The sequence below is a fragment of the Anser anser genome (assembly GCF_964211835.1).
Source record: "Anser anser genome assembly, chromosome: 2".
NCBI classification, from domain to species: domain Eukaryota; kingdom Metazoa; phylum Chordata; class Aves; order Anseriformes; family Anatidae; genus Anser; species Anser anser.
The window spans coordinates 35,403,062-35,857,087 of NC_139721.1; the positions used below are offsets into that span (position 1 = coordinate 35,403,062).

Consider the following 454,026-nt stretch of genomic DNA (forward strand, 5'->3'; position numbering starts at 1 on the left):
GGGAGAGATTTTCTAATCTACACCTCCACCAGCGTGACCTTAGCTGCGTTAAGAGTGTTAGCTCTGCGCGGACAGCCGAGCATCAGGCAGTGCTCGCTGTTATCTGTCAGCCGTACAATAGCAGCATTGATAAGGCAGCAGCAACTGGCTTTGACAAGTGTGCTGGGCTAGCATTCCTCTGAAAACCGGGAAGGAGAAAGAAAAAGAGAGAGACGAAAAAAAAAAAAAAAAGCAGGATGTGCCTTTTACTTTACCTGAACAAAGTGTGGGGCTTTATTTTTCCCTCTGAGCTGCTGGAAAGGATTCCTCCCTCTTCTCCCCCAGAGCTAGGTAGTTCTTCTTTTGCTCGCAGCGCACACTTGGGGAAGACCACACAGCTCCAGCAAGGCTGCCTCTCTCCCCTAATCCCCACTCGAGTGTGATGACACACACTAACCCCAACCATCTGTTGAAACACGTCCTCAAGCACTCAGCACAGTGGTGTGTCAAGACGGGCTGCCCAATCCAATCGCTGGGGCTGGGTGGCTCTTAAGGAGCTGGAGGCAGAGACAAGGGCAGAAACTATAGGGCTGAGAACTCTTTAGCAAAGTAACCTGAGATTTTGAGAACGGGCTGCTATTGAAAAAAAGAGCAGAAGGGGGAGGTACTAGCGGGAAGGTAGAGGGAGTGGATTAGTCCGGTGGCCACTTCTCACAACTCCTTGTATTCCCAAGGGACCACTGGGACCCCCTCGCAGTGGGATGCACAGAAGTACAAGAGCAACACTATTTTTTTTTTTTTTTTTTTTTATGGCGGGTCTATTGAGGGCAATCTCCTCCAAGGGACGCTTTTCTAAAAGAGATAAAAGACGCAGCCTGGGATCCTGATAAACTGCTAAGGCGGTTTGCACGGCGCTGTGACATCGGCAGCCCGGGATCCCCGCTCCTCGCCGTGCCGCGACTCCCCCGGGAGGCTGGAGGCAGCCCGGGGGGCGAGGAGCGAGAAGAAGGGGGGCGGGCTGTGGTCCGGAGGACAGACATTCATACTGCAGCGGGGATATCTGCAGATCCTTACCGCAAACCCTTGCTTCCCCGCACCCCGCGTAAATGAACGCGCTTCCAGGCGCGACCGCGCTGTTTCCGCGCCCGTCCCCCCCCCGCGCCCCCAGCACCCTGTTGCTTCCTCCAGCTGCTCCCCCTCGGGGTGCAGGCAGGAGTTGGAGGCCCTTCCCCGAGGGACTCCGCACCCCCGGTCCCCCCCAAGCCAGGGCTGGGGCCTGGGGGCAGCGCCTCGGCAGGTCTGGGTTGTCTCTGGGCTGTGCCTCAGTTTCCCTCAGCTCCAAAGCCAGCATTATCACACCTTCCTCCCTCTCGGGGACACTGCCAGGAAAAATACACTAATTTACAGAAGATGTCCAGGAAGGATAGATAAGCGACACAGAAAAGCTGCTAAGTGCCAAAGAAACAGTTCTTTCCTTTCCCCTCCCTGTAACCGGATAGCGCGGAAGAGAGACTTAAAATCTCAAGGGTTTTTACCTCATTACCAAGTGCCTGACTTGACACTTGCATTAAATCTACATTTCACATTATGACAGATGTTGTATTTTCTTTGAACTGAAAGGGAGGAACGTTTTGGCATTAGAAGTTACTCTAAAAGTGTTAACATCCAACTTGAAGGTTTGCAATCGTGAAAAGACACACTCTACCCAGCTATATGAAAGCCATATGAGAGCCTTGAAATGTTGATTTGGCTTACTTGTTCTTTAATACCTTACACAAGCCTGTTTCTGAATTGCTGGTGGATGCTTAATAAAAAGTGAGATTAAAGAGCCGTGCTTTGTGCCCAGCTAGTAGTTACCAGAGCAGAGCTGGGGAAGAAAGACGGAAAAGAAGAAACTATAGTCATGATTGCATTTGCTCAAATTCTTCCCAAAAGTGATTATGTGGTGTCTGTTTCAGCCTATTAAACTGAAACTGCTTTCACAGATGTTGGGTATTCACTCAAACACTCCTCCCTAATCTGCTAATTCCAGATAAATAAGCAGCTAAACAATATTTTCAACAGTAATATGTGGCGAAGAAGGGATGCAACTACTGTCCCTGGGGTATCATAAGACTCTTAACATTGCCAATTATTTCTTCAGGGCAAGTGTTTGGTTTGATTTTGTTTTATTCCAGCAGATTGTGGTCTGTAAATAAGCTGGATAACCTTACACGTTTGGAAATCCCTGGAGGCAATATTAACTAGTTTGCATCCCCTTTAACTGCACTTACCACTATTGTATCTGTAACTCTGCATTAAAAATGTATATCAGAGATGCAGAATATCAAAAAGCCAAAAGAATTGTGCCGCATCATCCCGTGTACTGGATCATTGCCTAACGTGCTGCTCAGCTCAGGACCGTTCTATTTGGTGAGAGGGGAAGCAAACTAAACAGAGTTAAGATCTAGGTACTTCTAACCAACATGAAAGATAGTTATGTGAAGTACAATTATGTTGTGTTGTGTGTATACCTACACAATCTTGTGTATTATATCTGTGTATAAATATACATAAACAAGATACTGAACATTCATACGATGTACAAGCCCAGCTCTGTTTTTTTTTTTAATGCCTGTGTAAATCAGGCATGCCTCTGCTGATGTCTGTCAAGTCACAATAGTGTAAAATTGACATGGTTAAAAGGAGCCCTAATTGCGTGTTTTGTACACAGAAACACATGCATGCACACACTTATCTTCAAAGACTCTTCAACAACTTGAAATACAAACTTTCATCTCCAAAACCAAAGTTAGCAATAGCCCTCAAACATTGTGCATGATCATGTTTTCACATAAAAGCTACCGCTGATGCTGCAGGATAATTTAACCACTACTCATATGACTGTAGCCAGATTTAGTTTGCTGTGACAGTTTATAACAGACTTTTCCACTGCTTCTCCTCTATCCAGACTGCCATCTGCAAGCAGTTTAGATTTTAAAAGCTGAAAGGAAAGCTGCACTGGAGAACTGTACCTGAAATACTGTTAAAATAGTGCATTGCAGAAACACATTTTCAACTCAACTCTCGGACCTGTGATCTCCAACTAGGGTCAGACTGACCCAACACAGGTAAGACTTGTAATGAAGTGAATAATGCATTACTGCAAGTAACTGAGGACCACCCTAATATGCCATATTAATTTGAGTTAATTGCAATATCAAGAAATCATCAGTCCTGTTTTGTTCCCACAGTTAACATGTACCTTACTTACTAGTTTTAATTAGTTTCCATGGTAGCCAGCAGCTGTCTTTAAACCAGAGCACTGAGCTTCTCTCAGCTTGTCTGGACTAACCTCACCACCTTTACTCCAGCACAGATGGCCTTGGCAGTCTAGGTTTGTGTGTCTGCGCAGACATATGCAGACATTCACACATGTGCACTTCTGCTCAAGAACCTCATGTAACTCTGGCATTTCCAGCTCTTCAAAGTAATTAAAGGGGAATCTTTTTTTTTTTTTTTTTGATATGGTTCTTGCAGCAACCTCAATCTACCTCTGCTACCAATATGAATAAAATCTGCTTTTTTATTTCCTTGAATCATCTTAAGTCCACCCTGGATTCAATTAATTTTGAAATGTTTATATGGGAACTGGAAAGGCTCTAGAACATGTCTATAAATGCACAGAAAATCCCACGGTAAAATTGTAGCCTGAAATGTGCATATGCAGGGGCTCACATTGAACTTGGATAACATATTGGTCAGATATAATAAATATCCTCAGTGACAAAGAAAAAGTAAATTGGGAGTTACCAAAAAATGTTTCTCAAAAGATCCTGGCAAATGGCAGATTCAAAGAAACACAAAAAGACACCTTTTTTTTTTTTCTTTTTCCACATAGAACATAGTTAATACTTGGAACTTCTTTCTGCAGGATGCAGAGGAGAAGAGTGTTCAAGTGTTCCAGTATTCAAGTGTTTACACAAATTCATGAAAAAAAATCTACTCACAGCAAAATATGGACATAGAACTTCTGGTACTGGGAATCCCTGAATTGCTTGGAGAGGATTCTGGACATGTAATTTTGTGCTTGCCTTGTTCTTATACTCTACCCCAAGCATCTACTACTTTCCAGTGCTGGAAGGTGTCAAGCCTATTACAGGCATGATTTAGAGTAGTACAGATGTTCATGCTTTCTTATAAGAATTTAGCCATTGGTATCTTTAGACCTCATCGTTGGGCAGTATAAGAGAAGTGAATTCCTTTGAAGAACTTCAGCCAATATTTTTAAAGGTTGGCTCACAAATCCATACTCAGGAACAGAAGTAACTATGGTCTGATCAAAAGTATTGAGTATACAGCAGCTGCTACTGGAGTCAGCAGTTACCTTTACTTTTCTCTATATGTAGGCATTCCAAAACCATGCATGGGTTCATGCAAAACTTGAGTGCTAAATCCAGAAGAATATTCTATATAAAAGCCTGTTTGTCTGTTTCTTAACCTGGAATCACCTAAATTCCATAGACACATGGCCTTTTAAAAGCATTGCCAGGGCACCTCTCTGCATTTCCCCTATGCTGAAAGCCTGTACCCAAGGCCAAGCAAGATTCAGGAATCCAGTACTCCTTCACTTAAGTCTTCCAGATTGCTTTATTGGGCTCTCAGTCTTCACCTACCAAAATAGAAGTATAGCTGCTAGTTCAGGTGTCTGAGAGCAATTTATATATTTTTGGGGCTAAAATAATTTGTGATGTGGGTATATACATGTACTCACTCCATATGAATCCATACATATGCTAGCTACAAAGACTGCTTTAGAAATACCTTGAGGGTGTAGTTCTAGACTCACAATTAACCTGCCCATGCATAGCTGTTGTGGGAATGAAGTGTCTAGCCTGCTTCAGTTTTTAAAGGAAACTTTCCTGCAACAGAATCAGATGGTGTATGGAAGTTATACCCAACCACAATTTATCTCAGGTCTACAATGCTAAAAATAGTCTCCCTGAGGCGTAACTTGAAGAGAGATAGAGTGCAGGTGAGACAGACAAAAGTTCATAATTGACTAAATTTATCACAGGGCTTTACAATTTGTCAGATTGTTGTCAACACTATCACGTGCCCCCAGAAGAAGATTAATGGTTGCAATGATCATCAGTCCCAAATTTGTGTTACTTCACTTACATATCTTCCCCAAATACTTGTTCTCTTCAGTTATTGTTTCTTATAAGGTAGCTCCCTTATTAGTACTTGCATAGTAATTTAGTACCAAGCAAAGACATTGCAATAACAAAAAGAAGATATATTTCTTACCATAGCAGGACAGATGGTTAAACTTGTCTTAAACTTCTTTGTTTTTTAATATCCCAAAATATAAAAAAAAAAAAAAAAAGGAAGGAAAAAAAATTAAAATCCCACATATTTGTCATGTCATGCTTAGAGAAAAGAAAACAAAACCAGCAAATTTTTTCCAAGCTAGAGCCTAATATGACAATTTAATGCACTGAGAAACTGTGGTTCTTCTCTTCTCAGTTGCCAACTGGCCAAGAGTTCCAACTCCAGCACAGTAAACAAGTGATCAGTGAGTCTGGGAAGAGCTCAACGCACCAGACACTTGGAAAACAGAGGCAAATAAAGGCAGGAAAATCAACAGACTTAAGTCAGTCAGCACAAGGTAGGTGATCCCATGCTCAGTAGCAGTGAAAGTACTAAGGGGAGAGTATATATGGAATCTACAAGGCTTTAAAGTGTGAGAACTCAGTGAGCAATGTGCTCTCAGAACTTATGCTGACTTCACGTTTTTGGACAGAGTTCAATTTCATTACTGAAAAAAAAAAAAGAAAAAAAAAAAGAGGTAAACCATCCAATACTTAACAAAAGCTGAAAAAATGCCAACAATTTAGAAGCCAGAATGTCTCATAGCTTTTTGTGATAATTATTAGTAAACTGATGACCAATGGTCATTGTTAAGTCCCTCCCTCTTATGTAATTCTTATCTTTGTCCTTAATCCCTTAAAACTTCCTACCTGATAAAACTGCAGTGACAAAGAATGAAGGACTTAAATGACACCATAGTCAGTAAAATTTTCTTTATGAAGGTTCAATCTTAATGTTTCCCCCTTTGAGTACGCCTTTAATATTGCACATAATCAAGGTACCACTTGCCTAAAAAAACAACTGTATTCACAATGTTGTTCTGGACAGAGCGTGGGAATATGCATAGTTTAACATACAGATTCATTTTTTTTTCCTAGTGAGTCAAGGAAACAACAGCCCCTGTAGCCCTTTTATTTTTGTAACAACAAAGCATCAAGCAAATCCCATAAAACTTTGGGAAAATATTTCATTTAACCTCTTTATGTTCTCATCTCAAACATAACGATGATAATATTTGAAAACAGAAAGACCAGACTCATTGCAGGGCAATTTATAGCTCTGTATAGATTTTTCTACATAGTAGAAAGCACAGACTATTCAATCCTACTTCTTCTGTCCTCACTGAGGTGAAAAGGTAAACAGGTTTAGGTTGATTCTTATATATAACTAATGTCAGCGTTACACCTGCTAAGACAATTAACCTCAAGGAAATTGGCATCTGATTTAAGCACCTACAAGTGGACAGGCAGACTAATACAGCTGTGGTAGCTGGTAGACTCATTGCAAGGCTCTCTTGTCTATATCTCCTGTAGTTATAACACCTAAAGTAAGCACATACAAAAGTCACAATACATTTCTGAGTGACCAACAGAGTGTTAAAGTGGTATTTATTATGTGGGAGAATGCATTTACTAGAGATAATTTTCCTGGTGTTGTCATGGGTGCTATTGGTAACACATGGGAAGGGTTTGAATGCCAAAAAACAGCCCTAGAAAAGGATGTGTGTATATAGATAGATAGATAGATAATATCAACATGAAATATATAATATCAACATGAAATATATAATATCAAATGAAATATTTATGCAGATATATGCAGATATATAATATATGCGTTCATAAAGTTATTTATATAATTCTATATCTAATTTCTTGTTTCTGGGACTAAACTAAGGATATGATAGATTGAAAATATGAACATCATAAAGCAGAATGTTTAGAAATATTACCTTTAGATAACAATACAAATGTAGCCAGTTACTTTATTTTGGGAGAGAGAAAAAAAGAGGAAAAAATGTTAATATGTTTATTTCATCAACTTAACCCAGTTGTCATTCCCTTTCTGGGTGCTAAAAGTCCAGAAAATCTGCACACTATTTCCAAAACCTCTAGTTTACCTCCTGAAAAACATCTACAGCTCATGTCTTGTGTCAGTTAAGAAAACTTAATTGTAGAGAAAACTGAAAAAGTGAAGACAGAGTGAAAACTGAAATGTAATATTAAGAAAGGCCAAGAGGGATCTGTTAACGTGGAGTGTAGAGTTGCTGGAAGACATCCTGATTACATTGCAGGTCAGAAAAATCTCTCTAGATTTATAAAAAGTCCCAACAACAGGTGTGGGCATTGATGTTGATGGGGGATTTCAGTAATAAAGAGAAGAGAGATGTCATTTCTTTCTGAGCAGAGCTAATTTTAGGCAGATATGAGTGATACCAACCAAAGGGTCTACTGAGCAACAGTTTGTTCAGTGACATTCACTGTCTATAATTGTGTTGGCACAAGGTTGAGGAAAGGGTAGGCAAAATTCAGTGTTGTAGAAGTAGCGGGAAGATTTGGGGTGGTGCGGGGGGAAGGATGGAAAAAAGCCATGGTGCTTTAGAGAACAAGAGGGTATTAGTCAAGTTTCAGGAGAGCAAAAGAGAGCAACAGAGAAGCTTGCCAGCTCTTGGTGGAGAAGGGTATACAAAGGAATTGGAGGATCTTTAAAGGTGGGAAAAGGTTTTGGAGGGGTTAGTGAAAGATTTTAGGAGAATAGTTGCAGGAAGGGTGTCCTAGAAGAGTCTGATGATAAAAGTTTGAGTCCGAAAAAAGGCATTGGGCTAGCAGAGTCTGCTGGCTACAGCATTTCTGAGAGGCTGTGGGTGAGAAAGCAGAGCCCAGACTCTTCTGACAGTCTGTCCTTTTCTGTGCTTTGTCCTCATCTCTTATGGCACAGGAGGATCTTGCTCCCCATCCTAATGGCATCCCTCTTTCTCACTCTGTATCCATAGCTCTCCCCCACTGCCCTTTAACACAGCAGTCATTCTCCATGTCTCTACTTCAGCAGTCCCTTGGCACTTCCCAGACTGGTTAACACTAAAGGGAAAGGGACAGAGGAGAGAGGAAAAGAGCAGGACTGAAAAGGGCAAAATGAGGCCTGTCTGGAAAAGAGTCTGCTTCTCCTGATGCCACCATAGGTCTGAGTAGTCCTTCAACCCTTTCTTCTCTTCAGCTCTCTGCTCTCTCTCAATGCAAAGCCTACTACAGTAGCAAGGGGAAACTCCCAACAGATAGACCCATTCGCTGTCCTTAGGCTGACACTTACCAAAACCCCTTCTTATGGTGAATATAATTATTATTTACTCTTAGTGGTAACTTAGGGCACTGAATCTTTTCCAAGCTGTGTCAGTGAAGTAGAATTTTAAAAGGACTGGGGCAGGAAGCTGTAATATTTGCCTGAATGTTTCATTTTGTTTTTATTTAAATTCCACCTTTGGTTGAAGGGAGGGAAAAATATTTTTCCTCTGCCTTTATTGTGGTAATGATCAGTGGGAAGGTGGAACCTGGTCAGTTAGACTAGTATAAAAGGCAGAGCCAATCTTACTTCTGTACAGTCTTAGGGAATTTGGAATATTTTTTATAGTTGGCTCATTCTCCTTCCAAGGCTGTACATAGTTCTAAAAAGAGGACAGAAATGCCATTTTGCAACCAGTTTTGAAATTTGTTTTCATTCCATACTTTATTAAATTCAAGGCTTTTCTAACACTTTCTTCAGACTGAATATTATCAAAGAGTCACTATTACACTGAAGAAGCAGAATTCACAAAATATTTGCAGTAAGGGTTGTGGTCTGACATCTAGTTCAATACCTGGCTCTACAGAGGAGATGCACCTCAATGGCAGATGCAGCCTCAGAGTGCAGGTTTACATTCAGCATAAGCCACATTGCCATTGGAAATGACAGTCCATCCTTTTCTGCTTTTCCCTTGCTCTGTTCCCTTGGGTTCTTGTTTCTGCTGACTCCATTACATAAACATTAGCTGATTTAATTTCTTAGTTTCCTTTTGTGTGTGTGTGTGTTTTGTCTTGTTTTGTTTGTTTAAATGGTTAAATTTTAGTCAGGTCTCATCAGCTATGGGAATAGCTGGAAAGCTTGGGGAATGCTAGTGCTGATGCAAGAAAAGGCACGGTAATGTGCAAGCAAGGGAGAGGGAAGGACAAAAACACTTCCTTTCAGAGGCAGTCTCATCTTAAATGGACTTAAGTTGATCTTAAAATCACATTTCGGAACTTGCACACACTCCAGGAAAGTCAGTGTAGAAGCTTTACTACTATCGTCTGCTGAAGGATGGCACTAGGGACAAAAATTACTCCAGTAATGAGCAGTTCTCCTGCTAAAGGAGATGAGACGTGTCACTAAGATGAATTACCTCAAGAGACAATCAAGAAGGCAAGCACTGTTACTGGGCCCTAGCCCAGCTGTAAACCAGTCTTATCAACAATAAGGAAGTTTTCAGTAGAGTAGAGTTTGTTTTCCTCATAGTGATAGACTTATACTGAGGGTAGTGTCCCTGCCATGTTTCTTTGAGAGACATGACCTTTCTTGTCAGGAAGAGAGCCTTACACAGGAACACCATAAGTAGCCTTGGCTTGTGCTAGAGATGCATTCTGCCAAAGAGTGCCCTTTGAAGTCGTCTTTGCATCTCTAGAAGGCCAACATGATATTTTCCAGATAAAAGAATAAAAAGGTTTTGAGACCTGCTCTAAGTATTTTTAAACCTGGCTGCACTTACTACTTGCTGTCATGACTTTCCTTTGTGGGCCATAAAAATGGCTCACTTGAACTTTTTGAGAAGATAAAGAAATTATGATATACATATGTGACTGTCTATACACAGACACAGAGAGCTCTATCTTCTACTGCATTTAAGATTTTACTTTTTTGTTGAGAAAAAGAAGAAAGTATGTTTGACCTGTAGTCTTTCCAGAAGCAAGTGTATACCTTAATTAAGTAAACTTTCTGCTATTCCAGCCTAGCCTTACCGTTGGACCAAGCAGACCGACCATTCCACTGAAATGAACCAAACTTATCTTTCTACAAAATATCATTTCATGCAAACAAATCTATAGCTAGGTTTTAAGACAGTAGTATGAGACTCATACTTAGTAATATAATTGATTAATAGCTGTGTCACAGCACTAATAATAAAGATATACTAACAAACTTCTCATTAAAGCTAACTACCAATCTTGATCCCTGCCTGTCCATGTTCTCAAGTAAAAACCCCAAAAGTGAAAGTGACAGATTTTAAATGTTTTAAAAATAATTTAAGCTAAAGATATGTTCTCTGGTAATCTTTCTGTAAGGAAATTCAGAGAAATTTCATCACTGAATGACAGTAATTGTTGACGTATTATTGCTCATTTTAATAATGAATAATTCCACTTGTGGTTAGTTACTTATTTTAATCAAAATTGGTTATTTTTAATGGAGACAGCATAGTTTCCTACAGATTTTTTTGCCACTGGAGTGTTATTCCTGAAATTAGCACAACCGAAGGCAGTTTGTGTTAACTCTTTCTTATGCTAAACAGCCCTTGTTAGTTTAACAGAACAAAAGCTTTGATTGTAAGTGCAAATATGTGTGAGAATCTAGAGTCAAAGCACATTGGTGGCTTTTTTCTGAATGACTTGCTTTGGTGCAAGTTTCCAAATAAAGATTTAATTGCACCCACTTGCATCAATTACAATATCAAAGCACAGAAGTTATAAAAACAGAAGGTGCATACACAATGGCTATTTCACAGTCTGTTTTGAAAACAGATTAAACACAGTTATAATGATCATTTCTTCAAAAGAATTTAGAGATTATCAGAAACAGAGCAGACTGGATTTTAATTGAAAACTCAATCTGAAATCTTTCTGTCCCTCCACATTAGCTTGGTTTCCTTCATGGCATTCAACAGAATACATAATGAGTGGTTTTACCGGGGCGGGGGGGGGGGGTGGATTTCAGACCAGGAGATACATTCAATTGCAATACCTAGTTCTTAATTTTGCAGTGCCTCTGGTACCTTTGGGTGATCTCATTTCCTGAACTCGTGCTTTGACGTAATAACACTTAGCACCTGTACCTATAATTTAGCAATTCATTCTAACAACCCAGACACTCTTCACAGGCCATTCAGGTTTGAAAATAACTATCTGTAAAATTCCAAAGAGAAATCCGACTCCGATAGACATGGAAGCCCTTTGTGACTCTAAAGTTTCAATTTCTCTCTCAAGAGGATTGAATAAAAAAAAATAATAAAATAAAACAAGAACAGAACAGAACACCCTTTTATATTTTGTAAATTAACAGTCACAAAGACCTTTGTTTAAACCACAGAAATTCCCTGGAAAGTTTGCTGATGCATATTGTACAATATATTACATATAAAAAAGAAATGATGTCAGTGATACTTTTTGAGAAACGGGCCTAAATTTAAATGTTTACTAGGCAAATTAAAATTGTTTAATATTGCTCAATAGATATTAGATCAAGATATAAACATATATGCTCCATAATATACTGGTTTATATAAAGTCAGGAATATAGCAAAAAATGAGGAGAAAGTTGATATAATGATAGAGAAAATGCCTTTATGAACTCAAAGTTCATTTCATCTTTTTTACACAAAGACTATGTTTTCTGAAGTCCTTTATTTCCATAAAAAGAATGACTTTACAGACCTCCCAGAAAAGACCCCTCCATATAAAGGTTTTGTTGAAAACCATTTTATTGGAGTTTAATTCTAAGCATTTTGCCAAAGCAGCAGTCACTGCTGAGAGTGCTTGCCATTCTCGTTTATGCCTCAGGTCTTGTCCACAGTATGAGCACTGGACCACTTTAACTTTTCCTAAACACATGCAGTCTCTCAATTGTCCCTAACATTAGGATGGAGCCCACCACTGCTTTGCTGATCAGTGGAATGGTTCCTATTTTCCTGCATATAATATGAAGTCCAAGCAAACAACACTAGCACAGTGATCACCCAGTGCTGGAAGAGGGAAGGAGGATACATTAAATCTCAGAGCCCTTTAAACTACTTCGAAACTCTCTGCTTGCTTGGGACACAACTCCTGGGGTACCCTAGTTCTAACAATGTGGAAAGCACCCCCCCAGCATCTGCACAAAACTTGCACTAAGTTTTGCTCTGCAAAGAATCTCTCCCAGAGTTTTGGAAGAGTAGAAACCCTTTTGGAGAAATTGATGTCTCAAATCTACTTGGCTCTTTACTCTCCTAAATCTTAAATATGATTTCTAGCAGTGGTTTAAATCACTGCAAATTTCTCTGAGGGGATTAAGCATTTTAATCGTGCTGACATGAAAAATATCCGGTGATATATTCATTGCATAATCAAGAATAAAAGCTAAAATCTTCTAAAAATATTAGTTAATTTAGAGTATCAAGGACACCAGCTAAGGACGTTGAGGGATTAGCAATTGCAGCCAAAGATAGCAAGGTGGCCAATTCAAACACATTACAAAAGCTTTCTAAAAAGTAGAAAACCGCTGTGGTTTTACATCAGATCGTATTTCTGTGCTGTTCTGTCAGGGTCTTTTTTTATTGCAAGCAGTCTTGGAAACAAATTTAGAAATCACCTACATCTCATGCAAGTTCAAGTACTGCCCTGACAGGAATGGTGATGGACATCTGCACCACGGTCCCTGCAGAGCTGCTTTTTGCATCCTCTGCCGGGCAAAACAGGCAGCTGTGACACATGGCAGGCTGCACACTGCCCGCGCGGGAGGTGAGCAGCCTCTCAAAGCAAATTGTGCTGCAGGAAAGGCAAGCAGAGAGATCTCTTGTGTGTAGAGGGTTGGAACCGTGACATAGCTTGTTCATGATAGACTTATCCCTGATGGCTAGCAGCAGTTCTCTTAGGTTTCAGGTAAAATAAAATAAAATCCCCCTATATAATTCTAATTGACCTACTGTCACAAATGGAAAGTTGTGTGAGGTGCCCTAGATGACAAGGGTCACAGTGATACCTAGGAAATTCTCCTAAGTTTGGTTCACGGCATGGAAGCTAAATAGGTCTTACATATGCAGTGCAGGCCAGGCAAATGCCTAATGCCTAACATTAACACTGAGATCACAAGTTTTAATTGTTTCCCTTTATTTTCGTACTCTCCCCAAAGCATCTCATGTTTTTTTCCTTGCTGTAGATACATATACTTGAGCCTTGAAATAATAAACAGACAACAGGAGAAGGATACTTTGGTTTAGAAAGGAGATGATTGAGTTACTCAGAAATCTTTGAACAAAAGAGCAGAATTTCACATGAAGTCGCCTATTTGTTTTAATTACCTGGTATTCTGGGGCCAAGATGTTTCAAAGTCAGATGACTATAATGAGCCTTTAAAATCTACATTTGGATGGATAAATAAACAGCATATTTTTCAAGAATGCCTAGCACTGCTGTTGCCTCCACTGTCTATGAGATGAGCAAAGGGCTTCCAAGAGATTTGTAGCCTCTCAGACAAGTGAGTGAGTGGCTGTGATGAACCAGAAATGCAACGTAAGTGAAAAGTGGGGACAAGAACAAGCTTTGGGAAAGACCCTGGCATACAAGAGTCCCACAATTTATGCCTGCACATTTCCAGCAAGTGCAGAGAAAACAATGTTTTTTCCCCCCTAAGCAGTGCTTGATTTCTTAATAAAGCATAGCACTAACGAAGTCTGAAGGAAAAGTATCCAAATTAATAAAGGCTATCGGCAGAAGAGGAAGAACGTTTTTGGAGCTGTGGCAGAACAGAAACGGACATAGAGACATTTTGCAAACCAAACAGTGAAGCTAACCTCAGGGCCAGAAGAGTGAGGTGCTATGCTTTAAAACACACAAGGCTTCCTCATTTTACACATTTAGGGACAATCTCAGCAGGACCACATGGGTATACGGCCAGGAGGTTTACTCTGAATTCACGCTAGCACCAAGCAGCAGAATTAGAATCAGAGCCTCTGGGGAATGGCTCCCTTTTGGTCAAAGTATTTTACAGATAGGATGCCAGGAACTGAAATCCAGTGGAAACAGCAGTTCCCAAACTAGGACTCGGCATCTGGGAAAAAACGGGGGGGAGGGGGAGGGGACAGGGACACAAGAGGTTCTGGCAGGGCTGCAAGCAGAGATAAGGGGCTCTAATTCTAAATGTTGCATACTAGATGGGTTTGGGAGGAGAAGGGGAGAGAAAAGGCATGAAAGGTAGAGTTCACTTTGGAGAGGGACACAGGAAAAAAAATTTGGGCAAAGCTGCAGCAGAGGCCTTTTTTTTTTTTTTCCAAATCTCCTCTTTTCCATTGTTGCTTCTTGAACAAAAGCAGCCCATGCAAAGACAAAGAGTTAAAACTAAACAGCCTGCCACATATTTCCTCATCTTAGTATCAAATATCTCCTGCAATATTTGCAATTGTCATACCATAAATAGAAATGTTTGAAGACAAAACTCATTTCCTGGTTTCTCAGAAAATGACATCGCCTTCCTACATGCCACATCTTTCTGCGCTTAGTGCTGGTGGCCTGCATTTCCCCACCATTGTCGCAGTTGTTCTCTTTTCCAGCAGCCACGGCCTCACATTTTGTAACCTTTGCCCTTTCATTCGGCCAGAGCCAAAATGCTACCTTTAGAAAACTAATGTACCAGAGAAAATGGAAGTATGAGGCTGGGCAACCCAATCTTCTATTATCTTACTCTGTTTCTTACCAAGGTTTATTTTCTAGAATTCACCTGTAAATTTTAAATTCAGGTAATATTTCCTAAAGGAACCAGAGCATCTGAAGACTCAAGATCTCCTTACCAGCACAGTTCCTTTAAAACTAAACCTCTGCCAACCTGGAAAATTTGAGGCAGAACAAATACTGAAAAAGAATAGTACTTTACCTGCAGGCTACTTTGAAGTTTTCTTTTCACTATTAGAATTTTCATCGAATTACCTTCCCATCCCCAAAATCAGCTTTCTGCTGACACAAGAGAGCTTCACCTTCTTTTTGATCCTACAAGTGAAGCCATGTGGAAATGATTGAGAGTGACGTCATGAGTTCAGCATTATGATTTAAATCTGGGATCAAGCAGGAGGAGGGGAAAAAATTACACGCATCCATGATTACTCTGTTTGGGTCATTCAAATGCAGGCTTAAAAAAATGAGGTCTTGTCTCAGTGAATATGAAAAGTACCATGTGATCTTTTAATAGGAACTATTACTTGCCCTCATATACATAGCCAAAATATCAGCTTCTTGCTCAGTCTTTCATTGTTCATGCAACTTTTTGATTGCTGTTGTCAATAACAGAGGTAAATGTGTTTCAGTGATGCTCTATGTAAATAAGTTTTTGACCTTTCAAAAGGAGAAGCATGTGTTTCAATAAGCTGCAAGCCCCTTCCAGCCTCTCAAGTTGAGCACCTGGAGCATGAAACACTCAAAACCACTGAGTTTAAAACACTTACCCACGATTATTATTAATTGTCATAAAATTCTGGTAAGTGTCCAGAAGGTAACCTTTATAGAAAGGACATTTACATACAGAAAAATATGTACGAGTAAATCAAGAGTCAGAGAAACTGACTTGCAGGAAGAAACTTATTAAGGAACTTAAGGAATGCTTATTTCATTAAAAAGAAGACTAAGAGGGGACTGGCCAAATTTTCATCAGGAGGAAAGAGCTCCTCAGGTCCCTAGCATAATCAGGAGCAGTGCTGGAGGCTGAAGCTAGAGACAAATTGGCAAGGCGGAACATATGGGTTTTCTGAGCTAAAGTAATTCACTACTGGAACTCACTACCAAGAAAATACTGATTCACTATTTCCTAATGTCAGAAAGAATATGAGTGGGCCCTTTTGGAAGACATGCTTTAGCCAGTGTCAGATTCTGCTTTACTCTGTGCAATTTGCTACATTCAGTTCAGGGGAAATAGGAAAGAATGTGATACACGGAATTATTAGTTCACTTCAAATTGTATAAACCTAGAAAGGCCTCGGGATTTTTCCCTTCCCTTCCCTTCCTCTCCTTGGGTTATGAAGAAGAGTTTTCCTATAACAGATTTATGACAAGGTGAGAAGTGGAGGTTGAGGACAGAACAGAACCTGCATTAGGGTATGAGAAGTCATCCAGAAGTGTTACAGCAGGTGCAAAAGTGAGCTGGGATCTACACAGATTAGTTCAGTTCTTTGAGATTTCAAGCAAGATATTATGTACCTAAGTTTTCTTAAGTAGAAAATGGCAAAGAGCCATTGTTTACCATGGTGTTGAATATCTGTTCTCATATTCACAGAATAACAGAATCATTCAGGTTGGAAAGGACCTCTAAGATCATCTAGTCCAACCTTTAATTTAGTACTGACAAGTCCACCACTAGACCATGATACTAAGTTCTACATCTACATGTTTCTTGATGACCTTCAGGGATGGTGATTCAACTACTTCCCTGGGCAGCCTATTCCAATGCTGCACAACCCTTTCAGTAAAGAAACTTCTCCTAATATCCAACCTAAACGTCCCCTGGCACAACTTGAGGCCATTTCCCCTCATCTGATATTGTAAGCATGGCTTTCACATTACAGTGTTAAATATAATTTGCTGAGTGAAACACACTTGAAACCCAGAGTTACTATTTAAGCAAAGACCTGTTGGGGAATGTATATAGGAGTTACTGAAGGAGAGATGCCCTGAAGGAGACATGAATCAACCTCCTCCAACCAGTAATTTCCAGGGCAAAGGCAGAGAACTGGCAGCACACGCAGCAGCCTTGGGCAGCAGCCTGCAGGGAGAAGCTATGCAGTCCCACATAGGTGGGAAGCTCTCTTTCATCATGGTCTTGGGCTAATGTGTTGAATCACTTTCACTATGTGCCTGAACTAACATGCTGAATTAAGAACTCCTTCAGCATTCATTATCCCAACATCCTTAGATTCAAATAGCAAAAGTGAGAAGAGGCTATTTGCAGCAGACATTTGCAGCTATGGACAGTCATGGGGTAGCATCAGAGCAGGCTGCAGCTAAATCCTTCCTGCTGAAGGCGTTATAACTTCTAGCTTTGTCTTGTTTCCCTGCAAGTCATTCATGATGGCGAAGCACAGCTGGGAAGCACACAATGCACACCTCCCCCTTCCAGGTACCTCAGTACCCTTAGTCAGAAGGATGACAACCTGCCAGTCTTCACGGCCAAAGGCTGGCTGGAGAATGAGGTTTTATTGGAAATGAGGAATTATTGCTCTTTGCTGAGCAAATGAAAACACTTGCTGCAGTTGTAGTAACTTTTCAGTGAGCATTTCCATATGGTTTCTGCCCAACATGGAGTATTTACAGTGTGTAGTTGCTTCTACACAAGATAAAGTTTTCTGGAAGTCTAAGTCCAGAGCTATGCTTGTACTGTTTCTAAAAGACTACAGTGGCAATCAAGCTTCATTCCTTGTCCCCAGTTTTCTCTCAGATCTTCCCTGGCTTTCTCACACTTCCAAGACATTATGGCTTTGATGGACCCACCCTGTCCCCAAGCCACAGCCCCTGAATATAACTGTTGTAGCAATTTAATTTGAGCTTTATGCTTTCTAAGACAACAATTCCATACATATTTAAAGTGATCTAGTGAAAAGAATCTCTCTGAACTGAGACACTGAATTCAGTGAGGATTTTTCCTGTGTATGCACAACAGAACTGAGCTATTAACTGCTGATAAATGACCTGTTATTTGAAATATGTTTCATTCTTTGATATACATATATATTAAGAAGGAGGTTAAAAGTAAAAAGAACACTTAGGTTTAATGATCAAGTATTCAAAGGGCTGAGAAGTGCTCAAATTAAGAAGTTATCTAATAAAGCATAGGTTGCATACATTTGGAGTCTATAATCCAAGATGTACAAGAGAATCCTGAACTCAGGTTTCACAGATTATCGTTTTGGTTGGAGCCATTGACTTGAGATTTTATGTGGTATCAATTGTTTTGGTAATATCTACTTTAGGTGTTTTTTTTTTCTTTCCATTTTCCTTGTAAGAAGAGGAATTGAAAAACTGACAACATGTTGACATTCCCCAACAGAAACCCATAGCAGATTTGTGTTTCTAGCTTCCTGAGAGAAATGGAATGGGATATCATGGCCTATGTACACCAGCTACTAAGAGATGGAGAAGACATGTATACTCTGATGGTTGTTTGTTTCCTAGTCAGGGGGGAATGCTTACAGCTCTTCCATTTTTAAAAGCACTCTTCTACTTCTAAGTCATCCCCATATCCTTTGTCTCCTATAAACCTCATTCATCTACATACCTGTTTTGCATGTTTATTCCTGCTTCTTTCAAAATCTGCAACTATCTATATTAATTAGCTTGTTTCTTCCTTCTTCTCCTGTTCTATGGCAAACAATAAGTTAAATTCTTGCACAATCTGTTTCAAGTCTTATAAATATCAAATGATATCAGGGGAGACCTGTGCCTCTCTTGCACCCCTGGGAAGGTGTATGATTGACCCAGCTGACATACCAGAACTGCACAAGGATGGAGCATGTTCAGCACACTGGAATTTTCTGCAACTCTGTAATTTTAAAATATATATGCTTAAGCCAGTTGTAGATAGATTTTCAAAAGGATGTCATGGAATACATTCTTATGCTTTGTTGCCAAGTTTTTAGCCTCTTACTGGGAATATTGTATTTTGTATAAACATCCAAGCAAAAGCAAGAATGACTTTATAGCCCCAATGGTTATCACATTTTTCTAGTCTATTGTTCATAGACCTGTTTCAAACAGGATACATAGCCATTTTTAATCTTGTGTTCTGGATTGCAGGTAAGTGATGTAACCAGCAGGTTTTTCTCACATTTCCATGAAAAAAATTCCAAGAGATCCCTGGTTTGTTCTAATGTCAACCCAGAAAATTTTTGATGCAGAGAAGATCATTTCTTGGCCACATGTAGATTTGAAAAGTGTGCCTTCTATAATTACAGTTGGTACAGGCTAATATTAATAGAAACAGTTTGAAATAATTCTTATCATTTTAATAGAAGAAACAAACAATCATTATTCCTTAAATGTCTGAAGATCTGAATTAAAATCTTTGTTTCATAAACACTACTATATCTGGGGCTTTAATCAGCTGCTGTTAAGCATGATTCCTTTTGATTTTCTTTTTCCCTGGTTTTACTTATGTTCTACTGCTGCACACATTAAACTTCAAGTTTGTTACAGAAGATCAGTACTCTATGGTGTAAAACAACAAAATACTGTACTACAGCCATCTGTGTTTGTTCCATGAAGAGGAGGAGGTTTTTAAGCAAGACTTTTTCAATTCAAACAAAATTCTCAGCTGAAAACACTATTAATCTCCCAATTCTCTGCAGATGATATAGAGAATAACAGAGAATGACCAGCCTCTCTTCTTTTTTTGGACACATATGGACATCTGGGATACTTTGCTAATTGTCCCATTTTTCCCTCTGTATGCAGCCACTTGTGTAAAAAGGAAGTCAGGAGCAATAATCACCTGAGAACTCACTGTGCTATGCATGGTGTCACTGCCAATGTGCAGTCTGGGGACAGGCCAGCTGCGCCCTTACCACCTCTGGGTTTGTCACTTAACATCAAACATGGAGAGAAGCAGACGTTTGTAATGGGAACCTACTAGTCCTACTTAACTTATTTGAAGTGAAACTCTCTAAATGTTGGGGGAGGAGATGAAGGTGACAGGAGAGAGGGAAAATGAATTTTGTAACTCCTATATCAGTTTTCCCATTTGTTTCATATAAAAGATATTAAAGTAGAGGTCAGTTGTTTTTCAAATTTTTGTACCACACGTTCTTTGGGGAAAACCCTGTGAAACCTAGAGGCTTTGGGGAATAATATAGCATAAACTGAAGAGTAGTTGGTGTGTTTATGCCATGTCTTATAAGTGACCACTAATTCCTCAAATTATTGTGTAGTTAACTCTCTCTTTGCATGTGTGTAAAGGGCTGCTGGGTCAAATATTTTACTGAGTTCAATTTGTGATAAGTGTGCTAGTCAAATGTTGTGGTGATGTGCATTAAATGAGTTGCAAAGCAATGACTGAGTTATATCGTCTTCCCACTGGACTGCTAATAAAAAACTTTATACCTTACAAACCGTCATAACTCTGTATATGCCACATGAAATAAGGCATTAAAATGTTTTAGAGAGCTTTAAAATTTTTATTGGTACTTTTTTGGTATTGCTCCACCTATAAAGCTGGACTTACTTAATTAGTAAAGACCCATGCTCAGGGAAAAAAAAAATAGCCTGGGAAATATTGGACCCCTTAAATTTTAAGTACTCCAACTGCAGTAGTTTCTGCTGTCATACAGTTAAACAAAGTATGCTTAGACCAGCTGGTCATTTGTCCTAGGCAGAACGTTTGTAAAGATTAGTCAGCATATTAATTTGAGCATTTTGATTTAGCTACAAAGTGAGATTAAGTGCTTGGTTTGGAAGAATTATTTTATTCTTCCTGGGATCTTGCTGCTCATTAAAAGATCACTGCACACAGAAGAGTCATGAGCTATTTTATACATCACAACAGCATTCATTCATAGCTTCAGATGTATGGGTCAGCAATGATCATGTCAGGAAACATTTCCCATGAAAGGAAGCAGTAGGACATTCCATCAAATTTAAAACCCACATAGAAGCATGAGTCCTGTGTCCCATAAAAACTGAGGAGTCATATTTTTTGCAAATGCTATCTTTTCCTCAAGAAGATAGTGTGCACTCAAGGCCTGCACACTTTCAGCTGAGGTCCGGAGTCATAGACGATGATTTATCTGAAATAATGATGATTTATCTATGATAGATTTATCTGAAGTTTGACCTTTTCTTGCAGTTTAATTTTTCTACCTTGGCAAGTATGCAAATTGCAATAGATAGATTTCTTAAGTTGTACCACAGTCTTAGTTGTGCATGCCCTAATGCACAAGATTCGTGACTCTGGAGACCTCCATAAAATGTCTTCCACTTTACAGGCAGAGTGGAAGGAGAAGAGGGCGAACAACTGTGCCAGCCCCTGCTGAGGGGGCACCTAGCAGGGGTGAGGCTGTCTGTTGAATAATGGGGAAAGCCTAACTAAGACCTCCTCCCACTGAAACACCCTAGCCTCACTGGTGTGTTGTAGAAACTTCCTTTGGTTCTAACCCCAAAGAGCTGAGTGTCAGCTGTGCTTTTTCAGGTATTGATGATACAATTTAGATTACAGTCCCATAATGGCATTTTACTACTGCGAGTTTAAATAAATATATCTTGTTCCTCTCTTCATGGAATCAGATTGCTACCATGGTCCCACTAACAACTACTCACTTTCCTTCTGTATATAGCTTACTTCCTTCTGCTAACATAGACAGGCAAACTCAGGTGAATCAGAAAAGGCACAGTGTACTCCTGTTTGCCTCTGCAGGGAGCAGCAGGAGGCTCCTGGCTGCCTCTGCACCTGCTTCTCACCCATGTTTAGGGCTGAGATGTTCCAGAGTCTCCAAAGTGTCGCCTAGGTTTCCCAATAGTGTGCTAGTCAGGAGGCATCCCCACAAATGCTGAGGATGATTTCTTGCCTAGGGTCCACTGCAGTGCAAGTTACCCATAGAAAAAGTTACTAGGACAGTGGTAGCAGGAGCCATCTAAGGCTACATCTGCACTGCAGCTGGAGGTGTGACTGCAGAATACCAAATAAACTCAAAGTCATCGGTGTGAGGGGGATGGTGCTTGCTGCAGCAATGAGACACCAGTACTTTGCCTATTTATTTGCTGCCAGCAGTACTTCACTGTTACCAGGACGTGAGATTAACTCCAGTTCTAATATGTATTATGTACCTTTGATTACAAAATGGACAGCAATTAAATGGCAGGACCTGGAAGTGATTTAGCCTTAGCCTACTGCTCTTTGAATGTTTCTGTAGGTAAGGGGAACCAAGAAGTTTTCCATGAAGAGTATGATGGCAGCTAGCCATATTTTTCACCCACCAGATGTATGTAGACAAAGGGTACTCAGCCTATTTGAACCCCAAACTGTCCAGTCGAACCCATAAGATCCCATAGTATTTTGCTTCTGTATGTAAGTATTAATAATAATACCTAAAAATCATGGCCTGTGAAGCAACATCACACAATCACTTTGTGTGTAACTGATGGTATAAGAACATAAGCAAGGAATTTTTAATAAAGACTGAAATACCACTATGTATTTTTAAGATTTGGCGACTAGGCCAAAAGGATGTCATCATAATCCTTCTATCCAGGACATCACACTCTGGTTGCTGTTTATCCAATGCACATTCACGGGATATAAATATGATCTAAAACATCTGCATCACACTTGTGGATTGAAAGCTGGACATTTACACTTCACCGTATGCATATATATCATACAGTTCAGAAGTTTTCCCCTGCAGTCTCTTCCAGACACCGTCTTTAAGTCAGAAGGTGAAAAGGAGAAAATAGTAGTTTCAATCATTGTTAGGAATGGTTGTCCTAGTCCATAGCATAGCAAGAATAAGGATATCATAAAATTCTTTAAAAACAGAAATGTCTCTCACTCAAGTAAACACCCATATCCTGTCTGCAAGATGAAATAAAGTTTCAATTTTTTTTGTCACAGATCTAAGCTACTCAGCTTTTTTGTCAAACAGATGTCATTATTAAAGCATAAGTGATCCCAACACAGTGGCAGGTTTTCTAAAAGGCTATTTTTGCAGGCCATTTAAGCTGGGCAGAGCACCATGTGGTTGTTCCTCTGCCTCCAGCACACATTCGGGATGTGGTTTCATGTGCTGAGCTGACACCACCTCCTGCTTGATTTCCTTTATCCCATTCCTTCCATCGTCTGTCCTTCTCTCTCTTTTCCTTGTTTCTTGCCTTCCTCCCACTCTTGCCTTATGTCAGGGTGCATTAGCTGAGATCTTTTACTCACCCAGACCAGGAGAAACTAGCCCGTGGTTGTGCTGCCTTTACTGTTGGCTTTGGGAGCTGAACTAGCTCATGGAAGATGCTGCCACAATGAAGTGCTGGGAGAATGTGATGGAGGAGGACTTGCAGTAGTGGAGCAGGACTTTTCCACCTGGTAGTGGTGAGATGTTGTCGCCTAGCTCCATGCATTCAGGTCTGCCTCCATCAGATGCAGCAACCACAAGTCCCCCAGTATATTTTATGTACCTTATGCTTCAATTCATTTGCCAAGACAAAATTTCAGTTTCAATAAGAAGCTGCTAAATAAAGCTACCTTCTGAGTGCCCAATGTGGTGGTTTTACTCAGGTGGGCGGCCGAGCTCCACCACAACTGCTCTCTCACTCCCCCTCCTCAAAGAGGAATGGGGAGAAAATACGATGAAAAGGGTTCAAGGGTTGAGATAAGGACAGGGAGATCGCGCAGTAATTATTGTGACGGGCAAAAGAGACTCAGCATAGGGAGATAGTAAGATTTATTGCTTATTACTAACAAGCTAGAGAAGTGAGAAACAAAGAAAAAAAACCAAAAGCACCTTCCCCCCCATCCACCCTCTTCTACCTCCTCCCCCTGAGCGGCACGGGGGAATGGGGGTTATGGTCAGTCTATAGTGCTTCTTCTCTGCCGCTCCTTCTTGGTCACTCTCGTCCCTTGTGCTGTGGGGTCCCTCCCACGGGATGCAGTCCTTGCTGAACTGGTCTGGCGTGGGCTGCCCACAGGCAGCAGCTCTTCAAGAACTGCTCCAGATATGGGTCCGTACCACGGGGTCCATCCCTCAGGAGCAAACTGCTCCAACCTGGGTCCCCCACAGGCAGCAGCTCCTGCCAGGTCACCTGTTCCTGCGTGGGCTCCTCTCCACGGGCTACAGCTCCGGCCCGGTATCTGCTCCGGCAGGGGTCTTCCACAGGCCGCAGCCTCCGTCGGTGCAGGTCCACCTGCTCCACCGTGGTCTCCTCCACGGGCTGCAGCGTGGAACCTGCTCCACCGTGGTACTCCATGGGCTGCAGGGGGACAGCCTGCTTCACCATGGTCCTCACCACAGGCCGCAGGGGACTTCTGCTCCGGCACCTGGAGCAACTCTCCCCCTCCTTCTTCACTGACCTTGGCGCCTGCAAGGCTGTTCCTCGCTCCTCTCACTCTCCCAGCTGCTGTGTGTGGCGCAGTGTTTTTTTTTTTTTTTTCCCTGTCTTAAATATGCTCTCACAGAGGCGCAAAACAACATTGCTTATTGGCTCAGCTCTGGTCAGCAGTGGGGCCCTTACCTAACATGGGGCAGCTTCTAGATCCTTCTCACAGAAGCCACCCATATGGCCCCCTGCTACCAAAGCCTTGCCACGTAAACCCACTACACCCAAGAAGCAGAAACATTTCCTTTTCACAATGTTCCCTCTATAGCAATTTGATATTTCACAGTGACTCCAGTGAGCAATAATAGTACCTAGACAAAACATCACCGATTTTCAAGTGCACACCTGAGAGCAACTGTGTCAACTTTCCCTTTCCTCAACACGCCAAGTCTTTCTAGCTGTATTTCTGTTAGATGCCAGTATGATAAGTGATGAGCTCACCATTACCTCCCTTTTTTAACTCTGGAAATTCAAAATGACCACTGTCATTGTTGAACATCATTTAGGAAGCTATTGCATGGTAAACTTAAGTGAGTAACCAAGTCTGTGGTAAAGCAGGGAATCTAAAGCAGTCTCTTCTAAATTCCTAAATAAATATTCAACCGTACAAGTGCAGGAGGCAAAAGTATGGATACCAGATTACAAGGCATATATTCATAAATTCCAAACCTAAACCTAGAACAGCTTTGCTATTACCTGTAGTTAGCCCTACTCTTGTAAAATGCAAAACAAGAATGATTATTCTTTTTATTTTCCTTGCACGGTTCTTTCACTTTGTGAAGGTGATTAACATGTAAAAAAAAAAAAAAAAGTTTATTCCACTTAAAATGTGGAAAATTTACTAAATACTTACTATGAAAAAAATCCCAAATGGAGAAAATTTAATTTAGAAATCTTTTGTCAGAGGATTTTTTAGAGGAATATAAAAGGACTCCCACTTAGCAACTCTCAGTTGTAAAAACACAATGAGTAAAAGTTTGATAACCAACTGCAAAGTTACATCATTGGTTTTCAGGTAGCCTGGCAATCCATAAATAAGGACGCACAAATGCTTAGGCACCCCAGGATCTCCAGGTATCCTATGATTCTGTCCTAAAGACCCATTTCATGCAAGATTGCCTTTCTTGCCTTAGACAAACTTACTGTCTTTCTGCTGCCCCGAGGTCTGGTTTTCAAGGCCATGGGATATTTGGAGATCCTGTTGACATCTTGGGTTCTTCAGCACTGCCCATTAGTGCTTCATACTCCCATGGTGGAGCTGTCAGGACGGCTCTGACCCACTGTTGAGTTACTCAGAGGAACCACAGGCTAAATGGGCAGCACTGACAGATGTGCACTGCCGTGGATCTCACTAGCAAATTTAAGAACTATTTTTGGCTTTTCATTTTCAATATCCACAAATCAGCAAGAAGCGAACTAGAAAGTGAATAGCCTTCTCCATTAAGAGGTTATACTCCTTAAAATGTTTTCTTTTTTGGAAATACAAGTACATACAATTGGGTATCTTAGCTCATGGTACCCATACGTTAGCTCAAAGTTGAAAGCATCAATAAAACCATTGTCCATTAAAAGAACCTAAGTGTGTTCTTGCTTTCTTTTGGCATCTGTCCTACAATTAAGCACTTTACCTCAAAAAGATCTTCTTTCACTCATGTGGACTGCCACATTGGCTGGGAGAGAAAGCAGTACTGAAGACTATGGCCAGCTTAAACATATTTGTATATTTGCATATTTAGACAGAGAAAGGAATGGAAAGCATTCCCCCTGCCCCCCTTTTCAGTGGCTGTCATTTCGAGTATGGCTAGAGGTGGGATGAGGTTAAAAGTTCAGGAAATAGAGAGAACACAGAGCAACACCATACACACTCACTGTAATAGGGACAAGTGGCTTAAACCCCTTCCCCAGCCCTTCTCTGCTCCCAAGTATTGCCTTATACAGTACTTACTGCAAGCAGTCCCCTATACCGTCAGGGTGTTATTACAGTTCATTTCTCAGCCAGGAGCTGGGTAGGACAGTCCTGAGCCCAGGCAGGCGACTGCGCTTTCAGCATGATTTGCTGGACGGATGAGACCTGGCATTTCCAATTAGGGCACTCGCACAATGCAGCGGCCGGGCTATGGCATTGCCATGCAACCCAGCTCCCCGGAGCAGCTGGCTCCGGCAGCCCTGCTCACCCGGCATGGTGGCTTCAAGGTAAGGATTTTGCTCCCTGCCCTGCACTGGGGTGTAATGCCCACGGGCAAATTTATGCTTATTTTGTGTATGTGCTCTCCTCCTCACAGAGAAGTGAAGAGCAGGATTTCTGTGCAGCACCATATTGAAATAATGGGGATGGGCTGCTGGTTTCTCCCAGGACGATGACGTGCAATCAGAAAGCAGATTCAGCACCCCAAAACGGCAGGGGTAAGTAATACCCAACAGCCAACAGCAAGCAGAGTGCCCTGGGGAGGCAGGAAGATGTCTGCCTGGAGAGGCAACAATATTCAATTGTTCTTGTAGTGGTCAAGGGATCCACTTCTATTTAGTTTGGGGTAGGCTCATCCTTTATTCTGATAAGGCCAGAGTAGATTTAATAATGTTCATCAAAAATGACAAATGATTCACACAGTAAATTTTGTTTGTGGCTGAATGACATCAAAACACAGGATTAGACAGATTATCCTGTCCCAGATTCATCAGCCTTGAGCTTTCTGAGGTTAGAAATAAAACAATTAGCATACATTGGCAGTGTCGGAAGCTGCAGCACAGGCTCCGTGTACTCCTGAGTTTCACCATTCTGGCATCCATCAGCACAAACAGCGAACCCAGAGACCCTTGTCTTTTATTTCTGCTTAGTGTATATGGGAGGGAATCATTTCTCATTCCACATGTTGGGGATTTCTATTATTATCTTAATTCACCAACTGAATGTAATCCTTATCACAAAACATTTCACGGTAATATATAACTATTGCCAGTCAAAGCCTTCTTGCAGCTATCAAGGAAACTGTTCTGACCTCATGAATATCACCAGCTTTAAGGACTCTCATATTCTAAAAAATCTGTTAAAAATACTTTGATCACTTGCATCTCATAGCTCCCCACCTGTGACTGACCACAATTTGGTGGGCATTTTATCTGCTCCACTGCTCCCAGAACTCTTTGCCATGATATGGAATCTGCCAACATTTTTTCTTTTCAGTCAATAATATCGAGGTTTTTGTTCACTGATAAGAGGAGATTTTCAGTATCGAAATAACAACAGAAAGCTTCTAACAGGTGCTGTGATAATTGTTCCTTCTAGCAAAGATCTAATTCATATGATAATCTGTCATCATCCAGCATTTCACCCTAACTGATTTTTAATGCTATATTGATCTCAGCTTCCATAATTGGCCTCTTCAAATAGTTCACTTTCTTCTCTTCAGAGAATAGGGAATTGCAGGTTTTGTTTCTTTTACTCTCTTTTACTAACTTGTACACATTGCCATGAAATTTATTTCTGTAGAACTTTTTTTTTTTTTTTAAGGAAGAGTCTACATTTCTGAGGCTTAGATAAAATGTAGTCAACTTGCATTTGCTCCTGAAACCTTTACGTAAGCCAAGAATTATTAACTGAGAAAAAGAGTAATATCTAATAAAATGCAATGATTGTAATTTGCCTACCTTTAAAAAGTAATGATTTAATTACTTCACACAAAGGATGTCACTCCTCATAATATCTCAGCTGAAAAAAAAAATACCAGAAAAAGATTAAAAAGAAAAAGAAAAAAAAATAAAGAAAAAATAATTGCAGACTTTTGTGCTTATCTGTCTCATCTGTTGAATTCTAACCTATATAAATCAGCAGCTAGAGGTGCAGTAGCTAAGCTAACGAAGATGTATGGTGTTCTGTGACCCTCATCATCCTCGTACATCTGAGAACAGAACTCAGAACTATAAGGTTACTGTGACTGTGGGAAGTGGCAAACAGTCAGCTTTTTTCTCTCACCAGACTTAGCAAAATCATAAGAATAACTAAAAAGAGAAGTAAAACCATGTAACTAGTTCTTTGCATACGGATCGGGGAGAGGGGAGAATTTTAGGTCATCTAACAGCTAATGTAAACTGCAGGATTGATTCTTTCCAGAGCTAAGCCTGTGATTATATTAATCATGAACACTAAAGCTAATGCTATACATTACACTTCCAGGGTTTCAACAGTGGGTTAGAGCTATAAAGACGGGAAACAGTCCCCAATATTGAGCACACCATTAATAGAAATAAAGAACAGGAAAATAATTACTGAAACAGCTAGTCAGCTGAATACTGAGGAATAGTGAGCAAGCAATTATCAGTTTGTAATCGATGTGACCATTACCCTCTTCTATAGTCTCTTTCTGAACACATCTTTTGCACCTGGCACTTCAGCGAAACAGCAGCTGAAAGAGGACTCTGTAACTTGTCCATAATAGTCTGCTCCCCTGCCTTCAGGAGCAAGTGGCCATTTCAATGGCTGCAGATGTTAATGTAAGAATGGACACCGCTAGGTACCATTCTTTAGTCGCAGTGCCAGAGTCCTTTTAGTCAACAGCTTGAGCTCTTTAATTCATGATACAGTCTTTATGTTAGGAGGTCTCAAGGAAACACTGATAGCTTCTGCTTCAGATGTTCTCAGATGGCTGTGTGAATGATGTGGTGGTTGGGAAGGTCACATAGATGTCCTGTATTTGCTTACAGTAAAGGCCTTCATAGTGTTTTTCTGATGCCGTCTGTTTAAATTGATATGCATGTCAGCTGTGTAGCTTGCTGAATTCTGAATACACGGAAAAAAAAACAACCCTATGTTATAACTGGTTCTCATTAAACTGCTAAATAGAATACTAAAAGGTAGCTCAAAATCAGGTGCATTTAATAAAGCTGTATTTGAATTGGCACACATACGGTTCCCATGTGTTTTTCAGTTTGCTGGTGTTGCAAGTTTATCATCTATATTACCTATGCTTAAATGTTACTTCACTCCAATAAAAACAGGCATCATTTACAATTACTATCAAACATTGCTCAGTAGGTCCACGGCCAGGTTCGTTAGCTAGCCGTTTCAGGCAGCATAACAAACCCACTGCATTTGGTGGATCTTGGAAAGTGATTTATGCCTTTAGATTAGATATGGGTTTGGAGGACTAAAAAAAACAGGGGCATGAACAGGGGATTTTCTGTAGGAGATACACTTTTAGCTTGCATAGAATACAGAGTACTCATTTGCCACAGTTTACTTTATTTGCTAAATCTGCAGAAGTCTGTGAAAAAAAAATCCCAGTTCCATGTTGAAGAAAACAGTATGATGTAAACTGCTGTGAGAAAGGGTGCTTTCCTGTTTCTTCACTGAAAATCCTTTGGGAGAAGACAGCAAGGAGACCTCTCTGGCAAGCCTTTTCGGTCTCCTGAGGGCTTCCTGCTGCAAGAACCTGCCCTCCCAGCAGAGGAGGGGAGGCTGTCATCCTTCCAGATCCAGCCGTTTCTGGCTCTTCAGATCCACTGTTATGAGTCAGGCAAGGGCAAGTCTCGACTCCAACACTGATCCCAAAACAGATCAGTATCCCAGCAAGACTGCACAGTATGCATTCACACCCAGACTGCCAAAACTAACCTTGGCCATAGGAATTTGGTGTCCTCGTAACTCTGGAGACATTGCATTCCTTAGATATGATAGATCTGTTGAAATATATATAGGAGTTTTACAGAAGGTTTGCCTCAAACTGTCTTTCACGGTCAGAGTCATAGCAGTGAGTGCTAGCACACCCCTCTAATTTGGGACTACACAATACCTCCATAGTACTTTGTTTGGTTGCTTACTTGGAAACACAACAGTAGGAAATGATTTTATGCAATTTAATATGAGAAAAAGAATGAAGGAGCCAGAACTGCGTGATCATCCAGCATTCTGGACCACCATCAGGTAGTGTATGGAATACAGTTTGGCCATCTCTGCTTTACAGCAGCACAAAAGTGCAACAGGTTTTAACCTTTCACTTTTCAGGTTATGAAGCTGAAATAACGTAGTAGAAGAAAGAATCTGCAATTTAATCAATAATCATGCCCATGGTAAGATAAATTTATACATGCAAAGTCTTCAACAGTTTTTTTTTTGTTGTAATGGCTGAGATCCAGAATCTTTTTATATTCTTTTTTTCTTTCCTTAGACTGACATAAGACCAGAGGTCACTGTCACTTTTCTTTTTTCTCCTTTTTTTTTTCTGTGCGAGAAGAAAGTGGACACATAGAAAAAAGAAAAAAAAGAAAAAAAAAGAACCCTCTAAATAGGAAAAATAAATCAGAAATACCAAAAAACAGGATAAACTCAGATTTTCTGAGTGATGCAGACATCTGGAAATAAAAGCCATCTGAAACAGTAATTTAAAAAACATCGCAAGTTCTTTTGAAGTGTGATTTCTCAATGAGGAAAGCAACTTCTCTGGCTCGAGGAAGGTGCAGTGGCACCATGAAGTTCATGTAACCTTCCCAAATACTTCAGAAACCCATATAAACTCATCCAAACCAAAAAGGAAAACATAAGGCAAGATATTTGACTCACAAAGTAGCCACTGAAATGTCAGCTGGTTACAGAGTGTTCCACCTGCCAAGGCTGAAATCTAGGACAAAGATCCCAGGAGGGTCAAAATCCTGTAATCCTGACTCAGACCAAAGTCCTATTAACTCTAAAACTTCCATAGAAAATGAGTGAAAATACCTATACTATACAAAGAGACTAGAATTATATATTTTTAAATTTTTATTATTACTATTTTTAATGAAAGCAACATGCTTGTGGAAGATGCCAGGCTGTTAGTCCCAGAAAATAGAAGGCAGCTATAGCTGCAGCAACAGTAGGACTTGCTTGTTCATCAACCTGCCTTGACTTAGGGCCAGGACAAAGTTCAGTCTCCCTTCCTGCTTAAATCCTTGGCTCAGGAACTTTTGTAGCCAGCAAGGGTGTTAATTAGAGTCAACTGTCGTGTTGACACGTGTACTGGGAACAGGGAGGAGACCAGCTTCTTCATTTTTATGACAGCATTGCACAAAAATAAGTTTTGGTTGGTTTGGTTGAATTACTTGATTAGAATTTGAGCTGATAATTTACAGGGATAGGTGCTGTATCCACTGCCAGTACTCTAAACCATCCAGCTTTGTCCAGGATCAAATTTATATAATGGCCCAGGTTCAGCAGTGACATAAATAAGGGTATAAATTTCACACCAAGTGTAAATGAGTAATAAAGTAGTTACAAAGTGGTATGCCTGTGCACTGATTTGGCATTCCATGTGTGTGCTGAAGCAATTTGGTATGCTATGGGGACAATATTCAGCCCTGGCATAAATCAATGAGACTCACATCTATTGAATACCAGAACTGAAATAGGACTCACAAACATTTCAAACCGTGTAGGAATTAGAGATTGGAAGGACATGTGAAGGGAGAAACAGCGCAGAAGGGGAAAAGAGCAGTAAAGAAAGGAGAGAGGAGGGTAGAAGGTGAACAGGACCCTGTCTGTTCTTTTTACTACTCCTTTTCTTCAGTGAGCAACTTGCCTTTTTTTTTTTTTTTTTTTTTTTTTTGGCATCCAAACTGTGCAATAAATTGGGGAACAACTTGGAAACACTTAAAAGCCCTTTAATGATCAGTCACACCTGATGGGTAACAATCACTGGGGTCAGTTCTGAACCAGGTCCAGAGACCTCTATGGAATTTCCATCTACTCACTGAAAACAGCTTCAGGGGAGTTTGGCTGCCATATATGCGTGAACCCATAGTGTTCTAGTGGAAGTGAACTGGGCCTAATATATACACTTTTCTAGAGCTAGTTTCCTGCAGCAAGCAGATCCCAAGTGATAAAATACAGTAATGCAAACATTCAAATCACATGGAATGAAAGATTCTGCAAACTTGGGTCAAAATAATGAACTGCTAAGATGTAAGACTGGTAGCTGAAAGCAGGCATGGCTTTACCAGGTGGCTAAGGCAGGTCGGTTGCAACTCATTTTATCAGGCACTCTTGCATCACAAAAAAACAAAGGAGAGCTGCATGGCTTTGCCATTCCTCTATACAAACTAAGGCATTTCCTGCAGTGTTTATTATTGCACTGTGCAAGACTAGAAGAGACTAGCAAACAATGGTATATGGTATCACCTAACAGGTTCCAGATTACCCAAATAGCTTGTAAGTAGGCATGAGGGAGCAATGCAGAAGTTCTGCAAATTGTCACCATACATTTCAGACATTTATAAGCTTTCAGGTGTTGATCACAGTGGTTTATTTATATACTACGTGTGCAGTGCTAAGGCCCTCGACACTAACAGGGAACAGAAGGCAGCTTTTTTGTTTTGTTAGATTTTTCTCAGACTGAGCACTTGCTACCAGTTTTAAACAGCAGTTTTTGATATTTTAGTAAAAACATACTGATGTCACTTTTTAACAAATTTCTACATTGCTAAGGTCTACAGACATTTTCATCATGAACAGTTGTCTCATCATGCTATATAAACATACTTGGATTATCAAAATACTCTCTGATACATTTTATAAGGCTTGCCAGAGCAGGAAACAATAAAATTCAGGATAAAGTATGGGTATGTGAGATCTTCACTGTCAGCAAGCTGTACAATTTCACTACTTTTTTTTTTTTTGTATATCACCTTCACTTTGTTACTAAAACCAGTAGAATCTACTTAACTGTATTCAAATTGCATTTAAATTAAGTGGCACAGTTTCTGAAAATGTTTCTTCACAACATACTGAAAGGATGCTTATAATTGATGTGATAAGTGTAAATTTATTATAATTATTCACCTATTTGATCAACATCCACCCACATACTATCAGTCTTTGCTGGAAGTTTCATCTACATATACTTTGAGAAACACATTTAAAGCAACAAAATGGTGTCATGTTTTGCTCCAGTGCTAAATCTCTTCTCTTCTGCACTGCTGTAGCAAATGGTAGAATAAATAAAAATTGCTCTTGGATTATTAAAATCGCCAGCCATAAGCTTCCAAAGGCCATCAGAAATGTAAAATAATAATAAATGTACATTACAGCCCATCAGCATCAACCACCAAAACACTGTTTGCTGAGAGTTATGAATACTTCCATGGCAACAGGTAAAGATTAATTACAGAGACAAAAATGACAATACTTTCCCAGTGGTATATAGATCCTTATTAATTTCTTTCTGATCCTTCCCTGAGAACAGGGAGGGTGGAAACTTCAGGGGAAGTGCGCCTGTCCAGTGGGGTATACTTAGCAGAATAAGGCCGAAGAGGTTGCCTTTAATTAAGCTCAGGACATTTCCAAGCCAGCTTCAAATATCATCCAGTGTATTTAGCTCCTGCTAGACTCATCTGAGGGCAAAGGCTGGGTTAAGAGGTAGGTTATCTAACAATCTTCTTGAATTAGACAGATCTGGGTTAAAACATGCACTGCAGTGAGCACAAGCTTTTAGTTCATTAGAGCCTTAGAAAGGGCTTATGCATCAGCACACAGAGAAGTGCATGCATTGTCAGAGCTGGGTTAGGAAACGTTGCAGAGTTACCTTACTTCCCAGAAGGCTCCATGCATTCTTGACCTTTCTGCCACCCAGCAGTCTAAGCATTCACATAGATTCACAGAGCCAGAGGTAATCAGGGAAAGATCTCACGTGATGCCTCACTGGCTCAGTTGCAGGCTTCTGCACAGCACAAGTTCTTCTGTGCAAGAGCAGACATGAGCCCCCTGCCAATCTCACAGGTGGTATTAATATTTAGCCATAACAGACAGGACTAGGGATAAGAAGAAATTGATTTGATTATCATTATGTTAATTGTGGTACCCATGCACTTCATTCAAGATTGAAGCTTAGCAGCTGTATAAATTAGGTGTTAGCAGAGAAAATAATTTGGTGACTAACCTTGAATCTATTGTCCTTAAGCAGACTCTATTTACCAGAGACACATTCTCATTTGTTGGAAAATGTTATAAAAATGTAAGAATTAAACATTTTAAATCCTATTTGCAGCTTCTTAATAAAAATACTGCCAATCATCCAGGAAAGTTCAGGCATCCTCTTTACATCAGGCTGGGTTTACACAAGGCTAACGGTTCATTTTCCTTCACCAAACAAATTTACACACTATAGCTGTCTGGTTTCAACTTCCTGGACCATCGGCTTAGTCACCTGCTCACAGATCATGAAATTCCTTCATGTACACACTCTCCCTAAAATCAGATATTTTTCCCCTCTGCTCCCCACTCCCCACTTTACTGCAGTGGGGATTTTTTTTTTTTTTCCCAGAAGCAAATTGCTTAGGTTTATACCAAACTTGTTCATACATGGTAGAAAGCAGTGAAGATGTGTAGGTAGCAGTTCAGCTTCTGAGAACATAAAGTTATGATGCCAGTGGTTGGGACCTACCAGATAAGACAACTGTCAGTCATCTGTTTGGACAACTGTTGTGCATGAAATAACTGTGAAAACACTGAAGAGCCTTTTCTTGCCACCATCTCACACAGTGTCTTTGTACACAGTGTGAGATGGTACAGTACAGATGAGATGCACTATCCAGTTTTACATTTCTGCAGTGGAGCAAGGTTTATCAAAGTCTCACAGGAATCCCTGACTCAGTTTCCCAGGATCAATCAGTAACATGTTCCAGAGAAAATCTTCTTATCTTCTCCTGGCTAGCTAGTTTCAAGCTGAGGAACAGATGGTATGATCCTTTAGGAAAATGGAAATAGATGGGCTGAGGCAAATTAGATCATTTGGAGCTATTTATCTGATGAGAATTGAAACTCTGAGATGGCATCACCTTTTCCTGAGGTGGCAGTAGTAGCAGCAGATGTGAAAATGAGGAGGTGAGTCAACAAGACCAAAAGGCACCTCTTGCTGGCAGGTACATCTTCTCTATAGCAAGCTTGTATGACACTGGCCAGTTCACCTTGGCCTGTTCATGGGGTGTAGCTATCAAAGGAGAAATCTAGGGTGGTGCTGACAGAAGAGGGAGAAGTTTTCTTTTAGAGTACCTTTCTAAGAATTATCTGCTAATGGGGTTTTGCTAATCTTTTTTGGATTCATGCTTGTAGCGACAGAAGCCTAGAAATCACCACTTTCTCCTGTGACAAGGCAAAATGCAGTTCACAAATTTGTTAACAGAGGTTGGGCGATGGGTTTCGTGATTTGCTTATTTCAATTGCTACTGTCTAACAAATCAGTCTCCCTGAAAAGCTCCAGCAAATAAGGTCACATCACCCTTGTTGAGGGGTTCACCTCTGAAGAGCCTGTTCAAGAGGTCTGTCTCCTTGTTCAATGGCCTCTGCAGAGCTGGTCCTTAGCACCCACTCTAGATGTTTGCTCTAGAGAGAGGCACCTCAGGCAGTTCCTAGTCCTTTCTCTTGGCAAGACAAAGCATATGTGCAGGTATGGGCTCAGATCTGGGAGATGGTGCAGTTGTATAACAGCTGTACTCCTTCAGAGCTAAATACCCTTGCAGAGCGCTGCATGAACAGAGACATGTTCCTGTCAGTCCATAAACCAACAGGTACATCTGTTTGGAGCTTCTGGTTTGGCAGAATCACCTTGCTTTTGCATTCACATGCACATATTCGTGCTGATGAAAAGGGTGGTATAGGGGCCATACTGGATGGATCTTTTCCCCTTTGCTCTAGGAGCTTTCCCTTTCTGCCTGCCCAACATGGTAAAAGGGGAAGGGGCAGAGCCAGGTTTCTCCTAAACATTCTCCTTCCTCTCCCCACTTGTATGGAGAACTAAAACAACTAGAACAAAAAAAAAAAAATTGAAGAAGAGGAAGAAAAGCAGTTGTCTGCTCCCCGCAGCAGGAATCACAGTGTGAACAGCCACTGAGTGACAGAGTAAGAGTAGGAGGTTGGGCTTAGCTGCCTTTATTCCTCTGTGCATGTGGCTAACAACAAAGGCCATATGCCCTGATCCTATACATCTTTAGTCTTTTAAGCAGTCTTCAGCATGCAAGTAGCTTTATTAAGCATTATTAATTATTACAGCATATGGCTGTAAAGATAAAAAAGAGAAGTATCTTATCACCCCTTTAATTAAAATAGCTATAAAGCTAATTCCTTAGACAATGTTTGTAGACAGGAAGAAAGATAAATTAATATAGTCTTTTTCGGTGGGTGAGTTATTTGCAAGGCACTACTGATTTCTACACAAGCATTCATTCTTCATAGGGACTGACAAAAAAAAAAAAGTTTAGAATAATACCTGTCAAACTATGAGCTTATCTGTGAATTGTTCATTTTGACCATTCACTGTCAATGACACATGATTTATCCCATGATATATTTTCTGCTACCCCAATGGGTGAGATGTTTTATACAATAAAAACAGCTGATGAGGACTAGGACAGGTTTGTGAATGCCACCAAATGAACTGCAATTCAACAAAAGGCATGAGACAGATTCTGCTCCTATTACTCTGGTATTTCTAAGGGACTATTCAATGTAAGATTGATCAAGTTGTCAGTTACAAATGACATCAAACAAAAACCTGTGTGGCTTATTGATGAGTTTATTTGCAATACTGTGTTTTCCATTCTTTGCATTTGCTGAAAAGCCAAGTGTATTGAAATTGCCTGACATAATGAAGGTGATTCTTTATTTGCCATATTCTGGCACTGAGTAATTTTATATACATTTACAAGTAAAGCTGTAAGGTGTAGTTTGTTTCCCATTTTTCCTTCTTGGAAAAACAGAAGTCTGCATACTTCTTAGAACTCGGTCACACTACTGAGCAACAGAAATGTCTAGTGCGATTATTTCCATTTACAAAAAAAAGAAAAAAGAAAAAAGATAGTGGCTCAAGAAAAAAACTCCTGAAGTAGAAGAGTAATTTTATTCCATATACACATTTTGGCACAGACATACCAGATGTCTAGCAAAAAAACAGTTGCTTGAAAATTGTTTAAAATATTAATCTTATTGATAAAAATAAAGGAAACTTGTTATCCTTGCACTTTAAAAAAACAGCTCACTTTGATAGAAGAAGACAGAGACCTGAACATTTCCATAGAAGCAAATGATAAAAAAAACAAGCCTTATTTTGAAATGTGCCTCAAATTTTGGCAGAAAATACAGCTGGGCCCCCTTCAGTCTAGTCTGTTAACTAACCTCATCAGGTTGAAATCCAGCCCTTTCCTATAAGCACCAGGCTTTTGTAGTGTTTTCTCGACCCACAGTCAGCCGCCCAGCTCACTAAGTGCTTGCATATGCATAAACAGAACAAGGCATCCTTCCCCTGCCTGCCCCCTGAAAGCCTCCAACACCAAAGTAAAGGGGAACCTTTTAAGCAGGGTTTTAATTAGCACCCATTGTTCCTGGGCTAACAGGACAGGCAGAAAGACCCTGTGATTTCAAAACTGTGATCACAGTGGGAATCTAACTTTGCAATTGAATCAATCTGCAAACTCCACAGGGCTTGTAGACTGAAAATAAATAAATAAATAAATAGGGAGTAGACGAGGGAATTAATTACAGTGGCGTACTCACACTGCTATGTTTAGGGGTCTGTGAGCATCTCTCTCATATATTTTTAAGAGGAAAATAGAATGATAAAAATCCACTAGAGAATGAGATCTGGTCATACAGTCTAAACATAAAAGTGAAATTCAGCATTAAGTCTACCACTTGATCTTTAACTTGTAGCATCTGCACTACAGATGGTTACTTCTGAAGATGTCTGAAATGGCTAACTGGGAAAAGGAGATTTCAGGAGGAAGATATTCTTTGACTTTAGTAGGCTTGGCATATATTAAGCAGGACTTTAGCTTTTAACAGATATTCCTCCACTTTCAGTTGAGATGTGCCTTTGTGATGATGCATGACATGATACATCTGTTTCAAGAAAACCAGGATGAATACCCTAGGTAAGAACTTGTACTGGATGATATCTTTTCAAATTTGAACAAGTAAAACCTGACTGACTTTTCTGTGGTTCTGTACTAGCCCAGGCATGGCTCACCACAGTCATTCTTGTGGCAGCTAGGCAATTCACCTCATCATATCAGCTACAGAAGTTTCTGAGGAGAGCTTCTCCCTGCCTTTTCATGTAGAAAATAGATGTATGTATTTGAGTAGTTCTTTAAAAAAAAAGACGGAAAACAAGTAATAGAAGTGAAAGCAAACTGTACTCAAGCTCATTTAAGAGTGTCATCTATTTTATAGCTATACAGGGAAAGCAAAATTTCTATTTAAATAGAAAGATTGTAGGAAATAATGACATGAAATAACATCTCACCTTGTTATAGTTATGGTTTTGAAAAGTTAATTCTGTGCATTTGTTTTATTATTATTATTATTATTATTGCTATGTTTTAAGAGACGTAAGTCCTCTATTTCTTATGAGAGTGCATACCATGAACTGCACCATATCAGGACAAAGAGATCCAAGTCATAGAAAAGAGCAGACTTCAAGCAGAAACTTTTATGTTAAACTTTAGAGTGCATAAAATAATTTTAAATTCTAAAATAAAAGATAGTGGGGAATAAAAAAGTGTTCTTCAAAAGTCTATTTCATGTTATGTAAGCAGTCACTGAGGAATTATCTCTATTTTCACTGCCAAAAAATACAATAACGTTTTCTTATGAGCACTGGTTTTCTTACTGACAGCAGCTGAGATTCCCTGAGATCAAGATGGAGGAGCAGTGAAAAGGCCCACTCCAAGGAACAGATATTTATGGGCCCTTTTCAGCTGCCTAAAATCTGAACTGAATCAAAACATAGATGTAGCCAGGAGCAATTTTTGAGCTACATGCAAAGCAAACCTCTGGCTGATTTGAAGAATGCTTTTTTAATTGCATGTTAAATATATCTTAAAAGTCCATGAGAGTTGGCAAGGCAAGCTTTCAGAAGCTGAGAAGTATCAAAAGTAAAATTGTGTAAGTAAAAGCAAATATCAAAAGCAAAATCAGCTTCCATGAAAATATGCATACTATTTTATTCAATTCTTCTCTCATTCAATGCACAGGACAGGCAGAGTTCAAATAATGAGCGGCTATGCAATATTTGTGCCTGCAGGCCTTATTTACTATACACAATTCATATCCTGCTTTGAAGACAGGGTTATTAAATTCCCCATGAACTTTTTCATGGCTCTGCTCACTATATTGTATTTAACGGCTTTGTGAGCAAAATGAATTTATTTTTACAGGATGACTTTGAGGACAGGGACACATTGTAAGAGGTAAGTGTTACCATCATATCACAAGGAGAGAATTGAGGGTCAAAAGGCCAAAAGTATTTTGGGCATATGACTTAAACAACCAGGGCCTGATATTTTTCAAAGTATTTCACATTCAGTGACTTTGTCTACTTCAGCTCCAAAAGCGAGTACATTTTTTTTCACTGCAAATCTGCCCACATCCCTCCAGAAAGGCATTCCAAAAATGAGTGACCATCTGAAAAAATTTGGCTTCATAGTATAGCCACAAATCACAGAGCAACACAAAATTTAACCACAAGGTTCCTCTTCCCTTTCTTGCCATCCTTGCCAGATTTCCCCTTAGCAAACAAAGGAGCCCCACAAACAACAGCGCCTTTGATTATTTCCCAGTAAAGGTCTAGCTTTTCTATGCAGTGAGGATGATGCCCTGTGGGATAACAGCACAGTCAGCATCATCTAGATGCATTCAGGCTTAAACATCTACCCTACAGCAGGGAACTAAACTGTCAATGAATAGAGTTAAGTGCCTCCAAAGAGCAATTCTGGACACCTCAATGCAGAGGATAACATGGGACTGTGTGACTCCCACAGGACACTCCTAGAAGCCCATTGAATCAGAGGAAGATGGAGATGCCACCTGCAAGGTGGTAGCTCATGCTGCATGAAGGAAAGAAGTTGTACAGGCAAACTATATTCTGGCATTTTTTATCTTTCTTTGCTTAGCTTAGAATTATTATGTTCTTCCAAACTGCTATTTAAAAATGAAAACACCTTGAGAATTTACTTACACAACTCTTTTGATTAAAAATAGAAGGTTTCCATTCTGTTCTAATATCAAAACCTGTGCTGGACATCCCCAGTGTCCAGCTTAGTACCATTGCAGTTACTTCTGGAAAACTGTCTGCTGCTATGGGATCTGCACCAGCTGGAGCATGGACAGCTGTGCTCTAGGGTGTAAGAGCTGTCTTTTGCCTGCAAAGTGATATGTAGAAGCACTGTAATCTCTCTAGAGAAAGGTGTGCTGAGGCACGTACAGACCTCTACCTATTCCCCACCATCTCACCCACCCTGAATCCTAGTCAGACCCAGTTACCTTAGGTCCAAATCCGTTTCCCACCCCAATTCCTCTTGTGGCATTCTTTTCCAACCAATCTCTCTCCCAATTTATTCCCTATAGACATCTCCTTCTAGTTTTTCTGTTGCTGCTCAGATGTACAAACCCTGTTACTTTTGCATTCAAACACAACACCTTCTTTTTCCATGTTGACAGGACCTGGCAGGAAATCCTTAAGAACATAGCTAAACCAGATTTGATAGCCTGAACAGCCCAAAACATTCTATTGCAATAACAGGATACATCCAACTCAAATGTAAAAATATTCTTTGGAAACTGAGCTGCCAAAAGCTTACAAAGTTTTAACTGACAGTGTTCAAACTACAATTTAAAAAGGCTTAAAAATTGGCCAGATTTGCGTAACAGAATAGGAGAGTACTTTTCTAACACAAGGCTAGCATGAGTCATTCTTACCTTGTGTCAGAAATGTGTGTTCTTTTGAATTATTCAGAATGGGATCATTGCACAGGGGCAACTGAGTGATGTTTACCTCACAATGCCCTTCATGACAAGCATAATTATTGTGGAAAGGTAGAAAAATTTCAGCTGAAGAACATCCCATCTCTAAAGTGTGATAGCTCTAGAAAAAGGGATATCTATAATAAAGATAATAAAAATGATTCCAGCTTTCCAGTCATGGAAGAAAGACCTGGTAGGCTCTCTGGAAAAAATGGAGCATTACCAGCCTTCACCTTCCTTAAAATTTCCTTTCGTTGACATTCATTATGTTGAAATTCTTCCACAATTAAATGTTCTAAAAAAAAGTAATAATAACAATAGTAAAAGGCATTTTTGTTTACCTTTTGGTTACCTTTGGTTTGTACAGGACATAAGAGACTTGAACAGCAGTTCCATTTAACCTGATTAAAAAATATTTTTCATAAAAACAAACAAACAACAACAAAAAACACACCTGTATCACTGGAAAGTGGAAATTGTTTGAATAATCCTAATAACTACCCTTGTAGAATATGCTGTGCATTGACTTTGACTTTTCATGCCTGAAACACAAATGTCCCTCTTTTCTTTCTGCCTTGTTTTTAATTAAATAGAATTTTCCTACCACATTGTCCAAGGCAGGGGAAATCACTTAATACTCCTGCTTCTCCTTTGGGAGAAAGAATGGTAAGGATTTTTTCATCTTTAGCTCTCTTTTACTGCAGATGGCAACACATGGTTTTACAAGTCAAGGTCACATTTAGCTAGTTGTCATGGTGAAAGAAAACACATGGGAAATTGGGCATATAGCATTTAGTTTGGCTTTCTGGGAGAAGTAACACACAAGAAACCCTGTCATGAAGAGGCTGTGCTGAGCCAACCTTTGGTGCCTTTAACAGTCATCTTTTTGGCACTCACGTCTAAACAGAAAAACGAACCTTTTCCTCTCCTCAGCTGTAAATCAATACCACCAATATGTCCCTAAAGAAAATCATTAACAAATTGTATAAATGCCTGACCAGTAAATAGTAGGATTTCCATTTCAATTGTCCACAGAAAAATAGGAACTGTTTTTATAAAGTACTCAAGCAAGTCTGAAATTGTGCATTTTAACCGTTTTAAAGACAAATATATCAGCAGAACTAACTCACTCAGTGCTAAGTGTTTTCTGGGAAAAATAATTACATATATATCTATGAGCTCTTAATGACTATTTTCTCCAGAGTAGGAATTGAAAGAAACTGACAAACATATGGAAAATGCAATTTCAAAACAAATCTAAACCTTCTTTATAAATATATTGAAAGAGTATTATGAAAAGCTTTCTTCGCAAAGTAGCTGAACTACCGTAGATGAGCTTCCCCTAGATAAACTCTTCTGGTAACTGCCTGTTCTATGTACAAATTTAAAAGCTGGCCTAGAGAGTGCAGGAGTAGCAGTATGAGGAAAGGGCAGCACTAGGAATCAGATGAGGAAACACAAATATATGGTTGCTGTTTGATCTTTCTCTACAGGCTAAAAACCATTTGAAGACATCTTAAATTGGAAAGCAAAACAGTCTGAATTTTCATTAGTGAAGTGGAGAGAAAGAACAAGTTGCTGAAAAAAGAAGTGTGATGCAGTTCACAATAAAATCCTTTCCATTTGGGATATTTTGGGTGGAAATGATGTAATCTGTCACTTCTGATTGCCAGTGGAAGCTCCCAATACCTTCCCTAAATGTAGTTTAGAATCAATTATACAAGGCACTTGGACGCATTCTGCCCTGGACAAGAGTACCACTACCTTTTCCCTCTGTTCTAGCTCATCCCTGTGGCAACTATTGCATATGTTTCCATAGAAGTCTGTGTTCAACATTTCAGAACTTTCCATCAAAAACCTAGTTGTATCTATTGAAAAATCCAGCAGCAATGTACCAGGTCTATTTTTTTTTTTTTCAACGTGAAAGTGGTCTTAGGAAAGAAAGATGAGTATTTATTTGCTATTAGGCCATGGGAGAAAACCATAAACAGAAAAACAAAAACAAAACCAAAAAAACCCACACCCATAAAGCTAACATGAATAGCTACTTCAGGTTATGGCTACTGGCAGATTTTCAGTTATGCAAATAATACTGGAGGATTCCCCCTCACTTTCCAAGCTCAGCTTCTGCCTTTGCAGACTGCTATGCCCTGTGCTTTGCTTGCTGGTCAGATAAACTCTGTCTCAGAACTGACTTGTTCCGGTGATTTTGACCCAGCTGAGTGCCCAGCTAGAAGTCTCTCCAGGACCTTATGTTCACAAGCGTAAAGAGAAAACACAATCCAAGCATTTTCCAGATTATTTGGCCTAGTGCTTTCCTCCCAGGCCCTCCCATTTTGCCCCTTTCCCCACAAAGGAGCACATTCCAGCTCTATGAGGAGGATTGCTCCTTCCAAATCCCTTTTGCACTTTGAATTGTCCCCCACTGTTTAAGAAACACTGATTTAAGGATAATCTTATATCTATGTAGATGCATGGTAGGGATAAAGGCACCCAGATTACTGTGAGTGTTCCTTAAAAAAATAAGTCCTAGTATTACATTATGGAGCAAAGCAGAGAATGAAGAAAGTGGAACAGAAAAGCAAATACCAAGCTGCATTTTATGATGAGACTGATTCAGAAAATGCTACTTTCTAAAGCAGGCTCACAATTACGTATCCAGCTCAGTATTTTTATGTAGAAGTGATGAATTCCATGTTTGTCCCTGGGAGCAAGGAGTGTCATGACTGACCCATGGCTGTGCAGGGGATGTAACAAAGCTGATGTTCACATGAATTCACCGAGCATGCAGAGGGATACTGCAAAGAATCAGTGTGTTTAAATGATAACATCTAGTGACCTCAGAGCTCCCTAAGAAGAAGAAGAAAAAGAAGAAAAAGAAAAAAAAAAAAGAAAAAAAAAGAGAGAACAAGGATTTCTAACAGTAGTGACAAAGTCCTTATTAATGTGTGCAGACAGTCTCGTGTGCAGTAACAAGTTTGGTGCACTGTTTTCTGACAGCAAATGTGAGAGCCATTTTCTAACGTAAAAAGGCTATGTAGTCAAGAGGAGGGAGAAGGTATCCAAGCAAAGTGCTATAAGAATTCATACTGGACTTGCAGTATTTTCTGTTATGAGCTACTCATAAGTCAGAAAAGAAGAAAGTTTGTCACATTGTCCTGTGATCACTCAGACAAAAACTATCAGATGTATAAATCTGGAGAGCAGACCAATAACTGTTGCTGGAAACAACTAAATATGTCTTCTGTTTTTGGGATACCGAACATACAAAGAACAAGGATTGGGATGTCTCAGAATCCTTTATTTTGTGCCCAAGACATGTAACATTGCTTGGCTACCTCATTAATTCAACGTTAGAGAAAGTATAGAAAAATGTCCTGTACACAAATACAAATAGGGATATTCATTTCTACTACACTGTAGAAATCTCAGCTCTTTCCATATTTTTCATTATGCTGAAATAATGACAGAGCAGAGACAGAAGAATCGTTACAACTGTGTCCACATGGTATTCCGGCACACTCATAGATTTTCCAAGGACGATATATTTCAGGTATTTAAGTGTGACAACACAACATATCCTTGATATTAATTGCACCTCAGAAGTGACTATTTCTTCCAACAGCTGCAAAAGGAGATAGTTAAACCTTGTTAGCTAAATCCCAGCTCTACTTTGGATGCTAATAAAGGACACGGTATAGCTGTCAGACAGTAATTCTTCCTTCTTGGAATCAATACAGCATAAATTGCCCAGCACTGGGGCTCCAGGCTGAGGGGAAAGTGTTTATAGGTGAAATGTGAGATCAGTGTACAGATAACTTTTCATCCTTCATTCCAGCAATACTATTTCTATATTGTAATTTGAACTATAGGTCAGGGAAGGTATCTCAACATACCATCAAGAGAAAAAAGTAAGAGAATCTGTGTTGAAAATGTAGCTGAGACAGAGTTTGTGGAAGAGACAAAAACATTAGGATAATGTGAACAATGAATCAGAACATGAGGTTGTGAGCACATCTCATGGAGGGACAAGAAGTATTTGGGAAAAGGCTGCAGAAGCAGCAGATGTGTTGGGATTAAGTATACATATGTAAAGAAAGCAAAGTACATAACTTTCTTGTTCCTGAAGCAGACATCTCAAACACTTATTAGTAAAGAAACTTCACTGGGTGGGTATGCATCTGATCACATTAGCATGAAGCTTTAATCTAATTAATGTTTCAACTAATACTTTGGAAATATAAGGTATTGCAGATAAAATGCGCATGTAACATGCACGTTGGCAAATATTAATGCAGACAGAACATGTGTACAAAGTGATCTCTGTTGCTGGATAAGCCAAAATTTTCAGACTAAACTGAAGCAAGTTTCGGTTATTGCAGACCTAGAAACCTAGAGTATACATAAGAATAGCATTTTGAAATTATTTAGTATACTATATTGAAAAGTAATCATTCTGAAATGGTTTAGGGTCAAAGTGGGCAAAGCAATAGAGCATGTTTCCACTAGGATGCTGTAGCAAAAGGGATAATATAATCCATGGATTTATAAATGTAGGGAACATGTGTGATGGCTTCATTCTCTATAGCAAAGATGAATTTATTGGAAAGGTAGATATATATGAAGAATTGGTGCTCTTAAAAAACAGAGTCATGGAACTGCTCAAGAGCCATAGAATATACCCTATTATGAAAGACTTAAATACTCCAACAGATTTTGTCCATTAAAAATAAAATTGAGAGTCACTTGACTACAGTGCATAAGTGCATTTATAGAAGAAAATGTAGAGTCATTTAACAGCCAAGGAAAGTATGATAAATGTTGAAAGCTGAAACTACACAAATTTATATGAGAAATTAGGCACTATGGATTTTCATACTGAATGGGTGATCAGCCTCGAAAACACAAGAAGTTTGAGAAACTTTTGTTGCTGAAAACCTCATGCCAGAATTGTTGTGGTGGTGGCTTTTTTTTTTCTTTTTTTTTTCTTTTTTTAATGTGCTGCTTTACCAACATGTTTTGTGAAGCTCTATTCACTTCAGAAGTAATACTGTGAAGTTTAATGGCTTTGATCTATTGGTCTGATGAGACAACAAAATGATCTGTCCGTAATTTAAAGTCTATAAATCTATCAATACATTCTTGTTAACAGAAGAACTTGGCACGCTGATGTTCATCTACTGCAGTTTAATATCTTCCTCTTTTTCTACTAATAATCAATGAATTTGTTCCCTCATATACTTCACTTAATTAAAAAAATACTATTTTTATCTGCTCTAGCTGAACTGCTGAAAAAGCACATCCATTCATGCATCAACCATTCAATGAATTTGAATATAAACCTTTATGTTTAAATTAGCATCCCATAGTCTGCTCCCTGATTCCTTGTCTTCCCAAAAAGTGACATGAATTGTGATACTGGTAGTGTGCATTAGTTTTTCAATGACATTGCATCCTTTGAAGCAAAAATAGTTGACAAAAGCATCATCAGAGTTGTGGGTACCCTGGCAGAAAATGCTGATGATTCTCATGAGAAATTTTCTTAGGAACCTGAATAGCAACAGGAAGAATTTGGAAGTTGGGGGAGGCAAGGCTGAGCACTTGGCAAGGTCCTCTTTTTGTACTTAAATTCTGCTCTTCGTGATACCCCCCTGAGAGACAATGCAGGCGTCAGACTTCGCTGTCTATTATTGGAAAACTGTGTTGCCTAATCTGTATAGGCAGAAGACAGAGCAGAGTCACGGAGTTTCTATGGAGATGGGAATTGGTGAGGAAGTGCATTTTCTCCCAATTCATCCAGTCTTCCTGATCTTATAAGGGGCCATTATAACCATTTATCTCCCTCTAAAGAAATGATGACATCTTTGGGAGAAATTGTAAAAGCAAGGTTAAGTTTGGCCACAGATGAGGGTATCTGATATCTTTTCACCAAGTCCAGCATTTCAAAGTATAACTCAAAACAGTTTTTGATTCTTAGACCTGACAGTACATGCCTAATATAGATAAGCTGGTAGGCTGATTTTGAAAAGAAATATAAATCCAGTAAGAGGTAATGGAGAGTAACATGGATTTTCTAAGTAATGGTATATCTCATTAATACTCATTAATGCTCTTGTTAATACTAACCATGCTATCAAACAACTGCATGCTACTCGAACTCTTCACTGCTGAACACCACTGGCTGACAGGCATGCACACAAAGGTGCCCAGACTCTCTGAGCTACTGGCTTGGGCATGTAAGCAAGCAAATTGGAGGTGCTTTACATGATCATTTGTGCACCTGAGAGATGCCTGGAACATTTTAGATAATTTTTTCTGATTTCGGAGTGCATATGGATACTCAAAGTCTGTTCACCTCCCTGTCTATTCTACCTCTTCCAGCGAAATTGTTTTAGGAGGAGAAAATTATATCTGGAAAAGGAAATTGTGGGAAGAGAGTGTTACAAAGCTGGATTTTTCACTTTAAAGCTGCTTGTTTGGCTGCTGTTACTTTGCATTGGTTTGAGACTGCTCCTTTATCTACACATGTATCTTTTAAGAGGACAAAGGACTGGGGAGAGGAGTTAAAACAAACCGTGATGGAGTCATCAAAAAGAAATATATATCTGGCTTCAATTTAGCTTGGTTCAGGGACATAATACATGTGGTGGGTGACACCCTCTTACAAGGGTGTTTGTAAAGAAATACTTTTGCCTATTTGTATTCTTATGTAAAAGAAAAGTTTTTCTTTTCGAATCTGTAAAGACCAGATGTTTTTGCTGGCCTTTTGCCGTCCTCCCTCAAGGGTAGCACAGTGCAGTGGTCCAGGAGGCCAAGGCATCACCTGTCCTCCCTCCGACGGCACTGTCACTGCCCCGGCACCCGCAGGCCACTTTATGAGTGCTGCCAGCTCTGCGAGCACGTTTTGATATGCATTTGAAGCTAAGCTTGATTTATTTCATAAAAGAGGCTTTCTCCAAGACAACGCTAAAGTCCCAGGAGGCAGGAGGAGATGAGGGGAGGAAGCCAGCAGAATTATACATTCTGGTCCACAGCTCTGAAAACTCTCACTGGAGCTTAGTGAAGGTAAAGGGCCATAGCATAAAACAAGTTCCTCAAAAACAAAAAGGAAGGGGGGTAGGCATTTCCCTAAAGCCATGTAAATCTTGAGGAAAGCAATATATATGTGTGTGTATATATATATATCACAGTGACAGATAACCCGATCACAGTAGTTTATTCTGCATTTATTCTTAATTTGCAGATCTCCTTTGGTTTTAACCTTTTGCAGTTTTTGTTTAATCTCTGATAGAAGAACGGTTGTAAAAGTAGTATTTAGACTTGCATAATAAACCACATATATTGCAAGGGATATAATTTCATAATTTACTTCAGTGTACAGAAAAAATAAAATCATGGAGCATTCAGCTCACATTAGTTGCAACAAATATGTTGTTACTGTTATCAGTAAAACAGATGCTTTTTTAAATGTAGACAAACATTTATGTACTGAGGCATTTTCAAAACCAGAAAAGAAAGAAAGAATATGACTAGAGATCTTTTTAATAGTTTGCAAGTTCAGAAGACATCTGCACTGCAGTATTCTATATGTTTAGAAACATACATAGCAAATCACCTTTTATTTACTTATTAAAAGATTTTTCTTTTTGGATCTACTTAGCTCAGATTTTTAGAATGACTCAAAAATACTTTGAGGTTTTTCTAAATTAGATCTCTACCATTCTTTTCGTTCTAGTAAATTGGAGATATTGAAACTGTGGTAACTATACACTATACAGCGATTTGTTTGACACATCCTTTCTTCCTTCCTCCCCTTTCCCCTCAATCCCATCCCTCAGTTTGCTTGCGAGGACAATTCAGGAGCCACGTTTTCCTTGTATGATGTGTATCACCTCAGCATTTTGTGGTTATACAAGTTTTACAAGCTAAAAAATGTCAAGTGAAAATGCTGAGCCACCACTGGAAGTTTTTTTCTTGTGAAATGTGGTCAGCAGGCCTAAACTAATTAAAAGTTATGCAAACATCAGCAGGTCAACAAGAGAGAAAAAAAAAAAAAAGTATGCAGGAAAATGTGGCCTCTAGTAGATATAGACTGCAATACTTGAAACTTTTCTAACACAGATATCCAGAATTATATCACAATACTTTAAACAGCACAAGTGGTTTCATTTAGAGAAGACAAGGTGTTACTGTGGTCTTCAAATGCTGCTTTTGCAACCCGCACACCTCGTGTTTGTTACAATGCCCCCAGGAATAAGCCCTGGGAAGACCACAGTCTGCTTGCAGAGTGTGTCTCTCCCCACTTCTGGAAAGCTGCAGCTGTGGGCGCAACCAGACCCCCTATCGGGCAGAAGGTGGTGGAAGAAGGTAAAGGCAGAGAAGCCCAGAATAGGGCAGAAGACCACTATTGCAGACTACAAAGCTGTACGACAGTACCTAGTAATCCAGATATCAGATGATACCAATCCATGCAGAATAACCTTACTTATTATAACAGCTTTCAATATGCATATTCATACACACATCACTGCCTTCTAGTTTTCACATGAAATACTGAAGAAAAGACTAATGCTGGATCTTGACACAGCAGCCAAAACACATGTCACTAATCCAAACTTTTATAATCAGATTGAAGGAGCTGGAGAGTACAATAATAATTGTTACCGCCAATAATTTCTTCATTGTGTGACACTAGATAAGCCAAAGCAATAACAATTCTTCTAATCTGCATGCAGGAAGTATCAGTGGAAAAAAATTAAGCAAGTCCAAACTCCAGTCTGACTAAAGATGTATGACGTGAAAACATACAGTAAATACACCAAACTCTGCTATGCATGACTGAGTGCAGTAAATTTAACATGTCTTAACTACACATGTAAATATGTAAAGAGCTAAATGTCACCAAGTTCTGTGTTTCTGCTAAGGTGTCAGTTTTAGAAGACTGAGTAGCTCATCCTTTTGTGATGAGCAAGTATTTCAAGCAGCTGCTGATCTTTATTTCTTCCCCATCTCCACCGTACTAGAAAAGCACTTGTAAGAATCAGCAAAGACCAGCAAGAAAAGCAGATCCAAGGAGGGACTACAGCTCTGGATGTGGCTCAGAGAGGTACCTCTTCTACCTGTAAGTAGGAGTGCCTTTTGGGTCCTCTTCCAGCAACACATTAGGAGAAATCCAGAGAGAAGCCAAAAAGCTGTAGCCAAACATGGTGAGAAGCACAGGCAGCCCAAGCAGAGACTATGCACTGTTCAGCAACTTTCCATAGTTATCGCCAAGCTTTCCAGTTCCCTTCTATTTGATTTTTCTTCCCTCTCTTCTTTTTCAGCCAGGTCTTTTAACAACTTCCCTTTCCACCTCCCTTTTCTTATTTCTCCAGGCTTTTCTGTGTCCTGTCTCTCCTTTCCATTTTGTGTTGTTTACATTCTTTCATTCCTCCTTCACTGCCCTACCAAAAATTACTAATGAGTTTTTCTGTCATCTTACTCTCCATTTCAGTTTTGCATTAAACCTTTTCTCTGAGAGCTCTCTTGTCTCCATAGTTAGCAAGCTCTTCAGGACAAAACCACCGGATCTTCTGAGACCATGTTGCCATGAAAACACCAGATCTGTAAGCAGCAAAGATTTGGCCCAGAAGAGGTCACAGAACCATGCTTTGGGAGCACATGATCTGGGATTTATGCTGACTCTGTGCCAGTGCTGAGACAACAGACTGCTGTTGATTTGGTGCAAAGTTGGATGGCTAGGGGAAGATGATACTGAAGCTGGCATAAAGCCAACCAATATAAAGCTAAATTACCAACATTTAAAAATATAGTTGAATTTGCAGAATTATTTCATACCGTGTCAGCATTTTGTCTCATGTGGCTTTGGTGCTTTTGATCCAGTAGTGGGAGCCCTGAAGCAGGATTTATTGTGCTTCTGGACCACAGCCCAAAGTTGCAGAACACCTAGCAAAATGAAGCTTACCTTAGCTTGCTCCTTAAGCGGTTTTGGAAGAAGCCCTATTTTATTATTAACAGTAATAGTAGTAATAATGCTAATTATTATTGTATGCGTTAAGCCAACAGTCATTCAGGTGGTGCCTGAGTTATTGAAAATAACAAGTGGAAAACTAATCAACCTGAACCATTTTCTGTGATTCCTGGAGGGGAAGGCTTCTACCTCCAGCATGGTGCTAGGGAAGGTGAAGTATCTGTGCCTGCTATCTACAAAGCACTCTTGAGGAGAGCAGGGCCACTCGTGGAAATTGCCCAGGCCACATAATTGTCCCAACACGCCTGAGATTACCGTAACACAAAATAGTTCCTGGAAATGATCAGGAAAAGGAAGGTAGAAGATTGCTTCCTGTTTGAAGTGCTTCACTACCCACTCAAACTCTTGATCAAAATTTCACCAACATTTCTCTGCAATGAACGCTGAAAACCTATAAAATACTCTAAGCATTGTACAACAGAAATAAACTTGAACTGGGATCCCTAAAAGATCAGCTGGACCAACAACACTCTGCTCAGAAATGTGGTTTCTGAGTAGGTGACAGAGAATCCTGCCATTTCAGCCTTTTGGGATTTGACTTTCATGGTCTCAATACACAGCTGGCCATGTCGGTTACTTTCTGTATGCTTGTGTCCTCCAGACTCCTGTACATCTGCCCGGGGTCTCCAGCAGAGCCATACCCACACATGCCCTGCAAGGTCTGCAATGTACCAGTGACATGCTGAGGCTGTTGTCCTCAGTCTACAGCTGGGCCAAGATAAGCAATGGTGTTAGCAAAAAGACCTTGACAGAGGACCAAGTCCCCTTTTGCCATTCAGACAATATTTCTACATGGGAGATAAAAAAAAAAAAAAGAGAGAGAAGAAAGATTGGACAGAGGATAGCCCTAATTCTACAAGTCTAATCTGCCTCTGTGTCAAAGATATCTCATATAGTGTTGAAGGCAAAGGGGCTTAACTGTGCTCAGACATAAAAATCAGGCCTTTTCAATGACTCAGAAGTGAGTTGCTTAACCACAGACCCCAGAATCCATGACAGCTCAAGCACAGTCAGTTTTTATACATCTGAGTTCTTAGACGACAGAGACTTGGCTGGACTGTGCTGCGGGTAAAATTAATTGTAGCCCCTCGTCATCTTAACTTTGCGAAGGGATAACCTCCTTGGACAAGGGCGAAGCAGAGGACTTGAGAGAATGAGCTGTGGCATAGCTCAGAGCCACAACAAATTCTTAACCAACCACAGAGCCTTTTCCAGCATATACCTGCATCTGGACCGTGGAGTGGAGTACAATGGGATTTAATAAGTGCCATTAAAACTGGCAGACAGCCCTGCTCCTAGAGAGGAGCTGTGTATTTAAGAACTATGCAAAATATTATGCAGCATGCATGTGACCAAATTCTTTATAGAGGAAAATCCCTAGGACTGTGTTAAATTAAATAGGATTATGGCTTTCACTAATCTGTAGCCAGTGTGACCATACAAGGGTATTAGTTTGATAATATTTAAGGATTTAGCTCTACAGCGGCAGCAATCAGCTGTCTAATCTCAGTAACTGTGTTGCTGGTGAAAATGTTAGCTGTTAAAGAGACTGTTATTTACAGTTCTCAAATTAAACATGTGACATTGACCAGCTGGCAAATTAAGCACAAGAAAGTTATCTGTAGGTCAAGGCATTTTTTTTTCTTTTGGAATATATAGAAATAAGCAAATTGTAGGATGCGACTTAGATGAGCAGCACTGCTGAACCCTGCTCCTCTGAAGTCATCAGTAATGCTCTCATCAGCGTCGTTGGGAGCGGAGGCAAATAGGTGTCATGATATAAAAATCCTCACCCTTGTGCGTAAAGCCTTTTCACTGAATAGCACAAATAAATAGTTAATTGATAACTAAGCAATATAAAATGGCACCTAAGCTGGATTGTGAATCTGGCATTTATTTATTGAGGGTTGCTCAGGTAGTGCTATTAAGATGCTACAGATGCCTCCAGCTGCTGAAATCAGACACAACTGAGATAGCTTCATGGCATACACTGTCAAACATTGACATTTTAATGGTGCTCTCTGAAAAAGCAAACACAACTCTCTTAGAGACTGTTTCTGCAAAGACACACACATACATGTATATAAATAAATATATGCTCAACTGGAAAACATTAGGAGCCTTCTTAAACTTAATGCAGTAATGCAGTATGAAAAACATTCAAAGCAGAAAAAGGATCTAAGCCACAGCTCAGTTTAAAAGCCATAGAAATTTTCCCACTGATTTCAGTGAAACAAGTATTTTCATTATCTATATTAAAAATATTATTTTAGAAAATGGATGACAATCAAGACTATATAAAAACCTTAGTATTATATCCTCAACTCTTTTGTATGCATAGAATTTTTACAAAAATAAAATAAAGCTGATAATCACCTTGCTTGAAGAGGACTTTTACTCCAAGAATAATTTATATGAAAATGACACCTTTTCCAGTACAACTCTGCTCTTAAGGTATTCAAATTTATACCTTTTTATGGGGAAGGAAGATACATTTTTAACACTTCAGTTACATATTCCACAGGTAACACAGCTAAAAGACAGCAACAGGTTTAGCATCTTTTCATATCATCAATGTTAAAAAACTAATTGAAGGACACATTTTTACAGACATATGTACAAATATATAAGTCCTATTGTGGATAACTGTTTTGTGCAAGCGTGGCAGAACAAAAATAAAGTATGATGATAGTCTGGGCTGACCAACCACTCCTAAGAATACTCAGCAAGAGATGTAGTGGGTTGATTCTTAGCCCCCAGACACGGAGGCTGCTGGGACAAGATGTACTCTGTGTTTAGATTGAAGGAGAGGGCAGCCAGGGACATAAGCACAGAAGCAGCCTCATGCACCTTTCACGTTCTTCACATTGGGCCTGTTCTTTGCACAGTCCTGTCAAGGTTATTCTGTCATGCTAAAATCCACATATATGAGGAGCTGGCTATGTAATATGAACAGGAAATACATGGTGCTCAAAGTAGCCTTACTTAGTTGGGCACCACAAGCGACTTCTTCCAGATGAAGATTCCCTGCGATGGAAGAGTTTTTTTTATCACCATACTGGCACATGCAGTTAGAAGGTCTTTCATATGCAAATATGGCCCATCCAGTTACTCTCCACAAGCTTCGTAAGTTTTCATCAGACTTTCTATGATTAAAAGCCAGTTTCTTCATTCTGTTATTTTACCCATTTTTATTAGTATCTTATTTCCTCAGCTGAGTTCATTGGTTTGTTATCTGATTGGGTGACACAGATTAAATATCTAGGAAATTTCTTAGGATACCTCAGCTGACTCTTTCTTGCCTAGTCAACTAGCCAGCATTTTAAACAAAAGGGGTTAAAGAAATACAAACATGAGCTGGAGTCTTACCAAATTTCCTTAGACAGCTTCTCCCAGAATTATCAGGATACTGTTTATGCTTCCTTAAACTTTTGGTATGCTTTCCAGATGGATGTTTTGGGATCCCAGCTTTGTAAGCAAAACCATCCAACTGAAACAAATATGTGCCTGGACAGGTTCTTCATCGTACCCTGGAGCCACCTGAACTTATGGCGATTCCCAAGGATTCATACAGTGATGCCAACGGTAGGGCTCTTTTCCAGAAGACATACAAGGTGTGTCTGCTTTTGTCTTAGCATTTATATTAAAACCAAGAGAAAATTCTGGCCTTCACGGTAGAGTTTTAAGCTAGAATTACTTTATTATCACATCTACAATAACAATATCAAATAGCTTAGCTAAATTACATTTCATTTAAAAGAGAAACCAGCAAACTATTTGAAAACCATTAAAGTTCATGTCACTAGAATTTAGGCCTGATCCTGACTAGCACAACAGAAGCATATGTTTCCCTAAGTAAGTTACTACACCATTGCAATGGCATTACAGTAATAGTGATATTAGTGGGGGCTGTTTCCAGAGCTAGGTGCTATAGGTGTGGCAGAGGACCATGGGCAGCAAGGTTTCTCAAAGTGAGGAGGGATTCCTAGTTACCACAAAATCTTCATGTAGTGCTTGAATCACTGCAACGGTGCAAAGGGTGAAGTGGGTCTTAGGGAACACAAATAACAGTGAGATACAACATATTTTCTCAAGTGTCAATATTTATTAAATTCACTGGAAAAAAATTAAATTCATTCAGAGGAGAGAATGTTGGATAACTCTAACTGCTGTTGAGGATTGATTTATGCTCTCTAGCAACTGTCTGGGGAAAGAAAGACTCCATTTTATTAAGACTAGTAGAAAATGCTCTGCTTCCATTCCTGAGAATCTGAACAGACACAGAACAACCTATTTACATTACAAAAAAATACTATCCTTCTGTCGACTCGTTTGCAGCTTTGTCACTTACCTCAATGGAGAAGTTATGACTGTATGTCTCTTTGTAATTATTTTTATACATTGAGCATGTTGCCAAGGAACACCTGTGTGTTTTGGCTTTTTTTTAATCTTCAAGAGGTTTTTTTTTTAGAATACCAAGAGAACAAAAAAAGAAAAAGAGTTTTAGATGTATCTGTCATCTCTCACTCAATGAGTCAAAGCAAATCCTAAAGACATGGTGCAAGCTCATAATTCATTTTGAACACAGAAAAAATGGCATACGGTGACACACACAAATGTATACTGTTAAATTGTAAGAACAGTCCCTGCAGTGCTTTCAGCCTGGGCCAGCTTGAATTCTCCCGACAGTTACTGGGCAGAGACTGGGAACTGGCACAGTCCACAGACAGGCAGTTTGCAGGTGGTCACTGTTCTGAAAATAATGCAGCCAGCTAGATGTGGTATGCTTTATGCCAGCCTCCTCAGTGCCAGAGAGCATTCTCTGGCACTTATACATTTACTAGGATAACAATAAGCCGTGTGTTCTCTTTTCTCTTTGTCAAGAGAATAGGATGCAGAAAGTTAAAAACAAAAGTAACTATGCTTGCCGATATATCAAATTATACTGAGTTTTAAGACCCAAGGAAAAAAAAAAAAAAAGCCTGGTAATCCTGGTAATCATATTGTTATAGATGGAGTTTAAAGGCTAAATTCATCCTTGATCTAAATTCACTGACCTTTATTTGTATGTCAGATCAATAATAATAAAATATTGGCAAGTAATATAAAATAAGTTTCTCACAACCTTTGAACAATGCTTTGTCATCCAAAAAGCTAGGTTAAAGTTGAAGAGGTTTGAGAAGAATGAGTCCTCTGAAGATAGATAGGTATGTCAGGCTCCAGTTCCTACTATGCAATATAGTTGTTTACTTCATTTGTAAAAATGCTACCATAAACTTTCCCAGTTAAAATTAATTCTCAAGACATTGAAAAAATCAATTACCAAGCATAAGAGCTTTATTTCTAATGATGTTACATACTGAAAATTCAATCTGGACCATGAAATTATGGTGAGGGCTTTGTCTAGATTTATGTGTGTACCATTTAAAGATTTTGCAAGTGATAGTCTGCCCAATGCCATTGAAAACAATCGTACAAAACAGAATCTGCTTCTGTAAGCAACTCTTGGGTGTAAAAAAGAAAATGAAGCACTTTGCTATCATTATATTCATTCCTCACTGCTGTATGTATCATTCATGTTAGCAGCAGCAACTTCACAAAACAGTAAAAACCTCTCTGTCAAGAAGCCATTTATAAATTGTCATTTTTCAGACTTCGACATTTTTCTCTATACGAATCTTACTCTAGTTATGAATTCCCAGCTATCTGGAGATCTTTTTACACTCAAGTGAAATGTCATGTGTTACTTAAAGAATTCATTAGATATTCAAAAGACCAAAAGTGACTAACAGCATATCTAGAGGCACAATATTTATCAAGCAAAATTACACAAAGAAACCACAGACTAAAACATGTTATTGAAACCTCATTCTTTTGCAGTGTAACTTTGGCTTTTCAGAGGTGCACACAGAAAGCAATTCTTCATACAAATTCCATCAGCACATAGACTGAAAGGATTTCAAAGGTTATGTCAATTGCAACTCATTTTTACTTACAAGTCACTTTTGTTTACACCATGAAGCATGGTTTCACTGAGCTATCTCCACTGGTCGGACCTTTCTATACCACAGCGCGCTGGCTTTTCCCCCAGTGAAACCAGACAGAGCATCTCCTGTTCCAATGTGAACATGATTCAAGCAGTTGTCTGGACTTAAGGACACACTATCAATTCGACACAGCAGAAAAATGGGAAAAATTATCAGAGATCACAGCAAACACCAGTATTTGTGAAACAATAAATTATTTTTAGATAATATTTATAAGCAATACACTGTACATCTAAATACTTCAGCAGTGACGTAGCATTCATAGAATGGAGATAAAAAATACTAACTCATCTCTGTGCCACAAAGTACATCTTTTACCTACGGATCTTACTGAGGTGAGCCCCTTGGCTCTTCACTCTCAAAAGACTACAGATTTAGAAGGATATGGGATAGTAATGAGTGATTAAACATAGAATTAAAAAGCTTTAGACAAACAACTCGGGCACTTTGTAACTGGGAAGACGAGGGAGAGGTTGGGGGGGAAAGGTTGGGGAGGGGGGCAGGAACTGTTTAAACTAAAAACAAAATCACTCAAGTTAATTACCAGAAACACAAAGTAGTCTTACTATGTCACTACACTTCAAAACTGTAATAGAGTAAAAGTTGTACTAAAGTAGAAAAAAGGCAACTTGAATCCACTGTAGAGGAGACTTAGTTGAGACTAAGAGGAAGAATAATGTACCACCATTACACTATTAAATTGTATTAGAATAGTTAATTGCCCACATTTACAGTGATTTCATAACCTCCCATTATGGCAGCTGCAGGGAAGAGAGAGAGCTGGGGGACATGTGAATTCTTGGCACTGAAATCACAGAATCTATGTTAAAGGCTTATTATGACTATTTAATCCCTCTCCCTGCTGTTTCTGGATTGTCCCCCATTGTACACTTCTAGTGTTTTGTGTAACCTAGTTTTAAATATCCTGAGTGATGGGAATTTCTTCAGTTCCCTTAGGAGATTACTTCAAGGCTAATGGATTTCACTGGCAGACACTTTTTGATATTATGCCTATATTTGCCTTTCTTTTATTCTTTTTGATTAAGAAAGTTTCTTGCTGTCTCTCTCTTGCCCCCCCCCCCCCCCCCGCCTTTTTTCTTTTTGTATTAAAGATATGAGATACACCATGAATATCAGAAATTCCACCCCTTGCTCTGCTGTTACATCATTCTAGGCAGTTTTCAAGTGAGGAATGTAAAGTATTTCTATCCAGATAAAGCCAGTAGTAAGCCTCCAGGAGTATTAGCCATGAATATAGTCATGCTTTCTTCTCTGGCTGCTGTTGTGCCACTAGAAGTGGTTTCCATACGCAGCCCTCAGCCAGCTACTTGTCACCACCTTCTTCCTAGAGGTTATGCTTACCCTCCCACTCCTGATATTCTGGCTGAGCTGTTGCTAGGATTGCTGCTTAAAATGAGCCAGCTTAACTAAAGACTGTTATTTCTTACCCAATTTCTTACCCATGTCTTTCTGACTGACATGGGCTAGACAACCCTTCCAGGCCCATCTCATCGAGCACATGGGGAAGAAGGTAACCTCCAGCAAGTTGCTAGTAACCTCTCAGGCTGTCTTTGCTGCAGAAGAGGAATGGTGACTGCAGACATTCATGTTTGCCTCCTTGGTGCTGATCGGCTGTGGAAACTAGGAATGACTGGTGAGGCAAGAAACCTAGAGACTGCAAGGAGATAAGCTGAACTTTTTCTGGACTGAAGGTGCCTGACTAAAATTTTGCACATATGTCACTATGTTTGTGTTTCAAAAAATATATGCTTAGTTTGATAAGATTACTTAGAATAAAAACCTTTTCTTTTGAAAAAAATCCCCCCCCCTTTTATTTATTTATTTATTTATTTTTTGCTCAGTACATCCACTTGCTGGTCACAACTCCAAAAAGGAGGACTCACACATGGTTAGATTGTGTGGCACCAAGAACTATGGTTGTACACTTGGTTCTTCCAGCCTAGATCATCTGAGGATGGGAAAAACAGACTCCATAGAGCAGTTAAACCATGTTTGGTTATTTACTTCTTTTATAAATTCCCTTCAGTACAATCAGCAAATACACAGGGCACCTTAGCAATGAGAATAGCTATGAATTAGGAAGCAGTACATTTTCAATCAATGTAACATACTATCATATATATTTCTGTCTGTAAAGTATAACCGTTATCAGAATGTTAAGGATTTAGAACTCTTTAATGCTTTATAAATGGCTGAGGATGGGGTGATAAATGTGTTTTGCCTAGGCCTGTTCTAAATTATAATGTTTTGCCAACATAGCTATGTCAGCTCATGGTGTGAAAAATTATGACCCCAGCAGATATTGCTATGTTTGCAGAACTCCTGGTGGGGACACAGTTTTGCCAGAAGGGGAGAGCTTATATTGGCCTAACTTACATCACTTAGGGAAGTAGTGTGACCATGCCAGAAAAACTCCTTCTGTCAGTCTCAACAGTGTGTACTCAGGGTGCTCTGCCAGCTACAGCAATGGTGGATCTGGGAGGCAGACAAGACCACAATCACTGCTGCTTCTTACGTTCACATTTGATTAGCATATTAATCAACATACCACATTTGAGAAATACACCTCATGAAAGGCTGCTGCGTTCATTGATATCCACAGTCTGCATGCCTGCTAATATATCAGAACGGCTACTTTGATGCCTGTCTTGAAACAAGAAACCATGCGCTACTCAAATGTGTATTCTTGGAAACCAGACAGCTAAATTATGACCTCTCTAGGTATGTTGGCACCTTTTCTGCAGTCATATAATTTTATGGTTTTTTTTTTTTTCTTTTCGTTTGTTTGTTTCTCTGCTTGGCATCTACTAGCTTCAAGACCTTTATTTTGGGAGTATAGCTCACCCGATCTCTTCCGACTCTGTCAAAGATATTTTGGGTTTTATTTTGATCTAAGTTTAGCTAACATCTTTCTATCAAAAATAAAACAAAACAAACTAATTTCAGTAAATTCTCTGTCCTTAATTTGTCCTTCATGTCCTTTTCTCCAAAATAGCACATCATCAACTGCTTTCACATGACTGAATTCTTCTCATGCCTGAAATATGTATAGATACTGATTTCAGCAGTTGTTTTCAGTATCAGCTGGTTCCTTCCTCTGGCTAGAGCCATGTCTGGCAGTTTTTTCCGGTGCTGTGTGACCTCTGTGTTTGTGTCTAATATCCATTTACCACAGAGCCGTAATGTCATGTACACTTGCTAACCTTTATGAAATGTATGTTATCTATATGAAGAAAAACAAAGATAAAATATTCTTAGATACATTTTTTTTTTAATGAGTAAATACAATTTTTATTTGAATTGTCCTGAAAGGTGCAAACTAAAATTCAGTAAAGTCAGTGAGATATCTCCTATGCAATACAAGCAATAGGAGTATTGCCTGAGGAATCAATAGAAAGGAAAACCTTCAAAGTACTGCCATAGGATCACTGCCATGTGTTCACTCTAAGCTCATTTGTATTAGACCTGCCCTCCATATCTGTGACAGAATGGCTAGCAATAATTCAACCTGAAGTGAAATACATTTCCAGCTAGGAAATGGCATTGGTGCCTGGCCTTTAGGGGAATTGGAGAAACATTCATTATTGTTACTAATATTGCTGAATCTGAAAGTCCAACATGAATCTGGACACCACCTTAACATCAGGAAAGCCAATAGCTACAATGGGAGGTAGAACCAGCACCTGGCGAATTCCTGACAGTTCATTCCTTCTTAGATAGTATACCAGACGTTTTGAGCCAGCAGCTTTTCTATTCCCCATGCTTATCTCTTTGTAGCTGCAGTGTCATCTGTGTGACACCACTTGTTGTGTTTGTTGAAAAAAGATATAAAGAAGGACATCAACAGCCCCCAAGCAACACTGAATCCCATGTGTCTCAGCAACATGTATACCAACAGGCTTGGAAATAGAACAAATGGAGCAGAATTTATTTGCTGTGAGGAAAATGTGAAGATGAATGGTCTTCCCTGTCTCTAGCATGCAAGCAAGAAAAGCTGTAATACATCAGATACATGTGGCTATTAGCACATATAATGATGTCCCACTAGCAGTGGTTGTTGCCATAATAAGCAGAAGATACTTTTGTATTTGAGGTCAGCTATCCAGAAAAGTCAGGTAAGATTTTTTTTGGTCTGTCAATCATTCAGGAGGAATCTACTGAATAGCACCCTTAAACCAGTATGTTTATAGACATTTAAATAGTAGCTAATTTCAAAACAAATTGTAAAAATATTATGCTCAAAGTAAACAAAACTAATTCTAGGTTAGAATTAATGCAAAAAAAAAAACACAACACACAAAACAAACAAACAAACAAAACCACCACCACCAACAACAAAAAAATACCCTGAAAGCAAACTGGGATAAAACTTCTAGTTCCAGTGTGGGTGAAAATCAGTGAAAAAGGACTCATTTCTCTGAGCTGTGGAGAGATCACTCTTCTGCTATTCTTTTACAATTATTTCATTTCCTGAGTGTACAGCTTTCTTAAAAAGTTTTCTAATAATTAATAAACAAGCTTAGACTCTGAGGTTCTTACTCCTAGTCTCTGCTTTACACAGATATGGCTGTATTAAATTGCCTTTGTCACAGCACTGTTCCCCGCCTTGCCCCTTCTTGGCATGACACAATCTTAGTTCATGGGCAAACTTAGGCCATTTTAAACTTTGGGATGAGCTGCCTCTCTATAAGCCCATTGTAATTATTATGAGACAAAATGCAAAAAAGTCATGAAAGGAGTTTAAGGAAGAAAAAATTCTTTTAGCCTACATAAAGTCTTCTAATAGAGAAAATGAGGCAAATACTAAAATACTTTTACACACAGAAGAGGTGACAGTGGAGGCCAGCCATCATCTTACTGAACTATTCTCACTGGGCAGAACTGTCACATTGCAGAGGAAAAAGATATTTGGAAAGAATAGCTGGGATGAGTCAATTTGTTAAACTCTCTGCTAATACTGCCAATTGTGGTGGTGCTTGTAATGTGGGCACCTGTTCAAAAATAAGAGCAAAACAGAGACAACTCCCTTTACTCAAAGTTTTCCATTTTGTGAACCACATCTTAAAGGAGACCACATCCCTCTCATACAGACTGCGGGCCACTTCCCATCCCACAAGCAACCAGCTAATGTTGCTGTAACAGCTACACCAACAGAGTTTATGAACTCAGCTGAGAAGTATCAAAAACAACATAAACAGGAATGGGATTTTTCAGCTTCTTTTAATTCTCTTTACCATCTAGAAATAAGACAGCTACCCATCTCTCCAGCTGACTAGTGTCCTTTGTCTGATTGCTGTCAGTCCAAGAGATAATTAGTGCACCAGCAGTGACCACTGGCCACAGAAGAAAAGGACACTGAGTCGCAAAAACCATGGATTGACGTTGCCTGAGCAAGGACATCAAACTGCACTTGCCTTAAGGCACAGTTTCTCTGTATAACCACCAGAGAGAGCGAACCACCTCCAGAAACAGGTCTGGAGCAAAGGAGTCACACATCTACTGCCTTCCATTCGTGAGGAAGCCAGGCACCTTGCCTTTACTCACCTCCTGTGTTTGGCACAAGCCAGCTACCTAAAATCTGGCCAGGTTTACCTATCAGCCAGCCCTGCAACCCGTGTCAGATGCAAAATACAATGAACCATAAAAGGCACCTTACAAAAGCTGAAGATGCTCTGGGGAATTGTCCCAAGGTGAACTTGCTTTTGGGAGCGCAGCTCCATGGATTCCTGCTCTGACACGCAAACAACATGTGATTTACTGTATCTGCTGCCGTTCTAAGTTTAAATTGTTTACTGCACTCCTGATGTTTTATCCGCTCCGAAACAAAAATATTTTCCAACAGACAGTGTTGAGATGTGGCTAACTTCGTAAAATATCTGTTGGTGACTTACTGGGAAAAGAACAAATAAACAAATGAAAAAAAAAAAAAGCAGAAGCATTTAATTTCCTCAACAATGAAAATGAATTCTTCCAATTCCTTAAAGCTCCCTCAGTGTTCCCTTTCCCTTCCCAGCCCCTCACTTGTCCGTACAATAAATGTTATTTTAAGCTGATTTTCATTTGGGCCGTTAATAGCTACATGCTAACATCACTGCTTTCTTTTTGTTGTTGTTGTTGTTTTGTTTGTTTTCGCTTTGTTTGTTTGTTCATGTGCTTGGCAAGGGAATTTCCTTAAGCAAGCTAAAAAGCCCTTCTCACACACGGCTCCCTGCTCCACACGGGACTCCCAGCCCCTCCACTTGCCGCCCGTGCTGCCTCCCCTGTCCAGGGGTTGAGGCAAGGTGCGCATAGGTGAATTGGGGCAGCAGCAGCCCCCCGCCCACCAAACATGCAGCCCTTCCTGATGCAACAGCCCTGGGCTGGAGGGAGCCCTCGGGCATCGCCGGCACTGCCTCACAGCCCCTGTGGATTCCAGCCTCGCCTGCGGGGTCCAACGCTGTGCTGTAGCATCCCGGTGTGCTCATTGGTTCCTAAGGCACCGTGGTTGAGCTGGCAGAAAATGTGTAGAAATAAGATAGCTTTCGTGAAGTCACATAACTTTGGATGAGTTTGACTTGTCCGAGTGAAATTCTGAATGATAGCTTTCATAAAGTTATTTTATCCTGATCGCCTTCATATCACCTTCAGGAAATCCTTTGGTAAAGAACAAGGCCTACCAGCCCCTAATGCACTTCTTCAAAAACACTGCTACGGTTGATACTATTGGGTTTAGCTTTATAGACAATACAAAGACATTCTCCAGCTTCAGAAGAGGGAAATCTAATCTTCACCAAGTAAACTGCAAGTACATCACTTCTGGGAGGTATTACCACTGAGGAGGATAGATGTTTTACTAATGTCTAGCGTACTAGTGTATAGCTGCACTATAGAAGCCAGAAACATTTAGCAAATATGTTTTTACAGTTGATTTGCTATTATAAATAGCTTATATAGCTTTTCCAATTGCAAATCTCCACCACTCTTGACATGTTGTTTCAGCCATTGGAAGACAATATTCATTAAAAGAACCACAGCTGCACTGCAGACAGTCTCAACTCATTATTTATAATTAATATCCTTCTATATGCAGACATATAAAAAAAACTTTTTTCTTTGTCCTAGTGTTTATGGCAGTGATGTGCCAGACTGCCAGTAAAATTGAAACCTGAGGAGTTTGTTTTTAGAGTCTCCAGTGGAGATCAAAGTTACAATAGTCACTCTCTCACTGAAAACTTTTGCTTGTATCAGGCTTACTGGTTGAGTTGTAGCTGTATGTACCAAGCAGTATCTTCTTCAGGAAGGCTGGATTTATAACAGAAAAATAAACTAATGCTGTCAAAAAATAAGACAGAAAATGTTCCTCATACTGGGGACCAACATTCTTCAGCAAACACTGGCCATAAAAGAAAGAAATATTCTCTTTTCCCAGCCCTTACAGACATGGTTTTCCTTTCCTGACACTTTGGGAGAGAAGCTGAGCTACAGCGATTTTCTGATTTCTAGGACTTTGGAGGGATCATTGTCCCTTTCTAAGCCAAATCTTTCTGAAAAACACATTCATATATACAACTCACACATAATCATTAGCACAATATTTATACATGATATTGCCTTGGCTATCAGTGTCACCTTTACACAACTAGGAGCTTGATTTTCCAGCTACCTCATTCTAGTTTCTCTGTACTTCAGTTGAGTCCTTAATTCTGGGGATACCACACAAAAAAAGGGTAGAGATGTTTTGAATATGCTCAATATATACTATCAACCCCATTGTGGAAGTGGGATCACACCAATTCTTTGCAGAAAGTTTAGAATGAATGGAGTCACCCATTTAAAAAGATCTAAGCCACGTTTAGACATTCCAATCTTTCCTGCTTTATCAAAATAGTTTTAAACCTTGCTCGCTTTCTAAATCTAAAGAACATACATCTTTTGAAAGCCTTTCAGATATATTTATGTGACTTTTTTCCAAAAACACATAATTAAATGTTGATTACAACATAAGAAAGCTTCAGCCACATGTGCAAAGTAAGCAGCTTTGGTCTTGTAACTTGGTCTGTGTAACTGTTCCTTTCTGAAGATGTGTATACTTTCATCTATAATTTTTTATGTGAAAGTTTCTGGCTAGAAGTTAATCAGATAATTGCAACAGTTTTATATGAGTTTTGACCTGCTCCAAAACACTCCAAAGGACATCCCACACTGTTTGGTGAAAATAACTCATACGAGTTTTCTTTTTCCACCTTAATATTGACAGGCTGATGATAAATAACGAACGCTAAGTCTCCAATTCCGATTTGGCTCAGATATGCGATGTCTCTTGTCTGTCACGCCTGCTTTCCAACCTGCACCTGCTGTAGTGCAGTCCTGTGAGCTTCACCAAATACTTCCCAGTATCATACCAGGTTGTCCCGTGACTCTGAAATACATCTCTGGCATTGACAGAACGGCACGTTGCTTTTAAAACCCTCTCGCTTGTCCAGGGAGGCCAACCCTGGAAAAAACGTGCCTGAAAAAAATGTTAAGAGCTGCAGAGTTTTCCATTTTCATTTCAATCAACTCTCAATCCCTGCACTCAATCTCTATTTAAGGGAGTGTAAAACACCCTGAAGTCAGTGTCCCTGACAGTTGACTCTTCTTGGATTTCAATTAAGTCATCAGAGACTGGAGAGATGTGCACAAGAAAGAGCTGAGGAATGACTGAATGAAAGTGACCCGACAGTACGTTTCCAAGCCTAGTGGGAAAGATGCTAAACATCTCAACACAGCTTGTTCTCTCCCACTAGGGAAGGACACGTAGCCTTTCTTTCCATAAATCTTATAAAGCCTTTCTTTATACTATATTTCTCAGTACCAGCCCCGCCATCTTCTCACACTCATGCTGCCAAATACTATACAACTGCAAGATTTATGTGGTGCTAAAAGAGCCTACAAGCAAGGTTATCAAACAAAAAGCTCTGCTCAGTTATTTTTCAGCATGCTTTTTTTTTTTTTTTTTTTTTTTTTAGGGGAGCTAGTCAAAAAGGTTACTATTTATTACCAAATCTAAAGAATTTACTTATATATTGGGGGCAGTTTGCTGAATATGACTGAACATGTGTTTTGGGCAAAGGTTTGAGACAGAATTTTATGATCCTTAGTTCACTCATTCCATTCCTAAGAGACACGGGCAATCTGTGAAAGCTTCCCCAGCCTGCTGGTTGAGAGGCAGTTTTAGTTATATCTAGCTTCTTAGCTTTAGTTATGGAGTGTTTTTCTGGAAAAAAAGACTGGTGGAAATGCTATTTTTTCCAAGTGGGTTTGGGGTATTTAACGATAACATAATGAAAGACGAAATTCTTTCTAAGAGTGAAACAAAGTTTGAAATATGCTCAGTACACGGTGAGTTAACATTTATTATGATGGGAAAATGATCTGCTACATCACTGTTATGCTCTCCTGGGTTAATTTTGCATATTTGTAATCACAAATATGACACAGCAGAATTTATAAATAAGATTAACTGATTTTATAGCTTCACCTTGTCAGTTCTCTACAGAAATATCATCTAGTAGAAATCAACTACAGATGGCCTAATTTCCAGACTTTGTAACAGGAGACTTTTCATTATTAGGCCTGCAACATTGTTATTGAAATGACAATGTGTGTGCATGTGTATGTGTGTATAGTTGCACTATGCATGTGTGTATGTATAGGTATGTGTGCACATGTGCAGAAAGTAAGAGTAACTATCAATTTGACTATTGCTTGCTGCCTCAAAACATTTTCTATTGATTTGTTTTATTAGCTTTCTCAATCAAATAGAAGTTTCTCCTTCAGGGATTTACCAGTTTGCTTGACTGGCTTTTATTAGGGCCAGAGCATATTTATGCTCTGGGATCTGAACCTGTTTCACCAGTCAATAACTGTCCCATGCTGTGTCCTACGTCATTGCTGAAGTTGCAATAATATCCACTTTAGACTTCTTCCTCTAAATCCTTGCTTGGCCTGAGACACTGCTATAAACAAAAGGCCATATTGCCAAACTACCATAAGCATTTTTAGTTCACCTTTTGTTTTTCTTTCCTTTTTTTTTTTTTTTTTTAAGTCTGAATGATTTTTACGGCATTCACATAGCCACAATTTATGATTAAATTCCACCAGAACCAAACAGTATTTCCACCATCACACTTCATATCTAGTCCATTAACAACTACCTAGCTTTTGCCTCAAAACATTCAGGGATATCTTTTTTGTCCAACTCACAATCAAATCAAATTTCAGAATTTTGCACTGAGGAAATAAACTGGCCAGCTCTGCTCTTAATTATGTAGGTATTTGTTTTTTTAAGCTCACATTTTCAAAATTTAAGAATAACTGATGGCTAAATACATGTACAAGAGACTGATAACCAGATTTTACAGCAAGGACAAATCCATGCAGAGTATGTATTCTTTTGTCCTATGACATTCCTTCTCATACCTAATGCACACTTTTGATTTATCTCTTGAAGGTATGTGCATCCAAAATGAAAGGACAATGTACTTTCTGTTTCATCGTCTTTGAGTACCTTGTTACATTACAATGACCATGCTATTTTCCATCTACAGTTTTGCAAAGAAGTTCCCAGCTGACCTAAAAGCTATATGTTTTATCTTTGTTGGTCTTCAAGAGCTTAGCCAGGTAAAGTAGTGCAGCTTGAGTTACTTCATCCACAAAACTCCTTTTGAAGTCCTGCCAGCTGCCTCCTTTTGTTTTGAATGATTTGGCAGACATTAGGGAAAAGAAAAAAAAAATATTGCCTAGGCAGTGAAACATGTCCACCTCTTCTTTGCTGCAAGAATGCTGTCCCTGTCACTCACGTTGAAGAGAATTTGTAGCACTGTACTTCTTACAAATTTGCTTTGCTGAGATTTTCTGGGTGGTATTCAGCATTGCTGACTGGATCCATCATGCACTAGGTCAAAGGAAAATCTGCTTAGCATTTTAGAACAAACTTGGATTTGGTCCTGAAGGAACTGAGAAGGAACATTGCTCATTGAGGCAGTGTGGATTATACATGTATTACATTGTAACCTTAATTTTATCCTGAAAACTCTACTGTGGTTTAGGACTTACATTTTGGATTGTATACTGAGATTATGTAAAACTTCTGTGGCTCAATTTCTTCTGTTGCATTCTAGCCAGCTACCATCTCCAGGATATCTGGCAACAGCCATAGATAATGGCCTTGAATCATCTTTCAATTGCTAATCTGTTCCCACTGACCAATGGAGTATCTAGAAAGTGCCCCAAACTGAGCTGACTACATGACAAAAAAAGTCATGAGAAGTTTGCAGACAAGGAGCATTTGGAGACTCTTTCCATTTCCATACGCAAGCAGTGTGGGGAAACACCCCACATTGTGGTTGGTGTGCTGGTGAGATTCACAAAGGAGTGAGATCAGACTTGGGAAAAGGGCTTCTTGGCATCTTACTCCTTTGCAAAGATTTGTAACAGTCTATTATTTTTGTCAGAGTAGTATATGTGTGGTCATCAGATAAGCTCTGTTCCTTAATGTCTCCAAAGACATTAACCAAAAATCACTGTGCTGTGGCTGGATGGAGATGCAAGGAACTGTACCTAAGCCAACAATGGGTGTGGGAGGCCTGCTCTGTGGCCCTGTGCACATGTTGGAGGCCCATGGTCTAAAAAATCGATGAATTTAGTTACCAGTCAGCTGAGGGAGGCCAGTACACATCTCAGAGGAGTACTTTGCTAGGAGGTGGGTTTCAGGGTGCTAAAATTTCCTGCTCTTCGAAATGCACACAGACATCCTTCTTGTCCATCAAGTTCATATGTACTTTTTTACCTTTTTCCCCGAACTTAATATTAACAGACTTCCTGTAAAATATATAAAAATTTGATACAGATCTGAACAGACATAAGAACAGAAATTTTCAGACCGTCTAGTTCAGACTAAGGCTAGATTCAGACAGATCTAGTGAAAACCAGACCTATGTCCTTTCTCCAAGAATGGAGAACTGCTCCAGCAGTTATTTACTGACTACCTTCTCTGCTGTGCTGGTAGAGGTAGGACAGGAGAAGCAGCAATGACTGTACAGACCTTCCAGGTAATCTTCAGGGTACACAGCAATAAAACACCTATGTTGCCTATCGAACACTAATGGCAGATAAAATTCATCCCGAGATCAGATTTATCCTGATAATATCTGCCCAAAGGTAGGCTGTGCACAGGAATGGAGATTTTAACCCAGGGTAGAGTTTGTCAGATACAGAAGATACAAAGTAAGAAATAAATGTGTGAACAAAAAACAAAATCTGGACACAGATTTTTGAGTAAATATTTGAGAAAGCTGGGAATCTTTATGTCTGATTTTACAAGCAAGAACCCAGGAACAAAATTTAATTCTAGTTTAAATATACTGTTCCTTAGTTTTGTAGTAATAAAGTGCCTGATAAGAGATGACAGAGGTGCCAAAAAAAATCCACATGAAAATTGAAAAAGCCTGGGATGTCTTTATTTAGCAAGGAGAGAAATAGGAGAGGCTCAGTTAGAGATTCAAAGTAATGAACAGATAAATGGAGTCAGATAGAACCAAATGAGTTCCCATTCACATTGAAGAGGTCATTCTTTGAAAGCAAATAAAAGAAAACTCAAAAACAATAAAAATAAATACAAGTCAAATTGTCAGACAGTGGAGCTTTCACTACAGGGTACCAGTGTGGTCAATAGCTTGGGAAAATTCAAAAGAGAAGTATGGATGAAAGACTTCCTGATTTAAACACAAAATAACAACAATAACAGCAACAACAACAACAAAAACCTACGAAACAAAAACAAAACAACTTCAACAACAACAAAACAAAACAAATAAAAGACCAAGCCTACCCACTAGTAAATAAAACTTCTGTTTGAAAACAGATGCCTAACTTTAGCCTTATGTCTACAGAAAGAAAATTTTCCTAAAGCTATGTTATTTGGTAGCTATCTATCTACCACAATGTCCTTTATTACAGACAGCATTTGATATCAGCTACAGTCAGAAGCAGTCTTGCTGGGTGGATATGTATAACCTTTCTTATGTTATGCATCCCAAGAAAATGGATTAAGTTTTGAAATTCAGAAGATATATTTTTTTTCTTCTTTTTTCTTTCTGGAAACTAGTCACCCCTTACTTGCCCTTTGCTGGGAAAAGGATGGAGAGTTAAACAATACAGGAACAGTTTTCCTGATAGCTGTTCTGGCCAGCTGTCATTTCACCCCAATAAGTCTGCTATCTTTTAAATGTACTTGCCTTCTTTACAGTCTTTGTATTGCTCACAGGTAACTTCTTTGCTCCTAGCTCACTGCTTCTGGATTCTGGCTCCTTCCTAACCACAGCTCAGAAGAACCATTTCTGGCATGCCTCAGTCTAAAGTACTAGCATTGTACTAAATATTGTTTGATTTGTATTTTATCCCATATATTAAAAGCAAAAAGTTTCCTGCTCTTTTACTCACTCACTCAGTGAGCTGCAGCAAGCAACTTTTCTTGCAAGCTCATAATGTCTACTGATTGACAAATTAAACAAATTAAATGTCTCATTAATAAGTTGGGGGCACTGTTTTTAACTTTTTTTTTTTTCCTAAAATCTAAAGAAGACATTAAAACATTATTGGGATACCTATGAAGCACCATCATGAAGAGAATGTACTATTCCTAAGTTTTCCTATTCAGGTGATAAATAACAGATGGAGGGAGAGAAAAAGGAGTAGTAGTTCCTTACTATTTATGGGGATTTTTTTGTGTGCATAAAGCTCTCTGAACTGCATAAAGTCACACAAGCACAGATGAATAAAATTACCCTATGAAATTACCCATAAGAAACTGTTCACAACTTCAAATGAAATGCAAACTTTGATTTCTTATTTATTGTTTGCACTCCGGCACTAATCACATAATAATAATGACCTTTCTTTAACTTCACAAACACTGAGAATTGCTTTCATTGTCTGAAAAATAGTGCCAGCACCATAGGAAATTTTTGGTAAAGCTAGTATTTGAAAGATGAAAAATCATTTTCAAATGGAACAGAAAATATAGAAATAATTATGTTTTGTACTAATATTTATCCAGCTGATCACTAGAGGCAACACTGGGTGGAACCAAAGAAAGCAAGGTTCAGAGAGTGTTCCAGTCATGTAACAAAATCTTCGATATTTATGAAGCTATATAATTTCCTGTTTCTCATACGTAGTCACTTAATAAATCTTTGTCTTTAACAGCATAGTATCAGTTAGTATAGCTCCATTCTGTTTGATATCAGTGGGATTGCAATAAAAGAGTATCAGCAATCTACCCTCTTCAAGAGATTTTCTGACTGACCTACAAAAAGTACAGAAAGTTGAACAGTTTACCATTCAGAGAGTAAGTTATTCTCATGGAGATTATTCCTTTCTCTTTTCATGCAATGCAGTGGTAAACAGGCATAATTTGCAAAACGTAAATAGCAAAAGGTTTATAAAAGCACACTTTTAGATTCTCTGAAATATCTTCTGCATTATTCCATGAAAGAAAGACGTATCTGCTTAACTCTGGAATTGCTAGCTGGCCACAGAACGATGTTTGGATGGTTATGAAAACAATTTTTTTCCCTCAGGAGGAAAAGTTAATTAGCATATCTACTGTTTGCACAGAACTGAATAAACATATCTTTTTTTTTTTTTTTTTTTTAAACTGGCTCCATCTATTAAGATTGGAAAGAAAAGGAAAGGAAAACCTAAACCATTATCTGGAGGTACAAATCCAAGTTTAAAGTACAAAACATTGTTAAATGTTCTAAAGCAATAAAAAATGATAAACAAAACAAACAAAAACCACCAGACAGAAAAGCACTTAAAAAAAAAAAAAAATGTTGCAATTATCAAGACCCAACTCTCCAAAACAACTTGTGAAATGCCTCCGGTAAAAGGTAGATATAAAAATCACTCCATCACTCCAAGTGACTGTCATCTAGCAGGACTGTATCTTCAAATATCATTGTATCTACTTCTAAAAATGTGAAAAAGGCCAAGTATCGCAAATCACTTAAGGTAGTACTCTTGGAAGTTAAGGAACTGGAATCCAGTTGTTGTTTTGGACAGTATATACTACCTGTTTTGGAGAACACATGGAGAAGCAGAAAGGAGAAAAATCCAGTTAACAATTAAACTATGTACTTTAACAGCAAATCCTATTAACAATAAAACTATATACTTTATCAGATCTCAATATCTGACACATCACCGGGGAATTCTGCAGAAACAACAGATTCACCAGTAACACTTCTCTCCTCTTTCTGATATAAAATACTGAGAATCATTTATCCCTTTAGGAAATATAGCTGTTGTCTCCAAGTTTCCTGTGAGATGTGAAGGTTGAACAAAAAACAGATATGATTAGCTCACCAAAAGGCAGTTAAACAAACAAACAAAAAGAGGACTGGGAAGTCCTATGCTTTAGGCTGCAGATGAATGTCTCCTTGGCAGGTTCAAGGGCGTTAGAATTCAACACTACAGGGATTCAAGAGTTTTATGGGTTTCTTAGGTTGTATCTCTACAGAAATTGAAGATGATAAAAATGACTAGCTGATTACAATGTGCTGGTGTACTATCAGTCATACGTAAGTTGGATTGTGAAAGTAATACAAGGAATTAAAAATAATAATTAACAGCTGCCTTGTAAATCCATAGAAAGTACCAGTTTTCATAGAACTTAATCTGCTTGATAAATATTGAGCACATTGCTAAAAATGAAATACCGGGAAGATGAAAAATAATGGACTGCAACAAGGAAGGGAAAGTTAAAGACACCATCCCCATCCTGTGTTTTTTTTTTTTTGTTTGTTTGTTTTGGTCATTTGTGGTCCAGTAGTATCTGGAAATCTCAGCTGGGTTCAACACATCACTCATGTTCCCTGTATTTCTGCTATGCTTATCACATTTAATATGTTTCTGTCTTTTTAAGTGGGGCATTAGACTTGATACAATGCTAAGCTCTCTAGGAAATGTTTAAGTGTTCAAGGTTAGTGATGGATGACTTTGGAGAAGACACAAATAGCTCACTTCTCCAGAGTAACTGGTGAACACTAATTTAATCTGCACTGAATGTCTGAACCATCCCCATTGTAAATAGCTCTATTGGAGGGTAAAACATAGAAAATGACTGGAACTGCAGTGTAAGCCTTTCATATATAAGAAATTACTCATCACTTCAAATAGCTACTCACATTTTTTTTTTCTGTAAGTGTCAACAATTTTTATTTTTGTGCCAAGACATTTTTCTTAAGTTTTAGCAGAGGAAATAGGTTCATTTGAAATTGCCCCTGTGCATAAAGACTCTAACAATTTGCAAAGTACCTAGATGGTTTAGAGCCAAAATTTAAATGGTCAGAGATATGTTTCCCTAGGAATAACTCTAAAATTCTTGCTTGAACTGCAATTATTTTTATTGCCTACAAATTTCTGTTGCTGTTACTTTTTCTTGTGAAAGCCAACATATATCACATGAAAAGTGACAAATTAAGAGGCTTAGAGATTTAAATTTTTCATTATCTTAGAATGGGGACAATGCAGTACAAGCCTTCACATGTGGCCTCATCAATGTGTTTTAAACCTGATCCAAAGGTCAGGTTTAATCCAAACTGCCTCCACAAGCTTTTAGAATTGGGTATCTCTCTGGTAAGCAAGTTTGCCTTAGAAAACACATGGACATTTTAGGACTTTGGCAGAAGGCTATATACACAGTCCTTTAGTAACAATAACCAAAACAATAAACAAAATAATAACCAATAAAATAGCAATATAAAAATAGTAAGAATGATCTTTTCCAGTTAATCTGTGTTTCTGTTAACTGTTAATGACTCTAAAGTCAATGACTCAGAAAGTTCTAAATCACGGTATTGGACTCTACACTCCGGAATTTCCTCATCCTAGCAATATATCAAAGTCAGTCTTGCTATCTTGAGACACAATGTGATTGTACTGACTGTTTTCTTGAAGAATATAGGGCACCCTCTGGAAACTGGTTCTTACCCCAGAGTAAGAGAAAACTTCTGAGACAAATTAGTGTATCAGGATCATGCCATTGGATAAATCATATTTCTTTGGAAACTTGGGAATCCTTTAGTAGTAAGATTTTGTTATCATGAAGTAACCTTACATGTAACAAATTAATTGTTAATTATATCCTCTTCTACAGTAAATAGTATGCAGTACTTTTAGCTGTAAGTATTCTACCATAGTTTTAAATGACAATTAGCTAACAGACAAAATGTGTTAGATCTTTTATTGATATCTGTGGCACCTCAAACGTTATTGGACCCATGTAACACATTCACAAATCATAGTCTGATCCTGAAGCAGTGAACTCAATGGATGAACACCCTTTTGTTTAAGTGAGGCTTAGAAAAAAAAGACATTTTAACATTGTACCATTCAAAAAGCTGGAAATATAATTATACTAATCTTAGGAGGTACAAAAATGTGGGTTTAGTAGATTGTGATGCATTGCGCTTTGGGGACATTGCGGGCAGGGAAGACGGGACTGAAGGTAGTACACATGTGCCTACAAGTTAAAACCAAGAATATTGTGAGAAGATGATAGTGATATGTGAGACGTAGGAAGTTGAACAATTATTGAACTAAATACAGTGGAGAAGAATTACACCTGAAAGATCCTGATACCCTCAGACACCTTTCTCCCTTATCTGGCTTCAGTGTTGCTCCTGGAGGCTTTCAGAATTACGTTGCATTTCTGGATTTGCCTTCAGGACATTCTGAGTCAACAGTCCTGCAAACACATTTAATTAAGACAAAAAAGAGTTTCTTAACCCTATCTCCTATTTGAAATTAACTTCTGTATGACACAGTTTCATTATGTAAAGGTATTTTTTGAGTATCCTGCCCAATTATCCGGACACTTCTCATGTGACTGTTTTGTTGACTGTAAATAAATGTATATATGCTATGCAAACATGCCTTTTTCCTAGCAGACATGATGGTGGTGCCAATCTGCACAGCCTCTGCATATTTGTGAGCCCAAGCATAGTATTAACTCTATAGAACATGACTTCTGAACTGTCTTCAGAAAGCATAAATGAGAGCAATGAATGTGATTCATTAGTGGGTCTTAAGGTAAAAAATTTTTAAAAGGTAAACAACACCTTTGTTTTGTCTAACTCAAGTGACCCCTAGATAAAGATTGCTGCAACTGAGCATATTGTCCTGGGAACAACAGACACATATCACATATCTTTAAGTTTTGCTACCTTCAATGCGATGTGTTTTCAAAAGTAAGTAAAAAAAATCTTCTCTTGGATAAACTAAATTCTCATGTCAAGATAATTTAAGAAAATACACTATTTGCTTATTTTTCTTACTAGGTCTTTCTGTTCTGCTTATATAACAAAAACAGTTCCAATAAAATGCCTTGTCTTTCCATGCCTGAAAACTAGCCAGTGTGAAGGGCAGTGTACGTAATCTAGTAGGAATGAAAGAAGACAAAGACACTCATAATCCCAGAAAGCCTATTTCATCTCTCTATTCTTCATGGTAAGGATCGATCAGATGCAGCTGGAATAGCCCCTTGAAGCTTGTGCCAAGTTGTTGAACAAGGCAGTCTGTTTGTTGGTTAGCAATCTCCCTTCTGGAAATAAAAAGTAAATAAATAGATAAAATCCTGTTACCTCTTAACCTCTGGAGTGGAGTCCATTAAAAGCAACAATAATCATACACTTCTTTAGCACTTCCCCTGGCAATACAAACATAGGTGTCATCTCATGTGAAGACTTACCCATTATGCTTAGACTCAACATTTTCATTTAAGACTTTTTGCCAGAATAGGACAGTCAGCAAGTACTAAAATAAAGGTAAATATAAGCAAAACTAAGAAAAACAGTGAAGCTGAAATATATATCATTTAGACATGAAGTCTCCTTGACGGAAGCAATAAGTACTATACATAAAGGACAGAAGGACAGTGTACCGTGTTTTCCTACTACAAATGACAGTTTATGGTGGCTTTTTTTTTGTAATAACTCTCCCATGCCTGCATGAAATTTGGTCAGACATAGTTCCTTCACAGCTAAACCATCACAAAATGAATTACAAAACGGACAGAATGAAATGTGGTTCCTGTAATGCCTGAAAGTAACAGAGTAATTATGGTATGACCTCATTAGCAGCTTATGCATTACAACTTGTTTTAGTAAAAGAGAGAATGTTGGAAAAGCCACTCGATTTCACCCATAATCTTTCAGCAAATATGCAGAATGGATTCCTAACTTATTCCTTGCTGGACAACCATTAAGGATAAGCAGAAGAGGCTATAACTAAAATCCTTATGCCAAAAACGGATCTTCCAATACAGTGTTAGTCTGTGTAGATAATCACAGAAGAAATCTTCACTTACAAAAGGTACAGTAAATCTTTTTTTTTTTTTTGTATTTGTTTTAAACTGCCCACAAACAATGACAAGCAGATAGTATTATTTGCAACACGTTATCTGACAGAAAATGTTGAGATCAAGTTTTGGGACTCTGCTACAAGCTATCCTCATTCCAGATTTAAAGATAATATAAACTTATATCTCCCCTCATAAGCACTTGAGAATAATACTTCAGCAATAAGGATCTATTACGATTTATCTAAGTCCTGAATGCGATCACTATTTTCATGGTTTTGCCCTGCTGACTCTATCTACATTCAGCTAGTTGGATGAACCATTAGCTAAACCATTTACCAGGAAGAGAGATTCATCATCTAGTACTAAATCATATGCAACAGTCTATTAGATGAGAAGGCAATAGCTACACACTGGAAAACACTACAGCAGCAATTGAAAGTGAGCATGGTCTCAATCCTAATGAAGTAAGACTGACAGTAGGGTAAGACAAATAGCTTGGCACTACATTCCATCATATTTCTCTGAAATGATGAAAATGTTACAAGGAGCTAACAAAGTTCTAGGCCCAGGTCTTACTGACATATTGTGCCCACTTCCTCCAGATATTCAGCAGTTTTCCACTTTAATCATTTGAACAGTTCCACTAAGACCAGCTGCTTTAATATCTGGTAAAGAAAAAATAGATGCAACACACTGTCCAAGTAAGAGGACAATGACATTGACTCTCTGAGGAGCTTTGGGGATAGTATCAGTGTTCATATCATTGCTCTTATCTAAAGGAGTAGGGTTTTTTTTGTTTTCCATGAACTGGAGAAGATAACAGTGTGAGGAGTTTAACAAACATTTTATGATGGGGTGTTGTACCCTTTCTTCTGTATGTAGACTGCAACAGCAATCCATTGTAAGACAGGCAGTGATCACCAAAAGGACCAGAAACTTCTGTGGGGGCACAATTTGGTGGCTGTCTTGTTAAGCTGCCTCTTCACTCATTAATCATTTCAATGTCTTTTAAAAGTTTGCTTATAGTTTCTAATTTTATGTCTTAAAAAGCTAGTTTTGATCTTTACAGCTGCACAGGCCAAAGAGAATTGGAAGGAAGAGTGATGTAGGACTGTGGTGTTTATACTAGTGTGAAGCATTAATTTCTCTGGGTTCACATTTCTGCTGGGGCAGTGTTATCAATAAGTAATTGCTGAGGACTGCTTACTTTGTGATTAACGTTGTTTAAAAAAAAAAAAAAAGAAAAAAAAAAGTAAAGGATAACTGAAGCTTGGAAAGAAAGTTCTTTTATCTACCACAGTATGAAAATGTCATGGTTTCACCCCCATGGACAGCTAAACTCCACTACAACCACTCTCTCACTCCCCCTCCTCAAAGGAAGAGGGAGAGAAAATACGATGGGCAAAACAGACTCAACGTAGGGAGATTAATATAATTTATTACCTATTACTAACAGACTAGAGTAGCGAGAAACTAAAAGCAAATTAAAAACATCTTCCCCCCACCCACCCTCTTCTACCTCTTCCCCCCGAGCGGTCCAGGGGAGCAGGGAATGGGGGCTGCGGTCAGTCCCTGACGCTTCATCTCCGCCGCTCCTTCACGGTCCCTCTCTGCCCCTGCTCCCCGTGGGGTCCCTCCCACGGGATGCCGTCCTTCCCGAACTGAGCCTGCGGGGGCTGCCCACAGGCAGCAGCTCCTCAAGAACTGCTCCCACACGGCTCCGTACCACGGGGTCCATCCCCCAGGAGCAAACTGCTCCAGCACGGGTCCCCCACGGGTGGCAGCTCCCACCACATCCACCTGCTCCACCAGGGACTCCTCCACGGGCTGCAGCGTGGAGATCTGCTCCGTGTGGGACCCATGGGCTGCAGGGGGACAGCCTGCTCCACCAGGGGCCTCTCCACAGGCCGCAGGGGAACTGCTGCTGCGTGCCTGGAGCACCTCCTGCCCTCCTGCTGCACTCACCTGGGGGGCTGCAGGGCTGGTTCTTACCCCTCTCTCCCAGCTGATGTAGTACAACAGTTTTTTTTTTCCTTTTTTTTTTTTTTTTTTTTTTTTTTCCCCTTTCTTAAATCTGCTGTCCCAGAGGTGCAAACAGCATCGCTCCGTGGCTCGGCTCTGGCCAGCGTCATGTCCCTTTTAGAGCCAGCTGGAGCTGGCTCTGATCAAACTTGGGGCAACTTCTGGACATTTTTTACAGAGGCCACACCTGCAGTGTCATTCGCCTCCCCCCACCCCCAACCTTGCCACATAAAATCAATACAGATAATAATTAAATAATAAAATATATCTATCTGTCTGTCTATCTATCTATCTATCTTTTTTTTTTCCTCCAGTGAGTGTTCCGGGTCTGTTGTTGAATATGATTGGACACATATATGTTGGCTCAGTCAATTTCCAGAAAATATGGTCCTCTGTATACCATACTGACCTGAAATTATACAACCTGTTGAATTACCTGTTACTTTTTCTTTGGAATCTTGCTTATGGTCTAAATCCTTAAATCCAGAACAACTATAGACATGTCTTAAAAATAAATAAATAAATAAATAAATAAATCTATTTGATTAGTGAGTTAGGATACATTTTAAAAGATGTTATTTTTATAAGTAAACTAAGAAAATAAAAGCTACGGAGTAATAAAATACAATCAAACTCACCAGAATGTCAAAAACCTTCCACCATGATCAGAGGGAGCAACTGTGCCCATTCAGCTCTTCTCGGAGAAGAAATCTGAGTAAATAAATGGCCTTTGTAACATGATCAAAAGTCAACAACATTGAAGCTGTCTCTCAAACCCACCAATGTTTGTGCCTGGGAGGGCATCGTTAGGGCAATTACTTGATTAAACAGCCAGTCCATTTTGTTTATTTGTTACACTCCTCAAAGGAGCCCAGTTCACTCTCATGGGAGCACTTGTGTATCCAGTAAATAGACGCAGATTGATTACATGCCTTAAAATCACAAGACGGAATACGCTATCCCTTTGTCTTCTGCTAACCCACAAACAGGAGCAGAGCTGGAGAAAGGCATGATACGTCTTGTGTACCTGGTTGTAGGCCTTGCACAGCTCTGAAGCAACATTGCTCTAATGAGGATGTAGCTTTCTTTCCTTGCACAGCTGTGGACACATTTGAACAATATGAACATTATAAGACAGGTACAGAGTTTGTTCATGACAGCCAAACATTGCTATTGCTCACTGCTTTGGGAGGTCACAAGAAGAAGTGTTTCTTGTATCTCAGTATAACTACCACTCTTTCTGGTATTTACACACACGCTTTTTCTCTTCTGGCTTCATGTTAATTTGTCTTACAAGACGATTTGCTCTTGTTTCAGATTATTTTATCCATCTATTTATCCCTTATCATTTACACCAAATCTCTGGCAGTCAGCACGCAACTAGAGTACTCTTCTCTAGGGTGGGGGTTGGAGGTTTTTTTCAGGATCGTGTTACCAGACTGTTTGGCTATGTCAATATCAACCTTAAAGAGGAGTCTCTGAGAAGCCAGAGAAGTATGGCATATTTCCAGTTCTGCTTGCCTCCAGTCTACACAGACAACTCCTAGGCAGCAGGTATAATAATTGCAGAAATGCTTGCAGGCAGCCTACAGATAACTGTGTGCAGGTGTGCCTGAGAGCATCCAAACTGGCTAACACCATGTCAACAATATACTGAACCACTAACTATGCTTAAGAGATGGTTTCTCATTTTGCTATGGAAGCAACACCTGGAGCCATGTTTCCATGTTTACTATCTGGGCATCTCTCAGAACACAAACTAAAAATACCAGCTGTGGTTTAGGGATTTTTTTCTGTCATGTTTCCCTTATGTCTCCTCTTCTTGTCTTCCCACTCTCTTAACATCTAGAATATCAGCCAGAAAAAATGTCTCTGCCCAACTACTTTTCAGTCCTGAACAAATTCACAATATGAGTGTATTACTGGGCTATAACATGGCTTGAGACTTTGATAGGAGTATCACTTCTTATATATAACTGAAATGAGGGTTGCTCTCTGATCTTGGTATTATTTCATCTATAGCAATACTAATACTACTGTTATATATACCCATATATGAATAACATATCTCTAACCTGAAGTTCTAGAACAATGAAGTCTTTACTGCTTCATTTTTCCTGGATCTTTCATTTAAATGATCTGTATCAAAATTGTTCACAGACAGTGGTAATAAAATACCAGTATTTATCCAAAATAATGTATTCCAAAGTCTAAACTGTATGTCAATACTATACACTCATGAACCACTGAAATATTTGGAAGAAGACTTCTGAAACAATTTTATATGTGGCTGTGATATATTTGTATTTCATTGTTCGTTCTCCAAGTTACATTTTCAGAGATATAGAATGAATACATAATTCCTGTCTTCAACATAGAAGCAAGAGGCTCTACTTGGAGGGAGAAAAGAGTAGATCTAGGTGATTCACAGTTTTAATTAGATGCCTGTTATGATGTTGGAATGATGCCATATGACATGCATGTTAAGGGGTGTCACACAGTGTCACAGAGTTCTTGGATCACGCTAAGAAAATCTGGTGCTTCTGCCTTATTTTTCATATGTATAGTAAGAGGTATGTGAATAGTAGAGCAGATATGATCCACCTGTGTTTTGATTATGGAAGTTCTTTCTAAACAGGGCTCATGCTGAAGGCTGCACAGTGTTTAGACTTCCTACTCAACCTGACTGCAAGATAAGAAAGAAGGAAGGAAGCAGAAATGATACAGGAGCACGTCTTCATCTAGATAAATTCTCCTGACACCAGTGTGCTGCCTGCATTCAGGAGGCTGGAATTTTATTTTTGGTTAAACATAATGAAACTTAGAATGATGAAGAGTGAAGAGAGTTAACTGCACATGGTCTGCTTATATTTTGTTGCTTTCCTGTGAACAGCACCCTGCTTAAATTAACTTATATTTTTTAATTAACACTTTTTCTTTCCTATTTTGTTAGGAAATTGCTCAGCTTTTACTAGCTGAAAGGTGACTAATGTCTTTCTGTCCCAATATTTCTTCACCATTGCAGTTCCCTGGATCCAATAACAAAAAATGGTCAGTTGTTTTGCTCTGAATTTTGTAAATTCATTACTTTTTCAACGTAACTATCCAAATGTCTTAATAGCATGAAATCCTTTATAGATTTCAGTAAATACTTTATGCTGAAAGTGAGTCTTCTACCTTTATTTGCATAGAATGATGTTGTAACCATAAGTAAACCAATAGCAGTAGGCTGCAGTATGCTAATGCTTGGCATGAAAAAAGGTGCAAAAAGCAGGATGAATGTGATTGTATTTATTCAGTTACCATTTTCTTCCTATGTTCACCTTTATTGTTTTAGAACCTTTTCCTTCCCTAGCTCTTTCAGCCTTTTCAGTTTATGAAGTATGTTTATCTCCTGGCAAAAATGTGGAGAGGAAATCAAAATGAATGCCAAGTTTAAAACAATATTTTTGGGGAAAAATTCTGTGAGCTAGCAGACCAGTAGCTGTGAAAGACAGCCCTGAATAGTTGTAAAACCACACCACACCACTGCATATCCAGTTCTTTGGATGCTTTGATCAAAAGGAAAAAATCCTCATAGAATATTTTCTTTTTGAAAAATAAATGGATGATCATTAACTGAAGAACAACAATTAATTAAATCAGTAAATTAAAAAATGTAGGGTCCTACTAAACAGGTATACTCCTATTTAAGTTGTTGGCAGACTGTCAATTGTAATGATGCTTTTCATCTAAAGGCTAAGAGTCTTTGCAGGAGACAAGGGGTTTTCAGCTCTGATGTCAGACAGTGAAAAGAACTCCTGCAGAAACTAAAAGCCACCATTTTTTGACCTTTCTTTGCTTAACATAAGCACATTGTTGCATGTAGTTATGATGAAGTAAAATCTACTAGCTTAAACAATTTTACTTCATGTATAATTTCCTCTTAGGGGAAATGATGAGGAAAAAAACCAAACAAACAACAACACCATGTGGCAGATGCTACTCTTGTCTCCCAGAGTATTACTGACAGGTACTCAGAAAGCATGCTAATGAAAGCACTGCTGTAACCCATATATGAAGGCCTCAACAAGAGATACCTGTCTAATAATAAAAGCTACTAGACAGAAAAGGAGTTGATTGCCAATGCCAGAGTTCCAGAGTTCACATTAAAACTGAAATGATCATGTGTCACATGTCACTGTTGTCTGGCTTTTAAAAGAAGGCAAAAAAAAAAAAAGCACACTGTGGGTAAAATCTGCTAACCCATCCTTTCCTTCCTTTCTGATAGAATCATCAGACTGTAAGTCTTTGACTATTGCTGTTCAATATTTTAGCATATCTAATCAAACAGATCTCTTGGATGATGAGATGTTATTTAGTCCGAGGACTTGCCTAGCTTTTGTGAATTCTTATTTGCCAGGCAGGAGCTTTCAGCCATGCCAGAACACCCTGAAGATATTTTGGAGCTGGTTCTTAGATTGTACAACTCTTCCGGAGTTCACATATCATATCATGCCCTAGTTCTCCTAGAGTGATGTAAAAGGTACTTAAAATGCAAGAGTGCAAGGCAGCATACAAGGAGTTAACTCATGCACCCAATTTCTACGGTATTCACTGCTCTGCTTTCCAGGTCATGTTTGCACTGCAGCATTACAAACATTCCTGACTGCCTTGTCTTCTTCCTATTCTGAACACTGTCATTAATGACCATCCTCCCATCCCTTGACATCTTCATGGAAATATTTCAATCTTTTCTCCTGAAAAATAAAGTCTTTAAACAGAAAATAAATAAACAAACAAACAAACAAATAAATAAATAAATAACCTCCTTGTGCTAGTGGTGTTTGACATTTGCAAACATGGCAGTAAGTAACAAATATTTTTCAATCTCCATGTTTTCCTTATTACTGCAGAGCTCATTTCTTTCCATTTTTACTTCACTTTAAACTGAAGAGTGTTCTTAGTGGTAGCCTTATGTTGTTTTAGGGAATGTTGAAGAACCAAAAATGTACACGTACTTTTATGATATATACACATAAAATAAACAGTCCTTCTAGTTGAGAGAAATCATGCAAAGATATTTCAGTTCCAAAACTCTGAGAAGAATTCTCAAGCTGTGAGAAAACTACGCATTTTTCTTTGCAGATTAACCTATCAGATATTCTAAGTGTTACACTCTTCAGCACTGAAAGCTAAAAAGAGTAAAGATAGTTTCACATATAAGTTGGGTGTGTTGTTTTACCTGTATCTCTTATAATGTTTCTATCTTACCCTTGGGAGCTCTCCAATAGAAAAATCCTTTTTTATTCGTATACACTACATGGGTATATGACTCTGTAGAATTATGAGATTGTGAGACCCTTTCCAATGTGAAAATCATCTGAATTGTACTCTGTTCTTATAAGCATGGTAGAAGGCATTCTGCATGTGAAATTATTTTCTTTTGTAGACTTGTATGCACAATATAGACATGCTCTCAGTGTTTATTATCAATAAGTTTAAACATGAATGTTGTATTTCTAAATAGAAGGATACACTATCTCAGATAACCCAGTTAAAAGATGTGGACTTTTTTTTTTTTTCTTTTTTAATCTTGCTACTTTCAAAGTCTGACTAGTGACTACTTTTTAAATCTGTTCTTTGAAAAATCCTTGTAGGAATAAGTCAAGTGCAGCAAAAATGTCTGAAATTAAGGTTTTGGCAACTGTTACTCCTCAACTTTCAACAGTGTATGGAAAACTTCACAAATATGAAATGCATTTTATCCAAATATTTTTTAGTAAAATTTTATAAGTGTTCTGGATTTTCTTTACCGTCTTCATGATTTCTAAGGAGTATCTGCATAAAATGAAACAAATCTGTTTATTCTCTTGCTTGAGCTATTTCCTGGTGCTGCATTGGCTCTGTTTCATTATGAGCTGTTGATACTGCAAAATCTGGATTGCAGTGTGCAAAATAATTCAGTTAAATAAGGTAAATGATTCAAATATCCCAATACTCAGCAAACTGGAAGAAAGTAAGAAACCTGTTTAAAATAACTTACTGAAGTTTCAGAAAGTTGTCACTTGTTAAAGTTCCCTGAGCTTCCTTTATATTTTTTCAAGATCTATTATTGAAAAGAATTAGTAATATCTTCACTCTAAGCAATATTTTAATATATTTTGGAAGTTTGTTAGCTTTGATCTAGTTATAAAAGACATATTTTCTAAAAAGAGTGATTATTGTTCTTAGTTATCTTTGGCTAGGAATACATTCTTAAAGTGAATGGGAAGGTATGCTTTTTACATCAGGAGGTGCACTGCACTGAGGAAGGTGGCCCTAAAAAAGCATGGTTTTCCCCTTGGAGATTCTTCTTGGTAGCATCATAATATCCCACATGTTAGAATACATTTTAATGTAGGTAAAATGAAAATAAATCCATGTAACCATCTTTGTTTGGACATTTGGATTAAATGCTGCTACAATATGGGCAGAATTGCCATCTAGATGATTTGCTTTCAGAAAATAAAAATAAATATATATATATGTGTGTGTGTGTGCTCTGTTTACACCTTTCATAAAAGTTGCAGACTGTCAGCATGCTTATGACATAAGCATCAGGAAGAAAAATTGATATGTTCATCTAAACAAAATGAAACAAAACTGTCATTAATTTGAAAGAAAAGAGGTAAATAAATTTTGTTTTAGAGATGATACCAGTCACAGTGAACAACAAAAGCAGTGATGATCCCTGTTGCCATAGTACGTTAACTGATCAATGTTATCTGATCATTAGTATGAAGAGCATGAAGATGACTTCACAGTGTCAGTTGCCTGGAGGAATTAAAGACTGAGAAGTGAAGCCAAGGCCATTGTACATTACAGATGGCATTTCATGACAAGGAAGAAGACAATGTACCAGCTAGTTAAAAATATAATCGCTGTTATAACTATTTAGCTATAGTACATGCATTTAATAGTTGATTTCTAGGAACTGAAACATATGCATGATTTTTCTTTTTAGCTTTCCAGAGTGATTATGGATATATGTGAAAGTAAAATAGTGCAGTACTTTAGATTACCTTGCATTACAGTATCACAGTGACACTGTGTAAATCTATTCTTTTTGGCCTAGTGAGAAGTAATGTTAGAGTTCAAGCTTGGCAAAATTAACTGATAGCTGACTTCATTCTCTTTGATTTTATTATAAGGCAAAGTTTGCCAAGATAAAATATACTCAAAACTGCACTGCATGTAGCTTGAAGAGATAAATTTAATCAATTCTGGTTTCTTATTGAACACAATACTTGGAGAATAACTTTTATCTGGTGGGAATACATGTACACAACTGCTGAGACAGAGCAGGGATGCAGCTATCTCAGTTAGTAGTAGTACTGTAATCCTATGCAATGCTACAGCAATGTCATCTAACAAAACCCATTTAGAGCATCAGCGATATATGGGCTGCACAGACATTTACTTAACATAAACACTGTACTCTTCAGCTTTTGCAGAAAATAACTGTGCACAGATTTGATAGTGAGTAAATAAAAGTGGAGCTAAGGGAGAAGTTCGTAAAAGATGCTGTTCCTTTAGAATTGCAACATATGTCTACTAGGACTGTTCTTGTAGTGGCTGTGTTAATGCTTCTTAGTTATAAAGTTGTTATTTGACCTCAAGGTCAAATGAATAAAATATTTCTACTACCTAGGATAAAATATGACCACTTAAAAAAAAAAAAAATCAGCTCAACAGATTTTTCATATGTATGTTTTCATAGGTTATTTGTACCATAATGCAAAGCTTTAAGTCTGACTTGTGAGTCCACTGGTAATGCGAAATTTCCATTAGCCTTTGAAACTTGCCATTTCTGGGATAAATCATTTGCTTTTGTTGACTGTCTTCATGATTTATGCTGCAACTTAATTATAATTATTGTGATATCTAGAATGACAGAACACAATGTAGGTCTACAAATACTTACATTGAAAGTGGTCATGAGGTTTCAGATAGTCTGGACTAGCTCCCAAACTAGGAAAATACTCTGAGGAAAATTCAGTCTAGTGTAAGAATTAATTTTGTTCTTTGTTTACTGCTCTTTCACTTATCACCAAATCATACGTAGCTTTGGAACTTGAGTGAACAAGGTATTCTTTAGGATCCTTTTTAGTATCTTGCTAATAGTGATGTTGTATTGCTAACTTTCCAACTAGAAGTTCATGGAATTCCATTAGAAATGCTGTCACGTTGTGTAAGTGTTCTCTTTTGCTACAAAGCACTGTTTGACATAGTTAGAATCAGAAGTAGACAGAACTGTAGTAAAGAGTAACCCAAGTGGATTGTCACAAGTAGCAACAGAGGAGGCATCAAGGACTAATCAGTTCTAACCTGAACAACGATGAGGATATTCAGGGAACATACTACTGGAAGGATGTAATTTGGCAGACTTAAGTAGGCCTATAAAGAATGTGATATATTGCCATTGTGTAAAATGTGTGTTCTTCTTTCTCCTACTCACTTTTATATACAGTTATCTAACCAGATTAAAGAGATTATTTTTTCTACTTTAGAGTAGAGGGAAAAAGTAATACAAAGAATAAGCAGTAATCACACAGGTAGTAATCAGTCTCATGGTTATCTCCGTGTGACTAGGGAGCCACCAACTGAGTCTTACAGCCTTGAAGGTTGATGGACCAACACAGTTTTCCTTCCTGCGTCAGGAATAAAACAAGGAATAAATTTCAAATAGATCACTTTGTGCTATCTATCGCTTGTGCTGCTTGATGCAGTTGGTGGAACTAAGGACGACACAGCAAAGCAAGAAGCTTTTTGTGGCAAGCATAAAGCCATGAGCACCACACATCAGAGCCAGAAACCTTATTCTACACTGCAGCCAAGGTACAGAAATGATCACAGGTATCCTTAGCTGGTGATTGGAAGGGAAATCTTTTGATACCTTGCTTGGAAATGACATTGGAATGTGACTAAGTCTTTCCCACTTTCTTTACAAGAAAAAGGGTTGGAGTGACAGTTCTCTGCACTGCAGTGCAAATGAAAAAACGTAAAACATTCAAAACGTAAACAGGATTGTTGTATAAAAAAAATAAAAATAAAAATAAAAAACACAACAGAACACCACACTGCTCCCACCTAACTTCCCTACCTTCCAGCAACTGTAATACTGAAAACTCAGATTTCTTCCTGTCTCTAAGTGGTCAGAGGAATCTGACAGGAGCTATAAATTGCCTGAAGCCCAGTTGTGTGCTCAAGGAAGCTAATTTGGCTTCTGTGTGGAGTAAATGCAGAGATTAGAGCTGCTGTGGCCTTAGGGCGTGACGAAGAACAGGATAATAAGGTGGGCTGGAGCACCATCAGATGAAGGGAGATGAATCTTGATAGGCTGTAACAGCCCATAAGATGGAAAGTGGAAATTATGTGAATGTAATTAAATGTAAAAGAATGCCAAAGAAGTTAAAAGTATCTCAGCTTGACCTGTCTTCTGGGGTTACTCTACCCCTGGTAAAAGCTATGATATCATCAGAGCTGCTTGGCTTCATGCTTTGTTCCTTGTGATTCCTTTACAAGGAAACTCTGATTGTGGCCATTATGTGCTGCTGTGCCACATGTTGGTTGTCAGGCTGATGGGGTCTCTCTCAGTTCTACCCTAACTGTGAAAGCCTGCTGTGTAAGGGAAAATTGAAAATTGTGAGGGAAAACTTCCATATGCCTTGAGGCCTAGTTCTCTTGCCAGAGTGATTTAAGAAGGTTTAATAGTAAGGGAGGAATTTAGGCTTTCATATACATTCTTAATCCTTCTTTTTGGGGGTTGAGATTGCATCAATATAAGACACTGTAGGTGAATTTAACAATGTGCTGCTTATACCAGCTGACATACTCTTTCTGAATTTGGCCCCACATGTGATGCCTGTTTTATACTTAATCTCCATGTTATTTACTTGATTCTGGAAAATGATTTGCCACAGGAAGAGCTCCATTTTGTGGTGCCAGATTACATGGCAACATGCTTGGTTAATTAAATTAAACAACCTAAATAAATATTGGAAAAGTTCCATTTTGCTCCTAACAAAATGATGTTAAAATCTAAATAAACTTGTAAATATAGATAATATTATAGGATTCCCACTTTGGATGTTTTCCGTGGTCTTCTTACGAAACAACAGTTTTTTGTTGTTGCTGATCAATACATGCGAGTATGTGAGAAAAAAGAACTGGAGAAAAGGTATGAGTAAGATTCATGAAATAACTATAGCTCTAGGTTGTAATGATATCCTTGTCTACATGACTTGAAAGGAAACTTCCATTTACAGCTTTGGCTTGGTCACTGTGTAATTAAGTTGCTTTATATGATGGGCTTGATACCTGAATTATTCTTTCATCTTTTAAATTTAAGGTATCTGTCAGCAAAAATTTCTCCCTGTGTCTACCCCAGAAATATTTATCTTCATGAATTCTTCTAAACACCCAAACACTTCATGAGCTCTTCTAAATATCATAACATAAAATTATATTACAAGCATTGTTTACTAAGTAGATTTGTAACTGCTAATACTATTAAGTAAAGTGAAATGAAAAACTCTCTGAAAATGATCTGTAAATATTAGTTAAAAAGAATATTATTTTGCTCAGAAGACAAATATATTCATTTCCATTTCTCTATAATTGTATGATTTATTTTTGCACACAATGCAAATATTATGTGCTTCTCAGTAATGTAGCTATTTACTTACCCCTTTCTTCCAGTATGAACCCATGCACTCTTTGAAGATTTTTCAATGGATCTTTGTGCTTTTTGTTGTTGTTTGTTTGTTTGTTTAGTGAGAACAACAGAAGAACAATTTAGTCTGAGAAGTGTCATGCCATAATGCATTTCTGTGAATGAAGAACAATTGTATAACTTAGAGGAAAGACATTGGATGTAATAATTAAATGACTGTAGTCTGGAAGTATGATTTTTAATGTAAAACAGTTTTTAAAATAGCTGTCAGTTTTAAGTACTTTATCTCCAAATGAATTCAGAGATCTTGTGTGCGGTCTGAATTATACTGATGAGATTTTTTTTTAACCTTATAATTAAAGCCAATAATATGTTTTGTTTAATAAAACAAAACGCTGAAGGTAAACATCCAATAACTGCATTGCATATTCACAATCGACATGTCAAGGACAAAATGAATGAAAACTGCAATGTATGAAGTTTGCTGAAGTATGAAGAGCTTTTAATAAATCTGTTAAATAACCAGTGTTTGAAATTAAGTTCTCTAAATCCTTCTCCACTTAGACATATCATAGTCGGTTAATCTTTTGCATTATGTTGTAAGACATTTATTTCTTTCCTGATTCTTCTGGGAAATCTGACATGATGAAGACAAGCTATGTGCAGTCTGATTTTGCTGAAATTAAGTTACAAAAAGCCCACATCTAAGTAGATACAGATATTTTAATATCTAAGATCTACTAAATAATGGTATTCCTCAATCAATTATGCACACTAGAAATACTTTTCCTTCTCTGCCATCTGGTAAAACAGAGAGCTGAGTGACATTTCCCTGTCTGTACTGGAATAAGATAAGGGAATAAATAATCATAAACTGAGATTTATCTCCCATTGTTGATAAGTCATTTGCAGATATACCTGCCAAAGCAGTCTCTGCTCTCCAGTAACATCTATAGCCCACTGAATATTGGATCAGTATTCTTGTCACACTCCTTGACAAAAGCAATCTCTAACTGTGATGCTGACATCCAAATAGCAGACCATGTCATATTCATGCATCCCAGTCATATTCATGTGTACTGGAGAAAGGAGCCCTTTGTACATTTCATCATTTATCTCTATAGAAGATTTTGTGTCTAATGTCTCTCTCACATATCTGTAATGTGACTCAAGCAATGGCAAACCATGCCTTCTTTCGTCGTGTCAAGAATGCTGAAATACATATATTTTGTACCATTTGGGTTATCCAAATGCTCTGAGTGGGAATAAGAAAGGCCTACTAGCCATGCTTGGCTCATTCAGTGTTATTTACCTCCACTGAATCCTCTGCACTGATCACTTCTGAATTGAATTCCTAAATAGAAAATAGAGAAGAGTTTCCTGGCAATATCGCATATAACAGTAAAGAATGGCTGGAATAGCTCTGTTCCTTAGGTCTGGACTGGTTTTGATTCATAGGTCAGAATTTCATAGCATGTCTTACAGTTTAGATGCTTAGATGCATGTTTTGGTGGCTCAGAGAATCTGAATTTTGGGGCATTTCAGAGCCGTGTGTTCTTGCCCTGTGTGCATTAGGTGAAATTCAGGTCCCATTTAAGTGACTAAAAGCATGTGCAGAAGTAAATAAACTCATAAGAAATTCTAGTTATACTAAACAGAATAAAAATATACTTAAGTTAAATACTTTCTACCTGGACTTCTGGAAGTCTGATACTATGTCCTGAATCAGTAGAATTCTGTGCGGATACTCTTGGTTCCTTAGAATATACAGCAGTAGTTTAAAAGAAAATTTGTCAGCTCATAATGTTTTTAGATCTTAGTATTTTCCTGTTTCTGTAATGCATATTTATCTCTGTACAGTAACATATCACAACTCACTCATATATGGTAAATCCTTTAAGAAAAAAAAAATGGTACAAAACAAAAACATAAAAATGGTTTTAACAATCACTTTTCATGTTTGACCTTCTAAAATACATACTTAATCAGATTTAATATATATAATTTGTTCTTAGTGATCCCAAATTGCATTTTACAATCCAATAATAGAAGCCAGCCAAACTTGTCTACATAAATCCTAATGATCTTTTGTCCATTTTCATACTACATACTAAGGAAAAAAGATAAGGCATATTTATCTTTCCACTAGAGTGTGCAGGCAAACCAAGTCAGCTTTTAACTTGTTGAAAGAACAAGTTTTTCATAAATACAGAAAATAACAGAATCAGTAAAGAGCGGGTTGCTGGAGCTGGTGAGAGGTTGTCAAAAAATTCAAGTCCCCATGTTTTTATACTGAATAACTTAGAGTTTTTTGTATCAGAGCTTTCTATTTATTTATTTATTTATTTTATTTTTTCCTAAGGAATGTAGTGTAGACCACAGGAAATTAAAAAAAATAAAATGTTTATTAAGCTGTCTCCAACAGCAACTAGATGCTTCCAATGAAGATAAAAATTTATGGGGGGAGGAGAAGAAAGGTAATACTTTTCTATCCTCAGGCAAAGTACAATAACAATGAGAGGAGTCCCTCTTAAGCTATTCCTGATGCAGTGAAGCGATGCAGTACTACCTAGCTAAATTTCACATGCAACCAAGCACATTGGTGAAGAGACACTCATTCAAGCGCAAATTTCAGGGACACACTATGCATCTGGACACAACCTGTGCCCAGTTTCCTCTGTGATAGGCTAGGCTATTTCTGGGTTCAAGTAGGATTTCCACTTCCTTCTATTACATGATTGTCTCCTGTCCATTTGAAGGCCAAGCAGGACACTGTGAAATACTTCAGACAGCTTTTCTATCTAGAAAGAATGTGTTAGAGCTACAATGAATGGCAAAGCCACACAGACAGACTGGGAATCAACAATTTGCATGCAATTGCTGAACTGAACATTACAGCTTGTAGACCTACAGATTTCCAGTCTGGGTATATGGAAAGAGAAGACAGAGAAGTTGACAGAGAGTAGCCACTTTTAGAAGGTGCTACTTTAAGCATGCCGTTGCTTGATAAGAAGTTGCTGGGGAGAGACAAAGGATGAGAAACTTTGCCCGGCCTGAAATGCTCGTTTAGGAAAGACGGAGATTAGGTCAAGCAAGGCTTTGCCTCAGGGCTTGTATATTTTTCCAAGAGCCCTCTGACTCATTTCTTCTTTTTTAAGAGCAAAGTGACTATGGTTAAGAAGATATTTGGCTAAGGTTATATTTGTTACTTTCTTGCCAAATTATGCTTGAAGATGTGAAGCCAGAAGCCAGAGTTTCTAAAGCTGGATGGAAATCAGATGAAAATGTCTGAGGCACTACAGGACCTGAGAAACCTAAGGCCCAGGTCTGAGCCCTCTAGAGTCCCATGTCTCATGGAAAAGACTAAACAATACTGGTCTGTATACATCTTGCACACCTTACTCCATTGGAGTATTAGATGAAGCAATTGGGTATACTTAGAGAACACTGATATCTCTACTCAAAAAAAGTAGTAGGATTGCTACTAAAAGAATGTGGTAGGCTACTACACTTCCTTTTTTACTGAAAGAAAGAGGTATTCTTTGTCTTGGCTGAAGAAATACTTAGCCTTAGTACAACCGCTTCTCCAAACATTACAAGAAAGGAAGTGTTGTAGCTCTGTGCTACACCCTGTTTCAGTTATTTTCCATCTTCCTACAATGCAGTAGGAGGCCCGGGAAGCACAAACACACGACAACTTTGTCTTTCGAAACATGGCTTTTGCAGCTACATCTGTACATATGATTTGAGGGGAATCATTCCACTTTCTGGAGGTCTAGTTGAAAGGCATCATGTAGTTTGTGTTTCCTTCTATAGCAGATCTGAACTGCAGTACCCTGTGCTTTGACAAAAGCAGACTTGATAGTTCTGAGCTTTGAAAAGGCTCAGACCCTTTTAGCCCCACTTGGAATGAGCAGAGCAGCATTATTCAAAAGCAGCATACAGCCTGCCAGGGACCTTGCCACCTCTGTCTCTTCACCACAAGAAGTGGTATTTACTTGGGTCCAAGTCAAGGATTCAAACTCAGGTCCTGAAACCTGCTATGTGTACTGATTCATCACAACATCTGAATTGGTAACCATTCCACACCAGTAATCCCACAATATGTTCTTCCAGCCATTGGCCTACCCGACTTTGTCATTTGTAATTGCTGAATTCCTCACATAAATATTAATAAGCTGGCTTGTTGCAAGACATCAAAGTGATATGTGATTCGCTAAATCATTTTCCTATGAAGTATTCTATAAATGATGCATTAATTCTGTCAGGATGCAGGCCTTCAGCATGGCTCATTAAGTCTGACAGTTCCTTACTTTTTTGATCTTTTGCATAGGGAAGGGAAATAAAAGCCATTTTTATCTCCTCGAGAGCATCCCCTACCACCTGCCCTGGAAAAGAACAAACAATATTTTCCATTTGAAGGGGACTTTTTTCCCTATCACCTGAAAAGTTCTCACGTTGGAGAGTTTAAATAAAGTATGTTCATAAATTTACAGGCTTTGGCATTGCTTTTTCTCTAAAATAAATTGCGCTCTTGGCTATATCAACACTCTGTGGGCCTGATCAACACTTAAAATAATCCCAAACAGGTAGCTGTGATTTCTTCCGAAAGAGAACCTTGTGGTTAATGTATCACTCTCCAGCCTGATATATCTTTCAGAGCAGATGAGGACCCAAATCATCCGATTAGAACTGCATTTTGCACTCTTGTCAGGAAGAGCAAACACTGGTAAGAGGATATGAATGAGTACGCTTATTTACTTTTGCACAATAGATCAGACGTAAATGTTGTTGTACAGCAACTATTGAAAGGTCATTTGCATTGTACTTTAAATTACTTTCACTTTAAATTTGGTCAGATGCATTTTCCACATAGAACATGCTATGTCTGTAGCTACAGTGCTGATATTTTTCAGCACTGCACTCTAATAAGAGCTTAGCAGTGCTCCAAGTGGTAGCAGCCAAAAGCTGCACTTTTAGTTACATCTGGTCAGGCTGAGGCCAGTCAAGTGAAGCGCTCCTGAGCTGATGATGGAGCAGGTGCAGGTGTCAGGAGGGCATCAACATCTCAGAACACTTCCCCAGTGAGCTGGTTGGATTTCTTATGATTGTCTCCACATTGTCTCATCAACCCAACTTTTCAGTGACAGACCATACAACAAGGCTGGAAAATGACTGCAAGTTTTATAAGCATCTCTCTGTTATATGGGTGTAATGCTGCATGGCAGGTTGAGAATCACTCTGAGGGTTCCTCTTTCAATTGCACAGACGTCAGTGTTGGTATGCTTGGCTCTGGTTAAAGAGGGCTAGGTAGACTGCATGCTACAATGCCATAACTAGCACCTCAAGGATGATGTAGGGAGATAGGTCAAATGTCACATTATAGACTGCAAAAAAATTGTAAAAGGAAGCTTGTGACACAATGTGAGCTTCAAAAAAGCCACAGAAAAGGAAAATTCTTGAAAGTAGCTTGCAAATGACCAGGTAATGAACATAAACAACTATGCTTACAGTAATCTAAATAGAGTCAATATTGGATCTGAATTCTCAAAATATTATATACACTAATCATAGTATACTATTTTTGTAGTATCATCATTGTAAATAATATATTAAGGAGGTGTAAAAAGAGCAATATTATTGATAAACACATCCGTCTAAACTACATCAGTTTCATACTAAACAGTATGTTTTTAGTACTAGTGATACTGTTCTAAAATTTCCATGAGATTCTTGTACTAATTTTGGCCATTTTATTTGAAATTTTATTATGTATTTAATTATTTCGCATTACTTCTAACATAAAATATATCAATTTCCATAGATAAAGAAGAAAGTTGTAGATGGATCTAAATGAAGAGCTGACTGTAAAACTCAACTAAGAACTGCATCCAAATGTTCTTAGAAGTGACAAACTTGCTGAAGAACTTTAAAAATTGGGAATATACAATTTTAGTTATAATGCAAATTATTCTTCCGCTGGACAATTTACAGCAGAATAGTGTTGACTCTGACTCAAAATTCATTACAGAATATGTGATTAGCTACAAGTGCTGAGTTTCAGACACAGGCAGCTGTGGATTATGGACAATGAATAATTAAGACATAATTACCTAATTAAGATGTCAGCAAAAAGTATGCTTAGCTAATTCAATGAGTTATTTAAAAATGTGATCCTGAGCAGGTGTTTTTTAACAAATATTAGAAGGGCATATTTTTAATATTGATCCATCCTAACTCCTACTTTTTGTGCTACATGCCAGCAATGGTGCATAGTGAAGTTTTGAGCTGGCTGTTTATTTTATTACCACTAGTTATTGGTTCCATCACCTAACAAGTATAGAAAATTATGATCAGTGTATTTGTCTGAAAAAAAAAAAAATCGTGTGTGCAGTTTCTTTGTTCCTGTTTTCTGTCTTTTTTTTTTTTTTTAAAGAAGATTTTTAGATCTCACACCAGCTCTATTTTAGGATGTTTTCAACAGATGTTGTCTATCCTACACTGTGATGAAAAGAGGAGAACATTTTCTAGTCATTATGTGATAAATAACTACACCTAAGAAGCAACACCTATGCTACATATATGCAACTGTGGTACCCAAATATACCTCCAGCACAGTTATCCCTGGTGTTTGATACATTCACACTGGAATGTACTCTCATACTTCATCCACTATTCACACCCCAAGTATTTTCCACCACAGACAACTACAGCTGTTCTTTCATAGGTGAAATGAGATATTGTGTAGCTGTCACTGAAATGTTTTCTTTTTGCAGTATACCAGCACAGGCAATAACCCTGAACTATAATTTTCCCGTTGCATAATAGATAAAAACATTTATTAATACAAATCATCAGGTAGACTCTGCCATCACTGAATTTTTATAAAATGTATACAACACTGTATTAACTATGGAAAAGCTGTATGTCATTTATAGAATACTACCTTGGGAGAAACTTATAGCTGCATGCTGAAACACACTAACATTTTGCAAAATAACAACTAACTGGGATTAGAACAATATCTCAATGTAGTTGAATGCTTCTTTTTTTTTTTTTTCTTTTCTTTTTCATTTTGCCAGGGTGAAGAAAAAACACTTTTGCTTGTCGTGAAAAGGACAGACCATGATCAGTCTGTCACATATAATTTGACAATTTGCAATGCTTGAACAACAGGAGGCCAAGGCACATATTTCAAACATTGCTATTGATAGAAGAATTTTACAGTAGCTCCCAATTTCTGTGCTGGATAAATGTCCTGATTAAAGACAGTGGTATAAGAGATAGCCATGAAAGCTTGGCACACTGGAACTGAAAGAGTTGCCTAATTAGTTTTGGTCTTCAAGTTGATAATTTTTTAAACATGCATGGGAAATCAACTTCTATGCTCCAAGGATCAAGCAAACAAACAGGTGTACTTCTTGGCAACTGCAAATGATATGACAAAAAAAAAGGAGAACCTGTCTACACAAATTGCCAGCTATGTTTTAAGTAAAGAGATGGCAATCTGTGTCTGATATTTGAACACTGAAATAAGGATGTTAAGCTTGCATCTTCTTTTGAAATTTCTCAAAAGAACTTTAAAAAGTGTTCTGCCTCCAGTTCTTGGAGATAATGGCCATCTTCAAAGTAAAAAATGTCAAATACTATTGAAACTACATTTATTGGACCTATTGGAAGACATGTCATAAATAAATATCTTTCCACTGAGTCACCATTTTATACTGCTTCATATACAGAGAAGATGAAAAGAAAAAGAAGATAAAGATCGGAACTATTCATGCTTATGTAATGAAAACCCCTCCCCCCAACAGACACCCAAAACCCCAACCTGAGTGCATCATAAATCACTCATATACCTCAGAAACTGGGGGGGGGGGGGGGGGGGGGAGGGGGGCGGGTGGGGGTAGTAAAATTATTGCTATTACAGAGGACAAAGTAAAGTGAGCTTTCTCCTAATTAATTTAAATTGCAGTTTTGTTCTCAAAACCATGGCATGGGATTTCACACTGATTATCTCCCCATAGTTTCCACATAGAGTATGCTCAGCATACCAGTAAACAGTTCATTTTTCTCTCATCCTACAAAGCCTTGGAAGCACAGCTTGCCCTCTGAAATGCAAGCCAAGTCTTCTGTTTCTTGTGAATAATCACCAGTTAGAGGCTGAACCTGTTCTGTCACACATATACACCAGCATTGCATGTGAGTGGCTGACTGAAACAGTTCTATTTGCAGTGAAAAAGGAGGATGAATCAAATCTCCTTCATTCTCTTCCAAGTAGATGCAGTGCCGCTCCCTCCTAACTCAGTTTTGTAGGGCTTAAGGGACAGAAAAAGCAAGAATTAGAATTGATTCTTCAGGGAAGGAAGCAGCTGTGACAGTACACTGGTGAACAGATTTGTAAAGGTTTCAGCTTTTATGTAGAATGGCATCATACTGGAGATAGGAAGAAACCTTGGCTCCAGACCCTGTTGAACTGCAGTGTGATATTCTCTAGACTGATTTCTCAATTTATCAAAATGATTTTGAAAAGAGACTGTGTTGCTGGTGTTGTGCTGCATCTTCAGGCAGCTTCAGCTGTTTGTCTGTGACACAGTTAGAAAGGAAATAATCCCTGGTTTTCTTGATGCATAGTTTGGATTCTGAAGCAGGATTTCATTGTTTCTTGTGGTCTCTTCTAGTTCTCTGTTTCTAAAAGTTACAATCTTGTCCATTGGTGAACACAGTGGGCCTCCCAGTTTGATGTCATTTACATAACTAATAAGCACACTTTTTACTCTATCATCCAGGCCAAAAATAAAGATATTAAATGGTATTGGACTCAAGGCTGAGGAATTGCTCTTACTCCACAACATAGGTTGGCACTGAACCATTGATAACTATGCTGTGATTAAGATTTCACTTAAGCACCAATTTCATTAAGATAAATGATTTGCCATTTCACTTCCTGCTTCTATGACTTGTAACCTACCTATAGAGAGGGAAATTTGTCCACCTTGACATATGTCAGTCATACTAAAGTCATGTTATGTTATTGTAGTCACAGTGTGGTGAGGTTACTAGTTCACCTCTTTGCTCAACTATGGCAGGTTTGCTGTAAAGATACTGCAACCTTTGTAGAAGACCTAGGGTAACATCAGCACACAAACTTGTTGTGAATCAGACAGGAGTATGTTTCCTCTCCAAGCTGCAAAACTGAATTACCTTTTCTAGCTTTTACCAGAGTTAATACAAGAACAGAAAAAGTATCAGGTAAAAACGAAACTACACCTCACCCTGCTGATGCTGGCAGTATTGAAGACTGGACAAGTGTAAGATCAGGTCAAGCTTTAATGATACTTCTCCAGGATACTTGGCTCATCTCCAGCAGCAGACAGCTCAGAGATTTTCTGAGCCAGGCCTGGCAGAGTCCTCAGGTAAAAAGTTACACAGCTTGGCTGCATGCTACTGGTTAACTGCTAGCTTCCTATGTTTGTGTAGAACCTGATACATTCTAGCTTCATTTATTTATTTATTTTTCCTTTTTACTGGAAGAAGCAGTGAACAATTGATCTATACTCACCGTCTCTATACTTGAGATATCCTTCCTCAGTCATGTCTCACCATAATGAATTTTCCTATCCTAATTAATTGTACCTTGCATGGATGCTTTTCCAAATTCCTGAGCATCCTTCCCCAGACATTTACTTGTTACTACATTGTCTTCCTGACAACAGGGACAGTGAGAGAGGATAACACACAAGTATTCAAAATGTATGCATATCAGGAATTTCTAGAATGGAATAACAAAAGCTCTCTGTTAGTTGTCTATTCTGTATTGTCACAAGGTTTCAGGGGAGAACTGTCTGACTGAAGCCTCTTGTCTTTTCTTAAAGTGTAGAATTGAACAGCTTTTGGGGTGTTATTATAAGCCAGATTTATGATTCTTGGGCCTGTTGCTAGAGTACAGTTATTATTTGTGTAATTAGAATTTTATTAGAAAGGAGGGTTGCAGCCCACAAACTTTGGAAGAAACATCCGAGAAAGAAGTAAGTCTAGAAAGCAAAAAGATGAGTAAAAGGCATTACTTTTTTTAAGTTAAAGAGCTTATCATTTAACCAGTTTCTGAGGAAATACAGTAGTGAGGGACAAATACTGGTTTCCAGCTTCCAGGCAATGCATGCAGACATAATGCATACATAATCACATATTAATCTCCTTAATATATTTACCAAGTTCTATCCTGAAACCACAGAGGTGTTTTTAACAACCTTTAATAACAGAAGACTGAGCTAGAAATTTTCTGATGATTAAGAAATATATATGTATACAGCTCTACCCTTTACATGGGCAGATAGTGATAGGACTAGGGAGACCCTACAGAGGGACCTGGACAGGATGGGTTAATGGGCAGAGGCCAATGGGATGCAATGGGATGATGTTCAACATGGCTAAGTGCTGGGCCCTGCACTTTGGTCACAACAACCCCATGCAACGCTATAGGCTTGTGGGAGAGTGGCTGGAAAGCTGTGCAGAAGAAAAGGATCTGGAGGTGCTGATTGATGCTCATCTGAACATGAGCCGGCAGTGGCCCAGGTGGCCAAGAAGGCCAATGGAATCCTGGCTTATATCAGGAATTGTGTAGTCAGCAGGACCAGGGAGGTGATCGTTCCCCTGTACCATTCCCCTCACCATTCCCCTCTGGTGAGGTGGCACCCCGAGTACTGTGTTCAGCTTTGGGCCACTCACCACAAGAAGGACATAGAGGCCCTGGAATGTGTCCAGAGAAGGGCTATGAAGCTGGTGAAGGGCCTGGAACATAAGTCCTATGAGGAGCGGCTGAAGGAACTGGGGTTGTTTAGTCTGGGGAAGAGGAGGCTCTGGGGAGACCTTACAGCTCTCTACAGCTACCTGAAAGGAAGGTGTGGGGAGCTGGGGGTCAGCCTCTTCTCACAGGTAACTAGTGATAGGACTAGAAGGAATGGCTTCAAGTTGCACCAGGAGAGGTTTAGTTTAGAAATTAGGAGACGTTTCTTCTCGGAAAGAGCAGTCAGGCATTGGAACTGGTTGCCCAGGGGGGTGGTGGAGTCACCGTCCTTGGGGGTGTTCAAGGAAAGGTTGGACCTGGCTCTTAGGGACATGGTTGAGTGGGTGACATTTGTAGTAGGGTGATGGTTGGACCAGATGATCTTGACGGTCTTTTCCAGCCTTAATGATTCTATGATTCTATGACAAGGGGGAATGGTTTTAAGCTAAAAGAGAGGAGATTTAGATTAGGAGGAAATTCTTTACTCTGAGGCAGTGGAACAGAGAAGCTGTGGATGCCCTGTCCCTGGAAGTGTTCAAGGCCAGGTTGGATGGGGCTTTGAGCAACCTGGTGTGGTGGGAGGTGTGCCTGCCCATGGCAGGGGGGTTGGAACTAGATGGCCTTTCAAGTCCCTTCTAACTCAAACCATTCTGTCATTCTATGATTTTATGATTCTGTGATTCTATGATTCTATGAACTGTCTACATCTTACATGAATTACTGTCCATTTTACACTCAATTAGTTTGATACCAACCACATCCTTCAGTTTACATGGATTTTCTCTCTATTGTTGGAGAAAAATATACTTTCTCATTTCCCTGCACTAAAAAACAAAATAACAGAACAAAACAAAACAAAAACACAAGCAAAGCTTTTTTGCCTCCTCTTATATGTTTGATTCTTCATTACTTTGATCTAGCTTCTATTTGCTCCCATTCCAGCTTGAATTAATCTAAAGATAGATAAGCAGAATAGTGCACAGTTATTCCAGACTGGAAGACTCTTCAGAGATTCCTCTTGCTCAAAAAGCTCTCTGACAATGGCCTTGCTATGTTAGATCTACTTCACAAGTATTTCACAAGATGCAGTGTAAGATTACAGCTGTTCTTTTATTGCCTAGCTTCATGATACTGCGTGATACAGGCATTTTGTCATTTTATGATCACTAATTCTCTAAGATCACTCACCTTCCTGTTTGGAAGTTTCATCTTATAGCAAAAATTCCTCTTAGTTCATCAGCACATAGTATTTCACTCTTGTACTGTTATATTTACTACATAGACATTTTTTGTATGTTCAGGATTATTCAATCCTTCATAATGCTTTCCTGTCCTTCTCTGTAGTAACATTTTCTACCTTTGTTAGCAAAAATCATCATATACTTATACTATATATATATTTTTTTTTGGGGGGGGTCAAAAGCACTAGTGGAAACAGCCTATGAAGCCTTGAATAAAGACCTTTTGAATAAAAAGCATCAGTAAAGTCTGATAATGCTTAGATAAATTTCACTTACTAATCATAATTAATTAATTTCTTCACATGAAATCACATAAAATTCTTTAATGGAGTCCTGAGAAATTGCATTGATTTTGATTGTCTTGTCTTAGAAAATTATTCATCTAAAAAGCCATTGTACTGGTTCAATAAAATGCAAAATGGGTAAATCCATGGGTAAAATGGGTAAATCCATGCCACATTTCAGTTTCCACGTACTTCCATGTTTTTAAACATTCTTAAAGTATTTTTCAGCCTTGTACACTACTACAAGAAACTAACATACTGTGTAGTTGCCCAGATAATTTTTTATTTTCTGTTTCATAAATGTATATCCTGTGTTGACTGTTTTCCTACCTTCCCTGATTTAACAGATTTATTAAAATTTCTGCTGTTGGACCTACATGTTCATGTGTGAGTGCACGCAGTATTGCAAGGAGATTATTTGATTCCCCCAACCTGAGTACGTTAAGTTGTTTGACTTTTGGTTTCCACTTCAGCAATTGTAATTTCCTTTTCCACATTCCCATAGCTGTCTTGTCTCTGTTCTACTTTCAGTATCACCACTTTTAATAAATATTTATCAAAATCTTCTAGGAACACAACTAGTGACCCATGCTTGGCCCACTGAAATCATCAAGTCCAGACTTTCGTAATCACAGGCAATAGCATAATCTAGGAAAGATTGAAAGATATCTGTGCCAAACTCTGCTTTAAACAACACTGTCCACAGAACTCTTACAAATATCTGATAACTTAAGACATATAATATAAAAGATAAAAAATAAAATAAAATATAAAGCTGTAGTATACCATGGGAAAACTGTAGGAGAAAACAAAACCATTTATAAGGTCAAAGGACTCTGCAGTGTGAAAAAATCACTTTCTTTGTGCCATTGAACTCCAGGAGATTTTTGATATTATCAGGGAATGGTCTTGCCCTACTTAAAATGCCCAAAATATGGTGAGTTTTTGACTCTATTAAAAAGGTCATTAGCAACTGCTGTTTCCATTTGTTTTCCCTCTTATGCAAGATGATAAATCTTTTTGGTACCTGCTGCAGACCAAGAAAAACTCTGAAGTCTTGGTTTAATAAATACTATGCAGTAAACATAATCAATAGAAAGAAATCGCCTGCATTTTTCTTTTTGGAAGGCTTTAAATCTCAGTCCTAGTCACTATGGCCCTTAGTCACAAAAGCCCTCATGTTCTTATCTTGTTTTTTCTTTACGTCTGTGCTGAAGACTCTGGCCTAATTGTGAGATGCCTAAACACAATCCATAATTGCATTCTACCAGCAGAATACCATTACAAAATGTTTACACTGAACAATTTTATCTCAGAAAAACCCTTTTTCTGAGAAAAGATTTGGGATCTTGACTATGTGACAGGTGATGTCTTCTGCAGAGAAAGTATAAACCTGCATTATATTCATGTCCCTTTAAATTCTTAATAACATAAACTGAGTGTAGCTGGAGGAAGAAAGCTAGTCCTAAGATACTGCTAAAAGAATATCTGTCTAATATCAGATTTGTTCAATAATGCTTGTGATATATCATATGGCCAACTTTGGCCTCTTTTTTCTTTTTTTTTTTCTTTTTTTTCTTTTTTTTTTTTAAGAAAAAAAGAATAAGTTTGAAGCACTTCTTAACTGAGGGATAATGTAAGAGAATTCTAATTTAAATATGCCTTTTTTTTTTTTTTTGGTCTCGTATCCATATGATTTTCTATGCTCCAATGACTATAAATTCAATATCTTCAAAACATTTTACTGGTCCGGTTAGTGATCTTTGATTATATTTACCAGAAACTATTACTACCTCAGAATTAATTCTTACACAATCTGAATACATTGTTAAAATCTGAGGGCATTGTAAATGGAAAACTTGTCAGAAAATTGTCTCCCTGTGAAACAGGAGAAAAAAACACAACACATCAACAACAAAAAAAAAAAACCACAAGATTTTTAAAATGTCATTATCCATATATTATACCAGGAGTTTGTCTTACAGCAACTTTGGTATTTGCTCTCACTCCTTTTTCTTGGTGTTTAGAGCATCACCTTCATCACTGAATTAAGTTGATCTAATTGGAATTTTATCTCACTTACTTTCTCACTCCTGTCGGGAACGCTTGGTGCTGGCACGTATGGCAATGCATGGGAGGAAAGGCTTATTTTAAGAAATTCTTTGACTTTTCAGCCTCACTGTTACAACAGCCATAAAATTCTAATTTACTCTTCTGGGGGCTGTGATCATTCCACAGCCCAAGGTGGACAAAAAGAAAAATAGCTTGGTCATTTCACAGGGAGAAAGTATGTACTCCCAAAACAAAACCAGTCAGATAGCTAGCTCAAAATTAACAGACTGTAGACTGACTCCTTACCTCTCTTCCCCAACTCCACTCTTCCTGCTGCCTCCTTGCCTCCTCTTTCTGCTCTCCTGTCATCGTCCTTCCTTCCAAGTCCCGTTCCCCCCCCAACCCCATGCTACCCTTCTGTGGTGGCTTTTCAATAGTCCAGTGACAGTGTTTTGTGAATACAGATAAACAAGAGGGTCAATCTACCCTTCATTTCTTCTGGAGGATTATTTTGCCAACAGATCAAGAACTAAGGGTGGGAAGTAATATTTGAAATCAACCTGTAAGAAAACAAGAGGAGAAGAGAAATAAAATCTCATTCTCACAATCCCTCCCTTCTAAAAAGTTAACACTCTCCCTCAACCTACATACTTAGTCTCCTGAAAACAAGAAAAGGAAAAGGAAAAGGAAAAGGAAAAGGAAAAGGAAAAGGAAAAGGAAAAGGAAAAGGAAAAGGAAAAGGAAAAGGAAAAGGAAAAGGAAAAGGAAAAGGAAAAGGAAAAGGAAAAGGAAAAGGAAAAGGAAAAGGAAAAGGAAAAGGAAAAGGAAAAGGAAAAGGAAAAGGAAAAGGAAAAGGAAAAGGAAAAGGAAAAGGAAAAGGAAAAGGAAAAGGAAAAGAAAAAGAAAAAGGAAAAGAAAAAGAAAAGAAAAAGAAAAGAAAAAGAAAAAGAAAAAGAAAAAGAAAAAGAAAAAGAAAAAGAAAAAGAAAAAGAAAAAGAAAAAGAAAAAGAAAAAGAAAAAGAAAAAGAAAAAGAAAAAGAAAAAGAAAAAGAAAAAGAAAAAGAAAAAGAAAAAGAAAAAGAAAAAGAAAAAGAAAAAGAAAAAGAAAAAGAAAAAGAAAAAGAAAAAGAAAAAGAAAAGAAAAAGAAAAGAAAAAGAAAAAGAAAAAGAAAAAGAAAAAGAAAAAGAAAAAGAAAAGAAAAATGAAAAACAAGAAAAAAGAAATGATCTGGCAATCAAAATTACAAATTCAAATGCAAACAGGCTGTTAAGTCATAAAGTTGACAAGCCACGATTTACAGGGATTTTAGGTGGATAGTTAATTTTTATAAAGATATTTAAAGGATATAAAAGTACAAACAAAACAACAGCTTTTGCTATGGACAACAGTTGTTGCTAGGGAATAAATAAATCCACTCTTTAAAAAGATTTGTTTCTGACACGGTGTTTTTTAGCCAAGCTTGGACACTCACAGATAAGTTTGTTCCCTACATTTTTCATGTAATCTACATTCTTGTCTTTTAATACTGCATTGGTCTTTGCAGACTTAGGAAATTTAAAACTCTCATGTGTTACAACACCTGGATACAAAACCTAACCAAGACAGAAATTCAACCTTTATCAATTAAAAAAAAAAAAAATCCAATTTCATCTTTGCAAACAATCCCTGTGTAAGACATCTCTTAATTTTATTTTCACTTAACAAAATTGTATTAAAAAAAAAAAAGTAAAAAGTAATTGACGTACCTTCTTGACGTTCAATGACTGCTCATCTTTGTATGATGAAAATACACCTTTAAAAACATTTAAAACATATGCACAGTAAATTGGTGGGCTAAAATCTCTCAAAGACATAATTTGGCATTGTATCATCCTGTTGCCTATTAAGCAATTATGGAAAAGAACACTGACTACACCACAGATGTTTCCTAATTAAGTGGATCAAGGAAGACACAAATGCTAATGACTCTTTATTTTTGTTTTATATGTTATTTATAATCTGTTGTGCTATATATATATTAAGTCAGTAAAGTACAAATCTATATTCAACTCCTCTAAGAAACAGTTTCTTCAAAAATAGTTGCTTGAAACTTTATGTTTCAGAACTATAATTTAATGTAGACCAGTTGTGAGCCTTTTAGAGTCAGCCCATGGTCTTCAGTTCTATGTTCCTTCTCGAATGTTTTAATTTCTTCTAGAATTATCCTTTCTTGCTGTTTTGATTTCAGCATCCTATATTCTTCTTTGTAGTGGTGTTTCAACACGAGTAGTTGTTCACTTTTATCAAACAGGTGAATATTACAAGCTTTTGCTTGCTTTTAGCATTGTTTACATTAATCTCCAGACAATATTTGCTAAACATTTGTATAAAATCTCTTAATATATCTTCAGACCTTTTCCTGACTGAGATAACAAAGTTATAGGTGGACTTTAGTTTGAACCAGAGTAAACTTTGAAACTGATGTCCCATTTGTCCCCACTTACCATCACTGAGTCATCCTGGAGTGCACAAATTGAATTTCTTTGGCTGGAACTAAGCTGGAAGACCAGGAGTACATTTAAATTGCTTCAGCCTCAAATGGACATTCAATCCACATGACCTGACTAGCACTGGCCCAAAATGAAATCTCCAAAACTTGGAGTTGTGCCTTTAGGTCCTTAGGCTCCTTTCATTCCATTAACCTATTCTTTTGGACCTCCCTGCCTGCCAGCATAAACCCATGCTATGTCACTCAAACCACAAACACTAGGGATGGAGTTGTCTTTCACTGCAGTACCACTTTCTGGTTTTGAGTAATCTGAGTAACTAAACATTCACGGTAAGTGTTACAAAGAGAAAGTGCTGTTCTTTGGGTGATAATATTATAGCAAAATTCTGAATTGGCTGTAGGTGAACCATTTAACCAGTGAAAAAAGTACAGAAACCCCAGCTGAAATTTTGAAAGCTTCATTTATGAGGCATATGTACGGGTATCAGAAGCAAAACTGAAATCAGATAAGCATGAGATATAAAGAGAAGCTTCTGGCAGAGCAGTATGATGACACAAGCAGAATTAAAGGACTCTTACTGAATAAATGGACTATTCTAAAAATGACCAGGGATGTCCTTGAGGACAGAGGAGGATGAACATGTCACAGAAGAGTAACGTATTTAACTCTGAGGTTCTGCTTTCTTCAGATACAGTCAGTAGAAAGACTCCTTATTAGTTTAATTAGGTTTGAACTAAACCCTGTTAGTCATTTTAACAAGCAAATGGCAGCAAAGCATTTTGTAGTAGAGGTTGATCTGTACTTAGGATTTGTCATCCCAGCCCTGCTGAATTCTGTTGAGTTTATGCTGTTGGTTCCAATGTATCCATAAACTTCAGCCATGCTGACATCTAAACAAGGAAATCAAGCACTGTCAGGGTGCTGATAGTCTAAATGATTAAATTCTTATGGCAGTCACTGTTATTCTTTTTGCCTTGATCAGCTGTTACTAACCCAAATATTTCCCATGTAGAGTTTGGGCATAAGGCCAGCTCTGGAAGTGTTGTCAGCTGGCAGTTGTACACTGCTCTGGGTACCAGAATATCATTATGTAGCATGATCATGACCAGAATGTGTCAACGGCCCAGCCTGAGAAAATGGAACCTGGCAATATTTAATTTCCTAATATAGATTAGCTGTTGAGTTGAAGAATGTACTTTGTGCTTCATCTGGCTCATTTTAATGAAGTAGTCTGAGAGGGATAGGATATAAGAATCAACTCTTCCTTTTTTTACTTATTATCACTCAAATTGGGATATCTGTAATATCTATGTTAATATAGACTAGTGTAGCATACAAAAGGTCAATATGATTTCACTGAAAATTTATATTAAAAACAAGAAAACTAGGCTTTATTTATTTATTTATTTTACAATTAAGTTCCTATGTTTAGAGACTTTGAAATCTGAGAGGAGCTCTATTCAGAACAATGGCACTTGATTCCAGAGTGATGAACTCAAAACAATTAATTCATCAATGAAAGCAATGTGCTGTCAAAGTGCCATTCACTAAGGGGTATTCTGTCTAGGGAGAAGGATACTAGTTACATGACACTGTACATACAGTTTCATATTTAAAAGAACTTCAGATATATTTACAATCAGGAGCACAGTGAATGCTGCTTCTTTGTAATAGTTTTTCTGGCTTTCATCATTTTGGATATTGTGTTTTCAGACTTGTGCTGATGAGTACTATAAGAAACTTTTGATATTTATGAGCAGTAGTGAATTCTTGATGCCTGTAAAATAGCAATTAAAAAGTCCAAAATGATATACATCCTCATCAGTGCACACACCTGAATTAGTAGATAACAATGGAGGTAAATTGTCTGGACTGCCATGGCACAAATTCCATTTCTTTCAAATTATATTAAATTAAATGACATTTTTAAGGATGCAAATGGTTAATGAACAAATCTCTTTGAATTAAAAATTTAACAAAAGCTTTGTGAACACATAAAAGTGATTTGTTGATAGGTAACTTCCTTCTCCAACACCTTTACAGTCCAACTGTGTCTAAACAAAGAAACGTGTCAGTAGAATGGCCTCTATCATATGCTAATGACCGAAAGCAGCAGGAATTACAGAATAACGTGGATTTTAGAGAAGAGGCTGGAGTTAAGAGATCTGGAGATCACAGAGAAACTACATTCATACTTGAAGGTGTAACATTAGTGCAAAAATCGAAGATCATGCATGCAGGAATTTCAGAAGGGAGTTCATGGAGACCCAAAAGTCCTAGGTTCTCTCATATTATTTTGCCTGGGGAAAAAAAAAAATACAGGTTGATGCTGAAAGAATCATCTGTAGGCAATCCTCCAAGTCTTTGGTGCTCAGTGATGGGTTGGCCAAGGAATTCCTGGGAAATCACAGCTAAGTGGGGAAGTGTAGTTTGGATTGTTCATCCTTGAGTCATGGATCCTGTGTGCCCAAGTGATTTGCATGTCTAGCATGTCAGATCCATGAATTATGTAAAGATTTAAAGGTAAAATGCTACATTTATTAAAGCTGCAGATGGATGTTAGAATAACATTATAAAAGGAAAACACATTTTTAAGGTTACACTTAACAGTATGAATCCTCACTAGCAGATATACTTTCTCAGTAGTCTCTGAGGCTGGTTAACAAGACTCTATAATCATTTCCAGGACATGCTTTCAAGAATTCTAAAACTTCATCTTTCTTGCTTCTATTTTGACAAATACTAGAATTCTTCACTATGAGGGTGGTAACTGGAACAGTTTATCTAGAGAAGTTTATGCCCCATCCCTGGAAGTGTTGAAGATCACGTTGGACGGGGCTTTGAGCAACCTGGTCTGGTGGGAGGTGTGCCTGCCCATGGCAGGGGAGTTGGAACTAGGGGATCTTTAAGGCCCCTTCCAAACCAAACCATTCTGTGATTCTATGAACTGTCTTCAGTGTCTTGATTTTTATAGTACAGCCTAGTTACCATGTTCTCACCTCCTGCCTTGCTTACAAGTTTCTTCAGTATAGTGGCATGTTTTTATAAGTGCAGTACCATGAGAAGCATCAATTGTACAAGCTCCTTTTAATTTATATTTAGCTTGCTATGTGCTTTGCAGAGAAGCTATATGTGGCATAGCATAAGATTGATCTGAGAAAGGATGCGACCTTTCCTTTCCCCCAGCCACTCCACATATTCTGTTAGATTTACAGAAATCATGCAGAGCCTCATCACAGGGACTAACAAGGGATGTCCACTAGAAATCTACTTGTAGACAGCTTCCAGAGATGGGAAGGAATAAGACCTTAATGTGTTATTTAATTAGAGAAAAACTGTAAGCCACCTTTCTGGTGCATCAAAATGCAATCCTAGGATTCAGTAGAAGATATATTCCTGGTAACACTAATGTCACACTAATTGACAGCTATTCATTGATGGATATTTGCAGCAGTGTTAATGGGTAAAGCAGAAGTGATGCCACTATACAAGACAGAAGGCAGTAATTAGGATCATAAAGAAAATTAATTTAACTTCAATAGGACTGAGAAGAATTTCTAAAAAGAGATGGGGAACACAGAACACAGAATTTATTTCTTGCTCAAAGGCAGTGGTGGCCTGGCTTATTTAACTGAGTTTAATATTCCTCAAACTCTGATAATGAAATATTTCAAAAGGGGTCACAGAACATTAGAAGTAGTCAGCAGCTGCAGCTCAGTCCACAGCAGTAATTACTGGCTGAAAATATTTTTGCTATGTTAAGAACTGATCATTTAATTGTTGGCAGCACCAAATATACATTGCACACAGGGAAATATGGTTATGAAACAGTCTTGCAATAGTGAAGATAGAACAAAAGAAAAATAACCCCAGGTGTCCATCATCAAGACATTTGTAAATACTTTGCCTGCATCATGTGAGAGTCATGTGACAAGGAGACTGCTCCAATGACCCAGGAAGTCTCACACTCTAATATATCAATAACAGGCCATTTGTCTTCTCCTTCAGTGCGTAGAATAGCTCTGGCATAGCTACTTTTTTATTTGTAATTTTAGCTGTTTATTTTGGATTTTTCTTGGTTATGATCCAGCTTTCACTCGTTATCATATAAAAGGTCCTTTCAACATGTTTGCCCTTTGATCTATGCCCCATCTTCTGACTAGGATGAACTCCCAATATAAAATCTGTCTTTAACGTTTACCACTGCCATAAGTCCTGCAAACAATTCTTGACAACTAGTATCTTGTGCCTCTCCTTTCTTATTTTATAATGGTCTTACCACAGATGTTACCTTAGTCTGTTGTTTCTCTGGAGCTCTGGCCCCCTTAATCTATGTTTAGGTATCAGTAGGGCAAAGTACATTGTAAATCTTAACAACTCGGGTTGTTGCCATAGTACTCAGAAATAACAGCTTCAGCAAAAAACATTGCACATTTGCAAAGCTAAGCATTTAAGTGTTAAGAAATGCCAGAATCGGTATATCTCTACATCCTTAATTAGACTTTTCTTATAAAACATTTGTCACATGTATGATCACATACTTTTTTTTTTTTTTTTTTTTTTAGTTTTACACACTCATCTACATTTTTCAGTGAAAATTATGCAGTTCTGCTGTGACTGCCACAGAGTTGTGCTGCTAAAGAATATTCTTACCTTAGGTTCTCTGCCTTGTTGCTGATTTGAAAGCAAGTTTGGAATTAGAAGATTGGTAAGTAGTAGAAAGCTGGATACGGAGGTGTACCTTTGCTAAAAGATAGGACGAAGTGAGAAATAGGGAATCCAACACTCTCTTGATTTATCAAGCAATTCAAGCAGGAGAAAATCCTGTGTTTCCCTGCAAAATTTACTAGAGCTCCTTGTTTCAAATAGTGTAGTTTAGCTGGCAGAAGCAGCTGAATGAGCCTCCACTCACGCTCATTACATGTGCAGAGAAAAAATGTAGCAGCCTGGTCTAAGTGCTAGAGTTTGGGATCAAGCATGAGTGCTAGCACATGCTGCCTCTGTGTTGTGACATAATAATACTCTCAGACTTTGGCCATACATATCAAATTGGGTGGTGTTTCTAAACTCTTGAGTTGCAGGGGTGGGGTGGAACAGAGTTCCTTGGGTTCCCCAGGAAATGGGTGGTGCAGACCAAGCTGGAGCATGTTCTGGCAAGGACCCCAGCGTGCACCATTGTGAAACTAGCAGGTAATTGCAGCTGTAGTCTCAGTCACCCATCCAAGATACACTGATAGTCAGTAGCAGGACAAAGAAATATATGAAGATATTTTAAGCCCTAGCTTGAGATTCTTACTGCTAACCCATCCTAGAAAAGATTGCATGTGTCTATCACCTTTTCACAATAAAGGAATGCTTTAAATGAATATTTTTATTCATGGAAACTACACTGCGTATGCTGTCTACATAATCAGAAACTATGGGATAGTTTATGCATCCTCCATAGTACTTATCCTTGTCAAGAAAACATTGGTATAATCTGGGTCATCTCAAACTAGCTTTGGGGGTCTGTGTTTATGAGCACTAGGATTATTACATCTTACATGCAGATTATTGTATAGTATTCTAAAGCTGGAATTACTCCCTTTCAGTCATGAAAATCATTCAACTGCATGATCATAGCATTGGCAAAACTGCAAGATAGATGCCTGTCACTTCTCTTCAGAATTTCAATGGCAAAAAATAAGTGTAACTGGTGAGGGGAAAAAAAAAATTCCACCTCCTTGATACTTGGGAGAAATCTAGTGTGATCAATACCATCAACAAAATTATGCTGGTTTTAAGCCACTGGAAGCAGAGGACAATCAGGCACAGAGGCTATATCGCAGGTGGAGCAAATGCAACAAGACAACACCATATATATATCCTTTTTTTCAATATTCTTCACTTTGCTGAAATTGAAACAGAAGCCATTATATATATATGTGCATATATATATATGAGATTAATATAAATAGACCCTTACTTTACTGTATTCCTATGTTTGATGACCATTACATATTTTTTAATGAAGAATGATTTCATTCTGCTCTGTTGTGGGAACGTGCAATGCCTTCATCTTCTGCTTAGAATATTCTTTCTGATGCTCAAGGATCAAGCATTTAATGAGCCTTTCAATATTATCTATTCACTGTAAGTGGTAGAGTAAAAGCTTCATGGAAAAGAGTCTATTTGATCTAATATATATATTTTTATATGCTATTATGAATTCCATATTATGCCTTTTGATGTCGATTCCCATATGTGGTCCTTATGGAGCACTTTTTAATTATTTCATTATGGTGCTAAATCATTCCCAATCAACAAATAGGATTATGATTTTAAAAATATGATTTGGGCATTTCAGAATGCATGGAAGAAAAACACAAAAACCAAAGAGTTATGTTTATTTTGATGCACAATGAATTTGAAAGATTTTCAAAAATGACATTACTAACATTAAATAAAAGAGGGAAAAATCTAGATTCTGAACCACTTGGAAAGTTCATGCAAATCAGCTATGATCAAATGCATTGCTAGTGCAGAACTGAAAGTATCTAGCTTTGTACTATAATCTTAAAGTAATCCAAACTGGTAGAAGTAATCCATTCAAACATGATTTGAAAATTACAGTTATAGTACTCTAGCTATTTTTTTTCTTCCCTTTCATTGAAAAAAACATAAAATTATTATTTTAACATATATATGTTTATTTACACACACATTCAAAGATTATATCTTCTAGGGATCGGTTCTGCTCCTAGTGCAGGTCACTTTATACTTGTGGTTTGAAAGATATAATTAAGCACTTGTCTATAAAATGTTCATTTTCTTTACCTAAGAAGTAGTCTGATTCCTTGACCAATTATATTTTAATCTTTCAGCCTATTCCAGTTATTTGGTGAGAACAATAACTTTATATCTCTGAATGATAACAGGTAACACAAGATTTCCCTCCTTCCTTCCTTCCTTCCTTCCTTCCTTCCTTCCTTCCTTCCTTCCTTCCTTCCTTCCTTCCTTCCTTCCTTCCTTCCTTCCTTCCTTCCTTCCTTCCTTCCTTCCTTTCCTTCCAAGTATAATGTTGCATATAGGTCTAGCACTTGGAATATAGATATAAACATGAGAAATGTTACAGATTTGACAGTCTCCTTAAGTTTCCTGTACTTGGATAAATAACTGAATAAATGCTTCATGCTTCCATGCCAGCCAGGTCTTGAAAGCATCCAATCTGTTTCAAACCCTAGGCTTTGTACAGATCCCTTCTGGCTCATTGTCTTAGGCTTTGAAACTCTGAATTTAAATTGCCTTAATTCCTGAAACTAGCACTCTGGCTAGCTGACTCTTCCTTGATGCCCGTGAGATCAGAATTTCATCTCTAGGAATAATTTGCATTTCTGTCTAGATCTTTGAGGCTGTGAGTTATGCTTCAAAGGGGACATTTTTCTTTTCAAGAAGAATTTTTAGGATTTTATTTGGAATGGATTTTAGAACCATAGCCATTTTTAGTGGCTAGGTACAGAAGAGTCACAGATCTCTACAAGCTATGATCAACTTTTCTCTTGTGAGTAATTAGGCCCAACCTACCTGTCAGTGTGAACAAATGTCTCTGATTCATTATTTTGCATCTTCTTTCTGATCACATGGCATGTTTTTGCAATAAGAAAGTGCAGCTAACCGAGCGTATAATAAGCATTTGGCAATTGTGTTTGTGACCCACTGATCAACTTCACATCTTAAAGGGTCACACTAAGACAAACTCTGAAGACAAACTTTACTTAGATTTGTTATTCACTTTGGAAACTAGGCTTCTGATCAGCCTAAAAAAGTCCCTGCATTGCACTACCTAGTTCCTGTGGTAGTGCAGTTAGATTGGCCTGAGATACCTCTGCCCTGAAATGCTGCTTTTATAAGTGAGAGAACTTTCTGGCATTAGAATAAGGTAACTTTCCTGGTATTCACTGCCCTAGAAAATCACACTAAGAAACCAAAGCTGTTTTTTGACCACATGTAGTTCACTCCACCTATCTGCATTTCACATTGTTAATAGTGGTTCTTAAACTATCTGGGGAAAGCTCCTTTTTAATCCAATTCTATATGGATATAGTCCTCCCTGGACTAATAGATCTGTCAGTAAGTGCTGAAATTCTCTCTATTGACATCTTAATTAGAATGCAGCATCTTAGGAGGAGCTAGAAATGACTTGACAAGCTTGTTTTCTGGGTTGCTTTGATCAGGCTTCTAAGACTTCAGACTTGAGGCTACAAATTGCTAAATTTGACATGCATACATGTGTGTTGTCTCTTACCTTGGCACTATTTTATCTGGGTATGTCCAGTATTATTACGCATTTATGGAGACAGGAAACTTTTGTATGTCATCAGAAGAAAAGTTTTTCTTGGGGGAAGAAAACTTGTTTTCACTTTAAAGTAAAAGGAATGTTTTCATCTGTGCTGGAACCTGTGACAGTAGTGATAGCAAATAAGATTGTCTTCAGGATCTAGATTGTGAAGTGTGTGACTTAAGTTCCCCAGTGTCCAAGCTAATGTCTTTTCTTTGTCAGAAACGTAAGCTCTTCAATTCACCTAATTCTACATAATTGAGCAAAATCATATTGAAATAATTCTAAAAAGTTTTTCTCATGTATATCACTTAACTGTTGCACTTCCCCCCCACCCAAAAAAAAAAAAAAAAAGGGACATTTTAATTACACAACATATAACTCAATAACAAACAAGACTATGCAGAAAGTGGTTGCAAAGCTGTTGAAATTATATTCAGCACATGATTCCAGCCTGGAAAAAAAAAAAGTTAATGCTGATAGTTTCTTTCAAATCTAATAAGTGGAACAATCGGAGTTCTGAATGATGGATGGATTGTTCTATTAATCATAAAAGACTTCCCAGAAATTACTTGTTTAGTTTAAAGTTGTTAGTTTTAGCTAGCTATAAAAAGACAAAGTAGTTGATTTATAATTTCTTTTGTAGTACAATAGCTTTAGAATGGGGACAACTTGCTCTGGATTTTTTTTTTCAAACTCTAATTATCCTTGACAGTAAATACATGTTAATTTTTTTGGTACATACCAATAACTAAAATTTTCATTTATTGATGGTTTCACTTAAGAAATACCATACAGTTTTATGGCAAAATTAAGGTAAACATTTGTCAATTTTTAAGTGTGAAAACAAGCAATCAGAGATGCAAGAGGTGCTTCTTATTCAAACAATATATCTGAGTTTAACAGGTTAATATGTTGATTTTGCATTTGCTTTATGTGTGAAAGAAGAATATATTAAAAAATGTTTCAATGGTTTTCCAATGATATTTTAAATTACTCTAGAGCCCTTAAGCTGATTAGACTCCTATTTTTGGAGTAAATTTATTTGAGAACTTTACAAAACCTACAAAAGTCAAAAAGTTTTTAAATTATTATTCCACTTTATAAAGAACATGACAGTTTTTCCTCTTAATTAGTAGGGTTTTAAAATCAAAATAATTAATAAATGTCACAAATTATACTGTGTAATTTGATTTTAGTTTTCAAAAGCTACTTAAGCTTCAAAATCAAATCAGATAATTTTTCTAGTTCCCCTAAGAATGATACCTGTGCTCTTCACAGAGAGTTGTGAATTTTCTTTCTTGCTTTGCTGCTTTTTCTATCCTGCTCTCACAAAAGTGAGTATCAGAAATGCATTCAATGACTCTGTGTTAATCTGTGTAGAGGACTGAATAACCAAGTCTCTTCTTTAGTCAACAAGAGTTTTTACCTGAAAGCAAACATAACATCCATGAAAACTTGGTGTGGATTTGAGATATTCACTGGACGTTGGCATGTTTGTGTATATGAACACAGCTGAATAGAAGTTGTGCTTGCCAAACATAAGGGAGGTTTCCAGCATTTTGCTGAACGCCTTTGAGCATTTATGTCTCTATGTAGCCACAACATGCTTTTCTTATCGCTTACCCACAAGCTGTGTGAACCCCTACGCAGTTTCTTTTGGTACTTAACCCACTGGTGACTGACTGTTTGAAGTGAAACACAGAAACTGTGCAAATTCTGGGGGTTTTGCTACACAACATCTAGGATTCTTAAAATATGTGGCAGTATACCAGAAAAAAAAAATAAAATTCTAATCTTTGAGAGGTAAGAGAGGTAGACAAGGGCAAAGAAGATGTGACAACAATTCTGGACTAGAAAAAAGTGGAAGAACAGTATATGGACAAAAAGCACAGAGAATGAAGTATGACTCGATACTAATTCCTTCTGATCTGAATTACAACTACAACATAACACTGTGTATTAAAATTGACAGACCCTGAAATTTACCTGAAAAGGACAATCGTTTGCTATATTCAGTCATTTTATAAGAGACTGAGGCAGGCAGTGTGCTAGTATAAAAGGAACATTCACAAGCAAGGAAGCAAACTAACCAACATAAAGCTGACAGCTGTGGTTGCATATACCAGAAGAAACAAGACAAAGCAGAAGAGGTAATGGGGATGATGGGACAGGTTTCAATCTCTTTGAAAAAAATAAAATGAGGCTTATATCACGGTTAAAGAAGAGCCATAAGAGCCTGTAAGATTAATAGTTTACAGTTTCCATGGTAAACTATCAAACAGGCCCGCTTAAGCCCAGCTTTAAGAATATTGTCTTCCCAACAATTTTCATATAACACAAAGTTAAGTTTTACATTTCGTTTCTGAGACAGAATTAGAAGACTTCATTAGTTTTTGTGCCACATTAATCTTTCACCAAGCATTCTGAAGATAGCACAGAGATATGAAAAACTGCCGTTGTAGAGATTACCCCATTTAGTGCAGTCAGCCTCTACAGAAACAGTTCATTGACCTACTACTGTAATATAAATCAGAGGTTATAAATTCTAATACTTCAGTTTGCAGACAAGAAGAAGCAATATCATTTTATCTCTTACACTTTCATATACAATCTGAAAGAACAATTACCTTGTTCTGTCAACCATGAGCAAAAGAGTCTGGTGCCCCCCCAATGCACACTTGCTGGGCTATAAAACACACACACTGCAACATCCTGCCTATTGTTATTACAATTCAGTAACAGACAATATTGGGTAAAGAAAAAAAGTTCTAACAGGTTCCTTGAAGTTTAACTAAATCAATCCTAATATGCCATTAGATTCATAACAGTATCTTCAATAGACCTAGGCTGCCATGTGTTCCACCTCCACTCCATGTGTGGAGTTCATTATAGGGTTGGAGTTTACATCTGTTGCCTCATAAGTGATCAATTATTGATTCATCCATGGTGAAATGCACTTTAGCTCTCTTGTCTCCTCAGTCAATATGAAGAGACACAGACACTTCCAGAGGGCAATTTATTCCATCTTAAGAAAGTTCTCTAAAATAAGCAGGATTTTAATGTCTACATGAAGAGATTAAATGTTAAATACACCCTTAATGTTTACAAAAGCTTGTAGAGTAATCCCTGATATTTATCTTATTTTACACAAACTGAAAAAAGAAAGAAAGAAAGAAAAGAAAGAAAGAAAGAAAGAAAGAAAGAAAGAAAGAAAGAAAGAAAGAAAGAAAGAAAGAAAGAAAGAAAGAAAGAAAAAGGAAGGAAGGAAGGAAGAAAGAAAGATAAAGAAAGAAAGAAAAGAAAGAAAGAAAGGAAAGAAAACGTGAACAAGAAAGTAGACATTAAATATCATGAGTAATTCCTATATAATTGTTATGGAATGCTTATAGCTTCACTACTAAAATTATTGTGAACAAACGCCACAGTAAGGTTCCTTTCCATAAATGCACTTTTAAATTAATCTGAAATAATTGTTTAAAATATAGAATGTCTGTTTTCCTCAAGATATTTAATTTACTACCATAGTGTTTTTAATATTGGTAACTTGTGCTCAATTTCAGTTCACAATTTGACCCCATGTCTTCTTAGGTATTTTTGCACAAAGGTCAACCACAGTATATCTACTTACCTATTCTACTCTGAATTCAGTTAGCCAGTTGACAGCACAAGCTTCCAGACAGGGTGCCAGTATGCAAATCTACCTCCAGTTCTGTAATAACAAAAACATTTATCTCAGCCTTTATCACCATTAACATCCTTTCCTTGTTGTTTTTGCTTCTGTTTTTTTGTATTATATCAAATAAAAGGATTTTGTGGTGTGGTAGGTGACTAACCCAAAGCTCTTATTTAAAACATTCACTGCTGTACTGTGAATACCTGTGGTTTTGATTCAGAACTCCCTGAAAACACTTTTTCCCTGCAACAGTCCTAGATGGTAGGTACTCAAAGCCCTGTAACTCAGTCTTCAGAATGAATGAATAAATAAATAAATAAATAACAATTTGTAGTAATCTGAGCTGCTTCTTCTCATTTGCTCTCATAAGGAGACCATTGTAAAAAAGCAAATTTACCACAAACCACTCAAACACAAGGCACATGTGTATTTGGAAAGCTGGGAACACCTTGAGGGCAGTGGTGCAAGCTTCAGAAATTTGGGAATAACAACAGAACACTATTATGAGTTACGCATACTAATAAATGTTACACACTGAGAAGCAATAATTTTCCTCTCCCCAACTTTCATGTTCCCCTCTCACCCATTCTTCTCATCACCTCAACCAACTATTCATTCAGGTACATAACAGCTGAAAAGGATGAAGGAACTGAAGGAGAAAGAGAGAAAACATGAGGGGCATGAGAAAACATGAGGGTGGATATAGGAATTATGGAGAGAAAAGGGCTGGGGAAGAGCTGAGCAGTACACGCCTGCACCATGGATTGTGTAGAACTGCATAGATGCCATCCCACTCCAGATCTCCGCTCACTGCAACCTGGGGCAATTCTGTGCCTGCAAGGTAAGGAGAGGGCCATGGGATCAATGGATTCCAAACACCAATATTTATTGCCAATTACTGATTTGTAGAGATTGTAAAGACATTACAATAACAGTAAAAATGTAACTTCATTTGGAGTATACCTGGTAGGAATCTTATCCATTGGGTACTTGAAATCTCCAGCAACTTAAATTCAGGGTTTTCAGAAGGAAATGTGTTTAAAAAAAACCAAAAACAAACAACAAAAAAAAACAAACAAAAAACACAACAACACATAGATAAATCTATAAGAGGTACCATTGTAGCTTTGTGCCACTCTGTCCACTTTTTTCCATCGCAGCTTTTTGGACAGAAAGAAATCAAATAGAAGAACTCCTCTCAGCCTCATTGCCCTATCACATGTATCATTCTGTCACCATAAACTATTGTGTAACCCAGGCCATTTCAAATTTGATGGTTTCACTAAGTTCTGAGCTTGTTTATTGTACTGAGTGTAAGAGATACATAATCATTGTTTCTGAAACTTTTTTTTGAAAAACTGTGAATTTCTGCACATGCTCATGGCCCCAGCAGCTGTGTGTGAAACATTTCATGAAAATCACTGTGGCTAATTTATTTGGTCATCTTCTCTCTGGAATTTCCAAACCCTGCAAGAAGTTGTATCTTATTAGAAGCATTTGCTTACATAGGAAGGTTTTGGTAGCGGGAAGGGGGCTGCAAGGGTGGCCTCTGTGAATTGTCCAGTAGCTGCCCCATGTTAGGTAAGAGCCAGTTCCAGACAGCTCCAAAAGGGTCTTACCATTGGCCAGAGCTGAGCCAGTGAGGGACCCTGGTTGCACCTCTCTGAACGCAGAGTTAAGAAAGGGTAAAAAGCACTGCACAGCAGCTGAGAGAAGTGAGAAAATGAGAGAAACAGCCTTGCAGACACCAAGGTGAGTGCAGCAGGAGGGCAGAAGGTGCTCCAGGCACGCAGCAGCAGTTCCCCTGCGTACTATGGAGAGGCCCCTGGTGGAGCAGGCTGTCCGCCTGCAGCCCATGGGTCCCACGGTGGAGCAGATCTTCACACTGCAGCCCGTGGAGGAGCCCCTGGTGGAGCAGGTGGATGTGGCCTGGAGGATGCTGCAGCCCATGGAGAGCCCCCGCAGGAGCAGGCCCCAGGCCGGAGCTGCAGCCCTTGGAGAGGAGCCCAAGCAGGAGCAGGGGGTCTGGGAGGAGCTGCCGCCCGTGGGGGACCCGTGCTGGAGCAGTTTGGACCATGTTAGCAGATGTGGGAGCAGTTCTTGAAGAACTGCAGGCTATGAGAAGACCCATGTTGCATCAGTTCATCCCATTGGGGGTACTCCATGCTGGAGCAGGGGAACAGTATCAAGAGGAAGGAGTGGCAAATATGAAGCATTATGGACTGACTGCAACCTCCATTCCCCATTTCCCTGCACTGCTCAGGGTGAAGGGGTAGAAGAATTGGGAGTTAAGTTGAACCTGGAAAGAAGGGAGGTGGAAGAGGATGTGTTATTGGTTGTTTTTTCATAGAATCACAGAATATCCAGAGTTGGAAGGGACCCACAAGGAGCACTGAGTGCAACTCTTGGCTCCACATAGGACTACCTAAAAATTAAACCATAAGTCTGAGCATGTAGTCTAAACAGTTCTTGGACTCCAGCAGTCTTGGTGCTATGACCATTTCCTCCTCTACAGACAAGATTGCTATAGAACCAGTGCCAGAGATGTATGTAGAAGGTATATAAAACCGGTGAATTTTCATGACTTTCTCAATTCCACCAGTTAGACAGCTGATGAAGTACTGTTATTGCTGCACTGAAAATTTAGTTGAAACATGAAGAACTTCACGTTCTGGTGTGGAAAAGAAAGGAAATTCAGTAAAAGTGAAGGGTTACCTAAAAACAGGATATCTCACTGTTGCAAAAGAGGACTTGCTAGACATATTTAAATCCTTTCCTACACAGTATTTTATTTTCTAGCATTTTTCCTTTCTATACTTCACTCCTTTTCACGCATTTTCCTGCCATATCTTTTAATGCACTTTTTTTTTTTCCTGTCTATTTTTGTAAGTAGACATCATGACTGAGCAAGTGATCTCCTGAAAATGTTTCAGATCCATTCAAGTTCAGAGCAAATCAAAGATCTCAACTAGAATAGTTTAAATTGCTTAGTCCTGCCTCAGCTTTGAATTCAGCTGAGGGATAAGCAAACAAAGTTTTAAAACCCATTCTGCTCGCTTGAAGCAACAATGCCAGGCTAAAAATAAGAACATATTTATTAAAAATTCTATAAACTATTTTTTTTTCACCTGGACATTCTGTGTTAAGGTTTTGATAAGTATAATCATAAAATTTTAATATTTATATCAGAGTATGACCCTTTTTCCATATTTTTCTTTATAGTGGCATACTACTGTGCTCTATGATCCAGTGTTCTACACATATGCAAACAGCAGTCTGTGTTCATTATCTTAGGTTTGGAAGCTTTTTCAAAAGAAAAAAAAGTTGAATATGCAAAATTTCACATTTTCCTGTATCACATTATTTCCCATAAGTACATTCCATCTCTTGTTAAAGACCACACATGAAAAATGTCATAGTCAATACTTTTGTTTCTCAAAACTGAGATACAGAAGGTTTGGGGTTTTAAAAATCAAATGTGAAAGCAGATTATAGCTATAACTGTGGAATTGCTACCGCAGCATCATAAAACATTATAAAGACTGTGAAACTTTCAGCACTTGAAAAGAAAGCCTTATTTAAAAAATATTTCCATATGTTAATCAGATGTTCATGCTACTTTACACATTTTGATGTTAAATCCACCCAGAGACAGATATTATTATACTCAACCACCGTTAAGTGGCATCAACTTTCTGGAAAAAACTGAAAGGATACAAATGTGCCTTCATTGTGTATGTGCTAAATGAAGCTTAGCTTTGTTAAACAGCATTGGAACAGTTACAGTGCTAAGTGAGAGACACAAAGGAAGATTCATATGAGCAAAAGTAAATGGAACAGAGCTAAACTTAGTTCATCAACCTTCTGATTTTTTCCAAATCTTGCAGGGTGCCATCTAGTAGATGCTCAGGAAAATAGCTAAGAGAGATTAACTAATTGATTAAGAGAATGTCAGTGAGGGAGAAGGACAAGAAGAATATAAAATAAAATAAATAAAATAATAAAATAAAATAAAATAAAATAAAATAAAATAAAATAAAATAATAAAATAAATAAAATAAATAAAATAAAATAAAATAAAATAAATAAAATAAAATAAAATAAAATAAAATAAAATAAAATAAAATAAAATAAAATAAAATAAAATAAAATAATTTCTCATGTGTTGTTACAATTTAAACTTTGTATTCTTTCATATGTATCTTTCTGGAAGTCTATGTCTATGCATTTTAGAATTTTCACAGCATGGTGAAAATCACAAACCACACAGCCAAACAGCAACATCTATAAAATGACTGCAAATTCCATGTATCATGGATTACTTAAGATCATTTGGTCAGGCACTTTTTCTTGGATATAATGCAATTCATTCTAGTGAATGACCCTACTTCTGAACCTCTTTTTTTTTTTTTCTTTTATGAAGATTTTTATGCTAGAATTCTGTGTTGAAGCTGCCCACCAGTTTAAGCTTATCCTTTTCGTAGCTCATACCTGGTTGGTACTTTAATTCAAAATTCAATTTTCCATGGGCATGTAGTCAAGGCCTACAGATAGACAATTTGTAACTGTAAAATATCACTTCAAGCAGAATAAGTTATTCACAGATGTGTGCGGAAGGAAAATGAAAAGGCATCAAACTCAAACCAAACAAGAGAATGAAATACTTGCATCTTTACCTCATCATCCTTTCGTGACCACTTTTGAGCAATACATGGGTTAGGATCTTTTCAGTGTCCATTTTCTGGGCTCAGTTTCTCCACAACATGAAGTCTCTCTCTCTTGTTGGTTTCTTCTCCAGTTTTATTTTGCTCTAAAGTTGGTGGAGTCCCTTTGATTTATACTTATAACTGCTTTTCTTCTTCTTTCTGACTCCAAAGACCTTTTACGTGTGCCTAACTTGGTCAATATGTCTTTATGTTTCACTTGCCTCGAAGAAGAAAGTAATTGGGACAACCCCATCCCTCCTGAAGACAACTTACAGAAATATCAGCTTCTTGAGGTACTCCTTTGCTTGACGTGGGCCCAATGTACAGATATCTACTAATATCTGTTAATCATGAATACACAGTCATGGAAGGCACTCTTCGCTCATTGTTGTAACACAAGGAGTTTAGGAAAAAATGTACAGCAGTTACTGTAGTAATCACCAAGGATTCACTAAGGTCTCAACTACAATTCATAAGTTGTACATTCATGGATTACCTAGGCTGAATCACCATGGGCCATAAATACGAACTTTCCACTGTAGTCATTGTATATTCTTTTGTTCATTGTCTGAATGAGGAAAATTATAACATTGTTCCGTGGTCTTTCTGATTCAATATTACATACTTAAAAATTGATTCCAGGAAGTAGTTTCTCCAGGTTTTCCTCATAGGCGTCAGACATGAATCATGCCATAGAGACAAACTTGATGAAGGAGAGGGAGATAATACTGTATCAGGGTACCACTTCATTTGGAAGTGAATATCATGGAGAAATTGAAAACCGAACATCTTTAAGGTAATGGAATTAGTTTGGTTAAGAATAAAACAAATTAGTATCGAAAAGATCATGCAAGATCTTTCCAGTTACTGCTAGGAATTGCCTGATTTTAGGAAAGTGATGTATGCTATCTTGGACCTATTGGGAGGTGCTGTAGGCAAGTTCATGGGACAGTTTTAGTTTAATTGGCTTGCTGGGAATTTCACCTCTCTAAAGTCTGGCTGGAATGGCTCTTTGTAGCTATGGGGTGATATCAGTGTGAAATTAGCTGTGAAATGAAAAAGACCAATAAACGAGCCTTAACAGGCAGCTTGCCTAGTCTAAAGTAAGAGGTAGTGATTAAAAAAGTTGCTATGAACAACAAGAATACCACATCCCAAACTATTTGCACTTTGAACCAGAGCATTACAGAACATGACTTATGTTGTAAACATGACTTATGTTGTAGCTTCATGTTGTCTCTAGGAAACCTTTCATAATGTTAATGGATAGAGCTGTCACCTTTCAAGACAAAATGATTTCCTGAGTTTAGCAGGATGGCTATGGCTATTCAATTCAGTTAGTGTTCAGATTTTTAAAACAATTTAAGCATCTTGTTCCAAAAACAGTTTTACTGGACAGTAACATAACCAGAAAGTGAGAAACTGCTTCTGGAGTTGATGTCTAAATATGCACTGTAATACTGTTGAAAACAGAAAGAAATATAGGTGCCAAAACCTAATATGTCAGGGATGAGCCAGGATGATCTGTGTTATGTATAGGTAAGTGTTTTTTGCTTATGAAGCGTGAGCTAGAAATTCTAGATCTGAGTGCAGGTATATTTATCATAAGCAATAAAACCAACACTTTGAATGAATCCTGTCCATTATAAATTCCATTTATAAAATGGACAAAGAGAAAGATTTACCCCATAACCATCCCCATCCCCAACATACATCACCAATTATATATGTGCTGAATGGAGCAATAAAACTCATTGCCATTAAAGATCCAGTGGAATATATACATCACCTTGTCCCACAAATCAATATAAGCCACGTATTTTTCTCATTGATGAAACCCCAAAGGTCCTCATTTAAAGCCAGCTAATTGAGCTCTCATTTATAAGTTAGCACTTAATGTTGAAGGTAATTTAATATTATTCACTCGAAGTGGATCAGAGAAATAAAATGAAGAAGCAGAGGGAAAAGGGTTAGGGGAATTGCCATTCACTGGACTGAGCCTTGGTGGTGAAAGGAATAGGGTGATAAGTGCAGTAGCTGAAGTGACAGCTAAATGATATTGATGTATAATGTAAATTGAAATCCCTCCCTCTAACACATTTTAATATTGTGTTCAGTTTTACAAATAAAACAGGATTGTGAAGTTAGAGACTTCCTTTCAGATCAGATATACCTATAAGCAAAGTAACACCAAACTGAGCAAGTCAACAGCTACCATTCTGGTTGCTGAAACTTTTGTTAGGTAAGTCACACACAAAAAAAGGAATCAAGCATAAGTTGATAGTCGCAATAAATGTTCTGAGTTCTGAGGAAAGGTAAGAGTACAATTTTTTTTTTTTTAATATGTATTTGTGGTCTGATAATCAGCTATATCACTACTGTTTTATCTGTAATAATTCAGAACATTTTCTGAAACAGAATAAGCATTTAAATAGATCTGTGTCAGTAGTGGATTGTAACATAGTGGCTGAATTCAAGGGGATCATCCTGCTGAATACAATTCCATGCAATGAGTCCCACCATGGACTTAAAAGGCATCTCTGATGTAACCTTTTCTAAGACTTCTTTGTATCTGCAGTCTTCTCTTATAGAATTTATATTTTCTCTTCCTTTTTTTTTTTTTTTTTAAATTTTGTTTTTAAATTTCTTTTGGCTTTGGTTTCTTATCTTTTGGGATTCTGTCCCTCCTTCAGCAAATAAAATCTAAGGACACTCAGTATTCTTCCCTAAAGCCAGCAACAGATGAAGGCAGCTGCAGATAAAATGACTTGCTGAAACATCAGCTGTAGCCAGCAGTTCCAGCTTGTTGGAACAACACCATCTATATGCTTGAGAGACTTTTTGGAGCTATATAGCACTATAGATGACTGCTAGGGGAGTCATAACATAAGACATGCAGATGTTCCTGCTCACTCCACCCAGTCTAAGTTTACTTAATACACAGCATTTTCTTAGCTTCTTAAGGAAACAAGAAATTATAACAAGCACTAAAATTTCATGCACCACTGGTTCATGGCATATACTTCTCCATTAGACCAAAGAATCTTGATGCCAGAAGAGCAAAAGAACCACTCAGGACCTACTTCAATGCATCATCAAAGAGAAGGAATAAACCTGTGACTTCCTGTCCTGTAGAAAAGGTTTTATATTATTATTATCCACAAGAACAATGATCACAAGTAAGAAAATGTTCAATGATATTGTACCAGACCTGAAAGGCCTATGGAAAATTCCACTGAATTACAAAAACTTCACCCCCCCCCCCCTTTTTTTTTTTTGTTGTTAATCTACTAATGAAGTTGAACTGGAACATACTGGGGTAAAATCTGTAAGGTGAATGCATAGTGATGCTATATTTTAAGTATTAAAATAGGAATGCTGGAGCCCTCTCTCCCTCTCTCCTGCTGTCACACTCTGAATGCTTATATTCTCTGAGCTGCAGCCTGGGAAGAACAGATATGAGCCAAACAAGAAAAATATGGAAAAAATTATCTCCTGTGTGCTTTATATACAGGACGTACTGTTTGAATGCACAATACAGGAAATCCCATATTATAAGGGAGGTCTGGGAAGCCTGCATCTGTGTGGTTTGCCTTTTTGCAGTTCCCTAAATTAGATGATGAACAAAACTCTAGACCAGCAGTTCCTAGCTTCAGCAAAAGTGGGTGGAATGTAAAGCTGTTCAGCACTGCCAGACTCCTAGACCTGATGTTACACATTGGTCTTCAGGAGGGGTGAAAATAGTATATTGTAGCATATTGTTGTATGTTGTAGCATTGTAGTATATTGTAGCATCAAAGTAGCATGATGTCCCAGACCATTCTCTTTAACATTGTTAAATCTCTTGGGTAGAGTCACACCAGCAGAATCTAAGGAGTACACAAGCAAAACACAAAGGATCTGAGACATCCATGATAGTCCTAATTTCAGCACAAGACTGAACCCCACACCTCTGGGCATTAACATACATCCACTTCCCCTGTTAACATTTCCTGCTTCAGATGACAATTAGTACTGGGGGCTAGATGCAAAAAAGTTGCAAACATCTGAAATACAAGGAATATAGTACCAACTATAACTGCATCTTGAACTTATTTAATCAAGTGTTACCTCATCTACCCTAAATTCAATGGTTACCATGCTGTGACCTTAAAGTATCTGAGAAGCCCAGAGTGACTGACACCACTACAGCAACCTGAGGGGACTCAGTGGCTGGAACTCCTTCTTTCCAGTGCCTCAGCCACGGTCCCCTGAAAACTGTACAGGAGACACTCTCAGGACCTCTATAGCTGTGGCTGCCTTTCTAAAAGGGCCCATGGGGATTTCCTCTCCTCCTCCCTTTTTCACACAAAAGATGAGCAGCAATTAGGAAGACAAAGTGCAATACACTCCTGTCATGCAGGCAAGCGAAACCACATCTCCCAGGAAACGCTTTAATCGCAAGACTATAAACAATCAGGTTATAAACAATGCAGGGGGGTGGAGTGGGAGGGCGAACTTCTCCACTTTGAAGATAAGCCATTGTTCAGGCATCGGTTCTGCATTCATCATGCTAGAGAGAGAGAGGGTGGCAGGGAGAAGGACTGGGTGTCAGTGGTCAGCAGCAGCTGCTGTCAGTTAAGGAGCTTACCTGGGGACAGCCCAGATCTCATGGTTCATAGAGGGAACTGTGGATGCCAGGTTAGAGCCAGAGTAGTTTTACATGACAAAAAGAGACAGATAGTCCACATATCTTATAGAAGAACTCTGCTTGATCCTTTCAGAAAGAGGTTATAAATACTTATGCTTAGGACAAGAGGTCAGCAGAGGTTATTAAGTGCCTACAAGTACTGCTTTACAGCATGGAGGCACATAAAAGGGCAAGGTCCTAGACAAACGTGGCTAGCCTTAGACAACTACATTACACACTAGTAGCACACAGGATTCTTCTTTGTACCAGGGCTACCTCCTACATTAAATCTACTCTGATGTTTACTGTGTTCATAAGGTCAAGTGTCCATAAGCAGGCGTATTATAAAATGCTGAATACCTTACAACTAACAACTTAGCTGTGTAACCCACTGTCCTCCAAATCACAACATTACTGAAATTCACCTAGATACTTTTTAGCTGTCGTGTAAGTATAACATTATCTGGTATGAAGAATGTGGGAACATTGTCAACCAAGACTTCTGGTCTGAAAGTATTAAATTGTCTGCATTCTTCTGCGTAAAGTAAGCCTGCTTGTGTGCCTGCTCCCGCAAAAAAAAAAAAAAAAAAAAAAAAAAAAAAGGGTCATGCCATTGACTTCAAAGTGAGGAGATTCATGCTTAGATGTTTAGTATAAGAACTGAATCAATTGCTTGACTTCCCAAAGACCAGAGAGGACAAGAGTATTTGACAGACATACTTGGTTAAAAAAGACTAGCCTTAATCAAAATATTTAGATTGACAGGGCCAATGTCTGCCCACAAAATCACTTATTCAACTTCATTACATTCAGAGAAACACAACATGGGAAAATGAAACTAGCAACAAAGTTTACCCCATTACTTATTATTCTAGATAAATAAATAAATTAATTAAAAAAAAAGGCAAAGCTAAAAAAAAAAAAAAAAAAGACTAAAGAAGTCTGAACTGGCCATTCAGTTGTACACAATAGCCAAATGAAATAAAATACAGCAATAGCAAGCTTCCAGGGGGGGTTATTGTAATTAGAACAAATGATATTTTAGATTGTTGATACACATATTGTCTTTACACAACACAGGCAGTAAATGAATAGTTCAGAAGTGTATAATGTTGGGAAAATTGATCCGAGCACAAGAGTGTGGATGTAAATGTGTAGAGTGCAGTTGACAGTCTTTCTAGCACCAGTGCCAGCACACGTGGCTGAGTGGTGTTCCCTCATGACCTATGGAATCCAGATGTGCAATAGACGTCTTGTGATAACTTTGTATCTCTGCTTTTCAAATTGTGAGAAGTTTATTTTGAAAAACTAGCAAATGGTATGGGAAACAGACTGATTTCTCTTTCAGGAACAGCTAATACAGGTGTCTCTGTCGTGTCTTGTCCCTTTCCCCCAAAAAATACATCTTATCCATTTCTAGCATAGGAATGTTTTCATGTTTTCTGGTTTCAATCAGTTTTTCCATTTTATTATTTTCTTGTTATTTTTCCCCCACTACTATCATCTACAATGGTTTCTTCCCTCTCTGACCTTTCCAATCTGACCCTAACCACGTCCATTCCAGCCCAGGTGGAATAAAAATATCTCTTAGGCAAAGTCGCTTTTTTCACACAGACATCAAAGTTCATCACATTTATTTTCAAGCACTATGAAAATGTCTCTCAGGTACTGACTTAGCCTTCAGTTCAGTCAACAGCTTGACACACCTGAATGTAACTTACTGCTCTGTTCAGGTTTTGGTAACAGCGTACCAAAACCTAAAAGATTTGAGTTTCTTTTCTTGAGTTCAGTATAAAGTTGACCTCAGTCACAAATAGGAACCAGATGACCTTCCCTTTCACCATTCTCTTATTGGGTTACTCTTTTTCAGTATGGTCTCCGTAAAACTCTGGAAAGACTATCCATAAAATCCATCTAATATGTAATGCCTAGCCCATAGATGCAGGATACTGGAGTACTGGGTGGCTTTGCAGGCTCTGATCTGACAAAACTCACATTATTTTGCAAGACTAATTCAGCTCGAATAAACTTTCCTTGGTAGGTGGATTTTTTTTTTTCTTGTGGTTTGGAATGAAAGACATTCAGTCCCATCTGGCTATGGTCATTCTTTTCATCTTCTCATCTGGATATTTATTACGGTCCAGGACAACGTGGTAGTTACTTTTTACATTTTAGTACTATAAATGCACAAGCGCCTGAGGTTCTTGCTCTTGCAACTTTTTTTTCCTTCCATGAACATATGTACCTGTATACTCAGTAATGACACTGTGTTTCCACAGCCAGAATGCAAACACATTACAAAAAGTATAACTGAAAACACTGAGAAAAGCTGTAATTTATGTAAATGAAATTTAAAAAGTAATTTTCCTTTTCCCTACTGATTAGTGTTTTTCTCTTGAAGCCTGTTAACTTTGGGACTTATATTCTGCTGTCAACATTTTGGGCTCTAAAAACAGATGAATAGTTTTAGAGCTTCAGTCAAAGAAAAGAAAAAAAAAAGAAAGAAAAAGAAAGAAAAAGCCCAAATGTCAACCCTATGCTTATTAAAACAATAAGGGCAATGATAATGCAGAAATAAAGTGTTTACAGATTGTTTTCTGTATTGTATTACTAGTGTTAAACATAAGCCTTTGTCCTGGTTCCAGTTAGGACAGAGTTAAGTAGCTCATAGTAGCTGGTAGGGTGCTATGTTTTGGATTAGGATGAGAAGAGCGCTGATAACATGCTGATGTTTTAATTGTTGCAGAGCAGTGTTTACACCAGGCCAAGGACTTTTCGGCTTCTTGCTCTGTCCTGCCAGCGAGCAGGCTGGGGGTGCAGCAGGAGCTGGGAGGGGACAGACCCAGGACAGCTGACCCAAACTGGCCAAAGGGGTATTCCATACCATCTGACGTCATGCTAAACAATATATAGGGGTGGCTGGCCGGGGTGGGGGGGCCGGCTGCTCGGGGATAGGCTGGGCATCGGTCAGCGGGTGGTGAGCAATTGCATTGTGCATCACTTGTTTTCTTACACATTATTATTGTTAATACTATTACCATTATCACTATTATTATTATTGTTATTATTATTTTCCTGTCTTAATAAACCGTCTTTATCTCAACTCACAGGCTTCACTTTCCCGTTTCTCTCCCCCCATCCCAGAGAGGGAGGGGGGAGGGTGAGCGAACGGCTGTGTGGTGTTTAGCTGCCAGCCGGGTTAAACCACAACAGCCTTTAATGCAGAAATGCCACATTAATGGGGCATCAGGAACCACTGAGGGATCAAAATGATGCACACAATACTAACATAGTCAAATCTTCCTTTTGAAAAGCAGTCAGTTTTCCCCAAGAGTTTAAATCACTAAACCCTTCCCTTAACTAGCCATCATATGTTCAATAATGAGTATATGCAATGAGCCACTCATTGAGTCACTGCACTGGAGAGAAAGTGAATAGAATCCAGTCTGTGTGGTGGGTTAGGTAGATGTCATGAAAGCCTCACCCAAAACTTATGGTTTTATATGCCATTAATGATTTCTTCTATGAGCAACAAATTAGCAAATACATAAAAGGATAAGCAATTCTTCAGTTCATACTAACATATATGTGACTTGATCTAACATGTAATTACTAAACTACTCTGGAAAATTTATTAATGGAAAATGATAAGAAGCAGCCAAAAAGTATGAGACATATGACAGTAGAAGCTTTGAACAAACACATTCTATCAATCCAAATGACCTTGGAAGGAATGATATAACAATATCATAGTTAAACATCAGAGTAAAGGAGTCTAACAAGAGAGCCATCCCACAGAAATGAAAGCCATGTCCAATTACAATAAAAAGAAATTGCCCTAAACTCTGGCAAGTTAGGTCAAAAAGTGTAACAGTGCAAAAAATATTTTTTTTAAAAAGCATGGATACTAGAAACAAAACTTTCTATCTTCATTCTTTGATCTACATCATTTACAGCGAGTTTTCATCTTCCAGTAGATTTTAAGGTGTCTTAAAAACAGATAACAGCATAACACAAAACTTAAATATATAATTTGCTTAGTTGTTCACTCTGTAATGAACCTTTCTGATGATGCAGAAATAATCAGAGTAGTTCAAAGCTATACTGACTGAAAGTACTTTAGGAGGAGAATATGGACAATAAATGACAGATAAGAAACAGGGCCAATACATGCAAAGAAATACACACAGGTAAATCCAGATTTAATCAAAACTACCAATTGATAGGGTCTAAATTTGCTGTAAGTATTTGACAGGTCTTCATTTACTCACAGCTTTTGGATTATTTTATATATCCTCTGCATTTATTCAGCTGTATCTTGGAAAACCTCCAAGGATGGAAACTGCACAGCCTCACTGGCAGCCTCTTCTACTGTTCTCATGGTGTAAAAGCTTTTCATTATGTCCCATATGACATTTTTTTGTTTGTTTGTTTCAGTCCATCATCTTTTGCCCTCCCACTGTGAAGAGCCTGACTCTGTCTTCTCAATGACCTCCTCTTAGGTATTGGATGGTTATTACTTAGATCTACCCAAAACCTTCTCTTCAGCGTTGAGGCAGTAAAATGGTGAAATTCATGGAGAAGATAGATAATGAGTGATCAGTGATAAATCATAGCACAAAATGCATCAAAAAAATAAGCAAAAAAAAGACTACTTTTTTCAGAAAAATACATAGTTGTAGATGAAGTTTAATTATAGATGACTTCAGACTTTGCAGAATTCATTGCTGTATGATTTTTTCTCTTAGGAATAGGCTTTTGAACCCACAATTTGTGAAGAAAGTCTATAAGAGCTTTAAACATGGGAACATCTATACAACATTTTGGTCAGGAAATATCTTTCATCAAAGTCTATCAGAATCTGGCAGGGTTTGCAAGAGGAAGTATCACCCTGCACTTTCCCAGTCCTCATATACTTTCCTGAAGCATCTGCTATTTTTCATTATTAAAAACAGTCTAACTCTGGACAAAAGGTCTCATGATATTATGCCATCATACCTAGCAGACAAAGCTGACAGTCTTAAGAAAAATTGGCGTAGGCTCATGTGCTGGGTACTTGCTCTGCTCCACAATGAGTCCCTGTCAATGCCTGTGGGTTACTCGTTCTTCCTTCTACTTACAGCAATTTCTGGCTACTGCTGGATTTTCCCTCAAATATACACCCTTGACCAGTTTAATGGAAAAAATTGTAAACAACAACAGCTTGTCTGTATAAATAGAAAAATAAATGTTTAAGAAACATATCACTGCATCAGATCACCCACAGTGAAAATGAAGGGGTAAGTAGGAAATCAACCCATTTTATGAGCTTTTGTTGTTGTTGTTACGGATGCAGGGAAATACTCAAGTGCTCAGAGAGAGAGTGCTTCTCTGAAGAAGACTGTATTTCCATATATAGTTGTATTTATTCGTTTGTCCTTAATCCACCCACAGTAGCTTTCCAAAACAGAGATCTGTTTCCGTTCATGTTTTAGCATTGACTGCAGACAGCAGTGAAGTTACACTTCATGATAGACAAACTTCAAAAGAATTGGAGATTCAAAGCTTGTATGGGCTTATCTGAATTTCTCATGTCTGCAAATCTCTTGGTATCAGCCTACAGCTTGGTAGTTCAAGCACTTCCTGGTTAAATTCCAGAAGGAAACAGAGACAGGTTGACTTCAGAGGGCCCAGACCAAGATATGCATTCAAGCTCCTGATAGGCTTAAAAGGGAGCTGGAGTAAGAGCACATGTTAGCAAAACCCCAAACCAGACAAGCAGAGATTTTTAATTCTTCATGAGGATCCCTCAGCAGAAAAACACTGAAACTGTTGTTTTCCACACATCAAAAGATAAAGATTTTGTTTTATGTGATTTTAATTCACCCTAAAATACAAGTTTCCACAGATAGTATTTGTAGTAAGTTTTGTTTGTTTTCTTGTTTTGTTTCATTTGGTTTTGTTTTTAAACACAAAAAGCAAAAGGAATCTCACAAAATTGAATGCGTTGTGTCTCTCCAGTCTTTGAGTGAGTATTTCTTCTGGTCTTTCCATATGTCATGAGCTGGATTTTGCCAAAGATACCTCTGTCTGCTTATATCATGCACATATATTCTGTGGTTGATCTCCTATCCACAATATGCACATACCTGCAATCTCCTAAACAATATATTAGTACAGTAATGACCTGTTGAAATGCCACTACTTTAGCTTCCTCTCAAGAGCAGTAGGAAATTTACAGAAAAATAAAACCAGTGATGATGATTATTTTGTTAAACGTAATCATTTCCATACTGAGAGCTCAGCAATGAATTGTGCCTATCATACTAAATTATTTTACTTGAAACTCTTTCTTTGCTGAATAGCAAAGTTACTAGTTCATGGAAGTTTCTGGCTTTTCTGTTTTATAATTTTAGCTTTCATTAATAGTTTTGTATTGCAACTGAGAAGCTCATTTATACATTAAACAGTACTAATCGAAAATTAATTGCAAGATGTCATCGAATTGCAAGATGTTACCATAGCCTTTAAATGGATCCAATATTGTAAATTACATATAGCGTTTAGATGGAGCTGGTCTCAGACTTCATGATCCTTCCTTTTACGTCAGTTTTTTACAGTGGTGGAGCCATTTCTAGGGGCTTGGCTAGTCTTGGCAAGTTCACCAAGAGAATGTGTATGTCAGTGTCTATAACTCTCACATTGCAGCAGTTTTGTATCTAATTCATGTCACTTTGCCTATGTTAGAGATTATTAGTGATTAAAATAATTTTGCTGTGATGTAGATGAAACATGCTTTTCTACTTATTAATAATTCTTCCTATTTTTTTTCTGTAGATACAATTCTGTTATCACTAATCATTTTTTTCTCATGAAATCTATATTAACTTTCATGCAACAAGTACAACTGGAATTTCTCTCTAGTATCACATATCTACACATTAACTGAGCATCTGGTGGCAAAAGATGAATTAAGCATACCATAAGTATGCTTCTGTGGAGGCAATGTAAAGAGGTAATTTGTCTGAAACAGGGAATTAGCATTTGTTTACATGGAGAAAAACATTTTTAGAATACCTAGCTACAAACAATATAATAAGGCAACTTTAGCAAGACATTCTTGAAAGAAAATGTATGTGTACAGTGGCAATAAAAATGATGTTAGCTCTTCTGTTATTAATACTAATAAAATTAATGATAAATAGAAAAAATATAACTTTGAAGAAGCACATCATTGGTGTCATAGACATCTAGTACCTAAATGAGGCCTATGAGAAAGCTGGAGGGGGACTTTTTACAAGTGCATATAATGATAGGGCAAGGGGTAACGGTTTTAAACTGAACGAGGGTAGATTTAGGTTAGATATAAGGAAGAAATTCTTCACTGATGAGGCACTGGAACAGGTTGTCCAGAGAAGCTGTGGATGCCCCATTCCTGGAAGCATTCAAGGCCAGGTTGGCTGGGGCTCTGAGCAACCTGGTCTAATGGGAGGTGTCCCTGTCAATGTCAGGGGGTTGGAACTAGATGATCTGTAAGGTCCCTTCCAACTCAAACCATTCTATGATTCTATGGTTATATGATTGTGTAACTCTATGATTCTACGATTGAGCCAGACTATTTTAACAATCCAAGCATGCTCAGGTTGGTCAGTATGCTCTTCATACTTCCAGAAATATGGCTTTTAGTTTCACATTTTTGTAGCCATCTTACGCTATGACTGCTTACCAGCAAATAAAACAACAGAAAGTACAGCATATTCAGTACACATTTCCTCTTGAACTCATGGACCCCAGCAGAGAATGCATTAACCTAGCTTGTTTTCCAAAGACTGTATATAATATGCAGTTCATCTGAACCTCAGTAAAACATGATTTTGAGAGTTTGCCAGCTTCATAACGTTCCTGGGAATAGTTTATCACTGGTGTTCTCCATTTCCTTTCTTGATCCTCTCCCTGAGAGTCAGCCAAGCAAATGTTGGGTAAATATATCTGATAGTTTTAAAAATGTCTCAGCAACTAATCAGAAATAACTAGACCAGCCCTTGAAGAAATAAAACCCAGTGTCTGGCTCTTAATTTGTGGTTCTTATACATATAATTTTATGTTTAATAAACAGGCCGAAGGAATGTTTTTATAGTTCATTTAGAGTACTTCTGTTGTTTTTTTATAAATATGCATGTAATTAAGATGCAGTATATTAGTAGCCTTTTTTTTTTTTTTAATCTCCTGTGTTAAATACTAATATCCTTATTACATATAGGAGAAACACCCTATAATTTGTATTTTTCCAAATTTTGGACAGTCTTAGAATGCCTTTTATTTTGAAGAATAATGGCAATAGTAAGAAAAAGGCTAAACAAACAAAAAAGAACCAGTTCATATTTAGTGCCTTAATAAATCCCAGATTTTGACTATGCAGAAGATGAATCAGAAAAAATTCTTTCTTTCCATTATAAATTGCATTAAAATCCAAATCCAAGTTGTATTTTGTTTCTGTTTGTTTGTTGGTTTGGTTTGGTTTGGTTGGTGGGTTGGTTGGCTTTTGTTCTCTTTTTAGTTTGACTATCATTGTTACTAATGTGAGTAGCATTCCATAAGTCTCAAGAGCTTGGAAACACAAATGGACTCTTGTGAGCTGCACTGGCCATCTTGGAAAGTAAAGTGTGTTATTTCCCCCATAAACAGTTACAACAGCATAGTAAGCATCTACATGCTGCCACAGTCAGCGTTCTACTCTCAAGACCACAAAGAACAGAGGAAGAAATAAAAGATGTTTTCTGAAGACATAATCTGTCTAGTAAGCTGTTACAGAGGACTGAACTTTCTGACTCCTTCCGAAGTGAATGTCTTGTGCTAAAGTCTACTTTAGTTAAATCCCTGACATAATATTAAAACATATCTACTTCAGATGTCAGTTCTGCGTTGGGGATTATACAGTTCAGTTACTAACATCTTTCTTCCTTGGATAAAACAACATGCTCTCCAGTCTTCTCTCAGGGATGCTCCCTTTCTGGCACTTGACTTCTCGAGATAAGAAGGGTAAAAAACAGTCTTCCTTGTGTTCCTATTTGAAACAAAACGAGCAAACAAAACAACAACAACAACAAAAAACAACACCTGAATGAGCTCCATCTTTTTTTCCCCTATTTATATGTGAATAACATAAAAGTGTACAGATTCATTGTCTCTTTATTCTTCTCTCTAGAATTCAACTCACAGAACTGTATTACCAGTTAAGTTATCTTCTTCCTAGGATTAGTGAAAGCCTGTGTTTTGGTACCAACATTTTCAACACCTTAGAGTAAAGGAATCCTATAAAAACTGCAAATTTGCATTTCTATGGCTTCTAGCTGGATGAGGAACATTCTGCCTGTCAGTCACTCCCTACCAATGTGAGAGGTGATCAGGTGTGCAGTCACTGATCCTTTAGGGTGTTGAGGATAGTGCTCGTGGCTGATATAGATGGTGGTAAAAACATGCAATGTTCTTGGCCTTTCCTTGTTCTTCTCCACTGCTAAAGGCTCCTGATCCACCCCAACTTCCCCTCCCCCACCCCCCAAGTTACATAATTTTTTCCTTCTTGCACTGAAATTTGTCCACTAAAACATACAATGAACTCAATGTGCTTTTCAAATTTATATAAATAAATAAATAAATCTCAACACACACACACACACACACACACACACACTAAAAATACACCAAACAAACCCAAACCTCACTGCATGCCTCTGTGGATTTTCTTGTGGTTACATTACACTCAAAGCCCTAGTAGAATTGTGGGCACTGTGATAAGATGGAAATTTACTGAAAATGATGACTGAATGTTGGGTGCATCTCACCCTCTTGGCAACTTCTGTAATGTGATTTCTAAACATTTCATTACTCAGAGTCACTTGAAGACCTGTCCTGGGGATCTAGCATAGGCCAGAGCAGAAGACCTTGTAAAATCCGTAATATTTATGTTGAATGTCTAGTTTTCCTTTTAGTATATGTTTTCAGTATACACGTTAATTAGATTAAGTTTCTTTTGTTTGGGCTTGACTAGAACAAGTGACATAAAAAAATGAAGTTGCAGAAGTTTAATTTGATCAGACAGTAAAATAAAAGGAAAATAGAACTAATTCCAGGCATAACAAGGTATCAAATTACATATTGCTTTGACCATCCAGTCAAACCATGAAGCATGAAAAAGATTCCACAGAGTTCCATTGCCCAGACTAATTTTATCCTCAGCTGTATTCAGAGGTTATTCAACTTTTCTATACAGCATGTCCCTGCTTGCGGGGCCTATACCACCAGCCCTAAAGGTGGGATTATCATCCTTAAGAAAGTTTAATGCATATGTGAAAAACAATGTCTCTTACAAATGCTGTTGAACTTCATGGGAAGTTTCATAATATTTGACTGTTTGCCTGAAGTTCTTGCTCTGAGAGTCTTGGGATTGTAAAAGAATCTTGCCCTTTTTTTTTTTTTAAATGAAGTTTTCAGTCTCTAATGGTTCCACAGAAAATCTTCAAAATGTGGCCTGCTCTTTCTAAAGATAAAAACTCATAAATAAAACAACCCCCTACCAAAAGAAAAAAGAAATATTTTAAAAAATACAGCACTTATTTCTTAAAAAAGATTAAATCAAAATCAAAACAGTCATTCTGAGCACTTGACTGTGGCAATCCTGAAAATATCTAAAGTCAATATTTTTATCTAAACTTAATCTTTTATTACACCATTCCATTGGCTTTATGATATATATTATACTGGTCTCATGCAGTGTCAGTAATTTTGTATCAGTTAATATATGTGTTTTTTACATATGCACTACCATGACATCATTTTGAATACCAATACACCAAGTTAAGGTTGCCATACTTCTGACATTCTTGCTTAGTTTTTCTAGTCACCATACATTTCACTTCATAAAAACATTTTAATGACCAAATTAAGATCTGTCTTAAAAGAAAACTAAAATCATTCTAGGATCAACAGAGCAGTGGAGTGGGACTCAGTTGCGCTGCCCCAATTTGTTCTGATGGGATTATTCTACAGTGAAAGCAATATTACTGATGCTAACAAGGAGCACAGAAACCTTTGTCTTTCAAACTGTTGTAGTAGCACTAACAACAGGAATTAAAAGTTAAATGAATACAATTTGGGATACATTATCTGCAACTGAAAATACTATTTCTTCATTTCTAAATACATTCCACCACATAATGTCTCTTGGAATGGATAATTTGAAATGTTAAGCCTTATTTTTTTTTCTGTAATAAAGGTCACTGTAGTGGAGATATGATCTTCATTATGATCATTGTTGCAGGGATTCCTAGGACACCTCAAAAATGATTCATATGGAAAAAAAAAAAGTAAACAAATGTTATGATAAATATTGCAGATTACCTCAGACCAAAACAACTTAAATCCTCTAAAGACAAAGTCAGAATACACTGATATTTAAAGTAAATAACATTAACTTTAAAATACACATTTAGGCTTGTCAAAATAGCCACAAAAATCTGGAGGCTAATACTATTGCTTAGTGTAGACAAGATATTCAGTACCTTAAAAAATTATCCTCTTTGCAAACAAAGTAAATGTCACAAATAGTCTCCTCTAATTTACTGGATTTTATCTCTTACTCTCAATGGGTGGTTAAAGCTGATCTCCTTTCATGACTTTTGAGAATCTTTATTTGTTTTAATGCAATAGAATCATTCCAGATGATGTTCAGAGATTATCCCCCTCTTCTCTTGTCAACTCTTCATCAAAACTGTCTTGATCCTTCATTATAATTTCAGCTACCACATTTGCTGCCACTTTACGAGTTACTTTCTGCTCTGTGCTTAATCCCATGTTATCAGTTGTCTTGCAGACATACCATGGTCACATCAGACAGCTGCTTGTTTTACTCCTGTTCTGTCTACCACTTCCCATATCCATACCAAATACTGATGTTATTACCCATCTTGTTTTCAAAACTATGCCCCTCATTATCATTTTTTTGTTTTCTCACGTCTGTCCTTCACACTCTCAACCTTTTCCAGGGCTCCCAATGCCACATTGTGCCAAAATGTTTACTACTATGCCCAACTCACCTATCTCCTAATGCATCTTTTTAGATGGTTGTCAAAGGTTACTAATCTGCCTTCCACCTTCATCCCTATCTCCCTTGAGCCTCTGCTGCTTTGAGGCCTGTTTCTCTGTCTTTCTTTCATTCCCCTTTACTCATCAAACATTCCTAAATGGAAAGGGGTTTTTACAAACACTTTACATCTCCCAGAGTCGACTCACATTTCCTTAATCACTGTGCTACATAAAACTTGCTGCTCTCACTGTAGCTTCAAACCTACTCCAGGTTTACTTTTCTCATAAATTTCATTTTCTTACCTTACAGTTGCTGTTAGTCAATATATTTCAGCCAGTATATTCTAACAATTTATTCTCTGAGCTGATTAGAAATATCTTCATTCCAAATTGTGTTGACAAAAAAAAAAAAAAGCAAGAATTTGGTTTTATCTGTATATGTCTAATAATGCTGTGACAACACAAAATGCATATGTTAAATAATTATCTCATTTTTTAAGTGAAAATACTGCCTTACTACATCTGAAATACAAAATGTCATATTAATACAGAGAATGTTGAACAGATGTGAACAATTTCTCAATGTAGCTTTTAACTTCTCACAAAGGAATTGACTGTTGCTAATATTTGGCAATATTATCCTTCCTCACAGTGTTCTGTCACAATGCAACATAAACCACAATTTGGCACTATGTTCCAGTGGTTTGCAGTTCTACATTTATCATGAACGTTGTGTTTTGTTGTTGCTTCAGGTTTGCCTTTCTTATTCCATACTGCTCCATGTCTGTGAGGAGCAATCATAAATGAATAGGTTTGTCTCTGCTGTCCATCGAGAACTTATTTTTAATGACATACCATCATGCTCCAACTTGGCTTTGTCTGAGAATGTTTGAGACTTCCATATGCATGTTAAAATGACACATGCAGTATCATTTCAGTTGGAAACCAACAGCAAAACACAAGAAAGGTTATCTGTTGTTCAGATATTAGAGAAATAGTAATTTGTTGATGGAGAATATCTATAATAGAACTACTCAAATTTGAGTGACTTAATCCTATTTCATAGACATAGACAAACTATAGTGTCCAACAATGCACCACCTGTAGTGAAGTCATTGTTTTTTTAAATCACCACCATTCTTCAAAAGTATTTTGGGGTCATAATTAAGCAAGGGATAGAAAAGAATCAGCCATGACAGATATTTTATTGCAGGAACAATCTGTCTTCAGAAAAGAAAAATAGCATTGCAAAAGGGACACAAAGAAGATGGTGCTTAAGTTGCAAGAAACTGCTTGGGTGCAATGAATCACTGTCATGCTACAGAATTCAAGTATATTGTTAATACTCCTTCAATTTGGTTAAGCCTGTGTAACCAAGCCAGTTAATTTATTGGATCCTTTTCTCACTGAAGTATCAGTCACTTCAAATAGCTCTCATCTTTCTTTGTAAATAAAATATAAATAACAAATCTTTGAGACACTTATAAGCTAGAGAAGTGGGAAGGTCACTCACTTCATCTGACTTTGAAGAATTTGAACTGGCAGCTGAAAGAGAATCCCAGAATCCATAAAAACTACATGGCCTACCATTTTTTGTAAGGTTCCTTCTGCTCCTTAAAACTAATGGAGTCAATAAAAGAATATCTGGATGATTGACATTTAGCAATGCTTCCTTCAGAATCAGACCAATCAACCTGTCAGAAGCATTCCACACTGACATCTGTCCACTTACACAGCCATCACATAGCTTTTAGCCTTCCTTTACTATTGAAGGAGAAATGCTAAAAGATACTTTTTCAGCTTCAATAGCTTGGATCTCTCACAGTCAGGCTCCAGACAGGATACAGTCCCTCTGGAACATACAGACAACTTTCTTCTTGGCTTTGATCAAAAATCAGTTTGTAGTCTGATACTGTAAGATATCTTCGCAGTCTTTTTTTCCAGCAAGTTTGCCATGCTGTTGTCACACGTTAAATCTTATCAGCAAAATGGATTTTCACTCATCTGGATTAGCTCACTTAGTAGCAGTCAAAGCCTGTATCCCATCAACTTACCCAGCATTTCGCTGACTCCCTAGGATTACATACTCAAACATGCCTCCTTTCCATAGCACATTTTGACTTTCACAGTGTTCTTCGATAGCCTGCTCTGCTTACTGCTTCCCCCATACCATCAAGTGCTGGGTTCTGTTAGCATGTTTTTAATAACAGAACAGTATTCCATATACTGGAACAGAAATACCACAACAGTGTAATACAAGTCAAAATCAAATGGTTTGTCAAGAGGTAGTTTTGAGTTAAAAGGAGAATCTTACTGGCTTTTTCCTCTCAGCCTACTTGGGTGGCATCATCCACAGCCATTGAGGCAGCCTGCTTTCCATTCAGGTAAAGCAATTCCCCTGCCTGCTTAAAAATTAAGAGATTCTTTGCAGTCTGGGCACCCAAGTGCATGACAGGATTACAACATACCCAACCACCCACAGTGTCACAGATTGGTTTTGTTTTTAAAAAGGCAAAACCACTAGGATCAATTTTAAGGTGGAGACTGCTCTTGAAGCTTTATGCTTAAGTGGAAATGCATAAAGGGTACTTCATACACAGATACATATTACACCAAAAAAAAAAAAAAAAAAGGCAACAAAATAACACCAGATGTGGAGGTTTTGGTCCTGGATAGTACAAATACTTCCAAAACAAATAACCAATAATTAGTGCTCTACACTTAGTATCTGAACATGCTCTCCAGCATGGATATGAATGTAGTTAGAATCTCATAGTCAGAAAAAAATTAACCAGGGTGGGGAGCGGGGCCTTAAGCTGGCAAGGTTTCTTTTCGTGGTTATTTTACAAACTGACCTCTTAGAGCTCCTCATCTTCATTTAAACACTGGTGACAAATTGTGATGAAGTTGCTCTCACGTTTCAATTTACAGATTTCTCTCTGCTGCTTAAAATGTTTAAAGATTTGTCCTTATTGAGACCTGGGCCTCCACCTCCTCTTGGGAGGAGAGCAGAAATTCACTTGGAAACCTAGTTAGCCTTGCTCCAAAACTTAAGTTTTTTGCTGCTCCCAGGAACATGAGGTTGCCCGGTGGTCTTGGTGAAGCTATTTCTCAACTATCTGTATTTTTAAATGAAAATGTAGTTGAGCATGGACTGCTGCATGTCCTGTGGTGTCATGCAGTCAAGCAGAAGGAAGATGCTAGAGTAAGCCAAACTCTTCCTTGTCCTCCTTTTGTCCTCCCTGCTTCTGTTTACACTACCTCTTCTCAAAGGATGGTGGAGCTTGCTGAAGATAGGAAAGCAGAAAAAAACTACCTTCAGTCTGGTAAAGAAACAGAAGAGATGTTCTGGTCCTGGAATAACACACCTACTGAGGTCCTGTTATTCAAATCCAACTTAAGGAACAGGTTCTATGAAGGTGCCATTTCAAGCTGCTTTCAGAATTACTGGAACAATTCACTTATTGAAATAATTAAATTGCAACCAAATATATCACCTTTCTGAAAAGTTCTGTAAAGTTAGTTATTTCTTTGCCCAAGTTATTTACTTTGACAGCTTTAAAATCAAGTTAAAAATAAAGAGACCAGTAATATTTGAATCGTGACTTTGTATAATGGAAATATATACATATATATGTATATATATAAATAAGTTTTATTGTTTTATGTTAGTCCAAAGCATTAACACAAGTTCTTGGAACATCAAAGTCAAATTTTAAGAAGCAATTAATGTTGAAGCTCATTACTTAGAGAACAATTAATAGTTTCCTCGCATCAAATGAAATATTTAAATAAATGATTATGAGAAATCTTCTTTTGGCTAAACTGAAATGTTACCATCTGGCTTTCATTCTGCCTGTACTGTTTGTCAGTAAAATAAATAAAATAAAATTAAAATAAAATAAAATAAAATAAATAAAATAAAACGATAAGCTGATGGTGTTTCTGCTTATCCACTCTCATTCAGGAATGCACTAACTCAGAAAACAACGTCTTCTCATAAATGTTCAAATATCTATCGTAAGCCTGGCACTTAAGAAAGAATTTACTGTAATAGAACTGAAAGAAAGTATTTTTGTCATTTCAAAAAGAAAACAGTTCTCATCACTGGCTCTATAAAAGAAACAGAAATGTTTTATCATTGAATTGTACCACATCTTGGAATTTGCATACACAGAGAAAGAAGGGATTTTAGACAAGAGGGTGTCTCTGAGAAGTTGTCAGAGATCCCATGATTTGTACAAAGATAAAATAATTTTGTCATTCTTGGGATCATATGCACAGGACATGCACTCCCTCAATAAAGCACAGTGGTAAATACATGCATAATTACAACAGTCATTATCTGTATTTAACCCATCTTTTTACATGTTGTCTTAATACAGAGGACAAGGCACAAAGTTATATTTTACTTCAACCTTTTCCTTGTTTCATAGAACTCTCTTTCAAATCTGAAGAAGCTGAACTTGGGCAGCAGTCTTGCTGTATTAACAATGATTATCAAGTGAGATCAGCAGCTCATTTCAGCAGCGAGACAACTGCAATGCAGTGAAGTAGACATCACCATGGCTAATTACATCTAAAGAATGATAATTGTGTTTTGGAACATTGTCTGAAATGTACTGGGGGAGGAGTATTGCCCAGAAAATCAGTCTTGAGTAAGGGAATCGGACATGTAAATCCTCAAAGGCTACTACTAGACCTGTAGCTTCTCTGAGGAAACTGCACTTTGTTTTCTCTGGATAGTAATTTTCTGTAAGATTTTCTCAGAGAGTAAGATTTTCTCAGAGAGTAAGCTCTTCCCTTCACCTCCAGACTCCACGGACGATGCTGTTGATTCATCCCAGAATATTGATCTGTGTGGCTGCAGGGCTCTCTGACTGCTACCACTTCCTGTTTCTTGGCAGTCTCTCACAGCTACCAGCACCAAAAATGTTGTATGCTATGGCCAAAGTATGTTCTTAAACAATACATACGTGTTCTCACTCTCAGCTGCAAACAAAACTTTGTTGTGGCCTCTTTTCATCTCCCAGGCACAGCAGACATGCTGACTCTATTTACCTGACACAGTCAGGTCTTGGAGAAGAAGTGGGACTACAGCACTGTGCAGCATCAAAGGACACAGTGCATATCCCACCAGCTCTTGTGCCCTGGCACCTCTCCAGCTCACATGATGTGAGCCACCTCAGATGACACAAGGAAATATTTCAATCACCAAGACGTAGGTAGGCAGCATCACTATAGCACATAAATCAGTACAGGGAACCTCATGCATTCGGTACCTCCTTCAGTGAAAAAAAAAGAAAAAAAGAAAAAAAAAGAAAAAGAAATTGAGATGTGTTATAGGCTGTCAGGTCAGCCACTGCACCAGAAAACAATATAGATGTAAAATATGGTCTGTTTTACTGACTGCAGATCCATGGAGATATCGACTTCCTTGGGAACAGACAATCTTGACTTTGGAAGTGCTATCAAACTTGCTGTCAAAGCTGTAATAATTTCTGGGTTCCACAGAAGACACCGAAGAAAAAACTTCTGGAGAGAAGCTGGTACAGCTTGAGGTAAAGTGTGAGGAATCTACAATTAGGATCTATAACTAAAATAAATCCTCTGAGGATCAGGAAAACAGGAAACCTTACCACACACACACACATACAGGTCCAAATTCAGGCATTAAATCTATCTGGTAACTTCAAAAAAAAAAAAAAAAAAAAGGCTTGTTCATGGATTAAGGTAAATTCAGTTTCATATAGAGGTGCATGTCATCTGTGACATAATCTGTGACATAGGCACAAAGGGGAGTTGTAATAAAGTCAAGTGTATCAGACTTCTCACCTTTGGACTCACTATTCTGTGTTGTGACTTCTCTGTCTTCATTGTTTTACAGTACATAGAATGGCCATACACGTTTGTGTGTGTGTATTTGTAGACTAAATGTGCTTCATTAAATTTATAGGCATAGTTTGCTTTTCAGTTTTTGTTCTTTATGCAGTCTGGTCATTAGAGGTAATAATAGTAAACCACTGCCTCGAAAATGATGTTATAGGGCATTATTACAAAACCTGTAACAGTTCTGCTATTTATAGTCTCTAATTTACTGCTTTTTCTAAGCAGCCATCAACTAACTGTACTCTCTCTTGCTCTTTTCCTGAGACACTTGGACTTCTATTTTTATTGTTACATGCTTTTATTCTTCAGTTCATACTACATTGACTATTTAGGTGATTTGTTTCCTGTCTATGCACACCACCAGCCCAGACACTGAGAGCTTGATTAATAGGAAATAATTCATGAGTCAGTTTTAGGACTGAGAATCTCAAAAGTGGGAGTTTCATAACACATATAATTATTGCTTCCACAGACAGAAGCAGCTCTACCTGTGATCTCAGACCCAGAATTAAATGTCCATACTCTTTGCCTAACTTGTCACAAAAATTTTTACTTCCAGATTCTTCTTACACTGTCATTTGACAAGATTGCTGAATCTGGGAAATCCTTACATAACTCTAGAAGAGACCATTTCCCAAAAGAAAATGAGCAAATACAACTGGAAGGCACAAAACTAAGCCACAAAGTCTCCTGTCATCTTCAAATAGACACACACAGGGATGAAGCAATTCTGAGGCTACAAAAAACAAAACAAAAAAAGTAGATCACAGCTATCATATCATTCTCCAAGTGACTCTTTGAAATTTTGTAAACGATTATATTTTTTTTAAAATGATACAAACAGTTTTCACTTCCAGTGAAGAGGAACCCTTAGTAATTTTCCATGCCAATATTGGTTGATTAAAAACAGACACAAATTATTCCTCCTATAGTCTGCAACAAAAGAAAAACAAACTTAGTAATAAAATATGAGGAAACCCTCCTATTTCACCTTAAATGTCAGCCAAAATTTGCTTTGTTCCCCTGTCATGATTTTAAAGGTCAATTATGGAAAAAATGTTTTGGGGAAATTGTAAGCACTGAGGTTTTTCTAACAAGAATATGATACCTGGAACTTGTGGCATTCATGTTTACAAATTTCTGCTGCATTGCTCATTGACTAGTTAACTTCCAGAGTCAGCAGTGGGAACCTCATTTAAGTGTAACCTAAAACCCATTTGCGGACTTCAAAATGTCAACGCAAAGGTTAATTCTTTACAGAAGCTACTTTTAGAAGTGGAAATAAAAGTATTATAGCCTATAATCCGAAATGAAGCCTTTCTCTTATTTATTATTTCTATGCACCATTTTCTCACTAATTAATCTCTCAGATCACTTAGGAATGTCAATAAATAGTTTTTTTGTTCAAATTCTATTCAACAGGATTCTCAATATAATTTCTCCCTTTTTGCACAGAATGAATCAAACTGTGGCATTGTTCTCGCTTATTGGTGCAGGAATAAACTCAGCAAGCAGCTGTACCATAAAAGGCAAATTAGTAGAGTTAGCAAATGACATACTTCAGAGGCAGTTTTTCAAAAACACTTCAGAAGAACATAAACAGTTGTGAGATGGATTGTCAGACTAGAAATGGTAGCTTGGATGGAGTGTCACTGAATACCTAAAAAGAGTGAGGCTTGTAAGAAAAAGATTGCCTCTTCCCTTCTTCATAGTTTCTTGTGTCTGATTCTTTCCCTATATATCCCCTTGTGAGTCTGAAAGGATATCTAACTAAAGTTAGTTGGTGTTTGCTTGGTTAAGATAGTCATAATCCAAGAACGGTTAAGCAAAATATAAGGTTGTTCAACATAGCATTTATATTAGTAATTTTCCAAAACACCATTGACTGCCAAACAATAAATGTGAAACAAAGTTATGACACTGCGAATGAAATTAAGGGTGACTTTTATTGAGAAACACAGACAGGAGTCCGAGGAACAGAACGATTCAGATGATTGATTGCCATACAGAGGAATTCGCTTCAACATTAGAAAGATTGATCAGAAACAAGGACAGAGGGCAACAAGGTGTTAGACAGGGGAAATAATTATGGTAAAACTGGAGCATTCTAGAATACACATCCCTGTATGTCCTATATATTCTTGTATTTCCTATATATCCTTCATATATCCTAAGAACAAAATAGAAGCACTGAATAAATTTATTTATTTCAGGAAACATCCACATTGATGTCACTGATGGTAGAAACAAATAAAGATATATGCAACTATATATGAAAAAGCCCAAATCTGGCATAACCTTTCACTAGCTGGAATAATTTTAAATATCCATTTTCAAATACTTACAAACTATATTATAATGATAGTCCTTATAATATTAGAATTTCCTAAAGAAAAATTGTGGAAGAAACTTACCACTGAAAGAGGTTAAATTGCATGAATGGGGCCTTGGCAGATTAAAATAGGTCTACATGCAAATGTACTCCATTTCTGCAATAGTTATGAAGTAACTTGCCTAAGATTTTTTTTTCCTTTTTTTTTTTTTTTTTTTCCTAAATGTTATGAACTAGAGGCTGGGTAATGTCTTGAGAGATAAGATTTCATATCCCTTCCAAAAACCTTAACATTAAAAAACAAAAACAACAAAAAACCCTGTATCGTAACTATAGATAACATAGTTAAATATACAAACTACAGTTCTCTATAATTTTTTTGAACCTGCTAATGTAATGGTCTTTTTTGTTTTCATAATGTACACAGAGCTCTTTTAACCATTAATTATTTTATATGACTTTATTGTGCCATTTTTCAATTATATAGCCCCAACCAGAGTACAAAGTTAGTATACACAAAAGTGTACATTGCCTTAGAATATAAAAATCTTTCATCTTTTTGCTTGAAAAACTAAACAAAACAAAACTGATCCATGATAGAGACTTAGTTAAGTGTTAAAAGTACTACTTCTCATTATAATTAACAAAGAACATTCAAACCCCACCCCCAAGGACATTCTCATCTAGCACTAAACCAAAAATCTGGAGACTAGAATATCACTATCAGGAACCTTTTCTCAGCAGCTAAACTGATCTGCCATTGCTATGTCATTCACCTCTTTTAGACACAAAATTAAAATGAGTTGATTTTGGATGGATATATAATTTATATATATATATATGTGTGTAATTTATATATATATATATGGATATATAATTTATTACTGATAGAAACATACTTGGAAGATATATTTTCCATGTATTTATTATCTTGTCATTCATTATGTACTTTTTGATAAGTCTTTGTTTCTGATTATGAAAGAAAAAATGTATTTTTTTCTTATTATCCAACATAAAATAACATGATCTCATGCCAAAGAAAAACAATCTAAATGGTTGGAGTTATCATAATCTTTCTGCTGTGTTCCATGAATGAAATAGAGGGGGGAAAAAAAAAAAAAAAAGTTGTACATGAAGAATTTATATCCACATATAGCTCTATTCAGTATTTTGTGACTAATTCAGGCAACTGGAAACTCACAGAAAACCCGAAGTATCTCAGAGGGGAAGCTCTTATAGGAAAAAGAAACCTAGTTTCTTTACAGAGAAATACCTCTGTGTAAGAACTAAGAACTATAGGTTATATCATTGACTTCTTCAAGTCAATACAATCTAAAATATTTTATGTAGTGAGCCTGAATTCTCCCTTCATTTTTCTTGAAACTAGTAATTCACACAAAGCTTAATCATCTTCCTTTTTCAGTCATAAGCAGTAGAACAATGAAATATGACTTGACTTCATATATATGTATACATATATGTAAGTATTTCAAACAAAAATTGATTGATTACAGATAGATTACCACCATGGATGAATTCAGGTTTATGTTGGGAGCCAACATAATCAAAATGTCGTTGTATTTTCATCTTATAAAATAAACCCAACATTACCAACAAGCTTAACAAAGTGGGCAATTGCTGAGCCACTTGGAGTACTTAATGATGTATAGGAGCTCCAATATATTCTGGTCAACTCATGTTTCTGGGTGTTCTATATTCTGTAGTAAGCCTGGTATATGTTTCAGCATTATGGTTCTTCTCATCTGATGAAGAACATAAGATTTCAAGCGTAAAATCTAAGACTGCTTGAAGGAGCATTCTGGTTGTTTTACAAGTTCAGCCATCCTTGGAAAGAGTCTAACTGTGAGGACCATGGACAGATCTTACTCTTTTCACATAGAGCTGTGAGCTCTGCATTAAAAAGCTGTTTACAGTTAAGATGAGATGTGAAGTCCTTCTGTATTACAAGGACATACCTGGGAACAAGAATGAGATAACGATGTTACCTAACAGAGTTCAGCATGTATGCAACATTTAAAAAAATGTATCAGAGGTCTTACCACTCTGTGTTTCCCTTGACTCAGTCAATAGGAAAGGATGAAATGGTCCAAAAATACACTACCTTTGCTCAGACCTTATCTGCACAAGAAGAAAGTTGGCCGTGACAAATGTTGCCAGTGATTCTGCTTGCTGTATATCTCCCCAAATCTTCAATGGTGAAGTGCTAGAAAAACTCATGTAATACTAGAACAAGACAGAGTAGTGTGTCCTAGCTGGCATCCACTTCAGAAAAAAGAATAATTTCTGTTCGTTTGTTTGTTTGTTTTTTCCAGGAAGGAAAATTCAAAGACTTCTTGAGGAAATTAAACAAGTTTTCCAAAAACTGCAGCTACTAATTTCTCTCAGAATTCCCTCTAACTCTCCAAATGATATCTAAATTACCTCAGAATAACCTCAGAAAAATCTCTCAGAAGACATTACTGCAGAGGGTTGCAGCATGAACTATAGAGGAAATATTTAAAAGGCAGACATCAAAATATGGAAAAATATAAAAGAGATAAACCAGCAGCAACTTATACTGCAAAAAGTGCATTAATTCTTGTTGCTTTCACTAAAGCAGCTCCTGAGCCTCAGTAAAAGCAGACCTTTGTTCTAAAAGAAACATAATTATAACATAAACAAATGACTGCAGTCCCCTATTCAGCTGTCTTCATATGCTGCAAAATTTTGTTGTTTCTTCTTTAAGCATATTGAAATACACCTTTGGTATGTCTACATGCCTAATGCACCACATTCCCTTATGGTTCCAGATATCTCAAACTATGCTACTATTACATATAATAAATATGCATTTATTATGGAGCACTCATTTTACATGCAAATCCTGCACTAGAAGGGCTGTAAAGAGAACTGGCAGAACTATCCTACTATAGTCTCCTTTTCTACAAAATTACATCATCCAACCGGACTGCTCTGGCTCCCACATAATTACAATTTTCACAACTCAAGCCAAGAGAGCAAGGTGATGGCATTTTTAATGCTTGTATTTTGCTGGTTTATGACTTAAGGTAGGTTGCCAGGTGCTATTTCGTAGGCTCATCTGTCAGTCTAGTGCTGTATTTGCAGTACAGTGAGACTAAATGAAAATGTTGTGAGCACTTCTTTATGCTGGAATTATGAATGTTTTCTTTTCTGGAAAAGGCTGCTGCCTAGTGTAACAGGAAGTGATCTAATATTTCATGTAATAGCTTTATTATTTCTAAAAGGTCTGAATTTAACTTAGGTAGTCAGCATCTCATGACATTCACTCCTTCATTTGTAGTATTTGACGGTGTGGTAAAAAAAGAAGAGGAAGGGAATAATAACTCACTTCAATCACATTTCATTATGTTAAAGGACAAGTTGGCAATGGAACAGCAAAGCTCTTTGAATGATGGAGTAAGGACTAAGATATTTGGCATCAAGATCTTCTATTTTGAAGATCTGGGATCAAATGCCATTTTATTGCCACATAATCCGTGATTATATGATGACAGACAGCAAGATGGAGAGCTAAACCACAAGCACCACACAGTGGAGATGTTAGAATCATATTCTTAACACTTGAACTTTCAAAAAAATATGCAAAACAGAAACAAAAATCTAATCTTTGTCACTTAGAATAGTCTTACTTTCCAGTTGCATGCAAGAGCTAAGTGCTAGCCTCAGCACTTAGGCGGTTGTTCAGGTAAGATGAAGGTTGCAAATTTTAGAAAAACAATCTGGAAAAAGTAACTCCAATAAGAAAAAAAAATGCTATTAAACACTTCTCTTTTGTCTTGAAAGTTGTCCTATTTGAAGTGTTTGAATTCAGGCTCCCACAAAAGCAGTGATGATTTATTTGATTGTTTGCTTGTTTTCTTTTTTTCATTTATTTCCCTCCACATTCAACTGGAATGTGTCTCTTCACAGCTGAGCTTCCCTGCAGTCCATGGAGGCAGCTTCATTTGTAGGGTCTCATCTATGTTCCCTAACTTCCAGGTACTCAGCCAGGTGTCATTTTCTGTTTTCCCTTTGAGTAGTCTCACCACTAAGCTATTAGACAAACTGTGTGTAGAAGTTGAAGGCTGTTTTTTCTTTCTCCTCTCCCAGTTGTGTTTTAAAGACTTAGCAAGCAGCCACCCTACCAGGTGGCCCAAGAGACATTGACTGGATAGAATCATATGACATGCAAGACTTAATGACATGGAAATTTAACCATATCCTTATGTTCCCAGAAGAACTTCATGCAGGTTAGCTCTAAGCAGCTCCACAATAAGGCATCACATTCTCTGTTGTGCTGTGAATTGTTTTTTGAAAGTAATTCATTTTGCTTTGTGAAGATGCATGCTGTCTAGGTACATAACACAAACTCTGAATCACCACTTTGGGACCTGCTGAACTTTTTTTGGTGTTGCTATTTTTATGTTTGGGGCACTAGCGCAATTTGTCCAGATTTTGCCCCAAAATGTAGTTGGTTGTGGTACAAATGAGATTATGGGGACCTGGTAAAATTGTGGGATAAATAACCAGGTTTTGGATAAATATCTCTGCATAAGAAGAAAATACACTACTAATTATAATGTTCACCTCCCTAAAGATAGAATAATACTTCTTTTTAGAACAATTAAAGTATAGACCGTAAATCTCCTAAATTTCAGATTAGATGCATGCAATTCATTAAAATATATATGGACATCTCATAAAAATTCCTAACACAGTTCCGGTTGAAAATAGCAGTGATATTTATATAAAAAATTCCTTCAGAAGCTGGCTAAGTGAAACACTGACAGAAATAAAGGGTTTTTAAGAAAAACAGTAATAGACAAAAGGGTCTTAATAGACAGAGAGGAAACACTGAAATAGAACAGAAACCTCATAAAATGTGACTGTGGCATTCCACAGAAAAGAAAGTGAAATTACCAGCCAACATATGTGTTTGAAAATCAACTACTTTCAAATTAAAGGAAGAAAGAAATCTATCTCCCAGAATTGCATCTTTTAATCCTCTCTGTTTTTGAATGAAGAAGAGAGATACTACATTTTTGAAAAGGTGCTCAGAACTTGCACCAAAAGTAGTTTAGGTAGAAAGTAAGAAGCAAGTTGAGACAACTGTTTAGACAGAATGCAAAGATTCATTGTCTCCTTTCTAAGACCCTTAGTTCTGCAAATCATAGCCCCCTGTTTCCTTCCAGTTTTTGTGAGTGTGAGAAAAATAATTGCATTTATCACTAGGTAGCAGTTGTGTCTACCTAAAATACAGCTAAATGATATTTTTTTCAAGAACTCTGATGTAAACAAAATTGATACAAATGTGGACTCAGATTTCCACCTTCTGAGTATCTCACTTAAACTCTTCTGCATAGGAGAACCCCTATCTTTTAACTTGCTGTATAATGCACACTTTAGGGAAATGTCTAGACTTATACACAGGCTCAAAGCTTTCAAATCACAGCTCCTTGGATATTATAGAGAAATAGGACAGAACAAGATATCCCTTTTGGCTTTTGTTGTCAACCAACTGCACTTTCAACTTTCACACATAAAGCTTTGCATTATGAGCAGTTCACAGAATGTCTGGATGTTTTAAAGAATTTCACAAATTTTCTCCAAATTAGATATCAGCAAAAATAATCATGCACAGTTCAGTCAGCTTCATAAATCAGCCTGAAATGGAGGTGTGGTCATCACATCTGAGGATCTGATTAACTCCTACAACAAAAAAATTGCAAAATTTGGTCCTTAATGTGTTGTCCCTGCAACACCCCTCCCCACCTGTGCCCCCCCTTCTTTATTTTGAACTTATTATTTTGTTCAATATGTACATTTCCCTCCATCCTGAAGGAAAAGAAAAAAAAAAAAAAAGCTATCAGCATGGGAAAGAGTATTGTTAGTATACAGTACAGAGTTCTAAATCCTTCCAGTGATATTGCAGTACCTAGTCATAACTGAACTAAAACTGCAGTATTTTTTGTACGCATATATGGACAGAGTGGAGAAGTTTTTCTTGCTATAATGACTGGGGTTTGGCAAACCAAATTAGATAATATTTAAAAGTGAAAAAGTGAAACATACAAAAAATACTTAAGTGACCAGTCAGTCAAGGTTTTCTGAGGTCTCCCTGGATCCTTCCCTTCTCCAGGCTGAACATGACCAGCTCTCTCAGGCTTTCTTCATAGGAGCGATGCTCCAGCCCTCAGAGAATTTTTGCAGCCCTCCTCTGGACCCACTCTAATAGGTTCACGTCTTTCTTGTGCTGGGGTTCCCATGCAGTACTCCAAGTGGGGCCTCATGAAGGCACGTTAAAGGGGGACAATCACCTCCCGTGACCTGCGGGCCACTCCTCTGTTGATGCAGCCAAGGATACAGTTGGCCTTCTGGGCTGCAAGGTCACACTGCTAGCTCATGTTGAGCCCTTCACCCACCAGAACCCCCAAGTCCTTCTCCACAGTACTGTTCTCAGTGAGTTCTTCTCCCAGTCTGTACTCATGTCTGACACGATGGGTGATGCCCTGACCCAGGTGCGGCACCTTGCACATGGACTTGTTGAACCTCATTAGGTTCATGTGGGCCACTTCTCAAGCTTATCCAGGTCCCATTAAAGGGCATCCCTTCCTTCTGCTGCATCAACTGCATCACTCATCTTAGTGTAGTGAGGGTGCACTTGATCCCACCATCATTGTCATTGATAAAGATATTAAACAATATCAGTCCCAAGACAGACCTCTGGGGGACAACACTCACTACCAGCCTCCACCCGAGCGTACCTGAACACCATTGACTTCAACTGTCCGGATGCTGCCATCCAGCCAATTCCTTATCCACCAAATAGTCTACCCTTCAAATCCGTATCTCTACAATTGGAGATAAGGATGTCATGTGGGACCATGTCAAAGGCCTTACAGAAGTCCAGGTAGGTGACATCAATTGGTCTTCCCTTGTCAACTGATGCAGTCACTCCATCATAGAAGGCCACCAGATTGGTCAGGCTTGATTTGTCCTTGGTGAAGCCATGCCGGCTGTCTCAGATCACCTTCTTGTCTTGCAAGTACCTTAACATTGCTTCCAGAAGTATCTTCCCAAGTACAGAGGTGAAGCTCACCAGTCTGTAGATCCCTGGGTCTTCTTTCCTACTCTTTTTAAAAACAGAAGTGATGTTTCCCTTTTTCCATTCAAGAGGGACTTCCCCTAACTTCTATGAGTTTTCAAATATGATGGAGGGAGGCTTGGTGACTACATCAGCCAATTCCCTCAGGACCCTGGGATGCATGTTACTGGACCCCATAGACTTGTACCTGTTCAGTTTCATCAAGTGGTCTCAAAATTGCTCTTTACTTACAGTGGGAGGGACTTTGCTCCCCCAGCCCCTGCCTAGAGATTCAGGGACTCAAGAGAGATGGGAAGCCTGACTGGCTGTGAAGACTGAGGCAAAGAAGTTGCTGAGTACCTCAGCCTTCTCCATGTCTGTTGTTACCAGTTCACCCTTCTCATCCATCAGAGGGGGTACGCTCTCCTTGGCCTTTCTTTTCTGACCAATATGTCTATAGAATCCCTTCTTGTTACTTTTTGCATACCTTGCTAAGCTCGGTTCCATCTGTGTCTTGGCTCTCCTGATCCCTACCCTGCACTTCCAGACAGCATCCTTATACTCTTCCCAGGCCACACATTCCTGCTTCCACTACATTTCCTTTTTACACCTCAGTTTGACCAGCATTGACTCAGTCCTTGTTCAGTCATGCCAGCTTCCTGCCTTCTCTGCTTGATTTCTTACACACGGATCATAGATGGAGAGTTCTTGTGCTCTAATAAAAGTGTCCTTAAATATTTGCCAGCTCTGATCAGTTCCTCTGTTCCTCAGGACAGTGTCCCAGGGCATCTCATTCACTAATTCTTTAAACAGCTGGAAGTTCACTCTTCTAAAATTCAGGATCCTGACTTTGCTCTTTGCCAGTCGCATATTCCTCGAGATCACAAACTCAGCCAGGACACAGCTGATGCAGCCCAGACTGCCTCCAATCTTAACCTCCTGAATGACTTCATCTGCATTTGTAAGTACCAGGTCCAGTAATGTTTTTCTTCTGGATGGTTTGTCTATTACCCAGATGAGGAAGTTATCGTTGATGTACTCCAGGAGTCTCCTAGATTGCATAGAGCCTGCTGTGTAGCTTTTGCAGCAGACATCTGGGTGGTTGAAGTCCCCCATCAGGATGAGAGCTTGAGAGCATGATGCTTCTTGCAGCTGAAACAAGAAGGCATCAGCAACAGGCTCCCCTTGATCAGGCAGCCTGTAGTAGACCACAACCACAAGGTGTCCTTTATTGGTCTGGTCCTTAGCTTTTACCCACAAGATGTCAGCCTGTTCGTGTCTGTTTCTCAGAGGCAGCTCTTCACAATCTATCCATTTCTTAACACAGAGGACAACATCCCTCTTTCCCTCCCTATATTTTCTGAAAATCTTGCAGCCCTCGATTGCAGTGTTCTAGTTTTGTCCAGTTGGTGTCTTCCAGTCTTCTATATGCTAGTACTCTATGACATTCTTTTGGCTTATGTCAGCTTGGTGTAATTATTTAAAGGACAAACTATATGCTTATGAGTTTGACAGGTGGGAATAATTTAATCAAACATGAATGTGTTTTGTATCACCTTACAAATGCTCACTGAGTTTAAACAACTATCAAGTAGTTCTCTACTGCATTTTTGTTGCATCAAAATAAGGTTACTAATGTGCAGCAACTGTTTTCAGGGAATTCACCTCCCCTTCCTGTGCACAAATTGCCCATGAGCAGCTTACAATTTTGAGGATTTTTTCTTCATTATTTAAAATTATTCATTCCAAAATTTCAGCAAACAAGCAGTGGTCTGTAGTTTGTGAATGAGCTGTTTGTTGCCAGTATGCAGCATGGACTTCATCCAAAGCCTATTGATGTTGATGGAAAATCTCCCACTGACTTAAAATAGGCTTTGGATTGAACCTGTTTGAGTGGTAGTATTCGTTTTGATTGGAATTACAAGTCACATGGCATTTTTATCCAATATTCAGTTTCTGCCAACTTGCTGGACAATAAGAGCATTTGTGTGAATTTTGACACAAAGAAAACACAGAACAGCCATTAATATAATCAGAATGAGTTTGTTAAAAAAACTCACTATTCATGGAAAAGAAAATGGTAGTATCTACCCAAGCATACTTCTTTTGGATTCACATGAAGGACAGTTTCATGCAGTTAGGGGATTAATATTTACAGAAAGGGATACCCACAGTATTTTTGTGTTGAATACTTATGCGTGCTCCCTTCCTGACAGCTTAAAAAATATTTATGGACTAACATTTTGAATTAATATGGATAGAACATATTTTGATAAGGATCAAGAAAAATGAAAGATTTTTACCTCTGTTTTGATAAATAAGCAGAAGTTTTACAAACTCTGGAGGTAAAGAGATGTAGGCTGCAGTTTCTTAAATATGCAAATACCATATGATTCATTTCTCTTTTAGCTCCTCACATAAACAACCTGCTGCTTATGTACACAGCTAAGTAAATCACGCAAAATAGATAATGTCCTTTTCTCTGCTTCCTCATGACTGAACACACAGCTTAAGTCCATTGTATGGACTATAGCATCAGGTACTTTTATTTTATTTATTTATTTATTTATTAAAAAAAGCTCACATCAACTAAAATAGTGAATGTTTTCTTTATACTGAGAAGTAATCTTTAACCATCTTACTATAAAACATAACGCATATTTTTTAATAGATTTTAACTTCCTTGAAGATGGCTTTAGAAAATTTCAGTTCCAATGTTTGGGAACTGGGCTTCCTTCTTATGAAGAATTCATAAAAACCAGAAACCTGATGTTGGTGGTAGGCAACAGTTATATTCCTGTCTCCTAAAGTATCACACTGAAATCCATCAATATAATCTCTGGTGTGGTAAAAGGCTTCAGGCAGGTGAGGGTTTGACATGCAGATTCTAAAGTGCATCAACTTTTGCTTCTGTTCGTGCTTCACCAGTTTGCATACTGGAGGGCAGAACAGCTGTGTTTCTATCTCCCATGAAATCCTGATTTGGTGTTCCTCCTCCTGCCTACCTACTTTAAAAATATGCAGTTCCACCTGAGTCTATGTCAGTATAATTAAGAGCTGCCTGCAAGCATTTATCGCTATCTCTTCTTTCACATACTCGCAGCAAGCCAGTTCTGGGAACACTGGAACAGGTTGGCCAGAGAGGTTGTGGAGTCTCCTTCTCTGGAGATATTCAAAACCCGCTTGGATGCTATTCTGCTCACTGTGCTCTAGGTGATCCTGCTCAGCAGGGGGGTTGGACTAGATGATCTTCAGAGGTCCCTTCCAACCTTGGACATTCTGTGATTCTGTGAACTGATCTGTCTAAAGACTTAAACATAGATTTTAGGTTTTGCCTGGATCAATGTCTATAACCATTTCACATAAACAGTTCAGGCAGGAATGAAGGGATACCATGCATCTTCCAGTGGGACACAAAGTGGGAGGTAGAGGAGGGTGAGACTACATGATCGCTAGATCAAACCAATACATTCAGCTAAGGAAGTGCAGGTAAGAATAGAGAGCTGGGTTTCCTTTGTATGATTATGAAGATGAGATTGATTTCTATTAAACAAATAAACAAGCAAACAAACAAACACAAAACACAAAACCAATCAGAAAAGAAGACAGTGCTCCAGAGGAAGTGTGTCTTCCTCAGCTCAAAGGGGTTCAGATCTAAAGGTCTCACTCAAGAGAATTCATCTGTCTGGAGGCTACCATGGCGTGCAAGTGTGGAAGGAGAGACATTTTCTATTTCTGTGCTGAAAAAAATTAAAAGGAGCATAGCTTTCTTACCCCTTGAAACCCACCTGTTGGGGAGAACGTTTCATTTCTGCTTGTGCCAGTAAGATAACCCATACCAGGGAGCATTCCCAGGCACTGGTGCTGGAGTGTCGACACTTGCACTGTCCAAGTATGCTCTTGGATGGTTTTGACATCAGCCAAATTACCTTCCTCCAAAGAGATCCTGGGCATGGCAGGGGAGTTAATGTGTGCCAGAAACAATTCCCACAAGGCAGTTTGGATGTGGCTACACTGTTTTGGAGGGTAAGAGCATTTAATAGTATGAATATGGGTCATTCTATACCATTTGGCCTCTGTACCAGTGAACAGTTCCAGACACATCTAATTTCCTAGAATAGATACTGCCTGTGGTTCTTATTTCTGTTCCATGAAATGTTTGTGCATCTTATTCAATGGCCGTTTATTGCAAAATAAGCATTTAAAAAAACTCCCTGAAGTTGAGATCAGAACTAAAACCTTCTTGCTATTAGTCAAATGACAAAAATATTTCCAGGCCCTGTGAATCTGTATAGAGGCAGATATAGAAAGCAACACCCAGACAAGGAGATAAAATATTTTCTAGGGAAATATGGGTTTGAGCTTGAGTAAATAATCCATAACAGTTTTCCAGTAATCAGTCTTGCAAACTGTAACAGGGTTAAAATCTGCTTGCTCAGATATTGACCTCCCTTCAAATAGAAAGACTTGGAAAGGATCTTTGAAGTTTAGCAGATGCCCTCCTTGAGCTTGTCCCTGTGTGCTTCGAGCTCCCAAGTGGAAACCAGAGGTGTCAGGGCCAGAGTGGAGGCCAAAAACCAGGTGAAGCCACGTTAGAAGGAAATAGCTCAACATAATTTTGGAACAATTCTTTGGCTTCAACTGCTTTTATCCCCACACTGGAACCATCTCCTGAGAAGAGATTCTCAGAGAAGGATTCCAGATCTTAGTGTTGGTGCAATATGCCTAAAATTTAGATGTGTGCCATACAGCTGCACTGCACCAATATTCCTCTGCAGAGCTGACCTTCACTTTCTGCAGTGACTTCATTTTATTTAGCTACTCTGTAAGCTCCATGAATCTCCCAGCATGATCGGACAAATACACAATATATTATGTCCTTCCTAAATTAATAAAACAATATACATTTATCAGAGTTTTAGAGTACATTTTCATGCTTTACTGATATTTGTTAAAACCAAAGTACTTTCAGGTATTTATTTACACAGCATCTCACCTACCAGATGTTCTCTGTTGAGTCACTAGGGACACATTCATCTTCATGTGCTTCTAAACTCTTATGATTCATGCTGCATTTCAATCCAGCCCAAATTTTTTCTGAAACATAAACATTCCCTTAGGTGCCCCAGTTCGTGTAATTTCAATATAACCATATAAATGCAATAAGCTGTATGCTGTAGAAGTATAGATTAAATAGCCCATTTAAAAAATGAACAGCCAAAATATTGAAATTCTATTTTAAAAGATTTTCCCCCAAAGTAAACATTTTCCAGGTTTGATAATTGGTCAATTTTTCATTAACATTTTTCAAGCTAAAAACAATACACGTGTCTTTAAAAAAAAAAAAAAAAAAAAAGAAACAGAGAAAGAAAGCGGAAAGGAAAAAGAATGAGAAAGTGGAAAAAAAAAGAGGGAGGGAGGGAGGGAGGGAGGGAAGGAAGGAAGGAAGGAAGGAAGGAAGGAAGGAAGGAAGGAAGGAAGGAAGGAAGGAAGGAAGGAAGGAAGGAAGGAAGGAAGGAAGGAAGGAAAGAAGAAAGAAAGAAAGAAAGAAAGAAAGAAAGAAAGAAAGAAAGAAAGAAAGAAAGAAAGAAAGAAAGAAAGAAAGAAAGAAAGAAAGAAAGAGAAGAAGGAAGGAAGGAAGGAAGGAAGGAAGGAAGGAAGGAAGGAAGGAAGGAAGGAAGGAAGGAAGGAAGGAAGGAAGGAAGGAAGGAAGGAAGGAAGGAAGGAATGGAGGGTACTACCACAATCACAAGTCCCCAAGAACAAAATTTTTTAGACTTCTTTTAACACTATTACTGCATAGTTTATCTGTGAACTAGCTGCACTCTGTTTTCTTTACATACACATAACAGATGTCATACATTCAAAAAGAAACTAAAATCTTTATGCCTCTAGCCATATAAGAACAATCTTCATATACTTCATTTCACCTAGACTGGATCTGTACATGCACACAAAACTATTGTAAGCCTGGTTTTATATCACAAGTGACACAGAAAGATGACAGATTTTACAGTGGACAAATGCCCAGCATTGGAGAAGAATCACTGTCTTAAATAACTTACAATTTCTTACAAGGAGACATTTAGGTCATTTTATTGCTTGCTCTTTGCATCTAGGATTTTTTGAGCTATTTTCTGGCTAGTTTTCTGACCAGTGTGAAAACACAGGCAAGCAGTTATATACTTCACCTCTCTCTCTTTGTTTTCATCCTAGCTCGTTTACCAGAATGGCCTTTGTAAGAAGATTATGCACATAGAGGGGCTACCACTTCCTGTTCAAGGTAGGAGGCAGGTGTACACTTCAGGAGGTCCTGGCACAATTAAAAAGTACTAAATCTACAGCACCCCCCAGTTTTCCAGATGAACGCCATTCCTGTGGCTCCTGAACACCCAAATATTTCATAATAACTTGGTGAAGTGCCGTTATTTATCCGTAATCCTCTGATTACACAAGGCTATCAAAAAGATATGGCACATGCATATGCCTTTCTGTGAACAGGCAGCACATGAAAATCCATGCCAACCAAATCCTAGAAAGGGAGGAAAGCAAGGTCTCCCCCTAGAGAAAACAGTAAATCATAACAGTTGACAGTGAAGGGAGCAAAACTTTAGGGGCTGTACTGCTCATGGCTCTAGAGCATCTGTATACAGCAATTCTTAAGTCCTTGAAAGATAACCTACAAATAAACATTTTCTTTTGGAATTCAAAAAGTGGAATTTATCTGACTGAAAATAAGCAAAGGCAGGACTCAACCAACTCAAGACAAGGCAGTCCAAGGCTGAATAAAGCATTGGAGGAGTGATCGGTATGTGGAATAACATCTAACAGCACTTTTCCAATATTTCTACTGAGTCTTGTATGAGGGAAAACTCCATACAGCGTTTCAACTACATTTTTGATATTGACAAATAAATGAAGTGATAAATCTTACTACACCAGTTCACATTCTGTTTAGACCCATAATTAAGCACTTTCTAAATTAATGCTAAGGTAAAACATCTTAATTTTGTACAAGCCCTGATAAGTGAATTGGCACTAGAGCACTTCATTCAGGTGTCTGAAGTCAAGTTGCTCATTCTCTTAAAATTTCATTAAGGTCGTGTAGAGACTATGAATAATACCAAATTAAATGCCCTAAGTCTTAAAATCCATTTAATTTAAAATGCTTCTGAGAAGGGCATAACAATTTAATTGTTATAGTGTCTGAGCAGGAGGTCAGGTAGAATGAGAGAGAACCCTTGTCACAGCAATCAGTAAAACTGTTGACAGAAGAAAGGTGCTTGTGTGCACATATGACAAGATGACCTGACCAGTCATGTAAGCAGTTCTGGTGTGGATTTGTTTGTCAGTCACACTTATCTTTATTAAGCTGGTATTGCTTATGGTGTGCAGAAATAAACTAATTGGTGTGAGCTATTAATTTAATATCACGGCAGTCTCTAGTTCTTCAGAACCACTGCCACCTATCATCAAGAAATGCAATTTTGAAAACACCTTGCAGGTAAACAGACTTTTAACAGCAAACCATTACTCTATTTATTTCATGTCATCACACTAATTTGGTGTTTAACATCTCACCCTCTTCAAGAATTACACTGGGAGGACTTGTCAGTTAGACAGTACCCTACTGGAAAGCTTTGGACCACTGAAAACTGAAGAATATGTCGGAATTCGTTTGGGCATCTTAGTTTGTAGAAATGAGATGAAGATGGAGGAATTCAAGAATAAGATATGGCAAGGTCACATTGAAAGTTTAGTGCCTCAATCCAGACCATTTCACAAAGGGTGCCTTAGCACAAATTGTAATGCTGTTTGAGGGGTTTTAAGGGTTTACTACGTTAAAAAATAAATGGACCCCCTCTTCCCAGTACTAGAGTTTGCAACAACTCTCTGAAATTATAGTTTCTTCAAGTAAGATAAGAAAGAATTGCTTTAAATTGTGACATCTGTGGATAAGCATGAATTTTTTTTTTTTTTAAGGCGACTTGTTTACATGTATTTTACTTTAAGTGTGCTTTTGGATTGTGAAACATAGCAAAACTTAGAGGTATTTATTTTACTAACTTTTAATGGTGCTAGTGGTCATCATAAACGTACATTTTTTAATATAGCACTAACTGCTGAACAGAAAGTTTACAAGCGAAAGACAGAAATATTGGCATTTTTACATCTATCTGTTAGTGTCTGAGTATCTCAGACATCAGTAACATCTGGTAAATGCAGCCTCAGGGGTTAATGCAATAAACAGGCAAGAAAAATGGACCATGTCATTCTTTGAAACTCTTACATCACACTTGACTCATAGCCAAGTTTTTTTTAGTGCTTGCCATTATTATCTTATTGACACATCAAATCACTTCCATTTATAGTTGCACAACTGTATATTCACATTCAGGATTTTAATGCACAGTGGAATTCTTCTGACTGACAATCTGTAAAGTGAATAAGAATGGATAAATATATACTGCTACCAAACAAAATGGGAAAAGAACTGATGCCTACATTTTCTTTGGAAGACACAGAAACTTGAAAAATATCATTTTGACTTTTATTCTCAAATATCGTTTCTTCTTTATTTAGCAGAAATGTGGTACAATGTACACATTCAGTAGAAAATCAGTCATTTCTGATTTTCTGGTAATTTTCCACTTTGAAATACGCTATTTTGCAGCTGAGATGTTATTCATTAAATATATTCGTTTCTTTATTTGTTAAATAATAAAAAAGCAAAAGGATGAATATAGCCATAAGCTACTCAGCTTATGTGAGGAGAGAACTGCAGTGATACAGTTTGGTTTTATGGCACTAGTTATAAGAAAGGGAAAATCTCAAATGATAACAACTTCTCCTCCCAGCTATATGGAAATGCAAACTGGTACCAGTACTACTAAAAATTTAAATACTGGAGCATTATTTCCAACATTTTAATGAGATATAATCTTAAAGATGATCAACAAATAACTTGGTGTTTTTTGTTTGTTTGTTTGTTTGTTTCAGAACCCTAATAAAAAAGAGATTTTCGGTAGTTAATATCGTCACTATGTCACTCTAGTTGAGGCTAGAAAAAAATCCACATCATGGTCTTTCCAGGCAGTATGTTTCAATGGTTTTTTTTTTTTATTATTATTTAATTATTATTAATTTTATTCTCATAGTATTTTTTTTCCCCTGTACATCCAGCTGGAAATTTCCCTGTTTTAATTTATGATCGTCTGTCATTTTCCTGCATTGCATCACTGTTAATAGCCTGGGTTTATGTTATTGATGACATCCTTGTAAGTCTCAAAGCTGTCTCTTCAGCAAGCTAAACGGGTTCTTCATCCTCTTCTAACACTGCACATGAACCAGCCTCTTGGAGACCTTCTGGACCTTGCTGGACATACTATAGTTTTTGGTATCTTTCCTGTAACCAGGGGACCCAAAACTGGACCCAGTATGCAACATGCAGTCTTACAAGAGCTGAGTAAATCAGAATAATCACCTCAGATCAGACTATCATCCCAGTTAATACAGCCCAGTGTGCCTTCACCACTCCCAGGACAAACTGCTGTCTCATGTTCAACTTGCTGGTCCATGCCCACGGGGATGTCAAGTCCTTTACAGCAGAGTAGCTACACAGTCAGTCCCTAGTCCCAGTGTGGTGCAGGTACAAGGCTTTGCATTTGTCCTTCTTGATACACTCACTTCTGCTTGTATTTTGCAAATAGGTCAGTGAAGTGGAGTGTTTCAGTTTTTCAGCTTGACTTAAAATGCCCCTAGGGAACTCTGATTTCAGAAAACAGATACTGAACACCCCTTGTCTATCTGAAACATGCATGTAAATGAAGAGTTCCAATGACTTGACCTTGACAACAGGCAGAAAAACGTCAAAAGCCTACTCAAATATCTCCAATGGAAGGGTTGCTCAATCATTGCTACACTTGACATTAGATTTTCATCTCTTTCCTTTTTCCTCAGGGTCCCCGTCCCACGAGTTTCATCATCCAGTCGACAGTATGCTTTATCTGGGGGACTGCATCATATACTTTTATTCTCGAAAGGTGTTATTACAGATACATGCTCTTTCCTTCACTTTTCCTTCTGTATTGCAAAGGTTTCCATCAGTCTGTCTTATAGCCATTCTCCCATTTTTGAGTGATGACAGTGGCACTCCACTGAAGCAGAGTCTGGTGAGATGCTTGTCCTGGCCCATATGATGTGAGAGGATCCCCGAAGTCAACATCAACTTCTAATTTATATTGAAACCTTTTTTCATCCAGTAAACCATGCAAGTGGGGTATCCCTCTGACTTTCTTATCCCATAACCAATTCTAGTTCCATTCCGATGAAGCACTTTCCAGACACTACTCTGCTCACATTCCAAATCCTGCTTCCTTAAAAGCATATCTAATCACTGTTCATCACCACAAATTCCATGAATAGCCCAATTTCTACTCAGACCAGCTAGTACGGGCTAATTATATAACAATCATTAATGGGCTCAGCTCCAATTTCATTGTCCTAGTATTAAGAACATATTTTACAAGCACATATACATTACCCCAGCAGGTTCAATTTTGATCTTTGTTAGAGGAAAAACAGACTGCTGGAAAGAGAGGCTTGCACAAGCCAACTAACATACCATTCTGGCTACTTTGCTTGTTTTGACAGATCTCCTTGTGGACATTTACCAATAAGTAGAGGTTACTACAGCATAAGTAAATCTATGCCATAGACTGAAATTTCAGATGATGTGACAAAATCATGTCCCTTTGATCGAACCTTTGGTCACAGACACATTAAATACAAATAGCTGTGCTGACATGCTATTTAAAGGACTGCAGTACTGCCGTGAAACTTTTTTGAAGTTTAGACTATTTGAATTTTAGTTGTTCTGCTTGCTGCAATGATCAGACATATATAACTATATATATGTATGTATAACTACAAATATAACAATAAATGTGAGCTTGGATTAAAGCTTTTCACTTTTCTGGAAATTAACTTTTAAAATTGCCAGTAAGAAGTGTGTAAAACATTATAACTGTGTAACAAAATGTCAAACTACTTGAAACTCAAGAATTTTGCTAAGGTAGAATGGAAGGACAAACTTCAGATCCGTATCAAAACAGCTCAGAGATTTCTGTGCCTGTGACACCAACATACCCCTTTAAAGGGATGGTGTCATAAACACAAAAGCAAGGACCTTTGGTCCTCTATTTAAAAGTGCTCTCAAACTATAACTCATGGTACTTATGATAAAAGTTTCTCCTCTGTGCCACTATCCATTTGCCTCATTATCCACACGCCAAATTAGCCTAGGTACTGCACCACAAAGGATGTGCACATGTATGTGCAGAGGTAGACATGTTCTGCTGAAAATTAGAAGGAGAGCAAATAATTTGGCTGGAATTGGAAGGGAACGTGTCACATATACCTGGGGAAGCTAGCCACTTGTAATGATCTAAAGCCAAACTTTCTCAGCATTCAAACACTGAAAAATAGTTTAATGTTTATTCTCCTTCTTACCTTCTATTGCACTTCAACCACAGGTCCCAGTCAGGATCCAATATCATTTTGCAATGTGCTACTACTATTACCACAGCAGGGATAGTGCCTGCTACTGCTACTATACAACATAATATCAATGAACATGTAACATATAAATTTAACAGAAGTGGCAAAAGTGGGGATGATGGGGAAGAGTAATAGTAATTATTGTGCTAACAATAATTATCGTTTTAACAAACAAATTAATCTGCCAGACTTCTTCATTTTGAAGCACCTGAAGATAAAGTCAGCAGTGCCCAAGTGCCATATTACCTATCCATGAACACTTGAGTTCCTTCTGGAAGGTATCAGATCACAGGCAAGAGGAGTGATCTATACAGAGAAAAAATAAATAAAATAAAATAAAATAAATAAAATAAAATAAAATAAAATAAAATAAAATAAAATAAAATAAAATAAAATAAATAAATAATGGAAAAGGTACGGTGATATATGTGCAAAAAAAATAGTGAGGAAATAAAGACTGAAGGCTCTATTAAAATAGAAGTATGTGTTTCATTCAGCTCATTAGGAAGTTGTGGAAAAAGACTATTACAATTTTGAATCTATCTGTCTGAACGTGGGGACAGCTGAAGACTAAGATTTATAAGGCTGAAATAGTTAGGGAATTTGTATAAAATGAAAATTACTTATGTGTGTACAGATAAAAGAGGGAGCTGCTATGAATGTGAAAAGAAACAATAAGGATAAGCAAGGATAGATAACAGTGTAGACAACAAAAGAAAAGTTGAATTTGGAGCACTCTGGGATTCTGCTTAGAAATGTGCATGAAGAAGGGGTGGCTCCAGTTAACCAGTCTAACAAAGCAAGATGGAAAAAGTGCCAATACCTACAGTATCAACAGAGAGATGGGCCCCTGCTGTTCTTAAGGTCAAATGAAGATCCAAGCTACAAGGTTGTAAATAAAAGTATCTTGGCTGTTTAAAAGTAATATAAAACAAGTGACTTGAGCCAGCTCAAGTTTTAGGCTTCAGGTTTTTCTTCGCTTGCATTTAGTACCCTCTGTCAGCTTTGCTGAGGAAGATCAACCATAATTACTACTTCCGAGTAGAAGAGTGCCTCCACTCACTAAGTCTCCAACAGTAAAGGTATAGAATGAATTCAATATTTAAATTTTATATCTTTACTTATAATTGTTTTATTGCTGAAATATAGCCACCATTTCAGTTAGCTTGCAGTTCACTCATCACTTAATTCTTAGCTTCTTTTCCTTCCAGAGAATGAAACACTGCAAAAATATATATTCTGCTTTATGCTGGTGATAGGATACCTTATTTTGTGTCTGTCTACACACGGCACTGTAAAGGATGGGTATAAAGAAAAACTCTGGATGTAAATTAACACTGACTGAAAATATCACCAAAGGATATGTTTTGTTCAGGTCAGTTACTCATTTGTATTAGTAAATTTGGACACAATTTGTGATAGATTGTTAGACAGAGACAAGCTGCCTTTGGGTTCTTCTGCTTTATATTCCTGAGCAGAGTTGTGGTACTTCTCCAGATGAGCACTCTCACTGTCGGAGGAAGCCTGTGCTCTGCAGGTAGTAATTCTCCATTTGTCACCAGTTCAAACAGTGCTTTAAACGTGTCATAAGCAGTTATCTAGTCATCTCTCTAAATGTATTGAAACAGGTCTGTGCTCTAGCTTATTGGTAATGTTTATTACTATTGCAGGGGTAGAAGAGGTTGTTTGTATTCCCATCATCTGGCCCTTGTGAGTTCAATAAGGAAATGCAGCCTTCTGTTCATGTTCAGGTGAAAGGAGTAATCAATACCAATCAGCAGAGGGACCAGCAGCAAGATTACCCATACTTGTTTGTTGGCAGGAACTGCGCCAGATGCAACCCTCGTATGGATTGGAGCTGGGAAGCATTTTGGAAGGTGATGAGGGCTGGAAGGGATATTTTTTCAGGTCTACAGGTAATTCCACTGCTTTTGTATTGCACCTAACAGAGTGATATTGGCATTTGATTTGTGCATTGTACAGAATATTGTGAATAAATAACAACAACAACAAAAAATACAACAATGATGTTGACTTATTAAATTGAATTTCAGCAATGGGAACATTCCCCCATGGTCTGTTAAACTTTCAGATAAGTCAGTGCCCAATCTAGGGTCAGGTTTAAAAGTCCAGGAACATCTAAGACAAATATTAAGTTAGTAAGGAATCATGAATTAATATCACCATAAAGCATTCTTACGTAGCCTCTTTTCCATCTAAAGGTATCAGAGTGCTTAACAGGGCTTCAGAGAAGGATAGTGGATATTACTCCATTTTGCAGGAAGGTACTGAGGAAAAGTCTAAAAATAACTACAGACAGACGACACAGCAAGATGGGGACACGGTATGCAGAACATCAGAAGCTCAGATCTCAAATTTTCTGTTCAGTGTCTTAATTGAACTGGTATAATCAGTTGTTTATTAGCTGCAAAATAAATCCTCTGGACTTTTAAGCATCCTTACTTCCCCACAGACAGTCTGCATATTCAGTCAGTGTAAATTTCCTGTGCTATTTGGAGGTGTTTCACATCCCACCTGGCTGAGAATCTTTCCACTTACTGAAGCTAGAGCTGGAAAAAAAAAAAAAGACATATTTCTGCACATGACCAGTCCAAATGAAGTTGTTCATAGCAGAAGAAATGCTGTTTATACTGCTACCACTCTATCATTCTAGCAGATACATCAGTCATTTCAGATAGATTTCCTGCTCCATTTTCAAAGCACAAGCAGAAAATGCAGCCAGCTATTTCCACATTTTTTGCCCATGATCAGGGTAACAGCTCTAAACAGGATTTGGCCATGCCAAAATGGATAGAGTAATTACATGAAGTAATTCCTCAACAGGCTTTTTAACTTGAGGTAATTTTAAAGTGCTGTCAAAAAGGCTCGTAGAAACATTGGGTTAAATTTTAGAAAAAGAAAACATGCTTCTCTCTCTCTGCCCCCAGTAATTTGGCTGTACTTTTTAAAAGGTGACAGTTGTTGGTTTTTAATTAATATCTCCTCACTGCCCATTATATAAATTTTCTGTGAACTGCTTTTTCATTTGTGGTACTATGCTGCAGAAGTTCATTGGTTGCTTTGCTTATCTCCTGCTCTTCTTCATCTTACTTCTTTATTCTTTGGTAAATGTTAATTTGTAACTTTTTGAGGGTCATTTCTAACCAAACTGTACTAGTGAGTGCCACTCAGTCCTCAATTGGTGTTCCCACTGCCATGAAACATGATTCAAACAGCCGCAAAGGGACTTTTCGCTTACCGATGCCATCTCCCATAGAGATTTCAAAATTTGTGTTACATATGAATAATGATTTAAACAGCATCAGTAAACCACATTCAGTCTGCACACAGACATATATCAAAGTACAAGTGATATACTTGGACAGTTTAAAAAACTTTCTTCAGTATTCTATAACAGTAAAACAGATGGCTGTATACCACCTGTGGCACAATATTATATAAAAAATTAAATGTCCTTCACCTCTTACAACCTTTCAAAATATTTGTATTTTGCTTTTCTAGTGTATCTTAAATTCAAAAGGTGTAGTTTCATTTGTATTACTTCAATTTTGGCCTTCAGATTAGAACATGATTAAAATAAAAAAAAAAAATCAAATGTATGGCATGGCAGTTTCTTTAAACATTTGGTTATGTTCAAGAGTAATTTCATCTGATCATATCTGATTCACCACCAACAAACACACACACCAAAAGACCTAAATCCCACACTGACATGACCTTTGCCTTGGTAATATAATAGGTCACTCTGTTTTCACCCACCAACATAATATAAGCAACCTGAAAAAAGTTTAAAATGGTTATGGGGTTGCATATTTAATTCAGTGACATTTAACTTGATAAAGTGCTGCACTGTGGCTGAGTAAACAGTAAAGATACATGTTTTCCTCAATATACTATGGACCCACATATGAATAATGAAGGCGTTTATCCTGTCCAGATTGTGAATAATGAGGGCACTTATCCCATCCATGGAGTGCTGCTCCACCACTGCACTCCCATCTGGAAATCCCACGCCTTGAATCTGTACAAACATCATGGACCTGCACTTGGCAACAAGCCAGCTTCTAATCGTGCAGGCATTTTGCATTGTTATCCCACAGCATCACAGCATGTCAGCCTGTTCAGGGATACGATGCACCAGTGCTTGAATAGCTGTGGGATGGCTCAGAGCGAAGCAAGCCAAGAGAGTCCTGGGGAGAGACGGGGGAAAGGTGTTTAAAATACACAAACATATTTCTGACTTTTTACCCCCAGTAAAGAGAGTTTAGTTCCCTCGTGAGTTTTTGGCTCCAGAAACATTACATACAAAAAGCAATGGCTTGATATCACTTTCCGTTATGCCCACACTGAATAAAACAGTTAAGTCTACCTGGATGTTTTGCTTGCTAGTTATTACATACAGCCAGTTCAGCAAAAGTTTCATGACTCTAGCAGACCAGGGAGCTGAGCTATGTATGTGATAAATGCTCACACATTTTGCTCTGCCCTACATGGGTCACATTGGCTATTGCACAGGCATTTTAAAACTTTCTAAAGACTTCCAGTAAATCAACTGGTGATTTCTAGTGCCCAAAGAAGTTTACATTTATTGGTTTTGATACAGAATAAAGGCCCCTGCTTATCATTTTTAACTTCTCTTTTTTGATCCATTAACACCATAGTTGCACTATGAGATCAAGACTAGCCATCAAAGCAAAGTACAAACCTACAAACTGCCAAGTTCCCAGGATTTTTATGTTTTTGGTTCTCTACAAGGTCAATTTTAAGTTGATGATTAAGTTGATATAGGAGTTCTGCAGTTTGTGTTTCTGGGGTCACTTTTAAAAGATATATCAAAATTACTATTGCTATTATTATTATCATTATTATTACTGTTAAGAATTCCTAGAACACTTCATTTTTAAGAGTTCTGATAGTCTAGAGAGAAAGTTTTGGGTCTGACTCTTGATTGTACTTGCCTTGGATCTCCATTATCAAGAGTTATTGTGGATCTACACAAGAAAAGGCTAACATAAGGACTTTCCAATGCCACAGCAAAACATTTCACATAATAAAATAACTGTGCAAACAGTTTCAAATACAGAAGGAGGTCAGAAAGTATTTGGCTTTTTACCAGTTCAATTTGTGGATGCAAAACTGATGATATTTCAACTCTTTGCAGTTAAAATTGTTGCTATTGTTAACAGTTTTGTGTGCCCAATATTAATCCGTTTCACTAGGCAGTAAAGCAACCTCATCAGATTCAGAATAAGATGAAATCCAAGGAAAATTCTAACACTACCACCCCAATCCACTGTTCAATTAGCCCTTTCCCTGGCCTTTGTGATAGACTGAAAATGAGCAATGAGATTAAGGAGTGAAATAGAGTAGATGCAGACATTCATTTGCCTCTCTGTTGAACCACTATGATTTCATTGAAGAGAAAAAATCACTTTTCAAATCTTAAAAAGTTGACCTGTATAAAACAATAGTACATTATTTTCACATGTATAATTGAAGATCAAAATCTAGAGAAGCACGTTAGAAATTAATCAAGTACTTTTAGAAGCCTATGTGTAGCCGTTTGGAGCAGAATTTGTCTCCAAAGTGGAAAACCTAAATAAGCAGGATAGAATTCCAAAATTAGTATTTAAGCTGTAGGAGCATCTTACATATTTGGCACCTCTGTTCTCACTACTGAGAACATGAGTCCACATGGCTACGTTGAAGAAGGCAAATCAGTTTTAAACTGCTTAAGTTAGAGTCTAAACATTGATTCCGTCCTTAGAGTGAAAATCTTCACTGAAAATGTTTACAGATTTCAACCCTGCTAAAATTTTTTCCGTTTATTGTTTTAAGAGAGCTAATCTTTTGTTATGGGATTTAAGTACAGCAGCCTTTTGACCTTGCTTGGTTCACTGAAGAGGTGGCAGGAAAGCCACCTCTTTATTTTCCCTTCAATTTGCTGTAAGCAGGTTTGTAGGGATACATTTTCAAAGGCTAGTATTTTGGATTCACCTGCCAACACTCACATGGGCTTACTAAGACTGTAGTTTTATACAAATGGAGTTGCACAATTCCTCATCTGTGTGTCCTAATAACAAAATGCTTTTCCTTCCCTTATCTGGCAAAAACTCTCTCTTCATCCCGTTTATTTGAATGCTGACTCCACAAAGGGATCTAAGCCCAGAAGCTGCTGACCATGTCTTGGAAACCTTCAATAAGATCCAGTGCCTGAATATGTGGCAGGAATTCCAGTAGTGCTTACTCAGGCAAATAAGGCATTTTGTATCTCATTCAAGTATAGCTAAGTGTATAGCTATCCAAATATATGCACATAAATATTTGCTATAAATGTGCATGTGAATTTAATATTTATAACTTTTGGGTGCTAGAATGAAAACCCCACTTAAAAAAAAAGAAAAAAAAGTTACTCTAAGGGATACATTTTCCATCTTTCATGTACCATATTCACTTCAGGAAGTTCAGTTATTATCTCCAGAGAGTGTTTTTGTTGGTTTTCACTGCTATACATTGTGACTGGAAAAGTCACACCTATTAGGATTTAAATAAAATAGTATTATTTGGATTTAGTTACTCAAGCAACAAGTCAGTGACTTCTAAGTGGGTGTTAAAGTATGACAGAGTACACCTTCATGTTATATACCTTTTTCCAAGCCAAGAACACATCCGAAGTCCTGTATCTGGGAAGAAACAATAGCATGTAGCAACAAAGGCTTGGCACTGATGGGACAGAAAGCTTTGCAGAGGAGGAACTAGGGGTGTTGGTGAACATGACACAGCAGTATATGTCTGCAGGGATGAGAGACAGTCACATGCTGTGCTGCATTAGCAAGAGTATAACGAGCAGGACAAGATGAGTGATTGTTCTCTTATGTTCAGCACTTGTGAAACTACGTTTGGAGTACTATGTCCAGCTTGGGCTCCCTAGTGTGAGAAAGACGTTGACAAACTGGAACAAGTCTGTTGGAAGGCCACCAAGGTAATGAGGGAACTGGAGCTCCAACAAAAAGGAACTAATAAAATGGAGGTTGTTCAACCCTAAGAGAATGAAGTTAAAGGTGGGAATATTGTAGTTGCCTTTGACTACCTGTCTTATGGCTACAGAGAAGACAGAGTGAGAGATACTCCATGGCCTTACAAGATTCAACAGACATAAGCTGCAAGAGGACTTCCAATTGTAGATAAGAAAAAAGCAACAAGTTGCCTAAGAAAAGTTGTCAAATCCCCATTGTTGTTGTTTATCCCGGCCGGCAGCTAAGCACCACACAGCCCTTCGCTCACCCTCCCTCCTCCCTCTCTGGGATGGGGGAGACAAACAGGAAAGTGAAGCCTGTGAGTTGAGATAAAGACAGTTTATTAAGACAGGAAAATAATAATAATAATGATAATAGTACTACTACTAATAATGTGTATGAAACAAGTGATGCACAGTGCAATTGCTCACCACCCGCTGACCGATGCCCAGCCTATACCCGAGCGGCCGGCCACCCCATCCCAGCTAGCCACCCCTATATATTTTTTAGCATGATGTCAGATGGTATGGAATACCCCTTTGGCCAGTTTGGGTCAGCTGTCCTGGGTCTGTCCCGTCCCAGCTCCTGCTGCACCCCTAGCCTGCCCGCTGGCAGGACAGAGTGAGAAGCTGGAAAGTCCTTGGCTTAGTGTAAGCACTGCTCTGCAACAATTGAAACATCAGCATGTTATCAAGAGTCTTCTCATCCTAATCCAAAACATAGCACCCTACCAGCTACAAGGAGGAAAATTAACTCTATCCTAGCTGAAACCAGGACATCCATCCTTGAAGATATCCAAAACTTTGCTGGATAAGCCCTGAGCAACCTTGTGTAACTGTGAAGCTGTGACCTCCAGAATTCCCAAAATGATTCTGCCCCCTCCTCCCTATAAACACATAACTAATAACAACAACAAACACAAGAGCTTTATTACTTTATTTCATCAGCTCTGTTCTCTCATCTTCATGAGGAAAATGTGTGAATTCAGGTAAATTATGGCACTGCAAAAACATTCTTCATCACAACCCTTCCATGACGTACAGAGAGCCAGCAGTTCCACAACACAAAATAGAAGATAAAGCGGAAGTTAGGTGACATGGCTACATTGCCACTAGATGAAGCTGAATGGAATCATTCAATGAAAGGGGTTTACTCTGAAAATTATAGTCATCAAAACATTTTCTGATATTTGCCAGCCAGGCAAAATTTTGATGAAAAAAATAGGTTGAGTTCTATTAGAAACTGTTTAAAATTTTGCTAGCTCAGCTACTGGACTCCCAAGGTTTCCTTATGCCACTGGACTCATAGTGGATGTGCAGACCAAGGAACACTGCTCCAAGCCCTGCTGCTGACCAAAGCCCAATATCCTCCTAGGCCACCTAGCAATCAAGTATGCTGTGAGAAACAGGGCTAAATCAGCAGTCCAAACTCAGCATTGTTTCAGCTTATCAGAGTAAAATGTTCCCATTGGAAATAGGAAAAAAAATAAATAAATCCCTGTGAATTTTGCCTAAGTAGTGATTCCTGCAGAATTCTACCTTGAAAGAAATTCCAACTTTCTCTCAGATGTCTTTCACCTCAGACACATGTTTACATGGATTTATTCCAGTATTGCAGGGTACTGTGTAGCTCCAGGCTTTGAGCATCTCAACAGCCAGCTGTGGGTGAGAAGACTGTGAAATATATTTCACATTAATGTATGCGAAATTATTGGTATCTCTCAGCCCTTTTATTTATGAAATTTTATTTGATGGGTTTGTCTGATGGTTTTGTGGGAGACCTTTTAAGTGACACAATAAGCATCATGATTAGTTTACACTGTTCAGCAGTTACCAGGAAGGACAAAGGAAAGAAAAAAAAAGTTAATAACTTTAACATATTCAGGATTCAAGGTTGCAAATATATTGGGCTCAAAGGCAAGCATCTTTATGTAGGATCTAGGATTAAATTCAGCATTCCTTCAGTCTGTTTAACCTTACTTTTAAATAACATTTCTTTCATTAAATAACTCTCTTACTCTGTTATTGGAAGATTACTTTTCAGACTGAGGACCTCCACAAGTAAATGGAAAATAGCTCCATTTCCTTCATGAAACCATTCCTCTGTCTTATGTCTTTTCCTTCGTGAAATAATTCCCCAAGGAAGGGCTGTTTGTGATAAAGATAATTAATGCAGAAATCTTATGTGAAAAGCCCTGGGAACAGTTATTTAATCTTTTAACTTTTACCTTCAGTTGCATCAAGAAAGACAAACACCTTTTTTTCTTTCATGGAAACCAAAGTCCATAAATTGTTATAGTAAAGTTCATACTGCTGAGATGGACAACCTCACATAGTGTCATCTAGTTCATTACTCAGAGATTTTAGCTGATTGTGACCGTAACACCTCAAAAAAGCTCATCTGTGGTCTTTTTCTTTCCATAAGCATCATTCAATTTAAAGTGGATGACCAACAAATGGTGAGAATTTCTGTTTCACTATACTAGCGTAATGCTTTTACTCCTCATTGTATGCCTTGGGGAATTCTTGATTAGCTTGATCTTGTAGCTTCTTACACTGAAAGCAATAACTGTTGTAGTCATTTATTATTATTGATTATAACAGCTTCATTCTTCTCATGACAGGCAAAATAAAAGTTGTACATACTTATGACTTTGTCTGTGTTACTTTAGTTTCATGGTTTGAAGGACAATGGGTCTTTGGAATCTTGGTCTTTAAGTCAAAGAACAGTTTGTGGGTTTGTTAGAATAATTAAGAATTATAAAATTATTCCTCTGCAGTCTATCACTCATGGCTACAAAAATCTTCTGGAAACAGACTGGAAGAATTTAGTATCAGGTATTCAAGAATTTTATTTCCTTTTTTTGATGCCACATTAAAATCCAAATCTTTAACAATCTCTCCCTTTCTCTCTCTTTTTTCTCTTTTTTTTCTCTCTTTTTTTTTTTTCTTTTTCTCTAGACATTCATTAATTCTTCTTTGTTTAAGAAAGTCTGCAATCTCCATAGGATAAACTTAGGCTTTTAAGACTTTTAAGACTGGACTGGTGAATATGAACTTCTGAAACATAAGTTCCACCAGTTTAATTCAAGTTAACCCTTCCAACTTCTATTCCTCTGTCTTACCACAGAGATTCAACTTGAGGCTGTACTAGTTTTTTACTTCCCCTTTGGGAGAAAAATAATAATAATAAAATAATAATAATAAAATATTTCTTATATTAGGTAATAGGAGAAATATTAGAAGGAATGGTCCAAAATGGACACTCAGAATAAGATTTAAAATATTATTTAAAGTTCTGATAAATTGGATTGTAGAGAGAAATTCTGGTACATAACAGTTATGTTAAAAACAACACAAAACACAAAAGTAGACACACACGCCCATGGATCATTTTCCACTGTATATTTGCATACAAGCGGCACATGTCATGAAGTAGAAAGGCTGAGGCTCATCCACAGTTTTAAACCTATGCTACTGTAGTGTTCCTGATCGCAGGCTTATCAGCACTACAGAAGACATTTAAGAAATGGGATTTACGTGTGCCTGGCTCTTGAGCCTGTTACTTCCATCAGTTATAAGTGCTGCAGTGTTCATGCCTCTTCAAGAACTAATGGTTAAGAAAGGAAAAGTAGCAGAACTGAAGGAAGAAAATTTAACTGTGTCTTTCCTAAGGATACCAGTGTGAATAATTGCAGCTCTTACTCTTATTTTGTCATACAAAAGCCCAAAATATCAATACACTCTTTTTCATGTCTTTGCTGTTGTAGAAGGGAAAGGACTTAACACAAATTTTCTCAAAGCCTCACAGAAGCAATTTGAGATATTATCTGCAGACTCCCTCCATTGCTACTTTTTTGATAAATGCTGTGTTATGCTAAAGGTCGGTTACATATTAGATTTACTTGATGTTGACTGGATGAATTGTTTCACTCTGTTTCCTAAACATTAATTAATTCACTACTGGAAGCTAGAGCAAATAGTCAGCTATTACCTACCAGAAAGCAGTTTACATGAAACAACTTGCTTTGAATTCCTCTTTGATATTATCCTTCCAGAAATAATGACTTTGGTGGAACATCCTGAGGAAAAAAAAAAAAAAAAGACAGTAACTTACAACTAATAATTTTTCAAACACACTTTAAATCCTCAGTTTCCACTTGACTCATGTTTGTAATACGCCTCTTCAGATGTTTGGTTTGCACAAACATTTTAGTAGACCAGTTTACTGGGAAGAATGCTTCATTGAGATGGTTTTCAAGAAGGTTTTAAAATTATTGGGGGAACCAGCTGAAATAGGAAACATTATCTATTTCATTACAGCCTCAATTAAAAACATTTATTATCTACTCTTTTCAAGCAGAAGCAAATATTCTAACCTGTAATGTTAGTATGATCAGTTTGGATGCTCAACTTTCAACTGAGTTCTGTCATAAGCAAGCAGCGAAGCAGATGTCTCTATTTACAGGGATTTTGAGCCTCAGACAAAAAAAAAAAAAAAGTCAAGAACATTTTGTTCTGTTCAGAAGTAAAATGCAAACAGGAAGGGAAGAAATTAATGGAACAAATTCTGAGTTTCAAGTGACCCTTTTCCTAGTGATAAATATGCCACAGTTTAAAATGCTATCATCAAAGAATGTCAAGCTTTCTGAAGACAATTATTCAATTATTTTCTCTGCATAGACACAGTTTTAGTATCTGATACAAGGTCAGGACTGTTCAAGTAGAAACCTGTGCCAAACTAATGTGCTGATTTTGCATATTAAGCAGCATTAAAAACAGCTGATGTTTTAGTGCAGAAGTTAGCCCTCAATGTGTAAAATCTACACTAAATTGATACTTAATTATTTTAAATGAGCAGATGTCTGATATTCATTGACTTGATTAACTTCTATTGTACCTGGGCACCATATAATGCCAGTAAAGTTATTGAAATTGAATTAACTTTGACTTTTCATGGTACATTATCCCTTTGATGACTCTAGATCATGGTTTGATTTAATGCTCCTGGTGATCAGAGACACTAAAAGTTAAAGCACGCCATATGTGATCAGAGTTAAGGAAGACTTTAGGAGGGAGTTTTGTTAACAAAATAAAAGCTTTGTAATTGTAATCCATCTCAAAAAAAAAAGGGGGGGGGGGGGGGGGATTCTGAAGAAAGACACCTATCCCATTGCACTTTGGCAAGGTACCAAAGTGCTAACATTTGCTGTATGGATTTTTAATTTTTCAGCAAAAATCTCAATTTTATTTCCATTTGCTTCCATATTTCCACTGGAGTTGTTTTCAAGAAAAAAAAGGTAGGTTGTTGAGGCAAAATACAAGAGAAACTTCTGCCACAAAATTTTGCAACTCACCTATGAAAATCTCCTGAAGCTACTGGGAAAAGATACAGTAGAGAAGGCTCCAAGTTCTTAGTCTTTTAACTTCAGCCACATCACGGTTGGTTTGTTGTTGTTGCTGTTTGTTTTGCTTTGCTTTTTGTTTTGTTTTGTTTTTAAACTAGTTTTATTAAGACAATACTTTTACTCCCCTTCATCCACCACCAAAATTTACTCATGGCATTGTGATCTAAGAGAGAGAATCAAATGCCAGAAATTCTTCCTCTATGTGGCCTTCCCTCTGGCAACAATTTCCTTTAAAAAAAAAAAAAAAAAAGGGGGGGGGGCAACAAAAATAAATTGCAATAACTTATAATGTGATTTAGCATGTGGTAGAGCCTTTTCTACCTTCAGAAATGTATGATTTCTAGCGGTTAAAAAATATCAGTACTCTGACATACAGGATAAAGCCTTTTTCCAACTCTTTGCTGTCGTATTTGAGAGAAGAAAATACATGACACATGGCTAACAGGAGATAATTCACACTGAACACATTTGAAAAACAGAAAATTCATTTAAATGCCTAATTACAGAAAACATTTTTAGGTATCCCTGACTGAAACAGCATGTATTTAAGATTTGTTTTCTTTGTTTTAAGATTTGTTTGTATTTAAGATTTGTTTTTAAGATTTGTTTTTTTGTAAGATTTGTTTTCAAATAGATAAATGGTGAATGAGAGGATATATTAAACTTGCACTGTAGGACATCTGAATTTGTAAAAAATTCTATAGTGTTAGATGGAGCACATGAATTCAGTTTTAGTGATCCAGTAGGAAGATGATGTCTGTTGATTATATATGTTTTTGACTCTATAAAATTTTAAAGAGTTACTTTAAAGAGTTTAGAGATTTTTAACTTTTCCTTTGTTGCATAACAAGGACACTCACATTGGCTACTTCTATATTTAGGAAGATTTAAATTAAATATTTAACTAAATACTAGTTACTGAGCAGCAAGAAACATATAAAAATCCCTGCAGATTTTAATATACATCAAATGTGGCACATGGTATGCAATTAAATAAAATAGTTGCTTAGCATTTACAGTTTTAAGAGCACTTAAAACTTTATTACTCTAGTGTTTTTGTTTGTTTGTTTGTTTTCTCTCCTTGAGAGGAGGGGTAATTCAATGAAATCCAGCGCTCACCTAATAAGCTACTTTGCTAGAAAGCTTCTTGTGCTGTTTGAAATCAGGCAATGTCTATGATTTTGAACTTATCTATCAGCTAGTGAAATTATGTGAGGAACAAAGAAACGAGACCTGTATACTTCAGTTAAAATAGACTAGATGAAGGTGAAATTCTAACCTTACTAACCATTGTTATGCTAGTTTATGCTGCCAATTGCCAGAAGAGTCCTTGGCATGACTTTGGCCCCAGACTATGAATCCTCTCCCACACAGCTCATATGCAGTGCTCAGGACGTTGCATGGACCTAATCTTAATAGGCAGCTTGAATGCAACAGTGCAGAGGAATCCCAAGTAATTCTTGATTTATGGGTACAGTCAAAGCCATTGAAGTCAGTGATTAAACTCCCACCAAGTTCAGGGTAGCCAGGATTTTATCGAGAACTTTTTGTTTCTAAGGAGCAAATCTACACGATATAGCTCATTAGTCCTCATAAATTGACACTTTGTGGTTGGTCAGTGTAAACTGTGGTGTTCAATGTATATACTTCCTTACAGGCCACAGAAAGGCATTATAAATGGTTGTTTTATTTACTCTCTTAGAACTCCTCCTAGAACATTTTTGGGAAAAAAAGAATCATAATTGTTTTAAGTCCACAAGACCATGATTACTAGCTGTTTTTTTTTTTGTTTTGTTTTGTTTTTAAAGGAAGTACTGTGCCTTAAAATAGATTTATTTTTTTTTAATGGCATGTCAGTAACATTTTTTTGAAGTGTTTTCTGCTTTCTTAAATGTGCTATTGAAACTTATTAAGCTGTCAAAAGTATAAATAATATGTTAACAAGTAACATGATCTTGCTGTAAATCAGTATTTCAAAGTAACTGATCTCAGAGCCACGCAATTGTCTGTATACATTTTGCTCTGATATTTTGCCCTCTCTGTCTGCACAGTGCACTGCATCTTACTGCTCCAAGATGCATTTAAATGCTTTACACATGATGTAATCTGACCTAGGAAGCTGGACACAGAAACATAGGAAGAATGGAGTAAGTACTTCCAAGGTAGCACTTTTGGTTTTCCTGTAATTTCAACCAAGAGTCAACATTCTCTACATGAAGCAGTATGATTTACAAAAGAGTCATTCAATCAAAAACCAATGTGTTCTTAATAGTTTTGACTGAAGACTTTCAGTAAACCCTGATGTTAAGTTAAATGGTGTCAAGAACGATGAACCTATATCAAGATTAGACCTTTCGCAGTCAAATATCCTGAGGTACTCTACTTGTTTGCTGGAAGGATTGTATTCTTTGACTATAGACAGAACCACAATTGAATTTTTGTCTACATCAGGAAAATACTTCTCAGGTTTGGTTTCATCAGGAGTGAAATTGCTTGTCAGATATATTAAGATCGAATACTGGGTCATACTTATGTATGTTATTTCTATTGATCAAATGATCTATCTTCCATTTGCTCATGCATTCCCAATGTGAAAGAACAACAAACATCTGGAACAGTTTTCAAACTATTTGATGTAACCATTTTCAAAAGAAAACTGGCTGAATAAAATAATTATTCAATCAATTGAAATTGGAGTTTATTAGTAACAGCTGACTGCTGTATTTCTGGCTTAGCTGGAAGCACTTCTGTGATCCTTGCTACCTAATGGTTTTCAATAGATGCTGTAAACACAAAACATATTATTTGTAAACAGTGTGCCCTTTGCTATTTTGAATATGTAAATAGCTTTAGTACTAGCAGGTTTTTAAAGGTTAGACTGCTCTCTAATTTATATTTCCCTGTATCCTTCCAGGAAGTTATAAAGACAGAAAGTGCAGATAGTGGTTATGGCAGCACCAAAGTCTGATGAGTGTGTCATGTCATGGCTTTCCATGGCTTGGCTGGGACATGTATGATGGTCACTAAAAAGTCCTTCTAGCCACAGCCACTCAGTTTCCTTTCTCTGGAAATTCAGGAGTGGGATGGTACACAGTAAGCTCTCACCAAAGACTCAGAAGCCTGGAAGGCCCTTTTGTCCAGATATTTAGAGTAGACACCACTGTTTCCTGAACTTTCAGTGCTGCTTTTAAAGACGCACAAAAGATTAAATTGTTCAGATGCAACAGGGAGAGGAAAAGAATCAAAAAGAAGTATATGTTAGGCAGGAAACAGTGTAGTTTTGAAGGATTTTTCATCATTTACTACTGTCCAAAGCACTTTATGCAATTTATTTAAAAAACAGAAAAATAATAATCCTAAATTACTTCATGTGAAAAGTCTTGAAGGTATTGCTTGAGATTTTCTTACATAGACCTCCCAGAGGTCCATGGAAATTACAGACAGTACCAGTTCCTTCCTTTAGCCAACATATTCATCACATATTCGGCCAAGCACATCAGGGTAATTTGGGGTCTTGGCTACATAAAGGAAAATGAAGTTGGATGCTTCATATAAATGAGTCAGTTTTTCCCCAGTTGACTATGTGTCTGTCTCAGAAAACCCTGATCATGGTCAGTTAACTCTGCAAAGTATCTTGTGTGCTTGAATGCCTATTTACCTTTCAAACACTAGGCCAATATCATGAAACCAGATGGAAATTCTTTGAAAATTGAGTTCAGGATGGAGCTACTCCAAAGCCAGTACCCAGTGAACTAGAAGTTCAGGAAAAAAGAGAACCAATTGAATAACATTTTTCCAAATCTGGTGTGTCTAACAAAATTAATTCAATATTCCATCTGATCTTCGTATACATGTTCTTTGTACTTCCTAGGTTTTATTAATTAAAAGCAAACAACAAATTTGTCAACCTACTAGTAAAGGAAAAAGATATTACATTACCTACTACTTCTTCTCATGAAGTAGGTTCTTCACACTTACTCTATTATCAAAATGCAACAGCATAGATTGTTCTACTTGTAAAAGATATGTAACAATACAAGAAAATCATAGTATCTCTTTTCCTTATATTTTACTCTTCATTGTTTTATATTTTCTGACCCACCTATATTTCTCAAAACTTCTTTATGAGGGAATATTTAAAATTATTATAATTTACTAAATAAACGTTTTAATATTATATACATAGGCACATATATTCATTCTTTCTTTTGATCCTCCTCACAGCATTTTTACGGTATTAAGAGCTGTACAAAAGTATGAGTTGTGGCATTAGGTAAGCCTCTCTTCTGGTTCTCGTTTGGGCTGTTGTGTTCATTTCTGTGTTTCTAATATAAACCAAAGATAGCAGAAATATGAGATAGGTGTTTTTGATGTCTGTATATAAAATCTCATCCTATATGAAATCACTAGATGAATAGCTATTCTAGTAGATGCATTAACAGGCAAAAGAAACATACTTATTGCTAACAGGCAAGTCTGCCTCTGTACAGATAGCACATAAGTAAGGGCTTGTTTTTGTGCACTGAAGAAAACAAAACAAGGAGCAAAGCCTAAAATAAACTTATGGCAGTACTGTGATCCTTCTACCAGAAGAAGTTTTAAATGCAAACTTTGGGTATGTGCAATAGTCATTATGGGAGATATATGGAGGTGGAGATCATCTTCCTATATATCGGTATATGTCTCACATTATTCCCATATTATTATGTAGGAAATGTAAGAGGCACAATGGTCTTTCTTAGTACAGTTGTGCTAAGAAAACTCAAGGAACAGAAAAAACACATCACTAAATAATGAATCAGTGCTGCCACTCTGTAGGACAATTCATTCAGAGCTGAAGTCTTAATATAGGTACTCTGAACTGACTTTTACAGGAGCTAATACAAGTCTTTAGCCTATCTAGTCTGCAGCTGGTCTTTCTGAATACTTTTCTCCTTAATCGTTAAAATAATACATTTCCCAGATCATCTTGCAACCTTATCACCATCATTGCTCCTAGCCACTGAAGTGCATTTGTGGCCATCTCCAATGGACTTCCCTTTGCTTCTGAAGTAGATGTATAACATATACTGATGACGTGTGTCTGAAGCCTGCAACTTTCTTGTGAATATTGGCAACAGCACTAGTGTTCAAACATTATAAATCTGTGTGCTAGACTTTATAGAACAGAACACTCAAAAATGATCACAGTAATGTGGGCCAATTTTGGCTATGGTTTTGATTAAAAATTTGATAGAAACCTCAGAAAAATGACAACATGCTTCCATAGATAAGCTCTGCAACGTTTATATTCCACTCCACTGCACTGAGCTAGTACAGAATGTATTTGCTTTTCCTGGCCACAGTTTAAGTGCTCAATAAAGTTACATTCTAGTATTAAGTGCTGACTCTTTTTACCTAGATTAATGGGTTTTTGCTTGTCCATAGAGATGAAGTCTTTTGATGAGGATGGAATAAACTGTACTGAGTAACATCACAGGTATTTTTGCCCTTTTTTGGTATAAGGAACACCAAAAAAAGAATGCACTTTGCAGATTGGTCGCCTAAGATTATTTCATTGTGTGCAATCTCTTATGAGTCTTCAGGAAAAATCAGAGCATTTTCCTAATGAAAATCATTAAATGTGCCTTTCATAAATGCCTGTGAAGTAGACTTGACACTGTAACTTGACCCACTAATGAAAATGAAAGGCTAGCTTGGAGTGTTCTGTAATGACAAAGAGCTGAACAAATTCAATTTTTCTTACCCTATCATTTTGCAAAGTCTGTGATTTCTAAATGATTAAATAATTTTATGTATTCATTTTGTACTCTTTAACTGATCACATGCTATTAACAAACTATGAATCAAACATGCAAGACCTAGCTATTTATCTACATAGCCACTGTAACAGAATTCTGAACAGCACATAGCATATTAAATAGCTTGAGAGCAGTCTACTTAAATGCCCATTTTTGATTCACTACTATTACATGAATATCTTGTTGCCACATGAACATATTAGAAATGATAGGACAGTGGCATTGTATTCTAGGCTTCACCACTGCATACTCTTTCCATATTTATTTATCATTTACACATCTGAAATAGTGATAGCATTAATACCCCCATTTACATTTAAGCCAGACATCGGTCATTATGATTTTGTTTCTTTCTTTAACAAGAGGAATTGCACATAAATATAAAACAGACACTGCTGCAAGAATACTGGCAAAGCAGCAAATATGATTCCATATTTGGAGAAATGCTTGATAGGGAAAAATACATGTTGGCAATATTGTTTGATCTACATTTTAAGTGTGGGCTTGAGGATACACACTCAGTGTAAACATTACTTTCGTGCAGGAATGTTCTCAGAAATAAATCTGAAGATCGTGTCCTATTCCTTCTCTCAATATTCTGACTGAATACTGGACATTTCTGGAAGACAATGCACAAGCACAACAAATACCTCCCAAAAAAAACCTAAAAGAGCTAAATAATTCAGGTACATATACCTACAAAATGAAAGTATTTGTAAGAAAATATCTGCCACCGTTGCATAGGATACACCATGTGGAAACCGTCAGTTCTTACCTACTAGCCAGAAGACTGAGTGTGCTGATGCTAAAGATGAGTATGAGGACATCCTATTCCCAGAGAAACCAGCATACACTACATCATATGTCATTGAGATAGCAGCTTGTTTACAGCAGGAAGAGCATCTGTAACCAGCTATAGATACTGCACAGTATGACAGGTGCTTGGTAAGCACAGTGCACACCTCACAGTCCAAACTGTGGACCTCTTCTCCCTTCACCTGGCCCTTCTCATTACTACATCTATACCAGCCTTACCTGCAGCCAGAAAAAAAGCCTCACCTCTTCCAGTATTCATGTTGCAGCATGTTCCTATGTCCCAAGGAGTCTGGACTGACAGCACATCTCACAGAATTGAATAACAAAATTCACAATTACTTTAACAAAACTGGAACTTTAATCTTCTGAGCAGATCCTCAGCTAGACCTTAGTCTCAACTAATGAAGACAATGAAGACCTGAAAGCAACTTTATCTGGGGGGAAAGACACAGAGCAAGAAGCAACATTTCTCTACACACTTTTGTCAATATAGTTTCTTGTTTTAACCTTTCTTCTTCATGTTTGGTTTTACCATTGCAGAATGAACAGGAAAGGTGTTCACAGCTCAGCCTGCAGACTTTTGCCAGACTGTTTCACTGGATAACTTCTTCAAGATCAGATTCTCCCACTACATGATCTTATACTGCTGGGGGGCCAGTGAATTCAATCCTCAGCAGTCATTCCTTTTGCCAGGTTGCCTTCCCACCAGGGCTTTGACACCACTGGGGGCAGGCCCACTGAAGTATACTCTGTCCCTACAAAAGGGGTCATGTTCCTTCCACAATCAAAGTTAGTGCTGTTCATCAGCTCTAGCTCCTGTCAGCACAACCTCTCTCCCAGAAGCTACAAGCAGGATGTCCATAGTCCATGTTCACATCGAAGCTTCCACATGGAGTACATCCCACCATGGTATTTGTATGGTCCCTGCTTTATCGTTCCACAGGTAAAGACATCCTCTCCAGAGGGAAGATATTCACATGGATCCTGTTCCATAAAATATGCATTCAGAGGGCCCTTCAGTTTGATATCCTGGGTTGGCTGAAAGTTATCCTCCAAACAGCATGGGGTGATCTTAGAGACAGCCTTTGCAGAGCTCAGGCACAATGATGTGAGTCTCAGCAATGGTAAATATTTTGGCTCAAGTTCCCCATGGCCTCATATGTCATATTTCCATCTGAATGACATAAGACTTGTGTTCATGTTTCTAATCTCCTAATCAAATTCATTCTGTTTGTCTGGATCATATCACAATATTTTGGTCTACAACAAACACACTCTTCAGTAACACTGAGCTTACTTCAGACACTTTTGTGGGGCCCCAGATAGGCTGAAGAATTGCTCTACAGTTACAGCAAATGGGGTTGTACCTGTGTTTGCTCCTGTGAAAAGGTTTAACAAAGTGGATTGAAAATATTATTGGAGAATGTGGGCTTTAATGATTTTTACCTGGTAGGGAGTTATTCATCTGAATGTTGTTTTATCATTTCAAATGTTACTTGTGGGAAGGGAATGTCACAGCTCGCCAAGAGCTACATTATGTCAGCTGCCATGCTCTATAAACAGATTACACACACCTTATATAAACAAACTGTGGTTAGCTAATTATCCTGAACAAAAATACACACAGAGAAGAAAATTCATTTCAAAATGATTAATTATATAAATTTTAGTTTCACTTCAGCAACATATTTCCTATATCCCCATGCGTAAGGTGCAGCTTAATAAAACTCCCTATAAGATTACCACCATTTAGTTGGTTTCACAAGTTCAGATTGTTGTACAGAATCACCATGTTGTGAATTCAGTACTAACCACATTGTAAACTATGACCTAACTTGGCAGAGAGGATGTATATATTGTAAATAGATATTATGACAGGTGTATCAGCTAGTGCCAACAATCAACTTTTAAAAATATATAGTATCAAATGGTTCTGGCCATAAATAACCTGGAAAAAATGTAAATGGCTTATTAAAATATTCAGCAAAAATGTTTTATTCAGATGTTCTTTTCTTATTACCCATATCATCGAGTACCAAATTAGAAATAAAGTGCTGTCAGACAAATGCATTTTAGTCCTTTTTTCCCAGAAGTTATATGTAATATATGACTATAAATTGTTGTTAAAGAGAAGTTTTAAGAGCACTGTAATTACTTTTCTCAAGACAGTTCAATCAAAAACAGCATATCTCTGCCTTGTGTATGTCTTCTTATTATGAAGATCTTAAAATTTCAAGATCTGTTTTAACAGCACAAAGGTTGACACAAATATCTCAAAAAAAGAAAAAAAAAGTAGAATTTTATCTAAAAGCAGGTTTAAAACATGACAACATGACAACAAACATGACAAAACAGGACAACAAAATAGTTCCAGGTTCAGCAGGACCAAGATGCTCAATGGAAGAGACTGAAGAGATTAACCAGCAAGTTAATGATTTTAAATACATACTTCCTAATTCTAATGCACAGCGTTAAATACAGCAAACAACTTAACTGATGTTGATATAGCCTGTGAATGGTCCCCATATGTGGTTCCCAACTATGTGTATACTGGGTAGTATATTTATTCCAGTGGTAAATAAAATCTTAATTCAGCAACCCAGTGGTTTACCAATAGGGCATGTGTGGATATCCAGCTTTTAAGAAAAACATTCTTAGTGGCATTCATAGCCACATTACAAAACCCCGCAGACAGAAAGTCCCTCATGAATTTCCATTGGAATTCCAGCCTAATATGGAACTCATGGGATATAATAAGGATTTAATTTTGTGACGTCTAAGGCAAAGCACTGGCTATGAACTGATAGAAGTTTTGCAAAAAAAGCACACAATTGATATCTTCAGCATATTGTCTAATATACTAGCATTACTTACTAATCAGGTACTCCACCAATTTAGAAGACTGTCATGTCTTAAAACTAATTGTATCAAGAAAAATGCCAACATAATATGCTAAGGTCTTATTTTATTCCTGTTATAACTACTTGCCAATGCTCCATGCGTACATTTGTTTTAACTCTCATGAAAGCATTATGCAGGAGAACTAAAGCACTAAATATAATTTCAAAGTCCTGGAGATATTAGTTTTAAGAGTGGTTTTTTTTTTTTTCACATTGTTATAAAACAAAGTAGTTGCAAATACGTAAGAAAACATAGGAGAATGAAAACAGAATATGTCCTTTGACTTCCAATGTCATGCTTAATGCACAAAACCTCTTGAAAAAGAAGAGAAACTCACAACTGAGAAAAATCAATGTTACAACTACCTGCATGTGGTACTTCCATAATCACATTCAAGAGACTGAAATAGAAGACAGTAATGTACTATTTTTCCTTCAAGGCCAATTGACTGGGCAGAGAAGACCGTTGCCCATCACTAACTTCACTACAGGTACCTTTTGCTCTAGAAGATCTCTGTTTGCTGCAGAAGTTGAAAAAAACACTTTTAACTTTCAAAGGGGCATGGTGCAGTAAAGTTTGGGGAAAGATGGTTCTCATGGTAAGTTACATTTTTGCCTCCTGAACAGCTAGATTCAACCTGCCCCAAAGGTTCTAGGTGTTACTCAGCAAGGCATGTTATTCACTTTCATCATAGCTGTTTACTTGATGGGAGCTGCTTATCCCTGTGTTCAAATTATGAGCCCAGAAATGGGTATCCAGAATGAATGGGTTACCTGCAATTAAAAATAATAATAATCCATCTTAGTATTTTAGTATTAATATTAATATTTTCTAGAAAACCCTGATAGATTTAGCCCTTTACTTCACAGTAATGGGAAAAACAAATTAAGGGGAAAAAAAAAAAAAGAGAGAGAAAGAGAGAAAGAGACAGAGAGAAAGGGTAAAAAAAAAATAAACAAAACAAAGCAAACAAACAAACAAACAAAAACAAACAAACAAAAAACCAAAAAAACACTCACCTTAGAGTGATATGTTCTACAGAAAACTCCAGAAAAGGACTAGTGTGTTTTTTAGAAAAGAAAAAGAAAAACGAAGAAGAAAAACAACAACAACAAAACCAGAAAGATGAGAAATGATTAAATATTTGCTTATTAAATTAATACTCTCTGCACTGAATGAGAAAGGGATCTTGCAGGAAAGAAGTACATGAGCACAGAAGTTAGACAATCTAAAAACAAATCACTGGAGGATTAAATTAATTTTGGAAAACAAACAAATGCACTTAGTTCTGGTATTTTTTAACTTACAACTTCATGAATTTGCACCCAAAGACAATGTTTTGTATGTGATTTACTTGCTGGGAGGTGGGGTTGGAGGTATGGTGATAACAGGAAAACAAAACAAAACAACAACAACAAAAAATCTTCCTGTGAATTCTTTAAAATTGTATTGTCAGGGTGAAAATTCCTCCATCCACAGCAGGAACTTCTGTCTGAGCTGCAACAGGTAACAGTAGTGTATTGTCAGTTTTTAAACATACCAAAAGGTACAAAGCCTGAAGTTTCATCAATAGGTAGCTAAGATTTCTGCTGCCAGCAGAGGAGTAGGGAGAGTACTTCCCAGGAACTGGGCAAGTTCCCTCTCTGTGACAGGCCTACTGATACTGCTGTTCCCAAACCTGCCCTCACTACTTTTTCCAAGTTCTCCATGTGAATTTATCTTCTCTTCCTACTTTAACTAACTAGATATTTGTTCTTCACTTCATCCCAAACTTTCAATGGCTGCTTAAGCAGTTTCCAAACAGAGAAGACATCCACAGGGTGCAAACACATTAAAATAGAAGCTTCAGATCTTATAATCTATTCCACAGTTATTTACAAATTATAGTGAGTTTTTGAGTCCTACCACAGACAAGTTGGAGATCCCAGTTTCTCCTTTCCCTTCCCCTCAGTTGTGTACCAGGCAGCAGTCACATGCCATCCATACTCCAGTTACCCTGTATCATCTGCTCCCCAGTCTGCTGTAACCTGAGGGCAAGGCTAACATGATGTACATAGGTCTGAAAAGTACCTGAAGTAATCTGCTGTCTTGATGAAGAGGATGAAAGAAGTGAAATATGAGAAGTGAGGACAAAAACAACATGTATCTGTTAGAAGCTTTGGACACAGATGAAAAGGGTGAATATGCAGTTGAAATTATCTAGAGAATAGGTTTAGGGCTTCAGCAGAACAGTAGAAGTAGGTGTTTGATGCATGGTTCAAGATGTGTGACAGAAGGGTGGAGGGCATAAGGAGGAGGCTGATAGAGCAGTGGACTGGTTGCATAGCAAGTTACCTGTAAACTTGACTTGAAGTCTTGCCCATACTTTAAGGAATAAATGCCGTCATGTTAATACAGAGACAGAGAATATTGTGCCGTGCTTCTCTGTGAAGAGAGAAAGGCAGAGAGGTGAAGCTCTGCTATGGCAGGATTTCAGCTCGGGCATGCCTAACTCCCAAAGATACTCCTTCTCACCCCACTGTGCATCTGCTTTTCATTCAGCATATTTTATTTACTGGGGGGTTTCCAACTAAACCATTTCATAAGGCTCTGATTATGCATTATCAAGCCAAGACAATCTGCCAGCTGCACCGTGTAACATGTCACTTTTCTCTGCACAAGAGGAAAGGAAAGGCTTGAAATGGTATTCTGTGAAAGATAGATACTCCCTTGTTTTGTGTCAGCATACTGTATGTTGGTCTTGTCCTGCAACAATTTCTCACCTAACTACTATATATACAAACAGTAATAATACTTGTCTATTTAAGTTTATTCATTCATGGTTTGTAAGAACAGCGCAGACCAATTTGACTAATGAAGATGACCTCCTGCATAAGAGGCTGTACTAAATCCTTCATCTAACCATGTGTTCACATTTCCAGCTACTTTTCCCTACTAAAGTATCAACCCTTTCTCCTGCTGTTAAACTTCTACGGTAGACATAGTGTGACTTTTAATGTTATCCGGGACCTGTTAAAGGGTTAAACTACAAGCTTCTCCATAAAAACGGGGAAATCTCTAAGTAACTGACAAAAATCTTCTTAGGAATTGTTATGTTCAGCAGCAACAGCTGAAAGCATTTAGTTTATGAGCCAGTATTCATCTTCAAAGACTTCATTCTGCCCAGAAAAGAAAGAACAAGAGATCAATTAAGATCTCATCCAATGTGCTAGTGACAGTGGGAAACATACCTCACACAAGTAATATGATCTTGGAAGACATCCTAAGCAAACCAAGGTCTGATTTTCACTTTCTTACCTTTCATAGACTATAAGATGCTGCTTCAGGCTGAAATGACCAATTTAGGGAAATGTGAAAAAAAAAAAAAAAGAGAAGTTTTGAGGGTTTGGATGTGAAAAAGGAAATTATATGCAAGGGACTGTGTTCATCATTATTTAGCACATATTGTCCAGGTGATAGATGGCCAGTCTTTTTACTTAGTGTGATGTCATTCCCATGTAAATCCTGTAGCGCATGGAGTAGGAAAACTGCATGTGGTATATTTCCCTATATAATCCTCAAAGCAACTCCATCAAACTGTCATTTTTACATTAAACATGGAATTAATTATAAGATTATGAGATTTCATAGCAAGGGCTATAAAACTACTGTTTATTCATCTGAAAATGCTTAATTAGGTTTATGTATAACAGGTTTTCACATTTTGTTTAGAATATTCCATTATGTTCCATGAAGAAATACAGCTCCCTTAGACATGGGCTTAAGCATAAGTCTGGGAGCCGTACTTGAATACTCCTGAAGAAGAAAGTTTCTCTGATCTCAGGCCAGCTTGGCTCACTACAAAGGTACAGATGAAGACTCTTACAGTGGTGAGAATTTCCTCTGACTTCCAAAAAGAGAGCTGATATAAACTGCTCTATAATTTTGATGGTAGTCAGGAGCTGTTTTTCTGCATAGAGAGTAATAGGAACAGCCTTTCATTCCACTGGTTTTCTACGTCAAACTCAGAATATTTGCAAAGATGGGTTGTATTTTTTGGGGGGTCCATTTTATGGTCACTGTAAATTCTGCGTCCCAAGGTCTTGAGACTAAAAGCTCTGATGTAAGAAAATGTATAACATGTAACAGCAGTCCTTATAAATCTTAGCTGCACACAAAAGAGCAAAGAAAATAGAGACAGTGAACAGACTTTAAGACCAGAGAAATAAAAGAAAGTTTATTTAGAGGAAACTTGCTAGCAGACTGGTTTGACTTGAATGACATTTGCAATCAGTAAAGAGGTCATGTTATGTGAGGTGAATACAGAGAAATATTTCTCCAGGGGGAGAGAATGTTTTGTAGGACTTTCTCGTGACTCTAAAAGTGGCACTTACTGTGAAGCAAGGCACGCATCATCCAACTACAATTCCAAAGGTACTTACAAAGAGTGACAGTAAACAGCCCAGTAGAGCAGAATTCACTAATGTACATATTGGGTAAATTCTGCTCGTTTGCAGATTTTTTAAATTATTTTTAGTAAATAATTTACTGTGAACTGTTGTCCTCTCTGGTTCACTGTGCAAATATACAAATATAAATATGCTGGACAAGATGCTTTTTCAGTCCCAGTGCATTCAGCATGTTTTAGTAGCTCAAAATATAGATGCAGCTACCATAATAATCTAGTTTTGAATCCATTATTTGATTTTTCTTGTATGGCAACAATTCAGGCACAACATAGTTAATAAGCTGCATACAAGTCTTCATACCATTTTCAGTTATGTTCTACAGATTTTAGGAGATACATGAAAATTGAAAAGATTGAAATATTTTGGAGAATACTGTTCACAGTTCTCACACTTACTACAAGCCAGAGCCTTTGCAGTAAGTCAGTTCTGACAAACTGCAAAGCAGATTTTCACAGTATCCTCTTACAAGGAATAAAGTTATGAGCTCATCTCTGAGAGAAGAAAAGAAAGAAAGAAAGAAAGAAAGAAAGAAAGAAAGAAAGAAAGAAAGAAAGAAAGAAAGAAAGAAAGAAAGAAAAAGAAAGAAAGAAAAAAGAAAGAAAGAAAGAAAGAAAGAAAAAGAAAGAAAGAAAGAAAGAAAGAAAGAAAGAAAGAAAGAAAAAGAAAAAGAAAGGAAAGAAAAAGAAAGAGAGAGAAAGAAGAAAGAGAAAAAGAAAGAAAGAAAGAAAGAAAGAAAGAAAGAAAGAAAGAAAGAAAGAAAGAAAGAAAGAAAGAAAGAAAGAGAAAGAAAGAAAGAAAAAGAAAGAAAGAAAAGGAAAGAAAGAAGGAAAGAAGGAAGGAAGGAAGGAAGGAAGGAAGGAAGGAAGGAAGGAAGGAAGGAAGGAAGGAAGGAAGGAAGGGAAGGAAGGAAGGAAGGAAGGAAGGAAGGAAGGAAGGAAGGAAGGAAGGAAGGAAAGAAAGAAAAAGATATAATTGTACAAAGGGCTGGTTTGAACTATATTAGTTAACAGAAAGTTAATTCCAGAGCCTCTGGTTTTGCAGACACGCTTAGAGCTCAGTTTGGTCTTATAAATTAGGAAAGTGGTTAACAGTTTCCAGCTGATCCTAAAAAACAAGATCACTTTCAAAAGAAAATTTTACTACGGAACTTTTGAAAGAAGTGACACCCACAGCCCCCACTTCAGCGATTCTTTTGTAAGAGACCAACATTGCATCTTATTTCTGCATGTAAGTACACACAAAATTGTATTTCTGCTTTATTATGAAAATGTTTACACAGTCATGAAAGTCTGGGGGAATTACAGATGTGAAAGTCCCACTCAGTGCAGGTGCATTACAGTCAGGCCTTTTCCTTATAATGGCATGATTCATCTCATTTAAGACACAGAAATGAAGACAAAAACCACAGGCACCAATGTGCTACATTTCAGTATCCTGTGTATAATCCCTACAGGAAGAATGCCTGCACAGTTTACAAAACCTTCTTCTTTTTTATCCATTCTAAACTTCCTGAGTGTAATTTTATTAAATATGAGCAACTCCCAAAAACATCTTTTCCTGACCTTATACAACTCCATTTTCTTCCAAAAACAGCACATTGATAAGAAACCCTACTTGCACATTCAGCTTCAAAAACCACCAGGCATTTCAGCATGCTAGATGGGTTGATGCTGTTGGCAGGATACATTTCATTCTTACTGTAAATTGTGGAGAAAGGCAACAGCACCTTGAAATGGACCAGCTGCTAATATTTGTGGCAGCTATTTTTATGGTATTTCACTAGAACATGGTGGGGACAGACTCAAATTACTGACTTGAACAATTTGGTATGCAGATAATAGGAAACGGTGGTTGGATAATGTAATACGGTAGTGCCAAGAATAAGCATTATAATATGTCAGCAGCTTTTTATTGAATTAAAACATGAATTTCTAGGTACCAAGTACAGTGCAGTTTCAGTGCCACTACTTTACACTCCCTCTGAGCACTTCATCTCAAAAGCTCTGAAATAAAGTCAATGTAACTGAGATACAGAATATTCTTACCTCTGGGGCGAAACTGAGCAGCTGTTTAACATCACACACAAGAGCACAGTTTAGGACAGCGGTTGCTAATGTGGGAAAACATACCCAGATGTTGACTCCTTGTCATTTTAAAATCACATCTTGCTTAGATATTCATACTCAGAAGACTGAACTTTTTCATGCCTTTGAAAGTTCTCTTTTCCCCTCAAATTCAAATATGAGAGGAAACCATTATTTTTTCCACATATAAAAGCAAGATGTATATATGGCTTTACTGACATTTCTTAAAGCCCCTGGTCTCAAGGCTTTGCTTTCTTGGACGTCAGTACTGTGGTGACTCATATATGCATGCTTGCATCTCAAAAGGCATTGGGAAGGAGAAGGAGAAAGGACTTATTGCCTTTACTTCCAGGCAAGGCTCTTGGAGAATCAGAAGAGGTCCTCACAAGGATCACACAGACATCCTTAAGGACCAGCAGCTAATATTGACAACCACGTTAAAGGATGTTTCAAGACCTGAAACTAATTTTCCAGACTAAATCACTTTCAGACACTCAGAGTTTTACCTGAATTAAGCCCTTTAAAATTTTATTTTTCTGTTCTTTTATCCACAAAGCTATTTTAAGTCATGTACCCTCATTTATGAATGGAAGGTAGCCCAACATGCCTGCCCAGGAGTAATGCATTCCAATAGGTGTCACAAGCATCTCAGGATTCAGAGCAACAAAATGCTCCTGGGTGTTCTGCCTACCTTGGAAGCCCACAAACTGCTTTTTAAATACAAATGTAAAACATATAGAGAGTATATGTTACTGATAAAGGAGTAACTGATAAAGGAGTAACACAGCCACCATGCACACAGCTAGCAACAAGGTCATGAGCACACAGAGCTCTGTTTTTTAAAACTGCCAGTGCAAACTGGCAGCAGCTGGCTTGGTCCTTATCAACGACCAGTTTGTTCAGACTGTTCAGAAATGATCTTCAGTTCATGCTAGAGCACTTTTCTAGGATTTAAGATTTTTTCCAGGGCACTGATTCAGAGCATGGTGCAAGCCTATACAGCTAGGCAGTCACTGGCTTGTTGAATGTGAGCAAATCTGTCCATGGGCACACAGTCTGGTGCCTAACTGAACAGGTAAATATGCTGTGATATGCCCTCAGTTTTCAGCTAGAACCACACAGCACAAATGCAGAGTAAATGTGACTACAGAATAAGCTTAAAAGAAATAACTTTCCTCCATCACAAAGTCATGCACGTACCGAGTGTCACTTAACTTTACTGGGGGTGGGGGTGGGCAGTGGGGCGGACAAACACGACACGACACACACTTATTTCAATGTATAATTTAGGTAGGTATCCACTCCCCCTTCCCCCCCCCCCCCCCAACCTTGCCAGAGCCTAAGCACTAAATGTTCAGCTTTACATTTACCAGTTCCAGCTAATCTTTTGTCCATGGGTTGCATTAGCAAGGCAACAATATTTTATTCCAACAACGCGTCAATTGATATTGACGCACCACCACAGTCCCAGAACAGATGTTACAAGGAGATCACCCTTCAGGCATCACTTTGGGAGTTTCCAGTCAGAGCACATAACAGAAGACTGATCCCATTAGCCTGAGAAAAAGATGATTATTAATGCGACTATATGACAAAGTTCTTGGCTCAGTCCTGTGTAGAGTTCAAGGACTGAAACAAACCTGGAAGAAGTTCACCACAAGGACTGCCAGGAGGACAGCTGCTTAGGGAAAAAGAAAAAAGCAGTGACCTATCCTTCATAGTGGAAATGGGTGGAGTTCAGTCAATAGACAAAGCACAGATGCAAAATGAACAGAAAACCCTGCTGCTAAGTAACTGTGAAGTTTTCATTCAAAGGTGATTCTGAAGCTCTGAACAAGGCAAAATGTCTTAGAAAAAAATGGCTGCAGGAACTAAAGGGATGTGAAGCCCTTAATGACATAATCCTTTTTTGTTCTACTCAGGCATACAAAAGTGTGTTCAGTAAGGCAAGAAGTGATAAAATATTTCTGAAGAATATTTTTTTTAAGTCACTTCAACAATTTAAAATTCAGCTTAGAAACATTTAAAAAGCAGTAGGAAAAGGAAGGACTTAACTAAGCAAAAGTAAAAGTAATCAACAATAACAGAGCAAGTCCATCAGGTAGCCTGGGAGAGATCATGATAATCCAAACAGTTTTATCTCTGTTTCTCCTTTCCAGACTAGCAGGAAGGTTGAAAGGAGGGTAGCAGGGATAGAAGGAGGGTACCAAATCTTTTTGCTTCATCACCTCTCCAGAAAAGAGCAAAGAAAATGGTTAGAGATTAGAAATTACAAAGAGAAAAATAGTTTGCTGGCAGAGGGGAAAGATCATAGCATCCTTCAATTACACGAAAAGCTCTTGTCAGGAAGAAAAAAATCATCTGTTCTACTTGTTCATGGTGGAAAGAACAAGCAGTGACAGCATCAAAGGTTAAACATTAAGAAAGAGCGTTGGAATAGATTTTCTAGGAAGGTCACAGAATTTCCATCACTGGAAAAGGTTAGACAAACAAGTTTTGGGAAAAAAAATATAGGTATAACTGATCTTAGTTTATGGACTTCGTGACCTGTTGGGGTCTTTTGCAAAGCTAGTCTCTATTATTTGACAACTTAAACGGTGATGACAAACTTTACAGATTTTCCTTTGAGTTCTTCAGATGTCATTAAGATTATCCAAACTCTTTATTCTATAATTGCTCATTATAAGATAATCAGGGCAAAATTTGCAGGAGAGATGACAACCTTTATTTTTTCCAACTACATCAATCTAAAAAGATAGTATTTGGGGCACATGTGAGTATAGTAGACAAAAAAGCAACACATTCCCATTGTTCAAAGGGACTGAATTGCTAGTTGAAGAACAGGTGTACTCTACACTGTATTTTAATATGATTAGATAATTTTAATAATGATATTACATTATTCATACAAAAACAGCAAAAGTTAACTTATTGAAGCATCATACTTAACACCAGAAATAAATTGTTGTTTAGTAAGCATCTTCTATGCTCCAATTAAAAATGTACATTTATCTTCACTGTTGTTCCTGTTCATTTCATACTGAGATGGAAGAGGTAACACTCCATAGGATAAAGTTTGCTTATGTGCATTGAATTACTAGCTTTTTCCTCTCATTAAAAGCGAGATAATGTAATGGTGAAATGAGGATAATGAAGAGCCCATGTATCATCCTTAGCATGTGATCAAGTAGGACACAAAGAGATAAGTACTAGTCAAGTCTGATCATATTGCTTCTGTAGCACAACCTCTCAAATGTGCACTTCTTTGTGACAAATTTCCTCTCCCTGTACATCCCTCTAGAAGAGAACAACAAAGTTGCAAGACCAATTCTTGCTTCCCATCCCAGCTCCCGCCTAATGACATCAGTGAAAAGGAGAAAGCAAAGACTGGGAAGGTTTATTCACAAAGCTATGTTTAGCCTTCTCTGGGAATAGATTACGACAAGAAAGTGCTATGCAGAAGAATTAGTTGTAGGCCATTTTTACAGGTGATTATATATGACTTCACTGCTTACAAGAAGCATAACAATTTCAGTCATACAGTGCTGTTGCACACAAAACAAAGCTAGGTGCCATCAATATAAGCTGATGCCTGTAACTTTCTTTACAAATCTCACATTTCCTTCACATTGTTCCCCAGTAAATAATCAGACCTACTCTTCAGTCCAGTTCTGTACTTTCTATTAACCTCTGCGATGACAAATGTGAAAAAAATCAGAAGACTGCTAAAAACTGAATTCTACAAACTTCACACACATATCAGGGCTCAATTTCCATTATTCCTCTGCAGATTTTCTTCCTTCCAGGAAAACACACGTTCTGTTCTGTTCTGTTCTATCCCCCAATTTTGTACTCTTGTTCTTTATGGGCCTTGGTATGCACATACCAGATTACTTTTGAAACATGAAATCAGGCAGTGTCTACACCACTAGGTACTAATTACATGACATCATTGCAGGCCAGTCTATTAGATCAAAATTTAACTAGCCTTTTTCCTCCATTGCAAACCCCATGAAAGAGCTGATATTGCCATTGAATTCCCTTTTATATGCAAATCAACAAGTCTGTCTAAGACACAAACAAATATAATTTGAGTTGTTAGCTATAGCCTAGAGACTCTGCTTGCAACATTTGGACAAACAGAAGCAGAGGCTTCTCCCTGGTGATCTTCTCTTTTACACAGATCAAAGACTTTCTAGCCTTTTATGGGAGCCAGTTTAGGAATTAAAAGATGGCTTGGCCTTATTCAAGCATAAGACTTCCATAATACTTGGAATGGAATTAGAAAGGCTTAACAAAGCTTGTGGGTTAGAATTTACACTTCTCCTTTAAGCTTAGAATCAAATCATATTTTCAGTGCTAAATAAGCTAAAAAACAAAAACAAAAAACAAACAAACAAAAAAAAACCTCCCTCTCTCCCTCTGTCTTAGCTAATAAAAAGTTGCAAACATCTTAGCTGTACTAAGTCTGTAGTATGTTTATATATTTGAAGGAATTAGATCCTTACTTCCAGATGGATTGAGTTCAGCACTTATTAAAATTAAACCAAGCTAGTTTATAGAACAGAAATGACGTCCTTAATTATTATCCAAGTATTTTTATCTATTGCTAGTAAATATGTGAGGTCAGCTGTACCTTTGTATGAAAATAACCATGGGAAAAAGTTCAAAGTGAATACACATGTGAAAAAACTTCCAGCTAAGCAGGCAGTCATTTTTGGAAGGAAAACTGAAAGACTTTGAAGACTCAGAAGGTCTTCCTGAGTAATATGCCTGTGTATTAACACACTACAGCACAAATGGCTCTTGACAAATGTCTTGAAGACAGAAGTGGGCTTTGCTACCCTTACAATCCTCATGCAGCATACCACAGCATTAACCCATCATCTGAGCACTTGTGCTGCAACAGACAGAAGCTGGGAGAACAGAACAAGCCCTACAACACCAGCATAAAGATATTCCAGGAAGAGAATAAAACAACTTGTCTCCCACTCTGAACTCCAATTGAGTATAGAAGGATGCTAACGCAAGGTGATTGACCTGTGCATTCCACCAAAACTGAAATGGGCTTTCCAGTTTCTGAAAGCAGGATAGTCTTCTGAGCCTCTGCCTCTAGCACCCCATTTATATTTTTGAGGTACAGTTTAAAGTAATGTCCACTTACTAGGTATGATTGACTGAAGAAAAAAAATAAATACTAAACACATTTGTTAAAGCAAATGAGTAGTTATACAGATAAGGTGCATTGCATGGCAGTCTATAACTACTGGAGCAAAATGCTAGAGTTATCCTACACCAAATTCATATAACAGCTTTTTTTTTCTTTTTTTTTAACTTCATATTAAAAGCATCCTATGATTTTAAATTTCTTCAGGGAAATGGCATAAGACTGAAGGTTGCCTTTGGCTAATTTGCCTCTTGGTTGTGCACAGCAAATGAGATTTGCATTTCCACAGTTTCTGCAGGATTGAGCGAATGACTTAGCATAATTTTATCATTTTGAATGGATAGACAATATATTCACGTTGTAACAGCATCATTTTGAATGATTTCTAATCATTTCTAACCATTCTGTGATTCTGAAAAGCAATTAAAAAAAATAATGTCTTAATATCTCTACCTAGCCAGATATAACTGTACATTTGTCACATTATTTCTTTCATATTCCATCAAGAACGAGTAAGTGGAGTATGTTTTTTGCCAGAAGCGTGTTCTAAAATATCCTTATTTATTACATACAATACCTTTGCCTACTAAGTAAAATTACAAAAGCTCTGAGAGAAGAGAGAAAGATAAAAGAAGAGCAGAAGAATGATATTCTTTTAATCTTCAGTGGACTCTTTGTAATGTCAGTTACCAATAGATATCCTTTCTCAAGCAACTGGCACATAACTTGTTCCAAAGATAGATCAGCAGAGTACCATGAAAAAAAAAAAAAAAAAAAAAGGAATCAATCTCCTAAGAAGGTATTCCCAACCAAGCCAAAAGCCTGGTTCAAAAAGCCCACAAGGAGGATCATACATTTAGCAAACTGCAGACCAACACACAGAATGTATTTTCTTTCTAAAAAGAAAACTTTATGTAAAGTCAGATGTACAGCAAAAGCAAAATCTGCTTTTGCAAACAAAAGGGATTTTCAGGTTCCATATCCCCTGAATTTTCTGGTCTGACACCTTTTTAATCTGCTGGAAAAAAAAAATGCTATATTACTAAATATTAGTTCACAGAATTTCTTCAGAATGCAATGCAATAAAATATGAGGCTGTTGCTGTTTGCCATGTTTCAAATGAGGCATTTTGGGAAGGAAAACAAATGGTAAATGACACATACACAGGTTTGCAGTTCTTTGATATATACACTAGACAAAATTTCAGAAACCCAAATCTGTCTGAGAAAAACAGGTAGGTAGGTAGGTAAGTAGGTGAAATGACACAAAGAGAAGTACAGTGACAGCCACGGGCTTGGCTCCTGCTATGGTCGTTTTGGTTAATTTTTTGGTTAAAATACCTTCTAGAGGCCAGGATCCCTGAACCTTGGGACAGTGGGACACTATTCGGGCCACTGACTCCCTTAACAGAATTCCTCTCTCAGGAAATGCAAAAGAGCAAGTTTTCCCCTAAGTTCAGGTGGAGCTATAAAAGAAAAGGTTCATCCATAGAAAGATGGAGCCAGAAAGGATCTGAGAATTCCTCAGTCCTTTGTAGGATCCATTACATCATGCTAGTTCAGGCAAAATCCAGAGTATGTCTTCTATTGGGAACAATACTCTAAGAAACATCAATAATGCATCAACAATACATCCAAGAAACATTCCTGGGCAACCTGATCTGGAGGGTGCCATCCCTGACTGTGGCAGGGGGGTTGAAACTAGATGAATTTTAAGGTCCCTTCCAACCCAAGCTGTTCTATGATTTTATGATTCTATGAAACATAGGGCATAGTCACAATATGCACTATCAATAGTATTCATTATCAATTACTCTGATACTTCATTGGTGGAAATGTGCTGCCATGGCAGCAAGGGCTGAACACAACAACAGGCAGGAATTATGTTAAGTTAAAGGAAAATAGAGAATAACATCATTCATTCTGCTGAAAGCAAAGGAGTCTAACTCAATTTCAAGCACTCCCTCTGTCACAAAACCTTCTCACTTAGTTTTGCTACTAATGACCACCAGCCCGTTCCCTCTCCTCTCTAAATGCCCTTTCATAATGGTCTTTCCCATGATTTAGATATATTAGAATTGCAAGCATGAATAAGTACCTCATTTTTCTATCATGTTATGTAAGTACAACACATTTGAACTAATAAATGTTCATTCTTCATTTTTTTAAATAGTTTTATTACTGGTAATGGGAATTTCTGTACTTATCTATTACATTTGCCAAGGCTCTTCTTTGGCAATTGACTGTGAGTTTATATTACAGTGTGCTCAGGATTAATATTAACATGTAATTGTAAGCCACTTTTGTCTTGCCTTAGTGGATTAATTTAATGTCATTTTAAAGGCACAGCTTTGTGTGACATCATTACACTGCCAGATTTATAACATCCCATGAAGTCACCATTATAGCGTCTTATAATTTTCCTTTTTCACCACTGGTCTGATATGCCATTAGTCCTTTTTCTCAATTATGAATCTAGCTTCTAGAGAGGTAACCTTTACCTAAAATATAATATTTAACTCACAATAATGGTAAGAATTACTTTAAAGTGACATTTTGATTAATAAGCTACAAACCAGTATTACCAAATTTCAATATATTTCAGATGCAGACATAAGAAGCAGCATTAAAGTATAAGGGTTAATATTGAAAATGTTGTCAATGTTTCCACAAGAATTATAGTTTTTTTCTATTTATTCAATCCTAGTTCAAAACCTTGTTTTTTGTCATTTGTACCTAACCGTAGCACAGAAATTTAAGAACGTGCATATGAAATTACATTCAGTATTATATGAAATATATATATTGCATATTGTGTTTTCTGTTCCTTCTCTCCTTGTTAATGAATGACTCAATATGTTTGTGCTTACCATGCTAAGTCTAAAATCTCTAGTATACAGAGTAGGCATGAAATTAATACTTTCTGTGAAAACATTAATTTTGGCAGTTCAAGCATTTTCAGCTACAATCTGTACCTTAGGCAGGCTGTACCTTTACATCTGTTCTTGCTCTATTCTCAGTCATATTTTCCCATTTACTTTCTCTCAGTTTCAAAATCTCTTGGATGACAAAGAGGGCCAGATGACTTTTCTTTCTGCCACAGTGTACCATTTGAGGTCCAAAATATTTATTTGCATTTCTTAACATTTGAACAGGTGTGTGTGTCTGTATGTGTCTGTGTGTGTGTTGAATGGTTCCACAGTTTTGAATAATGAAAAAGGGCTCACATCCCCCATGCATTAGATGGATAGCTGAACACGGCCGACAGACAGGACTAAGTTTTCTTCAAGAAAAAGATTTTTATTATGATAAAAAACTTACAACCAATATATCTGTCTACACAGATAATTTGCATAGGTATACCTTGATTGGTTCTGAAATTAATTTCAGATCAACAATCATAACTTTGGTGACCTGGGCTACTACATCTGGAGGAGATGGATTTATGTTGTCATAGTTGTATAACATTTTTGTAAATGAGGGAAAATAGCTTATTGACAACTTAATCACATGAACAATATTCCTCTTCCAAACTTCAGATGTGCTTAAGAAATAACTATTTGTGTGTGGTCCTCCTTCCTCTTCCCTACTGAACAATGTCTCTATTTCTTCAGGAACAGAAAAAGAAAAATACTGGAAATGTGATGGGCTGGAAAAAAAAGCAAGTCAGAGAAATAACAGAACAAGGGAGAAAACACATGAAAGACAAATCAAACTGAATACTAAACTTCACACGGTTTTCCCAGGATATTACATCACCTTTTACACTATTATGCACATTTTTCATTTATCAAACCTCCTTTTAGACCATTCAGCTATCATGTCTGTACATTTAACTCCTCCAAGATCTTTTTAGAGCTCGCATGAGAAATAATGATCTAAAGGTTGCTCTTTTCATAACATCCAAAGTACTTATGGGCCTAATTTTTCCTCCATGATTATTACCTAGCTCTTCTGTTTGCCATAGGGCAAACAGTTCTTCCCCAAAATTTTTAACTGTCAATGTCAGGAATAAATAGGAGTTTTGATTTCTTACATTTAAACTTTTCAATCAAGAATTAAATTTACAAAATTTCATTAGGTATATTTTTGACTCCACACTTACCTTTCAAAAAAAAAAAAAGCTGAGGGGTGGGGGAGGGGATAACTAACAAACAAACAAACAAATTCTATAGCTCTGCTAAAAATAAAAATAAGAAAAAAAATAGAGTATCAGTCACTGCTTTACTTATATTTTATGTGAAAGGATCAAATGTTCATATCCCTGACAACTAAAGATAACGAAAAAATACAAACATGAGCCTTGTCCTTTGTAACAGGGTCAGGAGATACAATCACTCACTTAAACTACTAAATGTAATGCATACAGGCATAGGGAGATTAAAAGTGCCAGTTTAAATTAGCTTGACCTGCAGTGTTGACTCCTGGACAGATGGTATAATATACCCTGACTTCATTGCTGAGGCATTAGAAGTACACAGCAAGAGCCTATTGTGATATTAAGAAAAAGCTTAGAAGCAAATTCAGACCGAGAACCAAAAACCTGCTGGCCCCCTGTGAGGCTCTTGGCTTCTCTTTACCAGACCTATTACAATATAGAATGAAGTCTTCTCACTTTTAGCTATAGCAATGTAGTGCTTAGGCAATGAACAGTCATTTTCTACTTTGCCTTCTACAGAGTAGACTTTAGGATGAGATTCGGAGTCCTAACGACCAGGCTGACAAAGGGCAAGCCAGTCAAAGGCGATGTATTCTTTCCAGGAGAAGGAAAAGCTAACTGTACCAGAACCTCACTGTTTGACAAAGCTGGCAATCCTTTTAAGGAGGAGTGCACAGGCATAAAAATTAGTTAGATCCGTAAATCTGCATATAGCATTTCTCATGAGAGAGCAGGAGTGATCTAAAGAGCTCTTTCTACTTACAAATCTTTCTACTGTTAACAGAAGCTGATATATCTTCCCCCACACATACATCAATACACAGATATATATATATATTTTTTGGGGGGGGCGGGGAGGAGTAGATTTTAAGTAAGGAAAGAAACAAAGTATTTATCCAACTTCCCTTTTGCACTCGAATTTGGGAGGGATGTCTCTGAAGTGAATAGATAATTCACTGTTTAACATCCTGAGAAACAGAAGCAGGGTATAGAGTGCAGAGCACTAACAAAATAGTAGGGTATATAAAAACAAAGAACTGAAGGCTAATGGCATCTCAGTGAGTCAAAGGCAGTTAGGAAAGAAAAGCAATTAGCCATTTTTACAATGCATGAAAGTTGGCATCATGAAAATGGTTGGCTCCAAATATCAATTATTTATGTCCATCTGTTTCTTTACCAGCATGGTTTTGCTGCTATGCACTTTGAGAATTTAGATATTATGGGACCTAAGTGAAAAGGACACGTCACAATACGAGTGCCCAGCATTCATCGAAGAGGGTCACCGACAACTCCAAAGGTCATCTGCGTTCTGTTTTGTTATCTGGTCCCTTTAAAAAACTAGAGAAAATAATATCCCTGAAATCTCCTCATGCTTCCCTCTCCCGCAAAGGCAGAAAGAATAACAAAGGGCAAAGAAAGTTAAGAAAAGAGATGATGACATTGGATGAGCCTTGCAAGGGAGGGAGTTGTGGGATGCTCTGTATGCCATGTTTGCATTACTTTGAATAGTCCTGCCCAAGTTTCTCATTCTCCTTGGTCATTTTTTTGTACTGAGATAATCCTGCAAGAAGCCAGATTGTGATTTATTCCATAAAATGTATCCGAATCAAATTGTTCCTGCCAGTGACCACACTTTCCATTTTGCTTTGGAGCCACAGCATAATCTTTTTCTTTTCCCTCGCCCTCCAAAAACTTTATTATTTTATGGACCATAAACTTGGGGAAGCTCTCATTTAAAGGAAGAAAAGAATTAAAAAATAGGAAAACATTTTGTCACCTATAAATCAGCTTAACATGAAACTATAATCAATCAGCCTCAAAGCCGGGCAGCATTTTTGTGGCTTTCAACACAGACTTCACTATGCTCTCTAGATTCTCCAGGCATTTGCCTTTTAAAATTGTGTTCCACCTTTGTTAAATGACTTGTCGAAAGTCGATACAGCAAGAAATCAAATATAAAGTGGGGTTTATTTTCAGCACAGAGCGTGTCTTAAAGTGAGAATTATTTCTCCAAAATTTGAAATGCATAACAAGTGAATGATTTGTGTTCCCATGTCTGTTTTTTCTAAATTGTTAATCTAATAAAAGATACATAATCCTACATACACTGCCATGCCTAAAATTAGGCAACTGAGTAAGAAGTTTGGATTTAGTCTTCACCTATCCAAGTCATTCTGGCACCTGCTTTATTAACTGAAAGCACCCTCTTAAATTTAAACATATTTAAACACCAGCACCAAAAGTGTTGAGCAGTTTCCATTAATCTCTGAAGAAAAGGAAAAGAACAAAAACAAAAACAAAAACCCAACAAAAAACCCACACATTTATCACCCTGACTAAATTTAATCATGCATATTAAAAATGTTGGCTTTTATGACTAATGGAAAGTCAAAATAATTTTTTGGTGTATTATTTTAAAGGATTTGCAACAGAGGGAAGGTTTCTGAGCAATCACAATACTGCTCATATATACCCTGCCTCTTATTTATATCCTGATAGCACTAAGGCGGTGGATAATGGCTCCACTGTTACAGTTACTGTACAGACAAAACTTTTGCAGTAACCTTTGCCAACCATACAGTTTGGGCTAATACAGAGCTGGAGCTGAAGGTCTAATCAGAGAGCACTCAAGCAAGTGAGGGAATATTAAAAGCTCCCTTGCAGTTCAGAGCAAAGAGAGGCCTCTAAGTAGGGCAGATCTCCATTCCTGGCTGTCAGAAGGCTGAGTTGTAACATGAGCTGGGCTCCATTTGCTTTTCCATTTATATAAAAACCTTTTTGTTTCTTTTGTTATAAACTTAGACCTCTAGAATAAAGCCTGGAGGAAGGGGGGAGGGGGAGGAACACTTGCTGCCTGAAAGCTGTAGTTTGTTGTTTGACCACCTTATATAGCATACAGTTCCCAGCTATCTGGGGAACTTGTAGCAGCCCCTCTACGCCAGCTATAGACTGTTAAAAAACAAAGTACTTGTCCACATCCAGAGAATCCAATCCAGTCCCTGCCCCCAAGGACTCTACATTGCAGAGGAAAGACTACAGCACACCAAGAAAGAAGAGAAAGCAAATTTGTTTCCTTTTACAATGCTTACAGTATATAAGCATACAGTCAGTCTTTAGGAGGCATTTTAAAATGGGAAACCTATGGCAAGTCAAAATTGTGAAAGCAGCTCATGGCAAAGAGGAAGAAATCATTAGGATGTGAACAGGGTAAGCATATTAAAAAGCATGTTAAAAATCCATTTGGCATTACTGAAGGTAAAGGGAGCAAACCTCGGACAGAACAAGATAAAGCTGGGAGAGGCTATAGGAAGCTGTCTCCAGGGACAGCTGTATCTGTCAAGCATCTTAAGGAGAAGTGACTCGGTAATAAAAAATAAAAATGTATTGATTATGCAAGAATGGCATATATTGCCACCTTGTTACACTCTAGGGAGATTAGAACAAGAAGAATAATGAGTAATAGCAGATTCCAAGAGGTAATGTGGAAGACGATGATTGAAAGCACAAGTATCTGTCCTAGTATTCTGAAAGAAAAAGAATATTTCTCTCTTAGTCATGGAGGGAAGAAGCAACTTAGGCTGTTCTCAGCATGGTGAAGGGAACTATAAAGAAATCAAAAGACTTTCCTCAGATGAGAGTTATGAATAATAACAAACAAAAGCTGCTGAGTGTGGCAGTGCAGGGGCAAGGACCGAAGCATGGTTTCTGGAGCATCACACAACATTTTGCCCATGAAGCTGCGTTCCTGCTGAAGCCAAATGCAACCATGGCTCAAAGGCATGTAGAGAGAATACACTTTTGCAATGAGCAATGTGAGGTGAATGAGGAGGGAAAACGGGCCTCCAGGTAAGGCCTTCCTTTAACTCCTCTCCATCGAGCAGATAAGAGCGCTGCATGTAAGGTCTACAAAAATCTGTTCTCTCCAAACATAAATTAGAGTATTCTTTAGCTATTCAGTTACTCCTGTTGGTTTATCTCAGACCTGTAAAGATTACAAAAACATATTCAGAGTCATTTTCTGCAAAGTGAAGATATTTGTTTTTACAGCTGATAAGGAGTAAGAAAATAACCTAACAAAATCAAAACAAGGTTTTTAACATTCTAAATCACAATGCAAGTACAGAAAAGGGAGAAATTACTTACCGTTGATTTTAACATTCTAGAAAAGTGCCATCTTTTCTCATGATGTCACAAGAAAGTTATATGTGAAGTAGTAGTGAAACACAGTACTAGACACCTGAAATAGAAGGAGTCGCAGTAAATAACAAATTACTAAATCACTATTTAGAACTGAATCTGTTTTACTATGTTAATTTAAATTGAAAGAAGAAAAGATTAATTTTTTTAAAAAAAGACCAACTCCCCTTTAGAAAGCATTGATATAATGACCTCTCTATAAGGTCTGTAACCTAAGCCACGAAGGGAATCAAACAAGATTTACAGAAGATAAATAGCCAGAGATCTGCAGAATGATAAGAACTTTTATTTTTCCCTTACCTCACATGAGCCTTCTCATTTAAAAATTACGTAGGAGAGTTCCTCGTCAGAAACACTTGAGGCATTATCCATACTTCAAGCATTATCCATATTGCACATCTTTTAAGGCTATAGATTTAACATGGAGGAGGGAGAAGGGGGTGATCTAGGAAATCGCCACCATATTTGGTAGCACTGACAGCTATAGTTACTCTGGGATTACACACCTCTGCCACATAAAATGTCAAGTCATTTGTTGCAAGTGCCAGTGAAAAACCTGCTCAGACAGACGTGAAAATAATGTAAATAAGTATATGTGCATTGAGGAAATGAGTAAAAATAGGAAGGTGAACATGAAGGAACAACCCTGCAGCTCAGAACATGAGAACTGCATGACATCTCCTGCCACACTCTGCAAGCCCCCAGTAATTACAGAAAGTGTAAGGACTGCATGCTTATAAGGTTTGAAGGAATGTAATGTGACTGTGGGGAAGATAATACTCGGATGACAGGTCTGTCATGCCCTGCTCCATTTGAACCTCTTTGCTTCCCCCACCGTTGGAGAAGAAAGATCTGAAGAGCCCCAGCTGGGCGGGGGGCTGCAATGGTCTGAGGTAAAAGGAAAACAATGGGAGAAACAAGGCTGTTTTCTTTTTCTGCCCTTCTATGAGTCCCACAAGGTCCTAGAAACCACATTTTATATCAGATTTTGAGGGCTGAGTTCTCAGCCAGTGTTCTGTAAAACATGCCTTTTCATGTTATAAAAACAGAAAATCCAACAGCTTCAACATGTTAAATTCTATCCTGTTAGAATAGGCTTATTTCTATTTCCCACTCAGTTCTTTTTTTTTTTTTTTTCCTGATTGTTCCAAAGTATAGAGTGGCAAGTTTGACTTTTTGCCAAGTTTCAGTGTGAATTTTTATGGTTGAGATAATATAAACTTCTGTAAATTGAAGTAGCAAAATGCTGCCAATTAGCTTTAACAATAACGGGAAAGGGGAATATTGCTTCTGAAATAAGAGTCCCTTTTCCCCACTTGTTATTAATAAGTGCTGAAAGAGATTACTTTTTTTATAGGTGCTATTTATCTTCTGCTTCTCCTTGCCATTGATTTATAAATATATAAATAGCATATAAAAGATATCTAAGTGAAGTATATAACAACACAGACATGGAGGGTAAATCCAAGAGTCCTCTATCACATTGCTTTTCAGTAGCATGATTCCATTCATTTAATTGACCTATTCCTGATTTATAAGCAACAGAAGTAGAGAAGAATCAGATCCACAGAGCAATAGGATCTTTCTCTGTAAAATTTGGTTTTAAATGTTAAATAGTCAGTGCCGCAATGATCAAAAGATGCCACAACAGTAGCAGCATCTCTGTTATTCTCAAATTTTCTTGCTTGTAAACTTCAGACAAAACCTCTTTTTGTTTGTTGATGTGAGCATTTTAACAGGAAACAGGAGTTCAGCCACTAAAAAGCACTTTTTTTCCGACACAAATTTCACCATTGTGCTGTGATTGACAGCCATCCCAATGTCTATAAACAACCTACAAGCCTCCCAAATTGACCATTCAGTTCCTGCATCCAACATTTAAACACTGAGCAGTTTTTGCGCTCAATAAAATTCCTTTTCATTTCACCCTGGGTTGCCATGTCTTTTCAAACAGAGACAGAAAAGCAGTGCTCTGTGTCAGACAGATTTTAATTTTCAGTCCTCATCCATTCGTACAATGTAGACACAAGCAAACAAACCCTACCCAAAGCCTAGCAACCCACAGTTTAAACAGTCAATGCATATGAGCTACGGGATGAAGGCCTGGACCTGTTCACACATGAATAAAGAAGATTAAGATTTTCTTTCAAAGACATGAAGCCTTTTTGACAGCCTGTGTCAACAGCGCTGTCTGCCTCTCAATGTGAAACAGTCTTCTATCACAGGTTCCCACAGGGAGGTCTTGCTTATTAGCATGCTTTACACTTCCATTCCTTGTCAGTATTTAATTTAAGAATAAGGGTGCAAAGTTTTGCAAACTCTTACTTACCCACAATGAAAGGGTAACTTACTGGAGACGCTGAAAGGAAATACCAGCTAACATGAACACCTACAGGGGACGTTTTTAAAAGAGGATAACCGTGAAGGAGAAAAAGCAATGGATACGCAAGTGTTCCCTATTAGCCATTGCTGAAATATACCACTAAATTTGTAACCAAACACTTTTATAGCAGGTTGCTTTTGTAGAATTCCTGTCAGCCCACTTTTTAAATATAACATGTGCTGCTGCAGAGGGCAATATTTCAGCCAAAATTTTGGATATAAAACAAAAAAATCCCTATCCAAACAGCAACAACAATACTGACTGGGTTCATGTAAAAGTATAAAATTGGAAGGAATTTCCAGAACCATCAAACTGAGCCCACTGCTATCACAGTCAATATGGCATATAATCCTTTTCATAAGTTACCAAGCGCTCTTCTAATACAATGGCCTTTCTTGTGACACAGTGCAAGGCAAAAAGTCAAAAAAGAAAGTTTTCACTGAGGAGAAAGATTAGTCCTAGCTGAAACAATTATATTCCATTTTTCTGAATGATCCATAGCATCAAGTCACTATCACGTACTGTTGCTATTACATTATTTAAAATGAAAATATTCCAAGACTCCAACATTGCAAACACTCTTAGGAAGCTGTTTAGATAAAGAAATGAGTGGTCCCAGTGAAGGTAACTGCATCAAATAGATGTAGGGCACATGCAGCTTTCAGGATTAAGGACCAAATTTCTGGAGAGCTAAAAGTAATTGGAAAATACCATACCCCCTTCAATATTGAAATAACTTCGCTTTTCAAGAAGAAATGAAAATGTTGAGTGCTGTACTAGCTCACTGCTTGAGTAAGAGTGCAGATTTGTTACCAATTAGATCATTTAGTATGATATTATGAATTTATTTTGAATTTCTCACATAAGAAAGTTAGAATGTTGAGGGCAAAAAATTATTTCAATGAGGATCTGATTACATCTTAGCAAAGTAAGTGGGAAAAGATCCAATTTTATCTCAATATTTGATTTAAATCAACGCAATTAAATGAGTACAGTCCTGAAAGCTAAGTCATAATCTGTGTCATGGGAAGCAATATCTCAAACACGGAAATGATAAAGAAATAATTCCAAAATTAGTAAGATTTTTGTTAAAGTTCAAAATATTTTGCATCTGTACACTAAAGGGGTTTCATTTTGTTTTGTTTTGTTCTGGTCTTTTTAAATCTTGCTACTGAAATAAAAGGATATGAATGTTTCTTGGCTGTAATGTAAAATTCAGTGTGAGTTACAGAAAAAAGCTGAATGACTCTGTAACAAGAAGTAAACAGCCAAGACAAGAAAGGATAACTAGGATTACACGGATCAACATTTAATGTATCAAAAATCTTCCTTTAAAGCTATGTACTGTACATAGTAATGATTCATAGTCTTCCACAAGTATCTGCATAGCAGATGCTTTTTAGCAGTATTCCTGATTTCTTCCTTGCTGTTTGAAAATTGCAATCGAGTGTGTGAAATCTAATAGAATGACTTTAAGCATACACTTCCTTTTATCCTGGTTCAGTACATCCCAAAGAAATATTCTAAGACTTTTAATTGGTTATTTTTAAAGCAGTACATTTTGAGTTCCACAATTTGATTCTATCCAACATTTATTTCTGTCAAACAAGTATGTGACTTAGTGCACTGCAGTTATAATTCATAACATATTTAGTTATGTTCTCAAAGCTACATATTTGTTTAACAGAAATAAATGTCATTTCAAGTTTTAATTTGCTGAAGTTAAATTTGTCTAGACATCTAGAGAAAAATCACATAGGTCAAAACACAAAGATAAATAAGTAAAGAAGATGTACAAATACAACATGTGTGCAAGAGTCTGGATTTTATTCTTTCCAGTGTCTGTTATTTATAGGTATTAATTTTGAGATGGAACACTAGGTTCTAGCAAAAGTTAGTTATAAATATAGCATAATTTCCACCATAAAAGCAAAAAGTAAAATAAAATAAAATTGTTGATTTTTATTTTTTATTTGTTCTTTAGAGTTAAAGCATGAAAAATGAAAGCATACATCTGTGTTTTGTATATATTTTTTTTTTTACAAATTAATTTATTCACTGTCTTTCAGACTCAGTCTTTTGTTTTGCTTTGTTTTATTTGAGACAGATGCACCACTTGGAATAAAACACACTTTTTAGGTTTAGATGTACAGTGCGTACCATTCTCAAGAAAAGCTCTCAAAGCCATTTGGGGACCCTGAATAATTTCACTCACAGGCAGAGACTCATCAGAGTCAACATGTTTATTAAATTAAAAAGAAAAGAAAAAGGGCTTAAAAAAATATATGCTGAATTATTGTTGATTATTGGGAAAAAAGAAAGGAAACTTTGGTGAGTTCCTGACATTTTTCTGTTAATTTTTGTCACTGAACACGCTGCATAATAAAGTTCACCAACAGAGAAACCTCACAAAGCCTTGTGAAGTCCCCTTGCAAAATGGCTGCCGTCTCCCCTTATTCTTCCCTCACTGACCTCAGAAGGCTGTGATTTTACCAATGGTATTTCTATCCCTTTGTTCTTAATGGGATTCTCTTGTCTCTATCTCCCAACCACATAGGAGGTCATGTTTTCCCTGAGGGCATTTGGCTTTACTGTCATGGAGCACAATGGGAATAGCCACCTTTCATGCAATTCTCAGTGGATTTCTCTGAAGTACGAGATTTGAGGAAACAGTGGTGTAATTTCATAACTTCCAGTCACAGCCAGCAGGAGTAAATGTGACCACGCATATAAAATACTTCTGCAAAGTCTTCATGCAGGCTAGATACACTTAATAGAGCATGCAGGAAAGAGCAAGAAGCTTGTTGCAAGTGCGTGCCTGAGTGACAGAAGGGAAAATTTAAGAATGTGTGTCATGGAATGGAGAGTTGAGAGAGACAGGGCAAAGGCTGGCAGATTGGAGAGGGGAGGAAAAATGGATGTCACTTAAGTATGAGCACCTACTCCCACTCAATTTTATCTGGGTTATCTTTGGAAGATCGTAGTATAATACATAGGGAGAGTGGGTAGCTGCCAAAGGCAAGAGTTAGCAAAATTTGCACGTGAACAAAACATTCTGATAGTTTCAGACATTTCTGTCACCAGAGAGAAATCCAAGCCCCAGTTGTGTAGCAGGGGCATGCACCCTTGCTTCGGCTGCTCAGACTCACTGATAGCACCACAGCACAGGTGTGTCCTCACCAGTGGTTTACACAGATGTCCCAAGCTGTCCCAAACAGCCAGACACTGAAATTTCATAACTGTAACCGTCCTGTTACTCTATGTTACATGAAGGACAAAATTTGGATGAACTGCGTGTTCTAATTCTTGCCTTTCTGTAACTTGGCATTTGTAAGGATAAATTTCAATGTTCAGAAGGTATATTGTTCTATGTCACTCAAAGGGTTTCTACTTCATACTTTAATCCAAATTTGGTTTCATTGTTTTGCTTTCTTAGTGATTTATCAAAATGGTGGAGTGTTTAATCCAAAACAAACAAAAAAACAATCACAAAACAAAAACAAACAAACAAAAAACACTTGTTTTGAGATGTTATTATAGTTCCTCACATCTTTTTTCATATGCTCAAAACACTTCTTAAATTCTCTAAGTTTCTCCCTTGGTACATAGGCTATGCAATTGTAACACCTCTTGGTGTTAGCTTCTAACTTGTAAGCTTCTAAGGAAGTTTTTGTTTGGGCACTGAAATGTTTCTTTACCCCCAAAGGACTCTTTTCAGGTAATCATCAGGTTTCAAAGCTAGCTTGATGTCGAGGTGATCAGGATTCACACCTCTCAGAGCTAGTGCTCCGTGACACCCACAGCTCATAAACAAGATTTCACTTTTTACTCTCAGTCAATATTTTCAAAGGTAGTTTTACAAGAAAATATATTTCAAACATAATTTAAACCACCCTATATTTCTTGGATGTATCCTCATATTTCTGATGAATTGCTTGGCACCTAGAGTGCCCAGCTACAGGAACAAGATATGAAACGTGAGACTGCTGTCTCCACTTTAACATCACATCGCAATCCTCAAACCTTACTCGGTGGCATTGGGTTTGTGGCTCTTCTTTTTGTCCTGTTCAGGCTTTCACAGAATGTGAATGTGGCCCAAAGGGCTAGAGTATTTACCTGATAGTCTTTTGTAAGCAAGTGGACAAGGATCAGCCAGGCTGAAATTAAGAAAGAAGTTCTCTGCCCTCGCTAATGTGAGGTTAGTTGACCATGATCACAGGGGACAGTAGATCCCTTCTTAAAACTTTGGTGCATTAATTAACCACCTTTCCTTCACCACATGGAAAATCTAAGAGAAAAAATAAGGGAGTTGAGAGGGCAGGGTGAGAACGGCCAGCTGAAGAAAGGGAGAGCAACAACTGTTTCCACTGGCTTTGTACACAGAGACACAGCCAAAGCACACAAGGTACTGGCTTGCTTTTTAAGCCTAGGCCCTTAAACCCAGTCAAGAAAGAGAAGATTTGGTTGCTGGGATCGGGGCAGTTCTGTGCATGTGATCGCTGAAGAGCCTCTAGCACACAGGGAGAAACACCAACGTACAACAGGATGATACCTAATGAAGAGTGGCACCTGTAGAACAATGATTTTGTAATACAAATGTGAATGGTGGACCCAGTTCAGCATTGGGCCTTAGAACACAATATTTCAAAATTCGGTGGCAGGCTGTGTTCTGTGATCAAACAAATTCCCAGTTGTTCCGGTACATATATTACCCTCACTATAAAAGCAAACAGGAAAATGCAGTTGCCCAATATTTTCACAATTTATAGTGTGTTCAACATTCATTCAGTTTACCCATCTTGTTCCTAATCCTAAAATACCCAGCTTTAAAATAGGGTATTTTGAAGATTTTTTTTTCAGCTTTATAACATCTGCACCAAATATTGTGGGAATGCTTTAACCAAAGTTCCAAATTTACACATGATTAAGAGAGCTGTTTATGTTGGTTAAACAACAGTCAGCTATTGAAAACAGATTCATAGAGGATAAACAGCTCTAGTATGTTAATTGTTTAGGTTTATTGCATTGTTCTTACATACATTTAAATATAATGTTATTAAATTGGTTTACTAAGCTAGCTTATCCTTATTAATCTATATTTGGGGGCTTTGTATAGTATGTGCCAGCACAGCCCTAAGCCATCTATTAGCATTTTGAAATTAACCTGTTTGAAGAGTGACTAATAAACAGGAACAACATCAACAGGAAATTTTAAACAGTTATTAATGTGTTTATCTAAAATGTTTTCCTGTCCATAAATGCAATTATTTTTGCATTGCTGCTGATGACGATTGACTATGATGAGTTTAAAGCTTTCATAACTGTGGCTCCACTTAACACAAGTAACAGTATGCTTATGCTAAATATTGCAGTACTGCCTAAATTTGGTGAATTTAGTACAAAAGAGTTACTTAAGGACCTGAAGGACACACAGTGAGGTCTCTTTGTGTAATAATTTTATTTTTGCGGATACTGCTCCATGCAAATTATTTTACTGGCTATTTCAATGTAGTTTTAAAAAGCCACAGTAAAATGTAGTTCCTGCTCCAGCACATAAACAATTTATCAGAAATGCTGGATACAACATGAAAAGAGAAGATGAGTCTAGTTCTTACTGAGTTAACAAAAATGACTTCTTTACACACAGTTCTTTTGCATGTAGACTTCTGCATGTAGCTAGTCTACAGACTAATGAATGCATAATTGTCTTCACAAAGCATTGCTAGCAGATAAAAATAAGGAGTAGAAAAGATCGGGGGGAAAAGGAGGAAAGAGGATCATGTACAGCCATTAGCAAGGTATCTCTCATTTAGAGAATATGTAAGAGGCAGATGTCATCCATTTGCTGAAGTATATTTGCACCTGTTCTCTATTCCCCATCCTCGCATCCTCAACACAGTTTGACATTCCTTTACCGAGACAAAAAGAGAACTTAGATGTGTTAACATCAGGGCTGGGAATTTCCCTGAAATGCTCGTTTTTGTGTAAGACAACGTATTCTTCTCTCTTTCAACAACACTTGGCTTGCTAATGGGAGACTGACAAAACTGGGGAAGAAGGTATCCAAGGTTTACAGCCCACAGAGTCAACTCTTTCTACCACTCTCTGCCAGCCTCCTAGCAGATGTTATTCTGCAGGTAATGCCAGTGTCCAACTGCTGCTCCTGTTAGGAAAAACAATGCAGCACACATACTGACTATTTCTGCAGCCAGATCATTTATTCTAACTAGAACAATCCAATCCCTCCCACTGGGTTAAAGGACCCAGGACCACAGGAGATGCAGATGCCTTACTGGATAATTGAGACCTAAGCATGGCTAGACAGGAACTGCAGCCACCTGGTTTGCACACAGACACAGCTTTTCTCCTGCCAGGGAGGCAGTCTCAATGCACACTTCTGAGAAAACATCATTTCATAAACTGCCAAACACCCAGCAGTGGCACACTTCCTTCTTTGTTCTCTGTGATGCAAAGCCAATAAACTGATTTCTCCCTTTCCAGAGGCATGGCTAATTGTCTCTCAGTGAATCTATACAGCAGCAGCAATGTGTTGAGAAAAGGTGTCAGACAAGGTAAGAGCAAAGGGAGGCACACTGATACTTCTTCCTCTGCAGCCATCAGCAGGCATGAAAATTTGAGCACTTCCTTGTCAGAACAACATTTATGTGGCATGGACACAACAAGCCACACACATGGTGAAAAAATACTGACCCGTGTCCATCAAGGTAATGAAAGCAGAATAATTATGTGTAATCAGGACCCAGATAACTAAAATCTTTGGCCTACCACTTATCACAGATCTTTCAAGACCATGCACAAGTTCTTGTCTCATACTGACTCACACAAAAGTGTGCCTTTTGTGTGTATCCAAGCAATAATGCAAACACTACTTCACAGTTCTGAGGTTTGTTCTTTCCAGGTTGCAGCAAGCCCTGGTCATAAATTATCAGCGAGGATGGGATCACAGCATGACCGAGAACATTTGTTTGGTAGATTTAATAGAATAGCAACAAAACGGAGCTGAAGAATACAGCAACACAAATCATAAAGCCTTATTGTCAGTACTGGAAAAATCACCTTTTGTCTGACTAGCCACACCTTTAAGAAAAAAAATAAAATAACTTTTTCCACAAGTGAAATATTGGGTGATTTTGTTGTTGGGAGTGGGCTGAGGTCTGATATGCCTGGTTAGTCTTTGGTGGGTAATTCATTTGGATCCTGAACACCTAAACCAGATGTTTGTATTTAATAGGTCAGTGAGTCTCATAAGCAAGTCATTATTTAATAGTAGAATTGGTTATTTCAACATCTCTCTCCCCTTTTCCACTACCTACCAGACATAGTGTCACACATACATACTTTTATCACTTGTGTGCAGCATACTGTAGGCATTTAATAGCTTTTAGAGTTGTATGTAGAAGACTGATGTAATTTTTTAGCAGTTTATGAGAACTCCAACTGTAGGTTTATAGGATACAAAGGTTTAAGTATATCTGGGACAGATTCAGAGGTGAAGCAAAAAAAAGAAAGTCATGTTTGGAATATAATACAAGTATGACACAAGTACCACAACAGTCATCTCTTAAGTCCTCCTTCTGACTAGTTTGAATCACCGTTGTATTCATTAAATTGCATTCACAGCTAGATACTCTGCTGAGCTGTCAGCCTTTCTTTAACATGAATCTGGAGTGAATTTATTGGGGTAAGACTGAGTTCCAGGTTGAATGTTCGTTTCTTCACTGAATTATTTTGGATTTATTCCTGTGAAATAGGGTAGGTTTTGGCCCATCACACTCTGTTGAAAAGATGTCGGTGTTTTCAAACATGGGGTTGTAAGTAAAACTGTGATCACCGTAATTTGTGAAGAACTCTATTTACCAACTGAATTCAGATTTGTAAACAAATTAGTAGAAAACAGTCAACATGTGCAAATCTTGCCTCCTTTTCTCCATTATAGAAGCTGCCAACTCATGCTAAATAAAGCAAAATTTCCAAAGTGAAAGGGCAGACTTTGGCCCCAAAACCATGACAAAGACAAAATAATCCCTATTCTTAATATGATTTTTCTTTAATTCTAAATGTTATACGAGAAAATGAAATTTTAAACTGTATCTTTATTCAGAGAAGTATCTTTATATAATCCAGAATTTTAGAGTAGGATAATATCTTGCAATAATGTTTGAAGATAGTTTTTAACATCAAGAAATAGTCCATCAAGATGAAAGAACAGATCCTTGTAGGTATGTAATTTAATTAAAAATAGATATTTTCATCCAATAATATAACAGAAGTAGATCAACATTGTGACATAGTATCAATAAATAGTTGAATGTTCAAATAGATATTAAATATAGAACAAATTCACTGGAGTCCCCAAGTTTACCTCATGTTAAACATGAGTGGTAGCAATGCTTAATTTCCCATTTTTTTTCCCTAGTAAGGTTCTATTTTGAGCAGCTCAAAACTTTGCCATGTTTCAGTTGTTCCTCCTGAAGTATGTCAAGCTGTTTTCCTGCTTCAGGCTGAGTTCTTTTAGGGAATGTCATCTTAAATGGCTCGCCCATTTCCAGAAACAGTGATAAGATTAAAATGGTGCTGTCCACATAAAAATGCTTCCAGCTGCTTCAAGAAGGAAGCCTAATATCTTCACCACTTGAAGCAAGGGCATGAAACTGCCAAGTAGGTTTCTCCCTATAAAAATCTGTGGCAATTAAAGTTGATGCAGACAGCTCTGGCAAGCACATTGCTACGTGCTCAGCAAAGGCAGCTGGAGCCTGGCAGCTAAAATCTCCAAGGATCCTCTGGGCCATAAGCATCCCCACACAGCTCCAGTGTGCTGGCTAAGGGGCAGGGTTGACAATGCTCCTGGTTCTAGCACATCTCTTGCAGCATATTATGTTTTTCTTAAAATACTAGCTTCTGAAGTCCTGCTGAGATTAAGAAAATCTCAGTTGTCAATATTTTTAAAAGAAGGTTTCTAGCACTCACCATTAAAGCTAAAAGCCTGAAAACACGGTGTGAGTGTACGTTGTCTCAAAAACAAAACAACAAAAAAAAAAAAACCAACAAAAAAACCCAATAAGTCTAATAAAAAGAGTAGAAGTGTTATTTCTTTAACACACTCTGACTGTAAAGGCAGTTTCATGATTTGTTGTGGTCTGCCTCCTGATTTCTTAAATTCTTGTGGCTGAGAATACTGGAAATATGCATGTACTTCCCTGGAAGAAGTGCTGCAAGGGCTGGGGTATAGTTGTTGTGTTTTTAGTCCAAAACCCAAGAGAGAAAACCATTTTCTATCCAGCAGGCATGCCGTTCACTTTGGTGCCCTAGCATTAAAGAGACAATCTGATCCAAAGGGAAAGAAATATGAGGAACAGAAAGTTTGTGTTGATACTTATCAGAAGTAGAACCTGGGAGACTGGATTGAAGTAGAAGGAGCAGGAGAGCGCTGGGAATCAGAAATGGAAGTGCCTATAGCCAGCAGTGAAAATGATCCCTTCAGAAATTTGGAAAGAAACACAGCAATCCTGAGTCCCACATTCCACATTCCTTGTGTAGTGCAGTGAAGACCATTGCTATGAAAACCGGTCCTAAAATGTGTGGCTGGTCTGCATGCTCATTAATAACCTACTACTGCAACCATGGACAATGCAAATATTTGAGACCCTTGCTGCGTTTTGAAGTTTTCAATCTTCCTGTTGGCCCACATCACATTTTGACAGGTGTTGCTTCCCCCTACTCCTTCCCTTGGTCTGCCTTGTCAAACAAACATACAAAGTTGAACCTGGGAAAAAAAAATAATAATAATCCCCCTCAAAAGTGAAAAATGTAAGAATTAAGGTTGTTACAAATCAGCACCTCTCACATGTTCATTATGTCTGTCTCTAATGACACTATCGCCCATTTTTTCCACCTCCTTCATGTGATTATGGAAAAAACTGGCTGCTACCCGAATGAATATATTTCTGCTCAGATCTAAACACTAAATTTGTTAAATACAGGATCACAATTTCCTTCTGGTCTTTGAGTTCAGTCCTAATGTCAGTGCTATCACAATGCTTCACAAATATGTACTTTTTTCCTGAAGAACCTCACTCCCAGGTGGTGCTGGGACTGGGATTAGACAGCAGTGAGAAAGTTAAAGGCATTTGATCATCATCCTATGAAGAACTCTGTCAGAAACAGAGATAAGAGCCAGTTCATTATTGGAGTGTTTTCAGGCTTCCTGTAGCATTAATATTGGCCTTTCTCTTCCTGAAAGCCTCTGTTTTATTCACTGACACCTTTCAGCTTCTGGAAAAATATATCAACTGTTCTCACAAGCAGACTCAAGCAATAAATCAGATGACCAAAGCTCTGTAGACACAGGGCTAGCTCCTGCTCTTGGGATTTCTTTTTTCAGGTTATGTTGGCACCATGGCTTCTGGCTCTGAGCCTGGCCATGCAGAGAGACGTGTGCCTCCCACCTGCCCCTTTCAGAAGGATGTCATTGAGGCGACCCCGCAAGGTCTAAGCATCTGGCCATATGGAAGAAAAGCAATTGAGTGGATGGAAATATTCCAGCCAGAGCTGGACTAACAGTGGGGTATTGCCTTCATAAGTACACTACGTTCTGCACACTTAATAATTATTGCAATTATCATGTAATTAAAGAACACCATAACATGTATAAGTAGGTTGAATTAATATTACTTAAGCAGCCTTAACCACAGCATTTTTTAATTTTTGTGTGCTTGACTTACAATCTTAACATTCTTATAATGTAGTTTTCTGGATGTAACAGTCTCTACACATCTGACAATATGTTTCATGCTTCATTTGCCAGAAATGTTATGAGTTTTGAGTCAACACATTAGGAGTATGTCTCTGTTTTCAGTGGCAAAAGGCCAAGTTTTAATTTAACTTATTTGCCATTGGCTAAACTGTGTCATTTCCTAAACATTTCTTTTTTTTCTCTCTCTCTCTTTTTTTTTTTTTTTAAATGTCTAACCAATATTGAAATATGCTAGAATATATTGTTCAAATGACTGCAAGGGGGATTAGAAATATGTAGGTAAAGCATTATATATACGGCTACTAAAGTTTTCCACTCCGTTTTTATCTTGACAGCTTAAGGTGATTTTTTTTCCTATATACTCCTCTGTGTTACAACTTAAATGTTATTTGGGGTTTGGTCCTATTTTGCTTTGAGCAGGACTCTTCTTAGTTGGCTTTACAGTTTTGTATTCATTATACGTGTCAGAAAATAAAACAGCAGTGCAAACTACAAGTCAGTTTGAGTGTCCTAAGAGACACCAATAATATGGATTAACAAGATTTGGCTGTGTGTACTAAAACATTTGTCTGAAGATAGGTAATAATGTTAAGAAGTCAAACGATTTTGATTTTGCTTCAAAACAGTGGATTAAAAGGATTCCAACGCTGTTCTTCAGCAGTGGCTCTACATTCCCTGTGCATGCTATAGATGTTAGCATGTGAAGCATCTCTTCATTTCTAGGAGAAAAGCTGCCCTAAAACACTATTATTATTTTGTTGTGAATTCTCTGCAATAATGTGTTTATTGACACCAGTGTGCATTTGCTTACAATAGTGCAGTTTGTAGTTGATAGATTTGGTTACAATAAAGTTAACCTATCTAGAGGAACTGGTGACAGCTGTGTTGAGAAGAATGATAAGAATTAAATGTAATCTATAATCAGAGAGCAAATACAAATCAGATTGTAAATGTAATCAGTAAACAGAGTTTGTTTGGCATAGTGGGGAAAATATTATTGCTAAACATGCACCAGATTTGCATTGAGTCATGGGACAGTTTCAGTATGCATCTGAATGTTATACCTTCAAAAAATGAACTTTTCTTTCTTCGTGATTTAAGTGCTGGTTTATTGCTGACTTTGATTACTCGGGTATTGCCATCATCACCTGAGTAGACTTCATTTTGAGAGGTCACTCCCCCCCCCCCAAAAAAAAGGTCTGCTTGACCTTCTCCAAGCGACTTTTTAATTAATTTTAAGACTTCAAAATTAGTTTAATTCTTCATAAAATATTCAATTACTTTTAAAATCTTAAGTCATTACAAATAGCACATAGCTTTAAGGAAGATCCATTTCTGCTGTAAAAAAAAATGGATTTTTTTTTACCACTACTCTATAGTTAATGGAAATGTAGCCATTGAAAATATTTAGAGCAATTGTCTTTGTTTTCAGCATGGTAGTTTTAAGCCACTGAGCATTAAGGCATCAATAAAAGTGTCCAAGATGGCAAATAATCATAATAAGTGATTTCAGCAATTCTTCGTGACCTTCCAGTTTTATAGCCTTTCATTTGAAACACATTAATAAAAGAACCCATAAATCAAGTCTTGGAATGTAATTAACACAGTCTCGTACTGAAAAGCCCATTCTGTATTTCCATTGAAATTTCCATTTCATCTGTTCAAATATCCATTGCATTAATTCAGACATAGACCTAATGTTTCCATACTATGTGAGAGAGACAATTTACTTTAAATATCCATTACAAGTATTTTTAGATTCTGTTTAAAGCCTTAGGGAAATGTATATGATATCCACTTGAACACCAAATTAACTCATTAAGATAAGCACAATTTTGTTAGTGTTAAATCAATTTATAGTGAAAGGCTGCTTTTTTGTGCTGATAATTTATGGAAAGATTTGTCTGTTATAGCTCCCAGCAAATCCTTACTAGTGTGTCTGTAATCTTACTATGCTGAAAGTATTATAGATAGTAAAAAAAAAAAAAAGATGGTTAAGCATCATTTTTAGAGAATGTAGTATACCTTAGGCATTGTGGAACCTTCTTTCTCAACGATATTGTTTTTCACTTTCAGGAATTTCCAAAACAGCGTGTGAAGTGGGCTTTTACTTGCCTTTTGCTAGTTCTCTCTTGTCATTTTATTATTTGAGTTTTCCACTCATAGGAAAAGAGATAATAAAGCAATGAAGCTGTGAAAAGATTTTATACGAAGGTGTTTTTTGAGGAACTGTGTCACAATTCATTCTATTAACTTTGACAATCCCAATTCTGTAGTGGTTTGCTCTTTGAATACAGAGTGAAAAATTTCTGAAATAGGTACCAGACAGATATTTTTACTTAAATTTTACAGACTTTTCTTAATGGCTGTAAATCGATGTCACTCCATTTTCACTAGCCTGCAGTTCCACTGTAGTATCAACCAATTCAAGGCAAATTATTGTGGTCCAGCTTCGTCTCCACTCCTGTCACTGACCTACCATCATCCTTGATGTAGCAGCGTGGCTGAGAGATGGCACAGGTAACTAACTTGCTAAAAGTAACTCCACCACAAACATTTGTCACTGAAACTTATCAGGTGACAATCCTAAATTGTGTTGGTTTTCTGTAAAATGAACTTTGCCACCATCAGAATAGGGCAATTTTCTAGGCTGAGACACTGACTGAGCAAGACAGATGGAACATATCTTTTCAATGATTTTACATTTTATAACAGAAAACCATAACTCCAGCTTCATGATTCCCTGATAGAAATTAAAAAAAAAAAAAAAAAACACAAATACACAAAACAAAAACATATCACAGATTTCTTCACTGCACAGATGCGCAACAGACATGTGGGTTAGTTGCTGAGGCTGCAGTTACAGTCTGCTTTGTAGTAGGATCATGAGGAACATGATATGTGGCTGTATCTACACTGACAATTCGTGCAGCCCAATATGAGCAGATTGGAAATTGAAATGATTGGTGCCGAGGACCTGACTTCCAAACTATCTGCGTGGCAGGGGAATCAGAGGCTGGTTCAGATGAGCTGTATTCTGGCCGCGTGGAACAACTGCCAGCAAGCAGTGGGGGTGCATTAGTTCAGCTCCTGGAGCACATTTTCTGGCTTGGCTTAGTCCAAAAGGCAGCCAGGCTGTGTGTTTGGAGAGTGCTCTGCAATGAGAACTCACGATGAGTGGGGCTGATTCTCCTCAGGAGTGCTCTCCTGGTCCAAGCTAAAATGCTAATAAAGATATGCCCGTACATGCATACAAATGTCCACTGTGATGAAGCAGAAAGACAGAGTCCATCAAGGAAACTGGTGAAAGTTGTATGTGTGGAATAGTGTATCTCAATTATTACTCCTCTGCTTTTAGATACGTATGCCTACAAGGCAAAGTTCAACTTTGATATCTGTAATTGCTTTTGTTAATGGTGTTTTTTCTTCAAGGCCAAATGTTATATGAAGTCTTATATATCCTCTGGTTTATTTCAGGCATTTTGCCTGAGTAAAGACTTTAGGATCAGGCTTATAGATTCTAAATTCTTAAGATCCTTTGGGAGACATAAATCATGACTGCACACAACTTGGCTGATCTAAGTAAAAGAAAATACATGTAAGAATGTGTACTTGTTAGAAAAATATGTTTCAAGATATATTGAAAAATCAAGTCCTGTTGCAATGATGTCATCTACAAAGGTGGGGCACTGCCTGTGAGGTACTTCAATGTTTTGTGGGTTCCTATAAAACTTGGCCAAGGAGCAAAGGCATTTCAATTTAACAAGCTAATAAATAGTTTTGAATAACCCACCTTGTGTCTCATAACATCTGGAACTAAAACATAAAGTAAAGCCAAGAAGGATAAAAAATATAAAGAAACGCAAGGCTGCCCTCTGCCTCTTACACTGGAAGGAATGTAAGTGATGGTGATGGAAAAGGTCGCTTTTTGACAGATGCGCTCCATAAGCTTTTCTGTTTTCTACCTTCTTCCTTAGTAATGGAGCATATTGTAGTAACTTAAAAATAAAAATATTTTCTCACATGAATGATTTATTAAACAACAAAACTGTTGCTTGGAACATTTTTCATGGAATTACAGGACCTCCATAGGTATGAAATGATGTTCAAACCCTGCAAGAAGAAATCATACTTTGTCTTGAGATCCAGCCTAGAACTGATAGACTTGATTTGCATTTAACGTTTTGGGTGATGCTGGACCTTTTCTAAGATTATTTTGTGTTCTTTTGGGATTGCAAGAAAGTTGCCTTGGTGTCTGCATTACAGGGTCCCCAACTGCTAAATATCCTGTCAATGCCACTGTGATCCTACCAGATGTTCCTAAAATATGAAAGGAAGTGAAACACAAGGTGAAACGTGCCATACACTTAGGACAAAGGCATTTTAGTGGATAGACTATGTGGTTTCTTACCATTGGCAGACATTATTAAATTCAATGAAGTGATGTAGCTGCAGAAAAAAATGTAAGTGAAAAGAGCATTATCTCCACATTTTTTATTGTTAGTGTAGGCTGCATCTTTATGGTTGAAAAGACAGTGTTTAAGCTGACAAGTTTTGGCTTTTAACCTGAGAGGCAACATTTATTTGTGCCTGGTGTCTAGGGCAGGAACAATAAGAGAAGTAAATGATGAGGATAACACAATTCAATTTTAGCCCTAATTATACATCAATTGCTTTGATCTTTCAGGACTTGTTTTAGCTTCTTTTGATGGAAACCCTTAGGCTCTTTCATGTGGAATACCAGAAATAAATTAAAAATTGTAAATTTTAAACATTAATTTTATACGTAAAGTATCATGCCATGGATAACATCTGCTTTTTAGCTTCAAACAGCAAAAGACTGAATCCACACGTAGAATTTCAACCAGTTCTTATTGTAGTTTGTATAATATCACATGAGCTCTCTGTGACCACTGTGGGGCCATTATGCAAGTTTAACCTACAAATCTTCGAGTGTCTGCCATCTTTAGTAATATCTGAGTGCCTTAATTTAAGGTAGGGAATTAAACATGTAGCAAATGAGAATCACATGGGTAACATTTTGAAAATAATTACAGTAAGTATGTTGATGGAAATCATCCAAGAAAAGCTTTGGCAAAATGAGCCCTGAAGTACATTTCATCTGTGTTTACATTTTTAACACTAAAATACAAAGTTTATATTGTTCCCCTTTAGTCCACCTGGGGAAAGAGCGATATTTCTCTTCTATGTTTCATAAAAATAATAATAAGATTGGAAATAAACACTTAGCTTAAGGATGTATTTTCATCTTGTTTGGAGCAATATTTTTTAATAGTATTAATAAGAGGCATACATACTGGGAGAATAAATCCATCTGGGCTTGTGTATCAAAGGTAGGTGAGCTCAGCTATGTATGTCTTTGTCTACATGAAACTGATCCAAACACACTTTGTATCTGATATGCACAAGTACCTCAGTGACAGTCTTTGCTCCCCCTTTTCTAGTTGGTCACTGCATAAGTAATTAATAATTTGTGTTACTTAGCTATAAAGTACTTCAGAAATTCATAATATTCATTTATTAACCTTTGCAGATTAATTTTCACAGCGGAAAACACTTATGGAAAAAAGTACTTGCCAAAGTTTGTCTATATCAATATGTTACAAACAGAAAGCTCAGAAGAGCATAAGATTTCAGATGAAGGTGTTATTATTTGTATTTACTTCTCTATTACAGATGTACGAACAAATTTCAAACAAGGACAAGGGCCTTTTATGTAGTAAGATCTGCAACAGCTCCAGACTTTGTGCTGGAGAGACACATAAATCTTCCTTAGGTCCCAGACACGGGACCTTTAAGTGACTCAGGCTATGCAAGCACCATCCAAAAGCGTCCTGTTTGCTGTCCAAATAAGTATCAAAAGGGCTAGGGGCACAATGGGCAACTCAGCTAATGAAATAAGGTAAGGCAGCTTTTTAGCCGAAATAAACCAAGATGGACCATAAACATGACACGTCTAGCTGATTAGTTTAGAAGAGTCAACGTCTTGCTTAGTAAAGAGCACAGCAGGGTTTTAAACAGAGTAGATGGATATCTGGTTGGAGTTTTTCTGTGAACACATAAGTCCATGAAAAAGGCAGTAGATGATGACTGCTGAGGCTGGCAAGGATGGTTTAGCCAAGACAGAGGTCAGACATAGGACAACCTAGCAGAAGCTAAGTGGTGCAGTAAGGCAGCTGTATTTGCCACAGGAGTCAGTAGACATACAAAAATAAAGTGGAAGGAAAGGAGATTGACAAGCTAGAAATAACATTGCAGAGATGGTGTTTTGAGATTAAGGTAGCTGAGGTTGTGACTTTCTGTGCTAACTATCCACCTGAAACAGATTAAACAAACTTTCTTCTGTGACCTAAGCAAGTATAATTTACACCTACAATAGGTAAACCAGCTAAAATACATGCAGACATGGCTTTAATTACACATAGTACTAAAGTTACTCTGATTTAAAACATCAGAAGGAGCTGCACTGAGGTTACTAGGCACAGACCAAGAGGCAACTGCATAGATGACATCATTCAAATAAATTAGAAGGAAAATAAACAGAAGTAACTTCATTTTGTGAAATAGAAGTGGCATTAGCTTTTACAGCAAAAGCACCCTGGCTCTGCTGATGCACAGTTAACTTTCAGGTAGAACAATTAAATCTAAGTAACTAATGATTCTACCCTCAAGTATTTCATTACAATTATTAAGTGAAAATTAACAAAACTATTACAATAAGGTCTTCACAAAAAGGACACATTTTTATTTCACAAAAATAATCACCTCTAACTAACAATTAATTTCTGAACACAATTAAAAAACTTCTCAAAATTCTCTTCCCCTTTAATTCTGCAGACTTGCCATGGCAGGTCTCATACATGCACTGAAGTGCAAACTGCTCAGAAAAGGGTCTGGAAAGTTCACTCATAAATCTTAGAATCAAATACAATCTCAATGGCTCAATGCTGTCAGCACACGCAAATTTTCTCCAGTATCAAGCAGTGGGAAAACTATATTAAATGTAAATTAAACATACAATTTGCAAACTGATAGCAGCTGATTAGACTCAGCCCTCAAGCTCAGCTTGGTTTCAGTTCTGCACATATTCAAAGTACCAAATTGCCAGTTAAATAATCTTCTTCTAACTTTTATGTCTCACTGTTCTGGATAGAAACTGCAGTGTATATACTGTCCCACTTTAAAGGTCCCCCACTATAAACCCAAGGCTTCAGACTTTTGTTTTACAGAGTCTCTGGGACAAATGAAAGGACTGCCACCTCTGCACAAGGAACAGGAAAGAGGATCTAGGTATTCAGTAGAGCTGCAAACAACAAAAGTTCTCTTCTGCTGATCACGGTGACAGTTTTCCTATGCTCTGCTATGTATGTTAAGACCGTAGGTGAAATTGTATCTACATACCAAAGCTGAGAAACAAGTGGGTGCCATCCCTGCCTATGGCAGGGGGGTTGAAAGTAGGTGATCTTTAATGTCCCTTCCAACCCGAGCCATTCTATAATTCTATTATTCTGTGAAACTATGGAACACAGATAGCAAGATGAAAGCATTGAGGTTTGCCTAAGTATTTCAATGCAAGTGGAGATCTTTGACATCTACTGAAAATTATTTTACTTTTCTTCATGCTTGGTGTTCCTAGGTATTCTGTCTGAAGAGTCTTTAAGGTTTTGCAACCCTTTAGAAATCTGGCCTAAACAACTTCACTTGGGAATGCAAAGGAAAGTTAGATAATTCATGCTGTGTCATTGGGTCACAATCCCATCTCTCACATCACTTGTATTTAAAATTGCATTGTATAACTCGTCGTAAAGACCATTGAAAAAGCCTTAAAGCTTTCATGTAACTTTGATGTTCTGAATCATCATAAAAAGGAACTTTTCTTCCTCCATTAAATATAGAAAGACATAAAGGAAACTAGCTTCCAAACTTCTCACAGTCTCAGCCAGATACTAAGTCATCACAGTTTTTGACGATGATAAATTAAGAACAAAACCAATGAATTATCAGAAGTAAATTGTCTGGATGACAACAAGCAACTATCCCTGAAGCAAGAGATGCTGCATTTAAACATGAAGTGCATAGCACTTAACAGATAAGCTGCATCACAGCTCTCAGACAGATAAATCAATTTTGTTTGTATATGTAACATGTAATAGAATATCTGCTTCAGAAAGAGCCAAGCAAATTCTGCATATAAAAAAAAAAACAAACCAGTGAACCTTCCTTAGAATATTTAATTCAACTATATTTGAAGGTGGTGTTTCTTGTGTTCCCCTCCCAAATAACAGGAATATACATGGAAATAAGTAGCCAATTTAAAATCAGCACTGGACATTGTCAAATAGAAGAAGAAAAACAATAATTCCTTCTCTGTATGTGCCGTTGAAGCTGGATTTAGATCTCAACCAGTTTGTACCTCTACAGCTCAGCTTCAATGGGTTAGTCAATAAACAAATAAATAAATAAATAAATGCAGTTATTCCCTATTACATTTGCATTAGCTGATTGCTTTCTTCTTTGTCTTTTAAGCTAAAATTCCTGAGGGAAACAAGGAAGATAAGTAACATTAAAAGGACCCAGCCTTCACAAAATGTTACTTTTGCTTATTCATGGCTTGGGAAAGAGGAAGGTTGCCCTTAAGTGCTCAGGAGAACAAGTTGATATTCAAGGAAGAGCTCCTCCAAACACAGGAACTGTCCATTGCAGTGGGCTGGAGGTGGCAGGAGGTCAGCATGGCTGAAAAGGGAGCTTCTGACTGAGCTGAAACATAGGAGGAGGAAGCAGGGATGGGCTATGTAGGAGGATAGCAAGCATTGCAGTGAGAGGAGAAGCTGGGAAGCCCACATTTCAGGTGAGTGAAGTCAGTAAGAAAGGCATCCAGAGATACAGCATCTGCAAAAGGAAGATGAAGGGACATAATGATAGCTGAGGTAGCAGGATGTGGTTTCCTGGCAGGAACTGCCCTCAGGCCTCAAAGAGCACCCAGCTTCTGGTGAAGTGAAGTACTGCCCACAGCTAACTTACAGATTGCCTCAGCAATCTGAACAGGCCTAAGTAAATAGGAGCCAAGGGGTCCCTCAAAGGGTGCCCATGGAGCCCATCAGCATCACTGTGACGCTGCTCCCTATCACCTTGGGAAGGTCATGGAAATCCCTATGGATTCCTGATGACTGGGAAAAGGCAAACATCACACCTATCTTCCAGAAGGGTCTGAGGAACTACAGGTGGTTCAGCTTAGCTGAACTCCCCAGGGAAGATTTTGGAGCAAAGCCTCCTGGGAGCTGTAAGAGAGTGACTGAGAAGAGCCGAGCAGGGCCCACAGGAGCCAACTGTGCAAAACATAACCTGGAAACTGCCATAGGGCCTTTCCAACAATTATTTGATGGTTCTGATTCTCTTTCAGGCCACTGTGGAGATTACACTGAACATACTCAAATCACAAGGCCTTTTAGAGTGTCCAAAGGAGGGCTACAAAGATTGTGAGAGGTCTAAAGGGTAAGACATACAAGGAGCAGCAGAGATCACTTGGTTTGCTCAGCCCAGAGCAGAGCAGGCTGAGGGGAGGCCTCATGGCGGCCTCCAGCTTCCTCACGAGGGGAGTGGAGGGACAGGTGTTGAGCTCTGCTCTCTGGGGACAGTGACAGGACCTGAGGGAACGGCATGGAGCTGGGACAGGGGAGGGTCAGGCTGGGTGTTAGGTTCTTCACCCAGAGGGTGGTCGGGCGCTGGGACAGGCTCCCCTTTTCCAGGAGAGTGTTCAGGGAAGTGGTCATTGGTAGCAAGCTTGTCAGAGCTGAAGAAGCATTTGGACAATGCTCTCAGACACATGGTCTGATTTTGGGGTGGTTCTTTGCAGAGCCAGGATTTGGACTTGATGATCCTTGTGGGTCTCTTCCAACTCAGGATATTCTATGATTCTATGATTTCACCACCTATGAAGAGTACTGGTGCCTACCCCCTCCACTCACATCCAGATTCTGTTAAAACACATAACACCTTTAAATGCAAACAAACACTCTCCAGTTTCATAGCTGAAAACTGTCATTGTTTGGAAGATTTCCAGTGAAATATGTCTCTCACTCCTCCTCCAGTAAATAGGACTTCTTTTGTGATAAAGGAAATTTTATCTTTTTTTTTTTTCCTTTTTTTTTTCTCCTTTTTTTTTCTCCAGACAGAAGAATTCACTGGCAAAGGCCTGTTTAAAACAGCTCTAAATGTGGGTCTACACCACCAGTAGAAGATTAGAAACCCTAATGCAGACTCCTGAAGAGGTACATACTGTCTTTAATCTAGCTTTCTGTATACTCTGTGAAAAGTTTTGTCAAAGCTTAATAACAATAACCCTGAGGATCCTGAGTTAACCCACACGACCTATAGCCACATTTCTAGTTGGCTTGTGAACCTATCCTGAAAACATTTGGAATTTCTGGGATGTCACTGTACCAACAGCCTCACTAAACAGTAAATCCAGCCACACCAAGAGTTGTGCTGAGCTCTTCTCATTGATTTTCATTCTCATAGACCACTTCTAAAGAGACAATTAAAAAGAAATCTCAGAAAAGCTTGTACTTGAGGTGTGCTTCATATTTTGCTCCATCATGTTGTGTGCTCACCTTGTAAAGTAGCTATCATGTTCTGTCGTGGATGTTCTTTCTCAGACTTGTTAAAGCTTTCCCCTTTTGTTGCAACTAACCTGGAATAAGTTTCGACAACACTAGCAACTCATCTTGCAGGTTATGGTGTGCTATAAGCTTGCTTTTTTTTTTTTTTTAAATTTTTAAGATGATACCAGTGCTGATGATAAATAATAGCATGAGGGACATACACAAAATTAACTATCTCTACTTTCCTCATTCTGTGGGACAATAAAAGGACAGCAAGGCCACATGCCTCAAATAATTCATTGCTTTTTGGCACTTTTTGAACTGGTCTATCACTCAGTAAATTGATCACTATTGATTTTGAGCAACAGACATTTTGTGGAATCTTTCCCATATTTCAGGAAAGGGGTTTCATTTCATCTTTACACCATGAGCGGCTCACAGTGACAGCAGAACCAGACGGACTCACTCTGTGTGAGATAAACTCTGTGTTTAAAAGCCCTTTGAAACAGATTTCTGTCATAAACAAACTATCCTCGCTGGGCTATATTTTACATGTATATATATAATGTTACAGAAAGAAAAAGAAAAAACGCACAAGCTTTCTTACAGACTGATTTTTCCACATTTTGTTTACTCCATGTATGGTTTATAGGGAAGTCAACAGGAGTGAAAATGTGTTTTTAAGTTGCCAATTGCCAATATGATTTCATGCTTATAAATGAATCACAATCTTCCTTATAAATTAAAAGCATCACAGATCATTTATCTTACAAAGTTGCCAAGTTTTTTCTTTCTGTCAGTTTAGATATAGTAATAAAAATCAACTTGAAATAATAGAATGGTTTATGAAATGCAGCTACTGTCTGTTCTGCATTTTTATTTTTAAGTAAACTTGTGCCAAAAGGAAAGCTCACATAGAGCCAGAAAGTCTGAACCAAATCATTTACTACCCCCCAAAAATGCACCAAAGAGAAATTAAGTTCTGAACTTTCACTTATCTCTAATAGGGCTCCCTACAAGAAACTTATTGCTCCTGGGCCAACACTAAAAATGTAGTTAATTTCAATTTGTGAAATATGCTTTAATCATAATTATTACATATTCAACTGAATCATTAAAAAAAAAAAAGCCAACCAGCAGTCTCTTTTAAGATGGGTTTGCAAGTAGTTTGTTCTAAAGTAAGCTGTAACTAGGGTGGAGTAGCGGGAGAGAAGAGAGAACCAGCAGGTAACTTCCAAAACAGGATGGCGTGACTTTGCATGCACAAACACTGATTGCAATAAATCTTTTCTACTTCAAATCAGACATTCCAGTGCTCTATCACTGATCAAATTCAGATCTCAAAAGGCTGCAGCCAGAAAGCCTGGTTTCAATCCACCATTGGAATGGGGTCATGGGTGAAGGAAGGGAAAAAAGAGCTTAAGAGAAGATGATGAGATCAGCTTTTAAAGTGCTTTCATGTACTATGCAACATAATGTATTTTAATCGTGGTATAAAACATATAAATGTATAAATTCAGGATGTCAACTATCACATTCAGGGAGACAAAATGAGATTATTCCAATCCTGGCTAGTGAAAGTGAAACCCTAGCTCTGCAACATAATGGAAAAATAGAGTTTTGGAATTAAATTATATATACTTAAAAAAAAAAAAAAAAAAAGGAAAGAGGTGATTGATTCAAATTACATTGTGAGGAAACTCAGAAAATACCAAACAAACCAGTCTTCAGATTTTCGTCCCACAGTCCACAAAAACATAGGCTACAAAACTCCAGCAAAGCTACAGCAAATTTTAATTGCTTCGGAGCTGACATTTTGGCAGAGATCTTTTTGCAGACCACAAGTGGCTATATCTTTGTCCACAGGGCATTCAGATGGGGGTGTTGAAATGTAGTACTGTCTTAGGACTGCTGGTACTGTAGTGTTTATATGAGATACATAATCAATTTTAATAATATCTGAACTCTGTAAACAGGATAACATTAGCCAATTAATCTCTGTCTTTAATGGCCAGTTTCCTTAAGGACAGCATGAGGGCTAGATTGCAAACAATAGGAACTGAAGTGGCTCAAAATAACACAGCTTTGCTGATTTCAGAGTTAATGGGAGTTGGGGCTAACCATCTGATCTTCAATTATGTGAAAACTGAGCATTCACAAAGGTTTAACAAATATCTCCCACCGGTGTGCTAACCTCCACTTACCTATTCAAAGTACACGGGCATGGAAAAAAGATTTCCAAAAGCTTCTTGCAGCCCAAGAAATTATTGCTGCAAGACCAGCATTATCATGACCAACAGACTCTACCAGGCATGCAATAACTACTACCCTCTTAAACTAAATTTGTAAAACAATTAACAAGTGATGAGATGTTGTTTAATTCATTTTGTTTGGAGACATTTGAGTACTTCTGAATGTAACTATTGACAATTTTATATGGTGACAGATTAAGGCCAAGTCCCATTTGGTAGCTGCAAAGTCTTCATAGTAACAGTAGCCTAAATTACTATTGTCAGAGCACCAGGTTTACTGTATTTTACTATCCTCTTTGAGTGCACACTTCCCAGTTGATGCACTGTTGTGATTCCATCAAGAAATAAGGAGACTTTGCAACTGCTCTCTGGCCTCCCCCTGACATTCTGGCTGCTGAATCTGAATGAGAGATGCTCTGCTGGCCTGCACATTGCAGAGTAACTGGCAGGAGCAGGGCCAAGGAGAGCAAGATTTGGCATCTTCAGGTTCTCAGAAAAAGAGCAGTTGTTTTCATAATAAAAGAATTGAGGAGGAAGGAAGAGAAAGAAGGTAAATGAGAAAGAGAGAAAGGATTCTTTGCCTTGATGGCCAGGTATTTTACAAAGCCCTGAAGTTTTGCTCAACCCAGATTTCTTTGTGTTTTAGTTTCCCTGAAGTCAACCCACAGCCTTCATCACTCACAGAAGTCTTCCTGTTGCTAATGATAGACTAATTCAGGTGAGATTTTCAAGAGCCTACAGAAAAACTGCAAGAAAACATTTAGAAAGCATGTCAAGGAAGGCAGGGTATAGGCTAGAGAGGGAAAGACAAATCTTAGAATAAACCAAGCAAAACTTCATTGCTCGCTACTTACAAAACTATATAAAGAGAACAGTTTACAAAGACATCAATGTAAGTTATAGCCATAAATGCAAGTGTTTGAAGGAGGCTTACCAACATGATGGGTACAGCATAGAGACTTGCACAGAACAGAGACTGATCCCAGCAGTCCTTTAAAAACTACAGTGTCCAGAGTACATTAAACTTTACAATTTATACAGAAGGCCATCATAACTGGCATGTATTTCTGAAGATGTCAAGTGAAAAGAATTTTAAAATACAACAGTTGAATGCCATTTGTACCTGAACAGAGATCTTTTTTTTTAGCAAAACTGCTTTTACATTTATGTCTTTGATATCAAATTAATCACATATTTTAGAGGTTTATATTCTTAGTGTCACTACCAGCTATTGCAGATCTTTCATAGAGCTACCACAATTACAGCCCTTTCCAGCACATTACTAAATCAAGGGACATTGCTCTAAAGGTAGTAAATGAGATTTGAGATGTCTAATTGTTATAAAGGGGTAATCTTATTAGCTCAATTATACCCTGTTTAAGTGCAAACTGATGAAGGCAATTATCTCCATTAATCTGTCCTTTCTGATTGATGTGATTTGTGATAGGCTTCCCATACATACTGTGCAACATACAATAAGTAATAAACAAAAGTCATTTAAATTGTTGCATAGTGTGAACTCCACCTGAGAATGAACAGATGTCTTATATGTACATAACAAATAAAGGAAACAAATGTAATACAACTGGAGATTACTTTTACCCAGAAACCTCAGGGACAAATATTTTTGGTTTGGAACAGACCAGCCTGCTCCCCACAATGAAGCAAATGACACAAGCCAACTTTCCTCCAAACTACTTAGGCTGAACATTGGTACTATCACAAGCCCAAAGAGCAGAATATAAATATTTTCAGAAAATGTACGTAGTCAAAATGTGCTTCCTCATGATGCTCACTTCTTCCTGTTTATAAAAGCACTGTCTATTTTTCACTTAGAAGAATAAATTAAAATAACTCCACTTCTTTTCCGTTTTTGAAATATACAATCTCAGCAATGACTTCTGAAGCGAAGACATGATGGGATATTTCTTCAGTTTTTCTTTGTTGCAGGGGAGAAGGGAGAGAGAAGAGGGGGTAGAAGAAGAAAATTTCCCCTTCAGACTTCAGGGATTAGGACCACAATAACAATTATTGCAGCAAATATACAATTACATGTAGGTGATCTGGCCATATGAAGAAATATCAGGGCATTGAATCCAGGCAATCTTCATCCAGATAACTGGACCTCAGACCTATCCATGTGCAATAACCTGAAGGATGTTTTCTACATAATTCATCCTTCACAAGACAACTGGCAACTACTTAGCCTGCTCACCAGACAGAGGTCTGCATGTCTACAAAACAAGTAGCCTGTCATCAAAGTACAATACAAAAAGAGACATTTTATTTGTGCTATGTCTGAAACTCTGCCATAGGTTTGATGGCTGACTTAAGAGACAGTCATGTAACTTACTGGTTGGATAATAAACACTGTTTATCTAAATGAATAAATACAGCAGGACCACCAGGCACAAACAAGTTCATTTAATTTAAATAAAACAAAAAAAGATGCCTGGTCAATGTTTTCAGAGTGCATAAGAGATTCTCATCAGAAGCCTCTTTCAAGCTGAAGATCCAGATGGTTGGAGAGAGCTCCTTGCAACGATGATCAGTAAGTACAGAAGCAGGCTTAAAACCCATCCCTGCATTGCATTTTTCATAGCTGTCTAAACTCTTGGTAGCTTTTTGCTTCGTTTTCTCGATAAGCTAGATCTTACCATGTGTCATCTAACTGTCCCCGTGCCCTCTCTGGAGACTGTGGGCAGCTTACATCACATTCTCAATACCCTTCCAGAAGCAAGCACCCCAAAGCTGGCATTGTACCCACTAATTACAAGGGCCTTCAAATCCATACTGGATTTGCTCCCAAGTAAGACTGCATACGCACGGGTATACAGCAATGCTATGTGATAAAGGGCACAGGTTGTGCAATAATGCACTGGACTCAGTAATAGCTCTGAAGTATTCACCAGAAGAGCTGAATTGCTTTTCCTAAGAACAGTTCACAAATATTTATATCCTTAGCAGAGTGATTGGTGTTTACAGTTGATTAAATGTGTCAGTGTGACATTTTCCCAAATAAAAATAAGATCTAGAAATCTAAATGGTAGAATATATTAACAACTGAATATCAGTAATCTGAATTGATCAGGACAATGGTGTGATCTAGAAATGTCATTTAGAAATGACAACATGGGAACATCAATAATTTCTAAATTTTGCATTGCTTTGGCATGACCAGAGCTGTGATGGCTCGGTGAAAACACATGGCAGAAGGCCAGTGGCACAGAATAAAACAGGAAGATGACCATTCATACATCTATTTTGTCTGCCAGAGCAAGCTCTGATATTTCAGCTCCTCAAAATAAAGACCTTGCCAACTTATTTACTGAGGCACTCAGAAATAGAGAAGGGCAAAGAATTTCTGGTGAAATATTTAATTGCTGGAAAAAATGCTAATTACAGAATCTTCCTGTAGGAACATGCACAGCCCTTTCAAAAAGGTTGGATGCAAATGTGAGTGGCCATGAACCCATTCAAGTGTGCGTCCTCATAACTAGAGCACTAACTGTGCTGACATAGCTCTTTTGCATGGTACAGCAATAGAAAAATTCATAAAACTTCAGTATTCACAAGACAAGAGAAAAATCAATTAAAAATGGTTCTGTATTCTGCTTCCTGAAGCACTCAAGATGTTGGAAAATCATATTCAAAATGTTGTTCCACATCAGAAAGAGCAAAAAAGTGCAGCTGCCATTCTGTAGGAAGCATCTTAAACACCAGAGTGAGCTAGAGATCGAAATCAACCATTTCTCTTTCACTTTTTGAAAGACCTTGATTCAAGCTCAGTGGAGACTAGGGCATTTTCTGAATTTGCAGTCTTTCAAAAGACAAGTTAGTTGTTGCTGAGGGCCTCGCTGGATTTAGTACCTATCTGTGCTAAAATCTCTCTCTCGGTTTTCTGTCTAAAAAGATTCAGGACGTTTAGTTTTAGCCGTTAACTTAGAGCTGTTAAAATTCAAGATTTATGTGCACATTCATTAAAGTGGGGTCTGCATAATTAACACAGTATGTTTGGGACATGAAAATGAGATTCTATTAGTTTTGAGATAATCTATGTATGCATTTAGTGACATCTATTAAAGGAATAGTGTCCTTTTGTGAGGCTGTGAGAAGAAGTACATGAAAATCTTTTTGGATGAGGTTTGATCCCATACCCAAATTTCTCATTGCTGTCATTGGAATTAAGAATACTTATTGCAGAGATTCAAAGATAAAAGACAGAACCTTAGCATAGCTGAAATACAGGCAATAGTTTCACTGTGATCACTACAGTTTCTCTTGGCAAATGCTAGTGTTGATGTCAAAATTGAGAAACAGCAGTTTCAATGCTGGTTTGTATTTCTAATGCTCTAGTTTTGATAAAAGGTCTGTGTTCTGTGCAGGAGAAGTGTCTGAACTACTAAACTTTGTTGCTCCGTTATACAGTTTAAGTATAAATGAGGCTTTTTTAAGAGGATATTTAACCAAAGTCCACATCAAATTTGAGATAAACCTTTTTTAATTTGCTGTCAATTAGGATAGATATAGTTTTGATGTTGTTATAAGAAGAGGTCACTAGAAGTCTACCATGATCTCTGTTGGATTTTGTTGATAATGGGTAGGAAACAAACTGTTGTTATAATCCAGACAGGTTCCATGGGGAATTCAATAACATGGTATTCAAAAAAATACTTTAAACAGTGATTCATAATATAGTTATTTTCCATAGCTTCTATATAAACAATATCAGGGAGGCCACAAATTCAAAACAACTATGTTGGCTCAATTTAAGAATAATTTTCTTATCTACTGTATTATTGTACTATTCAGACATGGTCCCACATAACATCCTGATCTCTAAATGGGACAGATATAGGTTTGAATAGTGGAGTATTCAGTGGACGAAGAATTGGCTAGACAGCAGCACCCAGAGAGCTGCAGTCAACAGCTCTATGTCCAGGTGGAGGTCGGTGATGAGTAGTGTCTCTCAGGGGTCCATCTTAGGACTAGTGCTGTTTAAAATCTTTAACAATGACATAGTGAGATTGAGTGCACTGTCAACAGATGGCAGATGACACCAAGCTGGGTGGCACAGTCAACACAACAGAAGGAAGGGATGCCATCCAAAGGGACCTGGGCAAGCTTGAGAAGTGGGCCCATATGAACCTAATGAGGTTCAACAAGTCCAAGTGCAAGGTGTTGCACCTGTGTTGGGGCAATCCCGGACATGAGTACAGACTGGGAGAAAAATTCACTGAGAGCAGCCCTGTGGAGAATGACTTGGGGGTTCTGGTGGAAAAAAAACTTGACATGAGCCAACAGCGTGTGCTTGCAGCCCAGAAGGCCAACTGTGTCCTGGGCTGCATCAACAGAGGAGTGGCCAGCAGGGTGAGGGAGGGGATTGTGCCCCTCTACACAGCCCTTGTGAAGCCCCACTTGGAGTGCTGTATCCAGGTCTGGAGCCCCCAGCACAAGAAGTATGTGGGCCTGTTAGAGTAGCCACAAAGATGATCAGAGATCTGGAGCACCTCTCCTATGAAGAAAGGCTGTGAGAGCTGGGAATGTTCAACCAGGAGAAGAGAAGGGTCCGGAGAGACCTCATTGTGGCCTTTCAGTACTTAAAGTGGGCTTACAATAAAGATAGATAATGATTTTCACATGGGCAGATAGTGGTAGGACAAGGGGTAATGGTTTTAAACTAAAAGGTTAGTTTAGATGGTTTTAAACTAAACTAGATTAGATGTTAGGAAGAAATTTTTCACTCAGAGAGTGGTGAGGCCCTGGCACAGGTTGCCCAGAGAAGCTGTGGATGCCCCAGCCCTGGAGATGTTCAAGACCAGGTGGAACGGGGCCCTGGGCAACCTGATCTAGCAGGAGGTGTCCCTGCTAATGGCAGGAGAGGTGGAACTGGATGATCTTTAAGGTCCTTTCCAATCCAAACCATTCTATGATTCTGTAATTCTGTGAAAATCAAATCAGAAAGTACAAGTGCCTTGCTGTGAAGATGGTTGTCACTGTCAGTATATTATATATTTAGACTGTGAATGGAAAGGTACATTTGAAAATAGATCTGATTTAGATTACAAATACTTTCAAATTTTGACATTTGAATGGACTGATTTCTCACTGCTGAAGCAGACTTAATGTAACTGGAGGTATACTGCAAAAAGATTGCAAGGTTCATCCTTCAGTTACCTTACAAAAATATGGTTTAAGTTTAGTTTGGGATTATCCTGTTTTATGCTCTAAAGACCTTGGTAACCAAAGGGAGGGAGCCCTCAAAATCAGGCAGTCAAAAATGCTGAAAACAGGAACTCTTCTGCATTCTTTAAATCTCATGACATTCATCTAACGGTTATCCTCTTGGAATAAGATAGCACTGGCTGAGCCAGCAGCACATATGGTATCAGCTGATTTGACCTGTCAGATTTTTTTAAATGCATACAAAAAAAAAAAAAAAAAAAAAAAAAGCTTAAAATCTAACCATGGTGGAACTTAATTCAGCATTTTAACATTCCCATTTAATTCAAGTAGAAGATTAAGATAAAACTTTGTTATTTGTTATCACTTTGTTATTACTCTTAGTATTGAAATGTTCAAATCTGTCATGTTTATAAAAAATAAATAAAATAAAATCATTTGTATATGCTATCTACAAATGCACAAATCCAAAAGAGGTTTTTTTCCATTGGTAGAGAAGGGTACCATTGGATGAGAGTAGAATGGGTTACAACTCTAAAACCAACTGGGCTTCCACCTGAATTATTATTGCAGCCAAAACACATTCCATATTTCATTTGATTCTGCTTTTATTATCAGCCATCAAAAGCCAAACATTTTCTAATAAAAATATAAATATGTGGACTATACTGTGGGAGATATAAAAAACACAGATAGACTTCAATATGAAATGATTTTCTAATGTTGTACACCAGTTAAAACCAGAGTTAGGTGCTGTATTAATGGGCAGCAAAAAGGCTATGTCTTTAAGTACAGTTAAATTCTCAGTTACTATGAGAAAAATTTAAGTGAAATTTGATCAAGAGTCATTCTTCAAACACACCTCTGACAAGAAAACCCTGTTGCTTTATCCAAGATATCTCACTGCCTTATCATGGTGTGCCTGGTTACCAGCATGATCATGTACAATGGTACTGGTAACCAAAGACAAACCAGCCTTGGCAATTTCCCAGGATGAATAATCACTCTTCTCTTTGTGTCACAATTTGTTATCCCTTCAGTTTACTCCTTTTCTATGGAACAATCATTAAGCCCATCGTCTGAGCAGTCGGATGTGGAGGCTGGATGTATACTCTTCAATCCTTGCACTGCATTAGCATGGCTACTTCCAGAACTGTACCACGAATCAGATCAGTGTGAAAAAAAAAAAAAAAAAAAAAGCTAACAAAGCTAACAAAACCACTGTTTACTATTTTTTACCTGGAAAAAAAAAATATCTTCACTTCCAATCCAGCTCACCCTGCAACCACTACAAATTGCAACAAAATTGTAAAAAACTGGAAATACATTAACAACAGCAAACCTATTGTGAGTGGGCTGCAATACTTCAGTGAGTACTGCTGCAAGAATTTTTAATCTCAACCCAAAGTGACTGTCAAGAAATGTCACATTTGATTCTTGTAATAGCAGGAGAATCCTACAGAAAGCTTGTGGCTGAAACTATACCAGGCCCATATTTTATTTGTATGACAGGAGTCCTTGTTCCATGTGTCTTTTCCTCCTCCCTCACTTCCTTCATACCATTTATTACAAAACCAAGAGCTGATTACACAGCTATGCAAACTATGTATGTCTTTCAAAAATATACTGCCAGTCACTTACTCAGATAACTGGATAATAAACAGATATTAACAATAAGCAGTAAGTGACTAAAAAGACAATACACTGACTGCATTGAATACTTTTTATGATTGAGTGAGAATCACAGACCACAGCATGGGTCTGTCAGCAGTATCCCCAGCCTCTTGCACGTGGGCTTCATATTGAGGCACAGCCCACTGGTAGATAAAGCAAGGGTCCAGTCTTCCTGATTGCCAATTTACTTCAGATGAAGGCACTTAGACGCAGGGAAGATACACTAACAGGAAAAGACTAACCAAACTGCAATTTTTTCACTAATTTCCAGCTCTGTTCTTCCCAAGCACATAAACAGTGCCACTTAGATTTAAGATCCTTGGCCTTGGGCTGAGATCCTGTAGCTATGGTGTGTCCTGTAAATCAGAAGTGCTCAGCATGTTCATCTGACAGACTTGTGAAAAAACACATCTGAGAGGCAGGAATGTCAACATGAGTGGAGAATGAGGAAAAGGGTTAATCTGTGGCTTTCGTGTGAGTCAAGACACCTCTTACTCATCCAACGCATCTATTTTTAAGCATCATTCTGGGAAATGAGTTTACATCTCCTCAAGGATTACTTCAAAACATTTCCCACAAGGCACACAGTGCTCTCAGTGCTTTTACATACAAGAAAAGTATGTTTTGAATGTATTTGTTGACACTGGGGCAGGGCCTGTTGTGGTTTAACCCGGCAGGCAGCTAAGTACCACACAACTGTTTGCTCACTCCTCCACTCTGTAGGGATGGTGGAGAAAACGCACTGGAGAAATGCACTTAAGTATTGTGTTTTAATATGCATCATTTTAAAAGTACCAAACTGTGAAACATCAACATCTGTGTGCAAAGTATGATGAGCAGAAACCAGAATAAAATAAATCAAAGCTTTTCCTAAAGCCTTCACTGTGGTTGGGACTTCCTGCAACAGGAAAGAGACTGATGAAGCGGGGCTATCACAAGATACTAAGAGAGATATCATAACAGGAGAGAAGAAGGTATCATGGCAATTTCAGGACAGTTTAAAAAAGTATTTTTACCTTCACGTACAAGCACTCCTCACATCACCATATCTCACAATGCGCCATTCCACCAACCTTTTACATCTTCAAAAGAGAAGTGGTAAGAGATACCAGGTCTAAGTTAGAGACTCGTTGTTACTTGTGCTCTGACCAGTCGCAATCAGCTCTGTGAGACAATTACTCTACCACGATTTATTTACACTTGTGCTCTGTCCAGATGCTCACAGATGCATCAGTTTGAAAATGATGCTGCAAATCACAAGGAGAGTTTCTGATCCTTTTTGAGTCAGAAATGACTCAAAAAATGACCTAATTTACACCTTCTCATATATTTTTTACATCCTTTCCACCACAGACAGACAGTATATTAGGGATTAATTCTGGCAACAGTTATTTCCTGTTCTACCATCTTGAGAACTGATAGACTATGGAGAAGTCCACTTCATTTAACACTACCCAGCCCTCTACTAAGTCACTTGGAAAATTTCTTATTTACAACTTCCACTGGTAAAAGCAAACTGATGGCAGAAGTAGTTCAGGGACTCTTTCATATCAGAGAAGTGCAAACAGAAATAGCTGCTTTTCCTGCTCATTAATTGTAAAGAAGACAGTGCCATGCTAAAATTTATTAAAAATAGGTGAAATTGTTTTTTTTAAAAAAAGGCCTGGAGAACTTCCAGATGCTTTTAGCTAATCTTTCAATGCACTGAATGGTTTTACAGCTAAGCAAACTAAATTATTCATCTGATTGGCAACTAGGTAAAGTAACCTCTCTTCCTTTCTGGATAAAGGGTCAAACAATTTTGGAAAGTCTCTATAACTTCAGTGAAACAAACATTATTTCCAACTTCATGTGTTCAACATAAAGATTTTTTTAAGTAAACAAGATCTAGACTTCCTAATCTTTTAAAATAGAGGTACCAGCATGCTCTAGGTATCACTTTAATTGCCCAAAGACAATTATTATATTTTAAGGAGTATATGCAATAAAAAGTGTAATGATTGTTAATAATGGTTTTAGTAGTTTCTTCTCCCTTTTGTGAGGTGATTTTGTGATAAACATTCTTGACATAAAAGAGAAGTCACTCTCTTTTTATTTAGTCCCAGATCACTAATGAAATCTGAAAACAAAAGATATGAAATCCCACTGCTGGAAAACCAGTATCGAAACTCCTAAAGTTTTAGTGATGTTGGTTTACAGCTCATAGTTTTCTTTCTCATCACTTCAATCTAAGAATTGTATTTCTCTAATCAGCCAATTCCACCAAGGGCAGTAAAAAGTGGCCCTATCTGATTGTAGAGGATAGATGATTGCAAAGAACTCGGAATAAAAAATAAAAATAAATAAATAAATAAATAAATAAATAAATAAAAACTTAATTTTCATCACGGTATTGTGTCTTTCTGCAGCCAGTAAACACTGGTGTTTAGCACAGAAGAAGTCAGTATATGTTACATTTATACAGGCATAATTTGGCCTAATAAAAAATTTCCTATTTAGTTGTATAGAGTTTAAGATTCTTTTTCCAAGAAGAAATTATTACTTATTTGTAAATGTAGGCAGAATGCCTTAAAAATTTTTTACACCTACATTAATATGAAACAAAACATAAATAACACTTTAAAAAGTACACTTTTACAAGTCATATATTTAGGAGCATAAAGTTATTGACAACTCTCTGACAGGACTGAGATTCTTTTAATGAAGGTGCTTCATCCTTATAAAATTAATAAAGGTATACAATTACAGATAATATTTGAGCAAACCATTATGATTGTATGTGGCTGAAATGAATATACAACCAATGGGATGTATCTAAAAAAAGTACCTAACTGAGCTAAAAAAAAAAAAAAAAAGGAGAAAAAGAAGAAAAAGAGGGAAATAAATAAACAAATAAATCACCAATTGGATTAATTCACGGAAGCTAAACACATAAATGTTCTGGAGAGATGAGGAGCAGGAGTCCAGGGAGGTGCTGCTCAGTTGACCTAACAGTCATTAGTGAATTCCTTCTGTGACATCTGGTAGAGACATTCAGTAAATTTTGATAAGACCCATTGTAAAGGATACTTACTCAAAACCAAATGCCAGCCCTTTTTGTTTACATCAATAGACAGTTCAGTGTACAGGACCTGTGAGCAACTGAATGTCTGAAAAGGAACCTGAGTCTTACTGAGACCAAAGAAGTACACGGACAATCGTTACTAGCATTCTTGAGGTAGAAGGAGTTGAACATGCATAATTTTTTTCCATCAGGTTGGTTTATTTTCCTTCTCCTTGACTACAAAAATAACCACTCATGTCCTTCCCAGAACTTATTTTTCCTCCAATTCTATCATGACTGCAATCCATTATCACCGCAGATACAGTAAATGTGTTTTGAGCTCTCTCTCTTATCACTTAATTCTATTTTCCATTATGGAAGCAATTATGAGATCAGAAATCACCTGACAGAACTCCCAGTACAATTAATGGGAGTTCATAATGGATTTCAAAAGGAGCTGTGACCAGATGACAACTTGCAATCTTAAAGAATGTGTACTGACCATTTTGTCCACATTTGGTTTTACTGTTTATTTATATGTACTATTTGTTTACATTGGCTTTTCTCCCTGCCACCCTTCCACTTCAATTTCATTACCTACAATGCATTCATGACTTTTAGAGCTTGGATCCAAGACGGGACTGAGGTTTATGGAAACCTGGAGCTGGTTCAAATACAAATAGCACTGGATCAGGATCTGTCTGAAGAGGATTGACAAAAGCCAATGGTAGTTTTCAGGTCATGGCCTTGGTCAGCACACAGCCATGGAAACATTAGGTCTGGCACAAGTGAAGGGGTAGGTTCACAGCAGTAGCTGGCATAGATCCACTATCAACAGAACAGGCCCTGATGGCCTGATGATGAGCATACTGGCCATTAAGTAGTCAAACTGGAGAAGTTCTCAGAGCCAGACACTATAAAGCCTCACAGAGCTTTAGGTATTCAATAAAATCCTGAATGAGTCAACTGAAGGGCAGAGCAAAAAAAGTTGCAATAAAAGGGACAAATACATGAGCAGCATGTGCCTACATCAAGATGTCTGGCATGTCTAGAAGGAACATCATTAGATGGAAAAAAGAATTTTCCTTTTCAATGGGCCACATGGAACCAGTGTATAAATAACTTCAGGACAGTCAGATACCAAACTGACCTCCCTTCGCCTGTAAAACAACACCCCCCTACATACTACATGTCAGGAAAGTTACTGACCTCAGTGAATTACAACAATGGTATTTCTACAAATCAGAACAAAACCTTGCCTCTTCAAATTCTAGGTTAAGTGTTCCTACCTTCAGTTTTGTTCCAACATGCAGCACAGCAATTACAGCTGTAAAATGATAAATTAGAAGGAGGAAATTTTTTATTGTAAAAGATCTGGGACATTCCCATCTGAAGACATGAGGTATAGAGTCAAGGATCCCCACTAATAACATTCCCCCAGTCTCCCCACCCATTTCTTGTATAAATTAAAACTATTAATATAAATTAAGATAAGACTGTGGGTTATGTTATGTAAACTTGCTTCATGACACCTCTTTGTCATCAGGTATTTCAAACACACAGTTTGAAAAGAAGCTGCTATATTTGATAATTCAATAGTGTCAAAATAATGCAATAAGCTTCAAACGTCTAGATCCCACTTATAAAGAATTCAGAGAGATCTAATTATCACTGCTTTGCGCTATCAATCAATATGCCACAATGCAGCATCCTCTGTCTTAGAGGAGTTGCCTGGGAATAAGGTTCACTGTTTTGTGTGCTACTGACATAGGTCTTGAACAATGTAGGTGGTGAAAATTGCCATATGGTCAATATTAAATGAAAGTTGCTCTGCTATAAATCAAAGAATGGTGTTGGCTGTCATCACTGGAAATACACAATCACTTTCCAAAAGGGTCAAAGGACACTACTTGTTTTGATTTTACACTGGGCTACAGCTCAGAAACTAATTTTCCAATCCTCACACACACAAAAAAAGTATTAAATTTTATAGTGGTAGATTAATCACCATATCTATACATTTTTTCTTGTACATTAGCTCTATCTAAATCTCATTCTTCTGAAATATACCCATATGCCAGTCACTCGAAGCTATTCTGTGAAATAGAAAACTTCAAAACAACATATAAAGAAAGGGAATATTTTATTAAATCAACAATTTCAACTTCAAGGCAATGTAAGTAATAAGAAAAGCTTTAATTTCCAAATATTTCACTATAGGAATCTTAAATCATATCAAAAACAAGGTTTTAGAATACAAAAATTTAAAAGTATGTAATAAATTTAGAATCCTGTATAATATACTGGTGAGTATTTGTCCTCTCTGTGACATACATATTGCTTTCCACTGCGATTGACAAAATGATTTCTTCATTCTGTAAAGTTAGAGGATCTCTCACCATATGAATAACTACTCCCTCCCTCACAAAAGAGAAAATTGATGTCTCTTTGTACAGAAGGCACAAAGTAAAGGGCAGGTTTGAAAGCTCTGCAGGTCAAGACTGTATTACGGCAAATATTGTCTTCAAGTCAAGTTGTGGGACTGGGTGACGCAGTTTCTATAGCATTTCAGCACATCAGCATCTAACCACCCACAGATAGATGGTTTTCAGAAAGCATTTTTAAATGCCCTCTCACAGTCCTGTCCAGAACTAGAGAGTTGCCTCGCAGCAGCACAGAAAACATTAAATGGTATCATTTTAAGGGTGTGAACAATGCCTCTCACTTGTGGATTTAAGCCTATTCTCAAACCTAAAACAGAAACATTCAGGTTTGGACAGTAACAGGGCACCCTCCTGGGACACCAGTGTCAGATGGACACAGAAGTGCTGTCAACAGGGCAAGGGAACTATGACAAAAGTAGTTTGGGGGGCATCAAAGGATTTCACTGAGGATCTCTTGTTTCCCAAATTATCTAGTAAGCTGCTGTTGTGGTTTAATCCAGCAGGCAACTAAGCACCTCCACAGTGGGAGGGGGGAGAAAATTTGAGTGGAGGAGGAAGGTAAAACTCATGGGTTGATATAAAGACAGTTTAATAAGACAAAAAAAGGGGAAAAATATTAATAATTAATTATGAATACAAATACACAAAACAAGTGACGCATAATGCAATTGTTCAACACCCACCACTGCCCAGGCAGTCCCCAAGCAGCAGCTGCTCCCCCTGTCCTGGCCAGTTCCCCCCAGCTTTTATTGTTCCTCATGACACCATATAGTATGGGACATCCCTTTGGTCACTGGACCAGCTGTCCTGGCTGTGCCCCCTCCCAGCTCCTAGTGCGCCCCCAGCCTCCCCGCTGGCAGGGTGGTGTGAGAAGCAGAAGAGTCCTTAACTCAGTGTAAGCACTGCTCTGCCACTAAACATCGGTGTGTTATCAACAGTATTTTTCCCCTAAATCCAAAACACCAGCCACTGAAAAGAAAATTAACTGTATCTCAGACAAAACCAGGATATCTGCTTACTCAAGAAGGGCTTCATTTCACAGTGATGGGGTAGCCTAGGGGTAGTGGTACGGGCCCTTCAGAAATGTATGACCACGAACTTGGGCAAGCCTGGATGTTCACTGTGAGCAATGTGGAGACCTCCCATCCCGGTGTACAGAGATGCCCACCTAGTTCCACTTGTTCTAAAAGACAACAATACACAGATGTACAGAAATATCCATATGTACACAGAGAAACATGCATGGACAAACTCCCTTTGCTTCCCAACGCATGCACAGATCTTTCTCTGTGAACACACAAAAGGAAATGCTCAGTGTGACAAGCCCCCCCCTGAAGACAGACTTGGAAAAAGAAAAAAAAAAAAAAGAAAAAAAAAAGGCATAGCATAAAAGCAATTACAACAGCTTTAGATGAGAGGAACTTGAAGAATCTGTAGCACTGAAAGGAAGGAAAATACACAACCCTGTGGAGCTCGAGACAGGTTTCACTGCCCTTCAGTCTTGTACACTTGGCAAATGCCCACAGTTGCCTGTACCTAAAGGCACTCTGGACCTTTCAAAAACTGTTACTACCTTAAAGACTGTCATAATGTTAGCTGACACTCAGCTACATATTCTGTGTGGCTAACTGACATGCTATTCATCTGAGTAATTAAAAGAAGCAAACAAACAAGGAAAGCCTAGAAAATTCCTCTTATCTAGAAGCATGTGATTTCCTACTAAAACAATCTAAACTAAATCTAACAAACTAAAATATAAACCAAGACTACTTATTTTTCATTGAAGAAGAATGTATTGAAGAACAGTCTCTGTAAAACTTCACAGCAGCCTGTGAGAGTGTTAAATGTTAGTTAGCTAAGGAAAAAAATAAATTTGACAGTTAACTGAACTGTGATCAAACTTCTCCAATAGTGAAAAAACATGAAGGCCATAAAACAAAACACTGCAGTATTCGTATGACATCATTGGGTATGAAATTAAAATGTAGGCCAATTGTTGGCACAAAAACCATAAATGAGGGATTTTTTATTGACAGATCTTATGAATATGTTTCATATAATAAAATTCAGCTTCTCTAAAAACAATACATCATCATCAAAGTATTGAATTGCAAAGATGCTATAAAGTCCAATATGCTGGAAGAGGAAGTTTGTTTCACATGTGCTTCATTCATTCAGTGCTATGGCAAAGACATGGGTAGATAGATAGATGGATAGATAGACAGACAGACAGACAGATAGATAGAAAACCTACAGTAACAAACATAAGATGAATGCTACCAAGTAGGCAAATTTTTCCTAAAAAGACTCACATTTCTTTGAAATATTTTTGTTAAAATTAAAGAAATACAACACTGTAAATAAAATTCAACAAATCCATAATTTTATCTGATTGTGTAAAAAAAAAAAAAAAAGACATTTGAAAAGGTCAAAACATGTTTTGTAAATGGTATTTTGTTCATAAAATCGCCACAATCTTATTCTTGAAATTCCCAAATAGTTTAATGGAAATAAGTTTTTCTTATTCAAAAGGAAAGCTGTGTTTTACTTCACCTACTTTTATTTAAACATAAAGCCAGTTCAGACTGTGCCATTATACAGACATTGTTCACGTAGGTCCCTTCCCAGCATCCACACTTCAGAACTTATAGAACAGCATTACCTGGTATCCCCTTTTTTGTTTAAGAGATAAGAGACTCGATGTTATGGCAATGACCATACCAAAATCAGCAATTAGGCTCTATAAGAGAGGAAATGTATGGAAGGAAAAATATAGGACTCTACCATGATATATATATATATTAGGCAATCATAGACCTATTGCATGATCAGCAACCTGCCTGTGGCACTCTTAAGGGTGGGAGGTATGGCAGTCAGTCAAGCCTGATCAACAAGCTGAACTCAAGCATCTCCATATCAGTACCATCTGATGCACAAAATTATTTTGACATCTTGTGAGTTTGATCCATATTTTCCCCAAAATTCTTAAACATGAAACAAATAGGGAAAATAATAGCATACTATTCCTGTCTGCACTGCATTAGGAGCATGGTAGTTCAAATCTTAAAACATGTGAAGTATCTTAACATTCTTATAAACAGCCTGTCACAGTTGCATTCAGACCAAAAAGCAAAGTTGGGAAAATGGATCTCAGCTTCCCCTTGGAAATAAATGTCCCAAGGAGGGGAGGGAGAGTATTTCCTCGCTTGCGAAGGTACCAATGAAACATATATCCATGCAGTCTTGTCCCTCTTGCTGAAAGAAACAAACAGCTGTGTTCCACTTCAGTAAGCAATATATTAAAAGATTTGGGAGCAGGAGGTGGCAGGGGGATGACCTGAAGATGCCCCTTGCTCCTAAGCACCTTTTGTAAATTGAGCCAACTTAAGTTTCAGTTCTGTCTCAGTTATCACTCTAATTCACCCCAAAATCCCATGGTAGTGGTACATTGTAATTACTAGGAGGAAAAACTAGTGTTGCCTCCAATAAATACTCAAAAATACTAAATTTGGTTTAGAGTTGCCACCTCAATTAAGTACTTCAAACAACATTTAACAAGGGGGCAGTGGGAAGAAGGAGAACAGATATTCCTAATGAAAAAATTGTAGCCCTGTAATTAATCTATGTCAAAGTTCTCCTATCCCCCGAAGACATATTTCAGAAAGAATGATTAAAATTTTCATATGATATTTAATAAATGTCCAAGAAGAAAACTGGATGACTTCCAAGCTCATAAAACATAAGGACAGCAAGAGCCGGAACTTCACTATACAGTGCAGAATCTGTTGTAAACAATGACAAGGATGTGGATAATCCTTCAGTATGCCAGGAGGATGGAACAGCTGGGAGACCACACTCTGCTAGGACAAGTTTGCCCAACAGAGAATCCAACACCCATTCTAAAGAAGACAGAAAGGCAGTTTGGAGGTGATGCTTTTCACATAACAAAAAGGAGTTGGCTTTTTGAACTTAGAATGTATTAATGTTACAATTAATGGAAGACCATTCGAATGGATATAGCAAAAACTATGTCATGGAAGTGAATAACATCTACACAAAGGTTTATAGAAACATTTTCTTTGTATCAGTAGGTAGAGGATAAAATTTTATCTTGACGTCTCTATTCTAATAGACCAATGCATTTTATATACCATTTTATAACTACACTTACCATAGAGCAGAAAAATATCAGGGGGCAGGTAAGCAGTTTAGCCAAAAGCATATTTCACATGACCTCATCAGAAGTTGAAATCAAGCAAAAATTCATGTCACTATCCCATATTCTCTATACAGCTTATTCCTTATTTGTAATCTCTTATTGTATCTTCTACAAGAGATAAGGCTGTCAGATATACGACAGATAAGGCCAACATTGCATGACACTTGTCATGGATTTCAGATTTCTGAATCATGATCAAGGACATAATTAATGTTAAAAGTATTATGAAGGGTCGTTGAAGGGTAGCTTATCCTGTCAGCGGAACAGAGAAAAGAAAGATACTGTATTTATTTTTTTTTTTACATTGAGTTAGATCATGTCCCGTATAAACCGTTCTGACCACAGTTACTTTGTGTGGATACAAGAATTAAAATTTCCACATTCCTGAATTTATCATCTCATACTTTAAAATCTACAGGCTACAAAATTTATTTTTCTTAAATGAGTTAAACTTGTTCTGAAAGCTGAAAAAATCAGTGCCTCAGAATTTGAACATTGTATTATTCTCTACAAACATTTAGCATATAGAACAAGAGCCAGAAGATAAAGTTTAATTTGTCATATTGTGAATTAATTGCTTTTACAGGGAAACAGTGAGTATACGTCTCTATCTGGAGTTTTGACTATGTTTTCACCTCAAAAGCTTTAGCTCTGTCTTTTAAATAGCTTACTGTTTTTGGGTAGAGCAGACAGAGAATTATGGATGAGGTTGATGCTACAGTCTCTCCCAAAAGGCCTATGTATCACAATACGCTAGGCAAGCCCATCAGATGTTTTCAACACATACTCATAGGAAAATATTTTAAATTCTGCAAGATCTGTGTCCAGATGAAAAGTCAATAACAGATAATGTGTTCTGGACACAGAAACATAGCATCACCTGGGGGGATAGGAAGTATAGTTGCTTTGGAATCTCAGCTAAAGGGCCCCACACTTTATTAAACCTGGAGTTGTGGGTGTGTAGGTGTTGGATTACACACATCAATAGGAACAGAATGATTTCTGGAGGCACTTATGGAAAGATTTTGAATTACGGTACTTATCAGGCCCCAGGGAGCATTTTGGCAAGTTTTTGAAATTCACTCATGAATTCCTCATGCAATTCTTGGAGACAACTACAATGACTGAAGCATGGAGGTTTCAATGACCCTTTGCTGTTTCATCATGTGTGATTTCCAGTGCAAAAGCAGGGCTTCTCAGAGCAGCAACATAAGCACCCTGCAGAGCACAAGTCCTGTTGTCAGTGTTTGACAAACCTCATGGTCTGTGGCAATGCTTCTTCAGTAACTGTATCCATGTCACTTGTGTGAAATTTGGGCCACATTTTAAATCATAAAAAAAAAAAATCAAAAGATTTTACAGGGCCAGTATTTCACTACATTGTTTTGGCTGGCATCTGAACTCAATGTTATCAAAGATGAAACATGACGAAAGCAATTAGAATGTGAAGAATACATTCAAGGGGGAAGACCATGTCCTGTGAAACAAAAGCACAAGCTCTTGGATACATGATTTTCTAAAGATAAGAATAAGGAAGCATCATGGGTTGCCTGAATGTGAATTCTCCATCTCCAGACATTCTCAGAACAGAGTAGACAAACATCTGTCAGAAATGGTTTAGCTGGAGTTATGCTGCCTCAAGATTAGCAACTAAATGATATCTTGAGGCTCTTTCCAAATCCATTTCCTATTACACTCTCTCTGTAGTCAAACATATGTGCACATTTCTGGAAGAGGAGGACCCTGGTTAGATCAGTAGCTCAGCAGTCAAGTCACAAGAGGAACGACTTATGTTTGCTCTCCTGTGGTGTCTCCTTAGTGTTGTAATACAGTTGTCTTTGGTGGGCAAAAAGAAGGTTTCTTCTGTCTCACAACTCAGAACAACATTCCATCCCTACCATGCTCCCAAATGAATCCATGAAAATGGTCCATGAATCTACAGAAAACATTTGTTCAGTAATTCTACCCACTTGTTTCAAATCGAGAAGCATTGTCAAGAATTGGCCAATAATTAATCACAAGTAACACGTGAAGCTTGAATACGCAGATTCTGTTCATACAATAAAAGATACATTAGTTGGAGATTGTGTCAAATTCTACAATAGAAGACTTAATCATAAATTAGTCATTAAATTACTGCCATTTTCCAGGAACAGAGATATTTGTGGAACTTTGTAGGTTAAATAACAGTTCTCAATAAGGTCAAATTTATACATTTCTTCTGTTTGTGTAAGTAAAAACACCACTAGAATTCTTTGCTAATTGAACTGAACTTAACATCCACTACAGTGTTTTCACTTGATGATGCCTTAAAACTAGGTTCTATTTGGTTACGTTTTAGTTTTATCTTAGGAAACAAAAGTGCAACCAAAAGTTATAAAGAACAGACACGTGTTTGAGAATTCTAACTTACAACAATGTGACTTTTTTTAACCAGAAATTTGGTAACAAAAATTACTAAAATTAATCTGGCTAACATTTCACCAATATCCCATTAAGTTAGCTAATGTCAGAGCAGTGGTTTGTTTTAACTTTTCTAGATTGACCCCAAGCTTTTGTGCTTTCAGCTAAAAGTGTGAAGGACAAAAACATCTACAAAGCAATGCACATTCATTGCCTAACTAGCTACTGCCTAATCCAAACAGAGTCAAGGGCCACAAGCAAAGGGGAACCAAACTTCTGTAAGCATACGAAGGGCTACCTGCCTCCAAATGTCTATTTTTAGGCATCTTTTTTTTTGGTGGGAAGTAGTCTGGAGCTAGGCATAGAAAGTTACTCAAAGCATGATAATTTCATGGTTAGCTTTTCTGTATTTTACATTAATAGATCATTTGGTTAAATGTAAAGTATGGCCATATACAGCCAGAGCAATGAAATAGTATTGTCACATAAACGCGTTAGCTTTCATTTTGTTCATACATATCTGAGTTTAAATGTTGCAGTATAGGATTTCCCCGTCTTTCAGCTAGTTATCTCTGTAGCTGAAATGTAGGCATACCTGAAGCAATACTCCAGGGAGCAGGAAACAAATGTCCCTCTCTCTTTTGTGATTACTGACTCAGGAGAAAGAGACCTAAGCTGCAAATAAAGTCACATTTTTAGGAAGCGTACTCCCACAGGGCCAAAAGCTTTTGCTAATACTGTATGTGAACAGTACAGCTGCTTGCTGTGTAAATGGTTTTAAATTTTTACTTAAGTTTTCAAGATAAGGATTTCCTCAGAGAAATCTTCCACTGCATAATATTCCAGATAAATTGTTTGTATTTTAATAACTTCTGAAAAGAAAATTTCTTCCCCATTTCTCCCTCAGCTAGACCTACAAATCTCAGAGCTAAACACTGGGCTAGCAAGAAGTCATTCCGTTAAGAATGCCAAATGATAAAGTTACTTGATATGAGCAGTAGAGAAGGGAATCTATTAATATTATTGTGTTATTGGAATGAATAGAGATACAGTAAGGTTGCTTTAATGATCCAGATAATGTATCAAGGGTGTGAAGCTCTTAAAAAGAAGCAACAGAATCTCATATGGCTATAACAACCTTTTTTTTTTTCTTTCTAAATAAATTGGCTTTTGAAAGAAAGACAGCTGTTTATTAGACAAGCTACATGCATTTTCATAAACTGAGATATAATGTTTGTATTTTTTTCATTAAAAAGTACTATTGAGAGTACAATTTCCTTACATCATTGAATTAGTAAATGCATTTAAAAACTAAGACGTAAACATATGGCTAGGAAAAAAATATCTATTTATCATGGCTCATTTTCCATCAAAAAGCTGTAATTAAATAACATCAGCAATGACCCATGAAGTATCTTTCCGAAAAGCATTGTACCTACTCTGTTTCATACAGCTAGAGAGAAGCATTTTTCTACACATCTTATACTGAACTTTTTGTGAAGACTTTGAAGTGCCTGGTGCAGAATTAAAAAAAAAACACACACACACAAAACAAAACAAAAACACCACCTTGATACTCCTGCCAAACAACTAGAGAAGAATTAACTAGAAGAACTCACACAGCTGACTCTCAATTCAATTAGGCACCATGGAGGCAAAGTTTATTCCATAAGCAACTGACAAATGGAAACTGCTTCCTGAAGCCAAAAAGGTCAAACTGAAAATGAGTAAGGCTTCCCACAGCTCAAAGGTGAAAACAAGTTTATCACACTTGCCTTTTGCATGGCCTTCCCAGCTGCTGTTTATTTTCCCCAGCCCCTAAGACCAGCTGCTTGTTTCCTATTAAGCACATCTCAGTTCCTCCTTGGAGTTCTGCTGCCCTGTTACGCTTTGTTGCCAGCTTGTTTGCCATCAGGGTACCAGGTGGCTGCTTCTCCTCTACAATGTCAGCAGTGGTTGCTGGGCTGAGTGCTATTATCAGCCAAGACTGCTTTCCATACACTTTACAGGGAGTAGTGCCAACCACAAATGTTTAAACAAAAATCATGAGATCATGTCAAAATCGTGAGAACTAGAACAACAAAAAAAAAAAAGTAGGGTTTTCTGTATGCTTTAGTATGAGGAAAAAAAAAAGAAAAAAGATATAATCTTCATGTCCACCTTTATTGTCCACCTTTCAGCTTAGAAAGTGTCCCAGAAAAACAATGAGTCCCAAGAAAAGCCAAATTTCAGGAGCTCAAGACTTCACAACATTTACAACTGGACCACTCAAAAGTCATAGAATCATAGAATCATAGAATCATTAAGGTTGGAAAAGACCTCCAAGATCATCTGGTCCAGCCATCACCCTACTATCAATGTCACCCATCCTGTTGCGCTTTGTGACACTTGCACACATTTCACACTTGCCCAGTTATTAATTATTCTGAGCGCTGATGGTATACACTGTATCTGTAATTGAAAAGTTTTTTGTGCTCAGAAGACCAGAAGCAGGATTTATATTGTCTTCAAGCATAAAGCTTGTCTTAAGTTTCAGGACATGTTACAAAAAAAACAAAACAAAACAAAACAACAAAACAACAACAACAAAAAAACACGAACACAAAACAAAAGACATATTCCTAATGAAGCCCCTCTGCCCCTCTGCCTTATGTGGTCATAAGCACTTAATAGCAAGAAATTCTAGAGTTAAGATGCTGCTAAATCCTAATTTCTTTCTCAAAATGTTGTGGGCAATCTCAGTTCCACTGAACTCAATGAGATTTTTTCCCAGGGATTAAATATTTTCATAATTTAAGCTAATAATGGAAGCAAGTGGAAGAAAGAAAGAAAGAAAAGAAAAGAAAAGAAAAGAAAAGAAAAGAAAAGAAAAGAAAAGAAAAGAAAAGAAAAGAAAAGAAAAGAAAAGAAAAGAAAAGAAAAGAAAAGAAAAGAAAAGAAAAGAAAAGAAAAGAAAAGAAAAGAAGAAAAGAAAAGAAAGAAAAGAAAGAAAGAAAGAAAGAGAAAGAAAGAAAATTAAAAAAAAAGGGGGCAAATCTACTTTATACTTTTCATTAGTGTCAAGGTAAAATATTACATGCAGGCCACTAAGGAAGAATATAACCCATGAAAAGGAGATACTATTTCTACAAGAATGTTTAATACAGAAAACTGACAAAATATAACTTATCAGTGATACCATACTCTCCCACATGCAAATGATTCTTCAGGTATATTGGAAATAAAAACAGCATAATAGATTTTCATTACTGATGAGAAATCAATGAAACCTCATCCTTCAATGAACTTCAAGGGAATATTCCCATGTGGTTCCAGTATGTTAAAAATTTTACACAAAGGAAGTCTATGCTATGATGGTACATATAGCAAGTACCCGTGCAGCCCAGCAGTATCTTCCATTTTACTTTTTTATGACTAGGCCAGACCATACACTCTATGTGCTAGCACTGACTGTATGTGAGAGAGGAAAAAAGTTCACGCTATGGAACATTCATGACAGAGAATTCATTTTTATTTGTTAAACAAAGAGATGGTTTGTCATACTCTATTTTTTTTCATAGTTGCAAGCAATTTCATTATATCATTATGTCTAACATACAGGAACCGAGCGTACATAATTGAAGACAAAGGAAACTGAAAACATACTGGACAGAATTAACAGATAAATGAAATCAGTAAATGCAACTGCCACATCCCTTAATTTGATGTCTGTGCAAAAGCATCTAAATTTCCTAGCACACAGCATACACCAGTTAGCTTATTTTAAACAGCAAATTTGTTTCAGTAAGCCATATGGGTAAATAATATTTTATCACATATATGAAAGTCCTTTAAGTGCTTTATTTTTGCATGCATGCTCCACTCGTTATTGATATGTTCCCGTTTTTAACAGAGTCTTTATTTGTTTTAAAGATCAAAGTAGATACACTCCATACAAAGCTATGTGACACAGGCAACACCTGTTTCTGCTCCCCGCACACACACTCTTTCACTCACTCCCTCTTCTGACCTCTCTCTGCAGGTGACTATGAGCGAACAGCTAGTTCTCTGTGAGACCTGAATAGGACATACATATTGGCAGATGTGGGTGAATACTTTCATGTTTGTTAATCTAAAAAAGAGTAAAGCTTACAAAAATATAAGGAGTAGAAAACCTTAGACAAGTTAAAATACATAAAATCTCTACGTAAAGTTTATTTTGGTCAGGCAGAGTTTAGTTTATCAAATGTCAACCCAAAATAACAGGGGTAGAAACTAAACAAAAACATTATAGTAACTTCATACTAAAAGGCAACAGTTACCCTTCTTTCCTAAGGCCACTGTACCACCGTAAATACTCTGATTCAGTGCATTACAGCATCCACATATCAGAGTGGTTCCACGTATGTACTGCTGATACTAGAAAAATAACTTTATTTAAAATTATGTATAAGCTAAAGCATTTTTTCAGGTGTAGTTTTGATCACTGTAATTTTGTTTTAATTAAATTGTTCTTCAACAATCCCACTGATTTCACAAACCTGTGAAATCAAAAAGAAAACACAGAAATTAGGGCTAAAATTTAATGTACACCAAAATATGATAACAGGAAAATCTAATCCCTGTGTTTGCATTTTGTAAAAGTTTTCCATAATGCTGAATTCACAGTTAAATAAACAACGTGGATCAATATTTTGATGAATCTTGATTCTTTTTCATTACTAAAATATTCAGAAGTGAACCAGATCTTCTTAAGTTACATTATTTGTTCCAATTATTCAGTGGTTTGGAGGATTTTGCTGCCACTTCTTTGTAGAAATAATACTCACTGCAAAAAGTGAATAATGTAAAATGCGTTAAACAGAATAGGTGACTGTAATAAGTAAATATAATGAATCAGATAAGCTGAGATAGTAATGTTTTCATTTATGATTGTATTCAGGTTTAAAACCTTCCCCAAAGCAAAATGGAAATTTAGCTTTTACAAATATTTACGCACGCAGATGGAAATAGACTGTTTTGCAAATGTTGCTGACTGTAAAGCACCCCTCTCCTCAAATGTTTGTAAAAATAGAGTAATGACACAACTGTAACTATTACATGGATCCACTTAGAAAACTAGGGTTGTAAATTGGAAATAAATACCCCAACCACATTTAATTACACAGCTGAATGCGTAGAGTAAGTTACCTTAGAAGCCTTCAACTTGTCATCTTTAAACACTGAAGGAAATCAGGCATAGGAACTTCACATTTATTCACTTTTTTTGAATATATAAATATGCAACTTTCCTTTGGGAGATTAAAAACATTTTGCAGGAACAAAGCATTCCCATTATCTCCAGGTAATCAATTAAGTACAATTGGAACAGGATCTTTAAGTTTCATTTTGCCAGGTGATAAGCTTGGATTTTATATTGGATACTGTACTGATATTCAACATAGCAAGGCACATACCATGAAAACTTCTGCATCAAAAGCAAACAAACACACAAAACAAAAACAAAACAAGCAAAAAACAGCAACAAAATGGAAGAAATAAAGCCTGGGAAATCTTAGCAACATTTCTTACCCTTTATTAACTTTATATATATTTTTTCATCACTTATGTTTAATGTTTAACAACTGTTTTCCTTGGAGACACTTCATTTAGCAGAGATACAAGCATTGTCACAGTTTGATCTTTAAGTAACAAATTTGTCTTAAGGGTGGAAAAAGAAAAGCAAATGTATGTAAGCCTGTTTCACTTGCAAATTCTTCTCATGACTGTTATCCGCAAAAACTCCAGAGACTGTGGTCTTCTTAGCTGCAGAAGGAAATGGGATGCTAGCCAGAAAATATATTCCATGCTACCCCATATCCATTATAGAATTCTTGACTGATGAGAAATTAAATTTATTTGGCTGACATGAGATAGAGGAGTCAGGCTGGAGATGCAAGAGATGGACACCCTGAGGGTGAGATGGGATTGCTCAGTCCCCCAGCAAGATAGATCTCTTTCTACCCTCTGAAGTCCCTTTGTTTTTCCTATGTGCTTCAGAGTGCAAATAGCTTAGACTATACTTCCTCACTTTTATATAGCTGGAGTTAGGTGAGATGGGTCACACCCTGACATATAAAAAAGAATGACAATGATTTAGAAGTGGTTGATATAAGCAGCAAGACACTGATTTACTTGAGTAAAATAACTGAAAACACTACAGACATCTTAAAGTTAATGAAATCACAGCAGAAAGAAATGCAGACAGACATTAGAATTGGGGCCTACACTTGTGACACATTTTAGAAACATTAACTGGTGATTTCTCATAGCTTTGCTGTCAGTTATCACATTTCATCATCGCACTTCAAAGATCAGGGAAATGAGACACAGAGAACATAAGCATTCCCCAGATCCTGCTGTAACACTTAGGCTGGTATTACACATTGCCAAACAAGATTTAACCAAAATGAACAGAAGTCACACATCAAGGATCAACCTTCCTCTCTTCTTTCCCCCAGTCTCTACATTCATGGACTTGCTCTCTGACAGCTCAAGAACAGTCAGTTATTATGAGTACATTACAAAATCTTAACCTTTTCCATCACAGAGTTTTTCCTACTTGAATTTGAAATCCTTCCTCTTCATGATAAAAGAGCAAACTATACAGTTTTGGCTTAGAATGAATCTCCGCCTTGTAAAACACATTTACAGCAATAAGATAATAAGGAGTGTTAATATTTTTTAGAGCAGAAGAATACTTGGATAAAAAAAAAACACACACACACACAAAACACAAAAAACACACTTTCATAGATCTTTCACCCCCTGGTCATTTTTGCACCCTGGGATTACAGTCAATCATCCTACTTTTATTCTGTTTTCTGCAGCAATCTGACCCCATCTGCTGAATCCATCAGTCAGCTGTGGAGACAAGAGCCTTTCAAGGCCTTATTTAATGCAAAAGGATGTACTCCCTGCTTGCTGTTCCCTGGGTGTTGCACTTCATGGGGTCATTTTCATTCAAGAAAACTGAGTGAAAAGTAGGTGTAGAACATGTCCAATATGTTTTGGTAATACTTCAGGGCTACTTTGTGCTCTTTCTTTACTGCTGTAAATGACTACACAAGGCACTGGTGAAAGAGGAATGGGGTCTACATCTCTGAACAATAGCTGTGACAATTAAACGGAATAAAAAGTACACACTGGTTTGCAGCAAGATCTTCTCGGCTTGTAGTGAAAGCACTCAGCCAGTATGGCAAATAAAGGAATCCAGAAAGGCATAAAAATATGAGATCATCAGCACAATTCCTAGCTCTTTCCAATACTCCAATACTTGAAGGACAACAAATGGCCAGCTCCTTCCAGCTGGAAAGTCTGCAGAGTAGTCCTCAAGTCGAACAGTTCATTGATACGACCTTCTAGGCCAGATGCAGTTCCACAGGATGACTTTGTACCTCACAGTTTTCATAGGGTTATAACCATTTGAGTCTTCACTAGAACCCTGGGGGTATTTTTGTGAGCATTTTTTTGGTTGAAATGTCAGCTGAAGCAGTTTCAGCTCACCACTGTCAGACTCTCAGATATTCTCCATAGCTCCTCCTGATTCACGCAGCTCATATGTCAGGGCAGCCACAGGGCTGAGCCACAACACAGGACTGAATTATCTGAGTAAAGATATTCTATTTTTGCTAATTGATATTTCAACCAAATCAGTTCTTTGTTCATCACATTCCTTCACTAAGAGCTATGTTTAAGTTACCTTCACTCAACAAAACAAGTGTTTTGGAAAAGCAAAGTCTAAAAGTCTATCAACCTGATATAGTCAAAACCAAATAAAGTGACTTAATTAAAGTTCCTTCATCAACGTGCAGCAAATTAGACTGCACTCCCATTAAAAGGTTACATTTCTTTGCAATAACGGCTAGCCTTATTAACTGTCTGCCAGTGATTACTCAGCAAAACCAACAATTTATTTTATTCTCCAAAATTGTTTCACTAATGTTAGAGAACAGCTTTACTTTCCTAGAAATTATTATTTTGATTTTGACCTTTTAGACTAATCTTCTAACAGGATGATATTAAACAGCCTGTGTTTCAAGACATACACCACTTTATGATTCAAATACAAGTTCTTATGTCAATATATGTAGCTGCTATATCAATACACATCTAAAGAGGTATTTTTATTGTAATGTATGTAAATTAATATTTGTCTGTATTAGTATTTTGGAACACAATTTTAATAAAGTTCAGTACAGATTTGGAGTGATGAGCAGGAATAATTATCTATTAAATTTACCTATACGTCTATCCAAAGTTGTTTATACAAGACATAGAACTCTGTGGAATGCAAAAATTTGGACAATTTATTTCCTAAAAGCTCAGAATACCACTTGACAATGTTTTTTAATTAAAACAAAAATAAAACAAAACAAAAATAAAAAGCAAAGTATTTATAGCACTATATGATATACATTTTCATTTAATACTGAACATTCACATAATTAGAATTTTCAAAGTACAAATTATGTTCATGGTATTTACATACTTGTATGACTGCAGAGCGAAATAAAGTCTTAATAGCATTTCATTAATTATTTATTTAATAATCATTTAATAATCATTTCATTAATTAATTATTATGGTCAATATTAATCCAAACTCTTACATTTCCTGGTTTTATATTTTTGAATCACTAAGGACAGCCCTTACTTCATTCAGCCCTTACTTCAAAGGCTAAATGATGATAATAAAAACAACTCAGGGAATCTTTGTTGTTTAAAATCATTAGAAAAAAAAAAAAGAATAAAATCAGAAAAATGTGTGTACATGTAAATGCAGTTATGCACATTTTCAAGTGTTTGTAAGAAAACATACTTTTAATCTGTAAAGAATAAGGTTTTTTTTGTTTGTTTGTAATAGTGTGATGTTCACCAGCTACTGTTGGGAGGACTGAGAAATACCTTGAATGTGTGAAAACTCAAATATAAGGCAGCTTTTGAAGAAATTAAAGCAGCACAAATGTACACGCATGATCATTAACTCCTGCTCACCTTTATCAATGCCTAACATGCAGTGTCCAGGAAGGTAACCAAAATTGCACATCTAGACTGTTCTCCATGAGAATTAATAAGTCTATTCACAGGCACTAAGAAAAAAAAAAATCCTGCTGTGATCATCTAGTTTGATCACTCACATACCTGCACACTGCCTACAGAATTTCCAGCTAGACTAACGTCTATCATTTAGAAAGCCCCATCGCCACACTTTGATGACTCCAACTTCATTGCCTCCCTTAACTTTTGGTTACAATGCTTAGGACTTCTGGCTGCTAAGACACAGTATTAATTTCCTCCATCACAGTTTCAAGAGTTGAGTCTTTCTTATTTAAATATCTATTTACAGATATTATCTCCTAGGTTCCTAGTTGAATGCCTTTAGGTGAGGCAAACTCCTAATAGGTTTTCCCAAACCCTGAGTCATTTTTTATCACCTTCTGTAATCTCTCAAGTAATTCCAATCTTTAATGCAATCCAAACTGCAGATTTTAGGTGATACTATTTTGAATAATTGCTTTGTTACTTAACTTTTTAGACATTCAAGGAATGGTCTACCCTTTTTTGCTACAGCATTATGCTGAGAGCACACACTCAGATGATCATCTGTGATCATCCTAAATCCATTAGGTCACTGCTTTCCAGGACAAAGCTTCATTATTCTGCAGCAGAGACAGATATATTTCTCTGGTGCCAGATATATTTCATTTGGTTCAAATATATTTCATCTGGTTATAATAAAGTGCATTTTACTGGAATGTGGCCATTATATCAGGGGATTCATATCATTTAATAACTTCAACTTCTCCTTCCCACTGGTTATTTAAACCTATCAGGCACTAATGAGCCCCATTCATCTATGTCTTCCCATTAGAAACTCTATTTTTTGATTCCTCGGTAAGCCAGCTTTTAATTTACCTAATGTGTGTCCTGATAATTCTCTATGTCTTTTTTAAAAATTACAGTGTTTTTCTTATAACATTAAATGTATTTGGGAATCTAAGTTTACCATAATAATACAAGTTGCATAAAAATATATAGTTAAGTTTGGAAGCTGTTCTGAAAAAACAGCTTTTTGCACTGAAATAAAAGATTTTTTTTTCTCACTAGAATGGAAAATTTCTCCTTCCCCTCAAATGTTTAGTTCAATGGGAACTTTTCCAAGATTAAACCAAATATTTGATAGTAGAAACAAAGTGACATGAACTAAGGCCATAACAGCACATTCAATTGAATTAGGAACCTTGAGTCTGATTCCAACTGTCCCAAGCTGCATTTGAACTCTCCCCTAACTTTTCAAGAGTGATGTAACTACTGGTTGAAATATTGTCAATCTTTACTTTGTTTCACTATCTATAAATAACTGAATACAAGTAGAAAAAGTTCCAGGCTAGAAAATTGTTTTCTCTCTCATTTTCAGATTCCAAAAGCTGTTACATGAAATGGTTAAGCTTCAGCTATAGGTGTTGCAAGACATCCAGCCATCCAACAGGCCTGGAGAAATTCTATTTAAAGGAAATCAATCCTGACTGGTATTCCACTTCCGAAGCAGACCTGGAACTGTCTAGAAAAATTTGGAAAATGACTCATACACCAAGCACATAAAAGCATCATGGCACTCCATAGGAAGGCTATATGGGATGGGGAGATAAAACATGCTGACATTCTTAAATTCTAGTTTATATTACCACCTTTGAGATATTTGGTGAAAGAAATATACCAGTAAGCTTCTTCTAAAGAATGTGGAATCTCAAATTAAAGTTTCCCAGAAGTTGAACACAGATTCACTTCCGGGACAAGAAAAAGGTTCTTTGCAGTGAATTTACTAACCACTGGGAAATGTCTCCAACTATATATATTTTGTTCTTATTAACCAGGCATGTAATTAACTAATACATTTGTTATGTCATATATCTAGTCTACTTGTTTGAGAAAAAGTCCTAGCCTCACCCTATCCACTGAAAATTTCCAGTGCTTCAATACTGCTTCAGAGCAGAATAAAAACACAAACAGCAGAATTTGACTGACAGGAATGTGTTTGTGTTAATATCATAAAGGTGTCACTCTTTCTCATACTGAGTGGTACCTGGCTCTAGTAAGAGGAAACTTTCACATCAGTCAGATTCCAGCAGCAAACTTCTCCTTTTTATCAACTCTGATCAAGCAGTTTTCCAAGTCTTGGGACCACCTATTTTCATAACTTATTAAGAAAAATAACCATTCAGCTGTGTGAATTTGCTCAGCAGAAGGAATTTTACCCAGAGTCAATAATTGTAAAGGTTGTAATTTTACTGGAACATGGTCTGAATTTCATGATTCTACAAAAAAACTTTTATTTTTGGGTCTTTTTCTTAGGCAGACATTTGTGCAGAATGGGAAAATGAATGTTTTACTCAATACTTGTTGAAGTCATCAGTAGAATGTCTTTGACTTCAGTGTTTCAAGACTAGTATGAGAATGAATGGGGTGGAAATAACAGTTTTTTCCCAACAATCAGCTTTTACTTGTTAGCAGTTGACTTTCCACTGCAAAACCTTAGTAAAAAGTTTGCAGATGTATTGCTAAATGTTTAATTTCTTGTCACAGATCAGTAGGTGAGATTACAAGACTTGTATCCAGTCAGCTGAGCTAGAAATGAGTATCTAGTGCTCCTGTTGGAAAGCAGAAATTAGGGTGAATTGATAGTAGCCAAACCACTTACCATGCCAATGACTACACAACTGACATGCCTTAACAACACCAGGTCAAGAAATGTGTGTATACACCCATGCACACGCACCCAAAAATATGTATATATTTAATATGGATTGACCCAGTAGCAAGTTCCCTAAGAGCCTAAATTATTTACCTATTGTGCACATCTGCCAAATGGACTGACTGTCGGTGTAGGGATCCTCTGTGCCCAGGGCTCTTGGGCCTGGGAAAATCTGCTTTGAGGGTTACTTCTTGACTTAGGCACTCAAGAAAGCAGATTCAGGCCCTTGGGCAGCAAGTCCTTTCCAGGACTACAGATGGTAGGTCAAATTACAGCAAAAGACTGCCTTTGTCCTTTCAAGGTTCTTGGAAGCTGGTGATGCATTAGAATTTCTCAACCAGCAATATTTCTAGGGCCTGTTCCCAAGGGAAAATTCAAGCTGACTCTTGCCAGTCCCTTGAAACTTCACATAAAAGCTGTCTGAGAAATGCTCTGGTGATTGTAGATGCAGCTCTTCTGTTTCCTTGCATCAGTACCCCGTAAAGAAGAAAACTGATGAGAGTTCTTTGGCAAAAGTAAACTGAAGCATTGTGAAAGTGGTAAATATTTTCTCCAGATCCCTTCTCTTTCCAAGAATGATCTTTATGCATCCTCTGAAAACTCTCTGCAGAGAATCAGCACACAAGCAAACTACTAAAGGTAACAATGGGGAAGTGTCCAGAGCGACATCTAAGGAAGAAAACATGAGTCCCTTTCTACAGGTTTTTTTAATCATACTAAAATCACAGAACAGCCACAAATCCTTGATTTTGGATTGTATTGCCTTGATATTTTTGACTCCTCTTTGCTCAGTGTGTACAGAATATCAAAGAATAACACATCTAGCAAGCAGAAGAGATTTACTTATTAAATAACAGAAGTACTTAAAGTGTGTGTTGGTTCCTATTTTTTAATCACAACATTTATATTACAAGGACAAAAAATATACTCCCTCTCTCTTTCTGAGATAAGTCTGCAAACATAATTAAGCACATAAAGATGAAGAAGGAGAGGGTATGATAAAAAAAAAAAGGCAATATTTCTTACAATGTTTTTCATTCCTTCTTTAATATAAATCTTTTTAGCTGTAATCATTCATATTGTTTTATATGAGTACCTATTTGATTTCAAATTTTCTTATAATTCATAGGAAACTTTAAGAATGATTGACTTCCAGTTATCTTTGGATCTTACTGACAAGGATAATTTTTAAGATGCTGTCAGAGAGCCTAAAGAATTTAGAAAGTAAAGTCTGATTTTTAGGAATTGAGACCCTAGAACTCATTTCCATAAGACAAGGTGTATGCTGCTGTATCTGTTTTGCAAATGATGCTTATCAGGAGATTTTGAGATGCCAAACTGACCCAAATCTTTTCAATTATCATTCATTGGCTTTGAAAGTAGCCTCTTTAAACACCTGAATATGAGTTCATTTGAAAGTGGTACTCTTCAACCCCCCCCCCCCCCCAAGTTTTTCATTCTTTTCCTTGTGGAACACTAACCACAAGGTATTAATTTAAAAGAACCCAAGGTGACTCACATATCTTCTCTTTTTGCATTGTTTTTCCACTACCAAAAACTAGCTTTACACCTGGCTGCTATTATCTCAAAGTAGTCAAAGAATGTGGTAAATATTATCCACATGTAATTTATTAAAAGCTGAGTCAAAGAACAGGTGTTGCTATTGTAAAGATTAATTTCGTAGCTCTTCTGCTAAGACTCATAAATTATGAACTCCTGGGCCCCTCAACACTAAATCACATGCACCCAACATCCACACAGATTTATTAACTTGAGAGTGAAAAAATGATGCACAATCTTGCCAGCTGCTCTGCCTGCAAGCACTGGCATCAGCAAGTATGCCAAGCCTCTCCGTGACACCCCACTTTACAACTGGGAACTGCCAGGTTCTCTTTGCCAGCATTGGCAGTTCTGCACTTTCTGCTTGCCTATGTCACTAGCATACCCCCTCACATAGGCAAGATAGTATTGTTATTGTCAATAACATTAGTCATATTAGATTTCAGATACATAAATTATTGCTCTGATAAACATTCTTGTTCTACTACTTTAGTTATGTTAGTAGGAAGACCGACCAACTAGAAATGATGCAGCAGTTAACTATGCAGACATACAGTCTCAAAGGAGTAGATTACCACTGCAGATCTCTCTTTGCTAAAGAAACTATAGTTTACAGTTACCTTATTTCCTTCTTTGTTCTTGGTGCCCTCAGATCCAGAAAAAAACAAACGTTATTACTCAGGCAAGTATAATCTCTACTGATCTGGAGACAGGACTGATACTTTTTAATACTATAACCTATAATTTGCTATTCTCTCACACTGGGCAATAGCATCAATCTCCCAGAATTCTTGGAATCTTATAGCACAGGATCTTGGATGCTCAGAAATCTCCCCACCCACACAATTCAGGTACAGCAGCTTCAAATAAACACTTGCTGCACATCTGATGTGTCCTGAAGCATCAGTCTCCCTGTCACATACTTAGAACCAGTCCATGTGTGTGCAGACAGTCCTGTAAATGTTGGTGGGATTGTAAATTCATTAGAGAAAAATACAGGGGAAAATTCATGTCCAAAGATAGGGCAGGTACCAGACAGGCTCTCCCTTTGGCCACTTATATTGACCTTCAGCCCTAGTGGTAGGTTCAGATTTAAGCAAAACCAGAGTAATCAGCTTTGGACTAAAATCAGCTGAATACATAAAACTTCATTTTAACACTAGTGTTAAAAAAATAGCTCATGTTCTTCAGTATCTCAGTATTTAAACTGAAACTTCATAGTCAAACCTTGGGCTATTTATGGATATGTGAAACTGCTATACGAATAGAAAAATCTTCTTAAAGTGGCATCATTTAAAAATATGTCCTGTTTATCTGGCCTGATTATCATTAACTATGAATCCCATACACAACTGTTTGATTCCATGATGAGACTGGCTTTTTCTTATTTTAACTATGCATGTTTAAGGAATTTTTAGTCACATGTATTAAGTTTTCTAAATATGCTGATTAAATCACCTGTTCTTTTTAAGTATATCATCTTAAATATGTATGGAAATTGTATGTTCACCCTTTCAGATCAGAAAACAACTGCAAAGTAAAAAGAAAATGTGAAAAACATTTAACATTTCCAGCAAGATTATTTTCAGGTACCTTGTAGCCAGATACAAGTTGCTACAGTTTGAAAGTATTGTGATTTATAGTGTGCTACTTGTTGTTACCTGTTCTGTCAGTTAGGTTATGATCCTGCTGACCTTTACTTTCATGATCAGACAACTGCTTCAAAGAGTGTAGGAAATTAAGGATTACTTGTGTGATTAAGAACATTTTTTTCATACAGAGGAATTCAGAAGAATGAAGGCAAACTAGAAATAATGAGGAAGAAGGTTCTACCTTTTAGAACTGCTGTTTCTTTTTTGTTGTTGTTTTGTTTTGTTTTTTGCTTTTTTTCCTGGTCAATACAGATTTACTACACAAAGCATCTATTTCAACTTCATGCTATTTCTCTGGAACAACTACTTTAACACATCAGTACAAATTGTTTCACTTAGCTAGGTAAACTGGTCTGTGATCATTTTGTCAATGCTCAGTGACTGTAGGAAAGCTTATGGAAATCAATCATATAAAGCTCAGCCGTTAAACAAATGAGTAATTGCTACTTATGAGAAAATCTCTGAACAAGCATGACTTCTTTGCAGGACTTGGTGATATGTAAAAGTGAAGTTAAAAGTTTGATTTTTTTTTTTTGGACATATTATCATCACCTAACAAGTATACTTACATTTGTCTTGGTCAGCTTCCACTCCTTCACTTTCTGTGTCACTCGGCAATATCCAAGGCTGATGAGTAAGCTGAAGCTGTTGTAAGAATTCATCCTGCCACAAACAGATCTATTTTAGATAAAGTGACACAGAATGGTACTAATAAATGACGATTGTAGCAAACACTCTAGTTTGAATTAACCGGAGAGGAAAAGGCCTTCAATAAAAAAAAAAAAAAAAAGAAAAGAAAAAAGAAAGAAAAAAAGATTCTTTCTGTGAAATAAAAGCAGAATGTAGAGATTATATAAGCTCCCTAGATTTATTATTATTTTTTTTATTATTTTTAATTGAATTCCTGTTTATTTGTCTGTTTATTCTGGAAAACAATAAATCTTTATTTATGAATCTACTATGGCCACAGATATATATATATATAAATTGTCATCTTAGAAATACAGTGACACAGAACAAAATCTTAATGCAGATATTCTATCTGGCCCTGCAGTTTTTGGACCGTGCTTAGACATGTCATGAATCATTTGCTTAAGCAAGACTTCAATTTGTCAGAACTTTCCCTGTTTTCAATCCCATAAGAACGAGGACCTGCAACCTGATATAGAACCTATAGTTTTATTCGAGAAAGCCTAGGAAGGAAAAATGCTATGGACACTTTTGTCTCCAAGATACCATAAAACTCTAAGCATCAAAATATAAATGTTATACATGGTTAATAATCCATATCCAGCTGAATACATGCTATTTAAAAATGTCTTACAATCACCTCCTTTTTACATGATGTATATATGTATGTATATAAAAATATTTTTTCCATAGACACATATTCATGTAAGCATGTAGACACATGTAAAATAATATGACAGATTCCTTTGCAATATTAAAGGTAAGAGATGAGAGTGGAACGCATTGTTTCATTTCAACAGTAGTTCAAACATGCAAGTTGAGTCTCCAAAAGTTAACTCTAACATCAGCCAGATATCATAAAATTACTGGCCAGATTCTCATAAGCACCTTATGGAAAAGGGGGCTACCAGCCCTGTCTCGTTTTATATCAGCTGAAAATCAGAACCTACATATTCAAAGTATTCAAGAATCTATGTATTCATAGTATTGCACAGTGCCCAGCATTACTTTTATTGCTAGGTCATCTGGTTTAAAAATATAAACTAGGCTTGTTTTACTCAGTTCTTGGAAACTGAAGACTGTTCAATTGAGATCTATCCTAGTGTAAGCAAATTGTTAACTCTGTTAGTAACCTGTTAAAAATTTCTAAAAAACTGCCGCAATGAGCCAACAGGAAGCTCAGGCAGCAGACCCAGGCCTTACACACGTATTGCCATTTTTAACTGTTCTCTATTCAAGAAAAGTAGAAGTTTGCTGACTGCAGCACTGAAATGGGGAAAGGTTTTGGTTCATGTAGTAGGATTCTTGCAGATGGAGCAAGTGGCTCTTGCACTAGTCAGCATGCTGAATCTTCCAAAAATAGACTGAAGAACTGAGCCAGGCAGCAGAAGAGAATGGAAGTACCTGACCAAAAAGAGAGTCCTTATGACATTGAATTGTGCTCTATACTCCAGTGACTAGGAGGAGGCCTTGTGTTAACCAGTGCTGTATTCAAATCAGCTGAAATTTCCCAGTATTAACAATGACAGACCAATAAATATTACTGAACACCACTTTAAACTGTCTGGATGAAAAAAGTGATTGTAAAATTCCAAGCGCTGAGAAAACGAGATGGCAAACAAGGGAGGCAGTAGTATTTTCATCTCTACAACTATTGATAACTATCACAGCATTGTGTCACTTTAATGGAATCCATCCTAAGGAGATAAGCAGGATTCAACATTCCTTTGTCAATTTATACAAAACACCAAAGGATACAGTAAATGCATAAAAGTATCTCTACAAAAGGATTTGAAGCCCTGATTTATTAGTTTTATAGAGATAATAAAACTATTTCTCTAGGTAGCATTTTTTGCTATAATTCAATTCAGCCTTGAACAGAGCTGATAATGGAACACACCTGTTAAAACGTTGTAATATTATGTGTGCCAAGAGGCAGAAACTTGTCCACAAAATCTCAGAACATTTTAAGTCTTAAGCATTAAATTAAAATTCTTCACAGCTGATATGTTAAGTACTTGCCAAATTATTTAAGATTTGCGTTATAACAAGATTAAATCATCCTGAGCTATAGCATGAACTTTATCAAAACTTATAAAGAACTCTGAATTGTACTTTGAATGCTTTTGTATTTTAGACTTCTTATCTTTGAAACACATTACAGACTAGGAAGCATAGATAAGGCATTGAGAGATATGTTAGAAGTCCTGATAACCGAAAAAGTGACAGCATGCACCTTGTAAGTCCACTCATAGCCTGTATTTTTTAATTCAAGCCCCTTATAATAAAACACGTTGCTGGTACTCAGTAACTGCTTCCTTTTCAACTGACATATTCTCATCAAATATGTATCAGTTTTGTACTGGTAAATTCCATTAATACCACATGAGAGTAAGGAAGCAGATTTTTTTTCAAAATATTACCACAGCATCTTGTATAGGGTTGGTAATATAGCCACAGTGCATTCACATCTAATGGAAATTTCCTGTTAACACCGTAAGTGTAAGAAAAATAAAGGCAATTTCTCTTCTTTTATTTTACTGTTTTTATACAGGAAGGGGATACACAACCTCCAATGAAAGTTGCAAAATAATTTACAGTCTCAGCTTTTAGTTTTATACATTTTTAATCTGCAAAAGTACAAAGAAAAAACTTTTTTGTTCTTCACATAGCTTCCATTGACTTTCCAAATTTGTCTCCATGGTCAAAGAGAAATCACATGGGCAGAAATAGAGGGACACCTCTAACATGGCAAAAGACATTACTGAACAGAGATACTTTCTGGGTATGATCCGTCCTTACCCACTTGTATTTTCCTAAGTGAGCAGGAACTTGAATGGACAAAGACAGCTAAAAGAGCTCCCAAAGTTTCCAGTGTAACATTCCAAACATGAGGTTGGCAGCAGTAGATTGGCCAGATCTCCACCAGTCAGTTTCTGAGACCTGAGGGCTCTACAGCTTGACAGATGAAGCTCACCAGTATGAACACGTCATACTAGCCATTTTCCCCCTTGGAATCAGAGCTGGTCCCAAGAGAAGTTTCCATTAAGTCAAAGGTCTTGTGCATGTCAGGAAGGGACTAATAAAGTTTGAGCTGGGGGACTAGCAGCCAATACTACTGTGCCCAGTGATAAAGAAGAAAGAAAAAAGTTTGTCGCTTCTAGTAGGGATCATAACAGTGGATACGATTCTGCACAGGAATGCTGAGATTTAATGCCAGCTTTACAGTGGGCTTACTGGATGAGACTGGACATGCTATTCTATCTCTAGAACAGGGTAATGATATTGCTCTTTTCTTAAAGTACTTGAGACAAACATATGTACACATATTAAAATAATGTATAACAAGACTATTATTATAAGAGGTATCAGCAAAGTTTGGGATTTCAGAAACAGAAGTAAAAAATCACAGCAAATGAAATGGGTTTTCAATATTATTATTACTAAACCACAAAAAGGTTGTGGAAGTAAGCATTTTTAATTGCTTGTCTTGTTACAGGAAGTATCAGAGGGGACTGAGAGAGTTGCTGTCCCTTGGTAGAGATACAGTGCTCATCACATAGCACTTGCAGGATCCTGTACAACAACAATCCAAGTTGGCATCACATGACTATATGTCAGTGAAGTCCAAAAAACTGATGTGTTTAGTGGGAAACAATGAAACCCTTCATTTCTTCTAAACATTCTTAGTTAAAAAAGTGAACTTCAATACTCATTTTCTGGTACGTGAGAAAATTTCAACACACAAACACACCCATCCCTCCAAACAGTGGATGAATGATTTTGTCAAAAAATATTTCTGTTACAATTACATATTTTTTTCATGGAAAATTTCTGGTTTGAAAATATATTGACTGTAGTCACCTTTGGTCATTTTTAAATTGGATATCCAATTCTGGATGAAGAACTAGCTCAAGTGATGAGATTAATGCACTGCCATTCAAAAACAAAAATGAGGATTTTTTTTTCCACCGCTAAATATATAGGTCAATATAGAAGGATTGGCATTTCCTGAGAAAAAATCACCTTAGTGAGGCATGTATCTGAGATAGACAGCAAGGTTATTCTTTCACAGGTGCTTTTATTTCCACTGCCTACACAGTAAAGTTATCTTTAAGGCAGCTAAGGTTAGCAGAGGAGAACCCACTCAAAATTTACAAGGTACTTTAACTTCGTTTTTCTTCTTTTTTTTTTTTTTATACAAAGACTAATCATGTAAAAGCCATTAATATAAGACAGGAAGTTCTTGTGCTCTGAATTAGTCTAGCTAACAAGCACAATAGTGATAGTGATTCAGCAATGTTGGACATTTTCTCATTGAAGTTCAGCTTTATGTTTCAGAAAATCTGTCCATTCAGAGATGCCTAACTAATCATTCCAGTGTGTAAAAAAAGAAACAAACAAACAAAAAAGCAGACCAAGGAAATATTATGCATTGTCAGTGCAGCAGGAGGTTAGGAGGATAAAATACCTTGGAAGCATAAAGATAAGATAAAAAGATAAAGTTGTGTTTAATGGTCCAGACATATTCACCTCAGAAACTGTAAGGCTAATAAAACTGCTGTGCATTCAGCAGGCAAGACCCTACAGATCTCATGGAAAATTTGGGGGCATGAGTGTTTTAGTAAGATTTCCGCAATAATCCTGACATTCTCTCATCAGTACTTCTCAAAGCTGAGCAGTATTTTCTTGCTACTTTTCTCATCATTATGTTTCAAGGTTTTTTTCAAAGCAGTAAGTTACATTAAGTATATTGATATTACTTCAACATAAAACACAATCTCGTCTTCATGTTATAGTAGCTCTTAACCATAGCAAAAACATTAAATTGAAAATCTTACTTCTGATAAACTGCTTCTCTGAGTTGTGACAGTTCCAACAACATCTCCACTCATTTGCACAGAGAGCCCTGAAGCAGCGCTGAGGGTCCTCCCCATTTGGCTCTTAGACGTCAAAGATCGGCTTCTGTGCATATTGATGACACCTTCTTTATTTCCTTGATTGCTAGGGGTAAGAGGCCGTGACAGCAAGCTGTTTGGGGTCACAGGTCTGCTTCCTGGTGTTGATGGAGTCGATGGCCTGTTGGTTTGTGCACCAGGTGTTGGAGGCCTGCTGTTTGCAAGACTCGAGACCTGTGCTCGGCTGTTAGTGGGCAGCGGTGGTGATTTGTTTCCTTGGAGTTGCACATTTTTCCCCATTTGAGGCGGAACCTGAGGCCTTGGATTTTGGCCTTGTGTAGCTTGAAGATTGCCTTGATGGTCAGATGTAACTGAACTGTGGTGTTGGATACTAGGGCTTCTTGAGAGCCTTGCTTCTTCCCATAGTGCTAGGTCCTTTTCAATATCTGTGCACACATACAAACAAACACACAAAAAATCCTCACTTCTGTTTCTCTCAGGTTTAAAATTCTTATTGATTTTCTCCACTATAAGTGACAACTTTAAGTTGTGCAGAGAAAATCTATTCACCCATAAGATATAAGGCATCAGAATTAACAGTTTGACGATCATGTCCTCAGAAGTTATTTACAGTTGATTTACTGCACACACATCTATCCCACAGAAATACAATATTGCCACTTCATTGAATCATCTAGCTATAAATGTCACTACAACCTACAAAAACCTCTCTCATCTCATCAAAGTTCTCTCTCTGTGGCTTTTGCAATTTCTCATCAGGCTAAAATGGAGCTATGAACTAAACTCACAGTCCTTAGCCACACTGTAGGGCAATCCAAAACTGGTTCAAGATGAGACTTTTGATTCTGGTGTCACTGTCTATTGCCCAAACAAAACTCTGGGGCTCTTCACCTCGAGTACATCTAGATCTGTGATCCTGCCTGGATCTGAATTTTGTACTGTGGTCTGTCTTCACTGCCACAGCAGGTGAAGGGGTCCCCAAGGTCTAGAATTCAAGAGAGAAAGCTGACTCCCATTTGGTGTTCCAGTCCCTACCCTGCACAGGAGGACTATAAGGAACAAGATCCTATTTAAAAATGGAACAGTTCAGGTGTAGTGAGGAAAGTATCTTCTGAATTCACATAATTCATATAAATGCTGCTAATGATTTAAATCCAACAAAGTTAGGTGAGGGTAAGTTAGAATTTAGGTTAGAATAGCTACTAAAGTGAAAATTCTTTGCAAGTAAAAATGTCAAGAAGCTTAAGGAGCAGTTCATTTAATCTCACACAATTGTTCTGAATTTTCACTCTCACTGACATGTACTCTACTGTAATTTGATTCTGATGGTGACAGTCGCTTACCTTTAGAAAAGAAATGCTATTTTCCTTCAAACTGTACAAGCCAGAAGCTGTAAATCAGCATGGCTGCACTGACTTAATCACCTATTAAGTGAACATATATAAAATGTGGATTTCATTTTTATTTGCGCCTTAAAGTCCTAAAATAAACACTTTCTAAACTGCATATCAGAAAATCAGATTTTCTTGCAAGTCTTCTTACCAGGTAAACAGAATAAAAATAATATAAAATATTATAGGTATATTATATGTATTAAATTAATGTTTTATGTAAAATAGTTAAATATGTGCCACCTTCAACATTCACATAGTTTGAAGTAGCAGTTTGAAAACAGGAAAATAAGGTACATCAGGTTCATGTTACTACTTCAACACAAGATATTCCTCACATTGAAAATATTATTACTAAAAAATAATAAAGGTGATAAAAATGAAATAGTTGTGAAAGCCTCAGATAAAAGTGTCTTTCAACTCTTTAAAAATTAAATGTTTTGCTGCTAGCAAATTTTAAAATGTAGTTATTCTTTCTAGCACACAATTAAGAATATTTCTAATTGCCACCTCAACCTTACAATAATGTTACTAAAAACTGGCCTCTAAAATTAATTGTTTCCATTTTAAAATAATTATGTCTTGAAGTACTCTTCCATTATGCTTTAAAAAAATCAATACATATCACTTTGGAATTTGTAAGATGCCTGGCTTTAATCCAGGGACCAATAAATGACAATGTGGGTTACCTGGTTTAAACTGATTAAGAAATATGCTCTTTTGAAGATTCAGTTTACTTTCTGTCTTTGCAAAATTCAGACCTCTAACTTTCCCATGGTGATTCAGTATGAAAAGAAATTATCTGAATATTAAATGATTTAATAACAGCTAAATAAACTTTTTTTGTGGCTCATGTTTCCTTCATTTCATATAGTAAACAAGCCTGCAGATAAACCAATTATGTTAATCATTTTTCCACATATAATTAACATGTTTTCATAATGTAATTGTTCAGTTTTATTTAGCACATGTTTTCCTTCAGTAACAGCTTTTTAAACAGTAAGGAAAAAAAAAATCAGAAATCTCCAGCCATGTGGTATTATCGGATACACAGTAAATACCAGAACTGAATTATGACTTAGGATTTTTTAAATCCCTTGTCAATGTCATGTAAAGGAAATTAAAATGCAGACAATAGAGCAACACAAAGGCATTTTACTTGCATATCAGAAATGCCAGAATAAGGATATCATTCATAATGTACTTACAAACTGTTTATGCATCTAACAGTTCTACTTGTGGTAAAATATATTCCAGAAGTGTGCAATGACTACAGAATGAGTATAACAAACAAAATGGGCAAGTTACTGGAATTAACTACCAAAGGGAAGAAACAAAACAAAACAAAACAAAACAAAAAAGCACAACTCCACTTGCATGTGATATAAAGCAGATACAGTAACGCAAGAGCCTGGATCTTAGACAAAAGTATTACTGAGCCATATGTAAGGAAGGAAAGGAAAATTGATTGCTTCAAAATCTGATTTTGTGAAAATGTTGTTTTCAAATACCAAGGTACTTAGGTACATGCTGACAGTTGATGTTACTCACTAATTTAGCCGTAGGCACCCACTTGTGCCAATGTTAAAAAGTCAGTTTTACACAACATGTTCATAAGAGAAAGGTAAGCTCCTTAAGAAAGTGTATGTGAAACACAGGACTATTTTTCATCATTGCACAGGTAGTCCAAGTCACAAGTCAGGCATCTAAATGACATCCTAGTACTGGATAGGACTAATTGATTACGTCACACTTAGTGAAAGAACTGAAAGAGGGAGACTTGCTGATACCACAGACACTTCACCTTTTGCAACTGTATGAGAAAAATAAGGCTAAGCAAAAACACAGCATTATTATCTGAGGTCCTCTGAGCTGATTCTTCATTGAGGGCAATAATAAAGTTTTTACCTATTTTCTATCAGCATCTGAAAAAAGATTGTCTTTTCCTTTGTCTAAAATATTGACATAGAAAGTTAGGTGAGGATATTTTATTATCTTTTACTACCATACATACCAGCTAGATGTTTTTCCATGGTCTGAAGTTCTTTTGCTGCTAAGGAGTCCTTTAAGAGTTTCTGTCTTGGAGAACCTCCAGGTCTCACACCCATGGCATCCAGGGTCCAAACTGGCTGAGACTTACATAGATAAAAATACATTGGAATATTTTTAATGTACTTTCATATTTATATGCAAAACAATTTTAAAAAAGGGGATGAGACCTCATTTAGAATAGTGAATCTGGTGGGGTACACTGTGCAGAATTAATATATAATGTTCATATGCAAAAAGTACAAAATATAATTTCTTACCTTAAATAACATAAATAGTAGGCATTGCATAAAATCAACAGTTCTAAAGTAATTCAAATATATACACGTACACAAGCTCTTGTTCCACACTGAGACAACTTAACAAGGCAAATTCTTCAATGGTTTACATTCTGTGCAATTCCAGTTACTCATTGGAGGTTGCACTTACTTTAAATTACCACAACATTTGGCACAGTATCTCTGCAAAGCAGCACTTCTGGGAACATCACAGAATTTCCTAATCAAAATTGTCAGTGCTATTTTATCACTGCAAGAAGTACTCCTTTCAGGAACAGCAACTAAATCATTAAGGCAACGTAGCCATTTGGAACAGATGCTGGCAAACATACCGCCTACACAATCATTTCGCTATTGAATGCTGTGGTACTCAAAAGTTACCTGCATTTTCTGGAACCCATTCAGTAATTTCAATAAATGGTTTTAAAATATAATGCTATGAGGTAAACTCAGTAAGTTTTTATATGCTTCCTTGAAATACGCTAGAAGTATATGATGGAATGCTTAAGACTTGGTTATAAAAACAGCGAACAAAAACATTAATTAAAGCATTCTTAACAGCCTATCTGAAATAAATTTTACTTTATTATTTCAGCAAAACATTTCATCTGCAGTGTAGGGGGGTTCTTGCTTTCTCTGGTTTCCCAAAGAAATAAAGCTTATGCAGTGGTCTCATCATCATTTACCTCTTACTAATTTCTTAATCTTCCAGTAAATGTCAAACAAATTTAGAGAGGGGCCAGGGTTTCAAAGGCATTAAGCTAATGTAATCACAGGGAGAATGATTAAGCAGAGGAGGGAGACCCAAACTGGTGACCCCATTTAGGGAAGGCACACAGAGCTCTGCTGCTGCAGTCCGCCGGGCTGTACCGAAGTCACCAGCAGATGAGTGGGATCCTGCAAAGCTGCAGCACGTGGCGGTGCTCTCCTGGCCGGGCTCTGACAGCATACAAGGGGTATACTATGGTTCAAAGGATGAACACAAAATCAAAAGTTTGCTATCCTCTTTGCCCACAATTTGCTTTAACTGCAAACATTGTAGCTGCCTTGTGTTTTGTTTTTTGTTGTTGATGATGTTTGTTTTTTTTTAATTAAGCATAATTCAACAGAAGTAAACTATTATATGGCATATAATTTATAAATATAATCTTTTAAAATATTTTCTAATAAACAGTGTATTGTACTCCACTGATGACCGTGAAGAATGTCTTTTGTTAATTTGTTAACACAGATTTATATTCATAAAGCAACATCTATAATGTGAAGTTCCACATCCATACTTAAAAAAACCACTATTCATATTTTCTTGCATATGAAATAGGTCATACTGCATGTAATCCTACCCTTAGTAATTCACAACATTCTTAAAACACAATTGACATTTTTTGATTTGCCAATTGATTTTTTTTTTTTTTTTACAGAAGTTCTACTCTGGTTAAATTTACCCATATTTAATCTCAGGTAAATATACAGCTGAATAAAACATAAATTACTCGGAAGTAGAAGTAATCCTGCAAACACATTTATTTCAGACATATCGCTATACTTTATTCACCCATTTCCCCAAGAGATTTTGAGAATTTTCCACTTCAGTCCAAACTGTGAATTCTCCATCCAAATCATAACCTGGCTTGCTGATGTCACCTGTATTAACTTACTCACATCTCTTTGTTTCTAACAGATATTAGTTGCTCCGTATCTACCTCTAGATAGAATAGTAACTTATTGTATGAGTGATTCCCTTGAAATGAAAGGAAAAAAAATAAGAGATGGGAATGAGTAATAGGCCCTCTAACAAAAATTTAATATTCTGATTTTTAACCTATTTTTTTCATCCTCTGATCCTCAGATTTTTATGGGGGAAAGAGGCCATTTTTATACAAATTCAACAGCGTATCTTTTCTTAATGGGGAAAAAAACATCAGGGCATCAATGACTATAGGGTAAAAATCCCCAAGGTTATAAGGGTGAACTCTTTCTATACAGTTTCATGCAAAGACATAACTCTGATGAAATAAAGAATAAAAACTCGTCTGTGGGCTATGGTAATACTTGAAGACCAAATTGTTTGTCTATTATTCTCAACTCTATTGAAGTTTATCATAAACAAATAATTATGGATTTTCTCTAACTCTCTAACATCCAAACACATAGATTTACAAATGTTAGCCTGCTGAGAGGGTTTCACCCTCCATCTTCTATTTTCTGTATATAAAATGGAGAAATCTTTCACTTCAACAAATGTCTATTGTTTCTTCTTACGTTCCACCTTTTCCTCTGTCATACTTATTTCCTTTATGTACGGCAATAATGTAAGACATACCATCTAAGGTGACTATCTGAGTGAAAGCATCTCAGCCTACTGCCCATAATAGAAACTAAAATAAATGGAGAAAAATGATTTTTAATGGTAATCATCACATTAAAAAAATAAAAAAGAATAATATTTAAATTAAATCATGTTCAGTTTGGAGAATCCAAATCACACAGACAGAATCACAGTCACAGAATCATTAAGGTTGAAAAAGACCTCCAAGATCATCTAGTCCAACCATCCCCTTACCATCAATATCACCCACTAAACCATCATCAAACATCAGCAATATCTTTGTATGCTTCTATTCGGATTTTAAAATCTTGTATAAGTTCATTTAAGACACAAAGATATGCCTATGTATAAGCACATACAGGCACACCAAGTCAGTACACGCATATATTCTAATAATGCTTGTGTCTGCCTTCATCATGTTCACACACAACTACAAGAACAAACAGAATTTGTGTTCAGTTCTGGATGTAACACAGATGTATACATTCTTTCTGAGAATAAGTATTAATATTGTGTATGATTTAAAAGTAGTACATTCACATATTTTCAGTTTCTACCATTGCATATTGTTATATGTTCAAACTCCCTTTCAGATAAAGAGTTTCAACACCCTGTGAGGTAATTTTTGAACAATTATTTTCCCCAAATACTGTATCTAGTTATAACAATTTTTGTTATAACAAAATATGTTATTATATTATATATTATATAATGTTGTATATCTTCTTATAACTAGGTAAACTGTGCATATTTTTTTTGTAGTACGTACTACCATAAACTGACAGCATTTTGTCACAGAATAGCATTTCAAAAGACCAAAATAATATTCTAATAGTAGTGATACATGAGATATTTAATAGTAGCAATTTAATTTAATGGTAAATGATGTGCTTATAATACTGCCTTACAATTAAACACTCAATAGAAAATAACAATGATTTGGAAAATCTGAAAAACAAATGAACAAAACCAATTAGAGTTTATTATGACATTAAAACTGCAGTGTAATGAGTTTTTTGCTCCTTCACTGATGCTAGATATTTCAGGGCTATAAGTAACAATATTTCATTCTTTTTGTAGGCAGGCTCAAGTAATGTTTTATATATATATATATATATGTATATATATATACTTAACATAAAAAATATCTTTTAATATTTTGAGACTATGAGTTCATTTAAGTGCATAATACATAAACACAGACAAGATTCCTCTGTTCCTTCAGCAATTTATGCAACAGACTTATTCCTAAACAATAAGTACAAGCTGAAAGCAAGGGATGTTAATAAGGAAGTTCGGAAAGCATGTCAGTTCAAATGCTTTAGCAAGAAGAAATGAATTCACACAGCTAGAGCAGAATTCAGTGTTACCGTTTCTCTCCACTGGATGAATGGCAGCAGTTCAGATATCTCATTTAGGAGAGATTCAGACTTGCAAGCCATTTATTTAAACCTTCTTATTCCACTTTACTGAAAAGTGTCCTTTGTCTACTGGCCAGGTACAGCAGAGATAAAACAATCATGTGGGTTACCTCAGACTTTAATGATAATGACAGTAGACTGAAAGTGGTTGAAAAATTTAGTATGTATGCATAAAGTATACGTATACAAGAAGTCCTTTTCAATGCCTTCAGTATCTTCCAAACTGCAATTGACCTTGATTGTTCATTAAGCTTTGTAAATATTAGCACAAAATTTATAAATGGCCTATCATATTAACAAGATTTTAAATCTAAATATGAGGATGTTCCTGAAAGACATCCTTGCCTTTTTAACTTGTAGAAACAGCTCTGGGCCCTGTTCATGTCACCTTCAAACTCTGAAGGTAAGGTAATGTCTCTTTGCACCAGAAATATGTTCAAAACCCTTGGGATACATTTGTCAACTTTTAAGGTCAACTGTGCATCAATTTCTTAATTGGTTTCTTTACATAACATCATTATTTCTTCACAAACAATATACTCATTAGTGCATTCTTTACTTAGATTACTTAGCCAAATTACTCCTAAAACATAAATTACAAAAGATAAAGCCGAAGGCAATGTCTCTCATCACTGGTTCCCTGAACTTCTGGAAAACACTGTAGCTTACTGGGAAAGTCATGGTGGTACACAAATACTATTAAGGATGTCATAAGAATAAGAAAGTTTTTCAAGATCATTATAAGTACTTCAATCTGCAGCCCAATGTCATTTTGATGGCATACATCATATAGCTTTTATCCCTAGAAAAAAAAAGTGCAGATGTGAATGTCTTGATCTTACCCTTGAGCTGAAACGACATGGGCTGGCCTGTAATACCCACAGATGCCCTGGCAGTTCTGCAGAGGTGCAACATTTCAGAATATCTGAGGCCAAGAGGAAGGCCTCCAAACTACCTACAACATCATCTGGAAATTAAATGCCTGTTAGAAAACAAACTACCCCTTCCTGCTGACCATAAAAAGTATTATGAAACAATGCAATGCTACTTTTCTATGTCATTTGGGCCTACTTCAAATTAAAACGCCCAGGTACTCAACAGGCACGACCATGTACAAACATACATTCTCTTTTTCAGGTGCAGGGAGAGTCCCCACCTCAGAAGAGACAGTGCTTCTGCATTTTTAAAGATTACCTTTTAATGATGAATTGCATATTCACACCAAAAATATAGATAACCACAATAAAAAGGAGGTGAAATCTAATTCAATCCTGAGCTCCTCACAAGTTGTATATATATCTTACATATTTTGATTGAACTTTTATTCTATATAAAACTATATATTCTGCACAGTTTTGCTAATCAAGTGCAAATTTTATTGGTAACTTCAGGAGATAATATTGTAAGAAAGACCACCACACTTAGTTTTCTTGTATAATCCACTATTTCTTTGTTTAATGGCTTGAATGGCTTAAACAGAAATATTTGACAGAGATTCCTCCCAGTGCAAAAAATTCCACTTATTCAACAATTTGTTTGCAAATGTCCTTTCCATCTGACCAAGAAGCTGGCAAGGGCAATTGTTATTCAAGCAGCTGAACTTTTATGCAATATTTTGTTTGAAGGTTAATCACACAACATTCATAATTTTGTAAGAGTTCACCAAATTTTAAATCTTTCAGCTACTACAGTCTGTTCGAGCACTTAAGGTGAGCTTGTCAACATGATTTTTTAGGTACTGTAAAAATAATAAACCTCCTTAGAGCTCATATGCAATATTGGCAGCCACCTCTAATCCCCATCTCCCACATTAGGGCCTGTTCTACTTGAAATGCCGTGTAATTGAAATTATAAGCTTTCTGCTTCCCATGGCAGCCAGCCAGAATATTTTACACTAAACTTTACCCTAGAAAAATGGTAGTTTGGGTTAACTTACACATAGGTTTTCTGTTTACAGGCAAGAGAGAAGGAGGAAATACATAGGCACCTGGTAATAACATTTGTTTCAGTTTTTGAAATATAACTACAATAATTATTTTCTAAGTTTCAGTCCTGTTTTACTTACTGTTATTTGGACTAATAATTTTGAATTTGTCACACCAAAGATACCAAAGTTTTAGACAGGTAAAAACAGGGCATTCGTAGATTTTTAATGTATTTTTTTTTAAGTTCAGAAAATTCTTTCATTTTAAAATTACATGCTAGAAGATTAAATATTTTAAATTATGAGCATTTTCAGTCCAGAACACATTTGCCATTCTGTCTACAGCAAGAAAGATCTCATTGAAGTGCCAACCACAACCCCATGCAATGCCTGCCAGTGGGGCTAATGGAACTGAACCTGTGAGGGGCCAGGGCTTTCCGTCAGCTGTCCTTACAGCCAAGGGCTGAAGTCTCCGCAGGGACACTAGGCAGCCATGCCATGTGTCACAGGGCTTGGGCCAGCACCTGGGGAGCTAGGTTTTGCAATAACCAAAATGATGTCAGCAAATAGAATATGAGCAGGTGAGAAGTGAGAAAGAATACTGATAAGAATACCTGAGTACTTCAGGTGCACTCCAAATCAAAAGAGAATATTTTAAGTAAGAAATTATTGCTTTGCAACTGTACATTCAAAATGCCATATCCATTTTATGAAATTTGTTTCATATAGATTACTTCTAGACCAAAGAATTTCAAGGCATTTAATTTAAAATACGTTGAATTTCCACATATTTACAAAAGTGAACTTAGATTTGAAAAAAAAAAAAAAAAGTATGCAAATATACTAATTCTGGATGTATAGTATATAAATATGACCTTTATAATTCATGCTACCTCAGAATCACACCGCTGTTGTGCCAGAAGTCATGGGAACCTTAAAATACTTATTTTAATGGCTAACCTTCTAATTGCTAAACAGTGACCCCAATCCAGCAAATAATATTTAGTTAAATACAGAAGCTTAGGTGATCTAAAATTGTTGGTTATAGTCAAACTTATACAAATATTGTTACTTCCCAGTATTGTTCCCAGAGAAAATGAGGGAAAGCCTAAGAAAGTTTCTATCAATTACAATTAAAATTACACATCACTGGAATATAGCTGTATTCAACATGTATCAATACCATGAATTAAAAGTTTATTTTTTCCTTGTGCATGAAGCCTCAAATCATTTCACAAGCTGAATTCCCATTAAGGAATTTCTGTATTTATCAAAGAAAATCCTGTGTATATTCCATCTGGGAAAGCAATAGAGAAGTTCCAAAGGAGTAGAGAAAACAAGACAGAATATATTTAAATCAGAACACCTCTATAAAACAATGTATTAGAGTGTTTTTCCCACAGCAATAAAAAGCAAAAACCCAACGCATTCTCATGCAAAAATGCCTTTTGCAGTTGAACAACTTTTCTTCTCCCCACCCCCCCACCCCTCTTTCTGTTGTACTTGGGTTGGTTTGCCTTACATGGATAATTTGCAAAGAAAAATACACCTTTTCATGTGTGTATGACAGGCAAGATGAGTGAATGCAAAGATTCACATGAATAAAAACAGTAAGTATGAGTCCTGTTACATTCAGTTGGCAAAAGAAGCAGCTCAGAGTGAAGGCAAAGGCTACTTGGTGTGAATTGCCCACTGCATCTGTCCTGCTTCTTTCTGTTAGTTACTGTAAATATAGTTGCTTCCCCAGATACCTTACTTTTCCATTACTGTCAGAATTCCAGATGACCTAACTTTTCCCTAGTGTTTCCGTTCAGTGTTTTCTTGAAGATTTCTAGCCAAATATTTATAAAACTTGTTTACACAAATGTAAAGTAGAATAAGACTCAAAAAACCCACTGCAAAAAATCTCAAAAAAAACTTTGCATCTTGCCTAACACTTTTTGTTAAACTAAATATTTGTCAAAAAAAAAAAAAAAAAAAAAAAGAGAGAGTCCTTCAGTAAACCACAATCTCTAAGGACATTCTGAATGCTTGCTTCCACTTTGTGTCCTTGCAAAACCCTTGGGAAGAGTGCTGATTCCTGTAAATACTTCAAACTGATTTTCAAATATCAACTCTCTTTGAGAAAAATAAAGCTTAGCAAAAGATTCTGTTAAAAAGACTAAAGAGAAAAGGTCTAATTACAAAAATTTCCAGCCTCCAGACATGTAATACCAAAAATATACAACATTACAAGAAAATCATAATGTAATCATAGTATAAATTACACTGAGCAATGTTATAGGCATAGACGTTGCGTATCTCTTCTTATTATTGGCATCGAGGCTGCATTAGCCTTCACATGATCTTATGTGTGGACTTGTATACTGAACATGAAAAATATAACCCGTATAGCTCTTTTCTGAAGACTTTCTAAAAATACTCTTCCATAATTCTTGCGGCTTTATCCCACAATTTTTCTCAAAACACTTCTCTGAAGGTCAAGGCACGTTTAAAGATTAGTCAAGGATACATGAGTAGAGAGAAATTTACGATAATTACCAGTTTAACTAGCAACAGACTCATATTACCCTAGTGGGACACAGTACCAGTATTAAATATGGAATATCTTCACCTAGATCAGGAATTTTTAGAGGTAATATGCACATTTGAGTGAATGTCATGAACCAATTTGTTCAATTTATGAGAAGTGTCCGATCAACACCATATTTATTCTACTTCTGCCTTACCTTGTAACTCATATCTCATATAATATCTGAAAATCATGTATACTCATGAAAATGTATTTTGGTATTAATTCTGAGGCCCTCTTCAGGCATAATTCTTATTCTTTTAAAGAATTTGTGAGAATTCATTGCATGAATGTAATCTTCATAGCTTCCCTAAGGGGAACCTCAGTTCAATCTCTATATTTTGTACGTGAAGATTGTCACAGAATAAGTCTCACTGGAAGTTATTAGGGGACCACGGAACAAAATTTTATTCCTTCAGAGCCCTAAAATGCAACAGTAGTTGGATCTTTTTTTTTTTTTTTTTGAGAAGATATAGGTACAGGCAAACACAGTGTTTGACAGCTTAATCTTATTTTGCATAACAGTCATTTTAAAGAGAGAAAATTACATAATCAGCTAATCACACTGATAATCAGTATGATTTAAGCTAATCACAATAGCTTAAAGATCCAAAACACAAAAGCCAAAAGCAGATGAACTAAGAGTTACTGGCTTATGGGTCCTTAGTAACTGAGACAAAGGAATTTTTCCAAGAGCTCAGGAAAGGGAAGCTAGTTGCCCTTGCCCTCAGGAAGAGGTTGGGTAGGCAGAGCAATAGTTGCAACTTCTGGTCTTGACTTCTTTTTGCAGCACAGGCAGTTAACAGCAGTCACCTGTGTGGCTTTCAGGGATTCAGTCCAGTCAACTTCACTGCCTCTGGCAGTCTACTACTTTAGGCAACTTTATCACAGAATGGCCAAGGTTGGAAGGGACCTCTGAAGATCACCTAGTCCAACCCCCCTGCCGAGCAGAATCACCTAGAGCAAATTGCACAGGATGGCATCCAGGCAGGCTTTGAATATCACCAGAGAAGGAGACTCCACAGCCTCTCTGGGCAACCTGTCCCAGTGCTCTCTTGCCCTCACAGTACAGAAGTGCTCCCTCATATTCATCCGGAACCTCCTGTGCTTCAGTTTGTGCTCGTTGCCTCTCATTCTGTTGCTGGGCACAACTGAAGAGACCAGCTCCATCCTCTTGACACCCTCCCCTCAGATATTTATACACACTGATGAGGCCTCCCCTCAGCCTTCTCTTTTCAAGGATAAACAGGCCCAGATCTCTCAGCCTGTCTTCGTATGACAGGTGCTCAGTCCTCTAATCGTTTTAGTAGCCCTCCTCTGGTCTTGCTCTGGTAGTTCTATGTCCCTCTTCTACTGGGGAGCCCAGTACAAGTATGTACACCTAGATCTAGCATTAAATGAGAGATGTCTGTTTATAAGCATGTGTACACACAGCATATGTCTAAAAATACTCAGCTGAAGGGTGTATATTTCTGCAGCAAGATTTTGCTAAGAATTATAATGATCTTTTATTTTCCTTATTATTTTTTTTTTTATTTTTCCATGTAATTCGATTTATCTGTTCCTTTTTTCCTATGCTACATGTCTGTGGAACTGAAAAATCAAAGCTGGTAGCCATGGGTCCAAACCAATAAGAACATCATGTGTAAAAACATAAGAAAGTGCTGCAAAATTTATTATACCTCTCTGTTCACTGCTGTGAAAAGAAGCAGAAAGGAGGCTTGAGTGAGAAGCTGAAAACAATGGCTACTGAAGTTCTGCTCCTCATTCCCTTTGCCCAATATCCACAAATGCTCTGTGAGCTTCTGGCAGTCCATGTTCTCAAAGATCTTTAGGAATTAAACAGGAACTCCCTGTCTGCCAACTACTTTGATAACTCTGATTTGAAATATATTAAGTGTTTTATAGATTTTTGATTGTTTAGTATTTTTAGCTTTACTAGCAGTTAGCTGTCTGAAAGACTGCAGGATCAGTCTGCAGTGTCATTTTCCCTTTTTCTTTAATACCGCCCAAAAAATACTTAAAAAAACTTAGCCAACAAATACTCAGACTTTAGTCTCACTTATCTTACCAATATTAAAGTGTGCTAAAAACAGAATTGCTATGAGTGAACAGAAATTAATGTTTCCTCTTATATCTGTCTGAAAGTTTGTAAAAACAAATAACTACTGTCTTTTCAAGTAATTTGCCTGAGGGAAAAAAAAAAAAAAGCAAGTCCTTCTTTAACTTTATTCAAATTTCTGATGCAATACAACTAGCTCTGAAGTTCTTATTATATAAATTTTCAAAAATTGTTAAATTTTAAAATAAGAGAACTGATGAAAATATCACCACACATAATATTGCGTTATTCTTAAAAAGCCATAGTTTAAACAGACATATCTTGCTTATCAGTTTCCAAGTAAACATTACCAAAAAGCTGAATTATAGTTAAGATATTATGTCAAATTTCATAAGAAAATTTAAAATTTAAATTATTTTGTAATATTGCATATTATAAAACTCTTAAAATGGATATTTAACCATTAAAGAAATATTTAAGGATGTACAGACACGGTATATAATGACTGAGCTTTCAATGGAAGCTATACATGTAAGGCCAATAACGTATGTGTTCACATGGGATGATAATAATAGATTTCTAAATATCACCCTTCCTGGAATAAAAAAAATTAAAACTGCCATAGAACTGAATATTCAGAAGGGATAGACAAATTAAGTTTTCCTTGTTTAGGATGACATTGCTGGCAAGCACAACTTTTATCTTTACGTACAGTCTAATTTTTATCAAACTATTTTTAAAATTTACAGGATTTCCCATATGGGAAGATACTTACAGATCCTGCCACTTGAGAGGCACTCTTGAATTCGTCAATATCTTCCATAAGTGTTTCAACCCCAGGTACTTGAGCTGTTCCAAAGAGGTAGAAGAAACATAAATCACACTAAATAATTGTTAGTCACTTTGAAAATAAAATACGTATAAATTAACTGCTGGGAAGGCACATGTAGCTACCATACAAGTACTACTTTTCAGTTAACACTTCATTGGATTTTAATTTATGGCTAATTTTAATTTATAAGCTTAATAAAATGAGAAACAGTATCTCTAACATGAACAGAGTGACAAGCAAGCTTCCTTCCACTGCCAGATGTTTTGTAGGTTATTATTTTTCTATTAAAACTAAAAACTGTTTGTCCTTTGCACAATGGAGTAGCGGATCTTCAGTTTTAATAAAATCTATTAAAACAAATGTAATTAATTCAGTTAAACAAGTTAGGATATAGTTAAAATGTTTGAAATAAGAAGTTTCAGTCATTTTAGGCAATGTTTAAAAGCCATGCAGGCTATAATTTTTACCCATACTGTCACATTTGTTAAACAACAAAATTTGCTGAGCAATCTAGAATGTTTCTTTGTCACATATGTAATGACTTAAAAGACAGTTTATTTAGCTAGAATCATAGAATATCCTGAGTTGGAAGGAACCCACAAGGATCATCGAGTCCAACTCTGGCTCCACACAGGACCACACAAAAACCAGACCATGTGTCTGAGAGCATTGTCCAAATGCTTCTTGAACTTTGGCAGGCTCGGTGCCATAACCACTGCCCCAGGGAGCCTGTTCCAGTGCCCCAGCTCCCTCTTGGTAAAGAACCTTTTCCTAATATCCAGCCTGAACCTCCCCTACCTATGTCAGAGAAAGCAATATCCAAGTAACATGCTATGCAGTTTCACTGTTTGCCTGTCAGTCCACTAGGCAATTTGATGCTGTTCATAAACCATCTAAAAACCAAGATGCCCTGATCTTTTCTAAGTTCTGCTGTTATTCAGAGGACACTTAGTAAGGATGTTCTTCTGTTTCCAAAGTGCCCTATTATTATAAAAACTGAACTGTACTGAAATACAGCAACTGTTGTTACCACATTCATTGCAAATGCAAATGAAAGTGGAGGAAGAAGAGGTGATAATGATGCAGTGTTGACAAGTGGTCAGAGAACTATTCAGGATTTTAGAGATGATGCTACATTTTTGCCACTGCTGTGTCTGGTTCACAACTGTAATTCCCGAATACTTTCATCCTTTTTAATTTTTTACCCTAGTCATGCAGTTCATTCTGGAATAGAACTGTACGTGTTAATTACAATCCTATTTCTATTGAACATCCCCAATTTCAAACTTTTCCCCCACATCCAAATGCCTGTTTTGAACTTTAAACTTTATTGTCACTTTAAAGGAAAGATGAACTTTGAAGCTACATATCCTAGTATTTTTACATGTATCAGGTAGAAATGGGAGCTGGTTAACTACAAACAATATAAACCAGTGACTCTTGTTTGATAGGGAATTAAGTATGATGTGAAATTTGCTTAGCAAAATTTATTTAGCAAACTAAATATTATGTATCACAGCATAATCTGTAGATCTAATAACAGAATAGAATAGGAAATATCACATGCATACCATGGCATAGCACAATATAACCCATCAGTTTCAGTCCAAATATATTGTTCGAGGAAGAGCCACAAAACAAACAAGTCTTTGCCCACACCTCAGAAATATGTAGTGTTGCATACTGCACTGAAGAGTAGCTCAGGTTGCAAACAGCTTTTTTCAGATATGCTGGGCAGTTTTAAAAGTTTAAAGGTTTATACTTTACATTCACCCAACATTCAGAGTTTACTCCCTAATGAGGTATTGTATTTTAAACCTTCTACAAGAATGCACTGACTGCAAAGATCTTATTTGCAATTTCTTTTCTGCCTCACATCATGGCTCTCACTCAAAGGGCACTGTACTTGCCAGCAAAAGAGACTGAAACAAGTGAAACAAGATCCTACAGTACTTATAGGCAACTGGGGTTAAATGAACACATGCTTTTACTGATACTATCTCTTTATATCTAAGTTCAAAAAAATACACATGTATATGACCTGTACACTCCCCCCACACTGAGAAGAATATAGAGCCTGACAGACACAAACTTTTACTGGATCAGTCCTGTTGCAGTGTCTGTCTTTTGAAACCTCAGCCCTATCTGTACAGAACAAGAGGAGGACTTGCTGGAGGACTGATCCATGAGACTGGACTGATACTGTTATCTACACGGGAAGTTTACAGTGCAGTCACAGAAGTTGCTTCTACTAATCAAAATCAGGAACCTAGCTATTAAATTCTTCCCTTAGTTATTTCCTGTGAAATGGTCCAATGGGAAAGAGAAACAGTTTTGATGGGTATCATTACACAGTAAAAAGAAACTGCAGTGTTAGAGCATCTTGTGCTGTCCGATCTCAAGACCTGACTCCTGTCTCTCATTTTTACTGCTTAGATCAGACACAACTCTGCACAATTCAGCAGGACTGCACTAGAGGGAAATCAGTGCAGTGGTTAATTAGAGTCAGGTCCAGATTGTCTGTTGAGTCAGTATTGTGCCTGGTGCTGCAGATGATCTTCTTACATAGTCTATTGCATTGACCTTATTAGGTGGAATTGCTTTAGTAAGGCTTATTTATAAGGGCTGTTAGATCAGATGTGCAGCCAATTACTTCTGAACCTGGTTCATCTGAAATCCACAAGAGAGATGCTCCAGATCGAACAGCTTAACAATTTCTCACTAACCCAGAAAGAGATCATTAAAGAAAACTGCCTCAACTTTGCTGTGCATTAGCACCTTGCTTGCATAATCCTGAAAGAATGGTTTACATCAGCACTTTGCAATTTATAGTTTTCTCTCAGTGAGGTCATTGGTATTGATAAGCAAGAGTAGAAAATAAACTCTAATAAACCTGGGAACCAAAACCTGTTAATTATTTTTTTATGATATAATACATTCTAAGAGGACATGACTAAAATTTAAAGTGCAACTTGATGCTTTGGTTATTTAGGGTTTTCTAACAGTATCTTTAAAAGTCTCTTTTATCATCTTCTTCACATACATAATATTTATTGGAAATAAATATTAAATACACAGAAAACAAGTAGTGTGCTGCATTTATAGGAAAGATGGATAGAATGGGCAGCTGCCTGAGTTTTGCACCTGCTTGTATCCTGTGCCTACTTGTAAAACACAGATGTGTTTTTGTTTGTTTTAATCAAAAGTTATTACTAGCCAACATCTTTGGAAAAAATATTCTTTGAAAGGCTGAACATTTCTGAGAGAGCCTCTTGACAGAAATTTGGTAGTACCTTACTGTTGACCTCAGTCTTTCTGCCCTAGAAGCTGTGCTATTTTCTAGCTATATAGCTAATGGGTTCATGTATATTCACAGACGTGAAACACACGTGGTTATAATAACACGAATCTTGTTGCCTCATCTATCTTTTTTTTAGGGACAATGTTCTCCCTCTTTACTATTGCCATACTGACTACAGAGTACCCAGAGACATATTAAGTGGCCCAAGATATATGGCTATAGCACTACCATGGTCCGCACTATGCAACCATGAAATATTCATTTTCATTGTTAGATAGCATCCAGCATCTTCTGACAGTTTCACCTTCCTTCATCCTGGTGCCTTCGCCACCTAGCAACAGGCTACGATTTTACTGACTTTCTGCTCCCAGTAAACATAAATAAGCCTACAGTTTCAGGGAGTGATGGCAGATTAGGTATATTTCTGCTACAAGAACAAGGGTACACAGGAAGAGAAGAGGATGGCAGAGACCTGTTCAAAACTAATTGTTTCATATTCAATTCTGCATATCCCATAATCTATCCCAAACAAGCCAGCACCGTTTCCCTTTCTTGGGATTACTCTCATAACATAAGAATTTTGCTTTCCTCTCAAAGGGCTTCAGTGCAGTCACCAATCTGACTCTTTCTTGCTGGTAATATTCATCAAACTTGTAAGAACATGATATTTTGAGATTTTTAGTCCCCTTATATATATATACATATATATATATTATATATAAAGTGATCTATGACAGAGGACAGGAAAAACAAATGGCATAACTGCATTAAGCCTTTAATCTTTAAAGACACGCTAGTTACTAATGTTGACATATGTTGCTTTAGAAATGTGGTAAATGAACAAAAGGTCAGGTTGATGTCTTACCTAATAGCATTAAATAGCAGACATTTAGTAGGACAATTAAAAATAATAAAAAAAAATTAGTTATGATTTGTTTTGCATTAATTAATCAACATGGCTAACATGTCTGCAGCTACTGAAGACTAAACTGTAAATCAAATCTTCCAGTTAATGGACTCATCTGGTTCTGCCCAGAAGTACGGGAATTGACTGAAAGATTTATCTTTGCAGAATCTCTGTCCAAACATCTATTCCCTTCTGTCTCCATTTCCAGTGACAAGATAAAGTTAATCTTCATCAACTTAATCTTTTATAAGAAAGCAGGGCATTCTCTGGCAAGATAGCCCTTAGGAAGTGCTTTTTTCCATTAGATTTCAGGTGTTCTGTTCAACAACCAGAGCAGAAACTGAAACAGGGCTGTGTCCTGACTGCAAATTACCACAACATGTACTTATGTTGATATAAGGAGAAAAATTGTTCTTCAGAGTTTTTGTATAAACTCCTTTATATTGAATTTTTAATTGTCAGTGGTGCTCAGAGAGACCAGAGAAGCATTTCTGATACTTAGTTTAAAAGCGGAGGAGAAATTATTTATTTTTCCTTTATATTATTTGAATCCTGTGGCTGCATTTGTACTATTAAATTAAATATTCCAAAGACCATTCTTCATCATAGAGGCCAGATGGCAAGGAACAGCCCATGTTTATGTTATTAAGCTATGCTACATCCAAAATACTGTGCTAACATACAAAGTGTCTGCTAAGGATGAGTACTGACCCCAAATATGCCTTGTTTTGTGGTGCTAATTGGCCACAGCCAAGAACATGTCATGGACTCTTCTAACAGATTTAAATGTAAATGATTGAGTTTATGTGCCCAAGAACACCCTCTGGAAATGTTTAATCTTCTTTTACAGACATAAAATTTGCTCTTAAATTCAAGATAGTAGGGTGTTTTTTTTTGATGGGCACCAAATATTTATATAACTTACCATCAGAGTCTGGCATTGCTGGCTCAGATGTTTGAGATACCATGGAGACATCTTCTGGCCTTTCTGCCATACTATCTCCTTGCAATCTAAATTGTGGAAAAACAGAACAAAAACATATGCAATCACATTCCATAGATAAGACACATAAGAATGTTAACTGACTACATATCTCTAAACACCACTGACCTAATTAAAAGAGTGGCTTTGCTGAGAAGTCAGCATCCACGGTCCAATGATATCATTCCAGATTGTTTAATAACCAAAACCGACCTCTACAAAACAGTCAACTAAATCCTACCTTGTGTATTTATACAAGACTCATTTTAACAACAGTAGATTTTCAGTGGTATCACATGTATATGAAACTCTGCGAGCATCCTTCACTACATTCAAAAATATTTTAACTGGACAGGATTGTACTGAGTGTCTGTGTCGATGAGTTGGCAGCAGGGTGGCTGCAGGGTTGGCCTCAGTGAGAAGACACCAGGGGCTGCTCCGTGCAGGACACAGATGGTTCTAGCTGGCTCCAGTGGACCCACCACAGGACAAAGCTAAGCCTGAAAGCCAAGACAGTGGCACCTCTGAGAAAATGCATTTAAGAAAGAGGAAGATATGCAAGACAGGTAGAGGAGGAGGGAAGGAGTGGGAAAGAGCAGCAGGAACATCACAGTTAGAGAAGGAGGTGCTCCATACACTGGAGCAGATATTTCCCCACAGCTTGGTGAGAAGACCATGCCAGAGCCAGCATCCATTGCAGACCTTGGAGGACCTACGTGGGAGCAGGTGGATATTTCCTGAAGGAATCATGGACCATGGAGAGCCACAGTGAAGCAGCACAGAGGAACAGTTATAGATTGAACACAACCCCCATTTCCCCTGCACTGCTGGTGGATGGGAGTAGAGGAGTCTGGAATGAAGAAGTGAAGTTGAACCTGGGAAAAGGGGGAGGAAAGGGGTGATTGTAATATTAGTACTCTTGTTTCTCTTTAGCTGAGTCCATTTCAGTTGGCAATAAATTCAATTAATTTTCCCCAGGTTAAGTTTGTTTTGCCCATGACAGTAACTGGTAAGCAATCTCCTTGTCTTAATCTCAGCTCACAAGCTTTTTCACGAGAATGTCTGCCTCTTTCCTGCTGAAGACAATGAGTGAACAAGCAGCTGAGTGGGATTTTGGCTCTTAGCCAAAGTTAACCCACTACAAGTAAATACACACAAGAGTATTTCCTCCCTTTTAAAAGAAAAATCCAGTCTTTATTGAAGGTATCATCTTCATGCTTTCCTCCTGCATTGGCTGACTGCAGTGCCTTGGCAGTAATTTACAAAAATAGGCCTTGTATCTGTTGTTTTTCAAATGAGTATCCCAAGAGTCCCACCATCCTTCTTCAGGTTTCTATGAATCCTGAATACAGATTTTACTCTGAAGAGATGGTCTGTAGTGCTTAACACAATATAACTGCCATTTACATAAAATTTATTTTAAGTTGAATTTATTCAGACATGAAAAGAATAAGAAAAATGCAAGCCAATTTTGCAGAGCCCAGGAATTATAAGAATGCACTGAAGTAAAACCTTGGGGAAAGAAATAACTCATCTATTAAAAGAAGTTCCTTTCACTCTGTATTCTCACTCTCTGCATCTGCTTTACATGAGTCTTTGAATTAACCTTTGAAACCAAGCAGAATCTCCATATTTGCCCTATCTGAATTTCACATTTTATGACTTGCACATTTATCTAACATATCTTCTAAATTTTTTTTCTCCCCAATAATTTATTTATTTCCTTTTAGGACAGAAAGCTCAGTATAAATTCATAATGACTCTTACCATAGAACTCAAAACTTCTTAAGGCAACAAAAAGGTAAAACTTAGAAGTTGTAAACACAATTTTGAAAATGAATTCTATGAAAACTATTCTATGAATATTTCTATATAATATTCTATGAATTCTTCTGGTTTGTAATGCTCTACTTGCCAATTCTTTAAAAATCCAACTTATAAAGCAGGCTCTTCTAAAGACAACAGTAAAACAGAAACAAGTAGGTATGCACTATTACCATAAAGATATTCAAACAGGGAGAAAAACTCCAAATGAAATAACCATGTAAGGGAGGAAGACCTCAAAAATCACATCATTTGCATTTGCATTAAAACTGACCTGTCCTCCTGCATTACATACAGACATATATATACTGCAAGCATATATTCAAGTGTATAAGGATATATATGGAATCGTAGGAAACAGAAGCAATGCACACTTGCCCGCAACAATTCTGATAATTTATCTGTGCTAAATTAAAAGGAAAATTAATCCAACCTTCTCTGCTTATATTGCACTCCTAAAAAAATATCTCTAGAAGTAGGTAGGAGCTGCTTCTTTTATCCCTTTAGAATTCTACAGATTTTGTAACTCATTCCCATTATGAGATTTCATAAATCCACCCCCCCCCCCCAAGAAACCAGACATGAACGATTTAAATGATTCTCATTTTATTCATGAAATTACATACAATTAAGTGGATCCTTTGCCTCATGACAACTTTGAAAAACTCAGATCACCTTCCTTTTACTTTCTAAAATCCAATAGTAAGTTCTTTTAATAGTGTAATACATGCTACTTAGTTATGCCAAAAGCATTACACATGGAGCTACCTACATAATTTGAATTCTGGCTATAAAGAAGTAGACACTGGAAAGGGTCCCTGTGGGAGGAAGATTTGATCTCGGCAATATGCAAATCTTTGAAATGACATCTAATTTCTCTAACACAGTTCACTATTCACACTAATATGCTCACTCAGATATATTTCCTAGTGATCTTGTTTTCTAATCCAACTGATTTTACTTAAGCAGAATATATGGTGAAACATATCACTACTATCTGAAAGCTAGTCCTTCTCAGAACTTGTATTTGACAAGAAATAAAAGCTGACAGTATCCAAAGTCCAGATGAGTTTATTGTTGCTCCTTATTGTAATCAGCTGCATGGCATGTCATTATACATCCCCATTCTTTTTATGTGACAGAATTTGTGGTCTTGTTTTCATATCTCTCTGATACCCATCAATATCCAATGTACATGAGACATTAAAAGTACAGCTTCTTGACATTATGGTAATTGCTGCTTTAGAAAGATGTGAGATGACTAGTTAGATTGATGATCCCACTTAGAAGCTGAAAAGAAAGAGACAAGATGACACAACAAAACAATTCCTTATTTGAATCCAAAATCTATCTAACAGCATTCTAAAATTACTAATTATAATATAATTACTAATTATAATTAAAATTACTAATTATAATTATAATTAAGTATGGGATTAGTGGAGATGGAAGGAGAGGATAATACTAGAGAAGCTGTGATTTCTCCACTTGTACCTTCCCTAAAACTATGCAGTAGTCCTCAATCAGCTGCAGTTTCCAGACAATAGGGCATTGGAACTAAACTATCATTTGGCGAGAAAACTAAGAGAAAACAGTCAAGGAAGCTGAATTTTTTTTTTCCTCCATGACTTAAAGTTGGCGTGCATTTTCAAATTTGAAGTTTGTGCATTTATGCCTAAGAAAACTGCTTTTTAACAGGTAAAGTCTCTCTTGAAGAGCAGCTATAGGTATGTCTATATTTGAGTGTGCACATACATATAGATGCAAGATGAATTCCTCTAGTGCACTAAATTGCTAATGTCAGCATATACTATGATTGTCCTCTATATCGACACTGTTGTCATGTGATATTCTTAAAATTAGTAGTAAAAGAAACCAAAGTAAACTTCTTGTTTTGGCAGGATGCTACAACACAAAAATATTCACCAGTAATCACCATTCTTGCAATATTAACGGATGAGAAAAAAGAAAATTACTTCCAAGATCAGATTCATAGAAATAATTGAAACCACTTAACAACAAGCATAGGTACTTTCTGACATCAGGGTATAATAAGAAGGAATAAAAAATCCTGAACACAAAATAGAAATGTTTCTGATACATGAATATTGAGATATATGCTCTTTAATATTTGCTGTTTTGTGTAAACTACCAATTAAAAATATGTACATTATAAATTGCGTTGTGCTAGTTTATGGTAGAGGTTGTCCTCTGGGAACTTTCCTGTGTTAAATTGAATACTAAACAGTATTCACCCTCAAAGGAGGGTGGTGGCTTGATCACAGTCAGAAGAATTGAGGTTATATTTATATTAATACTATTCTGACAAACTGAGGTGCCAAAAAGAGAGAGAAAGAAGAAGAAGTAGAAGAACAAGAAAAGAAAATGAAACAAAAGCAGGGTGAGCATTTTTGGACAAGCTCTTATATAATACCCAAACAAACAACTACAAGCAAGCATTTTGAAATCACGCTGTACATGCTGGCCTTCAGATTCTGGTAAATGATTATGGGACTTTTTCTGTTTTAAAATACCAAACTAGAGATGAACTAATCGGCTCCAATTCTGATGTTCCCTAGAGGTGAACAACAGAAACTCTGAAATTCCACTTCAGAAGAAATCCTGAAAACCTGCTATTTCTAGACAATACAAATGTTTCTTCTGGCTTTTTTAGTAATAAAGAAAAGTTCCTTGAGGGGTTCTAAGACAGTAAAGGGCACTCTCCAAGGAGGAAGTGAGAAAGTACATGCCTGAGAACTGCAGCTCTAGCCATTCTCTCTGTTCGGCCCTGTGTCAGCTAAATTTTGTTGAACCTGGATAATTTCTGTAAAATATTCTGGTTTCTATGAATCATTATTTCCTAACGAACACACATTTCATTGGAAAATTCCTGATCTGTTTTGCTGAGGTTTCAGCTGACAATGTTTAGAAAAACATTGTGAGAAGTAGGGGAAAGTTCAGCAAAAAATCTTACAGCAAAAAGAACAGCAAAGTTGTTTTCACATTCACCCAAGATCAGTGTACATTTTTAAGGCTACAATCACAAAGAAAAGTTTTCAGTTCTGAAAAAAACAGATGTAGTGTCACATTTGCATTGGACTCTAAACTAAAGAGATTTTGTTTTGTTGAATCATTAATTTTCCTTAAATTACTTCAAAAAGATAGGATAACTATCTTGTTGAAAAAAAAATAATCCTAATACTTCAGCATTTTAAGTTAATTTTTTTTAGGAAGTAGTTATTAATTTGGCTCAATAAATAAATAAATAAATACACATTTTGTAAGATTAAAGAATATCCCAAACTTATTCACAGAAGGAAGATGATGGTTTTTTTTGGTAACCAAAGCAAATCTCAGTCAAGCTGAGGACTTTTTGGTTTTTATTTTCTTCAGATCATCTACTTCCTTTCTGTAATTTTAAACACCACATTTTCATCTGACATCTCTCTTTGATAACACCGTAATACTAAATTATAATTTCCATAAAGCAAATATATATTCATAACTTCAGGGACATTAATAGCAACAGTGATCAGACAAGCAAAGTCTTGAAAGCCCCCGCATGCTTTTAGGTTACATCAAATGTTTTCTCGCACCTTTCCCTAGCAACCTCAACACCACACCAGTAACAATACTTCATAATCATCTGTCCTGACTTGCCTATAATATAGTTAGCTTTTTTCATTCTTTGTTCCCAAACATACTGATCCAAATTCTGATCTCATGTACCCTGACTTACTGTCTCTACAAGTTCCGCACTCAGTTATACTGGTGTAAAATCCAATGCTTCACCAGCACCTAAATATAATGCCAGGAATTTCTGACCAATTCCATTTGTTCTACTAATGTATTTTACAAAAATAAAAATGTTAAAACTGTGCCAGCAAAATTCTTAGTTTATCAACAGGTAATGATTAAAAAAATAATAATAAATGCCAGTTCTCCAGTATAGACTGTACCAGTTAATATAATGACAATATTCTATTAAATAAATATTATTAAGCAATATACAGGCAAAGTACTCTTCTGCTAGTAAAACTCTCCATTAGTTTTAACTACATACTCTAGCTTCCTAATGAAGATTAGGTTTTGAAAGAAGTTAATACAAATTTCAAGTCAAGAGACTATGGAAGAAAAATGTCCTAGATCTATGGGGGAAATAACAGAGGATTGTGAATTCAGTGAGTAATGAGAGTGGCTGGCACTTCTCAAGCTTCAAATAACAATGGGAAAGCTCTGCAACATGTCACCTTGTTGTATTAAAAAATCAGTGTCATAGCTTCTGTTTTCAGCATAGACCAAAATACAGGAAGCATCAGCCTTGAAGAGAAATGAATCATGAGGACTATTGGATTATCCTGCAGAACATTTTCCAGGAAAGCAAACATTTCCAAAATTAAGTTCTAAGAGCACATGAATAAATACAGGTATTTAGCAAAATTTCTGAATAAAATGTAGGAAAATAAACTTAGTAACAAATTCAGCATGTTCTCCAACTGAGATTTGTAATTCCTTTAAATGCATTTTAAATGGGTGGTGTAAAGCTCACAGGCAGGAGTCTGTTGTTACTACCACCAGTTCTGTTTTTTGTCAGATATATAGCATTCAGATTTTTTGATCTAAGGTACCTAAAGCCTTTAGCCTTACATAAAATAACTCAATTTCCATTGATACTAAAAGGATCAAAATCTGTTTCTTACTTTTGCACTCAAGGACACTATTTCTTAGTGGTTGCACACTGAAACACAGCAAATTATTTGCAAATCTGTAGAAGCTGCAGTTAAAAATGGATTCTGGTTGTAGTCCATTCTCTTTCTGCAAATTAAAAGCATTATTTTCCAGTCACTCTTCAAAGATTTCTGTGGAAAGTTGCCATATCAATACATAATTCATATCCATAATATTTTCAGCTGGTAAAACTAGAATATTCACTTGCTGAGCAAATTTATACATTGATACAGCCCGCAAAATAATCTTTTCTGTGTGCTGTTTGCCTTTTCAAAATGCCTGAATGCAGGTCTTTGTGCATTTAAATAAGTACACTCTGCAGCTATTTCTGAAGAGAACCCAAAGTGGAAATATATTTCCCAGAGTAAGGAATCCATAAAGAGACTGAATTATCTAATCCTTTTACAAGATGGGGAATTAAGCCATTCTTACGGCAATCTTTTATCTGCTGCTGGCTTCAAACCATTATCTCACAGGAGAAAAATTACAGTCTTTGTCAGTCCTTTCAGACTTAACACTCTTTCTTCCCCTGTGAACCATTTTTTCCAGGACTTGTGAAAGAGTTGTATGTGTGTGCGTGTGCATGTGTGTCTTTAAGAGCTATATTAAACTGTTATCCAGAGCCTCAAATTATGACCAACAAGCTTCCCTAAGCTCATGAGCTGCTGGTTTCCTCCCTATATTGTTCTCATCCAGAAGCAACTGCTATCGCTGATATACATCACAGTGTAGAACCAAACAGAAAGAATCTATAACCATCACAATAAACAATTAGCTTGCAAGGCATACATCAAAGAGGGTGAGGGAAAAGGAGGGAAAGCCTTGGGCTTTTTAAGTTATTGCAGCGGGGCTAAGTGTGTTTTGTCAGTGAAAAGAAAAAGAGTTCTACAAATGAAGGACAGGACGATATGGATGTCACCCTCTATTAACAGACAGTACAACAATTTTCAGAACTAGACAAACAGAAAGTAATCTTAATTTCATTTTCAAATATGCTCCTACTGCTTACACTACTGCAGATCAAGACTAGTACATTCAAAAGAACTAAAAAGTCCTTTAAGTCTACTTTCCTTAGGATTATTTAACAGCATTTTTAAAAATGTTTACAAGTTTACCAACCCTGTCATTCTAGTTCTATCTTTCACAAGCAGCCTGATATTAAGAAAAAAAAAAAAGTCAATATAACTACAGCTGATCAATAGTTCTTAGAAAAGATGTGACACATCATTAATTCACAGAATCTTATACTGTATTTTGCCTACAGAACCAAAACCAGATACTATTCCCTATCAGTGAAGTTACAGTTACAGTAGGGCTATCTTCGGGTTAACCCCTTGCACTAAATGCCACATTGACAAAAGAAATTCTATCATAGGAACAATGCATTAGTATGTATGTACAAGATGTAATTTCCACGTAAATCTTATGCACTTACTATATGAGTTTCAAGTATACCAATCTGTTTTCACAAACGTGCAAACACTTATCTTTCTTCAGACAGAATTTTTCCATTTCCCTTGTACAGACTGACAGTTATGTATGTCAAAAACAAGTCTACCATACACATGCAGCCTTTAAGGAAATAAAAGAGCTGTTAAATAAAAATCAGCTGTTAAATCAGTCATCTCTGAAAACACTATGTCATGCAAGGACACTGATATCCACTGTTCCTTTTAAAGAGATATATGCTTCATCTGAAAAGAGTAGTTTCTTCACAGCTTACATAATTCTTGATAACAGACGGTATTTTAATTATCACAGTATTTGAGAACTTCAGGTAGGTTCGAAATTATTGCTTGGTGGATTTGCCCAGTGGGAAAAAAAAAGGAGGGAGGAAAAAAAGTCTGTTTCACCCAGGATTTCTGTCTGAGCACTTGATATAAATCTCCTGTCTTGTTCCTTTCTCACAGTAAGGATTTTGAAAATAGTGAGACCTTGGTCATTCTTTTAAAACACAAATTCATTCAGAGTTTGCCATGAAACTAATTAAGATTTGTGATTAAAAGTGATAATATCTTGTGCATTTTAGAGGTAAATCTTAGATCTAAGAACTCAAAAAAAAAAAAACATAATCATTTGAAATCAAACAGAAATTCTCAATTTTGCATATAGTAAGATGTTCAAAAGAAACACCAGCCAGTGAAAGAATAGGCAATGCTTACACAGAAGACAAATGAGTGTGTTACCCTGAAAATTTAACACATTGACCTACTAACTCTTAAAATTCCATTTTTGCTGTTTGTCTCTGATTAACCACCAGGACCAGTAAAAACTTCTCCTAGGTTCTTTTGCTCTTCAGTGTTTTTCTATTTTGGCAGAAGAACAAATAAGATGGTATACCATGTGGTATATATACCAATATATATTGGTATACCATTCCAGAAAAGGAGAGATGAAGTGGCTTATTTTAGCTGTATTTAACACTTTCAAAATCAAGTAGAGATAAAGAGGAGACGATTGTGTTGTTTGCTTGGTTTTTTTTACACATCAAGCCTGAGGAAACTGATCACTGCCCAGATTCAACTCAGCAAAAAAGATAAACTCTTGTGACTAATTTTTTTGACTATTTTTTCAGCACATTTTTTTCATTTTTTCACAACCTTTTTAGTTTTTCTATTTTTTTAAGTAGCAAAGGGAAATATATGTTTTTCTCCATAATTCTCCAAAATCAAAGGAAATTTTGAAAAGTTATAAAGCACTATTAGACATAGTTTCATTCATTTATTTTAGAATCATAGAATATCCTAGTTGGAAGGGACCTACAAGGATCATCGAGTCCAACTCATGGGTCCTCAGAGGACCACCCAGAAAAAAAAAAAAAAAAAAATCAGACCATGTGCCTGAGAGCATTTTCCAAAAGCTTCTTGAACTTTGGCAGGCTCAGTGCCATGACCACTGCCCTGTGGAGCCTGTTCCAGTGCCTGACCACCCTCTTAGTGAAGAACCTTTTCCTGATATCCAGTCTGATTTTCGACTCTTAAAAGGAAAAAGATGCAAATAAAACACTTAAACTGTTTGGAAAACATAGGACAAGGTCTGTGAAGCTAGCACAAACAATCATGAGGAAAATTCATCTCTTTCAAACAGCAGGTCCAATAAAATTAAGGTTACAAAAAAGAAAATAAAGGGGAAACAACTGAAAAATGGTAACACAAGTCATCTGGAATGTTTTGCACTTCCTCTTAAGAATTGCCACTTAGAAACAGTACACAGACAGAAAGCCAACATGAAATGCAAGACAGGAAAGAAAAAATTATGTATACATAATCAAAAGTTTTGGTAACATTTGAAGACAAACTTCTTAACAGTCCATGCATGAATTTCAATCAGAGAATTTTCCCCACAAAATGACATCTGTACCAAACACTTTAATTTGGAAACACTTTTTTTCCCCTAAAAACTTTGAAGTCATTTGTTCTCAAATTTTAAGAATGTTAACAAAGGAGAATGTTTCTGCCAGAAAGACTGAGTCACTCAGCTGGCTTTACCTCTTAAGCAGACATACAAAAAACCACTCTTTATGCACATACGTGAACAAAACCACACTTATACCTCTATTACATTAAGGTATACAGAGCTATACAATGGGTTATAAGGAGGATATGAGAGGTTACTCTTTCTGTCACATTTGTATATTGTTGATTAAATATAAATACAAATTGTATGACAAGATATCTTCATGTTTCCTATGTTTTTGTTTCATGACTATACAAAAATTAGCTGTTTCCTTTAAAGGTTTATTTTTCAAACATGTTTGCACATAGAAAAAGAATAAAAACTTTTATAAAATTCACAAACAAGCAAAATTCAAATTCTAGGGGGTTCTTTGTTATATTTCTATGTAAAAGCCTACACTCTAGACAAATTAACCCCCTAAAATTCACCATGGAGAATAATGCTAGCAGGGAAAAAGGGGTCATAATGATTCTAAATCAAGAAGTCAATAAAAAAAATGAAGCTTGTAAAATGGAACCTAGTGGGAAACAGAATATTCAGTTGCAAATCATTTGGATGCTCTGTACCTTCTGTTCTGAAAAAGTATTCTTTATACATTTACATAGACCTTTGGGAAGCAGCAAAGAAAGCTATGAAAAAAGAAGGAATCAAAACTGTGCCAGGTCTAAAGAGAAAATGAAATGTTTAGGTTTTCCAAATACACATTATCATATTACGTCATGATTTTGATATCAGAAATTACAATTTATTCTCCTCAAATCCCAATGTCTAGTTATGGGATCCACCTTTTCTAGGTTATTCTCCATAAAGCATTAAATTAGGAAGTAAAGTCTATAAAGAAAAGGGGGGATTTAAAGACATCCTTTAAAGTCACACACACAGGGCTTTACTCCCAATTCTGTTAGAAGTAGATATTTCATACTCCCAGTAATCAAGTCCTATTCTATCTAATTCCATCACCTCTTGGTTTATGTTAACACTGCAGTTAAAGAGATGAGTCTAGTTATGTAAATGTATCTGAATCACCTTTAAAACAGCATCTGCATATGTTGTCAACTGTATAGTTTTGACAAGACACATAGCAGCTAAGGAATTTTTGCATGAGCAGAAATCTTCCTTTCAGTGTAGGCATGGCTTTTACCATCTCACCAAGACACCAGGTAACGTTACGTATTCTCAGGATAAGGGGAGAGCAGTCCATGGAGTTTTAATGTCTTTTAGTACTGCATGCGTTTTCCAGTATTTCCTTTTTTTTTTTTTTTTTTGAGTGTAACACACCAAAATGGCTCAGCCTGGAAGAGAAGACCTTCCAGACACCGTGAGAAGACACTCACACTTGAACAGCAGTTCACTGAAAGGGCAGAAGTATCTACAGGGATAGAGAGCTGCCCAGAGAGGTTGTGGAGTCTCCTTCTCTGAAAATATTCAAAACCCGCCTAAATGCCGTCCTGTGCAACATGCTCTAGGTGATTCTGCTTGGCAGGGGGGTTGGACTAGATGATCTTCAGATGTCCCTTCCAACCTTGGCTGTTCTGTGATTCTGTGGATTGCTTGGTCTAATTTGGCAGAATATAAACCTGGATCACTTGGTAAAAAACACACCAGCAGCAAACTCTGCATCCTCCCTTTTTCCAGGATCTATTACATCTGTATGGGGTGTCAGAGGTTGCCCCTCTTCTTTATCTCACTTCATCAGACTCTATCCCAATGCTGCATGGTGCAGTACCCGTTCCATGGTAGTTTCCCATCCTCAGCCATGGAATTAGTCTGGGGTTACATACCCGGACAAGATAGGAGAACTCATCCCATTTCAAAAGACAAGTCAGCCACCCCAATGGTTTCTGTGCAGTGAATACAATGACAATGAGAGCAGACTAAACCTAAACAATAAAAAGGAGATCTAATGCACAGCTGAAGTTGAAGAAGTAGGCTTCCTCCCTTCCCTTGAGGAAGCCATCCAAGAGCCCTTCTTTCTAAATGCATCCGTTTGTTAGTAGTTATGATCTTCCTCACAGAGGCATCTGCTTTCATTAATTTCTCTCTTTGTTGTCTGAAGTTTCAGTAGCGTTGTCTGTAGACAGTACATACAGTAACATGGCTTGTTTAACAGCAGTTTCTTCTCTAATTACAGTCATCAGTTTTTCTGCTTTTGCTAGTTAAATAAGATCCACTTGTCAAGTTCCAGACATTATTTTATGCACAGCTCATTATCAAATTTTCCCCCATATGCTTCTTAAAGACCTCAGGTCTCATTAGTATTGTTACAGCTTTGTTATACTCCGATAACTCTGATGATCTTTAGGACAAGAGGTAATGTCCTCAAGTTGCACCAGGGGAGGTTCAGGTTGGATATTAGGAGAAATTTCTTCTCAGAAAGAGTGGTTAGGCATTAGACCAGGTTGCCCAGGGAGGTGGTGGAGTCACCGTTCCTGGGGGTGTTTAAGGAAAGGTTGGATATGATACACAGGGACATGGTTTAGTGGGTAATATTGGTGGATGGGGGACAGTTGGACCAGATGATCTTGGACATCTTTTCCAAACTTAATGATTCTATAAAGCATCTCCATACACTCTTACTGTGTAGCAATCTAAAATGTCTAACATTAACACCAGACAAATCCTTGACCAAACAATTCATTTCTGTTATTTGCTAGAGAGATATATCATGAGCAGTTCAGACAATTGTTGTATTCTCCAATTTTATTCTGCAATTTATGACAAATTTATGGAACTTAAATGGCTTTGGCAGATTCATTTTTTTCCCTAGCTGGTTCCTTCATTTCTCTTCTCTTTTCCTCCCTGCTTTCATGGTTCTCATGGCAGTATGTCATGAAGATGTGCGTAAAGTCCAACTCGGTATTTCAGAGCACCCACATGTGATTCTTTTAATTTCACATAGTACTATGTAGTTTATTTGATGACATCCCAAGTACACATGGAAGTTGTGGAGACCACACTGTAGAAAAACAAACTTAAAAAAAATATTCCAAAAGTCCTACTGATTAAAGAAAAGTTGACTGGCTTTTGTAAATAAGCAAACTAACTTGAAGATTTGTTGGGAGAGGAAACCAAATAAAAGGAGTTAGAGATACAGCTGATGAGTAGGACAACAATAAATGTGTTACAGACAAGGCAAACTGACATGAGACTTCTTGAATACTTTTTCCAAACTACGTTTTCAGAGAGGATCTGTAAATGGTAGCACGCATAGAGCATCTCATTTATCTTACATTATCAACACAAGTTACTAAACTTGAACTGTACTCCACATCCCAATGGTGACTGGTAGAAAAGCCATGCTACATTTTTAATGTTTAGATTTATTTTGTTTGTACCAATATATATGATTTCTCTAATATGTTAAAAGGCCTTAGGACATTGTGCTTTCACTCTAGTTAATCTTAAATATATATTAACTAAATGTATTGCATCTCAAACCTACATTTGTATGCAACTAGTGCTCCTTCCCAACATTCTTGTTCAGAAGCCTTCAAGCTTGTGGCACAGTATGTTTTCTATAATCCCATTTCTTTTTTAATCACATGCAACCCCTTTTTTGTATTCTATTGATGTTAAGAATGAATGCAGCCCTTGCGCTATTAAAAACAAAAAGCTTCTTACTTCCAGGAATGCATTGGCAAGACTCCACAAGAACAAGATTTAACTTTTGAGCATGGCAGTGGGCATACAAGACTAATGGGTGGTCCTCCAAGAAAGAAAAAAAAAAAAAAAAGCCCTTAAACTTCATTCAATTGGCCATAGTAAATTAATATCATCTTATGCCTGATCAAAGTCTTGCAAAACTCTCAATGTGTGCACCATAAGATGTGAGAAAATATGGAAGTGCTGTCTGATTTTACAAATCGTCATTTACACCTTTGTTTAACACATAAGAGTTTTGCTTATGTTTGAGGGTACCCTATGACTCATCAGACAAACCTGGAATTCATTTCTTTTGCCTGTATGTGAGAAAGGATTCACAAAATCATGTTACAGAATAGGTCAGTCTATTCTCCACATCAGTCCAACTAGTTGTGCTCCTAGATGAAGATGGAATTTTTATTATAAACACTTTGCTCAAATGATCTAAATCCAGATTAGTTGTACTAAAATTGTCTGCTAATTTTTCCAACTAAATAGCAGGAAGCAAACAGTCCACACACAGTTATTTTTGTAGCCCCTTTTTTCTGTATCTACGAACCTTGTTTTGTTCTACCTTGTGAATGATGTCACCCTTTTACTTAGATGACTTAATATGCTGCTTAACGTTCTCTGTAGTCCAAGAGCAGCTATGGGAATAACATTGTTCTGCAGCTACTTTCCCATTTGAAAAACCTCTTAAAGTTGTTATCCATCTGCATTTTGCTCACCGTGTGTGAAACATCTATAGAGAAAACAGTAAGCTCTCTGTTTCTTACAGCTATATTCCAGCCTACAAACCTATTTATACTCCAGGAGAATTAACCCCTCCTTTTATTTTTCCTTTTCTCAGTTTTTTTTTTTTGATTGTTTGTTTTAATCATAAGCTGAAAAAACAAAACAAAACAAAAACTTGGTGTGATAGCTTGAAAGAAGCCTACATCTTTATCTCCCATATACCTGGGTGGAGAACTTTAGCTTTTGTTAAAATTACTAATGTGGACTGTAAGAACTCTATCTATTATTTGAAGACGATCTGAAATTATCAGTATTCAAGGTTAGATATTAGTTTCTAAAAAACTTGATTTTTTAAAAAATCTATTTCTAATTCTGTCCACTCTCAGTCTCATTTCTTACGATTCTTGAAAAGGTTTTTACTTTTTTTTCTGAGAGACTTAAAGCTAGGGAGGATGTTTTGTCAAACACAGAGCCTCAGCTGCATTGCAGGTTTTCCCCACAATGTAAAATGTGTTTAACTTGCTTTGTAACAAATCAGATTTATAACTCTGCCTATAGCCACTCCCATTTGACATTCTTTTTGAAGATCTTCCTCCGATACTGTGTTAAACACTGCATCAGAAAAAGCGTAGGTGAGTTCAAAGGGAAGAACTGTTACTCTGCAGAATAACAGCCTATCAAAAGTCATAGAAAACCAGCTATGCAGGACATTTAATGCTAGCTTGAACTAAATGTTAGTTGTGACTCAGGGAATAAGGCTGTAGTGACAAAGAAACAGGAAACCAGAAGCTGCTAATATTTTCCTCCTTTTATTACATTCCACGATTTGGATCCTGATTTTCATGTATATTTGAGCAGTACAAAGAGAAGAGAGTTACACTGGAGCTAAATGAAGTCTGATGAGAAATATCTCAGCATGAGTGAAACAGCTGGTTCAGTCTACACTTCTCACAAGTCACTGCACTCCCTTGTTTAGCCCATTTGTAGGAAGCTGTAGACGCCATGAAAATGTTAAGACATATTGCTGCACTGTACTTTACTGCAGGTGCCTTCAGTAGACATGAAGAATTAGCCAAGCACTCCTCCCAGGCGTAATCTACTAAAGTAATCTATTTAAGTACCAGGGAACTCCTTCAATCATCTGTCTAGATCCCTCTCAGAAGAGACCCACAGTGTCCAAAGAAGTGAGGAAACTTCTGGAGGATGTATAGTAGAAGGTAATTTGCCTGCACAATAAAATCAGGGTGGAGCATTAAAAAAGAAAAAGAAAAGAAAGAGAAAAAGAAAAAAAAAGAAAACGAGAAACGAGAAACGGAAAAGGAAAAGGAAACGGAAAGGGAAACGGAAAGGGAAACAGAAAGAGCAAGGTGACAGAGCTGGCATTATGCAAATGCAAAAATAAAATTAAACTTTTGTCTGAGCCAAGAAGAATGTTTCCTAACATCTGGAACTCTAACAATCAAATTTGAGGTAAAAAGTCATATTCTTCCTACAGACAGCCAAAATACCTGCAGTAAACATGATTTGGTAGTCTGATTTGACAAGTCCTATTATCTACAGAATCCCCGCTGGCATTAATAGGTCCATTCATCTCAAATCAGTTTACACAATGAAAAAAGGGGGTAAAATTAAGAGGAAAGACATCTGTTTAATTGTAGCTAGAAGTATGCATAGCAACAACTTATACTGACTTCTTTTACAATTGTATTAAAATGTGCCTAAAATCAAATCCAAACATTTTAATATATGTATAGTACAGCACATAAGTCTGCTTAGAGGACATGAGAAAATGAAAACGTCATTTCCAAAACAAATATACTAATATGTTCTGTATTATGACCTTAAAATAGATACTAGGCTTTTACATAACAGTGGAGATAAATGCCAACACTGAGGGACCTCTACAGAGGTGACCCAAGTGCTCAGGCTCTGGTTTTATTACACGATAGTTTCAATGGCTATATCACAGTGTAACAGCAAATTGAATTTCTCATGGAATAAACAGAAAAAAATATATATCTTTATGTTCCTGAAACCATTTGCTTCAAGCAGTTCTCTCTGTGTACTACTACATCTGTTGTGAGAAAGCACTGGACAAATGCACTATGGAGGTACCAACAGGACAGAGCTAACTGTACTGACAGCTCTGTCTTGAAGATGGGAAAGGTGTTCTCCAAATGAGTAAGTAGTATGGAATGTTCCAAAAGAATCAATAGATTTCTTCATCTTGAAGAATAAATGCTAGTTTCCTCACAACTGAATACAACAGCAATACCTAATTCTCTCTTTAAATATCCAATGTTAATGATCCGATGGTCTATATTTTGATACTTCAGAAGTTTAAAGAATCTGCTGAACTGCAACAAGAGTGAAAAGAACCAGAGACAAGTAGGTATCATCTAGTTCCTCCCTAACTTTATTAAACAGGATAGGGAGCGACATAAAGCTCTACAGATGACATAAAGCACTGCTTTGCATTCTCTCATAATGAAACTGAAGTAAGAAAAGGGACTTTTATGAGATCTTTCTCTTGCAACTCATATTTCAGACTGCAGAGTCATATAGTACAGCCAGTTAAAGGACAATAGCAATAGCCAGGTTGCTAGGTTTGGCTTAAGAGCTCAACCCTTTGTTCCCTGGTGTGCAGGACTGAGAGGATATATAGTATTTTTGACACCTGCTGTTAGGGGCTACTTTAGGGAATTTAAAATTTAATTAACCTTCATAGTAATCCATACAAGACTTTGTATAAGTTCAAAAAGACCACGTCGAAAACTTTCTGTTTTCCTTACCCTTCTACTCAATCCATGGACAACTGATACCAGCGGAAAAAGGTGCCATACTTTCATGTATCTAGTTGTTTGGAAACATAACATAAGCAGTTTTTTTCTAGTGAATTGGGAAGAATCCCACTACTAGCGTGTTTGCTCTTTTCTTAAAGCATAAGGCCACACCATTAACAGCAAAACTCCCTGGTATTACAAGGCCACCTTGCCACTGCTGCTCTGGCAAACTGGGAAATGAACTCCTCTAAGGCTCCATGACAGTGCTAAAGAGATGCTACTGCTCGGGTGATTCAGCATGCCTGTAGTTGTGCTCCCAGACCATCAGAAAAGGTTTTGGAGCCCCTCTTTCTACATAAGTGCCTTTTAAAAGTACTAATTTACAAGCAAAACAGTGAAAGAAAAAAAAAAAAAGAAAAAAAAAGTAGAAACGTAGGGTGGCATATGGCCAAACTTTTGACTTAATTTCACCACAGGTTGCTTTTTATTTACAAGCAGCTAATCCCCTCTCAAACTACACAATGGAGCAGCCATTGGCAAAGGCAGGCAGATAAAATTGGCATGCCTCTGTATTGTTCTTGCTAATCTGAACCATTAACAGAAGGGTGAGAAGGCTAGTTTTGTCATTTAAACAGGCTTAAATCCTTTCACCAAATGAGCTTTTGTCTACATAGAAGAATGTATCTTGGAAATTTAAGGGGTTTCTGTTAGTGTTGCATTCTCAAGTTGACTTGGCTACAGGAATACCAACCTGTTTATTTGGCCCCCATACTGTAAATGCAAGAATTATTTCCAGCTGTCAAAATCAAAAGGGGTTCAGCCTGATTAAATCATTTCTCAGAGGTGAAACAGGATGAGATTATAAAGTGCTAAGAAGCAGCTATTTGAAATCCTGGACTGCACCTGTGCAACTAAATCTCCATTTATACAGGTGCTCTCAAATTGGATTTGAACCTTTAAATTCCCTGATTCATCCCTTGAAAAACCACAAAAGCTCAAATAACTAATGAAATTCAGAGACAGAAAGGCTTAAAATAGTTTCAAGCTGTGAAGTAAGGCCTCAGACTATGTTCTTTGATTCATTGTTGATGCGACATATCAAGCATAAACATAAGTTGCCCAACCCAGATGCCAGAGGTTATAGGGTAGCCAGTAGCTAAGTAATTTTTCTTTTTTCTTTTTCTTTTTTTTTCCTCTTTTTATTCCCCTTAGCACAGGAGAGGTCATCACCATCACAATACGTATCTGAAAACCTGGGGAAAATAATTTATTGGTAGCATGATATGTTTTTGCTTTTTACCTGGCACATCTTGCACAGATATTCAACGTGACCTTTGCTTGAGGCTCAGCAGGATGAGCACTTCTAGTTTGATTGAATTTGCTCCCAGAAGACATCAGACTTGTTACTCCTTCCATTCTTAGATCATCAAGATCCTCTGCAACAAAACAGAATATGCTTAAATTTTGCAGCAATAAAGTTATTTATTCTGCACCTGCAGAATGTTTTTGGCAGGATCACTAAACAATAGAACAACTCAAAAATCAGGAAGAAATCACACACAATTATTTGAATAACACTAGGAAAAAACACTTCAGAGTATTTTTATTTATATATGTATTAGCATCCTGTTGTATTGACAGGGGTTCGTTCAAAAATACTAGCATTTCCACTTCAGACTGCCTATTTTTTAATCTTTATTTTTCAATTTCATTTATAAAACAGACAACAAACACACTTGTCAGTTGCTTTGTCAAGAGATGCTGTCCAATACCTTCATTTGAAATAGGGATCCACATCGAAGAGAAAACTTCGGTTTTTTGAGTGTATGATTCTCTTCTGATTTTTTATTATTATTATTGGTATCTATTCACTTGGCAATGAAACAGTATTACTAAGATAAAAGTACTAAACTCCCCAAAATGGAAAATAGATACATATATCACACCAAAAGAGACCACAACACGCGTACTTATACCTACCATATTGCTGTAATATATCAGCAACGAATAATAATAACTAGATTTTATAATATTGTAAAATCACTCCTGCTTTGCAGGAAGACAGCTGAGGCTCTTGGAGAACTGTTTTCCCCAGATCATTCTGGAATTGTGTAGCTTAGTTAGAATGTAAATGAAGTGTCTTGGTTTCCAGTCAGGACATTCTTAACATAATCTGTTTATTTTTTACTAACATATAAAATAGGCATATTATGTACACCTACTGTATCCATAAAGCACCATTTAAAATTGTTTATAATTCAATTAGGTTCTAGCTGAAAAGTAAACAAACAAAGCACTGACTAGCTGCTATTGAATGAGCACCAACCATTTCATGTACTGACTAACGCATGTGACTTATGGTATACAGTATGCAATCATCTAATTAAAATCTTTCAGATAATGTATACATATACATTTTCATATATTTATGTCTACAAAAGAAACCAGATGTTAAAGGATCCAAGTGAAGCAGAAAGTGTGCAAAGGCAGACTTTAGATCCTGGAATCAGATGGGGAAATGTCATGGAGAATTTTAAAATCGGAAGCTATATTCAATTGGAATTTAAAATACACAAATAGTCATTATAGATACATAATGTGGTACCGGTATGGTCAGATTGGCAGGATAATGTCATGTTAACCGTACTCTTTTGGGGATACATCCATTTCAGTAAACAATATCCATTGATCATGGTGATAAAAAGGAAGAACATCAAAACTAAACTTAATTTCTTTTCACTGAAGTGCTTGAACTAGATTTTCTTATCTGTGATGCTTCCACTGCTTAAGAAAGCTCTTCTCCTCCCAAAATTCCTTGTCTTGGAGATATAAATTGACAGTTCAACTGAATTTTCTGGCATCCATTTCCACAACTTTTCCTTTAAATTTTATCTAAAATTTTATATATAAACCTATTCAAAGGACTTGAAAAGCTATATGATAAAGAATTATAAAATCAATCATCTATGAGTCATTTCAGAGAAGGCATTACATATTTGGAACATATTATGTATTAAAATAAATAATGTTTAATTGTGTTTTAAAGATGTGTGAAAAGTTCCATATTTTTTAACAGATGTAAACCACTGGATGGATTACAGTTTAAATGAAATTGAAGCATTTGCCTCATTTTTTTCCCCCCCTGAACAGATGTGATTTCCTTAAATGAGGTTTTCAACTGTTCTCTGCTTGATTAACTTTTGGCTTTCTGATGACTAAGGCTGTTTCAACTGAGCAATGACATAGGCTGCCCTCTACCATACCTTTTATATTTGACTCTGTATATCAGAACCATTTCATTTTTACATTTTTAGGCAATTCTTAACATTTTTACCTCAAGAGAAAAGTAAGTGAAACTTCATGCAAGTAACTTCAATTTCAGATGTACCTACAGCTGTAGCTAACAGACAAGTTGGCAGATGATTATGTAGGACTGATATATTGTCACATGCTGTTAGCCCGATAGAAGTAATCTGTATGCTAAAGTGCAGATTAAAAAAAAAAAAAAAGCACCAAAAAGCTATTAATATTCCTATCAAAGAAGTATAATTCCATTCTCCAAATCCAAATAAAATCTGCATTCTTTGATTTAACTTTGATTACTGCACTTCTGCCTCAATATTGAATGTTTTCAGATTCTTCTGGATGCCTCTGATTTACAGGGCAGATATTGCTCTTTCTCACTAGAGTAACTGAGCTTCAAGAAGCTGCCTGTTTCCCAACAGCCATAAATTTGATGGGAATTCTTGAGCTGTGGGCTAGTTTACATGCCATCTGGCAATCTTCCTGACTGACCACATCCATTATAGTCCCTTAATGAAAATTAAAATAAAATAAAATAAAATAAAATAAAATAAAATAAAATAAAATAAAAATGCAATAATTTTAGTATTAAACAGCATATATATATTATATTTATACATATATAAAGAACAAATTAAGCAATTTGGTTAAACAATTGGTGCATGTTTTGCAGAGGAATTCCTAAATAGGAATGTTTTAAAATGAATCCTAACACTGAATGCAATAATGTATTTTAAGAATAATAAAAAAAAAAAAAGGTTCAAATGTTTCTCTGTAATGACGGAAAGCATCAATCTTAGCAAAAAAAAGGATTCCATTGAGAAGTCAATTCAGTTACAGTGCCTGGAACACTGAATCTTTTCTCTTTCTTTGTATTCTTTGCTAGACCAACTAGTGATGATATAGCTGAGCGGTTCAGTGATTTTATTGAGCAGCAGTGAGGTAATTCACTGAGAAAAAGAGATTAAAAAAAAAAAAAGCCAAGTTGATGATTGCTTCTGTGACAGAGGACAGGAATACTGCGAAAACTCTCAAATCCTTAGGAAACTGTTTCCTATCATTGTACAGCGATAGGCTGGAAGTTTGAGTAAATGAAAAATAGAATAAGACTCAGTCTCAGTTGTGCTAATAAAAATGTATTATTTCAATGCAAGACTGTGCACTGTATTTCTTCCATTTAATGTTATTTCTATGCAATTCTCTGTATGAATAGGGCATACGAAGGCCCAACATTGGTCCTATAGCATTTCATTAAATATGTCCTATATCGTAAAAACAAAACAAAACAAAAAACAACAATAAATACTTTTCATTTTTTCCCTCAAATCAGTGATTCAGCAAAATAAATTTACAGAGCTGCAATCTTCATGCATTGCCATAACAATACACAAAAATGCTTAAAAGTGAGATAAAGATCTCAAGTGTAATAAAGCATAGCACTGAACCAGATGTTTTCTGTATTAATAATAATGCTGCACTAAGCTAAATTCTTTGTGATTTTTTTATAGACAAGTTTCATCAACAAAGGGAAGGGGAAAAGGGTATCTATTTCAGCTAAACAAGAACATATCCCAGTAATCAGGTAACTATTTTTAAATAGGATGTTGTTCGTAATTATTTATTTCCTTTCATTTTGGGGAGGAGGAGCTGGGGAGAGGAATGAGGCAGTGATGCCAAGTATTCTAGAATCCATTCTAGATTGTTTAATGTCTTGGGATAAGGGGGTGTGCAATCCTCTTACAAGTTTCTACAAGACTCTCACACCTTTCATGTTAGGGCCAGAGCTGCTCTTGTGCAAAACCCTTGCTAAACATGGTATAAGTTCAGTTGCACAGAAGGCTCACATAGTACAGTTCTGTGCTACACTGTTTGATATGATTCAGCCATTTTTGCCTCTTTCCTCCATCATTAAATGCCATAATTTCCCAGGAGTAATTTAAGAAGTATAAGATGCAAAGCTGGAAAAAGTCCTGATTCATCTTTAGAGAGATAATGACTGCCAAAGGTTTTTCTGTTCAGTCTAATGCTTAGAAAGGCAATAAATGTTTTCACGTGAGAGGCAATATGATAATGAATCCTGATTTATGTTCCTGCAGGCCACCAGTCAATTCTGATGCACTGCTAAAATAATGGCTTTTTCTCTGTAGCAATGAATTTCTCAAGGCAGTGTTCTTAACGTCACGACAGACACTGATGTATTGCCCATAGATGGCATTGATTTGTCACAAATTGTTGGCTAAAGGACAGACTCTTAATATGCTCTGGTACTCTCATAAAAATAAATAAGTAAACATAAAATCTACTTCATGTAGTAGTTCTACTCGTGTTCAAGGAATTTCTGCTGCTTTGCATATCACACTTGTATGTTTTGTATTATGTTAACCAATCATCTCTGGTTTGGATAATTTTTCTTACCAATAGCAACAGAGCCCAGTAAAAATCTCACCTTAATTCCAAAAGAATTATTGGAACATGCAGGATTTAAGCTTCAAGACAGAGGAGAACCATTAATCCAGAAGGTGTGATGTGCCACTCCTGAAAGTTATGTTTAATCATTTACTTCAACCAAAGGAATACTGGAGTTATCTTCTGCAATACACTAGCTACAGGACATTTCACTTTGTTTCCTCTTACTAATCTATTCCTTTGAGGTTATGAAGCAGACAATGGTGTTTGTTCTAATGTTTCCCATTAAAACCTTCAAAACATCAGAATTTCACCCAGTCAGACCTTTGCCACAGTTGATGCAAACATCGTCCCAAATAGATCTGTCAAAAGACTTTCACTCCTACAAGCCATTTTAGGTTCCTGAACACAATTTTCTGAAGACATCTTACTTTATAAGTATCTGCAGTTGACAATAAATTCCCTAAATATTTGTGCTTCACTGCTGAATGCATGCAAAATCAATTGAAACCTGATTCTGCTAAGACCCTGAATTTGCATGTCCACCTCAACCTGTATCATTTGCCAATTTAGCAGAAATCTACTTCACAGTCAACACCAACCAACCAACAACAAAATGGGCACTGTAGATAGCAACATCGTTTTCATATATCCTGAGAGAGAAAATGGATCAGTGGTTAGGGTTCTCACTTTTAATGAGCAAGAGAGAGAGAACTCTCTTCAGTTTCTCCATCTTCCTATTTTAAGCTGGGACTAGAATATATGAGGTAGCCTTTTCTGATGAAGTTATGCTATTTTCATTAGAGCACACTTCAATATCTTAGACAAATACAAAAAGAACTGGCCCACAGACTCAATCTCCTAGTTATCTTCCCTTTTTTCACTAGGAGGAACATTTGTTTACTACAGAAAACGAATTATTTGCAGGCAACACTGTCAGAGCACTGCTTTAGGGGATGAGAGAGTTTCTAAGATGTAGAGTGTCTGATCTTCAGACCCTTGCTCCAAATCAGGCAAATTAAGTTTAGAAAACATGTCTTGTGTCTCCCAGCTTCCCAAACCACTCACTGGATGCAACATTACAGTATCATTTTATTTAAATGGGAAAGTCCACAGTTGAAAAGGATTGGCATTGTGCTCACTTATCATTCCCTACTGGGCATCCAAGGACAAAGGATCTAGCAGCACCAAATAACCCCTGTAAACAACTACCCCCTACTTAGCAACAGTAACTGACCATATAACACCGTTATTCCACCCAATAGCAATTTGAAGTACGCTGGCCCAAACCATCAGGTAGTTTCTATACTGTGCTTTATTTCTACAATAAAGGGAATCTAATATTAATTGGAGCATGGTCATTATTTCTAGATTTCCAATAAAATAAAAATTTGAATATTTCACTTGTTATATCACATTCCATAATATATTACTTCAATTGTAATAATTCTACAATAGTACCTTTGGTGTGATAGCAAAGCACCTTTGGTCTAATACAACAGCAAAAAGTCACAATTAGAAAAATCCACAAAATAACCAGAAATTTTGGAATTCAGAAGGTACCAAAAGGAAAATTTATCAATGTTAGTCCTCGGCAAACTTTTCCTTTTTGTACTTTAGCTTTGAGTAAAAAACACTTTTTTAATTAAAAGCAAATCTTCAATACTTCTAATCAGTTCCACTTCTGATGTCATTTATTTATGCACTCACTACATTTATTTTAATATGCAATTCAGACCCCATTCCAAATCTACATTCTTAAGGAAAATCAACATGATTTATTCTATTACTGTGGCACAGCTTTTTTTTGTTGTTGATTTTCTTTGATCAAAGTTTTTTAAAAATCAATTTAAAATATCAGGACATAAGAAAGGAATGCATATTTAAAAGGTCTCATTTTGTTTTTAATTCCAGTTTGTTTTTTATTTTCTAACAGAGTAGCCAGCCATAATATTTTTCAAGCAGGCTTGGTTAATATACTACAGATGTTCCTTAAAGTATAGCCAAAATACTGAATTTCACATGACATTGTTGCTTACGTGTTTCTTCATTAAATCTATTTTGAATGAAACTGACCATTTTTGTAAAAAATCATACAAACAACAAATAATTATCTAAGATAAATAATAATTAATTAATTCAACAGTACAGATCAATAAAGCTAAACCAACAATAGTGATTTTTCAGCCAGAGAAGATGCTAAAAAACAATTTAGTTTCGTACGAACCAATTTTTGCACTGAGGGCTATATTCATATTTCTTTGCATCCATGTAGTTTACTCTACCAGCCCCTTGGCAGGATTAAGTTTAGCTGGCTTGTTAAGAGGCCAGTGGAAATTCATACACTTTTTATTGAAATGAAAGTTGAGGCAAAGGATAAAAACTACAAATAAACTTATGTCAAACATTTCTAGTAATGCTGGACCTTCCAACTGCTTTCTTTTTAAAAAATCACTAGTACAAGCATTTCTGTGCCAGTCCTCCATCATCTGTATGCTTTCTTTCATAAACCTATCTAGCACAAGGATTACTACAGTGGAAATATCTCTCTTTTCCCAACTTATATATATATATAATTAAAATGATCACACCTCCAATGTAGTCATACACCATATTTGTCTTTCAGAGTATGTTCATGAATACAGAAACACACTAAGGAAGACATTATAGTCCTAACTGAGACAGACATATCAATAATTCAAAGATGATCACCAAAAAGTTAGATAAGTTAGAAAACAAGTTAGAACAAACAAACCGTGAGTCTTTGTTATTGCTCTTCAAACTTCTGCTTAGCTGCAAATGAATAAATGCCCTCCTTGTTACCTCTGCTAACTGGGAATCAAAGATAAGAATGACTATAAGATGGCATCCAACGACTGAAGCTCCATTTCTTCCAGCTCCATCCCTCTATCAGCTTGCATCAACTCTGCTTTGTCCTGAGACAAGACCATCTGTTTTCTATCACTATCTGTGTTTTGGCCAGACAGTGGGACATCTGGAAGACTGCACTGTCTATGCTCAGAGAAACAGACACTGAGCTGGATACCATCAACATACCAATGGCATCACAGCTGACAGTGCATGCTCTTCCTCACTCATTGATTAAAATTCATACCACTGTTGTCTTTTGAGAAAGGGTAAAATAAAAATTTTAAACATGATTTTATCTTCTCAGCTGGGTCAAGCATTCAAACTAGCAGGTATGTCTAAACTATCCCCCAGAGCCTACAGATCAGCCAGGTAATATAGTTCCAAATAAACTCCAGTTTTCTAATAATTGTTTTATTGAAGAGGAGTGTATGCTTTAAAAAAACAAAATAAAAAAAAAAAAACACTTTTATTTACCTTTAAAAACCTGTGTGGTTGGGAGTGCTGTATAAGTGCTGCTTACTCTGTTGAAAATCTGTTTTGTGTAACCTATCCACTCAGTGCCCTGTTGGGTTATGCTTGCTCATGCTTTTGGTTTGGATAAAAGAAAATTAGATGGCTTTTGTATTTCCTACAATGCTTGCACAACCGTACTGAAACACAAGAAAGAAAGCTGGCTGAAGTGGAAAATAATCTATAAATGTGGTACATATAATACATGTGGTTGCTACACTTTCACTGAATACTGCAATACAAGATTACTGCATAAATAATAAATCAATCACTGCAACATGTTAGTTCATGTAATGTTAGCTTGTGCCTACTATCATAGTACAGATCATAGAGATACATTTGCTTTTACTCAGTACTGTTATCTTCTGGATTTGAATTAGAACCAAACATTTCTGCAGATAATTTCATTTCAGAACTATAAAACCATCTTGTAAGTGAATCATATAGTGTCAGCTGACTATTCTGCTTCTCAAGACATACAATGTTAAATCATGACTCCATTGAACTCAAGTGAAATTTGCCATTGACTCCAACTCTGGAAATTTATCTAAAACATTGCAAGATTCTCTCTTTTGGGTTTTAGCTGATTAATGTAAGAGCTGTGAAACTCCAATAGATCTTGAGATATGTTTAACTCTGGAGTCCACAGCAGTAGAACAGATTATGAGCCACATCCCCTGGTGGCCACTGCATGCCATCCCCTGCAGAGTATAAAAACTGCAGGTTAACCATCCAAAGCAATTCTTTCAATTGAGAGGGAGACAGAGATTCCAGAATGCAAAGCCTGTTCAACATCAGATAGCAAATATTTCTCAACATTTCTCACGTAAAAATAAATAAATTAATTAATAAATAAATAGTCAACAAAACAAAATAAACAAGGATGAAGGAAACAAAACCTTTGGAAGCACAATCTCCATACACTGAAAGGGGGCAGCAGAAGAGAATATATCATATCACAGAAGATAACTGACTAACTCAATACGTTTTCCTTCTCAGAAAGAACCAGATATACTAAATTCCTAAACTACCATTAGTTTGACTGATAGATAACCTAAAAATCAAATGAAGTTAACCTTTCAGTGCAAACTGTACCAAGAGAAGGAACACAGAAAATAAATAAATAGATAGATAGATAAATAAAGTAGTATAAACTGAAAGCATCTTGACAATATAGAGCAGAAGAGACCTACTTAAGCAAAAAAAATAAATCAGGTAGGATTGCATCAAGAGGAGATATAGGACAACACACAGGGCCAGGTGATTCATGTGTTTCAAGCACACTAACACAATTCTCTGGCCCTGAAATACTATTAGCTCAGGTGGTAGGCAAATGAGGTCAAGCTCCAAGGTGCTAACCAGCAGTCACTGACGGTACAGTTCTGTAATCCAGTAGCTTGCTCCCAGTGACAGGGAAAGTCCCAGTTCCATCCTCCCCTCCCTTTCCACAATTCCCACTGATATGGTTGCTCCCTATCTTTGATTCTTGTTTGACCCCACTCCAAGCTCATTCAGGGCAAAAATATTCCATTATTTGCTGGAATCTTTTGTGCCTGGTTCAGTGAGCTGCATTGCCACACTGAGGGGTCATCCAAACATTCAAGTCAATATAAATCAAATGACAGGAGCAGACAGCCAAGAGTGGAGGAACAGTGGAGGAATTGGAACCACCATCTTTAATGAAAGAGAGAAACCTACCACACTGTTAGGCTCAGCCCACCTCTTAGAGCTGTACCCTAAGGTGTAAAAGCATTATGTATTTAAACTATACTAACAATTCAGAATACCAACGTGTTGCTCCAGGACTAAAGCACTGGAACAAATATATATATATATATATAAAATAATAAAAAAATATATCATATATATATGTTTCTCAAAATATGAGAAATAAAAGTAAGGAGGACATCATTTTAATACTGATGGAATGATACCCCATCTGCAACTCACCGGGACATCTTAAGGACCTGAAAACTTAGGGCAATTTTGATTCTCTCAAGACAAATGTTTTTCAAAAATGGTATTTTATCAGAATATGCAGATATGTATTCAGGAATGCATTTTCAATATATGATTCTTAATAGTATGTTACTGTATTAAAGATACGATTTTGGATTTTTCCTTTTTTTAATTACATGTATTACATTTGCTGAGTAATCATTGTCTGTTTTCTCTTACTAAACTGAGTAATACCAAGCTGATATAATATGTTATGATTAAATTAATAAATAGGCTTGAATGTGAGAAGCAGGTTAAGATCTCTTGCTATCAAAACCATGTCTTACCTTCTTGTCACCTTTTCTTTGTCTGTTTTAGAGTGTGTCCCAAATGACATTTTTAATTTACGTACACTCAAAGTTCCCTTTCAGAAGCGTGAGCCTCATATAACTTTACTCCAAAACTGTCCAGAGCCAAAAGCTTTCCCAGCTGTCAAAACCTTCTACTATTCCCTATCACCTGAGCAGCAGCTCTGCTTAGTTCGTAGACCTTCTCATAACAATTCCAGCAAGCACCCTGAGTAAATACCCATAGCAGCGAACAATTTCTCAACACACCAGTGAAAGTCTCCTATTCTAATGCTTAATATTGTTTCAGGTATCATCTGCTTGTGAAATATTTATCTATGTGAAGATTCAATATAATGAGAAATATTGCCAAATTATTATTGCTCATTTACAAGCTAGAAATTATGTCCAATATGAACAAACCAAAACTGTAAAACAAATTCTAAACAACAAGCTATCAAAAACAGGATTGCCAATGCAATCATGGTATAATTACTATGTTTATAGAATTTGGAAGTTCATTCTAACAAAAGAGCTTTGACTCCCTACGCAAACCCATTATTTGAGCGTCCTCACGAAGACTTCTAAACACATCAATAGACAACTGATATGCAAAGAAGAAAAAAAATAACTAGTGGTCAGCAGCTAGACCTTAACAATATTTTGTCTCTAGTAAGTACATGTACGTTTAGAACAGTTGACAAACCAAGTACAATTTTTTTAATAACATGAGTATTCATAAAAACAGTATGTGAGTATTCATTTAAAAAAAAAAAAGACATATTTAGCCTTATTACTTGTGACTGACATAATCCAGTTGCTATTCATTTCCTGAAAAACAGCAGGAAAATGAGTTCCTGTCAGAAATGTTCAAAAATGTCAAAAGACTTTTTTCTCCAAGGACATCCAAATATGCGTAAATCACATTTGATAACATCCCCTGAAAAGATGCATCTTTCTGTACAGCCAAATGGAGAAAAAGATCTGCAAACTGTTGTAAGACACCCTGCCAAGTCTCCTTTGTCCCAAACATTACTTATAGCACTTCTGCTTTCAAGTGACAGTGATTGAATAATTAAATCTTGACATTCTGAGGAATAGCCTCACCACAGCCATTAATTCACATTTGCCTATAGTCATATATATGCTAACTGAGAGTCACAAATATAAATGAAATGATACATAAAGTTCCTTTTTTATATATAAAAATGGTAACCATTCAGTCAGCTTATGAGTATCATATATAACACATACAGTAACCTATGTCAAGAAAAAGCTTTTGACTGTGATGTGCTGGAGTAATCTTTTAGAGAGATAACAGGTGAACAAGATGAAACAATTCTGTGAGTAAATTAGAAATGACTGTATTTGCCATGTGTAGGAGAGAAATGAGGACTCTCACAAGAGGGAATATATGTTCAGTTACTCTTTATGCTATACATTGGGACCACCACAGTGAGTGGTAGCTGCTCGGTAAGCCATGTGTAGGATATGTACCCTTCTGTACAGCTTTTTGCAGATGAAACTAGCTGTTTTGTCTTCAGGTGCTCAGAAATCTACAAGCAATGAGAGGAATGTTACCACATAAAAACTGTAAAACCTGCACATGGTAACTACGGCTCATCTTCCCAGTCTCAAAGTTTCATGTTTTCAGTTGAGTTCAACTTGGCAACAGATTACATATAGGAATAAAAATAGCAGTCATATATTTGCATTTTATATAAGCCATAAATCCTGATTTATAATGATGATTTATAAATGATAGTGATAAATAAACATTTTATATAATACGAATGTTACTTTTTACAGCCTACTGGAGAACATATTAATTCTCTGAAGAATCTTGAAGATGAAATTTCACATCAGAAGAGACACAACTCAAGAAAGGATTACACGCAACATTAGTTTGGTACTTCAGTGGTACCGTTTATAGTTTCAAAAATAGGAAAATTCAAAAGTCAATAACATTTAAAAATTCTGCAACAAGGCAGACAAAAAAGGAAAGTATATTCTTTATCTTTCTTGGATGGAATAAATATGTAGCTATCACTTTTTTATTATGAACTATGCCTTTAAGAACAATTTTGTATTCTTATTGTTTCATTTTCAACATCTTTTCAAGTTTTAATTCTTCTTGAACTGAAAAGAAAAAAGTCTTTTTATAACTTCTGTTTTTAATAAAATAAGGGGAGAAACCTTTTTGAAGCCACAATTGGATTTGTCTCTCTTTGCATCTGGTTAAAAGTCAAAACTGAAAAATCCTATTATTTGCATATTTATTTATATTTAATAATTCCCAGGTCTGTAAACTTTCTCTGAAGAGAATTAAAGGCACGGAGTGACTGTAATTCTCTTCATTTCTATTTTAATCCTTCATTATTAGGTACTTCAAAGATACAATATTTCTTTAAGAGCAGAAACTTGGGCTACACCAGTGTTGCCTAGAAAAGAGTAAACTAATAAATGTACCCTTCTGTTTGTGTTCAGAACTCTGCCTTCTGTCACAAATGCACATTGGAACCTCGACTGTTCGGTCCAGGAATGTATAAACTTCATGCATCTACCATTATATATATACATACATATCCTATTAAATTTCCATTTCTTCTTCAGCTGCTCGATATCTCAATATTTTGCTAAGCATTTCCATCCTTATTTTTCTATGTTCTTCCAAAAGTGACTCACCATCTCTCTTCACATTCCCTCCCAGTGAAATCTTGGCTTTACACCCATCAGTGGCCAAACTTATTTCACTGCAGTGCAGGCAGGATTTAACTCTTTTAAGTGTGCTTCCTGTTAGCTTATTGTTCCAAGACAGTGAGGATTTAAGAAGCAGTTTCACAATCAGTTTAAGCTAAACTAAGTCTGCACTGGCACTGAAAGAGTCACGCCTGCCTTTCTCCCATTTCAGCTGACCAACACTTACCATTCTTCTGCTGGATATAGTTCCTGTGTAGCTCACAATTAGCTGGGTGAGGGAGCTCATCTGTTTTAAAGTTCTGTCTGTTTTTCTACATTGATTATTGGCCCAGCTCATTCTTCAATATCTTTTCTCAGGTTCCTTGCTCAGACATAGACCGGTTCAAACAGGCAAAGAGAACAGCTGATTTGAAAATACAGCTGAGCATGTTTTCAATTCAATGTCCAGTGATACAAAACCAGTTAACCATACATGACCCTGGTTTAAAATCATAGAATCCTAGAATCATAGAAAAATTACCATCAATGTCACCCACTAACCCATGTCCCCAAGCACCACATCCAACCTTTCCTTGAACACCCCCAGGGACGGTGACTCCACCACCTTCCTGGGCAACCCGTTCCAACGCCTGACTGCTCTTTCTGAGAAGAAATGTCTCTAATTTTCCAACCTAGACCTCCCCTGGTGCAACTTGAGGCCATTCCCTCTAGTCCCAAAACCTCACAACAGCACCCTCTCCTGGGACTTTTATTCCTGGCAGGAGGCGTAGGTCTCGCATCCTGAGGCCCAACCACACCCTGACGTTTCCATTTCCCCTTGCTTTTACCCTCAGCTCCCTCACGACAGAGGGTGGGGGCCACCACCCTCCGCTCCCCTCCCGCTTCGCCACCCTCTTCTCCTCATAAGCCCCCTGCTTTAGAAACAGAGAGTCCTTCTGTTACAAATAAAGACCTGAAGCATGAGGTGACCCAAGTGACTTCCCAAAAATCTTCTGGAGAGTCTGGTTTGGTGCAAGAGGGAAGCGTTTTGTGCTGATCCCATGGCAGCAGCAGTTTCTTACGTATGGGCAGCCTCTGGCACACATTCACCCTGAGCCCCGTACATTTTGTTTCTTCCACAGTTGCACATTTTGTTCTCAATTTCATCCTCCCCAACATGACACATTAATGGGGAAGCATCCAGATGTCCTCAGCCGCAACCCTGTTCCCATCCCTGTCCTCAGCCCCAGCCCCATAACCCCGGAGGCCCCATGGGCTGCAGCTGGGCTGGAGCTGAGGCAGCACCTGGAGATGACTGGGGAAGACCCCCAAAATGTGCCCTTTTTTGTGTTTTGCTGAGTTTGGGCCCATTTGCTCTTAGCCCTGCGGGGCTGCCCTCCGGTTCTGCTTTCTGCTGGAAGCTGCTGTCTGGCTGCAGGTGCCTAATTAGCCAGGTGCTAATGAAGTCCGTGCAAACACCCTTTTGACCCCAGCACAGGCAGTGGAAGGGGTGAAGGAGTTCAGGGCTGCACAGAGCTCTCAGTTGGCTCTGGCAGCAGCAAAGGGACAAAGGCAGCGGCTGGTTGCTCCTGGTAGAGCCTCCCCCTGGCCTCCGTTCCCACTGGTTGCTTCTTCCTCCTGCACCCATGGGCTTCTGGACCAGGCACGTTCAAGCTGGACATGGGTGCTTGGGCTGCTTTCTGAGGTCAATCACATGTCCGAGTGCGGATGCTCATGCATAGCTGAATCTAGAAGATTTTAACTTAAATTAAAGGGGTGGAGTAGGAGAGCTCTGCGTGCCCTGTGGATGGCCATGCTCACACCCCTGTCTCTCCCCATGGATGGATGTGGTCCTCTGGAGCCATCTGCCTGGAGGCCACCGCTCTCCACAACCTTGGCCACCATGAGGTCCTACTGGCCACAAAGCCACTGCTCCTGCAGGAGCCTCCTCCAGGAGCCTCAAGCTGCATGCTGAACAGATATGGTCAGATGGGACAGTTTTAGGAGCATTTTATGAGGGTTTTGGTAAATAAAGTAATACAATTCTGTAATTCTGTGATGAAATTCTGCATGGAACTGTCTTTTCCTCCCTGTCCCTGTAAAGGGAATCAGAGACAGGCTAATTTATTGGAGAAAAAAATAAAGGATACCAACAGAAAGGAACTTCACAGAAAATAACTATATAGCTTTGTCACCATAAAATATCATTTTTATATTCTTTGGAATGTGCAACCAAAATCCTTCAGGCTACAATTTGAGGATATATTCAGTAGATATCAGAAATGAGTTTTAGGAGTCATTTTAACACCTTTTCCTTTGGATGTAGTTTATGTAAAAAAATATTGTCATTATCATCACTGCAGTAGAAGTTAAGCAGCAAATTAACAGAAATTGCCAAAATTTTCATAGCTCTAAGGCAAATGATTAGAAGATAAAGGTGTTCCAAAAAGACATTAAGCTTAAACCAATACTCCTGTCTGCAGGAAACCAAACCAAACCAAACAAAACCAACCAACCAAAAAACAGTAAGCGTAATAAAAGGATTCAGAATACAGAATTACATAGAAGAGCTTTCGGTGTCAACTCATACTTATTACAGCCCCAGAGACTACAAATGATCTAATATTAAAGATAATTCAGATATTTATATTTAAATCTATCATCTTTCCTCTTTCTTGCCCCATTACATGTCCATTGGTCCACTTTCCTTACTTAGAGTTGGTTGTGGTCTTACAGTACTCACCTCTCCCTCACCCTCCCAGTCCTCACTAATTATGTGAAGCTTCCTTGTAGCTATTTATGGCAGTAGACAGACATCCTTCATCTGAAATGCTCCTTTAATTTCTTTTTGTTTTCCCGCATTCTTATTGCGGGATGCTATACACTGATTTCCTCTTATTTATCTTACGAATTCTCATGGGTTTTGATTTTCTCATATCCCAAATTCTCCTATGTATTTGTTTATCTTATCTATAGATTTTCTCTCCAGTGCCTTTGCTACATTTTGCCATTCTCATCTTTGCTACATTAGCTGTCAAAATGTCCTACAGATAATAGTATTTACAGACAGTATATTCACATACAAAGAACTACGTCTTCAGGAATGAAGGGTCATTAAACAAAATGCAAGAGAAGCCAGCAGCACTACAGTTGTTGCGCTGCTGTTACTGCAGCAATGACTCTAAGATAGCATAGAACTTGCAAACTCAAGGTACTCTGTGCCACACTAACCCTGTGAATCACAGCAAAGGCTAAAGAGCTCTCTGGTTTTCTCAAAATTGCTACATATATGATGGGGGTGTTGGTGTTGGGGGGAAATAAAGAAGGAAGGGAGGAAGGAGGGAAAGAAGAGAGGAAGGAAAGAAAAGGATGGCTGGACTTGCTAGCACTATGTGACTTGGACTTCTTGGAGCTATACTTTGCAGGGTAGTCATGGCAGTAACTACTGTATAAATAATTCTACATGGTGAAAGTTTTGTTATATAATTTGTTAAGACAGCAATCAAAGTAGACAGATGGAATACTTAAAATTGTAGATGAACTGGAGTTGTTTAGAGGTGCTTTTACTTCTGTTTTCAATCTCTATTTTATCAAGGCTTACTGAATCTAATTTTGACTTGCCTTTCTGAAAAAGCATGTCTCCTTTCCACTTTGCTATAAATGATCTTTTACCTCACTCTATCATTTCTTCTCCTTGTTTATTCTTTCCCCATTCCTTCTTGTCTTTTCAGCAATTACAACCATTTGGAAAAAAAAATAAACTTAGTTTTACAACACAGAACACTCAGAATCTAGTGATAGAATAGTGCAAAACACTATTAGAAAGAATGGCTGGGCAAGCAACAGTCTTTTAATATATGCTGAATCAACTGTCTTCAATTAAGAACAGGTGATAATAGATTGGATTTTGTCATGCTGTTCACTGTTTCTCATACTATTTTTTGCGTCCAGCATTTAAAATTGTATTTATCTTGTGTTTTTTTAAATTTAATGCTGCACTTGAAATTGTATTAAACAATAGAAGTCCACACTTTGCAACAAAAAAATAAAATTATAATTCTGTCTGGTAAGGGAAGAAATCACAAACAAAAAAATGTACAGGTATTTATTTTGTAATCACTGAAAATAATGAATCTTGAATTCCTATGGCTTTGTGTTACTTCCCAATAGTTCCTTCACATTACTTTCAGCTGTATCCCTCCATAATTCCTATATTATCATTTCCCTTGCATTCTGCCCATCTTCCCTCTGTTCCTCTCAAACGGCTTGTCCCAAATTGTTGGGCAAGACAGCAGCTGCTTTGGTTAATTCAAAGCCATAATACTGATCAATCTGCAATAGTACTTCTTCAGTTATTACTGAAGCTTCAGGGGTACTGCTGATGAGACTCTCTTATGTCCAGTTACAAATTTGCAGTAAATTGGAAGAAATTTCATATATGAGGCCTTTCAAATTCTGCTGAAATTGGTCAGTAGCATTAAAAGTTTCTAGAATGAGAACTCAAAGGCAGATGGGCACCTTATAAAATCATGCACAAGCTCAAAAAAACAGCAAACCACAGGCTGAAAACGGGGCAGAGGGGAACAGTATGCAGGGAATATCACTACTGGTTTACATCATACTAAACTCATGGCTTTGCAACTATATGACTGTGAACTGTTCCACCTGCTAAACACACTCTGGATAAAACAAGCATCTCTCTTTTTATCAGATTTCAGCAGTGACAGTGCGGTTTTATTAGCTTTTGCCCTTGAAATATCACACTTGCGAGGTCTCAGGCAGACTTGCCCTGGCTGACGTTGCTACCAGCCAAAACCATCTTCCCCTCCTCTGATAGGCACTGCTGCCCTCCTAGGCAGAACCAGACTTCACTAATGCACCGGGCTGAACACTATAGTGGTTCAGAAGCTGATTTACAAGGGGATCAGATGTCTCTGACCTGAAGGCTTCCATATCTATTAAAGGTGCAGGGCAAGGCAGATGGCTGAGGGTGGCAACAACCAGTTGGCCAGTTTGTCAGAGCCTGAAAAGGAACTAGTTTATTCTCACTAATGATTTTGTTTGCTTTTTTTTCATTCCTTCACTAAACTGATGTGCGTAAAACTCTTCAGTTTCTTTGTGTCTCCAGTCATTTATCTCTCACGTTTCCAAACTTTCTTCCCTTCTGCTGTGTCTGCTATGAGATTAGGGTGACTAGAATGACAGCCTTTATACCAAACTGGGGTATCTCACTGGATACACACGGACAACTGAAAGACATATGCAAGAAGTTAAACAGGATATGCAGTGCAGACAATCTTACATTCTGAATTAATAGTGTAGCTCAGAGGTACCTGGCTCCTTTTATGTTCACAGCTGTTACAGGCCTGCAAGCACCACAACTGTTTACATTAATAGTCTGAAAACTGTAGCAGTAGTTCAAATCATTCTTTTTCATGTGTTCCCTGACATTTCACAACAACAAAATTCATTGACTGTCATGCTGTTGACTTTTAGAAAATTCTTCACTAATTTTTGGTCTTGACCATCTTGGATAGTTTTGTGTAATGTTGCAAATGTTTAACTTACCACCTCCCAGTGGAGAGTATTAATATATCAAACAACAATATTTTAAAATAGGTACTCCCCGTTAGTTGATTGCTTAGTATTCCTATTCTTCTTTAGTATTCTTTTGTGACAAGTTTTGACAAAGGTTTTTTATGAAATTCCAAATAAGTCATACCTACTGGCATACCAATATTTTGCTGACACTTTCATAGAATCATAATTATAAACACAAAAACGGAAAAGACAGCTGCACTCAAGCCTAGTGACTAAAACTTTTAGTGACTTTCTATAGAGAAAAATAAACTTGACATCACTATGCATGTCCACCTTTTAAAAAGGGGAAAATTGCCACCACTAAAATGGTAGAGTTACTAAATATTGAGAGAAACGAGAAAGCAGTAATCAAGTATTAGTGTTTCAGCCCAATATTAACCTCAGAAGCAATGGCATAGCTTGCATCTACTTCATATCAGAAGCTGTGAAATATTTATACAGAAATTTATATAAAAAGTCCGTTGATGTCCTCTTTCTCAAAACTGCATCTAATGACTAGGTAACTAGAATTTAACCCAATTGCATAGGTAAACTCATTGAAAATTTTAAATATCAAATTTCAAATGAGTCATACCAATGGAAACAAGTTTTCTCATCAATTCAACTTTTGTTAGTTTTAATTTAAAATAAGAATTTACTTTTAAAAAGGGTATTTCTACTTTTACTACACAAGATGTTGGTTAATACATAAATCCTGGGCTCTGTAGTATATAGAAAGATATTAACTGGGAGTTAATGACACCATGATATTACATACCATCTGACAAACAAACCTGTAAATTTCCACATCCCAGAAGTGATGCTGGTAACATACATGGAAACACTTACACATGTACAATTCTTGACAAGTTTAGCAATGGCGGGGTGCAATAGAAGTGTTCTGATGTATACTGACAAAACATATGGGTCTGGGGAGGTTAACAGGAAACAAAACAGAACTTAACTGACTATTCGTTTATTCCCAGTGAGATACTGAACATACAAACACTTGAATACTGCTATACCAGTCATAACTAATCTTCATATATAGGTGACTTGAAATATTGCTTAGATGTGATGCCACACCGCTAAGAGTGAAAGTCTAATTTACAAACTTTGGAAACTGCATTCTGTAGCAAAGATACAAGTTAAAAATGTGTATTTTGCATTCACAATTTTGTCAGCAGAACCCTTCCTTATATTAAATGATTTGGTAAACCCTGGCAGCTTCCCCTTTGATGCAGCCTGATTCCACCAAGAAAACATGATCAATTCCACAGCCAAGATCCATTTATTTTGTATTGGGCAGCCCGCATTTAAGGAATGATACAATGTCTAAGGGGTACATGCAGTATTTATTCTCTAAATTTCAGCTCATTTTGTTAACTGAACACACAAAAGGACTATAGCTTTATGGGTACTCACCCATCCTGTTACAATATGCAAAACCACAGACAGAGGTATTGGCTACACTATTAGTTAAGAAATGCCTCTCTAGAGAAGAAAAGATCACAAGTTTTTCAGAACTAAGCAACTGTTCTGGACTATTGGAAAGAGAAGTTTGATGATCGATCACCAACAAAAGTCCAGATTCCCATCCCTTCTTTCAGAAAAATTAATTCTGAGCTGATAATGAAAAGATAACTTCAGTGTTACTTGCTCTGTATTTTAAACATGTTTCATGTTAATATTTTTTTTCTAGTTGAAGGTCATCAAGAGTATCTCAGTGGCAAACAATGTATGACTGATATTCAGAAGTCCATGTTAATCCTTTCAGCTAAATTCAAATATACTTCATCCACAAAATACCAAGTTTCCTATGCTTCTACCCGATCCAGCACAGATTTACTCCAGCTTACCTACAAAACAGCAAGCATTTGGAACATCTGTCTCAGAGACTGATCCTAGCTTCTCACTGAAAGGAATCTGCCTGTGGGTATCACACAGAGAACATACCGGACTCAGTATCTACTTCACATACAGAGCATAAGGCATTGTAGTTTCCAGGAAGCTGGAAGCCAGAAGGTTAAAGAAGCTCTAGCTCTAACCAAAGGTCAGATTCATAGGCGGCACGCTGAAACCAAAACACCATTATAACCCTGGCTCCTAACTGCAGAGTTCAGACACGCACCACGCTTGTAAACTCTGAGATAGGTGGTCCAGGTCAGTAACTGCACAATCCACACAGGAGCTGCCCCAGAGCCACAGATCATGTCAGTCCCATGTGGCTCTTCCGTGAAATTGACATTCTTGTCGATTTCACAGCTACTATTAGGAGGGAAACTGACAAGAATGTCGATTTCATCAGACTGCAGCAGGAACTTTTCAGACAAAGAGCAAATTTCAAAATTCCTGTTTCAGTCTTATTTGGACAATGAAAAAAAAAAAAAGGTCTCTGCTAGCACACTGCAATACTCACTTTTTCTTTAAGGAATGCCACGTGAACTATAAATAATACAATTTCAAAACTAAGTTGAAATGAAAAGTAAAAAACAAAAACAACTAAATTGCCCCTCAGAATGATCCCTAGGGTACAGGAAACACAAAACAGATTAGAAAGATGTAACTAATTGTCAGGGGAACAATCTATGCTTTTATTAACAACAAACTACAAGAGCGCTATGACACTTGTTCTTAAACTGTAATAGCTGACTTCAAATTTATAACCTTAGAACAATCCTCCCCTTCATGTCAGTGTCTCAGGAACTGCTAGTAATAAAGAACAGCAAAATCTTGGTCACAGGAAAGATTATTTATATGAAATATGTGTGTATATGTATATATTTCATACATATGTGTAATATACATATATGTCCATTACAGTTTACTCTGATGGAGATATGTACTTGAGGCCATTCATATAAATGCAATGAACTTCAGTTGGAAAAAGTAACGTATATTTTCCCAATGATAGAGATTATGATGCTGCAGAAAAGGACTGATTTCCAGATCACTCCAGGCATCTTCCTGAAAAAGGCATTCAAGATGGAGACATTCGTGACAAGCATAGCTGCAGCTGTTGAAAAACCTCCAGTGTACTACTACTTTTGGTTTCTCATATTAATAAACACTTGCAATTTCAGCTCATTGTTTCTATACGTCCTGTACCTCTCAAAAGGCTTTTTATTTTATTTTACTTTTTACTTTCTTGTTGAATTATGTTGTTTCATCCATTTCTAAGGGTTATGAATGTGAAAGTATGTTTGCCCATGTTAAGAAAATAAGGAGCTATTTCACTAAGGAGTTCTTAGATCTCATGCACTGAGGCAGGAATCTAAAGTTTTGTGGCAAGTCATGAGAATGTTATTGCTATCAGGCATCTTACTGCCACTTCTGTGGAAAAGCCAGCCAATTTGGCCTCATTATTAAGTGTCTCAAAACTTCAAACACATCCACAGTTAGTAAAGATCTTAAGGTTAGCAGCTTATTCAGTCTACGATATGGGGGTATGGACAGGTGTAACCTATCTGGTGAACATTCCCTCTCTACATAGCATTATCTTCCCAAGGTTTCCAGTATTGCACAATCAATACATACATTTTCTTTCTTCTGGCTGCTTGATATTTTTCTACCAGGCACCAGAACTGATACCATGCCTGCTGGCAAAGAAAAAAGAAAAGATGAAATGTAACTCAAATGGACAGAAAAGTGAAGGAGTTCACTGGGAGTTCAAATGGCATATGCAACAGAACCCTAACTCTAGAATCTCTTTATTTCTGATTAATTGTTCTGCCTTTCTACATGTATACATACTTTTTTTGATTGGCTATGTTTGATAACCTACTTACTAATGGTAAAGCTTACATAGTTATTGCTCCTTGAGGTACTCCTGCAGATGTAGTTTTGTCACAAATGAAATTCTATATAAATGTACATTATTTTTTGCCTGTTATTCTATAATTATGCCTTTCTTATCTATTATGTTCTTCTCCTGCTTGTTCCAACTCACTTCAGTTAATATACAGCATGCCTAGACAAAATAATTCACACTATTTCCCATTCTGTAGTCTGCTCCTGAGGAATTAGAGTTGAATTGTACCAGCACATTCAGGTAAACACTTTATTCTCTGTAGCACGGTTTAAGTCAAGCTACTGATGGTTTACAGTAAAATTTTCTATGCATGCTTTCATCTGTTTATAATGATCACTTTAGTTTTTTATTTAAGATTTCACTTAAGGGAAGATGGGCAATGTGCATGCTCTAGTAATAGGTATTATTTAAAAGCGTATTTTGAATAATACTAGCTTGTTCTTTCCTCTAAGCTTCTATGAGGAAGTGATCATGATAAAATCACCATATCAGCATATCTCTACTATAGCAGCAGTGGCTTCCATATTATAGACGGGTGAGCCTTTCATGTTCATAGGTCAAAAGCTTTTATTAATACTTTGCAGAAATACCCTTTTAAAACATAGGTGATTATATTTCAAAACTTTATTTCCTTTTACAAAATAATGTGCAAAACAAATTATTTTTTCATTTGCCTTATGATAAATGCCATTCTTATCTTATCCACCTTAGCACAAGATAAAGGGAAACATTAGATTTTATCTTTGTTTGTTTAAACCCAGATTTCTCAGAACACCACCTTTTTTCAACGGGCTTAACCAACACAAGCAATTATTTAAGACAGGCTTTTGTACACACAAATCAAGCAACAACAAAAAAAAAATCCAGAAGCTAAAATAGTCACACCTTAAACAACTCACCAGAAATAAATAGTAGCAGGATTAGAACCATTTAAAATTCAATTTTTCCACATGATGCTAACAAAGGACCAGGTGTGCTACAACTATAAGTATGAACTAAAGTCTGAAAAAAGAAAGCAATACATATACAAAGAAAAAATTGCTAAAGAAAAGGAAGCCCTTTAAACCCCTTGGACCTACAGCATCTTAGAAAAAAAAGAAATTACATCATCAAATGTACAGTAGGAGAGATTTGACAGCAGCAATAACTTCTACTTAGTTTTTACAGGGATAAATCTACACTTCACAAGTTGATCACAAAGAAATACTGCACATACTTCACTACTTTTAGTCACATCTAAAAATAAAACTGTTTTTATTACTCCAACGTAGTATGTCTTTCAAACCCATAAAGTAAGCATAAGTTCCATTACCAACAAAACCCACTTTTATTCCATGGGAAAGTATCAAATTGGTTAAAACTCAAACAGCTGAATCTGAAAATACTCAATAATTCTTTTCAGTTCTATGCATTTTGGTTTTCTTTCTAGGAGTTTATTTTTCTGGCCTTTCCACGGAGATCATTTTCAAACCTTGCTCTGTGATAAACACTACAGAAATATTATCAATTTCACACCCAGGAGAAAGATACCACAATCACTATTGCTAAGCAGGGATGAATTCAATAACTGTTGAGGTTGAAAGATGAATTAAAGGTGATTATTTTGATGAACACTTTGTGTCTCCTTTGTCCCACCCAAATTATTTTATTTACTCTGGTACAAGTAACTTTATTTTTGTACTACATACTGTTATATATTAGACCAAGCACATTTTACTTCATACACTATGTCAGGATTTTGGTCTGTAAATCAATTTTCCAGCACTACCTAAATGTCATAAGTGAGAAGTCTAACATTAACTACATGCTATGTTCCTTATAAATACTAGAAAATCAAATTAAGTGCAAATGCATCACAACAATAAAGTTCATTCTTGCAAAAACTGAAATTCACCATCCGTTGCTGAATATCAGTGCTTCTTTTTTCTGTACATATTTATTCCCCTATCTGTGCTTCAATAACTGCTTTGCCAGCAGGTTTACAAAATTTGGGATAAATTACTGTATGTAAGTGGGTGGCAGCAGTCTTTATGAGCAACAGTTGTTATGATTCTGCCACATTTTGACAAGTGTTGCTCTTCAAGTTCACTTGCTTTTATATTAATCAAGATGACATAAGCCAGATATTCCCAATTTGTATGATTAGATGAGTCATGCGACAGCCTTATGGGATCACTGACCTAGACTCAGAAGATTTGGCAAAAAGAAGCATATTTTGTTAAAATGGACAAATCTGAGCAGTTTCAAAGACAGCTACTATATCACAGGCTATAATGGGAGGTTTGTACAGCCTTTTTTTTTTTTTTTCTGCATATTACAGTACTCCTTCACTGTGTAAAGGAAGATGTTTGCTTCCTTAAATGAGAATGTTACTTTTTTATTTCAAGGAGAAAAAAAAAAAAAAAAAAAGATCTGTTTCTCATTTCCTCTGCATGTTTCTTTTAAATGATGTACATGCATTTCCAAACACAGGTTTAAAATTCACATTCATTGTTACAATGAACTAAAAAGTGAGCTACAGAGCATCGGTTTAAAATCTCTTAGTAGCTCTTGCAGTCACATGCAGTCTTCAGTATGAATTTCCATATATCTCTTACTGTAAAAATGCACCTATTCTACACTAATAACTTTTGAGAAGAAAAAAGAACAGGTTTACAGTATACCGTTTTTTCTTTGTTTTCTTGTACCCCTGGTAATTTTTTACTGCAATGTTAAGCACTTTGTTCGTCTTTTCAGTAGATTAATCTATATTTAGATTAATCACCCCATAAAGGAAAAACATCAGCGCCCCCCGGTGGACACAGCTTCCTTTTGACATTACAGTCTTCAGTATCCAGGGATTATTTCGTTGTAGCCATTATCAAATTCCAGTTCATTAATAATCATATTTAAATCCCTTACTAGACATTCGTGTTTTCTACTCATCCAATACTCTACAGACATATATCTGTAAACTTCAGGATAATTCTCATTTACACCAAACACTCACGTTTGTATTCATTTTTACTATCAAAGACATGAGAGAGGTTTATGGAAAATTACCTGCAATTAATTTAGCTCTTTATTTTAGCTGCTTTTTATAGACAATCTCTTGGTAAATTAATTAGAACTAGTAATTCACATTTATCGTATAGGCTGGTTATTCTAAAATAAGCTGAAAACTGTCACAAACTCAGAAAACAAAACAATGAGAAACTGAACCCATAGAGCCCAATCCTACTGCAAATGGATGTAATAGTCCACACATTTTGTGAAGAGGCATAATAGTCCCTAAAGTGTATAAGAGCATCACTGCACTAAGAAACAGTCCCTCTGTATTAATAGTATTAATGGGGTCAAAGCCTAAATTTGTTCACAGCACTATTCACAGTAAATGGTTTTGCAAGGCTTTTAATACTGCAGAATCATATAAAGCATGGGGTTACCCCACAGAAGTCTCACCTTAACATAATTACCATCAAAATCATTGGAACATTGGGGTAAGCAGAGTCACAGTATCCCAATTATAATGTCTTTACAGTATAAATCTTTTGGTGCAGGATAAAGATATGATTGTAGTACCAACAAGAGCAGCAAATACAGAAACACCTGCAACCAGTATGCCAAAAGCTGCTACTCCGAACTTAGAAACCTATCAGTCCATTCTGGAATTGTATTTGTCTCTGAGTACAGAAAGTATCTAAGATCACATCCCAGGGCTGTCAGTGACAAACTACACCAAATCATTCTACTGTTATTTTCAGCATATTATAGGAAACTCCCTTCTGGAACCAGAAGGAAACTTTCCAAGGGAGTCTCAGGAGGCAATGGTATTCTCCTGAGACAGTACTGAAGAGTACTGCAGCAGCTTAAGCCTATACCAATTGTTTTCACAGAAAATCTTAACTCCTTATGAGCAATGAATTTTGTGTACATCCAAACACTTGTGCTAATGTAATATTCAAGTTATAACTTTGCATTCATAAACAAACCTTTAAAAAAGCTGCCATTGAAGTCACTGCATTGTGTAAATTAATGGGATCCTGTCTTTATAAGAGATCAGTACAAAACAAGTCAAAATCTTTAGATTTGGTAAATACAGAAGTAGAAGATTTCATTATTGTGCTCTGTTCATGTACCTTTTTCATCATTAAGGGAAGACATTGCTTATCCAACAGAGGGTGGTTTTTTTGTTGTTGTTGTTTGTTTGTTTGCCTTTATTTCTTTTCTTAAACAATACTGATCTGGTAAGAAACAAACAAACAAACAAAATACACACAAAAACCCCTACATTTACAAAACCATGATCCAAACATGCTATTTACACTTCTTTTAAAACTAAAAGATTTTACACACATCTTTTACTACCTTGTATCCTACCAAAGTTTCCAGTTAATCCTGTATAAATCCATGTGCTCAATATTAGCTATTCACGTGGTTTTTTTTTGTTGTTGTTTTGGTTTTGTTTTTGAATCATCCATTAGGATTATTCTATCTGGAACCCAGGTGTTAATACTACGCTATCACCTAACCTCTAAGAAGTGTTTGCTTCTAGCTAAACAACACGGGTTTCTGTCACACAGTCTCGGATGCTTGTAACTGTGCTCAGAGGGCTAACTTTTCTATCTTGGTATAGGTATCTATAGGTATCTCCTATGCCCCCCAAATATGTCAGGTGTGTTTTGAGAGCTAAATGCGTCAAAGTTGTTAGTTCTGCTAACTTTTACTCATAGCACTTCATCTTCTCATTTTAGCTTCCTGCTTTTGCCCTTAGGGCTACTAAGCTACATGTTAAAGTTACTTAAAGTTACTGGTTCTGAACAGAAAGGAAAAATTGGAACACATTCCCAACCACTTTAGATTATTTCAGTCCACATTAATGGCTCAGAAGAGGGTAACAATTGTAATGGGCTGTAACTACTTGTCTAGGTAGTGCTATATTACCTTTCTACCTGTATAGTTTTTATATTACTTACTTTGGCATATCAACTTCTAAAATGTGGCATAAAAGTATATTTTCTTCAGAGTGTTTACTTTATCTTGACACTACTCTTCAACGTGTTCTTCTCTCTTTCTTTCACCTGTTTTTCTCTTTTTGTAAGCACAAAACATTTTCGTTTTGAATCCACTTGCAGCTCCTTTTTCCCCTCACATTACCGAGATAATCATGAGGTTTGACAGCAATTTGGCAGTACTAAAGAGCTATTTTCATCAGTAAATGAAACTCCATTCTGGATGACTGAACTTGTAATCAGCTACTGGTTAGTTAAAAGGTCAGCTTGCACCTGTAATTCTTGTTACCAGATTTGAGGCTGCTCTCTTCCCTTATTCATCTTATAACATAGCTATATTACTCAATACAAAATGCCAATCTTACATCTATGATTGTATGGCAAACAGACTTCCTACACAGGTTGTCCAAACCACCTAATATTTTAAACCCTTCTGTATGTCTGCTAATCACACAGAAAGTTTCCTATGTCATTACAAATTTCTCTTTCATCCTCCTGAAGTCCAGGTCTAACATCTTTGTCACAGCCTATATTATCTGGTTGGCAAAACATTTATCTGCACAGTAGTTTAATCAGATATAGACCAACATTTACTTTCTAATAGTTTCATTTTCAGTATTTTATAAGTAGAGCACAGCAAAATTACATTTCAAGGGCCCATGGCCCTTCATGGGCTTGCAATGCATAGAATCATTACGGCTCAGGGGGACCTCAGGTCTCTGGCTCAATTTCCTGCTCAAAACAGGGTCAATCAGGTTGCTTGGTGCTTTATCCAACTCAGTCTTGAAAATGTTCAAGGTCACTGACTCCACAACCTACCTGGGCAACCTGTTCCAGCAGTGAAATATCTGGATGATGATTTTATTCTTCCTCAATCAAAACTTCGGCTGCTTCAATTTATGCCCTGTGTCACTTACCCTCCTACTCTGCACCTCAGTAAAGTGTTTGGCTCTGTCTTCTCAGGAAGCTCCACTTAAGTACACGGAGGCTGCTATTAGGTCCCCACAAGGCCTTCAATCCAATTCCCTGAGACTCATGCTGAGCAGGGGAGTAGGACCTTTATGAATAACGGACCACCCTAAGAGCCATGTCATCTGCTCTTAACTGTTAGACTTCCTGTAGCACAACTTCCACAATCTCTTTGCTAACACAAGCTATATCCCCTACTGTACACCCACACATACTCTGTGCATTCAACTCTTTTTTAAGAAGGGCTACAGAAAACATAAGCTATGACAACAGTGTTAGTATCTCCCCATAAAAATGGCAAAGTGTCTGCTTCTTTACTATACCCTTATTTCAAAACTGCTGTATCCCATCATATCAAAGTAGACAGACCTACTGCAGCAGGTGGACCATCAGGAAGGCTGAACTTTTCAACCCACACTTCTGTTCATGAGGTTTTGCTAAGTTGCTTTTTTTTTTTTTTGATAGCCTAGAGAAAGAGGCAAAGTAAGCCTCTATTTTTCTCTTCATTCTCTTAACTGCACTGTAACTTATTCTCTAAATCATGGATACTTTCTCTAATTTCATTATTTTAGCCTTAGTAGACAATACTATGCTTACATGAGATTCCAAATCTTTTAAGTACCAGTTCATTGCAGTTTCTACTGGGAATACTAGTTATTCTGAAATATCCACACTTTTATAGTAATAAATAAATAAATAAATAAATAAATAAATTATTGAAGCTATAACATTAGTCCCTTGTGTCATTACAGTACATGTCAGCTTCAATTTCATTTTTCTAGGACTCGTACTAAAAAATGACAGAGAAATTAGTTTTATAGTCTGAGCAAAGATCTTATGATCTAGCTACTTCCTCTCATTAAAATTATCCATATAATTTTCAGGCTCTTTCCCATACTTGCAAATTCATATTGCAAATCTGTGTTTTAAGTCAAATAATTTATAACATATTAACACCCAAGTGATCAGTCTTCTGGAGTTAACAGCATCAGTAGTGTCCAGTATTGCATGTAAATTTCATCCTGTTTTCCAAATTAATGAGCTGACATTCAGCATTCCCTACTCATCTTCTGCCTTTCAGAAAATTGTCAGAGTTTACCTATATGTTTCAAATGTTCCTTCTATGGCTTCTGTGTTAATAAACCCTAGTGACAATTGCTAATGAAATTATACTAATTGCTGAACCAGATGGTGCTGACTTATTGTGCGCTGCTTTTTGGTATTTTGTACTTTTAATTGTAGTTATATTAATAAGTCAAATTATTTCCTAACTATAAATCTTGGGAGATGTAATGTCATGTCCTGTGTCACAGTGCCAGATGACAAACAACTTCCCTGCAAACAGAGGCCAAGTTCGTTTGAATGGCGGAAAGCATTCCTTTTTAACAATGAAAAAAAAAAAAACACAACACTGAAACACTGAAAGGATAATGGATTAATATACACACAACTTTTAGATCACCTTACCTTTAACTAAAAGTAGTGTGGGGTATATGATGTGCGAAATTGTGGAATCAAAATGTACAGACTACTGGAATGAGCAAGATGAAATCCCTTTCCTGTGTAGGTGAAAGCTGAAAATATTCACAGGGCCTTTTCTTAAGGAAGAGATGGAATCAGCCCCCAAGCAATAAATTTGAAGTTAACCATGCATCATTTTCCCATCCTATTGGAGGAGTAGGAATAACTAACACAAGGATGAACTCATGAGTATTTTGGGGGCAAACAGAACTTTAACAGTATCACACAAACAGTAAATAAAGGCATTACCTAATTTCAAACAATAACAAATGCTTATAATTTCAAGACAAACTACATGTGAATACTCCTTAAGAAGATCCCAAAATTGCACATAGTACTTAGTGAGTAAATATTGCATTCCACATCTAGTGGTTGTGTGAAGGAGAGTGAGAGGACAGTGATGTATTAGATACCTGGCTTCTCATGACTGTGATGGCAGGCATAAAATCCTAGTCCAAAGCCCAATTCTAGCATTATCAGACTTGAGCTCAACTCCGTTAAATACTGTTCTGAAGCAGAAAGAAATGTACCTTATCTGCTGAGAAACAGCAAGAGAAAGATGGAGAAAATAGCTAAAGCAAAGTATGAAAAAGTGACTATTTCTTCTGATACTGTGTCTTCTTACCTGCTTTTGCCTTAGCTAACTTGAGTACAGCGAGGTATTTCAATCACCCACGTTCAGCTTTCATTGGACTTTTTATGAAAAAAAAATGAACAAGAATGAACCTTTGTGTGGCTCTTCACCTAAAAGATGACTCTGTCTTTGAGACTAGGTCACAGTTTCGTGAATTTTCATAAGGTGGTAATCTGAGGATATGATTTATTAAAATACCCTTTATTCACTTCCAGAAGTTATTCCTATGTCATAACTTAAGTTCTCACATAAGTGATATTAACCTATAACATGAATTCGCCTTCTCCCCCGTATTTCTACTTTTCTTTAATGGTATGAATTTTATCATTATAAAATTCTCTTCAACATTTCTGGCATTTGTTACTTGAGCTGCAAGGCTCTTAGAGAAACAATTTCTTATCTGAGAGAAGGCAGAGGAAGGAGTAGCTTCAGCACTGTCTAATACAGAATTGTTACTAGTTTCTCCCAAAACACTGCTGAAAGAACCACAGTGCTCTACATGAGAAGGAAAAAATCCCAAGTCTTGAAAAGTACCCATACAATTTCCCTATGTTCAGTGAATTTTAAAATGAAGTTTATAAGACTATGAATGCAAAAAAAATAATATACTATGATTATGAATGCATTTTGGTGGCCATTTTACATAACATATTATCATTGCTGGGAAAACAGACTAAACAGAACTTTTAAATCTAACTCTTAATAAAAGACACTAATATTACTGAACAACAACTGCAATTAAAAGCAGTAATTAAAACTTATCTTACTATGTTAATTAGGAATTAAACAAATAACCAACGCTCAGATACATCTAAATTGCCAAACTCAACTATCAAATCCCAATAAAAGAGGAAAACTAACTGAATACAGTATAAACTACTGGGAAACAATACCTAATAATTTTTTAATCATGATGCTTATATAAGCAGGTAAGTTGTTTGTAGGATTCTGAATTTACAATACTACTTCCTTGGGCTTGGAGTGTTTCAGATGCAGTAAATATTTCACTTTAGAAATTTGACACGCTTTCCACTAACTGTACCAGAGCATAAAATTTCTTATGCATTATGAAATGTAAATCAAAAACTATTTTCTGTGACTAGCATTAAATTACAGTTTAAGTAATTGAAAGGCTTCACCAAGTAATGCAAGCATCAGAAAAAAATATGAATCTTTGGAAGAAGTTGTGTGATTTTGTGCAGTAGATGAAAATGGAGTCAGTGTTCTTAGAGATATCTCCAAAACCTTTCTCCCAACAGACTCCAGTTTAGAAAGGAAAGACAGAAAAACATAATTTGAAGTGTTTCATTTATAGTCCTGTCTTTGTTCATTTTGCTTACAATTCTAACTTATCTAGCACATACCATGTCAGACATAAACATGATCTTGAAGTGGGGTCCTAATAACTGGGAGTTTTTCTTGCAGTATTTTTTTCTCTTGCATATATATATATATATATATGTTGGTCTTCTTTTTCTTTTCTATATATATATATGTTGGTCTTCTATATATATATATGTGTATATATATATATATACACACATATATATATATATGTATACGTATATATATATCTTCTATATATATATATGTTGGTCTTCCTTGACCGGGTGTTTTGTATTTCTCAAAACTTCAAGAATCTTATTTCCAGATGAGAGATTTAAATAGTCCTCAAGCCCTGAAGGTACACATATACTTGCAGCTCAAGTGAGTATTGCTAAAAAAATTAGGCACTTATATTCAGAACAAAGTTCACCTCAAAAAAAAAAAAAAAAGCAAAAAGGCAAAAAGGCTTTCCCTAGCTTCAAACAAGACCAACTTGTCATGCATTAGAAGCTGAGTAGAGTTGTCTTGTTCTTGTTAATTTGTCTGCTTTGGAGTGAAAATGAATTATCAAAAATTTTTCACAGTGAAGCAGTCTTATGTGGAAGGAGTCCGAAATTGTCAAAAAATGCTAAAGAAGGTTTTATGAAGAAACTGAGTTTAAAAAACAAACAAACAACAGGCAGAAAATGCCAGAACGTTCAAAAGACCTATTTAAATTGAATTTAGTTGATCCAATACTGTAGTTAACTGTTACACATTAATAACCTAAAAGATTTGGACACAAAGCCACCAGAAGAACAAACTTTTTCTTCATTTATCTGTACGTCACTGGTGCAAAATTCTGCCTACATGAATCAGTGAAATTTATCTAACAGGTCCAGCTGCATGTAACGAGGACTACTTTGATAAGGTTTAAGTAACATCACAAAAAGGTGCTTGACATAAAGAAGAAATAACATACTTATTAATTTACGGCACGATTTATTTTCAATAGTCTCTCTTCTCAAGGTCATGAATAACTTTATAGAAATTTACTTCAAATAACACAACCATCAACCACACGTGCAAAGATTTCTGTTGAAGGAGTATCAGCTGAGCAAGAATGTATATAAACTAGCAGGCAGAGTTTCATCACAAACCCAAAAAACAAGTGAGAAAAAACTGTTTTCAAAAATTCAAAATTATCACAGCTTTTTGTGGATTTTTTTTTACAAGTCCAGTAATGTCATTTCTGGATGACAACAACATAATGTAAATGATTCTGCATGTGGAAAGAAAAATGTTGCCATTTTGCAAAGACTGCAATTACACTTGCTGGACAGATTGACAGATGACTATAGAGGGCTTTCACATCTAGATGCTAAAAAAAGTATTAGGTGTGCATATGTCAGAAAATGTCTTTAAACAGACTTGACAGGATATGGTAGAAAAGTATGAGGTAGTTGTGACAGTCATAAGACAATAATTCATCCATTAAAATCACTAGAAGGGATCAGAATTGTACAGGATGCTGTCCTCAAATATATAGGTTCAGATTATATCTCTTCAAATGATCAAGATACCAATCTGGGCTGGATGAGCAGACTGAGGTGCACTGAAAACTGGCTGAACAGCTGGGCCCAGAGGGCAAGTTTTCGGTGGTGCAAAGCCTACTGAGATGCCAGTAACAAGTGGAGTACCCCAGGGGCCAATACTGGGTCCAGTCTTGTTTAACACCTTCATTAATGATCTGGACAATGGCACAGAGTGCACCCTCAGTAAATTTGCAAATGACAAAAAAACTGGGGGGAGCAGCTAACTCACGAGGGGGCTGCACAGCCATCCAGAGGGACCTCAACAGGCTGCAGAGGTGGACTGACAAGAACCTCATGAAATTCAACAAGGAGAAGCGCAGAGTCCTGCAGCTTGGAAGGAACAACTCCAGGCACCAGCACATGCTGGGGGCCACCCAGCTGGAAAGCAGCTCTGTAGAAAAGGACCTGGGAGTCCTTGTAGACACCAAGCAGAACATCAGTCAGCAATGTGCCCTTGCTGCTAAGAAGGCCAACAGTATTCTTAGCTGCATCAGGCAAAGTATTGCCAGCAGGTCAAATATCAGGAAGCACATGTTTACTGTACAGGTGATTGAGCACTAGCACAGGTTGCCCAGAGGGGTTGCGGAGTCTCCCTCATTGGAGATTTTCAAAAGCTGTCTGGACAGGGTCCTAAGCAAACTGCTCTATGTATCCCTGCTTGAGCAGTGGAGTTGGACCAGATGACCTCCAGAGGTTCCTTCCAACCTTAACTATTCTGTGATCTTCCATGAATGTATCTAGCCTTGTATATTTCAATTTGTCATCTCCACAACTTTCTGTGGCAATGCATTCCACAAAACTGTTGTACTCATCAAAACATACTTCACAGCAACTTCATAGCTTAAAACATTATCTAATAGATGCCACCTGACTTGATCACAGCTCTTTACTATTTCCCTGACACCAGATGTTCTTGGCGTATCTGGAGGTGAGGAGAGAGGTAAGACTGGGGATTGGAGAGAGTGGGCTAAGAAGAACCACCTTCTTTTCCTTATAAATGGCGCTTGGGTGGGAGGAAGCTGCTTCTTATTTATACCTGATCTAAAGCAATCTCTGTATCTCCACAGCCATGAAACATCAGAGTTGTGAGCATTTACAAGTGTAGAAGACTATCTGACAGATCCCATGGTATTGGGATCAGTATCACGTCATAATGAGACCCAATGTATGCCATGTGGCTGTGTCCCCCTGCCTTTCTTGAAAAGAAATCTCAGGTGTATGGACCATAAAAGTTAGTACAGACATTTAGGTCTCTGATCTAGACAATCAAGGGACTAGGATTGCACACTGTCCCCACTCTGTTTTCTTGGTGTAGGTTTAAAATAAGCCTTGGTTCCCTATGTGAACTCTACATAAATGATATTTCAGGCTCTTGCACATCATGAGATTCAGTACACATCTATCTCTTGAAAATGAATCATTCTTTTGAAACATTTTATTGGCTCATACATAACTCATTTCAGCTGAAGAGAATCTAGTAACTCTATAATTGATTTTCTCTCTCCCTTTTCCCTTTAGCAATATGAAGCACGATCAGCTTCAGTACCAACCCATGTTATGCTTTTCAAACCAGAAATAACTACACAAGTGTTGCAATAAATGACTAATTCACTTCATAATTTATTCTAACCTTACAAAGAGCCTCTTAACTAAACTATAGAACTTACTAAGATAACTTGAAGTTACTGACAGTCTAATTCATCAGACATGAATTGTAATATTGCCAACAGTAATATTGAAGAGCAGGATTCTACTGTTTTAAGGCATTTAACATCAAAGCCTTATTCTTTGAATAACCAGATAGACTGATGTTTAAACTCATATCAACTAAAAGATTCTCACTGATATTGCTGTCTTTCATCATAGGACCTCGAGATGAACTGAAATCAATGGACTCTGTGAATGACATTAAACACACCTGCAGGTGTCTCTTGCATCAGTGACTTCATATATTGGCAGAAACAGAAAAATATGGCATTTGTTACATTTTTACACAGGTATTCAGTGACATGTGACAGCATTAAAAAATTGTTTTAAAATTAGTAGTTTTCAAGTTTATGACTTCTCTCTAGACAATAGCCTTGTAGATCAAGGAATCTAGTAAAAATGCTGTTGGACAGTTTCTGTAATAACATTGTACTTTAACATTTCAGTGAAATGCCATAAGCTCTCAAAAAACAAACCACCACTTTTTGAGGTTATTTCTCACTTTAGCAGTTTTGTAAACATAATTAGTCCAACTGATTTACCAATCTTGGCATTATTTTCTTACTACGTTTGCATAAAAATTAACAGGATTTACTTTATTATTAATTGTTTGAGGCATAGAAAAACAATTCATGTATTTTATTAAAAGCAAAAAAGCTAAGGATTTATTGACACTTACTAACAACCTAGTCACTGTAGCCTGAAGACAAACTACACGAGTAAATAAGTATCCATAACTGCCCATTTTTAAAATAGAAATTCCTTTTCACAACCTTGGCTGATTCTTTGCTACTCTCTTTCCCCTGCCTCTTCCACTGGTCTTCAATATTTCTTATGTATTCTCAAGATTAGAACTTGAGCATGGATCCCTCCAGGTAAATGGCACATAACCAACTACAGTAAAGAAATAATTAAATATACATTTTAAAAAGGAAAAATGTGAGAAGTAAGTAGTTACTGCAAATACCACTGCATGAAGGAAAGACTGTTTCTTTATGGAAGCCCATAGAAGATCAATAGTCATCTGTATAGTAACCAAAGTGCTCTCTATTGAGCTCTGCAGGTCTTACAATCTTTACCACTTACAACACACTTAAGAAATAGAATAAGAATCCCGGATGGATATCATCATTTACAAACTGTACCCTCTGTGACAAATATAGTCACTTCTCAGAAGTGACTTAGCGTAGGCTAAGGCCTTTGTGCAAAACAAAGACTAATTAAGCTAAGAACACAAGAGACAGGGGGCAAGCATGAATGACATTCTGGAATCTATAATTATGGTCTAAAAGAACCTGGGGAAGAACAGAATCATCTATACGTGAACAGTGAAATAAAATTGGAGAACAGTTTCAGGAGACCTAACTACAATGATCAGCCTACCTCAGGAAGAGAAGAGGAGACTTTATCTAAAAGTAATCAGGACAATGTCCCTGGAGATGCCAGAGCAAGTAGCACCTTTCATCACATCAGTAGAATCTCTCAGTCCTCAAAAAGACAGCAGTGACTTGGAAAAAATATACCTTTAAAGGATGTCCTGAGTCTGGCTAGGATGGAGTTAAAGAAGATCTTAGTAATCCATATGGTGCTGTGTTTAAGATCCACGACCAAAACAGTGTTGGCAACACAATCTTAGCTATTGCTGAACAGTTGCTTACACAGCGTCAAGACCTTCTCTGTTTCTCCATCTGCACCACAAACCCCTTCCATGCTCCCTGCTTCCCTGGTGAGCAGGCTGGGTGGGCAAGAGTCTGAGAGGGGATGCAGCCAGGACAGCCGACCCAAACTAACCACAGGAATATTCCACATCATATATTGTCATGCTCTGCAATAAAAACTGTTCCTTTTTGTTTGCTTGTCTGTTTGTTTTTCCAAAGTAGCCATTGCTCAGACACTGGCTATGTATTTGTCTGTTTGTGGAAAGTAGAGAGTGATTGCCTTTGCATCACTTGGTTTAGTCTGGGGTTTTTCTTTGTTTTACTTTCTTTCGTTCACTTAGTAAACTCTTTTTATCTCCACCCATAAGTTTTCTTGCTTTTGATCTTCCTATTCTCTCCCCCATCCTTCTGCAGGGTAGTGAGCAAGCAAGGTTCTTGTATGGTGCTTAGCTGCTGTCTGGGCTCAATCCACCACAAGGGAAAGAATTACCTTCTGGAACTTTTGCCTTCAGTTGTTAGCTGTCTATCCAAATTCCAAATCTTTCAGGTTTCAAAGCACCTGGTAATTAAGATTATCAGAAATTGCCTACCATAGAGATAGAAGATTGAAGACAAATGGAAGATTGAAGATCAGACCTTTTAGAAATTATGGTAACAGTAAATTGCATTTATTGATATTTTTCCTAGAATCAAGTAGCATTATTCAAATGGATATGAACAATTCTATCTTCCATATCAGACTCTAAAGAAAAGTTTATTTGTTGCCATGGAATGTCAAATACCCATCACTTAGGAAGTCAACTACATTTCATAAAAAAAAAATAATAAAAAAATTTTAAAAAATCTTAAGATTTCATTCATACTAGCCATATTACCTGGTCATTAATAGAACAGCAACATCATGACTGTTGATATGATGAGGCTGGTTCATATAATGCAATCTTTCTACTGCACCAGAAATAGCCATCAAGGAGCACAAAAGCATATAAATGCTTTCCATGCTGCGGGAGGTAATGAAAAGGGGAAAAAAAAAGTGCCTTTTTCTTTCTCTTTTAGATACATAACATGCCTTTTCTTCCAATTGTTGAAATTTGAAGGAAACAGAAAACTTCATAAGAATAGCTCCATAAAATGTGAATAATCATTTGGCCACTACTCTGTAAGACAGGAGAATTGAAAGCATGATCTACAGCAATTTCCAAAAAATCTGAATATAAGTATTTATTTCCACAGTAACCTTTTTCAGAAATTTCAGTAGGAGGGCAGTAGCAACGCAGGATAGTAGAACCATGCATACACACATTTCACTTGACTTTTGAAGACGTACTGTAAGATGAACCTCTTCACACTTGTTTTTAACAGAATAATAATGCTGAATTACACCTTGCTAAATATATATATATTTTTTAAATCTGAGAAATCAATGTTTATTATTGCACTGAATGTAAAGATTTAGCTTTTGGTGATAAGAACATGAGATAAATAGCACTGCCATCATCACTTTCCCTTCATTTGGGTTAAGGCTCTGACTAGACAGAGATAAATTTACCTTCTTCCAGTGGCAGGAAAATACAGTGCTACACTGACTTTTCTGCTTGCTGGTGATCCATACCCAAGGACTATTGTACAACAAGGAGTTCATGATCCAAATAACAACTAACCTGAGTATGAGCAGATCTGTGCTATGCTGCACATATCACTTGGCTGCAGGGTAAAGTTAGTCTGCTAATCACAAGGGAGAAGACTGTAGTTAGTTTCCACTTGGCATCTATCTTAAAAGTGAAGACCATGTTCTCATGTGAACCTCTTTTTGCTTGACAATAGAAATACCAAATGGAATTTTTTACTTATAAGAAAAACTAAATTATTTATTTTAAGAGCTCTCAGGACCATAGTGCTGGTTCATCTCAGCACAGCAGGCTCTGTGTAGCATACCGTGCCCTCGTTATGCAACACAGGGTTCCCAGCATCTGAAGGGATATAAGATTACTTAAGCTTTTTGAGACAGAAAAAGGGGATATTTAAATCAGCACCTTATGGAGTCTATAACAAATACTGGCACCAGTACATTACATCCATCACTGAAGATTTTGCAATGTATAGTACAGCTAGTCTCTGCATGCCAGAGGCCTACTGTCTTCCAGTACTGTCAGCCTCTGTGCATGCACTACACAGCAGATGTTCAACAGGTAATGTCGCCGATTTCTCAATAGTTTCCAAATAAGAAGTCAGCAAAAGGGGACCATGATGAGCAATTCATGCAGCTTTCTCCCACACAATCGTTCTACTTAAACAGAACAGGCTGTGGGCCAGAAAACTGTTCTGAAGACGTAGTATAACTTGTATATCACCTTTCCCAGGGCCTTGCAGCCCCTCTTCTGTCAAATGATATATTCCAGTCACATACTGGAAAACAAGCTTTTGTCCACTTGGGAGAGACAACAAAGAGGAGCAACCTGCTGCTAATATTGGAATAATTTATCAAGTTTAGAGTCCGTTTCCTGCATGTTGCTGAAGTCTAGGAAACAGGGAAATCAGGAATTTCTGTTGAACGAGAAGAACTGTACCGAAAGCACTGCAGATTGTGCACCCTTTCACATTCAGACACTCAGAGACTTACTGTAAAAACAATATAGACTATATAAGGAATAGACTACTAGATACTGAGTTGTTTTACCTTACGAACAAAAGCAATCTCCATTAAATTCTGTTTATGCTCTCTTGTTATAAAATGTAAATATATCAACTGCCAATCTTTCAGGGGTTTCACAATGATTAAATACTTGACATTTAGGAAACTCTTGAGGAAAGAAAGAAAAAAAAAAAAGAATTTGCAAAGATTAGAACAGTTATTAAAGCAAACGGAACACTTCAGGTATCTCCCAAAGTGATAAATAAAAAATATTATTACTTGAATAGCATTTCTAACTTTAAAAATTCCGGTTTCTTACTGCATTACAAGAATTACACATAATAAACATGAGGCAGACAATGTAAAAGACTGAACTTTCACATAAGACTTACACATTGAGCAAAAAAACACCATTACTGTGAAAACAGCTCAGAAGAAAATAGATATTTTTACAAGCCCTGATACTGCAAGCACTTAAATTTAGCTCAGAAATATGATTATTTGCATTGAGATCATGGATATGATGCAAATATGATCTTCCTTGGTATGCTTATCTTTATAGTGGTGCTTCCTAGTTACCTATTACATTCTATGCTATAATACATAGCATAGATTAACATTTTTTAACACTGTGAGTATGCCTAAAGATTGGACAACAACAAGAAATGTAATGAGCATTATGACCAAATATTAATATTCTGTAAAACAAGATGTAATTTCTTTTCCATCTTCCTTACTTGTTAAAAGTTCAAGAATGTGAATATAGGTCTATAGGTCTAAGTGTCCAAAAAAAAACTTGATATTCTTACACTAAGCCAAAGATTTGACTGTTTTAAAACCAAAAGAGACACACTTTGGTGACTGCGTTCAATCCACTGCAATGGACATGGGTGTCAACTGAGAGAATAACATGATTTCAAAGTCTCAGTGGATTTGAGCTAAATGCAAAGGAAAGCTTAGGCCAAAATGTCATGGAATTCCAAAAGGACTGTGGACTTTCACAAAGAACTACTTTGGCTTACTATATTACAAAACATAATACTTAGCATGGCTATACATATAAAATGAGTTCCCGATATAACTTTCAGTCATGGATCTCAATCTCATTACCTTTTTTTACATTTACAAATACATGTGATTTTATAGCTACAGTTCTGTTTTGTTTTTTTAAGTAAGGAAGATCCTTTCCACTATGATGTTATCTGCTAGTAATCTGTGTCAGCCACCCACATAGCTGAACACACTTAGAAAATTACCAGTGTTATGAGCCCTCCTATGCATTCTACATTACACATACACAGCGATAACTGAAATAAGAATGAAGCCCCATAATATTCTTTTTCATCTTTGCAAGTATATTTCTTCTGAAATGCAGCCTTCACATTAGAAGTGCAATAGCTTAGCTGATTCTTCTATTTTGAATGTTCTATTCTAGCTAAACCTTCATTGACAATTCTAGTATAACTACTATGTGTTTTTTTAGAAGAAAATATACCAAAAGTCAGTTTCATACTTTTAATACCTAAGTCAATCAACTAAACTTTGACAAAGATTCTCTTAAAGAGAATCAAGATATACACATAAAGATGGAAGTCCTTGCTCTGCAGAAACCTGCATTATAAGTAGGGGACAGATCAAAATCATCTATTATCAATACTGGAATTTGTCTTCCCAGAAACCAGATATGGAAGCACGAGGTTTCTTCTTTTTTTTTTTTTTTTTTTTTTTTAAGAAAGGGCTGTATATGCAATGAATAATGAACTCTAAATGGGGCTAGTCATGTAGCTATATGCAACAACACCCTGCAATTCAGTGAAAGCCATGATTTGGAAGTAGTTATACCACATCTGTAAAAAGCATCAGAGCAATTAATGGATTAATGAAATACATAAAAAAAAAATCAGTCCCAGTATCATACAGTTACTGATCTGGAAAATACAGTAATGAAAGATACCTATGTTTGCAGATAGAAACTTAAGCTTTTTATGTTACCTTCAAAAGAAAATAAAATGTCCTTCCTGTGTAACATTTTGTTACAGCCTCAATTTTTGAGCAGTTCTGCAGTGTATAACCTAAACGTTATATCAAGTATAAAATGTGCTACAAGCCCAAAGGAAAATGAGAATAAAAATAAAAAACAGTCTTTCAGAAGCACAGAATTTTCAAAAGTAATAGGTATATATTGACCTTGCTATCAGTGTTAGTTACTATAATGTGGCTATATTATATTCACAATAAGCATGGTTATTCATTGGATATGATATGATTTTGCTTCAGAATCTCAGAAGTGCTTATACAACCTCTACTCAGATCAGAGGTCCTGTTTGAGTCCTTTCGGGGATATAAGTTGATTTTGCATAAACTTAGCCAGTTTCAGTGAAAGGCATGGTAGAAAAAGGTAGTAAGTTTTGCATGGCTTAAAACCAGGAAAAATACCAGGACAAACTCTTACAATTGAGTTCTTATTTAAAACAAAACAAAACAAACAAAACAAGCAAACATACTGAAATAAAAACACGCTGGTTTGTACACCGATAATATTCCACACAAAGGTCAAGCCAATAAAAAAAGATAATTTTCTTCATACTGCCTTTCTCATTTTCCCAAATGCATTTATTCGTATTCTCAAAGAATACAGATTCTTTGAGAGATTCAAGTGGCTAGAGGACAACCTACACACAGGAGAAGCAAACTTGTACTGGGTACCTTTGACCTCACTATCCCCATAGAAGTTAAAAGATTGTATTCTATGGCACATGTAATGAGGCTAATAGCTTCACTCTCTCTCTTTTACCTACTGTTCCTTCTAAATGCCACAGAATTCTACTTAATTCTAATTTAGAAAAGTCTTGTGGTTTATAACAGCACAAGATAGTCATTCAGCTTTCTTTTTATGTTACACCGATAAAGTCAGAAAGATTAGTAAATTCCAGGAAAAAAATAAAGAGATAAGACAGCTACGGACTAATTACGGCATTCACTGGAATCCATAGATTAACTCTGGAAATAACAACTGACTCTATGGAGATAGCAAGCCCTTAGTCACAAACAGTGTGACTTCCTATAAGAGGAAACGATTGGCCCATTGTGGCACAGAAGAGATCCAGCCTATTATGTCTTCTTTCTCTCAAATACAAATACATTAAGCTTAAAATTACTGGAGCAAAAAAAATATTTGAACTATATATATACATATATATATATATATATTTGTCAGCACAGTCAAGCACTGAAACTTGTTGCCCTGACACATTTTAGTCTCCATCTTTGAAGAGATTCAAAACCCAACAGTTCAATGTCCAGAACAATCTGCTCTAGTTGACTGTTTTGAGCAATGGGTTGGACTAGATAACTCCAGCAGTCCCTTCCAACCTCAATTATTCTGTGACTCTATGAAAACTGCAACAGAAACTAGCAACAGAAAAACTAGCAACAGAAAAATAACAGAATCACAGTAAAGCACCATGTATTTTTCTAATTTTTAGATTGGCATCCAATCTGGAACAAACAGTTTGTGATAGAATTCCCAAATATAAGAATGTTGAGCTATCCTGAGGCTCTATTATTTCATGTGCCTTGATTCTCATAAAGTTCTATATGGCAAAAATAAATAAATAATTGAAGTCTAGGAGTACTTTTCAAGCATCTTATGCTGAAGTTTTTAAAAATGGCAGAAAAGAAAGTAATTAAATTTCTACAAAAAATTCCCTCCTTTCGTGAATGGCAATTCCAGGAAAAAAAGGTTGCAGTGCACATAGAGGTTTCTAGAGTGTGATTTAATATAAAATACAATCTTTTGGAAACATTACAATCAAATCCTCTGAAGAGGTTATTAATTAATATTGTGCAAGCTTTGTGTAGTTAGTAAGTCTCAAATAAAACTCTATGAAGTTAGGACTGTGATATGTCTAAGTAAAAGAAGAACCAGATAAAAGCCTGTAAAAGTTGCTTCTGCTCTTTGTACATAAGTACGTTCTCCAAGAAGAACCTGCAAGTGCATTATGTACGAAATCAACTTAATTTCTTTGAACACCTGAAATATTTGATACTTGCATGGGATTTCGATGCAGCTGGCAGTTTCTTCACATATATATATATGGTCTTCATGACATTCACTCCTGAAAGCTGTAAGTTAAACCCTAAGAACCATCACACAGCTACTGGATACTTCAAAAACAGGAAGCAGATTCAAACTAATCTATGCGTGATTGGATACTACACTTTTAAGCTTAATCTCTAATTAAAAAACAAGTATCAGAAAATACATATAATTTTCTGCAGTTACCCAGCAGTTCCATTGCATCATCTTCATTGTCAATATCTTCTTCGGTTACAGATGGAGCTGTGCTGTGAGCAGAATCAAACGAGTCCTGAGAAAGCATGGCAGCCAGCAGTTTCTTATGTTGCTGTTGTTGCTGTTTCAGTCCTTTGCTCTTTGGCTCCATTTTTAAGCTGCGAGGGAGGAAAACAACTTTCTCTTACTGATGTTCTCTATAAAATATGTCACACATTTTTCAAATCACTGTAGCCCATGATGTCACCCAGATCTGAAGGTTAGCTCCATCAGACCACAGAAACCTACTGGTAACCTCTCATGCCGTGATCATTGGATGCTATAAGGCAGTCTGTGCTTTTAGTTCTTATTACAATTATTACAAAAAAATCTTACCTACAATTTTGACTAAAAAATGATGGGAAAATTCCCATTGACTTTATGGACATTTATGAAGTCTAAATAAGTTACATACACAACAGGATGTCAATTACTGGTGAGTGTTGTTAAGGCACTGATCGCACAACAACAAAGCTGAGAACAAAAAACTACTCCACTGTGTAGTTATGTTATCACAATCCCACATGATTAAGGTTTACATAGTTAACAACAATCTTCATTATAGTTTCTTGACTTATGCCCCTAACCTAAGTAACAGACAACTGAACTGCACAGAAGTTAGCAGAAGGGTCTAAGGCAGGAATTGCTATAGTTAACAATTTCTAATTCCTTCTAATCTCAAAATAAAGACAACGAGAAAGAAGTAGGAGGGTATCAGGAGTACCTCAGGCTGTCTTATAGCCTGTTGCAGGAAGATAAATATTTTGCAAATTATGAAATTCAGTATAATCAATAGGTCATTTCCCCTGCAAAAATAAACACTAATAAGATAAAGTGGATCTTGGGGGAGTAGAACAGGTTTGGGGTTTAGGATATGTGGTTATAAATGGGGCCTCTGTGAGCTCCAGTTCATTTCAGGCTCTGAGATACAAGAACATCAAATGAACAACCACCCAAATTCCACACTGTGTACATATGCTGTCCCTTAAGGAAGTTTCCCAAGAACCATGCTTCTTCTCAGAATTTCCACAATAATTTTTTCATGTAGAAAACTAGTGACAATGGCATGGAAATGAGTTTAATCCTGTTTTCATGGTTCCTGGATTTCTGAAAGACGAGCTCAGTAGCAGCAGGATTGCTATTAGCGCTTTTATATGGTCCCCTATCCAATGTTAATAGCTTGTCTTACTCCCTTAGCAGCAACAGAGAGCTGTATAAAACCAATGACACATACAGTCTTTCCTCTGCAGCAACCCAGAACATTAAGGGCAAAATGGTGACCCTTTATCAATTTGACAAGACATCATCAAAACAGCTGCGGTAGTGTGGCTACACTACCTTTCCCAGTCAAAGTAATAGTGAAATCTGTCCTTTCAGTTGCTCCAAATTAATTCCCTTTCTTTTTAAGTAACTAGGTCTGGCTTTCAGATAAAAACTGTATGAAACTTCTGTTGCTCATGATCATAGGAATTCTCACAGAGGAACTAGTGGTTTCTAGTATGAATGGACTGACGAGTGAGGATCATGGCTGCAAATATAGAAAAAGCAGACAGTTCATACATTCCCAAACTTTAGGTGCTATGTTCTATGATCTGTCTTATGCTGAAAACGCTATGGAAAATGGTCAGGTTATCAAAAAAGCACTGGTCAACAGGAATATGCCATTCTCTGCAGCATATTCAGTTTCCTATAGAATGCTATGAATGTGTAAGGAGCCATGGCTTCCCCTTCCACCCAACAGAAAAATAACTTACATGCTAAGCTCTGTGAAAACAATACAGAGAAAGAGGCAGTCATATAAGACACTGATGGCAATTACTCTAAAAATGAATATGAAAATGACTAATCTTCTGAATATATATATATACACTATAATTTTATATATATATATAAATATATATATACGGGGTGGGTGTATATGACTATATATATAGACATTGTTAAATTTTATTTATGTAATATTTCATTATGTTTAGTGATAGGTGTAAGGAAACATTACTTTGAAATAATGGGACAATTACGTTCTTGTTCTTATGCTGTAAATCAAGATTAGAATTAATTTTTAGAGTTTGCTGGTCTATCACATAAATCCTGATAGTTACTGATGAACAAAATATCACTTCTAATTGAAAGTGTTAATAAATCAGATTTTACACAATATAATTGTAAACATTGAATATGAATTGTAAATCACTCCCTCTTTCAGTTGTCAGATAAAAATGTAACTGAATTATTTTAGCCTATATCAACAAGCGATAGCAACTTTGAGTTTCATTTAGTCTAACAAAAAACATGCTATTCCGTCTACTTTTGAATGTACTAGATAAATGTTACCCTAAAACCAAATTATTATTTCCTATTGTCTCATGCATTGGTGTATAGCCAATTCCAAAGTCTGCTAGTAGTACTTTAAATCTCAATAACTGAATCAGACCTTGAAGAAATTTCCTATTATTAGTGAACATTCAGATTAACCTTGATCAATATGGGTCTTTTGAACTTCCGCATATAGGTAGCATCAATTTCATTATTATCACTATCTTGAAGTACTGCAATTTTATATTAGTTTGCAAGACTGCAAACATGCTTTATTTAAATGCTTTACAAAACCTGATGAAATGCTAATGAAGCAAAGAATTATTCCAGACATAAAATCAGTCATCCAAATTTAAATTCATATGCAGCATGTAATTTAGTAGTTATTAATTCCACTGAAAACCAGTATTCCCACTTAATGATACATATTTTTCAACAGCTCTTCAGCACTCTTTGCACCTAAAACACCTAAAAAGATATCAGTGTCCCATGATTCTTTTCTTACATCAAGTACCCCATACTCTCCTTATTCCATACTTCTGGCAATATGATTTTTTTCATGATACTCAACAAGACTTCTCAAATACTACTTTCAAAGCCATTAGTATTTTTCTTCATTATATCATTAGCTATAATGTTTCTCACAGCTTGTACCACCTTCTACAGAGAAAAATACCCTGTACTGAATGATCTTTGTTACTCAGAACTAAATCTCTTTGCTCCCATCTAGAGATCAGCCTATTTCTGCTTCTTCCTATTAAGAGAAGGGATACAATATCCTCAATATCCTCTGCAACTTGGAACAAATCTTTACTCAATGTCCTTACTGGAATGCTGAATAAGGATAAACAGAAACCCAGGCCCTCACGATGAAGCTGCAATGGTAGCTGCTGACTCCATTACTTTCCCAGGAACTGCAGTGGAAGGACTCAGTCTTTGAGTTCTGTTGGTTCCAGTCCAAAGTCTGGATAAGGGATCATTAGTACATGCTGCTGCTACTTTGAAATTGTAGTATTCGCAGCTTCCCCCCCACCAAAAATAAACAAACAAAAAAAAACACTAATTAAAAGAGGTAAGATGTGTTGAGATAACAAACACTCCCAACACTCTTGGAAAGTTAATAAATACAGCTTCTAAGAGTCCAGCGAATGACAGACTAGTTTCCATGTGACAGGGAAGAGAAGTCCAGCACAGAGGACACACGGAGGACATAGTGAAGGCATACTTTACACCTTTTCAAAGGGAAATCTGAGAGTTTCTGCATCCTTAAAAGAGGAAGAAAAACGTGTCTGCTGCAGTCAGTGTACTAGTTATAACCAAAGAGAGAAGCTACAGGGTTGAGGGGGAACAGCAGGTGTTTAGGTAATTGACGGAGGCATGGCTGCAAATACTTAACTTTCTGTGAGAAAGAGGTATCTTTAAATCATGTAGAATGGACAACATGGAAAAATAATGAACTCCTCTATGTAGCTAAAGCACATTAACAAAAAAACACACTCCCCCAACCTCAGTCAAGCACACTGAATCGTTGGAAGGTATTTACTGCAGAGAATACAATTTTCTCTTCAAGAAAGAAGTTTAAGAAATGAAGATGAATTTTGGAAGTCCTGTTAGAAACAACATAGGTATTGTTTCCCTTGCGTAGCTTTCCTTCAAAAAGAGAAAATCAGGTTTATCACTAAAGTGCCACAAAGGTTAACTAACATCTATTACCAATCATTGAAAGACAAAAAGGTTTGAAGGACCTGAATGAGGCTATGTATCACATTATTACACAATGGGTCCCAACCTTGTCAACATGCACTTAGCTTTTGAATAAAACCATGGGATTGCTAATCCGTATAAAATTAATCATATGCAAAAGCACCGAAGAAACTAGTCACATAACAGTGTCTCCCATTTATTGTGCATGCTGCCACACTACAGCATGGAACTTTAGAAGTCCTGCATTCTGCTCTCATAAAAAAATTAAAAAAAAAAAAAAAAAGAAAAAAAAAAGCTCTCCTTCAGAAATGAGAAAAGTATAAAATTTCTAGGCATAACAAATTTCCCACCTTCCACCAGGACTGCTGCTATCCTCGCTGTCCCACTGCTCATTTTTACTTCTTGGTATTGGTGGCTGCAGCATCTCAGCAGCTAGTGGATCTGCATCATTCTCTTCACGACCAATCCATTCTCCAATCACACGAGGTCTGAGAAGGGGGGTATTAAAACCTGTTGTGTCCTGAAGAGAAAAAAAATAATAATAAAAAAGCACTGTACTACTTGTTTTCAACTGGACATGTAAAGAGAAAAAGGACAGAAAATAATACTATTCATTAAAAAAATAATAATAATATAGCAATATATTAAAATTTCAGAGGACAAAGTAACATTCAGAAAGAATCATAGACTAATGAAAAGATTTCTGTTAAAAAAATTCCAAGAAAAATTTGCCCACCCTGTTGCCTCAAACCTCTCCTTGCTTTTCAATATCAACTGGAGAAATACGGTATTTATCAATTCATATTGAAAAATTACATATTTTTAATAAATGCACAACTCTTAGAACCCATATGGTGTCAGTTATGCTAAGCAACAGATGAGGTCACTGCATAATGAACATCCCAACCAAACGACTGTTGTAGATTAATAGCATCTCTCTTATTTGCATAATGTATAAATGCAAAACTGAAAAATATATCTGCATTTGGCATTTTAAAAATAACCCTGCTGGGATTTACATAATGTATCCTTCAATTCTGAAAATGGTATTAACATTTTAATAAAACGCATTTCTGAAACTAGTACTCATATTTTTAACCACTTACTGGAAGAAGATAGCTGAAGAGGATTACTAGAAGCAAGCAAAATGCAACTGAAATATTCAAAACAATAGTGGTGATTTGCTTTGAATTTATATTAGGAATATAGAATGAGGAAAAAAAATTGTCCCTAAAAATTGTATGTGAAAACTGTTGTGAAGGGGTGAGTATTTCTTTTTTTGGTGTTATGAGAAAGGTTGTTGAGAAAGGGTCAAGCACAACAGTGCAATCAAACAAATAAAAAAAAAAGGCATAGAGCATAGATACAAAAAAACAGACATAATGAAACAATGGAGCAGAAATATTAATTTTGCTTTAATAAACTCTTCTAGTATAGCAAAGAGATTTCAAATACAGTGTTCCTAATTAGGAGAGATATAATCTATTCCTATCTTCTAAAGACAGAAGGAAATAGGAAAACAAATCCTTTGGTGTGTTACATAGATCAGTATCTCAGTAAATATTCCTGCCATAAACCAACACTTCCCAAACAAGAAGCATCTAGAAAAACGATAGCACAGTGATTAGTTAACTTAGCAACCATATTTTCCTATCTTCCTGAAAACAAACCATTTTGTCTCCTACAAGTCTCCTACTAATTGATACAGCTATGGTAAAAGCCCAGTTTGAAGTAGAGGTCTTCACTAAAGAAAGTAAACAAAAAAATGTGCAAACTGCTTTCATACAAATATACCTATCCCACTCTGGCTAGATGTTGTAATTTTGCTCAGTCAAATTCCAAGAGCTTCCATCTGACAGAGCCAAATACAAAATAGCCCCTGGATTTGTCTCACTCTTGTTATTTTGTTTTCTGCAATTTGCATTGTGTGTGTGGAGTGCACACTCCACTCTCTATACTAATCTGTCCAGAGTTTTCCATCAATTGAATTTACTTTTCACACTATGCCTATTTTCTGCAAGGTATGACCGCTGAAAGTTAAACACAGCCAATACAGAAATCTGAGAAAAACACCATGACTTCAGAGGTTTTCAGATATCTAAACACTGATGTCTTTTTTTTTTTTTTTTTAATGTTCTTATAAATATATATTTTATGTATCTGTCTGGTGCTGTGTCATAGCTGGGTAATGTAGATGGTGGCCTCGGGTCAATTGGCAGATATAACCTGTAACAGGTGTGACTACCATCATATGCCTATGAGCTAGGAAAAATTACTTCACTGCACACAATGCCTTCATCACACAAGGTGTCTACAATAGTTTCTGTAAGTAAGAAGTATTTGGCCCCTTCTGAAGTTTCTTTCTGTTACCCTAGCCGTTTTCTCTCTTCCCTTTCTCCCTTGGATAATTTCTAATAATGAATAAAAAAAAAAAAAAAAAAAAAGGTCTGTGCTAGTTTAACTTTGCAACAACTGGCAGTGTCAATCTTGTTAAAAGCTGTCAGTTACCTAAGCAAAAAAGGAAGAGCAGCTAAAAATTTGCCTTTTTTCAGTACTGCAACTTTTTGCAGACACTGTACACTCCACCACCAGCATGTGAATAAGTAAACCGTGAATGCGGTGTCTGTCCTTGTTATGCTGATTTCTTCTCTAGACATTTCATGGATTAAAGTAGTACTTTCATACTCTGCTTAACAGAAATGTAATTTACATTACATAGTCATGCTTTGCCTCACTTTATTACCTTGCTTCCAATTTTGAATCTTGTTAATTAGTGCACCACAGTTTCAGTGACCTAATTTATTTTCTTCCTTTCAACTACATAAGCAACCAGAGTGAAAACAGAAAATGAGGAATCAGAGACAGCTCTATTGAGAGCTATATAAGGCATTTGTTTGGCACCTTATTTCAAAAGCTTTAATCAATTTAGATGAAGCATTCTGTTCCCAGTCAAGTTTTTAGTTTTTTTTTTTTTTAATATAAACCTTAGAATCTTAACTGATTTCCAATTTTTATTCCCCCATAAATAAAGAGATCGATAGTGACCTTGGTGTGCACCATTGCTTTATGGTTCTGTCCAGTGTCATCCACCTAGCACCCCTATCAGTGGCTACCAACTTGACAGCCACAGGCTTACTTTATGTGGAAACGAGGATAAGGGAAACACTGGAGGACAGCTAAGTCTCATCTCACATTGACTTGAGACGTGGTTGCGATATGCAGCCCCTATGAGGGAGCATATCAATATCTGTGTACCCATTTGCTTAAGCATAACTTTAAAAGCTCTGTATTCCTAATTGCCAATATGGATTTTGAGAAAACCTCCACAGTGAGGAAAATTTTGGCGTGAGCAGACTTTTTTTTTTTGATGATGATGTAGAGTAGTTGTTAAATATAAGCTGTACTATTTGTAGTAATACTACTCATAAGAAGAAAGCATACCCTAGACACAGCACAGAAAATAAATAAATAAATAAAATGAATAACTCTTGGAAAAGATTTGCAAAGCTTTTAGAGAATTAAAAGCCAGAAGATGAATAAACCTTCCCCTATGCCCTTTTAAATAGTTTTATAATGTCATTATTTTAGTCAGTCTCTGACTGGCAAGAAGTAAAGGGTGTGAGCACCTAATTTTCCATGGTCTGTCTCAGAAATATTGCTGAAATGTGAACAAATATACAAATTTGAAACACACTGCATGAAGTATGCACTGTAGCATCCTGGCTATGTTTTACCTCAATGTGCCTTACAATGCAGACATGTTACAATGCAACACATACTATAATTTACTATGCGATGTAGTAAACAAGTAGGGTCTTCTAGAGTCCTCACAGACTTGGGGAAAACCCTGAAACTCACAGTGAACTCAATGCTTTTCTCCAGAATTTTTTAACCAAATTAGAATTTCACAGAAAGGGTAAAATTCTAGCTCAAATTCTTTATCTGTTTACAGAAAATTCTTGATATTTATGAGGTTCTTTAAAAAATGCACCCTTTCATGCGTTGTTTCTGTTCAGCAGTAAAGAAGGTGAGTTGATTCAGAAATTTGTATCATATTAACTCTGCACTTCAGCCTTAAAATCTGTGAGTCACAAGACATCCCTTCTCATTTTCATTCCTTACACACTGTACTTGCAGTGTCAGTTGCTGATTTTATACAGCTTCCCCAGCCTAGATTGAGAAGTAGGCTGAATCATCTAGAGAAATGAAACCAAACTGCAAATCTGAAATAAATGAAATGAAGTAGGAAATCTATACAAGAAATCTGGTTTAAATGCAGTAGTCTTAGGGATTTTTTGTGCAATTATGCCAATAAAATTCTGAAATTTTATTAGATTCTGTCAAACTGAAAGCTTCCGATGCAACTGAAAGACTGACTAAATCTGCCTATGTTTTCTCTACCTTTATCTTGGTCTAAATCCCTGAGTACTGGCACAAAGGTAATAATAGCAGGTATTTGATGAGAGTCTATTTAAATGAAATGCCCTTCCAGAACAGTGATTGCAATTCAGAGCAAACTAGTTTTCCAAATTCAAATGCTTGGGTAACTAAGCAACAAACAAATTAACTGGATTACTTGGAGGAGGAGTTACATCATCCAGAGATATTGATCAAGTACTCACCTGACAAAAGTGACTAAAGGTTACTGCAGCCAGAATGAAATTATTTTTTTAAAAAATATATGCTTAAATGTTAACAAAGATAAATATACACTAGTTTTCTCTGTTTTCTCTTGGTTCATAATCTAAACCACAGATTAAAGAACAGGATTATGGGCTCTGTCCCAATTGGCAAGGATGCTCTCAACTCTCAGAAAAATAAAGCAAGGAAAAGCATATAGAATAATTTATTATGATGTTTAATTTTATGCCTCTCATGATATCTAACTAATGCCAACAGTATAAAAGAATCTAATACCACGTTTGGGACCTACCACACGCACCTGAAGGGTTATATGATTAATCCAAAATCCAGATATGAATATGCTTTTAAAAATGATTCCTTGCTGCTGCAGCCCAGATAAGGAAGCTGTATTATCAGCATGTATTTCTGGGAATTACAATGAACTTGGCTACATTTATACCCAAAATATAAACATTGCATGGGAACATGCTCAGTTGAGATCAAATTAAATTGTATATACTGTGAAACCATTATCAGACAGTCCTTGGTTGTTTCTGGCCCAAGCCAAATAACACTCTTACAAACAGGTCACGCGAAACTTTTGGGAATTAATATGTGCAAGGGATCATTTCTAGGGGACAGGCTGCATGTAGTTGCCCTGTTGTAGGACAGAGGGCTAACAACATGAACCTGGGCTGATTCCTTTCACAGAATGGTCCTTGCCATGCTTAACTTCTTCATACAGGTGTAGCCTTTATGTCCATTAAAAATCCTTAAGGGGCAAAACAAGAGTTCACTTAAGCCCATGGAGACAGAAAGTATGTATTTTCATTAAGTCTATCCTGTAAGCCAGTTGAGCAGGGCTGTACAAAGGAAGTATGTTAAGAGTTTTATATTTAATTTTTTTTATTTTCCAAGTAATTTTTGATTTCAAGAGCATTCACATTACCTGTCCTCATCAGAAATAGATGTTAAAGCAGATGCAATATTGTAAAGTTGTTGTAAAGGTCAGGTAGTGTATGCTATTCGCCGCATTTAACATTATATCAAATTTTATACAAAAAATATTTCCAATTTTAAATTGTAAACAATAAATTATATGGTGAGGAAAGGAAAATTAACTCTTCACTCAGAGTACATCCTGAAGAAATTTACCAATGATGTTCCCCACCTCAACCTCCACACTTTTTTGAGAAATAATCTATCATCTTGGAAAAAAACAAATCCAACAGAAATTTCTCTTTATAAGTGGAGAAGTATGTGATAGCAGGCTCTAGTCTAAGATGTCCTCCCCCATCCCCCACTCTCTCAAAGCAGCTTTTCATATTTCTTTCAACAAAGCTAAATTAAGACGGCTTCTTTGTTAGTACTCTTAAATAAAAGGGTTGTAACAGAAAGGCTTTGCTAGATGTTTTTTCATCACTTCTGAGCACAGTTTAGGTAATGGTAGGAAGGACAACTTAGACTCCATTTATATTTTTAATATGAGCAATGAGATAGAGTAAGATTAAGGCCAAAATGATAAAAAAAATAAAAATCCATGGCTTTGAAATGGCAGCTTCACATGTACATGATTGCATGGTAACAGTGATCAATGTTGTCTCACTGGCCCTTCCTGCAAAATCGAGTGGAGGTATTTCACATGCATTTGTGTCAAATAGAATTGTACTCTCATCTTACCAAGAGAAGGAGAAGACATTTTCAAAATTGTATCTTATATCAGGAAATATTCCTGTGCCTTATATGCTTTTTGATCTTATCTCCCTGACAGTAATAGTTTCTGACACCAAGAACACTATTATTCTCGACAGTGTACATGTACTGCTGTCCAGTGGAGAGAATAGGAAAGGAAAATGTGTTCTGTTTCCTTTGGAACACTGATAAATTAGTTGGATTACTCTTTCAGCATAGAGTTCATTACAGTTAAAATTAAAATTCAGGTACACTATGTAGCATATCAAAATAGTCAAAACAGAAGAGATTATTGTATGGAGCATTCAGCAAGAAATTGAAGACTGCTCTTTATGGCCTGTGAATTCCTGATCGGATCAAAAAATGTTCCTAAACATTTTCTCAAATCATATCTGACAATGAGAAAGCCACCCAATGACATGACTTCGTGAATTAAAGATATTCAAAACTTAACATTTCCAAAAGAACACCATTAAAGTAACACAACAGATATTAAGCAAAGATGGCATTAAGATCAAAAGCATTTTCATGGCCTCATTAAGAGTTCCTTAAATCTCAGTGAGATTTTTCTTCCCATAACTGACAGCCCATCCTGGAACAAGCTCTTAATGCATCAACATATGCAGTACTTACCCATATAGCTTTCCATACCCAAACTTCCTCTGAACCCAAAAGAACTGAAGAGTGTGTACCAGGACAGGCATATGTAGTTCTCATTGCCTAAAATTATCACAATCAGCTGCCTGTTCATCAGGCATACAGTAAATCTTACCTTATCAAGTTCATCAGAAATAGCAATGCCTGAAAAAAAAAATAATTAAAAAAAGTAAAAAATTAGAAACATCCTTTCTAGAAATGTATTTCACTGCAGGAAATAAAGAAGTTTACTCTGAAGTTTCCATGTTGTTCTCTACCACACAATGTATCATATTTTGCTGCATTAGTGAAATTGCCTAGAAACAATACGCTCTTAACTTTCTTCAGCTGCGATGTTACCAAAATGAATTATCAAAAAACTATGGAAATGGATACAGTAGAGGTGCTAGTAAAGCTTAAGTATACTTCTACCTGCTTTCTAAAATTAAAACATCAATTTAATATTTAAATATGGACACATTATGCAAATCTCAGCCTGACCAGAATGCATAGTAGCATGATACAATTACAGGGGCAAAGGGGCATGACCCTTCTCTCTTTTCCATGGTTCAACATAAAAGTGTTTCTATGAAAACCAAAGGAACTTAAAGAGAGTAAAATCTCATAAAATTTCACAATCCAATGCAAAACAGTTTTTCTAAATCCTCTAAACAACAACTTATGTATTGCCTTCATGACTCATGCCCTTCTGCCTGAGTCTTTCCTGCGTTTGCTTTCATCATGTCACAAAACTCTTTTAACTATGGCTGTCCTGTAGCACATTAGATATGCATAGCTGGTCTCAGAATTTATGACATATCTACATGTCTCAGTCATATCACATGGTGAGATCAACTAATCACACATTTAATACTATCATATTGAAAATTCTGATTTATTGAAAGCAAAGCATTTCCCAGGTTCCCATGAGGTTTGATAAGAAAGATTACCAGCATAGAACTTCCATTCAAAAACCAAAGAAAAGCATCTCCAGGTGGTGAAAATAAAGAGTGGAAGTACCCATGCATAAAAAGAATATGTACTTAAAAGTTTTCTAATTCATATTGAGTAATCAAGACATCTTTTAAGGAATGCAACTGATGATATTGCAAAATATGTGGTTTCAGCTGAACAGAGTTATTCTTTCTAAAATCACACTAAAGATTGCAACAGTAAAAGCTTATTTCCATAACATTTTTTATTTCTCACTATTTGGTATACCTTAACTATATGATTTTTTTTTTTTTTTTACTGTATTACATCATTAACTCTATGTTACTAATTCTTAGTTCGGAAGAATACTTTCAATCATTCAGCGGTGATAAAATAGATTACACTGAACAAGATCCATTTTGTCTAACCATTCCATCCCTCACAGCTATTTGTATGTTTTAAGAACTCAAGTTTTTTATTGAGGCCAGACACTACACTATGTCCATACAGTATAATCAGCAGGTTGCACCAACCTGAATCATTCAAGAGAACTTTAATGTGTTATGAAATCTATTTTCTTCAATCCCCAGAGCTGTATGGGCACTTACTAGAGAGCAGATAAATATTTTCTTGGAGGTAGCAAAAAAATGTAATTCAAAATTCTCTTAATAACAGCCCTGAAAACTTGATTTCCATCAACAAGCTCTCCATCGCATTTGGCTTATTTTGCCCAACCATGATCAATTCATTTTACAACCACAATGCTTTCTCCAAACATACAAACTTCTCAGCAAGTTCCTATAATTTTAAGACAGTTCATTTTGTTTTGATTTGAGTTTATTTCCTCAAATTAGAGGTTGGTCCCCTTTTCATGTGCTTTCACAGAGGATGCTCTGTGAATTGGTCTTTGAAACCTGGGAGTAAACCCACAAAAGAAGCAGGTTCATTATGGAACATAGAACGGCTGCTAGAATTTAAACTATGAATAAACAGGAGCAATTTTTCCCTGTGTTGATTTACTGATTACGTATATTTATTTTCATGTATGGCAAAGGAAACTACAAAAGGTAACCATGTCATTTGCAAGACTCCATTCCAAAAAAAATGACAAATGCTTTCACTATTCAACTGCCTATCTTGCTAATCAAAGATCAATACTGGAAGTACTGAATGACAAATTGGAAAAACTGCATGCACAACTATATGCCCCACCCAAAAAGATCTATTAGCTTCTCTGACTGCTACATGTAAACACATAAAGTGGGAAACATCCAGAGTTTGAAGGAGTGCTTTTATTACACTGCTTTTCTGCAGAAGTCCCACCATTTCCCCGGAATTTACTCTGAATTTAGAGAAGAGTAAGCTCAGTAATTCAACTTACCAGAATGCCTCAAGTTTCCTCTCTTCTAAATTGCAAGCAGTAGCTTGATAGCAAAACTAAATATATTTCTCAGATAAATGTGTAGATGTAAAGCAGTATCCAAGGACATCTTACAAAAATAAGATTTTAAAAGTTTAGAAAACTTATCTTTGCAATCACAGAACCAAACCTGAAAACCCTTTTTCTTTCTCTCTTTGATGTGGAATCAAGAGAAAAGAAAAGAGATTCTAAGGAAGAAATTTCATAAAGAGCTTGTTGCAGTAATCTTGGCATGGGGCTTTTTCTGGAGGTAGGATTTACCATACTGCCAGTCAAAAAGATCTCTATGTTATGGTTTAAGCCCCATTAATATTAACAAAACTCTATTAATTACTGGTAAAGCAACTCAATTAGCAGAGAACAAGACAAATTAAGCCATAAAAGGTGGGTTTAAAATTGCTGCTCTTTTTTTTTTCCCCCAAGATTTTACTGCATTAGTGTATGCCCACTCTTATAAATTTTCTTTTGTTGCCAAACTAACAAAATGTCATTGCTGAAATTGAGCAGAAGCACTCCTCCTGTGTGCAGCAGACAGAAAATCGTAAGAGTGAGGTGATTTTTTGGGTGCATGTGGAATAATACAGGCTCCAGTTTTCACACTGTGGTTCGTCAAGTAAAAACCCGGAATGACTGTAAAAAAAGAATATAACCTGAGGATGAAACACAGAATTAATCTCATTGTATATACTACCACAACATTAAAAAGGGAAACAGTTTAATCCATAATCCTTGAGAAAGCAACTAGAGAAATTGATATTCATAATTACCATAGAAGAGTATTTAGGATTTCTATTATTCTCTTAACTCTTAGCACACTCTTGAGATGATTCTGTGATTCTACGACTCCGTGACTTTTTGGTAGTCATATAGGTTATTGTCAGTTACACTATTTTCAAGCAGTACAGTGACAACTTCAAAAACCATTAATTCCTACAAAATAATGGTAACAATGGTTGTTCTCTCTGATTCCCATAATTACTAATATTTTGAGATCAGAATTTTTCAAACAAAACTCTTTCCACTTTATTTTGTATATCTGACAACAAATAATTGGTTATGCTCTCTGTACCTTGTACAGTTATTTCCATTGTTTCTATGTGGCTTTCATGCAATAGAAAAGAGGAAAAATGCTTTTTATATATTCTAAATAGGAAAATGTTATTGTAAATATCACAGAATGCTAGAGACAAAGGGTCAGTGTATTCCACGAGAAGGGGCCACTTCTCATCACAACTTAATCCAAATCAACAAAAAACTCTAATACCAGAGAAACTGGCATACCCAGTTTGTTCAAACTTGAATCCAACAGCTTTGTTAGAATATAAGTTATTAGGAACAATTTTTTTCTGACTTTCTTCAGTTTAAAGCATTTAAAGCCTGACTCTACGTGATGCTGAATGTAGAGAATGGAAGTTTTAGGGCTGCTTCATCATTGCTCTGCCTCAAGCCACTGACTGAGCAGTGGATAAGAAGGGGACTGTTGAAAAAGTTCTTCTCCCTTTGTTGGGGAAAGTCTTCTGATGTCAAAGGCAAATCCTTCAGAAATAAAGGAGTGTACTTTACCCTTTCTCTCAGAGCAGCTGTTTCTCATAGACAACGTTTGCTATAGTTTTATATCATACTATGATTGACAGCTACACAATAGTCCCACCATTCTTACTTTTTGCAAAGAAAAAGTGCAGTATTCTGATTAAAGGGGTGAGAGCTTTGCTTGCCACCATCAGCTTAGGTTCACAGGCAAGGTTTACAGTGGGAATTAGTTAGCTATCTGTCTGCCAGTTTTATGTCTGTAAAAATCCTCCCTTTGGTAATTAATTAAGGGTGTTGAATTTTGATCAGGCTTCACAAGGACATAGCCCACTTGGCTGTCCAGTGAATTACACAGACAGATTCAGGGCACTTGTTTCTACTTTTGAATGTAATGACTCTCTGTGCTATGAGGGTGCTGGAACAACAAAGTAATTGGTCTGAACATGCTTTCACAGTCCTTCAGAAATGCTCCACAGCCACAACTACTGCCATCTCCGATCAGTAGCAAATCTGGAGTGGGGCTGTTCATGCTGGCACAGCCAATCTCAATTAAAACACTTTCATCTTGTCAATAGCATAGTTTTTGAAAAGAATTTGAAGAACAAGGTACCTTCTGATTGCAAGAAAGTTCTGGCACAATAGGATTAAAGGAAACACATCTACAAGCCAACGTAATATAATAATGCAACTTTATACTTATACTTTAATTAGTATTATCACACCTGCATTAAGCAGATTCCCCAAAAGCATATCGCATTGTATTAACCTCGCAACTTACATTTTTGTTTGTTTGTTTTTTGTACCTAAAATATTAGACTGGTTGATTATCATGCCTTTAAAAAACAAACAAAAAACTAATAACAACAAAACAACTAATAGCAACAAAAACAAACATGGTTTATTAAATTGACCATACATGTACAAAACTCTTCTTTGTTCTTTCACAAATATCTTAGATTTCTGTTCCCAATCTTCCACCCCTATGGCAACTTTGAAACAGCAGAACAGTAAGAATGGAGAAATGAAAGTGATCATTAAAGCACCTTCTTTGATGAAAATGCCACCTCCCAAAATGTATCTGCACCATGTAATAATGAAATAAAATATATTTTTTTTCAGTTTATAAAGAGTATTTTCCACAATAAAGACCTTCTGCCTGAGACATCCTGCTTAATTTCTAGTTCATCAGGAATTAACTTTCTTTCAAAAACAAAAGAAAACATAAAACACATTGTTAATAATTCTATGAACCTTAAAAATGCCTAGCTCTTTCATATGCAGTTCTTAGCAGAACAGTTTCATTTGCTGCTGCTCCCCTGTAACAAATAAAACTAATGAAGTACATAATGTCTCTCCACTCTGTGGTATTATTCCTCTTTGGAAAGTGATTTTAAGACTTTGATGCTCAAAGTTCAATAACATAAAATTCATTTTCAAAACAGCAGGTACTGTATGAGTTCAGGTCTTTTTGAAATGGCAAGTCTTAAATTACCTGCCTGCTGCATTATTCCTGAGAAGCTTTATACTAGTTCAAAATCTTGCAATATCTTCATATTCTATACATACCTGAAACTATAGAACAGGTATTCCAATGAGAAAAAAGCTTGTGAAACTTCAGAGACATCTACCATTTTTACTTCTATTTGTGCTCCTTAAATAACTACAGGAAGAAATAACACAACAAAAATAAGCTGAGATTTTTCTAAAGACGCATATTTTCCAAATGCACAATGCATTCCTAGTCAAAAGAAAATAAAATGTTACTACTTTAACTTATGTTAGAATACCACCATTCTGCCCAATGGGAGTTACAAATAGCTTATGCATTTTCCTAAACATCCAGAAGATGGCCACAGAGCTCCCAACAGCCAGTTTTCCTACATAGCAAACAAAGCATTCTGGTTTTGATATACAGAGTTTGGAACTAAGACCTCCTAAGGCAATCCTGACTAACTTTAGAAAACTCATTCTTACGATTGGTCTAGGCCAGGGAACTTGTGGATGGCTGGACTGTCAAACTCTTAGCGCATCACAGGTTCTGTAACAAACTCCATTATTCTACCATTATTAATACTGCAGCTTTGAGCATAAACACAGGAATACGTATCATTGTATATCAACTGACCAGCAATTGACTCCCATTTACAGCAAATCAGGAGGAGCGTTTGTTCCCTTGCTGGTGGGTCAGGTCATCTCAGCTATACTTCTGTTTCCCACAGCAAAACTTCATGCACCAGACAGTTGCCATACTGCTGTTGGCAGGATAGCAAATTACTAATTATTAGCTCCTGTGCCTGTTTGCATCAAGTAGTGAACACAAGGTAAATTTAGATTTCCTATTTCACAGCATTCTTGGATTACAAAGGACAGAAAATGGTTGCTCTGGTTGCAGCAAACAAAACATTTCCCCCTGATTTGGAAAATGTACACAGGAACCAAACCAGCTCAGACACTTCTATGTAGGAACATTGTAATAGATATAGATTTGCCATTGACTGACATAATTGACATTCTTATATTATTTACATACACTGAGTCTTTTTACAGCTTTCAAAATGAGCCCTATTTCCTCCAGTAATAATTCAGTGATTTTTTTATTGCCAGTGATGCCATATATCACTATATTGTTAAGCAACTATGCATAAAATTTCTGTAGGTGTATCCATATTGAGTTAGGACAATATGCCTTTCAACATCTAGCCATACAGAAAAAAGGAAAATAGTGTCATCTACAAGGCACCAAATACTAGCAAAGCAGCACACTATACATTAGTACAGTCATCATCTAGGAAAGATGGATTTAAACTCTCTTTCCAATGGCAACTTAAAAAATAATAATAATAATTAAATCCCCAGAAAAAGAATTTGTGCTTCAGGCATGCAGCATTGTTATATCCAAATTTCTGAATGGCTCCAATGGAGAATACAAATTTCAGGATTAGGTTTAGAGAGTAATGAATCAGGCAAAAAGAAAAAAAAAAAAAAACAAAAATACAAATAAAGTATCAAACATTATGTCCCAGAAACTTTTCTAAACCGAGGTCACATCAGAAGAGAATAATCAGAGAAAGGTGTATAGTGCAGTAGGTTAGTTAATGTGAGTAGCCCAAAACAGCCAGTAGCAAAGAATATAGCCCACCTTCCTACTACCCCATGAATGCCAACCACCTTTATCTAAGGATTAGAAAGTAGCGCATCTGCAATGGCAGTCACACAAGTCCCAGTTCCACAATAGCATTAGGGAATTTTTTACCAAGCCAAATACTGTTTCAGAAAAGGCACTGTAACTCAGAAAGAGACTCTATTCCTGAAGCTTAGAGCACATTGGATCAGAATGGCAAATACCTCAACAAAGGTAATTAAAAATTTAACATCTGTAGGAAAAAAGATACTTATAAGTGAAGTCACGGTGATCTCCATGCCATATAAGTCCTACTTCATAATTGAATAGCAATAATTATGTTCACATTCTTCCCGTTTCAATCTCAGAAAATATCATTATTTTGTATTATTACTCATACATCACACTAAAAGCAAACGGATTTTATAAGCAAAAGAAGTATTGGATAACAGCTGCAGTACTGAGATAAAATTATCTTCCTTAAAGGTTTGATTGAGCTTATCTAAAAATGTCGATCTCAAAATAAATCACAAACATTGATCTCACACAAGGATAACATGATTTTAAAGTTCAGCCTGAACAGAAGAAAGAAAAAAGCCTCTACAGAATACTGATGACTAGCTTTGTGGTTCAATTAAGAGAACATATTTATGGCTAGATTCTCAACTGACTGGGTAAGTCATTTTATAGACTAAAGTGTATTTCAGACCAACAGCTATGCATGACTTAAAAATAAATAAATAAATAAATAAATAAATAAGGTATTAAGTCTTAAAACAATGCCACCTGTAAGATGTGAGTGATAAAAGTCTAGTAAGATGTCATGCAAGCTGCATTCATAGTTGTATCATCATCAGAAATATCTAGTTTCAATGGGAAATTTTAGAGGTCTCTGATAAATGTTAGTGGCATTCCATTAAAGTACATCTTCCATAAGCAGTCTGTAAATCATTAATAACTTCCTATAGTGTAGAATCTTACTAGTGAAAACCCATCCTAATGTGTTTCAGAGACTGCTAAACACATTGAAATAGTTCATGGTGTATATCCATCTTCTCACATCCCACGTACTCACAGGTTCATCCATAAACAGAACATATTTTAGTAGCTTGCTAACATATTCTGATCATTTTTTTGAACTAGTTGTACCGTTATTATGAGAGTTTTACTCTTGTTGCTTATCTTCCTCACCATAAGATCACACTTGTCTTTCTTAGGCTATATATAAACAGCAGCTGATTCTCTAACATTATAAGTAACAGTTTGAGATACTCTGGAGGGATTCAGAGTTCTTTCATTCTTGGAGATATTCAAAAGGCATCTAGACGTGGTCCTGGTAAACTAGCTCTAGGCAGGCCTGCTTGAGCAGGGGGTTGGACCAGATGACCTCCAGAGATCCCTTCCAACCTCAACCATTCAGTGATTCTACAATTCTTTATGATCCTCTTGCAACAGTATTTCCTACTAGATTGTTGGGGGCTTTCTAATGTACTGATTCATTGTTGATTACTCCCCTTCCAAACTAAGAAATACAGAATACTTTTTTTCTGTTGGCTATAGCTAGATACCATTACTTCTGGGGTTCCCTCAGACTGAGTTGGATGGATTCCCAAATAGCTTTGGTTAATGTTAACTTACTACCCTTCTTCTGACCTTAGAACACCCACTGAATTCAAAGCATAAGTTTGTTTCTTCCCTCCTAATTTGTGGTATACACCTGGATTCAACAAGAATCCAAACATTACTAACAAACCGTTGGTTAACTCTGTTAAAAGTCTATGTGTAATTATGAAAACATACCCATCTCATAGTAGAATACATTAAATGTCATGAAATGCTGTTACCATGTGTAAATGAAAACATCCAATATGCACTCAAGTCCTTAGTTGTTCACATAAAAGATGCAAAGGTGCTCATAAAGCAGTCAGACTTCATGCCTACTTTGAAGGAAACTCTTGCTAATTTGGTCCTTATTTCCCCCCACTCATAACATTCATAATTCACTGTTTTCCATCTCTTGTTATGCATCTTTCCAACCTTAGACTGGGGATTAAGACGGGTCTGTTTATGAGAAAGATCCTCAGCTATGCAGGAGATTTTAACTCTTTTTAAAAAGAAAACAGGCCAGAGTTGGAAATAGAAGAGCATACATGTGAAACAGCATGACACTTCTTATTTAGGATCAGCAAAGGAAGAAGTATGGCAATAAAGAAGAGTGGCCTCTCAATCAAAGAAAATGAAACATGCATAAGGAAAATGCAGCATATTCCTGTCGTTTCATAAACCAAAGTGTCTCCAAAATAATTGACTTGATAGTTCAAAATACACTTCAATGACACATAGGTGATTGGACAAGCAAATGAAACCCATGTTCTTGACATGGGTTGACCTCTAGAAAATGGTATACTTGAGTCACCAAGCTCCAATACACTTAGACCGTTATTATGGCCATATTCTTCTCAGGTCTCTCAATACTCAAGATATCTTTAGCATTGAGTGTGAAGTCTCTGTTGTTTTCTTGGATCTACCGGAGTACAGAATTGCTTACGTATTGTCTTGATGGTACTTGGGAAGATGATTCCAAATACAAACATAGTGTGATTCCAAATACAAACATACTGAACATAGGAGAGATGAGACATCCGACTGTCTGAGTCTCACCCTCCAAAGCTTTCAGACAGTTTTAATTTTGTGTGAGGTGCATGGGTTTCTTTCAAAGCTGAGATCTAGCAGTAGATGAAGCAATAGAAACTAGAGTTTAATTAACAAAGGCTGTGTCATCTGCATAGCAGGCAATGAAGTCTGTGGAGTCCTAGAAACTCAGTACAAGATCCAAAGCATATCTTTATCTTTAAAACTGGAAATTAATTCCAGGACTTAATGGAAAAATCATTTAATTTCAAATGGCCAACTTTATATGGCATTCTTCCCTGTTAAAATACTGAAAAATGAAATGTGTTGTAAAGAGCAATGGATAGTATGTTGGGATCCATTTGTTGAGCCCACTGCCTGTCACATACTGCTTGGAAACATGATTAATATCAAATGTAGCACTGGACTTACAGACTTGACATGCCTGTGGAATCAAAAGCAATGACTTATAAGCCAAAAGCAAGCAGTAACACAGGCTTGAAGATAGCTGTGGGACCTTGTCGTGGTTTTTGTAAAATTCACCATAAGGAATCATTGGATCTAGCACAGAATGAATTTCTCATGTCTGACTTTCAAAGCCCTGGACATGTCCCTTTGTTGAATCCCTCCACAATATTTGCTATATGCAAACTCTATTCCCTCTGGAATAATAAGACTAGTTTTATTTTCAAAATTATACCTCTTCTTTTTTCCAAACTTTTCATATATTGTAGCTTTAATTTTTATTTTATTTTTATTTTATATCATCCTAATATGGAAGGAACCACAGCAGAGAACAGATTTATTTCCTGAAATTATCTGAAAAGGAGTACAAAGACTGGAAACAGGGACATACAGTTTAGAATTAATCTGACACAAATCTTTAAATGATACAACCAAAAAGGCTAAAGTGAAAATGAGTAACAACTATCAAAGAACAAAAGTAAAGTCACAAGAAAAGATACTATAAACACATTAGGAGAGGAGGATAAAGTAAAATACAGAACTACTACATCATAGAGAAGGGACACAAACAATGGATGATACAAGGAAATCTCAATGTTCAATAGCTTCACTGCTTCAGTCTTTACAAAAAAAAAAAAAAAAAAAGAGAGAGAGAGAAAAGAAAAAAGAAAAAAAAAGAAAAGAAAAAAAAAGAAAAAAAGAAAAAAGATTAATTGTGGCCAGATGCTTAATGCTAGTGATTTTAAGATGGGAAAATTACAAGCCAGACGAGAGAAAGCTGAAAGATATTCTGATCATTTAGATACACTCAAGTTGGCAGAATCTTGTGAAATTCACTCTAAAGCACCTAACAAACTAGTTGAAGAAACCTTGGAAACATTAGCAACTGTCTATCATGAATGGAGGACAGAAAAGAGCAAATACCCCATCCTTCTTTAGAAAAGAAAAGGGGAAGACATGGGGAATTACTAATCAGCCAGCTTAAATCTGACAGCAGCAAAAATATTTGACAAAATTGCTAAATAAATTGTTTATAGATATCTAACGGATAGGAAAGGTGATAAGAACCAGCTGACACGAAGTTACCAAGAACAAATCATATCATATCAGTCTAATTGCTTTCTCAACTTGGAAACTTGCTTAGTGGATAAGAGGAAGAAGCAGATGTAAAATACTTAAGCTATTATAAGACTTTGTCTACTGTCCTAGGTGATAGCCAAATTAGAGAAATATATTCTAGGTGAAATCACTGCTAGGTAGATAAACATCTGGTGGGAAAAATGCACTTACTGAGTAGCTTTCAAGGGCTGGTTGTCAGATCTGAAATGGAATCATGAAGAGGTCTGACAATATTTCCATTAATGATCTGGATGAAGAAATAGAAAGCACATTCATGAAAGTGAACGTTACATCACGTTGCAAGTGAATTAAAAGACTCTGGAGGATAGGAGTAAAATTCTGTATTATCTTGACAAATCACCAGAAAACATCAAGTATTAGCAAGAAATAGCAAAGAATGTATCGTTTGTGACATAAATCTACAAAAACCTGACTCCAACTACATTGACCAGGTATATTCATGTTCAGTCCAAGCACAGGACTCAGAAGAGCTGCAGTGGTTTTGCACTCCAATTAGAAAACCCTTTGGCAAAAAGAGGCACAGAATGCTGCAAACTGTATTTTAAGTATAAGAATGTAGGAGCTCAGTGGAACCTACACAATATTCACAAGGACAGAAAAGACATAGGACTGAAGGGTGGATTTAGGCCTTTATTACTGAACTCTCACCTCTGACTGCTTTGTATTTCCAGACAGTGGATAAATAACTCTCTCTGAAACTGAAAAAAAAAAAAAAAGAAAAAAAAAAAGAAAAAAGGAAAAAAAAAGTTGCTTCTGAATCTGTGTTAAGCCTGGTTACAAGGAGAAAGGCTTGAAAATGACAGACTCACACATGTCACAGTAATACTGTCAGGCAATGCTGGGGCTGCAAACCAGAGATCCAGTCAGGAGTTGTTTCAAATCCTTAGAGGAGAAAAGGCAGATAGACCAGTTTATGAGAAATGTATTTGAAAAGAGACCTGTACTATACTACTATAAGTAATACAAAAATTTCTCAGAGTATAATTCATGTGATCAACCTAAAACATTTGGGAGAGAGGGAATTTGGGCAAACTAGTTTAGGGTTTTTGACCCGACTCAGAAAAACATGAAATCTCAAAATACTTAACAAAACAGATCTTCCATTCTTCATTCAGCTTTGTTTCTGATATCACCATCTGAAATTTCTTCATTGAATCAAGAAGTGCCGGGGATAAAATTTAATGAGAGGAGAAATTAAATATTTGTCATTCAAATGTCTCCCATATCCTGGCTCACAGACCACATCATACTCAGTTTTCATGTTCCATGGCTGAGTACTTTTCACACTTTGATAGTTGTTAGTAGTGTTTGTTCTCATCAACGTACTTCAGACTAACAACATACCTCAGAGCTATTCCTTACGTGAGAATGCTATTTTTAAATACTGCTCCTGTTTCACTATGTCTCTTAAGGGATAAACCTTGAGATTATTTTTTATAATTGGTTACCAAATTTCAGAGTATTTATTTAACATGCTTTAAATTATCTGAATTGCTTTTGAAAACTGTAAGGAATTAACTGGGATCAAGGATATAAAATACCTAATTGCTTTTCAGTAGCAGGTCTGATCTCCATCAATGAGGTTAAGGTTTGACAAATGTTTAAACCTACCTAACTGTTAACGCCCAAAGGAGCAGTCTCACTGCTGCATGTTCCCGCCATTTTCCTTACACCAGGTTCTTGTGTTTGATTTCTTTATGAGCTAATTCATCTCACTAAGCTAGCAGAAAACCAATGCAAGAAAAAAGGAGGTGCAGGGGAAGTAGTTTCAGTCAGCACGCGAGCTGCTAAATTGCCTCAGACATTCTGTGAACCTCCTCAACCAGAATCTAACTGCAGATGTCAATGAACTTACTCTTAATTGAATGGAAGACTACCTTCTTGATATATACTTCCAGATTACAATTCAGGCTGCACGGTTACATTAAAAAAACTAAAATCAATCAACTTACTGCGAGACAGATTCTCAAGGGCTTTTCCAAGTTTTTTGCTCTCTTGAAGAATATGATTTAGCTCATCAAAATCATGGTTCTCCGGTTTTGTCCTCCAATCCCATTTAGGATGCTCTATTGACCTTGGCACTAAATATACACAGATATATACATGAAGTTTAGATTTGGTAGTTCATACTCCTACAGCAGAAAAAAAAAAAGAAAGCTGCACAATGTGTTTACAAGCTCAAGAATCTTGAGTGGAAATTGCTTAATTATCCTATTTTAACAGCTGGAAATATTTTCTTTGGTCAATGTGAAATAAAAATGAAAACATGAACAAATGCATATGATTTTTTATGGCTGATGATTATTATGGTTGAATTAATCAGCAAACAGGAATAATTAATGCTAACAATTAAAAATAATAAAAGTAATGCAGAAACATAAAAATGAGATAAGAAGGTAGTATATGAAGGTGCTTCAACTACATCAAAATAAAAATATGTGTCTTAGGGGTCAATAAGGAAAAATGACAAAAATGAACGGTACTTTTGGCTTTGCTAGTCATTTTTTCAAAAAGAAAAAAACATTTTACAAAAAGCTTTCTAACCAACATGAAAATAAATAAATAAATAAAATCATAAAGTGTGGCTAGCACAGTCCATAAAAACAGTGAAACAAAACATATCGCTATTACTCAAGCTGTGTAGTCTTTATTCTGACAGAGTAAATAAACACAGTCTTTGGGAAGTGCAGTCCTGAGCTCAGTCTTCTACATGTTACCTATTACCAAAACCTTTGACTCAATTTTAAAATAAGTTTCTCAACTGCTGAGCTAACCTCACCTACAATAGCTGAGAAAAAGAGAAGGATTTCCATGAGGTGTTTCGGACTCACAGTACTCGGAGTTGCACTGACCAATGTGAGTATTTTAATAGCTTTTAGAAATTAAAACAAAAATAATGCTATGTCTGGAACTACTGCCTTCTCAACCAAATGAAATTGTTGTCTTCAAACACAGCATTACCACACTGAGAAATGCACATGCTGCCATGAAGATGATGATGTTTTGTCCACATTCCCAACAGAAAAAAACAGCTGCATTTATCAGTGGTTGATCACTACTCATTCAAAAATAACTTCAAAAACAAAACCTACAAAGATATGTCCAATACCTTCTTTGAAATTTTTATTTTCAATTTTGACAGCTGTCAACTAATCTATGCTTACAAACTTCATTTTCATGAAACACTAAGAAGAAACTTGCAGACTCTTGTAAGACTGCAACAAGAACAAAAACAAAAAGTGGAATCTTATGATCATTTGTAAATTCAAAGTACTTTTATGATGACACGGGGAAATTACTCTCAGACTTCAAGTTCTGGTAGCTATTGCAAAATATGTTAAATAAGTGCTGCTATTGAAATCTGCCTTATTCCTGATTGCCCTATGTGCAAATACAGAATCTGTTCCACTTTGGATCAACTCCAAAACGGAAAGTTGAAGTTCATTCAATAGCCAGATAAGGAAAAGGACAATATTATGTTTAAGTCCTTCTGTCACAAAGGATAGGATAGGATAGGATAGGATAGGATAGGATAGGATAGGATAGGATAGGATAGGATAGGATAGGATAGGATAGGATAGGATAGGATAGAAAAATGTGATTCCCTTTACTGTAGACATACACCAAATTATCTATAAACTGGACATCTATACAGAGTCTGATAACCCAGGGTTTATTCTGTAACACCTACTCAGGAACCTGAGTAAGTATTAGGAATGTGAATATATTAGACTGCAATTACAGACATTCTCAAAAACAGAAGACAAAGGAGGTTTTAAAAAGGACATACACTGAAAAGAGTAGGATGAAAGAGACACAGGAAGTCTCAGAAAGGAGAAGGGAAGTTGGAGTGAAAATGTAAGCCTGGTTCTGCATTGTCTTCAAAAAAGATGCCATGTATTTCCTTCTGACGACTGGCAATAACAAATGATCGTAGTTTCTAGTGAATAGAAAGAGACCTTAACATATTAGGGTGGTGACTGGCCTCTACTCAGATGGACAGCTTTAGAATTTTTATTACTTTTAAAAGCCAATCATTTACCTTATGATTCCTTGTTTTAGGAAGCACAACGTTCATTAGAAGTTATATAAATTTCTGTGTGACTGAAAATTCCCTCCATTCATAAGTAACTTCAACTAAACAGAACAATTTCAGTATTTCTCATCCTTTTTCTTATTTACAGAAAACAAAACGTTCCTTTTAGTATTTTTCTAAACTTTGCGAACTTCTAACTCTAAATACAAATATTTAGTAAACTAGCAAAGAAATTCTACATTTATTCTAGTTTTACTCACTTTAGTCTCATACTGAGATCACATGTGCTTTTACTGCCTACTTTTTCAGCAATCTCACCTTCTCCCTTCATTGTACAAACAATATATTCTATAACATCACTCACTCTAACCTACTTACTACCAGTTTGACAAAATTTTCTTTCTGTGTACAACACTTTACTGAACTCACCCTAGTACAGAAACTTCACAGTACCACCAAAATAAAAGCAGAAAATAATTTTGTACAGTAAAATCATGTATGAATATAGCCAAAGTTTAGAGCTTCCAAGTGCAGAAAATTTCAACAAGCTAGAATATGATATCATGTCAATTTGAGAAAAATGACATTTTTCAAAATACCAAAGGATAGATTTTTTGAGAAATCATATAATTTCAGAATAAAATTTGTCATGGGACCCATGACAGATGCTGAATGAATCAAACTTCAGTTACACTCAACAGCTGTGGAGCTTCCAGGATTAGCAGTTGTTTGATATACGAACCAACCTGCATCAGGAACATGAGAGTGTCATTACTTTATCCTTGGAAAGTAGGGAAACTTGCCCGAGAGATGATGGTCTGGTCCCTACTTACAGTGAAATGTTCCACAGACACCAGAAGGTTGGACTGTCCTGCATCTCACTGGGATGGTGGGATGGGATGGATGGTGGGAAAGCATTCAAAAGCCTAGTAGAAATTTGGTCTGCTTGTTGGTCAGTACAGTCTGTTTCAATGAAGCATTTTGTATTTCGGTGAAAATGTATCAAAACAGATATGCTGTCATGGAACACTTCTGTTTCAACAACTTATTCTGTTGAGCCAAAACTGAGGGGGAAGAAATGCAGAATTAGATCTGACTGAAACTTTTATTACTTCTAGAAGACAGTTCTTTTTACTTACCTAGTCATCCAAGTAATGAATGGATACTAAATTCTGGTCATTTAAAGTAAATGGCTTTATGTGAAGCATGCAGAACTGTATAAACACTATACGATCCTTCCTGGATATCTTTTGAAATCATAGAATCATTAAGGTTGGAAAAGACCTCCAAGATCAGATGGCCCAACTGTCCCCCAACCACCAATATCACCCACTAAACCATGCCCCTAAGCACCACGTCCAACCTTTCCTTAAACATCCCCCCCCAAGGGACAGTGATGCCACCGCCTCCTGGGGCAACCGTTCCAATGCCTGACTGCTCTTTCTGAGAAGAAATGTCTCCTAACTTCCAACCTGAACCTCCCCTGGTACCACTTGAGGCCATTCCCTCTTGTCTTATTGCTAGCTATCTGTGACGAGTCCGATCCCCATCTCCCCACAACTTCCTTTCAGGTAGCTGTAGAAAGCAATAAGGTCTCCCCTGAGCCTTCTTTTCTCCAGACTAAACAGCCGCAGTTCTCTCAGCCACTCCTCATAAGACTTGTGTTCCAGGTCATTCAGAAGCTTCGCAGTCCTTCTCTGGACACGCTCCATACACGACCTTCTTTTGTATGAAGTCCATCATATACCATTTTCATCTGCATTCTCTTCACATTTAGTAAAATCCATTCATCAAGTTCCAACCTTATTCTTTCTTTTTTTATACTCACTCATTCCTCAAAATCATGTCAGATTTGCTATGAATTCTGTCATAAATCACCTGACCATTATTTTCTATTGGATAATAGTACAAGATCAGTATTGTTTTCATCTGCATATACCTGTCTTTTCAAAACATAATTTGCAGACAGAATCGGACCAATTACTCATTAAATCCTCCAGTAGTAGGTTCATGGAAAAGTCATTCCTATGACACGGCAAGAGGCCACTTACTCATGCACATACCTGCTCATTGCAGGAGAAAAGTCCTTAGACTAGGTGCTACATTTCACTAATACGTTGTACGGCCAACTTACATCCCAAAGAACAAAAACGGAAGTGTTGTTACTGATCATAAAATTACCCAGGTATTTAAATCTTGTAAGAGCATTCAGATAAAACTGGTTTACACAGTAGCTGGATACTAAAAGGCTAAGTGAATGATGGCCTACAGTACTAGACAGACCACAGGCAATTAGAAACATACAACGCTGTAAATGGGATATGGAAACCTGGAAGGAGAATGGTGAACTGAAGCAGAGTGAAAGAATGATCTGTGATCTGATTTAATATGAAAGTGGTAAAGAAATCAACCTAATTTACCTAAGAGTAGCTTGTTGGGAAGCAAGTCTGTTTCACAAATTACTTAAAAGTTTAAAATTTATTATTCTTCAAATACAGAATGTCATCATCCAAACATTTAATTAAACACACACACACTTTGAGCCCTAGCTTCAGGACTCTTCCCTTGCCATACAACAGTAGAAGCTTAAACATGGTTTTACAAACAAATACTCAGACCCCTAAGACACCAGGCTTTCCTGTTTGTTTGTTTCAGGTGCAACTGAGATCATAACAGTCAGAAGGAGAAACTGGAGGAATCTTTGCACTAAAAAAGATGAATATATAAGAAAGAGAGATCTGTGCAGGAATAACATGCACACTGCAATCAACAACAGCTTTGCTGAAGGTAAAAATATTTAGTAATTAAATAAATCAATTCTCCTGGTGTTTTCAAAGATTCCTATGAACTGATGGTTCTTCTTAACCCTGAATAAACTTACAAGTTCAGGATCATTTGAACAAGACAGTCCTTAGACAAAGTTCTGCAACAGAACCTCTTACAACTGATGGGTTCCATTAAATTTTGGTTTTGTTTTGGCAGCTTTGGGGGGCTTTTTAGGTTGTCGGGTATGTGCTTGTAGGAAATGCGGGGAGAAGTGGGGTTTTTTTTTGTTTGTTTGTTTATTTTACACAAATCTGGGAATAAATCTTTAGATCTCAACAGGCCCCAAATATTCCATGTCTTAGGTAGAGTCCTTACTACCTCTTTGAGGAGGTTTTGGAAACAACTTACATTGAGTCCCAAAAATGTTTTGAGGTACAAGCTGAAGGCACAAACCAGATAGAATATGTTGTGAAAGTCTGGACAGAGTAATGAATTGCTACTAAACATGATTGTTTTCCACTGATCTGAGTGGCTGAAAGGGCCACTGATTATGGTGTAAACCCAGCAAAAAAGGTCAGTATTAATTTGGTTGTTGACAGAAAATAAGAGAAGCAAGACATGACAAAAAGGCACATTGCTGTGATCGCAATTTAAAAATATATAGTTTAAATACACAAGAAAATTGATTATATGCTTAATGTATTTTCAAAAAGTTGAATAGAGATATTTGCAAGGGTGAACATTTTGTGACAATAACACAAGTACACAAGGTTTACAACAGTGCTATGGATTAAAAAAGGGAAAGGGTATAAACAGGAAAGCATGGAATCAGAGGATAGTTAGGCTGGAAAGGATTTCTAAAATCATAGAATATCCTGAGTTAGAAGGGACCCACAAAGATCATAGAACCAGCTCCTCACTCTGCACAGGACAACCCAAAAATCAGACCATGTCATTTTTGTTGCCTCTTTCACTGCACACCTTCAAGAAGAATTTGGTATGTCTTCTGTACACCCTCCAATGTAATAGTTGGAGATGACAATGACATTTCTCCTTAGCATTCTTCAGAACGGACAAACCAACTTCCTTCAGCTTTTCCTTGTACTTCATGTGCTCTAGATCCCTCATCATCATGGTGCACCTCTGCTGGACTTGCTCCAGTGCCTAGTGTGACGTACTCCAGATGGCATCTCAAAATCATCAAACACTGCCGGCTACATTTGCTAATGCAGCCCAATATGCAGCTTACCTTCAGTGCTGCAAGAGTACACAGCCACAGATGTTTAGTATTTAAGTTCTTGTTTACCAGCACCCCAGGTCCTTTTCTGCAAAGCTATTTTTAGCCATTCAGACCTCAGTTTATACTATTGCACAAGGCTTTTCCATCCAAGATGCAGGATTTTGCATTTGCCTGTATTAAACATCATGATGCTCCTCTCAGTCTACTTCTCAACCTGCTGAAGTCTTTTCTGAATAGTAGCCCTGCCACCCAGAATACCAACTGATTCCCACGATTTGGTCTCATCTGCAAGCGTTCTAAGAGAACAGGCTATCTCATTGTCCAGGGTATTAATAAAGACTATTAAATAGTATTGGTCTCAGTACTGGTCCCCTAAGCATGCCACTAGTGATAGGCTTCCAACTGGACTTTGGGAAATGGCTTGGAAGTTACTTGACTCACACCACTGAGTCTGAAGCACAAGCACTGGGAGGGAAGAGAAGAACATAAAGTACAATCACAGGAGTAACTCGCACCACTCTTGGCCACCGTTTCTGTAAATCGCTGTTACCCAGAATACACCGTAGATTATGAGTGACTGTCCACTTCTATGAATATTCCTGTTTACACCTGATTTTGACCTGCTGAGATTTTCCATTGATTCCACTGAAGTCTGGACTTCCCCATCTTGTTTTTTATAGGAAAAACAGAAAGCTTTCTTTTGCAATGTACTGTTCTCACCTGGTCCACCTTATTACACTCAAAGTTATTTAAAAGATGTGGCTATTATAAATAAAAACTTCAAAAAGCTAGAACAACAAAAAAATATAACTTTGAAATTTATTTTAGATCAAAAATATTGTATACTTACATGTTTGTATACAAACACTGTATACATATGCGTGCATACATGTACAATATATATTTTTTATTTTGTGTAAAAATACTCAAGCTTAAAAACTAAATTTCTTTAATAGCCAGTATACAGAAACCACTGTATTTCATTAAGGCTTGTTGCCTCTACTTTTACTGCTTTTATTTTACAGATAATTGACAATATTCCCTTCAGTCATTCTATTCCTCAACTGCCTTTTCTTTCAGCATACATTTAGCAACTCTCAGGGCAGTATACCTGTTCTGCTGACACTGTCCCCATATTTTGAATGGTATCTGTTTGTAATTCATGGTTTTGCATTGCCTGACCCACTGAAAAAAGCTGTTATTAGGATCAGTATCAACAGAAAATATTTTACACATACAAAATGGCAGTGCAAACTAACACAACAGATCAAAACTGGTATCTGAACACAAACTTCTGCATGACACCCAGATATTTTTCTGTCTTCTGTATCTATCTATCTAGAGTTCTATTCTATCTATGGATGACAACATAGGGTATTATTAAAAATTCATAATGCAAATGAAATTAAAGCAAGGCTCGAACTCTTCTAATGTGTGTATCTAGTCATTTCAACTGCTCACAGTTCACTTCACATTTTAAGCCTAATTCAACAGAAAAAAAGAAAAACAGACTATGGGTTTAGAAATATGCATAAATTAATAATGTAGTGAAGCTTACATGACTTGGACTCTGGTGACGGTGGAGAGATGTTGGACACGGCAAGGTCACTCTTTGACTTTTTAGGCTTCTTTGCATTTACCTGCCAGGGTTTATCATAACTTCTGAAATCTCTCCTTGTTCCTTTATTTTCTGTTAAAAGAATAATATCGAGCAATTACAATATTTTTAGGGTCATTTTTCAAATACTTCATAAACAATTAATCCAGAAAATTCTAGTCTTATCAATGCAAATTGAAGTCAGCTCTTTTTGCACGATAACTTTCATATATTTCTTCATTTTCCTAAACACCAAAATTGAGAAATTCATTGATGTTTTTCACTTAAAAACACATTTTTTGTTAGGAAGCAGTCTTTAACCTCTGTTTGTTCTGTAACATTTGACTGCCTATGCTTAAAACTTTAAATTATATATAAATAAAAAGTTAATTTGTCAAGCAATTGAATATAAACAACTGTTGGAGATCTATTACAGTCTGAAACAGATCATTGGTCAATTTTTAGATACAAACCCAAACTTCTAAGAAGAGCTTGTACCAGAATATCGAAGTTAAAATTTCTACTTTAGAATCATAGTGAATATTATTTCACTTTTTTTTTTTTAATGCTTCTGAAGATCTGCAATCATAAATTATTCACAGTGGAGTTCACAACATAGTGATAGCATCTTAAGTGCTGCAATGATAGCTTGTCGAAAATGTGGGTAATAAAAAATAAAAAAAAAAGAAAAAAAAAGAGCAAAGCTCAATAGCAGCTAACTTTCACACCCATATTCACTATAAGTATACTGCTGGCTATCAGCTCAGCACATCAAATTAATTTAATATCTACTGGACAAACAGGATTTATTGTACATGCCCAAAACCAGAGTAACACCTGCTCTGTATGAACATGTACATCCAAGAAATAATCCAGGAAAAGTGTGGGAAAACTATAGTGGAGACTATCCCTTTCCAGCATACAGAACATACCTGATGTTTCACTCTCTGCCCAAAGGGCAGCAGAGCCAGACAACGTTCTCTGAAGCTGACTGCGGTTCCCTTGTTTGGACTGAAGATGATCAATTAGAAATGGGATTGGCTGGTCAGGTGTCTCTGTTATCAGCTTTGTCATCAACTCCTTCAGAAAATTTAGACAAAATGAAAAATTAATGGAATATTGCACCTAACCTTATACTTACCAAAGCAGAGGACCATTAATAAAGGAAAAGCCTGTTTGCAGGTTTTAAGAAAACATTCATCTCCCCAAACTAATGCTAGCTTTGCCCAATGAAGTGATCACATCTGAAACTATATTAGCTTGTACATACATTTACCTGGTATAATTTAGACAAAAATTTACTCGAAATAACTTGACCACTGCTACTTGCCAGAATTTACCCAGAACAACCTGTTCAATCAACCATTCAGAACAAGAACCTTTTCAGCGCAGTAAGTAGCTCTTCTCTGACCCACATAGCCAAGTTTCTTCTGCACGGAAGTTGGTATATCAGGAGGGTTGATCCATTTTTTATTTCACCCAGACGTGAAATAGTGAATATACATTCATACCTGTGAACTTCAAGGTCTGATCAAACTGAGACAGCTATCTTTTAAAGGAACTCCTCCAAAAACTTTACTGTATAGGCACAATCAAATACTTTATTACATTGGTGCACACATGGATACAAAACCAACATAGGCAGGAAACCATTGCCACCCTATGTGCTGATACTTCCTTACTACTGATACTTCCTTACTGCTGGCCTCACAGGGTTGCATAAAGAGAAACAGTCTCCATTTGTTGCTCAAATTCTTCCTGGCTCCCTACACATGAAACACAGATTAGGAATTTAGAAGGAAGATGCCGCTCTGTGCTCAGCATGTGTTCTGAGTGGAAATCAATGACTAATGTGGGAGATGACCCTGAAATACACTTACAGCAATGTACAACAAAATCAGGACAAAAAAAAAAAAAACAACACTCAAGTTATTAAGAGCAAAACAATCAAGTTATTAAGAGCATTACTATACTGGAACAGCTTGTCCAGAGAAGTTATGGATGCCCCATCATTTGAAGAGTTCAAAGTGAGGTTGGATGGGACTATGAGCAACCTGATCCAGTAAGAGATGTCCCTGCCCATGGACAGATGATCTTTGAGGGTCTCTTAAAGGGAGCTTATGATTCTCTAACTTATCTGCAAGCACAAATCTTACCAGAACTTCCATAGACTTAAGTTTCTCTCTTCATCATTTCCATGCACTGTCACTTAATGAACAATCTTTCAAATATTAGTAATTACTTGGTATTACCATCACTTAGTTGTGTTGGAAGAAGTCAGTTAAGAGTGAGCATAACAAAAATGTTTGTCAGTGTTCGAGAGGTATTTGGATAATACCTCAATAATATGCTTTAACTTTTGGTTAGCCCTGAAGTGATCAGGCAGGTGGACTTGATGATTGTTGCAGGTCCCTTCCAACTGAATTATTTTATTCTATTCTAAAAAACACTAAAAGAAGAGTAACAGCATGCAGTACTTGTAAGATGCACTAAGTTATACACCAAGACTTTCTATTCTTTTTATTCAAGTAGTGGTATAAAGAGTTAGGTATAAGTGAAAAATGAAACAGAAGCAAGCTTTCCATTTCAGAAAGAGAAATCAGATTTCAGAAAACAAAAAGGAGAAAATATCTCATCTTAAAAACACTAAATGAGGATCATCTATGATTTGATTTTTGACAACTATCTACAGGGAACCTAAAAAGGTGTAACTTCATGTAGACTCTCTCTCACCAAGGTAGGAGAAACCGTCTGATATATATATCATACAAGAAAAATCCAGAAGTTGGAGTAATTCATCTTTTGGTTGCTTAGCAACGCTCTAACAGCAAACCTTTTTTTTTTTTTCTCTGCCAAAATGCAAAATTAGCGACAAGTGGAAAGATATAATCTTGTGCTTGTAATGGGTCACCACAGCAGCAGGAATTCCACTGCAGAGGATTCTATTACAAAAGGAAAAGTGTCATTCTGTAACAGCTGACTTGTAATTTAAATCATTTCTTTGAATCACAGTCTGAAAATATAATTTTTCTGTCTTAGATTAATAAAAACAAGATGATAAGAACTGAGAGACATGCATTGATACTATTAATTTTTTAAGAGATGCATGGGTGGCAATGTTAATAATACACTACAAAATTAATGTAGCTCTAAAACAGATAACATGGAGATGCTTACATGTCAATATACAACCCATATTACTTGATTGTTATTATTATTGACTTACTTGTCATAGTAAGAAATGGTCTTACTATGGTGATGGAGAAAAAAAAGAAATTATGTTCCTTCTTTATAAAGAATCTTCATAAAATGAAAATGGTATACAGTTCAAAAAAAATAAATAAAAAAAAAAACACCACTTATTTATGTGGAATCAAAGGACCTAGCTCCATTCACTCAGGCCTCAACCTATGCTCTCCAAGCTTCTGACAACTGGAAAGATAATACTCTTGTCATCCCTAGCAAGCAGGCAATTACAAGGAAATATGTTATTTGTCTGTGTTTGGTTGCTTGGCTAAGACACGGCAGGGAGGAAAAATTTCACACAGGCAATAAATGTACTTAGCACTCAGCTCACATTTTAAAACCTCATTTCACCTCCAATCAAGTGTATATTATAGTTTAGGAATGCCTTCATTAGGGGAATTCTCATTTTACCACCATTCCCTATTAAAAGAGAAACTGTCTTTAACTTCCATTCAAATTATCTGAAGTTCATTTGATGCTCTCATCTGTTGCTTAGATGACATCTTAATAGACAGCCGGATAAATGTACTCCATGGTACTCTAAATATACTCTTACAAGTTTAAAATAGTTCAAAAAAGATGACAAAAGTGAAGTTATTAAATAGAAAACCTAAAGTGTACAACAAGTTACAAAAATAAAATTCCTTTCTGGTTAGCAGCAGTCTGATATGACTCACAATGTGCTAAGTAGATAAGTTCTCACACACACACGAAAAAAGAAAACAGACCAACATTCTCAATGAAGCCGCCTCTGCATTAACAGCAGAATAAAAATGGCACAAGATAATTAAAGCCGGGATCCATTTCTTATGAAAAATTCAACAGATAAGTTTCAACTATGCATAAAAAAAGCAACGCAAGATGTTTTTACATGTCTAAAAATATTAACTATATTTTTTGCCTTTCTAGCCCAAATTTCTACATTTTTTACTTTTTCCCAATTTCACCTAATTAAAAAACAAAACAAAACAAAAACAAAAAAAAAAACAACAAACTTTTGTCTACCTTTACAACATGTTTTTCTATATACAGTGTATCTTATGACAATGAATACAAAGTAATGGCAGATTGGGTCTCCCTGATGCCAGATGAACTGTCCATCACACATGATCTCTTTCCTCCTATCTTCTTTCCACTGCTACATCTTCATTTCAATCTATGTCCTCTTCTCGTCTCTATCAGTGGGACTCTCCTCAGCATCTATCTCCCTTCCAGCTGCATAACAGGTGAAGAAGACTGTTCAAAGGTCAGTAGATATTAAACCCCCGTGTACTCATGAGATGCTGAAGAATAAAAAAGAAGAAAAAAAAAGAAAAAAAAAAAAAGAAGTGAAAGGGAACTGCAAGATTACTACACACTACAGCACCAGGGTGAAGACATTAATTTCTGCTGCTTCCCCACTGTACTGCCCCAAATCAGGTTCTGCCCTGACCAGAACGTAAACAATGGGCAGAAAGGTGATAGAAGAAACACTGGCAGTCAATTTTTCCAAGAAGGTTAACTTGTACTGTACAAAAGTAAAATGAGTTATGTATACTTTCTTCTGTAATGTTACATTCATACACTTTTGCATTCACTAATTTTACTAAACTATATATGCTAGACTGTTTTAAAAAGTTATGGACATTTCCAAGACAGAGATTCATGCACATATTAAAAAAGGCTGCAAAAGATCTTGGGGGGGTGGGGGGGGGGGGGGGGAGTGAGGGTCCAAAGTAGTGACTTAATATATTAATTCTTTATAAAGAGAATAATTGTTCACTAGTGTGCTGTCCTGAGGTCCTCTATTAGTTATTCACTGCAGGCTCAAATTTTAATTTCCCTGTGACTGTCCATGCATTTAATACAAACGAAACAGTCTTCACAGTCTATTAATCATAGGCCCAATTACAAGAAGGCTCTAATTAGCTATGTCTAAATGTACCTACCAAGTTATTAAGTTAATTAAGAGACATTCTATCTTACGCTGTAATTGATAACAGTAACTACACAACAATCACAGGTTTTGCTTTTAACTATATAGACATTTACAGCCTACAGTACAGCATGCACAGATTTTGGCTGTACTGTGTTCTTACTTCATGGTTTAAACTGGATGTTTAAAGTACTCAGAGTGAATTGCCCTTGAAAGATGTCTGCCCCTCTCCTGATCAAATAAAGAGACTAGGTGACTTAGCTTGATCTTCAAGTTTGGGGTGAGATTCAGTTCAAAATTAAAACAATTAAATACAGTAGCCTTCACACAGATGTTAATCAATGAAGTCAAGGGAACCTAGAATGCTGCTCAGTTGACTAGCCAGCGTATATCTGATTAGGATAAGAAGAATTGCTCTCCAGGCTCTACTGACTGTACTGACTATTTACCCATTGACCACAATGGAGCTTAGACACCTAGAAGACATGCAGACATATAAACTTAGCCTTGGTAATCACTTCACGGCAGGCTGTAAGTGAACAAAGAAGATATAAAACTAAGCGAAAATCTGTGTAAGGAAGGTAATTTTAATAGACAGTTCTAGTGATTGACACATTTGTTCTCTAGAACCCCTTGCTGATTGTACAGTAATAACCCAATAAATTTTTAAAAAACAACCAAGGGGTAAAATTAAATTTTTCAATTCTTAAATGAGAATGGAAAGGTAAACATCACTGCTTCTACCACAAAAGATTATGTTCTATGGAAATGAAGGAAAAATACCAGCTTCCTTCTTTCAGAAAATAGCCAGACCTTAAACCTTCTTGAGCAATTCAGAATTAAAAACAAAACCAACCAACCAAACAAACAAAAACTTATGGAATATATTCAAAATGGACTTCAACATATTTTAAGCACTCATGAAATTATCACCTCTCTATGAAATAAATTATTCAACACAAAGCAAATCCCTGCATAAATATGGTTCGTGTCCCTGCACCATACTTGTTTCAAACTAACAGAGACAGAAGAACAGTCGAGAGGAAAGCCCTCCAGGATTAGTAGTACTATTCAGCCTGTTTGCAAAAAATATTCAGACATTTACCTAGAATTGACTACAAAATTCCAACCAACAAAAACACCTCTTTCTTTACTCAAAGCCTCAACACCACCCATTTCAGCCCTAGCTGTGCAGATGAATTCAGAATTGGCATTACATATCATGGCACACACTCCACACAGAAATTAGTTTGGAAATACAACTAAAGAGAAAGTGCAAAGCTGATATCACAGTCCTCAGAGTACTGATGCAAACAAAATTCCCCCAGAGGTGGTACTGTTAAGGAAACCCATACTATGATAACATTTTCAGACTTAGAATACTATTATTCTAAGTCTCAAGATGATTTTTTCATAGTTCAAATCAGGTCCCAACATACAAAGTTGTTAAACTTTTGGTTTGTACAATGACAGATTCCAAAAAAAAAAAAAAAAAAAAACAACACATCACTGAATAAGTAAAAGTCCTCCTTAAATGTTCATCTATTAACTATCTTTACCAGTTCCATAACAGAAGATCAGTTCCTGGGGCTATGTTACTAACCACACATTTACGGAGTCTCTGGAGAACAGAATGGACACAACATATTCCATTCACTACAAACTCTGAAAACCACATAATCAATTCCCTCAGTTGGATGAACTAGCCCTGTCCAACTCATGCACATAGCAGTTGATAAAATATGCATCACTGATCTTACTTAATCATCCAGAAACAAAAACCTTTTACATGTATGAGGTCTGGTGGACAATTTTGAAGTTCCAGTGAGTAATCTCATAATAGTTTATCAAACTCTACCACGCAGGTTATAGCATGTGTAGTAACAGCAGCAGCGGTCACCAAATGTTGAGAAGAGAGGAGCTCCGCAGAGGACCTAAGGGTCCTGGTGGACAACAGGTTGGCCATGAGCCAGCAGCGTGCCCTTGTGGCCAAGAAGGCCAAATGGCATCCTGGGGTGCATTCCTGTTCTACTCTGCCCTCGTGAGGCCACATCTGGAGTACTATGTCCAGTTCAGAACTCCCAGTTCAAAAAGATAGGAATCTTCTAGAGAGAATCCAAGGAAGGCCACAAAGATGATTAAGGGCCTGGACCACCTCTAGTACGAGGGAAGGTTGAGAGACCCTGGTCTGTTCAGCCTGAAGAAGACTGAGAGGTGATCTGATCAACGCTTATAAATATCTAAAGTGCTGGAGAATGGACCGGGCCAGCCTCTTTTCAGTGGTGTACAGCAATCAGACAAGGGGCAATGACCAAAAACTGGAACACGGGAAGGTCCACACAAACATGCATAAGAATTTCTTTACAGTGGGGATGACAGAGCACTGGAACAGGCTGCCCAGAGAGTTGTGTAGTCTCCTCCGGAGATATTCAAAACCCGCCTGGATACTTTCCTGCTCAACCTACTAGAAGGAATCTGCTTTTAGCAGGGGTGTTGGACTTGATGATGTCCAGAGGTCCCTTCCAACCCCTACAATTCTGTCAGTTCCCAGGGGGAGGCTGATGGCGTTTCTGAGACCCGGCGCTGTGGGTGCTGTGGGTGTGTAGGCACCGGCCAGCAGGTGACCGGTGTCATGAAAGGTCCAGGCAAGAGTTCAGCAGAGCCATCTAAACACATGGCCAGTTCAAAGGGCAGGAGGTCGCATGACACCTGCTCCCAGGGAGGGCCAGCACCCAGGGCCATGACCAGGGGGAGGGCAGTTGGCGCAGTTCTCATGGAAGGGTGCTCAGCTTTCCAGAAGGTGTGGGGCTGCAGCCCTGATAGAGCTGCAGACATGGTGAGCACTAGACAGAAAGCCATGCCCTCCACTTCTGTTGCTCTGGCACCAAGTAGGACCAGTCTAGCCATGCAGACGGAGCTGCAGGCAGTCCACACGAGCACCCAGCTCTCAGGCTGTGGGGTCTGTCTGGTGTTGCTCCCTGGGATGGAGGGCAAGAGCAAGCACATGTGTGAGGTGTGCCCAGGTAGATGAACTGCTCTGCCTGGTGGCCACACATCAGGAAGAGCTGGGGAGACTGAGGAGCATCTGGGAGTCTGAAAAGGTCAATGCAGACTTCTCAGGTAAGCACATGCCAACCTGGCACAGCCACCACTGAAACAGGCTTGGCATCTGATCAGCATCAGAATAAAGGCAGCAACTCGAGGGACACTGAGGAGTGGAAGTAAGCTACCGCATGGAGCTGGAGGAGGAGCCCCGTCTGCCTGCTCAGCTTCCACTACCAAGGAGGCATGAGGGTCTGGGTGTGGCAGGTGAGGGATGTGAAAAGAGGGAAGAAGAAGTATCTGTGCAAGTTCACCCTCCAAGGTCAGATCAAGAGGCCTCATAGCAAGTGTAGCATCAAGACCAGTGCCATGAACAAACAGCAGCGGGTTGTAGTCAGAGGTGGTAACTCCTTCCTCAAGGGAACAGAGGCTTACATCTGCAGGCCAGATCCTCGTCACAGAGAAGTTTGCTGTCTCCCTGGGGCTCAGATCAGGAAGCTTCTGAGCATAATACAGCCTTCAGAATATAATCCACTCCTCTTTCAAATGAGTGCCAATGACATAGCTACAGTAAGCCTAACACCTATGAAAAGAAATTTTGGGGCCCTGGGGAGACAACTAAAGGACTCAGGAGCACAGATAGTGTTTTCCTCAATACCCCCAGTAATGGCGAGAGACCAGGAAAGAAACAGGTGAGTCCAGGTCATCAATGCCTGGCTTCAAGACAGGTGCCTCCACCAGAACTTTGGGTTTTATCATCCTGGAAGAATCTTTGAGACAAAAGATTTGCTGGGGCCTGACAGGACCCACCTGTATCCATTGGGGGAATATTTCTTGGTCCGTAACCTGGTGAGACTGATTGAGATGGCTTTAAACTAAGAGCAAATTTGGAAGGGAACATTTGGAACACCGAGGATATGCCAAGTGATGATGCAGCATTGCCTGAGGGTGGAAAGGATAAGGGCAACTATGCCACTCCCAGGAGCACTGTGGGTTCAGGAGAGCATCGGAAATGTTCGCATACCAATGCACACAGTATGAGGAACAAATGGGATGAACTGGAAGCTTTGATCCTTTCCCAGAGCTACGACATCATTGGTATTAGTGAGACTTGGTGAGACAAGACCCACAACTGGAGTGGAGGGCAGGTGAGGTAGAGCTGTTGTGCTGTACATAAGGGAGCGATTAGACTGTACAACCATTGCCATTAGGGTGATGCAGTAAAGAGCCTCTGGGTGAGGATTAAGGGGATGGATTGCAAAGCAGACGTTGTATTGAGTGTCTACTATCAACCGCCCAACCAGGACAATGTCATAGATGAGCTATTCCATAGGCAAGTAAGGGAAATATCAGGATTAGTCACCCTCGTTCTTATGGAAGACTTCAACTTCCCAGACATAAACTGGGAATACCATACTGACGCAGCAAGTAAGGCTGGAAAATTCTTAAGGCAACTTCCCGTTACAAGCACTGAGTGAGGCATCTAGGAACGAGCCTTCCTGGATCTGTTGTTTGAGAACAGGGAATGGCTTGTGGGAGAGGTAACGGTAGGTGGCTGCCTTGACCACAGTGATCATGAATTAGTTGAGTTCAAAATTTTTGGTGTAAGGAGACAAAAGGTCAGCAGGGTTGCCACCCTGCACTTTATGTGAGCAAACTTAAAGCTTCTCAGTGAGCTAGTTAGCCGTGTCCCCTGCGGACCAGCTCTAAAGGATTTATGGATCCATGAGAGCTAGCCACTTTTCAAAATCCACCTTTTAAAAGCTCAGGAGGAGGAAATCCCACTGTGCTGCATGTCAAGAAAGCAAGGCAAAAGACTGGCCAAGCTTAACAGGGAACTCTGCCTAGAGCTAGGGCAGAAGAAAATATATGAGCTCTGGAAGCAAAGTCTCACTTGACAGGGAGCGTACAGAGCTGCAGTTTGCATATGCAGGGAGAAAACAAGAAAATTCAAAGCCCAATTTGAGTTGACACTGGCTGCTGTGGTGTCAGACAACAACAACAAAAAACTTCTTCAAGTAGATCAACAGCAATGGCAGGTTAACACGAAAACCTGGGCTAATACTTGGAGCAGATGGTCACCAAACAAGAAGGAAGTAAGGCATAGGCATTTAATGCCTTTTTTTTTTTTTTTTTTGCCTCAGTACTTATTAGTAATGACAGTTTTTGGGCTTCCTGGACTTCAGAGTCCGAGGATCATAACCAGGGGAGCAGTGACTTTCCACCTGTGGTCACTGGAATTGTAAGGGAACAGCTGTATAGCTCAACGTTCAACAAGTCCATGGGGTCAAAGGGTATTCACTCCAGACCGCTGAAGGAATTAGTGGATGTCATAGATAGACCCCTCTCAACAGTTTACCAAAAATCACTGGAGTCTGGGAAGGTCCCAGCTGACTGGAAGCTAGCCAACATTATACCCACCTACAAGAAGGGCATGAGAGAAGACCCAGGAACTTACAGACCTATTAGTCTAACCTCAGTCCCTGGAAAAGTTATGAAGAAGATTGTCCTGGGTGCTACTGAAAGGCACTTAAAGAGCAAAGCTATTAGCAGACATAGCCAACGTGGGCTCATCCTGCCTTCATAATTTGATCTTCTTCTGTCATAAGGTCACCCACTTGGTGGATAAAGGGAACGCAGTGGACATAATCCTTGTGGATTTCAGCAAGGCCTTTGATACTGTCCTTCACGGCATCCTGCTGGACAAATTGTCCAACTGTGAGATTAACAGGTTTACACTGCACTGAGTGATGAACTGGCTCAATGTTAGAGCTCAAAATGTAGTAAATGCAGACACTGGTGGACAGTCACCAATGGTGTTCCCCAGGGCTCAACTCTAGGGTCAGTCCCTTTCAACATTTTTATCAATGATCTGGATGCTGGACTGGAGTGCATCTTCAGCAAGTTTGCTGATGATACTAAACTGGGAGGTGCTGTTGACTCCCTGGGAGGATGAAAGGCCTTGCAAAGGGATGTAAATATATTGGAGTACTGGGCAATCAGCAACAGCACGAAGTTCAGCAAGGGAAAATTCCAGGTTCTGCACCTGTGATGGAGCAATGCTGGACACAGTTAAAGACTGGGAGATGAGCAGCTGGAGAGCAGCTCAGCAGAAAGGGACCTGGGGGTGCTGGTCAACAGCAGGCTCAACACAAGCCAGCAACATGCCCTGGAAGCCAGAAGGGCAAACTCCATTTTGGGGTGCATTAAACACAGCACAGCCAGCTTGTCAAGAGCAGTGATTCTCCTGTTATATTTAGCGTTGCTTCAGTCTCACCTTGCATATTTCATGCAGGTACTTGAAAGAATCCAGAGGAGAGAAACAAAGCTGGTAAAAGGGCTGGAAGGCATGTCCTGTGAGGAGAAGCTGAGGATACTTAGGTTGTCTGGTCTAGAGAAAAGGAGGCTGAGAGGTGACCTCACTGCTCTCTGCACCTTCCTGAGAGGAAGCGGAGAGGGAGGTGCCGGTGTATTCTCCTTGGTAACTGATGACAGAACACACAGGAACAGCACAAAGCTGTACTGGGAGAGGTTCAGACTCGACTTTATGAAAAATTTCTTTACCACAAGGATGGTCAGACACTGGAACAGGCTTCCTAGAGAGGTGGTTGATGCCTCATGCCTGTCAGTGTTCAAGAGACATTTGGACAATGCCCTCAATAAAATGATTTAACTTTTGCTTAACCCTGAAGAGGTCAGGCAGTTGGACTACATTAGCTTTGAAGGTCCCTTCCAATTGAATTATTCTTTTCTAATATCTACCTGAATCTCTTGTTGTATTTTTCCCTTTGAGGGCTTCTTCCTCACATCTTATTCTCGATATTTCAAATATCTTTGTCCCTAATTCATTATATCACTTTGAATTCACAACATAGCTTCAAACACCTTTGCTCTTTGGTTTTATTGATGAAAGTTTTCCTTTCTTCCTTTCAATCGTTTCAGACAAGAATGCTGTCAAAAGGGAGGTCACCAGTACTAACTTACTCTAAAACATTAACTACTTCATGGCAGTAGAACAAAAGGTAAAGACATGCTATCTCTTACATATGCCAAGCAGGTCAGCAGTATCGCTTTTCCTCCCTTGCTTTTCAAATCACAACAATTTTCTGTGATAGCTACCAGTTCTTTCAGCAGTCCTCTATCTCTGCATAACAATCTCACAGTTGTGGAACCATTCTTCCTATATCATTATCTGGACTCAGCAAGGATTTATCAAGCAAAGGTAGTTCATATTGAAGTAGAAACACTGTAAGGTTTCTCTCAAGTGTAATTCTATCCTGAAGACAAAGCACTTCACAGTTCAACCAAGAGAAAATGAAAACTACTGGTCTTCTGAAAGGTTTGTAGGATGTAAATCAAAAGGACAAGGGCTAAGAAAGAGTATTACAACCTAAACTGATTTCCTTAAATTACAGCCCTAAAACAACACTGACTGTGCATTCCTGTCTTTCCTAAAGCCTAGCTCAACAAGTTATAGCTGATCTTCTTCTGATCAGCTGAAGTAATCTTTTCTCATTTTCAAGGTCTAAGGTGAAGCCATTCATTCCTCAGTGTTCAGTGATTCATTACTGTAACTGTTAAAAAAAATCGCATCTTATTTCCAGTTCAAGTTTCACTGACAGTTTCTACATACCTGGAATAGACTTTTTTTTTTTTGAGGGAGGGTTATACTGGAAATTAAAGGTCGGTATTTTCATGGCTGCTAAGCACCCATCAGCTGGTCACTCACTCCTGCCCCCTGCAGAATGGGGCAGAGAACAGGAAGAGCAAAAGCAGAAAAAAATTGTGGGTAAAGATGGAGAAAACTTAGTAAATTAAGAAAGAAAAACATAAATACATAATAAGTGAATCATAGAATTATTAAGGTTGGTAAAGACCTCCAAGATCAGATGGTCCAACTGTCCCCCTACCAACAATATCACCCACTACACCATGTCCCTAAGTACCACGTCCAACCTTTCCTTAAACACCCCCAGGGACGGGGACTCCACCACCTCCCTGGGCAACCCATTCCAATGCCTGACTGCTCTTTCCGAGAAGAAATTTCTCCTAATTTCCAACCTGAACCTCTCCTGGCGCAACTTGAGGCCATTCCCTCTAGTCCTATGACTGGTTATCTGTGAGGTTGACCCCCAGCTCCCCACAACTTCCTTTTGGGTAGTTGTAGAGAGCAATAAGGTCTCTCCTGAGACTCCTCTTCTCCAGACTAAACAACCCAAATAGGTATTTTGATCCCACTGAGATATTATGAAAATGGCTGGGCTCATCCCCTCCCTGGGTGAGCACCTGCAAAGGCAATCACTCACCACCTCCCACAAGCAGACTGATGCCCAGGCAATGCCCAAGCAATGACTAGTTTGAAACAAAATAATCCCGTTTTTTACTGTTTAACATTACAATACAGTGTAGAATATCTGCTTGGTCAGCTCAGGTCAGCTGTTCTGGCAGTGTCATTTCCCAGTCTCTTGCCCATCCCAGCTTGCTCACTGAGGGGGCAGAGCAAGAAACAGAGAAGTACTCGACACTGTGCAAGCACTGTTCAGCAACAGCTAAAACATTTGTGGGGTGTTACTGATACAGTTTTAGTCACAAATCTAAAACACAGCACCATATGGACTGCTGTGAAGAAAATCGACTCCATCCCAGCCAGACCCAGTATACGGTAATGATTATTAAGGGCTTATAGTTGGAGATTAGAAGGAAAAGGTTGTATTGGAGAAAATCAATAAATAAATGACTCAGAAAAGGACTTAAGCTTAGGTAGTTTTGATGCATCAGAAGTAAATAATTATAAAGCCATGTGTCTGCTTAAAATGCCTTGATAATCAGGTCACTGTTGTGTGACTGAAAAAAATTTAAGCATTTCTTTCCTTCCAGAAGCCTATCCAAAAAAACCTTTATGTCTTTTTTAGAATTTATCTATACAAACATTTTGCAGATTGCTAACAGCTATTTCTGGATAACTTGGACAATACATATTTTCATAATGTATGCAGCAACCAACAACCCCTGTCACGTGCTTTTATGTTTTTGATGTGTTTTTTTTTTTTTTAAGCTGTATCACTTATCTCAGTAAAGTTTAAAAATGTAAGTATATGTTTCAAAACTAGATCACACATTAGATATGCTGCTGATAAATTAAAAGAAGAAAAACTTATCAGACATACATGTTGCCATTTATCAGTTCTCATATTGTGGGTTGTGGTTTGTTTTGTTTTGTTTTCTGGTTCTTATTTTCACAGTTTAGGGGAACTAAACTGGTCAATACATCAGTGCTTAAAGAAAATTACTATGTAGGACGAGATTTTGTATTTTATCCAGTAAGTGTCTCATAATACCTATGCACAATATCAGAAATATGATAGTAATAAACTTGGTCTAGGAATTAGGAGTCCCAATTTCACACTACTTAAAGTCCCAGTTTTCAACATAGTTACTCTTAAATTTTCTAGCAGAAGAAGCACCTAAATCCAAAGTTGGGCAACCTGATGTTTTATCTAAAAGTTGGTGAAAGTACTACCTAAAATTCCTTGCAAGGAACACACCCATTCCATCCATAGCCAGAAGCTGTGTTACAACCAGCAAAGAACAAGCCTACCTATAGGGCAGAAGCAACAACCCAGGTACCCCTACTTTCTTTACTCCATTATTACCTGTAAGTTGGGTGCTGGGTTTTGTTCCCTCAAAGGCAGCACAGCCTCACAGAAGGTAATGTCCAATCCATTTGGACAGAACTTCTAAGAGCTACAAGCTTGATAGACTGTTGCTGTGCTCCAGTCTCCCCCGTTTCACATGGCTGTCTACTACTTTCTACACTTTTGTCTATTGTACACATACAGCGTATACAACTAAATAATAAGATTACGGTTTTGTAGAAAATCACTAAGTGCCTAGTGGCAACACAAACTGAATATACTTGTGATCGAGTCATTGTTTTAGAGGTCCAGTGAAATTCTCATTTAGGTCAACAGTGAAAATGCTGTTAACAACAGAAGAAAAAGGAAGAGAAAAGTCAACTTCTGAAAAGCTCAGCCACATCCAAAATAAATTCATAGCCTATGTAAAGACTATTTTCTAACACCAAGAGTTTCAGCATTGCTTAATTTCACAGTGTGTAATTTTCCTAAGAAAGAAAGTGTCAGGCTAACTCAGAAAACGATCAGTGAAATATCTCAAAGCAATCTGAAATAGATAACAAATACAGGGCTTAAACACAATAACAAATTTGTTAGAGGAATAGGATTTCTTGTTCTAATGCAGAAAAAAATACATACATACCGGGGCAAAACATGCAGAGCTGGAAATACTGAATATACTCTTTTATTATCATCATTATGGGTATATGTGGAAAAAAAGTGAAATAGATATTCCAGTGTTTTGCATTTATTCAAGTGAATGTATTCATTAGAACTGTAATGACCGGACAACTGAGGTAAATAGTAATTCATATATTCATTAACGTATTCATAATACAAAATCCAAATTCCACCTAAAACATAAAAGCATAATTCCTTCTGTTTGTAGAAGACTTATTTGCTGTAAAATTACTTAAAACACAAAAAACACAAATTTGATATTACAGGCTGTGATGTATCTTCGAGTTACAAATGTGCATAGTCCATGAATTTTCCATGTAAACAAGTTAAAAACATTTGCACATAACAAAATGGTTCTTCATATACATGAAATATTGACATTCAAAATGAATAAGCTAAATTTTTTCCACTTCATATTTCATCACTTTAAAAGCTTGTCAAAATTTTGCTAGCTGTGTAAAAAAAAAAAACAAAAAAAAACCGTGATGACTAGTCACATTAGAAAGGCCTGATACTTTACTCAGACAATGTCCTCTGTAGATAGCAGTACTGGAGTGAAGAAAAAGTGATACCAGGACATTTATGACATTTACGTGTCATCTGTTAACATTAGAAATTTTGCTTAAAATCATTTTCCTACCTTTTTTTTTAAAAAATTTGCGTTTTTTAAAGCTACTAACCGTATGAAAAACTATAGCACCCAAAGCTGAACACCAGCAATAGTGAGCAGAGCTCTTCCACTCTTTTCCAAACAACAGTTTCCTGAGGAAATTACTGCAAGTACATTAATAGCACATACCACTAGAGGAATTTCCCACTGGAAACTGTTTTGCAGTCACCCATCCAGAAAAAGAGAAGGAAAGCACACTCAAAATTATGGGGTGAGCTCTGGGCGCACATAACAGAATCCCAGATCCTGCACTCAACTTGGCCATCCAGCTTTGCCTACCCATTTGTCTTAGCATAGCAGACACACAAGCAGCCATCAAATGTTTGTTTATCCAAATAATTTACCAGCAGGCATAAGGATGATTTCTAAGCCTGATGTCACACATGAATGAAGGAGATGAAAAAAACAAACAAACAAACAAACAAAAAAAAAACCTGGCAGAGGTGCCTGAAGACAGGAGGAAAGCAAATGTCATTCCTATCTTCAAGAAGGGCAAGGAGAAGGATCCAGGTAACTACAGACCAGTCAGCCTCACCTCAATCCCTTGGAAGGTGATGGAGTAGCTAATCCTGGAAAACATTTCCAGGCACATGAAGGAGAAGAAAACCATCAGAAGCAGTCAGCATGGATGCACCAAGGGGAAGTCATGCTTGACCAACCTGATAATATTCTATAATGAAATCATCAGCCTGATGGATGAGGAGGGGAGTAGTAGATATTGTCTTCCTGGACTTCATTAAGGTCTTTGGCACTGAACCCCATAAGATCCTCATAGAGAAGCTGTTGAAGTATGGACTGGATGAGAAGACAGTGAGGTAGACTGAAAACTGGCTGAACAGCTGGGCCCAGAGGGCAAGTTTTCAGTGGTGCAAAGCCTACTTAGACGCCAGTAACAAGTGGAGTACCCCAGGGGCCAATCCTGGGTCCAGTCTTGTTTAACACCTTCATTAATGATCTGGACAATGGCATAGAGTGCACCCTCAGTAAATTTGCAGATGACTAAAAAACTGGGGGGAGCAGCTAACTCACGAGGGGGCTGCATAGCCATCCAGAGGGACCTCAACAGGCTGCAGAGGTGGGCTGACAAGAACCTCATGGAAGTTCAACAAGGAGAAGCGCAGAGTCCTGCAGCTTGGAAGGAACAACTCCAGGCACCAGCACATGCTGGGGGCCGCCCAGCTGGAAAGCAGCTCTGTAGAAAAAGCCCCAGTAGACACCAAGAGGAACATGAGTCAGTAACGCGCCCTTGCTGTTAAGAAAGCTAACAGTATGCTTGGCTGCATCAGGCAAAGTATTGCCAGCAGGTCACAAAAGGTGATCCTTCCCCTCTACTCAGCATTGGTGAGACAGCATCTGAAGTGGTGTGTCCAGTTCTGGGCCCCAAATACAAGAGACGTAGAGCTACTGGAAAGGGGCCAGCAGAGGGCTATCAAAATGATCAAGAAACTGGAGCACATCCCCTGTGAGAGGCTAAGGAAGCTGTGTCTGTTCAGCCTGAAGAAAAAGAGGCTCAGAGATGATCTCACCAATGTCTATAAATACATGAAGGGGAAATGTAAAGACAGAGTCAGACTCTTTCCAGTGGTGCCCAGTGACAGCACAAGAGGCAATGGGTACAATCTGGAAAGCAAGAGGTTCCATCTAAACATCGAGAAGCACTTCCTTACTGTGCAAGTGACCAAACACTGCCCCAGGTTGCCCAGAGACATTGTGGAGTCTCCCTCCTTGGAGATCTTCAAAAGCCACCCAGACATGGTCCTGGGCAACCTGTTTTGGGTGGTCCTGCATGAGCAGAGGGGTTGGACCAGATGGCCTCCAGAAGCCTCTTCCAACTTCAGCCATTCTGGGGTTCTGTGATTTTGCAAGACTAAAAAAAAGAAATCCTAGTATTATTAAAATACCAAAGTACAAATTTCAGCATACAATTTCAGACCTTTTGGACCATTTTGAGGCTGTGACCCAACTCATGGTTTGGACTGAACTTGAAATCAAATCACTTGCATAGCAGTATTTAGGTAGTGGCTTTACTACATGAACTGTTCTGAAATTACTCATTAAACTAAGATACCAGAATCATACACTGGCCATAAATTTAGAATTAGAAATAATGTTTCTACCCACTGACATACCTACTTTATTTAATCAGGGTCCTTACAATAAATTTAATTCTGAAGTATAAGCACAATCAAATGGATGATTTTAATCTAATAGATTTTTTTTGAGCATGGCTTATTACAAAAGAGAGCGAGTGAATCTTTTTAATTTTCAGTTCAATCATTTAAAGTTTTTATTACCAGATTTCAAACAATAATTTTAAGGCTTGCAGGCTTATGCATGACTGCACTGGGGACACCATGGGCCAATAAAAGATTTCAGTATCTTAACTTGAGAGTTCAGGGAAATTTAGTTACCCCAAACTAAAATCGCATCTTGACAGTCTCCATTATATTGACACCATCTGTTTGACCTGACAGTACCCCAGGTACAGAAACTGTAAGTGAACCTCTGTAATCTGATACACTTTAGGAACGCACTTTTTTTTTTATCCAAACACTTCAGAATCAAACAAAGCCAATCATGGGGAAGTGACCAGAATGCAAGGTTGCTTTTTTAAGGTAGCTGCCTAAATAACCATACTACAGCCTGCTGACATTGCTCTGCAAGGAGGTGGGAGGTATGTCTAATCCCTGCAGGCTGAACAGGACACTGAGCACAGGATATCACAGTCTCTGAGCAAGTGAACAACAGAAGGATTCTGTTGTTATTTCTTCTAACCATATCTTAAATTTAAGAAGTAAGCTTTGATCTGTGCTTTTTTTTTTTTGTTTTTTAAGAAAGACAGTTTCTGATCTTCTAGAAAAGATGGAGTGCTCTAAAATTAAATAAAAAAATAGTAATAACAAAAATAAAAAAATCAACATAAAAACACAAACCCTGGGTAAACAGGTTCTTTGCTTTCCTAGTTAAGGCTTTGGATGGTGCTTTCATACACAAACAGGATACCTGGGGCAGAATGCTCTGAAGTATAATAAAATAACAGCTGGGAATAGACAGTGTTAGACTGCATGAAGTTACAGGATAAAAGTACCTAAGAGCTTTAGATTATTATGAACAAAATTTGTATCTTGACTGCATACAAAATTGTGGCAAGCAGCCCCAGCTGCAGGAAGAGAGAGGTGATAGTGACATTGGATTTCAGGTTTCTGAATAGGATTGGATTCATATAGATTAGCTTGAGCTTCTCAAAGTTAGAGACCTTTCAAGTATAAAAGTTCATCATTTTTAAAGACATATGAAACACACTTAACATGTTTAAAGTCTCACACTTAAACAGTAATGACTCAAAAAGAATTTAGAATATTGGTTTTGTAAGACCACTATGGGATCTTCTGTCCATATAATAGAATCCTTAGATGTAAACAGTTGTGGAGATTCGTACCTCCTCAGAGGTCTTATAGAGTTGGTGTTCTCTGACCATGCCTACTGTGTGCCCAACATTAATCCCTTAGACATGCAGTAAAGCCAAAGTTAGTGTCACACACACAAAATCTCATTCAGACATGAAAGCCATATTTTCAGTGAAGCCTTGGCCTGATCATTCCAGAATATGAAGTTTGCCTCTGCAAACTGCCACTTGAATGTCTTCCACACTTTCACCAGCCCATACAAGTAACACACAGTATATAAACCATCGGATAATGGACATCATGAAGCAGCAGACAGATGAGCCCATGATGGCAGAAAAATAAATATTCACAGCTATCAGGTGTCCACTAGCAGACACTGTTCTGATAGCTTTTGGAACAAGAGACAGTATATCTTGCTTTATCTGTAAAAGGCAAATCAATATTATTTCTCCCATGGAAAAAGGATACAAGAAACATTGTTTTACAACAACATCACATTTACTCAAGCTGTATAGAAAGATAAACATGAGATGATGTTTAAATAAATTTTACTTTCCAGTTATGTAGCCAAAGTTATTAAATATTCTGTATTAGTTCTATGTATTAAAATGATTACAAAAAATGATTTTTTTTAATCTTGACCAAAAAAAAAAAAAATTAAACTATTCATAGAGAAGTTCAAATAATAGCCAGCAATTCCAGTCATACAAAATTGAGGGCAGTACTTACCAGAGGACTAAATAGGGAAGTTCTAACACAGATTTAATTATCCTGAGTTTAGCTGTCAAAGTTAACCCTATATTTACTCAAGTAATGAAGTTAACAGATGCTCAGAATTTAAATTATGTCATTTACAGATTTTTCTCTAGTAAAGCAGCTAAATAATTGTTGGTAATAGTCTAATCACAAGTTTTATTCATGCATTTTGAAAAGATTAATATCTATGCAGATATGCATCTTAATTTCCTATTATTTACCTGTGAGAAGCTGACTTGGTCTAATAAGACTTCATACCAATTTTGTAATCAGATTTTAAAATAGAACTAAATGTTTATTATGCAACAATACAACAGAGGTTTCTGAACTAGAAAGGTCAGAATTTGTTGCCATAGAAAAATCGGGATATTCATTTTCACCACAGCAAAATACAAAGGGTTCTTTTATATCTGTAGAATTTATATACTGCAAGTGTGGCTAGAACTCCTTAAATAAAACTAAGGAGTAATGATCAGAATAGTTTTAATACAGCATGTTAAAATACAAAAGGATATTTCACATATAAACATTTACTTGAATGATTTAAAGCTACTTGTATCCTTTTTCCCTGCTACAGGAAAGGCTACTCTGATTTGCCTTCTTCAGGTAACACAAGATACACAATATCTTACCAGAGTAATCAGCAAAGCCACTGAAGACTATTTGCAAGCGGATACCCGATAGCTCTCAAATGCCTTTGGGAACACACAACCTTGTTCGGTTTGGTTCTACACAGCTCATACTCTGTGCTCATCGCAAATATAAAAATCTCCTTCTTTGCTACTATAATTTCTAAGCAACACACTTTTACATTAGTAGTAATTTAAAATGTATTCAGTTTGGTGTAGTTGAAGTTTTTGTTTAATTAAATACACATTTGTACTTTCTGGTGAAAAAAATTGCAAAACCCACAATGAAATCAGAATGAAAAGATTTGTTTTCTTTAAATGCAAGAATACAGTAATCTTTTGCCATACAGAAGCCATCAGCACACAGATATAATAATAAAGTTTGATAATAAATACATGAATTTATAATACAACAATAAGTACCTAAATAACTATGATAACAAAAAAAAAATAATCAATATTTACCTTTTTTTTTTAAACAAACAAACAAACTATACTCTAGGGTGTCTTCTATCATTTCATGTACTAACATCTATTACATGCTAGCACATGATACTGGCAACTGTTATGATATTGGTGTACCTATATTTGACTTCAGGCCCAACTGGAAAGACACATCAGTGATTCTAGTCCACTTGGAAGTAAAATCTGCCTGTGATTACTTCCATGTGCATTTTTAACATCCATCAGTTAAGTCAAAATTACTTGTATAACTTCCCCCATTTGTGAGGAAGAAGACAGAGAAGCTGCCTGAGTGATTTTTTTTAATTTATTTTTCTTAATATTGTTTTCAAAATTCAGACAGATTTCCAACATGCTTTGCCTTCACAGATAATCTCTTCATTTCAAGTTAAATTAAAATAGACACTTCTGCTGCTCAAAGCAGAGAAACCTCTGAGAACGAATAACCCATAATAGTCAAACTAAAAAACAAACTGAATATCAGGCACACACAGGAAAAAAAGACATAGGTGTCAATTTTGACCTAAGCATTGCAGGCTAGAAGTATTACGGTTTCAAGTACAACATGAACAATGAAGAATCAGATGTGAGAAGTGCACAACCAGGAGAAGGAAAGGTTATCACAGAGCTACTATGGGCCACACGTCTCCAGCCACCTTCTGGGGCTCCCAAGCTGTTTGCTGCTAGAACTACCAGATTCATTGTTCTGTCTGAGCCCGGAGAAGGTACAGGCATTGCCTCTGTCTGTGCGAACGGCCCAAGCTCATGGAACAATCCTCACACTACTGCCTGTGTCTCCCCTGAGAAGCAGGACCCTTTAGCGTCAAGGTTTGAATAAAAATATACCTGGCATGTCTGAGGATTAAATCCTGGAGAATATGGAGCCTACTGAAGACAAACAGCGAGCTGTCTAACTGTCTGCTCAGTAGAATCTACAATGGTAAATAAAATCTATGCTTGCAAAGAAGTACCCAGCTTACCTTCTGAAAAAACATGCTCCAACCATTCTTCTCAGATCCCCTCTATGCATTTATTTGCTTACCTCATCTACCAGGAGTTCTCATTTGCAATGTGTCTGGACTATTTCTAGCACTGTACAGTACCTTTCCCTTGTTGCAGCCAGCAGATGAAAATACAATATAAAGATAATGGAGTTTTTCAGCTGATATGGATTAAACTACATATAGGAAGGATAGCCTATTACCTTCCTTTTGCACATCTTGAAATATACCCAGCAAAAAAATACCACTGAATTCCTTAAAGGCATAGAAACACAGAAACTGGCAGACATAACTCAGTAGTTATATTAAGAATAATCCTGTTATCCACAGAACGTTTAGCTTTATTTAAAAAATACTGTACTTTATTCTAATCCTGGAGGATGTAATGTCAAAGATTCATTTTGAGCTCTTTTATCAGGACAGTGTGTTAATCAAGTTATTTCTACACCCAAACAATTCCCTATGCAAAAACATAGTTACATCACCTTGTAACCAGTAATAAAACTGTTGACTGTTTTTTTTTTGCTGCTGTTATTTTGTTTTGTTTTGTTTTTTTCCCCACCCAGGTTTTGCTACTGGAATCACAGTGCCAGAAAATAACTCTAACCAGCACACAATTGCATTTACACAGGTGGTGTTACAAATCAGAGAGAGATCTGATCACTATCAGAAGAGACAAGCCTCTTACCATACTCCCGTGCCTTGCAGACTCCTCCTATTACAAAGTCTCTTCCTCTGAAGCACCATGCATGAGAAGACCAGATCCCCACACAGCTTCTGCATAGAAAGAGGCACTGGAGGACATGCCTCAGACACTTCCTCCTCTCAGGCTGGATGCCCTACAATCGTGCCCAGAGAACATGGCCCCAGAAAACAACCACTCTCTTCAGCAAAAGAGAATTGATTAACTGAAGTGAAAGAACAGTGTGTTTCCTGTACCCTGCACAGGAAAATATCTAACTGTGTTGACGATATACAATAGATGTTGGATACAGTGGATTACAGCCAGGCACACATTTAACGGAGGAGATGGTCCAATGCCAACTGCACATTTCCAAACATTCACCTACACAGCTGTAGGGCTGATGCAGGCTCTGCTAAAGGCAGGGGCTGTACCTGTCCCTGAACTGTAGTGGCATATAACTGGGTTCTGTCCTCTTCATTTCTTATTTAGATAAATGTCTTGTTTGTTTTTCTTTTGCAAATCTCATTTCCTATGTTAAAAGGCTATGCTTAAAAAAAAAAAAAAGCAACCAACAACAAACAAACAAAAAAAAACACAAAACACCATACTTGAAAGGTTTATAATTGCTTGCAGAAACTTGTGGTTCATTTTGTATAAATCACAGTAATCTCATACTCTTAAAACACATTCCATAAAACTCACACAGCTTCCCTTTCAACTTGAATATCACTATTTGAACAGCTTTTGTATAAAATATAAAATAAAAAAAATATAAAATAAAAAAATATTGTATAAAATATAAAAATAACGCTCAAATACTGGCTTAAATGCAAAAATCAACCATCTGGTAGGAAGCACATATAGCGTTTCTTTTTCCCACAAATATATATATATATATATATAAATCAATATTACTGATATACATCAATAAATAATTCTGAATTCAACTGAGAAAAGAATTATGGATTGTCTAAAACTTGCAGAGCTCTCTGTAAGAAACTGATGAATTTTACCAGGCATCTAAACAAAGTCTACGTTCTTCAATGTTGCATCAATCAATAGGCCTATTACTATTACCAGATTTGGATTTAAGCACTATAATGAAGTACTACTGAAATTTGGAAACACTTTAAATGAGCCTGGGTCACGCAATTATTTTGATGTTCCAAAACACTAAAAGAAACAAACTGAGTGTTCCAATAAGAATATAGCAAAAAGATGCTAAAAGGACATTTTGATTATTATAATGGCCCTTGTTATTATCAGATCCCATTTTCTGTAATAATATGGCAATTTTTATATGCTCAAATATTAAACAAAAACACTGTAAAAGTAGTTATGGAAAAAACATTCAAGCACTTTTACAGGAGAATAGCTATTATTAACAATGTCTTAAATTCAAATGCTTCCATTTTTTTGTTTGTTTGGTTTTTTGAATCAGAAAAAGCCTCAAAATACCTAGGACTTAATTACAGTTGAACACAAATGGTAACATGACATAAACAAAGTTAAAGGAATTTATTGGTGATGACTAAATGCCCATCTATTCCCAGTCCACACTTTGGCCAAATATTCTTCTGAAAGTTCCGGGAATAGTCTTTTTTTTTAATTTATTTTAATAGTTCATCTAATTTAGTAGTTCATCTCCAGGAAAACGTAGTAACGCAGGTGTAACACTCTATTATCATGGACTTACTCAATTCTAAAGCAATATCTAGCTTTAGCCGATAGCAATGCCCACTTTATAACCAGAAGTATTAAACATTCTTAACACTGCTTCTGAAAATGAAATACTACTTCATTTGCATTCCTGTGCAGTGATTTAATTTTATATGGATGGTCTTGAGCTTGCAACCACTACTGGTCAATGCAAAAGAGAACAACGAAGAGGGAGGACAGAATAAGTGTCATTGATCTTGATGGCCTATGTTTTCCAGAAATGATTTATCGGTTTGTTCTCTACAGTCAAGCCAGAGATAGCTTGTAGGAGCTTACAGAGACAACCAAAATATCAAGCAGGTCAGCCAAGTAAGTATAGTTCAAAGTCAACTCATCACAAAAACACTGCAGGCGGCTTTAGCAAAACATTTCAATTTATTAAACTTAAAGGTTTAAAGAATCTGTGCTTTTCAACAACAAAAGAATAACAGATTTATAGTCTGCTTTAACTTGCAGGTTGCTGTCAATCACTACCTTCCAAAAACGATGGCTGTAAATTTTACACTATCAGATCAAGTGCTGTGTCCTGCCCCTGGGAAAGAGCAACCCTGGCTACACGTACAGACGGGGCAACAAGACGCTGGAGAGGAGTCCCGCAGAGAGGGATCTGGAGGTTTTGGTTGACAGCAAGCTGAATATGAGCCAGCAGTGTGCCCTGACAGCCAGGAGGGCCAACCGTATCCTGGGGTGCATCAAGCACGGCATTGCTAGCTGGTCGGGGGAAGTGATTGTCCCGCTCTACTCTGCGCTGGTGCGGCCTCAGCTCGAGTGCTGAGTGCAGTTCTGGGTGCCACAGTACAAAAAGGATGTGAAACTATTGGAGAGTGTCCAGAGAAGGGCTACGAAGATGTTGAAGGGCCTAGAGGGGAAGACGTATGAGGAGCGGCTGAGGTCACTGGGCCTGTTCAGCCTGGAAAAGAGGAGACTGACAGGAGACCTCATCGTGGTCTACAGCTTCCTCACAAGGGGAGTGGAGGGGCAGGCACCAATCTATTCTCTTTAGTGACCAGTGATAGGACCCACGGGAATGGTGTCAAGCTGCGACAGGGGAGGTTCAGGTTGGATATTAGGAAGAAGTTCTTCACTGAGAGGGTTGTCACACACCGGAACAGACTCCCCAGGGACGTAATCATGGCACCAAGCCTGTCGGAGTTTAAGAAGTGTTAGGACTGTGCACTTAGTCATATGGTCTGAATTTTTGGGTAGACCTGTGTGGAGCCAGGAGTTGGACTCAATGATCCTTGTGGGTCCCTTCCAACTCGGGATATTCTATGATTCACCCACATCTGCCCATCATCATAGCATTAGGAAGGAATTTAACATAGCATACCTTGCATTCTAAGGACACATGGAAACACATATGAAGACATAAGCCAAAGTATGAGTGACCCAACTACTGTTAATCGTATTATTGGATCTTTTTCTTTTGTACTTCTCAGTGTAACACCAGAACTTATGGCTGAAAATTAGATTATTCAAGTCCAGATTCATATGCAATGCTACTGGGAAAAAAAAGCTGAAATACGTATATAGTTGTACCTTCGAGATTTGTCTCATGGATTACTCCTGATTTGTTCCATCAAAAAGTTACTTGAATGCTCAAGTCTTTATGGACTCTTCACCAAAGTATGTAATGTAAAAAATCTTTCTCACACTAGCTTTCAAGAGCAGCTGAAAACTGTGTCAATACTGAACTGAAAAGAGTCCCTGAAATAAGGGGATGTTAGATACTTCTGTTTGGCCTCTGGGAGGACAAGTGCATTGGCTGCAGAGACTTAAAGCTGACACTTATCATATCGTGCCCACAAACAAAGTAGGCCTGAGATAATGGGGACAGCTAAATAAATATCAGCTTACATAATCAGAATGTACTTTTCCGTCAGTTATTTAACCTATAAGTTACATATATGAACACAAAAATAAAGCCATTTTTACATTATGCAAAGCATATGCATGAAAAAAAGAAAAATTACGAATATAGGGCTCTGTGTAATAAAAATGTAAGTTAATGACTAAATATTTTCACAAGAAAAAGATGGAAGTAAAAAGGAAAAATAACAGTATTAAAAGAAGTCATCAGAAATCATGAGCTCTAATAATTAAATTATATGGATCAATTTATTAAAATAACCATCTGGTTCAAACAAGGTAACTGCAGCATATAAACAAAACTAGTGTATTTCCAAAAATTGTCATTTGCGCCTCAAATATCTCCTTCCTGTAAACTGTCATAGGCAATCTACTCAGCGTGTCCTCGCTAGCCTACACAGGACACTAACTGCTGCATCCATAAGCTGTCCTCTGGGTTAGGTTTTCAAACAAAAGACTAGAGGACTATGTTTTACAAGAAAGCTAGAGAATCAAGATGTTGTTATTGCATATTTAAGTAAGTATTACTGTACTAATGACTGAGAACTTTCAGTTGGTAGTAAAGGTAATTTTTAAGGGAACATAACTGAGTTGTACCTTTAACTGCAGTTAGTCCATCATTTCTCATCAGATACTTCTACCGTCAAAACTGCAATGGTTTAGGCAAGTAAGAATCACTTCATCTCTAGAAGCTGAGATCTGGGTAATTTTAGAAGACATGCTAAGTTTTTGGGTTGCAGAGCTATTTTTAATAACAGCCAAAGCATTATTAATCTCATTCTCCAATGCTTTTTATTTAGAAAACAATGCATGCAAATCACTCATGTATGTTTTTGTTTGTTTCTGACACAGCACGTAACTTCCCACCTCTGACAGTGATTGTCCAATTAAAGCTTCCTGATGATTTGATTGCTGCTAATTTAATGTTAGACTAGCTCTGCCTGGTTACGAGTGAAGGCCTTACTCTTGTAAATCAGGGCCTCTGTGGCTACAGCAGAGCTCCCTGTGGGAACAGGGTATGCTCACATGGCCTGTGCTGCAGCCTTGAGACTTCTCAATACTCTGAAGGGCCACACTGAGAAGGGGAGAAGGGAGAAAAAAAGTCCAATTGAAAAAAAAAAAAAACACATGGAAACAATTAGTGGGACTAATAGCACTGTCAGGCACTGAGGCAGTACAAAGAAAGAGCAGGAAGCCAAAGGGCCATATAAGCTCAAGGCCCTGCTGTGAGAGCTCCTAAACCAAATGAGACCTGTAAGAACCAGAGGAGTCTGCAGTCTTCATGCAGATAAACAAGACAGATAAAGGAAGGGGAAAACACAAGCACAGAATAATACATGTGAGCAATGCAGCAGGACAACAGTTGCACAAGCAGGAACAGAAGCCAGATAATGGAACACCATTTCAATATCCTACCTACTGGGTGCTTTTATTTCCTCTCCTGACTCTTAAGTTCTTCGGTGTTTAAGCAAATGTTAAGTGGATCTTCATTTCTGACAACTTCATTCTTCTAATCTTTCCTCTATTACCATAGGAAAACACGGAGGAAAATATCTTGAGTTTCTTATTTACCTTTGTTCCTTTTTCATCCCTGCTATCTTTTTCTTTCAGGTATTCTTGCCTCACAGGATAAGCAATCTAGGTTTAATCTGATGCTCCAGTAATTTAGTCTTCTCCTTGTGCATCTCTCCTTTGTTCCATATTGGTAAGTCTACATTAAGCCTTCGTCTCCCAATAGCTTCAACATATTTACACATCTTAGACTACAGGCGTTGTTATCTACAGGCATTATTCTGAACTAAGGCACACTTAGGAGGAGCTCTGCAATCTAATTTTTTATTTTTATTTTTTTTTCCTGGGGGCTCTAGATCATGCAAAAGTACATGTCTTAACAAGACACTCAGTAAGTTGCAGCCTACATCCTCTACAAGGTTAGTCCTGAACAGAGTTCATCCTCAGAGCAGTTATGGATGATGCTTCATGATGGCAGACCCAGAGGGATTTCTGCATCTGCAAACTGTGTCCTTGTCCTCAGCTTGTGTATTCCTGGGCATCTCTACTTTGTTCTGATTAGAACAGTAAGGAAAAGAATCTTTAAAATACTTAGGAAGTGCAGAAAAGAACTTAAGGACCTTAAAGGATCATTCCAAATTTCTTTGAGATAGATATCTGACCAGAGAATCTTCCACAATCACCAGTTTACTCTTCTACTCATATAAATGTCAACAGAGATGCAATGCTCACCAAATTGTACTGCAACGCAATCTTGATGAAGGAGTTTGTGGTACAGCAGCCCGTGATAATATAAGTGCTAAAGACACCTTTAACTCCCTGGCAAATCTATACCCAAGCAGTATTGGTAAGATCAAGTACTAAAAGTCTGAGTCAGACACTGCAAAACATGCACATTTCTTTAGATGAGAAGTTATATGTTCCTCTATTTGCCTCTCAGCAACCACAAGAACCAGTACCTTTCTTATAAAGAAAAAATAAAAAAGCACAGATTCCACATAACTGTAGAGAACAATATTATTAGAAACAAATAGAAAAGAAAAATAATGTGTTGGTAATGCAGCATTAATCTTTGTATCCCATCCCCTTCAGCATTATTCACATGGTCCATTTCCTCCTAGTTCATTAGGCCGTCTTCTTCAGTTCCCTCTGCTGCTCCTTCACAGACGGGACTAGGCTGGGATCCGTGACATTCTCCTCACCTATGAGGAATTGCACCTTTAAAAGTCAACAGCAATATGAAGCTAACTTAAGCACATAAGCTTGTGGTACACGGGACTGAGCAGTTACTTAAACTCAGGGAGTGATACAGAGATCACTTATGCCCACCACAGCTTGCTGCTGCAGAGGAAGGCATCTGCGCTCCTCTTTGCCCTCACTCTCTGGCCACGCGCATTTTCTCTCCTGAGCCATCAGTGCACTCCTCAAGAGCCCACAGGCTGAGCCACCAAGCTAAACCAACAGAACCCTTTTCACTTTGCAGACTTCCTTTTCTTCCATTTCAACTTCCCAAACAGGACAGCTGTAGTATCAGACAACCACTACTGCTCATACTGGTGAGAGCAGCAGGACTGGGCAACCAGAGCTGAAGACACAGGACCTGCAGCAGCTGGCAATTAGATCAGCCTCTGAACCTGTGGCTCTGAGTGTGAAACTACAAGAGTTAAACAAGTACAAATGGGAGGAAAGATTTAATTAAAAAGACTCACAGCTGAAAAGACCTAAACTCTTATGATTCTTGTCCCAGATACCAGCTCCTCCAGAAGCCAACAAAAGAGCTTGATAAGCTTATTGTTCCAGCTACTATAGAGAAATCTGGTGTGTGAATAGAGTGATTTTACTCATTGAATTTTGCAGAGAGCTGGCAAAAAGCAGAGAGAGAAAGAATCCTTCATGTAAGTACACAAGAAGGTAGCAATTTCCACACTCTGTATGGACAGAAATTTTGCAAGAGGTGACTGATATAAAAGTCTTCTACTTAAGGAAAAGCAAGTTCACATGTTCTTCATTTTGTATTGGCATTTCCTATAAGTGTAGCACATTTTCTCACATTGCTATTTGGAGTTACCTTTAAAACTGAGGTGTTTCACTGGAAACTGTATGTTTAATTTATAAATGATACTTGAACTTTATGTGAATAAGGAAAGAGAAGTGCCCAAAATAACAGAAGAACAAAACAAGAGGGACATCGTAACTTCAGCCTAAGGACCCTCCCTGAACACTTACGGATGGAACTAAAAATAGCTATTCAGTGAAAAGGAGTAGCCAGAAGAGAAATTAACACAGCATGGCATAGGGTACCTGACACAAAAGTTAAGGCCATCAAAAACATGTCTGTTGCAAGCTTCTTAAAAGGGTATTACCCTCTATACTGAGAGTAGATATGGATGCTTGTGTGACGTTGGTAAGGACATAAAGAGCACAATCACCTGAAACACATACTTACCTACATCCCAGAATTAAATTTTTGTTCCTCCTGTCAAATGAGAGCTGCTTTTCACAACCTTCACTGATTACTCAAGCAGTACAATGCCTTCATCAAGACAGAAAAACATTTTTCTACCACAGTTCTATTTCAAAGTGATTTTGCTTCCAGCTAGGTTTTAACTATTTCTTGTGGTTTCAGGTAGAAAAGCATCATCTCTTAGCAGAGAAGATACCTCTCTCTCACATTTCACAGCTAGGAGAATAAGAAAAGCGTCCATCTGTACAAGGATGAAAATAGAAAATAACAGTAGATAACCTCATTTTTATCTGAATATTACAGACAATAAGGGGTTTGTGTAGTCTTTGTTCCATAAGTTGGTGAACATATAAACGCCTGAATTCGCATCCCTTTATCCAGAGATAAAGTACATCTCTTACTCATACAAATGAACATATGCTTTTCAAAAAAAAATAAATAAAAAATCACAAAACAAATCACAATAACAAATTATCAGTCTCTATCATTTATTTTTTTAATTATTCCTTTTTTGTGTCTGCAAAACCAAAAGGCAAAAGGAAACTGAGGGTGTACAGGGAGAATTTCAGAATGGAAATGCAGGTAACAGGAAAGTATGTTAGAACATAACAACAAGACAAAACTGCAGAAGAATAGCAAAGAGAGGAGATAATGAGGGGACAAAAAACAAAAAACATTTGGCTGCTGGAGGACTGGACATTCAGTGAAAGGATGTGGATATAAACAAGACAGAAAATGAGAAGGACAGAGTGGGAAGAAAAGACATTGAAAAAAGAGTGCTGATTAGACCTTCAAAATTAGAGCCAAGCTGTAATAGAACATAATGTTAAAATGCTCTTGAATATTATGTTCCTAAGTCAATTATTTTAATGCTCCAGTTTACAAAGTAACACTTTTTTTTTTTTAAAGAAGCGAGCACTAACAGCAGGCATCCTTCTAGGTGTGTCTGTTTAGTCAACATCAAAATAAAGAAGTTAACTAAGAAACACGCTTGCTCCGTAAAGTAGAGAGGCACATCACATGTAGTAGGAGTTCAGTCTCAGGTACTGGCTGCCCAACCCTTTTAGAACTGTACTCCCCCTCAGAAGCTCCAAAGCAGCCAGAAGGCTGACAGCGCTCACTCGCTGGTATGGATAGCATCTAGCACACTTGGAAAAGCATAAGTCAGTAACTACAAAGAGTACATTAGAAAGAAATTAAAGTCTGAGTTAAGGCCATTAAAGTTTTTTATTTAATATTTGACATTTACATTTGTCCTTTGTACCAAAAGATTGGATTAATCAAAAGAATCAAAACAGTTGAAGAGCTTACTTCAGGTTTAATTAACACCATGCACTAAATATCATCCAAAACTTGGAAGAGACTTCATAATGTAATAAAAAGCAAAGAAAAAAGAGCAGTTATAATAGGCTTATTTTGATCCAGGCTGACTCATTACTATAGAGATTGCCAGACAAAAATCCAAACCCATCATTGTTCCCTTGTAAGTCCTAGAGCGCAGATATTAGACTCATTTTATTTTAAACAGGAACATCTACTAGCACTAGACCTTAGCACTGAGCCGTCAGGCTCCACTGGTACTTGATGTTGAGCAACTCAATTGAGAACTATTCCTCAGTTTCCCAGCTATTTTATTTTTATTTTTTATGGCAAGATAGTTATGCCTTCTACACCCCATCTAAAGAAACAAAGTAATTGTCATGTTACGGGTTTAAAAACATTAAAAGTTAACATAAAATGAAACTATTATGCATCCTTCTTTTTGTAATTTCATATTTTAGATACAAGTCTTCACATTTGATTATTACTGTTAAGACAATTTAACTCTGACTTAATGATTTAAATCAGATTAAATCATTTAATAATGATTTCTTCATGTATCTTGTGTCCAAAAGAATTTTTAAAAGCAAATAAGAAAGCTCCTATTTCCCTTTTGGTAAAGTAATGTTTTTGGAAACAAGGTTTATGTGATTATTGTGTATGTTTGTGACCACACCTGTACCTGCGACCTCTTTCACTATCTGTTTCCAATATTTTTAAACCTTTGACTAATTTCAGTAATCCTCAAAGGAACAGACATCACAAAAATGCAAGTTCTTCCAAATGTTATGAGATTAGCTAGCCAAGTAGAAGGACCAAAACGTATCATCTCATGCAGGGAGGACCTCTTTTCTTAAACCCTGTTCCACAGGAGAGAAGAATTATGCATGTCTCATCCACAGAAAGATTTCTGACATCTGTTGCACCTTAATGGTCACAAAATTCAAGAAAAAAAAAAAAAAAAAACAAAGTTATTGGTCACGGAACTGTTTGTTAGTGAGAAAGGGTCTGTTTATGATTTGCATTTTGGTTTTTGACTTGTTTTCCCTTAAAGACAACTTTACCAAGACAATGAGTTGAAGGCATAGTGAACGCTCTGAAAAACAAAGGACATCTCTGCATCATTTTTCCATTTGACTTTCATTCCCCCTTCTTTTACTTCAGTGCACATCAAGGCTACCACAAAGTCCTACTGCAGCAGACAACAAAAAATAAAGTAATTAAAATTTACCTACGATCCCCCAGCCCCAACGTGGGTAACACTGAGGCATTTCCAGACCACTGCTAGCTTCCACACATCCTTTGAAAAACAGCTTATAGTGGCTCCTCTGAAAGACGGGGGACTGCTGGGCTGAAACAATGCTACTAGATAACCAGGTAGTACTTCAAATTATGCTCATCATGTCTAGGTACTGAAAAACTTGGTCTTTCAAAAGCTTCATCTAAATTCCTCAAACTGAATGCTTCTCTGGATAAATTCACATCATCCAGAACACAGACTCTTCCATGCTAGGGACAGAATCTAACCAATTAAGCATAACAGCAACATAAAATAAAAGATAATTTGAGCAAGCTCAAAAGAAAACAACTGTGTGAAAGCATCCCTATCAATCACATCACAGATACTGTACCTTAAAAAATAATTTGGTACTGTGAGGAATCTTAAACCGGTAACTGAGACACAGAAGTTGACTGTCCCTACATTTGTACATTTAAGAACTGAGGGCAAACGTTGCTGCAGAAGATGGCCTGTACTCCAAAATTCACTCCCAACTTTGACTAATTCAGTCACAAGGTGCACTATAAGTAGTGTAATTCACCAAACAGGTGCACTAGGGTATGTTAAGGCTTAAGTTTAAGCTAGAAACATAGCTACTTTATTTAAATTAAGTAATAGAAGTTGGTGGACAATATACACTAATAGTAATAACCCATTTAGGGAAAAAGAAAGTTTCCTATTGTATTTGATTCAGGAATTTTGTCTGCTAAAAGAAAACAAGGTAAGTGTGATCACGTGAATACAATCTTTATGTTGTTCAGAATAAAAATTATAGTTCTAAGCCCACATTACTTTGAGAAAAATCCTTAGGTATGTTTACTTCAAGAAGTTATTTTGGCATTTTATAATTTGAATTACAGTTTCCTGGTTTGCATAACAACAATGTACCTGCTTGATTCTTTTTAGCTGCAGTTCTATAAATAAGAAAACTCCCAAACACTAAATTTATCTCGGAGCTCTTGAAGATTTATTGCAAGCTGTTCTTAAGAGTGCTGATCCAGCTTTCAAATTCGTAGAAACTAACTGTCAGGTTGCCCAAATGACAACACAACTGAATGCCGAAGAGATGCAATTGCACAGAAGTCTAAATGTATAGATACTCACAGGCATTACAATTATTCATTGAGATTATTAGCACAAGAAAAGAATTTGTTGGATTGGATGCTTGAAATGCAAAGTGGGTCAATACTTCACTCAGGCAGAAATGAGTGGGTGCAGATTCTGAATACTCTGTCCCAGCCAATTTTAGGCACATACCTCCTGTTCACATTTTAGAAAGATGGAAAAAAACAACAGTGAAGCTTCATCACAGAAACAATTCAGATTTAGAATGCTTTTTACATTCCAAGACTCAAATGGAAAATAAATAAATAAAACCAGGTAGTGCTATGCTAAGTGTTGCCACAAAAATCACAGAAGAGAGGTGTTTCTAAAGGGCATTCCTCAAATCTAAACTAGGTGTCTGACCACAGTGTTCCCAGATGCCAATAAACTCTTACAGGAGATGTCTAAACTTTCAAAGTGGAAAAAAAAGAACAACAAAAAGAAAAAAATACACACACAACAGGATAGATAAGTCAGTTCCTGAAACCTGACAGAATCTGACAGAATTTAGAGGGTTAGCATAAAAGCTTACTGTCAGTACTAATAACACCTGCATGGCCTGGGTCATCTAGCAGTTGACCTATAGGTTCACAGGGAATTTTACCTGCAAAAAACTTTCAGCACCTGTAAAATGAAATGGCAGCTAAGTAGCAATTCTGACAAAAAAAATATTTCAGGACCTACATTCAACAGAGGGAGATGGGGCTGAAGTATCTAAGTTATTTTGCAATCTGTCTTAAGTCCTAAAATTGACACAGTCTCAGATGTACACACTAGTTCCCACCCACACTCCTTCCCACCTTTAAGCCATAAATAAGAATTTAACTAGTAAAAATGCTTGGAGTCAAGTGAACGTGTGTGTTACCATTCATAGCTGACTGGATAGGACTTCCTACTATCTGTTAACAGGTTCTGGTAGTCAGCAGGAGACTGATGCCTGCTGAGTCAGCCTCTGCTCATTAATTCTTTCTCCAGAAGGTTACTCCCACCTTTCTTTATAGAAACAACTCTTTTTAACAAAAGGAGGGCCTATAGTCTTCTTGCACCTCACATGCCAGTACTTCTCTTGAACACCTTCACAGCAAGATAATTCAAGTGTCAAATCATTAAAAAATTCGGTGGAGAAATAAAAGTGTACTCATCTGCATATACAGCATGAGCTGAAGGTGAAAAAAGATGAAGTCCAAAAGAACAGATGTTCTTAGATAGGTACTGCTGGTTAATGAAGTACAAAGACCTAACGATGTCAAGAGAAGGCAGGCCAGAAAGGAGAGAAGATACGCTATCAGAAGAAGCACAAGCAACTGGAACAGAATGACCGATGGGCAACTAATTGCATGCACCACCCTTGACTATAATGCAGGGGAATTACACCTTATCATCAGAAAGCCACCTAGTACTCCAGCTCACTGTGCCCGCAGAATTTTCTTGAGATCTGTGGTGTTAAGTCCTCCTGATCCCTGCATCTTCATTTCTGCAGGTCTGCAACATGATCTGGTTGCGCACCGTCACCCCTGCCTTCGCCTCAAAAGCCTCCATGTCCTCTCTGCACTTTCTTCTTTCTTGTGATTGCCCTCAATTTCACAATGTTATTGTACGCGCTCCCTAAAACGTCGGCTTGAAGCATATATTGAGCAATTACAGTCACAACCTGCTCAGCAAATAACACAGTAGAAAATTGAATCCATGTCTACTCTGTTCTGACTTGGTATTAGAAAATTAGTACTCACTGCAAAAAAAAAAAAAAAAAAGATGGCTGTCATCTATGACAACTGGTGATTAATTAGCATCAAAAACACAAGTGGTGTAAGAAAATGCTGGCTGCTTCTGAATGAAAGATTAACACAGGTCTCTCAACATATCAGAACTTTTACAGACATGAAAAACTGATGTGCTGACTGTGAGCACATGGTATTCTTATTACACCGCAATGCATATATAATAGAAATACTAATATAGAGCATAAGCTTGACCCTATGTGTAGTTTTTGATCAATTCCTGTCAACTTCAAAAACACGTAGCCCTTAGTAAGCAGAAGACAAGATCAAGCACAGGTTGTAGATCTTCAAAAAACCATTGATAATAAAAAGCACATCACCAAAATGAAATAAGACAAGTAGATCTTAAATGGATAATAAGGAAGTGGGAGAGATGAGAATTATGATCCTTTTTTCCTAGTATTATGGACTACAGTAACTTTCGACAGCTACATGAATGCTACAGCCTTGTATCCACTCCTGTATTCGGGTCTAAGTGGATTTTGCACACACACAAAATCGCTTCCTGGTGTCCAGGAGCACACTAGCAACCTGTGGACGGTCTGCAAGGTTTAAGGGATGTGAACAGCTTCCCACAGACTCTTTCAGCCACAATGAAATCCCTATATCATAGCGACGAGTGAAGTATTTTGCAACGTATGAAATGCTATAACAAACACAACTTCTTCGTTGTTTTCTCTGTCGTTGATAGCTAAAGCATCTTACTATTACCACAATAGAAATTAGCATCGTACACTACTGAGAAACTAGGCTGAAACATAAAAAAGTGATGTCAAGTCGTCTGAATTTTAATGTGTAAAACGATGTGTTAGCTAATGAAAATTTAGAAGAAAGTGACAGCTGTCAAGGCCCAACTCCTCAACAACCGCAAGGCACTTAACTCCCACCAAAAGATGCAGGAGTCAGTTACCTACACAGACCTAGCAACTGCCTTGACAGGAACAGGCTTTTGTTCAGAAATTAAACTGCACAAATGTTTCAGTTTCTGTGAATTCTCAGGCTAGAAAAAACACCAGCTGTTCCCTAGTACCCAGTTACAGTTTGATCAAATAGGATTTTATTCGTTGCAAAATGAAAACATTTAACACTTCTGACACTGAAGCAATGTATTGTGTCGTACCAGCCCCAGTCCATGCAAAATATAAAAACTGACCATCAGCAAACAGTTAAAAAAAATAATTCACCCTCTGTTATTCAGGTTGACAAAGGCTACCCAAAGCTTGTACTGATTACCAGATAGCCACCACACTATACTCTCAGTACCTATAAAGCAGAATAAAAGAGATCTCATATGTAGTGAGCTTGACTGAGAGCAAGTTCAATAGCAAGAAAGGGAGACTCGTGTCTCAGGATAACACTGCCGGAGTAGAATAATGTACGTGCATTTAGATTAAAAATCGTATGAGAAACAGGACGATGAAATGGTAATCGGCATGATTGCTCTAGTACCCTTTTAAATTCCAAGTATTCACAGCTCATGCACGGAAATAGTAAAATATGCACATCTGTGCATCTCCAAACCCAAGCGGGTGCCTCTCCGTAACACCAAGCAAAACCTGGAGCAGCGGGAAGGTTCCCAAGCGTACGCCTGCGGATAAAACCGCCCGGAGAGCCGCCGGCCACAGAGTTTTTTGTAGGACAGCCGAGTCCCGAGGGCGGGCTCCCCGGCCCGCAGCCCTCCGGCTCTCTCCCTCCCGGCCGCGTCCCCGGGCTGGGCTGGGAGCGGCACCTGCCCTCCGGCCCCGCCGGCACACGGCGGGGAGCCGGGCTGCGGGGCGCGGCGGAGGGGCGCGGGGGCGCGGCGCGGAGCAGGGCAGGGGGCCGGGGGGAGCCCGCCTCACCTCGAAGAGGGGCCCGATCTTGTTCTTCTCCAGGTAGGCTTGGATCCTGGTCTGCTGGTGAGACGCCATCAAGAGCTCCGGAGGCGGGGGCTGGAGCTCCTCTCCCCCGGCGGCGGTGGCTGCTGCGGTCCCTCCGGCTGCTCCCGGCTCTCTCCCCCCGCCGCCCAAGGGCTGCCCGAAGTCCCGGGGCCGGGGCTAACTCCGCTAACCGGGAGCAGGGGGGAGGCAGCCGGGCGCCAGCCGCCCGCTCCTCTGGGCTGGAGGCGGCGGCGGGCTCAGCCCCCCTCAGGGAGCCGCGGGCAGGCGCTGCCTGGAGCGGAGCATGGTGCAGGGAGGGGACGAGCTGCAAAGGCGGCCCCCGAGCTGCGTGTGTGGTGTGTGTGCGTGTGGTGTGTGTGCGTGTGCCCGCCTGGCAGCGCCTTGGTTACGGGCACAGCCGCGGCTGGAGCTGCCGCCCTCGCCACAGCGCCGCTCCCTCAGCCGGCGGCCGGGGGCTCCGGGCAGCACCGCGGCCGTTGGGCGCCCGTTAACGGCCGGGCTCCGGCGACAAAAGGGGGGCGGGAGGCGGGGGCTGCCCTGCCCAGCCCAGCCATGCCCTGCCCAGCCCAGCCCAGCCCAGCCATGCCCTGCCCGCTCCCCTGGCTTAAAGTTCGGCCCTGAGGGGCTTGAACGCTGCGCCCAAACTTGGGCTACCTCAGAGCGGACTGTGGGCTTGCAGGGGGACAGCCAGCGCTTTTCCTGCGTTTTTTATTGTGTTTCAACCATAAAACGCTACCTTTCTCGTGATCCTGATGAAATTCCCAGTTTGCGGCTGCGAGCATGTTAATAAAACAGTTCAGGTACCTCGGTAGATGCTCGCTGGTCACGGGTCATGTCGAGTTCTCTCCAGTAGCCAAGGGCTGGTGGAGTAAATGAGAAATTTCTAGCTGGCTTCACAGAGTAGTGAGTTAATGGCTACATCAGGATTTATTCTTTCTCCACTGGAAGTAATTAGTTCCCCCACCTTCTCCACAAGCAGGGTCTTGAACAGCTTTTTGTGTTGTTATTGTTTCTCTTTAGAGAAGAACAAACAGAAATATTCTTCTCAGGATTTGACACATCTTGCAGTGACTGTTTCTGCTGTACCAGCATTCACCTGTTTTTCATTTAAAAAAAGAAAAAGAAAAAAGGCATATCTTACATTTTCATGAGAATTTTTTAAAAGCTCAAAACAGCTTTGAAGAATGCCCAGGTATTGGAGGTATTGGGAGCATTCGGCACATCTGCTGAATCAGGCTGCCCGCTCCCAGTCAAGCTGTGCTCTGCGAACACAAGAGCACAAGCTTCTCCTGATTCAGAAACCGTTAAAGAAGGATGAATTTTGTCAGGAGTCAAAAGATCATGAGTTCTGCTCCTACACTGACTGTTGTTTGACTTCAAAGACCTCTTAACTGACCTAAAACTTGTGCCTCTACCTAGAAGGAGGTCAGGTGTAAGCCTGTTATATAGACAGTTCGCTGCATACCCTGTAACATAAGCAAAAGCTTGTAGAATCCTTTAACAGCTTTGCTGGAACATGCTCAGCTTCACTATTCATCCCAGTGAGGCAGTTTTTGTCTTCCTTGGTACTAGGAAGGATTGCCGTTTTCGTATTTGGATTTCTAATCTGCTGTTAGCGAGTCTTCTAAAATTCATATCAGCTCAAAGTTTTAGCATATTGTCTCCACTGAAGTACAGCTACCTTGGCTGGTGCTAAGCGAGTTTAATCAGTCTAATGAGGATCATACAATCATAAGGATAATTGCCAGTGATGCAGGTTCTCTATAATGGCTCTAATGATTCCCATCAGATGAGGATGTTTGTAAAATTTCACAAGTCTCTCCATAACCCAGACTGCTCCAATAGATAAAAGTCGCCCACTTTGCAAAATGATGCCTCCCTCCCACGATCCAAAAATGAGAACATATGTTTCCACAGCCCTACACAGCCTGACTTTTCAAAGCAGCAGTGCTTCTGGACCTGCTGAGACCTGACTGCACCAGGACCTGCAAACTCTACAGAGGCCAATAAGAGAAATAAAGAAACGAGACTATCTGCAATACAAGTAGGAAAGAGGACTTACTAAAGGAGATTTTAAAAACAGCTTAACTGTCTACAGTTGCATGTTGTGCAATTAGATAGAGCCCAAGATCTCAGTGTTAAAACTTCAGTGTTTTTTTTTTCTTGTTGTTGTTCATTTCAGTGTTTTGTTTCTTTTTCACAGAATCACAGAATGGCTGAGACTGAAAGGGACCTCTGGAGGTTTTCTGGTCCACACCCTGTGCTCAAGCAGGGCCATCCAGAGCTAATTGCTTATACCTATGTCCAGAAGGCTTTTGACCATCTCCAAAAATGGTGGATCTTTCTGACACCGTTTGTAATTTTTTTGTAATTTTATTTCCCTAGACATTTTCCCTCTCTAAACCATCCCCCAAACATATAATCTAGACTTTCCACGTGGCTTGGGAGACACGCTAACAATCCTGCTGTGGTGGGAAATCTTCTAAAGCAAAATGCAGAATTAGCTTTCCAAACAAACACACTCCCATAAATCCACATTTTCCCATAACACTTAACTGAGATGTTATCCTTTGATATGGATTAGGCACTTCAGTTAGGCAGTTCCTTACCAAGAGCTTCGTGTTACTGTTCTCTTGTGAAAGGTCTCCTGCAGCCCCTAACAGAAAGTTCTGAGTGCTGAAGTATGGGAGTGCAGGTATCTCCTGCAGAGAGCACAGGCTCAGTGACATGACAGAGTAGGAAAAGAAGCTTCACTGTTAGCGTTTTTTACTCTTTTTCAAAGAGAGCACTAAAACTGTTGGTAGATTTAAGATATGCCACGCTAAGACAGCTATCAATAAATGCCCATGATTCACAAATAAACACAAGAGTCAGGGTATGTCCCTTTTGCCTTCTCAGTTTATTTTAAATAGATATTAACACAGGTCTTTTAAATATGAACTTTCATTTTAATATTGAAGCATCAGATTTTTTAAAAAACAAAAACCTCCTGGATTAAAATTAATATAAATTTATAATGTCCCAATCAGCTCTCAGCAATCTTTTTTGCATGAGCAACTGAACACTCAGTTACTTCACAGCCCAGTTGTGGAATATAGTCTCTGTATTGTGCTATCCTATGATCCTTGTTTCATTTTGTAGATATTTGTTAAAGCCAAACAACATTTATTCATAGGAATGTATTTGGGTATAAAGAACAGTATACAGTATGCACATCTATGTAAAACTGGACTGAACTGTAGGAACAAAAATGACTGCAGAAATTTGCACACAGGCATCAAAAAGTGAAAGAAGTCTCAATTTCAAATCATATGCACCACACAAAGTTAAAAATATAAGATATAAAAAATGGGTATGTGTGTAATTTTAAGATGCTTGTGATGACTCTTTTCAGTTTTTATCCTTTGGCTACACCTATAATATCTGAGATCCAGACATATTAACTATTGTATTTTGGTTGTTTTCTCATCATTCCCTTTGCTCACCAAAGGAAGAAAAGTGCAGTAACATTGATATTTTGGTAGGTTCTTTTTGTTTTGATATGTTTAGTTTGAGTACGGTTCCATTAAGTAATTCCATAGTATTCTATGTAATTCCAGTCATGTCATCCATTTTTCAGGAATAAGATTTCTGCAGTTCAAACACTGACCAATGAATTTTCAAAGTTATGGGCACTTGCGCTACCCACTGCAGTTAAAATGCCCAGACTTTACCTAAAATAAAGTTGTTTTTCAGGAGAGTCAGAGCTGCCACTGCTTAAAACAAAAGGAAACTGATGACTTAGCTGTCTCTAAAGGTATTCTGTGGGTCACAAATACCCGTTGGCAAGTTAACAATTTTCTTTCTGGTGGCTAAAATTTGATCTGCGTGCCCTGTAGGAAGATTATTTTTTGAGATGGCATCTGAAGTGCAAGATACATTAATATCTAAGAGAAAGTTATAGTAGCAATATATGAGTTTATTACAGACCTTTACATGGCTTTGTAGTTCCTGGTGTTTTTTATGCTTCAACTATCAAAATTGTCACTGGAAATTCCTTAACAAAGCTTTCAAAAACAATTGGTAAAAAAGAAAACAACTAGCAGACACATTAAAAGATACAGTGCTCGTCAAAAACCTGGTCATATTTTCTTGATAAAGCTTTCAATATGTCAAAGTTTTCTATGAATGTAATAACTTTGTAACAAAGAGTTCTTCAATTTCTGTGTTCTGCTTCTATTGAGTTTGATATTCTGTGCAAAGTCATTATCTACTTCATGAAGAGGAAAGAGAGCCATTAGTCAACAGCTGACTAAATATAGCTCTTACAGTATGTTTGTATTTAAAATATGAAGCTGAAATTACCTTCAGGAAAATAAAAATCCCTCAGTTCCCGCACCTTATGCACGAGTCATTATTTTTTATTGCTAAAGCCCAGCCTTGGAACTTTACATACCCTTGTTGTAAAAAAATTCTAAAACAGCATACATGCACACTGGCTGAATATTGCAGTGCTTCAAGCTGTTTAAAATAATGGAGGTCTAGCAGTTCCTGACCTAGAAAGCTGCCATCTAGCTTTTTATTTAGTTATTCCCCTAAAAATGGATCTGCTTAGATAGTATGTTGTCAAAAGAAATTGAAACATCTTAGTTTGTTGTACTGAAATATCCAATTTGCCTTTTATCCCACATCAAGTTAGCAGACAGAACTGGGAATAACGTCACTGGAAGGGTCATGCTAATGATTTTGTATACCTAATCTTGTTTGGTGCATTTGTTTATACCTGTTCAGTAAGGATAATATCCCTACTGAGCTACCCCTATCCATATCAGCTTGAGTTTATACAACCTTGAATGTCCGTCCAATGTTTTTATATTCACTGAAAGATAAGAGCCATACAACTTCAAAATCTGGGCTGGGCTCAGGCTTATGGTAAAAACGAGGTTTCCTTTGCTTCATCACTCTCCCAGAGCATTAAACCTCTCTAAGTGTTGGATATTTTGTCCATTACATATTGTGATCTTGGCAACAAACACTCAGCCTCTGCAATAAAACATTCCTACTCCCTGCAGGACTGGAACCCTTGGGAACTTGCTTGCATTATTCTCAGGCTCTCAATAAGGATAAGAACAAACCACTAAAAAATCCCGGATTCATAAGCCCACACTGTGCTTTAGGAGGATGAGTGACTATCTCTTTGATTCCTCTTAGTCTCAGATGTATTGTGTAATTTCTTTTCATTCTTCATGTTCACCTTCCTGCTTCCAATAGCTTGTTTAGGAACACTCTTCTCTCATTCTGTTTAGAGACAAATGCATCTAAACTTCAAAAAAAAAATATGAATATCCTATTACTAATACAACCATTAATAGAAATCACTATAATTTCAAGTCATGATTGCCACTTGTATCCATTTTTAGCATGTTTATAATTGTTTTCCTTTTGGTTGGCTACACATAGTCATAACACATTAGTAAAAGGAATAGTAGCCCTGCATATAAGAACACAAATCATACAGAAGGACCCGACTGTATACATGAAGCATAGAATGGTTTGGGTTGGAAGGGACCTTAGAGATCATCTTGTTACCACCCCCCCCACCCCACCCCCCCCCGCCATGGGCAGGGATGCCAAAATGTTAAATGTGTTCCAAGGACAGATCTGCTCCAAGATCTCACAGTTCAAGTGCAGAAGACTATGGGCAGGCACTGTAAGGAAGCCAGCTTACAACTGCGAGGCAGCCTGCTAAGCAGAGCTCTCATCATCAAAATGGATAGGCCAGATCCATATCCAGCAACACTAACAGTCAGGGACTCAAATAATTAATTAAAAGATTTATAACACCAGCTGACAGTTACATTCCTCTCCCTTCCAGAGGAATACAAAGAATAAGTTAATTAAATGTTAGTGACTAAGAGTGTAAAATACGGTTCTTAAAACTATGTTCCTTTCCCTTCTGCTCCATGGCTCTGTCAGGCAGGCCACAGGAGCATCTCTCTGCACTGTTGTCATTCCAGTAGCGTGGATGGGTGACAGCGAGGACTGAAGCGAGATCTTTTGGCATGTACTGCTGTCCCCGATGTCTGATCCATTTCTTCGGCCGGTGACTGGTAACTCTCATATTGTGGAAACCAGCCACTAGAGGGGAATAAAGAGTCACACTCTGCTGCTGTGGGTTACACCGCTCGCTGCTGTGCAGGCAGGCGCTCAGGGGTGTCCACGAACAAGTGCTGTACCTGCGGCAGCACACTGCTTCGTGTCAGCTTCCATTCGTGTATGCATGTTGTACTCAGCAGGGCTTACTTAGGGGTCCATAAACCTGGAGTATATTTGTATACTCACTGCGTAATTATTAGAAATGCTTGTACTGGTAGCTATCCTAATTGCGGTGGTAAACATCATGTTTGCTCTGAACCACAAGCATTTCACCATATTTTTTTTAGCTTGAAGCATGTAAACCAGGTTGTCTTGCTTAAAGATAGACACACTTCAAGTGCTTTGCCAGATGATGACCTTTTCAATGGTAGATGGGGTGGGGGGGGGGGAGGCAGTGGGGAAGAGGGGCAACAGCAGAGAACGGTCACAGCGAGGAGTGCTGTTAAGCCTTAGCATCCTGTCAGAGGTACAGCACTCCAGCAAGCTGTTGAAAGCAGGTAAGGCTCATAAGTAAAGCTGTTAAAGGGTGTACCAGTGCAGAAGCTAATTTAGACAGAGGAAGCTTAGGACAACTAGTTTTCAAGTGCTTGAATTAGCTTTTGTGTATACAACTTGGACTTCTCTGCTCTTCACCACACAAGTTTATGCTAGTCAAGGATTCTCCTCATTCATCAGGAATCCCTAAAGAGCACAGGCAATTGTTTTCTGTATTACTTTTTGTTACCAGAACATAGCTAAGAACGAACAGGATTATGCTCAGTGAGCATACCAGTAATACCAGCTTCCAAAATTAAAAAAAAAAAAAAAAAGACTAAGCCACAATCATGAAGGGAGACCTTATAATAAACTTTAAACCTTTATATTTCACAGTTTCAAGGGCTTTGGGCCACCCCTCATTCTGTTTCCCACTCCCTGACACAAAGCTGTGATCTCTAGGAACTCATTTTTTTCTTCAGTGAAAGCAAAGATTCTGTTGCAGCCATTTGACTGCAGGAACTAGAGGCAGAAAGAAAAGGCACTACACATAAAAGGAGTAATGGTAAAGAATATATGATTTGGCAACACTGCTGTATCTTCTTTTCTAGGCTTAATGGAGCTGGATTTGAAGACAATACCCAGGGACAGGAGCTTAAAACTTGAAAATTTACTAACCTAAAGATTGCTATCTTCATGCAAAAATCCAAAGAGATATTACTTGTTTTTTAGTGAGAGGGAGGCTAGCAATAATTCCATCTTAATTTCCTGTAGTAGGAAGCTTAGCAACCATTCTGTAATAATATCTCATCCTTAGGTGATTACTGCTAATGCTTGTAGGGATGTGAAATTAGAGGAAGTCCTTGAAATATTAATGCCAATGCCCATTACAGTCCTTGAAGAGGAGGACAAGGACCTTGGACTGAATGTGCCATTGAATGCTTGCCCTTGGCAGTGTTGCAGCCGTCACACACGCAGCTGATTCTTTCTAAAGGGGGGAAATTCTTGGCTGAGGATCCATCCCCTTGGGTTTTTTTCTCATGGAAAATGCTGGACACAAGGTGACATCATCATGGCTGATTTGCTTAATTGGAAAGAGAGACTGAGATTTCTGCTATTCTGCAACTGTCTAATTTTACAAAGTTTTAACTGATTTTTCTAAAGCAACATGAGTGCAGGTCTTCATACACTACTGCCTTGCTAATGAGTTGCATTTTCCACTTGATACACCAAATCTTAGCCATACAGCTGTCTCCCCTGGCAGTTATGAACTTTGAGCATTTAAAAGAATATGCATTACAATAAGAACATACATCAGACAATTAGCAAAAAGGTAATTGAATTTGTCTCCCATCCCAAAACAGAGGGAAAAACTTGGCTTGTGATTACAAACATAACATTCCTAATAACATTTTAAAATGTAGGATTAATTTTCCAGCACTTGATAAAGCAATTTACATTTCACAAGCTTCATTGTCCTAAATAATTTTGAAATAAAGGATTATCTTCTGTAGCAAAATTGAAAGGCGTATTTGGAGACTAGGTTACCTATGTGCCTGAGCTTTTTTATGAAAAGAAGTGGCTGGTTATTTTGCTGGAAACTTTTTTCATGCAAATAGAGGAATGTATTATCTATTTTACAGAAATATATTAGGTACAGTCATTGTCTTATCAGGAAATGTAAATTCCAAACTAAGTTTAAAAATATAAATATATGGGTGGGTACTCACTTTCCCTCAAAAGAATAAAGCATGCAAATATAGGCCATGCATATTGTAGAAACAATAATTCAGTGCTTATGAACAACACTGCAATTAAAAATTAATTGTATTTTCAAGTGTTCTAGGAGTCGAGATTTTAATATTTTAGTAATTGTTGGCTGACCTTTAAATCTTGTTAGTAGAGTGTTTGCATGAATCGGGCCCCAGTTGTTCTATTCCAGTTGGATTTGTGGACTGAGTCGTGAATGGTTTGTTCTGTGGGAACCGTCTGTGCCAAATGACGCATATAAAATTATAGAGTATTTTGGATAATGCAGTATAGAAATTCAGCATAGTGGCTTTCTTTGCAACCAGAACTATTTCCTAATTGTTAGGTAAGCATTAATACATGGCTTAAAAGCTGTAATTTATAGACTTTAATACATTATCAAAGATAAGCATAAGATTTTTTTTTACATTTGTCTGGCTTTTAAGGCTTGTTTGGCTAATGCTGTAGGAGAGAGAGAGAGTTTTAAAAAAGAAATGGGGATACTCACAATTGTGCATTTACACGAGGACTTTTTGATGACATCTGAATTATGGCATGGAAGCAAACAACAGCAACAAAAAACAGAACATCGAGAAAAGCATAAGGAAATAAGGGGCTGGAAAACTATTAAAGGAGAAAATTATGCAAGTGTCTACAAAACTAACAAGAACAGTAGGAGTGAGCAAAATGCTAGGGTCATGCAGTGTACAACAGATTAGTTCTCTGGAGGATCTGGAAAGGATCATAGACCAGGTGTGAGGGTTCTTTAGAAAATGATAACTATCAAGCTCCCTATACTATTCTGTGCTGTCAGCTTTGTCAAAATACCAAAGTAAACAACACATTTGTCTACTTATGCCTAAGAAGAGACAAGAAAATTCCAAGAGTTTTTGGATCATACCTGTAAGACTGAACCTATGCCTTTAACTTTAGTGGGATCAGTATCGGGTTCACATACCATTTATTTATAAAGGGTAAACAGAACAGAAAGCCCAAAGCTTTCAAAAGAATTTTGAAAAGTTACATTTCAACAGATATAAATTGATCGCCAGATTTGTTGGTGCAGCCTTTTTCTTAAGTAGAAACATGCTGCACTTGAGAAAAGATGCTTGAATGAACAGTCTGTTCAAAATGGAGAAAATACAAGATAACAGCATTGTCAGTTATCTCCAGCAGACTGTGAGCATATACACAGGTTGCTATTATTGAGCTTTAGATAAAATACACTGTTTTTTAAAACATTTTGAAAGGTTTGGAGAATCACTTTGAATTATAGGGAATCAAGTCAGTTGTGAACATTCTCCCAAATAATTAATCCATAAGCCCATTCAGGAACCCAATACCCCTTTCCCTCAAGGGCTTTTCCCATTTCTTTTCCCCTTATTCCACTTCTTATTTATCATTTATGATTCCTTAAAAAAAAAAAAAAGTATTCAAAATAGATGAGCACATTATCTATCAAAGTAGATAAGTACATTATCTCCTTCACTGTTTATTAGTAAGGATGCTCTGCAAATTCAATATGAGAGGGGGGAAAAAAGAGAACAAAGATACTGGGTTTTGTTCTCTCTATGTACGTCATACAGAACAATCCAGATGTTCATTGACAACAAATAACATCTCTCTTGTCCTACTTTGCTCTGAAAAGGCCCTGAAATGCCACATTTCTCTTTCTACCCCCTTCTTCAGCATAACTGAAGCATTCCTCCCACTGAAGTTTTTTTGTTTATCCCAGAATCTACACTTACTACTACTCTCATGTCAGGTGCTAACATGGGTTCTAAGGATAGGAATCTCAGTTTTTGTTATTTTAGGGTGTGTTTTGGCCCCCTCATCTGTGTTTGCTGAAACATGAAGTAAGGACGCTTTTGCTAAAGGCCGCAAACCTGATATTTCAGTTCAATTATACAGAATGTAACCAAGTTCAGTACAACTTTGAATCACATTAAAAAATGGTACCTCAGCATTTTGTCTTCTGTCTCCACCATTGGTAAGATCTTGCTTCAAGAAATCACCATTTTAGTCTTTCTACTCAAGTGCCTTAGTAAGGAGAAAAAATTGTTGTTGTCCAACACCAGCTCTGTAGAAAGAAAGACTTCACTGCAGTTCTCTCTTCATCGTCAAATTCCATTCACATCAGCACTGAGTGTGAAGTTTCACTGGTTTTCAACGTTCTTCAAGCATCCTTTCCCCCACCATTCTTGACAAAATTTTTTCTGTCTCAGTCACTGCTCTTATGCAGTGTTGGTGCCCTTTCTTATCTCATCCATAGTCTGCAGTGGTGAAAAGTTGATATACTGCCTCATTTACGGGAAGTTATTATTTGGAATATTTCTTCAAATCATTTGTGTGCTAGCATCATAACAAAATTTTCACTTCATTTTAGTTTACAAATTGCCACCTGTTTGTGTCATTATGCCCTACAGCAATGATGCTATGTACAAATATATTTTCTTTATAGAGTTATGTCTGGGTGGTCCAAACTGACGAGCTGTTTTCTACTGCATTGCATTTCAACAGAAATTCAACTAGGATATACACCAGTCTAACTTAAGAAGTTAACAAATTATGTCTTTTTGTGACAAAGTGAGCTCTATATTTTCTTCTTACTTTAAAAGTAGGTTAGCAATAAGAAACTAACCTTTGAATCTGGTAGCATTTCGCATCATATGGGTAAAGAGATGTTTCAAATACAAATACCCAACCCACTATAATCATCACCTTAAACCATTACATTCCAGTCCAAAACTGGCAAGCATATGGACATCCCCTTCAAATTTTCATTCACTGAATTAAGAAACCCAAAATATTTCAAAATTATCTGGTTCTTGTTTCTGAAGGAGATCAAAATCACTCTTACATCCCATGAGGAGGTTACCTCAGAAGAGCAGGAAAGAAACTGCCACCTGAGAATTATTTTTAAAATATTTTAATGTATCTTGAAGTGGTTTTTTTTAAGTAGTTTTAGATGTTCATAGAAAGCATTGCATGGACAAAGGAAGGAAATGGAAATACTGCAGGAAAACATTTTTCTTACAAGTACAGAACAGTGTAATTTAGTTTCAGTACACATTTAAGAAGTTTGAAAAACAACGTATCAGAGATGCAAATGTATACAATATGTTTAAAGACAAATATAATGCAATTGGTCTGAGCAGTAGCTAAATCAGGAAATTGACTATAATTGTAGCTTATTTTATTAGAATATAATATAATTACAAGGCTGTTGAAAGAGAAGCTTATATACATCAAAATTACTGGATTAAGACATTATATTCTGCATATGAAATTTTGCCCTCAAACTCTAAGGTAAAGGATAAAGTGGAAGCAAGAGTGGTGATGGAGTAAAGATCCCCACAGAGCATCAGGGAAAAACAATATTGCCAACAAAGTTCAGGGCGCAGGGATGGGATGAAGGAATCAGAGCATCATTTCAAAATGACACACCACAACAGAATGGAATAAGGGAAATACTTCAGACCCACTACACACCCTTTCTTTCAACAGGCTTCAGATAAGCCCACCCCTACACACACACAGAATGCAAGTAACGAGACTGAAGATAAACACAGCCATCAGTGTCCAGCTCGGACTGGAGGATGAACTTACTAATGGGCACATAAAGACCTCCCAGTTCATGTGGAGCTTGGGGAAAAACAAATAAGGTTGTTTCTTTAGACCTCAACTATTGCAGAGAACAAGATTTGCCACCATGAATTAGCAGAATACTACTAGCACTGATCCACAAAAGCAAGAAAAATTATGCCTGTATATTTGCATGGACATTAAAGTCACCTGGATTAGTTCACCAGTCCTACGGAATTTCAATTAGATTTGTGGAGTAACTGAAATAAAAATTCTAATTTGACTAAGAAAATTTATGTGGAATACAGCGGTAGTGATGAACTGTGGAGTAACATCAGATGTGTTTCCTCACATGGCCTACTGAACAATAAGATAAGCGACCATTCTGGATATAGTCCAAGGAGCATGCCAAGCAGAGCAAAAAAAGATATGAGCTGACAGAACATTAGGAAATGAGTGACTGTGGTAAAATCAGACATAAGGTCTGTACAAAACACATGCTGCAAGAAGAGTTAGTGTGCTTTTAAGAAGTGAATTGCAACTAGGGTTTGGGGAGGTTGTCCCCATCTACTCTGTCCTTGTGTGGCCCCATTTGGAGTACTGCATCCAGGTCTGGGGCCTCCAGCACAAAGGAGAATGTGGATGTGTTACAGGAGGTCCAGAGGAGGGTCAGAGTTGTTCAAAATTGCTCAGAGGGCCGGAGCACCTCTCTTACGAAGAAAGACTGAGAGAGCTGGGCATGTTCAGCCTAGGGAGATCTCATTGCAGCTTTTCAGTACTTAAAGGGGGCTTATAAAAAAGACGGAGAGCAACTTTTTGCTCAAACAGATAGTGATAGGACAAGGGGGAATGGTTTTAAAGTAAAAGAGGGGAGATTTAGAATAGATATTAGGAGGAAATTCTTCACTCAGAGGATGGTGAGACACAGAAAGAGGTTGCCCAGAGAAGCTGTGGATGCCCAGTCCCTGGAAGTGTTGGGCTACCCAATTGAGTGGTTGGCATCCCTGCCTATGGCAGGGGGGTTGGAACCACGTGATCTTTAAGATCCTTTCCAGTCCAAGCCGTCTTTCCTATTTTGCATTAGACTAGGCCATAAGACTGCCAGGCATCTAGTCCTTTAATCTTTCAGTTATGAGGTGAAAGAAGAGCTTCTCCATAAAAATTTCTACCGGCAGCTGAGAAGGCATTCTCTATTCCAGTTCGGAATTTCTAGCATATTAGAAATCTTCCAATGAAGCTATGATGCACTGGGTGGTAGTAAAGATCTCTGATATACTCATTGCTCCTTATACCAAAAAAAAAATAAAAAGAAAGAAAAAGAAAAAAAAAGGTAGAATGTTAGAACTTTGTACATTACAAAGAGGTATGTAATCATTATACATACTTCAAAGTTTTAGCCCATCATATAAGTTAATATAGCAAATACTTGCAATAGAAATATGCAAAACAAAACAAAGTAAAACCAAGAAACTTTAAAGCTTCAGTTAGAGAAAGCCTAAAAGTCCAAGACTTTTCAGGCAATACACCTTTATTAAAAGGCAATAAGATTTTTTGTCTACCCATAAAGACATTTATGGGTAGACAAAGTGTGGAAGAAACTAAGCAGCATAGAGGAAAGTGCTTGCCTTTCACAGGTGTAATTATCACTGGATAAAAACCTACTCTCTGCCTTATTTTCCCTCTTCTCTCTCTCCAGCTGAGAGTTAGTACGAACTTCCATCTTCACAGTGAACAGCTATACCAACAATTCATCAAACTTTCCTACTCCAAATGAGTACCTTATTTTACAGCCTTTACCTTGTTAGATAATTATGCATATTTTAATATTTAATTAATGCATGTAATTAGCAAGTCCTTATGGCTCTCCTCTGTATAATATGATCATTCTATTCACTTTTTTTTTTAAATGATGGCAGAAATGAACAGTAGTAATCATTGTTCTGTAATCTCATCAGCTCATTCAAACTAATTCAGGTCAGGCTGCACCAGGTTTGGATGCTCTTCCAAAATAAAAAGAGGAGCTATTGTAGTTAAATTAGTGATTTGCAACTTGACGGTTCATCTGGTATGATTTAACACCAGATGAGCTAGAGGACACAAGATAGTTGCAGAAATTACTTGCGAGATAAAAAGTGGATTCCAGTTCCTGACCAAATTTTCCTTCCTCAGAAGTTGTTTTTTTTTTTTAACCCCCAAGTTATATCACTGTCTATAACAAATGTAATAAAAGTCCAGTATTTCCAAAAGTCCAAAAATATTTCCAGTCCCACAGAGATTCAAAATAACTGTTGAGAAAGATGCTATCTGAAACGAGTAAGGGTAGCAGAATTTGTTCCAAAGATTTAGTAAGATCTCCCTTTTAACCACATGCCTGAAGCACTGGCTGTGAGTCTCAAATACTGAGAAATAACCCCTCAAGTCTGCTCTGTACACGTGAAAGTCAGTTCCAGAACCTAAAAAGCAAGGAAAGAAAAGAATAGGGAGGCCACTTTTCCCCCAAAATCCTCAGATCTCCTATCCATTTCTGTAATGACTTAAATTTTCTATTTCACTGAAGTTTTCTGAACTGCTGTAATCTCTGGACCTTTTTGCTGCCTTTCTTTCACTTAGGATTTTTTTGAGAACAGGTCCTCAAATGTGAAATCTGCTCCCTAGCTGCAGCAGTCCAAAATAATAACTGATATATTGAATGAATATAATATCACAACAAGGAACAAGTACATTTTTTAATGGCGTTGCAGCCCATCTATAAGATGTACAGCTCTACAGATTGTGTAAATGTTGTTGAGGAATGGCTAAAAAAATGTGATTGCTATTAAGAATTTCAGAATGTCAGAGAATACGATATAAACTTTTAAGCAAATCAAGGACTAGAATATGAACTTGGATGAACAGATAGAATATTATTCAGAAATCCTCAGAACTGGGAAGGTGAATCATAAGACAAATTAAAAAAAAAAGATTTTCAATCAAGTAAAATCTAATCTACTAGCACAATAACTACTAAATTGATTCATTGTCTCATTTGTGAAATTATTTCAGCAGGTAACACAAAAATCATTGTATTATGAAAAAAAAAAAAAAACTACTTATATTCCCTGACTTCAATGAGCATTTATGCTTTTCTTTTAATGTGTATATAGGTTAATCTAAAATTCTTTAAAATCTTATTAGATAAGCGTTCTCGATGCAAGCAAAGCCTTATAAAATATAAATGCACACATATAAGTTTTAACAGAACTAATGTTTTTAATGGCAGTTAGATTTTGTTTTGGTGGGTTTGCTACATAGCTAAGCCAAACGAATGCTGCATCCTGAGGGCAAGTAATGCTTAGAAAAATAAAAACAAGTAAATAAATAAATAAAAACAAGAATCACAGAACATAATAAAATCCTAAATATACACAGATGAGAGGGAAAAGTCAGTATTTACAAATTGTGATTGAGATGAGAACAAATTTTATTGGTCAGATAGATATTTACTTAAGAATTCAGCATGGCTATAAACTCCGAGACAAAGAGGGACAAATCATTAAGGCACACAGGTAGAAATTGCTTACTGCAATTCATTGACAATCTGCAAAGACTGAAAATGTACTGTGTAAGTATTCCCGATATCTAATAAGGGAACGGTAGGAGCATATAGGCAATTAGATTAGCCTTGCTATAGTAGAAGTCATAGAAACTATAAGATCAGTTAGAAGCAATAGTCAGACATTTAAATTTAGGTGGCTAGAGACAGATGAGACCATGTTCCTGAAAGTACTTATACACCTGCTTCACTTTACTTTTTTATTATTCACTTAATAATTTCATGAGCCAACAGTCAACAGGACCTGAGTGGTCTGCTGCTCAGGAATCATGAAATCAGTTCACAGAGGAAGATGATTTGGAAAGCGAGGGCAAATAAAAGCAAAAAGAACAGATGTATACACATGCATACATGCACACACATAGTATATACACATAGACATATACATTAATGCCCAAGCAATGGAGGAAAATAAGTAAGGAAGTACAAGATTATATGTGCCTTGAAAAAATAACAACAAAGTACCGTTGGAAGCTATGGATATTCCAGAGGCTAGGCTCGGATGTAACAATCATTAATGTTTGCTATAGAGTGCAGGATACCAATACCCTTTCCAGTTCCTTTTGGTCCTGATTCCATTTTTTTTTTCCCCCCCCACAGGTAGACCTCCCATATTTCTGTTTTAACCTACATTTTAGATTTATACATTTCATACTACCCAATTTATTCGAAGTCCTGGTAAGTGAGTGGGATAATAAGAATCTTCCCAAAATCCATGGCAGCCAACAATTTTTACTTCTCTAATGCACACCCAATTGTAAAGTTAAGTGCTTATGAGTAGATAACCCTTTGGAGCAAACAGCAGTGGTTTAATTGATCTCAATAATTTTGATTTGTACCAGCTGAAAGTGGGCATCTTCATGCTTAATTTCTGTTTTGCATAACTTTACATTATCACAAAGCAACTTAGCTCAAATCTAAAATATAAATTTTATGGTAATGGTTGCTTTTGAAGTAGTTTTATGTTTCTTCTAATTGACCAGATACTATCAGTTCCAAAATGTGACTTTGAACATTCAAACTAAAGAAAGAACTATTTTCTGTTGGTGCCAGCAGATGTGCAAAACCGCAAGTGATGTAAAATGAATATTGGCTGTGTTTCATTATCAGCCTGTGGGTCAGGGCAAGCTCAGGTTCATACTAGAATGTCATTGAAACATTGAAAAATAGGGACGGAAAGGATTTCAAGAAGTCTTTTATGCTATCCTGTAGTCAAAAGGCAAAATCAACTACGTCTATATCACTTGTGACGTAGATTTGTCAAATATATTCCTAAAGACCTTCACTGTGAGAGACTGCACACCTCTCCTATTCCAGCTCTTCACATTATGACAGAAAGCATTTCCTAATTTGCACTTGTTTTTTCCCTGCTATTTGAGATCTCTCACATGAAAGACATGGAGGGGAAAAAAATATCCTCTGCAGCAGCTTTCAATATATATGAAACTCAGGTCTAGTTGAGGAAAAAAAAAAAACCTGTGAAAAAGATTTAACATAAAAATGTATTTAGAGTAAACCAACATTTCCCCCAAAATTTCCAGTTTTCTATAGAAAATCCAGATGGCTAATAGAAAAAAAAATGCTGTTTCATTGTAGGAAAGCACAAATTCACTCTTTGCTTTTTCTTTCTCTAATGATTCTTGGCTCTCTGAATCGCATTGAATCATTGTGCTGTCACCACTTGCTACACTGCAAGGATGAAAGCACGTATCCTTTATCATCACTATCTCTGCATTCTGTTATTAATTTTTCAATAGGTAACCAAGACCATTCCAAGAAGGGAGGAAGCAGAGTCTTCCAGTCCTCGTGGGGAGGCTATATTTCAGCCAGATTTCCATCTCTGCATTAAAATTCCTTTGAGGGATCCCATTCACTGTTTTTATTGGCAGCAAAGAGAACCAAATATTCAAATATTTCTCCGTTTTATATTTATATACGTTATCTTTTTTAAAGCTCTACTTTAGGACTCTGTTGTCCATCTCACATCTAGGCCCTAAAACTTAAAAGATCAAGTCACAACTTTTTCTTTATGTTCTTGGATTTATTTATTTATTTTTAATTATAGTATAGATGTTCTGACTTAGTCAAAAAATCATGTGGTATTCATGGTTTACTTTCAGTAACTGCCATAAGGTAACTGTTTGCTGGCATTGACTGTAGTTAGCAGTCTAGGACTTCTCGTTCCTCCTACTTTTGCTCTTTTTAATGCTTTTTCTAGCTCATTTAACTACAGGAAATGAAATTTCAACTCTCATGCAGGTGTCCAGGTTTATCTGAGAATGGCTGAAAATGTGTTATTAATTTCAAGATGGCATTCACCCTTCTACTGTTTTGCTTCTTAGAAGAGTTTTATCTAGAAGTGATGAAGCATTTGTATTTCTTTGCCTTTCACCCGACAGTCTAGTGAAATTGTTGATACACCAGATATTTGAAATGAATAGTTATAATCAGGAAAGTGGTATGTAATCATGTTCTTCGAATGTAAAGAACAGTAAATAAGTGCCTCCATTATCTCCGAGATCCTTAAAAGAGAGAAGATGTTGCCATAAGAACTATTGGCCATTATTAACTCAACGTCAAGCTCTACACTAGTGTTTTCTTGAGCACACTGCACTGCAGAGCAGCTGTAGCTTGGCAGGATTGCACTTACCTTGCATCTATTCGTTCCTGCACAAAGGTCTCTTTTGTAATATCATGCACTAGACACAGCCAGAGGTATCCACTTCTGCTTGAGTTCAGCAGTAATTGTTACCTGCTGTTGCTCCTCTTGCTTCTCCTGCTCAATAGTCTACACCAGTTGAAGTGCATCTGGATTTCCTTATCCTCCAGAACAAAACATGAAGCACCAGTAGTCAATAGATAGTATATAGTCAACTCAGTGCAAAACCTGGTGACTGAAATTGGCAGTGCACAGAGGAAATATTTCAACAAATAGCTCAAGTCTCTGACCACTGGACTTAGACTGTTCTAGCCAGGCTCCCTCATAAAGAGGAAGTTTTTGTCCAGAAGGTCAATGCCATTTCATGAGGACACATGGCTCTGTACTCCTGGCATGACCAGGCAGCCTCTCCAGAGACAGGCAACTGTATCCAAGGACATGGCTCACAACACCTTCAGGAAGCTTATGGAGCCCACAGCCCTTATTTGTGCTGATCAGCTGGCAGCCATCCTGGGGTCAGCATGCTGGTGGTTGAGACATTCAGCTGGTAGCTGATTGATTCATCAATCAGAGTAATTTAGGTCAAAGGGGACCTGAAAGCCATGCTAACTTCAAAGGTAGATCAGATCGTTCAGGGTGATCTCCTGATGATCACTGAAAATCCTTAAGGACTAGAGTGGATTTCACAGCCTCTCTGGGCAAATTGTCCCAGTGCTTAAGGCTGAGGTAAAAAGAATGTTCTTTCCCTCAATGCTGGTCATGCTGCATTTCCCTTATTTTAACTTGTGATCATCACATCTTGTGATTCAGCTCTGCATTTCTGAGAAGAACTTTTTTTTTGTTAACGCAACCTCCTTTACTCCTGGCCAAGCAAACTCAGATCCTTCACCTCGTGCACCATGTGCTCTAGCCCCCTGAGTTCTGTGTTGCACTGAGCTCTGAAACATCCTTCAGAGACTAAAATTTGTAGGAACCAGAATGTCTGACAATTTTGAAAACAGCACACGAAAATGATAAAGCATCTTATTTTTTTTTCCTAGTTCCCTAAGAGGGGTGACCTCTGCAACTTTAAATGCTTCATTGAAAATATAGGAATTCACTCCAAATGATCACCAACAGCCCTACATACAATTTTAGTGATTTCAGTCTCAGCTACTTACCAAATCAAGTCTTTCAGCAGTCAAGTCCTCCTCTAATAAGGAGATTCTTAATGTATTCTTTATCACAGAAAAAAAAAAAATAAAATATATATATATATATATTTTCCACAGGAGACAAACCTATTTGGTGTTGCATAAATTCCAGTAGGAAAAAGATAAAAGAAAATGTTGCAGTAAAGCAGAATCCCCCTCTTCCTGGAATTAAAGTTTTGTTCAGTATGTAGTAGCTCCCTGTTCTTCACATTTCTATGGTGCTTAGTTTACTTCTACTTATTGCAGTCAAACCTGTCCTGGTTTCAGCTAGGACAGAGTTAACTTTCCTCCTAGTAGCTGGTAGGGTGCAATGTTTTGGATTAGGATGAAAAGAGTGTTGATAACACACTGATGTTTTAATTGTTGCAGAGCGGTGCTCTGCAGAATTTTCTACTTAAGTGTTCGGGTTGTTTTTTTGTTTAAGTTTTACAGATATATAGTTTCCTTGTGCATGTTCTTCTACCACACTTTTCTCATTGCAAATTCTGAAGAATTGTTTAAAATTAATTTTAACAAATTTTTGGATACCAGACAACTACATCAAGGAAATTTCAGAAGGAATGAAAATGAACAGTCCTAAGAAGATCAAATTTAGAGTCTCCGTATTTAAAAATAAATAAATAATAATAATAATAATAAAATAAAAAGAATCTGCACATAACTAAGAGGTAACTAATGCATTAATGAGGTTTTTTTCCTAAAAAACCCATTTCACAACTTTCATACACACAAGCAGCAGTATCCAAAGCTCTCTAAATATCTAAAAAGTAGGAAGAATATTTTGTTACATGTACAGATCATAGAGACTTTTTTTTTTCCAAACAAATTAAAGCTATTATGCACTTTAAGGTTCAGTCAAATCTAAATGCCAACCACCCCATCAGCTTGGCTATCTGAGCCTGGAAGATGCTTCTGCACATTGATCATCCTCAAGGACTCTACAAAATATTCTCCAACAACAGAAAATGGTAGATAATTCCCACATACGTTTTCTTCTCCTATGATTGTATGGGTAAGCCTGTTCCCAGAAACCCCTTCAGCATTGACAACACTACAGAAATTATGTAAGTTTAATACAGCCTCTGAGCAATATAAATGGCCAAATCCTCAATATCCTTCTTTGGAGAATTACAAATTTCAATTTATACAGCTTACTCAGCCCAAGTCATGGTAAGACAACAAAGTTATATCAAAGTTACATGAGGAAATTTCATGAAAAAAAAGGGAAAAAAATCACCCTGAATGCAATCCAAAACATTTTCAAATCTATGGATATATGAAAAGGGAATCAGTTGTTCCAATTTTTCCATAACTGTTTTTCATCCATGTAACAGTAATGTATGTCATGTATTAGAGTCTGTTTTTCCTGAATATACAATGTTCTATGTTCCTTTCCATCATCAAGCCCCCACCTGCTCTGAGATCTCAAGTTTGAAAAATTTTATATTACCATTCTGATCATCCTTTTAGTTTCATCTGTAAAAGTATGAGAGCTTCATCTGCATCTTCCCATTCAAATGAAGGCTTCTTCAAAGCCACCTGAGGTGAAAAAGAGGTTTTTTCATTAATGTTACTTGGTTTTAAGCATTGCCTCTATCTAAAGAGCTTACTCATCAGCTTACTTATCTCCCCATTTTTCTTAGCTGCTCTCTCCTCTCTCACTAATTTAGGCAATTTGGAGGCACTTGGGAAAAAAAAATGTTTTGTATGCCCAGAGTATGAGGACATGCTAAATAATGAATACACTGATGTAAAACTTCACTTGTCTTGCTCACTATGTAGACAGAATACAGAAATAGCACTGAACACATTTTGTTGCAAACGAACCATTTGTTTTAATGGTTAGGGCAAAGCAGAGCTAATTATCACCAGCAGAATTATAGACTCAGCAAATTGCATAGCTTCTCTTTTGATAGGTTTAGAATAAATACCATCCTAATAGTTAGCCTGAACAGTATTGACAAGGGCCTGACTGGGCTTGTCTTGTCTATGTAAGCCCTTATTACAGGAATAATTTATAGCAATGTGGTGAAATAATTAGGGTTCATCTGTTCACGGAAGCCTCTGTTGGAAGAACTGAATCACTCAATGCACCCAACTCACTCAGACGGTGCTTCTGAAAAGACATCCACTCTCCAGAAATTCCAGACATGGATCTTCCTCTTCCACTTCCACTTAACTCTATGTAGTGCTTTACTACTAGTCACATAATAAACACAAGTAGTCGACCACCTATCCATTGGCTGACTATATCACCTCACTCCCAAGGTTGTGTGAGCTCTGATCTGACATTCTAAGAAAACTCCCACTCATAAGATATGTGGGAGAATATCTACTTTGTTTTTCCCACAAATTTAAATTGTTTAATAGGTAATGAACTACTCGCTCAGTTTTGGAGATGCCAAAAAAAGCAGACAGTTGACTGTGGAATTTTACAGGTGCAAATACCATGACTATAGAGGTTGGATGGTATTAAGAGGATCAAAAACTTGGATAATACAGATACTTGTAAGCAGCAGTTGCATCCTTTTATATTGAGAAAGAGAGAATAGAAAAAGAAGGACCTTAAAGGTTGAAGGTATAGTATTGTTCACATTTTACAGAAAAACAAAAAAGATTCTATTCAATACCTTTAGTAAGTGCACGTTTGTGGAGTTCTTAATTCCTCACCGTGGTCACAAAATGTCCTTCTTTCCTTACTTGGTTACAGTCCTGCAGCAGGGCAGACAAGCTATATATAACATTTCCATATGGATCTTAGAACAATGTAATATCTAAAGGAATGAACAACAGCACAAATATGATGACTGTATAGCGATACTTTAAGGTTATTATGGTGCCTAAGGTTATTAGGGTTTCTTTAGGGAATACTTGTTGGAGATTAGTCCTATCTTTCAACAGTGATTTACTCAAGTCCTGACCTTCCAGATTATGCACATCAAAATACATATGTATCTTTGGATAGCTGAGGTACCTGGGAGTCCTTGGTGGGACAAACGTGAGTCGTGAGGTTAGCTGTTGGTGGGAGCCAGACGGAGATCCTGTCATTAGGTGTTTAGCTGAGCCATTTTTATATTTAAGGACATTTGGAAAGAAGGTTAGAGAAGAGGAAGCTCTGAATAAAAGCCAGGATTTCTGAATAACTGATCATTTTGCCAGCAAGGATTTAAATATAACTTGTCATGCACTGGAACTGGCAGTTACAGGGAAAGGTCTCTCTACAGCAGTGACTCAGAAATTAGACAAATAGTGAATTGAACTGCAAATAAAAGGCTCTTGCTTTGATAATATTAAATACTGGAGCTTCATGTGAGTATGACTGGAAAATCATAAAGGAAAGATCTGGATTTTTTAATAAGAATTCGTATTTCATTTTGGTTCTAAAGAAAGTTTATCACACTGTGAAAATTATCTTCATCTTATATTTTACCTGTGTCTAGATGAGCCTTTTAAAGCTACCTGATTACAAATGGTGCAGATAAACTTGGGGGATTTACTAAAGCATTTTGATGCCTAACTGTCATGGGAATAATTTGGACTGGGCTTTAGAAAGCTTAAGAAGTGGTTGTCTTCAGGATTAGGTATCCAAATGTCTCTCACCCTTCAGTGACATTGATTTACAAAGATCTGTTTTTACAAGTGTCCCATAAAAAGGATTTCAGACGTGCTATGTCAGAAGAACTTGGGTATTCATTGTAAAATTAACAGAGCTGGCTAAAGGAATGGGAGCATTAGTTCTATTTTCAGAAGTGATCAATATACCTAGACATTTAGCATTTGTTGCCAACAGTGACTAAACGAACAGAAGCCAGGTTGCACATCAGAATTTAACTCCAAAGCTGGGGTAATTCTGTTGATCCAGATCTTAACCCCTGTTAAATATATGGATTCTGAAAACCCAACAATCTTGTGTTACTTTTGAAATATATGACTGAGTTTGCAATTTCACTATCTTAGATAATGATGAACTCAGTACCTATACCAGGACATAGAATCACAGAATTGTAGAACGGCTTGGGTTGGAAAAGACATTAAAGATCACCTAGTTCCACCTCCCCCCCGCCATGGGCAGGGTTGCCACCCACTAGATCAGGTTGCCCATGGCCCCATCCAACCTGGCCTTGAACACCTCCAGGGATGGGGCATCTACAACTTCTCTGGTCAACCTGTTCCAGTGCCTCACCACCTTCTGAATGAAGAATTTCCTCATAACCTCTAATCTAAATCTCCCCTCTTTTACTTTAAAACCATTCCCCGTTGTCCTATCACTATCTGCCCAAGAAAAAAGTTGCTCTCCATCTGTTTTTTAAGCCCCCTTTAAGTATTGAAAAGCTGCAATGAGGTCACCCCAGAGCCTTCTCTTCTCCAGGCTGAACAGCCCCAGCTCTCAGCCTTTCTTCACAGGAGAGGTGCTCCAGCCCTCTGATCATCTTCAGGGAAGAAGATCAGAGGTAACATCAATGAGGTAAATCATTGAGAAGATCAGAGGTACATCAATGGTAAAGCCCAAAGATATTACGCAAAACGGCTCATGAGTCTGTCTAAGCCTTTCAGATGCCTCCCTTCTGGCTAAACCCCCCTTAAGTGACTGTAGCTGTAATGTGGTATGCCTAGGGGAGATAGGGAAATAGCTTGGTGCCTAACTCTCAAGTACGTCCCTCCAGAATCTGGAAACAAAGCATGCCTGCTCTCAGGTGAACAGATTTATAACATCTAACACACAAGACTGGGCCATATGTTGAAGAGATACCAACTCTTCTTAGAGTTTTTGGCCTGGCAATCCAAAATTTTTAGTTCAGACTAAACATTGGATTCTCCTCTGCCTGTAAACAGTTGGATGTGGTTATCTCAAGGCCATCCCAGTGGCCTGGCTGTGCTCTAGAAGAGGAGCAGTTCCCTATCCCTCCTGCTGAAGCTACACACGATGCACTGGGCTAACAGGGGTACAAGCCAGAGGAGCCTTGGCGTCATCTCTGGTCTTTCCACCCACATCTTCCTGCTACTATCCAGTTGCTGAAACACTATACACTGTCACTTCAGGATGCAGATAGCAGAATATTTTTCAGCAGACTGACCATTTAGACTCAGACTGACAAAAAGTCTTATTTCCCAGTGCAGCATATTGGAATAGTCCTGGATGCGATCCAAACAGCAAGTTTAACAAATGGAGAAATCACATTTCTTCCATTTCATCCCACCTCATTCAGAGCAGACCTGCTTCTGTGTATCACAACTTTGAAACAATCTGGCACAACTTGAAATTTCTACACTGCACCAACAGACCTGCTCAGTGAAATACATCAGAACAATGCTGCATGAAACAGAAAATGGTTGTGGCTCGGTGCATTTGAAAAGCCTTTGGCACCTGTGATTTTCTTTCCTTTGAACATGAGAAGAGTCCATTTTCCATGCTGTTTTATTCTCTGGCCTCCCTACTGAGACTGCTGTGAGTTACATTCACAGGGATTATTGGTATAGGGAAATAGGACTTGGAGAGTGGAAGACCAGTAGAATGAGTTCCCCTCCTTAGATCAAGTTTTCTATTTGTAGAATTTTTTGTACTGTTCTGAACTTTACTGAAACTCTGATTATAATCAGGGATAAACCCTCATTCTTTTGATCTAATATGTCCTAAAGCAAATTTAAATATTAAGGCTATCTAGGGACAAACTAGGAATTTCCACTTTTTTTTTCTTTTTTTTTTTTTTCTTTATAAACTTTATTATTACCATCCTAAAATACGATATAAGCAGTTGCTCCACTTTTACTCTAACTGGTACAGAAGGTCTGTTTCTATTTTTCTAGCAATTAGATATATAACCATCAGCAATCTGATATTCTACTTCCACAACTGACTTTTTTTTGACTTTTTTTTTTCTTTCTATGATCATTTAGATCATAGCTAAATTCCAACAGGAACAGTGTGCATTTTTTACCAGGATTTTCACAAAAAGCATTTTGGTCACTCCAGCATCTTAAGGGTCCTCTGCGTGACTGGTCACCAGGAGGCCAAGTGCATGTAAAGGAAGCTCCATGTGAACTGTAACCTTCAAGAGAGATTCTGAAAGCACAACGTGCCCAAAACATCGATGTGACTGGAATCAGGACTTCCACTGTTCCTCTGATGGGCACCTCACCTGGCATGAACAAATGAGTTTAGTAAATGAAAGGGAAAAAAAAATAGGAAAAAGTCGTAGACTCCTGTTCAACACATTGTTTTGTTGCTGACAGTAGAGACACTGGTTATTTCCCATGTTAAAAATGAAAATAGGAGCTATGATTGGATATGGAATTTGTGGTTCTTTAAAGATAATTGTTAAGACTACAAGAGATTCTCTTTCTTGTCATGACTGTTGTGTGATGAGCAACCAGACAATGTCGTTTAGTCCCATACTACAGTTTCAAATATTAATGCTTTTTTCTCAAAGTCATGGGAACTAGTCCAGAAATGAAAGCCTACTGTCTGTTCTGTCTGCGTTGGGCCCACAAATGTACTTTAAAATTGGCACGATTATACTTATTTCCCTGTGTTTCCCAAGCTACCAGTTTTCCAGAGTGTGCTGTCAAAATTCCAAACACCTACCTTATTTCTTAACATATAAAAACTTTGTGTATTCCCCTATTTCAGAACAGCATCTAGTATATTGCTAAACATCCATTCAAGCTTCAGTCTTGAAATTGAATTCAACTATCCCTCAGTGTATCCTGAAAAGTACTACAGTACAAGGAAGCAGCACTGATCAAAATCAGACATAATTTCTCTCTCAATCTGGGTGATACTGTCATTGACTTTTGTGATGATGCAATGACTTTAGTTAATACAATACTGATGTTCATTTGTATTGGTTTAATCAGACCTACTATAAGGCTGGTTGATGACAAAAAAACATTGATTACATGTGGTCTGCTTCTCATTTCCAGTCAAGCTTTCTGTATTGAGACATGAATAGTTTCATTAATTAGGTGATCTAAACATGTTGACAAGCATTCAAGCTAGTCAGGTTCTGGCATAATAGTCCAAGTATTACAGATTCATTCTTTGTAGTCGATGAAAATTTGGTTATTCATTTAAATGAAAGCAGAATCAAAACCTATTCATGTTCCTATATTTGATTATGCTCCCAGAATATATACAGCACAATTTCCTCCTGCTTTTAGAGGCTGTTATGCTTCACAAGGAAAGACACCAATTATTTATCCCAGATATTAAGAAAAAACATTACAAAAGGAAAATCCCTCCTTCTCTGATAAAGAAATCTAAACAACAGGAACAAAACGTGACTAGCTAAAATGTAGATCTTTCTACAAAAATTACTGGCTGTACGTCACAATCGTAAGAATTCACATTGAGTTTTCTATAAAGGATGTAGTTGTTTAAAAACATATCAACTGTGCTAAATACTTGGGAAAAACTGAAGCTGAACATTCAGGAGATTTCATTCCTGTGTTGACATCATTGACACTGCACTTATCGATCTTGCATTCCTTCTCAGCAACTGACCTTTTCTTTTGTCGGGTTCTAGAGAGGCATCTTCAAATCTTTTCACCAAATTTGTGCTGTAGATCATTTTTGGATGCTACTACTCTTAGGCCCAATACTAAAATCAGTGGAAGAGGCCTCCCACCAGTCTTGTGACTGGAAATGGGCATTCTTTTGGAATGGGCCCCCAGCAGCACTCTAATCTATAAATCTGCAGCAGCATGCCAACTGTGGCAGAGCCTGTACCAGCAGCGGATGTTCTTCTCGGGGAGCAGCAGGAGCAGAGCTGCTCCCCAGGGAAGGAGCCAGGAGCTGGGGGTGACCACA

At 37.3% G+C, this 454,026-nt stretch overlaps 2 protein-coding genes and 3 long non-coding RNA genes across 13 annotated transcripts in view; 2 read left to right on the plus strand and 3 right to left on the minus strand.

Moving 5' to 3' along the window:
• Positions 1-1,535, minus strand: part of SULF1 (sulfatase 1) — a 128,587-nt gene extending 127,052 nt beyond the window's left edge. Inside the window, exon 1 of the mRNA XM_083823005.1 lies at positions 255-1,535. The gene's annotated coding sequence lies outside the window, so the exon portion shown is untranslated. The remainder of the gene's footprint in view (positions 1-254) is intronic.
• Positions 1,536-25,820: 24,285 nt separating this feature from the next.
• On the plus strand, positions 25,821-49,004 carry LOC310893701. Its single transcript, XR_014579220.1, has 5 exons — positions 25,821-26,387; positions 26,477-26,597; positions 38,011-38,081; positions 39,366-39,398; positions 42,444-49,004. It is a non-coding gene; the product is annotated as an uncharacterized lncRNA (long non-coding RNA).
• Positions 49,005-162,505: 113,501 nt separating this feature from the next.
• LOC310895628 lies at positions 162,506-187,643 on the minus strand. Of its 2 annotated transcripts, XR_014580805.1 has the most exons (4): positions 178,710-187,643; positions 177,732-177,831; positions 177,351-177,434; positions 162,506-170,527 (listed from the first exon to the last, which is right to left on the minus strand). It is a non-coding gene; the product is annotated as an uncharacterized lncRNA (long non-coding RNA). The 2 variants fall into 2 exon arrangements; XR_014580806.1 differs by lacking the exon at positions 178,710-187,643 and having other exon boundaries at positions 177,732-178,430.
• Positions 187,644-190,512: 2,869 nt separating this feature from the next.
• Positions 190,513-428,297, minus strand: LOC310895626 (uncharacterized protein C8orf34 homolog). 8 transcript variants are annotated; one of them, XR_014580803.1, is made up of 15 exons: positions 426,794-427,972; positions 389,711-389,858; positions 388,740-388,871; positions 381,092-381,220; positions 368,036-368,064; positions 361,299-361,468; positions 356,881-357,047; positions 313,439-313,574; positions 294,914-294,999; positions 289,724-289,797; positions 278,328-278,448; positions 274,845-275,347; positions 269,883-269,976; positions 208,279-208,372; positions 190,513-190,702 (listed from the first exon to the last, which is right to left on the minus strand). XR_014580803.1 is itself a non-coding variant. In XM_083827128.1 (15 exons), the coding sequence occupies exons 3-15, from the start codon at positions 389,850-389,852 to the stop codon at positions 259,087-259,089; spliced, it is 1,833 nt and encodes a 610-aa protein (XP_083683254.1). In that variant the 5' UTR covers positions 389,853-389,858; positions 393,030-393,307; positions 426,794-428,297; the 3' UTR covers positions 257,819-259,086. The 8 variants fall into 8 exon arrangements, 7 of the variants coding, with proteins under 7 accessions (XP_083683254.1, XP_083683250.1, XP_083683251.1 ...); XM_083827128.1 differs by lacking the exons at positions 190,513-190,702; positions 208,279-208,372 and adding exons at positions 257,819-259,136; positions 393,030-393,307 and having other exon boundaries at positions 426,794-428,297; XM_083827124.1 differs by lacking the exons at positions 190,513-190,702; positions 208,279-208,372 and adding an exon at positions 257,819-259,136 and having other exon boundaries at positions 426,794-427,973.
• LOC310895627 lies at positions 426,734-432,402 on the plus strand. The gene is made up of 3 exons (XR_014580804.1): positions 426,734-426,826; positions 428,750-428,876; positions 429,036-432,402. It is a non-coding gene; the product is annotated as an uncharacterized lncRNA (long non-coding RNA).
• The last annotated feature ends 21,624 nt before the right edge of the window (positions 432,403-454,026 follow it).

What these genes read in the sequence shown, in the direction of transcription:
- LOC310895626 (XM_083827124.1), bottom strand. Translation starts at nt 426,862, where the DNA reads ATGGCGTCTCACCAGCAGACCAGGATCCAAGCCTACCTGGAGAAGAAC. An exon ending in CCTTGAGAATCTGTCTCGCA is followed by an intron (nt 368,065 to 381,091) that starts GTAAGTTGATTG and finishes TTTTTTTTTCAG; the next exon opens with GCATTGCTATTTCTGATGAA. An exon ending in CATGGAAAAACATCTAGCTG is followed by an intron (nt 275,348 to 278,327) that starts GTATGTATGGTA and finishes ATGTGTGCACAG; the next exon opens with ATATTGAAAAGGACCTAGCA.